This window comes from Calonectris borealis, chromosome W (assembly GCF_964195595.1).
Source record: "Calonectris borealis chromosome W, bCalBor7.hap1.2, whole genome shotgun sequence".
In the NCBI taxonomy this organism is placed as follows: domain Eukaryota; kingdom Metazoa; phylum Chordata; class Aves; order Procellariiformes; family Procellariidae; genus Calonectris; species Calonectris borealis.
The window spans coordinates 1456714-2033429 of NC_134351.1; the positions used below are offsets into that span (position 1 = coordinate 1456714).

General features: G+C 46.9%; 2 protein-coding genes across 27 annotated transcripts; one reads left to right on the forward strand and one right to left on the reverse strand.

Annotated features, from left to right (window-relative positions):
* The first annotated feature begins 233875 nt into the window (after positions 1-233875).
* On the forward strand, positions 233876-470015 carry LOC142074887 (transcription factor 4). Of its 26 annotated transcripts, none has more exons than XM_075135829.1 (20): positions 233896-234008; positions 234881-234972; positions 236649-236721; positions 305381-305442; positions 308099-308195; positions 347174-347238; positions 373350-373479; positions 373930-373979; positions 425486-425591; positions 427955-428088; positions 431499-431631; positions 441417-441484; positions 442768-442846; positions 445486-445562; positions 447815-448018; positions 461543-461678; positions 462610-462772; positions 464892-465121; positions 465620-465765; positions 466030-470015. In XM_075135829.1, the coding sequence occupies exons 2-19, from the start codon at positions 234901-234903 to the stop codon at positions 465754-465756; spliced, it is 2016 nt and encodes a 671-aa protein (XP_074991930.1). In that variant the 5' UTR covers positions 233896-234008; positions 234881-234900; the 3' UTR covers positions 465757-465765; positions 466030-470015. The 26 variants fall into 26 exon arrangements, with proteins under 26 accessions (XP_074991935.1, XP_074991930.1, XP_074991928.1 ...); XM_075135827.1 differs by having other exon boundaries at positions 465620-465761; XM_075135828.1 differs by lacking the exon at positions 233896-234008 and adding an exon at positions 234100-234143 and having other exon boundaries at positions 465620-465761.
* A 73015-nt stretch (positions 470016-543030) lies between these two features.
* LOC142074748 (ras-related protein Rab-27B) lies at positions 543031-568614 on the reverse strand. The gene is made up of 6 exons (XM_075135610.1): positions 568569-568614; positions 554781-554952; positions 552256-552341; positions 549418-549521; positions 547916-548039; positions 543031-546508 (listed from the first exon to the last, which is right to left on the reverse strand). Exons 2-6 carry the CDS (start codon positions 554931-554933, stop codon positions 546319-546321), a joined length of 657 nt encoding a protein of 218 aa, XP_074991711.1. The 5' UTR covers positions 554934-554952; positions 568569-568614; the 3' UTR covers positions 543031-546318.
* Between the last annotated feature and the right edge of the window lie 8102 nt (positions 568615-576716).

The following is a 576716-nucleotide window of genomic DNA, read 5'->3' on the forward strand; positions in this document are numbered from 1 at the left end:
TGGTTCATATCTTTGTAAAAGTCTGAGGTCTTGCGTGGTGATGTAGGTATCAAGGTAAGATAAGCACAGGAATGGGATGATCATTTCATCATCAATCAGATCACCAAAATGCAGACATACCTTGTATCCTGCAAAAAGTGAAGTTTAAATAGCCAAATACAACTGTGTGGCTGGTTATCCAACCCAGCTTTCCTCCCTGGCCCACCTTGCACACTGGGCTCTTATTTCTTAAAGGCAGTTTGCGCTTAGGTGCAGAATTGATGATTGCAAAAGTCTAATGTCTTGGCGCTGCTTCTTGAGCCAGAAGAGGTCAATAAATGGAAGCAACACAGTCCCACTGATGGACAAAGAGTCTCTGTCCTAGGGCTGGGAAGGGGCCTATGACTTTAATGATAAGGAAACCTGGAGACTAAAAAGTTGTCTGTGAGAGAAAACAAAAAAAGAGGTTTTGGAAAAGGATGGTTTACAACTGAAAAATGGAAGTTTTAATGGGAAGTTCTCATCCTGCTCTATTCAGAACAGAAATACTGTTCTGTGGAGGATATTACAATTATGACTATTATTGTACTGCTTCACTTACGTGAGGGATGTGGAAATAATTCTTGGTTATATTCAGTCTTTACACCATCAAGAAATGATAAGGGTTGTGTTCTCTCTCAGAATTGTGAGTAGTGACAACTAGAGAAGGAACAAGAAGAAACTTCCTACAACTGGCAGATAGCAAGAGGAGGAGATGATGTAGCAGGAGAAGAACAATTTAGGATTTTTAATTGATTAGCTAACTTTAATGTGAAAACAGCAATGCCTGTGAATTTTACTAATTTTCTTAATGGAAAACTAATGTTGTTGCTCTATTTGCCCTTCCTCAACCATCTGTCCTAGTTGCTGAGTACCCCTTGGTTACACTGCAGCCTGCCAAGACACGCTGATGGGACGGGTCCTGAAGGGGTTGAGTAGACTATGGCCACCGATGTCCCGCTATGGGACTCCGAACCCCCTCTCCTGTGCCCGCTTGCAGCGGGGTTTGCTCTGCACGGCTATGAGGTCTCTCTGCAGACCTTCGTTGACTTGGGAGGAGGACCACGTGCCGGCTGTTCACATGGCCAGGGCCACTCACGGCAATCTTACCTGCCGAGCCTTGCCCAGGTATGCTGCACCCGTGCTCCCCCTCCAGTCCTTCCCTTATTACTGTGTTAAAAGCTGTTGGCATTTCAGATGAAATGGATTTCAAAGGGATATTTGACAGAGGAAAGTACTTAACGTGGAGAGGTGAGGAGAACTGAGTGGGTGAAGGAGGGACTGGAGAGAGGAAAAAATAATTATGTGTGAGCACATATGTGGAATATTTTCTGAAGTGCTTTAACCTGGGGAAATTTTTTCCTGAAGGGGATGGTGCTAAATCAAAGACTCATAATTGTGGGATTAGTTTGTGGGCTATTTTGAGATCTGGCAAGATCTATTTGGAGGTAGGTATTTTATCAGTCCATTTTTCTGAAGAGCTAGATCTTGCCTGCAACTGTAAGTAATCTGTATTACAACTCCCAGTGAAACACGTTTCGTACATCATTTTAGTTCACTGCGTGACTCTAGCTAGTGCCTTGTGCTGAACTGTGTTCTTCACAATCAGGTGATATGTTATTTATAGTTTAAAGTAACGAGCGATAGCTTGGGAAAACACATTCTCTGAAAGCTCCCAGGGCAGGTTCGGCACATATTTCCGCGGTGAGTTGTATCTTACATCACCCCGGTTCTTTCCCCGTTCCTCGCCAGACAGCGTTAAGGAGCTCTTGACCCCTCTGATGCTGTTCCTGAAGCGGATGTGAATGTGTCCATCCAGACGATGCCCTGTGTCCTCCCAGCCCTGCCTCGGGAAGGGGCTACCATGTGTCTCCAGCAACAGCCCGGAGGACAGAGAGGAGAAAATGCGCATCGGGATTGCACTGAGAGGGATTGCCTGTGTCAGGGCCTAGGAGCGGTGTGAAGGGACGGAGGACGTGTGTGGATGTGGCGTGGGACAGTGTCCCGTGAGCCCACAGCGCCAGCAGAAGGATGGCTTCACCGAGCGGCTCAAGCGTGGGCTCAGCAGAACAAAGCCAGGTTGTGGCGCACGGGAGTTTGATCCGGTGGCTGGGAATCCATCACAGCCTGGACACGAGGGGTCAACCATGTCGTGAGCAAAGGTAAACGGCATACAGTTCCCTCCGCAAACAGAGGCGGCGGCCGTTGAATGCAGAGCAGCCGTTGTGCGTCTTCCCACAGCAGCTCCAGCGCCCGCGCTGCAGCAGGCTGCGACCTTGGTCATGGCACTTCTGACCTCGGCGCTGTTGCAGCGTCTGACACTTCATCTGTGTTAATACTTTTTTAATACGGAACTACTCTTTTCGAAGTTCATCTTTCTTGTGTGCACATGCACGCGTTTTGGATCAGCTGTATGCGCTGCACACAGATATGCAGGTTGCTTAAAAATTTATTTGATCTAAGAATTTTTTTTTTCCTTCTGACAAATCCTCCTGGCTCTGGTTTTCAGTGGTGGAAAAAGCCAGCTCTAGCCCTGGAGAGCTGGAAGAGTGAGACATCTCCTGTGTACTCCAGAATGGGAAGAAATTGAGACGTCATTTTAAGGCCATGCATCATTCCTAGAAAATAAGCTTGCATATTTTACATAAGAGTTGCATAATTACTTTCTACCTCTGCACAAGGCTAGTTCTGTTGCATCTCATAATACCAGGAGGTTTTAATAGACATCTTAAAGACTCCGATATCTTTGGCAGCATCCTGGCAGCTTGGCACACAGCGCAAGCTGTAACAATGACACCAGCTCCCTTTCTTCCCCCTTAAACACCATGTTACCGAGAATACATGAAAATCTGGCAGAAGTCAGCGGTTTCCTCCCGGGTGTGCGGGAGGCTGCCGGCCGGCCAGGGCGAGCTGTTGCACCCTGGGGGGAGGAATGACGTTGGGGTGCCTCTGTCCCTGTTACGAGCAGACAGAGGTGCATTTACCTCCGAGACCTGAGAAATGTGCATTGGCCAGAGACAGAGCAAAGGCCGGGTGTCGGGGTGTGTACGTGACCAACAAGCCCAATTGCTGGGTTTCATTAGGATTTTGTGTGTGTTATTTTGGCCTGCAGTTTGCTTCAGCTCTCTCTTTCTAGTATTTTTACACCATGTAATACTGGAAGCCACTCCTTGTCTCGGATACGTCCACGTAGCTTGTTTCTAAAACACTTGCAATATTCCTTTAAGGCAGCAGGGGAAAAGGTGGGGGCTCCAAATGGAGTTTATGGGGAAAATCCTTCTCCTGGCCATTCATTTCACTGGCTTTTTGCCCCCCTGCAGCCGTGAAGGCTCTGGCTGTACCTTGGCAGTTGTTTTGTGAGCTGTTGAATTTCCATTCAGCTGGTGCTGTTCACAGGGGTGGCTTTTGCTTTGTCCCTTTGCAGGGGCCAGTTTTGGTTATCAAGGTCTGGTGATGTCCTGGGAACTGCCAACGTTTGTGCAAGCCGTCCCAGGCGCTGTGACCACAGGGTGGACACCTAGGTGATCTGAATATTACATTAAATAGTATTATTCTAAACATTGAGTCCTGCAGGCCCTGGGAAGTGTCCCAGTCCTGCTGGGTTTGTGCGGGCATGGGCAAACCCAACGTTTCTGCAGAGCTGAGAGCGGTTGGGTTAGAAGTGCTCGTGCCAGCCGTGGTCTCGGTTATGGCCCCAGCAGCAGCTCACCTTGCCCCGGAATCCCCCAGACGCCTCGGTGCCGCCGTGTCCCCAGTGCAGGGTACTCATAGCCCGCGGACAGCCCGAGCGTGGAGGGACGAGGACCGTCTGCCCAAAGCACCGACGGGTGTGCGAAGCTCCGGCAGCTCAAGCGGTTGCGGTTACTTTCTATTCAACTGCAAGCGGACCAGAAGCCAGCAATATTGCCATAGTTTCCCCATCAAATTTTTAAAATCCTGGACTCATTTCCCGAGGTTTTCCAGAGGTCTGCGGGCTCTTTCTGATCGCTGGTGGTACCTCTGCAGCATGAGGCAGCGGCTGGTGACCAGCACTTCTTGCTCATTCATACAGCCTGGGAGGTCGTTGTCCTCAGAAGCGTCTGACGAGGCTTGCGAGGGGCACAGCGTGCTCTGCAGGGACTTGACGGCAACAGTCATCTCATGGAGTGAAGCATCGGAATGGTACGATGCATGTGTGAAGGACAGAAGCATGCATTTGCTTAAATTTCTCTAAAATACCCTGAGAACTAACTGTGTGATCTGGTTAAGAAAGGTGACGGTCCTTGTTGGGACCTCTCTTCCCTGCGTTGTTGATTGCCTGATCTTGTTGCAGCGGGATGCGTGCTAGCCGGAGGCAAACCTGGGGTGCGGGGCAGCAGGTCGCCGGGCTGCGGGTGTGCGCAGCCCAGCGTGTCCCGGGGCTCTGCTCCAGCCCATGCGGATCTGCAAGCGCAGCGTTGGATGCAACATGCTCTTGACTTCTTCATGGCTAAACACACGCCAAAGCAGAGCCCATGCGTAACCTCAGTTCAAAACCTTGGATGCAGCAGCAGAGCAGGCAAAATTTGTTGTGTTTTTTTTTCTCCAAGAGTGATTCTTAGAAATCTTCAGTAGTTTTTAATAATTATTTTTTATTAACAGGCAAGAATAGCTCTCTGAATAACTTAACACAAAAGAAACAAAGTTTGAGGTGGTGTGCATTTCTGAATATCTGTTTATCACTTTTTAATGTTGATGGGAAAAGGGAGAAGAACGTTGATGGCATTTTTGTGAAATTCCACCCGTTTATGACCATATGAAATTAAAGCTTTTATACACTTATAAAGAAGCTCCAAAGGGAACAAATATGTTTTTCCTACTGAAGTCTGCTTAAAGCATATAACAAATACGATTGCACAGCTCAATATTTCATATAAAACAATATGCTCTACCATTTTAATTTTCCTGTACAAAATTGTTTTTCATATGAATTCATGTTGCATTATTTTCCGATTCCAACTAAATTAGAACTATATAGATATAAATGATATACATTACATTTATTATACATAATCTAGGTAAATATGAACTAATTCATCAACCACACCTCAGCTTTCATATAAATTATCTTTGTGGCATTTTTGCTTTTATATAAAGTCTTACAGTTGAAGGAGTATTTGACTGTATTTGTAACTATTGCAGCATTAATTTCATTGCATTTCTACAGAAGAATTTGCGAAGTGCTTGATGGAGCAGGAGAAGCCGGAGCCATCCCAGCGTGCCCTCCCCGCTCCGAAGGGGAGCGGTGACAGGGTGCAGGGGCTCGCGGGGGGGCTCTCGGGTGCTGAGCCCTGCTCCGCCGCGGCGCGAGGGCAGCGGGGTGCGACAGCATCTCACGGGCGAGCTGCCCAAACCGGCCGGGGCACCGGGCTGTCATCTCCATCACCAGGAAATTGGTCTTTTGGTGTAATTTTCCTCCAGTAATTAGTCTCTCTGTGATTTTTAGGCTTTGTGTCATGTTGTGAATGCAACATGTTCGACAGCATACCTGCCGGGGAAAATATCTTCTGTGATGGGTAAGGAAGTATCATTTTTCATGAAAGACATCAGAAAAATTGAATGTGAAACTTCTGAACAGTTGGGGGCACGGTGACTTTCAGTGACAGGGAGGACTCTCTCTGAGCCAGTCGGCAAGTGTCAAACTGCGCTATCCTGCCTCTTCCTCGGCCACTTGGGCTTTAACACCCGCTCCTGGCTGCAAACGGGATAGCTACAGGCAGGAGACGTTTCACTGCATAAACCACCTGTAGCTGTACCAGGCACAGGGAGAAAAGGGGAGCTGAAAACCAGAGAGAGCAGAGAAGTGCTGCACAGATGAAGGCCTCGCTTCTTTAAAGGGTTTTGTCACATGTGTAGGGGTGGGAATAGATCAGTTGACTTCTGTGCAAATAATTGCAGTTAATTAAATTTTAGCTTGAGTATTGCATTGGGTCTTAAAATAGTAAGTGAGGTAAGTACATACGGGGGTTTTTAACACTGAGCCAACCTTACCGGAAAGTGGTCATTTCCAGTGGGCAGTGGAGCTGGGAAGGGGACAGGGCAGCCCCCGCCAGAGCTGCTGCTGGACGGGCTCAGCGGGGGCAGACGGCTCGAAGCACACCGCGCTCGCTGCACCGAGGAGCAGCCGCAGGCTCCGGAGCTGCCCCTGGGACCGAGCAGGGACTGCTGAAGGGTCCGCTCCGAAGCGGTGTCCGGGGAACCTTGGCTGGAAGAGCTGCACAGGGGAGCCTGCGGCGGGCGGTGGCTGGGTGGGTTCGGAGCCCCTTCCCGGGGCCGCCCGTGGTGCAGCTGGAAATCAGCTCGGAGCGCCGCATCCATCACGCCCAAATTGTTCAGCAACCTCCAGGACAGCGTGAGCAGCAAGTAGCATCTGTTCCTGCCTGCCAGAGCCGCGATGATGGACTGCCAAGGACAGAGCTCCCTCCTAACTTCTCGCTGTCTGGAAGCCAAGGTGAGATGGAGTCGATGTAAAAAATGGCCACGGTGCCCGCAGCTGGCGGGGCTGCCTGCCTGGGGAGGCAGCGGGGCGGTGGGTGCAGACCCCGCTTCGCTCCAAAGAGAGCTGCCCCAAGTCCCGGCTCGGTGTGACACCCGCCGAAACTCGTGAGGTCTCTCCCGGCTGGTTTGGTAGGGACTGGGTGAAGGGCAGGGTTTTGTCAGGTGCAATTCCAGATTTAAGTGGGAAAAATGTGTGCTCCCACCTGAAGCCACGCAGGACAGGACCCGTCCTCTCCCTCGGCACCCCTGCCCGTGGCAAACAGAGGACGGAGGCCCTTGCTCTCCTGTGGGAAGCCCCCCGCGCTGGAGAGGGCTGAGCAGGGGAGCGGAGGCAGCCCTTACCCCCGAGCTGCTGCTCTCGTGGAAGGCAGGCGTCCTCCGCTTGCCGGCGGCAGGGCTCCGGAGGCGTTAAAAACGGAGGGGAAGGGATGTGAAGTGCTTTATGCCTCCGCAGTGCTGTGCAGGCCGTGCAAAATTCATCAGCGCAGTGAGAAACCATTAATTCCCCCGCAGAGCGGCTCTCCCAGGGGCGCGAGGCGGGAGAGGAGGGTGCTGCCGCCCGTCGCCAGCCCCGGGCTCTGCGGCTGAGCCTCGGCCTCCTGCTCCTCGCCTGGGGTGAATGTGTCCTGAAATAAGGTGTAATACTGCTTTTATAAAGGGATGCGGAATCAGATAATCTGGGATACTCTTACTTGATTTAGTGGAAGTTAAAATACCATATGTGTTAGGGCTCGCAGGATACTATGTTATTTTTAACATCCACACATTTGTAGGAATTGTAACTAAACATGTTTTCCAACAGGAATAAAAGTACAGGCTTAGGTATTTTATGAATGGCAGCTGTGTTAAGAGTGATTCAATAAAAATATGTGCACGGTGCTATTAATCCAGGCAGGAATTTTGCTGGCGCTGTGCAGGGTGTCTGGAGCAGAGCTAAAGTCCTCGGCGCTCGCGCCGCCCGAGCCTGCGTCTCGCCGGCCTTTGGCCGGAGCTCGGCACACGCAGGGACATGTAGGGGGATGTTGTCACAGTGCATTAGCTGGTCGGTATCCTTGCAGAAACCCGTGGGATCATCTGGGAGGCTTGCGAAAGCGTTTTGACTCCTCCTGGCTGAAAGTATGGGGAGATGTTGGTCTCTGCCAGCGAGGCAGAAAAAAGCAGCTCACCCTTTTCTACCTTTAAATTGCACCTTTTTTAGCAATAATTGGAAGAACTGATTTTTACAGTTAGTTTATCTTGGAAATGACTTAAGTCTGCACCATGTGAAAGGCATGGTAGTACAAACGGCAATATAAATCACGTGGGGCAAGTAGCAGGCAGTGATATTAAGGCTAATAGCAGTGTGGCTGTTGCACCTGCATGCGTCGCACTCGTCAGTCTAGTTAGGTATAAGCATAAAAGAAAATATTATTGTTATTGTTGTTGCTGTTATTGTTGTAATTATTACTCCCATTTCCCGCTGGGCAGCAGAGGTGTGAAGCCCCGAGTGGCTGAGTTTCTGTGCCCCGCGGGGGGGTGAGGTTCTGTGCCCCTGCGTGGTGGGCAGAGAGCGGCCCCGGCCCTGCAGACCCCCTCCTGCCCCCACCCCAGCCGGGCTGCTGGCGCAGCCGGGGGACGGAGCAGGACCCCCGCGAGGTGCCCCGAAAGCTGCGGGAGGGGATGGGGAGAGGTGCCCCTGCCGTGCCCCTTGCCCCACGGGGCCGTGCTGCCCCGTCCCCCAGCACCGCAGCCATGCCAGCAGCCTTTCCCCACCGGGCTGCCGGTGTTGGGGTGAGCAGCCACAACAGGAGCATGGCCGCGCTTCCCGGCCGGCGGGACGATGCTGGCGGGCAGTGCCGCTTGGCTGCGGCTGCTCCTGGCCATGCTGGCAGCCATGCCCGGCTGCAGTGTGGCCAGCGAGCCCCCGTCCCCCTTGGCATGGGGCTGCCTCCCCGCAAGCCCTCAGGCCCGCGGCAGGAGAAGGTCTTTGTTTGCAGCCCGTTGCTCGTTGCAGGCTCGCCTCGGGCCGGAGGCGTGCTCCGCGGGCTCTGCGCTGGAGCAGCCCGGGGCGGGGTGCAGGCGGCCCAGCCGGCTGCAGGGGAGGCTGTGAAGGCTGTGGCATTGTTCCTGCAAGGGATCAGAGAAAACGCTGTGGGGTGGGCGCCTGCTAGCACAGCCCAAAATCAGCAGGGATGGGCTGACTTGTTGGGGTCTGCCCGGGTCCTGCACCAGCGCTCAGAAACACCATGAGCAGGTGGGGTGAGACCCCATCATCTGGGCGGTTTCCTCGCGCTGTGCAGGGAGGTGGTGGCGGTGGCATTGGCCGTGGCATTGGCGGTGGCAATGTGGGGCCAGGGCTGCCCTCTGCAAGCTGCCGCTCTCCCGAGCACGGCTGGGTGCACGCTGGCAGAGCTGCTCTCGCATCTCTTCCCAGACTGCGTGCAACTCGACTGTCCCAGACCTTCAAACCTGCCCCACAGCTCTTTGAAGCCCTGAGGGCACCAGGCACCCGTGAGGAGCCGTGGGACCCGTGTGCGGGGTGGCCCACGCTGGCAGCTCTTCCACCTGCCTATGGGTAGGGTCATCCCCAGCGCAGGCAGTGCCTCAGTTTACCGTGGAGGGCTGTGCAGCCCCACCACAAGCCCTCCGCGTGGGCGCTTGCCGGGGTCCGGGGCACCCCACGCCTGCCCTCTCCCCTCCGGCCACCGCGGCCACCCTTTCCCCCGCGCCAGGGGCTGGCCCACCCCGGGTGGGAGCGGGTGCCCCCGCTGCGGGAAATGCCAGCCTGCCCGCGCTTCCCATCGCTAAGCAACGGCGGGTGAAATATATCCCGATTTCTGCTGCTCCCATTTGGCACCTCCCACCATGTTCTTTCATGTGCAGTTGCACAGTGTAGCGGATAAAAAGCCCATTTTCTATCTTTGGGTGCCAGTGCACATTGTAGCCATCGTCAGGAGGACGGGCAAATCGATTGGCAAAGAGTAAATGACTGACATTAGGACCCTGAGTGACTGCCTGTACCCAAACGCTGCTTCTCAGCTCGGGGCTGGGTGCTGCCAAGCAAAGTCCAAAAAGTTATTTTTTTTTCACATCAGAACTTCAAGCTGATCAAAGAAACAAACACTTTTAATGAAACATATGCAAGATACTTAGAAGGAGAAGATTCACAATGCATCTGCTGCGGGACCAGAAGGCTTATCAAAAGTGTGAAGTAGGGGAAGAAAAATTACTAGTGTATGATGCCAGAGAAGATTACAGAAATATTAAGCAGAAGGAATGTAAACACGTATAGCTGGTGATAGCTGGCGCATGGCTCGCCGCGCACAAAGAGCCTCCGTGCCGTGTCGCTCCGAGGATGCTCTTGCCGTTGCATGCGAGAGCCGGCGCCCCGGGGCTGGGTGCAGGCTCTGGGTGGCCCCCACGGCAGCTCGGCCAGGCACCCCTGCACCCACTGCTCCCCTCCCGGCCCCAGCCCCGCTGGGCTGTGCAGGACAGGCAGGGCTGGCCACGGCCACCTTTCGGAGGACAGTCCCCCGCCCAGGAGCCCCTCTCTCCCGCCGTCTGGCTCCAACTGGACGCCGGATCATCGGCAGAGAGCTCGCCATACCATCTAGTTCAACTGTCCTTCGAGCTGAGGAACGTTGCAATGGCAATTCGTTTGCATTTTCCTTATGAAACAAAAACTTCAATGTAATATAAATTTTCTTGCGACGTGTTTTATTGAAAACATAATTATTGTGAAAGCCTGTAATTTCTGCTGATAATATAGTAGGTTTATTATCAGCAGGAATATCACATAATTATTTCTGCTCCGCATTCAGGAGTGTGCAGACATATGGCTTATCTGTTTCAGCCACTGGCCAAATTCTGCTCTCCCTTAACCCTTGCAACCTCGGTGAATTCAGCAAGGCTGCACAATTATAGCTGGCAGCAGGATCTGGAGCTCTTATTTCTTGTTAAATGAATATTTTTCATTTCAAAGCTGCCTTCCTGTCCCCCCACATACAGACTGCTATTCTTGCCGTGTATTATAATTTTGCTTCTCCCTTCACAGTGCTGGCAGTTGTGTGCAATGGGCTTTCTCTGCCAGTACGTGCCAGCACCGGCTCCGTGGCGAGGCAGGATTGGGGTGTCCCAGGAGGGGTGTCTCTGCCCTCTCCTCAGCTGCTGGTGCTTTTTGGGGGGGAGCCCAGGGTGCACAGGGGCAGGGCACGGTGCACTCCTGAGCGCGGTGCGCACTGGGCGCAGGAGGATGCATGCTCGGGGCTCCGCAGGCAGCATCGTATCTGGGTACTATTAAATAATCAACCGTCACCGTCAGTCAGGCTCGACTGTCCTGTCTCTGTCGCTGTTCTTTCCCACCTCTTTTCCTAACACCCACTCAGGACAGTGCCTGTGTTTCCCTCTGCCCGGGACAGTTGACGCTCCAGTTTCCCTCTCGGCATCGCTCCGCAGGTGCCTGGGGGACGAGTCGAGGGGACGCGGCAGGTCCCGGCCGCCAGGTCAGTTTTGCCCGAGGTTACCAGCCACAGAAGACCCACCAGCATGTGCCGAGGCGGCCAGGAGGCAGGTTAATGTATGCTGCTGACCTTTCCGATCGCTCTTCTGAGCTCTGCCTCTGCGAGGCTGCCTGGTCGCCCAAGAGGGACGGTGCCCTCACTTTGCCCTGTTTGGGAGATGAAGCCGCCGCTGCCTCCCCCACCTCCCCGACCGGAGAAGGACAGGAAGAAGCAGCAGCCTCTGAAACAAGCGGCCGCGTGGGCATCACAGCTACTGTCACCTCTTTCTGAAACTTTGGGCAGATGCTCCCTTGCCTTTTGTGGACATGGCTGCCAACAGGAATAGACTAGAGTAGAATAGAATAATTTCAGCTGGAAGGGACCTACAGTGATCACCTAGTCCAACTGCCTGACCCCTTCAGGGCTGACCAAGTTAAAGCTTGTTATAAAGGGCGTTGTCCAAATGCCTCTTAAATACTGGCAGGCTTGGGGCATCGACCCCCGCTCCAGGAACCCTGTCCAGGGTTTGACCACCCTCTTGGTAAAGAAATGCTTCCTAGTGCCCAGTCTGGGAGGTTCAGGTTTTCAAGGAAGGTTGCCACGCTGCTGTCCACGGACCATCGGTGATCCGAGGGGCAGAAGCTGGGGACACATGGAAGCAGGTGGGCAGGTGCCCCTCGGTTCCCAACCCTAGACGTGACTGAGAGGAGCCAGGCCACTGTCCAGCACGCCTTGGCTAGTGAAGACCCTGGTCCCATTGCTGCGGGGGGACTTCCAGGGTGGCGAGACCGCGCTTTCCTGCTGCCGTGAGGGTGGGGTGACCGGGAGGCAACCGGGCATCACGCCCCGCTCAACCCCAGTGTTTGACACGGGGCTTTCCCGTTATTCCTGAGCAGCTATTCTGGGTTTGCAACATGGTTTTGAAGGAGCACTTCCAAACGCTGCATTCAGGTAAAGCAGTGTCTGCTTTGGAAAAGCTCAAGCGTTCCTTATAAATGCACTGTTTATTGTGATTTATAAATAGCTCTCGTGGTGACATGTAACGCCTGAAGTATCACATACTGCTCAGCACAGTGTGGCTTGTTGGAGAAGGAGCCCTAGCAAAGTCAGATTTCTCTGCGGTTTTCAACATTTGTAAAAGCAAGCTGGAAACAAAAATAAATGAAGGCATGCAAATAAAATTCTTTCCAAAACACCCATGCTTAAGTGGGTTTTTTTCTACCACTGTTTTTAAAAAAGCATCTGGCAAGCCTTTCTTCAAATTTATTTTAGCTAAATGCAAACAAACAACAACTCTAATAAGCATAGTAGCATATTCATTAACAGTTCTGGCTACAGCTTTTGAAGATAAGGTGAGGGAAAAGTTCTTTAATTTTACTTGGGGAAATGTATACAATCACCACGAAAGGGATTTTAATCTTAAATAACAGGGAGTGTAAATGTATATAAAGCCCTGCTAGCACGGACTTTCTGCTCCTCCTTGTGAAGGTGGAGCTGCAGGAAGAGCCACAGCCCTGCGGAGCGGGCGCTGCATTTGCACAGCCCTTCTGGTCTGCTCGGATATTGGGATGGACGCGGCAGTTCATCCTGGTAGAAAGCCGAACAATAAAACACCCCATCAGAAACAACCAACCTTTTCCAGCGTCATACACTCTCCTGCCAGCAAAGTGCCTGCGGTTGTTGCTTCTTGATGGATCTATGATCTACATGAAGTAGATCATAATGTTTAACTGCTCCAAACTATTCCGTTTGCTTCGCTTTCTGAAAGACAAGCCCTCGTGGGAAGGGCCGGGCTCGGTCCCTGCGGCGCGGCACTGCGCCGTCCCCCCGCGCGAGCCGGCGGTGCCGGGGCTGCGATGGTCGGGCAGGGGTTTCCCGGGGTCTGCCGAGGGCAGGGCTGCGGCGCCTGGGGCACACGCGCGCACACACGACACCCAGCTCAGGTTTTCCTCATTGCAGACCATTTTGGTCTACGGATTCAGAATAGCAGGAGCTTGTGTTTAGTGTTTCAATAGTCGTCAATAAATTCCACTTAAGTGGCCAGCAGAAATATTCAAGGTTCCTTTTTACAGTATTTTCTGCATGCAACGAACGTCTCCATTACAGCAGGACTCTGTGTGCTCATATCCTTAAACTGTTCCATTTGCATGCACTGGGTGACTATATTTTGTTGTTGAAAAGTTAGCCTTCAGAAATGAAATTCAAAAACTCATCAACTTGAAAAGAGCTGTTGGGCATAGAAATCGTTTGATCATTTCTCAGCAGGGCCTCCGACACCGGCAATCTCAACTCCCAGAAAAACCAGGCAGACGGGGCACCCCTTCTCCAGGACCACCCCAAGCCGGCAGCAGGCGGAGGAGGTGCCAGCGCAGGCGAAGCAGGGGCGCGTGAACCGCATGGAGGGAGATGCTGCAAGTTTCGGTAAAGCCGTGGATCCCACGCCGTTGAATGCAAGGTGGCTGGCAACAGCAGGATGCAGCTGTAAAGATACAATTTGTTGAACGTCACAACAAGGTCAGCGTTGCATTGGCTAAATTGGCTTCATGGGGTTTTGTACAAGGAAAGATAAGAGCAAATAACCTGTAGGCACGATCCCTAATGAAATCTATTCTCACATGTAAATTGATGTTTCATCCTGCCTCTTGCATACACCAGACCCAGCACGACCACCCTGTAGCACGCAGCTGAAGCTCCCGGCTCCCTTCCCGGCGGCAGCCGAACGATCAGATGGCCGTCGGCGTGCCAGGCTGCTCCCGCCGGCGCCGGACCCAGGGTGTCCCGCCTGCGGCGCGGGCCCGGCCGGTGGGCAGCAGAACCACACCTCGCCTGCGCGCGGGAGTTTCTCAGCCCCTCTGAAGCTGCTGCACGTACTCCAGAATTACAGAGAAATAATGAGAAAAATATGTTTGCAACAGCATAAATGAGATTCATTAGAAAGCAAGCGGAAAAGACGGGGCTGATCTGAGACATCAGGACTAAGAGTTTCCCAGATTCAATTAATATTCATCGTGCGTAGTTTCTAAGAAGTCAGAGCATCTTTGCAAAAACTCCACCGCACACCTGCATATCACGACGGTTGTTTCAGGCCTCGACCACACGATGCCTTCCCCAAGCCATTGACAATCGCGTCAGGTTACTCAGGAGAAGCCAATATTTTTGTGCAAAGCTCAGATAGTAGCAGGTAATGAGTATTCCCATCTCAGCAGATTTCTAATGCAAACTCATACAGAGAAATATTACACATTAGCCTCCTTTAGAGGAAGCTCATTAAAATAGGAGTGTTTGCACTCCCACTGCTGTATGAAGATGTTGCATTTTTCAAATTTGATTCCTAAACCAATTAGTTTTCCATACTATAAATGCCTTTCTTTATACACTACGCATTATAAGGCAGGGCTGTCATTTCTTTAATGGGGATCATTATTTGAGCTGAAATGTTTGGTCTGGTGAGTCAAGTTGGTTTCCATTGTGTAAAGTAAAAATGTTGCTGTCATTTGCCTGCTGCTTCTTGCTGCCGTGGTTTCTGGATGCTTCAGCATCCAGAGGGTGCCCAGCCCTGGATCCCTGGATCCACTGGGATCCCCTGCGGGCAGCGGCACGCCTGGGCGGGCGATGGGCACAGTTGCGCCCGTCGCCCGCCCAGGCGTGCCGCTGCCCGCAGGGGATCCTGCCCATGTGCTTTCATTTTGTCTGAGATCAACCGAAGTTTAACGCTGCTGAAAAACGTCCTCGGCTGCGAGACGCGTGCCACGAGGCGCTGTCTGCACCGCCTGAACGAGCGCGCCGTTTCTTTTCTTTCTCAGCAACTAGCGTCCGATGCTAAAAGCTGATGGAAGCTGGTACCCGTGCTGGCTTTTCTCACCGCCCCAAATGTCTGTCCCTTGTTGGAGGACCTGCGGGGGCCCCTGCCACCGCTCCCGTCCCCAGAGCTGCATCGCTTTGCCTGGGCAGGGATGCCCGCGCAGCAGCGGTGGGAAGGAAGCTGCAAGGACCCAACTGCTACGAACATCTGATCCGTGAGACGTCTGTGTGTGTGGGGGGGTAAATAATACGTTTTTACTGTACATTTCAGCCCTGTCTTTAAAGTATTGAGCTAGCATAAAATCCTGTTCCTTTTTAGATGGATGCATTGCAAGAAGCTTGAGACATTTCGAAGACATACACAAGGAATCTGTTAAATTACATTTGCATTAAATTAACTTGGGTGGTCCACGCATTATCGAACATCTAAAGGACCGGAGAAAATGTATAGCTTAAGAAACGTATTATCGCGTCTAGTATAGCAGTGACCTGTTTCGTGGATGTCAATATGTTTTCTTTTAGGAGGACTCATTCATTTTTGCTCACAGTGAAACTATCCAGCCTCCCCGAAACATCTCGATGGGTGGTTCTGGGTGTTTTGCAACATGTGTGGGGTGACGGCTGCTCTCTGCGGTGGTTACCGGAGGTCGTGACTAAGAGCCATCAGACACGGATAACACCAGCGCTGTCTTTGGGAAAGAACAATGGAAAATTCTCTTCATTTCTGCAGCAAAACAGAGCTATTGCCACATGATTGCTCATTAGCAGCAAACAGTAATTCTCTTTATATTCATCCACGTTTAGTGCAGCTTTGTAAGAAGTCAGTGCCTGATAGACTGAATCATTGAAATGAAGACAGTGAGCCAAATTTAGCTTTCATTTACTGCCCTCAGGAGAGATGACCAGAATGTCATTAATAAAGTAAACAGCAGTAGGTGGCTTACGAGTAAAAGACATTAATTCCTGAAAGCAGGACACACATGGCAACATGTACATTGGCCAATAGTTTAAAAATAATTACGTCTGAGTTGTTTATACAAACGTGGCTAGATTTTGGTTTTATCTGAACTGATCAGATCTGCCTTGAAAACCAATCTCAGTTCTGATTTCTATCCGGTCTAATGGTTCCCTGACCTATATCTACCGCTTACAGCGTGCACGGACAGTAACGGTAGAAAAAATGCTATTGCCTGTCTGCCTGTGCTTAGGGCAGAATACAGCTTAGATATCGATGTGCTTTTGTTGGCAGTGATGAAATACGGCGCCAGGTGGATGTGACAGTGACGGCGGTGCTGTACGCTCCCCGGAGAGGTGGCCGGGGTGCCCGTACCTGCCCTGGGCATGCCCCTGCCTCGGGGCGCTTCACGAGCCTGCGGCACGTGGCAGGGCTGGGTCACGGCCAGCTCACGGCAGTGGAGAAATATGTTCCTATCATAAACTGCAAAATGGTTATAATATACGTGCTTTTTTTCAAGCTGGTGATCAACTCCTGCATTTTGAACAAGCCCAGGCATTGAAGAACCCCTACAGAAAATCCTCCTAGCCACGGGGATGTGTTTGCTGTGGCAAGTGTATCCTGGATGAGTATGTGCCATACCTGATACATCCCTATTTCAGAGAGCCATTAACTTCGTTTCTGTGGTTCATATGCTCCAAAGCCATTTTAATAATGCTAGAAATGATCGAAAGGCTATGCCCTCACCAACCGAGGGCTTCAGCCCGGCAGCAAGGCTTCCATTTTGCCAACTGTGGATACAGAGCCAGCCCAATGCATGCACCCAGAGAGCTATACCGGGTGCCAGGGCACAGCCTCACGTTGCGTTGCTCACGGTGCGGGAGGGAAACCGCTGTGCGAACCCTGGGCCCCTCCTGCACTTTGCTGCGGGTTCGGAAATGGTCTCTTGGGAGGTTTCTACACATAGTCGTGAAATAGCCTCTCAATACCTTTGGTAGAACCGTACGTGATGGTCTGACCGCAGTGCCGCTGGACTCGGTCCTCAGGGGCCCTGGTATCGCTGCTGGTAGATAGGTACAAGCACTCTGCTCTTCTTCCCTTTCCCTCCGGGAAGAGACAGCAGCCACCCCGAGGGTCAGGGCCTGGGGCACGGGACAGCCGCTCCCGCCGTGCACTCAGTGTGCGCTGACATGTTGTTTGGACAAGCCCCTCGTTTGTTGCCACCCTTAATGACAGAGAGGGTCCCCTCAGGGCCCCCTCAATTTCCAGAGCCCCCTCAATCCCTCCTGCGCCTGTGAGCAGGCGGAGGAAGCGGCTGCTCCTCGCCCAGCTGCCGTGCTGCAAGCCCCGAAAAGTCACAGAAGTCAGTCTAATTATTTGCTTAAGTGAATGCTTGATAGTAAGTGTAATAAACTTGGAAACTAGGTGTAAATAAAATATAGGTTATTAAAGTACTGTAATATGATGGTAAAGAGCTCACAGGTTCTCATAATAAAATGGGCTACATGTAAACAACGGTGCTGGCAGCTTAACTGTCCTCAGCAGCCACCAAGTAGGGGATTTCTTGAGTAAGCCAAGAGGAGAGACACTGTTTGCATTATTATCTCTCTTATTTATTAACTCCCAAATACACAATAAACTCACACAACGCATTAGTTTGCAATCAATAGCACTCTTTGGGCATAAGGCTTTATGTCTTCTTCCGTGCCATCTGAAATAGGAAGCCAAACCGAGTATGACGGCAAGCTCCACGCGCCGAGTTAGGAAAGTCATTTTTCATTTCAGGAGAAGTCCTCTCCAATAATGGAAATGCTGAAGGTTATTACAATAATAAATGAGTTGGCAGTGCAATTTATATAAGAAACTAATGTACTTTCTTACGGAGCACTGTTTAATTCCCTGTAAATCTTGCACTTACCGGACAAGCTCTGACTCCCGAGCGTCTCTGCCGAAAGCCTGCAGAACGGGAGTTCGTGTGGTTCATTTCTTGTTGTCCAAACAGCTGTTCGTGATCGTCCTCCCTGCAGGTATCTGTTTGGGGATTAGTAATGCTTCGCATGCTCGTACATCACAAGAAGTGGATGTGTAATTACATTAAACATGCTTCATCTCCTTGGACTCACTTATCCCGAGTCGCTGATACTGGCTCAACTCAATGAATTCTCTTCACAGACTGTTTTTTCAGCACCGTGTACTATTTGCAGATAGGAAGCCCCACACCGGCACTACCTTTCAGCTTTCTCACCAGGTGCCCCAGTTTTCAGCCTAACGGTTCCTCTTACATGGGCAAAACCGCTTGTTTTCTGGGCATGGCTGGCTCGGTCTGGCCGACGTTGTCCTGGGTGGAGATGCTGGCCGCTTCCCACCGGGGCCGCCCGGCTGTGTCTGGGGATGCTGCAGGAGCAGCAGACCGGGGCTGGTACCGGGAGACGCTGGCCGGCTGAGGTAGTCGCTGCTGCTGCGTAATCCTGCCGGTACGGTCCCACCGCCGTGCCGGAGGGCAGCCGTGGGGCAGCCGTGTCCAAACGGGAAGCTCTTGGCAAAGCAGCGCAGTTCCACCGTCAGCAAATCTCGAAGCATCTCGATGCAAGGATGTCGCGTGTGTCACCCCGTTGGACAAATGAAAAGAGGGTAGGAGCGAGTGGGAAGGGTGCTGCAGGCTCTGGAGCGCGGGGTGGGTGGGTTTGACATCCCGGGGGGTGTTTCCAGAGAAACAGGACCTTGGGAGGCTCCCTGCCAGCGCGGGCAGCGAGCGGGGACATGAGCCCACCCTGTCCCGCCTCGACGCTTCCCCACAGCCTCCGTGGTTTGAGGGGTGTCGGTGGGACCGCAGCGATGCAGGCGGCTTTCTGCGGGCTCCCGGCAAGGGGCCGCATTTCTTCCTCCGGCAGGCTTTAAACCGCGATACGGGCTGGCCGGGCCAGAACGGCTCTGCTAGGGTTGCTGTAGCCCAGCCCAGGCTCTGGGTGTATCCAGCAGCGGGCACAACACACGGTATTTGTCTGGTAGAGCACTGTGCCTCCTGTCCCCTCATCTGGGCGGCACACAAAGCCTTTGAAACCCGAGGAAGAGGAATGCTCTGTCCTGCACGATGCAGGAATGAACGAAATTTTACGGATTCTCCCCTACCAACAAACTAACGAGCAACAGCACTACTTCTCTGCTACCTAGCATTTCCATTTTTAATTCAAAGCTCTGAGTGCTGTGGACAAGACAGACATCAGAAACCAGTAAACCTTTGCAAAATGGGCCAGTTAATATCCCTTGCTGCTCGAGTCGGAGGTGTGTACCTGGCTCTGGGCCACCTATACTGCATTACAGCACATCTGTGACGAATTCCAGGAGACACTCCTCCACTACCACTAAAGGCATACTATTTGTTTTAGATAATTTTTTGTATTATTCTATCTTCAGTGTTCTACTGTCATATTGAGTCCGAGCCTGGAAATGTTTCCTGCAGGACGGGGGCATGAGCAGTCTCCCTGACTTTTGAGGTGCTACCCTCTGTTGGCAATGACTGTACTGGCACCACACGCTTGAGGGTGAAGGCTTCTGAAATGACTGGTGTTGTCGTGGATGAGGAACAGATACCTCCCTGATAGCTACAAATAAGAAAGATGCAAAGGAAGTTATGAAGAAATCAGTAATAAGGGTTAAAAAAGAGCTTAAAAGCTCATTTAAGAGATGTTGCCCCGCTCCATCCCCTGCAGCTGGTCATTGAAATAGGGAGGTCTCTTCGAGTGCTGCTCAGCCTGTCTCAGGGGTTGCTGGCGGATGGAAAGCCGCCGATGGAAGAAAAGGAGCCCTGGCTACACCTGGGTGCTGGGGACTGGCTGGTGCAGCCCCCGTGCCTCCAGCCCCGCCAGCCCCCGCGGCCAGCCCACGGAGGCCCAGGCTTGGTGCCAAACTGCTTGTTTCCTAAATACAGCGTCTGCAGCAGCTGCTGCGTAGCTCGTCAAATGCACTTTCCTGCTCAAACTTACCAGGCATGTCAGGTGAAAAAGAAACTAGAGTCTGAACCTTAAAACTTCCCAGGAAAGTCCCGTAGAGGATGGGCACCCTCCCAGCCGGATGGCAGAAGCATTTTTCCAAACTACGCTGGTTTCTTACAGAGTATCTGCTGAACACACGCATCCGCAGCGCTCTGCTGAGGGAAACAGGAGTCACACTTAGATGCCCAATGCATTTTTCATTTTCCTTGGGGGTCTAATCAGAAAAATCTATGATTGAAATAGATGAAGACAGTCACTCCAGTCTTTATTGCAGAAAAAAAAATAAATAAAATAAAAAATTAAAGGGGAAAGACGACAGGCATAAAAACTTTAAATGAGAACCTCATGCCCCTGGAGTGATTCACATCTCTGCGTGTTTTGGTCCCCCTGTAGCTGCACAGCAAAATCCATAAAGATTTAGTGTACTCCCAAACACGACCCCCCTTCGCACTCATCTTTCGTGGCTGAGTCTCCTTGATTAAATCATGTTTATTTTAGTTTATCTCAGTCCTAGGAAACCACAGATTTGCCTACATCAGAGTCCTAACAGAATAAAAAAAGAAGTCTCAGACCTGGGAAGTTGCCCCAGGAGCATATTAAGTTTTTCCCAGGGAAGATGCTGGATCCCAAGCGCTGAAATGGTTCACCCGGCTGGGACGGACGCAGCGCGCGGGCATGCACGGAGAGCATCCTGCTCTGCCAGGACTGCCCGGGTCTGCTCATTTCTGGTCTGCGGCAATATCTAGCGAGTCCTTTAACCAAAGCAAGTGCATGGACTTCTGTGCCGTACAGCCCCTCGCTACCCTTCCACTGACTTTCAGCCAGCCGAGGTCAGGGGAAAAAAAGGGATTTTCTTTTTTCTAGCAGCACCCTTCCCGTGATGTGCCTGTTTGTCACGGTACTGACCCCCGCCCCTCGCAAAGCCCCCAGCAACGTCCGCCCGGGAAAATCAGCACCTTTCTTACGGAGCACAGGAATTAAAAACATCCCACAGCCCCAGCTCCCCATGGCTGCGTTTCAGTTATTGCTAAATCATCCCTCTGACTCCAGCGCGGCGCTTCCTCAGTTTTCCCCTGAAAGCACTTGCTTCATTTCCCTCACATGTTCCCCCGGCACCGAGGGGCTGCGCCTGCCGCCAGCCAGGGAATGGGCTTCCTGCGGGCTCCCCCGCATCCTGACCCGCCGCACGGCCCCGGCCTCCCGCCCGGGGGTACGCCCCGGGGATGCGGCAGGATTTCAGGAAAACTGTTTTTCTCATGCCGGGGGATGAATTCCTATCGCATGTGCTGTAGCCAGGAGCGAGGAGCGCTCGGTGTGATTTCCTGCGGAGGGTCAGCGCGAGCAGCACGACAGATTCCTCGTGGCTCGTGCCCCGAGGGCGTCCGCAGCCACCGGCAGCACCGCTGCTCCTCCCCAAGCCATCCCTGGTAGACAGCGCACACTTTCTCACCAAGCCTTTCTGATTCCCACACAGTATTTCTCAAAAAAAAAACAATCCGCTTGGATTCTGCTTTAACTTCCACGGTGCTTAGATCCACCCGTTGACATTTGGGATTTTTTCTACTCAGCTCTATGCTGCAAAAATAATAATTAAAAAAAAATCCCTCAACCTACATTGAAAATTCAAAACGCATGTTCTTAGTCTCTCATCAGTTGTATTTAGCTGTAAGGTTCGTTATGCTTCTTTTTCCCACAGAAAGAGAAGCCTTTGCGCTTCACCACGTCTGACCCTCGGTCCCCATTGGACTGTAGTCCAATGCATTGTCCTCACCTTTGCTCACCCCTCTTCTAGGCGGCCGTGCCCTGGACACCGCCTGCGATTGCTGCGGCCTCGAGGCAGGGAAGGTCCAAAGCGGTGACAGGGGGACAGGCGCAGTGAGGAGCCCCGAGCCCCCCAGGGCGTTGTGCAGCCGCGGGTGCCCCAGCCCTGGCGGGGTGCCCCCGCCCCGGCAGCGGTCTCCTGGCACGGAGCCCCCGCTGTCCCCCCGCTTTGGCCGCGCTCCTCCCTCCCCTCGCCCCCTCCGCGGGAAGGAGCTGCAGAGCTGGAGGGAAGTTCGCGGCTGAGCCCTGACGAACGCGGCTTAAGAGACTTAAAGGCCCTGAATCTCCCCTTCGGTGGGAGATTAGAGTGCATTTCTCCTCCAAATTCACACCAGAAGCAGCGAACTTCTTTAATCTCATTCAGGGCCTTGTTATCCTCTTTTCCGAGACTCATCCCATGGAACATGAAACATCTCCAGACGTTTCCCGGAGATCCCCAACGTGGAGGTTATCCACCCAGGAGAACCGGGGTGCCCTCTGCCTGCACGGGCAGCTCCCGTCGGAGGGATCTGTCTTTTGAGCACAAGGACCCGCTGCCGACACCACGTCCGAATTCAGCCGATGGGCAGCACCCGCGGTGTGCGGGCTCAGGTGGGTGCCGGGGGGAAGGCCACCATCTGCGGGCGGAAAATCCACAGCAGCTGGGACCTTGTCTTGAATTTTGGTGCCATTGTTTACGTAGAGACTGAATCTGAATTTAGGGAAAAGCGCTTACTACTGCTGCGTGTTTTTTATTAATGAATAGTTTATTGTGAATATTACTTGTACTCTGAGTCCAGAAGTTGTAATAGATAAGTTGACCCTTGTCTGCGGCTGGGTTATGTGGGTAGGCTGGAAGACCTCATGACTCGAGATCTGCTTTCAGGGAAACTATTTGAGGCCAATTAGCAATTAGTCCCGAGTTTCGGAAAATGCTGAAAATCAGTGTTGGGCGAGCACAGCATCCAGGAACTCACCTCATTTCTTTCTACCTTAGTCCTTAAAAACTAGCAAGCATTCCGTATAAAATTCTCACTCTTCTTAAGAAGCATCTTCTGAACACAAAAACCTTTATTGCACTGATCTCCAGCCATCGATCATCTTGAGGGGCAGTTGCAAGCAGCTCTGGTGAATTTAATGTGAATTCACATCCCAGCGAGTAAGCGCCGGGGTGGCCAGGCAGCAGTACCCGCCTGGCTCCGACTCCAGCAGGAGCCCGTGAAGAAAAGGGCTGGAAATTTTGAAACTGAAAATTAATACACTCAGGCTAGAGAGAAATTGCAAATTTTTAACAACAATCTGTTCTTAACATTTAAATAATGAAGTGGTAGTTTTTCTTCTCTAACCTTTAAGTGAAGATCACATCTTAGAGCTCAAAGAGAAGTTATATTGCATTGCTGGGCAGCTGTCTGCAGCCTGTGATATAGGGGTACTTTCTCACCTTCAGGTATGTGATCTTATTAATTTTTCCAGTGATCTAGCACTTCCTATGGGTAACGGAGAAGATAGACAGCTAATTCCCTTTTCTTTCTTTCTTTTTTTTTTTTTTGTGGAGGAAGAACAGAAGAACAGAGAAAAGTGGGGAAGAAAGGCAAGATGTAATAAGACATACTTTCATGTAGTTGTATTTAAAGAATCACAGAATACATTTCTTCCACCCTCTGCAAAGCCGTGGAGCATTTCAAAAGCACCCGCACATTCAAACGGACGGGAATATTGTGGTTCATACCTCTCTTCCATTGATCTCTAATTCTACCATTATCCAATGAAAAATACCAATAGCAATAAAACAGAGAACTAGATGTGCCACAGACAATCTTCAAACGGATGGCTTGGCGAGTGAGAGGAGGAAATGAAGCACTTAAATCTCTCATCAGATGTTCTGAAAATTATTTCAGCTGCTAAAAATGCTAAACAAATTTTTATTTCAAAGGATATGTTCCAAAATCTTCCCCTTTGATAATTGCTTTTTTTTAAACCATCTGTCATATATTTCATTCCAGTCTCAGAGGGGCAATGCTCCCCTCCCCTGAGCGCCTGGGAGGGTGAGCGGCAGCCCCCCCAGGTAAGGCTTTGGGGCGCAGCCCTCGCCCCAGCACCCCGCTGCCAGTTGTTTGCAAATCGCACGTGGCTGGAGTTCGGGATACAGGCTTGGCCTCGGGCGGGCGCAGTTCCTGCTGCTTAGGGTATCTTGCTCTGCATTTCTGCAATGTAAACTTTTTTCTTTATTTTAACAATTTTTATTATTTACTGTGAATCATCCAGATTTAAACCCTGCCACCCCTTTCAAAATCCTTTGAGGCTACATCCTTGGCCCATGAAGTATTTTCACGTACTGGTAATCTCAGTCAAAATGTTGGGCTTTTTTTTCTTCTTTCTTTTCTTGGAAGTTCCTTCAGTCACAAAACAGCTAAAAAAAGAACCAGTCTGCCTGGCTGGTTTGGCAAGGCAGAACTCGCTGCTTTCTGCATTTCTTTTTGCTTCTCCTTCCCTTTGTCTGCTGAAAGACAATCTCTCACAATGCCCACGGCAGGGACGCGGCCTCATAGCCTGTATTCACCCCAGGTAAATAGCAAAGAGGTGAAGATTTTTCTCCGGCAGGATTGGAGAGCAGCCGGCGGCCAGGTCCCTTGGCCACCCTGCCCGGCCGGGCGGGACCCCCATTTTGGCAGGTGCGGTGGTGCCCCGAAGGATGCCAGCCCACAGGTGGGATGCTCGGGGGGCACCACCGACACGGGCGTTGTATCCGTGCTGTGGCATCGCACGGTTGCAACAGGCTTGGGCCTCTGACTTTTGCATTTCTCTAGACTGTATTCTGCCACGGCTTTGTCCGTTTTTCACGTTTGCATTTTTAACACTCTATGCCCATTCAGTAAAACATTCCAATAAAACTGTAAAATGGTAAAAAGCGAGTGGCGGCCACAACCGCAGGTGCCCCTCAGGAGGGGAGCGAAGGCGGCGTTTCGCTGTGCCTTTCCCCAGCAGCGCCGGCCTCCCAGCCCTTCGCGCGGGGGCCGGGAGACGGCCGAGTGCCACCTTGTGGGAGATGCGGTTTCTTCCGGATTCCACCCCAAAAAGCCGGCCGAGGTGCCCTGGGCGGGCCGGTCCCGCGGCGGGGCCAGCGCAGCAGCGAGCGCCCGTCTCTGCCCGGCCCCGCCAGCGCTCCCCCGGGCCCGGGGCGGGACGGGGCGGCTGCGGTCCCGCAGCCCCCGCAGCCCCCGCAGCCCCGCAGCCCCCCGGGGGCCCGAGCGGCCTCGCCGGGGCCGGGGCCGGGGCCGGGGCCGGGCCGGGGCCGGGGCCGCGCTCCCCCAGCCCGGTCCAGCGGCTAGGGGGGCTCGGCGCCCGCCTGCCGGGGTGCGTGGGCTCGCAGCGCTGTTTGACACGGTGGGTTAGCACTTCCCAGCTAAATTGTCAGCGATGGCTTCTGTCACTGACAGATCGACGCTTGCTCAGTCAGGTTTTTTTTTTCCAAAACAATATTGTGAGAAGGTTTCAGATTTGCAAAATGCTTTCAATTTGGTGATGTTGTTGGAAAAATATTTGCTTCCAAATCAGTGTGCAGTGTAAAACAGAAGGGCTTAATGCTTGGTGCTTTGCATTACATGCTTTGCTAAGGAATGAGGAGTGCAGCTACAGCAGCCTTTTCCCACTGCTGGGGAAGCTGAACGCTCTCTGCGGAAAACAGGATGTTATTGCCTGACTTAATTTTCTTATGGGGTTAGGATTTCAAATATCACTCGAAAATACCAAAGCTTGTGCTATTCATTGACAGATTGATAGCCCACACTGTGATTTGTAATACTTTGGTGAACATCTTGAAATACTTATGTCATGACTGAGGTAAGGTTTGAAAAAAACATTTGCTTATTTTGTTACACTTTTTTAAATGTTATGATTTATACTAATATTAGCGTATTGCTAACCCAAACAGTACTGCACTCGGCTGTGCTTTTCCCCTTGCTGCTCACTGAACCAGCATCTCTCCTTCCCACAGGAGACCCGGGGCTGTGCAGCTCCTGCACCCTGCGCTGGGCAGCAGGATGCGACCCCAGGCACACAGGCTCAAAGCCCCATCGCTCAGCAACACCCCCCATCCACAGGCTCGTGCTTCACGGGGCTTCCTCTTTCGTCTTTCCAAAAAACAAGTGCAACACCGGCCCAAAGCGAGGCACAGGTGAGGGGCCAAGGAGCGCGCACGCCGTGGCAGGGCTTGGCAGGCGACGGGGTCAGAGCTTTTCTGCAGGACGCAGGGCCACAAGTGCTGTTCCCGCACAGCACGGCTGGTTCTTGCCCGGGGTCTCCCCCGCGCTGTGCCGTGGCGGTGACGCTCCCTGGGGTGGCCATGGCGGTGCTCGGCCCTGCCGTCCGCCCCGGCCTGGCAGAGGGCTCCGGGGTGCTCCTCGCCGGGTGCTCACACCCCGAAGCAGCTGGCAGAACCGGTGGTGGAGCTGTGCTAGAGAGCTGATTTATCATTCTTCTCGGCTCTGACGCGTTTTGCTTGGCTAGGTATGCTGAGGTCCTTGGGCTTTTTTTTTTTTTAAGTTAGACCTCTGAAATGTGATGATCCTGAGGGTCTCTTTTGACATTATAGCAACATTTTAAATGAATTTGTAGGGGAATACACGGGAGAGATAAAAAGTCAGGTTACCGTAGCATGTGCTGAAGCCATCTGACTGCATGTAGTGAGGCTTTTGTGGTGGCAGGTGCCAGAGGACCCCCAGACTGAGCCAGTTGTGAGCTGTGGGCTCTTACCTGTTCATAACTCACCCAAAGTGCCAGGGGGGCACACCCCGCACCCCTCCAGCGAGAAAGTGCTTAGTGGCAAGGCTGGATGCAGCCGTCCTGCCAGGAAAAAGCTGTCGTGTTACGACTTTCTTCCCCACAATGACGTGAGGTGCGCAGCGTGCGTGGTACACGCAGGAAGGGGAACGGCTTTGGGGCGTCCCCATGCCTCCCCCTCTGTCACTAGCGCAGAGGCTCTCCAGAGCTGCCCCTGGCACCCCAAGACCCCTCACTCATGGGCCGTAGGCTCAGCCTGGTGCTCAGCAGAGACGTTTGCCACTTGACGGTGGGTCCCTGAGGTCCACGTGGGCTATGCTGGAGGTCCTGAGGGTCCTTGGTGCCCTCCCACCGCAGAGGGCTTCTGCACATCCCCCTGCACGTGTGTCACAGCAAAGCAACTGCCAGCATTTGTCTCTCATGCTGAGCTACTCGTGGTTGGATTTAATGGGCAGTTTTTATCCCTGGGGAGTGCACGCCTTGGGGAGATGATTACCTTGCAAAGTCATGCTCCCCAGCATGGGCATGACGTAGGTGTCTGTGTCATCTCAGGCCACGCTGCAGTGACCCGAGCAGTGGCTGGGGAGCCACCTCTGCTTCTGCAAAGCTCCAGACGTGGGCACGAGCGATGATGGATAATTTTCATGCTCACCGGCACAAGTGGAGGTCTGGGGCGGGGGTCCATCGCTGCTGGGAGCTTCTAGAGGAAAAGAGTTCCTTGCTTCTACAAACAGCTGATGATAAAGTCTTGGCAATATATTTCTGTTTGTATAAGAAATTTAATAATGACAACTTCAGGTCTGAAGCAGCCCGGGGCTGTTCTCCCACTTCAGCAGTGGCGGGGGCCGTTCCTGGTCTCTGCCCGTCGATGGCGGCGGCAGCAGCCAGCCCCGGTCCCGTGCCAGGCTCAGCTGGGGCGCAGGGCTGCTGCCTGGGGCACTCGGCTCAGACGGACAGGCTCGCTGCTGCTTCTCCCCCAAAACAAAACCCCAAACCCTACACCATTCCCAAAACAGAACAAGCCCCCTTCCCTTCAGCTGGGGCTAAATCTCATGTTTAAAGTGGAAAAAAATGTGCCCTGCGCAAGAGGGTATGTTTAATTTGGGCGTGCGGCGATGCAGGGCCAGGACCGGCAAAGCCCGGCGCGGCCCCGCGGCAGCACCCCCGAGCGCCGGCGTGGGATGGGGGCTGCCTGCGGAGCCGCCGTGCATGTTAATGTCTCGCTGGCTCCCTGGTGCCAGCAGTTGCAGCTCATCTGTTGGCAGTCGGCAATGTGCTGAGAAAATGTAGCTATTGGATTAAAAAAAAGGCTATAGGGTGACCAGATGTTCTGGGCACCAAACCAAAACAGTTTGAGGGAGGGGGAGTAAGATGTCTCTTCTACAAACGCATTAAGTTCTGGGGTTGTCTTTGCTCTGTGCAAAGAGCTCAGTCCTTCAGGGTACGCTGGGTAGCCTGGAGGCTGCAGAAGGCATCTTTCTCAAAGATGGGATGTTTATGCATCTCTCTCCCCATCTGACCCGTGGCAATAAGCTGTACCTACATTAAGCCTGCTTTTGCACTGGGCATCGACCTCTCCTTAAGGGACAGGGACACTCATGACAGCCCTAAAAGCCTTGAGAGCCATGCATGGCAGGACAACAGCAATGCTAGCTGATGCTTCTATGGATATACTCGCCAGGAGTTTTAAAAGGGTGCTTGATTCTGGGGGGGGGCACCAAACTCACTGTTTTGGAGTCCGAGGCGATTGTACGCAGAGCTGTTTTGCCCAGTTTCCTTCCTGTCCTGGCTGAAGATGCCCTTGGGGGCAGGAACATCTCCTCTCAGTCACCAATTCCTCTTCTCCTCTGGTTCCTGGGCACTTTGCTGTAGGGGACAGGAGCCAGGGCTGAGCTGGGCTTTGTCCTCATACAGGGTTGAACCTCATTAGCTGATTGTTCAGATTTAACCTCAGTGCGTTATGTGGCTTTTGGGGAATGCAGCCCAGTGGCTCCTGGAGACTGCAATACCGCTCGGACTGGCCCTGTTTTCAAAGTGAGACCCTGGGGTATCACAGAGGGAGGGGAGAAAACTGGTCCTCTGGAAACACTGCTGCAGATACAGGGGAAAAAAAGAAGTTTCTTATGCCTTCCTCTCCTTTCAGATGCTGCACGAAGGGCAGGATGAGCATCAGCAGGACAAGTCCTCACCAGTTTCTCCAATTTGTTCCCAGCCCAGCTCTTATGCTTCGCATCTCTCTCCTTCCTTCTCTCCCCTTCCCAAATCATCTGGAGTTTTGCTGCTTGGCCCCTTCTGTTCACATTTCCACCCATTCTTCTCAAACCATATGTATGGGTTGGTTTGCAAGAATGGAGCCTTGCGTGACTCCTGGAATAGCAGCAAGCCCAATAGCAGAAGAAAACTCAGCTTGAAAATGAATAGTTCCCCCTTAAGATGAATGCAAATCAGGGAGCCTGAAGAATAGTGTGAAATCAAGTAAAGTTAAGTCCTGGAAACTATTACCTCCTGCTGGTAGTTTAGGACTGTACAAGAGCCAAGTCCACAGACATCAAAGTATTTACAAATTAAAATAAAGTCAGCTCTCATGGTGCTGTAGGAAATGGGATGGGCTGATGGAGACCCAATGTGGGTTTCTTCATAAAAGGGGAAAATTAATATGGGAAGGAATTTTATCATATGAAATTGCTGCATGCAGCCGAGACTGTATTTCAACGGTGGTTATAAAAATGACCCTTTAAACCAACATCAGCATTAGAGTATCTTCACTTTGCTTTCTTTCATGTGCATGCGAGCAGCTGAAGAGCTGCGGCAGCAATGTCAGTCCTGCGGGGCAGTTCGCCCTCTGCACCGCAGCCGGCGCGCGGCGGACAGAGCACTGCCACGTTTCCCACCGCGGCCGGAGGCTCTGCCGTGCAGGCGACCGGGGTTCGTGTCCAGGGCAGGTGGGATGAAACGTCCTGGGGAGGAGCCCAGCTCTTGCTGATGACTGCAAAAGCAGCCCAAGTGACCAGGCTAAACCAGAGGTCAGCTTCTGGATGGCTAAAACCAGGTCAGATGAAATCCTCCTTTGTTCTTTTCTTCATTGGTAGCAAACAAGCAACTTAAAAGCGAAAAGCTTTTAGACTATAAATAAGTCAGCTGTTCAACTGGCAATTTTTTCTTGTGAAAACAAAATCTATTTCTATCATCTTCTCTTTTTAACAGCCTTTTCAAATTACATTTTTTAAAATAAACTGTTTTGGGAAAACGTATTCTTAAAACGTTACGCCCTTCCCTGCTTTTGGTTACCTTCAACCTGAGCAAAGCAGTGACTCCAGAGGATGATGGGACGTGGAAAACAAGCCCGGATAGGCTGGACACAGTTATATGAAAGCGATGATCAGGAAGTGGGATTAAGTCCTTCGTCCACGAAGTCACACATTGAAATGGAGCTCTTCCGAGCGATTCACAGCACGCTGGCTGGCGAGCTTCTGCAAGCTGGGGCAGCAGGACGTGCCCGTATTTCTCATTTCTGGACATCGTGGTTTGAAAGGCCAAAGGGAATTTCCTGCTTAAAGGTTTTCAAAACCCAGTTTACCAACTTGAAATATTGATATCCCAAATTCCTGAATCCTGCACTGCACAAAGGCATAAGTGATAGGAATAACAGAGAGAACCTTTGTACCTAAACGGATGACACTCACTAGAAGTGAGCAATTGTTTTCTAAATCTTACACGCGTGAGAGACATGTCCCCTACCACATAAAGAAATGAATATGTATACACAAATATATCTATGCAAATGCTAAGATACCCACCAGTTCTTCCAATCCAAGATAAAATCCCCATCCCTTTCTCTTACACCAAACCGAGAGGGGAAAATCTGCTCGCACCGATGAGCATCCCCATCAGCTCTACAGAAAGACCACAGAAAAGATTACAAACCTCGACAGTGCTAGTAACAGGGACATTATCCATAAAGCATGTAATCCTATCCAAACCTTCCGACAACAGTTTCACACTACGCCAGAATTTTTTTAGGATATTTTCTATTTTCATCCCGTGATCCCATGTAATACATAGTCTTGGCATTTCTTATCACTTCCAACCATGCATTTCTCAATTTTTTTTATGTTTGTTCCAAATTTCAGTGCTGTGCATCCTTTTTGCCTTAGACCAAAAGCATATCACACATTCTCATCACTTTAATTAAACTAGGGCCAATCCAGGGCAAATGTTTGATTTTGACTCAAAAGGTGCATGCAAATCACAAATTCCATTTGATTCAAAATGGAAAAGGCTCCCTGCTACATCCCTACTGTATACGGAATTAAGCAGTCTGCCAAATTCATGGCTGCACATCACTTTAAAACGTGTCTGTGTTTTTGAAATTAAAAAATGAATTCACACGTTAAATGTAAGTTGTGCATGCATTGTTTTTAAAATCCACAGCAAATACTCCAGTATAAAACTCAGATCTTCTCACTTGAGGCAAGCGCCATTTAAATTTATCAACTCTCAACAAGCAAAGACTTCAGTCTGGATACCGACTGAAATTTGCATTCAACGTCTACTGAAACAAAATTTCCTAGCGTGTGAACGATCTCAGAATGACTTCCTCTCGTAATGGCTTTCCATCAAAAGCACCTCCAGTGCAGCTGCGGAAATGGCACCCGCGGAAGGTATGAATGTGCCCCTCGAGCTGGAAAGGGATGGTCCTGCGGGGGTGAAACGGCTTCTGTCCCATGAAAATTTGCTATTTATATCTGGACAAAGCTGGAACCATTGACAACGTACTTGCGAAACACCAAAGCTGTGTCTCAGAAGCAGTCTGGTGGAGGAGGCAGGGAGTTTGCCGTCCTGACTGCTTCCTTCTCTGCCTGATTTGCTCACAGCGAATGCTGCAGACCAGGGGTCAAGTACCAGCGCTGAACCGGCCAAGCACAGCCTTGAGCTTCGGCTGCCGCTGTCGCTGGTGAGGATACTCATTCCAAGGTTAGTCTTGGATGTCATCTTCATTGTAAAACCCACCTTAGAGCTACGAAATAATTCAGCTCAGTGTTTTTCCAATACGCCATGCACAGAGAAACTTCTCATCAGCTGTTGCCTGATGCTGAGTTCTTCTACCATCAGATATCACTGGCTGGGTTGCAGCCTCTGCCAGGTCTACGACCATGGAATAGGGCTCATACTCTCTTCCTTTCTCAGGGAAGCTCCAGAACTTTGCTGGTGGCTGCCCGCTTCTGCTGTCCTTCCTGCAGTGCGTGGGCAAGTTAGCAAAGGGGCGAGCGGGTTGTCCCCTCCAGTGCAGCTGCCTGACAGGGTGAAGGACTGGCGAGCTTTGCTGGAAGATGGAGGTGGGTACAGAGAAAGAGCATTCCCCTCAAAGCTGGAAGCCATGCATCCCCACGTGGACATCCTCCCAAAGTGACCATTACCTGTTCAGACGTGAGACGCCACAGAGGGAGGAGATGCTCTTTGGCACAAGGGAAAGTCTCCCACCCCCCCCCCCGAAACAACACAGAGAAATGGCTTTGCCCTGTTCGGGGACGGCACGGTGCAGTGCTAGGTTGGCTGTTTAGTGGTATCTGGAAACGCCATAAGGCTGCTGGAACGTCCCCTCCACCCTGGGAATGCAGATCTTCTTGCTCTGAGAGAGGTCATCTTTATCATGAAGTTGTTCCTTCTTCCTGTTTCCCATTACTGTCAGGACGTCAGTTTTGAACCACTTCTTTCTTCTTTTTCATAGAAAGTTCCTCAATGTGACTTTTTTCTTCATGCCTGCCAGTTCAGCCAGGCAATCGCCTCATCGTGGGAGCAGTCTGTGTCCTCTCCCGGCTTGGAGCTTGTCCAGAAGACAAGAGCACGTTGGCTGAGTTGGCTTGAGATTTCCACGGCTGCCTCACGTCGCCGTGCGATTTCTCATGCTCACAAAGCAGCCCGTTGACTTATGAGTTTGAAAAGTAGCTGCTGAGCTGCAGAGCCCGTAATGGTGTGAGCTCTGATTACGCTTAGGACTTCATGCTTCCTGAGCTCGCATTTGAACTGCGCAGGTGATTGCATTTTCATTGTATTGGCTGAGTGGGCGTCTCCGTTCATGTTCTGCAAAGCCATAAAGTTTGCTCACGTACCTGTTTCTCGGCTCTGATCATCCTTGCTTTCCTGATTATTTCCCTGTCTCGCCTCCTTTCCTCAGAGCTCCTCGGTAAGATTTGCAATTTTGTACTTTCAAATACATTTGGATGAGTCTCAGTTATTCCTTTGTGAAGGAAGGGGCAATTCTTGAAGCTGCTGCTCTTACGACGAGTGTGGCATTTGTCCCCGTTTCATGATGGTGATCCTCTTGGATGCCCAGTCTCTCATCCAGGCAGAACACCTCCTGACAGTTAACTACGATCCTGGTAGCTTATGTGGCTCTCAAAAGCAGCCCGAGCGCTTGTAGGCATCGCTTATGTGAGCAAATACCTTGCTGCTCACCGCTTATCATCTCCCACTATGAAAATGTGAGTGGAAGCTGTGGAGCAGTCTGGGTTCTGGTGCATTAACTCTCCAATCCTGAGCAGTAGTACCTGCCTTCAGTCTTTCTGTGCCATACCTCCTGTTGCTATCGTCTGGGAAGCTGCCGTTGAAGGTGAGCCCAGGGTCCGTGTTCCAGTCCAGGACCTCTACGCTCTTCAGCCCTGGACCCTGAGATACCATCTTATGTTCCCCGTCATTGAGCCTCCTGATGAAAAACAATTTTTTGTTGCTTGTCCTATTGGAAGGCAAAACCTTACTGCTCTAACAGTGAGTTATCCAATTTCTAGGCAGTCCAATTTTAAAGCCTAGCTGAAACCCATTTCTCTTTGTATGAAACATTATCTTTTTGTTTAGGGTGTTCTTCTTCCTGCCCAGTATTCACCCCTGATACATTGCTAGGGACAAATCGCATCCTTCTGTCTGCGTTTCCTTAGAATAAACGAGCCAAGCCCTGGCAGTCTCCGTGCATGGAAGACCTCCCAGCGCCTTGCTCATCCTCGTGGCCGCTCTCCACCTGTCCCATCTGCGTTCCTCCCAGTTGACCCGAGTCCCTCCAGCTGTAGGTGCACCTTTTACATCCTGAAGAGGAATTTTTGATGGCCTCTCTCATAGTCCAGAGGGGGATTTTTCCCATAAATCGCGACACCATAGGTTGTCCATCCTAAGCTGCGGCAGGAGAGAGGGAAGCGCGCCACACGCAGGTGTTAACACACTGTTCTGCGGGATGCTATCAGCACCCTGGGGATTCCTCTGTGGTGAAAAGCAAAGAACAAACATTTGGCGTTTTTAGCAGTTCTCGTTTTATTTCCTCCCTCACTGGCTGCTGTACTACGTGACATCTTGTCGCTAGATGCTGAGGAGCCTCAGCTGCCCGTGCAGGCAGTGCCGCTGCTGTCACCTTTATTGACTGCTGGCATGGATAATGCTTGTGAAGCATCTTAGCGTGTAGGTCAGGCAGCTTCATACCAAAAGGCTCTGCACGAGCTGCCTGGAGGGTGCTTCGTGCCTGCTTGTCGCAGGTTGCAACACTGCAACCGAAGGGGTGTTCCTCTTCCCCCGGTCACAGAAGCCATGGAAAGCCCGGGGGTAGCAGCCTCCCCACAGATCAGGTCGTGGTCACACTTGTGAAGGACACAGATCGCATGTACAGCAGAAGGCCTGGGCTCAAACGTGCAAGAGAACCATTAAGGAACCCAGTGTTTGCTTGTTTCCTCCCTGTGAAACCTGCAGGATTAAGCATTGCCTCTCTCGTGCGTGGTCAGGTCCTTCGGAGTTTGTGGCACCGACCTGAACCTGACTGGAACAAAGCTGCACACCTAATTTCTTCAGTCTGAATGAGTCTTTTTGGACTGGGGGTTCATCAGGGCGGAGACAGTTTAATGGGTTTATAGCCCAAGGCCAGTGGGAGGGGAATCGGCTGCAGCCGAGGAGAAGGCTCAGCAGGCAATCCCGGGCGGGCAAAGGGGCTGGGTGCGGGTCCCACGGCAGAGCCCACCTCTGTGGGTCTGCTGAGCGCTGGTGCTTCCGCTTCACGGGTAAATCCCCAGGAAGCAGAGAAATCCCCTGGAAAAGTGATCGGGAACGCAGTCGCGGTGGGACCTACCGCTGGCACAGCCCTCTCTGCAGTGGGTTTTCGGGTCCTCGGTGCCGTCATTTTCCTTCCCTGCATGTTTTCCTCAGGATCTAAATGTTTTTTCAGAGAAACTGTATTTGAGTTATTTATTGATAGTGTATTTTCACATGAAAAAATCTACAGGGTTGTAATTTGGATGTAATGTTCCCCAAAAGCCATTCAGGCAAAATTTCTTTTTAACTGTGGCTAATTACATATACTCGGTTGCTCAATACCAAAAATAAGAGCATCCAATGTAATGTTTATTATTTCTCTCACAAAGGGGAAAAATCATAAATTCTTTCTAATGGGATCTTTAATAATAAAAAAGAACATAATCATTACTATCAAAAGACGTATGGCTTCCATGGGGTTTACTTACCAGCATTTTGTCTGATTACATCTCTGTTACACTCACAGCATTAATTATTGGAGACTAATTAGGCAAAATTGCAATGTAAACCCTAATGAAAACTGGTCTCACAAAACCCTAACTCTCCTTGCTGCATCCTTGCAGCTAGGTAAACTTTTTGCTTGCAGCAAACAGCAGATCTTGCTTGTTCATTTATTTGTCGCTCCGAGTCTTCTCCAAGCACCTGGGAGCACCACGCTTCCCACCGGCGAGCGGTTTTACGGTACCCGTCGCACAGTTGGCTTGGTTAAAATGAAGCAGGACTATTGACGGTGCAAGTTATTTTCCAGCTTTGCAAGTAGCAGTGCACGGCTCTCCTCTCTTTTGCGAATTCCTGTAAATGCTTTGATTCCCTTCGCCTCGTCCTGGCCTCTCCCGCTCCTCCAGCGGCTGCGCGGTGTCCACGGTGAGCCCCCCGCGGCAGGTAGCCCGCCTGCAACGTGACCTCCTTTCCAGCTGGGCTGGAAGTGCTTACAGCGTCTTTACTCCAGCAGCTGACGTGCTTGCTCAGCTAACCAAGGTCACAAATTTCTTCCTCCCCAAGGGGCAACTGTCCTGGGATACAACCTTTCACAGGATATCTGAAATACAGTGAATTTCTGCTCACTCGCACAGTTTTTCAGAAGCACGAAGGAGAGATTAGCCACCTCCATGCTGAACTTCAGCTCAATATGCTCTGCTCGCTCCCTTGGTCTGTGGTGGGGATAAAAAAAAGCGAAAGAAAATAGGTAACTGAGTTGCTTCTTTTTGGATAATAGATCTATTTAATTAATTTGCAATACCTCTAATTTTAGCTTGGCAGTGATATAAAATTACATCTCAAAGGATCTCAAGGCCTCTTACAAACAGTGTGCAGAGATCAGTGCGGACAACACAACAGCATGGACGAACGCTGAACAGAAAAGTTCTTTTATCTGCAGCAGTTTCTCTTCTTCGCTTGAGATAAATGGAAGGGACCGTGTCCACCTGAACGCCACCTTTTCCTGTCCCAGTGCTGTCCAGGCTATTGCTGCAGCAAAGCCCGAAGAAAACGCCACGGTGACAAGCGCCGAGGCTGCAGCTCTCCCGGGGATCTGCTTGGCAGGGGTGGTTGTCCCGCGGTCAGACGACGTGGAGAAGGGGGCAGAGACGGGCGCTGTGATCAGCAGCACACTGCAGGGCGTGGGCTGCTCAGTAAAGCTCTTCATGCTGCGGGGCCGAGAATCGGGGCTGCTCCCTGGCGATGGTAGGCTGGCCAGCATGACCTGATTACGTCCTGCCCCGTATTGGGGGGCATTGAGGGGAGCCCATCACCTTCCTCTCTGCAGCAGCCTCAACCACATCTGAAGAGTTTTTGCCCGTCTTCCTTCACCCACCTCTTCCCTAGACTAAACAAGCCCAACTCCTTCAATCGTCCCTCTTAGGTCATTTTGTGTTGGCCGCTGATCGTTCTTGCTGCTCTCCCTGGCCCGTCTCCAGTTGGTCCCCAGCTTCCTCCAAACGCTGTGCCCAGACCAGAGACAGTTCTCCAGCCCAGGCCTTCCCCCCGCTGCCTGGAGCGGAGGATTACTTCATGTGTCTTACACATGACACCCCTGTTTATACATCCTGGTACGATGTTTGCTTTTTTTGCAACAGGATGACATTGTGTACTCAGCCCAGACACAACCCAGATTGCTTCCCTTGGAAAGAGTCCCTTGTATAATGTTTTCCTAAATAAAAATAATCATTACTTGAAGCTGTGTCCTCTCTAGTTTCCCAGTGAGGCACATCTGAAGTTTTCTTTTTCTTTTTTTTCAGTGCTTAACAATTTTCCCCATCATCCATAATCATTAATGTTGCACAGAGACGCTCTTCAGCACAGTACACTTCGGAGCGCTCACCATCAGAGCCACGGCTTCTTTTTCATATTCATTTCACTGGGCTTTTCGTATCAATTCAATCTCATCTGGCTAAAAATAAATGTGGAAACTGGGATTTCTGTGCCTATCTCAGGCTGACACAGCTGCCAAGCAGATGTAGCTGCTTTTCAGTTTTCCTGTTTGTAAAATGGGTGCAGCTAAATCTGTCTGTAGCATAATTATTAGCATAAATGACAGGCTATGCTGTAAAGGATGCGGCACCTATGGCTCCTTAGGCATGTTCACATGCTGTTCCTTGATGCACAGGCTCCTATTTTTGCAGGTTGAAGGCCAAAAACATTGAAGTTATGTTTTACAGGAAATAAGTTACAGGAGCGGAAAGAACGACCCCTTTTTTCGTTTGCTAGAGATCCAACCTTGTATGCTGCTTATTTTTTCCCATTTTTTCAGGAAGTCACATTCATTAGCATCTCAATTTACTTATTATTTGGATAATGCTAATGCGTTTTGAAAGGCTTTCTAAATTTCCAGGTTTTAGACAGCAAGAAATTATTCTGTGTCAAAAGAAGTCCTTGTTCCTGGCAAGAATGCAATTTCAGTGCTAATAAATCTTTCCGATACTCTTTTTGAAGTTCAAGTCCATTTTAATCAGGACAGTAGTGGCTGCTTGGACGTGGACTTCTCACCAGCGGCAGGTAGTGCCCGCGGCCCGCTGGCTGCAGCCGCGTTTAACTCCGCAGGCTGAGATGCTGAGCTCCCCTCTCTCTCCCCTGCGTGCAGTCTGCGGTATTTCACATAGCAGAGGAGACGGACGGTGGTTTCTTTACGCACGCAATAAAAAATACTCGGCGGAAATACAGGGGTTTGTGCCCAAACCCACGAGAAAGGTGTACCTGGCCCAACTTTGGTCGTAGACACTGTTGAAGCACGTCAGAGCACAGTCACCGAGTACCTGCTTAATCCCTTAGGCAACCAGGATAGGAAGCTTTCCACCTCGTTTTCGGTATCTACAAATGTGGTAGGCATCTAAGCTTGATTTCCAATCAGTGGAGAAGCAGAAAGTACTTCTGAGGCACATTTTATCTGCCGTGGTTTGATGTCTACTTTAGGATGAGATGAGCTGGGATGCTGTAGGCTGCTAAATCCCATCCCTGAAGTCTGCTGGCAGCTCAGGTTTTAGCAGAAAAGTTCTCAAAGTTCATAAAAGTGGGGGTTTTCTGTGCGTGTGCAAAGACATGAGCCTTTTTGGGTTTTGCTATGTTTTTGCCATACAGGTAGTGAGGAAAGCTGTAACATCCCCAGCTCAGTAAAGCCTTGGTTGACATGAGATCCCAACTAATGTCTGTGTTCTCCTTGAAATCCTCGGCAGAAGATGGAATAAGGACAGCACCAACAGTAATAACAACAGCAGCTATACATCATAGATGGTAGGGACTGAGGGCAACTGATAATTACTGCACAGCTTTACTGGCAGTTAATTAAAAATAGATCCAAAGATGTCATGTAACCATTACTTTTGTTTGTAACCACGATTTAACTCTATTGGACTCGCTGTACCTCTGGTCACACAGCCAAACAATTTATTCTTCCCTAGTACCGCGCTGTCCCTGTAGGCCAATTAGGCAGAGATACCACCTTATGAAAGAAACACATGATGAAGCCACATGTCTTTGCTGCAATCAAGGCAAGTCATCACTTCTGCTGTGTATTTCTGATCTTCCCCATGGATTTCCTGGGAAGGTTTTGCCCTGTGAATTATATTTTGAACCTTATAATTTATGCAGAGAAGATGATTCTGTGAAAGATAATATTGTGCAATTATCTACAGTTATTACAATAATAGTGAAATGGTGATCTTAATAATTATACTACTAAAGCTAGCATTTCATTAAGAGGAGGGCAACTCTGGCTCTAACGACGCACTTTGATACACTGTTTCTGTGATTTGTTAATTGCACGCTCAGAATCAAGTACTGATTCAGTGACCATAAACTCTGCTTCCTATAGCATCATTAGATCATAAACCCCTAATAGCAGAAAGTTTTAATTATGGAGCACATTCTCTTTACAATAAATATTTCTCGGTGTGACTCGCGGTGTGCAAGCCCCAGGAGCCCAAGGGAATTGCAAGTGGGGGTTTGCGGGGAGGGTGAGCTTGGGCGTTCAAGGAGGAGCAGCCCCCACCTCCCCATCAGGTGTAGCAGCGTGAATGCACCAAAGCCTCCAGCCTCGGCCGCTGCCGCCGGGCTCCGTTACAACGTGAGCATGAAATTGCACTGTAATGCATCCAGATTCGATTACAGCAAATAAATAAAATAATCATAGAGAGACTTGGAGGTGATGGTACCGGCAGCTTCTGTAAAAGTAAAAATTCTGCATGCTTATTCTTAAATCTTTCTGCTTAGAAAGTAGGGAGGAGACTGCAATTGGTGACAAAGGTTTTGGGTGTCTGTGAAACGAGTGCCATTCTCATGAGGAGCGCTGCGTGCTCCTCCTCTCGGCGGGTGGGAAGGGGGGTCCCTGCCCCGCGTTCGGGGACTTTGCTCCCCTCCGCTCCCCGAGGAACCGGCCAGAGCACCCAAGTCCTCTTCCAGCCGCGTCCTCCGCTTTCCCTCCAGCAGAAACGGAGTCGTTTTGGAGATGAGCTCCTCCCCTGCCCGAGATCAGTCCCGCAGGGAGATGGGGTGCGGAGGGCACAGCCGAGGGCAGGAGGCTGGCACTGCCCAGTGGCCCCCAGCCCAGCCGTGCCAGGCAGCAAGCGGGCGTGCACCGGGGGGCTTTGCCGGGGGCGTTTTAGTACAGCCTGCATATAGAGCAGTGTGGAAAGCGAGCTCTCTGGAGGATCTCACACCCCCTTTCTATCTGTGGGGATTAGCAAAAAAAAAATTTAAAAAAATTGAAAAATTGTGGTTTTGTTCTTGGGGAACCTGAGGTTTCTCGGGAGGTTCTGTGGGCAAGCTGCTGGAAAAGAACATTAACACCACTGACATGGCCGGTCCCGGTGAGGGGTGGCGAAAGGGCAGGGGCAGGCTGGTGCCGCGTGCCCGCCCAGGTGCCCACCCGTGCCGCTCGGCCCTGCACCGCCGCCGCGTGCCCGCCGGGTGCGGGTCTGCGCTGGAGACCTGCCAGCCCCGCGGGAAACGCCGGTCACTCCTTAACCCCCAGCAACGCTGGGATCTCCTAATAGCACTCCTGCAGCCGGGGTTATTTTACACGATCCACCTGCTGCCCTGCATCTATAGTCCCAAGGTTTCCTTCTCCTCTCCTCTCCTTGTGGAATTAATTAAATGAAAGAAAGGAAAGGAAAAGGCATTCTCTGCCGGCTGGTGTGTGTTGCTTCTCTCTTTTCAGCACTGAAAAGGCTGTTTACAGGGGTGTGTTTTAAAAAATATTTGGGAACAGTAATTAAGTGGAGAATGGGATAAACAGAAGAACAGCAGAAGTTTCACTCAAGCCATCCATTCACTAGAGCTCCTTGTTCCCCCTTGGTGAGTTACATCATCATCTCCACTGCATTTTTCATCATTACCTAAGAAGAATAATGGCTTTTGGATGCCAGCATGATTTTAAAAGTCCGGTCTCTCCTTGGTGTGTATTCATATTGTGTAATTCCCTATTAAGTTTCACTCCAGCTTCCAGGGGAGAAGAGAGCTCTTACAGGAGCGCAAGCAGGAGTGAGATTTACTGCCAGATAGCCTTGTCAGATGTGTGGCAGAACTCCTGTTGAACCTAATGGGATTTGCATACCAGCAATTGCTGAAATAATCTGGCCCCCAAAGCTGTTAAGATCATACATATTAAGCGTACATAAAATAAGGAGGAATAAAGAGAAATTACTGGGGGGATGGGATAAAATCGTTGCCTTTGGAGGAGTGACCCTGACCGGCCGCAGCTGGGGATGTGCTCCAGCCGCGTCCCGCCGTGCTCGGTGCTGGGATCTGCCAGACCGTCCTGGCCGCGGGGAGGACGGGGCTGCAGCCGGGATGGCACCCACCGGAGCAGGCGCTGCTCCGGCTCGTCTCCGGCAAGCGCCAGGAAGGTTATTGGCAGCAGGCGACTTTGTGGATGTCTTAAGAAATTAATGTGGAAGTGTTGTTCCAAAAGATACTTTAAGGGCGAACAAGACTTCGTTTTTCCTACGTAGGAGGACAGAAGCGTGGTGGTCCTCGATGGTTGGTGCACCAGCTCTGCATTCGTTCCAGGGCAGCTCCCGTCACTGCATCGGCCTCTCTGGCATCACTGGCACCCAGCAGACCTTCCAGTGTGTTTCCTGGAACACACCCTGATATTACTAAAAAAACCCTTTTGTTTTGAGAGTTTTTATATTACCATGGCACAAAACTTCTGTAAATCCACACAAGATTAAAATGTCATTCTCCTTCAGGCTGATGCTGCCTGCATCAGCCCTGCGCCGCCGGCCGGACCCGCCAGGCCCCGACCGCTCCGGCCGCAGCAGCAGTCCTCCTCCCCAGGGCAGCCCAGGGGACAATTACTATTCTTAGAACTAGTATTTGTGCCCCCGAGTTCTAGAGCTGAGTCCCCTACTGCTGCGGAGGAAACCCCGCCTGCAAGTCCATTCCCTAATCCCTTAAACTCTGGCTAAGAGAGATTGTCCCAGTATTGCATATTCCCAAGGCAAAAAATTGCACATAACACGGTTTTGAAAACTCCCAGAGCACGCAAGAGAAATAAATAGACCCACAGAATGTTTTTACAGAATCATCACCTATTTTCAACTCACACCCGGGCACTGAGACATAAACTAAACCTATTGTGCGGTCGATGCGTTTGAGTACCTCAGAGATAAAGAACAAATTCTGGGATATAAAAGGGCAGAGAGCCTTCAGAGGACAGTGCTGTTTAAAAGCAACTCAGCAAAGAGACTAGGGCTTAACCTGCTAGCTTTGTTATTCCTTGGGGGTTTCTAACGAACTGGTGTATGTGTGTTATGCATATGACGGACGTATTAAACACAGACGTGTATATTATGTAGCTGTGTGTGTGTATACACAGAGGGAGAGGATCTGCTATGGGTAAGGTGATTATTTTAACATTGTCATCCTGCACGCCGAGCTGATATGTATATTTTGAGATGAATGTTGATATTATTGGTTTCCTCTTATGATCTTTGAGCCTTTTACTTTTGATAACAAAATGTAGACCAATCCACAAGGAATTATTTGAGTGATTTTCCTAAGACCATCCTGTTCTTTCTGTGGTAAGATATAAATGAGGATTTATATATACTGTCAGCAATGTATAATCCGCCTTCTCTAACCTGTCTGGCAACTTCTATCAGAGTGTGCTGCGAAAAGGGAGAAGCGTGTGGAGTCAGCAGTAACTGTGAATGTGCAATATGTAAAAATAAATCAATAAAAAGGAAAGGAAAGAGGTTTAAAACTTGATGATGTGGCTCCGGGAGAATAGTCCTCGACTAGGGGAAACAGCCCCTCTGTCTTTCCCTCGCAGGCTGAGGACGGAGGCAATAGCTGTGCAGTCTGAAGGCTATCGCAGCCCCGTGCCCGGGGGTTTGCTGGTGGGGAGGCCAGTGGCTGCGGAAGGGCTTCTGTGCCGGTGTCCTCCCTTCCCCTCCAGAGCAGGCCGCAGGCTGCCCGCCGCTGGTCTGCGGCCAGAGCCGAGCCCCGCGCACGCCCGGGGCTGCTGGGGGGAGCGCTGGGTGCCCTCAGCCGGACCTGCTGCGGGGGTCAGGGCGCAGCCCGGCTCTGCTGGGCTCCGCGCGCAGGACCCTCCCTCGCCCGGCGCAGAGCCCGGCGGGCAGCGGCCCCTCGGCACCGGCCCCCTGCACCCACGCAGCCGTCTCCCTTGCCCAGCCGCAGGAGCAGCCCTGGGTGCTGCAGGGCCACCGTCTGCCCGTGCGCGGCTGCTGATGGGTGCTGCGGGCCCGTCGGCGCTGCGCTAGGTATATTGCTGTTGCACACACAGGCAGATTGTCCACCAGATGGTACAGCCTACTCTTTGAGAAATATTTGAAAGGGCAACAAAATACAGCAGAAGCCATTTGACAGTCCACATGGTTTGTGCAGAATTAGCCAAAATGACTCCACTGGAAGCACAGCCAGTGCTGAGCAAAGCTGGAGATGCAGCTGAGTGAAGGCACCCAAACCTTCAGCGATTCAGTACAAGTGTTGTGCTCTTCTCTCATCCGTGGTCCTCTTTCCTACCTAGCATTGCTCTTCTGCAGCGCCTTGGGCATTTGGGATGCCTTTAACCCAAAGCACTGGGGGGACTCGCTCCCGAGTTGCGCTGATCACATCTGGACCACGCAAACCTGCCGGGTACCGAAACCCCCGGACTTTTGCTCCAGTTTCCACCAAGGTCGGCGGAGCTGGAAGAGGGAAAGGAAACTGCAGCCGCAAAGGGATTCCTCCCCCGGGCTCGGCTCCCTCCCGTCCTCCAAAAGCATCTTACTCATCACGCGATTTATGTAAGAGGAGCCCTTTCATTTCTCAACCCGCCTGCGTTTCTTCACCCTCCCGGCCCCCATGCTGAGTCTGGAGCTCTCTAACCCAGTGCTCGGCATATGGCACAACCCTGGGAAATTTGCTGGGGTGGGAGACTGGGATTTCTGTGAGCGGAAAGCTGGCAGTCCTTGCTGGGACCTGAATAACTGATGCCTCCAAACACTGCCTGCTCCCACGTTTGCCCGCCCAGCTGCAGTGAAAGGGGGTGCACGGGGCTGAGCAGGGGCTGGTCTCGGGGGGCCATGGGGTCAAGCCCCGCAGCCACCCCGATGCGGTGAGGAAGGGGGCCCAGGGCAGGGCAGGAGCCGGCAGAGACCCCGAGGAAAGGGCTGAGCCTGGGGCAGGGGATTCGGGGAGCAGGGGGATGTCGGGAACCAGCGGGAAATGCGGGGGTACCGGCAATCCCAAGCTCTGCTAACGTATTCCCCACACACTAGAAGAGGTTTTATTGCGGACAACATATGACAGTAATAAAATACTAGTTTTTCTCAGCTTTGCCTGAAATTCTTCCATTTTTAGTTCCCGGTAGGATTTTGTTCTGGGGTGGGGAGAGGTGGGGAAAGAGCGGAGGGTTGGAATTACACATCTCACCCCAAAGAAACATGTCCCCAGCACAGTGGGTTTCACCAAGGAAACCCGGCGTAACAGAAAGCATCCCAAGCCGTTTCCCTTCCTGCTTTACAGGCATGTGCAATGGGAAAGGCACGGAACAACCCGTGCCGTGGCGGGCGAAGAGGAGCTCGCCGCTGGGGCAAAGCCTCCCCTGCCTCCCGTGGTTCCCCCGGGCCAAGGAGGAGCAAACGGGGCCGTGACCCATCCCGGCAGTGGTCCCGCTGTCCCTCCTCACCGCCAGCCCCTGGGACAGCGGGGCCGGTGGCAAATCCCGCGCCCGTAGGAGCGAGGAGGTGGCAGGGGAGGACGCGTGCCCACCTCCCCGGCGTGGACACAGCGATGCAGCCCGGTGTCGGTACAGAGATGTCCTCATGCAAAATAAAGAGCCAAGAAAGGAGCTACCCAGTGTCCTAACTGGATCCCGGCAAGAGTTACTGCATTGCCACGGATTCAGGCAATTAAAGGCACCGTTTCTGCTGCTCAAAAGCTGACATCTTCAGGTGGCTCATAACAAAAATTAATACTGCTGCTAACTGTGCCACCTAGTCATGCTGTAAAGTAAATTAATTACTGCAACAGAACTAATAATAACAGTTCGGGCAGAATAGGAGCAATATTATGGTTTACCATCAGAGACTGTGCTGAGACTTTTGCCTCTCTGCTGCCCATGAGTGCAACCCGGCAATTGCTGACTGTAACATTTCTATTGTATAGTTTATGCTAAATATGCATATCTTAATTGCATTAGTCAAAATAATTAGCTAATATATTTTTGCATAATGACGAGGTAAGCAAATATCACCATAGCTCAGTGCTTCTTGCATGAGTAAATTTGGAAAATTAATAGACTCCCAATTTCCTAATTATCTGTCTTTTATTCCAAACTCAAACAATGAAATGCTATTGCACACTCCTGGGCATCTTGTAATTTAGTTTGCACCTTGAAAATTTTAAAGCACCTGTTTTTCTTTTTCCTTTTTTTCCCTCCTTTGAAAAAGAAATGTGAACAATCCTTCCTCCCCTTCACTGACCTAGGGAATGAGGCTGCCGCACGCGAAATGGGGGATCACAAAGTTCGTGAGCTTCCTCATTTCCAAACAGAGCTGGGGGTAGGAATTAGAATAAGAGCTTCTTAGACTTAAAAATATATATTGAATTGGAAAAGTATTAAAAGAAAATTCTTTAGATGGGGAAAATGGACAGTAATATCTATTAGGCATTTTATACCTCTGGAGGTGGCTTGTTTCTGTATGTGTGTTTTCAGGAGTGCTAGTCTGGAGTGTTCCTAAATCCCTAAAAAACCCCACCAAATCCTGAGATTGTGCTAAAAAAAGGGCGTTTTGGAAATAAGTATTTTCGGGCATCTCTAATTTGTCAATTTTGCTTTGTCTTCTGACGATGCAGGATTCAGCTGTTCTTCCTCTCCTGGGGAAAAAGAGAGCGGACGAGACGACGGCCGCACAGCCGCAGCGCCCCGGGAGCACTCACCGGGCTGCGGGCTGCGGCCGCCCCCGGTACAGCACCCGCCACCCGCCTGCGGCCCGCGTCAAGGCCCCACTGCTGCCGGCGGCGGCCGGAGCCAGCCGGCAGCCCTGACCGCCGGTGTGCCGGTGGGTGCTCCCCGCTCCCAGCCCCAGCTTCAGCGCCCGGGGACGGAGCCGGGCTCGCTCCCGTCGTACGGGAAGGTGCCCGGGCACCGCGCCGGGCAAGGGCGGGCGGCGAGTCCCATCACGGCACTGACAGGCGCTTGCACAAAAGCAGTTAGCGCACAGCTGGGTCTCCGAGGGGTAGTCAGGCTTGCTGGGGCTTACGGGAAAGCAATTCGAAACGTGATGAAGAGAGCTCTCTGCCGATGACACTTGTCTTCACCAGACCCTCCCCAGCCGGTCCCCGTGCCGAGGTAACCGTGCTGTGCTTTCCAGCGCCGACAAAAGCCGGAGCTGCTCTTCCGTAGACCCCGCAGAGCTGCAGAGTGCCATTTCGGCACTCAGACCCACCGCTCCAGCTGCAGCGGCTCACAAACTATACCAACTTCTATATTAACATGCAAATTGCAGCATTATGGAATGGGTCTGTATGTAAAGCTTGTAAATTAATAAACACGGATCGTTAAAAGAAAAAGCCTGCTGGAACGGCTAAGCATTCCCTCTCTTTAACCTGTAGACGACACGTAAGTGGAGAACTGGGAGCATCTCCGAGTACAAATGAAGAGCACACATCTGCAAACCTGATTTTCCTGGAACTTTTTCCTCACTTGGTCTGGAAGCCGCGGGCTGCAGACACAAAGAAGGCATGCTCTGCTCTCAGCAGGGACTCCTCCGCAGCCACAGGAGCCGCGCGGAGTCAAAAGGCAGATTATTCCTTCCCTCCCCACAAAGAAAGAGAATTTTTTTTCCACATTTTTTTAGCAACAGAGTTTTTTTCCACTAAACCATTCAATCTTTGCCAAGGTCCCTTGTGTGGGTTTGTGCATCTTGCCACCCTGCCTCTGCAGCTCTGCCGCCGTGCTCGGGGCGGCACCGCGCCCTGCGCCTGCCGCTCGTTTAGTTATCCAATGCAAGATTGCATTTTCCTTAAACTGCCCGTTTGTGGTTATCTGTGGGTTGTGTTTGCCTGGATGGTAGAGGCTGGAAATCCAGGTGGGAATGGAAATGGCAAAGGAAGGACAGAGGGGCCAAGAGCCCCGTCGTGCCATCAAGGTGCCACCCACCACGCTGCTCACAGGCGGCTGCAGGTCCCGGCCAGGCTCATGAGAGGCAAAGACGTCTGCAGACGCTATTGCTGTGGAGCGAGAGCTCGGGGATAAAGTGCCAGAATGCCCGTCACAGAATCGGGCACATCTGGCTCAACTTGATACAACGGGCAGCCAGGTAAGGCTTTGAGGGGCAGAAGAGCCCTTTTGGGGTCCCACGGCTGCCACGGTCAGCGCTGGGCACACCGGGTGCCAGGAATTGCCGCCCGTGCCCCACGTTTGGCTTCTGGTGTCTGCTACCATCGCTGTCCGTCCTGTGAGCGCTTGTTTCCATTTGTAGGCACCGGCACTTGCCATCCGCATTCTTTGTCACTGGAGAAAGGTTTTATTATAAAATATCAGATCTGGGAAGTTCGAAAGGAGTCGCAGCCACCCATTTAGCAGAATTACACTTGTATGCTGGCAGCATTGCATGCTATATTATTACAGATTGTTTAGTCAAATCATTACAGACCCTGTTGCCCACCTCTTTATATATCATAGTACTTAGAATACTCTGAGAAGAATAGTAATATTGTGAAACATCCTTTAGAAACGAAAAAATGTTTGTCTAAAGGGAAGAAGGTTGTTGAGCCATTTTTATTTGTCTTCACATTCGAAAGAATCCATGGCCTTTTCCAAAAAAGCTGAATCATAAATTCGAGAGGGAGAACAGTAACTCTGGTGGGTCGACCTCCTCTCCATCGTGTCCTTTGTGCAGCACTCTGCAATGGCGTGGTTTGGAAAGTAAAGTCCGGGGAAACTCTGCGAGCAGCATAATTTGTGCAGAGAGAAGAGACCTTCCCGTGTTTAAAATCCCCACGGCTGAAGGAGATGTGGCCGAGTCAGTGGGCACCGGCACTGTGAGGGGATGCTCGCAGGATGGGTCCCATCGGGTGAGCCGGCACCCAGGGGTCCCGGTTGGCACGCACAGAGCCCGGGGGCTGCTCCGTGCATCTGGAAATGCGCCTACATTTTCAGAAGCGCAGTCGCATCCTGGCAATTTGAGCAAAATCGCTGGAAAGATGCGGCTTGGCCCCGGAGCAGGAATCCCTTATGCTTCTGCGGGGGGTTGGTGGCCCCTGGCCGGGGCACCCCACAAATGTGTTTTCCACAGTCGCATTAGGAAGCCGGTGCCATTCTTAGCCTTTTGTGCAAATGTTATAATTTCCTAGCTGCACACACAGAGGCAGCGATCGTGGTGGGTTTAACCTGTGTTTAGTATATCACTGTCAGTAACTGTCTCGTGAAACTTCTGCAATATAAATGAACCAGCTGGTATTGGAAAAAGTGTGAAGATCTTTTTTTTCTCCTTCGGGTGGGGGAAGGGAAGGGGAGTGGGTGTGTTGCAAGGTTTGTCACATAAAGCTGAGAGATCTGGTGGTTGTGAATATGGTTTTAGTAGAGTTCGGGCTATTATTATTTTTTTTTTTGCCCCACCATGTTTCAGGAAATCTGCTGATCTTGTCACACCTATTTGGTCGGCAGCTGTTATTAAGCCTTGTGGCACATTTGCATTTCGTAAACCCTCTGTTGGGAGTCCCAGTGGGGAGTGGGAGCCACACCACCGAGCCCGGACCCCCACCCCTCCCCAAGCCCTCGTGTGCTCAGGGCGCGCAGCTGGGGAGCGGCGGCTCGGCAGACGCTGGGGAAAGCAGTGAAGGCTTTTGGGGCAGCACGGACGCAGGTGGGACAGCCTCCGCCTCCCCCTTTCATCACACACGTCCAGCGTGGAAGACAACCCCCCGCAGCGGCTGCCCTTGCCGGCGGAGCGGCTGGCCAGCGGTGCCCCGCAGCAGCAGACCAGAGCTCTGCGCCGGGGCCCCGAGGCACCCGACCCGTCCTCGCGAGGAGACGCAGGGCAGGGAAACAAGTGAGGAGACCCTCAGTATACGCTTGTCCCTGCGTCTTTGTAATGTCACTTTTGGTTCATTTCCTAACCTGGGAAAATGCTAAACATCCACATGGGTTTGCTTATGGGATCAAAACAATTTGAGCAGGATTTTTCTAACGTTCATGTGGCTCTCGCCTCCCGTGATGGATGTGACCCCCGCGCTGCTCTGGCTGCCTCGTCCGGAGCAGCCGGGAAGATGCAGAGCGGTGGAGAGAGCCGGGGCCGCGGGAGCCAGGGACGTGCAGACCACCAGCTCTGTTCGCTGCCCCTGCACCCCTGCCTCCGACATTCACCCCCGGGTTGTGTTTGCAGCTACACCGAGCTGTGCCTCTTGCTTTGCAACTGCTGATTAAAAAAGGAACGTGGCCTCTCCACAGTTCAGATTTACTCGATAAGATGGAGGTGTATTGAATCCCCTTAAAAACATCCGTCATTCACTTATTTTTCAGTTGACACGATCAGGAGAATAATTAAAAGCTAGAGGAATCGCTCTGCAACTGCAAGGGTGCATTTCCGTGAGGGCTGACTGCAGCAGGTCATTGTCACCCCTCGATGTTAGGTGGCTCCTTTGGGGTACACCTGCCATCTTCTCCTTCCCTCGCTTGGACTTTTCAGAAGTTTTTCCAGGGAAAGCATCCGTTGGGGGAGATTGGATGTGACATTTGCAGCCTTTTGTTTGCAACCTCAGCCAGATTGGAAGCAATCAAAAGTCATTTCCATCTGACGCTCGTCCTCCAGCCTGCTGGGATCAAGCCGGGGGTCGCGCGGGAGCTCCTGCTTGCAAATGGGTCAAGCAGCGTGCTCTGCCCGTCGGTCCAGGAGGGCAGGGGAAAAAAAGCAAATGCCATCTCACATCTCGACGTGGTCCTTTGGAGGGCAGGGATGACTTGGGGCATCCCCCGGCAGTGGGGATGGAGGGGTTAGAGCCAGCCCGGCTTTGTCCTGGAAGCAGTGGTGTAATCTAGGTCGCAAGGGACAGACGGAGGTCCCCTGGTCCAGCTCCTGCTCCAACATCGACGCTGTAGCAGGTCACTCAGGTTGGACGGGGTGGCTTCGCCGGGAGCTCGGTGGGACCCTGCCGTGCAGAGCTCCTGGCGTCCCTCGGCATGAGGCTGCAGCAGCGCAGGGTGCTGAGCATCATCTCCAGGCTCTGCCTACGAGCTGCAGGACCTGATGGGTTTGGGTGCCACCGCATTTGCCAGGGTGACGCCTGCAAAACCGGTTCATCCCGTGACCCGCCGGCGCCCAGCCGCCCCCTCGGCTCTGCCGTGAGGAGCGCATCTCTCCCGCCGCCGCGGCGAGTCCCCGCAGCGCTGTCCTGATTTAGAGCCAGCTGCTATGTTTTCTCAGAGTTGAAAATTGTACTGTCAGCAATATCACAAAAGTGATTTCTTTATCAAAGGTCATTACCAATTATTTTGTAAAGAACTGACGCTTCAGTAATTACCTGATTTTATCTTTTTTTTATGTAGGTCATTTATATTTCATTATTGTCATGTTATGGCCTATCTGCTTGCAAAGAGGCATATATTAAAACCAGCAACTTCGCCTTAGTGTCAGAATTATTGCCCTATATTTCATTTGCCATTTTATCTACTGTTCTGGAGAAGATCATAGCTTGTTAGTTAAAGTGTTATATAAACTAACACACAGACACACACATATGCATGCTCCTCTCCCAACAGTTTCACTCTGTATTTCCACCCTTTTCCCTACAGAGCCAGCAGTAAAGAATTCCCTGCCTATTTATTTTTAAATGCAGAGGACGATCGCCGGTACCCGGCTGCTTGTACATCACGTCCCCCTGAGAGGAACCCGACTACCGCCTGCAAGGGAATGCTGGAACCGGCAGTTTTGTCTTTCCCTACGGGAGGGCGATGCCAGAGGGTCCCCGAGGCAGGGTGACACGCAGGGGCCAAGGAGCCAAGCCGCTGGGCAGGAGCCAGCGCCGTCCCCGGCTGCCCAGCCTCCCGGTCCTGCCTGCTGCTCAGCGCAAACCTCCTCGGCTTCGCTGTTGCGCCCACGGTGCAGGCGAGCACCCATGGGTGCCGCAGGGAGGGGCGAGCATGCTGCGTCACAGACGAAATGCTGTGCAGGTGTTAACCTCCCCCCCGCCTTCCTCCCTCACAATAAAAATGGCCTGGCAAATTATTGCCCATGATAGTAGTTTAATAAATGTTTCAGGCTGAGGCTAGGTAGGGAGCGTGTAGGAAAGGCAAGGAGAGGAGATCTATTGCTGCTGCCTGGCAGCTCCCGCGCAGGGTGCCGCTGCACTGTCACCAGGCATTGGTGGCACGTCCCCTGCCGCGGGGCAGTCCTGGGGACCCTGCCTGCACGGCCCGGGTGAAGCCATTCCAGCCGATGGGTTATTTATCATCAGTGCTGGGTGAATAATTTGGAGCAAATAGTTGACACGATGAATTAAGTCTTATTTAATTCACAGGGTAACCACCAGTAGATCCTGGCTCCCCTGAATTTGCGTTCGTCATTTTTGGGGTTGCTCAAATGTGTGTCTCCCGTCCGGCACACGGACTGCCGGGAGCTCTGCAGGAGCCCCGTCATCCGTGCTGCAGTTGGAATTAGGGAGTTTCTCTTGGTGAAATACATCACAAGATGTAACCTCCATGCCCCTTGGATGGAGACCTCTGGAAAACGCCCCACCTCAGACACAGGGAGGTGTCCCCCCAGAGATCCCTGTCCTTTCCCACGTCTGTGCTGGGAGCCTACAGCAGTAGCCAAGATGATCCAGCAGTTAGCTGTTGGATAACTAGTGCTCAGGGATGAGTCCTGTTGCATGTGCAGACGTGGATCTGCTCTAAGTATATTACAATTTAACAGGGAATTTCAAAGTCCTGGTGCGGCCATGGGTGACCGGCTGGCATAGATGCTGGTAGGGAAACACGGTGGAAAGGGAGCTGCTGTGTGGGTCTCACTTAGCTGGTTTAACCTCGTTACGAAGAAACAGCAGCTTCAAAAAAAGCTTGTCCCAGTGTAACTTTTCTAATGGAGAAACTCTCCTTAACATACATGCAGGGTATCCACAAAGTTTCTTTCCAGGACTTTACACGTGCCTGTGCCTGCGCAGGCACTTCACAGTGTAAGCATTACTGTTTTCTGATAAAGCATCCCGATGGGTGCACAGACAAGTAGGAAAACAACTCCACACAGAGATGAATTTATAGTCCCAGCTGGGAACTATCAGCTAAAAACAACACCGACAAACCCAAAAAAGCCCCCACCAAAACCCCAAATCTAGGGGAAGACAGTAATGTTGAGTGCAATCTGTTCTTTCCGCACTGTTTGGTTTATTATTAACCACCACTACTTTTTATTTCTTGTCTCATCTTGCTGATTAGCAATTCCTTGAAGAAATTTCTGGGGTTGTAAGTTGCTTGTAAAATACGTATTTGTTAGGGGGAAAGAAAACTAGGCCAGGTCCAAGACCTGGGAGCCATGCAAGCATCGACTGAAGACACCCAGGCCCCGCTCAGGAGCCTGATCTCCCCGTGCGAACCCTCTGGCTCCCACGGGCAGCTGGTTTTGCTCGCCCCGAACGCAGCGGTGCCCGTCTGCTGTACAGCAGCCTCTGAGCGGGCACACGCCAGCCGGGAGAGGTGGCTTGGTCAGCTAGAACAGATGACAACTGGTTTAGTCGCGGGTGACTGCGGTACCGCGGGGCTCTTTGGGCTCTTCCCCTCCCTCCTGTGGGAACTCAGCTACTGTGCAGAAATGGGGTGAGAAACGGGAGGGGGAGCAGGGACGAGGTCGCGTACCCGGGTGCGAGAGGCCAGAGCTCCCATCTTTGATCCAGTAACCAAGGATGTGGTATTACATTACATTACAGGGTTCAGGACAGTTATTGCAGAACCCGATTAAATGTATTAAATTCATCCTTATTAAATCCTAGCGGGCTTAGAGACTCTTCTGCTGTTTATCATATGGTTTTACAGTTTATCCTGACTATCTCCTCCACATGTAGGAATGAATAAAAAAGGGAAAATAATTTTGCAAACTCATAGCTTATTCGGTCTGTATACATAATTTCTGTGTTTCTTTCGATAAGAACATATAGCAAAATGTAGGTTTTTCTCAGGCTAAACGGAAAGCAACAGAACCCCCACCCTGCCACCTTCCTTTCCTTTTCGCAGCACCCTCCCGGTTAGCGATGGCAGCTCAGTGGGGCTCCGGGCGGGGTTGCTCCCCGTCGCTGCACGTAAGGCTCACCCAATGGGGTTCGAATGGATTTTTGACATCCAGGAGAAACGCTAAATTCCATGTTTGCTGGTGGAAGTTGCGCAGCGCTGTGGTGTTCGTGGCTGCTGCGTGCCAGAGCAACGGTGGCGAGTGCCTGGCCGGAGCGTGGCCGGGCAGAGTGCTGGAGGGAGGGTAGTTATTCCAGTTAACGACAAATCAAAGCAAAACTCTGCTAGTAAGCTAATTCTGTAATGGGGCTGTCTCGTGTTATCATTTATGTTTCCCCATTGCCGTAAGAGTATTTTAATAATCTACATAGTATTTAATTATAATTCAGTTACCTGACATAAGTAATTTCAGTGCCCTTTAGTACAACAAATCTCTGGTGTGAAATATCGGGGTAATAAGACCTGACAGGTGGTTGTTATTGTTCTGCAAACCTGACCGTCTTCGGTGCTTGTAACGGGAGAGCCGGGGCTGCCAGCCGGCGTGGGGACGGGGTCCTGCTCCAGGGTCCGGGGTGACCCTCCGAACCACCAGCACGGCCGGGCTGGGGGCTCGGCGTGCCCTGGCACTGCCGGCGAGCAGCAGCCCATCTCGGGGGGCAGTGAGCCGTCCGGGCTCTGCCAGCAGTGCTCACAGCATTACCTTCCCTGCTTGCTGTGCCTGGCTGTGGGGTGCAGGCTTGGCTGGGGGGCAAAGATGCCAGAGAGCTAATTAGTAGCAATTATGACTTATTTTCTTAAGTATAGGAGCACCCCAAGGAGGAGCATGCCTGAGACCAGCACCTCCGTGCATAGAGCCATCAAGGAGCTGTCAGAGAGCGATGTTCCTGCGTGACCTCACCCTTCCTCCGTCTGGATGCAAGGCAGGAACATTTAGGAGAGCTGGAAAATATATGTAATGGCTGTCTTTTGCCAGATGTGTGAATAAAACCAGATGTGACAGATAAGCTAAGAACAACTGTGTGTCAGCTCACCCAAGGGCTGGGGAAAGCAGCCCCTGTTCGGCTGCGGAGAGGCAGGGTTAGCTCCGACATTGCTTCCTGACCTGCTTAGAAAAATAGCTACAGAGAGGTTGCAGGGGGTTTATAAATCAGCAGTACTGATCGCAGCATGTGGGATGTTCTGTTAAAAAAATAAAACGTAGAAATAAATGGTGACCTGACATATGCCAAAAGAAGTTACGGCAGCAAGGCTGCAGATGATAGATGCTGCGAGTGTGAACAGAAGATGTGAGACACGAGACCGTCTCCGGGAAAGGTGGCAACAGCTCCCGTGTCAGATGAGACAGGAGAGAGACCCGCAGAAAGCAGGAGAAGGGAAAATGTAAAAGCTGAAGTTTGCCTGTCAATGCGTGAAGCCCACGGTCCGGGAGCAGGGACCGGGGTCTGCCCCTCCAGCCCCGGGAGCGGCAAGCGTGGCCGTGGTGGGGCTGGTGACGGCGGGGTCCCGGGGGAGCGGGCCGGGTCGCGGCGGGGGGAGCGGACGCTGCTCCTGGGCCGCTGCGGGGAGGTCCGTTTCATGCGCAGGTAGCGCTGCCAGGCACGTCTCTTGCTCTACTTAGCATTTAGCCTCCCCTGCCACCGCTGCATGTGCGGGCGCAGATGTTAGCATTTATCTTTCATTTCCTTTTAAACTGGCAGGTAAGGCTCCGTCTGACCCTCCCCGCACCCCGGCTGCACCCCATGCCCGTGCCCGTGCCCCTCCTTGGCCCCAGGTGGGGGTCCCAAGGCACCCTGCCAATGGCCCGCGGGGCTTGGCTCCGGCCAGGGAGCAGTGCCGCAGAGCGGTAGTGCTGCTGCCTGCTCCTTATTTTATTTTTTCCCTTTTGTTCCAAAAAGCCCCTCATTTTGGAAAAGTTCATTTAAATAAGTGTATCCTCCTAACGGTGTACGCTAACTGTTGAGGGGTGCTGCTCAGAAGCTTTTGGCATGATCTGTGTACTCAGGGGGTGACCGTCACCTCTTTTAACCAACTGTGTTTTCTTCAGGAGAGCAGCTCCTCATTTGCACCATGGTAAGGGAGAGGCAGATCAGGTCCTTCATCCACCCCCACGAGGTACGGCGGGCGGGAGAGCCAGGGGCCCCCCACGGCAGCCCGGCAGCAGGCGGGGCGGCCGGAGCGGGCAGGGACCAGTGCGGCTGTGAGAGCAGCCCCAGCCCGGCCAGCCGCACCGGGGCTTGGAGGGGTCAACAGCGCAAAAGGGAAGTTGCCTCCAAAACTGAGAAATAACAACAGAAAAACTGCATTCTCCTATTTTGGGACAAGAACCTCTTACCTCCTATTTTTCAATTAATAAGTCAGTAATTCCCATTTTTCCATTTCCTGGGTGCAGCTGTAATTTTGGAGGGGGAAGAAAGAGGGATGTGCAGCTCATGGGTGCCATCACACTGGCCAGCTAATGAGGGACTAACAATATTTATAATGAGGCTTTTAGGCTCCCCATGCCTCCCCTGATAGCATGCCTGTGTGTGAGTACTGAGACAGTCCATAAACGAGGTTAAATATTGCAGCCCAAGTATAAAAGCATGAATTTGCTGTTGCACAGATAGCAAAGCTGGGGCTTACATCCCAGCTGAGAGCTTAAGTAGGACATAAGTGGTCTTGTGGAAATGTTTCTCTTCTTGGGTGCAAGGATGAATTCCAGCTCCAGTGAACAATACTCTTTTAGCTGACTTTTAAGTCTTGCTCTTGTGCAATGCCTGCCTAGTGACAAGGTTTGAAAGGATAGAAGGGAGAGTTTATTTAAATACATTTAATTAAATGAACAGATGACAACTAGTGTATTCATATTCCTTATCAGTGTCTATTGTAAAAACTTCTTAGACTACCTCTTTTTCTCATACCTTCCTGACGCCTGATGGGAGGTGCTCTCGAACAAATGCAGAGCTTCTTTGTGATCTAGCTAGACTTTGCTCAGTTTTGCAGTGGCATTAATCATGAGAAATCCATGATTTTTATTCTTTGTTTAAAAACACACTGCAAGAATTGTATGCAAGTGCCTAAGGCTGAGCCCTTCCCCCCAGGAAAGGTGGGGTAACAAATGATAACACAGGCAGGGATGGAGAGGCACGGATCCGGGGAGAGCATCTGTCCCTGAAGCAGCGCGTGGCACGGGCACAGGGAGAAGGGTGCTGGTACTGGGGCAGCGCCTGGAGCCCAGCCCCTGGCTCCAGCCTGCGGCGGATGCCGTCGGCGTGGATGCAGAAGCAGCGGTGGTGGTGGGACCGGTAACACAGGATAAAGCACATTCCACTATTTTCATTGTAAAAAACACAACCACTACAGAAAAGCCTTCAGAAACTGCACACAAAATCTATGCGCAACGAACAGTGCGCCAGCCACAAAGCCAGGCACTTCAGAGCTGGAAAATATCAAATTTAGGATTGTGCATGTAAGCCCCATTCCTCCCTCTCCTGTGTTTCCGCTATGACAGACTGCAGTCTCCTATTTTTGGACACAATTCAAAACGTCTTCCCTTAAAAAGGCCATTTTACGCTGTGGATGAGTGCAAAGCAGAAGACTCGCTATCCAAGGGTGGAGGGTGTGAGCACCCGCTGTGTTCTGCATGGGCCCGGCCTCGTGTCCTGCACCGGAGAGGAGCACGTGGGCCAGGACCAAGGGGCAACTGAGCCCACATGTCTGACATTGCTTATGATTTATTACGTGCTGGTATATGTGTTTGTCAGTATGCATGTATATATATGCATATAAATACGTATATATGGATTTAATATGTGTATATATATACAGACACATATGCAATAGATGTAATAGGATTTACATAAGACATACATAAAATGAAAAGACACATGTAGATAACTACACACGCACACCCCCACTTAAGTTCAAGCAGGACTGTAATTATATCATCTTGCAAACTTCTGAAATAAAAAAAATAATTTCCTTCCAAATGGAACCCTTGTTAGATAACCTCATGAAGGAATTTACACAGTTTAATTAAAGAAGCAGCTCTGCCTTGTCCTCCATGTACTACAAAACAAGGCAAATAGTTTTAAAATATTACACTCAATTATACTTATAAATCTTGCACAGGTAATGAACATATTCTTTAGATTGCAGAAAGAGCTGGACACTTATCTTACTCTTTAAGATAAAATACCACATCCATATAATGCATTGCTAAGCTTTCCTTTTACCATACCCGTTGCCCAGAATCCCATTTTCTATTAAATAATAATCATTGTAATTAATAGACTAGTTATTTTATCTCCCTAATCTGGTTACAGTAATTTATCAAAGGTATGTAAATGAATGCAAAAAAAAAAAAGCAGTTCATTATTATTTTCTAAAGGGTACATGTCTCTTGCTGAAGCATATAAAATGTAATTCTCTTGAACTTAATAAGATACTTGACTTCGTGTAATTCTCGGAAAGAAAATCCGTTCAATACTTTACTTTTTAATGTCACACTCAATTTGTTTTACTTACAATTCTCTGGCAGTTAAGGCTTGCTAATGGGCTGTTTTCCACCCGCACTTCTCATGACCATCAAAGATGCCGCTGATAGAGAGGCGGGACACAATTCTTCCCCTGCTCTGCGCAGCGCCAGCCGGGCTCCCGCCCTGGGGCCGGAGGCGCTGGGCCCTGGGCCGTGCCCCGCGGACGCTGCTCCTCGCCCGCCGGCCGCTGCGGGCAGAAGCGCCCCGCCTGCGCCGGCGCAGCGGCCCAGGGGAGCCGGGCAGCCCCGCGTTCCCCCGCCGGCCCGCGGCCGGCAGCGCGGGTGGGCACGTGCAGCGGCGGCGGGGTTCCGCGGGGGCAGCTGGGGGGCGGCGGCAGGGCAGGGGGGGCAGCTCGCGGCCCGCCGAGCGCCCCGCCGGGCCACAGCCGCTCGCGTCGCCCGCGCCTCCTGCGGCGTGGCCGGTCGGACCCTGTTGGGCGTTCAGCGGGGACCGCAGCCCTCGGGGGAGGTTGCGTGCGTCTGATTTCCCAGCCGTTAATTCCAACCCCGTTAAAAAAAGAGCAGGAGAACGTTCAAAGGGTGTAACGTAGCTACTAATAGAGGCAGTGTGGGCACCCAGGTGAACGGGATCTGATTAATGATAGCACCTGAGATAAGTGGCACTTTAACCAACTTTAACTGTTGATGTATGATGACATAATGTCCCCTCCAATTAATGACAAGGATATAAAACACCTGTATTTAGCAGAGCAGATGTTGCTTTTATGGGTAAATGCACACAGAAATTGACTTTTAAAGGACCAACGTTAACTTCTCCATTATTTGTTTCTCTATTTGTTGCACTGTATTATGAGCAAGAGTGCAATGTAACCCCGCGTGCGAGGAAGGAAGAATACGTGCCCTTCACTAACAGTGATTTATAGGTCATCTCAGAGCGGTTTATGGAACATAGGGTTATCTTTGCTGTTACATATCTCCAGAGGCATCTCTCCCGAAGGGTCTCAGAGCAACTTCCAAATGGGAGAAGAGTTTTTGAGATACGTGCAGGAGCGGCGTTACCCACATCTTAACCAGAACAAAAGCATTATGCAGCTTTTATATCATATTTTCTTCTCACTCTTTGTCCACAAAGGGATAACTGCCTTTGAATCCAGCTAATATCTCTACTGCAGCTCCAGTTATTTATGCTTGGACGCTAAGGGAGCCAACTTATACTGTTAGTCATTCATATGCTCACATCCATGTTATGCAATTCAGTTGCTGTTTTCTGAGGAAAAACCATTTGTTAAGAAAATTCCCATGAAGGGCAAATAAGGATAAGGGAAAATTTATGTCTGGGGTGATCAAAGGATCCTACCTTTCTCCTTTGGCTTTGCAACGCATTTTGGAGTGTTTTCTTCACATTAAATACACAAAACAGGGAGAAGGTGTTGCATTTCTCCCTTGCTTTTCACCTTGGAAGGTGTCACAACTATCCACCGCCACCCACGCCGCCCCAGGCACTGGGCGAGGAGCACCCAGGTGGGAGCAGAGGCAGGCTGGGTCGGGGTGTTGGCCGCGGTGGCACAGCAGGGAAAGAACGCCGAAGTTATCATTCCCCTCAGCTCCCGCGCTAATGAGCAGCTCACACTTCCCAGGACTGCCTTCTCTGTGTCTCCTGAGGTTTAAAATACAGTAGCTGCATATGGGCTCTACGGAGGATTTATTTATAGAGCATAAGTGTTTCCAACTCTTCCAAGTTGATTGCAAGTCTTACAATATTAGGCACTGTTCTTAAAGTCCCAGCTTCTATACTCCTGGTATCTCATGAGAAGCTACGATTTCAGTGGGTAAATGAGAAGTGTCTGAGCCCCACGGGAGTAGAGAAATGCTACAAAACATTTCCTAGAAGTAAAAACCCTGTGAACAACCCTCCCCTCCTTCCCCTCCTCATGGACGAGAGATAGAGAACCACTGACCAAAGAAGTCACCCCTGGTTTTTATGTCAGCTGCGAGTTGTGGATGTGTTTTTAAACACCCATAATTGGCAATGCCAGGTCCTACATCTCCTTCGGCCATTGCCAGGCAAGGTCATCAGAAATGCCTGCTCGACGAGGCTGAGACCCCCAGGCAAAGGCTGCTTCTCCCACTGGGAACTGCTTCTCAACATGCCATCGCAAGATGCTAACATGGTGGCACATACGAGAGACGTTAGCGTGTTACGTATTATGGGCTATATCTGACATCCTAAAAGAGCATTTCTTCATCTTCTGGCTATTTGGTTTTTTAGAATCGAACACTTAGCATTACGAAGGTTGCAATAATGACCTTCTCTGCCGGTATACTAATATCAGGGGTTTATATACTGGGCCTTTTGCAGCTGCTAAAACCTTGTGCCTCTGTATGTGTCAGGTGTCCTTGACACAGTAAAAAATTACCTAAGAAATGTTGTCCCAAGATAGCAGAAGAGCATCCGTGCGGTTCAGCATGCATCTCATCAGCAGGCCACTTAACCGCTCATTTCACTCCTCAAGGAGCTCCTCTTCCCCCGCTTGAAACGGGGGCAAAAATTCAGCAGAGAAACAGGAGAAGAAGCTGAAGGAAAGCAGACTATATAGATAGGGCTATATCATACGTGTCTCGCAGGAATTACTTTGTGTGAGGAATCAGAGTTGAAGTCAACAGAGTGACTCTTGTATTTTTCTGTACTACATATTTATTTCACATCCATCACCCTAAACCTGCTTTGATTCTGACACCAAGTTCTTCAAATAGTATTTTCAGATGTTAAAATACAGCTCAGTAAGTGATTATAGCTCAAATACGGTGAACAACCTTTCCTCCTAGAGAAAAAAAAAAAGACCTAAAGCTTGATATCCATGCTGTGGTAAAACTCACTACAGCACTTACAAAGACTGTCTTGATGTGCTTTGGACTTGTGTAACTGATCTCCAGTCCAACAACTGCCTTTTGGTGCTTGCAGATAGCCCTCTGAGGGCAGGGTCTTTTTATACAGTCAGGCATGGAAGCAGGATCTTGGATGGCAAGTTTGAGAGCAGGTACCATCTCTTTCTTCACTTTTGCATGCAGTTGGTGTGAAGATAAGGATAGTAAATTAATGCTTTGTTGGCTTGCTGTGTTTTCTTTCACCTAAAACATGACGATTATTTGGGATGTTTTGTGTGCATGTGATCTCGTTACTTTTGTTTGGCTCATTTTTTATACGTCTCATGGCAGAATCTGGGGACAGACTTGACGCTAAAGAAGAGGAGGTAATGTGGCATTTCAGGGGTGACTTGCCATGTGTGAGAAACAGCCCGGGACCATGTCCAGCAACAATACAGGGAAAAGGAGTTTCTTTTTGTTATTAAGGACATCAAGTCTCAACACAGTGCTTATACACCCAAAATATTTCTCTGAGTATTTATTGGCCAAATAAAGTCTTTGGAATTGCTTGCATTTCCTTGGGGAACTCTGAGAACTTCTCCTGTGTACCATCTTCCCCAAATTTTTCCCCATTAGTGAATCACTCCACACAACACCTAATATCCTGGTATTACCTGGCATTGGGTTTGCCCCTTTAGCCTTGTTCTCGATCTAAAAATTAAATAGCAAAAGTAAAGTTTCTTTTCCTTCACTTCTCCCCCTTGCATGCAGTAGGGAATTGGTCATTTCGCTGTTCCCACCCTTCTGCTGCACTAAACCGCTTGCAGAGCCCGGTGCTCCTCGGCAGGAGCTGGGTGGCTGCGTTTGGCCCTTTGAGGGCAGACACCTACTCTCTGCTGTCACAAGGCGTCTTGTAGAGGCTATGAGAAGGCATGAAAGCAAAGAAACATTCAAGCTCACATACAAGGAATGCAAAATCATGTCCAATTATCACAGCTTTCCTAAAGATCCTAAAATATTGCTTCCATAAGTCAGTCTGAGACAGAGAATTACATTCATTTCATCCTCCTGAGATTAGAGAAGAAGTTCAAGTTTCTGTTCTAGATAAATAAGATTTCCTTAAAGCAGTTTAACAGCTGCAACCAAAAAAAAAAGCAGAAGTGAAGACATCCATTTTCTGCAATCAGTCACGCAGTGGCAGGTGCAAGTCAAGGGGCATGGCCTTTAGCAGGACCCCAGGGTTGGCCAGAGCATTGCCAATTAATCATCCGGTAAAATGCACTTGACAGCTTGGAGAAGTCTCCAGTTCTTTTTCTCATGATTGCATTGCTAATTTGGTCTTTAAACTTACTAAGAACAGGCAAGACTTAAGGAAAAGCTGTCAAGTTCTCTAATATAATTTTTTTTAAGGGGAAGCTTTTCTAAGTTGGTTCAGTCAGTCATAGCTCACGAGTGGCTAATATAGCTCAGTAAGAAAGCATTTGAAAAAGTATTTCGCCAGTGATGGGTATTCTCCATGGTGTTAGTCTGCATGGGCTAAGGCACGTTTTCTTTTAGGCATGACGTAAACCCCTCTTTTGTTTCATCCACCTGTTTTATTTTAGGCAAGACTGGTGAGAGATGGTGCCTGAAGGCACAGTTTAGGTGCCAAAGCCCATGTGGAAAGGGCATGCAGGCATGCCTTGATGTTTCAGAATGGTGCTCAGATGTTCAGAGTTACTTCACTGGATCCAAAACACAATTAGGGTCCTCAAAATACCGCTGGCTTTCACAGGAGTATCTGTATTTATAAGCCATGACTGTGCTGTCCCTCATTTGTCTGGGACCACAGAAGCCCATGGGCAACGACTGTGGTGGGCAGACCCGCACTGGTGCGCCTGGAGAGGCCCGGTTCAGTGAGCATGGTCTCCAGCCCCACCGCAGCCCACCCGGCCGCAAGCTGACGTCCCCATCCCTGTGGCCCTGCCTGACCATCCTGGGCTGTGTCTGACCCTGGGTGCCCTCACCCAGCCCTGCTCCCAGGGACCCCCTGACCCCCGCGGTGACCCAACAAGAAGAGGGGCTCAACATGGAAACTGCTCTGTCCCAAAAGGCTCCTGGTTTGCTTACCATAGGCGGAGAATTGATCAGTGGCCCGTGCCGATCACTGACTGCCGCGCAGGGGGTTACACCCCGGTATTCATCTTCCAGCACACAGTGTTTAGGCATTGCTCTTCAGACACGAGTCAACCCTCCATGGTCTCTGATCCTTATAGATCCCCATCCCATCTCGTCTTGGACAAAGCGGGGTTAACATTCACTACAAGTAAGGGGGGACCTACCCAGAGCACCCAGAGCATTTGCACATCCAGCACTGTGATTCAGCTCCTGAAGAAATCAGTGGCAGGAATCTCCTCGCCATGAGGTGAACTCCAAGGCATCGGAGTTAGCTACAAACCAAATGGAGGTGCCAGGGTATCCTCCGTCCCTTTAAAACTCATGAAGAAAAAAGAGGCAGTAGTCATTACTGTATTAGAGTTGTCATCATTATACTAGAGGTGAGGAGAGTGACTGAGAAGGTACAGTTTAAGGGTAAAATTGGGATGAAATTACAAATTACTGCAAAAGAGGGGCCTAGAGTTCTGGTGGTGGGCTCCGTGGGCTGGTACCCACCTCTCCTGACTGACAGAGGTTCAGTTCGTGCTCAGGCAAGTGATGGCCCAGGCTGCGTCTCAATTTGTGCAAATAAAAAGGCATGAAGGAGGCATAAAGTTGTCCCCAGCTCCATTGCACCATCTGCACAGTAGCTGGATGCATTTGGGTCTTGCACAAGGCTGCTTAGAAATGCTGGACATTGCCAACAAGAGGACACTGACACACTGTGAGTGTGTGTGTGCGTGTGCACATACGCGTGTATGTATTTGTGCATGCGTGTGAGTGCACACGTGTCGGTGCCCATGCACACGCAGTACTCCCACACCCGCACGGACCCAGAGTACTCCATTGTCGCGTGGGAAAAATGTGGAAAGGAAAGTGATGACCTTGTGCTCACGGCATTTAGAGAAAAGCACCAGAGTAGCTTTATACTCTCTTTTCCTATTTTCTCAAAATACTCAACTTGTTTGTTTGATGCCAACATTTCATAGACCGAAACAGCTCACTTGGGGATTTGGGCATGAGTTGGCACGTGTTACTTCTAGTTTATGTAAGGTCTTACTGCAGTTTCTATTTTTAACCACGTTAATAAAAAGGATTGTTCATCATTATACCAGCTTAGCAGACACAAATCACATGCCTAGGCAAATCTTAAGGGGAAGTAAGGTGATTCATTCCATTAATCCTCTGCTGCACAAAGTCACAGTAAATCCTGGTTCTAATAAGTGGGTTGAAGGCTAAGACCTTAGGGTTCCTCTGTCTAGCATTTGGCTCTACTTGCTTTTGGGATGTCAGATTTCCATTTCCAATATACACTATTTTTTCTCTGGTAAAAAAAAAAAACCAAACCCAGAAACCGAGCCCTTTATCAACTCATAAGACTGATCTTAAATGAGTAATAGTAATAGACAAACATTAATAACTTGCAGTCTAAATAAGCATTGAAAAGTTTGAAAGCTTTTTTTTTTTTAAATATAAAAATAAACATGAAAAATGTTTTGTCCTAGAAACAGAGCCAGCAGTGTATTATCTCGGCAGACTGCAGCTGGACAGCAAATGACATGAGATTGTATTTTGGTTCCTCTACTTGAAGTGAAACATGATGGAGCCAAGTACATGCAGAAGCTGTATTGGCAGAGGGAGGAGAGGAAACGTGGAGTTAACGGGGTTACTCTGGTGCAGAGTGGGGAATCAGACACTTCCCTGTAAACAGCCAGGCAATGGAATTTGCAGGGACACAACTGCTGTCAAAGACTGAGAAATTTTTAATCTGAATGAGTTAAGAAAGATATATTCTGTTTTCCAACGGCCCTCCCTCTCAATCTTGATATATTTGTGGGGCTCTCTTTCCCCAAAAAAGATGAGCTCTTCAGTGAAAAAGGCAGATGATGTGGGTTAGAATGAGAATAAAAGCTCTTGGAATATTCAGAGTATGTCAAACCCACAGGGACGTGATAATATTTGGCATCAGTGCAGATCAGTGGTTACATAACTTGCGTGTTGTCTCAAAGACTGTGCTTGTTAATGATATCCGAGTTGTCCACTCACCTTTCAGCTTCACAGCAAAGCTGTTGTCTCCTTGACATCTCTCTCAGGACCTACCTCCACGTGGAAGGCCAAGTAGTGCTGGATGATATGCAAAGACCATATCATCATGACTATAACGTCCTTCCAACCGCAGGTGCTGTTATATCAACATACAGATACAGGGAAAGAGGAATAAAGTGTTCTGGTCGCAGGCACCTTTATGCTAATGAGAAAGGAACCTCACCTGTGTTTGGGCTTGGACCAGATTCTTGTGTACACAACACAAGAAAATTCAAAACCTACATGCAGATGGTGTGAAAAGATTTTGGAAATATCTGCAGGACATCAAATGACCTAAAAGCCCTTTGTCATAAGTGATCAAGAGCCACTGAAGAGCCAAAGGGCGAGTGGGAGATGCCCCAGGCAGGACCACGTGGCCCCATCCTGCGAAGAGCCAGTACTTACAGCTGGAGCAGGGGGCTCTGCTAACCACGCCAGGCTGGTTTCAAGACCTGAGCTCGTCTCTCAGCACAGCCCTTCGCTGCCCACGGGGATCTGCAACAGCCAGCTCGGGTGTCCCGGCACCGGTTCCCTTACCTGCTGTGGACCAGCCAAAGCGTGGCTGGAATAAAAGTGCCTTGTAGTAATGATGGTGATGAACCTGTTACAAGTGGACTGATGAGCAAATGTTGGGTGTAGTTTAGGGGCTGCACTGTACACGAGAGGTCAGAGCAGGCGAGGATCTTCCCTTAGCTGTTCTGACACTCCTCTGTGAAACCAACAGTGCGAGAGAAGCAGAAAAGCAAGAGTCACTTTTTCTCTTAAAGAAGTCTTACTAATTCCCCCTCTCATTCCCTCACTCAAAATTTACAAAACAAAAAAATCACCAAGACTTAGACCCCTCAAACTGCTGTCTGTTACAGTAACATTAAGTATCTTACATTCACAATTAATCCAATAAAGCACGGAAATTCAGAGTTAAGTCTGACACCCTGTCCTGCAGTCATACCTTTGTACTAATAAAAAGGTACAATTATATAAGCTGAGACCCGAATGTCAGTTTGATTTTCCCTGGTTTTTTTCTTGCTTTTTATTTTGGAGGCGTGAGCACGGCTGTGTGGCTGCAGTGTGACCTTGCCCCTCTTCCCCTCTGCAGCCCACTGGTTTTGGGGGAATAAATCCAGCAATGACAGCCCCTCCGATCTCCCGCGGCCTTTACCCCCCCGGCCGACGTCCACCCGGCAGGGTTGTCGGGTCACTGTCTTTAGCTAACGCAACGGGAGTTTCTGGGAAAAGCCTTCTACAAGAGACCCAACGGCTCTGCAGCACTAGTGCTGGCACGAGGTGGAGAGCTTCCCATTTCTGACCTGCCCGTCGGGACCCTGCCCCTCCACGACCCTCAGTGGGTTCCAGAGTCAGGATTAAATTAGGATTACGTTTCTCAACCTCTAAAAAAAACCCAGGAAAGGATGAAATGTGGGATTAACAGCTCTGGGCAACAATCTAGGAAAATCTGTTGGTTGTTCAAAGATCTTGAACTGGTAATACGGAGATTTTGTGAAATTAGGAGTTTGAAGTGCCGCTTGTAGCAGTCCGCTCTAGGCATATGGCTAAACCAGTCCTAATCGCTCAGATACCCAAGTCCCTGTGAAGAGCTGGAAGATGCTGCAAGACTCTCCCTTTTTTCCCACAGAAATACATTTTTGAATGTGAAGAAATTCTATAAATATCCCATAGCAAAATACCTAAGGATAATAATAAATGATAATACATGTGCAGAAATGGCAAAACGCGGTACTGCGGTTCAGGGGCGTTGTGCCCTTACTGTCCATCCCTCGTAGATACCACGCCCAAAGCTGTTATGCATTTGCTGCTTCGCAAGCCTCAGGTTCATTCCCACCTGACCTTGGATGTCCTTTTCCCCGTGTGCTGGCCGTGCATACGCTTGTGCGCAGTCAGGGTCTCATGGTGAGGCACAGGAGGGTCCAATTTGGTAAAAGGTTAAGGTTTTTTGGGTCAAATTAATTCTCAGCTGTTGAGTTCCTGCCACTGCATGACCAAGGGTCTGCGGCGCTTTGGTGGTGGCTCAATCAGCAGAAAATCAGAATGAGGAGGTGAAGTTTGATGGGAGCGTTGGCTGCGTTTCTGAGAAGGATCCGGCTGAGTGCTGGATGTCTTTAATTACCTTCCCTTGTTTCTGCCTGAATGAATTTTTCCCCACAGAACCATTTTCAAAGAATCTTGGTGCATCCCTTGACATTTTCCAGAAGCAAGACCCAAGCAATCCTTTTCTCTCAGTACTCTGGGAAATGGGCCCAAAGATGAAAACTTTGGCCAGTTCAGAGCCCTTTGGCTCAGGGCTGCCGCTCGGAGAGAAGGGAGATGACAGTGGTGAACCGCATCCCGCTGCTCGGGGACGTCTGGACCCGAGTTTGTTCCAGACCCACCGAACCCCGTTTGATGGGACAAGAATTGCGCAACGACCACTAAAGCACGGTGAACTCCAGGACCAAAAGATTTTCCATAAATTAACATCGTCCTCTCCGGGGTGTGGATGCATAAGGGAGTTATTAGTAAATGCCATGAATTCTTGTGTTATGGGTTACCCCAAATCAGAAATGAAAATGCAATGAGATATTACTTCCAGTTTCTAATAATGTCTCCCAGACATGTCACACTTTCTTTAACACTGATAGTCAGGAAGCACCTCGTTGCTGCTGCAAAGATTATGATAACACTCCAACCCATTTTAAAATTGAGGAAAAGTGTCATTATCAAAATGTCATTCCAGCATGCATGCTGGCTGCTTTTATGTCTTTATGCTGACTTTGCTACCAGGAAAAAAAACATTTTGTGCATAAGCATAGTCTTTCCAACCTGTTTCCGTCCACCGTTTCAAGTTAGTGCAGCCTAAGGCACGTCCTTGGTCTCTAAACCTGGATATGGGCCCACTGATGCGAGTGAACGCCAGCTAGTCTGCTGCAGCGGGTAGCACAGACCTCTGACCTGAGCTCATCCCTGATCCATGAACGGAGGGGCTGCGGCTGCTTAAAGGGTTCACACGCGTCACCACGGAGGCAACGCGCTGATGGGCAGGCTCCCTTGTTACGGACAAAAAACCTGGGTGCTTTTACAGCATCCCACGTTTGGCCGATCAACTCTCACCTAAGCACGTAAACCCCATCTGCCTCATTACCTCTGGTAGGGGAGGTAACATATTGCATGATTCAATGCAATGATAATGCAATAATAATAAATAACAGAATTGCACTCCCCTTGTCTTACTAGCGAGGTTCAACGAAAAGGGAAATTTTGCCAATATTGCTTGGCTGAGAAATGAAGCAGAAAGCGTTAATAGCAGAATAGTTTCTGTAGTACTTCGGAAGCTACTGGCCCTGTATGATAATGTAGCAAGAACACACACAAGGCAAATAAGACTGCAGACAAAGGTATCGTTGTCTTTTGGGTGTCTGAGCTCCTCCAGCAGCGAGCAGGCTCGGTGGCGAGCGCGGATCCGTACCTGCTCTGGGAACCCAGATGGATGACACAAAAGCCATGCATCTTTATTAGCAGCCTTGTGCAGCGTCTGGAAACGGAGCGGGAAGGACTGAGCAATTATTTTGCGGTACCTGTCCCAGGGACAGGTGCGTTGTGCCAGGATGTTTCTGTGGCCTCTTCAAGGCTCCCGGAGATGGATGAAAATCATTATACTTTTGTGTAGTCAGCAGCCTGACACTGATGCCACATGATCTGGCTGATGTTTTCTCCCGGGGGAATACAGACCAGAAACTTAGTGGAAAAACAAGGGCACTGCTTTGGAAATCTATTACTTAAAGATTTGGGGGAGGGGGCGGTGGCAGGTTTTTATATTTGATGACAGTTTTCAAGACTTTCTTTACCAGGTCATGTGGGAAAGTTAATAGGAATTAGTAAAAGGTGTGAATTTATAATTAGTTAGTTAAATTAAGCCATTGTAGAAACGTGCGCATTTGGAATTAAAGTGACTGTAATCTGAAATAACTTGATTTTCTGCAACGTGAGGTGAGTTAAACTGAATTAAGGCCATTCGAATTCTAAGTAGGGATGCGGTCAGACATTCACTCTAGGAAACACTGTGGTTTGAGATGTTACCACCTAATAAAAACACATTCCCACACGGTTTTGCAGGGTCCGGCAGCCCGGAGGATTTCTTTTGCTGGGCTAGTAAATATGTCTCTGTTTTGAAATCAAGCTAGCAGGGAAAAGGCAAATGACCTCATTTTAAAAGTTCAGTTTACACTCTCAAAGGTGTCTGCCAGAGCGGTTAATGCTGTGGGGTGGGTGTGGGAATCAGGAGGGAGCAGAGGGGAGCATGAGGCGGGGGGATACATGTGAACAGTGAAGCCAAGAAAGAAACCAGAATGCTTTAGATGACAAAATGTGCCCAGCCGTGCGGGGTCTCCCGGGATCCCCGCAGACTCCCCGGACGAGGGGGGGTAATGCAGACTTTGCAGTGCAAACATGAAATCTGGAGCCGTTTGAATTGCAGCTTTTACTTTGATTTCATGCAACAATTGCTTGGTGCACCGAGATTTTGCAGTGATGTTCCTGCTTCCGGGAGGGTGTTAGTGATTTTATTAGCTTGGGTTTTTAAATAAATTATATGTATACACGCGTAGGTATGTATGTATTATCCTGCTCTGGCTGTGTATACCTGCGTGTGTCTGCCTGATTTTCTCTCCTGTTCTTAAACATTAAATACAAAATGATCACATATGTACTCATATTCACAAACATTAACTACTAATAGCAATTACTATTATATATTAATTTTCAAGCATTGAGTTATTCCTAAATAACTGCTGATGCTATTAATCGATTTCAAAAAAACTTTCAAACCAAACTGGAATAATTTTTTCAGCGATTACTGGACGCTTACAAGTGCCAAGAGGACAGGTGATTGAGCAGGGCGGGAAGATCCTGTCACCGGCCGGGCTGTGTCAGCGTCACCCGCGTGTCTGGCCGCAGGTACAGCTCTTGCCTTTCCCCTTGCCTAGAGCAGAGGCGACGGCCCAGCTTGGGCGGCGGTGCGGAGGAGACCCCAGGCTGCAGCCCGAGAGCAGGTCCGTCGCCCTGGGGTGGAGGATCTGCTCCGGCCTTAGCGGTCCTGGAGGCTTCCCATCACTAAACTAGCATCTCCCGGGGACAAAGCCGGGAAAAGACATTGAAACCTCTTGGCTTCGTATATTTTTTTAGTTGCATGATTATTGCTTTCGCTGCTAAAAGAACTCATTAAAAACACAAAGTCTTGCTGCGAGAGACAGCCCACGAGAAGAGGTGTATGTGCCCATAGGTGGTTTCCTCTCTTCTCTGCGTGGTCCCGTCTCGCCCTCCGGCCACGCCGCGTCCCTGGCCGGTGGCTGGCACACTTTGGGAATAGCAGGGTGTCTGCCTCCGCGTTTCGCTTTTGGCTCTTAATGAAAACATATTGCTGTAGTCATCCAGTTACTGCAGCGTGAGCAGACGGAAGGCTAATAAGGACATTATTGGGCAGAACATATATGATCCAGGAAGACACGTTCCTTTCCCAACATATAAACATACCGGGATGATAAAGATGTCTGCCATTCCCCGATAACTACAGGCTGTGCATCAAAGGCAGTGGCGTGGACAGTAATACCATTCCCATGACTAATGCCGCAGGAATATCTAATAGAATCAGGTCCCAAAATATCTCTTTTTTACCTGCATTTTTTTTGGCCTCATATTTGTATTCTGTCGTTCCAATATTCATTTTTCCTAATATAATTTAAAAACTTCCTGATATGATTATATTATTCATTGTATCCTATTAGTGAAAACAAAATTGCTCAAATGAACCTATTAGGACATGACAGAAAACTGCTGACATGATGGAAAGTTTCTAGGGTTCTCCTATTTGGATGCATGTAGCCATTCTTCTTTATTACTGCTGGCGCTGCCTGTCACACCGTGCGTGAGTACGGCTGCGCTGGGGCTGCCGGGGCGCAGGGGCTCGGCTGCGGGTCAGCGCCGGGCTCTGCCGAGGAAGGCGGGTGCCGCCAAGTCGCTCCTTGGCCCCTGGCGTGGTGGGTTCGTGGGGCGGGAGACCAGCCCAGCCGGGTCGGGGGCCGCCCGCAGCGGCCGTCCTTCAGGGCAGCAGTGCCTCCGGTTACCTCTATTGCAGGTAAATAAACAAACCCGCAAGACAAGTCGGAGAGGGCTCCCGGTCGAGAGGAAACCAGCCCTACAGCTCCTCCTGGTCTGCAGAAATCCCCCTCCTCAGGAGGAGAAAGCCCCACCTTTCCTCCGCCAACCGTCCTCCAGAAGAGCTGTTTAAAGCTTACCCTTCCTCGGGCATCCCAGCCCCTCGCCAGAGCCCCTGCGCTCCCCCAACCCCAGCTCTCCCGGCCCCCTGCCCCTGCAATATTCCTGCTGTTACTGACCCGCGCGTACAGATGCTGTTTGCTTCTACAAGTGCGCCTTAGCACAGCTATGGCATTTATTCTTCACTGAATTATGACAGCCTAAGGGAATTAGAGGAATTTACCTAAGCACTACAAGTTTAAGGTCCAGTTTTTTCCCCAGGTTCAAGGATTTAGAGCAATAGTTGGTTCAAAAGAGCATAAATCGAGATGCTAGCTAGCCAGTGCTTGCAGGAGGAAGGTAAATATTGTGATACTCATTGCAGAGACAGACTGAAGGTGACAAAGGAGGTGAGCCCAGCCACACAACAAACTTCTGGAAAGAGCCCATCGGCCTGACAGTCACCCATGCTGGCTGAAAAACCTGAGAGAAAAAGGCATAGGCTGTAAAGGCTTGTGACCCCTTCATTTCCAGTGATAATGGAGCAAACCTTTCTCCTTCTTCTTCTTCTTGCCCTCTCTTTTTTTAGTATTTCAAAGACTGAAATCTGTGTTTTATTCTGAAGCTAAAAGGAAATGCACTCTGATTACAATATTACAGAAAGGCGTATTATAGTTACAGAAAATAGCAGCCATTGTGCTTTCCTTGAAAGTTGCCTTAAAAGATTTCATTTATATTTTTGATGATGAGTGAAATTTTTTACTTTAAAAAAATTAATCAGCTGTCAGTGCTGGAAATTTTAATTCTCTATTCACTAATGTTTAATAATACCATTATATAATAATACATTAAGAAGCAAAATAAGACAACGCACTTCATTTTGCTTTGGTCTGCCTTGAGGACTGGCACTTGAATCCTACAGATGAAAGGCTAATACTTTTATCCCTTAAACTACTCAGTCAGCCCCTGAAACTAAAGGACTTAAAGCAGAATAATTGGCTCTTTACAGAAGAAGAACAGAACAATGGGCTCTCTGCCTCTCAAGTTCTGTTTTGCATCTGTCTCCATATTCGTTTCTTTGTGTAAATAAATTAAATAATGTTACCTAAAGAATTAGATCACAAAAATATTCTCTCTTTACACTTTGTTCAAAATTAATTTCCAGATGGCCGTTCTCTTATGTTCTGGCCAAGGAGAAGGAGAAGATCTTGGCCCTTGTGAACCACAACCAAGGGCTGAGGGGGGAACTGTCACTTCATCTTTGTATGTATTAATTGTAAAGACGTCGCAAGCTGATGTCCATAAAAAACTACGTGAGGACAGGGTAGCATTTGCTTTCAAATATTCTAAATTTGCAGTGCTCACAGAGCGAGGGGAAGCATGAGAAAATAGAGGCGCATTTGTATGGCCAGTTTTTATTCGTGTCCTGAAATCTGTAGGAGACGCTTTCGCCTGGGAGAGAGCACTTGTGCTCTCCATTTTGTTTCAGCAAGGGCAGTCTCAGGCTCCTGAATGTTGGCTGTAACTAGTGTACACTCGCCAAACCTTGATCAGGGCTCAATGCCAAGAGGATTTCATCTAGCTGAAGCAAGAATTCAATGTTCACTTGAGCTGAAAACATCCCTGTGCTGTGGCCAGCACAAGGTTATGAACACTTATGTCCTACTTAAGCCCTATTTTGAGACCGTAAATGTGACTTAAATGTTCTGCAGGCTGAATAACAATCCTCGCTCATGACAAAGGTGAGTTTCAACCCAGGACTTTAAGCATGTTATATCTATTTTTTTAGACTCCTTTTCTAAGTCGCTGCATGTGCCCGTTCTGCATTTGCTCTATTTACAAGGCTAGCTTTCCTCCCCTTGGAGTTGTTCCCATCACTTCTGTGTCCACAGGCATTGCAGCTCCCTCCTTACTCACCTGATGCACCTAACAAGCACCATTGGCTTTGCCAATGAAGCTTGCAAGTTCCTTTTTTCCACAGCTATTTGCAAATCCATCATGTAGATCTTGCATGCTTGGATTGTAACTTGGCCATCAGAGCTTGTAAAATCTTTCAGCCAACAAACACGCACACATGTGCAGTAACCTTGATTTAGGATTTTAATCTTAGGGATGTTTATGTAAGCAAAGACACATTGCACATTGGTTGCCAGTGAACTTTAAACATATGTGAAAGTATAAGGGCATGTGTAACTCCAAGTGTGTGAGTAGGCTGCTGAAACTAATCTCATTATGGAGTTCCCACCCGAGCTCCATGATAGCAGCTCCGAGTGGATTATATCCATCTTCACAAGTCATAACTGATTAAGGGGCAGACGGGGAGATAGGCTGATGTTCTTGCAGTCCATCTCTGACTGCAGCAAAGGACTCAAGGATAGGAAGTCGTCACTGCTCAGATGCGGACAGCTGGGGGGGAAATGTGAATCTCTCTGCTCAGCACTCACAGCCCAGAGTTTGCCCTCATGTTAACTAAATGGGAGGATTGCTTCTTTTAGTGCACAGCTGAAAATATGCTGCATTTCTTTCTTAACAGGGCACTCACCTGGGAAATTGGAGTTCAAACCCCATCCCTGCCTTAAGAGACAGGAATACAACTCCAGATCCTTAGGAAGAAATTGTAAAAATAGAGGTGCATAGGTGCAACGTCTGCACAGCACAGCTTTGCACAGATGCTTGAACAGAGCCTAAGGAGCTCAGTTAGGTAACAGAAGCTACACAACTGCATGGTCCAGCTCGTCTATGCTTCGTACTGCACACAAGCTGGGTCAGCTATGGCTGCACGGCAAAGCCTTATGTGTACCGACAGCTTTACACAGCGATGTAGGGAGAGCCTCAGCCTCCTCTGCGAAAGCCGGCCCACTTTGCATAGATCAATTAACTGACTGGGCTGAACACGGAGTGACCCCACTGCTTCAGACTTGCAGGGTGGGAAAAGTGCATCTCATTGGGGGTCCCACAAATATTTCTGTATTTCATGCAACTCGGGGCAGGAGAGCCTGAAGGACGTGGCAGAGTCTCCTGTGGGCTAGCGGGCAGGCACTGCCCGGGGACTCCCACTCCCCAGGGCAGAAGAGGGATCTGAAGCTGCCACATTGCAGACTCCTGGGGTATGGTTGTGGCTTTTCAGGATCAGGCGTGTTCAGTACGCATTTGCTCAGCTGGGCTGCCTAAGGGGCAGAACATCTGCTTTGGGGATCCCGTCAAGGTGGAGGCATGATCCGAGACCCACCAAGGCTTTGGTAGCTCCCCAACAGATGAAATCTAATTGCCACAGCTTTACCAGGGAAAAATTTGGTACGAGGAAGGCTCCAGTGCTCCCAAGTCCAGGCAGCAGCTGAACAAGAGTGTGTGATGCTGAACGGCTGGGGCTGGCCGAGTCCGGCTCCAAGTCATGCCTAAGTCACTCTTGTGAGCCAGCTTGTAACACGAGTCATTTTGCAAGCCCAGAGCTGGTGCAGCTGACAGAATCACTGTCATACCCCTCAGACACGTGAGGCAGCAAGCCGACCGATGGGGTTGCCGGATTTCCTTTAGAAGTCACCGCTCGAAATCTCCATGAAGTTTATGCTCTGCCTTATTTTCTTATTTTCTACCCAGAGGCAATCAGACATGTAAACCGGTTTGCCTCTGGCTGAAGTCAATGTGTGAAAATGGTTTACACCATCAGAAGGATTGTTTTTGTCACCCAAAGAAGATAATTAAACGGTGCAGAATTTGAAACCGGTCTTCGCTGCTTTCTTCTGCTTTTCCTCCTGCTCACATCAGTTTAGCACTCAACTAATTATAGGCAATTTCTTTCGTGACTCTTCTTAAGCTTAGAGATGACCAAGGCCCCAAAGACAAGGGAGCACAGTTCTCTCTTGACACCAAGAGGTCTTGGGGTTTTTGTGTGTCTGGTTTTGTTTCTTAGCTGGATGTGAAATGTAGCTGCTTTTTCTGGCAAAAACTTTCCAAACAGGATGCTCGGATAATCCGAAAAGGATGCTTCCCCCCGCTTCCCCTCACGAACGAGGAGAAACAGAAAACAGGCTGTGTACGAGTGAGGAATCTTAATGGCTCCCAAATGTCTTGACACCGAAAGCCCTTCACACCTGGGGAGCGGACATCAAACATCTCCGCCGGGCTGGTGGGCACCCGCGTCCGAGGGGCTGCACCCAATGCGCTTCCTCCCGGAGAGCTGCAGCGCCCGCAGAGCCAGGATGCACCTCGGTGCAGCTTCATAACATCTGTTACAGATTTAACTAAATAAAACCTGTTTGTACAATAAAATATTGAGCCTACATTCACTTATTATTCACAGGGAACCATAAATATTCATAGTAATTTTCTCCCACTCCTTTTGGGATTTCTTTATGTTTAGTGTCTCCCATTTTCTTCAAGCAACCAGGGCTGTTGTGTTCCCTCTCCCTCCCTTTGGGCTCCTTACGCTGCTCAGGTGCTTTTAACAGCCACTCTGGGTACCGTGAGGAGCGGGCTCCATGCTCAGCCGAGGAGACGTGGTGCTGAGGCTGGACCCAGCGCCTGCGAGGTGCTGAGCTGCCGTGCTGTCCGTGAAGAGGCGTGTATCCCCCTCCAGCAGCCCCGCAGAGGGGGTACCGGGGGCCACCTGCAGAGACCTCGACCATGGGAGCCCCCTCCCCAGGCAGAACCGCATGTTGCATGAACGGACATGCTGGAATGCCGTGGTGGAGCTGCTGGGAGGATAAATCAGGCACTAGCTACAGAGACCAAGTCTTCACAAAGTGCTGGGTGCCTGGTGTCGGCTCTGGGACCCCCACCATCCACCCGTGAGCTCGTCACACCTTCAGCCTGTCCAAACCGTGGGTGAGACCATGGCATTAGATACCGGTGTCCTTCCTGCTTCTATGCCACTGGTAAGTGACTACCGGGTCTCCCTGACGGCGCGCTAAAACAGGAGTAAGCATGCACAAATATAAGCAAAGTAGCAATGAAATAATCAGGTAAAGCAAAGTGACACACCCTTAGGGAAAAATGAGGGGCTGTGACAGCCTCACCGAGTACGGACAGAGTCAGGGTGCACTAACATCAGCTCCAGGGACCTCCCAAAACCCCCGGGAGGCCGGGCAGGCTGGCCGTGGGACAGCAGTGCCGTCGGTACCCACCACAGGATGGTGATGATGGTGGAGATGGCGATGGTTTCCCAGGGCAGCGGTGGTCCAGGCTGGGGCCTGGGATGTCGTGAGGCATCCTCAGCCGCAGCAGGGCCAGGACCTTTCTGCTCTTTGACAAATATCATTATCTACCTGTCAGGCTGTGCCCTTCGGTGCAGCCGCGCAGATCCTGTCCGATGTCCAGCTGCGCTCCTCAGACCCCCACCAGACAGGGATGCGCAGGTGGCTCCCGCTGAAGCAATGGAAGTTGCCTGGGTGGGAAAGCAGACAGGAGCACAGTGCTTTTCTGAAAGGCATGTATCTTTAAATTCAGCCTGTAATGAATGCAAGGAATTTTTTGATATTAAAAAGAAGTAGAAATTCAGCTCTGAAACCCAGATTTCTAGAGGTCTAAATCTGAATTCCCTCTGCTCAAATGCTTCTGTAATATTACTTGATTTCTCCAAAGCAATCTGACGGCATGTGAAAGTTATTCTTATTTTTACCCTTCTTACCCATATGAAAAAGGAAACACAGTCCATTTGCTGCAAGCCCCTAAGCATCTGCTGATTTGTCAGTTTTATTTAGTTAAAATGCATTCACTTTTGCTGCATAGGGGACCATTTAGACAAGCTAGCTGGAGAAAATTAGTTCTACTTTACCAACATTAACTACCCTGATTGTACATTAATTAGGATATGCTTTGTGACATATGATATGTCCTCTTACAAATATTTTGGGAGTTAGGCAGTTCTGACAATTTAAAATTAGTATGGAAGGGGTAAAAATAGTGTTTGCTGGGAAAAATATTACTGTACCTTGAGAATGTAGATGCTGTGGGCATTTTGTGTATGAGTGGGTGTTTAATGTTTTTTCATTGTTTTTGGTTTGGCTCCTTAATGAAAAATTCAGTCCAGTTACACTTACTGTGTGAAGTAACCCTACAGCCTCTGAGAGCAGCAGAACATGACGTTATAACCCACCTTTCTTTCCCAAATCTTCCCAACCAGACAGAGCTGCTACTAATTTGCCAGTTCTCTAATCCGGGAGTATTTCCTGTGAAAGTGTCCTGGTGAAAGGCTGAAATCAGGGCACAGCTGCTGTTCGGGAGCATGGACCAGCCAGCCGACGTGATCCAGTATCTCCCCACCACCCAGAGGTGACCCCAGTGAGAGAGGGCAGGTGAGAAGGTGTATGCTCAGGAAAACCTGGTCCGTATCACACTGGGGCACAGGGATAATAAATTTATTTATAAAAGTTGTACAGACTCTCCTCTTCCTTAGCTGCACAGCCCTGCCTCACTCTAGCTGCAAGCTGAGCACCGTATTTTTGGTATGCTCAACTATTGCTTGTCCATCAAAATAGCCATAAACTTGGATGTGATTTTCCCTCTCCATATGGTGTCTGCAAAATATAGCTGCACTGAGGGCAGTACGGCTTGGGAGTTTATAAGGGTTAGTACTGCTCAGCTCCCAGCTGATCAGCTGCTGGACCTCCTGGGTGGAGATGGGGACATGAGCTTGGCTCCTGGAGGCTTGGCTAAGCAGGGCTTAGATAGGCTTCCTCTTAAAATGTGGCAAGAGGAGTGTGGGCTGCTCGTGGCAGCATGTTGCTTGAGGTCCCTCCAGCCTCTTCACGGTGGCAGAAGTACCTACACCAGCATCTTGTACCGCTTGAAGGAGCTGTTGGTGAGAGGGAGGTTCAGCAGCCAGCGGCGGGGTGAGTTAAATTCCCGGGTGTGACAGCCCGGCCGGGGTGCAGAGCACTCCGCCAGCTTGTTGCTTTGACAGGGGTGGAATCTGCCCCACAGCCGGCCTCGCGTGGGCACCCGGATCAAGAGACGCTTGTTGCAATGAAATGTGGGCAAGCATGGCACATGGGAAAGGGAGCTGGTCTATGCAGCTACAGTGCTGTGCAAAGAACTTTTACAGTGATTAAAGGTGTATTAATATTTTTTATAATCCTCCTTCTTGTTGTCTGAAATGAAACAAGCGCATCTGCCTATTCATACGTTGAAACACAGAGGTGTAACCACACTGGCTTCTGCCAAAATATCCTTATGTGAGAAATTAGATGGTATTAACTGTTTGGAGCCTCACATAACATTTCGTCCACTGTTTTTCTAATATTAAGGAATTAAAAGGCGATTTTCCCATGGCAAATATTTACCCTGACCATCCTTTTCAAAGCTTCTTTTTGCAATGAGGGAGAACACTGTGCAACTGGCTTAGAAAATGTCAGCATCCATCGGTAATTTAGGGGACCTGGCAGCCCTGGTCTCAACATCAGCTCCCACAGATCCTTCTCCCATCGTTTCAGCCCTTTTTTTCAACATCGCCTGACTGTGAACAAAGGGCTTCAAGGGTCTGGTGAGCCATGAGTTATTTGCAAGCAATATAAAAGTAGTGATAAACCTTTAAAAACAGCTGTAGAGCATTTACCACATAAAACAAATAGATATAAAACATGCAGGGATTTTTTTTTCTTTACATGCATGCTTTTTAAAGCAGAAAAAGCCTGCCTAGGTAGCTGGCCTTTAAGCCTTCAGTTAATTGAACAAAGATTTTAAAATTGTTCAATTGGTTTCATTAGGAAGTGTGTAATAGAATAATAAAGTAAAACAAATGATATAAAGCAGACCCACTAATTAGCTCTACATGATTGATACAGCTTTGGACTAGGCATTTGATCTCAAACAAAATGCAGTTCCTTGTTAAGAGGATTTTTAATTGATGTGCAGAGAGGTATTAGATGATGTTGGAAAATAATTACTCAAAAGCTATTCATGCATTTGGCTGAACATAACAAATGAAGTTTGGGCTCTGGATCTGGCGGAGTGGACACATGCTAATTAATAATGAGAGGAACAAGAATCTTCCAGTAGTTTTTAACCCAGTGTTTACTAGGAGATTGCTTCGCAATTATGCACCATAATGAGGTTGTCATCTAAACAAAATCAACATTACTCAGATGTCATTTGAGATTGCTAAATGTTGCAGCCCCATATATACGTTCAATTCTTTTTACAGATGGTAATATGTTATTAATCAGCAAGAGCTGCTGCTAGCTATCCAGCTGCCATGGGCGTTCTGGTACGAGGGGACATCGACACTCCTCTCCTCGTTCCAGGCTGTAAAACATAATGTCGCCGGAGCGGCGGAAATTCTAAAATTTATTCCAAAAATCCTAAGCCTAGGTGTCTGTTCACCAGGGAAGCCAGAGGGATTTACATACTCCTCCTCTGCAAAAAGCTGACAAGTGGAAGTCTGAGCCGCCCTTCGCGGGGGAAGCATCGGCCGGGTGCTGCTTGTCCAGCCACCTCTGCTCCGCTCCGCTCCTCGGCTGCCCTGGTCCACAGCCCTCGCTGCCCCGGGGCCCTTTCCCACAGCCGTGGGGAGGGGAGGGGAGGGAGGGGAGGGGAGGGGAGGGGAGGGGAGGGGAGGGGAGGGGAGGAGAGGAGAGGAGAGGAGAGGAGAGGAGAGGAGAGGAGAGGAGAGGAGAGGAGAGGAGAGGAGAGGAGAGGAGAGGAGAGGAGAGGAGAGGAGAGGAGAGGAGAGGAGAGGAGAGGAGAGGAGAGGAGAGGAGAGGAGGCCAGCCAGCGCTGAGTTTACCCTAGCTGGCTGTACGCAGTCCCCGCAGGTTCGATTTGAAGTCTCTTGGCAGGGGTAGTGGGAGCTAGAAGCGCTGCGCGCCATGCGGTACCCGTCCCCTCAGCAGGCTGCAGTCTCCAGGGCTACCGATCTGGCACTGCCACCAGCGCTGAAATCATAGCAGTTTAAAAAGAAAATAATGTACCTCCTAAGAGCCAGTTGCTTAGGATTCAAGCGGTCTATTTTTTCCCTCTGCCACTCTTTGCTCTAACATCTCACTGCCTTTGCAGACTCAGGATGCAGCCATGCGTCCTGAAGATAAATTTCTCCTCCCGCGGAGTGGCAAGGGCTCGCGGTGGACTGTTCCTGCGTTGAGTGGTTCTCGCCATGTGTTGGTGGGAAGGCTGGTGTCGGCAGGTGGCTCTTTCATCTCATGCCGATGTTGACGAGTTCCGATTCAGATTCCTGCAGGTGATTAGGTGGTTTCGACTGTCACCCAGTTCTCCTAACGCAAGGGCTGTGGGACTCGATGGCTCAGGGGTGACATGAGGGTCAGGGCTTGGCGTTTAACTGATGTCCTGCCATGTGAGTTTCTTTCATCTTCTGGCTATTTAAACAAAGGGATTTGATCGAAATTATGATGTCTTCCTTCACCTTTCTGCTGTGCCTAGCACAATGAGGTGTTGATCTTGACTGGGGCTTTTGCAGGATACCAGACTGGCTACGGCATCCTCTTATTCTATGGAATATTTGACAGTAAAGATAGTATAACCAAGTGGGCAGGATCTGCTTGTCTTTTCACGTCTTTCATTCATCGGTTATATAAACTCTTTGCCTTCTTTTCCCTTTGGAAAGACAACGGTATTGGTGTCCGCGCTTGTGAAGCCCCCCAAGGTCTCTGGAAGAGCAGCTCGAGGTGAGACGTTCTCGTTCAGGAGGTGGCATGCCCCAGCTGGCTGGGCTGGGCTGGGCTGCTGATGAAGTGCTGGAAACAGTTTAAAAAAATCCACAACATCTTTGAGAGTTCAATGTACCTCTGAATGTTGTGATGCCTATTCTTTATCTCTTCCTTGGGAAAAAAGCTAGATTTTAGGAGTTGGGGTTTTTTAATTTATTTATAGAAAACCCTCAAAATACCTTACATATTTTCAGATACAGTCATTTTTGTTAAAGTCAGTAGCCACTTTCCAAATAGCTTTTTCTGTTGATTTTTTTTTCCGGCAGCTTTATCAAGTACATTTTCAAGTTGTATTTTTATCTTACAGTACTTCCAAAAAGAAACAATTACTTATTTTTTAAAATCATTTTTATGCCTTTATTCTTTGGAGACCAATTCATTTCAGATAGAGGCTTTCTACTTACACAAAAGGTAGTACAGTAAATGGCCCAATGGGCTAGTGATATTTATTATCAGGTAGACCTCGGCCCTGTATAGGTAGGAAATGAGGAGAAGGGGATTTGTGTCCGTTGTTCAGTGGGTATCACCGAGGGGACTCCCTGGATTCATCAGCTTGTGGCAATTCTCTTCATTGATGAAAATGACTCCAGAATGATGTAATAGGTCTCCACTATTTCTCATTTCCACATACATTTCAGGGACATCATCTTGCCAACAACAGCGTATTAATTCTCAAGCATTCTTGATCCCTTCAGAGGCCTCCCCCGAGATGCTGGGGTGATGCCTACCCATAATAAGGAACAATGAATAGACATTTGGAGGTTCAGTTGTGTAAATACTGTCTTCAGTTTTTAAAATCCACCTGGTTTGGGCCTTCTTTGTCTAAATAATGCTGTCCTGTGTCTCGAAAACATGCTCCATCCTCCCAGAGATGAAATGGGACACTTGGAGAAACTGAAAAATAAATCAGCAGTATCTGATTTGAACTTCCATCAGTAGGAGTATGTGGAAATATTTTCTTCCTCAGTTCTTCATTAGGAATGTCAACAACATTAAAAAAAGAAAAAAGATGACTGTTTTGGCTGAGACTTACTCCTTCATTTTTTATCGCTGCTTATGTGACTTGGTAGTAGCCTATTGCCACATCCAATGAGAAAAACTCCTCACAGGCCTCCTAACATAATGCTAGCGCTATGTTAGGTGCACTGGACCCGACCTGGTGAGGATGAGAAGCACCGTGAGAAGATCAGCTCACGTGGGGCTCACGAGCAGTAGACGCTGTGCCAAAGGCGTGTCTAGTTTGCAGTGATGCCAAACCAGGTGTAGCTTTGCTGAACGCCTTGAAGTAGCTGTGGATTTACACCAAGACTGAGACCTGGTTTTCGGTGCAAAGTGCAGGCACTAAACAATAGCCCGTTTCTGCAAGATGTTGGTGTTTCTTTTTTCATTATGCAGTGCAGTGTCACTCGGTGGTCACGAGGACAATCCCCTGAGAATGACTTCTCTTCCGCGGTTGCATCAGCAGCGGTTGCAGCAGCAGTAGCAGCAATATGTACTTTTATCCTTGGAAACTCTCAGAGCTGAATCCTCTGGGTCCTGCTGGTCCTTATAAAACAAAGCAAGTCTTAAAACTTTGCTTTAAAATTGCTCTTTACCTTTATAGACAAAAGTAAATTTACCTTTTAATAACTTAGCTTTTGATTTAGAAGTATCGAATGAGGAATGAACAAAACCAGACTTATTTCCAAAAATCACTTGAGGTTTGGATGCTCCATTTCTGTTGTTGTATGTTGTGAAACACCTTGAGCAGGCTGGACTTCCAGTCTTGGTAAATGGTCTTTAAAAATCTTTTGTTCTGGCACCTGAGTTTGGCCACAGAGGTGCCGGGTCACCCCAGCTCCTGGGCCTGTTTTGGAAAAGGTGCATGGTGGGCGTCATTTAGACGTACACTCAAAGAGGATCTTTCCTGGGGCCAAGTTTTATTTTCAGAGTACATTCGATTAGCGATTGTCAGGCAGCACGCTAAACGAAATTTCTTCCTTGCTATTTTTTAATTGCGTTCCAGTTTCTACATTTGCCCCCACACCAACACACGCGTGTACGCATTTAGGTGTGTGTGCCCAAATAAACCAGCCTGTCAGAAAAAACAAAGAGCCCCTAAGCCAGTGGCGCAACGGTCTGGCTGGCTGCGCGGGGAAACGTAAGCTGCGTTACAACCAGGAGCCTGTCGTTCACAGGACTGATTATTTAAGACAACTGTTGTTCCTGCGTGCAATCCTGTATGCGCTGTGCAAATTACATTACTAATTTACTAGCTGGCCAAATGTCACTCTTTGGTAATGCGCCGCATTCCCTGTAGCTCCAGACAAGCCGCTCCGCAGCATCCCTCTTTGGGAGAGAACTTCTCGGTTGATTCGGAGAGCGATGCCAAAAGTCTCACTTTTCTACTTCAGATAAATTACTCTGACACTTCACAGCCATGGCTTTATATTTTTACTTAAATGTGTGTTTTGTGGGTGAGAGTGCGGCGTGGTTTGAACAGTTGTCAGAAGTTTTATTTTTGGAAAAAGACAGATAGTATTTTGTGAGATAATTAAGAGTTTGTGAAGTTTCCTCGAGAAATGAAAAAGGCCCAAACCATCATCTTCTGCTCATATATGCATTTTACACTCAATTCCTCATTTGCCACCTCCTCCTCCTCCACTAGTTTATAAATCTGTTAATTAATGGTGTTTATTCTCCTCTCAGCCTTGCCTGAGAAATGGTTTTATGATTATATTATTAGGAAGTGATGATAACATATGTGGGAAAAGGTATTTTTTTGTATGTGGGCTTACAGATCGCTATGGAAACAAGCAAATATTTGCAGACCTCAACTACTGATTAATACCTACTGGTTATTTTGGCTTTATAAAGTTACTGTCTGGAGGTGAAGAATTTCTTGCGAGCGGTTCTCTATGACAATTTATTTACATATGTAATAGTCTCATCAGAAATGACTCCGGTAATTTAAGGCTCCATCACATTGTAGCAGTTTCTGAAACAGCGATTTTATCAGCGTGTGATTGAAACACAAGCACTAAGCATTATTTTTAAACCCTTTGGTTCACATTTCAGCGAAAAGAGTTTTATTACAAAAATATTTCTCCCTGAAGGGAGGGATGCAGATACATGCACTGACTAATAGTGTGCTATTAAAGTAGTACTGACTGCCAGCAGAACTGCTTGAACAGAGGAACTCAAGCAGAGCACTGCAGAGGACTTTGCCAGCAATGCGAGCCGTGGTCCATGCCCCCGTCTCTACAACGCGTAGCACATCGGGCGCCCTGAACCAGACCTGGGGTCGGACACAGCGGTAATTAACGTCGAGGATACACCTAAGCGTACGGAACACTGACATCGAGTGACGACAGGGGATGATAGGAGAGAGGGACAGGTTTGTCTCGATGTGTGAAACTCTTTACACGAGTCCTACAGAACTTTCTAGAAGAAGAAACATTCTTCTGCATGAGCTGTTGGACTTCTCTATTGGAAGAAAATCTTTATGAGCTGGGTTTGCAGGTTATAAACCCACCACAGAATTCTCTCAGATAGCTAGAAAGTATAAAAAATAAAACTTTGGTTAGTCAATTCTTTACTCTGCACACATCTTTGTCTTTCTAAAGAATCTTAAATTCTCACCTCTGCAGTCTTCCAAAAGAAAAAGAAAATAAAGAAATAGGTTTGGTTTCAGATTAGAATGGTTTTGATTCCCAGGGTGCTTTTGAAAATGGGATTTGAGCTCTTTAATCATATTGGTATTAAAAATACTGTGGTAGATGGACAAAATGTAATACTAAATGTCCCTCTTACTGAACTATTAACATGGCCAATACAGAATTACTAATCTACTTTATATTCTTGCTTAGTGTCATGAAGACTCATGTCTTCATGAAATCTTTTTCTTTGGTTCTGTATAAATTTATGGTTGTTCAAAAGAGCCAAGTGGGCAGCACCAGAAACTCAGCCCTGCTGCGTTTATGTGAAGAAGGGATGTAGCACAGCAGAGACCAACATCACACGCAACGCAGCCACCTCAGCAGCAATCCAGCCCAACTCCTTGGAGATGTCCATTAGCTCAAGGGTACCAATCCCTCTCCCTTTGATCCTCATACCAAAATATCCGCATGTGCTGAACCACCAGACACATACCACAGTCCTCCCAGACCCGGAGAAATGAGAGAGCAGAAGCTCCATGCGTGGTCTGATAGCAACAGGCTGGCGTGCAACCACTTCCACCATGCCCACTGATGTCCACCGGTGTCCACCAGTGTCCTCTGTGGGTTCTTGCTGGCTTACTTCCCCCACAGCTGGAAATCAGGATTAATCAGTGGCTTCTGTGCACGAACAACCTCATTATAACTTTGATATGAAAGCTGCCTTCAGATTTCTTGCAGCCTGGCCATGGCTCAAGAGCCAGAGGTTGGCCACCCATGAACTATTTCTTCAAGACAGTTGAGACGGGCTGTGGCGGGGGGCAGCGAGGCAGAAGGAAACACAAAAGGTAGTAAGTGAAGGCATGGTGATCTGCAGGGCCTTGGGGCATCTCTCTGAACATCTGCAGTCACCTCGGGCAAAATCCTGTCCCTACTGAAGTAAATGGAAAATTTGCTGCTGACCTCGAAACGGCCGCAGTTTCGTCGGGGTGCTGCCGGGCTGTGTGGCACGGTGTCGCGGGGTGGGCACGCTGCTGCAAGACGGGGCTTTGCCCCACCACGGGCACCTTGCTGGGGCCTCTCCACCCGGGGCAGCTCGCAGAGGTTAGCAGGGCTTGGGGGTGTCAGCACAAACAAAAAGGGGGCAGAAACGCCGGAGAGAAGAAGGGCCAGAGGTCCATGGTTTTCCCTGCTCTGTTGTTTGACGGTGAAATTTTTCTCCAGGGAAAACTTTATTTTTAATCCAGTTGGGTTTCACAAGTGAATGCTTTAATGGTTGTGCCCAAGGTCCTTAGTCAGTCTTAATCTATGTTACAAAATCAGCAAATGTGGCAGTTGACCAGAGGTCTGTCTGAGGGAGACTCACGGCTGAAATGGCAGAGGCGCTGAACTGGGACGGCGCTGAACTGGGACGGGCCACGTGTGCTGGTAGCCCCAAAACGCTGTCAGCTGCTACTGGGGTAGCAATCCAGCAACTCGGGTATCGTTCAGCAGGTCGATGTATGGAGCACGTACATGCCAGGGCATGGCTTTGATTCCTTTTACGTCCTGGCTCCTCTCTCTTTGCAGAGTTTGTGAACAGCTTACGCAGTCGCTGAGGTGGTGGCCTGAGAGCCAGTCCTTGAGAAAGCCCGGGGCTTACCTCACTCGATGAGTGTTTTCATTTTGCTGTGGATATAGCGATGCTTTGCCTCTTCATCTCGCTCTGTGGGTCTTGACCTGTTTTGTAAGCAATACATCTGGTCTTCAAATAGCCCTGTGAAGAAGTAGATACCCTCCCCTCTGCACAGAGGAGAAAACCACAACAAGGGAAGGATAAAGCCTAAAGCGTGTTGTTGGTACCCAGGGCGTCGGATATTTCTGCAGCTGAACTGCAGGTTCAGAAACCAAAGTACGTGGTTAAACATATAAATCTACATCATGTTTGTAACTATAGCATGAGTGACTTTAATCATACAGATATTTATTACGTAAATAATACTGTAACAATATATCTGATGATTTATCCCTTCATGCTGACAAATTACCCCTAAGTGACTTGCCTGAAGACACTCATGAAGTCCAGGGAAGAGCACAGCCTGGGTCTCCTGAGTCCCAGTCCCGCGGATTGACTGCAAGAATATCGTCTTCCAGTCAATAGCTTCATCAATCACCGTTTGAGTCAGCTTGATGGTTGGCTTTCTAAGGCCATCCCTGATGATTTATTCCGACCCTTCTCTCTTCGAAAGCTGGCAGCCTCTGACTTGTCAGACGTTTGCAGAGATGTGCTCTTTGCCCATCGGCACGCGCCCTAACGCTCACGCTATGCGCAGCCTGGTGCTTGCGCTGCTGCTCTCACGCAGGCGGATGGCGAGAGCCCTCCTGGAGTGACCTGTGCTCCGATGTGTCCGTACCCGTTTCTCCTGGGTGACAGCAGTGAGTAGAGCTCCTGCCACGACGCAGGTGACGGGGCAGGACCGGTGGAGGGAGAAGAGAGGATGAGCAGCGTGTGGCGGGCGCTGGCCGGGCGAGCACGGGGCAGCAGCTCCGCAGATCTCCGGAGGGACACGAGTGAGCAGAGGGTGCTGCTGAAGGCAGGGGACAGCCTGAGGGACGGGACAGGCGGGCCGCGGCTCCGGCCAGCAGTGATGGCAGCCTGTCCTCTGCCGGACCCTGCCGAGGGGTGGGCTGACGCTCCCCCCGGCCGCAGCCCAGCTGCTCCGATTCCTGGCGATAAGGGAGGCACGCAGAGGCTGCTCCTGCTCCGTTTGGGCTCAGCCATTCCCTCGGGGCTGCCCCTGCCGAAGGGGCCTCAGCTCCCAGCTCCAGCGGCGTGCAAGCCCCCCAGCACACACGTGCACATGGGTGCTGCCGTAAGGGAGGGTGTGCCACAAGCCCCTCAAATGGATTTTGGGAATATCGATGCCAGTTCTCTATTCTATCCTCAGTCCCACTGCTTTATCCCTTTTCCCTCTGCTTTATCTGCTGTAGTCTGGCATTCTGCTTGTCAAAATTGTGCTTCTCGTGTATCATCTTCTGCTACACAACTCCCATAATTCATCTTTATTCTCCAGTTTTCTGTCTCCTTTCCTACTACTACTACTACTTTCCTACTACTCAGGATTGCTTTTCATGTGGTAATTTTATTTATTTTCACACTTGTGTTTTCTTTTATTTATTACTCCTCTGTTAAAAATCACTTGTGTTAATTTTTCTCACACTAATGCTTTTAAAATATGACATCTCTGTGCATGCCCTTGCAAAAAAGGTAACACAAAGCTGAAGTCAAAGCATCGATGGTAGGATTTTCTCAGCATCGGTCTCATTCTGCTCATTCTGAAATCAATGAGACTGGGTTAGGCTAATGCCGAACAATTCTTGGGAAAAGAGTGCCTCTGACTGTTGCAGTAATACCACACGGTGTGCTTAGCAGATTATTAACAGTCCCAGCTCCTGAAGACAACTGACGATAAAAGCATAAGGGATTTTAATAATAGCGGGGTAGACCTTCAACATATGACCTCAGGAGACCTTGGAGAAAGAAGGAAAATTCAAAGAACACAACATCGTCCTGCCTGGAATCCTGCAAGTGTGTGGATGAGATACTCCAACCCAAGATAAGATAAGACAACCCCAAAATCCCAGTTAAAACACTTGGCCGTACTGGGTGTGCAAGTTCTCACCTGCTCTTTGGGGTGCAGGATCAATTGGCAAGAGCTGGCCAGGGATTTTTTCCCAATAGAAACTGGTCTTCTTCCCTTTTACCTCCTCCAGCAGACCTACAGCGTCCCAAAGAAGAGACAAATTCTTTACATAGGAGGTGCCTAACTTGTAGCTTTCTTTTTTTCAGACTTCTCATGGAAAATACTGCACGTTCATAGCAAGGAGCCTGGAGGTTTGTCCCGGGGACATTCAGGAGCTGTGGCAGCCGCTGTTGGGGCATACATGCACAGCCTTTACCATAACAGGGCAGCCCTCCCACCTCTCTCTGCATTGCACCTCTCTCCCCTGTCTCTCCCCATTGCCTCTCTTATCTCTTCCTTCCGGCAACGATCACGTGTCTGCTCGCAATGCCCTTCACCTGTTTCTGCTCTTGAATCAGCTGGTGCTCATTAGGCCACCTCTTAATTCTTCTCCACATCTCCCCCTTTTTTGTTTATGATTTTGTAGCATTGCCAAAGTCCTATCTGAAACTCCCGATTCCAGAATTCTTCTCCACAAGCCGGCATCCTGGAAAACCCACCTATTCCCGAATGCCACCTGGGCTGTCAGCGAGGGCCGAACAAGCCCTGGTGAGGAAGGAAGCCTTTCCCTGGATTAATCCACTGTTAAGTCTTCACGATTATTATTCTGAGTGCCAAACGCAGCCCTGAAGGAGGATCAGTTATACCTTCTGCTTCCCCGCTTGCCTCTGTGTACATGCATCACAACATTGATAATAGCATCAGCTTGGTATTTTACTTAGCAATGGTCTGGTTCCCTGAATGAAGCAGTCTCCAGCTTCTTCATTTCCTCTTCTTAGTAACCAGATTATTGACTTGTAATTTGTCACAATGATATAGCTTGGTTACTAAATGGGAAATGTTTAAATCAAGCAGCAATTAATGCATTGTAAAGCACTTCAGGTAATTGTGTAATAAGCAGCACATTACCTAGAGTAGTAACACATTTTACAGCTAAACCAGCAGGAAAAATAATGTTTTTTGCCAGGTTATTTTAGGGTGTGAAGCATGCTGTTGTGGAAAGGCAGTGTGAATCCACATTATGCAGAAATCAATGGATACCCATCTTTTCAGGCTACAGCAGGAGCTGTGTGACAAGGGCACAGCATTTTTCCTAATCAAGCAGGTTATGTGAAAGCTAAGAGTCAAGCTGAGCTTGCTATATCCAGCTGTACTTTGTTTGCTACTTAATGGAGCAGGTCATAGTTATAACACCCCAAAGAAATCAGCTCGTCTCAGCCTGAGGAGCACAGAGAAAGTGTTGGAACTCCAGCAGCTCTGCATTAAATCACTCCTATAGGTCATCTGCAGAGAGAGGACTCGAGGAAATAATAAACCAGCGTCGTTCTGCTGCTGGTGCTTAAGGCTCGGCCCCAGGGGAGGCAGTCTCGGGGTTTAGGTTGGGGAAAGCAATATGGCTAAAGAAACTGTTATTTATGTATTGTACAGTCCTTGGCAAACCATCAGACACCGGGCCTGCAGCTCCCCCTCCTCGGGCAGAAGGAAGAGCAGTTTGTAAAGCAGGTTGGCGTGGATAAAGGGCGATGTACAGCCTCTGCCGTGAGAGGACCCGGGGCCCTTAGCAGTGGTGGGGCTCTGCAGGGCTGCGCAAGCCGGCGATGGGGACGCGTTTGCCACCGCAGGGCAATGTCAGGCTGTACTAATCCTGCTCTTCCAGGAGCTGGTCGTGACAGGCAGTAAAGCGTCTGCAACGAGGTCCCCAAAGCTTCCCCCCGTGTGGATTGCTCTACACAGCACCCGTGTTCTTGCCGGCTCCCAAGTGTTCCTTAAGATGGAAGATGGACCCAATTTCAAGGACAGCAAAGATGGTGGGGGGAGAGAGAATCCTTAACTCCTCCCGGCAGTAAATGGCACTGTGGGTAGGTAAAGCACAAGCTGATCCTTTGGTTTTCAAGGAAAATCTTCCCTTTTTAAAAAAACTGCGTTTCAAAGAAATACTCCTGCAAAGTATCATATTTGGCCTTCCTGAAGAATCATTCCAGTTCTGGGACTTTAAGAGGAAAGAATAACACGTACATCACGTCCGCTCCTTTCATGGTGCTCCCGGGCAGCTGCTGACCAAAGAAAGTGCTAACCATCACGTTTGCACCTTTAACTTTGAAACATGCTGATCACATTTTTCTCCTTCTGCCTTTTTCTCTCAGCTGCTCGTGTATATAGTTTATTCAATTCATGGCGGTGTACAATAAAAATCAATAAAAAGCATTTATTATAAAGTACCAGAGATTAAAATAACTGACTTGGCTATGCTATTAAAACACGGGTCGCTCAAAGCAAGGATGCACACTTCACACAAAATATGATTTATGCTCTGCAGAGGGGAAAAAATCCAGTAAGCAGAAGAGGAAGTTTTATTGTCTTGCCAATGAATCACTGTCCTGCTTTAAAAAAAGTTAACAGACATGAAAATGTTATTTAATAAAACTAATTTAGCATTTTATTATAAATATAGCTACTATAAATAATGACCATTTTTCCCTGCTAGCAATAGCACCTTCAAAACTTTAATCAGGTCAGCAAAGCAGCTGCCTCAGTTTCCAAGATTTACATAAAATTGATTTCATTTTGCTCATCAGTTTTACATATTCACGGCATTTCCAAGTGCATCAAAAGCTTTTGTTTGCAAGCTGGAGTGACAGCGGGGCTACGAGCGCAGCACAGAGGGACCCATGCCGCAAATACCCTGTGGGATCAGGAGCAATTCACCTGTGCCTTCTTTCCCCAGGCAGGCCCCAGCTCCGCGGGAGCCCTCCTGCCCACACACCCACCGCGCCAGCTCCTCTCCTCCCTCCCGCCAGCGCGCCCGGGCGCACCCTCGGCTTCATGGGCACGGGATCCCAGTCCCGCCAACGTACCACTGCGTACGTAACGCGCCTTACAGAAACAAGTGACCTGGCTGCAGAAGACGAATCTGAAACGACACCATTTCTTGGGATGATGCAAACGACAGGCGGGTTGTGCACCGCTGGTTTTACGTACCAAACTCATACCCTCCCACTTTACGAAGCGCAGCCCTGTTTCCCAGCACCGGCAGGCAGAGTTTCACGGCCTCCTCCGTATTTAGTCAAGTGTGGCCATGGTAAAAAGGTCTGGTCTTCAAAGCGTCCCCACCGCCCGCGGAAGCCGGCAGGAGCCGGGGGTCCCAGGAGGATCTCCGGGCGCTGCCTCCCCGTAGGTGCAGCCCCGCAGCCGCCCTGGCAGCAGCGACGACTTACGCCAGGCTAACGAGCCGGCGAGGATGGAGCCCTGATGCCCTGCGTCTCCCGTTGGTAGCAGATCAGCAGATAGCCAAATTACCAGGCTCTGCAGCCCATGGCACAGATGCCTTCTGTGCGTGCTGCGGTATGACGATGCGGAGTTGTGAAAAGCTGAAGTCCTGGCAGAAGCAGCAAGACGTCTCAGCTGCATTATTAGCTGCTCGATGGAGAATTTCACAGGCAGGTTTGAAGTTTACTCAGCTTAGTAAAAAGAAGAGGAGAAAAAGCTACGGTAGTTTGTTGCAACAGGCAAACTGAAATTCATTTAATTTGTTACTTGCCGTTTTGTCCTATAAACTCAAATACTTATTAACACTGTAAATATGCCTTTTTACTGGCTCGCTGACAGCTCACATGCTTTCTGTGCTGTCTCCTTAAACATTTATGAGCATTCATGAATATGCAAATTCACAATCTAATGTCTGCAAAATGGTTGCAAGTACAAATGCTGTGTTAATATTTCATACAGTGATGGGAGCAAATCAACAATCATAAATTTTGAACAAATATGTTGCTTCATTAATAACTAATGAGGCAGTGCACGGAGCTCTAGATTTGGCATTTAATAGTAAAAGTGGTGTTTAAAAAGAGCTTATCAGGCACTACTCTCATTTGAAAGAGGGTTAGCAGCCTCTGCGGCTTACAGGAAGCTTCCAGGATGAGGAATGTTGGAGACACACTCACAGAAACAGAAGCAGAAGCAGAGTTATGGATGCCCCTCCAAAAGCGACTTCTCTTTCCCAAGCCTTTGCTGGTTTTGGAAGACCAAGAGAATTGTCCAACTGTACAGCACTCACCTCGAAGCCTCGGTGGTCTGCGTGTCTTCGTGAAACATGGGCTTCGTTTAAAGACTCCCACGTGAGATTTCGGCAAACTGCTGGTGGAGGACCTCATTTTCCTAGCCTAAGGTGGGGCTGTCCGCACTGGCAGCCTCTCCCTGAGGAGCTCATGCACGCTGCTTTGGCCAGCCTGGCCCACTTGGCCCCAGTGGATCATGCGGGACAGGACCACCAGGAGAGCTGCTCTTCGCCTCAGGCTGTGGCAGCTCCCATGTGCAAAAGAGGAGTTGCTGGTCTTGATGACTCTTGGAAAGTCACCGAGTGCGGCATGTGTGGTCACACCCGCGTGCGAAGGGCACAACAGGCTACACGAGCCTGCTCTGCCAGGCGCCGAGGGGCAGTGCTGGAGGCACCTTCCTCAGCCTTCACCTCTGACAGCCCCGAAGAGAAACCGGTGATCTACGGGGGGAAGAACAACCAGCATTTAAAATGCCACATACGATTGGTGATATTAAGAATATTGTTAGTGTCTGAAGGTGTCAGTCCCATCCTGGGCAACACTTCTTTGCTGGTGGCAGTTGGAGCCCATCCCTGAGCTGTGCATGCTGCAGCTCCTCCTGCCACTTGGGAATGCTGCGAGGGTCTGCGGGGTGGAAATACCTGTGGTATTTTCCCTGGAGATTATGGGTTACTTGATGTCATATTGGGATGCCAAAACGCCAAACTGACCACAGCAGTCCTGTGGTTTTCTTGGGAGAGACCTGGCCGTTGGGAGTTGGGTCCTGAGGGGAGGTCTCTGCACCAAGCCAGGGTGCCATCACCCGTGTCCTTCCTCTGAAAGGCCCAGCTCTGCCATCATGATGTCAGTAAGTGTCAAAGTGCCTGAGAGCGCCATAGCACAGGTAACATTAATTTAACCGGATGAGAGTCCACGGTGGAAGGGGAGGAAATCATTAAGAATGCCGCCCAAGTCACCCTGTGCTTCAGTATCTTCTTCCAGCATCATTTGCTTTACACAGAGTTACTCTGATTGTGGTTTAATTAAAGGCTGTCTTTAGTGTTTCCCTACACAGAACCCACTCTATTCCTCCGACGGGGTTAGCAAAATGGCATTTTTAAGCTTTCCTTGTAGCGTTGTTTTCTCTCCGCTTTGATGGAAGGTGGACCCCCGTGCTTCTTCCAAGGTGCTCAACATCTACCAAAAGTTCTCCTTAATTTGACTCGATTCACGTGGGCCAGCAGCACCAGCTTCTGCAGAGCTGCTGTGCGAGCAGGAGAACATACCCGTGATTCATCTGTTTATTTTTTCTCTCCTCTTTCCTCCCAGTTCTGCTTCTGAAGTTTGGGTAGCTGGGGCGGCTGGGCAAGCGCTGGAGATCAGATGCATTCCTGCAGGGCCGGGACCGCGGCCGGGGAGCGGCGCGGGCGCTGCGTGCAGATGCAAACTCGCCTCCCGAAACAGCCACCTTCTTTCTTTTCATGCCCATGTCCTTTCTCCAAAAGATTGTGTAAACTATTTGACAGCAAAGCGAGACGGGGCAGTAAATGTCAAGGGAAATGGATGGGGGTCAGGAAGATCACTTTTTTGGAACCTGTTGATTTGTTTTAGGTTGACCAAAGCACAAACAGCTCCGCCGTTTATCTTGGGGAGGGGAGGGCCGCGGAGCCGAGCAGCAAGAACTTGTTAAAAGTCTCCAGATCCTGTCAAAATGCCTCCGTTTTATGGCTTTCAGTCGAAGGTTGAAGTTTTTGATGAGGTGCATGAACAGTGACCTCATAAATTGCTCTGTAAAGTGTAAACATGATTTCTAAAAATTCTTTTTGAAATCCAACTTTAATAATAAGCCAAACTTGTTGGAACTGCCTTAAATATTTATGTGCGTGGCATGCTCTCTGCACAGCTTGTAATTATAGAATATTATTTCTCTTTTTGTACATTTTTAGGCTGTGCTGCCACTAGCTTTTGACACTTTAATTTAAGCATAGTTAAAAAAAAAAAAGATAATTTCTTTTTTCCACCTTAGTATAAAGATAAACCAGTGAAATCATTCCTGCATTTGCTGGTACAATTTTAGTTTTTAGCTATGTTGATAATTTACTTTTGATGCTAATTAATTACAAGTAATCATAAAAACAAATTAAAAGCACTATACTTGCAGCAGGTTTTTTTATGCTTATGAAATAATGCATCTTTATGCATCTGTTTACTTGCTATGTAAAAAAATGTAATCTATATTCATAGGAAAACAACTTTAGCACTCAGCACTGGTGCTGTAAACCATTACCACTCACGTGTTTTTAGCTATCTTCCCTTCTTCTAGAAAGAGGGCAGTCCAGTGTAAAAGTCCAAAGTCCATCCGTTTTGAAACCTGGGGTTTAGTGATCAACCGTATTTATAGACAGGCTTGGGAATATGGATTTTAAAAAAGTGTGGTTTATTTATACATAAATATCCATCCAAACTGACTTAAATTCCATTAGTAGCTTAAAAGTAGCTCATGCTTGAAATAAATTATTATACGTTAACGCTCAAGGCTGGACTTGGCAGGGCAGGGATACCTGGGTCCAGGGCTCTGCTTGCAGCAGAAGGTGGGGCCAGACCCCAGGGGTCCCTTCCCACCTGGGCTTTTCTGTTTTTCAGCTGTGGAGAGGCAAGGCTTGCATTTGTGTGCAGGATTTTCTGCTTGGTTTTGCCTCCTGCCTGTTTTGGATGTATGCAAAGTCCAGCTCGCGCCCTGGCAGTCCCTCGTCCGGCTGATCCCTATCCGAGGCACGTTGGGCTCCTTGCACAGGAGCAAAATGGTCTCAGAGGTGGGTGAGAGCTCAGAGCCGGTCCCCTTTGGCACCTACAGCCTGCAGGAGGCATCTCCCAGGGAAAGGTATTTGGGCTTCGGGATCAACCGTGCATCGAGTTGGTGCTGCTCCGCAAGGGGGAATGTGACCCGGTATCGTGTCACGGTGCTGCTTCATTCATCAAAACGTTCTGTTTGCCATGAAACGATCCCTATCTTTGAGGTTTTATGAGGGAATGGCCCCATTTGTCATCTGGGCTTCTGTCCCGAATAGCCGCGGAGACGGCTTGGCGGTGTGTGTCAGGAGGATGGAGACGTGGATGTCATCTGTGTCCTGATGGCACTTGGCTCCGCGATGGCTCCTGATCTTCTCATGCGCTTTTCCGCATGTGTTAAATAGTTTATGGGAGAAGATAGAGACTCGCAGATAACCCGCAGGTTTGGGGTCGATGCAGCTGGTCATTATGACCCTCTGGGATCTCGCAGGGAGGAAGGATCAGAGCCAGTTCAGAAAACTTCCTCCCGCCCTCGCCAAGTCTCAGAGCTGAGTCACCAACAACTCATTATCAAGACTTTGTGTATTGACCTAATTTCTGGAAGAAGGCCTCGAATTCCTTGGCAACTTCCAGTATTAAGAAACAGAAGCTTTTATGGGATTAGATGTGAAAATGAATAAAACAATGCCACACAGTCATCTTTGCAGTATGGAACTCAGTATTAAATTCAATATTTTCATTATGCTTCCCCATATTTTTTTTAGTTTTCAACTTGGTGCAAAATTTTGGTGTTCAAAGTTTTGTAAAGAAAAGCATGGAAAGGTCTGGAGGAGGTGTGCAACGCTATGGCATCTGGGGAATCTGTTGTCTTCACCAAACCCAGCCAGGGTAGAGCACCTTCCCAGCAGCAGGAAAGCTCTCATTCCACACCAGAACTGGTGACAGGCGTCACGCCGGGGGCTCTGGTCTCATGGTGGCTACGGAGCTGGGAGGTACCCATCTCAGGCTACCCTGTGCCATTGTCGGGGCTCAAATGCTCTGCGCAGACAGAAGATCATCCACCAGATTGAACGGTGGCAAAGGTCCCAAGCTGCTGGAGCTGGTGGACTTCATCCTTGGGCATTTAGACCTGGCCACGGTAGCTACGGGGCTGTTGGCCGTTACCTTCTGGGACTGGGAGGAGCAGCAAAGCCAGGCTGTGCCGCAGGCAGTCCTGGTTCGGGTCAGCAGAGCTCAGGCCACAGGCACAGCCTGCGTGGTCAACGCACACCTTCAGCAGGACAGGGCAGGGCAGGGCTGCGGCACCAATCAGTTTGGCAAATGAGAAACGGTACATAAAGCGTGTGAAATCAGGTGGGAACAAGCTCAGCAGGGACACTTGGGCAAGAACAATCAACTGTGCAAAGTCAGGGTGAAGAGCATCTGGTTTGGGAGCAGTTGCGTGGGTGTACAGGGAAAGAAAAGGCGGGTGGGGTGCAGCCCTTGAGGACTACGAGGTGTCTCAGTGAAAGAGAAAATCTATTTTCCAGGCTCATGGCAGGTACTTGGAAAGGATGGGATTAAAATGCAGCGAGAGAGCTTTGCTGGCCATCAGGGCTGGTGATGGCCATGGTGAGCATGAGGCGAGAAGCAGATTATCTGGGAGGCTGCGGCATCCCTGGCACTGGCAGCCTTTGGGAAGAGCCAACGTCTATCAGGAGTCACAGCAGCGCTGGTCTTGGGTCTTGGAGGGTCCTCTTAGGAATATCTGGAGGTTTATTTCCTTTGACAATAAACATTATTGTTCTGGGTGTTTTCTCTGGCATTGATTTCACAAAGCGGCTGAACACTTGGACACCTCTCATTTTGGTGGTGTCTGGTGTTTTTCTGCAAGCTGGGTAACCAGGCTACTAGCAGTGATGAGGGTATAAACATCTCCCGTGGAAGCTGACAATATCTGCTGATGGAGACCAAAAGAAACATTTAGAAAAAAATTCTGGTAGCACTTCAAATAAGATGTTCTGAATGAAATACCTTAACTTCACATATGTTTGAGGTGTTTAGGATTTTATTGCATATTAAACAAATATAGAGGGTAGTATGTGTAATACATGCAGTACCCATATTTGCTACATGGTTGTTGGACATCTATATACAGTCTTTGCTTTTAATAATCAGCTGCCATATAATAAATATCCAAAGGCTGTCTTAACAAATCTAGAAAGGTGTGTTTACATGCATGCTTATTGTATGTTAATTATTAGCACCAAGTATGCCAGAGAGGTTTAACTAAGCAATAGATATAGATCTAACTAAATACCATAGGTGTTAAAGCTCAAGCAACACGTTTTTGTTAATCAAATGATACCGAATTAACATACTGTACAATAATTGCCTTGTTAAATTTAAATTAAAACCTTATTTGAGACACATAATCTGGAGTGTGACTCACTGTTCTAACCACATTTAGATTGTTGTCAGTACAATTAGGATTTTGAATTTACAAGTTGTTGTTTTTTTTTTTTAATTTAATCAATCACTATGGCAACTGCAAAATTAAACAGGAAATGTTCCCCCTTCCAAGTCCAGTTTGTTGTACGTACTCCTCTTGCTGGTGGAAAAGCAAACTTAAGAACTTTCTGAAAGCCAGCCATTTCAGAAGCTTATCCAAGCCTCTGGGCCTGGCCTCCTGAAAGCCAGGCCTGAGAGATGCAAGGACCTGGGAAATCCATCGCTCACCCTCCAGGAAAAACCCTTTTGTGCCAGGTGGCGAAGCACAGCGACACACAGAGATCGGACGCGGCGCGCACCGAGCACGCTGTGCGAACCACAGCCCTCGCCTCAGCTGCCGCTGGTGCTCGTGCGTCTCGAAAACGGGGGTGCCGCCTGTCCAACCCCCTTTTTCCTTGCTCCGCTGTTCAGTGGGACAAACAATAAAGGCACCCTCGACTTCCCCGACACACGGCAATCTCCGATCTCCCATCTCAGCAGAGTTTCCCTGATAATTAGGGGAAGTTTCTCTTTGTCTGAGTTGAGATTTCATTTCGCGTGGCCAGGGAGAGGGTGAAGCTTCTGGTGAAGGTGACGGACTGAAGTGCCGAGCCCCGGCTCCCAGCGGGACGGCAGTGCGCGCTCTGCCAGGTTTTCAGCTGTTTTCAGACTTAAGGTACCCGTAAGGTGCCATGTTCAAAGTGCCAGGGCACAAGGGGTGCTGCTGACAGCAGCTCTGGAGGGGAGAAAATGTCTTACGAACTCTATTAATTCTGCCTATGAACATAGGAGAAAGGGTGCAATTCACAAAGACATTGATTTTCCAGAAACAGTTGTCTTGAACAAACAAACAAATTCAGAAAAATCACAAACATTCTTCTCTGTGCTGTAATTCCCAGCTGGGGAACACAGCTCCCTGCCCTTCAGAGGGAGCTGTGGAGTGCGGGAGAGGTATGACCGCGTGTGCAGATGCCCCCGAAAATCTAGCCTTTAGATGACTCGTTCACAGACGTCTGTAAGTGTTTCTCCCATTTTCAGCAATTCTGCTTCCCTCCTTGGGTCTGTCCGTATGATGTAGCTACGCTCTCCGCTTGGGCTGGCTATGAAATCCGCTGCCTGTTGGTGCATGTGACCTTTTTCCTTGACTTTTCGCCTGGCTCTCTGTCCTGCTCTGGCTTACGGCTCCTATTGGAAAAGCTGTGAGAAAGTCACTCAAAGAGAGGAAAATTCCCCTCCTTGCTGGTGCTCAAGGGCTGGGAAGACTCCCACACCAGCTCTTTGCTCGATTGCGTTATGTATTTACTCAGTTTGTCCAAGAGTGGAACATGCCAAGGGGAAAAAAAGCAAGTGGATTTTTCATCCAGAATAAAAAGTATTTGGGCTGGCTTTGAACCTTAACCAAACATTCGAGCTGGTTTATACAATGTGCAGCTTAGTTTGCTCGTGTGAACAGAGTTAAATATTATAGAATTACATGAAGTTCATTATTTTACCAAAGTGCAGTTGGATAAAGCATTTTTAAGGCTGCAGAGAAAACCCATTTCGTACATAACTGCTTTAGTAGCCATTAACGCCGGCCCTGCTTCCTGACACACTACACCAGCGCTGCTGAAGCCAGGGCAATTACCCGGAGCCTTGCCCACGCCTGAGCAGACCCCAACACCCACACCGTGGCACCTGGCACCATTAATAATCCCATTCATTGAACTCTTTGTTTGTACCCTTCCAGGTTTAGACGTTGACCTCAGATTTACAGGTGTAACTTAACGAGGCACATGTTGCAGCCAGATGTCCTGCAAACAGATACCACATATATATCTCGGTACACGAATAATCCTGAAATATTCATTATGAGGCACGCTCATGAGATCTGCCTTGTTATTAGAGTACCAGTCTTGCACGTCAGCCGGAACAGATGGAAAAAACTGGAAAATGTATTTAACATTCCTGCTAGTTTCTTAAAAATAATTATCTGATTTAAAGTGCCAAATGCAATTTTCATTTTTCCTTATTCATCGTACTGGTAAAAGTGTAGTTAAATTGGCAGTGATGCAACACCACAGAGTTATGACAGGAATCATAAAAGGAGCAGGCCAGCGAGTGAATTTTAACTCCAGGATACAGGATTTAAGTACCGTCCAACCTCATTAATTTACAACTGGGGCTTTGTGCAATAATCATAACATATAAATTATACATTAGGCACCTTTCAATCATAATAAATGTGTTGAAGGTGTTCTGCAAGGAACAGCTAGAGAAACAAAGCATGGTGCACGGCATGGAAATGGCCCACGAGGACTTGTCCTGCAGCATGTGGGCTGGGGGCTCGCTGGGGGCTCGCTGGGGGCTCGCTGGGGGCTCGCCAGCCCGGGAAGGGTTGGCGTCTTCCTCGGGAAGCAGCCACCACAGTGGATGGTCTGGGACGGGGAGACCAGGATCCTCTCCTGGGCAGGGAGGTTGTGTGGTGTCCTCTGCCCTGGGACACCAGCTGACTTGTCGTAAATGCAATGACTATTTAATTGGCCATGAACTTATTGAAAACTTTATTCTTTTCCTACTGGTAAAGTGTTGGTGGTGTCCGTTAGTATGTCAGAAACCACTGAAGACAAGAAAGTATATACCTTAATTGCAATAAAAAGACCTGAGAAGCCTGATTTTAAGTGCCCACAGCTGAGGTGGGATTAGTCTCACCGAACACTGGGTGACTTCTTCATCTGAATCTGCTCCAATTGCCCCATGCCCTTTGCAGCCAGTGGAATGAAACCAATGCCTTGGGGCGAAGTTCCGTTTGCACCTCCTGTGGGTTTCCGTTTGCACCTACTCCCCTAAAGGGAGGGATCCCCAAGGGTGCTCCCGAGGACAGCAGGAGGGGTGCAGGTGACCACGCAGGACAGAAACCAGACAATTGGGCAAATCCCACCCTTGCTGCCAAAGGTCTTTGAAAGAAGAAAGGGAAGCCCCAGGTGAACATTTCAGCTCTCGCGTGTGGGTGAGAGATGTGGCTGAATGAGATTTGATCTGATTTTTGGCAAAGCAACAGCCCAATTGTGATTCAGGACCGTGTGTTACGCAGGCTGCCTTTTGCCTTTGACTTCAACTTACGTTTAACCCAACGAAGATCATTGTCTTTCTCAATAAACACCTGTTTAGAGTTTTTTAAATGTCTGGTTCCCAAGAGTTGTGTTATAATAAGGCACGGGTTTAATTGCATTGAAAGGAGAAAAAAAAGGTATGATTTCTAAAAGGACAGATTACTTATGATATTTATGGACCCATTTAACACACTGCTTTGGTTTAAAGAGGTGGGGATTTACATGTGTTAAGTGCTCCTACAAATCTCCTTTACCCTTTCTTGGAAAAGGGCAACACAATAATAATTGTTAAATTTATGTGTTAAGACGTCTGTACTGTAGAGCTCTGCACATCAGTAAGCTAAGCACAATAGACTATCTGCCTCTACTTTTTATCCTTTCACTATCTTCACTAAAAGCCTGATTATCCCGTTACCTGTCTAGTGGGGTGACTGCTGGCGGGTGCTCCGCCGTTGGGCTCCATCTCTGCCGGTTGTACCTGGCAAGGGGCTTCGAAGAAGCTTCGGGAAGCTTGTATGCCTGTTGCTTAAAGTTAACAAAATTTAATTACATAGCCGGCATATAACGTTTTGATCTGGTAGACCACCAGGGCAGGCGGTGGGGCCTCCAGGGTGGGTGAGCAGCAACGGTGCCGGTGCCGCCTCGCTGGTGCCAGGCTAGCTCCTTCCAGCTGCAGCACCAAAAATGGAGCTTTTCCACGGAATGGACCTTCAGGGAGACTCTGGTTCACGCTCCAAACCCAAGAGAGGTGCTGAGCCTCTGCTGTCCCATCGATGCCTACGGGTGACGTAGCCTTGTCGCCTGCGGGGAGGTGCCGTCTCCTGCACGGCGAGTTTCTCGAGGCAGATGCATAACGTTGCGCTGAAATACAGCAAGTCACTAGAGCAGATCTTCCTCTACCAGTGATAGAAATAGGCTGCACAAAATGTCAGAGATGTTAAATATGGTGCTAATTGCTGTTTGTTTATTCTTCTCCTTAAAAACCTTCAAACCAACTGAAATGAACCCTTAATGAACTTTTATCACTGATAACACAATCTCTTAATTTAGATGCCTGTAGATGAGCAGGCTGGGAAAAGGCACTCGTGTTTATCTTACCCTGCACTCAGTCAGAGCCCTGGAGAAAGTGTGTTTCTAAAGGCACTGATAGTCAGACAGTCCCCTCCGGGAGAACGGTGTGTTCCCAAATGAGGCTTGTTATGCTGATATTTATCAGTTTGATTTTTAGAACTCCTTTTCGTATTTTTCCATACTCTGCTGACTTCACTGCTATTTCAAGCGATGTTTCTCTGCTGAATGCGTGCTCGGGTGAGAGTATGACATGCACATACCTGCGAATTTGACGGCGCTGGAAGCAGCGCAGTGTCTGCGTGGGGACGCTGCTCCCCGCAGCATGCCGGTGCCAGGCGCCATTCACCCGGGCTCCTGGTTCGGGCAAGGACGGGGCGGCTGCGGCCGTGCTGTCTGGGCTCGGAGGGGGTGCACCGTCACGAGAAGGTCCGATCTGAGCCGCACTGCCCAGCCCGGACAGCGCGGTGATGGCTCTTTCCTGAAGCCAGCTTTGCGTGGGATGAATGAATGGTGATCTGGACTCCTTACGTCATGATGAGCAATCTCGTCATGATATTTCATTGTGCTTGTATCCATCTCTCCATTGAGTGGGCATATATATACACACACACACACATGTACATATATGTTACGTAAACATATATTAAGTATTTGTATGCATTTGATCAAATTATTACCAAGCTTGACACTATTGTTTAAGCTGTTATAATGCAGGAGCTAGGCTGCACCGGGCACAAGACCGGCAAGGCAGTGCTGTTAAGGGCTCCACCTGATGCCTATGGTACTGTTTAGTATCCCATTCTTTTTGAACCACGGTACTACCAGGGCCGTAATATCAGTATACGGCCTATTACGGCACGAGGATGCCCTTCTGCATCTGCTGCGCTGCTCTCTGTTTCTCTCTGGTTTAGTTTGGATCATGTGGGTATTACTGTGGTTTTCACGGAGCTGTGGGCACCAGAGAGAACATGAAACAGAGAGAGGTATATTCCCACTTTTAATGTAAAACATCAATATTAAGAATCAGAGTGCAACCCGGCTCCCCCACTGAGGGCACAGCTTTCGGTGCAGGATACATACATTTACTTAAGATGGACAGTAGTGTTTCAGATTTGAACTCAAATGACTGTAAACCAGCTGGAATTCAGAAAAATTGGGTAAGGTATTATTAATTCCTTCACTTAGGCAGCCTCCAGGTCTCACATCATCTGTGTGTGTAACCTCAAGTTCGAGGTTCCTCTGATTCCCTCTCGAGCTTGGCAGCCGTTGATGGGAAGCTGGGAGTACCCAATTTCTGCTCCCTCCTTCGACTCGGACTGCTCCCAGATGAGAGAGGCAGCCCAGTTAAGGCCATTTATTGGCACAAATATATAAAACAAAGAAATGATGAATATTTAATCCCATGTCAGATACTAGGTTAAGTTAATATAACAAAACAATTATTATCCCTTGTCTATAACCCTTTCCAACTCTTAATAGAAATGATATGCTCAGTAAACAAAACATTGTCTGATATTTAACTTCTTCCAGTGTATTTGTACGTAGGACTAACATGCTTACCCAGGAACGCCGAGAGCCTGATTCCCATGCATGCATGCTGCTCTGCCGTGCTGCAACCCGGACAGCCGAGCAAGCGCAAGGACCCTGCACCTTCTGCGGTTATTTTGGCACTTGTTTGCTCTGGATTTTTTCCCAAACTCAGAGCAGTATTTTTCAGCGCTGAGCTCATGCAGTGGATGTTTACCTGTTGTTGAGGACAGCGAGGCACGCTTTCCAGCCTCTCCCCACAAGCCAAGGGCTGGAAACTTCCTTTATCCAGAGATAAGAGCGGAAATTCTCATCTAGTCCCAGGGCTCCAGAGGCCGCGTCTCTGAGAAAATGCTCTGCCGTGCAAAGACCTGTGAGAAAACTCAAGCGAACGGGCGGCGCTGCCCTTGCTGCAGAGGAGAGAGGCACCGCCGTGTCCCTGCACGCCAGCCTGCCTCCGCAAGGGCTCTGGCACTCAAAACACGTAAAGCGAGAGAAGCACAGGCGGCAAAGCCTCCTGAGAGAAAACTAGGTGAGGGAATATGCCTGTAAATGCGGCAGGGGTAAGTGCTATGGAAGGAAAGTTATGGTTAAATTAAAAGAAAATGTAGGGACACCAATAAGTGACACTGAATAAACTTAGCCTGAAAACTAGAAGAAATTTCCTAACCATTACACCAGTTGGGTCTTTGCAAATGCCTTTTGAAAAGAGGGAAGAAAGTCTATCGAGTTTAAGATGACTCTTGGTAAGCATTATACAGGGACATATAATTACTGGGGCCAGGACTTCAAGGCTCAGGGAGCATCTCCCAGGTTTCATTCTTTTTATTTCTCAAGTATTTTTGCAGTATTTTCTGTTGCCGATTCTTGTGCTGAAGGCTGTTCCTGTCTTCTCTACAGCAAAATCCTGTCGTGCAAGGACGGGATGAAGCAGTGGCATGAGCAGTATTGCTCTCTGCTGCCTGCATTCATCTCACGGCTGCAAGCAGGGTCCTGGTAGAGCTACGACCCCCCGACCTGCTGCAGTGGAGGGGTACGAGAACAGCTGCCAGGGCCACGCACAGCCCGTCTTGCCCAGCTTTCTCTCTCCCAGCAAGGAGCATAAGAACAGCCCTATGCATGACTCCTGGGTCCGTCCTGTGCTCCCTGGTGACAAAGCACTAAGGATTCTGCAGAAATGGGGACAGCAGGAACCATTTCCCCCCCTGCAGAACCTGTCCCTGGCAGAGGTGTCTGATGGAGCGGCTGTTCCTGCCGCTGGGGATGTGCAGTGCTCGCCTGCACCGCTGGCAGCCCCAGCCAGGCAGGGGTGATAGGCACCAGGAATATTTATCTATGCTTCATCCTTATCAGTAAAAGTCAGGAATAAGGTTATGGGTTTTTTTCTCCAAGACATGTCCTCTTTTCACATGCATTGAGTCTGAGCAGAGCAGGAGGGCATTTGTCCGTGGCTGCTGGACCTCCGGTAGCTCTGAGAAGGTGACAAACGTCTGGAGACCCCGTCCGTGTCATCCACGCTGTGCAGCTCCTGTCTCCAGGGCATGCACGGCGGGTCCGGCAGCGCCTGGCCGGCCACGGGGTGCTATGGGGCACGGCTGCCTGACGGGCAGGTGTGTGGCCCCATCCCCGGGCAGAGCCCTGCCGAAGATCTCCACAAAGCCCCCCGTGTCCTTCCCAGCACTGCTGTCCACCTCTGGCCATCGCCGACACTTCGTGCCCTTCAGTCTGCGTTATGCACCGGACAGCTCGGGCTTCAGCAACGGCAATCGGTTACAGCTGTTACCATCGGGTCTGCTTGCAAAGCTCCAAGGAAAATCCCAAGGTACAAATCCAACTGCAAATCCGTATGATTCACTGGCTACTGGCGCCAAATGATTTTGTTTTACCATTTATGCACAAAGCATTAGTGTATCATACACTAGTGATGTTTATCATCTCATATTGTACGCACAATATTTGGCAGCTGTTTGCCCCGAGAAATGCACTAATCAAAGCCACAGCTCAGCAGAGCGCTTACGCGTGTGCTGAACCCCCAGCCTGCGCCCGGTCCCCTTCCCTGCCGGAGAGGGGAGGGGCAGCTCCTGCCTCATGTGCCTTTGCCGAAAAATTGCTCCCGTTGGGTCAAGGTTGGCGGCAGCGACAGTTTGCTTAGCAAGTGAAAGCTGGAGCAGCACACTTGGGGTGGCTTTGTCAAGGTGACAGTGGCAGCCCCTCACTCCCCGCGTCCCCCTCGAGCTGTTCTGCCTCCTCGGGGACCCTTATTCCGGCGGCGAAGCACAGGGTGGGGAGATTTAGTCTGTTCCAGGCTCACTCCTGTGCTTCCTCCCACCTGCGCTCACCTCTTGCCATCCTTACCGCGTGTATAGATTAGTACATACATGTTTATAAATGCACTGTATCTATGCAAATACCTACACCCATATACACACACACACTATCCATCCGTCTACGTAAAAGACTCCTTTCTGCCCAGGCTGGCTGCCTCTGTGCGCGTTACGAGCATTCGGGTGAGGACGAGTTTCTCAACAGGAGCACGAGCACCGGAGCCCGGCGTGCCGGCCGTGCCGGGGGCCGCGCGGCAGCGTCCCGCGGGGCTGGCGCAGGCTGCAAGGTGCTGGAAGCCGTTACACAGCGCTGCCACGCAAAACCCCAAGGAGATAAACTCTTTTTTCCTTTTTTGAATGACTGATCTTTGAGTGATATTTCTCTGCCCTGAAGCTTCAGAATTTATAGTTATTCTAAAAGCAGCTATTGAAATATCTATCTTGTCTGTGGATTTCTTTTTGATGGCCCCTATAAACGGCTGTTACAGCACCAAGCCCATTACCCTCCGGCTGGGCATGGCCGGTGACAGCCTCTGCTGTGGCACCTTGTCGGAACTTCGGAAGCGTCACTACGTTGTATCCACCACTCCCTTCTCTCTTACTGATGTGTACAAAAATTCGAAGAGATTTGTAGATGTAAACCCATGTAATAGTGGAGTTAAGATTCAAAGGCAAAATCGTTGCAAGGGTATTGAAATGACCCTCATTACAGCCACTTCCAGGCTGGGGAGCTGTGGAGAGACCTACCTGCTGTGGAGAGACCTACCTGCTGTGGAGAGACCTACCCTGGCTGGGTACGGAGACGCGCCCGCAAGGCTGCACAACCTTAATTTCTGTCCGTTGGCAGTATTTCTGTGATGAGGAAGACCCCGCATCGATGGCAGCTTTAAAAGCCTGCCCAGCCCAGGCTGTTGTGCTGCACTGTGCCGGCTGGCCGGGGGCTGTCACCCGTGCACAGGGACACAGAGTCCCCTGCGGAGCTGGGGACATCCTCGGGGTTTCGGACCCTGACTGCAGCCTGCTCCGCGTGGTAAAAACGCGGTGTAAGACCACAGCTAAAGAAAGCACTTGAAATGTTTGGAAACTAAAAATGCTTTAAGTTCCATTATTGCAGCACAGCAGCAGCAAACACCATTAATTCAGATGAAACCTGGGGACTGCAAGCTGTGGTCCTGCAGCGGGGCCCGGGGTTGGTCCGAGACCCCCCAAGAGGCACAGGGACGCTGGCGGGGTGCAGGAGCGGCGGGGCGAGGGGCCAGCTGGGGCTGGGGGTGCGCCCGTGGGACCCCATCCTCGTGCTGCCTGCGGCTGGGCACGGCGAGCGCCGGGGCTGTGCAGTGCCTGCGCTTCAGCTGCTCCCGCTGGGCACATCCCTGCGGACGCTGGGATCCCAAGCTGGGCTGCCCGGGCGCCTTTGCGGTTTATCAATTCCCATTCCCACTCTCTCCTCTTTTTGGTTTGCCTGTTTATCTACAATCTGTCTATTTAAATTCCTTCTAAACAAGATGGGAATATCTTTATGCCTGTTTGTAAGAATATTCTGCATCCATCTGTTATTTACATCATTCATTTTCCTGAGGTGTCTCCAACAAATCCTGGCTGGATGTTCTGTATGTGTTATTAATAAAACAGCTGTAAAAATATTAACTGTACGGCCTAATTGTCAGCCCTGATTAAGAGCCAAATTTATCTCCGAACGGATGCTGAGGCACAGAATGTGGCTGTTATCCAGATCTGACCCTTGCAGCTCACTCTTCGCTTTACTCTTTGAACACTTCAAGTGCAGAGCTGCAAAGAAAGCCCTCGCCCTCACCCCATCGCATTCCTCTCTGTTTCTGTGCGCGGAGTCACCCCTGCTCATTTTATTCTTTTAATTTGCCACTTCTACCTTGCTGTAACACAGTATTACTAGCGACGTTTAACCTCCACGTTGTTTCATCTGGGGTGAAATAGCAGCATTCCAGCAGCATCTTCCTTTAAAAATTTGTCAGTGTAAAGTGGAAGTGCCGTGTGTTTTCTCCCCGTGTGGAAGAACAAAACTGCATTTTGATAGCCTGACTCCGAAAGTTCAAATCCCTTTTGAAGGGCCTCCATCGGGACCATCACCTCGGACTTTTTTGCTCTAGGCTTTTTTCTCACAGCTTTGCAGTGTAAAAGGATGCTTCTCCCTGCCTCTCCCTGCCCTCCCCTGCCTCTGCGCCGGCTGAACCAGTTTGCTGGAGATGTCTAAAAATACGTCCTGTTGCCAGAAATACCAGGTTTTGTCCTTAAAGGGCTGTGCTGCGCACCTCAGAGACAAACCAGCGCTGGGCAAGCCTACCTCTGAAGCCGTTTACGGGGAGGGAGGGAGCCCTGGAAGGCGGCACTAACCTGGCCGTGGGTTCAGCCCCGACTCGCTTCGGGGTCGCTCGCTCCAGGATTTCCCACATCACCCCCAAAAGCAGCTGCCGGGCTGAGTCTCAGAGCTGGGAAGTTCAGGTTGACGTAATGATTTGCAGAATTTCGGTTAAAAGTGCCTGGTGGATTCTTAACTGCTTTGCTGCTTCAGAAATAGTCGTCCACGGCCAGTTTAAAGGAGCACAAAGTCCGCCGAGCACCACAGAAATGTGTTTGCTCTCGCAGCGCCCAGTTTGGTGCGTGCCTCTTGCGGAGCAGCACGCGAAAGCCACGGCAGGGCGACCGGAGGCGTGAAACCGTTGCTGCGCCTCACTCAGGCTGCTGGTATTTAATTCATTGGGCAGTTCTAAAGCGAGAACATATCGGGATTTAACCCAGAATAACTATTTTCATTACTTTTTAGGCTGAGTACTCTTTCAACAGGTGTCTTTTTATTTCATCCCGTGGTCAACCCCTGGGCCCCGTTTTTGCTGATTGCTCCACCTTTTGAAGGGTGACCTATGGTAAGAGTTGAACAGCTCCAGTATCTTCTCATTTTGCAGAGACATGAGGAGATGGAGGAAAAATGCGAGCGCAGTGCCAATGCGAGTGCAATACCTTGTGCTGGTGTTTGCTAAGCTGTTTCACAACAGAGGGGTTGTGCAAACCCCGCGGAGAGTGACCCGCGCCCAGAGGACCTGAGGACGGCACTGCTTCCTCACCAGGAAAAGACGCGTCCCCTTTGCAAACCTGGGTTCAGATCAGAAACGCTTTCTAAAGCAATGTGCTCGCTAGGGTTTTGTAAGAAAAGAGTCTTTTTTTTTTCTGAGAGATCTGTGGAGACTCAAGATATTCCGCTTTATCTGAGAGCATTAACTTTTCCTGAGTGTAATTTGGAAGACAACTGAAATTTTGCTAAATTTAGTATCGCCGAGATGAAGAGCCATCCCTGCGTTTCACTCCGAGTTGTGCTCTCCCAGGAGCTGTAGTCTGAAGATGAGTGTTTGTGGCATTTTTTATGTTACCATGGGGATTGCTATAGTAACAATTCTCCTAACCCTTCATTTATTAATTTACTTTGTTATAAAACTAAAGGTAAACCAAATATCCAAAGAAACAATAGCTTTAAAGAGATTTCACCGTCCCCGCGATCCATGTTTAATGTTCCAGTGAAAGGGCCTTGAGTTTGTGTTTAAAGGACAACATTTGCAGATAATTTAATACAGTGAAAGGAATGAGATTCCACAAGGTTCCCTCTGAGACTGGAAAACAACAGCTGATCTATGTCATAACACATTACAGCGCGCGGCAGTTTAGCAATCCTTCCGCAGAGCATCCCTTGGCAGAGGGAGCTCCAGCCTCCCCCTGCCCGCTGCGGAAGGCAGCCGCCGAGGGAGGCAGGGGATGGAAATCTCCAAATAATCTTTTCTGCCGCCGCAGAGCGGGGGACGACGGGGGTCGGCGTTACGGCAAGGCGGCACCATCTCTAACAAGCAGCCCGGTTTCGGCGCGGCACGGCCGGGAGCGGAGTGGGATGCCAGCCCAGGGTTACCGGCTCTCCCCATCGCTCAGCCTTGGCCCGGTCCTGGGGGGCTTGGGGGGAAGGAAACACGCGGCAGCGCTGCATTGTGGGGAAAATGCAGGCAGAGACACAAAGGAAAGCCAGAAAGTATTAAATATTTTTAAATGCCTGTTTTATTTTACAAGGTGCAAATATTACACTTTGCAGTTACGTAGTAAATACCAGATTACTAGGTAATTATGCTTAAACATTACCAAGTACTGTACCTGCAAAAATAATTGCTATATTAAGGGCATTTATTCAGTCCCTTGATAACCCTATAGTTTAACGGTTAGAAACAAGTATATCATTTATTCTCTTCACATAAAAGCTACCGACCATTCAGGTATTGCATATGATCAATAGAGGTTTTTAATGGAAGTGCTGCTGATCTAACCTAATAACCAGAGTATCATAAAAGGCAATAAGCAGCTTAAACCAACATGTGAAGCACAGTCTATATAGCAAGAGTGGGAGCTGTTCCAGGGCCCCAAAGGGTCTTCAAATCACTTTATTTTTATGGGGTAAACGTAACCACGTCAAAACCCAAACTTGACATTTTAAAGTGGTTTAAAACTCACTGTAAAACCCTACTCCGGGCACAAGCTTTCTTTACAAGGTCTCAGCCCTGCAGCTATTGTTGTGTCTCTGCAGTTCAGCTTTCCCGGGTTTACTTTCACTGAGTGGGTTGTTGCGTTCTTTTGTTTTTTAAGGAAGAGTGGTATTGATGTGCCTTTTTTTTTAAAAGACAAAAGCATTTTCCTCTTTTTATTCCATGTTGCGTATCAGGTCTCTTTGAAAGACAGCTCGGCCATACTCGGCCAAAGCGGCAGCCGCTTCCTTAAGACACAGAGCTGCGTTTTCGTCCGACTGGGCCAAGTTAAAGGCCGAAGCTGTGAGTGTAAAACCTGGGGTTTCTGAAGCAGAGTCAGGTAGTTTGGTAGCCAATGCCGCTGCCTCTCAGCGACACCTCCACCCCACAGGTACCTCTGCACATCAGCCCCTGCAGAGGCTCCAGCGAGGCGCTGCCAGCCCCGGATGGGTGAGGGTGGTGGGTGCAGGGGCGAGCTCCGGGTGCCCTGAGGGGTGCTCCAGCAGCGGGACCCCCTTGACCTGCTCTTCCCTTCCCTGCACGCCTGTGGCGTCACTAAGCACACGTAGCTGCGCCCAAAGGTGGTCTAAAAAAAGAAGAAAAAAAAGGAACCAGTCTACTAAAAGGTGAACTTTGCATTTCTGCCAGCGCAGCAAAGGCGTCTTTCCAGCTTGATTTGTGTAATAAAGCTTTTTAGGCAGCTCCAGTGAAAGCACACTGTGTCCGTGCACCAAAACGTGTATCTGTGCCAGCACGGGAAAGCCCCAAATAAATCTGATTCCCTGTACGATAAAACCAGGGTGCTTAAAAAATCTGGGATGAAAACTAAGAGAGAGTAAAATTCTCAGCAGAGTATTGATATCCCATGGATTTTAATGATGGGATGATTTTAATGATATCCAATGGATTTTAATTACGCCCGTTAAGCTGACCAGCTTCTGTAATCAGAAGTGGGAAGGAAGCAGAAGTGACGAGGCACGGTTCCACGTGCCGCGTGCGAAGCAGCCAGCTCTGCGGAAACACCGCGAGGCCGTGCGTATGGACTTATCAACACATTATAAGCACTATATAAATGTAGCGTGGAAAACAGACACTTCACAGATGCCGAGGCATCTTCCTCTGTGCGCCGGCGAGGCACTTCCTCCGCCCTTCCTCCCGGTGAGGAGCTGCGGCAGCGCTCCTGTGCTGCGGTCCCTCCGACGTGGCGGCTTCTCCTCCTCCCAGCATCACGGACGAACCCATCTCCTCCTCCTGAATAGGGAAGCACTGAGACCTTCCCAGATTTAGGAACTTTCCTTTGGAAAAACTCCTCACTGAACCGGGGATGAAGTTCCCCCCCACGTCTGCTGGGTGACTGCCACTTCATCTTCCTCCTGGAGGCCAGAAGTGCCTTCTGCTCGGGCACGCTGGGGAAGGGCGCGGTGGTCACCCGGCTGCGCACCCAGCCAGCACCGTGCGTAGGTACCTGTGACCCCGTCGTCAATGCCCTCCTTATAGCCGTGCCCTTGTTCGATGGCCAGTGCCCGGCGGAGGGGGGTGCCTGGGAGGTGAAGGGGAGCTCAGCACGTCTCTGATCTCTGGCAGCCGAGCGCAGTGCTCGCATAGGCCCAGCTGCGAAGGAGGCTGCTGGTGGTGCCAGAAGCCCCTCAGTCACCCCCAGTAAGGTGTGACTTTCTGCTGAGGCCGAGGTCCCCGTGGTGGCCGCGGTCTGCAGCAGATCACCTTGCGTGCTCCCGGCGGGTACCGGCACCGCCTTCCTCCGCCCGCACGTCCTGCTCTGCTGCACCGCGGGGGCCACGCAGCTACAAGGACCTGCCCTGGCTGCTTGCTCAGGGACTGACGGGTTTTGGCAGCAAACTGCAATTATTCCAGTTACGGAGAATGCCCTCCCCTGCCACGGTGCAGCCTGGCGGCGAGGAGCCCAGCGGCCCCGCGGAGGAAGCCCGGCAGGTTAGATCTGCGAACACCGCTGGGATGATGCTCGCAGTAGAGTCTCAGCTTTAAGGCTTCATGGAGGGACCTGCCCAGCCTATGCCCACATGCTGCTGGGTCCACACCAGCGTCCTCCTGCAGGAGCACCATCTCAGCGGCCCGGAGAAGCAAGGGCCCCTGCGTGCCTGCCTGACAGCATCCTTTTTGGCTGTGCCGAACCTGCCCCACTGCTCGGTGCGGGTGACACGATGGGGAGATAGTTATGCATAAAGCGAGCGCAAGGAAATCTGTCTCTTTGTGAGGGAGAAAATGTCATTCTCTACTTAGTGCTGCTTTGCATATTCTTTTGTAAACACAAAACTGTTGTTGGCAGCAAAAATTGCTTTTCTGTGAAAGTTATAGGGTCACAGCGCAGGTGGAACAGCACGGAGGGGACAAACAAGGTCAGCTGGGCTCATCTGCAATGTCAGGCCGGATTCTGCTTGGTCCTTACATCACCCAGGTGTCAAACGCATCTGAGCCGTTCACTCATCAGGGCTGGATTCAAACCGGGTGCTTTGCGTGGGCGCAGACCCCGCATCTCCCAACGGCAGCTTGTTCAGTAACTCCCCGGGGAGGCAGAGGCATGGCGGGCGCGGACCCGCTCTCGGCTCTCTCCTCCCCCGTGGCACGAGCTCTGCGCTGCTCCGCACCCCCGGCACCCCTCTGCCGGTGGGACCACGTCCTGCCCGGCGCTTAGCCGTGCTCCGGGGCAAGCGGGTGCGGAGAGGCAGGGGGCTGAGCGCTCGCAGCAGCAGGGGTGTCCGAAAAGGTGGCTGGTGCTGTGCCAAAGCAAAAGTAAAGGTAACGATAAAAAATTGATAAAAATCGATCAAAATTGTCCTGGACTGCTGGAGGCAGCAGAGAGCGTGCGTGGGGTTGCAGCGAGCGATGGGGAAGGGTGAGACCCGGGGCTGGCCCCTGCGGTGGGGCGGCCGCAGGAGATGACGAGGAGCCGGCTCCGCGGGGGGCTGCCGCCCATCCGCCGCCTCCCGCCCCGCCGGAACACTGCGTCACTGAGCAGAAGTGGCTAACGAATCTCCATATGGCAGCCGGCTTACGTTGGCGGCCCCAAATCGAGTTAGGATGAGTAAGTGGAATTATATTTCATTGTTATTTTTAATATTTGAAATTTAGCCTATATTGGAGGCATGATATTGCTCGGTTTGTGGAGTACACATAAAATAGCAGCTAGTGACATGATCTCCATTTCAGAGGAACCCTCGGAAACATCACAAGGAGAAGCACATTCTAGAAAGAATTTTTTTTTTTGAGTTTTCAGTGGCTCTAATACTGATTGAAATGTTGTAAATCCAAGGTAGCAAATTCTATTAATATCTCATTTGCAAGAGTCTTAACTGTGAAGAATGAATTGGATTATTTTGAAGAGAAGTGAAAGGTTTACGTGCTGTAGGGCCAAACCGGAGGGAAATCCAAGCGTCCTGACAGAGACACCCCACCACAGCCCCGCCTCCGAGCACCTCATTCTGCAGTGAGAGGGGTTTACCATAGAATCATAGAATGTTTGGCTTGGAAGGGACCTTTAAAGGCCATCTAGTCCAACCCCCTGCCGTGGGCAGGGACATCTCCAACTCGATCAGGTTGCTCACAGCCCCATCCAACCTGACCTTGAATATTCCCAGGGATGGGGCATCTACCACCTCTCTGGGCAACCCGTGCCAGTGCCTCAGCACCCATCGTAACGAATTTCTTCCTTATATCTAGTCTAAACCTACCCTCTTTTCGTTTAAAGCCATTACCGCTTCTCCTGTCGCTACAGGCCCTACTAAAAAGCCTGTCCCCATCTTTCTTATAAGCCCCCTTTACGTATTGACAGGAGATTTAGGTGCTTCATCACCTTCGGACTGATCTCTGCTGGCAGAGTTGTTTCCAGACCCAAGCCCCTGCTGTCTGCAGGGCGGTTTGGGTGCACTGGCCCTGGCACCGGTGCCCCTTGCCCAGGGTTTCTCCGTGGGAGCCGTGGCCGGTGCCGGAGCGGAGCCGGCGGCGCGGCAGCGGTCAGCGGTGAGCATGGACAACCCCACGGGGAGATCCCACATGCAAAGCTGGGATCCAAGCCGCAGCCTTGTTTAAATAGGACTGAGGAATATGAATCATATGGTGCCTTTGGAAACTTTGCTCCTTGCCTAGAGAAATGATTTACAGCTCTTTCAGATTATAAGACATTTTCTGCCCTACTTAGAATTGGGGCAGATTTCCAAAAATGTTTGGGTATTAAAAGATCCGGCGAAGCTCTCACCGGGTCCTTCAGAAACAGCTAAGCATTGACACCCGTGACAGTGAGCAGCCTAGTTTCCAACGATGTATCAGGTGCCTGTCTAGAAAATTCACTTTTAAAGGAGTGATCCCCTCGTGTCGCAGTGCCAAGCAGATCAGCACCCAAGCCCCAGACCCCCAGAAGGTGTCTTGGCACCTCTGAAGCCAATAGCTTTGGCCATGGGTGTTCGCACCGCCTGAATGTGTCTGGAGCCAGTGGAGGGGAGCGAGTGCCTCAGGAGGAAAACCGGGAGCACCCACCGTGGCGGTCCGGCGGCTGAGCTCGGTTGCTCTGCGGGGCTTGCAGGTGCTGGAGCTGAGCAAGGCGACGGCAGCAGGTAGCACTGCTGTCCCACGGGCATTGCTGAGCCTCCTGGGGAGGACCTCGCAGAAAGCCTCTTGAAAAAGAGACCCTCCCTTGGTGAGATGCCGGGCAACCTTCCCCCAGGATCTCGCACCCTGCCCTTGGGGTGCTGCCGTGTCAGCGCCGGGGAAGAGGGAGGTCCATCGGATGCACTGAACGTGCAATGTGCAGCAAAGCTTCCCTCGTCCCCTGGAATAAGGCTGAGCACATTTAGGTCACGTTGGCTTAGTCCGTGCAAACGGGAGCAAGGGAAAAAGTGGGAATGAAATGGTAAAGGAGAACCTGCACCGGAGGCTGCGGTGCCGAGGCTGTCCGGGTGGAGGTCCCCGCAGCATAATGTTTTCTCAGAACTTCTGAAAAACTCCATTAGCTCCCTCCGCTTGAAGGTGACATTTATTTTCAATTCTCCCCACAATATGATGATGAAATTACATGAACTTTAAATCAAACTTTAGTGCGACAGGATAAATAAGCCTCACAGCTGACTGCACCGAACCGGCGTCAGAACAATCGCGCCGGCGCTGCAATTTTATCATCTTAACAAATGTTTGTTTTCCATTTGCATTTGACAATGGAATTAATAAACTATTTTAGCAATTTAAGTTTTATGAAAAGTGTATCCCCCGGCTCGGCTCCTGACCCCACTTATCGCATTTATAGAATTTGTAGTCTTTACAGAATGGTAAAATGAGGCACTTTCATTGCACCGTTTCAAAGACCTCCGCTTCCAATTTTCGTGGTAATAGTAAGGGCGCTTAACAACAATGGTCCATTGATCTGGTTTGTCTCTTACCTGCCCTGCAGCCACCGGGCAATTGTTAAATGCAAAAGCCACAAAAGCCGATAACAAAATAGACCATTAGTGTACAGGCTTTGGCCACAATGGTTTCAATAATAATTAATATGCAGGATAGCTAGTCGTGTCACACACCATTTCAGACTCGAATTGCATCTGTCAGTCCAAATCCTGACTACATGCGAGGCATCCAGCACCGAATCTAGTTAGACAGCTAACTGAATTAAAACAAAAATCTACAGATGCATGATAAATGCACAGGATGCTATGTCACACATGAATGACTTCTGTGCAGGCCAAATGACAGATGTATTTCCTCGACTCCAGGCCAGACTCCAGCACAAACCACTCTTCATTTATCAATAATTGGGCCTTAATTTCATTTGGCAGTGCTAGAGCAGCATGCTCAGCTTCCTCTCCAATAGACTAACACTAATTAGACTTTTTTGGGGGCATCAATCTTTTTATTTTATCCTCTAATAATCAACCATAAGCATAGCTATATCTTGCCTTTTTCGAGGGACATGCTAGGCTTTACCCATAACTCATTATTAGCGATAATGGAATGGGAATGGGAACCGTTCTATTATTTATGTCTGAGAGAGAGAGCGGCACCGAGGCAGGAGCAGGGGATCATATTCTGCCTACTCACATTGAATCAATGTCTTGATTCGTTTGCCACCTCTTTTGAATAATAAATGTCATGTTCTATTACTCCTTATATACCAAAAAGGGGATTTTAGTTAAATAGAGTCTATTTATCAGGGAGATTTTGGGGTAGAGTTAAATACAGGCACAGCAATTCGGATGTAAATGTGGCACACAGTCTCCAGGCACTGGGTCCATTATGGTTCAATCCTGGAGACTGCTGAGTACTTCTGGGTAGTGCTGGGCGACTCGACGCCGCTTAAAAAAAATTGTCTCCGCGGGAATTATGGGCACCGGGCAAGACTGGGTTTCTTAACTTCCCGGGGTAGTGATGGCAAACTGTAAGATCCAAAAGAAACTGATCTTCTATAAAATTTTTCCCTATATGCCATCACGTGCACATGTGTGTGGCTATATGTATATACATGCATACACACACACACATATATTTATAGGGAAATGAAAGAAGGTACATGAGAGCATGCACATGCATAAAGGCAGAGATCGGGTAACCGTATATAAATAAAGCTTATTTACACCGCACATTATGCCATCAAAGGATTTATCCCCGCAGAGCTGAGCTTTGCAGCTAAACTCCCTGCAGTTTCGAATGCAGTGATTGAAGTGACCTTGGCTTACATAAGTTTTGATCTTATCACCCGTCTTCCCTATGAGCTCAGAGGCGAGCGTGATCTCTCCAAAGCCTTTTTCTGCCTTCAAGTGACAGACTGAAAAGACTGTTCCCGTTTGCAGAGAAGACCTCAGCTTTGGGTAAGTGTTAAGCCCTATTGATTTGCTCCAGGGATCAGGGCTGTTCGGCGCCGCTCGCGCTCCCCTCAGTGTTTTCGCACAGAGCGCTGTGTTTATTGGCACAGACTAAATCACTGATGTGGTCCTCGGGGCTGATTGCTATGCCCAGATGATCTGTTGGAGTTTGCTGCATGATCCAATCTATGGCATAATTGAAGAGGATGAGGAACAAAATTCATCCTCGTTTCACCCCAGTAACTACGCCAAATTCAACAGAGAGCTCTCCATATGGTCCAACACAAGTTAGGTAATGTGTATATTATGCCATAATAAATGAAGTCTCATAGGTCTTAGTGGCTAGTTATTATCAAAGATCTTTCCTAGCAATTCATTGTGATTGGAACAGAATGCAGCAACTGGAAAAGTGATAAATAGTGCTGCCGTGCAGTTATGATAGTGATGGAAAAATCTGGGCTTGCAGTCTTTTGCTAAATAACAATGTGCCCACATGTGTTCGCTCTCCACATTTGGAAAAGTCTACCGTTCTGAATTCAAACTCATTTATTTCCAGGATGAATGCAGATGTATTTCAAGGGCCTCTTCCCAAATAAGCTGTGTAAGTCCTGGGAGACATCTTATCCCAGAGGGTAAGAAATCTGGGAGTGCTCATTAACTCTAGTGTTGTTCTAGCAAGTGAGCAAAGGCAGAGCATGCCTGGGAGTCAGGCTCTCCTTTCCTTTTACTCCGTGCCACCCAAACAACTGCAGTATTTAGACACTTCTTTAAGTTTTCAAGCAGTTCCTAAAACTTTTTTCCAGTCGGGAATGCACTCAGATTCACATCCTTCTTCTCCTTCTTTGTTGTTGCTGTTTTCTCATTATTACTATAATTAATTTTTTTATGTAATAATTAAATTTGCTCTAAAAAAAAGGTCAGATGGGAATACCAGATCATGGAACAATATTCCACGGGGGTAGCAGAAGCGCAGTTGAGGATGTATTTAAATACATGGCTGGACAAAGTACCGGTAAAAAGCTGGTTTTCTCTCCAGCTCCATTTCAATGACCCTTAGTGCATTAAGTAGCCATATATTATATTGCAATTCTGATAATTTATAGAATTATTTGTCACTGCTATCCTCTACAGCAGAGAACTTTATTGTCAGTGTGATACCTGCCTTGCTTATTTATTTATTTCACTTGATGAGAACAATAAGGAGGCTCCTTCCCCCTCTCCAGGCGCTGCTGGCTGTTACACACACGTCTCTGCGAATAGGGAAGATCCAATAACCTAGAGGATATGCAGCTTGAATACTTCACTTAATTAGAGTCTCTGACCCAAAAGCACCTTTTTCCCTTTCTCATTATTTTATTACATGTGGTTTTCAAAATAGGGGTTTACTTCCCAGCCATACCTTTGCTGTCTAAAGTAATCCCAGAGAACAAAGTGCTATTTTTTTTTCATTCTGGGCACGAAAGCAAGAAAGACCAAGTCTTCACAGAAGTCTACCCCAACTCAACAGACTGATTACCAAATTCAATTCCTGCTTATTTGAAGATGTGCAACTCCTTCTTCTGTCCATTTACTCAAGCTGCAAGTCTGCCACTTAAAAAAGATTTGTTAATAGGGTTTCAGTGCCACTGGGCCCTTAACATTTCCTTTTGCCTATAAACTAATTTTATTGTTTCACTATAGTGAGGAAAATTGCTGCATGCGTCTTGGAATGAAAAGTGTTACCCTATTAAAGATAAATAGCTGATTAGCAAAATAAGGTTTTTAAAAAATACTATTTTGGAGTAAATAAGAAGTTGCTAAGCTTAGTATTATTACGGAGCTTTTTACTTTCCTTCTTGCTTCCTCACGTCCACCTTCTCACCCTAAAACTCTGGGAAACGGCTGGAGCAGGGAGGCGGGGGCTGCGGCAGGGGTTTGCTCTCCAGGCTCTCCCGGGTGGGCAGATGTGCCAGAGAGCTCGAGTCCTGCTCAGACCAGGGAAGAGGAGCCCGGTGGCTCACGGCAAAGGACCCCGCTGCAGAAAGGCGATTTTCCCCTGGCCGGTCAGAGAGCAGAAGCCATCCAAGACTCTCTGCAGGCTACTCCCAAGCTTCACCTGCAGGCTGAAACCCCGGGGGTGTCATTCCTGTGTGCTTAGCCTAAGAAAGCTCCGTGCTTGGATCGATGGCGTCACTCCGGAGAGCGGGGCGAGGCGAGCGGGTTGGCTGGCACGCGGGGCAGAGCCTGCGGCCCCTCGCGCCCAGCGGCCCCTCGCGCCCAGCGGCCCGCGGCCGGCTCTGCTCCCTGCCGGCGTGCCGCGGAGGGACCGCGCTGCGGGAGCGTCCCCGGAGCACCCACCGCACCTTCCCTGCCGCTGCCCCCGCTTATCGATACCTTCCCCGTTCCCAGACTTTTCTGGTCTGTTACCATGGCAATCCCTTGCCTCAGTAGGGTCCTTGTGAACTTGTTTACCATCCCAATTATAACATTTTCAAATCCAGGCTGATTATGACAGCTCTGTGTCGCCCATCTGTGCCTGATCCGATCAGCACTTCCACAACAATGCATTGGCAGGTCACCACCGCCCTGCAGCACGCGCTCCCCCGCGCTCGCCGCAGCCGGAAAGCGGCACATTTAGGCGCTTGCGGGAAGTGGAGGATTCGCCGCTCAACGCCCAGCCTGCGAGGCAGACCGGGAGGGCAGAGGCACGTTGAGGGGGCATTCACCACGCTGGCACCTCCCAAATTTCCTTTAAAGAAAGTAAAATGTAAAAGTGAACTTTTCTGTTGACTTTGGGATCCTGTCTCTGCTTGTGTCCTCGTGGGATTAGACAGCGTGGAGGGGACCTGCCACACCTCGCCGGTGATGCTTGCAAAAGAGGGGCTGGAGGTGCCCCAGCCCCCGGCAGCCCGGAAGCCACGGGGTGCAGGACCCCTCGACCACCCCGCAGCCGCGGGGTGCAGGACCGCCCAACCACCCAGGCATGCCTGAGGATGCTTTGGGTAGAGTCTTTTTTTCTCCTGTCTGGTCCAGATTGACATGTGCGTGGTTGGGCAGGACCTCTGTGAGGACGGGATTTAATTCTTCTGAGCCTGGACCCGCTGGCACCTGTGGGCACCGGTGACACAGGGGACGGGCCCACCTCGGGGACACAGCTTGTGCCACTGGACCATTAGGCTGTTAGAGGAATTTTGACCACCTGAAAATGATCAAATAGGGAACGTGCTGATACAAACTCAGTAAGTCCTGCAGGTGCAATCAAACTCCTGCTATAATAATTACAGTGCACCTATGCCTTTTCTCCAAGTACAGCTCATATGAGGCAGCCTGATATTAACAGACAGTAATTGTTGACGGTGTTCAGGTGGGTACAAGAAAATTGATTTTTTACAGAGCCTGGGTTTCGGTAATAAAAGTATTCCCAGGCACTGCTTGGGAAATCCCGGTGTCAGCATGAGGGGACTGCGTCTGTCACGGAGAAGACGGGTCTGATGCTGTGCTGCCCTGTGGAGGGCAAGATGTTGGTGCAGTTATCTCAAGGACTTATTTGGCCACAAGTTTGAATATTAAAAGTGGTTAAGATACAGACATTGAGAAAAAAGTAAAACCGAATTCCTTTTCCTTTGCTTCTTTTTACGACTACTGTTAAAAAAACAGTGTGCTTTCACATCCTTTGGAAATAAACCACTTTTTCTAGTAAAAGTGCGATTTGTCCAAGGCATTGGACATTGTATAGCCAAAGAAAGGTTCATGAGACAGGTAGTGTCTCTTACAGTCGACAAAAACCAGACCAGCTTTGAGGCACACAAGCCCTTCTTCAGACCCTGCATATTCACAGCTAAATTTCATAAGGAAAACCTGTTAATTTAACAAAGAGGGCAGGAAGAGGTACAAGAAACCAGAGGCTTTAACATACCTGCCAAAGAATAGATTGGAATGGATCTCTTAATCCTACAGGCCGGAAGGTACTGAGATCCATGATGGGAACTACAGCCAAACCATTTCAGGCTAGAGATAAGCAGGTTTTGGTACAAATTTCCAACAGGGATGAAAATTTAGCCATTGGAAGCATCTAGCAAGAACTATAATAGGAAGCCTGTCCCTTCAAGTCTTAAAATCAAGACAGATATCCTTCTGAGAGAGTGTCTCTAGCTCAGCAGCAGGACTGTGCTGGATGCAGCTATTCTGGGACTTAGATTAAATTAAAGGATGATAATGGTCCCTTGTCTCTGAATCTGTAAAAGAAAAGTACACTTAAAAAAAAAATATGTGCTGGTGTCACTTGTGCCAACTTGTGACTCAACTGCAACATGCGCATATTTCTCACAGTTCGGGATTTTTCCAAATAACTCGGTGTTCTCAATGGGTTCATTATGAGCCTCTGAAAGAGCATTGTTAGCATCAGCCCGGGACGGAGCCTCCGCTCCCTCAGCTTCCGTCCCCTCCCGAACCCCGGCCATCCCGGGGAACGCTGCTTCCACTGGCTTTTCCCGATGAAGATAAAGCAAATCAGTCTGTCAGCATGTGTCTGATTAAGTATTTTCTTACTGTGCTTAAAAAAATAATAAGGGCTTTGGCGGATAACTGGAAAAGTGCAGTGTTGCAGATGTCCAAAAGAAGTTCCTGAGACACCATATAAAAACAATATTTCTCTGGAAAAGAACAAAACAAAACAAAACACAACAGGAATTCGTGGTCCCTGAATGAAAACATTATAATCTTCCACAAGTATCACATTAACTGTCTGAACACTTTCATCGCGTCTGCGGATGCCTGCCTCTAAGGGCATCACTTTCTCATGCGCAGGGAAAGCACTTTCTGTGCAGTTTGATTTTTACGTGGAAAAGCGTTATCCTCTGCCTTCTCCCGAGCAGAGTGTGAGAACCATGAAAACACCCTCCGGCCGCTCGGGGACCAGGCGGTGGAAGGGCAGAGCCCTGCTGCCTCTCCTGCAGTCCGGCTCCACCTCTCCGTGGGCGCCTCCCGGGCAGGGGCTTTGCGGCTGCGTGGCTCGGACTGCACAGGATTTCACAGTTTTCCAGTAATGCATAATATTGGTATAATTTTTATCAACCAAATGAACTTTGGTTGCAGAATGAATACTAAATTATGGTCTTTTTTTTGCTTTTGTCCGACAATTATTGAAATCTAATTTCGCCTTCTGGGGAAGTATAAACTGGCTGTGAAAGCACGAGGCATTTGCTGCTGGCCTGGGTTTTGCTCTCTGGGAAGGAAGGCTCCTGCTCCCACCCACCAGGCACCTCTGCCGCGGCGCCTCTGGCTTTCCCCGGGCATCCCACGCCGTGTTCAGCCTTGCCTGGCGGGGCACTGCCAGGACCCCGGCACAGGGCTCTGTAGCTGTGGGCAGCCTGGGCCACCAGCCCCGGGGCGGGCATATTTCCCTCCCCGCCACCCCAAGCCTGGATCGGAGCATGGATTTATTCTCTCAGTACAAACACCACAGGAGATTATAGGCTTGAACAGGCTTCCAAAGCACCATTTCTCTCTCTTTTTTTCTCATCTCATTTTCATCCCATTTCTGTTTCTCTGATTCCAATTTCAAATTCTGGAACAGCAATTGAGAGACTGTTGCTTATGAGCTGCAGCAAAAGCTACCAGTAACTTAACGAGCGGACAGCACTGGCATGCAAACGGCCAAGTAGCAGCTTTTGAGTAGCATATCTCCATCCTCCTCCTGCCCGTGGTCAGGCTGCCTCTCCTCGGGTTGGAAGGGAGAGTTCCCCTCCTCGTCTGCATCTGCCCGCCCTGCATGGCTGCACCGCGCACTACCATGTGGCCGTGGGGACCTGGTTCTCTTTCAATCCATTTGCAACACTAGAAAAATGATGGGTTTTGGGGTGGTTGGTTGGGTTTTTTTTCAGATCCATTTTCTGTTTTTGTTTGCCATTAAATCCTAACTTAATTTCAGATGTGCCTGTGGCAGACAATTTTAGTTAAATGCCGCCTTGACTGCCAGAATACTTCTACCGTACTTTGTTTTTTAATCCCACTAAGCTGAGAACATCTTTCGCTTAGTTTGGAGAGACACAGCTGAAAAAAAAAGAGCACAGAAGGCCCGGTTTTAAAAACGGATGTGTCTGTGCGTCAGGGACGGGGCTCGGTTTCTCTTACCTGTGTCGGTAGCGCCCGACACTGCTGCGAGCCCACGGCTGCTGCTGCCAGCCGAGGCAGTGCCGTGGCCGAGGCTCGCTTCTGCAAGGGCGGAGGAGAAGGACACGGAGGACACTTTCATCCTAACATCCCCTTCCCCTGGGGTGCTTTAGTGACCTTGATCCCGCCTAGGTGTTACCCCTGCAGAAATCCCCATGAAGCAAGAATTGTATTCATGGTTTCCTGAACTGCGGACCTGGCTTCATGGGTGGGACAGGTTCCCATGCCATGGTCTGTGTTGTGGGAACACAACGTACAGCAGTGCCTCGTCTTTCATGGTAAGCTTTGGCTTTACCCTTCCTTGAAGACTACTTACAAATGACTTAACTTCTGCCCGACTAAGGCTTTTCCTGTAGGTCGTTTCCTTTGACGTGACCAAGTTGCCCCCAAATCAATGGCATTGCTCATCAGCTCACAGACGTCACCGGTCACTCCTTCCCACAGACAGGTCCCCCCGCAGGGCAGGTCATCTTCCCCTTAAAATGATGCCCTCCAACAGCACACTCCTCGGTACCAGGTGTTTCTGCTGCAGCCCCCCTTGCCCCTCCCCCCTGGGCTTTTCCCAGCGGAGCTTTGTTCCCTGCTTCCCATCCCTCTGGGGCACCCCCAGGTCCTGACGCTCCTGCCCTGGAGGGGCTCCCGGGGGTCTTCTCCTGGCTCAGCCACGGCTTGTCGCACGTCCCACCTGCTGGGTTGTACACCGGGCGAAGCTTGGATGGGGGAAGGGTCAAGCCCTAAGCCTGTGCCTCCACCAGGGAGCTTGTCACTCCGAATTTCTGGCCAAACCCTGCGTGGTTCTGCAGAAGCCTGTGCTCTTCCCCGTCCCGGGCAGAGCTGGGTCCTCTCCAGGCGCTCACGTGCTGCCTGGCCCGCTGCTGGTGTGGTACCTTCAGGTGGGGCCACTGGTTTTTCTTAAAGCACGGTGTTCTTTATTAATTTTGTATTTTAATAAATATTTATGCTGCTATTATTAGGTAGCGAGCTGTTATTATGCTAATATTCAAAGTTCCTGGCAAACAAAAATCATTTAAATTCCTCCTGCTCCCAAGCTCAGACAAATGGAAGAAGACCTGGGCTCAGTGTCCCTCCCGAGGGTTTACTGTACCGTAGTCCAGCCCTGCTAACATCTTGCTTCTGCCTCAGTGGGAAGAGAAACAGGACCCCAAAGCAGCTCTCGGTCTGTAGTACGACTGGGGTTTGCAGATGCCGGGGTGGGCTCCACGTGGCTGGGGGTTTGCGGTGAACACGACCCTCACGCTGAAGGGCGGGTTAAGGCTTTATTTGTTGGTCAGATGATTCATCTTCCTTGTTGGATCTTTGTTTTCAATCCAATTTCCAGGGCATTTGAAAAACAAAACAGAATCCGTTCGGTTACCTATGTTGATTACTGTTCTTGTTATTTAAAACAGAAAACTTCTATTAATACACGACAGGAGAAACGCCTCGATTCCTTCCGAGCGTCCTCCAGCCTAACCCAAGCCCTTGCTCCCGCGCCGTTCGGTTGCTTCTCTCCTCTGACACGGGGGCGTGAGCACAGCATCCCCTTCCAGCGGAGCATCTCCCCCAGCCCACCACGTCACCCCCGAGCATCTCCATCAACTCCACGGCTCCTTCTGACACCTGCAAGTGCAATAAATCCAGCCCAGCTCCGCCTGAGGAGGTGGCCCCGTTGCTTGCTTCAATACAGCCCGGGCTATTTGATTACCTTATGCCCTACGCACATCTTGCCAATGCCGCTACCTTTCCAGAAATCTCTTAATTCTCTTGACTCTCCGGGAAGATGCTGCCGCTGGATTTCAGGCACATTCTTCAGCGCAGGGCTTTGCACGCAAGTGTCTTGCTGCAGGTTTGGCTTTAGGCCCAGGGCTGGATTTAGTCATACAGCGTTAATTTTAAATTCGTCAAAAAACTGGGGGTGAAGTGGGGAGGGTGGCTGGAGACTTCTGTTTTATTAGTGTCGAGGAGACAGATTCAGCTTTGTGGCACAGCAGAGAAAAATGCAAAGAAAACTGGTTTTGGTGGAATTTCCTTTTGCTTTTGATAGGAAACGGGTCAGGAGCCGAGTTCACGCCGTGCCGGCAGAGCATCCCCGGGGCCACCGCTCCACCAGGCCTTCCTCAGCTGGAGGGGAAGGAGACTTTCTGGCTTCTTCTGTGGCAAAGCCTAGTTCTACAAAAAGGCCCAATTTCTAAGAAATCCGGGGTTTCCAGCGAGTCTGGGAAGTGCTGAGAAAGGGAGCCCTGTGCAGTGGCGGGGGCTCGGGGCGGGGGTCCGGACGTCCCCGCAGCAGCACGACCCGCAGCAGGCAGCAATGCCGAGCGGGGCACCCACGCTGGGATATCTACCCTCTTAAATTGGTCCCCAATTATGGAAAAAAATTGAAAGGTGAAATGCTTGCACGTGCTTGCCATGCAAACTGATCTGTGGGTTCCTACCAATTGCTTTCGGGCAGAGTCCCTGCAAATGACAGCCGGGGGTGCGGGCAGTCTGGGCTGCGAAGGGAAGTCCCCGCCGCGCCGAGCCCCCACGCAGCCCGGCCCGCGGCAGGGCAGCGAGCGAGTGTGCAAAGCAAGTACGCGGCTGCAAACCCGTGCTGAGCCGGGGCATTACATAAAGCATCCCATCAGGAGAACGGAACGCCACCGTATGACTCGTGCAGCCAGCATCTCGCTGGAACTGTGAATTTCTTCTTTTATGAAAATGTTTTGGGGCTTTTCTGGAAATTCATAGTTTAGAGTTTGCATTCAGGAACGGTGCGAGCAAATACTCACGGACATTTTCCCCAGTGAAGCCTGAATAGCAGCTAACTGTTGTCAGGATGTGTCAGCAAAGACCACAGGACAGAACACGAAAGCGATGCTGTATCTCACTTGATTTTTCCGCAGAAGATGGTTCAGAACTGCTTGCTCTGGGCTGGTCCTGAGCTGCAGGCCTGCCCCTGCACCGGCAGAGCTGTGCAGGCAGAGCAGAAGGGCATTGCCCTCAGTTTTCTGCAGATGCAGGGATTATGCTTTTGGAGGCGGTTTTTATTCTAATAGGGAAACTGGGATCAAGCACCTCTGCTGGGTGCCGGAGCCCAAAGCCACGCCACGGCTGCAGCTACCAGCGGGTTGTCTCCAGCTCACGTCCCCCGACCTGTGGGACTGGCCCCTGCCCTGCTGCTGGTCCCAGGCGAAGAGCCAACCTCCTATTCTCATGATGAAGAATTACTTTTTAACGCAGAAACTTTCTGATGTGTGAGGAAACACCACTTTGCACAGGAAGACCCTTTTTTTTTTAATTGGGCATGATTGAAAGACAAATGATCAATAACAGCAAGAACTGGCTCTCTATGAATCTTGAAATGATTTGTAACAAACCTTGGCTCCCTGGAAATACAGATCATGTGTTCACTGGAGATAACATATGATTAAGATTGGTATTTTTTTTATACCTCATTTTCAAAGCATACCTACCGGAGTGAGCAATATTCAGGTCTTCATAAAACGTGCTTCAGGAAAAAATATCAAGGGTCTCATCTCAGCTTTGGTAAATTGATATAAATGGTATGATATAAACTCCTCCATGAGAGGTTCCAAAACGTTTTAATTTGTCTGTTTATTTGTTTTTAACTTGGTAGCTTGGCAAAGCTGGTGGTGGCAGGGCTGCCGCGGGCAGGGGCAGTGCCTGCCACTGGGCTGGGCTGGTGGTGGGACGCTTGTGTCCTCCCCACAGGTCTCTCTCTTTCTCCCTCCCACTTAATTTATGCTAATTTTCAAATACTATACGTTTGGCTCCAAAATATCGCTGCTTCCAGTTCCTAGATTTCTCAGGAGAGGGTGAATAAAGGTGATTTGCTAAAACGGGGACTTAATATTCAACTTTCTGTATCACTCACCTATTTTTGACGGTTTATTATGATCGAAGGTACAACTCCATTGAGAGATCAGTGCCTGCGGAAATTTTAAAAAGAATGGGGAAAATGGTATGCGGTTATAGAATTTTTGATATGCATGTTAGTTTTAATCTGAGCAACATTATCATAATTTAACAGAGGAGATGTGAAACATTCAGATACAATAGCTGATGTAATTAAATGTAGAAGGGAGTTGCAGGGAAATGACAGGTTTCCATTTTCAGTACAAACACTCTTCCAAAAATTACGGGTGCTCAGCAACAAATATGACACCTATCTAAATTCAGGAAGTACAAAATGTTCATATTCATATTAAAAGAGACTGTGGAATCAGAAATCAGACAGAACGGTGTCGTGGCGAGGACCGCCTCAGAGAGAGGGAGGCATGGCCGACCTCGCCGGCTCTGCGCGGCACCTCTGCTGAAAAGCCGAGTATAAATCCTGATGCTGGTTTTGCTGTGGACGGCTAAAAGTGGTGCAGCTCTGCCTTACAGCACTCGCTGCATCTCCTTTTTGTTTTCTGAGTGGTGGTGACCCCGGAGCTCCTGCCCAAGCCCTGAACTCCTCCTCCTCCTGCTCCTGCTCCTGCTCCCTGCAGCCCTGTAGAAGGTCTGGCGGGACGGGGCTGTGGAAGCATGCGGTGCTTTCGGGAACGTCACAGGGATGGAGGTGTCAGCGCTGAGTCGCACTGCACGGGAAGGAGCGGGCCGGGAGGCGCTGCGTGGGAGGTGGGGAGGAGGCAGATTACTGGCTGCTCGCGGATTTTATTTGCTTTATGGAAATGCAACAATTGCCTCCATTCAGCAGATGAAGAAATGAGTCACAGAGAAGTTGACGGTTTGCACGTAGCTGTGTAGGACATCTGTGTCACGTCAGGCGGCGGAGGCTCCCCACCGGCTGGCCTCCACCCCAGCCTCCATCCTTCCTCCTCTCCCTCCGTGTCCTTCTCCAGCTCGTTTTCACCCCGATGAGCTAAAGGGCTGCGCGGTGAGGGCCGCCAGGGCGAGGGGCTTTCTCTGAGACGGGAGGCTCTGCAATAGCTGAAGGGGCTTGCTTTAATGTCAACTATTCCGTTACTGAAAACTAGGGGGAAGAATTAGACCGGGCTGGGAGCCGCCGATAAACAGGCAGCTGGCACAGGGAGGGAAATTTCTTTCTTCTATTACCTTGTGCTTCTGCAAGTCACAACTTTGTCAGGCAGTGCCTAGCTGCGGATTTAGAAACCCAACTGCAGACTCCCCGTCTTTTCCATGTCTGTTTGCGTCTCAGCCAGCAGCACACCACCGGGCCAGATGCTCGGCGGGGAGGGACTGGTGCGGGGCCAGAGAACCGGGGGGTAGCATCCTTCACCCCAGCTGCGCAGCTCCTCCGGCGCCTGCAGACGGATAGGGAAACCAGAAGTGGGAACAGAGGTATTCGCCTTTCCCTGGTCATTCTTAACGCAGGAGGGGAGCGGCGTGGGGCATTGACCGTGAACTTGAAACTCCTCAGATTAAAACCGAAGTGAAACAGCAGAAACCCCTTGCCCCAGCTGAGGAGCCTGTGGAAATAAAGCTGGGGAGAGGTCAGATCCACTGCTGGCGTAAATCAGCGCCGCAGCCCTGGCAGGAAAGAGCCGGGCCGGTTCCTACGCGTGCAGGACCTGGACCGTGAAGCCCGGCCACAGAGGGGATGCTAATTAGTGTTTGCTGGTGTGATTAAAGCAAGCCAGGAGCGAGCGAAGGTGGGCTGGTTTGGGGAGCGCTCCCCGGGGGAAAGGCAGGCTTGCAGCTCCGCAGCTCAGGTTTCCCCGGCTGCAGAGACCGTTGCCCTTCTCATCTCCGATGGCCCACTGCAGCCGTGCTTTTGCTGCTGGATAGAGTCCACCGGCTGGGAACGACTGCCAAAACGCGGGGCTGGGTGTTACGCAGCCCTCAGGTGCTAAACCTGGGAGCGCAGCGGGAAGCCCTGAGTGAGGCCAGCGCGGGGACGGTGCGGGGTCGGCACCCGACCCCACCGGAGCGCAGGGGATGGAGGGCCCTGCCAAGTGCCAACACGTGAAGGACGGATGCCCACTTCCTATTTGCACGAACCCTGTAGAAAAGAGGCAAATTAAACCTCCTTGCACTGAACAGTATGCTAATCCAGGCTGCTCTGAGTATCTTCACACAGAGAGTTTGCCGGAAAAGTACACAGCTGCATGGTAGTGAAATCCTCTCCGGTGACTGGCTGGAAAACCAGAAGATTTGGTGCTGCTTATAAGACTTCCTCCTCCTCTGATGCAAAGCTCGTTTGCTTGGTAGACTGTTCTCATGATCATTTCAAGCAGAAGGTAGCGATGGCGACTTGGCAAGACCCACACTGAAAATCCGTATTTGGATCATGAATCAGTACCATAATTCCTGTGTAAAGGAACATTTCAGGAGGATTTATAGCATAGCATGCTAACATCGGATCCGCTTGTCACAGATCGTGTTAAAGGCTACAGATAAAAGGTTTGCAGTTTACAGCCCTGGAAAATTAGAATGAATTCCCTGCTGTGAGCACAGAGCAACGACTAGCAGAAATCCTCCCTGAGACACTAAGTTGGACCAAGAGCCACAGCTGACTGATGACAAAAACAGCTCCCAGAACATGGTCGTGTACCTGGCCGTTGCAAAACCAAAGCCGGGGGGACACGCAGGCCAGCGGCGAGGCAGCTCCGCTCAGCACAGCATCGCCGCGCGGGGAGCGGCGCGGGCCCGCCAGTGCCCACAGTCCCAGAACAATCTGCGTGCGGAGACGCGGCGTGGCTTCACTGCCATGACAGCAAGTTGGTTAACCCTGGCAAAAGTTAGGGAGTGTAATGAGATGGCCAGAAAATAAGCGAATGTATTTGGAGAGGACCGTTTTTCGGTACGCTCCTTTCTTTGCTGAAAATACTTTCTGCTTTTTAATTCAGGACCTCTGACCTGTAATGAAAATCTTTTCCTAGTTGGTTTTTTTTTTTTTTTCTTATTTAAAGTTAAGATCTTATAATGTACACAGACTTCTGCTGTTCCAGAAGTCTGGTATAAAACAATGCTGATGTGAACCAACTCTCCCCCAGCTCCACAGCCAGGTACCAGCTGAATTCAGGGAAGTTCAGATCAAACCCGACTTCCACGACTAACCAATGCCTAAATAGCTGAAAACCCATTTCTAAGCACACAAAAATATTATAGCTTCATCCAACTATACTTCAAAAGTATTCAAAATCAAAGAGTTTCACTTAAAACTGCGATCGAATCTATGCACCCCTGAACAGAATCCGTCACACGCCAGGCAAGCACACAGAAAACAGGAACCCTGCTTTCAAGACACAATTAGGAAAGACTCGGTGGACTCTGAATTCAGATTTCTTCTGTGAGATTTTAGGATGTTCAAGCTCAAAACCCGAAATAAAATTTCTAAAACATTGAAACTAATATGTAGAAAAAAATTAAGAAGTTTGCCGAAGAGGCTTCTAAAATGAGAGCACAGAATTTTTCACATAGAAGAGATGTACAAAAGCTCTACGAACATGTTTTCTCTTTTCAAAAGCTGTTTTCTAAATGTCAGTTTTATCGCCTTTTTTTTAAACCATTTATGACCATATGTGTTTTTATGATATTCACAACATGCTTGTGCCACACAAGATGCAAATGTAATTTCCTGTTATAATGGCACAATATGCATAGCAACAAATGAGAAATGAGTGACACAAAATAATGAAAAGTGGCTCTGTGTGTGCGTGTGTGTGTGCCTGGAAGGGGCTTTTTTCCCCCTAGAAGGGAATTACCCGGAGCATTGACAGGAGTTCAGGCTCCCATTCCTGCACAGCCGGTGCCCACATGTGGGGTTTGACCAAAGCTCATTCCAAGGTGTCTTTCAACTCAATGAGCAATTAGAGAAACCTCTTTGTCACAGATGCCATCCCTTTGTAGGAGCAGGAGTTGGATTGACCACGAATTGCCCTGGTACAGCTTCACCCACTCCAGCCAGTCCTTTCACCAGGTGATCCCCGCTTCCACCCTGCGAGAAGGTGGAGGAGCGGGCATCTCCCCGGAGCCGCAACCTGGGGCCGGTGGGAGCAGCCGACCTTGGAGAAAGATTAATTGTGGCGGGTTTGTGCATCCCTGCGAGGCGGCGTGAGCTCTTGCAGCGTATGCAGGACTCGGACGCGTGCTCGGAAGCGAAAAAGGTGAAAGAAGTTAGCAAAAATGGCTGGAGGAAGACATAAAATAGCAAGATGACTTGGCATAATCAGTCAAACGCTTTTCACCAGGTCTTAAGGGACAGCTGCTGCCAGCCCAGGTCTCTGCTTCCTCTGCACAAACGCTGCGGTAAGAGGTGGTGCCACCCGTGACCGTGACGGGACAGTGTGGGGACAGGAAGGGACGAGAAGAAAAGGAAGAAAAAGGAGACCAAGAGTAGGGCAAGGAGGGGAACAGCGATTCCCTGCTGAGCCTCCCGGCCCCTGGCACCACTCGCTCCTCGCGCCAGGAGTCCTCCGGAGGCGGGCGCTCCTCCACCTCTGCCGCGTGGGAATCCTGATCTCCTCCAGGGATAAAAACGAGAAGTTTTTCCATTAGCAACGCTGCCGCTGTTGCTTTCAGAGCAGTCACCACTGGCTGTTCGGGCCAGGGCCACAGTCACCTCGGAGGTACCCCTCCTCCCAGGCTTGCAGCCCCAGGGCACTGCAGCCGTTCCCGGAGCAAGCCTGGAGTTGCTCCTGGTAACAGCCGGGTACGACAGCACATCTCGCAGCTGACCTAATAAGAAATGCAGAGCGAGATGCTCCCTGGGGCTAGCTTTGCCCCAGGACATGTGCCGCACGCCGCCCCGCCGCGGGGAAACACCGCCGTGCCATCGCACGGGGCGAAGGCGCAGCATCGCCCGCACCAGCTCCCGCGCCCGGCGCGCCGGGGTGACCTGCCCGCTCCCGGGTCGAAATTCAGGGCCTGCAATCTGCCCGGGGCATGGCGGCGAAATGAAGGCAGAGGCGGCACAGGAGAAGCGGTGCAAAACGCGAGCCGATCAGTACTGGGGTCTGGCTTTGGCAGAGCAGGCGGCGACGGCCGGGCACGCTCCTTCTGCGGGGGCTGCCCGCGTTGTGGTCACCGCTGCGGTGCTGCGCTGGCACGGAGCAGCCGCAGTGGCTTTCTGGCTGCTTTTGAGAGAAAAACAAAAAAAGTGGAAAAATACATCATCAAGAAATGCTCGATTAAATACCGCTTGCGCGTGTCATCCGAATCACCGACACAAACACAATAACGAAGCAAATAAACAAAAAAAGGGGAAGAGTTTCCTGGGAGGCGAAAGGCGTTTGGGGGCTGCAGGGGCGCTTTCGGCGGGCGCCCGGCAGCGAGGGCAGCGCGGGGGGGGCACAGGCCGGGGCGGCCGAGGGCACCGGCAGCGTGCAGGGGGGGGCTTGACCCCTCCCTGGCCAGTCATTACCCCATAACTGAACAAAAAGGGGCTTTCAGGCGGTGCAGCTGACAGCGACTAATATTACACCGCAAAAATGTATTTTTAAAGCAGCTGCAAACTTCAAAAGCCTCGAGTGAAATATTTTATTTCCTATTTTAAGTAAGCTCTGAGTGCAGGACACATTGTGACTGGGGCTGGTCGGAAAAATGTTTACTGAAACAGCTCCTCGCAGGAAAAAACCCCATTTTGTCAAGAGGCCCTATCGCACTTGGCACAAAAGAAATTGCACAGAAAAACGTTTTGAAACAAAAAAGTGCATTCAAAGTTTTCATTAGCTATTTTAAACAGTTTGATTTTTTTATAATGTTTTCATTTTATGTTCCTATTATCTTAATGGTATGACATATTGCCACTTCTTATGTCAGGATAGAATAAAGTGTAATGCTGAAATATTTTGTTGTTTTCATCCTGCTTCTTAATCATTAAGGAAATTTGCAGTTAAGTATCAATTGAAACATTTTGTCCTCTCAAGAACAAAGTACTTTGCATTATTGTAAAATGATTTGAAAGCCTGATTTATGACTTTATTTGGGAATCCACAACTGATTACACCATATTTCAGAGTCTGATTTGCTCTTCACAAAATGCCAAACCCTCCCAAACACGCATCGTTGGGTTTGCAAATTCATAGACGGAGAGGAACCGCTAACGCAGCCAGTGCTGACACGCGCTCCGCTACCGAGATCAATAATCTGGGATAAACGATACATATATCAGCTCGGAGAATTTAAAACATCTGAGATGAAATTTTGAAAAACAGACCAGAGAGTCCAAAAATAGGAATAGGCGGGAAGTCCCATTTCCGGAGAAATTTTAAACACATTCATACATTTTTTTCCAGCTGGGAGCAAGTGTCAAAATGTTATCCCTTCTCACAAAGTGTAAATGGAAACTAGGGGCTAGTTCTGGCTGCGACCTTCGGCGGCACATACAGTCTGTTAAAAGGGGAAAAAAAAGTCGTCGTACTTAAAATATTCATACCTCGGCTTGCAGACTGACATGTGTAGCGGTTCGGAGGAAAACATTCCTCAGGGCTTCAGCCGCCTGATCTTAGATTTGTAGGAATTACTCATTGAATAATAAATTGCTATGAATTATTTACAGATTTTTCGTGTAATACACTGGAAGACAATTCCCACCTTGCTGTGCATTTTTAAACACGCAACTTCACCGCGACTCCCGAAGGCGATCCTGCCCCTCGCGGCAGCCGGGAAGGGCGCCGACATCTTCTCCTCACACCTCGCCGGGGTCACAGCTTGAAATCCCGGCGGAGACCAGGTGTGGGCTTCCTTCACCATCTGTGAATCCAGGATGAGCCATTCCTGCCGCGCCGGTAAAACGCAGGCGCCTGGGTGTGCAGGCTGCCTGCCCGCGCCCTGCCCGCGCCCTGCCCGCGCCCTGCCCGTGCTTGGGGAGGCAGCGAGGGCGAGGGGCAGCACGGGCAGCCGCACCCTCGCCCTTCTCCTGCTCCTGCTTGTAGGCACGAGCCTAGAAGTGGCACTTTGCACAACAAAGCACAGCAACAAGGCACCAGAATTTCCTGCAAGTGCTGCAAAAGCAGCTGATGGAAATAACCACATATAGAGTTTCCTTCAAATTAATCATCTTTTCCCGTTTATAAATCACGTCTCCCAAGTTGTTTGGGTTCGGTGCAGGTACCCGTTGGCTCGCCTTGCCAACCTGTGGTGCCTTGGTACCTGCAGAGCTTCCCTAGTCACTGCTGGGCGTTCATCTCCCTCCGGGAAGGCCCGGGGCACCAACCCCCCCCGAGCAGCGCGTGGCGCCCGGGAGGGCTCTGGAGCGCGGCCGGCGCAGTAGGGACAGGAGGACACTTCGGTGGACGCTGGGTCGTGCCGGCGTTGGCACACACAGCACAGCTCATGAAGATGCGCATGAGCAGAGCGTCCTTGCATGAGGATGCTGCGGATGGCCACGTTACCCAACAGCGTACCCGGTCACCAGTCTGGACCAGTGACCAGCGTGTCGCCGGCGTCTCAGGGTGCAGGTGCACAGACGCAAATCGGGGGCTGCCCTCATCGCCCACTTCCGTGCATGGACCTTTCCTCACCCCGCGCTCTCAGACCCACCTGAGCCCCTTGCCCGTGCCCTCAGGTCGGTTTAGGAGGTGTCCCACCGCCGTCGCCTGAAACCCGCTTTGTGAGCCGCAGCCGGGGCGGGCGGCGCGAGGCACGGCCATGCCCGGCGCAGTCCAGCCCTGCCGTCACCGGCTGGCAGCGCCGGGCCCCAGCGTGGCACCAGGCAAAGCCATACGGGGCTGCAAGCACCGCAGGCTGATGGAAAGGAAGCGAATTGAATTTTACTGCCCGACAAATACCGCGGAACCGCGCCGGGGATGGAGTCGGACAGTGAGCTGGAGCGGAGGAGCCGTTCCAGCGGGGTGGCGAGTGGATGCAGCTCCCTTTGCGGGCGTTAGGGCTGCGCTTGCTCGCCCCGGGCTGGAGCTGGACGGGCATCTCCTTTACGTGCTTATAAATAATACGCAGAGGGATTTTTTTTTCTAAACGTGTGCAATAGCGTGTTGTCCTAATTTAGGGGCTTTTGTATCTCCTCATAAAGAGCCCTAGAACAAGAGGATTAAGGGGAAACTCTTTGAAAATCAGAGCCCATGTTATTGCTTCTTGATGGACTAACAATTCAGATCTAATTGATCACGGCATTAATTATACATAATCTCTATGTACTCGGGTAGCCTTGTGGGATATTTCTAATCAAATTAAAACTAATTCAAAGCAATCTGACATTACAGAATGTTTTGTCTCTATTTTAGGACAGGGAGTCAGGGGATATGAAATGCATATTACATCTTGATCTGAGTGCACGCACTGTAAAAAGGCCTCTAATATAATCACTTCCACGCAGCGGTGATTACGAGTACGGTAGTCGTGTGGCTCACAGAAATGATTTTTTTAAAAATAAATTAAACTGGCGACATGAAAAAGCTGCTAAGTCAAAATGTCAGCGTGAGAGGTGAGTTGATGCTTAAAGCGGGAGCTGGGGAGGACAGCGGGGGGCTCTCCGGCCCCGGACAGCACGCGGGACACCTCCAGTCGGCAAAACATCGAGGAAGAAGGGGCAGACCGCTTAATCAAAGCCCTAATAATATATATACATCGGCGGATTAGAGGGCTTTTCATCATTTTTAACTGAAAGCATGGGTAGATATGTTTTGATTTCTTTTTATGAAAACACTGCGAGGAGTTGGGAGGATGTATTTAAGTTAAAAATAGTGGTTTTAATTGAAAGTAAAAAGGCAGCGTGCTTACCTCACAGCTTGAATGGAGCCCATCCAAAAACACACAGCAAGAAAAAAGGCGCGGGATGCGATGCTCATCTGGTGTAAATCAGCGCGGCTTTATGGGCTTCATCCCGCCGAGGGTCTGGCCCCACTTACCGCCTTCCCCCGCTCCCCGGGGACCGGCCCGGGGCCCTGGCAGGAGGAGGGCGGCGGGGCCCGGCGGGTGCTGGGTGCCGGGGGGCTGCCGGGGTGCCGGGGGCTCCTCGCCAGGTGCTGCCGCTCGCGGCTCCCCTTTGACCCAAACCTGTTAAAATCTTTGAAGGTTTCACGTTAGCGGCTCTCTGTATGTTTAGAATAACAGAACACGTTGGAAACTTCAATAAAAAGTGGTTTATTGATTCTAATTAAATCCTTTTTTTAAAAGGTATAGCAGACACCGATCCTAGTTAACTTTAATTTAGGACTGACATTTACATGCTGCCTAAGAAGTGGGAATTCAGGGTGGACAATTCATTTTCATTTTGGTGAAAAATATCATTTGAATGCCAGAAAACTGCATATTTAACATTTGCAGTAATTAAGTGACTTTAATTTAATAATAAATCTCTCTTGTCTCTATCTATTTACACTCATTCCTCTGTCTTGGCCTGGCACATTCTGTAGTGACTGAACTACTACTAATTACTTCTTTTCAAGTGTAAATATGCTTTAATACTTTTTTCTAGCCAGGTAGCACGTTTGCTATTTAGCTGATAATAACTTTCTATAATGAAATCCTTAATTTGGGGGCTTCTTTCGTACGACAAGTTTTTGTGTCTATCCCGCAGCAGAAACAAGTCTAGACTAACCAGCCTGCATCTGGTCTGGGCGCAAATTCCTCTAAACCACCATCTGGAACGGTTTTCGTATAAACACAAAGAAAATTCTACAATAACCACCACCCCCCCCGCCTTAGACATCCTTGAACTGTTGTTAAAAAATTCACTTTTTCTATTTTCCTCCTTGGTAGCACTTTGTTTTACAGGGCACAACATGCAAATATTAAAATTTAAAATTTTCTGATCAAAGAGGGGGATCCAGGTATTTTCTCAGCACTCTGCGTCAAGACCTGGTGGATAGCACCACGTTTCCCCTCTGACCCTTTCCTGCTTTCTCCTCTATCTTCCACCCAAAGTGCAGAAGGAGAGAAACGTGGTTCCCCTCAGCACGTTCTCCCCTGGTGCAAACACCCCTCAGGGGCTGGTACTGCATGAGGAGCTAAACCTTTAAAAGTTGATCTGGATTTCATGCTGAAATGTTAAAAATCCATCCTTCCCACCTTCTGATGCAAAACAAGCTGATGCGTCAAAAATTTAAAATATTTCCGAGCTGTGGCAGGACCCCAAGTAGAAGCGAGCAAATTCGGGGAGCAGCTGGCGGGGAAGGGGCAATTCAGCAAACAACGTTGTTTGCGCTCCCTGGCAGCCCCCACCTTGCTTTTGGTGCCCGTCGCTGTCCTGCGCCGAACCTGCCTGTGCGGACCAAGTCTTCTGCTCGGTGCGGACCGGTGCGAGCCTGCTGCGGCCGGCCCTCACGAGAGCCCAAGGGCTCAACCCCGTGGCCCACCCAAACTGGCCGTTGCCCTTCAGCCAGCCCTTCTCCTCCTCACAAAACGCACAAATAGCAAGCACCTGAGGCTCTGTACTCTGGAAGATACCCTTCACCTGGGGTCGCTTTGCTCTCCCGCATCCATACATCTTAAAGCGCTTTGATGTCCAACTCTAAGCTGCCGCTGTGCCTCTTTGCTGACTGCTGAGGATTTTGCTCCATATGTTATCGCTAGGAGTGTACATGTGTCAAAACCCTTTTTGAGCAGAGTTAGCTTAATGATACCTATTATTTAGGAACTGTAAATCAGTTTAATATTCTAATTAAGCCATTCAGTACCTTCAAAAGACACACGGTGTACCGGAGTCCTCACGACCATATGGATGTGCGGTGGGAGTCGTGCAGCGCGGCACACTGGGATTTAGCCATATGACTCCCATTAATAAATGGGAGGTATGGAAATGCACCCGTGCTGCCCAGTCTGACACCCTGCAGAGCCAGCAGCACGGGGCAGAGAACTGAGGGATGCAGGCAGCTGACACGGCTGAGTATCAGCGGCAAAGGCCATCACAAAATGCTGAGGTCTGCTCCTGGGAAACCGCCCTGCACCCCGCGCCCCGGGTGGGAGGCGGGGAGAAGCAGCGGGGCAGTGTGAAGGAGAGAGGGCGCCGGAGCGGGGGCTCTGCCGCCAGCCCCAGCTTCGCTCCTCCCCGCGCGGGTTTCCAGCAGAGCTCCCTGCCCCGGGGCGTAAATCCCGAGGGGGGTCCCAACGCTGCGCCAGACCAGAGTCCCGCTGGGGAAGCGGGGACCCCCCAGCCCAGCTTGGGCAGCCGCCGCAGGGACCTCGCACTATTCCCTGTCCTCCCCTCTGGCCAGCCGGCAGCAAGGCTGAGCCTTGGGTTTACCCCCCTGTGATGTACCTTAGCCCAACAGATTCATTGCGGACAAGCTATTCTGTTAAATGACTCCAATTATTTGTTATTTAGTAATTAGTCCTAATTAATATTTCCAGTGAGGTTGAGTGCAGGAAGGCTGTGATCGCAGGGCACTGCCCGGGCAGCTGAGGGTTGGCTTTCCCGCAGCCCGGGCTTGCCAGGAACAGAAACACCCACCACGTTTTGCTGCACCTGACAGAGAGATTTCAAAGTAACAAATTTCAGTGATTTTTCTTTTGGTTTTTTTTAAGAAGGGGAGTGGGATGTGGTCTTTTTGCTCCCCAGCATCTGGGCCCCTTCTCCCGCGGGGCTGCAGCATCCCCCAGGCGGGAGGGTCCCACCTCGCCCTGACCCTGCCGAGCCGCGGCCCCGGGCAAGTCCCTTTAAAAGACAAACCCGCATTAAGAGGTGAGCGGGGAGGAGTGCAGCACCGGAGCAGCCCACCACCAGCACCACCAGCGCGACCATGTGCGGAGAAAACCGCTCGGCTAGCTCCTCTTTATTGTAGGATGCAACCCCTCGCAGATCGCTGAGGCTGGACTCAGTCAAAGAAATCTTGTGCTTCACAACAGATGTTTCTAAATGTTTGGATTTATTTTTTATGAAGGTTTTACAAGAACCAATTCCAGTTTATAAGGCTTTTTTTTTTTTTCTTTTTTTCCTGAGGACAGAAGAGGATTTGGAGAGTGCTTTCTTCTGTTCTGGTTGAATTTTTACTTATTGCTTTTAAAACTCCACAATTTTATGTGAGCTGCAGCCTTTACAGACAGAGCACTATCGCATTTCACAAATCACTATTTCTCGTACCGCGTAACACGTGAGATACTGGAGCTGCGAGGCTGCGAGCTGATAGATTTACTGGGCACAAGATGCAGGAGGAGAAATTAGCTCCATGCGCGGCAGTAAACATTTTTTTATTTATTTTTAGGGAAAAAGGGGCTGCAGGCGGAGCCGATCTGCCCGCGGGAAGGGAGCGCCCTGGGGGCTCCAGCCCTGGCACCCTGCACCCCGGGGAGCGGCAGGGCTCGCAGGGCCCCCGAAACCCCCCGCCCTGTGCACACGCGTGCGCCTCCTGTCAAAACAATCTGCTCGGAGAGAGATTCAGGCTCGGAAGTTTGGTCAGGTTTATCACTCAGTAAGGCAGCTATTCAAAGCTGGAACTGGGAAAAGGTCTGTGGCTTAAACAGCGGGAATGGCAAGGCGGGGGCTGGGGAGAGCGCTCCCTGTCCTTGCAGCCGCCTGCCACTGCCAAATCCCGTTTTCAGCTGCTTCTAAGCTTGCCAGATTTCCTACTGTGTGGCAGTCTCCAGGTGACCTTGGGGTTTGGGGTTTTTTCCCCCACGAAAGTAAATTCAGCCATTTCTGAGAATGCGGCTATGGAAAAAGACATTCCTCCCATTTTAAAATATTATGTCAGGCTTTTCTTTTAGAACAATGTTGTATCATGCGGCTTGTATTCGTCTATAGCATTTCGCACAGTGTCTCTGCTGTACTAGCACGTGTATATATTTATATAGAGAGAAAGTAAATATCATTTACAAGCAAAGGTCTCAGCCGAGATATTTGTTGAACAATCTTCCTAAGGTGACTAGAAATTGATTTTTCTAGTAATGTCAAAGTCTGTTGACAGAACAAGATAAAAGGACAAAATATTTATTACGAAAACATGCCCAAATTTAAGCAGAGACCTGCCTCCCGCTGCCAGTCAGCAGCCCCTGTCTCCCAGAACAGTTTTTAATAGAACAGAGCCCGAGCGAGCGGACCCGACCGGGGGACACCAGCATGTAACGCCCAGGTAGAAACCAGGGCCAGAAACCCCACTATCGGGCCCCGGCCCCGAGCGGGCAGTGCTCACCCAGCAAAGCATCGCCTGGGCTCTCCCCCACCTAACGCGTCCCCGGCAGGCGGCTGCGCACCCTCGCCTGCCGCGAGATCGGATCTTCTCTATTAGTTTTCAACCCCTGATCAAGTTTCCAGGCATTTTGTATTACACTTGATTTAGCTTTGCTAGACTAAGCACATTATTAATTGGTTCTCTTTTTATTTACAATACTATTGCTTGAAATATATACTACACTCGGTAATTGAATTTTTGGAATACAGTAATTAAAAAAGTCAAAAGAGCAATAAACAGAAGCGTTAGTAAATAATTGCATCTGAGAACGAGCATAAATCATCCAGATTAAATGATTTTATATCATATTTGAACTCTTTAATTTTAATTTATGGTTTCCAGACAATTTACAACCACTGCTGACTTTGTTTTCCTCTGCCTGCCTTGTAGCCCTAGTGCTGATAAAAAGCTTTTCAAGGATTCTTAGATTTTTTTCATATCATTTTCCCAGGTTATTTTTTTCGCGCTCTGCAGGGGTGAGCGGGGTCAGCACAAGAGAAATAACCGGAGGTTGCTGCCGGCGTAGGGCTCACTGGTGCAGCAGCAGTGAGAGCCTGGAGACGGGGCAGAGCGGGCTGGGGCGCAGCAGAGGGGCTGCAGCGTGGGCAGGGTGAGCTCGGGGCTGCAAAGACCCGGGACTTGTCCCTCCCTGCTTGCCTTGTGTGGGCAAATCCCCACGGGTGGCCCCGAGCCCTCCCAGCCTGGCTGAGCTGCAGCGCTTCTCCTGCAGCCCCTTTGCCTGCGGGCACTCGGCTCCCCGACGCAGTGGGGTGGTCAGGAGCGCGGGGGGCCTCGGGGCGGCTCTGAGCGTGCATGGGTGCGTGGGTGTGTGCACAGCTGTGTGCATGCGTGTGCGGCTGTGTGCATGCGTGTGCATGCATGTGTGGGTGTGTGCATGCGTGTGCATGCTTGTGTGGGTGTGTATCTGTGTGTGCATGCATGTGTGGGTGCTCCACGGCTGGCACGTGGAGGCTTCGCCCCCGCGCAGCACAGACGTGCCAGCCCGTGTCCTGGGACGTCCCGGCCAGAAGGGTGACTCCCACCCCAGCGATGCAAGGTGCCACCTTCCAGTCGGCTGAGGGATGTATTTACAGGTCAGGCACGGGGAATGCGACTTTTCCAGTAGCATCAAGGATTAAGGACACACACACTGATGCTCACGAGCGGTTTATCTCCCGCTGATTGTCGGCCCCTCGGGGTGGCGGTGATGCCCTGTGCCCTGGCTGATCCCCAGCCTGGGTCCCAGCCCTGGGCTGCGGTAAGGGGCACCCAACAGGCTGATTTTCAGCAGCCAGGGCAGGTGCTGCGGCTCAGATACTGTCTGAGGCGGGAGCGGGATTATTCCTGCCCGCCGGTGCGATTACTTCCCTGCCTGCCTGCATGGGACATCGACTGACCCTAAGGTTTTTGGCTTAACCTGTAATGAGCTGGGTCCCAGACAATTCTCAGCATCTGGATCCCCCAGGCCAAGGGGATGAAGCTGTCAGAGGCAGGAGCCGGCGGGGCAGGATTAACTCTGCACTCCCGCGCCTCGAGAGCCGCAGAAGACCTCCCCGTGCCCGGGTGCTGGGTGCCGCACGCCCCGCACGGCTGGCCGGAGGGCACGCTGCCTCTCCGAGGACGCGCGGTGTGGCGTGCCGGGGGGAGCTTGGCTCTCCTTGGGTTGCCAAGTCCGGGATTTGGCATGGGGATCTTCCCTCGTAGGGAGGGGAAGGAGCAGATTTAGCCAGGGGGTTTAAAAATAATGATTTCCAACCCGGCCATCGAGTAGGAAGTTCTGCCGTCTGCAGAGAGGCAGGGCAGCAGGCGGGCAGGGGCCACCGTCTCCCAGGGCAGCTGCTGGAGCACAACGGGATGGAGTTTATAAAATATTTATCGAATATTTAACTTGGCATTTTCTCTTTGAAATGATATGTTATTCAGCTTTTACGGCCTTAATTTCATTTAAAATTCCTGCAAGTCGGACTAACAGAAAAGGACCGTTGCTTAGCATAGTATTAAAAGGAAATTCATGGGCTGCTAACGCCACTTCTGTTTGAAGTTTGTTTACTTTTTTTCAGTGAGCTGAACTTTATTCGTTGTCACTTTTGAAACGTGCCATCTTTCTGGATTACACTTGATAAGCACTTGCTGAGGATATAAGCTATCAGTTTTGGAGTTTTGATCTCCCAGAATTCAATTTTTTCTGGCTTAAGATCAAAAGATGACAAATATCTTGAAAGAAGACAGAAGCTTTATTGTTGCTATTTGAGGATATCAGCATGTCAAAAGTAGAGATGGGTTGTAAACCATCCCGTTACTTGGGACAAGTATTTCCAACCTACACATTAACTTCGGCTTGATAATTTTACACATCTTTATTGGGAATAAAAGATGTTCTGTTGTAGTGCTGATGCCGTCCACTCGCTGAAATCTGACAGTCGGCGCGGTTACTCTTCCTGAGGCATTTGAAAATGTCACTGGGGAAGTGCTGCTGCCAGAGGCACATTTCAACTGGCACTGGGAGGAATCAGCGTATCGCAAAGCATCTCCTGGAAAAAAAAAAAAGACGAGATAAGAGACTGCTAATGCCGGCATCCACAAAAGCCTTCTACAGGCAGCGAAGGAAGCAGACGCATTATTTGAAAATGCTGAATGCGATGGGAGGGTAACGATGCACACACGCTTTGCGCTTGTGGAGGCAGCGAGCCTTCCCCGGGGGCACGGCCTCAGAGCACCTTCCTCCTCTGAGCAGCGCGACGTGCCCTTCCCGGGCCCTCACCACCTTGGGTCCGGGTACACGGGGGCGGCGCGGGACGGCGTACGTGCGGGAGGCTGTACGGGATGCTGGGCGGGATGGTGTCCAGGAGGCTGCTTGGGGAGGCTGTCTGGGGATGGGGGTGTTGTACGGGATGCTGAGCAGGGATGGTGTGTGGGATGCTGAGCCGGGATGGTGTCTGGGATGCTGAGCAGGTTGCTGGCTGTGCAGGGGCATGACTGGGGTGGTGGGGGTGGCACTGGCGTTGCAGCAAGCTCCCTGGCAGTTTCCTCTTTTTTACCTTTCTCGGTGGCCGTTATGGCAGCCAGCAGCAGGGAGGGTGCCACGTGCCGGGCGTTGGGCTCCCACAGCAGACACCCGCCTGCAGCCACCACGATGCCACCCAAGCAGTGGGACCTGGATCCCGCTCAGGTGCCCATTTTCCATGGGGAGAAGCACGTAGCTTTGGGAGGATGGGTCAGCTGGGCTCCAGCCCTGCAGGGAAATAACAATCCACAGACCCCCAAAATCATGGGAAACAACAGCCCAGCTGTGGGGTGGAGCGGAGAGGGGGAAGCGAGCAACGCCGCCTCCGTCCAGACCCACGTGCCCCACAACACTCCCACGGCCGTGCACAGTGTGGCCGGACACGGCCCCGGCACCGAGCTGTGCCGCAGGCGGGGGGATGCGGCAGCCGGCACCCTGCCCCGGGGGGCCGCTGGCCCTGCGGTCAGGCACTGCGGGCTGGAACCGCCGCGGAGCTGCGGCCCCCCCCGGATAGCCGCAGTGCCGCACGCAACAGAAGTGCTTTTAACCACCGCAGCATTAATTATTCTGCAGCATTAATTATTAATTTTCTTCATAGCAAGCCGGTGCCTGGGGAATCACCTGCTTTTCTGGCTACCGTACAGCGGGAAACAAACTTCCCTCCGAGCGCTCGCGATCCCACCCCACCCCTACTTATTCCTCTGCTGCAGACAATACCAAAACAACATTCCCAAAGACAATTCTGAGTGAGGTAAGACCTATAGTCTATGTCCCACAAAAACCAGAGCAAAATAAAATGCTTTGCATAAACAACTGAGTTTCTCTAAGTGCCTTGATGCATTTCAGAGGCTCTGCCTAACGCATCACTGACTTCCACAGAGACCAGCCTCAGTCCGGTTGTATTCGTATTTCTGGAGCAGCACAGAAGAAGAGAGTAACTTGGTGTAGCAGCAGCAGCACGTCGGGTGGGTAAGAGGAGGAGGCAGGAAGGATTTGTAACCTGCCTGCCTTTGGTAGAGGTGCCAGAGCACCGCTTCAGCCCCTCCAGGCAGTATCCTTATCTGTGGGCACCTGCTTTTTGCAGGATTGGGTCTTTAAGCCCTTGCCAATATTACTTGTGTTGGATTTTTTATCTGTGGCCATCAGAAAGGTCTTCAGGACTCCTAAGCTTATGTCAAATTACTCTTTCATGACATATTCTGTGGCTTTCCTAATATGCTTTAGCACCTGGTAGAGCAGTGGCTATTTGCAGTAGTTCTGCCTTTTGAGGCAAGGTTTGAATCACACCTATGTATTTATAAAGAAAAAAATTGTGTGATTCATCAGGAAAAAAAAATGAGAAGGATGTGGACTAAATACGTCTTTTGATCTCCTCTTGCCAGAGAAGAGGCATCGTCATATTAGTGGGCTGTTGTATTAAACAGCGATGCTAATTAAAGATGTATCAAATTACTCAAAGGTAATTCGATTTTTTAGCCCACAAGACAGTGGCAAAATACATGCTGAAGTCCCACATCAATTGGCACACATTATTTAGAAACGTCTCAGCAATGTAATCTGAATGTAAAAAGGCAACGCTTACCCAGTCCTTCCAACATCTCTCTCCCTATAAAAAGAAATCTCAAGCCATAGAAGTCATTTTGACTAATGAAAAAAAAGATACGTGTTATTCCAGGGCAGAAACATCTGGGGGTTTTTTGAAAGTCCTTAACAGCAATTAAATGCCTTCGGGAACACTTGTTGCGCTGCTTCTGACGAGAGCAGGGCAGCCGGCGGGTGCTGCCGGGGTCAGGGCTGCAGACTGACGTGCGTCCCACATCCAGGCTCATTCCCCCAGGCTCACAACAGCCTGTGCTGCATCGTGCCAGGCAGAAACATTCGCAAAGCTCTTCCCAAAAAATTGCATTTAAGGAACACCTTCCTCATTCAGAGAAATCGGGCACATTTCAAAATAGCTGTGAAGAAAAAAAAATTGGCCAAGGAATTCTGGTGGGGAAATAGTTGCTGACCTGTGAAAGCGGAGGATACCGGGTCCATCATAAGGGGAAACAAAAGAAAAATAAACTTTTTCAATATATAGTCTAAGTATCTATACATGCAGAAAAAAGCATAAAATAGCCTAAGAATCTGGTATTGCTAAGAGAAAAACAAGCTGAGGGGGGTTTACTGGGGGGCTTGGTTTCCATTTTTTAAATCCGGATAAATTACTCTCAAACCCAAGCGACGAATATCATTTCAGTTCTGTGAAAGACAAGATACCGACATTAGCTCTTCCTTTTGCTCATTAACTCTTATATTCTTGTAGTTATGAAGGTTGTAAACCTGAGCTTGCAGGCTGGGTCTCCCCAGCCGAGGTGCATGATGCTGCTGAGCAGCCCGGGGAGCGCAGGCAGCGCGGGGGGCCAGGGCAGCACCCCGTGTTTGGGGGGCCAGGGCAGCACCCCATCTTTCATCTGGGCAACATGCTTCTGCTGTGGATGCTAGCGTGGGGAGCAGGTAGGGCAAACCGCCGCCGGGCACCGGGGCGTCTGGGCGGCCGAGGGTCGGTGCGGCAGCCGGCGCGGGCAGCCACGCACCCTCCCAGCTCCTGGCTGCAGGCAGGGATCCTGCCAGAGCCTACACAAAGGGGGCTTTTGTGCCGGGTGCGTGCAATACAGCGCGCTATTAAAAGCAAAAAAAGAAAATTGAGCCTATTGTTTGGAGTGCTATTACAATTTCATTGTTAGGCGAATTTATTGGAGAAGGATGGTGCTGGGCTTCTGCAAAAGCTGGCAGCTACCGGCGAGGGGTGAGAGATGGGTCTGCACCCAGCCACTGCTAACTGCGGGAAATGTTGGCTCTGCCAGTGAGCAATATTCTGACAGCACCATAATACCGTGACTTGAAATGTGCCCTACACCAGCCAGTACCAAAACCCCCCAGTGCTGACGCTGCCGTAACCATATTGTTAATGCTGTGCCCTGCTTTGCCCTGTTCTCCTGTCGGGCATGTCCCCCGCTGCAGCCAGGGTGACAGTACGTTCGTTACCGTGTGCTTTTCTCCACGGAGGAGACGTGCAATGGAGTGTGAGGAAGCACTAGTCCAGAAATAGACTCTAAAGTCCATATTAAGACTTTTTTAAAACCTACGGAGGAAACAAAGGCTGGGAACAGCATCCCTTCCCCAGAAGAGCGAGGAGCCATGTCCTTGTGCTGCAGTAAAGCGTTTGCACCAGTGTTTTGTGACACTGCCTTTCAACAGAAATGGCAATTATCTGGACACACCTACACGGGCTGGAGAAGTGGCCAAGGGACAGTCAGAGGCGTCACGGGCTGGGCTGGAGGATGCAGTCCAGTGCCTGATCACAGACCCGGCTCGTTTGCCACCCTCATCAGTGTGAGCCACACACGGGAGGCCCAACGGTGGGGAGGGCATGGGAGCGTGAAGCTACTAAATATTAGGCAAGGCTTTGCAGCCTGGGATGGATGCAAAAAAACCAGTTATTAAGATTTTGAGCTGCATACACAAAGCCATCCCCCTTTATAAAGGGGCATCATCTTCTCCTAAATAAATGAAGTTTTGCCTCTACTTTTGTCTTCCTGCTATCTGACAGGTCTCATTCTCATTTCACAATTTTGTTTTGGGAACGCAGAAAGGCAAATTAAAATCCCCTGGGTCGTGTGCTGTAGGGAGAGGAGTTTCAAAAATGCAGCCGCGTTTCAGATGTCCTAAAGGTGGAGGCAGGGATGGATTGAGGCTCTTCCAGTCTCCTCATTTTTCCACTTCCTAGAGCAAATACTCATGACAGCTCTGTGCACCCAGACCAGGAACCGCTCCCTCCGGCTTGCAGTGGCATAGACTTTTCCCATTTTCCGAAGGCTCAGAGCTGTTGGAACCGGCTGAGCCGCGAGCCTGCCAGCTCCGGGTACAGCCTGCGATCCTTCTGCGTGAGACCCATTGGGTTTAATGGCTCAGATGCAAGAACAAGCTGATGCACTCTGCTTTTGAGCTTGGCATTGTGATATGCTTGACAGTTACATATGAATATTAGCCATCTGCAGGATATGAAGATACAGCTATGATTTCTCTCTTTCTCTAGCTCCTCTTTTCTTTTTTTCTTTTTTTTCTTTTTTTTTAATTTTTGGTGGAGCAAATTATTGCAGAACCGTGTTTACCAGTGGTCTCTTCGGTCCTGGATTGAAATGAACACTTCCAAGTGCTATTCGGCAAAGTCTACTGAGAGCAATATAATAATTAAAAAAAAAAAAAGAAAAAAGAAAACCGTTTAAAAGTTATATTGAGAGAAATGGGCTGTAGATAACTGCAGTTCTGATATAAGAGTTTATCAGAACTTTGGATTATCCAGCGTTTGAATGGGAGTTTGGCACTTCTGTTGAAACAGAGGTCATTTATCTGGATAGTCTGGATGACTAAATATATTTGCAGAATAAGCCTAACTTGCAGGGCATTAGTCACGTCTTTTTAGGTTACTACAATTAATTATTTTTGCATCGATAAAACTCACTGTACCTGCTATTGCTCTGTAGCCCTTCTCTGTGGCACGGTTGACAGTCTGCATGAAAGAGCCGGAGCTGAGGGACTCTCCTGCTGCAATTGCCTAAAGGGGAGAAAAGGTAGGGGCGTTCCTGCAGTGCCCATCCCATTCCCACTTCCATGCTTGCTTTTACCTGTCAGAACTGAGCCAGCAACCATGTCCAGCTAAACCCAATATTTTAAAATAGTGTTTCATCCAATGCTTGACTTTCCTGGCCACTCTGTCTGCCCATGGCCCACCGCCATGGAGGGAGCATCACATGGCTGAAAGCTGCCTCCACAAACTGTAAACAACCAGCAGCATCATATCAGCCCCTTGAAATGATAATTAGCAGTTGAATAGGTCCTCCAAAGAGGGGAAAATCCCTTTTACTTTGACCCCAGCAAAGCAGAGGGCATCCCATGGCTTAACCCTTCCCTGGCCACTGCCAGCAGGAGCTGCCGGCTCAGGCGTCCCAGCCCAAAGGTAGGGGCGTCCCCGGCAGGCTTGCCAGCGACAGAAGAGAACGAGTGTAATTGCTTTCAAGAGCACAATTAAAAAATCACTTACTTGGGCTTTGTGTGATTTTGCCACAAATCATTTTAGCATGATAGGATGTGTATTCTGTGTCTTGAAAACATATGCTGGGGCATACTGGCATGTGGAGAAATTTAATCCAGTGCATTGATGTGCATCTAAATACAGGAATAGAAAACATCTTGATTGCCCATGGAAGGAATAACCTTCTCTGGGCAAAAATCATGCTCAAAGAAACGTTCCTCCCTGTAATTCTGTTGACTTCATGGGGATAGAGAGGGAGAGGAGAAAAACTGGTTACGGGCTTATGCCTCCCCTATTTATAAGATCACAAATCTTATCACGAGGAATCTGGGAGAATTCCTGAGGAAGTTGGGACTGGTGAACTGGCGACATGGAGACTGCAGCGAGGGGAACCGATGGCTCGTCCTATCCTGGCAGCGGGGCAGAGCTGGCGGGACCCCGGCAGGCTCGTCCCGGCAGCAGGGGCACAGGACAGCACCAGGAGTTCTCGGGCAGGGTAAAATACAAAGAAAACCACCACAAAAATAGTAACAAAGGCCTTGTCATCAAACCAATAAACCTATCATGAGGCTTTTGTCCTCCTCCAGCTCTTGCTGGTAGGGACCTGGGCAGAATTAGAAGGCAGATTAGAAAGACCAGCAGCTCATTACCAACAGCCGATGATCCCCTAACGAGCTGGACTGCCTCTTGCAACGCCCATGCTAAACTCACCTCACCTAATTAAACAGCCAGGGGAGCTCCTCAGGGAAGTGAAACGCTTTGCACAAAAGAAACAAAAAAACCCCAAACCAACGCGGAAAGCCCCGGCGACACCCACGCACAGCCCTGCATCCGTCAGCGGCGGCAGGCGGAGCTGCCCGGGGTGATCGTCCTGCCCGCTCCCAGGCCCGCGTTTGCTTGGAGCTGAGCGTGGTGCCTTGGTCGGGTACGTCACTCACGCCCTGGAAAGTGGCCATAAAACCGGGTGGAATTAGGTGCAAGGAACATCACCGCCGGAGAGGATTGGTCAGCGCGTTGTGCAGGCAGGGTCGGCGGAGCGGGCGGTGCTGGGGGGCGGAGGGCAGGGGCTGCCTGCACCCCTCGCTGGCCCTTCGCCTGACACCCGCCGAGCCTCCCTCTTCCGCGCGCAGCCTCTGCGGCACGAGCTGCCGCCTGGCCTCTCTGCTGGGGAGCGGTGCCCTCGTACCGCCCCAGGCTGGGGCTCGCCCCCGGGAAAACACGAAGCCTTGGGTGGAACCACCCGATTTTTGGCTTGCGGCAGGGGCCAGGACACAGCGCCTGGCTCCGGGGATGGGAGAAGGGCTTTGCTCGAGAGCAGCCTCCAGCTGCTCCTGCACCGCAAGCTCCGCTCTGGGGCTGCACAAGGGGCTGCGGCCCAGCTCCTGCTCCAGCCACCCGCGGCTTCCCGGGGCTCTGCCCACGGCTCGGCCGCCCGTCCCGCGGCATCGGCCCTTCCCGCAGGGACGAGCCGTCTGCCCGGCTCGGCGCGCGGTGCGTTCCCTTTCTGCCGCGGGAAGGGGCTCCCCGGTAACTTCGTAACTTCATCATTAACAAAGGTTGTATTTAAGATTCCTGTGTCTACCGCTTAATAACACCCAAATTAGTCTCGATGGAATTAGCTGTAATTAAGGACATTGTGAAATATGGTGGGGGCAAACAGAATTACACTGTATTACTTTATTAATAATATTCTTTAACTACACTGTAAATTGCTATTAGGCCTGCGTATTACTGCCTGGATATGGAAATAGTCTTTTGCTATGCTAATCTAACACAATTTTCTTTTAAATGTAAACAAATTATACTCTATTAATATGCTGTTCTACTTGCATAGTTAATTATTGTAACAGTAAGGAATAAAATTGTTCTGCTTTCTCTGTTTCTGATGGAAAAAGGGCTACATAAATAGTTTAATAGGGAACTAATTATGCAAAAAATTTAGATGCCTAAAATGTGTTTGTAATTGCATTAAAATGGTCTTCTGTTCAAATATTGGAAAGCCTGCTAATTGGAGGCTAGCTGGAAATTTAAATATTGTGAATCAATGATTTTAATACAGTACATGTTTGGTTGTGTTTCTGTTCATATTTGTCTTTGGAAATGAAGAGAATATTTAACGGTGTTTAATAAGAGGAGTTCTGGATTTCATACCAATGAGGTTGGTAAGTGGAAGACAGGAATTTTAAATGTGTGTGCTGCGGCGTTAACCCTCGCTCGGCGGGGGTAAGGCGGGCTCTCCCACCGCAGCACCGCAGCGGCAAACACCATCCCCGGGCGAGGGATGCTCCCCAGGGCAGCGCACGGGGCACGGTGCCGCGCGGCCGCCTAACGAGCCGGTGCAGCCGTGAGTTCCCTAATTGCCTTGGGCGTGGAGGGGCCTGTGAAGACGTGCCAGCGGCCACCCCGCGGGGAGCTCAGCTGCGAGGAGACCCATTTGGAGATGTCCCACCTCCACCATGCAGTCAGGCATGGCACAGTGTGGCGGGCAGCCGGCAAACACTCCGGCACAGAGGCAGCAAAGCCAACGGTGGCTGCTGCGGTGTGACCCAGCGGGCAGGAGCACGGGCAGCAGTGGGAGCCCTCCTCCTGCCTGCAGCGGGAACAGCGGCGCTGAGCGTGCTCTTCACCGCAGTGCACCTAAGCAAAGCCTCGGGCTCGGCGCAAGGCGTCTGCACCGGCGCGCTAGCACCCAAGTATAGCAATTTGGAGTGGAAACACGCAAACAGCTTGTGGTACAAAGAAAAGGATAGATTTCCAAATGGCTAATCTCCAGCCACCCACACAAGTTTTGTCTCTCTTTAGCACCTTTCTCTGTTGCTAAGTCTCGCATCCAAAAAATGAAGAGGAGACACTCCAAATTATGCAGCAATATTGTGTCGAGCAGCTGAAAACAGGCTCGGAGAAGATCTCAGGGAATGCAGCGAAATCATCATCTTTAGCAAAATGGCACGGGGCAGCGCAGGACCAACAGCACGATGTCCTTAAGGGGCTGGAGTGAGCGGGCGACGGCTGTGGGTGCACCCGCCGCGCTGGGCTGGGGTGGGCTGGCGCAGGGGGCTGAGCAGGTCTGCCGTCCCTCACTGCCATCCAAGAAGCTGGGGAGGACAGCCAGGGGATGCAGGCGGGTCTGTGTCACAGGGAAAGGGTGACGGTCCTTTCCCATGGTCCTGTCTGGGAGTGATGCTGCCTGCCCTGCCCAGACTGGGCTTCCCACAGTGGGGAGGACCCTGCATCCACATGAGGTTTGCTCCCGCATGCTGCTATCCGCCTCCCCTGGCTGTCATTTAATTGCAGATCATACGAAGCGTGATCTGCTCCATAGCCATCAGAGTGGCCTGAGCAGGACCGCTCGGCAGAGCGGGTCTGAGCGGGAGCTCAGCGAGAAGCACAAAGGAACAGTGGCCAAATAGGAGTTATTTACACGGGCTGTCCTAGGAAAACGAAACACAGCGGGGAGAAATGATGCGATCCAACGAGGGGACAGGGGATGCTTTTGTGTGTGCCATGCAGAAGGTAAATGCAGCGGGAACAAAAGTCCCCCAGCAGCGGCTGAGGCCGATCCCTCCTGGATCCCCTCGCACAGCTCCTCGGGTGGACGCAGCCGCAGCAGCCCCAGATCAGTCTCTGCCGAAGGGATGCCTGCAAATGAAACTGCAGCGAATAACGCAGCTTTGTGGAGTGAAGTAGAAGGCCAGCAGGAGCCACCTCCGGCCGGGTTCAGCGTCCACGCGAACACGAAGCCCCTGGGGAAGGGCTGGGGAGGGAGCTGCAGCCCTGCCTGCCGGGCGGGGGGCCAGACATCACCGCAGCGCCTGGCAGCAGCGGCTGGGGCTGTGTTTTAAAGCCTGTCTTAACGGAAAGGAAGAAAAGGGCCAGTGCTGAATGAGGAAGGTGCACCAGGGGTATGCTCAGAGCAGGGCAAAGGGCTGCATTTATCCTTGGTCCCTGCTAAGCGTAACATAACGTGGTGCTGGTGAGCTGGTTAGGTCTCCACCACCTTGAAAGCAGGGCAGCCGCGTCCCTGCCCATCTGCTCTGCACAGCACCCAGCGCAAGCCCAAGGCCGCCCGAGCATCGCCAAGCGCACAGGGGTTGCTGCATTTGCTGGAGCAGCTACTGCACCGTCGTTATCCGACTCGCTGCTTTGTGGAGTGTTAGGGATAGTGAGGTATGAAAGAGGCCATGGAAAGGCAATTTTATCCTACACTTGATAATCCCTCCATTTGCCCTTCAGGATGCGTTAGATTAAAGAGAAACACTTAAATTTGTCTCATGTTATTTGACATGACTGACACGTGCCGTGCTATTTTCATATTTAAATGAGAGGGGGAAGGAAAATCCTTAAAATATACCTGAAGCAGGCATGGGCAGAGGAGAGCCCTCAAAGTGAAAATGCCTGACAAATTAGATCGGTCCGTGAGTTATCACTTCAATTTTCATAGTAAATACCCTATCAAACAATTTCTTAAGCTTGCTTGTAAGGAGCTGAAGAAATCATTTGCTACAGGGGAAAAAAAAGAAGAAATGCAAAAAAAAAGAAGAAAAAAAGACATGTCATATCCCAGCTATCCTGCCAAAATCCCCAAACAGCTTCCTAGCTGTTTAAGAGAAGAGCATTTTAAATATCTTTGCAGAGTCTTGTCTGTTTGTCTGACAGATGTCTGCAATGTACTGGGAACTGTATTCATGCTTCGAATGTAAATAAGATTATAGGTCTTTAAATATTCCCATTACATTGTATTTACCTAGATGCTGATGAAAATAAATAGGAAGCATTTCTGTTGGGCTTTTTCCTAGCAGGTTTTTTCTCCGCATCCCACAAGCAGGCTTAACGTTTTTGCCTTGTCAGTTAAATGCACAGGTTTCCACTCTAATCTAGCGGTTAGTCCAAAGCATACATCTGTTAAACTAAAAGGGCAATTTCTGGCTAAAAATATAAATTGCTCATTTGTGAGTATCATTCATACCCCTTTTTTTTTCTTTTTTCCCCAGAACAAATAACAAAAGTCGTAACAACCGAGTTTATTCAGGCCCCTGCTCCATTCACCTGGGGACCGCAGTATTCCCCAGGGAGGAGAGCCGGCTCCCCCGTTATACCAGATATCCGACCACGCAAGGGTTCAGCAAATCAGCAGAGTAAGCTGACGCTGGAGATTAAACGGGCTCTTTGCGTTTACCAGCGCCGACATAATTAAACACCGGGAGCCACGCAGGAGCGCTCGGGGCTCAGCTGCCGAAAGCGGCCCCCCAGCAAACCGCCCCGATGGGTGACCCGGGATGTCCCCAGTCCGGCGCGCTGCCTTTGGGGGAAGGCAGGGTCTCTCCCTGCTGTGGGAAAGAGGGAAGCTGAGCTTTGCAGGGGTGTAAATGGCCATTTTGGGGTGCATGGGAAGCACGGACCCGTTCCCCACGGTCCTGCTGGGGCAGGGGCGAGTGGGAAGGAGCAGCTCCAGGGCACCGGGGGTGGCAGAGGAGGGACGGCCATGGCAGGAATTAGTCATTCCGCTTTTTCCATCCACTGCAAAGACTTAATTCCAGAAATTAATGCAACAAAATCTACATTCATAAAACAAAGCCTTTCTTCAAAGCTCAAAACCAGAGGAAACAGCCCCACTGATTCACCCTTCCCCTGCCCCCTCCCAGGCCTTGAAATAGGTTGAGTGGTTTTGCTAAATACCCGGCGATCCCCGGCTTAGATCTCGGATGCCAAGAGTCAACCCAATGTTATGGCTGAGTAATAAATCCCTTAAAAGCAGTGTTTGAATTTGTAATGGAAATGTTGACAGACCCTCAACTAGAGCAGCGCAAGCTCCGCAAAGTCAATCTTGTAATTGATCCTGACTTCTACATCGAGCCACATGTGCAGGGCTTTGTGCACTGGGCAGCGGCTGTTAATATAGCTGCTTTCACCTGAAACAAATGAGGTCTAATTAGATTAATCTGTAAATCAGTGCTCACCAGTTGTATGATTAATGAGCACTTTGCATTTCTCAAAGATCAGATGAATGGATTATTTGAAGGGATTTAATAGGAAATAATAGATTTCCTCATCTGTGACAGGGCTAGCAGGGATCCCAGGTCTTCTGCACGAGCCTTCGAAGGGGGAAGGAGGAAGCATAGATGAAGAAATGGGAGGCTCAATCTGTCCTTTTTTTTGAGGAGCTGAACTTCTGAATGTGCCGGTGTCAGATGGACACTCTACAGCTGTTCTGGAACCATGTGTCAACATTATTTACCAAACTAATGTGATGATAATTATGGCATAAAGTATGGGGAGAAAGCATGCAGGCAGAATGGACATACATACTTAATGATTTTATTCTCCTGCATTCAAAATCGGTAGGAGCCGAGCTTGTCGCTGGAGACATGTTGAAGCAGCAGTGCAAGCTGTCTGTGCAGGATCCAGTGATGACTGTATGCGGCAGCATGCATTCAAAGTAAAAAATTAATTTACAAATGGTTTTCAGGGTTCCCACCAGATGGAAGAGCAATGAAGTCACGAGCGGTCCTTCTCTGCCGCTTAACCCTTGCGCTGACGTACTGCGGCGGGAACGTGGCCAGCTATAAAAAATAATAATCTGAGGCCCCCATTCAGAGTTTATTTTTAAAATGGTTACTTTAAAACCGAAACACCTGTACTTTTACTGCTGGCTAAGATGGACTGCAACATCACATGCAGAAGGCAGATGTGTAACTGGAGCCTTCATAACTGGTTCGAATTATAAAAACATTGCTTTAAAAGAAAGGGAGGGGGCTTGGGAATGCATTTTTAAGAAAGGCTTTTATTTCGAGATCAAACCTGAATCTTTAAAGAGTTTCTTCGCATCACCTTTTGCTCCTGCTGAGCACTGGTTCTCCCTACAGCGAGTCCCACTGACACGGGTAAACCTACCAATTAATTTCCGAAAGCTGGTGAAAGCCGAGGGGAATCGGGCCCCGAAGGTTACGCAGCCATCGGTGCCTCCCCGTCAGGACACACTTATTTCTCCTAAACCACCCACTGATGGGCCTTGCTAAGCCCAAAGCCTGCTGCAGTCGTGCCCGATGGGCAGCGCTGGCTGCGCGGGGCAGGGATCCCAAAACCGTTCCCTGTCTGGACAGGTGGAAAGCACACTTTTTCACGAGTGGTTTGGGTAAAACCACCTGATGTGCAAGGAATTCCTCTGTGCAGACTGCAGTAACACCCCCGTGTCCTGCGTGGCTGTGGGAAGATGTTCAGGACGCTGCGTGGGGTGGCAGGGCAGGCTGCTGCGGGCTGGGGGACTGTGCCCCAAACCCCGGCTTCCAAAAACGGCTGGGTATGGGGGAGGAGAGGCTGAGGGGACCAAGGAGGAAAGGCGGGAGATAGCGGAGCAGCAGCAGCCGGGTCCATGCCTCGGTGACGGTGGGGACAGGGTACAGCCCGTGCGGTGCCGGGGGAGCCGCGGTGGGCGCAGGCAGGGCTGTGCTCGGCCTCGCAGCGGTGCTGTGCTGCTCTCGGGATGCGCAGCTTTCCAGAAAGGCTTTATCTCTTCATGAATTGAATTTTTCAGGCAGCCTGCGAGAAGCAGGAGGGCTGAACTTGGACGGGCTCCGTGCCTTTGCGCAATGCTGTTATAAAACATTCATTGTGGTAGAAGACGAAGTTCGGATGTGTTCCTAGGGCGAGCCATAGCATCCCTCCCACTATTTTTTCACAGGGGGGATATAAAACCCATGGATGCGCACCAATTTTTATCAGAGGAAGAGCGATTTCTCCTTGGAGAGATGAGCAGTCCTTTCTTTCCAGCCTTCTGGAAGCCCTCAGCTGCCGGCTTGGAGCTGCAGGATGGGGAGCGAGGCGGGGGGCCAGGCTATGGTCTGGGGACAGAGACTGGAAATGGCTTTCTTCGTGGCTTTTTCCCAACCCTGAGCTGCAACAAAATTAATTAGGGTTTCGGAGCTTCACGTCAGAGCTGCAGGGCCGTCCCAGTGCACGAGCGGTGATGCTGCGGGAGCGGGGCCGCTCTCCGGGTGTGGGCAGTGGGGTGGCACCTCGCTCCCGCTGATCCAGCCTGGGGAGCGGGGTGACGCTGGACCCCCGTGCCCCCCCCCCAGACAGAGCCGAGCTCTTCTCAGACCCACTCCAGAAGGTCCCCACGCATGGGCAAGCTCTTACACGTATGATCAACTTCAGCCAGCTGCTCACTGGCTGTCCTGGGCACGCTTATACATGCTGCACAAGGCCAGCTCCATTAAATGTCCGTATATGTTGCTCTAAGAAGATTCGGATTTTTTTCCCCTACATTTTGTCTAGTAATATTGCAAAGACCATAATAGGAAGAAGAATTTGTTTTTCATCCCAGCCCTTTCAATACCTTTTGGGATTATCCTGTGGCTCTGCAAAGTGACCTGACCTCCAGTGCATGGTGCCCCTTTTTTTTCTGCTTCTTTCTTTTTTTTCCTCTTTTTTTTGTAACTCTGAGCTCATTTGAAAATTCCAATTTCTATAATAATTTGATGCAGCTGCTAAGATGTTCTTTTTCTTTTGATCACTGTTATTAATGATGTGCTGTAACATATGCAACGCTAGCAATCCCAGCTACTATTTCTTACAAAGATCATTTTGTACTTCCCCCTCGTTCTCTCCCCCTTCCCTCCCCCCGCTCTGATGAAGCTCATATGTTTTAGGAAGTTCATCTCAGAGTTATTAGTCTAAGAATTAGGAAATGTGTGGGCAGCTCCTCTGTGGTATAAAAGAAATTGGAAAAAGAAACCATTCCCCTTTATTCCCCAAAGAAGGATATTGGCTTTATTTTTGGTCCTGAGTTTACTGTTAAATATTTTATGGTTCATTCTTAATGTCATCTTTTGTAACTGTTATTTGCATCAATGTTTTGATAAAGCTGAGGTTTCTAGTTTATTATTTTTTTAATTTCTTAAATGCTACTAGACCAAATTACGATCTTGGTTATGTAAATGCAAATGCCAGGTAACTCCATGGGAGTCTGCGCGGATTTGCCCCAGATTTATAACACGACAAGTGCGATCAGAAATTGAAAACCAGGAGTCTGATTTTGCTCCTGCTCCAAGGTATTCAAAACCAGTTCAATTAAAATCAGCATATTTACACCTGTACGAGTCAAGGGACAGACACAACTTGGCCCTAAAAAGGTGTTTAAGAGTTGTAATGGCCCATGCTGTATTCTTCCCACCTCTCAGGAGCAAGCCTGTGAGGTGGATGTTGTTGTGGTGCTCGCTCAGGGCTGCGGGGAGCAAGCGAAACCCGTCCGTCCCTCGCATGGGCTCTGCCCAACAGGCACTCTGCACTCTGCCGCTCGCAAATGAGTTCGCCTGGGGTACGTTCAGGGTGGCTTTTGTCATTGCGTGCATGCGTGTCTGCGCCGACTGACCACATCTACTGAGAAGAACACAGCTGGAAACAAATTTTGAAGGACGGTTTGTGCATTTTCAAACTGGATTTCGTGGCCATCAGGTATAGCTAAACATATAGAAGGACCTACATGATTTACAGATTGCACAATTTTTTTTTTAATTTACCTTCTCTCGTTCCTGATAATTTATATATAAAAATACATGAATTAGAAAGCCATGCTGAAGGTGGCTCCACTCCAAGGAGACGGGGGCAACCCCGGTGCAAGGCTGGGTGCTGCCGCCCTGCTGCACCCACTTGCCTGGGGGCACCCGAGATGCTCAGGGGGACGAGGGCACAGGAGGGGCAGCTTGGGGGCAGGTTCTGGGTGGACTTTAGGTGTCTGTCTGCTGACCCAGCACTAACACCCTGGTCCACCTTCAGGGACATGTCCCTTCCCCAGACATCCTCCTGCCCTCAGTTTCAGCCCCTTGCTAGGGCAGCAGAGAGAAATGCTGCTCCTGTTACCCTGCATCCTCACCCTCATGCTGCGACGCCAGGCACAGAGGGGACCCCCAGGCACAGGGGGGTCCCTGAGGTGAAATCCAGCCCTCAGTGACTCCGTCTAAGGTGCGGCACGCTCAGTGCCCTATGCCAGCTGCTCAGGGAGTCTCTCCTGCCTGCACATACATGCACATACCTGCACATGCGTGTACACGCGTGTGCACATGCATACCTACTCATGCATATGCACACATGCGCATGTACGCATACTCATGCACACAAATACGCACGCATACATGCACACCTGCTCATGCACACGCACACATGTGCACACGCACACACACATGCAACCCCCCCCCAACCCCTGAGCTGCTCAGGGGTGCAGCGGGGGCACGGGGCGCCAGGCGCGGGCAGAAGTGCAGATCCACAGGGCTGTTAGCAAGAGACGACCTGCTTGTTTCACAAATAGCAACGACTGCAGAAGACAACACTTAAGGTTAATGAGAGACTGGGGGGAAAGGGAGGCTGATGTGCCTTGAGCTATTAATGCAAAAGAAATGCCCTGCTTTGAGGCTGGTGCTGATGGAAATGGAAAAGGGGAGAAACAAATGAACAAAGCCCCATATTCAGGCACTGTACGGTGGCATCATTCGGCACGCACAGGGCACCCTCAGGCAGGACCGTAGGTGACCAGGTTGCCAGACCACTTTCCCTTTTTCCATTTGGCTCACCGTTATTTGAATGCAGCAAACTCAATTATTTTTAGTCTTCTAGCAACAGAATAAAGGGAAACAGGAGACATGATGGAGGGTGCACGTATTGACAAGCACTGCTAAATGGCTCTTTATTCATGAGGCTGGCTGCAGAAGTTTCCATGCCCTACATTTCTCCCCCCCTCCAAGTCGGAATGAAGCGACCATGAAAAAATAAACCAGGCTGCAATTTTTCCCCCTTCTTCTTTTCTTTTTTCTTTTTTTAATTGCTTCGCTATACGGGCAAAACAGGTGCTGAAATGTGAAACCCTACTGAGGGATTTCCTCTGCAGAACAGCTTGGTGCTAGCACGGACCTAAAGTTAGACGTGCTCCCAATGCTGCATGCTAAAACGGCTGCCTCTCCTATGGAAAGGGGCTCCATACCGCTGACTGTCAACAAAATAGCACACTATCACTTTAAGAAAAAATAAACTAAAATATGAACTACCAAAAACCCTGCCATTTCCAGCCTGGGCTTGATTAATGATTTTTCTATCTAATAAAAGGTTCACAAACCATCTGTTTTTCTCCCTAATGCCTTGCCCAAAGGTTTTTCGTTCCTATTTCAGGCTTGGGGCCAACTGACATTCCCCTCTTTTTTTTTCCCAGCCTTGTAAACAAACCCTTCTCTCTTTTTAATCTTCCAGTGCTGTTTCCTACCCATCGTTATGCATATTCATTGCGAGTAAACATTTTTAGTGTCTACACTTAATCTCTTCCACTGGCAATTACTGTTCTATGCTGTTTTGTAATGCAGAAGGGCCAACGCTTTCCCTTCTAATAACAGCTGGGTCGCAGATGGGGCCTGCAGTCATTGTAGAAAATAAAAATTTACAAGATGCCAGTGGAATTTATTTCAGTTTTATGGAGTCACAGGAGGAACCTTTCTGTTATCCGCCTTCAGTGAAATCTGCAGGCACAAGGCAAGCTTTTGACATTTAATCAAAGGGGGGTTCAGGTAGGGTCTGGAACAACACGAGGAAGAAAGCAGGTGGATCGTATTAGGCAATGCCATGGTTAATTTATTTAGAAGTGATTGGCTTAGATGTGTGCAGCCAATATTTGACATCATGTATATATCTTGTTTAGCATCCCGCTTCTAAATTGTTACCGCTGTCGAGGCGCTGAGCTGTCACTGCGGACCGAACCAGGTGTTAGGGCTGGTTGCGGCGCGGAGGTACCGGTGGCGATGGTGGCGATGGCAGCAAGAGCGCGGCAGCCACTGTGCGCCAGGCAGCCTCCCTGTCCCCCCCGCGCTCCTGCCGTACTCCCCGCAACGGCAACGGCTCCTCCGGCACAGCCCAGCGCCTGCAAACGGGCTGCTGCGTGCAGGCATCAGCCCTGAATTTAGCAAAGGAGTTTCATGAGAAATTTCCTGTAATTTGATGGTATGAAAATTACTTTCCTTGGAATGTTTTTAAAATCTCGTGTTTAGGTGACAGCAGAGGTCTCGCACAGGATTAGTCTCTCCGTTACATGCCGGTAAGTCATTCTGCAGCCCTCAAGAGCTAAATGCAAATATATAAATGAAAAATGAGTATCTTTAAACTTGCCAGGCCATGCTCTGCTTTCACCAACCCCATAAAGCTGAGGGAAATTGTGACCTCAGTGCACTCGCTTGGGATTTACACTGGGGTAAACGACAGTCAGGTCAGCTCGGCGCCACTTTAGGAGACGTTGAAGATGGAGGGGCTGGCAGCTGCCCGTGCGATTCAGATCTGCCTGCCTGGGCAGAAGAGCGGCTCGGTGGGTATCGCTGGGTTTCCCAGCAGGAGAAACCATCTCAGGAAGAAATGTGGGACAGCAAGGGACCATGGCAGGGGGTACTTGCAGTGCTGGCAGCGACACCCCAGCTGTGCATGGGGTCCCATGTGGGCACGGCCATGGCACAGCATGGCCATGGCACACCCACAGCATGGCCATGGCACCGCATGGAAATAGCATGGCCACAGCATGGCCATGGCACAGCCACGGCATGGCCACAGCACACCTGTGGCACAGCATGGCCGTAGCATAGGCACTATATGGCCATGGACATGGTACGGCACTGCCACAGCACAGGCATGGCATGGCATGGCCCTGGCATGACATTGGCGTGATGTGGCCCATGGCATGGCCGTGGCGTGGCCCAGCCATGGCACAGCAACAGCACGGTGTAGCCATGGCATGGTCACAGCACGGCCACAGAAAGGTGACAGCACAGCCATGGCACAGCGTGGCCACAGCTTGGCATGACCATGGCATGGCATGGCCATGGTTTGCCACAGCCATGGCTCAGCCATGGCACGACACGGCACAGCACGGCACGGCACAGCTCGCCTTCTCCCGTCCCACGTCCCCCACCCTGCCGCCACCTACACTGGCATTTTGTTCTGTTCCCAAGCCCGTACCCCAGGCAGGAGGTTTCCCCCTGGGAAGCTGGGGCTGGGGCTGCCCGAGGCCGAGGTCCTGAAACTTCCTGATGGGCAAATATGTGGATGCACATAATGAGGTTAGGAGTTGAAGCAGTTTAGAGGAAACTCACAATAAATAAAGGACATATTTCTATTTAGTGTGCATTGTACAGACAATTTTTCCATATTTTTTTGAGAAGATAAATGGAAAGTCTCACATCCCTCTTTTTTCCCCCTTCCTCCTCTGTTACCAGCATCCAGAAACAGAAACTTATCGACTCACTCAAATTAATTAGATTTTAGGTGGTGTGTTTTTTATTATTCATGGATTTTCTTCATTTATAAACCCAGGGTTTTCAAGGCTCTCTCTCTACTAAGGGCAACAGATCTTTTCCTTTTCCTAAAGATTCATAATTTTTACTTCTCAGGGCATCCTCCTTCATGTAGAAGGAAAATACAACTTGCATGGGAAGAAAAATGGGAGAAAAACTTTCAGTTATTGCAAAGAGTTTATTCTTGCCTGACAAATATTTCCCAGAGCTTGGATTTATGAGAAAAAAAAAAAGCTATTGAAGTGTGTGACTTAGTTAAAACTTTCCCCTCCCCCCTTCCATTTTTAAAAATATGATATTGCTATTTTTATATGCAAACTATGTTCAGAATATTGAATTTGGTACATTAAATACCAGAGATGAAGATCTTAGTAGCTTTTAATGAAGAGGATAAATTCTCATAACTAGATTTCCCTGTATATCATCCCCAGTCCCCTTTTCCCAACCCTTTCCTTCATTTACAAATTCAAAAGCTGCAAATAAGCCACTGTGAAGTTTGCTAATCTCAGCGAAATGCTGTTTCTATTGCAAATATTAGTAAAGATTACTAGTACTAAGTCATGGGCTGGTAGACGCCTCGGCAGAAACCTCAGGGATTATCCAGTTTGCAGATCCCAGCAGTTCAAACTGGATCTGGGTAATCCCAGCGTGAGCTGGGCTTCCCTGCGGGTACAGGGTACTCGGGAACCGTCCTCCTTCTCCACGAAAAATGGGAGCAGGGGAAGGAAGCGCTAACCACTTTGAAAAGCCCACCAAGCCTGGAAAAACTTAGAAGCCAGAAGGGAAAATAAAGCAGGAAATTGCAGGTGCTGGAGAGGAGCCTGGGACGCAAACGCAGCCCGTGCCAGCCCTGGTGCAGCCGCCCCAGGAGCCCCCGGGGAGACCCCTGTGACACCGTGGGTGCCGGGCTGGTGGGCCGGCCCTGGGGTCCCCGCTGACACCGGGGGGCTCCCGGGCAGCTGGGGCTCTGACCGCCTTGAAACCTTGCACCCCCATCTCCACCCCCATCCCATCACATCCTCAACATCCTGACCCCAGGGCCACCCACGGCTCTCCGGGGAGCAGAGGTGCTGTCCCAGGCTGGCTCCGCAGACAACCCGCAGCTGGAGCAGCGCTGCCTTACACCACGCCGGAGTCCGGCCCCCTACCCTGAAAGCAAAGCCTTGTTTTTTTTTAATTGTGCCACACAGAGGGAGAGCCAATAAAAAATAAACAACAGGCAGTCTTGATACATAACCTAAAATTATTTTTGCTCTGTTACTGCAGAAACAGCCAGAAGAGGGACCATAGATTAATTAGCATACTCTGAGCTGACATCACCGACGATGTTGCTGAGGATGCTTATAAACCCAAGCACTGGTCTGGGCATTTCAGCTCTGTTATTAACAAAAAGGAAGGGTAATCATTCCTGACAAATGAAAAGCAGCATTGGTGGGAGAGGAGAGCAGGCTTCGGAAAGGAGCTGCGGAAAATGGAGTATTGCAGATCGCTCTACTCCAAACGGCTTGTGCGACCCATGAAATATTCAAGAGCCGATATGGGCTGCTTGGGGCTCCGGCTCTCTCCGCATCCTTGTGGTTTATGGTACAGTCTCAGACTCACTCTCTGCCGTGCTGAACATTACTCGCCTTTGCAGCGAGAGCAGCGTGCGGTGCTCAGCGTCGTTTGCGATGATGAGAGGCTCCTCAGCTCCCCAACTTTTCCCTTGCTCTTTATCACAGGACTAACAGGTGGCTGCCCGCAGGAGCCCGCTCCCTGCCTGCGCCTGCCCGCGCTGGACCCCGCGCCAGCCGGCGGGGACGGCTTGGCAGCGTGCTGGATGGAAGAGGTTTTGCAGCAAGGCACACCAGCCTTCTCCCATCGAAAGCACCCCACGGGCTTGCAGCCATCACTCCCGGCCCTGAATTTCAGTTTAACTTTGCACGGCATAGTCTTTAGGGTGGTGGAGTACGGCCAAAATCATTCTGTAGAAGGATGTGGGTAGGAAGAAGAGGCGGTGATGGTCCTTCGGCGGCTAAAGGAAATGTCCGGGACTCTGGGGCTGCAGCAAGGCAGAGGCAGCAGCAGCTGCGGGAGGACGACCCTGCGTGAGATCCTCTCGGCCGTCTCTCTCAGCTTGTCTCACTAATGTGTGCCCTTGGCAAAGATAAGAAATTGGTGTTTTCTCATTATGTTGGACTTACAGCAAAGACAAGATGCCTAACATACCGCAGAAATGCGGGAGCAGCCGTGCTGGGCCAGAGCGAAGGTCTGCCTGCATTAACCTGCCTCCACTGCCCAAAGCACTGCCTGCCCGAGAGCCAGAGAAAGCGACCCCAGACCAGGCTGCAAAATACATCACTAAATACAGATCAGATGGGGGACACCGCTCTACTGTATTCAAGGAAACAGAACTTACTCACCATTAATTATAAATAAATGGGATTGGACCAAAGAGGTACTTGGCATGAATAATTAGCTTGTTTTCCTAATAAAAAAGAATCTACAAATTGAGAGGTCTCTGTTCAGCCAGAGCTTCGGACCACTGCTTTGCTAAGGCCACTTTCTCCCATGTGATACCACAGACTTAAGGCCATGCCTGACAGTCCTTCAGCAGCATACAGCTGGCTCCTCTTCCCCCCCTACCCAGAGGGAAAGGGGGCTCGGACTCCCTGCCAGCCGGCTCCTTCCTTCAGGTTTCAAGGCAAAACAGTCAAAAAAGGCAGGAGGGGAGGCTGAAAGGACACAGAAAGGACCCACGAGCGGTGGGCCACAGGAGCTAGCTTAGCAGGACTTCTGGGGTTGCTTACCTGGTATTGGGGGTGTAGGACTCTTGAGTTTCTGAGTGTTGAAGGGGAGGTTGGGGACAGAAGGGGACTAACCATTTTTAGCAGGAAAAAAAGCAGTGAATTGCTAGTTGGGTACCAAAATGAATGAGTTTCCTGAGATCTGTGGTTGCGTTCTTATGCTAACAATATTGTACATCTCAACCTTTCTTGAAACTACACATTTCCTTCCACAAGATATACTAGACTTCTCTTGACAAAACATGTGGCATTAAAAGTTGTGGGATGTGTTTCCCAGGTACACAACACCGTATCCAGTATGCCAGAACAGCCCATAGGTGCACAGTTAGATTAACGCATTGCTCTGCGCTGAAGGACTGTACTCGGAATACAACAAGGCAGTTCACTAGTCTGCAAAAAAATAAATTAATAGCGAACTATTTGCTCAAAATTAGTTTCTTGGGGGAAAGTGATGGTTTCTCACCTATCATATATAATTCCGAGAATGGGGAAATCTACTGTGCTTCATACTGGGCACATAAGACAGGGAAGAAGTTGCTCCAAGAAGAATCCTTTCAGTTACTTTTGATGCTATTTTCTTCCAGAAAGTGCTGCTGCTGCATTGGGGGCTTTATACGACATAGGAGTGGGTGATTGTGAAGATAGATGCTGCTCCTACCCCACTGAAACAGGCATTTGCAGGGAGTACAGCCGTCTGCACCACGGCTCCGAAAATGGCTAGGCTGTCGTAAACTCCCTGGAAGAGCGACAGAAACACTTTGACAGGTGGGTTAGCTCTCTTTTAGCTCTGGCTTTGTGCTTCCATCTCAGGCAATGGTGCAAATATAGTTTATGCTATAAAAGATAAGGGTCATATGCATATAGAGTATCTGCATTACGGCAGGCACACCGTTTGCAGTTGTTTGTCATGGGCCGCTTGCCTGTTAAAAGTGACGTTGAAAATATAAAAGGGGTAGCACATAAAATCCACAGCTAGTTTGGGCAGTTTGTCAAAGCTGGAAACATCTTAACAGAGCAGCAATGAGGCAACAATTTCCAAAGCATCAGCTGAAGCAGCTGGAGTTACTTATTCAGAAGAAATCATCTGATAACAGTATATATATATTAACATTTTCTGAAACCAAAATTGTAAGTATCAGACGAAAACCCAAAGTCAAACCCAAAATGTGTATGCAAAATATGCAGCCCTGTTATCTTTATTCTTATTATTTACAATATTGAGGACAGTTTCAGTGACGTACAAATGAGATAAGTACAAGCCACAGAGTTCGGTTTTGGTCCAAATCCCAAGCATTGCTAAAACTCATTTTCTTAGAGGACTTACGTTTTCCATTTTATTGTGATAAGGATAAGTTTTGAGTTTGTTCATCAAATGGTACTTATCAGTTTCTAAGATATTGGAGACTGGCTTTATTTTGACACTCATTTTTCATAGAAACCCTGCTAGTCCAAATTTTCCTGTGAAGCACCATAACCATTGACAGTGGTAGACAGCTAAGGGCTACGCTGCCTAAAATCAGCCAAAATTATACTCATGCACTACTGAAATATAGGCAAGAAGCACCCAGAAAATATCAAAAAGGAGATGTAGAGAGCTAATAATGCGGTACCGATGGTCATCCAGAACTGTCAGGGAGTTTACTGATCTATGAATTGCATCATTCCTTCCAATAGTGATGACTACAGAAATTTTTACCTATTGTCTACCGGTAGAAAACTGTCCGAGATTAGTGAAGATGGAAATTGTTATCACACAAAGATTTTCCATAGCCCATATCGGAGAAGACATTCACAACAGGTACCTTTTGGAGAAGTCCCAGAAAAGAGTGTAGGGCCTGGGCTGGGCTTTAAAAGGAGCTACGTCCCCTCCAGAGGTCATCGGTTTAACCTCATCATGGGTCAGTGGTCCCACGGCAGATGCTGAGGGGGAGGAAAGTGAATGATTTAATGACTCCCGGCAGGAATACCAGCACAGCCTCCTCCAGGAGAATGCTTTGTAGCGATGAGCAAAGCGGATGTTCAGACTGGTAATGAAAATGTACTGGAAAGTGCCATGGGTGAATTCAGAGCCAGGAGCAAATGTAGTAAATGACACCTACATTTTGCAAAATTTCACAGCCTACTGAAGCAGTCAACAGTAGATTCAGGAGCAAACCAAGTCCAAGAAACTGCAAGAGCATTGGGAGAAACGTGATAGATTTAATACTGAAAAACAAATGATGGGTATGTGCAATATCATTTTGAAGGAGTTTCTTCAAAGAAAATATTTTTTAATTCCACAAATTTGTCATCTTCAATGTCAAACAACTTTGGGAGAAGAATTAGCTGTGAAATCTAGTCCAATACAGCAACAAGACTGTAGACAAGCAGGAGGTAAAAAGCATGAAAGGCATGTAGCTCAAGGATGCGTAGGGTCCTGTTTGGAACTAAAGAGTGGCCAAAGACAACTGAGATCTGAGGTGAGTTAATCAAGATACATGAGAAAAGAAGAGACTTAAGAATCCTAGATATTAGCAAATAGAAGTGAGAAGGACAAAGCAAAGGGCAAGGAGAGGTTTTTAAGTAACTGTGTCCAGACATAGCAAAAACTGCAGAAAAGGCAAGAGGTGATGGCAAAGAACAAATCCTTGTCTCAAGGAGCTGAAGTGCTCAGGAGAGCGCGAGCTGGGCCAGACACTCAGAGCACTCAGGCTGGAAAATCACCAACAGAGACTTGCTCAGGAACAAGGAAGGCTCCATGCTCCATGTGGTATCAAAACAAATATTTGTGCAAGAGGAAGAGAGAACTGAGACATGTCAGCTAAGGGGAAAACAGCTTTTCCTCCTTGATAGCCTTAGCACATAGGACATATTTGCTTACAAATGCATACAGATTCTGCTGTTGTGTGCAGTACAAGTGACTTGTAGCCCACAGGCAAAGAAAAAAGAGACTTAGACTCGAAAATCAGGCTGCTCAAGACACATGAGTTCTTCATCATCTGTGCAGCAGAGACACGGGCTGCTAGATGGCTGGGCTTCAAAATGCAGTGTTACAGGGCTTTGCTTGCAGTCAGCTACGGAGAGGAGTGCAGTAACAAGTCCTCCAGAGAAAACACTAATGTGATGTGGCAATACAGAAGAGGCTTTAGTAGTCTGGAGATCTTTTACAGATGAAGGCAACCACCAGACCAGGACTCTCCTCTTTGGCTTAGAACAGCCATTTTTATGAAGTTCAACAGTTCTTCAGGAGGGCTTCTTCAAAAGGCAGCCTCTGAAATGGGAGCAATCGTATGAGTCTTGGCTATTATAGAGAATCCTGCACCTCCCAGGAAAAAAAATAGAATTTTATTGATCTATTTTAAATGGTTAGGAACATATCTATCAGCTCGGGTATGTGTTTGGGAAGAGGAGGCAAGAGAAGAGAATGTGATGCAAAACTTTATTAATAAAGAGCAGTAATATGTATAATTTCATGTGCACTGCACTGAGAAATTACTGCTTACTATCTAAAACGTGTTCCTAATTTTAAAAAAAAAAGGAGAAGAGGAAGAGGAAGAGGAGGAGGAGGAGGAGGAGGAAGAAGAAGAAGAAGAAGAAGAAGAAGCAGAAGAAGAAGAAGAAGAAGAAGAAGAAAAGATGAAAAAGACTCAAGAGTACAAAATCAGAAAATCAGGTTGACTCCTGGAGTTTCTTCTAAATAAATATTAGAAATACTGAAAGAATGTTAAAACAGAAAATGATCAAATCTGCTGTATCTGTCCTGTACTTACAGACAGATTTTTAGCAGTGAGTTCAGAAAAGCAAGCTAGTTTTGCTTTTTTTATTTTACTTCTAGAACTAATGTTAGAGAACAAGGTTAACTCTTTGCAAAGATAATATCTTTTTTCACTAGAAAAACAGTGCATTTTTGCCTAACTATAACAAAATTTTGTCTTTATGTGATATGTTCATGTTGTATGATCACTGGCCATGTATTAACATGCAACACAACATCAGCTGAAATCTGGACTGTTTGCAGCCTATCTTAAAACTAAAGCTCATTTCTACCATTGGCTCCAACAGGGTTTCTGTTCTGCTCCACGTAAATCATCGGCAAAGCTGCTGTGGCCTTTTCTGGAGCACCCGCAAGCCCATAATGAAGCTCTCCATGAAATGGTGGTCATTCTCTTCATTTCCTACAGCTAGGAAGAACAGTATTTGTATTTGGTTTGTGCAAAAAGGCCTCCTTTTGTACAATCAGCCAGGCAACCTTGCATTTGGCAGCATGCAAGCACATAAACAATAAATTCATGACTCCGGAGCCATAATACATGGTTTGGTGTATTCTATGCAGTAGTGTAAAAGCAGTATCAAAGCAATCTGTAGGACAAGCCAAATTTTAATCCACCCCTATTGCTAATCTCTAAGAACACTGCAATGGTCCTTGAAATGAACGGCTCCCCTAGGACCAACAGCTACAAGGCTGGTGCCCTAGCTTGTACATACACACGTGCAAGTAGTGCAAAACGCCCCACTGCCTGAATACCAGCTCAGAGACTTGCCCGAGTCAGCACTGTCACTCAGGGAGAAAGCAGGAGCGTCCCAGGTCTGTGCTGACTGCAGCAGGCAATGTTAGTAGGCTGTGGAAACAAGGAGCAAGCAAAGAAAAAAATCTGCCTTTTGTAGCCTAGCTCCCTGCTATGCCTTGTTTCTATTGGGTATAGCTACAAAAATCAAACATACACCACTAACACCTCTTTCATATGTAAAAACATAACTGGCACTGCTTTCAATGCTTCAATACAATCGAAAGTTGTAAAAGTCATTTAATCTTTAATAAATATTTTTAACTAAATACCAATACATGTACCAACTTTATTGTATTCATAGGTCATGCTGTTTGTACAGCACAGCCTAACATGGATGTAACTGCCATTAGGACAGTAAAACTTTACATGCTATTTCCTTATACACAAAAAATCTACAAGTCAACCGCTCTTATTCCAGAATGAGTGCCCAAATGCATCTTTGCACCATCCTTTCACTGCGTCTTGTGATGCAGCCCTTCTAAAGCTATCAAATGAGAACATACCTCTTCAAAACTGTTATTATTTATTATTTTTACAAGGGTTACAAGTGCTCCAGTTCCTTTTCAACAATACATGAAACACCTGCACTGTCCCCAGTTACTTTACAATACAACTTAGACATGAATCAATGCTGTGATGGGGATGAGGGTGTACTTGATGACCTCTCCAGGTCCTTTCAGACTGCTTTTTCTTATTTGGCCAGAGCAGACACAAAGTTTGGCAAGGTGAGGGTCTGTGAAGGTAACTGCAGGTCATCATGGTAGGTGGCTGTTTTCTGCAATGCGATCATTACAAAGTACGTGTCTTTTCCTTCTATCCATTCCACTTTTGCATTTCCCCATCAAAAAATGCATTTTCAAAAGAGCTAGAGAGAATGGTCAACACAGTAAAATAATTCATATGGTGGATGATGGGAATTTTTTCCCCATTTTGACACATTCAAATGTTTGTTATGCATTGGCCTGCCCATTAAAAACAGCCAGTGCCTCTTGACATCTGTACTATATAGCCAGCCTTATGCTATTAACCGTCTCCACTACCACAACCGCTGCTGCAATATCCATGCTCTCAGCCATGCAGTCATATAGATCTCGACTTTTTTCCTGGCACAAACTGTACTTTTAAAAGTAGCAGCAGTTCTCTGAGCGGCGCCGAAGCCTAAAAAGAGCTGGCACGGGGCGTAAAGGGGCCCCGGAGCCCCCTTGCCGCAGCAGCGCAGCCTCGCACACATGGCCCACCTCCTCACCCTTCGCTCTCGCTGCGATGGGCCACGCAAGCTGCCGGCCTTTTGTTGATGTTTTCTTTAAATATTATTTTGTGCTTTTGGCAAGGGAATGGAAGCATAGTAACCAGCTGGCACAGCCTCTTCCCTTTGATTGCAGCATTGATTGTGCACCACATGCCCTTCGCCGCCTCCTCCTCCTCGGTTTGCTACATCACTGGAGCCGATTTCTACGGCCACTCGTAGAGAAGGTTTGGCAGCTGCAAGACCCAGATGCCAATTTCTTTCGGCAGTGGCCTGTGGGTGTCAGCTTGTCTCCCTCTTTGGCATTTCCTCTGGCAGTGAAACCTGCTCTGTGTCAGTGTGTCGTCTGCAGAATGAAAAAGTTATCACTGAAATACATCTGAAAGAGCCATGGGGAGGCTGGAAGGAAAACTCTTCTGAAGTTTGCACTGCAGAAGAAGATACCAGTCTATCTTTGACCCAGGACTTGTCCAGACTGCCTCTACAGCAGCAGCAGACAGCAGTAGAGGTGCCTCAAACAGCATGGCCGGGAGCAGTGTCCTGGCCAGCAGGCTCAGCCTGCGCACGCTCCTTGGCTGGAATTGTTCATATGAGGGTCTTGCTCGGGTATACAGAGGCGGGTTGGGTCCTGACACTATGAGACACAGCCCCCCCCCACACGCCACAGCCCGCGGTGCGGCATTGGGCGCTCTTTGGGACAACGTTCCTGAAGGATATTGCTATCTACATAACAAGGACACTATTCCTTATTATAAAGAAAAAGGTACTTAACATTTTAGTGGGAGAAGACACATTCAGAATAAGGTTGCCTCCCAAACAAATCTGCTTACCAAAATAAAAAAAAATATATTGCAGGACTGGTTTGGTATTTTTACAATAATTTTCCTCTATATATTTGAAATTTACTTTTTTTATGACAGATTTTTACGTCACATTAATCCAAAATATCAATTACTAAGAAGTTAATATAACTGAATTTTATTTTGCACATAAATCCTTAAAAAAGCCTAACACTCTACAAAACAATAAAAAAGATAAATGAAATGAATGCTAAACATACTGTTTCTTTAACTAACATTTTAAAGTACATTTCTCAGTTAGTTAAGGCCTAAACAAAGATCTTTGCCTTCTTTGAGCTGGTAACACTGATTGTCAGAGAAAGGAAGTCACAAATGGAAACCTGACTATTTCCCTAATGAAACCGAGGGGGTTTTGCTGCCAACTTCAGCAACAAAAACTGAGGGCCTTAACAGTTTGCTCAGATAATTTGTGAATGATTACTGGTGCCTTTTATACAGTTAAAATAATGAGCAGATTGCAATCTGCAGCAATTAAAAATTCTGCTTTTCTCCAGCTCAGCCTTAAGGTTTTATTTTTTTTATTTATGAATATCCATCCAATTCATGTTGCTTTTCTATGTTTAAGCCTCTGCATGAACTCTTACGCCACATCCTGAAGCAGACGTGCCGGGGGTTCGCACGGCATCCCGAGGCACGGCAGATCCACCCCTCCCCATCCCCAAAATGCTCAACTCTATACCAAAGAGTTGGATTTAAGCAATAATATTTAAATGCCATTACATCCTTTTGTTGGTGTGTGCAAAATGGGCATAAATCAGGTTTGGTCTTGCTTTTCATGGGTGTAATTGGTCATAAGCACCACGCTGCAATGAGCGGAGAGTCAGGCTTGCAGCGAGGTAGCTGTAGGGTAACGGTCCTGCACAAATCACACGGCAATTCGGTCGTGGCTGGGAGTGACAAAGCACAGGGAATTTTATTTCTGGTGCTCTGCTCTAACCACTACCGAACACTTCCTCCAACTATATAACCTGGGCAATCTTCTGCGCTGGAGTAAATTAGCTCCTTTGGAGCCCACAGAGCTATGTCACACCACCATCTAATCTGTTCCTCGTGCTTATTATAAAACAACCCTCTATATTTTATTTTGTTGTATTATCTTTACCTCTTAACATTTAAAGAGGCGTGGAATATAGCTCCTAACTTCCACTTGCTAAATGAAAGTCCTCCCAGAAATGCCACAGCTGCTCTTTTTGTGTTCCTAGCATAAGCCCTGGACCAGGGACCATCTTTCCATTCTGTGCACAAGCACTGTCAAGCACAACAGGGCTGAAAAATTCAGGGCGCTCAAATAAATAAGTAGTAATAACGCATCATGGCACTCCAGCAGCGGAACACAAGCTAACGCCCATTTTACTGGCACAGCAGTCCTGCCTGCACCGAGGACAGCAGGACATCAGGAGGCAGGAAAGAGAAGGACTTCCCCATTGCTCAGTGGTCCAAAGTGAACGTGGACTACACAGAGAATTCATGACTGCCAAACACAAACAGAACAGAAAAACCCGCAAATAAACATCATTAATCTGCTTTAGGTAAAAAGAGGAGAGCAATAAATGCTCCAGGAGCTACGACAGTAGAGAGCACGTGAACATGAAGTATAAGGACATCACTTAACGACTATAAAGACGTTCTTCGGCAATACCAGATAAATAGATACTGCTACAACTAATGAACTGGCCTGCTGGAAAGCTGCCTTCCCACAAAGCTAATGACTGGGAACCTTCCCATGTCCTTGACACAGGCGCGAATCGTCTGCTTCATCAAAGGGAGGTTTATGTGCGGTGGCCTGAGAAAACCCCAGGGAGACCCTTCCTCCGCCACAGTCAGGCTGCCCTGGCCCTGTCCCGTCCTGCCAGGCTTGGGGATGCTGTGGCAAATCCCCCGGTGCTGGGGTCCGGGGGCTGGGGCTGGGCAGTGGAAATCTCGCTGGTTGCTATTGCAGGAAGAGGAAAACTGAGTCCCATCACTCGGTGGAGGGTCCCAGAAGGGCTGGAGAAGGACTTCAGCAGCATGTCCCACATTCACACACTTCCTCCCTTCCTCTCTCCTCAAGCACACAAACATGCACAAACGCCCATATTTAATACTTTGAAATCTATGTATATACACACATATGCTGTTATTTTTACAATGTTTGATATAGATTGTAGAGTGTAACAGCTCCCAACTAGAAATTTTTTACCTGTGGTGAAATAGTACAAACCTAGTTTAAAATGCCATTTTCCTAAATAGTGTCATGAAATAACTGCATGGCTTTAAAATATAGTTTCTAACTCTTAATTAACCTTGGAGTACTCCAGGAAAGGACAGAGTTTCTTCATTTCTCCTCCCCTCTGTGGCTGGGACCGTGGCTGGGACCATGCCTGGGAACACAAGCCTCGCCACCAGTTTTAGCACAGGCGTAGGGAGGTCCTTGCCAAGGTGACCACAGCGAAGGCAGGGAGAAGTTTTCAGTGAGTCTGAAAAAGGCAGGAGAGAGATTACACACGCTGCCTGTGTCTTTGTCTTGTCACTCCAGCCCACTGCTCTGGAAGGGAGCGCGGCGTCAAGCACAATGACAGACGCTGGGGAGCCATCCAGCACCCAACGCCTCCCCGGAACCGCATGCTGCCACTGCCGATGCCAGCCCGGAGATGCCGGGGTAACGTGGAACGGGCCCAGCATCCCCGAGTTTCACATCCTTTCCTCTGCTCCGCAGGCTGCACCGCAAAGGGACCCGCCGCTCAGGGGAGGGAATGTGGGAAATCAGGAGCGTGGGGTGGGGAGAGCACCACTGCCTGGGCTGACAAAACTAGGTTTGTCCATTTTGCTAGCTAATAGCACACAGCATGCTTTATTGTCCAAGCATTAATGCAAGAATTTCTCAAATACTATGGGAGAAAGCACAGTACAGGTGAGTAAGGGGCTGGCATGGGAACCATGAGATTCGGGTCTAAGCCCCTTCCAGCCTGCTGCTGGTCTCCCGTGTCATTCCTACCATTTCTCCTTCACTGTTGTCTTGATTTATAATGGTTATTATTAATGGTTTGTACAGTTGTATGGTTTGTAGAGGAAGACACTGCCTGCTTTGGCAGAAAGCAGAGCCATAAAGCCAGCCACAAAGAAAACTACAGTAAGACTTAGCTATGGCTGGGGCAGGACTCCAGAAAAGGAGCATTCTGCGGGGTCAGAGAATTGTAATATCCCTGAGAATTAAAGCACTCGGCTGTGTTTCAGGCTTAAATTCCCAATGGTCACTTGGAAGTGAATCTCACTGCCTCAATAGGCTTTTAGGAATTTCCAAGGATTAGGTTTAATCAGTGATCTGAAGTAATTTAATATATTTCCAGTGCTCTCTTCTTTAATACTTAATGACTGATGATTAGGTTTGTGTATCAGATCTGAAATCTGCAAGTTATGTGGCAATTAATGTTTGAAGTACTCTGTAACTTCAAATATAATGATCATATTTGCAAAGTAATTACAGAATATATGTGCCTAATAAATAATAACACTTAGCACTTACACAGCACTATTCACCTGAGGAGCTCTAAATGAAAAAACTCCAAAAATAATAATCGCAATTCAAATGCGAACCAGATTTTCAGCGACACCTCATGAGAAATGATGTAACAGTTTCTGCGTAGCCAAAGCACCATGCATGTCATGGTGCCAATTCAGTAACGCAAGATGCACGTAAAGCGGGTGACCAAACACTCTCACTCTCTTTTAGCAGGGAAACGGAGGGTGCAGGTCCAAGAGCAATTTTTAGGCGCAAGGGCAGCACAGGGAGCTGCTGCCTGTGCCCCGTGCGCCCATGCCTCTGCTACAGCCCATCGCCCTTCCAGCTGCGCTTGGACAAGGGTGCATGCAGACACACTATCAGCGAGGTGCATGTAGGGCCAGACTTAAAAAAAGAAAACCCTGCCAACAAAAAAAAACCCAACTTTTTAAACACTCAGACCACTCAACAGGTGGACTACAATGCACTGCAGTGCACAGGGAGAAATGGATGGGGAGACGCAGGGAAGAGCCGCGGGACGTGGCTGATGCCCAGGATACAGGGTGGACCCAGCCCTTCCCTTGGCACCCCCGCGAGCATGTCCTCTCCCTGGAGCCCTGCTTTGGGAGCGTGCCAGCCACCCGCAAACAACCCAGCCATACTCAACAACAACAGGCAGGTGAAATCCCAACCCATAGAAGCAACGAGACTGCTGCTTTTGAAAATAAATATTTAAGAGCCCAGTCCCTATTTTGAACCAGCCAAAGCATAAACAAGCTTCACATAGAGGCAGATGTACATGGAACTCGATGTACCTTATTCAAAAGAGCGAGTCTATAAAAAAGAGTCAACAATCAGCCAAGACTCCCCCTGTATGCAATCGTTTTGGTGCAGCAGCTACCGGCAGACCGAGCTCCAGCTGCGGCATCCCTGCCGCTTCTCCTGGCCGGCCGTGTGCCGGAGGAGCGGTGCTGCTCTGGAGCCGGCACACCAATGCCTGTCTGCCCTCGTCTTCTGGCTCTGCAGGAGGTTTCGGGTTTGTCCTTCCCTCTCCTTCCCTTATCAGCAGATGAGTTAGTTAGGAGAAAGGGAATGATGTAACGCAGCAGGGTCCAGCCTCACTCGTTTCCATTACACAAACTTCCTCTCTGCTTAATTCCTGGTTGACCTTGAAGTTTAATTACAGGCTAAAAAGAACAGTTACGTAACGGAGGCAGCAAACCTAAATAAAACAAAACCAGAAGGGCCATATGCCACATAGCCCAGAAAAATCTAGAATCAAATTACACTCTTTGAATTACTTACAATATTTCTTCTTGCCAAATCTAAGCAAATATTCCACTTGCTTCAACTTCACTTTAAGAGCTTTAACTGTTTACTGTAAACCCAAGCATACAATAGCTCTTTCATCAAACACTTAACTGCACATTTCACATTAATAAATATTACAAGGATATTTTGTTATAAAAAAGGCTAGATGTAGTTTTCATGAGTCTTCTAGCTGCTATACTGAAAATGAGTCTGAACAAGGCATTTCCTCTCAGGCCATGTAGTCTAGCAGGATTTGAGCTACTGAGTAAACAGCGAAGCTAATATTATTATTATTATTTTAATAGCGGTTTCCCACCACATATTGAAATGGAAAAATGAACAAGGAAACATTTCATAATAATGAATTGTGTTTGCTCAGATTTATTCACTGTAATATGATTATAAAATACTATATACTCCTTAGTGTGACTGTTCAGTCTCCCTGATTAGGCAATTGTCTGAACATGCCTATCCTTATTTTCAGCAGGGAGCAGTACATGCTTTGTGCAATAAAAGAGCTTCCACCACAATGGGTCATCCCATCTTTAGGCACTTAAATTAAGGATTTAGATGACAGGACATGGATTTAGTAACTACATTTGGAAAATGGTGACCACTGTCTTAGTTTCCTTATTTGGAAAAACAGGATAATACTTGTTTGCCTGCACCGTAGGAACCTCCTGAGGGTTGTTGACATTTGAATGGCGAAGAAGTAAAGAAGTGATGTGATTAATCACTGTGTAAGCTCCATGCTTTACAGCTAGGTGAGATGAGACTATCCCTGCCTTGACAAGTTGTGTTCTTGAAAGACAATGTAAAAATAAAGAATAAGGAGGGTTGTGAGGATAAAAAAGGAAAGCCGAAAGAGAAGATGTAACAGATTCAACTAGTGGCTTCCAGCTCCATATTCCCACCCCCACGCCACCATCACCTATTGCCTCCTCAGTTGGTTTTGCATCCCTTTTGACTGCAGTACACTGGAAGTGACATGCATGGAATCACATTAAAAAAAAACAAAACCAAAACCAAAACCCCCCAAAAACTCAAACCAATCCAGACTAACATTTTTAAAACTCAATTCACTTCTCTGGTCCTCTTTACAGAAAGAATTCAAGCGCCCAAAAGACTTTGTGCAATCTTTTATCTGCGAAAAGATTTTGTTCCATAAGTGCAAAACAAGGCTGCTGAAAAAGGGCTGGGGCCGGGGCACCAAAGCACCAACCTCGGAGTCTGCCATGTGCCGAACATCCCTTCCAGCACGCCTGCTGCAGACAGCTCTCCGAACCGTGCAGCAAGGCTGCCCCGCTGCCTGGGGGGCTCAAGCCCCACCTTGCACCCTGGGGCGGCTGCCCTGCTGTGGGCTGGTGAGCTGTTCTGGGGTGGGCTGTGGGAGGAATGTCTTCACACTCTCATTGAAGCTGTTTTGCTCTACTGGGAACACACAAACTTCCCTGGACTAGAGGAAAACAGCAAGAGCGAGCCTGTACTTTGAGTTTCTGCTCAGCCACATCGCAGAGGGTGTCCCAGCTCCTGACCCAAAGACTGTGCACCTATTTTCCATAAATACCTGGTATTTTATTTATTATGTATTTCACACAAGTATAGTTGCAGAATAAAAATAAGAGATGCCATTGCAGCAGGACCTGAAAGACATCATCTTCTCCTAGGTCAGTCTCTGATCATTAGCTTAGAACATCGCGCACGCTGTTGCTTTTTCTCTCTCCCCAGCGTTGTTTCCCCCCATATCTTCCTGTGAATACCTGAGTATCTATCACATGCAGAGAGGAACAGGTCTTCCAGTCGGAGACGGCAATCTCCACTGAGGTTATCTGGGATATGCCTTTTCAAGAGAAGAATTATGACTATGCACAAAGGAAATCTGAGGATCAGCTAACTTTGGAGAGACAGAGCTCTTGCAGTATTTATTTGGTTAATATTGCGCCCTCCAGCCACCTCTGTATGTGAAGAACATGGATATATACTCAGGCTATTCAACGCGGAGCAGAAAGTCCATCTGTTTGACACCTGACCAACACTTTGGCTCTCCAATGATGTGCAACCCAAACTTTTACTGTCTTTGCAGTTGGCAGAAGACTGTTTTCTCCTGCACCTCCATACTCCTGTAGGTATGCAGCCCCTGCTCCCAAAATAAACTTAGCTCGAATCTAACTTGAGACAGGAATTGACAGCATGAATCATGCTGGTGCAAACGTCATCTCAGTAATTGGAACATGGATATATGCCTGTGGAAATTATAAAAGTAGCAAATAACTGTATTACAGAACTAAGGAGAAGAAACCTGGCTCTGCCAAATCAAAGAAAGCTTTACTTGGCCTTCAGTAATGTCAAGAGCTAGTCTCATTGCCACTCATTACAGCTGACAGTGTATTCTGCTTACTTCACCCGTCTGCAGATGGGATTCATTGCACCTAACTTTAGTCATATAGGAGTTAGGCATCTGGTCTGAGCTGCTCTTCTCAGCTCCTCTTGCTGGAAATGGAAGAGGTGAGTACCTCAAGAAGAGGAGGATTCAGCACATCTATTTTCAGGAACAGTCTTAGGTCAGGACAAATCACCTCTCAGGAGTCCAGTCTCTCTCCATTAATTATAGAGGGAACCTTGATTTTCTTAGACTAAACCAACTAATTTTCACATAGCCAATGACAGCTGTGATAATCTGACCACATGGGATTATACAAAGATTTTAACTTTTACGCCCATTTCAGTTATCTCCAAATAGCTGACATTCTTTTCAAACTGTGATCAATGCTTTGTGTCAAGAAATATTACTGAACTGGTGATTCTTTCTTTTATGGGCACGTTATGAGAGATAGGCCTTTGCTACAATGCTTTGGAGCACCTCACATAATATTCCCATAAATATAGAATGAGTTGAATTATCCATGCTGTATCCACATTTCTCTTCACTATGACATGCCAAATTCATCTCCTCTCTTGAATCACAATTCAGGTAAGTACAAGCAAGCCAGGAAGATGTTTATTTCATTTTTAATGACTCGAAGATGTCTTGAGGTCCTTCTGGTTATTTGAGAGACAGTATTTCTCAACTGGTTTATTTTATTCATTAAGCTAAGCTACCTGACTTCCTTCTGTGCTCCTTGAAGTGCTCAGGAGAGTCTGAAGAATTAAAAAATGCTGTTCCCTCCAGACAGTATGTCTTCATATATATTTTTACAATCTGAAAAAAACCCAACACTGAGTTTGCAGAACCATGTTAGGAAGTGAAGCAACTTTAATTCAGATTCCTCATGCTTACGGGACACAGGTACTCCTTGTTCTGCATTTTCTGTCATCCAGGAGCTCTTCCTCAGCCTTTTTGACCAGGCAGACCCCCTCACCGCTGTCATAATCTTTTGCCTGACCACTGCAGGTTGGGTTTGTCTCATTGCCAGCTGAGGCTGTTCTGGACTTGAGCCCATCAGTAGCTCCTGCTGAGACTTTCCCACTTCCATTGGCTCAAGATCGAAGATGAAAGATGTCACTTGGGCTGATCCCATGTATTTTGACCTCAGCTGACTTTTCTTGTTCAGGAAAAGAAAGCACGCAACTCCTTTTCTATCCGAATTCAGAACAGGAAGATCAGCAAGTAAATCCTTCTGCCACTTTTGTGCCTTCAACTTCCTCCAGCTGAGGTTCTTCATACCAAGGAGCCTCACCTTGAATCTCAGTTCTCTCTTTTGAGGCAAACCAGTGCTGCCCATACCAGTACATCCCATATAATGAGGTAGTCAGCAGGATTTATACATGTTTGCAATATAATTTGAGTAATGGCTTATCCTTGATAGCACATCCTGAAGTAGAAGTGTTTTAAAGATGAAGCTGAGGTTCAGGTTTGTGCTCAGTGAGAAGGAACTAGGGGGAAGGGTTCTTTTTTTATTTGGATATGAAAACTGGACATTGGAAAATATCAGAGAAATCAAGACAATATACCTTTTTTTCCCCTCAGTAAGCTGAGTCTAAGTCTGCATATGAAACACGTGGAAGAGAAAGCCACATATGAAGCCTTTATTTGATGAAGAACTGTTTCACTCAGGAAAGTTGATACAACCTCTATAGACACCCTTTGGTACAAATAGAGATAAACCAGGAAGACACTTGACAGAGGAGCAGCTTGTGGCTTATGAAATCAGCCAAGCTGGCTATGATGAGCCAGATCCAGAACACAGATGAAATTTGCTTAAGTGCATCTTTATGAAAATGATAACTTTACAGTCTTGGGAAAATTCCCAGAGAACGGGGAACACTGCTAGCACAGACACAATGCCAGCTCGTTCAGGTATCAGCAAGGCAGGAATAGACATCTTCTGACCAAACTCCTTTGCACATCTCAGGAAAGTGTCAAAAAAAAAGACGATGGCTACTGAGGCAGGTTTAGCTCCAGCCTGCAACATCTGAAAGCAGTGCTAGCTCTCCCCTTCCCCCTTCTCGAGTCTTTCACCTACTTGGCTGTGTACCAGAAAGAGCCCGAACAAAAGTGAGAGACCCTGAAGCTTGAAGCCACTCTATAGTTAGAAGCGGCGCTAAGATTAGAGAGCGAGAAGTGTGAGATAGCTGAAAGCCTGTGAATCGTGCTAAGGATAGAAAGTTAGAAGTAGGAGGCAGCCAAACTCAATACTGAGAAATCAGAAGTTGAACTCTAAAGTTGGATGAGATTTATGGGTAGAGAACATAGCCTCTTACTGCTCTGGAGGCAAGGTAGTGCCTAGCAGCCAAGGATGTTCTGTGAAGCCACGCTGTTCGGATCTGATAGTCTGCTTCCTAAAATAGGAATTATATCACATCTTTTGATAGAATGCGCTATGCACGTAAAGTACCAGAAGACCAGAAAATATGCTTTTCTTGCCCGTAGCTCCCAGGGAAAGTCCTGTCTCCCTTCGGCGCTCTAGACAGAGCCGGCAGCCAGCCAGGTTACCGTGCATTCAGAGATGCTCTGACTTACTGCAGTGCTTCCACAGCCAAGAGATTTGCATTGCATAGATCTGCCTCTAGACTCTAGAAACGGGCTAAGTAGTGAACTAATGAAAAGGAAGGGGTGAATGATAGTACCTCTATTGCTGTTACCTCTTTCAAGCAGCAAGGAGTGAACACCATGAGTTGGCCTTATCCTCTAAACCCAGTTAAAATATGTCATTAGCCAGTGCAAGTCCTCCAACCTGTTTCAAGGTACACCTCCAGAGCATCTGAAGCACGATGCATCATTGGAAAATGAATCCAAACGCCTTCCTAATCATATTAAACACAAACACCATAGCCTGGGAAATGACAAATCCTCTGTGATGAAAAGCCAGGAGTCTCTTGGATCTCACTAAATCTGGGGAAATTGTTGCTCAGTATATTGAATGGTCTGTAACCATTTAAAACCCACCACAAATTTTAGCAACAGAAAGCGGGGTAGAACCAAGAGCTCAAAAACTAATTCTTACCAAAAAAAGCTTGAGCGGTGGGAGATTTTTTGCTGCCTGCTAAAAATCAAAGTCTGTCAGTCAGTAGCAGTCAAGTACAGGAGGTCAGAGACAACTGGCAGAGCAGATCAGCAAGGAGAGAAAAGGCACATTGGAGCTGGCATCACAGGCAAACGTAGCAGCCTCCAGTGGTTACCATAATTAAGAGAGACAGGTGGGAGCGAATCTCTGTGCGGATGAGAGAAGGCTCTGCGCCACAACCGTGCTCAGCCTCTACCTACTGGATATCTTAAGCAGGCAAAATATCTCCACACATGGGCTGTATCCGAGGCGTGCTGGCAAACCTCTGCTGGAAGCGCCTTCTCAGCAGAAATCTGCATTCAGTGCAAACGCAGGGCTCTCGTGTTTAGGCCACACTTTTTAAACTGAACAATGCAGCAGCTTTTCAGATCATGGTCAATTAAGTGTTGGCAAGATTGCATAACTTCATCCAAGCTGTGGATGGCCATGATCAGCAGCAGCTGAAAAGTAGCCAAGAAACATGTGGATTTGTGTTGTAAAGGCTAGAAGAGGCAATTTTAACCATTAAAGTGCAAAAATGTAAAACTAGAGCAATCAGGATTAATTAGTGACTATGAGACTGGAGGAGTGAGTGGTAGTAGGAAAAGGAAAAGAAGAATGCTCTGCAGATCTTTAAAGGTGAAGACCATTTCTTGCCCAGTGGTCTTTTCACAGCTCATAAGACAGGCTTGGCTATGAAAAGATTTGCAAATTATTATGTGAGTTACACAGAAAATTCCAGTGCGTTGCTCCTCCTTTTATTGGGCTCCATTAAAGGTGTAAACCCACCAAGTAATTTTGTTAAAGGCTTGTGAATCAGTCTGGAGCTGGTAAGAGAAGCCTTGTTAGCAAGTTCTGTCCTTGCTAGCTGAAATTTTAACAAGATGTTTAAATTGTTGACTGAGGCTCCAGACACTGGATTAGTAAGCGTGCTTTGGCAGGTGGGAGAAAGCAACGGAAAGCTGCCTTTGCTTTTTTAAAATAAAAAATCTGAACATCATGTGAACAAACGCATTCAAATGAGTCATACCATTGTGTGAACAGTCAAGTGGAATATTAGTCCTGAAAGCCCTTTTCTCTCTCAGCTGGCTTCATAGGGTGACCGGGATATGCCACAAGGACTCCAGCGCTTTAACACACACTCTATACTCATTACAGGCGAGGAACACAGAGCAGAAGATTCATTGCCAGTCTTTGATGCTACCTTTCTTAGGCAGAACATACCACATGCTCTTCCAAAGAGTAGTCTGGGAGTCAATCATCCCAAACCATTATCACTGCAAAGTGATTGCCATCACAGCTGGCTTCAATCAAAGCCAATAATGATCTTCTTGCATCAGCATCATTTAGTCAGTGTATGACATGCGACTGCCAAGTTACATACTTTATAGAAATATAAGGTTCTGTGTATGGAGAAGCTTTACCCAGAACTTGAGCACAGATCTCCCAAACTTATAATAGATTAACAGTCTGGAAACAGCAAGTACCAAAGTGGTCAATGGTGCAAGGGGGAGAGCTTTCAGTCTCCCGTCTAATTACATTGAGAAAGAAGATAATCTCAGATAAAGGACACATGAAGAAAATCGGTACCCGAGTGGAGCTGGAGGGAATCCAAGAAAAGAACCTGGGTGTAAAAGCACACACACAGGTGACCTCAGACCAGGTTCTTTTTTCTGAGTGCAACTGGAGGATGTAAGAGGTGGGATCCCAACCACAAAATCAGGTAACTGTCTAAACGGGCTGCCAGCTGGATCACCAGAAAAGGAGACAGAACTGTGGTCTATTCTATTTCTCCTCAGATGCTTTTATAACAAGTGTAACTGTGTGGTTGGGGTTTTGAAAATACATCACTTTAGTTAACCTTTTCTAGCTTGTGATAACGGTGATGTTGAAATAACTAGAAAACACCAAAGCAGAGCAGTTCCTTAAACCAGAAAACTGGCTCATTCCTGTAACAGCTCACACCCCAAATGGTGTTTGGGTGTTTTCCAGAATAAGCAAATAGGATACCTCTACTTAGCTGCTGAGCTAATTCATGAGTTAATGAGGCAGAAACTTGTGGAAGGAGCACTTTCTGATGAAGAGCATTACCCTTGGCAAACCTTAGTACAGTGGAGAGCGTCTGAACCATGTCTTGGGGTATATGTTACACCTGCCATCTTCTGCAAGAAATGGCTGGGGCTACACAGAGACCTTCAGCACGCAATCTGGACGACTCTGGCCTGCTCCAAAGTCATCGCAAGTGTCATCCACATGTGCAGATGCCCCAGTGGAGGGCCAAGGCCATGTTTTGTTTGCTGGAGCATTTTGCGTGTGCCAAGCCAAGAACCCATTAACTCGAGTCACACGTGAACTCTCAGTACTTCAGACGTGGCCTCTCGCATGAATTAGTATCACACATGCTTTTTCAAAAAACAGAGAGAAAGAAAGAGATTGAAGACCAGCTTTGAAAGAAATTAATGACCCACTTTGGAAATGTCAGCTTAAGTGAATTACCAGCTTCCTACTCTCTGCCCCTGTCATTATTTTCCAACTTTTGCAACAAAGGGGATAACATCCCAAGGCAGCAGTTTCCTTCACTACACAGCTCTGAGCTCTGAACAATATACTTGCATGAGGCAGAGTCCTCGGCAAAAGAAAACAACTCTTCTTGTGTCTTGAGTGGGGTATCTCTAACATGCATGGTTTTAGCTAATTATGTGTGTGGAAAAAAAAAAATATGTGTATATGTTTGTATGCATGCATGCTTGGGAAAAGTCAGCTATCCAAAATCCTACACGCCTCAGCAGATTTAAAGTACCATTGTAACAACTCAAAGGTATTGGAACAGGCAGGAACAAAGACAGTCATAAGACCTTGATTTAATTTTGGAAAAATCAAATCTCCCATTGCACTAAGAGGCAAACTAAATACCTTGGATCTTGCAAAACCCCATGAATCAGATTTTGGTTTTGTAAGGCTGTACCTAAAACCAAAAGTATTTTGAATATAAATTCCAAAGTTTGGAGTAGGATTAGATAAAATATTCTAATGTAAGCCCATGTCTATTTAATGGATAGAGTTCTCCTTCAGTATTTATCTTTCTGCTGCTCGCTCTTTATCAGTACTTGATCCCCAGCTAATCTCTACTTCATAACTGAATGTTTTCTGTGCATATCTTAATCAGCTCTGCCTTCCAGGTCAAAGATCAGGGCATATATTTTAAAAGGGTATTTCAGACTAGAGCAGACACTCAACTGTTACGGTTGCAGTATAAATCATTTACGGAGAGAGAAGCTTTCTGGCTAATTCTCAGAGATATGCAAATGATAACTTCTGCTTGCTGCATGTTTACAATGCAATAACCATAAATGGAGATAAAATACAAAAAGTCCATGTCCCACAGAGGGAGGGGTGGGCTGATCTCAAATTATGGATGGGTTGAAAAAGAACAGATAGTTTGCAATAAATATCTAAACTTTCAGGGCAGGTTTTTTTCTTTCATTCTTTCTACAGCAAAACAATACAAGGAAACCACACAGGAACAGCTGGATCCCAAACATCCCTGTTTTCAGAATATATGCACCAAGATATGCACATACTGCTGCTCTGGGGGCTGCTGGTGGCTTTTCAAGCACGGAGCACAGCGAGCACTGTGGGAGGGCTCGCAGGCTGTTAAAAGGGAATCTCTGCTGTTCCTGCAGGGGCGTTTAGCAATGGTGCAACTCTGCTCCCATTGAAGTCAATGGGAGTTTTACTTCAATGGAGCAGAGTTAGGTTAATGCTGAATGTTTTGGAAAACACCATTCCCACTTGCCAGCCTGAATCCTCTGAGATCTTCCCATCATTAGTTTAATTCAACCATAAATGTTTGGAACAGCAGCCAAGGGATTAAAATGATCAACAAAGTCAATTGCTTTGTTTGTAAATGTTCTTTTGCTTAGTTTTCTGCAATGTAAAAGTTGTTCTATGAACCTTGTTTTGACTCATTTAAACCCCATTTAGTAATCCTGCAGGAAAGACAGTATTTGTGATGTTAGTGTAATATCTTCCGCCTAAAAAACATCCCCTACCCTTATGAACTTCTAGTAACTTGTCCCAGATTGGACTGGTTTACAGAAGTGTGAAGTGCTCATATTTCAATAAAGAGTTTAAGAAAAAAATGCCAGAATTTTGTCCTTTTCCCAGAGTTTTTGAAGATGAAGACATTGAAGCTTTTAGAAATGCCTGGCATAGCATATTTGGAAAGGTACATTAGCCTGCTTTTGAATTTCAGAATTAACTTAGTCTAGAAACCTCACATATATTTTCATACTCTGAGGCTCATCATAGAGAAATAATGAGCAGGTGGAAATGCCAAAATTATCTGAAATGAAAAAAGACTAATTTTAACTGCTATTCAGAAATCTGCGACGACCTGCAGAGATCTGTCCAGGTGAGATTATTCTTGGTTTGGCTGTGCAATTTAAGTGATCAGCTCTGCCGCCTTAGAAACTGCTACATCTTCATTCAGTGGGTAACTTTTATGAAAGATGCTTGCCACCCTCTTCCCCGCACACCCTTCCCATTAGCGTCTCCAGCAGCCCCACATTCCTGCTGCACTACCTGACGGTGTTTCTGGTCATGCAAAGCAGCTCTGAGCAGCAAGCTATGGAGCAGAGGTTTTTTCTTTCCCCTCCTTGTTCTTTCTGAAGGAGGGATGAGCTGGACGATCTACTTGTTAGCTTTACAGCAGTTTTAGGATGGACAGCTGCACCCTGAAACCTTGGGTTGTATCTCCCCCTCCATTCCTCGGCCATAACTACAATGCCCTGTTCTGGAGAGGGATGTCAGATCTCTCCTTCTTCATCATCACCTTTCATTGTGATAATTAAATTGCAAACTTGGCTCTCAACTGGGCCAAAAAAGCTTCAAAAGCAGAGGTCTGAGAATCTGCCTCTACCCATTTTCCTTTTCACTTGATGTGAACGCTTCCCAGCCATTTGATATTCCCCACTCTCTTTGTGATTGATAAATGTGCATTTGTGCACAGGTGATTTTTCCACCTCTCTAGTCACACCAGCTACTATACCTCCCATTGAGGTAATGGAAAGCATCCACTGCTTATCTCTGAGCAGCACATTAAACAAAGCAACATAATGAGCTGCATTTTGTTGAGGGCTCTCCAGGTCCCCCAAATCCTTCTCAAATGTTATTGTTTATAAAATGTTTGATAAAAAATAAATGATGCTTTCAATTTAAACAAAACCTCACACTGTTACCGGTTTTAATAACAGTTTTGACAGATGAGATTTTCATCATCTGTTTTTTCTTTGTAAAGGCTTCTTCAATAAACTAAAAATGCTTTAAACTAACAGATGTGACTATAAAGTAAGGCTGAGCGTGAGACATCAGGAGCTGAGGTTTGTCAAATGTTACAATATATAAATTAATTCCTAGTTTAAGCTTCCACTGAGCATTGGAACATCTATTTTCCCCTGTTGTTGGTTACTGAGTGGTTAGTTGACCTTGCACAGGTTTCACACATGGAGAAAAACTGAGCTTGAGAAATCCATACTTGTACAATTAAAATTATATATGTGTTTCGGGCGCTAAATAATGCAACAATTTATTGATGGTAAGTAAGAAGTTTGAAGCCAGAGCTAGACACCTGATGATGGTCTGGTATCCATCAAAGGGGAGCATTTTTCAGTTCCCTTGAATTCTCAGCACTTTTAAAAATCAGGCTAATTATCTGAATGCTGAATAGGAGCCCAGAAGCCTGTTTTTAGGCAAGAATTTCAAAACCTGCAGCCTGATTTCCTCCATAACATTCTTCTACCTTTTCTTCAGGTCTAATCTATTTAGCTTCTTTTATGTTACAAACTTGTCTAACAGGCACCTCAGAATCAATTTAGGGTAATGTTGGTGCTTGAATAATTGATAAGCTGTGTATTTTTTAACTGTGAAAAGTTCAGAAATTAGAATTTCCAATGATATTCTGTTTGCTGTAAACAACTTACATTTACTGATTTGGAGAGGAGTTTTAAACAAAGTTTAATGGGCTTTAAGCAACGCAATTTTTAAAGCTTGATTGTTTGTAAACCCTAATACTGTTTTGTTTTAAATTTCTGATATTATTATTCTTATGCTTTGCATGTTTCTCGTCTGTCCGGCTTCTCTGACAAGTTGAGCTTCTGCATCGTAACGAGGACTCTGCGCAGGAGCACATGGCCACGCTGCTCTGCCAGCGTCAGCAGTGCATGGTGGGGTACAGTGAGGTGTGGGGGACCCAGCCCTCTCCTCGGATGGTAGGGAACGCTTCTAAAGAAAACTTGACGTGACCTGTACATTACATTACCCATCAGCTCTAGTTTCGGTATTTCCGTAACGAACTCCTGCTGGGTAGCTTGGAGGCAAAGGAGGAGCAGGGAAAGGAGAGTATCCTGGCTGACAGGTCCCCTCTGGACAGGGGAAACTTGTCCAACGCCCCCAGAAGTTACACTACAGACACATCAAGTTCTTTTACTTTTCTCTTGCGATTCTTATCAATGTGTTAAGGGTGTTAGGCTTCCATGTGTGTAGATAAACTATACAATATGGCCATTACTTCAGCTACGTCTTCAGATTTTACTGTGATACAAAAAATAATAAATAAGACATAATGGGGTCTTGCCTCATGACTACGATTCTTAGGTGCTGCTGCAATACAAAGGCATGCATAAATGAATTAATAATAGCCACAAGGGTGATGGTATGTAAATATATTAGCTTAGGACAGGAAAAAAAGGGCAGATGAAACAAAAGTACTGATGTCATAAAAATTCAAAAATAAAAGTATTTGACCGTATTGATTTGATAAGTGAAAACTTAAATAAGACTTCGGAAGATAAATCTTCTGAAAGACACAACTCCTCTGAGATCTTTGCTGTGAGAGGCAGAAGAGGTGCAACAAGGACGAATTCTCCATCTGAGGAATCATGGATATTTATGTGGATTCTTGAAAAGGTACATTATACTTACTTTTATTTGATGTTTCATTACGGAGTCCCAGAGACTCCCCTGAAATAACTCCTCATTGTTGCAATTTTTGTATCTTGATACCGCTCTATCTCAGATTCTCTTTTCAAACTCAGAGTGCCGTTCATTAAATTCCTTCTTCTATGGAGCCATAAATGCAGTAATCTAGATCCTGATAAAGGCTTTAAAGCTATCCCATAGGATACTTGTGGTTGGAACTGATGGAACATTAGTGTCAAGGAAGCATATTATTTGAGTCTCAATATAATTAATAAACCCTTTCTCTCCCCCACAGGAATGTGCTAAATCTCCGAGTCTTGTTTGTGTTAGGCAAAAGATTTAGTTACCTCTAACAGAAAAGAGGAAAAAAAAAAAGATGAAAAAGGCTTTAAATATTTAACAGTTTAAACCCTACATAAATTGGAGATTTGAATAAAAAATCAGCCCAAGTATATTTGTATGAAACTGGTGAACAGAAGGAATATACATGCTCAGAGGAATAGATTTTATGCCAAACATCAATCAATCCCAGCTCCGAAGCCTATTTATAATACTGTGGGGGTTCTGGACGGTTGCACTTCACACTGTGAGGACCAATCCATGACATTATCTGTTGAACAATTGAAGTCTTTACAAATAATTAAAACTCTGTTTGAAAATGGAGATATTTTCCACAGCTTTTGTGTCCATGCACCGGATCATAGATATTTGAGTGTGTAAATAATGACTAGTTAATGTCGAGAGCCTGTAGCATATTTGCCTTGCCATACTGCTTTCTGCTGTGTCTTTCTCTCTATCTACTCATCCGTTGGCACAAATATGTACTTATTTCCACCTTTCGCTTCCCTCTCCCCTCACCTCCTTCCAGGGCAACTGAGTGCTGTTCCAGACCCCGAAGCAAAAGAAAAAAAATCATTTTTCCCTGCCTTTGCAACCTCCTGTCCTCCTCCCAGACCCCTCGCTCTTTCTCCTTCTTCTGTAGCACAATGTTTTCCAATCATTTCTATGTCCTCTGGGGCTGTTAGTAGTGCCAGGCCAGGCCCCACTCGGTTGCCCTACTTACACCTACGAAAACTAGGGCTAACGCTACCCAAGTGCACGTACGGCGCTGTCGGAGTGTGAGACTCATCAGGCTTTCTCTACAGTGAAGAAATAGGTTGAGAATTGCACAGATTGAGAAACACCTTGGCTGATAGTTCCAAATGATGGAGGAGTTGGTTGTTGTTGCATGGATGTTTCATGGTACCTCATTCCTAAGGAACTGCCCTGATTTGCTGAATTTCATCAAGAAGGATACCTGATCACATTACTGACGAGGGGAAGCAATGGAGGTGGGGCCAGGGCTAAGCCAGAGCTTTGCCCATTGGCATCAACCAAGGAAAAAAAAAAAAAACAGAAACAGCAGAACTTGCCATCTTGCTGTTGCTATTCATGGAGATCATTCTGCACACCTCTGTGGTGCTATGCTGCTCCGACATGCCATGTCAGTCCTTTCCGTGAGGGACCTGCAGATGGGTTGCAAAGATTCATGGCAGGTTAAGGTTGCCATGACTCTGCTTTAGTATTTAGACTACAGCTACATAGTGTGTAATAACAGGAATGTAATGCAGCATAAGATCCAAAGTAAATGGCGCTGAGGATCCAATATGTATACATCATAAATGCATACATACTTATATATATGACTATACCTATCCCTATTATCTCTAATATAGGGATATGGACCAAATGCCTGTAAGTGACTGGAGTGCATTAGCAGTGCTCCTGGATCACATCTTCATTTCAATCCTAAGAATCAGGTTTCCACACTCCAAGGTCACTGAGCACTGCTAATCACAGGGCACAACGCGCACAGTACAGCCAGAAGATTGACTTCAAAAGAAGGCTCCTGGTGAGAGCTCAAATGCCAGTGTCCCCGCATCCAGAGAGCTGGATTCTCACCACTGACCTGCGCCAGTCCTGTGCTGTTTGACACCAGCACAGACAGTAACGTCACCGGACACGACATCCCAAGCAGGGCTGGTGTGGTTGGTGATAGCTGCCCACCGCTGAGCCTTCTGTGTGGTGGGGAAGACGATGGAGCTTGCTTATCAACAGAAGGTTAATCTATAGTTATAACATAGTTATCTTCTATGTATGGGAGAACTGATAATCTCTAACCATCCTGGAAAGGCAACACTGATCACAACACATTTTCTTTCCAAGGGAGGTGAGTTCAGAGGTAAGAGCACAGGTGGAGGTAACATGAGGTGATGCATCCTCGCATGCTCCAGCACGCTGTGCTCAGGACACTGCTCAGCACAAGGAGCCCTCATTTCTCAAACCTTCTCAAGGATGTGCTTATTCTAGACATGAAATTCATTCCCTAAAAATTAATGAAACCTTTCACTGCTTGCAGTAAGTCAAGTGCTCAGATACCTTTTCCTGGACCTGGGCCTGAGTAAACAATAAAAGGAAAAATAAACTACCTGTCAAATCAAACACGTGTGAATTTCTCGAGGCTACATTTGGTAATAGGCTAATAGGACTCACATTTCAAATGAAACCTTCTAGAACTTATTTAAATTTTAAAAATAGTTTAAATTATTTTAATATTTTTCTTACTAGTATATCTTGCATTATAAGCAGCGCCTATCCACAGTTAAAACATCCAGATGTTTTAACTAAAGTTAAACTATGGAGCAGAACAAAAATAAAAATCCATGAAACACTTGCCAGATAGCTCAACCACATCTGTTCAGAAAAATATAATACTAGTTCAAAATAATAACAGCAACTATCATTTTCAAGCACGCACGGGATTAAAATAAAAACAAACATGGTTTTGTGCAGAGGATGAAGAATTGGGAAGCTGAGATTCTGCCCTGGCAATATAATAACATTTGACCCCCTTTGAACTAGGGAAACATAAGCATATAAAATAAAACTGGCAGTGGCTGGCGTCCTGGGTGCGTTAGGTGGGTCACCACCCGGTCCGACCTGGCCAGGAACTTTGTCAGGGTGCTGCCTGCATCACAGATCACAAAAACGACCTTGGACGACCTTGGCCATCCAGGCAAGCCCCAATGCCACTGCTGCACATATACAGGACAAAAAAGAGGTGGTAGTCTCCTCGCTTGGGGTTTTAGGGACCCAAAGCCCCCCCTTTTAGGGACCCTTGCCCCCCAAGCGAGGAGACTACCACCTCTTTTGGGTTTAAGCAGGAAAGCAAAGTTCTGCAGATTGCTGTCTTGCCTTTAAGCAGCTAAATGCAATTTAAGCACACGTTTTCCTGCTACCAGAAAGGCATCGTTAGTAACCTGACTGAAGCCCATCTGCATGAGCTCTTTGTCTTAAATTAGTTGGGTGGTGTGAGGCCTCATCCTGCTCCGTCTGCATCCACAGGAGCTCTGTACCACTGAGATGAGTGATGTACCCACTGGGGAACCAGTTCCTTCACCATCGGACTAACCGCTTTCCAAACAGCCTCGCGTACACCCGTGAACTAAAAGATTGCACCCATAAAAGTGGAGCTTCAGCATTTCTCCCCTGCCTGAGATGTGGCTCCCCAGTCTCCGTGACACCCTACTAGAAAGCAGGCAGCCTTTGCTAAACCCACCCTAGTTCTTCTCCACCTAACAAACAGCTCGTCATTTTTATCCTGGCTTTTTCTGCCCAGGAGAGCCGGTGGCGGCTCTGGGTGCCCGCGCGCGGCGGCGAGGCCAACCGCGGAGCTGGCTGCGTGCGGCAGAGCAGCAGGGGGAGCTCAGACATCCCATTTGGCTCTCTCCAAATGTCAGTCCTTAAGACCTTCTGAGCAATTAAACAAAATTTAGCATGAATCAATCATACAGACACGAGGGTGTAAAATAACGAAGATAGATGTTGTTTAAATCCTTATAAGAGTTCCTGCCTGAGCTAGATATCATCCTGAGTAGTATTAGATTATTCAAGTGACCTTAGAAGCATTCAAGTGTCCACATCAGCACGTCAAGATAGGAGGGAGCACACGGCGATGTGGAGCTCCGTTAGTTCATTTGCCTCCTGGTTTTGGTCCCTTCTTTTTCAAGGTAACTCCTTCCCCCAAGCACTGCTGGCATGATCTGGATGAACGGAGACAGAGCACTGCCGCGAGCAGCACCAGCAGCCTGGCTGCGGCGACTGCCAGAGCAAGAGGAACACTCGGTTCTCTGGGTTCCTTCTATCCTTCTACAAGCGAAATAAATCTTTTGCTTTGAGAGTGAAAATCCTTCTCAAAAAAGTCTTCCCAGATGTGGGACCAATATATTTAGTTTCACTTAAAGTTCCTGAATCCGAAGGTCTATGCCGGGTTGGCCGCTCACGCCTGTTTCCTCATCTGCGCTTTGCAGAGGAAACAGGTGGGTTTAAAGCTCTCTAAAGACACCAAAGTGGTTCTTTACAAAGTGACTTGCAAAGCAAAAATGAAAAAAGATTTTTTTTTTCCCAGGGATTTTTGAGCATATGAAGCAAAAAAATAATCGCAGAAACGGCGCAAAGGAAAAAAAAGGTTTTAGTCTAAGTCAGCAATCCAAATGCAACCTCCACGCTCCCTGCTGCTTCACCCCCACGTCACAGGGACATGACACATAAGTCTGGATTTCAAGGGCCTCTTAGTAGTGGCCAAAGCCAAGACCTTAAATCCCTGCTAACTGCGGGAAGTTGGGTTGCAGACCTTGAGATTTGGCCAGGTTATGCCATTCAGAAAGAACAAAACATGCAATGCATTTTTTTATTCATTAAGGACAAAAATAGGTAATATTGGAGAATACATACGGCAGCAGCCTGTCAGGGCACTGAGGGCACTAACGGGCCTCACCGCACCTGCCTGTGCTCCTGCTGCTACGGGTCACCTCGTCCCCAGCACCATCCCCTGCTGTTCCTGGCCTAGCTCCCTGAAGGGACCTGGCTCCCTCACCAGGCCTGGGGCTGCCGCTGTGGCTGTCCCCGCCACTGTCCCACCTGGGGCTGGGGGCTGTGCCCTGAGGCAAGGGCACTGTGTGCTGGGTTCCCCAAGGCTCCCGATCAGCCTCCGCCCTGGAGCAGCCTCCTCTCCCTGCTCCCGGACACACGCAGGCTTGAAATGCTACACGTGTCTTCCAGACCAACCAGACAGCTCTCCTGGAACAGTGAGATGTTCATGTCATTTACAGCTGTTTCCCTCCTCTGCTGTAGCTTAAATAAAATAAACAAATAATGAAATAAAAAATCTTGGCTTTTCTAAAACAATCCAGATCTGTATCTTGCACCTCTAGGAAGATGCATACAGCATCAAGTAAGAAAATATACTGGCACCTTACTTTCTTCCTAATCTACGCCAAGTCTTTAATTTGGGTTTTGCTCCAGAAGTTCTTTATAATTTTCATTGAGAAATCTTTGTATTAGAAAAAGAAATTCCCCGGGGAGCAGCAAACAGGATTCAAGCCAGTGTCTGTAACCGTAACAGCTGAGCTCACGACTCCCTTGTCCTTGTGCTTTCCTGATCATCCAGCTCCCGCACCCTCCTGCCGACAACTACGATCAGCTGTGGGTGCACGCGCTGGCTGGGGCGAGTGGGGGAGAAAGCAGGACTCGGTGGACAGCCTAGATTTTGGAGCGTGCTTCTCTGCACAGCTACGGGCCTTTTTACACCGAGTTTTGCAGAGGGCTTGGCTTCAGGTGCACATTGCACATTTCACTGGGGATTTGGTTGTTTTGTCTTGAGCTGAAACAAAAGTGGCATAAAGTCAGCTTAATTTCTGTGATTTCACTAATGTGGTGGGAAAAGAGGAAACTGGCTTCTTCCTTGGAAGAAATGCTGATGCTCTTTCATAATTTCTATAATGACATTTGATATTATGGTGATGAGTGCCTTAGAAATACATATGATAATCATTATAATCAAGCACATGTGTCTGGAGAGTGTAATAGGTACATTCTATAAATTGGAAAATAAACATGTGTTAAGGAATAACTTCTAATATTAATTTCCATTTTTAGAAAGCAAGGTCCCAGATCCAACTAGGGATTAAAGAGCCAAAACGGGACTTTAAATGGGATAGATGCGTAAATCCCAAATCATAATCCACAGCCCTCCCGCCCAGTTGTTGCTAACCGTGAAGGCAACTAAGCTCATTTGGTGACTCAGTATGCAAAGCGTTCAAGTTGCTCAGCCACCAAAAATTCTCTGTAAGTGAGGTATTCCCCTGGATGCTTCCCTTCGCCCAGCGGAGTCACGCCAGGGGCCCTCCAGTGAGGGCTGCTGCTTCTCACTGCCCCGCTCGCACCAGCCCACACCACCCTGGGAGGGCTGGCATTTCGGATAAGCCGCTGCTGGCATTTCCCTGCTGACGGTACTTGGTGGTTCCCTGTTTGGTACCTTGCTTTGGTTCGTCCCCTTCTCTCCGAAGCTCCAAATCTTCTCTCTATCAACCAGAACATCTAAATTGGGGTTCAGGCTTCTACCAGGGTAGGGGTGCCTAAGGAGTGGGTACCGCTCTGCTCTGCTTTGTCGGGGTCTCTGTAAGCAGAACCTGACTTTTTCCTCCCATGCTGAAGCACAGTTTTGCTCCTACAGTTAAATGCAGACATACAAATATGCCACCGCATATGCAATTTAGCAGTAAGTATTTGGAGGCCACTTGTAAAAACCAGTTAATAATTATAAGCCACAGCCCTGCCTCACCTCCACGCTACCGAAGCTTTGCACTGATGTAATGTCACAGACAGCAGCAGAATTACTCCAGGACAAAAGTAGGGCAATGCTCTGCTGAATGAGGCACATCACATTCTTTCTGAATGGAATAAAAACAAAATATCACTTTATGGACCTCTCAGGCAAGTCCAACAGCTGTTGTAAATCAGAGTAACCCCACTGGCTTCAGTGGATCTACTGCAATTTATAGCAGCTGGGAATCTGGCCTCGCGTTCCCCAGATAGGTACTGGATTTTACCATTAGCAGTTTAATCCTGTAAGTAGGGATTTATTACAGAAAGGAAAACACGAATAACTGTGAACAGAATGAACAATGTTATATTTTGAAACGAGTAAAAGAACACCACTAGAAGGTGCATAATAACTCTTCAGAAACAAAATTAATGCCGCGAAGCCTGAGCAGCCAGGCACTGGCGTTATTTGCCCTCCTGAACTGTGGAATTTAACTCTACCAAAAAACCTTGGCCCTTGACTGGAGTGCCGCTAAGATGAAAGACACTGTGTCTCTACCACACTACACAGCCTATTGATTTTATAAGTCATCAATGTATATTGTCTGTCTATACTATTAACAGGACAAGCAGGAGGTGCACATAGTCATTTGACTGCATAAGCCAGTTGTCCCATGCTGTGCCCTATGGGAAGCCACTGATTCTTACACTTGGAGCAGGGACAATGCAACTTAATCAGACTGACAGGAAACAGGCAGCAATTACAGTGTGCAGCTACATCTGCTGGGTTCCACTTCACTGAAGGAAGAGTTATCTCAATTTTAATGTACATCCCTTTTTCATGTTTCATTTAACCTCTGCTGTATTATTAAACACATCAAAATATAATGACAGTCGTTAAAAAAGAAAAAGAGAACATTTTGGAAATTTTGGACTCTCCCCCTTTATCTGTAATTTAATGGTATCGGTTTTACTTTCCTGCAACATTCTGCAGCAGTGGAAGTCTAATCTAATATATAGTTTTGTTTATTTTAAATAGCAAGCACAGACCCAATCCTACTTCTTGCAAAGTCAATGGCAAAATAACTACTGATTCACGGAAAGCAAGATGTGACCTGCTGATACTAAGTCTTATTAATTTAGACAGTGGAGTGAAGCCTTCCCAATAGTTTGCTCGTTTTCACAAATTGTGTTGCTAACCTTGAAAGGCTCTTATTGTTAGTGTTTAACTGGCAAAGGAATAATTCTGAATTCTTAAAAGCGTCTGCATGAAAACTGGGGGAAGGGGAACAAAACCTGCCTCTTGAAAGATAATGGGAGCCGTAGCACAGACTGCGAGGGAGAGAGCCTTGTCCCTTACGGGCTGGACAGATAACCGAGGTGCCGTGCTCCTGCAGCCAGGTGCAGGCAGCCAGGACGGGAGCCCACCTGTGCTCTGTGCCCGCGGGATGCCCACCACCTCCAGCTCAGGGGGAGCAGGGCTGCGCTCAAACCAGCTCCCACGTCGCACTGAGGGCGTTTATGAACTTAGGTCAGATACCTCCATCCATACGAAGGATAAGCCAGTAATGTCCTCATCTTAGCAGTAGATACAAAGTGCAACTTGGGAATCACTGGACTGGAAATGGGATCAAAAGTTTTGGGTGTCAGATCTGTGTGAAATACCAAAAATCTTGGCTGCAGGGTTTGGTGCAGACAAGGCTGGGTCTATCAACACAGCATCAGGCTGGAAGCATTTCCCCCGCCTCCTACCCAAGAGCTGGGGGGGATTGGTAAAAATTCTGCACCCAACCACGTGCCTAAGTCACATCTTCAGGGAGTACAGCCCACCTGGCTGGGAAAAGAGGCGAGACCCAGTTCTTCCTCACATCCCTGCAGTTACTCTGTTCAGGAGAAGAACCACTCTGGATGGGAGCCCAAAGGTGGAGAACGGCTCCTTCAGCTCTCCCCCCCAGCTTTTGCACACCCGTCGATTTTGGTCACAGCATGCTCTTAAGTAAATAACATCATTAAATATTTTTAATAAAGTGCCTAAATGTGTTCAGCTATCTGCTAAGACCCTTCTTACTGTTAATGATTTATTATTGTCACTAAAAATAGGTTTGGGGGCTTATTAGATCCAACTTGCCTCAAACTTTCAGAAATATCCTTTCTGTACAGATTCTGATTTATTTCTTACTTTTATATAATACTTCCAATAGATGTTAAATTCTTAATGTTGCTGTACAATATATCTGCATACCATCTCTATTGTGCTGTTACTCTGTATTTACTACCTGAGAGCTGCTATCAAGATTTGGTGCTTTTTCCTCTACAGCTTATCGTTAACCACTCCAATCATAACATTTCAGTTCAACGCAGGAGTATGTCCAGGCTTTTGACACAGCCTGCTCTGCCCATGTCCCAAGCTGGCCGGGCAGGAGCACTCTCTGAAAGCATCCCTACCCTGGAGCCATAAGCCACACAGGGAGGATGGCTTCAGCAGCCCGAGCGCTGCACCATGCTAACGCAGCTATGTGGCTCCAGGTGCAGAGCTACAGCTACTCTGCTACAGCTTTTAGCTTCTTTCCGCTGCTCCTCTATCCATGCTTTTGCTTGGTTTGGTTCCTCATTCTGCAGCCTACCAAGCAACACTGTCTTATATCTGCTCCATCAGACTGTAATTTGTAAAGCCAAGAACAAGTCAGCACTATCTCTTGAGTTTCCCAGTGTCATCTTTTATCAGTGTGTATCTTCTAGTTCCAGCCAACGCTGCCTATAATCACTCTTGAGCTTGTGAGAAATCTTACTAAAACCAACTTCTCCAGGTCAGCAGGGGCACTTACACGCTTCCAACATGACAGTGTGCACTGGTTTTTGCAGAAGCAAAGCCTCCTGTAGTAAGGTCTCTAGGACCAAGGCTGACTTTATTTGTGTAGAAAAGGAAGAACAAAACAAATTAGCATGATGATGCCATTGCAGTAATTATTACTTCTTGGTAATAATCATAGAATTGGATGCAGAATAATCCTACAGGAATATATTGTTATAATTTATTTATCTAATATTTTGTTCACTGAGGGAGGCATATGAGTTGTGCATCTTAAGTCAGATTCTCAACAGATTAAATCTATACTGAATTCAAAGGAAATCAGGTGATTTACACCACTAAAGGATTTCACCCTCTGTTCCACAGACACTTCTAGCAAGTCTTTCCACTGCAGAGACCACAGAGTTCTTCAAGACCACCATATCGCACACAAATGTCTAAATTATTATGCGGGTAGCTCTGAGCAGCAACAAAATCAGTTCATTTCTTACCATAAAGGAGGGAAGCATTTTGACAGATTTCGGTGTGAGAAGTCAGCATGGTTGCAAGTGAAGCTCTAACAGAAGCTGCAGCCAAGAATGCAGTGGCATAAATAACTCTATGGCTACAGCTCTCGGTAGCTACAGCACGACTGAGCCACTGCCTAGAGGGTAAGCCTGAAAAGGGAACCTTGTGAGCAAAGGAAGATCCCCAGACTCCTGGCCACCCGTGGGCCAGTATACCCACAAGTCCCATTCATGAGGTGTTTGCAATGCAGTCCTTGTACAAGGGGGTGGCCCAATGGTGCAGTTGACTTGGAGGTCTTGGGGGGCAGGTCTATACCTTAATGGTGAGCACGCTGGCTTCTTAATGGGGCTCCACATACTGCTAAGGACTTAATTATGATCCTTCTGTGGAGGACTTTCTAGAACTGGATTTATCCTAGTGCATGATTGTCTAGTCCTAATATTCTTGGTACGGTTGTAGTCCTGCTGTGCTGTTACAATGATCAGAGGTTGACAACCACGCTGGCTGGAGGAAAGCTCCACCCTCCCTGGTGGACAAACAGACAGGTACATGATGATGCAGCGGCAGCATGGGCAGAGCAGGCAACGCATTTTCCTATGGTGCCTCATCCCATGAAGCTTGTGGAGAGGCTTTCTATGAATGGGGACACAGCAGCAACCGGGTGTGGCTTAAGTGCAAGGTGATACAGGCTATGCCATAAAATTTGCTGGGACTAGTACTCACTGCCTCAAGGTGCTCCACGTGGGAGAGGTTTCAAGGCCAGGGCATCCACCACACCCGGGAGAATGCCCATGATTACAGGATGTATTCAAGATTTCCTCCTCGGCGTGCCAGCTGGGGCACCTGGGGGACCTCAAGGCACTCTTGGGGTTAGACAGTGTGGACAATGGACCAATTTAGCACTAAGGACACTATTGCAGGGTAGGTCATGAACAAACATTGTGTATAATTTGCAGAGGGAATTGCTACAAAAAGCAAGTGTTTACACGGGATATTGTATTCTAAAATTTTGTTATGCAGTTGTGGTAAACGCACAAGCACTTCTAGGCCTGCAACGTATGCTCAAAACCTCCGCGCTCTCCCAAGCTGTGCAGCACGCTGGTGTTAGAACCCAGCACCGTCACGGTGATGACTTTCCTCCATTTACTGCTCTAACTATCAGGCAAAGCTTTCTGAAGTGCACGCAGAAAGCAGCTCAGCAGCAGGTGAAACGCTGCAGCTGCACTGATGTAAATGTTCTCCTTTGTTGTGGAACCAAAACATGCCAGGATTCATCGTGCAGGATGGCAGGTTTTCTCTCGCTGGAAACCAGCTTTTCTAACACTCATTTTATGCGTGAGCTTCCAGTCCATTTTCTCCAGCAATCTTTCACTCTTGCATTTAGTATGGAGCTTGGCTGTGGCCTTTTCAAGAAGGGAAGGAATCACCAAAGTTTTCTCAATGTTTTTTATTTCTAGTTTTGGAGGCAGGATTCTTCCCCCCTCCTGGAAGATGAGAATCCTTGCATGCACGGTGAAGCTTAAATGATATGTCCCCTAAGCCTCCAGGTTTATTACAACTTACTTGGAGATGATTACAGCTCCCAAAAGTCTTACCTGGGTTACTAATAATGTCTGACCATTAAAAATCAGATCTGTTCTACCACTTTAAATTAAGGGCATGAAGTTTGAGAAGAAGAAATAATTATCCATTCTGCTTTGTACTCTGTGTAAATACAAAGCCCTGCCTGCTGCCAAATTCTCCTCCCCTGAGAGGCACAGGACAGCCTCCACCAGGACATAATTCTCACCTACTGCATGACTACCTACGTTTTTTTACCTGCAGCCTAGTTATGCATCCAATTAAGAATCACTGGTTTACATGTGACAATCTAAAACTAGCTTGTCTAACATAAATTGAAAGTGTTAAACCAAGACAACACTTCTAAGCTGTAACCTAAACAAAATATATGAAAGAAACTACTCTGTCCGGAAAACAATGAAGAAACCAACCAGAGGAGATCATCAGCATTTGAGGAGTCTTTAATCTAGCAAGGACATCTTAAGTGAAGTTGCCTGAAAAAAGGTTATGTGCAATTGCCAAACACCTACCCATATTCAGAGGATTCCTCTGAAGCACCACACGTTAATTGGAAGGAAGTTGGAAAGCTTTCTGTTAGGATCCTACAATAAGCTTCATTAATATGTGGTACAGTGGTGCATCGCGTACTAATAAAAAGGCAGCCTAAGATAATTAAAGGGTAAATAAACTGAGAAATACATTGTCTATATGTGGTAGAAAAGTCTAACCTGGCAGTATCTGATATCCACGTGCTTATAAAATAATACCGATAAGCTAGCATGCACCAGTAAGAGATGCAAAGTATAAGGGTAACTGAGTAAAGAGTAGCTCAGCTGGAGGTTTACAATGAAAGCAAATATCTTGCAGAAATGGATGTGAACAGTCCCATTTTCTTAAGACTTTGTGAGTGCAGGGCCTAAAGAGGTTGTCGGTTTGGGACAAATGACCCCTAACTTGTAATAAGTACTGCTGCTCAACTCTAAGAGCATAACTAAAAGAATCATTCTGTTGAGCAAGACCTTAGATTAGATATGAATTATTCCATTTTCATTTCATTTAGTTTGATTTTCTCTCTATTTCCTATTTTCTAAATTAAATAAACCTTGCTTGATTTAAGATAATTTGCCTTTACTGACTATTACTTAAGGATAAGCATTGCAAAGCCATTCCATGAGAGGAGGAAAACAAAAACACCGAAATTTAGGGTTTAGAGAAACAGAAGTAAAGCAGATATCCAAGTGAAATACATGATGAAAGGTGAGTTGTCTACACCTCAGCCCTAAGAGCTGTGGTGAAGCCAGGGAGATTCTGGATAGAAAGGAAATATGGGAAAATCTTAAAATGAAGGTGCTAGCTACGTGTGTCTAAAACTTACAACCAGTATGTAACAGATCTCGTTCAAATATTTCCTCCCTTTCTCAACATCTATCATCACTGCCACACTGTACTACTCCACATACATACCCGCTACTCATTTTACTGCCATCACATAAATAACAGAATTATTTCATATTTCCATCCTATGCACTGAAGAGACATTTGTGATTGCAACATCACTCACCCTCCAACTAAACAAAAATCTCCCAGGTGTATTATACTGGCAGAGAGTTTTCTGCAGCACAAGGACAAACAATAGGGCTGGGGAGGGAGTTACCTATGGACTGGTAGGAGTAGCTTTGTGGTAGGAGAAGCAGCAATTTGGTGTAGGTGAACATTTGGGGAGGGGAGTAACAGCAACTGTTTCCATAGATGTACTGCTCTCCACACGTGGAAGATGTCGAGAGTCCAGAAAACCCACTGCTGTGAGAGGGAGGTCTAAAAAAGGTCAGAGGTTGTAAGGACAGTATGTAAATGGTCATTGAGAGGGCATGTTTATGGGGAAATAATCCCTTGAGGGATGAGGAAGACAGAAGGGAATAATGGGGATAAAAATGGTCTGTAAGCTGTAGGCTTACAGGCTGTGAGAGGAGATGTTTGCAGGCTCAATATGCTGTACATCTTTAAGAAATAAGCTGGCTTTGACCAATGCCAGAAGCTTTTCCAATGGCTCTACAGACACTGTCAAGCTTCCTTTGCATATCCTATGCTTAAAAATTTTATAAGCTGAGCTACTCTTGTATTTACAGATAGTACAGCAACAGGGACCCATAACCGGTAAGTAGAGTTGGATGATACACCCTTTTTCTTAGGGGTTATGTGGAGAGATTATGGGTTTCAACAATTTAACTGCCTTGTTTTATTTCTACTTTATATTGCAGTTGCATCTGGAAATCAGAAAATTCAGTTTTAAAAATAAGAGAGGGAGAGATAGGGGAGCAGAGAAGAGAGGAGGAAAGCAAGAAAAAAGAGAAGAAATTGAGCAAGTTAGACTGGACGTGTTCAGTTGCTTATTTGGCTTGACCTAATCACAGAGATTTCCCCAAAACTATTCATATCTGAAAGCTGAATGCCATTTTACTCCTTATTCACTCATTACATTTTACTGTTTCCAGAGAGATGGGCAGCAAAGCATCTCTCTGACATTGCACCCTCGACCCCATGAAAATCTTTAACAGATTAATGTCTATAGTTTCGTATCTATTCAGTAGCTGCTAATCTATGCAAAGCAAATTGTTTTGGATTTACCTAGAACATCATTGCCCACCCTGCAATTTGTAACTGCTGTTTGCAGTGACAGAAACTCTTAATCACACTACACGCTAGAGATATACCTTAAACTCATTAAAAGCAGCAAATCTTTTAAGGGCAAAACACCAGGAGCAGCTAACCACCTCGGCAGCTCGATTCTGAACAAAATTTTTCCATGGGACAATTCTTTCCATGGATTATTGTCCCTTGCATCATGCTTCCTGCCTGGGAGAACAGGCGTTCGTTGGCTTGGATCCACCAGCTGCACCCATCTCCTCTTCGTGCCCACTGCTCCCACCTCCGTGGCATCCCACCACACTGCTGGAGTGGGGCAGAGAGGAGCCACGCTGTGGAGCAGCACTTCCCAGCACCAACCTCCCACCTCCCATCCCACAACAACTCACCAACCCCCTGGTAGGACAGGTCTCCTGGCTGTGGCGGATCTGTCCTCAGGTCTGCCACCGTCACCACCGCTGTGCTGCCTAAGCACCTTCTTGACGAAAATCAGGATCTTCCACCTAGTACAGAGATGTACCCATTTAGATCAAAATGTATCTGAGAACAATTTTCGCATGAAGATGTTCCTTCATTCCCATCTGTGCATATCACAGTTTTAAATACCGCTTGCACTTTCCAAACTCTTGCTTCACCAGAAAAAATAGCCAGAGCAAACTACAAGAAAAAAAAAAACCTACCCCCCCTCCCCCCAAAAAAAACAAATGAAAATGAGTAACGAATAAAAAACAAAGAAACAGGGAAATGCTGAAGCAATCACTCCTCCTTATACATTTGTTTTGGTGTCTGACATACACAATAAATTGTAACAGTTACCAAATAACCATTCAAGTTCAAATGATGTACACACATCTATAATCTTAGTTAGCTGCTTGCTGGCATACTTCAGGAATGCCACTGTGTCCTCCAGTGTAATTCTGTATCAACGACTTTTCCAAATAAATCTAGTTGCTGGTTTATATTAATGAACTGTCACAGTTCCCATTGTTTTCCCATGGTCTTGCAGCTGCATTCTTTCACAGGTGCTTGGCAAATTAAAATGATGCTGGTTTGGGGTTTCAGGCTGATACAAAATCACTCCTTCAGCAGATTGTTAGGGAGTTATTCATGCAAGAAACACATCTTTACTTTAGACAGTCTGCTTTTCTCCTTATCCTCCTCTTCCTTCACTAACCCTTTGCATTTCTGATGCTTCCCAGCGATGAAATAAAAAGCAAGATTGCTTCTTGTTTCCACTTAGAGAATAACTGGTTTGACAATAATAAGCTTGGAGTGGAAAGCACGGCTTGACTCTACTCTGTTATCCTGATGTAAATCAAAAGCACTCCCAGTGAAGCCAGCGTGCTGGGCTTCATGATGGTGTAAACTGGCATAGCTCTGTTGTTTGAGTGGAGCTGGACTAACTTACAGACTAGCCAAAGACCTGGCACAACTTAAATGGGTATAACTGGTAGGAAAATCGGGCCAGTAATTTTGTTAATCTACTAAAAAAATAGAACAATAATGGTAATTATGATAATTTAATTTCTAAAGCACAATTCAAAGTGAAATCTTAAAGCATTAGGAGTATTTATGACAGATCCTGGGGAACAGCAAAGCCCGGCAGCTTTCCCTGAAGGCAGCGGGAGATGTGGGTGCTACCACTTTTCAGCCTCAATGCTCCCATTACTCTGAGACAAACAGACTTTAACCACCAATTGCAAAGTTAGAGGCATTTGACATTTCAGGCTGTCTCCATTTTTGGATGCAAAAGCTGTAACATTCTGGTAAGGACCTCATCTGATGGCAGGCATCTCCACTGATTTGCAGGATCTTTGTGTACTCAGCAGAGAGATGCTTTCTCGTGGTGGGTGACTGGAAGCAAGAACCAGCCTTGGGCGCTTTGAATTGCCAGCTGGAGGCATCTTAGCTTTTGCTATTGACTCATATTAAGCCTAGGAATATCAGCTGTTTCATCTACATCTTCAGACTAGACCTGTGAAGTCACAACCTATGAATCTCTTTCCTGTTGCACCTTTCTCAATGCAGAAGTGGAGAGCTGCCCTGAGAGCTCGCTAACAGGCATGTGGCCGTGCCCCTTCTGAGCACAAACAGAACAAGAGGAAAGCTTTAGGTCAGCTGAACTAGATATTCAGCTGGCGTAAATCCGAGCAGCTTTCCCTGACTCAAAAGGTAGCACGCTGTATTCTCGTCCCTTGGGTAAGGCTGATCTCAAGGACGTGCAAAAAGGGTCATGGAGGAGTCTGCAGACTGCACAGACCGCCGGGCTCTGAGGATCCATAGGAAATGTGCACACCAGCTGTGCCTCCGTGATTCCCCACCGAACCCAAAGGCTCACTATTAAAGTCATGGGTGAGGATGAGATATTAAATATTTGCCATGAGGTTAAACAGTTGTTGAAATGATCCAGTAGGGCATCATTGCTTTTATTTAAAATATTTCACTTGTGACTCAATATTAACAATAACAATGAGAACATTTAATATGCAAGAACCTATTCATTTACGCTAGCCAGATGCAGTTTTGCTTTGTGTTTCCTCCCTCTAGTGCTTTTTTTTCCTAATCCCTCATTTCTTTTCAACCTTTTAAGCTCCCTCTCTAGTTTTACAGACAACACAATCAATGTATCTGAACAACTTGCTGGGGAACAGGAGGTTATTATATTTTAGGGATAACTTCATGCATTTCCATTACTCCTCCTAAACCAATTTTAAGATATTTATTTACATTTAGTGCATATTAAGCAGCGAAAGAACATTGCATTGGAGATGATACACATGCCGCAATCAGTAGGTTCTGAGTTGGCAATTTTCAGATCTTCTGAACCAGCACAAGGCGGCGGGAGATCTTGTGTCAATGGCCGTTCTACCATCTCATGTGTAGGAGGTGGCCCAGAGACAGTGCAGAAACACGTCTGTATCTCTGATGCTCTAGCTGGGGTGTCTGGAAGCACCGACCACACCTCTGCTGTAGGGTTATCATACCAAGAAACAGTAGCTCTGGGATAGTGTACTCAGACTACGTCCCGCTCTGCCTATTCCCTCTTCTGGTCTCTCTTCGCTTTCTGCTGCGTAGAGCTTTCCAGTTTCCTGCAGATCAACTAATGGACTTCAGCCAACAGAAGGACCTTTCCTGCCACCTTACTGATCGCGCTGCTATGCAACATTTGAGATACTCTGGCAGGAGACAGGGCAGTTTCAGGGTAAAAGTTTCAGCTTGTTCCTCCTACCACAAAACTGAAGAGCCTCAGAAGTGCACAGAAGAAATTACTAGAAAAGCTTGTCAGATTTGATTCCACCGTTTCCAGTATTCAGGTGGAAGTTATCAGCACTGCTCAGGGCCAGAGAGAGGTGAGTGGCCAGACCTGGCCAAAACAAAGTAGGTTTATTTACTGGCAGAAAGTTGACCGGGTGTGAAGCAGTAGCTGCCAGCTGGCAAAGAGGAGCCATGGCCTGACATGGAGCTATCACCCATCAAGTTTCCTACAATTTCCAAGTCCCAATATTATTAATGATACAGGTTCCTAATGAAGATGGATTAAATTACATGGATTCATATGCTTTTGGCTTTATAATTGTTTTATGCTGCAGGGCCGAATGTTCAACATAAAATGTGCCAACCATAAAATGTACTTGCCCCCAGACTCCAGCTCCTGGGTTTGGTCCCAAAAGGACTGGGAGGCATGGGGGAACAGGTCAAACCATGTTTATCTTGATGGAGTTATGGGAGAAAAGTGAAGGGCATTTTATTTTTCAGGAAGGACAGCTTACACCAAAAACCCCACATCCTGATCCTACTGGTTCTGATACCAACCAAGAGATTTTAACCAATGTAAAACACGTCTCATATCATACAGTACAAAAAACTGGAGCATGATGCACACCTTTTTCAGGTAGGGGTTTTGTGATCCAGGTTCATCTGATGCTGTAGGTTTGCCTGTTTTGCAAAACAACACATGGGTACGGCAATGAATGTTATGGGAAAACAAACTTACAGGCTTATGATATGTAAGAAGAAAGTGCAAGCAACGATCTTACAGAAAAGCAGCAGATGCTAAAGAATTGTGTCTCAGGATTTCTACGCTGGTACACTGAGAACAGTGAAGGTGTAGGATGGCACTCAGACGCTGCACGTGGTGATAGACAAGAAAGCCTACGAAGATAAGTGTTACAATCAGCATGGGTATTTTGTTGATAGCAGTAAGATTATCTGTTATGGATCCTAGCTGTGAGAAACTGGGTACCCACTGGAGGCGCACATTGCAAGAGCCCACTTGAAAAAGCAGCAGGCAATAGAATAAGAGAGCACAGAACCATCACCGGCCGTGGCAAATGGTACTGTACTGTACACCAGAGAAAGATGGAAAGCAGAAGACTGGAAGATTTTCCGAGGTTAATATCCTAGGCAGTTCATATTCTCCTGAGTTGCATATGCTCAGTGAAACCTTACAAGTTGCATTACTTGAGTTCAAACACAGATCTCATCCTCCACCTTGCTTTTTCAAAAGCCAGCATTCAAAAGTGCTGTGCTTGCTGCTTCACTCATCTTTATGAACTGATTTCTTTCTAATGGATCAACAGCAGTTTTTTCTTAAGGACCTCACCTGTAGCAGATTTAAACTAAACCTGGCTTGCAGCTATCAACATCATACCAACTGGTGTGGACAGGCTGTCCCACTGCCCCCAGCTCACACAATGCAACTTATTTCGTTTTTATTCCTCCTCTCAAAATTATTGTTTCTGAGCATGAGAAAGTTCAGCCAATTGTGTGGTGCTGATTATATCTGTAAAAAACAGCATATCATAACCCTATTTCTTGCAAAAATTTAGAATAGCTTTCAACCTTAAATATGACTGCTCTTTTTTAAGATTCCAGAGGGCCCTATTAGCCATACCACATTAATTATCAATGCAGAACTCTTACAGTGCATCCAAAAATTCATCTAGCTTATTTTTAAAAAAGAATCTTTATTTAAAAAATCCTAAAACTGCAATATTACTGCAACTCCATCATGTTAAAGGGATGATGTCAGGTTTACTTTAAAATTTAACTTTTTATCAAAACCAAAACATTCTACAAAAACCAAACCCTAGTTCACTCTCTACTTGTGACAGTCTTTTCTTGATATCTTCCCCCTAAACGTCGCCCCATCAGAAAATTTGGCCAGTTAAGGACAAGAAAAGACTTTGGAATTTGATCTCATTTTTAATACAAATGTCTTCATGCTTTTTAAGAAACATTGCTTAGAATATCATTTACATTGGATTTAACCACTGTCCTGCAGTGCAATATTAGCCCACAGAGGGCTTGCTACTGGTTTGTGCAGAAATGACAAGTCGCAGGGTGTTTCATCTCTTTCTTGCCAGCTGCTAATTGCATTACAAGATGCTAACTTTAAGCATATGAAAGTCTTATTTCCAGCCTCCAAGCAGAGAGGCAAGTCCAGAGAGGTGCTGTGTACCTGCAGCTCCTATACAATTTGCTCTAATCAGGTTATTCTCCCTCTCCTGGGTGCTTACAGGCAGCCTGTTATCTTAGCAGTTGGGTATTTCAGTTAAAATCCTAATGGTCCCTGTTACTGCAGTCAAATAACTCCATCCCCATGTGACTGGCAGGGTGTGCTGAAGCTTAATTACTTCCCCAAGACCGCAGCAGACATTAGTAAGGGAGCCCAGGTTTGACCCAAGAGTGTCAGAGCTTAATCACTGTCCATCCCTTCTCTCTCTCTGGAAGCCAGTGAGATCCTGATGGTGGTTGAATCACCGTAGCATTACCAAAATATACAAGCCAAACCTTAGACTTTTTCCAGGTAAGAAAATACAGCAAATACAACAGTAACATGCTTGGGCTTGATTTCGTGCCATTTGTAAGAAAAATTTCTTCCTGATCTGCTGGCTTATTACTATATCATGCTATCCTGCCTTTTCCCTTCGTCCCAAGGTGAGGTATTGGGTCCACTCAGTGTTTTTTGCTGAGATGTCTTTGATGTCTTTTACGATTTCTCGTAGCCAGAGGAAGCTTCTCTCTCGCACTTCCTCACGCTGGACATTTGGGTTGAAAGGTACGGCACTTATGATTTGGTCGTGAGTGAGGTGCAAAAAGTAAACAGATGTTATAAGTGAAGAAAACTAACTTAGATCATGGAATTTCAGGATTGTTTCATTTGGAGTCACAGCTGGGAATTTATTAGTAACAGAAATAAGGACAAGTATTTTCTTTCACTATCTTATTTTCAACCTGAGAAAACTTGCCTGAGCTCATCTTAAAATTGTGCAGCTACAAACTCACCTCTCAGCCACCTTCTCTGAGATTGTCAAACCTGTCAAACACTGTCATTGGGCTGTGAGCTACAAGTTTAAGAACGCCTTTATAGTCCGTAGAGATACGTGGGTGTAAGATGGCCAAACATAGGTGTCTACGCTCGGGTGAGCAGAGACACGTACCTCACATGTAAACATCTAAAGTGCAGACAACCTAAATTTAGATATCTGAGTCAAGAGTAAATCTTTCCTGCAGTGCTAAGAAGCACTTCATCGGGATCCAAGACCAACAGAGGTTTGATGCTAGAAAACTCATGCCGCTATGGGTTTTCTGCTCTTTCTATTACTGTTTCCTTTCCAAATTCATGAAGATGAAAGTTAAGCTGTTCCTAGGTCTGTGCAGTAATTGCACAGTGGAATATAAACCAGCTGCCCTTATAACTTGTGAATAAAAATAACAACAGAGCTGGGGAATTCAGATCTCGCAGTTCAGCAGGAGCCTATCCACTAATCCTGCTATGACTCTACTCTCTCAACAGAAATGTCATGGTGTATGAGTTGACTTGCATGAAGATCTTTGTTGTGGTTTAACCCCAGCTGGCAACTCAGCCTCACCCAGCCACTCACTCCCCCCCCCGGTGGGATGGGGGAGAGAATCGGAAGAGTAAAAGTGAGAAAACTCGTGGGCTGAGATAAAGACAGTTTAACAGGTAAAGCAAAAGCCACGCATGCAAGCAAAGCAAAACAAGGAATCCATTCACTGCTTCCCATCGGCAGGTGGGTGTTCAGCCATCCCCAGGAAAACAGGGCTCCATCACGCGTAACGGTGACTTGGGAAGACAAACGCCATCATGCCCAACGTCCCCCCCTTCCTTCTTCTTCCCTCAGCTCTGTATGCTGAACATGACATCATACGGTATGGGATATCCCCTTGGTCAGTTGGGGTCAACTGTCCCAGCCATGTCCCCTCCCAACTCCTTGTGCCCCCCAGCCTGCTCGCTGGTGGGGTGGGGTGGGGAGCAGAAAAGGCCTTGGCTGTGTGTAAGCCCTGCTCAGCAGGAACTAAAACATCCCTGTGTTATCAGCACTGTTTCCAGCACAAATCCAAAACACAGCCCCATACCAGCTCCTATGGAGAAAATTAACTCTGTCCCAGCCAAAACCAGCACAATCTTTTCTTATTCATTGTTCCTGATCACTTGTTGAATGATGCCAGGTTGATAAATTACATTCGAAACATAACCTATAACTGACCGGCTCTTCTTGAGCAGGGTATGACTTCAGATAAGCCACACCATCAATCTTGACTGTTAGATGCTACACCTCCAAACTTCAGCAGTAGGTTGGAGAGTGGATGAAAAAATATTTTTGTAAATATAAAGCAGAAGGTACTAGACTGACTGTTTCTTGGCAAAGGAGATGCAGACTGACTGCCTGTGCCCACACAAGAGGCTGGAAACCAGTAACAGGGCTGGCTTCAAATGAGAGCAACTCATGTTCACACTTGGTTAGAGAAGCTTACGTTTCACTGGTTGGGGATCACTAAATCAGTGCTATGATCTGGACTGAGATTAGAGCAGGTTATTTTAGATAAGATAAACAATAATTTCTGGGATGATATCGACCAAAAAGATGATGCCAGCTCCTTTGCCAGAAGCATAACATAATTCTGAGATCTGCTGTTCTCCACTCTGCAGTTTCCACGCACTTTGTGTTAAGGGTTCATGCATCAATCATTCCCTTAGTGCCCCTTCCTAGCTGCCATAAGCATCCTGCATTCCTTTATAACTCCATTTATTACAGAAAATCTGTAGGGAGCAAAGGCTGCTGCTTGCTTCTCTAATCTTTCTACACTGGTACTATTAAAAATCCAGAAATCTCCATGGGAACATGACTTTGTTTTGGATTTGTGTTCCCTTCTTCACCATTATCAATGGGAGTTGATGGCCCTGCACCCAGGAGCATACCCTGCTGATGCGCAGCATTGCAGTAAGACTTTGCAACAAGCACGTTCACGCTCAGGGTAGGTATCACCAGGGACTCAGGGCCGGGCTCCTGCCAGGGCAGAGCAGCGCTCTTCCCTTCCCCAATGCACGCCCCAATGCTCACCAAAGCTGGAATGGAGACCCTTGGCAAAAATGTGGACGGTACATACAAACTGTGCTATGTCAAACACAGCCCCCTTTCCTGAAATTTAAAGTGAGATGTGCCTTTCAGAGCCTATCATTCAATAAATTCAGCACTATTATCTGTATTTTTGCTATGTGGAATATTAAAAATAATTTTACTTGGAAATCACACAGCTATAAACATCTTAAGCCTTGAATTACTTCCTCGCTCTTTTGCCAAAAGACACACAGTTACACAACATGACATAAAAAAGAGTCAAATGTTCTGGATCTTCTGCTGAAGGTGCAAGCGTACAAGCTCTTTTTCACAGCCATGAAGGCAAAAACTCTACTTTCCTTCCATGCAATAGTCTCAGGCAATAATGCCCTACAGTCCCTATAGCTTGTTGGGACATTAGATAAATGGAACCTCTTTTGACTAATAACAATTTTGTCAATATTCATCACCTGTGAACATACACAGAGGAAGAGGTCAGGAGAAGGCAAAGTACCAGCCCTTCCTTTTTGTTGTTAATGTTCTTGGAATTCAATAACAGTAAGAGAAACAATTACGTGGACAATTATTTCAGTGTTTCCTTTTACAACAATATAAAAGGTACAAGATGAACATTTTTGTATGATATACTATATTCACTCTGATAGTATTCTGATGTTTTCAATTACTCTTGTTTCCAAGATTACATTGCACAGATAAAATAGTCATCTTGGAACATTAAAAAACAAAAAACCCATCATTCTCCATTTATGTAAATTTTATTCTTCACAATTATAATGAAGGCCACATACAGAAGTTGGTGCATTTGCAACATCATTCTATTCATGCCTTCATTTTTTAGGCTTGATTGTTCAAAACTCCACTGAATAATTGAATGAATAGATGATAGCACACAAGAATATTTTCTTTTAAATAAGACGTTTAATTATTATGTTTTATATAATGTGGAACATTAAAGTCACTTGGAAACAGCTTCAAAAAAAGCTTTTTTAAAAAATGTGAGGTTTGTTCAAGATTATTTTGGGTGAACAAGTTTTGTAAAAGTGCCCAAGTGATTTAGGAGCTTAAATCCAGGAATAAGCCAATGAAAGCAGAGCTGTTGAGATACTTAAGTATCTTTGTACTATGTATTTTAAATAATTTTGAACAAGCAAAGACTGAAAGACAAATTTGTCTAGAATGTAAATAATTCGTCCATTAATTACAAGATATTTTATGTGAAAAGTGAATGAACTCATATACACATATATATGTGGCCTCAGATATATATATGAATTTTTTTTTTAATGATGTCATGTGTTTTACAGTTTTTATTATGCCTAAATTCATGTGCATAATTCAAAGAGGATCTCAGGAAAAGAACGGTTTTGTATGAAGCAAAACAAGACACAGAAGTAGCCAAATGAAGGCTCACCGAGGAAATAGAACAGAAGGTATTACTTGCAGGGAGACTCACTTACTTTATGGCCTCAGCTAAGCTAGCAATGTTTACACTCGCAAGGTCTAAACCTAGGATGAAGGGTCTGCATTACCATGTTGAGGAGAAAGCAGCAGCAGCCGCCACAGGGCCACTGCCAGGGACAGGCAGAGGAGCACCCTACAGATGTATTTTGTTTCTCTATGCACACAGAAGATATTTGGACTGAGTGGAATTGATCAAAATTTGCCAAAAAGGGGTGAGAGCGAGTCACCTGAACTTTCTTACCCTTTCTCCATGAAATTTAGCGAACAAGTGCAGTTCTGTTTTGAAGAAGTTGCTTTACAGTCATTTTATTGACTCATTAAGGTCGAGGCCCCATATATAAAATACTTTACTGGTGCCAAATACAGCTGGGTAAGTTGTGGTGAAATACTCGGGAAGCAGAGCTGGTGCAGAAGAAGTTGTGCCCAGGATACCCGGCCCTGCGACAGAAGGGAGGGACACAGGACCGAAGCGGTTGGACGTGCAGCGTGCCCCCTGCCCCTCCTGCCCATCCCTCTGTCCACCTCTGCCTGCCAGGCACGATCCGTACCGCGCTCTCTCACAGCCTCCTCTGCGGCGAGCCTGCAACAACTAACCAGGGAACAGCGAGCCAAATTCATACACAGCCTACCTCTTCACATCAGTGAAGTTACAATGGAGATTAATTCAACTCAGTATGTTTTGGTCTATTATTTCAGTAATTGTTAGGTTTTACGGAGTGATCTGGCACTCAGATTTGCTTGGATTGTATTCTCCTCTGCTCATACAGTTCCTGCTCAGCAATAGCCAGACTTAGAGCTCTGTTTGTGCCTATCTCTTTTTTTCAGAAGAGCTACTTTTAAAACCTGGTGCTGACTGAATTTCTAATCCTTAAAACATTTGCAGAAATAGAGATTTCATCCCACACAATGGATTATCCGAAAGAAAAAGAAATATTGGCACAAATATCACTCTGGCTGGGGTTCATTCTACAGCAAAGCAAATAATCTGAAAGAACAGAAGAAGTCTGGTGGCTTGACTCCCATGTGTAGGTAGCATTGATGAGTAACTTCACATTTCTATCTGCAATACTTAACTGTAACTTCAGCTAGTCATCTCGTGCCTTAAATAGACCAGAAAGTTCTTCATTACAGCATGAAGATATGTCAGCTTTTGAAAGCTGAGTCTCCTTTCAGGAAACTGGAAGTAAATTTTACAGCCTTTAACTTCACTATGGTCTGGCAAAATCTGACCATTTTCATGTACGTCTCCTGTGTGTTTTGTACTTCTTCACCCCAGGTGAGCAAAGGTTTTTCCATGAAGTGTGGACACTCAGGCTTATCACGCTCAAATATCATTCCTTGTGCTCACAGCCACAGGATCGGTGCCCAGGATCCTTCCAGACCTGGATGCCATGGAAGGTGCTATGGGCTACCACCATGCCTTTACCAAGGACAACCACAGACCTCAGAATCGGCATCTATGCCAAATGCTCTTTGGGCTCCGTGGAGGAAGCAACACGGCAGGTTCGGCTGAAGCCACGCCAGTCAGAGGTCGTCCTGCCTGCAAACACAAGGACTTCGTTATGTTGTGTGTGCGAGAGGCAGGAAGCTTTGAGATGCAGCAGAGTGTGATCCAGTGTGAAAGACAAGTTTTAAAGCACAGACCTCTCTTGAGCCAAAGAACTAGGGACACCTGAACAAAACAAGTCTTTAGAACATTCTTATGTGAATAAAAGGAGAGTACACCTGACCAGTATTGCCTATTACTAGAGTATTTGATATAGCCAGAAAAAAACCCAAACTTTGGGGCACAAAGCATTTGTATCATTCTGAAACACAAGTGGGAAATTTCCGGATAAGTATGGGTGGAACACTTGTGCAGAGTTCAACTTAATGTGTTGTTCAATTAGCCAGTTGGAGAAAAAATTTAATTAGCATCTGCTGAACAAAAAGGACAGCAAAGCAAAGAAAGAGGTGGTAAGACCCTATGGGATATGATACAGTTACGTATTTTCAGTATTGAAATCTGTGATTTATCAAAAAATACAAGTGCTCAGAGTAGTAAAATAAAGTATGCCTCATCTTACTATATAACAGAGGGGCAAAAAGGCATTAGTTATACCAGTCATAGTCACACTCACTTCAAGAAGAATTTGAGACTTAAGTTCTAAAGTACAAGTTCTAAAATTAATTTAATTTTAGAAATTGAAATTTTGAAGTTTAGTTTCTAAGAATTTCCTCAGCTGGCAACACCAGGACTAGAGGCTGATAAAAGTAATGCAGACTTCAAAGGCAGGTCTCCTAGCTCCAGTGTTGTGCTCTACAGTTTTGTATTTAATTTTCACAGGCAGCCCAATGTGAGCAATCGTGTCATAGTTTATCAGTTTGCTACAAGTTAGGAGCAGGGATTTTCTATGCCACCCAGATATAAGGTAAAACTTGGAGACTGACAATTAAGGAGCAATTAATGTTTTTCATGTATTAAATCATTCACCAGAGAAAGCTGCAGTCTTATTACTGTAACAACATTGTACTGTTATCAATTTAAAAACTGAGAAACAAACAAACAAAATCCCGTGTTGTTCGGAAAAATCACTAAATAAAGCACAGAATCTTCCTTTCCTTTACATCACTTTACATAGATAAAAATAATCTGAGGAGTTTTTGGAAGCTTCAAACAACAGCGTATCACTGAACTTCTAAAAGTAATGCAATGACATGTCAATGAAGTGTAATTGCATGTTTCACTGAAACATTTTCTCACAGAGAAAATGAGCTAGAATGATCTCATGTTTTATATGCTGAATATATTATGGTACACGCCACCATTGCCTGAAGCCCTTGGCATGTGGCTTACATGCCCGGAACCTAGTTGTTCCCTAACAGCCATTGTTGACACTAATAGCCATTGTTCCGTCTTCGTTGTCTTAAACATTCCAGACTTTTAATTTGTACCAAGTGCTACCAAAATCTCTTTCTTTGCCCTTGCAGGTCTGGGGAAGGCAAGGTAACAAGGAAAAGTAGTACGCGTTTTTAATTCAGACAGCAGATAGAGTTGACAAAAACCCAACATACTTTTGAACAAAATCTCTTTATCACATCCCTTCCTTACAGATACATACTTATTAATAAAGCAGGCAAGAAAGTGAAATGCCAGAGCTGGTGAAAGGACTGTTACTGAAAGCTTGACAACTTTTTCCACTTATCTGTTGGCCTAATAAAAGACACTGCGGTCTACAGCCCCCGCAGTCCTGCTTCTCCTTTTCCCTGACCCAGTCAGGGCTTCAGCACTGCTGTGAAATGGCATTACGCTTCTGATTTGTGATATTTTGGCATTGTCTTTTTATACCTGTAGAAAAAAAATGTGATGGGTAGGGTACTGGAAAAGAAGATTTTCTATACTGACTCATAGCTAGGGTAAGCTTTTACAGGATGCTAACAGTTGTAGGCTGTCCAGAGCCAGGAACAGCACAATGCAGTGAGCTTCTTGCTACACATCTATCAAGGTGTGCGAGCTTGAACTTTCGAGAGACTCAGGGGGTTTTCCTTTAGATCGCAGCTGAAGTTACTGCTACCAAAAAGTGTATGTCTGCAATCCACGCGGAGATAAAGAAAAGTACATTTTGTCAGAGGAGGTTCTTTTAATACTGAAGTCATAGGAAGGAAAGAGGGCATAGTTCCTGAGGCAGAGCCTAAAAATAGCAATTTAGGTTTTGCCTCCAAAAGAGCACTAAATACATATTTAATTTTAACCACATGTGTGTTCCCATCTTGATTCAACACAATGTTTAAGCATGAAGCACATGCTTAACTGGCATTCAAAAATATACCCTTAGAGTTAAGCCCATACGTGTGTGCGTAAAACCACAGAGATAAAACTGCTCATGCCCCTACTTCTGAGCATATATTTAAGTGTCTTCTTGTCATTGTGCATAAGAAAACTGAGTGCTTTGTTACAGTAAAGGCTGCTTTACTGTCATGGAAAGCACTGCAGTGGTCCAAAGACATCTGCTGAGAGCGCTTGTTTCATTGCGATCCTCTGAGTAAAGCCTGTGGTGTGGAAAATAGATGGAAGGAAGTAAGCATCTGGTTTCATACTGAATGTGTTCTTACAAGAAGATAGATATTTTCCCAACTTCAAATCCTGAAAAGAAGGCATATGAAAGAAAGAAACTCAATGCAAAAGCCAACTGTGAGAGCAAAGGGTTCACAAGAGCGGAGGAGCCATTTTGTTAGGAAAAGGGAAGGAAGTAGGATGTCCACCCGGAACTTGTGGCTGTAAAAATAACACTTTGCTGGATGAGATCTCTGAGGATTTGGGGGATTTTTTGCAGTGAAAACTCAGCAAAGGCCCACAGAGTCACTGTTTTGTCGGAAGGGATGGTGATATTAGTAACCAAGGGTGAGTATGTTGAATTTGACAGCGATAAGCTCCTGAGTGGACGTGAAGTTTAAACAGAAAAGAGTTTGTAGAGTGAGGCTGCAGAGTGTATTCTCACCCTGTAGAGTGAGAATATAATCCTCCTGCCTTGCATATTCGTCCACATGACACAATAGTGGGAGAGTTTCCAAGGTACTTATTAGCCAAAAGTGTGAATGTTGGCCAGATGGTTTCTTTGGATTCTGAATAGTCAAGAGGATCAGACCTGTGATTTATTGTGGGTTTGGTAAGATATGCAGCTACAATAGGCTTTGCTGCTGTTGTTTGGTCAGCTATGGTTGCATGTTCATGCTGCTCTTGCTTTACTAAAACCAGATGCCTTGGGTGAAATGGTGGACTTACCAGAAGCCAAAACAGCAGTAGCCAAAGACAGCTAAACAGATTGTCTTGCAGTTCTTTGAACTGTCTCATTGGTCATTTAAATATACACACTGCCAAATTCGATACAGTGTCTTCCTTTATGTCATTAGCAAGAACAGTTAGTTTAAATTAAGAATCCAGAAAATAGCCCAAAATGTATTTCCTGAAAGCTGGGGTGTGGACTCTGCGTAGTTCTTCCCCAAACATTCTGGCATCCATGGAAAGACTCCTTGAGGATTTTATTTTCTCTTTACATGAAGTTTTTTAACTAACTGTACTAGAATGAAAAATCCCACTTTTGTAACATATATCGCTGGTTTGCATACATGTTTAATACTTAACTCTATGACGGCCTGTTCACACTTTCAAAAAACATTTACAAAGCTGACTGACAGAGTCCTTTTTTGTTCTGAGTTCACTTCACTGATTTAGTCCCCACTACCTGCTTTTGCTGACCAAACTCTCTGAAATGTAGAATTCACTAAAATTTTCTGACCAGCTTCACAGTAGGAAACACACTAACATTCACAGCATTCCATGAGGCACTCCAGTTTTCCATCCAGTACTGAAAGATAGTTTATTGCTTTTGATAATATTCAAAATATGACGTGGAGGATGCACATATATTTACTCTTTCAACATATATATTTCCTTTTCTGTATTTATTCTATGATTAAACAATTATTATTATTAAACATTGAACAAATAATTGTATAGAGAGTACATGCAAAGTACTGAAATTCTAAATTGGAAGCATTTGCAAGCCAGCGGACACTCACATTTCACAGCTGTGGATTGCCATGTGCACTACAGGGCCCGAAAGAGTAGAAATTATCAAGGATAATTTATAGGAAACAGGTACAAATCCAGCTAAATCCTACTGTGGTCAAAGTTAGATTGAATGTGGTGGATTGCTGCAATAGTTTTTCAAACTATCCCCCCACAAAATCAGTTCACGCTTACTGAAATTTCCAAGATGAGACCAGCCCTCCATGATAAGGAGAAACTATTCTACTAACATCAACAAGCTCAATTTAAACTTTTTGCATGGTTGCAGAATGTTTACAACAACCTGTTTGAATAGTGCTTCTATTTTTCTAGGTTTTTAATCTCTGAAATAAATTTTCTTTTAACAGGCTTTCTCTTACAATTCTATGAGAAGTTACTTAATTTTTTTTCTATAGCCATCTTTAATTTCCAGTAGTTTCATGACAAACTACTAATCTATCCCTGTAATGAACTCCCAGAAATCTTCCCATTGCTTTCAACTATCTTCTAAAATGTCTAGGGAAAATCCATTTATGATGAAGGAAAGCATGTTCCAGATAAATTCTTCTATTTTATTTGATATTTTTCTTGTGCTACATAAAAATCTGACAGCTCCTGATCACCTAAATTCATTATGTGAACTGGAACAAATGCGTATTTTATGCAGTGGGTCCCCTGCTTCCACCATCAACAGAACACTGTAATGATCATTCTTCCAACAACTCTCACAGTTTTTGTAAGGCAAAATGAAGTTTGTGATTGTTTATGTAACATTCATTATTCCAACATTTTTAGGGAGTTAATCTGCAAGTATCTCACATACCCCACCTGCAATTTCAGATGTGTTAGTAATTTTGATTGGTTATTCTATAAGTATATATAACATGTACATATATATATATCTCAACGTATACATAATATGTACATATATATCTCTCCATAAATATATGGTTACATGTATCCAATGTCATCTTTCCTACTCCTGAGTGGATGAAAAAAGACCTACTTCCAACTTCAGTTTAATATGGAATTTGGTTCCCTCCAAAACATTGAAACTAGTTTGCCATTAATACTAGTAGTAATACTAGTCGTATTAATTCTAGTAGATTTTCCTTCCTCATATTCATCCCAAATAATAAACTTAATTTTGACCAAATACTAATAGATTTTTTTGGCAGTTTTCACATAGCTATTCTCCTGATTTTTCCCTGCTGATATGGCAGTCCACCTAGCAAAACAGAGATAGATCAATATAATCAAACCTCTGATGACCATGCCGGAGAAAACACTGGTAAAATTATGAGCTGATCGATGGCAAAGCAGACCTTCTCCTAGATCTAGAAATAATATAGCTGTGTTTCCAGTTCACAGTATTTAAATCAAACATACAATTTTATGTTCAGTCTCTTTATTAAGCATAAATACACTTTTTTTAAAAAAAAGTTAGATTATGTCCTAGGATGTTCCCAGAAAACTCTGTTGCACTTGAAACAAAGGTTGAAATTTCTATCATACACTGCGTGGTTTAATAAAAGGGGCTTAATATGGAAATGAAACAAATCTAGCATTAGAAAAATAAGCAGAATCAAAATCCACTTAACTGAAACCTGAAGCTCTTTATATTTAAATCATAATACACTTGCAGTAGCAGCTTCACTAAAAACTGTCCTTGTCTGAGATAGCCCTTTATTCTTTCTTCTATATTGCATGTCAAGTAACTAATTCAAGTAGCTAATTGTGAAAATAACTAATCCAACCACCATTTATTCCTTCAATTATTTTCTTCTTCATCCCTTTTCTATTCTTATTCCCATGTATTTTTTACATCATCTTTTAATTAGATTATAAGGACAAGCAATGTATGTCAGTGCATGGTACCCAAACCCAAGGACCTCTGATGATCCTCTACGCATCTGGGCTGAATAATAAAAATAATATATAATAATCATAACAACAACATGTTCTTAATAGATATAATATATTATAATAACATATAATAACAATTTTCCACCATCAATGTAGAGACTTCAAAGAACACTCAATATGTCAAATAATACCATTTGGGTGAATAGACTATTAAATCTCATAAAAGGGTCCCTCCACATGATATATCTCTAAACGAGTCCCTCCACATGATACATGAGCCAAGAAAATGCCATCTATCTTGGCATTTTTTAAGCAGGCTGTATAAAATTTCCCCTTGGCATTAGATAGTTTAAAATCATTTTCATGTAAAAACTATGAGGGTGGAGACTCATGTATAAAAGAGGAATGTTAGACACAAGACAATTCTGGTTGTCATAGCCTGATTTCAGCTGGGCAAAACTGGATATGAAAACTCTTGCAGACCTACTCAATTTGGTGGTTTACTTCACATTACGAAAAAAAAAGCTAAGCAGCTATTTTTATGATACTTGGCCTTGAGTGTAAACATATCACCTCCAATGAATTAGCCATCACTAAGGTTTTTAATCACTTAGTCATACAGCAGCTGCACGCTTGTATTCTTTCATGAAGAGTGTCACTTTGAAAGAAGTTTCCTATTTTTGCAAGTGAAGAACAAGCATGTTTGATTTCAACAAAAACAAGTAACTAAGTTATTCTTGTTTGATTAAATTCTAGGAAGAAAGAATATGAAATCTCCAAGTGGATACATTTGCTTTAGCATTCTTCCATTATTGATTCAGCAAATTTGTTCCTGCGTGAATTGTGACACTTGTCCCATCTCTCTGAAGACATTAGCTGCAGCACATCAGCACCACCCAGTAACCTTGGGTTTAGAGCTGCCGGTGGCCTGAGCCCAGGCTCCATATGCTAACTCTTCTTCCAGCATTTCTTTAGAATATTTTTTCTTGATTGAAATTGTTCAGAAGACAGACAGCTGTTCTGTAGATATTGAGGAAAATGATAACTTTTTGAAATATTGAAATAAATCCATATTTTATTTCCCATGACATTTGAGAAATGACTGTAGATACTCCCATTGACTATTGGCACAAGATACTAAACCTTCCATGGAACTCTTTCCTGCCTTAGAGGTCAGTAAGATTCAAGTTTCTAGTGCCTCCTAGATAAAGGTCCATAATATCTAATTCAGTATCTGCTAGAATTAACTAAAGACTTCCAAATCTTAAGTCTCCATTCAAATGTCGTCATTTACATCAAAAAGATGTTTGAAGCAACAGCAGTATGACTTGTAGAATTTGCAGGCTTTGTCCTACCTTCACACAGATAAAAATATTAGTTCAATGCCAAAAATACAGACAAAACTGCTAATGAGAATGAAGTCATAGAAATTAAAATGATCGCATCTGAGATGGAAGCAGTACTCAAAAACTTTAATGTGCTCAATCTGGGGATGATCTCCAGCCCAGATGACTTAAAGAGCTGGCACAGTAAATCATCAGTCTATCAAACAAGTAGCACAAACATATTACTGAAGCATGGCAAATGTGGACATCTTTTAAGAAAAGCTTAGCAGCCACCTAACCGTTAGTTAGACTTTAATATACAAAGTTTAAGAGTAAGTTTTGAAGAAAACAATAATTAAGCACATGGACATAAGTAGGAGAATGACTTATGAAAGACAGATCATGTTAGACAAATCTAATGTTTTCCTGCGATAGAAAACCTTATGATTTAAGCAATCTAGATCTAGTGTGATTGGACTTTGGAAGTGTTTGATAATCTAGACACAGAAAAAGTGTTAGTTAGCTTGAGAAAACACGATATTTAACTAACAAAAGAGGAGCTGAAAGTAAGTTTTCTGAAGGTACTGGTTGAATATAACCCTCAATATTCATCAAGGATTAGTGCTGGAGCTGATCTTATTGCTTATTTCAACAATGATCTCTGTAGTAAGGGGAGGAGTATGCTAATGAAATGTTCCAGTGACAAATTAAGGGAGGTAATGGCAGTGACAGGAGCATCATACTGGAAGATCTGCTCAATGAAGACCAAAGCAATAGAAAGGAGATTAGGTTTAATAATATATAATGAAAAATATACTTAGTGAGCGATTCACTTCATCTAACAGAGCCATCCAGAAGACAGGTCTCTAGTCAAATGCAGCTAGATGGAGAACCCTCCAGAGAGTGATTCATCACAGCTATTGTTGACACCTCTTTTAGAGCTGAGGATCCACACCTGGCCTGCTAAGATTAGGTAAGATGAGTCTACCAGTTTGATAATGATAACAAAAAGGCTATAACCTGAGAGACATCAGTTAGAAATAATACAGGAGAATGATCCGGACATACTCAATTGCAAGATAAATATCAGTTATCAATATGATGTGGTTCTAAGAAATCAAAGTGATCCTAGGATGTGATCCAGGTTATTTCTAGCAGACGTAGGCAACCATTAATTGCATTGTACAAGATTCTACAAGGGCCATATGTGGAACGCTGTATGCAATTCTAGTCAGTTCAGAAAAGATGGATTCAAGATGAAAAAAAGGCAGGGAAAGGCTGCTCAGAAGAGAATGGAGAATCTATCATGTAAGGAACTTCATGTTTATCCTAGCATGATTAGTATTATTATTCATAAACAAACTCAAGAAACAAACACAAGAGAGAAAGCACTACTTAACAAATAGTATAACATTTTAATGATATTAATAACAAAAATATTGTCATGCTTATGTTTACATGAGGAATTAAAAGACTTTTTTTTATCAATCAACGGACTGAGTTTCTGAAGAAGATTTCCAAAGAGAGCAATACAGTAAAATTCCAGGTAGTTTTAAGACAATTCTCACACTTTATGGAAGAAATTACATGGTGTGTTTTTCTGACATGGTAGGGGGTGATCAAGAAATTTTATCGTCCATATTTGAAATAAAAATTTAAAATAGAATTAAAAATTTAGTTGAAATTTTGACATAAGAAAAATAAGGGCATTAAACATTTCCCAGAACACATTCAGAGTTAAACTTTTCAAACTCATCTTTTATGAAAAGTTATGTTATGATGTTATCTCACAGCTCAATGCTTCTTCCTTTACTTGGAAAATAAGATTTGTCTTCGAACATTACAATGAAGTTGTATTTGAACTGGTAATTCTGATATCCATACAGTTATATTTATGACTACTCACAAATTCCAAATTAGAAGACAGAACAGAAGAGAAATAAAACCCAAAGGAAGAAAAGAACAATTTGTTTCATACATATACTATGGTGATTCAATTCAAAATCTAAAGAGAAATAACCTCTATTATCCTGACAAAGGGGTTGGTCCTGCAAAATGACAGCACATGCAGATTGTCAGCGATGACACTCATCAGCACACTGAGTTCATCCAGAAGCCTAGACACTTCATATACATTTTTGTTTGTGTTAGTGTGAAATGGACATTTTAGATGGCATGTCTCATTCCAAACACCTCCTACCTTCATTTGTCAGCTTTGTGAGGAAAGCCATGAATTATATTAAGTAGAATATTTTGCTGTACTTTAGTCAGCAACTAGATGACAAGCAGTAGACAAACAATAACAATGATGTTTGTTTTACTGGCTTTTCATTAAGTAAATCAGCTATGATACACCTCCAAATAACATTGCCCTATCATGTCATGAAAAAAAAAATTTTAAAAAATGTTTCCAGGGGAAAAACATTTTTTCCAGATGCTGGTTCTTTAGGAAATATTAAAGATACCCGCTGAAATCTTTATAAGAAATTGCTTTATTGCACATTTTGTATTCTTAGCCAAGCTGTCATCACGACCTATGTATTTCCATAACTACCTACATATGCCCATTTACTTGACTGAAGTAAATGGACAGAACTAACTTCATTGTAATTTGACTCAAAAAGAAATTTTTACATGACAAACCTAAATGGCAAAAAAATAAAATACATGGAAAGCCTCTTTTGAATTAAAAAATAGTGTGTAGGATGAGGCTTTGAATGGAATATTGTTTTTTTTTTTAAAGATTTTTGTATGTTAAAATTCAGTTGTGTGGACTTTCCTCACTTACAGCACATACTGTACAGTCTTACAAAGAACAAAATACCACTGACTGCCACTGCTGCCAACAGACATAGCGGATGGTTACAGCATACAGCATTTCCAACTGGGCCATGACTGCTCAGACCCATGAAACTGATGATGAGGTTGAAGGATTTAGGAAATCTGTCACAAGGAAGGTCTAACAAAGATAGCCCTAAACCCTGCAATTACAAAGGAAAGCAGGCAAGAGGAAACCCACTGCCCCTGCAGTGTGCTGGTTGAATACATGCACGCACATACTTTCATCGTGAATGCGAAATAGCCCCTGTACTTATTGGCCTTTTTCCAAATCACTGTCTTCTCCCTAACAGACTAAGGTATTGCATACCTGTTAAAACTATGCAGTATGTCCTAAAATGATGACATTTCATTTTAATTGAAATCAAACATACTCTTCCACTAGGGAATAAGAAAGTAAACCAAATTTTAATAGGAATTCACAGAAGTACAGAAGAATATTTTTCTCCCTCCTATATTATCTTTCCATGGAAATCTGAGAACAAATATTTTTGAAGCAATAGATGAAACTTATTCATAGTTAAACTATACCGAAAGTAGTGAATTTATATTAAGTATTAATTCTGTTCCTTTGTTTCTGTGGAAATAAGATTGTATTGGATATATGTTTACTGAACTACATTACTTATCATAAACTTCACCATATGTACCTACAGATTTAGCCTCTAAAATAAAGTTAATTGATAAAGGGAGTCTACTTTAAGTCTACTCTAGAATAACTTTGTGCTATTTTCTAAATTTGCTTTATATACTGTAAAAATTATTTCAGATAAACCAAAAAGAGACATCTCTTTTCTGTGAAGAAGCATCCCTGCAGAATGTGATTCTGGCACAACAATTCCTCTTTAGTTACATTCTGGTTTACTCTGAATGACGTTTCCTACTTACATAAATCCTATTATGCTCTCTCAGAATTTCCCTCCAAACTCTTAGGCCATCAGTTCCAAAAACAGTCATACTTGAGAAGGGAAGAAGGGTGAAAGCACAATTTTTGCCTGTTTGGACAGGCTGGACATAATGAGACTGCCTGAGTGCTGCAAAAGGTCAGACTTCTGCCAGCAGAGAGGCTGTAGCTGGTTAGGTGTTGGTGTTGTAGCAATCATGATCTCTAGATTTCCCGGGCTTCAAAGAAACGCCGTGAACAATGTTGAGTGCTAGTAATAGCTGGACGTGACAGCAACAGAGATCCCATCGGTCAAACAACTTACAGTCCTGCAAACAGGGAGATTACCCACCTCTAAAACACCTTCCTAAACCGGACAAGGCAACACACGCTGACTACTCCCTAGGCTGGTTACATCGAGAGACCATACCTTCAGCTACTTCTTGCTAAGATGAAACTGTTTTGTGGAAAGAAATGGCTCTGAGCCAATTAAGAGCGCAATTGCTACTTGCTAGATGTTAGAAAACAGATTGCATAGCTCACATCTGTAATTCTGACCGTACACTCAGAACTTCAGTTAGCAAGGTTAACTAAAAATTAGGTTTGAGGGTTTTTCCCCCTCTCTGTACCTTCCTCTCAGGAAAACACAAAATCCTATGATATTCCTACTGATCTTGGCCAGTCCATGATATCCACATTTTACACTATATTCCTGTCATGCACATTTTTCAGTCCTCAGACCTCATATTGCAGCGCAGGTCTCTTGTGACAGAAAACGTGAGCACAGAATTCGATAGTCATTATGAATTTCTATAGCGACAATGTTTTCCGAAACTACGGACAATGCAGCACTGACTTGTACAACCTCCTCCAATCAGAGTGCGCTGGACTCTTCCACACTCTGTTAGACTTGAGGAAGAGGTATAAAATGCTCAGCTTAAAAGATGTAAGGGCCAGACCTTGACAAATATTTTATTCTTTGTTATTAAAGAAACACACTGATAAATATACAAGAAAAACCAATACATTTCAACTGCAAAAAAAGAGCAGAATAATATTAAGGGAAAAAGCTGACAAAGAAATGTCAACTGTAGAGTGCTGAAGTGTCATAAAGCTTAAAACGAAGTGCCAGAGGTACAGGTGATGGAAATGGCATGTCCTTGCTCTCCCGAGAACCATGTGCTTTTCTCACTGGCTCACAGACTTTTCAGCTGAGATCCAGATAAGCTGTTAGTTGTTTTAAGACCTATTTAATCCCATCAAAGTCAGCAGCAAAAATTTACAATTTTTTAACCAGACGTCTCTTAGGACTTGGACACATCCCTCAGGATGCATCATGCAGTCCCACCCTCATGTCCAGGAAAGCTTTGCTGCTGACAGCATCTTGTTGAAATGGGCATTTTTGAAGTGGGCAGCTGTTGTGACAAAAGGACAGGGGATAGGACACTCCAAACACTCCTGAAGACGTCAGTAAAAGCATTTTGACCTGCAAAGGCCAAATTTCTTCCTCCAGTTCATCCCCCTTCTTCTTTAGTGGAAGAAGGCTTCTTCCACTAAAGTTTGCAGCAAGGATTTTGAGGTTATTCTTAGGAAATTTCTTGGTTCCTCTTTCTTTGTCCCCAGAAGTTTTACTATGGTGAAAGTTTTCAGTCCTTACTTAAACCTCCCATTCATTCTAATGAGAATTTAGTTCTAATGAGAATTTTGACCCAATGACTATGGGATTTAACTACTAAAAATATTTACCATTTACACAATGTACTACAGATTCAAGGTTCCTTGCAAATGTGACTTAGCCCATACATACTTGTGAAGCAGAAGAGACTTAAAAATGTCTATAATTATAAACTACAGACCATAGAAAATATATATATTTAACTATATAATTAAGCCATAAAAGTAGTTACTGATGTCGCAAAGTCAAGTACTTCAACCATAGTTCTGTCCCCTTGTTTTTTGCCTTGTTTCCTGAATGAAGCAGAATATAGCAAGGAAGCACAAAGGTATGTATTAGAGGTTGCATGGAAACTATAAGCTTTTTTTGTGCTTCATTTTTCCACTTTTTTGGGGAGAGGGGAGAAGCAAACAGTTCAGTGGTTTGGGAGTTTATTCTATACAATTTATTAAGTTCAACTGTGTTCCTACCCTGTTTTATCACAAAAACTAACATGGCAGCTCTGGATCACATCTCTTTAATCTACAAGAGTAGCAGGAGGGAAAATAATTAGACTATCTTGGCTCAACCTAGTCATCTCAGTTGTCTCCACCTCTTGTCAAGGGTGTGCCGTCACAGATGTACGGATGCATACTGGTACCATTGGGTAGGTCTGGAAGCCTTTCATAAGCCTTTTTTTTTCATTCCCACCCCCAGTTTGGTGTTGAGCAAGTTCCTACCTCATGGGATGCCAACAGGGTTTGGATGGTGTGGCTCTGAGGCATGGCTGAGGAGACAAGCTTGGTCCTCCACTATGCTCCATCAACTCCCCGTGGTCTCTGAGCTGAGGCTCCGCTCCCTGGCTCTGAGGGCAGCGTGGCCCTATGCACAGAGATATCCTTGTGTATTTAAGCAGCTGCAAGTGAAAAAAGAGAAATAACAATTTTAACCAGTTTATAATTCACCCAACCTGAATCCTGACACATCTCAAACATTGAGGGTGTTACACTTTCTCCAAAAAAAGTCCAGTAGTAACTTTTTCACAGGTATGTGTTATGTAGCCCAAAAATACATACCACTACCATCTCTCTCTGGAACAAACATTTCTAAGGTTTTTTTTAGAACTGCTCTGCAATACCTGGACTTCGTTTTGGTGAAGGGTCCTTAAATTTACTACTGCTAGCTCACTGACACTTCCATGAACTATCGGCATAGTCACAGACAAGTGGTGAGTTCGTATACGGTGCAGCTTCACAGAGCACAAGCTGGGTGTCCTGGCATTAGACTATTTTAAAGAAATTCATCAGGTCTTATCTTCTTACTTCTCACCTTGTGAAAACTATTGACTTGCTTTTCTATTCTGGTGGTTTAGCACTCAATATCTGAAACACCATTATGAATAAAGTGAAGTGTAATATTTTATAGATGTGTGTGGGCTACAGTACTCTGCCCATTTTCAGTCTTAAACAGCAAATAAGTGAAGGGCGGGGGAGACAACTGCAAGGTGTTATCTCTGGGCAGAATACAGATATGTTCTCGATTCAGTGCCAAAAATACCCATTTTTTTAAAATTACCTCTCACTACACATTGCTTGAAGCATATCCAAGCAAAGAAAGGCAACACCCATGGAAGGAGTCATTGGCAATAATGTTGTGGTTTCAGCCTCGTTCCTTTAAAAATGACTCACCAGAAAAAAAGCTCAGAAAAGACCTCTGCCTTAATTATTGTCCTGGCCCCAACATGGCTCTTTTTATCTGCTTGTGCAGAGCCATCACGCGAGGAACTTGCTGAGCTGCAGAGCCTGTACCCTTCTCCCCTGCTCCTGGGCAGTCATTGCCCTGCCAGGGGGGAAAAAGTACTGCTGCGGGGCGAGATGCGGGACGGTGCTGCACGCCCTCTACCTCCCATAGACACGCCAACACGGAGAGCCAGGCAGCGGCAGCCATTCCATCAGCACCGCTTGTGGTGTTGGACAGGAGAGCATCAGCACTGTAGCTGCAGCCAGTTTCTTCAGCACACATTTTTGACACAGGCATTAATTACTTCATCACACGCCATTTTTTCCAGAGGGCCCCTGCCCGGTCCTGTGCACGGAGCGGATCACGCTCACTGAGCAAACTGCCGTGCAGCCGCTTGTTTTGTTGCCGTCATTTGGTGCGTGGCCCTAGGACTCGTTAATGGCACTGTATGCAGGCTGTGCATGCCATGCCGCCAGAATTAGCAATTTCCACATGGGTTCTTCCATGGCATCAGTTATTGTAGCAACACAGCACTTCATAACATTAATCAATTTATTTTCAAAATAGTCTGATAAAATTTCCGCAGAGTTTATCTGCAAATCCATAAAGAGTATCCACTGAACACGTGCACACTCAACTTTTTCACGGGTTTATGATAAGGCCACATTTTGATGGATTTTTATAGGAGTTAAAAAGGGCACAATCATAGCCCCAATTGGAACCAAATGCAGTCTAGTATTTGCTATCCTACTATTAAAGTCTACAGACAGGGTGAAAAAATTTCTTTGGAGACATATAGTTAACGGACACATTCAGGAACCTCAAGATGTGAATTTCTGTCTAATGCTCGTACTTGTAACACCACTTACCATGTTAACAGAGCACTTCAGCTAACATCGCGTGGTTCCAAATTGCTTCACATGTCTTCTGAGGTGGTAAAAGGCCCAACTGCCAGCAGCCCCTCTCGGTCCGCAGCAACATCTGCACTTGTGAATTGTCCATACAAAATTCTGTGGCACGCTGAAAACTGAACATATGGGGACAGTATAAAATGCAGTGGATTAAAATCGCAAAATAAATAATACTGGGGCCAATACGGCAGTTGTGTTATTCCTTTTCCTATTTAATTTAAAAACAAAACCCCATAGCCCATTATTAACCGTAGATTCTGCATTAATTTTCAGTCTGCCAACCTAGTGTACTCCAGACAGACAAGGTCTTGCTACAGAAACTAGCTTCACTTGTGTTACTATGTGTGAAGTCTTACGTGTCACTGTAAATTTACATTTTGTGGTTTATTAATATTTCACTGTTGTGAGGTGAATAATTATATTTACCTCTATTTTCCCTGAAAGTAGTGCATTTTTATATTACTTTAATACCACCAATGCTTCAGTTATTGCTAATATTAAAAATGGATTTAATTATGATTTGATTAATCCAGAGCTAAAACATGGTTGATATCCGAACAGGCCAGGCACATATCAGGTGTAATTTACATCCCTAATTATTACATTAACAATTTCTTTCTTCTGAAACACTGAAATGACACGCCCGGTATAATCAAGATGAAGAGCAGCAGCAGGCCAGGAAATGTACTAAGCTTAAACAAGGTACATACGCACTGAAATAGCTAAGCACAACAGACAGAAATGACACCAATGAAGCATTTAGAAATCAGGAATCAGGGCTGGGACAGCCCCGCGCACCGTGCAGGCCCCTGATTTCTGAGATTCCCCAGTCCTCAGGGGAAACTGTCCTGTTTCTGTGAGCCCCCCACCCGTGAGGGCCCGCCACCAGAGCACCAGCAGCCCCCGCTCTCCTCTACCTTTCCGTACGCGGGGAATGAACGTTGTCCAAACCGGGACTCGCGAGGCCCTATTTTTCCCAGTCCAATATCTACTAATGCTTCATTTCTTCAGTGGTATCTGGAGATCCTGGATGCATTACTGGGTTAAATAATTAAATAAAGCCTTGTCGCTCCTCTGTGGGCTCATACTATTTTTTTTCCTCCAGTTTTCTCTGATTCACTTTGAGGAAAAAAAAAAAAATCTGCTTTTTAAACAATAAGCAATTTGGCACTGGCTCTGTCTTTTCTTTGTACCACATATAGCGCTAAGACCACTGTTGGTGCCAAGGGAATAATAACTCACAGATAAAAAAACTTCAATAATAGAGGGAAGTGGCTGTGCTTTGAGCCCTACCAGCCTGTCGAGTCCCCTGACACCCAGCTCTGGGGTACAGCGAACGAGGAGCCCTCGCCACCAAAATCTTCCCTCTCCCCTGGTTCTGCGTCCCTTGCCGTGCCCCAGACCCTGCCGGCTGGGACGAGGGCACTGTGTACCTTTGTGTCGCCATCAGGCAGGGCCGCTTCGCTCCGGGGGGCTTTGCAGCCTTTCACCCTCTGAAAGCCACCCGTGTCCCTTTGGGGGACAGTGCCCTGGGGCTCGCACCGCCCAAGCAGCCAGCCAGGGGCCTGGGCATGTCCCCCGCGGGCGGGCTGTGGGACGGGGAGCGCAGGCCCCGCACGCCCTGAGAAAAGCCAGCGTCCCCGCGGCATGGCTGGAGCCAGGCCCCTGAGGGGCCGCCGCCTGAGGGGAGGGCAGGCCGTCACCGGGCCCTGCTGGCTCCAGTCGGCCCAAGCCGCCCTGAGCCACCCCCGGGCCTGCTCCCAGCCCCTGGCTGTGGCACAGGAGCTCCACTTCAGCCCAGGGCTTCCAGGGGTACAGCAGAGGCAGGGGGTGTCCCGTCCCTCGCAGCTCCCAGGCCCTTGCAAGACTTCCCGGGCGGCCTCAGGCCTCACTTCAATACTGACCTTTGTCTGGGGACAGCTGCGCTGGCGGTGGAGCTGTGGCTGTCACCACCCTGCTCTGCCCACCCGCCTGGGGCCGAGGGACTGCGCCCCATCATCTGCTTCGGGGCTGTGGGACTTTGTGCCATCATCTGCATCGGGGCCACGGGACTGCGCCCCACCTGTGGTTTCCCACAGCTCCCAGCTTGCCTTCCCTCATGGGGCACGCTGCTCTTGCTGCTTTCCCACATCTCCTCTTCATCTACAAGGCATCCAAAGTAACATCTATGGCAGGGAGCGCGATGAAACACGCAGCCAGGTCCCAGCGGCTGCCAACGGTTTTGTTCAGGAACAGTTCCATCCTCAGAGCCACACTGACCTCAGTACTCTGGCCATCGAGGCAGATGTTAAAGACAAACTGAACCCGATATGCTAAAAGCAGTAAGTAATATTGACTGCGTACACTGTCCCTTAAACCTTCCCATCAGCCCCGAGGCCAAAATCCTGACTGCCCACATCATCTGTGCCTTGGACTTCTTCTGGCACCTAAAGCATTCCAGCGTGCCTGAATTGTTTGGATGACTTACACCTGTGGAGACCATTGCAGCTCTGTGAATACGTGCCCCACACAGTGCCACCCATCTTATATACTCTCACATCACGTGCCAGGGCCTGTCAACAGATCCTTTCTTCCAAACGCCATGGCCAGGGCAGAAGATGGAGCCCTCGTGGCAGTGGGTGCCACCTCCTCCTGGGAGGACATCTGTGCCCTTCTTCCCTACGGGCAGGATGCACAACAGCTTTGCAAAGCTACTCTGAAATGGGTGCTTGGCAGCCTGCGGCACAGGCAAAATTACGGCAACTCATGCTCAAGGAAAAGTACAGAGAAGGGCCTCCTTGACCCGTAGGCAAAATGTGATGGAGTCGTCGTTGGAGGCACCAGACATGATGCTGTGTTCAGTACCCACTGGGAACAGGAGAAGACATTAGGGATGCTATTCGGGCTCCAGCTTGACTTCCATGAGGGCTGGCGGCTCAGCTAGAAGTGTGATGGGCAGGTGAGTGCTCTCTCTGAACCATTACTTTGTGTGAGAGAGGGAGGTGCTGGTGGCTTTGGGTGCTCCTGAGCGAGGAGTCTATTGGAGCAGGGTATCGGCAGTTCCGACTCCAAGAACAAACCCAGCCTCCAGCTCCAGAGGGAGTCCACCCCTCGTCTAGACCAGGTATCCTCACACCTGTGTAACACAGCCACAGAAGAACCTCCATGTTGGCAGGGACACCCCCCTCCCAGGTGGCCATCTTAGCACCCTTGTTTCTCGGTTTTCTTGGTTTTCAGGCCATGCGGGAAGATGGTGTTGTTCACATCGAGGTGGGGGACACTCCACGTTGAGGGAAGCCAGCTTCTGGAGCAGTGCTGACCTGATGACATTTCCACAGTTAAGAGTGACCAGGTATTTTTGTATTACACAGTATGCCTGCACCCCGTGCCCTTTGGAAAGGCCCTTGTATTTTAAGTCCTCTCTGCTTTTCTCTCACCATTTCACCGTGGGGTACAAATGCCTCCGTGTCCTTATCCAAGAGTATCTCTGAGCATACTGCAGCGTGTGCATGGTGCATCGTGGAAAAGAGGACACTGTCCAGTCCAGGAGAGGATCAGGGGGAAGATGCAGATCAGTGAAAACAAGGCCCGGGATCTAGAAAGCTGGAAGTTTTATAGGGGGTGTACGTGTGGGTGGTATCGCCCAGACAGGCCCCGGGGGGGGCAGCCTTCGCCATGCGGCAACATGGTACCACGGTGCTGCTTTCCCCACGGTACCCACCCTCGGCGGCCCTCCCCGGCCCAGGACACCCTCCCCGCTCCCACAGGCTCCCCATGGGTGCCTTCCTACCCTCCAGATCCAAGAGGTTTACATTTATGGCACCTTTACTTTTCTACCACTGCTTTTATGTTTACACATTCATCTCCAGGCCCAGCAGAGTAACGTGGGTGCAAGGAAGCCTCTCGTTCACCAGAGTCTCTCACCACCCTTGAGCAAGCCGTGGAGGGAAAGAAACGGGGTCCACAGCTCTCCTGCCCCAGCCACCCAGAGCAGCACCCCACTTATTATTTCTCCTAACCCCTTCCAGGCCTGGGCCTGGCCGTCCGGGTCCTGCCCGTCCCCCACCTGCACAGCCTCCTTCCGTTGGTCCTCCCCATTTCCTCCCCCCCTTTTGCTCCCTTTGCCCTTTCCCATTCACTTCTGCATTTTAATCTCCAGGAACTGTTTGCGCACCGTCAGAATGGCGTGCTTGCTCTCGTTATTTAAAAAAAAAATAACCAAAACAAACACACGCCCCCCCCCGCATCCCGCCGTGCGGGTGGCAGCAGCAGCAGCCTGCGAACCCCCTCCCAGGTTCCTGCGCGGGAGGGGGGGGCGGTGGGAACGCGGGGGTCCCCCCCGCCAGGCGAAGGGGTGCCCGCCTGCCCGGGCGCTCCCGCGGAGCACGTGGGCGGGCGCGCGGTGCTGGCGCGGGGCTCCGCGGGCGCGGTGCGGCCGGTCCGGAGGGCGCGGGGCGGCGCGGGCGGGCGGGGGGCGGCGGAGCCCCTCCATCTTGGTCGCCCCGCGCCGCGCCGTCCCGCCCGCCTCCCTCCCTCCCTCGTCATTGTCTGCGAGCGGCGGCGCGGCGGCGGCGGCGGCGGCGCTTATAAGGCGGCGGGCATTGCCCGGATGTGAGCGGCTGGCGATGTGTCTTCCAGGGAAAGATGCTATTATCCGCGTCTCCGCGGGGGAGGCCGTGGTGGTGAGGAGGAGGAGGAGGAGAGCGCTGTAAACTTGGAACAAGTTTGGGACGGGCGGCTCCGCGCTCGCTCTGGGGGTTTTGCCTTTTTTTTTTTTTTAAGGAAGGACAGAGGGGAAAGTCCCCGAGCCGCCACGGCGCTCGCAGTTTGTCAGTCACCATGTGTTTGTAAAAACAATAGAGGGAAAAGTTGTCGGACCTTCTTTTTTTCCTTTCTTTTTGCCTTTTTTTTCCTTTTTTTTTTTTTTTTTTTTTTTTTTTTGGCTGACTGGCGTCTCGGCTGTCTGGGTGGGGGAGCTGGTGGCGGGCGTTTGGTGGTCGGGAACCCCAAATCCCAACAAAGCCAGGTGTAGGGTGCCTGTAAAGCTGTGGAGTACCCCGGAGCAGGACTGACACTTACAGTACTTTTTCGTGGTTTTGGAGGGTCACACACGTGTGAGATAATAAAGCACTTTGGCAGAAGATTCCTCTCTTCTTTTTTTTTTTTTTATTTTTGTTCCTTTTTTTCCCCCCCTTGGAATATTGTGAACATATTTGTGGCCATTTAAGGTAAAGTTACAATTTGCTGTTAGAGTAACTTGTCTGTGTTTTTTTTTTTTTTTTAAATTGTCGATCCCAATGTGTTATTTAAAAAGAGGTGCAAGTTATGCGATGTGTAAATGCAAATAGAAAGTACACCGTGTGCGCGCACACATAATTGCTCGTGTGTATAAATATACATTATATATACACGGTGTAATTACACGTGTGAGGTATACACTAAGGTGCAAACGCTAAGCGTGATAACTCGGTGCTTTATTTCCTACCGGAAAATGAAGTCGAACTAGTTTTTGTGGAGTGTGTCGGGCCTGCAATAGCAAAATGTAAAATAAAAGTATAACATGCCGAGGGGGGAGGGGGCCGCTGGCATCGTCCCCAGAAACTTGAGCGTAAAGCGAATCGAAGGGCTGATTTTGTAAAGTTTGCAGCAATGTTCTCTGAAAATCGAAAACCTCGGGTTTGAAATTTAGCTGTAGGCACGGGGGGGGGGGGATCACAAACAAACCAAAACAAAGCAGAATAAAAAAAATGGACTGGATAACACAAGGGGAAAAAATATTGTTCCTCTTGGCAAAGTCTCCGCATCACGTGTATTTGCAGCCTCGTATAAACTCGCTTTGCCATGTGTATGTGCGCGAGCTGGGGAAATTTAAAGTATAATCCCTGCAAAAGTGCGGCGCGGGCGGGAGTCGGCGGCCGGCCGGGATCTGCAGCTCCATGATCTGCGGGTAGGGAGGCGGCGCGGCGCCCGGCCCCGCGCTCGGCCGCGCTGCGCTCCGCGGGCGGCGGCAGGCCGGCGGTGCGCGGCGCCGGGCGCGGGAGCAGCGGGGCCGGCGGGCGGGCGGCCCGGCAGCGCGGCGGCGGTGGGTGGCGGCGCTGCCCGCGGAGCTCGGCGGGGCTGCGGCGAGGCGGCCGCGGCGCTGGGCTCCGCTCCGCGCCCCTTCTTCCCTTCCCTCTGCTCCCCTCCCCCCGGGCGCTCGGAGGGAACCGGTGGCTCCGCACAGGCCTGAGCCGCCCCTGGGTTGTTGTTATTAACCCCCCTCCTCTCCGCAAATTAGAAATTGGGGCTAATTGTCAAAGGCTGCTCTCTGCTTCCCTCCCGGCCCCTCCACCCCCGCCCCGCGTCCCTCCGCACCGGCGCCTCCGTAGCCTGCGACTTTGCATCTCTTTTTTTTTTTTTTTTTCTTTTTTTTCCCCCTTCATTGCTGTTATCGCTATTTGCCGTTTCTGCCTCTAAACGCTACTTTGCGTGGAAGAAGAAGGGAAAAAGTTGGGAGCGGATGGCTGTAGTTTCTTCTCTGGGATCCTCATTCATTCCTCGCTGAACCTCCTGTTGCATAAATGATGCTCCGGGAGCGAGGCTTTTTCTTTTTTTTTCTCCTCCGGATTTGGGTTTAGAGTGGATGTTACCGGGTTTCGATCGCCTCTTTGGAAATACAATATCGCTTTTTTGTTGTTGTTTTTGCTGCCCCTCCATCTTTTTTCCCTCCCTTCTTCTCAACTACCCACCCCCCGACCCCCACCCCCCTGAAAAATCCGATTGTGTTTCCTGCAAGGCTCGGGACTGGGTTTCTGATTGCGGTTATTTCCATGTTTCTAGGTTTGTGTGATTTTGCTAAAATGCATCACCAACAGCGAATGGCTGCCTTAGGGACGGACAAAGAACTGAGTGATTTACTGGATTTCAGTGCGGTAAGAAACAACGGTGGAAATTAACAACAGCTGTAAAAAAATATCTTCTAGCTGATCTGTTAAACTAAAAAAAACCCAAAAAAACCAAACCAACAAAACCAAAACAAAACTGTGATCTAAGTACATTGGGCAATTTTTAATCAGCAGCTAGAACCATGGTAAATATCTTTTTGCTTAAAAAGAAAAAAGAAAAAAGAAAACCAAAAATTAGAGTCTTTTTATTATATCTTATTGTATGTGATGGGAGATGCAATCGTGTTCACAGTTTATTTTAATGTCTTGGATGTCTAAAATAATTCAAACAAAAAGAGACGCCCCTAAAACTGAACATTTCTCATCATTAGTTAATAACAATATCTAGCACTTTTATTGTGCTTTACGCTTTATAGCGTTGTTGGCACATGAACTAATTAATTGCTAATTAGTTGCTTATATTCTATTTTCAGTTCTTCCCTTGTTTCATTTTTTGGCACATGGAAAGTGCAAAGAAATCCATGACTGTCTCAGTTTAAAGTTTTCATTGAAATCTCATATGGCTTCTGCTGTCATTAAAACTGCTCCAATCTTTTCCGAAGCCCCCCAGCTAGATGGTGCTTTTTTTAAACAAAAAAAAAAAGTACTTTTTGTCTCTTTGGGCTGCTCCTGGCCGGGCTGGTTTGGAGGCCAAACGTTAATCCGGACGTGTGCACTTGTCTAGTTTTGTCAGGCTCCCCCTCCCCCTCCCAGCCCCTTCCTTCCTCTCCCCATCCCCTCCCTTCCCCCCAATATGTCAGGAGTATCTATCTATCCAGTTATTTATTTATTTAAGGGGAGAATCAGTTTGCTGTGAGATGCATGTATGTTCCTAAAGACCAGCAACACCCCGCAAAAACCTGACCCCCCCCCCCGTGTAAATGAGGCTGCTTCAGGCTGGTGGTGCTGCTGCTGCTCCAGACTTTGCTTTGGAGGAATGGCTTGGGGAAGTTTGGCCAGGAAACGTAGCCTGAGGCAGCTTTGCAGCCCCCTCTTTGCTTGTTGCACTTTTTCCATTTGTTCCTTCGCTTTTTGCAGGCTCTGACTCAGGGAAGGTGCGTATTATCCACTAGACACGTCGAAGAAGAGAGAAACCAATTAGGGTCGAAATAAATGCTAGGGAGAGAGAGAGGGAGCGAGAGAGAGGGAGAGAGAGGGGGAGAGGGAGAGAGCCTTGCTTCAAATTGCTCTCGTGTTAGAGACGAAATGAGAATTTAGGGCAGGTGGCACTTTGCATTATTATTATTTGGGTTCACATATGACAGGCAAATCCTAAAGCGGGATGGAAATGGACATTGCTACATTTATGGCCAAGGTTTCAACAAAAAAACTTTTTTCGCCTTTGTCAGCGTGAGAGTTGGAGAGGGGAGCGAGCCCCGCTTCCCAGCCTGGATAACGCTGCTGGGGACTGGGATTGCTCAAACTCTTCGGGAAGCGAATATTGTTTGGGGAGCTAATGAGCCTAATAAAAACGTGATGATGGTGGTGAGGGGCTGGTGGGGGCTGTAAGAAATATTGACTCGTTTTCAGGTCTGTGGGGGATGATGTTTCGCGGTAGACAAACTATTAACGTAGTCCACAGCGAATGTGGAAGGAACTTTTGACTAACAGTGGACTCGGGAATCTCTTGTTTTCCAGTAGTAATGCCTCTTTGTTTTTTTTAGATGTTTTCACCTCCTGTGAGCAGTGGGAAAAATGGACCAACTTCCTTGGCAAGTGGACATTTTACTGGCTCAAGTATGTAAAATTTTTATTTCGTATGTAGTTAAAATGTTGATAGTTATTTATCCATAGGCATTACCTTTGTTGTGGTTGTGTTAATCTCTTCTGGGGAGCAGATTCATTCAGATTTGAGCGGAATTATTCCTAAGCGCTGGCTATTATTACTATTATTGTTTCCACAAGACTGGGACATTTTCACAGTATTTCCATACATTTATGATTTTTTAAAAAAACCCTAAACTTCTCCTCTGTATAATTGTTCAAGGTGAGCTAGTTTAAATCTTTTTCTTTTTTAAATTGAGCATTGGAGATTTTTATTTACAATTTCAGATGCTATCTTTTGTATGTCAGAAATGATAATCGAAACATCTTGCGTGAGAATTAATTTTGTGAATAAGAATTGAAGGCTGCTTAAATTAAATAAATAAATAAGCAAGTATCTGAGTATAAACACCAACCTCTTCCGGGAAAAGAACTCTTTAGTATTAGAGATCACTGTTTGCTGATGGAATATTTGTCGGTGAATTAAAATCTTCAGGCTAGTTTCTTTTCCTGGTGGAAATTAGGGCATTTTCCTTCTAAATATTTGACTGCTTTTGAAGAGTCCCTGAAATTTAACTGGAGGATTTGTTTGTTTGTATGTTTGTTTATTTGGCTGTAGTAGTACTATATGGGCAACTTCTGCATTCCATAAAAACAGGAGTCCTGTTTGATGACAAAGGAAATATCAGAGCTCTTTGCGGTAGAACATATGTGTACAATAATTGTCTGGCAACTAAAGTTTTATGTAGAGGCTTTTATATGCCTGGCAAATTAGAAGTAAAACTAGCAAAGATACTTACGCATTTGAAAATACCTTACTCTTCTATTAAGTTTGTTTAAGGGGGTTCCCTGCCTTTGTGGATGTGATGTTTTGGACAGGACACAAATACATCTCCGGGTAGAGAGTTGCAGTGTTTTAAAAGCACAGGCAATTACACGTACCGACACACTGTACGTAGTATTGTTATACACAGAGTATTGTTCTAAATCAGATGGTAAATTTGGACAAGTCTTCACTGCAAACTGCCAGTGGATATCTAGATATAAACACGTCATTGCATATAGTTTCATGCCTGGTATTTGCAGTTTGTACTCAATTAAAGGAACCTCTTCTGTGTATTCAGTATAGCCATTTTTATTAAATGCACTAGTACGTCAATTAACTTTTTATTTCCAAAGAAGGGCTTCCTAATTTGAAGGTAGTCTGTAATACACATTTTTAAGATACTAGATCAAATACGACCTACAATTATTAAGCACTCATTTTGTGAATTTCATTCTATTCAGACTTTCAAAACAATAAGATGTTTTTGTTTTATCTTCACAAATTTGGTTATGTTATGAATATAGTGACGTGGAGAATTTTACTGTTAGGTTTGAATAACTTTCCAAACATAATTTGCCTTATATCTCAGAAGATAAAGATTTTAATCCTATTTTTTGTCATTTTCTGAATTACACAATTTTAATAACTGATTTAACTGAATACATAATATTCACTATATTTGTTTTCACTGGAGAGAAGCGAAGAGTGTTTGTGCCAGACAAATCAATTTGTCATGCTTATATACCAGTCAATGCAGCAACTAACACTTGGTCTAACAGCAATTGACTAGGTAGTTATATTTAATAAATGCATCGTAAACCTCATCTATGAAGTCATTTTGATCAGAAATGCCACAGGATAGCAAATCTGAACAGTGAGTTCAGAAATCGAGGGGTTATATTGTTTTTTATTACCTCTAAATCTGAAAGCATTAAAGTAACTTTGACACATCATTTTAGACATACAAATAATTTAATGAGCTGAAGTCAGTCAGTAATATTGAGATATAGACCATTTAAAATAACACCTGAACTCTCCCACACTGTAACAACGTGTAAATGCTTGAATACACCAGTCTCTGATGGGGGAGGATGAAGTACCCTGCTTGATAAAGGAACGTGTACTGTATGTTGGTGGATTGTTTGCACAATGGCATGCAGCACAGGGTACGCTCTTCTAAGGGAAAATAATTTTGAATTTACTATATAAATATCTGTTGCTTGGTTATTAGACAGGGAGTTCTGTAGTGAGTGATCAGTGATTTCAAAAAAGTTGTCAGAATCTAGGTATCAGTGAATTGCCCCTCACTGATACTCGGTGAGAGGGTGGATGTGTGGCCTGAAGATACAGTTCCGTGAAGGAGAAGCGTGGCTATTGTTCCCCTGTGCTCTTGCTGGCCAGCTAGCTGTGTGCGAGAGTCTTGCTTCTTAAGAATATCTGGTGTGCGGTGGTGTAATGAGCCAGGACTTGAGAAATTCAGATTTGATATGATAGCGCCCAGACAACTGCTTCAAGACATGTTTTCTATAACTATATGGAAGGATTAAAGATAGCTCCATTAATAACATATGAACACAGTTTATTATTCTAATTATGCATATTGATAATATGGAATTTTAGCGGTCCGAATACAGCCTGTTCTTCCTCCTGGACAGATGCTCTTCTGAAGTTTGAGCTGACCGTCTCTTAATGATCCTCTTCTAAAAATTATATTTACTGAGATGGGGAACCACAGATGTCATTCCTCTGCATTAACCCGAAACTTCTCTTATGGGGGGAGGGAAAAAAAAAAAAGACCCCAAAGAAAAGTAATCCCAAGCAGTGAAGTGAAACTAACTGTACTTTAGGAAGTGTGGTAATATTTCATGCTTAAAGTCATCTTAATAGCTTTTTACTCATCTAATATATGATGCTCTATTGTGATTTGTAATGTGTGAATGAAAATAAAGTAAAGCCACATTTCCTTTTAATCTTTAATTTCACAAACATGGCTTCTTACCATGTTAAGAAATGGTGAGGGCTGCAAGGGAGAAAGGAATGTAACCTGAGCCACAGCCGTGACATTCCCATGGAGCATTTTTCACATGAAAGGCTTTTGTCAACCCAGTAAAGGACCAGGAGTTTTTGTTTGATGTTTGCAGGTGTTCAGCAGAGAGCACTAAAACAATTCAGCCATGCTGGTTTAGAGACTCTGACCTTAACAGGGAGAATTGGTGAAGACTGAAATGATTTTTAAGAAAACTCCCCTGGAGTTACCTCAAATTTATATTGTATTTGTAAAGTGATTTAATACCTGTTACTTAAATTGAACAATACACATCCATTAGAATGAAGCGGGGGTTTTCTTTTTTCTTTTTTTTCCTTTTTTTAGGACAGTTGCCAAAATAAAATTTATTTTCCCGGATCTTCTAAAATTTTCTGAATAGTTTACCTTAGCTTGTGCAGTAAAAGCGTGAGCCATTGTAAAATAAGGGGAAGATGATGATCGCTGGTGCTCGATTTTGGGAATGGATTTTGAAGCAGTTTTTCAACAATTGTGGTGCTAAATAATTTGCTAGGTCTGTCACAGTTGGCATATTTCAGTTTTCGAACTGTTAATCAAAGCCGGCATCTTCCTGATTATGTTAAATTTCTGCTTCTTCTATTTTAAGTATTTAATTTTACCTAAGTTTTCAAGCATCAGTTATAGATTGTCCACTATGTGTGTGTTTGAATACTGCATGGGTGTGAGTAGCAGTAGAATAACTGAATTCTTAATGATTGGCCATTCCTATTGTACAGAAAAAAAAAATCTAAAATCTTTGCTAGCACAGACATCAGTGAATAAAGCGAAGTCAGTTTAAAGAAAGGATTTAAAGACTTGCTTTTAATTTTGCCCTTAGTTTGATTAGGGCTTGTCCTGCATTAGAATAACAGCGATTACAAATTAATACATCTTTAACTAGGGAATCACAAATTCAGCTTGATTTTTTGAAGTCTTTTTTTTACTTTTGATGTGTCTGAGAGTAAATTATATATACTATACTATAAAATATAGTTATTTAAGTACAGTTCATTTTTGGAGTGTGGCCTTATGGGAAAGGTCCCTAATTTTGCTATTATTGGTGGATCATCCGAAAAAAACGAAGTTAAACACAATCTTTACCTCGAAAACGTTTTGATAGTCGCTCAGGTGAGGCACACCTCAGGATGCGTGCACAGGTCCTGTTAGCGTCAGTAGGAATAATGCGTGTGTGCACTAGGGATGAATACACCCTTTACTAGGGAGGATTTTGAAAGGATGTGATTTATTTTGGGGTTATAATGCAGAATTGCCATTGAAAAGAAAAAAAATTAATACATGAGAAATTCTAAGCATATGGATCAGAAAAGTGCTTTTAATAATGAAGGAAAAGAAGTGTAGTAGGTATATAGCTGTTGCAATTCCATAGGTGACTCTGAAGGGTAGGCCACATTTGTGATGGTATATGTCAGAAAACACAGAAAACTGTGATTGAGTCTGGGTGTTGGCTTTGCTTGTGTGTTGCACCACGTTCCTGCGTTTGCCAGGCGCCATTCCAGGTCTCCAGCGCGCTGGTGCGCAGGGCACGGCGCCTCCGAGCCCCAGACCCTCCGGCCCCTCGCCCCGTCCGGCTCTGCTGCTGCTAGCCCGTGGCTGTGCTTTGTAATGCTCCTCTCTCGTTTTGCCTGTTGAAAAATACTTGAGGCTTTAGCTACGTAGATACACAAAGGCAACTGCTTCCATATTTTTCATCCCTAATGTTTCGTAAGTATGATTAAGAAGAAAAAGAATGCTAGTTACCTCCCATCCTTCCAGCTATGTTTACTTGTGAAGCGTTCGATCCTCCTCCCCTCCGAGTCCTATTAAAGAGAGTACTGTGGGGGCAGAAAAAGACCCACGCTATGGTATTTGAATTGGCCTGAGACACCGTAGTGCATACTTGGAGGAGCTAAATATTTAGTTACGAAGAAGAGAGGTTACTTCTGAGTTTGTATCTTGCTCGCAGTGGCAAACTGAGTGTATCCTGCAGAGGACGTTCCAGAGACGCAGCCACCTACAATCACTCACATATATTTAAATCTGGAAGCTAAGGTCCTATCTTGGTAATTAAAAAAAAAAAAGAAAAGGAAAAAAAAAGATGCAAATCCCCTTGATTTCTGATGTTGGAAGAAAACTAGCCTTACTAAATGGAAGAGGGTCTAAACAAATACTCTGCAAGAAGGTTGCATTGGATCTGATCTAAGCGAATTGTATCTGAAACAGTTCAGTCATGCCTGTTGGATACTGTAGCTTTTTTTTAAAATACTTTTTGTCAGAATCGTTGCGTGTCTACCTTGTCAAGACTCCTGAATATATTTAATAATTCAAAAACATACACATTAGCTGTCTGAGAGACTGAAATGCTTGGGGGCCAGATCCAGCCAAATGTCACTTGGAGGAGATGTTTGTGCCTGCCATTGCCAAATTTAGCAGTAACAGAAATAATGTTTTAGATTATTCAGTGGATACGAGGTATCTGTGAACAAAGTGTATCTGCTAAACCAGTGAGCTTAGGTCTGACTTGGAATTAAGTAGGAGTACAAAGCTTGTCTAACGTGTTCAGTAAGGGATGTAGGAAAAAAAGGCATTTGGGAGCATGTGAGGTACAATTTGGCTTCTTCCCATTAGATTTGTACTCGTGCCACTCCCAAATTCATACTGATTTTTGTCATAGGCAAATGCAGCTTCCATTGACTGAATTCCCAAGAAACATTAAAAGGTCACACAAATTTTAGTCTTTCACCACTTACACTTATTTTTTGGCTACTGCAGAAAGAACATGTGATGTAATTTATTATTGCACCCCCCCACCCCCCCAATTTAAACCATTACTGAATTTTGGAATTGCTTTGATATTTTACTTACCTAGTAAGTAAAAGGATTTAAGCACACGCTTTGGGATCCCAGGAATGTTGCGAATGAACTGCTTGACGTTTTTTGACAAGATCAGCAAATATCTTTACCATACTATTGTAATGAGGAAATCACTTAAATAACAGATGAACAACTAAGTCACATAAACATATATAATAGAACTATGTAATGAAAGTTTATGCTGTTAATTGCTTGAATCTCTCTTAAATGCACAGAGTCATGGAGCACTAAAAGCTGTCATATAAACAGTTTTGTTTTGAGTTTAAAATTATTCCTTTTTTTTTTTTTCATCTGCTATGATAAACAAAGTCGTTTTGTAAGCTTTACAGATCAAACATTTACTTCTAATGGTAAACTACATTTTGTATCTGGAAATTTGTGTCTTTGCAAGGCCCAGAAAAAGAGTAGAGCCCCGGTGGCCCCAGGCCTGTGGTTTTCAGTGTTTGATATCATGATGTTATTTAGATCAGTTCCCATAAGCCAAGATAACAGATCTGCAATTTTTTAATAAGGAACAGGGTATGTGTTTGTAATGGTTTAAAGATCTTTTACCAAAATTTTCCCAGATAAATTATACCACGGCAGTGGACATAATCAAAGTAGAACTAAAAAGGGGTAGAAATTAGATCTCAAGAAGTGGAAATTTTTTTTTTTATGTCCTGAATCGGAGGCAGCCTATTGTTTTGAAGCTTATGAAATGCAGCCTTATGACAGTCAGGTGCCTGTATCTCCTAGGGCTCCTCATAGCTGGCAGAGGAGAGGTCGCCCCAAGGCGTTTCAGATCAGCGCTGTGAATCACTTTCTGGCGATGCCTGTTCTCTACCAAAGGACCTAGCGATTTGCCGAGGCGTAGCTTGTGGTGTTCTGGCCGTCGAAGGCTAGGTGAGACGGATCCCCCCAGCCAGATCACAGTGTCATTGCTCAGACAAATTTCTAGTTCAAGTAAGCTCACTGTGCGGTCATCAGAGAGAAGAGCCAGCATAGCCTGGGAATGTTTTACATGTCCTGCTGAAGATATAGGCATATGAAATTAATATACATGTAATAGTATGTACCATCTGCCGGCATCTGTAGATAGTCCGTAGAGTTCCTCTTGCACCTCGAAGACGGGAGGAATAACAACAGTTAAAACGAGTCCCTTGAATAATTTAATTTGGTGTTACTTATTCTGTACTGGTGTAGAAGTCACTACCAAATTTCCTCATCTGCCTTTATGCAGCTGATGCTGCCCGTCAGTCTGAGGCAATGAGATGTTGAGGGGCCTCCACTTTTTTTGTCATCTGGGAGGTATTGTGTGCCTCACGGGATCTAGCCCAAATGCCGAAATCTGCCTCTTGCCATTTGTGCCATTCAAAGGTTTTCAAACCTGTGACTTTGGGGCACAAATCCGTGGTCTTGTAACACTAGCCTGCTAAATTTTCTTCTTTAACCTGTTTGCAGTGAAAGCTTTCTGCCTAGCGCTTCTTGGCAAAGCGGAGGGGTGGCAATGACCAAATTCTTAGATAATTTTTCTAATGCTTTCAAAGGCTGTTGTGTAATTTCTTTCCTTAGCAAACTTACAGAAATAGGAAAAGTGTTGAGAAAGGTTGGCATATTTACTCTTTCTGCCAAGGCAAACACTAGTGCAGTTGATCTGCATATCAAACAACCAGGTGTATTTAAAAATGGGTCGATCTTGGTGGATTTCAGAGCGGTGAGAAAGTATTTCATGTGAAGGTGCAGTAACAGCATTGTTCGTGTGAGAGCTATTGTGACAGTCACTGTTTAACAATGTCTTTCAAGACTACTATTGGTAGTAATGACAATACGTAGCTGCAATCTATTGTTGTCCGTGCTGGGTATTGATCTATTTTGGAAACAACGCTTCACACGCGCTGCTGTATTTGCAGAGTACTCTTGTGGAATTTGTCTAATCCCCTAAGACTTGATTTGTTGAATATAATGATTTTCTTTTCACCTGGTGAAAAGGCTTCCGAGGTTAAGATGATGTATCTGGCGCTCGGCGGTGCCTTCTGCTCCGCTGTCTCAGCGGGGTGCCGGGGAGAGATGCCGGGCGCTGCACTTGGGTTTTTGGTAGCCGCTTGGTCCTCTCCTCGCTGAAAGCCCGCGCACATTTTCAGCTGGCTTCAGTGGGCCTGGCATCTGGGCTTCATTTCCTTCATTCAGGGTTTTACTCGAAATCTGCGTCGCGTCAGCGCGTAAGTCACTACCGCAGAAAGGGACACCCACGGCCCTGGCACGGATGCCCGCGTTGTGCCGAGGCAGGGGCAGAGGAGCCGAGGCCCTTGCACTCTCCGGCTGCTGGGAGAGGCGAAGTCGCTCTTGCTTGGGGCTCTGTGAGCAACGGCAGGCTGTCATCCGCTGCCTGCGAGCCGGCACGCCGCCGGCAGCCTTCCCAGCAGCTCCGTCCCTCCTGCCCTTTAACACGCTTCCCACTGCCAGTGCCGCCCGTGGCACCCTGCTTTGTCGTATGTGCGTGTGGGTACGGCACCCTGCTTCGTCGTGCGTGTGGGTACGGCACCCTGCTTTGTCGTATGTGGGTACGGCACCCTGCTTCGTCGTATGTGGGTACGGTGAGCCGCAGAAGGTGATCTTCTCAGGCCTGATGCAGAAGGGGTTCTTCCCTGGGCGGTGCTTCATTCAGAAGAGTGCACAACCAGGGAGGCTTCAAACAGGAGATTTTACCTTTTGATCCTTACCATTACGGTAGATCCTTTCAGGCCCGTGGGCTATTTCTGTGGGTTCCAGCAAAGTTTATTTTAAAAAACCAACAAAACAAAAAACCTATTTCATACTCCATTCACTATGCAGTGATCAGTACCTCCGTCAGGATAATTTTAGGGGCCCAAAAATGGGAAAATATTGAAATCATTGTGTATGTGTGTAATCCCTAAGAAAATAGGGATTTGGTTCTTTTTGTTGTGTAGTATATAAAAATTAGACTCTCTGCTGGTGCTGTTTTTCTTGAATAAAAGCCTGTCTTGTTCCTGAAGATTTGGGACTGTCAGGTCAACATGGCATGATGCACTTTTTCCTCTGACTGTACATTTAAATACGATCGACCTATTTGATAAATAACTGGTACAAAGGTTTTGTTATATTAAAAACAGCTAAGTATGACTCCTGATCGAATATCAAGACTGTAATTGAATCTCAGGGGTTCTGGTACTGTTCATAAAGCATTTGAGTTGTTTTGTGCTTCGTGACGTCAGCCAAAAGCTTGATTGAATTATGTTCTTGTCTTGTGGGAGCACCTGCCAGTGCCACTAGACTTAAGGGTCTGTCAGCATTTCCATTACAAACCTTTCTGATAAGTTTGTGACTTGGCTCTGAGCGTTTGAACTGGGCTGAAGGCTGGCATATAAACTTTCAGCCTGGAAGCAAGTTGTTCTGCAAATACAATAAACCTAAATAAATTCCCCAAACTAGTAGGATGTGCAGTGCTCCTCCCTGTGACTCCTCTTGCCTATCTCCTTATGAAGGTCCGATGCTGTTCCTTGGGTGCAGTTCCTATTTGAAATGACTGCACGATCTGACAGAGGAGAGGCTGAAATATCAGTGTCTAATGAAACTGCACAAAAGAGAGTTTCTTCAGTATTTTAGAAACAAAGACATGCAGGGATGAGGCTGTGACACAGTCTGTCTCTGTAATTCCAGTACCACAGGGCTGTTTGGGTGAACTTTCATGGGCTAACATGATTTGGAGTACCTGTGAGCATGGTCCATCTCTGCTAGCAGTTCTGCAGGGTATAGCATAGGTTTCCTCATTTTTGAGGGGATTCTCGTTAAATGGAGAAGTGACAGCAGTGAAGCTTGCATGTACAGTTATAATACAGAAATAACCATTAAATTATTTTTATCTCCTTATAGATCTGCATACTTAATTATGGGGACTACACATAGCAGCTGAGTAAATATTTAGCGCCGTGCTGCTCGAGGTGCGTTGCATTAGGAATAAATGCACCTTATCGTTAGATGACTGCTGTCCATTAGGCCTTGGAACTGTTTAAATGCTGCAGACATTTTGAGAGAAGGGCAGGGATGAGACTACTGCGCTCGTGATAAGGCGGATTCACCATCAGACCTCCTGAAAGGAAAGAAAGTGGCCTAATAGCTTGATTAAGTTTTGCAGCCGTGAGACCATCATAGTGAGTCCTGGGTTCGCCCCGAAGCTCACCCTGCTGTGTGTGCGGGAGGATCCCAGCTCTTTGCCCCTCCTGCTTCTCCAGGATTAACTGTTTTGCTTGGGCTGTGCAGAGGGGAGATGACTTGGACTCTCAAGATTTAACAATACTGCAAAACCTCGTTCATACAGCGTTTCATATAGCTTAAATCACATCTACTTGAAATTTAGTCAAGTGTTCTGACGTAGCCTTTCTGAAATGTGCTCCTTCGCAATGAATACTGTGTCGTCAACCCAAGGCGGTGAATTCCTCTCCACGAGAAATAGTACCAAATTCTGTGGTATGACTTCATCTGACTCTGAAACGTTATTGTATTTTTGAAACCTAGGATACTTTTTCAGTAGTATCTGAATGTTTGTGGCAGAGGGTTGAAGAAGAAATGGAAGCAAAGATTTGGAAAATACTTTTTCCTGATCTTATAAATATAAATAACTTGCATGTTCTGTGATTCCTGATGTGACTGTAACCTGTCAAGCATGCTTTCATTTTGCTCCTATACCACTGATGCAGCTTTTCTAGTCAGACCTTACAAGTTGGTCTTCCCGTGCTGTGACTAACTAGTGTCAGCTACTAGTTGCTGTCTGTTGCCAGAGCAGTTGGTTTTGGTTTGCCTTAAACTCATAATGTTCGGGACCACTTGTGTTCTTTGTGCTAATCTGGGCTCTCCTTAGCCAACTGTATTTAACAGTATTTCGTCCATTACAGTCCTTTGGGAAAAATTATGTCTTAAGTCCTGATTAGAGACTAGATAATGCTTTATTCTGCAGGATCAGAGTTGTTAGCAAATGCATTGCTTAACTTTTGTTTTCTGTGTCTAATCACTTTGTTGATTTTATACTCTTTGGAAAGATTTACTTACTTAGGAAATACTGTGCCTTGTTGTATAAACAGAGGAAAATTCATGTTCCTAAAATTAGATATTTTGTAAACACCACAAATTAAAGCATTTCATTTATGAACTAGCTTATTAACTAATGGACATTGTCTCTTTCCCTCTCCTAATTTTCTCATTTATATTCCATATTTTTTTTAGTTTTATCTCTGTCTCTTAAAACTGAAGCGGTTAATTGGCACTAGTGGCAACATAGTGGTGAGAGTGCTTCAGGTTCATGCTCATGTCAAGATTTGATTAAGCGGTTTGGTCAGTGTGAAATACTGATGCTTCTTCACGTCTCCCTGCCTGTGACTGAAGTGTACAACAGATACTGAAAATGTGTTGATGTCCAATTAGGAAGTTAACATGGCAAAATTACCAATTATCAGAAAGTAAACACACAGTTCAGGACAGCTTTTGTCAGCACGCAGGCTCTCCGTCGTGTGCGTTGTTCGGGAGATGCCCCATTTCCAGGGGAGTGCTGGTTCCCTGGCTGTGGCGTAAATCCTTAACAGTAAAATTACTGGCAGTAAATTGTAATTTTCTTTTTAACCACTTTAGCTGAAGCATAAGAATGTTGTCAAATTAAAAAAATAAAATATATAATGATCCACGTTTTACTTCTTTTTCGGCCTCTGTTGAGAATTCGGTTGAATCCAGGTTATTTCAGTAGTACGGGATCAGCAGCGTGGTCACTTCTTACCTTTACATGGGTCCCAGCTTGTCCAGATGTTTGTCATCTCATTTTCTGTATTTCTTCCCCTTTACTGAGTTGTTCTTACTCTTTCCTCGGACTTGTGAATGCAGGCTCTGTAAGACAGGAGAAACACTGCAGTTCATTCAACCTTCATTATCTGAACACTGTGGGGCAAGATTTAGTCTTTTTGCAGTGCAAATCCAGGGTAGAGAGCTCTGCCACTGCACTGTGAGTGTGATGTGCGGCAGTGGCGAAACACCTTCCAAAAATAAGGATTCTCCTGCATCCAGAAAAAAATCACCGCTGGGCCGCATGGCCGCCTGGATCTGATTAGTACAGTAACTCAAGCCTTTGATTCAAAACTGTCCCCTTTAATTCCAATGTTTCCTTCCTTAGGGTGCAGAAGAGGTTATCTATTTAAAATTTAAAAGTGAAGGAATAGGAATGGAGGAAGGAACTGAAAACCCTGTAAGCCACAACTTAACCAGAAAACAGATAAGGTGATTATTATTTGCATTTTTGAGCTTCTGGAGTCCCACTGCCTGTAAATGCCCAAGTGTTTTATGTGGCCGTTGAACCCATAGTATCTGACTAGGAGGAGATGATGAGATTCATTATACTAAAAGTATGATATTTTAAACTTTAAAATATGTGTATCTAACTGTTTCTTAACATATTCTTAAGTGTAAAAAAAAAAAAAAAAAATCCTCTGGCTCTGCCATGGGGCAAAATTGTGATGTGTTTGTAAACAGGGCAATGCCTAATGCCACGCCTAATGGAGAGTTGTTATTTTCTTAATCCAAAATAGAAAGAGCTTAAATAGAAAGTGCAGGATTATAAAAGAAGCAGCTTTATTCTTTTTAATATGAAGTTATTTCCTCTTATTCAGCTCAGTCCTGTCCCCACTGCTGGGAAAGATAAACTTCTGGTGGGCTCCTCAGGGGTGGGATGAACCCCCTTGCACTGACGGGCCCTCTGCAGGGCGCTTGTAAGGGGTCACACGCACTGTGTGCTCTCTGGAGTCGCTTTGCCATTAATATTGGTACAATCGTATTTTTCTGCTTAAGCCTCTTCCCTGTCCATTGCTGTCTGAAAGACCTAGTTCAACAGGAAATTAAGAGCAAAAATGAAAATGGATAATCTGTAGAACATTTTCGAATTTGTCTGTTGTATTTATCGGAAGTCAATTTGAAAAATAACAATGCTGAATAAAAATAGAAGTGAATTTAAAAAACAACAGACATAACACTAAGAAATATATTTGACAAATAGCACTCTTCCTGGTCTCTCATTTGCACTGATGGGAGAATTCCCGAACACGAGCGAGGGGAGTGATGTGAGAGGGAAGGATGGGGCTGCTCGCTTGCTCGTGTGTTCACAGATGGCACCCATCTTGCCTACTGTGACTTTCGTCAAAGACTGGCATCTTAATCGAACGTAATCATCTAGGTGCCTCCGCTGTCGGTGGAGAGAGATAGGTGCCTGTAAAGAGATAGGGAGGCTTATCCCTTTTTAAGATAAGGGTTTAAGATGGCTCTTTCAAGGTACCCGTCTCTTCATACTGATTGTAAAGATGGCTTGGTGACCAGATGCCTGCTTTTTAGATGGCTGAAGTTAAACGAGATGAATCCCATCTTAAAGGTCCCCTGGGTCTACTTGAATCCTTTTTTTTTTTTTTTATTTTTTTAGAGCACAAAATCCTTCATTCTTATATCTCTGAAGAATCAAGAGCCCACATCATATAGAGTGGAAAACTGTTCTCTCACTGCAGCGTTTTATGTTATTATTTATGTATTTATTACATTTATTAAAGACTGCCACTGTGTTTGGTGTTGTGCTTTTTAGAGGGTTAATTGGTTCCAGTTGCAGAGTTAATTGATTTCAGTTGACTCCCAAGGAGGAGATGTGAAATGGAGTCTCTTCTGAGGGTGACACTTCCCGGGAGAGGGAAACACCTCCTCTCCCCTTCCTGCGAGGTACAATTCTCCTTTGTACCTTAAGAGAGGAAATTTTCTCTGCGTTGCCATTTCATCTCATTCTTTACAGCGCGTCCTATAAAATGCCTCCTTCCGAGTGGCAGGGTGTCTATGCAGTCATGAATGCACATCTCCATTATTAGCATCTTTTGATTTTATTCCAACTTGGTGACTAATAGCAACAGATTCCAAATAGTTATTCTGAGACTTTTGACTCAGTCCAAATTTTGCCTTAAAATGGGTTTGCTTACATACAAGAGCTATTTTGCTCTCCTGCATTTGTTGTAGCATTTTCAAATTACTTTCAACTTGAAAAGGGTTTTGATCTTTTCTAATTTAATCAGAGTTTCCCGAGAGGACTTCAAGGAAGAACATTTACTGATCGGTGAAACTGGAAAAGTTCCTTATAGAGAATCATCAAAAATTCTGACTGCTTACTGTCTAATACTAGATTTATGAACTGTGCTCAAACAGTTTTTCTGGTGGGTATTCACACTTCTTGTGAATACTGCAAATATCGCACTTCTCTTTCTCATTAGAGACAGCTAATTAATAAATATGAGAAAGTTAACTGATGGGAAAACGTTATCTAGGCACTGCAACGTGGTAACCTTGGCTTTCTTTTGAGTAATAAAAAATAATAGATAACATGCGGAAGGAAGTGCTGGTGGATTTATATAATCTATCAGATCCACAACTGGAATAAATCAGCATAACTCTACAAACACCCACCGAGTTGTGCCATTTTATGCTATCTGAGGATCTTGTGTTCTGCTAGGAAACTAACAGGATAAAGTCTAAAATATCTTTATTTTACTGAGAGCAGCGAGGAGAATTGTTGATTTCTGGGAAGAACACATGCTACAGCTCCATAGGTACTTGTGAAGCTACCGCGTTGTACCCTTCCTTTTTTATCTTTCATTGTAAAATTAAAGTACGCATTTCCTGGTTGCTTACTTGGCTGAAGCCTCCTTCAAGCACACATTCAATAATTTGTCTTATTCATCTCCTCATCATGCTCATGGTTATGTTACATTCACCTACAGTAAGGATTCAGTGATAGAGGAAGAATGAATATGGATGAATCGATGACTACAAGTGCTGTAAGTGATTTTTAGAGGTTCTCATATTCAGTTTGACAGTCTCAGATGGAAGACTGTCAAGATCAGTCCGTATTTTGAATTGTCAAGTGCACTTTATGTGCTTGTCCCCTTGAGCTGGAACCCGGTCTTTCGGGTATGGAAAGCAATGGGAATTTTCCTGACGACTTCCCTATGAGAAGGATTGGGCTCTTTGTCTATGTTCTGCAGATTTATACATTTCATTGCCCTACATACTCATGCTAATGAAGGAGATAGGTACAGGCATGGAAAGGCACGATACGAATAGGTGGGCTTGGAAAAGGAGGGCTCCATTTATTTATTCTTTTAGGCTTGCCCAGAAGAATAATTTTCTCTCATACTCTGCTTGAGATTTTGCTAGTAGATGATGTTTGCAGGGATTGGAACAGCCTATTGAAAAGTTGTTTCCCTTTAGCATTTTGAAGTGATTCAAAAATGATTTTTCTCTACCAGCTTCACATTAATTTGTAACGAAAACTTCCCTTTAAAACATAAGCTTTAAAAAATCCTTATAACTAGTGTACACTTTGTATTTCCTTGTCCTACTGTTTGGGTTATAAACATATTTAAAAAAATATATTCACACACACAACATTATCATGATTCGGCTTAAGCATCTGTGGTTATAAGTGCACTTCATTTCACCTAATTAAGTTATTTAGTCATTTACACATTAGCAATGTACTACATATTCCACTTTTACAGGAACTTATTTTAATTATACCCACAGTTCTGTTCTGCTCCATTATAGCCATAGATCAAGCTGAATAATAACCATTCTAAAAGCCATATGCTAAAAGAGATTATAGGTCATTAAGGCCAAATTAAGGTAACATTTCTGATGGTCACAAACAGAAGTCTAACCAACAATTATCTTCTTTCAGGTCTGTAGATACAGTCCTCTTTGAGCTTTTAAGATGACAACCAAAGGACAATCTCTGATTCCTAATTGTTGGCATTGGTTTCAGAGGTTGTAATTTCTGAAATTAATAAGGTTTGCTAAGGCATAACAATATTTGTTTGTTTTTCGCTCTCCTATTCTGGTGTTTGCCAGAGGGCCCCAACGTAAACTTGATCTTCCGAACATTCAGCTCTTGCAGAGTACCTGCTCTGTGTAAGCATCCATTCATCCGTTTCCTTCAGTTGTACCGACCATCGGAGCTCATTTTCAGTGGTGTTGGGTTCTACAGCTTCGGGCTTAACTGTCTTCTGCTGAATAGGGTTGGATCTAATTGTCTCAAGATTAATTTTGGCTCAGAGCTTGCACCTAAGGAGCTTACCAGTAATTCCCTTTTGAGTGAGCCTCGGTAGTATTTTCCTCTGGAAAGAGCTGAGCTGTAGACAAAGTTTCTGCAGAGAGAGACCTGGATGTCGTATCTTTGGTATGTGCTGCCTAGCAAATAAAAGTCTTCTGCTAGTTTCTAGCATTTAAAGTTAACTGTAAGTATCATCGTTTTCACTGTCCAAACACATTCACAAAAAAATAAAGCCTCTATGTCTACTCTGTAGTTGTTAGCAAATGTCATATTACAAACGGAATTACTTTCCCCCTCAAGTGGAATAAATATTCCCATTGCACTCAAGAATTCAGAAAAATCTGGAGGAAATGGCTCAAACAGGACAGTGCTCCTTGAAGGTCAGTGATGATGGGCCCAGTAGGGTGAGGAGGGCTCTGCGAAGGCTCAGGGATGATTTCAGGCAGGAACATCACAATGATCCCTTCTTGCCTTGAAGTTGGTTAGGCTGTGGGCAAAGACAGAGACCTTTCTGGAGCGCTGCAGGTTGTCCTGCTTTAGCCATAAAAGGAGAAGGTTTGGGTTTTTTGTGTTTTTTTTATAAGAAATGCAAATTTTAAACTAAAAAGCTTTCTTACCTTACAGGCAACACTTTGGAACAAAATAAGCTGGAAACCATTCCTGTCTATGGGTCGTTAGTTTCCCACTCTTTGTTTTAGACTCTTGAGGGTATTTAAGAAAAATGTTTACAATAACCTTACTGGTTAAAAACAACTATTCTAAAATAAATAAATAAATAAATAAATGTATAACCAAAAAGAGTCATCAGTGGTCATACTTAGAATGTTCAGTTGGTGCTTGGTTCAAACCCAGCTCCGGCAGAAAGACAAAAGGAATTACGCTCTTTTTTCTGCCTGATGCCATGCTGCTGAGTACCGTAATGGCTGTTGTACCCCTTTGTATTCCAGAGTAAATCACATGAATTATGAGACAGTGTAGGGTAAGTTCCCGTGAACAGCTGGGATTCCTGTTGCATCTCACAAGTAACAGCAGAAAAAAATACAATCTCTTATCTAATGGATTTGTTAAAAACAGGTAATCCCACATTCCTGAGCAGTTTCTCTCCGTAGATAGCTGGCTGGCCACGCGAAGTTAATCATTCCCATGTTTGTGTCTTCAGTTGCCAGCCATTGGACTTTATATTGAAAGACTTGTACTGCGAAGCGTTTCCTTGGTGTTTATAGATATGGGGATGTATATCAATGCCATTTATTAGAGTATTTGAGAAGGAAGTTAGGACTGGAAGGGAGGTTTTGGGTTAGCAGGTCCAGGTGCCTGGTATTGCTTAGATTGTCATGCTCTGTCTCAAAATTGTTAAGGTTTTTGATCCAAAAATTGTCTTGGAATAGTGTTCCAGCATCTCAGTCCTGACGGCCAGAAGTCTTATTGTAATGTTTTGACAAAATTTAAATATGGCCAGTTTATATTCACTTGTTCTTGTTCCAGCACTTAAATAGCATGTTTCCCTTCTCCATCTGTCCCCCTCCCCCAACGTGTGGCATGTCTCTACAGGAACATGCCTTTTTTGATAGGAAAAGTCAACCAGACATTTGTGTCTCTCAGATGCATGCATGCATGCATGCACTTGCCCCAGTTGAGTTTGCTCTGTACTCTTCCCAAGGAGGGAGCAGAGTGCCGTGGAGCAATGCCATGATAGCAGGTGCCGTCTCCATAGATCTGAGAGTCCCATCCCATCATTGCTGCAGCTGAAGCCTCCCCATGGTGCCTTCTGACCTACAGAGCTACCCGTGGGTGTGGAGACCCTGCAGGTGTTGGGTGGACTGCCTAATTGGAGTAATTTAAGCTGAGCTACCAGAGAGCTGCAGGAGCTGGTTAGGGCAGGGGTGTAGATGGAGGTGGCTGGTTGGGTCCATGGGGCTCCCTGCAGTCTGGCTGGGGCTGGACGTGTGTGGGCCCTGGCGGTGGGATTGCTGCTTCTTCCCTAAGGTAAGGAGGGGTGGACAGGAGATTTCCACTTGAACACTTTGAAAGGAAATACACGGAGGCTGGTGTACCTTGTCTTTCCTGCTCTTACCCTGTGGCCTTTTCCTTGGGAAGTCTAGGTTTACCTTGTTTTTTTCTTGGAAAATCTTCCCTTGGAATTTGTGAATTGAATGTTTCTGCTTTACTTTAGATTGTAGAAAGTAAGGTGGGATGCCTTGGTGGAAATTCATAGTGTGTATATGTATGCATGTGTCTGTGTAGCAGGTTTTTGCCAGTTGTTTTCAAAATCTCCTTGCTTGAATAACTGAACTTGCTTGCCTTATCTATAGATTTATGGACTTTTGAGAGAACTTTATTCGCAGGAGATAGAATCGGTTTCATTGTTCTATTTTGTGATCCTGTTAGGGCTGAAGTAGTTAAATCCGGTCTCCTGGTCTGAAATAAAAATACCGACCCAAAATACAGACCCACTACGTGGCTGACAGTATGGAGTCCTTTGCGTTTGAGTCAAGAGGATCCGAATGCTCCTCTTGTGCATTCACCTCATCTCTGCTGTTGGCTGCCTCTAAGATGAGGAGGTAGATCCTCACACTATGTCACCCACCATGGTGGTGGTGATGTGTAGAGGTTAAAGCGATAAGGAAATTTGCCTAGATATCAGTAATGAGATACCTACCTTAAGTGTATATGGATTGTTTTCTCTCCTCCCAATATTTTCCTTAAAATTTTCTGTGCTCTCCTGGTTTAGGAGACCGGTGTAATCCTTTTGCTTGCAATAGGATTGCAAGTAAGCGCTTGAATTTGACTTGACCCTCCACTTTGGATGCGCTCTTAGATATTGAGTTAAGCGTAGTTTCTATTTCTGAAATTCTGTGTGAATGATAGCTTAAGCAGCTCTTCTACTGTTGTTAAACCTTCTCTGTTGTGCAGGGGTCAAAATGTAACCTGTATGTAATTTCTCTTAAACTGGTCCAAATCCTAAGGACTTCTACTCAAGGAGGAGTCCCACTGAGTTTGCCAGAGGAAGGGATCCCACCTGTCAGCGATGTGCTAAATTCCACTTGTACACAATGGTATGAATTGGATGTAACTTTACTAAATGCAGTGGATTCGTGCCAGACTCGTGCTTGTGCAACTAAAAAACTTTTTTGCATTTTGTCACAGAACCTGATAAGTAGTACCATGGAATCAAAAGTGCGCATAATGTGCAAAGTCAAACTATATTTAAAGCGCCTTATTCACAGAGGAACACCTCTAACCTTTCAATATGTGAATAAGATGTCAACCTAGTTCTGTAATGCCACCAGGTTTTGACATGAGAATGCATTTGCAGTCACTTACATGCTTGCATTGGTGAAGTGCAATAATTTGCCTATGTTTATTTAAATAGTGCAAACTTTGAACGTTATCACCTTTTTATTTAAGAGAAAAGAGACTACAAAGATGACATCATGGGAGCATCATGCATAGACAGATAAATTTTGAAGAGGCATGTGTTTTAAGGTGTTCCCTGCTTCTTCGCCTCTCCTTTCTAAAATTTAATTGCAAGATACCTGGAATGAAGACCAAATTTTCTTCCTTGAATTGAAATTTCTGTATCTGTGTTGGTATTTACAAAAGCAGTTCTAGCTTTCCTTGCTATATAATTAGTCATTTAAGTGAGTGATCTGAATTTCACATTCTGTTATTGGTGAGTTGGAGGAAGACACTCAGTTCTGGAAACCGTTGATTTACTGTTCAAAATAAAGGTGTGGAAAACTCACTTTAAATCTGCCATTTAAAATAATGATGGTTTTTGGTCACTGGAACAAGCATAAAAATTGGTATTGAGTAGTGTACATTTTAATTTGAGATTTTGGGAGGACTCCATGGCAACTGTAATATGAAAGGAGCAGGGTCTTTCATGAATTCTTTGGTCTTTAGGTAATTAGGCTTTGTTTGCTTGCTTATTTGTTTGGGTGGGGTTTTTTTGGTTTTTTGGTTGGTGGTGGTTTTTTTTTTTTTTTGAAAATAGGCTGTTGGACTGCCAACTTTGTACAGTGGTCTTTCTTCAGTGTGTAAATTATTTTGAAACACAGATTTTGTTCTGAGGCAGTCTTGAAAATTCATACACACCTTTGCACTCTTCTATGAAAATACAGAATGTGCATTGTGCTGGGAATGCTTTTGTAACTCAAAGATTAAAGAGAGGGAATCATACTAAAATTTTTAATGTAACAGTAGTTAATTGTGAAAATGGTAAGAACAAGGTAGACAAATATATAAATATATTTTCTGTATGGGATCAAAAATAATTGTGGAGGGATATGAAAATAATGTGAACAGTAATATGGATAAATCTGGTAGTTATTTGAGATTTTACTTTTTACTTCAATCATTGTAGCACTGTATTATTAATGTTTATTTGAAGTATGAATGCAAGGAACAACGTTACCAGTTTGCTTGTCACACAAGCTGATATCTAAAGGGAAATATCACTGATGGAAAACCAGAGAGACTAGATAGATATATTTGGTCTCACAGGCAGTCCATTAATTTGCTCAAATTAAATATTATCTTTAAATATTGAAAGGTTAAATGTACACTGATAATGGATTTAGACAGCCATTAAGTCATAATTGCTCTCTAATGTAGTTAGCAAAAGACATTATTTGATATAACTTATTGAAAAGGGACTAAAAGCACCAGGATTTTTTTTTTTCCACTTGTCCTTTTTCATATAAATGTACAAGATTAAATTCCATTTTCATTTAACACTGTGGGACCTACTAAACTCTGGGAGTTTACGTGGCTCTAGGTGAGCGGGCAGGATGTGGGCTGTGCCCCCACATCGGGCTTCGCATTGTTGGGTGCTTGTGCCAAGTCCTTTGTGAGCGTGCAAGAAAGATGGATTGCCTCTGCGCCCGCTTAGAGGGGGGAAAGGCGCAATCGCCGAGCGGAAGGAAAACTCCCTGCCACTGCACTTGCATTCAAGAGTATTAGAAATGAGATCTTAACCCCACAAAAGGAGAAGGAAAAAAAAAAATAATCATTGGTGTTGCCACCGTGGTCAGGATGGTAGCCCAAAGGCTGACGAACTAAGACAGTGATATGTGCCGCCTCTTTAGAGACAGTTGGGAGCATCCTCCCAGGTTTGTGCCAGCCACATTGGGGGCTCTTCTTGGAGCTGGTCCATCATCAGCTGTGAAATATGAGCCAAGATTGAAGGAACAAAGTCTGAGTTACAGGTGTGTTATGGTCACCAAGGCTTTATTTTGGTTGAAATTAAAAATGTTTTTAAGCTTTCATAATATTTATCTGCAAGTGTATGTTCATGCAGCTCTTGGGACAGAGCTCCTTCTGCAAACCAGGATCGCTGACCTCTTCAAATTGTTCTAGGGCCACTAGTGCTCATGCTGCAAATCCCATTCTATTAAAGTTTTTTTGAGGTCCATAGGGGCTAGATCGTTAGCAGGTGTAAATCGTTGCAGTCACACTGCAATCCCCAGAGCCAGGACAGTCTGAGGGAGGTGGTCTAAAAAGCGATTGCTCTCAGCTGGGGGAAATGGGCTGCAGGAGTGCCCTTGGGGTGTTGGGGCAAGTCAGCTGGGGCAGTGAGGTGGTTCAGCTGTGGGGCTTGAACTTTCTGGTTTGATTATTTCATTTTGGTTTTTGTTTGTTTATTTATTGAAGCTGACAAATCACCTTTGCAGTTTAAGTTGCCTTGCCCATGATCTGTTATCTTTCCTTCTGGGCAGTGGTAATCTACAGATGAAGGGCTCTTGTGAACAGAATAAAGGTGGTAATTTCTAAAGCTGCTCCAGTTAGACTGAAATGCTGCTCTGAATCAATGGCCTGTGAATTCAGTGTTCAGAGAACTTGCAGGACTTTCTTTTATGTCAGGAAGAAAAAGATAAATATCAATATTTTCTTGGATAGTGTCTCTTGCTTAAAGCCTGGAAGGGCCTTAATCATAACTAGATGTTATCCTGTAAATGGGATGTTTTTCTTCTTCAGCAATATTTAATGCGATAATATCAAATAGAAGACTTACTTAAAATAAAGGAAAATGCTGTTCTCATCTATTACAGTATTATATTAGAAGACAAAAAAATCTCTATAACATTGTACTGCTTGTTTTTTCCTTTTTCATGCAATTCACGTAATGTAGGTAACGAATCAAGATGAATTTTTCTCAATTTTCCTGTTCTGAATCTTATGAGATTAAAAAAGAACAAAAACCAAATTGCTGCAGAATGATTCACAGTGAAAAACTTTATACAAGATCTAAATTAATTACAAATCACAAGAAGATGGTTTTGCTAAAGAAAGGCTTTACTTTTATCTCTTCTTTTTCTCCGCCCCCCCCCCCTCGTGGTGTAGGGTGTAATTGTGATGAGGACACTCTTTGACCCTGCCTTCTTTGGCTAATAGCAGCAATAAGTACATGGTGACACACTGAACAGAGAGTACATTTTTAGTGGGTTAGGGGATGCCTATAATAAGAAACTTAATTGAGTTGTCAGTCTTTTGCTCTGTGAGCTAAATCATAGATTTGAACCAGAGAAGTGCCTTGATTAGATACCTTGGAATATATCTTGCACTCTGGCATGTGCAAGGAAATAGTTTACATTTCTTACAAATGAAATGACTGAAACATCTTTGCCTTAATGAAACAGATACTTCCTTAAAAATACATTCTCTGTTTTCTAATTCCTGATACATTATCCTTTACCTAGTTTAATTTGGGCTCAGTTTTTAGAATGTAACCTTTGGCTCAGTGCACGTTTTTTTTTTTTGAGGGAGAGAGAACAGTTTTCGGTACAGTTTGTCGATCACAGATTTGTGAAGAGACCAAGACTGTGGTGAGATAACGCACTGTACGAGCAGGGCCTCCTCATTCTGCAGTATGTGCAAATCCACATACGGGAGGCTTACAAAAGCGTTTTTAGTTTGGGTAACAGGAAGAAAACTTGTACAGCAGTGCCTAACCTTTGGTGTCTCTTGGTTAACCCAGTGTCACCTTGCACATACCTGGAGCCAGAAAACCTGTCTGATCGCACCAAGAATGTGAGAAGTGACTCTTGATTTGCTTACCTCCAGGCTCTGTCCAGGAAGATGCTGGAGATTACCTCTTTCCTTTTGCTGTAAAGCTCTTTTGTTGAAACAGAAGAATACATGAAACACATTTTGAAAATTAATTAACTATGTATGGTTAATTCTTCCCCATGCATTAGTTCTTGTGATATTTGATGGCTTTACCATACTCATGGTATGCTATTTTTGTTGTTTAAAATCAGCTTAATTATGAAAGGAAGGAAAGTAAACTGGCCTGTGTAAAATGGGGGGGGAGGGGGAACCAAACACCACAAAACCTGCAAAACTAATAGACCTTTAAGAAGGTTACCATTCTATGTCTGTTTGTTTTTCAGCATAGGATTTTCACTCCTTGTCCATATAACTCTTTGATATTGTTGTACAGTCTCCATCATGGTTCGGAGGGGGGGAAATGGGGCATGGATATTGGGTTAGAAATCCCTAACTCCTTTGCAGGGGGTTTCCTGGCCATGTCAGCCTGAAATATAGAGGTTTTGAAAATGACAGTAAAAAAAATGAAGCTATTTAAACCTGGGAGTCGTTAAGTCCCTTATTGGGATTCTGAATTAGGGGACTGTTTTTCTGAATCCAGAATGCCTCACAAGTTCCCATTACTGTCATTGGATATACTTTGGTAGTCATGCTTAAAATGAGGTTTCCTGCTTGCTTCAAGACCTAAACGTAGACAGCGGGCTTACGTGCACCTGTTTCCCGAAAATCCAGCCACAATTTACAGCGATGGCACAAGTGAAGTATTGTTCGTAGACAGATAGCCTGGTTGTCAGACTGTGTACATCCAGTACAACAAATGGGTTACTGCTCCTCTATAGCATATTATTTCTCATGCCTAGTAATGCATTAAAGGAACATACAAGGTACTTTCAAAGAGAGAGTTTTTTTTCTAAGCAGTTGTCCTGAGCAGAAACCAAGAAAAGGGTTTATTTTTAAGTCCTTTTACCTCGAGGATTCCCTTCCCTGGAGCACTGCTGCTTTAGCTATTCCTGTACCTTTTACCCAATAATCTGCATTAATGTAGGGAAACTTCCCAGCACATAGTAGCGAGCGAGCAAATCTGAAGCCGCTGCGGTTCAAATACTTTGACAAGTGCTCGTCTCTCTGCACGCGCCGCCTCTCGCACTGAACTCTGCTCCAGTGTCACCAGCCAACCCTGCTCATCTGGAGAGCAGCGGGGATCAGAAGTGAGACAAGAAGCAAATAGGAAATCCTTTTCTTCCTTAACAAAAAATGTTGACAAACATAATTTTATCTGTTACATTTTCTTCAAAACTTTTGGAGGAAAAAAATGAAAACCAGGAAGCAAAATATCATTGTTTTCCCTTCTTTGTCCAAGACAAGTCTTGTTGTGTGCTACCTTTTGTAATTCTTTGCTTCCCTCCAACCCTTTCTAGACAGAATTTCCCAGAAATCAAAGTTGGTTCATTTTTAGAGTACACTGAGGAAAATATTTCTGAGAGAATCACTGGTCTAACTGAAGAGAGTTGTTACTGTTAAAAGAGAGATTTTAACAAGTTGGATCCAAGAAAAACCTAAGTTTTATTTATTCATTTGAAAAATCTTAACACTGAGGTGGTCTAGTCCTGAACTGTAACCTTATTGTGACTGAGCAAGCCCAAAACAAAGAGGAGGATCCTTCCCCAGGAGCTTAAAATGGGAGTATGAAACAAGGGAGAACAGATGGATAGACAGATTGGGGAGCACAAGAAAACAAAGAGATGGTATTGTTCGGCATAAATAGCTGTGGTCGGCTCATCCCGGCAGCTGAACCAAACTGAGGGCTAGTGAATAATGTATGGCTGATGCGATGGGGACTGGAAGACCATGAGAAGGAGGCAAGGAGCGAGTGCAGTCAGGAGGGTTTTCAGATGTATTTTGAGTTGCGAGAGGGTAAAGCTGGAGGTGGAGAGGAGAGAAAAAGGAGGTTTAGGGTCAGGGCAGAGGAGGAGATAGTGAGGCAACAAGGAGACAGTGGGGACTGGATCACTGGAAAAAAAAAATGGGCTTAAGAGAGAACTGTGAGAAGAACTTTCTGTTCTTGAGAGAGGATGAAGGAGAAGAAGGCTGTAGGAGGGAGAGGGAAAGAACAGGGAGGAAGTAATGTTTTATTTGATAAGTTTATTCTTTGGAAGGAATTGGCAAAGCACTGTGCTGAGGGAGAGCTAGAGCCAGGAGAACGAAAGGGAACGAAAGCTGAGTAAAAGGGAGAGAAAAGGCAGCTGGGGTTGTGGGTGTGCGATTCAATGAAGTTGGAGTAGCAGAGCTGTTTAGTGGGAAGGGCACAGAATTTAAGAAGCAGAGGAGGAGTCTGTGGTGGAGAACATCTACCTGGTTATGGGATTTCCACCCGGACAGCTCGCGTTGCAAGAGGAGTGAAGCAAGCGATTGTTGCTACTGCCAGCCGGGACTGAGAATAAGCAGGAACTTCTTTGTATAGGAGAGAGGGACAAAAGACTCAAAGGTGGAGAAGAGTTATGGTGAGAACCATAAACCATATCAATGGGAAAAAGGAAAGAACGGATAGAAAGAAGAGGCTGAGAACAGGTCAGTCATCCACTGTTGGGTTGAAAATCATGGAAAAGTGCATGGAAGGAAACCAGAGGATGGGCAGAGAGTTGGGAGGTCGGAGAGGTAACACGCCTTCTCTGAAGTTGTGGTCTGACTGCTTTGGAGACTGAATCAGGAAAGGTGACACCTTGGTTTTAGGTGGAAAGGCTAACTTAGGGAAAGTTAGTGAACATCAAATTAATAACTCTTTGGTGCACGGGAGTGAGTAGGTATTGCCTAGCAAATGCCTATTTATTGCTCTGTCAAATGGAGACAAAGCGCAAGGGTCTGACTTCATGGAATATATTGATAAGAAAAAAAACTGAAGTCCCCAAAAGAGAGAGTAGAAATGCAAAGGAGAGTAGAAGAAAAATAGGAAAAGGAAAACTAAGTAGAGGCAGGACCCAGAAATAACAAGAAAGAGGTGGAAAGGAAGGGTATTTATGCAATACTCTTCAAATTAGAAGAGTGGGGAGGGGTGAATGGTAGGGTTTGGAAGGGGCAAAAATGGGAGAGGAAAAATTTACCATCTGGGTTCAAAAGTGTCAGGTAAGGATAGGCCCCCATGAAAGCAGCTCAGTGAAAGATGTGTCTTTGCGATAGCTGGGAGGAGAATGGTGTGGATAGGTTGTGAATGACTGAGATCTGTTCATACCTGTGTGAAGGCCACTCTTTCCCTGGATAACGGTGCTGTGGGAAGCACTGTGCGGCACATTGGGATAGGGCCTTTTCCAGAGATGCTCTTGGCAGGAATGGTGGGAAAAACAGTGCTGCAGTTTGGAATGCTAGTCGTTCAGGTAGCAAAATTGTGCTGGTCAATACCTCATCCTTTGTAGATCTTCCTCTGGATTTCAATGGGATGACTTCGGAAAAGAATGAGATGCCATTTGGTGTTTTCCTTTTCGTTTTATGCTCAGCTTGTATAAAAATGATTGTTCTCTGGAAAAAATACCTGCAGCAAGGACTGATGTCCGGGTTTCATCCAGCAGGGATCTTGTTGCCACTATGGTGCCGTATGCGCCATTACAAATATTAGCCATGAACAAGTGAAGATGATAGCCATGAAGTTTAGTGCTCTGCGTTAGGTGTGCTGTGATTGCCTCTCTTGCTATGTCATTCATTTCAGATTTAAATATCTAATGGCTCTCATCAAACAACATTTAAACTTTCTATGAAATCCTGCAAATGTTCCTTTAGATCATATTATAAGTAACAATGGATGAAATGAGCTTGAATGGGAGGGCTGTGTTTCAGTCTTGGGGGTTCTGCAGCTGCTGGTGATGACAGTGGAACACTTCAGTTGAACTGCAGCCTGGTATTCAGCAGCACTCTGCCCATTAAACGATGTATAAAAACAGTATAAATGGTCCGGCACATTTCCTTTTCCACACTATTTTCATCTTAGTCACTGGAGTGTTTCTGTAGAAAATAATTTATTTACTAGGAAGCTAACAAGGAATGTTTTGGTCACTGTGAGCACCAGATGTGGTGTTTGGATTGTAGCATGAACAAACTTAATTCAACAAGGAAGTCTTTATGCATTGAAAAGGATCTCACGTGACCGCGCCATTTGCTGCTGGTCCTGCTGGAACAGACCTGTCCTCGCCAGGGAAGCGGGAACGTGCCCCTGACGTCTCAGATGGCGAAACGAAGCCACAAGCTCTGGAGGTCTTGAGTGCCTTAACAGCTATTTATTAGTATTTGTTTATTTATTTGGATAGTGCCATATTTGTGTTAGGAATTTTGTAGACTCGTAAGGAGACATGTTCAGTCGCCCAAGGATATTGCAGTCTAGTGTAGACAGATGTCACATTGAGTAAAGAAATCAAGCCGTGGGGGTTGGAGAGTAGCGATGTGATAACGCAGGGGGAGTTGAAGAAGTGTTGCTGGGAAAAAAATAGGTTTATTATTAAGAGTGCTATTATGTAGAAGCTGAGTTTTGAATATAGTTGAAACCTTACTGTGAATTTTAGCCACATCCTTGGCCATAGGTAATTTCACTTCCCTTACCCCCTTTGCTGTTCAGCTGACTTTTAGGAGTTTTTTTGCCTTCCAGAAATTCGCACACCCGCTAAAGCCAGTATCATTGAACAGAGGAAAACAAAGAAAAAGATCAAAGGCAATATTGTACATTACCATCAGAAATATGCAAATATCAAGAGCCATCAACAAGCAAATGCCCTTGCATTCATTGTGCCCTGGCCAGCCTCGCTCTAGTGAATCGGCAAGGAGGACCAGGCTGAGGAGACTGGCAAAATGTCTAAAACTGAAATCGCGCTGTCTGGTTCTCCACCGGCAAACTGCAGGGTCTGCGGTCGGTGGGAACCGAAGGAGGTTAGCATCACAGAGAAGGTGTGGAGCCCAGAGTGAAAATGCAGTAGCAGTCCCACCTCTTGCTTTGCAATGCATACAGCAGATTTTTTAAAATATATTTCTTGGGTTTGTACTGCTTAGGAAATATTCAGCCAAATTTTCTTAAACCTGTGACTTTAGCATGGTGATTTGTACAGAAATAATCCATCTCCTCAAACTCTAAATTTCCTTTTTTCCAAGAGTTTTCAGGAGGGCTTATATAGCGACATGACAACTTGAAACACCTTTGTCTCATTGCAGTGAACTGTAATGAAAATGTAATCCAAATCAGTAAAAATGAATTGGTGTGCGTTTAAACTTTAAAGTGAGATATAAAAGCAATTGGTAGCTTAACCGCTCTTAAAAAGCGTTCGGTGGGGTCTTTAGAACCATTTGTAGTCTCAGTCTTTCTCCGCCTTCTTTGGCAAACAGGGGTGACTATTATACACGTTTCCAGAAGTAATTGGTCAGTGGAAAGCTGAACCGAACTGTCCTGAAGCTGCGCGCGTGCAGCCGCAGCGGGGGCTCGGAGCTGTTGGGGATCTGCAGGGCCAGCCCGCTGCTGGGGCGAGGGCATCCCTCCGGCAGCTGGGAGGCAGGTCCTCCCCGTCCCTCCTGCCAGGCTGGGCAGGGGGTTGCCTTTCCTCTTTCTTTATTTTCTCCCCCCTTCTTCTCAACTTTGATTGATGGAAGCACTCACTGGGAGTTGTTTCTTGACATTCTTTAAAAAACCTGAAAGCATGAAATGTTATGATGGTGTTATGTCTATTTTTGAAAGTAAGGCTGTTAATGTAAAAATGGTGCTGATATGCTGGAGTCAATTATAAAGGCAAGATTATTAAATCCCTGAAAATTGCTAATTTATTATTTTTCTCACCTAATTTTGATTTATGGTGCATGATTATAGTGACACACATCTTCAAAAACAAGTGAATTGCTGAGAAATTATTTGCATATTGCAAAAATTTTTATGAGACTTTAACATTTGCCAGAAAAAAATCTACCCCTCTTGTTCTCTGCTTTCATTTGAAACCTTCTGAGCTAAAAGAAGATTGTAAGGGGTTTAACTTTCATAGCTTCCCCTTTCATAGCATACAAGCAAAAGGTGGTAAGATCCTCTGCTCAGTGCTCTTTTAAATGCATGTTTGTTAATTTTTAGTTAAATCAGTCGTATAGGAAAGTGCTAGAGCTTTCAGTATGCAGCGTGCAGTAACATGAACCCAAGTATGCTTCCCATGGGAGTAAAATTAACAACCAAAATGGGTAAGAATCTTTACTATGCATAAGACAAGACCACCTTTTGCTTGTATGGGGAAGCTGTGAAAGTTAAATCCCTGGCGATCTTACTGATTCCGTATAGCAAGGCTGATTCTGCCAGCTCTAAAGAAACTTGGGGCTGGATCCTGCAAACCTGATTCACAGGATTTGTTTTGTTTTCTTTGAATTGGATTGCTCCCAGGCACAAGCACTGGTAAGCAAGAGTTCGCAACATCTGATCCTTCCAACAGCTAGGGACAACTTCTTCTTGGAGAGGGGTGGTGACAGTAAGTCCTGAAGACCTGGTTCCCCAGCTGGTGTTTGTGCTTAGGCTCTGGTCAGTGCAGTGGAAAATATATGTGTGTATCTTAGGGAGGGCTTTTTTGACCAGTTTTCAAGAAGTGGTGGGAACCATCCCGGTACAGCAGTGTGTGGCTGAGGTCAGTGGGGACAGGCAGGTGCCTGGCTGTTTGAAAGCACAGTGTATACATACTGTGTATATATACGTACATAAATCAATTGTATACAATGAAGGTATATTTGCCTTGGTTGGACGTGCCTTCGGACAGTGTATGGGGACAAACAGCTGTCTGCTCTTTGCAGTTGGCCGTTGGTGTGTTGAATTAACCGAAGTTAGAGACAGGAGGAGATACGCAGTCGGTGTAATAAAGAATCACCAAATGCTCTGTGGAGTGCTCCCGCAATGAGCAGATTAGGGCTTGCTGCTGCGGGTGGAAAAGGGGGAGGAAAAGGAAGCAAAGCACCTCCAAGTGTGAAGGTGACGTGCAATCAAGGCTGGCAAGAGGAGAGCAGCGTGATGAGGCTGGGTGACGTGACATCGCTGTCCCCATCCTGGTCAGGACTGAGTTCCCTGTCTTCCCGGGGTCTCGCTCAGGAGCTCCTTGGTGGAGCCAGACAGTATCCCGCAGAGGGGGTCCACAGACCCCCTGCCTTGGCACAACCACGCCTGTATTGTACCCTACTTCCTTTCTGTTCCCATTCTGCTCTTACTCCTGCTGGCATTAACTGCAGGAATGTAAGCCTTGTTGGAGATGCTCCAGACTTAAACAGATGTGAATAAGAGCCCAGATTAGTAATGTGGTTTTCTTTTTTCTTTTCTTTCTTTCTTCTTTTTTTTTTTTTGTTAACACCCACCTAAGTGCACCTTGCTCTTTGTGTGCAAGAGATAATTTAATCAAAGCATTCATTTAGGGCTGGCTCCATCCTGCTCAAGTTGTGGAAAAGCTCCCATTAACTGTAGCAGTGCAGGATCATGCTCTAACGGCCAGGTTTGTACAGGCATTAGGTGCCTACACAGGTATCTAATAGGATTTTGGGAAGCATGGAGCCATCTAACCGTCATTGAGAATCAGGTATCCAGGCACTTGTGGAAATCCTGCTAAGCACCTACCTGCACCTTTAAATGCCCTTTAGAATTCTTGCTTTGAAAATCAAATCCAGAAAAAAACAAATGAAATCAGTGGCAAAACTGACCTTAGTGTGCAAGCAATAAAGCAGCTGAGGATAGAGGAAACTACGGTCGCTTGGATTTTTATTCATATATGAAACAAGCTTGAGACTTGTTAATTTTGCTTAAGTGCCATGGCAACATACATATCTGTTTTGCAGCTTATGAAATATATTTTTGGAACTACTGACTCACACACTTGAATATTTCTGCTGTACTAAGAGAATGTATTTCCTTTTGCTTTCGTGCAGCAATTCAGCATGAAAATAAAAGCAGTTCCCTTCTGGTTTGTATCATGCTGCAGCTCAGGGCTGTTTTCTGGAGCAGCCACACCTGGGCTGAGCGTGCCTGATGGGATCGCTGTGTGCTGCTGCTGGGATGGGCACCGTGCAGCTCTCTCCGCGGGCATAAAGCTGTAAGCTGCAGTCTCTCAGTCTGATACAGGCTGGACGGTGGATAACTGAGGCTGGCAGTGAAGAATATTAAAGTATCATGTATTTTGTCAGTTCAAGCACCTTGCATTAAGACAGTACAACGTCTTAATGTTTTCAGGCACTCTTGAGACCGTAGTGAATGGGGTTGATCTCCAGGGTAGATTACGAGCCTATGGTGTGCCAGTGCCATAACCTCAAACCAGCACGGCAGGGTTGGCAGCATTGCAGATTTGAAAAAATCTTCCCTTTGCAGAGGGTGCTGGTAGGTGTGCCACCTTAGAGGGGTTGGGGAGAAATGCAGGCAGTCCCTGTTGAGATGCCGGCAGCGTTGGCGGGATGCGTCTGGATCTCTGGGTGCAGGCAGCGAGTGATGGAGCTGATGCCCTTCACCCCTGTTGCCACCATGGCGGTTCAGGAGAATTTTCCATTTTCAAATAATACAGTTGAGAGTTTTCATTGTGTGCTCTGCGGTTCTTGCCGTACTCGATACTAATCTCCTGTGGATCAAGGCACTTGGCGACTTTTGGCTGGCAGGAGTAAAGCTTTCCTAACAAACCGGCGAGTTCAGGACGTGCTGTGTTCACACAAGAGCCTCTGTCATCGGGGGTTTGTGACAATGAAAAAATACTTTTTACTTGACAGGAGGAAGCAAGCAGCATACCCTGCTGCTATGAATATTCAGTGACGTTCCTGGGGCGACCTTTCGCACAGATCGGGGTGGTGCGCGGTGTGCCTGCGGTACCAAGGCGTGACGTGCTGCTTCTGCCTCCCCAGAGAAAGCCGTGCTGCGGGCTGTGTCGTTGCGGGAGGGCTCGTAGCAGGCACGCCCGAAAGTGGGACGAGGACGTTGCCGTTCTAGAAGATCTCTTTTTCTGGCTCTGTTTGAAACTGCATGGGCAGTTTCCAAAGACCTACCTATGAGAAACCTCAGTGCCAGCAAGCAGGAAGGGGCTTGTTTCCCAGGGGACCTGTGGGATGCAGGCAGGGAGGCTGTGCAGCCCCTGCTGCGCTGCTCTGGGCCGGCTTAGCTGTCTTCAGTACCCACCTGCCGCGTTTTGGCTGGTTTTATTCTATTTTTGCTTTGCACAATGGTGCTGTGATCCTAATGGAGAACTCTTATGGCTACTTTGAATAAAAAGCTGGGTCCATCATTGTCCAGAAAACTGAAGAAACTCAATTTCTGGGTCGGACCTTGCCAGGATATAGTACCTCACAGGCTTATTGTGGGGCTTTTAAAATTAATATTTAAGTGTACGCAGTGCAATGTACTGTGCAAATTAATTGTTATTATTTCACTTCTAAGAGGTAAGTATGTGTATGCCCTGTCATTTAGAGAACATCAGAACCCAATTACTTAGAATATCTGCTTAGCAATTTTGGTTAGGTTATTGTACTGTGTTTAAATTAAAAAAAGAAAAAAAAAAACCAAAAAAAAACAACAAACAAAAAAACCTGAACAATAGCAGTAGAAAAAATTTATTTAAAATGGGAGCTGATTTTCTATACTAATTCTGAAGATACTAAAAAAGGCACTAGAGATGAGACTATACTGTAACGTGACAGTTTCCAACCAGGAATGCTAAGGAAAAGCCAAACCCTGCAGTGTGGAGCTGTGCACCCAGGAGGCTGGCAGCAGAGAGCGAGGGCTCCTGCCTGCTCGGCCCCTGCGAGATGGAGACCTGCCCTCAGCCCCGTGCGTTTGGTCGTGCTGATGAAAGACCAGAGGACAAGGCAAAGAACGGACCATGCTTATGGAGGGCCAAAGGGGTGGACTTGTAAGTTTTAACTAGTAGCTGAAAAAGAGGTGATATTTCTAATGTCGCTGATTGGGAACGGGGAAGAGAGTGGTGGCACCTGCCCTGGGGGCAAGGGCAGTCAGTCCCCAGGCTGATGAACAGTCGTATAGGGTAACGTGAGGAGAAGTGTATTAAATGTCAGAATACGATGGTACGTGTGAAGTGTGTGGAACGGGCAGAGCAAAGAGGCGGGAAGGCTGGAGATGGTAAGCCAAGGAAGTGGCGCGGTGGGCCGGGCAGCCGAGCGGGCTGTGTGCTGCGCGCACCGCGCGGCCGGCAGCCGGTGGCAGTGCCGGAGCACGGCAGCGCTGCTCGCGTGCGCCTCGGGAGGTGGGCGCGGGGCTCGGGCCGTGCCTTGCTCTTTGCTTTGCTGTTCGTGACACTGTAGGGTAAGTTGGAGCCTCAGCTCTTTGCCTGAACTGGCTGTGCGCTCCAAGAGCAGAAGTGTCTTTAAGCTTCTTTCAACACCGTTTCCTCAGATTGGCTGTGTCTCAGCCCCTGGGGAAGATGCACTGACCTGCCCTTGTAATTCACCTCATTTGAAGCCCCAGAGCAAAAGCCAGGAGGCAGAGGAGAGAAGTGAGGGAGTTTTGAAAGGGGACAGGGGAGCGAAGCCCTGGGGGAGCCCAGCTCAGCGTCTCCTTCCCGGGGGTGGGGGCCTGTCCCCAGCAGGGACTGCCAAAACGTGGGTCGTGGAGTGTAGCCAGGGCACGGGGACCGTGGTGGCATGTTGTGCAGATACGTTCTAGACAAACGTATGCAAGATGGAGCCTGGGGAAAGGCTGTGTATTACAGGAAAGAAGAATGGGGCACCTTCAAAGAGTTTAAATACTTATAGCTGGTTTGGAACAAGGCTGTCCCGGCAAATCGATGGACTAGATGACCCGCCAGGGCTTTTTACATCTCTGTGTTTAATTGCCTTTGTCACTGGACTATGTCTAGAGGTTTTAAAACATTATTTTACTAGAAAATGTTCTGGACTGTGGTATCAAGACCAGGTGGCAGCACTTTTACAGCATGTATTTTCCCTTCCAATTTTCAACATTGAAACTTTAACTGATAATTTAACTCCCTACCTACTAATTGGACCAAGACATAACTTTGTAACTTTATTTCTTTCCTATTCCTCATTTTATTTCTGTTTCAATTAGTGAGTGTGCCTTTAGCAAGAGACTAAGATTGTTTTTCTATCTATTATAAGATTTGCCTGCAAGAGAAATGCATTTTATTGCCTGTCTTCTCAAATGCTGAAATAGCATCCCCTTTACAATCAATGAAAAGACCACCAAGCTCATTTGCCTTAGGTTTGGCCTCCCTGCGCAGGGCTGCTTCCCTCCTACTGGAGCTGGGGAGGACGTTTACCTGTGGTGACACTTTAGTTTAACAAAACCTGCTTTAATCGCCATCTCATGTCACATTTCAAAAGTGAAAAGAATAAGAATGGGAACTTGACTTCATCAGGGATGCCAAAATGCTAGCGAAGGCCGACGTCCTGCGGAAAGCTCCGAGAGCAGCAACACCTATTCCCGTGAACCGGGGGCGAAATGGCAGCACCCGCCTAGTCCCACAGCTTGACCGTCTCTGTTTCGAATCGCGAGATGGTGACGCCGAATGTTTTATGGCATACATTTTATTGAGCCTGATTACAGCTTTCTCATCCTCGGTATGGTCACTTGCAGTGAAGTTGCTGGGTTAGGGTCGTTAGTTTTAGTTATTGGCTGAGTTGCAGAAGTGCTTAGGAGCTACTGGCAGAGTAGTCCAGGACTCGGCTGTGTTCAAGGTGGTACAAAAGAGGTGGCGAACACTTGAGGCTTGGCCAAATATTTTAAATTTTGCTAAACAGAAAATCTCCGTTCACTGACTTTAACATGATACTGAATGTGATAGAGAAAATAAAAACCCGGTAGGTAATATAGTGTACAATGGTCCCAGCCAGAGACTCGTGTTCTTCTGTCACCAACGCAGAGTGGCCAGTTGTGCGATACCGAATGTGTCCAGACAACTTCTTGAACAGCTTCCCCGCTGCTAGAAAATGTAGCTTCTAGTTGCCAGCCACAGTTAATTGGTTATTACTCATTATTTATTTAATTTAATGCTCTGGTTGACCATGCCCTCAACTTATTTAAAATTCTTTTAAGAAACAATTTTCTGTTGTTTGCTGTAGAGATGTTAACAAGCAAAACAGAAGCCTGAGAAGTTTGAAATGGGAACTTTTTTCCAGAGCTTGTGTAAAATATCTCAGTGGACATAGACTGTCTTTACAGATAGCGCTTTTTAAAAACTGGAAGACTTATAATTAAAAGCACTGCATTAAACTGCATTCTCTGTCTACTGGGTCTAGATGTATAGTTTGTGGACCTAGGAAGAAATACTCCTCCTGGCTGGTTGGCGTGCTGGGGTTTCTGCTTGTGATCACTCGATCACCGGTGGCTGGACAGTGCTCCTTGTCCAGCTCCTTGGCCTCGTCTGTAACTTTGATTAGTTCTGCTCCCGGAGTGCTGTTGCACGTTGCCTTTCAAAGATTAATGTCTTAAGTGAAAATGTTCCTAAAAAGAACTCTTCAACCGCAAACATGTTACATCTTGTTCTTATGTACCTTATTTTCCTAAGCAACAATTATCCAAAAGAATTAAAATAGTTTGTTCTAAGATGGTTTCCAAATTACTACTTTGCTGTTATTCAGAGCTCTGCATTTGATCTACAGGAGGTCGGATTTGCTTAGCTTCATGCCTTTTTACCGCTTTGTCACCTGTGGGTCCTTGTGGACTCCTACACCTGCATTGACAAGGGTTATATTTTGGGGATGAATTGCTAATTTTGTATCTTGGAAGCTCAGTCTCTTAACTTTTTTGTTCTTTCTTTTTTTCGTGACTTATTGTCATTCAATTTTAAATAGATATTTCAACTTTCATGATTCTTGTTAATCATGGCTTTTGCAAAAAATAATTGTCAGCGAGTCCTTTCACCTGAGGTTTAGTGTCTGCAAGTTAAATAACCAACTTCCTCCAAGTAACTTCCTAATCTGCTAATTTCTCTTGATTTTCTTCTCTCGCATTCTCCACCCTCCTCTTCCTGGCTTCACGATCCATGTTTATCATGGCATAATGTTATTTCCTTCCAGCCCCGGCATCTGCGCGGGTGAGCACATCTTCCTGCAGTCGGCCGGCTGCCTCCTGCCTCTCCCCACCGTGCCCCTCGCTTCCACCATCAATCCACAACCCATTGCAGCCTTTCGCACACTGCAGCGCTCGCATTTAGCTTATTCAAATACTGTGGATCTCTCTACTTCTCTCTGGTCTGCAAAAAGGGCCTAATTTATCAGAGAAACTGAACGCTTCTGAAGTCAAGGTTGTTGGTAGCTTATTTATAGCCTTCAGTTGTGCTCGGTCCCTCCCTTCCCCAGCAGAGCCCTTCTCTGAAAAAACCAGCCAAACCACAACCAAACATCTCCCTTCTCCTTTTCTGAGGCTTTTGAAGAATAGTGAACTTGTGTCGTTTTCCGTAGGGATGAATAAAAGATCCCCAGGTATTGCAAATCTGTGCCCAAAATTCGCATGTAACAAATGGCTTTTTGCAAGTCGGTGGAAAAATGTTCTGATAGCATTTTTTTTTTCCCAATATTTTGCTCTTGAGCACGCCTCTGCACTTCCTGGGTTTGGCCAAGACCAGAAGTGGAAGTGCTGAAATACCATGAGACAGACTGTTCGTCTGAGGTTTCCCACTCGCTTTTCCAGACCCAGGCAGTCTAGGCACTTTCAATAAACATCTGAAACTTACGGATACGGATTTGAACCGAACCTCTGTACTTCTCCTTCGGGGTTGCCGCCCAGTGATGCCCTTTTTTACTGATGGGCTGTTGGTCCTCCTTGAAAGCACAGATTTCTCCATCTCCTGCACAGTTATGCAGGCTTATCCAAAGGAACCGCCTTCTGCACAGTTTACCAGACAGTTCTGTTCATCTGCTCTTATCGCTCCACGTGTTGTCCTGCCAGGCCTCAAGATCACCAGCCCCGCTTTAGTCTGGCACCACGTGGGTATCGCTTTTCTTTGATGGCCACTGAAGCCTTGTCTCTGCAGAGCACAAAAAAGACAAAGTTTTCATCCAGGTGGAGGGATTTAATGGAGAGGGAGTTAAATCACTGATTGTAATCAGTCACTAGGAGAGCCTCATTTAAACAATGAACTTTAGCTCTCTTCTGCATTGGTACCACTTACTGTTATTTTCTAGAAAGTGGAGTGATTCTGTACGTATCACTTGTGTTTTACCCATTATGTTGCTAATTCAGATAAGTAATCTTTGTGTTGCATTAAAAAGAGTGAATGAAACTCTCATTAGTTATTTGGTCGTGATTTTAAATGGTGGTTTCCAGCAAGTTTTGCATTTGGATGAAATTCAGAATTGGATTATAATAGGGAAAACCCAGCAGTTTAAATAATTTTTAGTAGTTTGACTAAAGCTTACAAACTTTTTCTGCATTGAAGTGAACAGTGACACTAAAAATATGAAATGTTAGTGACTTGTATTAGCTAGTGTATTGAATTGATTGGTTTTGGTTAGTGTTCTTCAGTGTTTTAGAACTAGTAAATCTCAAGCTTTCTGTTTTTATTGACAGAGTGGAAGAAGAAGATAAGCTGTCATACATTTTTCAACTCCAGCCTTGAACACGTTAGCCATTGGGCTGTATTGGTAGAACAAATGGAAATGAAGGAAATGTTCTGAACGTGTTCGGAGAAGAGGCTGGTGATGTCAAAAAATACTGTTGTTTTTCTGCACGCCAGAGTGCTAGGAGTTTGGCTGGTTATTTCCATTAGATTAGTGGCTTATATTTCTTTGAAATACGAACACCAAATTTGCAATGCTTGAATATTAACTTTTACTTCATTTATATCGTTTAATTACTGCAAGTTTAGATCTTAAAAGAAGCCAAAGTTTTAAATTTACATTGAATTCTTTTGAAAAGAAAATTATATTTAGTTCAAAACATTTGAAGCTTGATTTCTGACCGGTAAAAGTAATTGTTTTCCTTATTCTGGTATTAGTTTTCCCCTAGAGTCCTTAGTTTTCAGCTTTGTAGCGTGGCCAAGGAAAGTTGGGCGAGGCAGTGGCAGTGAAAAATCCTTTAAGATACTAAATGTTGAAAGATTAAATAACAAAACACCAAGTAGACTGGAAAATTCTCCACCAAATCGGCTGATGCTATATAAGGTTTCTGTCAGAGCACACAGCAATATTGCAAATAACAAAAGTGAATGTGACCAAATTCAGTCCTGTTAAAGCTCAGAGTTTTGAGCTTTGTTAGTTGTGTCCTAGAAATCTCATCTCATGTATGTATGTAAATATACTAGTAATAGATATATAAATATACATATATGTACACACACGTGTTTTTGCAAAATTTGCAAAATTGGGCCCAGAATATTTTTTTCTGTATGTGGCTTGATTCTGCATCCAGCAAAGTTAACTGCATGTATTTCAACTACAACAGGTAGTTGTAGAGCTTATAGAAGTTAAGCAAAATATGCACAGTTTCCCCAAATGAGAAACAAAATTATTGTTAAAGAACAGATTAATCTGTCTCTTGCCTGACATCTTGAAAATTCTGACCTGGGGAATTTTCTTCCTAATGGTCCTAGTAAATGCAGTCATAAGCATCTCAGGAGTAAGAGCTGCTTATTTCATGCTCCCTTCTTTTTCTTGCTTGTTTCTTCTGCAAGGTGTTCCCTCTTTGCTGAAATTTCTTAAGTGAAAAAGCATCTTAGGGAATGATGCATTTTGATGCAAGACAGACTAGCGATAAGCACTAACTGCTTTTTCTGAAACACTACTGAAAAGGAGGTACTAAGCACAGCCAACATCATTTTATAGCGACTTACACTTAAACAGCGTATTTAAATATGTTAATGTTACGCACAGCCATTGGAACAGAAAACAGGTTGTAAACTTCACACTGCGAGCATGAAACCTGGGGCTGCCTCAAGAAATTTTTGCCAACTCTTATTATTAGTTTCATATAAAATCATAATGGACAAAGGTCAGAAGAATGAATTGTCTATATCAAATGGGTTTTATTTGGTACATTCAAGATTGTTTTCTGTATTTATTTTTACAGTTTCCCTGGCTTCCCTGCAATCCTTGCTTTTTACAGAGCAGCCAGAGGAGACAAAAACTATTGAAAACGGGAAAACTTAATCTGAAAAAAGAAAGCTGTTGCCAGGCGGTCCATGATCAGGTGTCTTACCTTTCACTCCACTGAATTTGCTTTCTGAAATTAATTTGGCTGTTTAAGAAGAACGTTTGTGTTATCATAGCGTAGAAATGTATCATCATTTTTATACGCACTCATAAATCATACGTCTCAGCCGGTAATTTTAAAGCTTGTCCAAGAGTCATGTTTGTGCTGAAACTCTGCAGAAGACGTTTCAGCTCAAAAGAACAGTTTTGGAATGAAACACGGTATTTCGCATGAGATGGAATGGCTCTTTCAGCATATGGCAATTATGATGTAGCTCGTTCTGGCAGGGGAGGCAGGAAGTCTGCAGCTTGGGGTCCTTTGCATCGCGGGGTGTTGACAATTGCTCCTAATGTCATTAAAAGTAACCAATTACAGATTTTTTTTTTTCTCCCCCCTCTTCCGAGGTCCTAAAATTTTTATAGTTTATACAGCTATTATAGATTCAGCCAAACCGTTGCAAACCACTTCTAGGCTGCGGCACAGGCACGATGCTGTGTGAAGCGCTGGCGCCCGCCGTGGGCTGGCACCGTGACGGGCACCATGCGGGATGTCCTTAACCCCGTATTTCAGTAGAGATTTCTTGCACGGTAAACACTCTAGCACAAGGTCAGTATCCACGTAGCAAAGTTTCTCTTCCCACCAGGCATGTAGGGCTAGCCTTTTTTTTTTTTCCCCTTCCTATTATTTGTTCATTTTGTAAAATAGAAAGCAAGTTGTCAGTGCGGCGCGGCAAGCGAAGGCGGTGGGTTGGGTGCCCAGGTGAGGGAAGGGGCCAGCTCCGCAGTCACCGTAAATCAGCATGGCCCCGCCGGCTTCCCTGCAGCTTTGGTAGTTTGTACCAGCCTTCATTTTGGAATGATGAATTTGATGATGTATTATTCAGTTTTTTGGAACCAAGTGTAATTTTCCTCTTCCTGTTCTCATCTTCTTGAAGTCAGGAGGGGTAACAGGATCACTGTGTGAAAATACCACGGGTGGAGTGAAAGGCTCTGAAGGAAATATTGGCCACAGAATAGAAATTGCAGGTCTGTTGCTGGAAAATTAAAATAAAGGTTGGTTTGTTCTCCTTATCCTCCCTGTCCCCAACATGCTGGGAAGGGGCCACGGTAGAAAGATTGCATTAGAAGGAAATAAAAAGCCCTTGTGGTGTTTATTCTCTATAAAACACATTTCAAGCATCAAAACCTGTAGTCAGTATAAATTCTAAATGGGAAAGAACAGAGTGTATTAGAACTGTGAAGAGGAGATTATTAAAGGGTTGATTTAACTAGTCATGTTGCAGCCCATAAACCATATCTAAAGCTCTGGAGCAAGCTTAAAAGACTACGTTGAGGTCAATCTTTAGAATACCTGGATTTGAGAAAATTGAAAACAAATTTCTATGCAGAGGAGTTCAGATTCAGAAATCTCTGGTTCATTCTTTAGGGCAAGCTCCTCTTACTGACGTTACGAGGAATGAGTGCTCCAGCCGAAGGGGGATGCTGACATAAGCAAAAGCGGTGACTCATTAATTCAGCTTTGTTTGGTTGGGCAACCAAAGAGAAAAAAATGTCCTAATCCTCTTACGCGTAGGAGAGGTGCCTCTTCATGGTGCTGCTCGAAGCGTCTCCTCTGCAGCATGCCCGCCGCTGGTCTAGCTGCGGGCCGAGCGGCGTTTCCGCAGAGCCCCTCGCCGTGGCACGATAGCATCGCCGCGTCCTGCGCCAGGTGAGCCCGGCGCTGCCAGGGCTCGGCTCCCGGCGCGTGGCTCGCACCGCGCTCAGCCGGCTCCCTGCCTCCCGCAGCGCTCGCGGCACGCCGGCAGACAGATAAGTGTAGATTTGGTCACTTGCCTAAAGTCATATAAGAAGTCAGCAGCAGAGCTCTGAATTTGATAACTAATATAAATATTTATTACTGGTTTTACTCTGGCAGTGCTAGATATCTGTGCTGCGTTGTACTGCACCTTGCGCAGAGTTTCTGCCTCGGAAAGCGCAGGAGCCTTGCAGCTGCCTTTGCTTTTTCTTTTTTTTTTTTGACTTTTTTTAACTTCCTTTTGTGGGGGAAAAATGGACAAAATTAAATATGTGCATTTTCTTTGATTTTTATTGCAGATTTGTTTTTTTAATAGCATTTGTTTCCTAGCCTGGTTTCTCTTTCAGTCTTTTCCTGTGCTGAAGTCACACTCCAGTGAATGACATCATCTCTCTTCCAAGGAAACTACTCTGATGTAGTTCCTGTAATTCAAACAGTAACTCAGTTAATTCCGAATTAAAGGAGCTGTTATTGCAAATATGTTTTTAGTGCAGGATCAGAGGATGACTGGGAAGAGTTTTCCTTTATAGAAGGGGTAGGCTCCCTAATTAGTTAACTGTAAGGGAATATATGGAACAACAAGAAGGACAAGAGGAATAATATTTGTACTCTGATCAATTTGCAAAAATTGTCTCCATTTGAAAAGTACTTTATTAGACTATCTGGAGAAATCTGTAATGATCTGCCAATGTAAGTAGTGTGCCCAGACTTGTTACCCAATTATTTTACATGGGCAATTAACAGCTAAGAGGAGCTCCCTGGAAGCAGTTTGTCTGTGTTATAGGTGAATACTTGCCGCTGTGCTTGCACTGCAGTACTGGTGTACGTGAGTGAGGCACGCCGAATTTAATTTCATTTTGTCTATGTATATGGGAGTATGTAATTCATATAGTTGTTTATATGTGCACATAGCAAACCTTGTGTGTAATACTTTATGTAAATCCCTGACTCAGAGACCACACTATGGTCAAATTTCATGTCCTTGCCCAATCCAGTAGTGGTTGCCATTAATTTTCATGTGACCAAAACAATGTGTTTTTCGCTGGACTTGTTCTCAAGAGTGGCCAAAAGTATTTTGTTTGGTTTTCTGGTTTGGTGTGGGGTGTGTGTGTGTTGTTTGTTTGTGTGTGGGTTTTTTTTTTTTCCTTCTAATCAGCTGTGGAAGATGTTAGCCTAATGGCCAAAGCTTGTGACATCTCGTGGCCGTGGGGAGCACAACCTCCTGGGGCTGGTGGCCTCTCGGAGGCCGTGGGTGCCGTGCTCTGCACGTCTGGGTTTTCCCAGCCCGGGAGAGGGGGGACGGCTTTGCCGTGCTACAGATGGGCTGCTTAGACTTTCTGCAGCCGTGTCCCACGGTGCTCGTGTGCTCAAGGCCAGTGTTGGTGGCCAGGTTTACTCCAGGTGCTGTCACGGCCGTGACGAGGGTGGTGGAAGGGATGTCCGGAGGAGGTAAGGGCTGGTGCTGCCGGGCTGTGCTCTGCAGAGGAGGGGCTCACCCACGGGCGTGAGCCTGCAGCCTCGGGCGCCCTGGGGATGCTCCAGCTACCCAGCCGCAACAGGGCAGGAGGGAATTACTGTTTCACAGCAGGAGAACATGTAAAGTTACATGTAAAGAAAGGAGAGCGTGTAAATACTTCAGTTGAACTTGGGGTGAGGTTTTCCTGTCTTTCCCCCAGACTGTGGCTTGAAATGTCTCGCAGAATAGCAGAGTTTGGCACTTCATTTGGCATTGCCATTTGTGTGCCTGTGGAAACGTATCTGGAAAATGCAAGAATACATTAATTGGGAAGATATTTACAGGAAGTCCATTAGTAAGTGCATAGATTAGATCTTTTCTACCTTTTCTTATTCGGTGAATTTCCAATCCTGGTGTCTAGCAACAACCATGTACTTACCAGTCCCACTTACAAGCCCCGTGCTCTTAAAGGCAATTGAGGGAAGGGTTAAGGTCACCGCAAACTGCATTTCACACATAATAAATATACGTGTTTTTCAACAAGTAGAAATTTACACCCGTCCCAGTAAGCCTGACCCAAGGGTATAAATGCTGCTTCTCCAGCCCTAATCTCCAAACCAACATGCAGAACAAATCAGTTGGACAAGAAATATAGTGAGTGCGCTTCATTTTCTCAGCCGTGATGCTCACGAAGTCACTGGTGTAGGGGTAACATGTGGGTACCCTGTAGCCGTGTCGGAGTGGCAGACCCTTCCCATGTGGGTTGCAGGAGTTTATTCCAGTCCTGCAGCTTGACTGTTGGACAGACCTGTTTTTGAAACTTCAGGATATTGTGGCAGCGCCTTCAGCTAAGGGAACAGGAGGGAACCTGAACCTTTAAAAATTGATTTAAAATACTTTATGAGTGTGCAACATCCATCACCTTCTCTACTGGTCTATGCAACATCTTTAAATTGAGCTGGCAAGGGAAATTAAGGGGTAGGTTGGTCTTGGAATATCATAAGCGTAAAGAAGGCAGCAGTTAAATTTTCTTTTTTTGATCAAACCTACATGGAGTAAGGTTTACAAATTCCCGGCATCTGTGTGAGATTGGATTTGGCTTGCAAATTATGCTCAGTAATGGCTCACAGTTTTTGGAGGCTATGATGAGCTGAGTCTTCTGAGTAAAGGCTTTACCTTGAATTTCTGGAGCTTGTCTAGCGCTGGGAGTACTTGTGATTCCCCATTTCTGATCCCCCTTCTCCAAGATTTCTGGATCCTGTGAGTTGCACCAAGTGGAATTGGTAGTAAAGTGGGGGTAAACAGATTGCTCTTAATACAGGTAAGTATTTATTACAGGTCAGTAAAACTGACCTTTGGAATTCGCCTTCCGCATGAAACCCCTGAAAAATACCCGAGAGCTAATAGCCTATTTATGGCAATAGAAGCAAATTTTATAGTGTATTTTACAAAGTACAGCGAGGACTGGGAGAGAACAAGGTCCAGCTTTGTGGTGCTGAGAACTGGGGAAGGAGTTATTAGGGAGTGGTGCATGATTGCTTCATTTAAAATAATAGAAACAATGCATTGCACTTCCTTGTAATATCTGCCATCTGAGAATATGAAACATAAATGAACAATAGCCCCATATATAATGGGACACTTCTGCTGTCTTTCAAAATATCCTATAAAAAGCAAGAGGTCCAATAAGCAGATGTGAATAAGTAGAACATTGTCCATGGTCAAGAGATGGAGAAGGGTGAAGACCCAGGTTTATGGGAGGGACTTCTGGGAATCGTAGGTGTTACCAACATGGGCATAAAGGGAGGGAAGTACGGGGAAGGACTTCTGGGAATGGCACGTGTTACCAATATGGGACGTACAGAAGGGGAAGTATTCCTATAAACACGCACCGTATTCTACACTCACGGCTAGCTCGAATTTCTGAGCAGAAGAATCCTTTCCTCGCAGGAGTAAGTCATGAAGGCTGACAGGGGCTGTGTTTTTACATGCACATCCGTGGATTTACTTTCATGAATAATGAAAATACGATACCTGTATAAATCTCCTTAGATGATACTAAACTCGAGTTTACTTTAATGATGGTAAAATAAAATAACATGAAATCCCCTGGGAAAACTGCAAATGCAACTCCAGCTACTGAAGAAGTGTTATGCTAAAAGGCATAGACTAGATGTGGATAGAAAGAAAAGACTTTTTACTTAATCCTGGAAAGAAAGTTGAGACACATGTTAGCGGCAAAGCAATTATAAAACGTTAGAGAAGAGACAGTGATTATTGGACTTTATGACAGGAAGTCATTGAGAATTTCCTGAAAGAAGTAAGAGAGGAGTGTATTTGCATTCTGCTCAGTGATTTGGGAGTACTTAGATATTTATAGGAAATTTCCAAGAGGTTGTGTGTGTTTTCCGTTATACAGATTTCCTATAAAAAATAAATAAATGTTGCCACAGCAAACTAATGGCTGCATTTTCTGCTCTCTGCTGCAAAACTTGCTCATGTTAGATTATACTGGGCTTATTTTTTACTGAATCATTGATTTACTTTGCACGATTGCAAAATTTTTTACAATACAAAATATGAAAGACATACACTAATGAAACATTCGTAGAATTTAAGAAAAAGAAATGTCACTGAACCATTTAAATGAGGGGGGGAAAAACCAAACCAGCGCAATTCCAGAACACCTGTATCTTTAGATTTGGAGTCCATACCACTTTCATGTCTCTCTTGTTTCTCTGTTTCATATAAAACCTCTTGTTTTGTAAGGGTAACTTGGATAAAAGTTGAACGGTCTGTGTGCTCTTACAACTGATGTAGGGCTAAGTCTGGTGGGAACGTTGGGCTGAGTTGTCTGGGCAGGCTGTGTGTGGGTCAATAGCCCCCAGGGGTTGGAGCGCTCGGGATGCTCCTGTCCGGTGCTGAGCTCCCTTTCCCTGCTGCCCTCGGTAAGTCAGCTCCCCTTGTCTCGCGCTTACCCGTCTGATTAGAATTTATTCATCCCAGAACTCTGAATAATACACAGGAGGAGGAAGGGGGGATATAAAGCAGGAGGAATATGCCTATGAACATGCAGAACTTCACACCCCAGACTCTCTCATTGCTCTCTGGAAACTATCTAAGTGTCTGGTTATTTCTCCTCTTTCCTCCTTGTATTCGAACAGCAAAAGAATTTTCCTGTCATCTTTTCTTTCAAGTCTGCAGGATTAATAGGTAAATAGCTGGGTTCATTCTTAAGGCTTTTGTTTGTGTTTGTGAGTGAGTGAGTAGGTGGCATCTGGCTGTGAAAGTTTAATGAGGGAGAGCCGCGCTGCGCTGGGGTGGGTTTTCAGTGGAGAAGGTGACGGGGGCTCGCGCTCCCCTGCGCCTCCGTCAGGAGGGACCCTCACCCCATGGGGTCCGGCCCCTGGGCAGCCCCTTCCTCTGGGGCGTCCGCCCCAGCTTGCAGAGCTAGTACACCTCACAGTTTCTGGGCAGACCAGCGTTTGGACCCATGGACAGTTGTTACTTCAGGGTCTCTGCACACTCGGTGGTGGTCTCCAGGCATTGCTGGGAGCGTTGGCTTTGTGGGCTCTCATGTGCCTGAGCTTCAGCCAGGTCCAACGTGATCCCTCAATTCCTAACGATCTGCTCGCGTCCATTGAAGAAACTGAGATGCAAGGGGCCTTATGATTTAGGACCTTAAATGTTCTGTTGAAACTGGGCATGGGAGCACTGGAATGCCTCAGGTCTGATCCTAGCATGTACATCTATTTATTATGTGGTTGTAGACAAGTCATTTAGCATAAAGATGCTGACATTTATGTGGATGCCTAATTCCACAAGTAGATGCTGAAATATGTAGTTTTCAGACAGATTGAGCAAGCGGGCCCACATTGTTCTTTGTGAAGCCACTCTTGATTAATTCCTGTAAAAATAAAATCAGAATCAGACCCAGTTTCCCAAAGAGAAAAGAATGAAAATAATTTCTGTTTGATATGGGGGTTGGGGTGAAGAGGTCATAATTCCCCCAAACTGAGGGGTAATCTGATCCTATCAATTCAATTTTCCAAATGTTTGTTTTGCTTTGTTGTTTTTTTTTTTTTTTTCCCTCATAGCCAAATCCTTCAAGTTCTGTCTCAGAGTGTTTTAACAATTAATCTAAAACATATTAATTCTCGTTAATGCTTCTCTCCACACAATGGCTTTTGTTTGGCTTCAAGTTATGGTGTGTGTGAACTTCATTCCAAGCTCATAGTCCAAGCCTAGATTCATCTGAAGCTGTAAAACCTAGCGTCCCCTTTGGGGAGTTGGAGCCTGTTTTCCCATCCCAGAGGAATTCTTCTGGCACTATGTATCCTGAGCTTCTGAAAGTTGCTGGTACAAGAAACCAGCACGGTTTCTGAGCATCAGGCTAGGTGATAACAGTTGATCAATATTCATTCCTCTTACAGACCAAGTTCGTATTAGGATTGAACCAATATATTTAGGAGCTTTATTTATTCTCCGTCATGAAATTCTAAGTCCACCATCATTTTCGGCTCCCTTGCTCTTTTTGGGCTTGATCCTCAGAGCTGATCAGCTGAAGTGAGTTACGTGGGTCTGTTGCTGGATTGTTCTTTTTGACTGATATGTGTGTGCACAAAGGCACATACGTTGGTTTTTTTTTTTAAGAAGTTGATCTGTGCAGACATCAGACATCAACAGGATATTATTAGTCCCAAGAACTGACGACAGTTTGACAGCCTGATGCGTAGAGGAAGGAAGTTTACAAACATCTTGGAGAGAGCCATGTTGAGCAGTTGAAGGAAATGAGGCATGTCCTGCTGTTATTGTGCTTATAGCACTGGGATTCCCAAGGGGCAGAACAAGCCCATCTTGAGACCTCAGTCTGGCAAAGAACAAGTTGACTCATATTTTATTTTTGTTGTTTTTGTTACTAGTCTGTTATTGTTCCAATTGTGATGTTGCTTGTAAACAAACTGCTGCTATAATTTTATTTGCAGCTATTGAATGATAGCTTAGGCACATCAGGAAAACAGGCATCTAAAGCTAGTCATTATTTTCTTGTACATTTTTGATGTTGCAGTGCATCAGCTATGGTATCTCCCAGGTTAATAAGTGCAGACTCTGAGTCCGATTTGTGCGTAGAGAGCTCTGCATACACTGAACGAGAAGCTGAGTGCGAAACAGGGTACCCCGAGAGCCCCTCGTCTTACGCATGGGGTCACCAGTAAGGGCGAAGCTTGTCCCATACATTTGGGGACCGACTGCATTGCTCGGTTTGATTGACCATAACAGAGGACATTCAGTGAAATGAAAAATAGGAAGCTAGTGACAAATTTTCTATAAAATAGAAGTGTTTAAGTGACACAAAACCATCAGGGCTGAAAGTCTAAATCCACTATTCCTGCTGAATGAGAGGAGCACTGGCAGCCGCGTTTCTAAAGCCGAAGCAGTAAAATTCTAAGAAATTAGATGTCCTGTGTGCAGAACATGCTGGTGCATCCTTAGAGACGTGCTTAACATATGTATGCATTTCCACTCAAAGACCGTAATGCAAACTCTGTGTCTCTGACTTTTTCAAGGCTATCTGTAGGTGTTTGTCAAAACTTCTTCCTGCATTCAAAAGTAACAGGAGTCCTCTGACTAAATTTGTGCCATAGTTACTCCTTTCTAAGTTACATTTGATCCGCTGAAGCGTTAACTGACGCGAGCTGATCTGAACTCCTTTCTGCAGCGCTCACGGTGTGCCAGGTCAGTTTGGAAAGAAGACATGCAAAATTTCAATAAAGGTTTTATTAAAAGACAACAGCTACAGCCGTTTAGCGAGCAGTTACAGTGATGGTGACACCATAGTCTCCCAGTAATGTCAGGTATCATAACAGGGGTAACGGCCACAAATTGTGGCCGGGGAGGTTCAGGCTGGGTGTGGAAACCACCTCCCCCAGGCAGGTCCTGCAGCGCTGGCCTTGGGCGTCCGGGGCATGGTGGGACCCCAGTCTGCAGAGGCTTCTGAAGCTGGGATGGAGAGTGCTGTGGCTGACCTGATCCAGTCTTGGACGCAGTCCCGCTGCTGGTGGGAGGTTGCACGAGATACCTCCAGAGCCTCTTCCGACACACAGTGCCGCGGCCCTTCCCTTCCAGGCTCTGGCAAAGCCAACAGGATGGCTGCCATAACCTTGGCTAAAGCTAGCCACAGCAGGCAGTGAGCCTGGGGAGAGAGGAGGAGCGCTGTGCAGAGCAAGCGCTCAGTTTGAGACTTTCCCTTTGACTGTGTTTGTGAACAAAACTTTCCTTTTAGTTGTGTTTTGGTTTTGTTTGGGTTTTTTTGTTTGTGCTTTTTTTTTTAAAGTATTTGCTTACTTGAAATTTTAATCTTAACCTCTCCTTTTTGATTTTCTCTCTCCCTACTTACACTCTATGGCTGTCTTGCTGTTCTCTCCCCACTCTTTAGTATGACCTACGTTCAGAGCAAGTTCTCAGGCAGTAACAGCATATAGCATCTTCAGGACTACATGTTCTTTTCAAGCTCGGACTAGATCTGGAGACCAGATGTCATGCGATGCTTCCATGCCATGGTGGCTAGTCCAGCTGGACAGCCAGTACAGAGCTGCCCCCAAGCCTGGTCCCAGAGCCGCCAGCCGGGGTAACAGCATCTCTTCCCTCCCAGGGCGGCGTCAGGGTAAGGGAACGACCACCGTCTGTGGCCAGGTGCCGTGCTAACCAGGGCCAGAGGAGTCCTTAGGTTATATAGATCGGGATTAAATCTCATGCGATGCAGCTCACAGCCAGGAATCACTCGGTCTCAGAATAGTGAGTCAGCTGTTGCCATTTCCAAGGCTGTTTTGGGTTTTCTTGCAGTATTCTTTATTTCAGTAGCTAAAGTGATTCAAGAATGAAACAGTCATTCATGGGAGTGAAATAAACTAGACTTTTAAAATAGATATTTTAAATAAAAGGCTTCATGTTGGCATGTTGATGAATATCTACAGGTTTTTTTAAAGCCAGCAGATTATCACTTGTGTTACAAAGAACAGTTTTGGAGGGGGAAAAAAAAAAGCAGCAAGGTTAAAGTGTATCCTAACTCTCTTGCTCGTGTTTATAGTACAGTTTTATTACTGAAGGTAAGACAGATAACTGGGCATTACTCCAAATTCCTGGCAGTTTTCCCTTTCCAAGGCACTAATATTGGGATTAGCGTGTTGTTTTAAAGCCATTACCTTTCTTCACCTTCATAATTGCTTGTTCTTAGGGGAGAATACTGAAAACTCAGTGCTCATAAAGTAGATTTGTTATGCAACATACGCAAAGTTATATTTTTTATCAGTTGGATTTACTTTAATCTTTCTCTGCATTTTTATATGCACATACGTGTATTTGTAGGTTCTTTGATTATTTAAGTGTATATATGGTACACAAGTAGTGGACCAAAACCAGAACTCAAAATCATAGTGCTTTTGAGCTTCAAAAAGTTGGTATGTCACCTTGTAGTAATAATTTATCATTCATATATGAACACTGCTGCCCTGCACATTTCTGGCATCGTGATGACGTGGCCTGCTTTAGAAGCTGCGGAGGTATATGAAACGGATAACTTCCATATATGCAAGTGGAGAAGATGATGTTCCTCCTGTGGCTTAGGGACGTTTTCTCTATAGGCTCAGAACTGAGCTCAGAAGCCACCAGCATTTCTTCTCTGGATGCTCATTCCCAAGAAGTCCCAGAGCAAAAGCGTCGAGACTACGGTCAGTGAATTGTCTCCCATCTGAACCACGAGGGTAGCTGGGAAACAGATATATATCAATTCACAGTGCTGCTGCCTGGGGGAGAAGCCACCTCTGACCTGCGATCGAGCAATGGTCTGACTGGGAACAGAAAAACAGGGTCTCGGAATCGGAAGATGACAGGTAGTCAGTGGAGCAGCAGCAACCTTTGCTGACTGCAGCTAGGAGAATCTGAAATGGGCTGACAGAGAGAAAGACAGCAGGAGAGAGCATTTACTGCTAACAATTGACTAGATCCCATGCCCTTGGGGAAGTTTTTGTTCTTTTCTTGGTGGGGGAAATAGCTTGGATGAAAGATATGAGGATATGAAATAAGTTTAACAGCAGGAAGTTGTGTAAACATGATTAATTCCATTAATGGAAACTTTCAAATTGAAGGTTGTCAGTCCTTGTGTATATACCTCTTGTTTTCTTGTGAAACGTCATGCAGAGTATTGAAACACTATCATAAGGGAAAGCATTAAAAAAAGAGAGAGAAGAATATGCTTGGTTAGTTGCCTGGAAAGAGTAAGAAAATGCTGCTGCCTTGCCCAAGATTATAGTAGATTTGGAAGATTTTGTGTCATATTTTCCTGCCATGTTTTCCTTGTCCTGTATGAATAACAGTTCGTTCTCAAAGCTTGTCTGGGAAGAAGGCATGCATGAGAGCACCGGAAAGGCAGCTTCTCCATGGCTGCTGGTGAGAAGATTACTCGAAGCAGCGCAAGCAAGAAATTCTAAAATCAAGAAGCTGGTAGCATCACTCAGCAAAAGGACAGCTTGCAATTTTGAGTTATAACGATACTGTTGGAAAAACACCCAGTGGCATTTAGTGAATTCTGAGGTGCTGAGAGGCACGTATGCACTATCAGACTAACATGGGAGAAGTAACACCAAGTGACTTGTCTCTCTCCAGAAAAATCACAGCAATGCTGAGATTGCAGAGCACAAGTGTACAAGGTGCCATTCCTCGTGGCTTGGAAGAGATCATGAACCTGCATTTGTTTTCCCTGTTATTTAATCAATTTTTCAAAGACTATAAATATACATTTGTGTGTGTATATATATGTACACATATATATGTGCATGTGTGTGAACTCACATATCGGGCTGTGGATGGTCTTGCTTACCATCCACAAAGCATCTCCCCCCACCCCATCCTGCACAGTTGAAATAAGATGCAGCTGACATCAGTCTCTTTGCCTTTTTATGATATGGGGATGCGGTGGTATCAAAGCAGGCAGGATGAAAGCACAAAAGCTTCCTGTTTCCAGCTGTTTTCCTCAGCAAAGATTTTTTTTTTTTTTTTTTCCCAAAGATGATGCTTCCTTTTAAGGGGTTTTTAATCTGCAAACTGTTTCCTCGGTTTATTTCACTACAGTAAAATGTGTTCCCTTTAGGTCATATCTGTCTCTTTTAAAAACCAACCTGCCCTTTTCAGTAGTTTTATTTGCTACTCAAAAGAACAAACATGACTTTATAAAAAACCTTTAATGAAGTACAAAGACCAATAAACCTTTTGCCACTAGAGCTGAAAATTTATAGTGATTTTTTTTTTTAAAGAGAAACCTTGAATTAATAAGTGGGGAAAATATACTGACTTCATAACACTTCAGAGTTTTTAATACTGAGATTCTTGCATTTATACTTGTGCTCAGTGTACAAAAAAATAGGTTTAGATTTATGTCATATGTAAAAAATGCTTTATTTGGGGACACAAGTAACTTTAAATAATGGAAGAAATAGTGATTGGGATACCAAAAAAAAAATCTTCCAGCTGCTTCCATTATGTTAGTCTCTTTTCATTAGACTGATCTCTCATTGCTTACTTTCTTCTAAAGTAAACATGTATAATTAAAATACATTGTGCCTCTCTCTACGGCTCTAATTCTGTATGTGGGTTTGTCGCAATCGGAAATACCCTAAAATGCTGCCAATGCCTCAGTGGAAGAGGGGCCCTGCATTTTATTAAGGTAAAATGGTTATGGGGGAACTAGACGGTGGATTTAAGCCCTTGCCCAGGTTGGGTCTGGCAGCCGTGGTGCCTCGCTGGTGCCGTGGAGGTGTCCACCGCCAACGCCGCGTCTTCACGCCCTTGGCCACCCCGACGATTTTGCTGTACTCTGGTGAGTTCTTACCTGCCCCAACCGTCCCGGGCACAAGCGGTTGTACGGTGTCGCCGGAGGTATATGGCAAGTCCCCAAACTGCAGTGAAACCGAAAGCATAAGGGAGAGAACCACCTCATTTCGTTTGAGCTGTAAAGCTTTCTCTGACATATGTTTTGAATGGAGATGGTGTCCCAAATGCCAAGATGTGTTGAAGGATAGCTGGTTGTTTTTGGATGATTGTCCTATATTTACTGCTTACAAGTTTCATTGTTGTTGAAAGTCTGCTGTGGTCTGTAAATATGTTCTGGAGCTGTATAAAAATATCACAATTAACATATTCAGAAGGACAACAATTGTCATGGTTGAATGACTTAGAAAGTAGCACAGGCTGTAAACAGGATGTGCTGAAATGAACTAGCACACAGTTCCGCTGCAGTGGTCTTTTCAACGAGCGTCTGCTTGTTATCAGCACTTCTGAAAATAATCTTTGGATCCTCTAAAGGACGTAATGCTCTGGTTTTTAAATCAGTTCTTCTAAGATGAGCAGCTTAGCTGGCATTGCTACCATTGAAGATATCCAGGTTTGGTTTGGGAGCGATGTCTGGATTCTTGCTTAGCAAAATGCTATAAAGGGCAGAAGGGGCGGGGGGGGGGGAAGGATGAGAATTCTCCCCCAAATTCTGCTGGAAAACCCCTTGTATTAACAAATTCAATAGCTAAGAGGGAGGCAGGATGTCCTGAGAGGAACTTGTATCTAGACATGGTGGGTGTAAAATTTCCATCTCTTGAGCTTGAGGTTGTTTTTCACTCAGTAGTGTTAAGGTATGTAACAGGAAAAAATACTTCATCGGAGTGGTATAACATACTCCAGTGAGATATTGCTGAATATATACTTGCTTGGTGGAGGGACATAACTTACTCAATTTCACATCTCTGCAGTTTTAAATGCTGTAACTTCATTTCAAAAATACCTTTAAGGACGATTTCTTTCTTAATGACTCATCAGATGAAAAAGTACAGAATTAGCTAAAAACACCTTTCAGAAAGCCATGGACTCTTTCCCAGGTTTAATTCTCAGCAGCTTTCTCCAAAGTCTTTATAATTTAGAAAGATGACTTGAACGATGATCTAAAGACATGATTTCCAACGATGCACTGAAACTTCTCCTTTTGGCGTCCCTCCCTGCGGCAGCCTCTGCTTTCCCTGACGTTCGTAGGAGTGGTTTCCCTTGGTGTGGGCAACTGGGCCTCGAGTCCAGCAAGGAGGATGGGATGCTGAAACAGTTTCCATCCTTCCCTTACAGGTCGGTTTTACTTTTTTTTTTTTTAATGAGTTCCTCGCAAAGGAATCGTGGCCTTCTTGGGAACAGCAGGGGACTCGGAGCCCTGTAAGTTTCTTTTGAGCATATGGTCAATCTGAGAAATAGCAGATGCTATGAGCAAAGGGCAGAGCCTCAGAAGCTCGGAGATGAAGAAGGCTGCAAGAGACCCTCGCTCAGTGATCTTTCAGTTCAAAATCGGATGCTGCCATTATGCAAGTTATCCCTGGCAAAAGCTTCACGGTTTGCAGTCACGCCTCAGCTGTTCGTGGAAGAGTGGAAGTCTTCCAAAAGTGACAAATAATATCTCAAACTTCCATTTTATGAAATACAGTTGAGTTATGGTGCCTCGAAAGAGTCCGGTTGAAAGGGCCTAACAGTCTGAACATGTTTGATATGAGAAGCTATGCAGGGCAGATATTGAAGACTGAAGAGGTCTTTTTTGCAGATGTGTTTGGTATTCATTATTATCCTGTAAGAAGAACAGAAAGCCTTGAGAAAATTAATGAAATCATCTGGTTTGAAGAAAGGAGGTTTCATTAGTGGTCCCTTGTATACCAGGGAAAGGAGCGCGTGCTGTCTGGAAGGCAGCCCGTTCCCCAGCTGGCGGAGGCTGACCAGCACTCGTCTGTGTTTAAAAACCGCACCGCGTGCAGGTGCAGACGGATGGGCGCTGTGTGAGGGAAGGGTTCCGTGGAGTGAGCAGGTCGGGGTACCTATGGTCAGCCGTACCTGTGACCACCTACGTGGTATCTGCTGAGGATAGGCATCCTTTTATTTTTCGTCAGTAAGTAGAACGAGTGGGTAGTGCTTTGTGTACGCTGCAGTGATGAATTAATTTGGTGTTCATTGTGGTAGCACTGATCATAATGAATTAATTTGGCATTCATGTGGATGTCATGCTTTTTTTTTTTTTAAGCTTTTTCTATTACAATGCAGAATTAGTTAGTAGACACTTAAAGCGTTAGACATCCGACTCAGTTGTCATCATAACCTGTTTGTACTGTTCCCTTGTCTGGATGTTGCAAGTGCATTGTATTCGTTTTCTGGAGAAAGGCTTACTGCGTGGCAGCAGGGAAGTTCCAGTTACCGTGATGGTACAGCAGCAATACGATGTTTAAAAGTTGTCGTTTCTCTTCTGCTTGCCTATTTTAAAGTACTTGAGCAAACTCCAAGGGTGTAATATGTGATTGATTTTACGCAGCTTGGAATAAGAAAAAGGCATTTATTTTTGCTACATAATGCCTAAATCTAAATGCATTGTCAGTAATTTGTGGCATCGTTGAAGACAAATAGACTTTTCCTTGTGTAAATATTAAATAGCGGAAAAGCCATGAAATGTAGTCCTTTCCTCCTTCTCTTCTTTTTTTTTTTCTCCCAAGATGTACTCAGTTGATAAATATATATACCTCTATTATTCATCCCTTCTTTTGAAGAAGGTGTATGATTGCATATGCATTTCCTTTTCCATCGGTAAAGTGTTTCAGTTTAACTGGGAGACATGCTGGTGAGATGAAACAGTAAATGTTGGTTTAAAACTGAGCTGATATGTTGTGATGTTACAGGAAACGTTTAAAATGCGACTCGCATCAAGGGAGTGTTTTTTAAACTTTTTTTTTTTTTTTTTTAGTTGTGAATGTTCTTATATTCAGTTCTTTCTATGTATAACATATCTTAAGACTTTGGACGCAATATCTAATTCTCACTGGAAATGTTCTATGATGCCTTTTGGACACAGGGCAGTTACCTGGAATTTCTTCTTCATGAAGTGCCTGATTATTAGTGTGATCTGCACCTGAGAAGGTGTAAACAGTGGAAAGGGAGTAACAGGCTTTTTTCTTTTAAGTCAAGAGAGAGCATTATGATCCTCCTGTGCGGTGTTGCCAATTTGACATTGCACCATGAGACTCAATATTTGGTGTTTAATTTGGCCAGGGACAAAACAATGCAATTATCTTGCATTTGTTTTTTTTTTTCTTCTTAACCAAAAGGAAATCTCTAACTTTTGCCTGCAGTGAAAAGCAAAAAAACATCAGCTGAGCTTAACGCACCATAAAAACTAAAGAAAATGTTGAGAAAGCAAAGAAAGCAAGCTTCATTTTTAACCAGTCATGAGTTAAGCTATCTGGGTTCAGTAATGTGTAACATGACCTAATTCCTGCATCAACTTTTGGTTGAACTCGAGCACGTATGTTAGAAAGGAGGGGTTTTCAGCCCAAGCAAAATTTAGCCCACTGCATCAGAGTGCAATAATAAAAGGCAGAAAAGACGATTCTTGACCAATGATGGAATGCTTTTGTTCAATATCTTTCAAGTCAGGTGCTTGAAACCCATTTTATTAATATATATTACTGGATCTCTATGGTTTTTCATAAGGGGTGTGTGAGCAGCTTCAAAACAGGTGCACGAGGAAGGGTGAGAGTCATTTCCTCAAAGATCAAGGGAAGCCTAAAAAGCTTTCATGGAAACTTTGGAAATATTCATTTTGGAGAGAAAAATAGATTGATGTTTTTAGTAGTATTGTAACATTACAAATAATGCCAAATCTCAGAAAAGCATTGAGCGTGAACACATTGTATTTTCGCATACTTGGAACATTTATGCGATAGTTAAATGTGAATGCTTTGTTTGGTAGCTTTTAGCAGAGCTGGCTCTTCAGGAGCCCGAGCTTCCTTACGTGCACGGGAAAGCTCATCGCGGGGCTCCCGTGTGCGTTCATTGCTCCTTCTCTCTTTTACTGGTGTTGAAAGACGCAGCACAGCGCGCAGAGACAGTGCAGGGAAAGCGGGCTGGAGCACCAGGACCTCGAGAGGTTGGGATGTGTCCCCGGAGCGGGAGCGACCGTGCCCCCCGGGGGACTCCAGCAGCTGGCCGGGCCCCCAGGAGAGCAGGGCAGGGCAGCAGCTGGGGTGCTCCGCAGGAAGCTTTGCTAGATGCCTAAGTTTAAGTGTAAGAAGGAGTAGGTTTTTGTTTTGTGTGTAGTGGTTTTTTTTGTTTGGTGGTGGTTTTTTTTTTTTTTAAATACTAGGTATATCTGCATCCACTGCAGTGAGGAACTCTCTTATCCAGGACACTGAAATAATTGGGGCATGCAGATAATAGGCTTTTGGGGTTCATGTTTTCCAGCTGTGAGAGTTGTGTAGAATTGCAAAATTGAAAATTAAATGTGAAATCTTGCATGCTGATGGCCATCAGAGAGAGGACACACCTGGGGCTGAGGTCTCTCAATCCCTTCTCTCTCTCCTTGTAAATTCAAGTCTGAGAGTGAAAGAGTGGAAAGAAAATATACCCATGCTTAGGCAGTCTGTTGAGATAAGTACCCATCTAGAGCCCCTTCTTGGCCATCAAATTCATCCTATTCAAATTTACAGCTTTAATGAACTGATGTCGTATGAATTTTAAAAGGTTTTGGGGATGGTGGTGGTTATTATGAGGCCAAATCTGTACCAGGGCCAAACGTGGCACAAGTGCCAGTAGTTTGCCATCACTAACCTTTCACCAGTAGCTTAGCATCAAAGGCTGCCTTAAACTGCGTGGATTAAGCCAGGTGAAATCACAGCATGTCCTTGAAAATACAATAAACTCACTTTGCTTTAAAAATCCTTTTGTGCTACAGTGTAATAGATAGCTTAAAATTTCTGTAGAATTGATTTCTGGTAGATTTTTCCCTTGTTGGTTGATATTCTTTGCCCAGAAACATATGGATTGTCTTAGGATAGCAAGTGTCCAGTAGACAGAAAGTGTTTGCTAACGGCTGTCATAATGCACGTTAAATGCAAATACATCTAGGGCAGTTTTAATGTAATTTTCATATAGATGAAGACATTCTAAAATAGGCTTAAATTAAAGCGCCGTTCTCCAAAGACTACAAGTTTAGCAGAAAATGTCCTTTAGTTTCATTAGATATTTTTCTTCTGTTTACTTTTGATTTCCCTTTCATCAGATTTGTATGGTTTGCAATCAGGACAGTAGCTTTTATTCACTGCAGTTGGTATAGTTTGTGACTTTTGCAACAGCCAGTTGGAGGATGAGCTGGACTAGTGGGGGTTGTTTTTTGGTTGTTTTTTTCTTTCTTTCTTTTTTTTTTTACCTCGACTTTTTTCCAGTTACACATTCCTTGCTAATCTTTCTGTTTCCAAGAAACATAAATATTGGGAATTAACCAGTCATGTACTGGCCAGAGAGGTACAAAACCCAGCTGCTGGTGTGGTCTGTAAAAAATCTGGTTTAGATAACAGCATCATATTGAAGTGTATACAGAAACAGCTCTAACAGATGCACTCCTGATTCTGAGCTGTCCATTCGAAGGGAATGAGCTGATCACTGAATTCATTCCCCACCAGTAAGTGGAAAAAAGAGTTTGCATTTTTTTAATGCTTGATTTCCCCCCCCCCCCCCCCTTCTTTATAATGAAGCAAGAAGTCAGCCTTCACCCCTTTTCCCCCAGGTTTTGACAGTGTTTAGAGCTAAATTCTGCTTTGAGATTTTGCAGGCAGAAAAGAGGAATTAAGTCCACTGGGTTTGCTTCCATTAATTATGAGTTTCATATATTTGCTTTTACAACCTCAAAGCCACTAGCCAACTTTAACAGTTAGTAGTTAGGGACGGTTTAAGTCAAAGCAAAAGTTCACACGAGTGAAAACAGATACTAACTTTTTTTTTATTATTCGTCACTCAAAAACACGTAGGAAAAAGCCCCGTTCTTGTAGTGCCTTTACCATCAATCTTTCTGCACGGTTGGTTTGCAGAGTCAGGTCTCCAGTTCAGTTATGGTTTCTGTAAAGTTGGCCCAGACTGAGCAATTCTGTGTCAGATTTCACCAGGTTCTATTTACATGCCAGGACCCTGGGTTTCGTAGAAGTTCCTGGATTAAACTGAGGGTGGCTGGATTAAATTTTTAATGACATATTTCAGCACTTAAACATATTACCCAATTTTGAAAATGCTCATCTTCCAGCTTCTTCCCCTGGTTTCCGCTGGAGGCGGTGGGTCTCTTCTATACTTATATTTAAATATAAAATTGCATAGTTAAATTGCCTACATCAAGTTTAAGAACATTTCTTTTCAAATCGGGGCAGATAGTTTTTCATGAGAGTACCTACCGTGTGCTAAATGTGCCATTGTCTATATGATGCTATAAATTATTGGATTGCCTTATTCCATGAAATCTCCTTAATATGTATACAAGCAGAGCATTAACCTGGTTGTTCTTTTCCCTTGCCTTGTGGGAGCCCTGGTGCCCTCCCCAGATTGTTGTGATATATTGCAGCATTGCTGCCAACTGCTAATGAGATTACTAATGCAGTGTAACTGGGTAGCAAATTATTAAATGCTATTCCATACCATTATTCAGCTTATTTTAGCAATTTGTGAGAGGGGCGCTCCTTGTAAATCAAACTCCTCGTATATTACTTTTGTTAATTGAGAGTTAAATTAAATCCAACTTTTTAAACATTGCGTCACTGACAACAATACGGGACCACGTACTTCACAATAAGCTGCGGGGAAAAATCCTCTGCTGGAGTGTGGAGGAAAGGCTGAGTAACTGCTCTGGTCTCGCCCACGTGCTCTGCCCAGACGTGGCGCGCAGCCGGCTGTGCCGTCGTCGCTCCCCTGCTCCCGTGTTCTCTGGGCATGTCTCTGCATTGCCACAAGGATTTGGGGCCCTTGTGCAGGGAGTTATGCTAAGGGTATAAACCCTGGGAATGAATTATCTACCTTTAATTACTAAAGCACAGGGTTTCCTGATATGTCATGGCTCAGTAAGCCATATATCGTGGTATTACTGATGCACTGGCAAAAAAGTGGCCCGCTCGGCTGAAGTAAAGCCCAGACCCACCCGCTGCGGGCGCTGCTCTGCCTCGCCTGCCTGGAGCCGGGGCTGCTGCAGGTGCCTTTCCTTCTGGAAGGCACTTAGGTGACCAGTGCTTCACCGAACGATGGTGTTAGGCATGGCTTTCTGGGAGCAGGAGAGGGGTGGCTTTGAAGCTGGGACGACTTCTGCACGTTCTGCTCCGTTACTTGGAGCATTTGAGTGCCTTTTCTTGTATGACAGTATTTTCTCTAAATGTTACCGCATCTGAAGTGTAACATTTCTCATTCATACAGCACATGTTGGGAGTGTTATTATATAAGCATACATAACTTTTTTAAAAATTTCATCTGTATGTCTGACTAGTGGCACTTGTAGAGACTTGGTGTCTAAAAAAAAAAGTCATGGAAGGTGGTTAAATATGACATTATTCATTTGGTGTGCGGTGCCTAAGTTGGATTTCTGCAATGATTTTCTCTTCCACATGCAAACATGTTGTGTTTGTAGTATGTCTTATCATGTGGTTGTGTCTCACAGAAAATCAGAATGTTCTAGCTGCATTATAAAGCACATATTTGCCTAGACTACACAAACGTGCAAAAAAAAATTTGAAAATTTATTTATTTAGAAGCTCAGTGCAGATTTCTCCCAGAAAGGGAACAAAGCGAATGTTAAAATAAGAAGGTAACCTTTGACTCTTGGTGTCACTAGCCCTTCTCGGTGCTACATAGCTGAGATGAGCATCTGAGTGTTTCATACCAGCCTTGGGAAGCAGAGGTCTTCAGAGATGCTTGATGGGCAGAGCGGGTGGGTGAGGCATAGTTTAATTGTTGAGGTAATTGTTATTTGCAAGAGAAGACAACAGATAGTCTATGTGACAATGATATTTACAGCTATGGATGCAACCCCTCCGTCCTTCTTGCTTGTGGTCCTTTGAGACGCGCGTGGTGAGCCGTGGGGTCCAGAGGAGCTGGAGCTGCGCGGGTCTGTAACTGGGAGAGAGCTGGAGGGATTGCCTGGCGCCAAGGGATGTCGGGGTGCTGCCGCAGACAGAAAAGGGGAAACAAGTGGTGTGGAAGGTAGTGATGGAGAACAACGAGGATATGTAATGAGCCCTCCTGGAAGTCCCCAATTGTCTCCTAGTTAGCCATCTCATTGTTAGTGGCCTGGCCTCAGGTAGGTTTTAATCAAAGCTTCCGCCATCGCCTAGATTGGAACTGAAATGTCTGCTCCGTACTGAGACCTTCATAATCTGTTATACAAGGAGAGTTTAAGTAAATCTGTCCTTCCTTATTTTTAAGTTATGGTGTAGAATGTATGCACTTTGCGTGGAGCATTGTGATTATCATAACTTTGGAGTGCTCTAGGGTTCAAGTAAAAATTAAGTACTCTAACATTAATATAGACTATATATGAATATACAGTAAATTAATTAGATAACCACAGTTTATAAACCACATTCATTTTATAACTGAGTGAGTCCTGAGAAACAGACACTTTCCTACTAAACTGTATCTCCTCTCAGGTTAAAATAAATAAAAAGAGACTCATTTTGCTCAGGAAACTCTTCTGCCACAGCACTCCCTACCCCCAAACTATCCAAAACCAGAACAAAATCAAATCTTCAGTAACCTGGTAAGCTGGAAAGGGCAATATAACTAGAACCTTAAACTTGTTCTTACTATCTGCTTAGAGTTCCAGCAGATCTGCTAAAAACTGGTTAAAAGCTGAAGTTGCGCAAATGGAATGGATATGTGAAAGTCATCTGTCCTTACAAGCACAAAGTCTATGTCATAAGTGTGTTAGAAAATAGCTTATGTAACTCTGCTAAATACAATGTGAGGTTTTATGACCTCATCCGACGGCAGGACAATGCAATTCTTTGTTATGAATATTAAGATTGAGAACAGTTTAGGTTTGTTTACACTGTTGACGTTTTATAGCAAATGCTGTCAAGTGGTGCCTCAGACTGTCCATGGATATTTGTATAGACTTTGGAAATTCAGGCAGAAAATGAAATGACCATCTGATTCAAATGAATTTTCCAATTATTTGTGGCTTTAACAGAAGTGATTGAAGTGTATTGTATATATCTGGCAGCTGGTCCTACTTCTTTGGGAAAAAAAAAACCCTAACGCTTTGTATCTAATCCCTTGAGCAAACCAATAGTAAATTGTTTATCAAATAAGTAGTAGAAATTTCCTATTTTGAATCTGTGCTTTCTTTACATTGCTGTCACGGAAAGGATAATTATGTGCAACTTCCCACGTGCTGGAGGTGCACGGATTCAGTTTGTCCCTTCCTCTTTCCGTGTTCAAGCCTGAACTGCTGCCTGAACTTGGTGCAGCTTCTCCCCATCCTCTGCCTGCAGTCTGTCAACATCCCCTCTATTGTCTGATACTAAACCCACGTTCGATTCCTCATAAATCCCTTTATTGTCTCCTCGCTGTTTCCCATGTCATATTTAAGTTTTCCTCACTGGTTTCCACGGCCCGTCACAGTTTGTGCTTTTGTTCGTGACTCCATCTCCTGGCTCCTTTCTCTCAATGAAGTCAGTCCTTGACTACTTCTGTCACCTTCAAGCTTCATGCTGCCCTTCTTCCAGATCACCTCCCTGTCTATATTTTTCATCACGTCCTGATGATATTTAGAGCAAAATCTTCAAAAAAGATTGCATCAATGGATGTGCATTTTAAATTTGCCAATCCTTCAGCTTACCAGATGTCCAGGTTACCATCTTATTCTTCCCTTGATCTACTGCTCTTTAATCCTTCTTCTGTATTTTGTCATTTTTTGTTGAGCTCACTTTTTATTTAGTTCTTAAAAAGCATAATATTCTAAGAAAAAAAATTTATTTTGAAAAACAAAACAGCCGAAAAGGTTTCAATCCACAAAATGTGTGTGTTTAACTTAATTTGTATTAGCAGTATTTGACATACTGTTTGTAAGGTGCTTCAGAGCTCAAAGAGGATATAGCAACGCTAAAGTATCTGTTTATCATACCTGTCTAAGTATGATAATCATAATTAGAGTCTAGGATTTTTCCCACCCTTCTCATTTTTGACACAACTGTAATTCATACAACGAGAAATGCTAATCATGTTAGTATGGTGTGTGTACAAAAAGTCTCTTTCGTGTAGCGATCTCGGTCCTTCTCCTTCCCATTTGAGGATATTTTGACTATTAAATCCCATATAAAATTACTTTCATTGGCTAATATACTATTTTTTTTTCCTTGAAGATAAAATTCAAATCTGAAGATGTTTGCCTTTCTCCATTTACTGTTCTCTGTATTTTAGATCATGTCAGCAAATCAACACAGTTGGCAGTCTCTTCTGGGGAGATACTCGGGGTTAGCATAAAAGGGTTTACTGATGCAGGTAAAGATATACTGTCTGAATTATTGCAGAAGTGAAATGCCTGTTTTGCAAACAGACTGCTGCTTGCCACACTCGTTCAGTGTTTTGGTGTATTCTTGGGTTTTTTTTTGTATTTTTTTTAAATATTTTTAGCACGTAAGACTATCTTCGATTCTCTGTGTTAAAATTATTAAAAAAGCAGCTGATGTTTTGTAATCCACACCCTTTCCCTTACCTCTTTCTCCAAACAACTTTCTTCAAAGACCTCAGTGTTGAGGACCCCTCGGGCATCACTAACCCAGAGTCTGTCTGGGTCCGTGAAGGAGCACCCAGCGTGCCAGGAGCAGAGCTGCCATCAGCTTTTTCAGGCTAATGCAGTAGAAAACAGGGTCTAGCTTTTCCTTTAACACAAACTGCTCTTGTCATCTGCTGCTGGCAAGGGTGGGGGGGCATCCTTTTGTTCTGTCACCCAAACTGGTACCATAAAAGCCAGTCCAGGGAGGGGTTTTCATAGCTCTGAACACCCTTTGCTCAGTAAGTGTGGGCTACCCCCTCCCGTCCTCCTCAGCTCTCACTCCTGCTCCTCTTAGCTCAGTTATCCTTCTCTATGCTCCTGCGCCATGTTCCTATAGCTGCTTCACTCTGGATTTTCCTCCGCGGTCCTTCTGGTGTCTTCTGTGCCCCCTGCTTCTCTTTGCTTAAAATGCTCAGAGTGGTTTGACTCCATTTAAACATCAGTTTTGCTTCTTTTAGGTAGAACTTCTGAGATGCTGAGTGAAGCTTTAGTTATTTAAATCACACTGTATTAATCACGTATGAATCACGTTCTGAAAAACTGACCAAATCTGTCTGTGATGATTTGCTTTTTGTAATGTCACATTGCCTAATGCTTGTGATTAAGTGAGGTTAATTTACAGGAGCCAGATTCTGGAGAAAATTACATATGTGTTCAAGTTTATGCACGGTGGGGTAAATCCAAGCTCTGAGAATAAGTCACTGGAGAATTTTGCATTGACTTCGGTGTCATTAGGGTTTCACTGTCCTAATTACCTAAGTGGCAGTACTTACAGGGTACATGATAAACTTCCGGAATTAGGTTTAGGAGCTTACAAACCTTCTTGCAATATCTGTCATACTAAATTATTAGTAAACTAGGCTAGATTAACTAGGTAGTAATTAGTGAGGTTTTCCTTTTCTGCCGAGGGAGAAGTGCTGTTGATTTGAGGACTGGTTTGAGGGGGACAGAAGTTAGCTGGCTTTGGACTGTTGATAGCTCACTGGATCCTACTAAGAGAATAGTTGTAAACAAGATGAGAAGAGACAAGGAGCACGCATGCAAGGTGCAGACGCCCATCTGTTTGTCAAGCACTCCAGCGTTGTACCCCAGCACATAACCCCTTCACGGCCACAGGCACGCGGAACGGTTGGGAGCTCCATGCCCGGCACAACCCATCACGCGGGCGCTGAACCCGCTCCGGTGACGCTCCGAATCTGCTCACAGGCCGAAGGAGAAGTTGTGCCTCTCTGAGGGTGCCGGGGCAGTGGGAGAGAGCCGTGGTACCAACACAGCACAGCGGGAAGGCTTTGGCCAGCTCCGCTTCCATTGAAAAAATATTTTCCAGCATATTCATAAATGCAATAAAACTGTATTTTATTATTTACTCTTTATAACTGTTTATGTCCAGGAATGATTTTCGTCTTGCTAAGCTCTCAATTTCCCAGCTGAAGATCTAGGCTATTTTTGAAAATGCATCTTTTTTTCCCAGTTAGAGCTTGCATTTTTATAGAGCTTCATGATACGTGTTTTAGACTGAGTTCCTTCTTTCTTTTTGTCTGTAGCTGAGATAAAGAATTAGTAATTTAAAACAATAACTACATGTTCCACTATGATCAAGGAATTAGATAATCTGGCATGTTTGCTTAAGGGGTCTGTATCTTGGGGCTTTTATAGGGCAGTATTAAAGCCCTGAGCCTTCTTATTATGCCAATACCCAGAAGATTGCTTTAATGAGAAGTAAAGGGCCTTTTTCCAATTACCAGGGAATAACTGTATTAAGTTCCTGTGTTATGTCAACCTGCTTTGATTTGATTACTGTGAAAGAAATGGATTTATCTGTCAGTGTTACTTAATTAAGCCTTCTCATTGATGTTTTGCAGAGTAATATAGTGTAGTTTGCACATTTAAGTCTAAATACAAAGAAAATTGGTCGAAAGCTAAGATGCGACCCCTGAAGATAAGGCACAAGAGCCATTGCTTGTCATTTTCTGATCAGAGTCCAGAACTTTTAACTTTGGTGGAAGAACCTTGAGCATTATATGGGCTCAGATTAAAGCAAAGTAAAGGGCAAGGGATTTTCAGCCAAATTTGAGATGGCTAAACATTTTGGAGTCTAGGCAAATCTTACAGTATTATTCTGTGAGGCTAGTCTCCTAATCACTACCTGATGTAGTATGTAGAATGTCTGGGTACCTTCAATGTCTGTCTTCCCCTGAGGCATCCCCAAAAGCTGTCCCTCTCCCGGCCCAGGAGCATCCTTCCCGTTTGGCAGTGCTTCCCCCTGCTAGGCAGGACTTTCTCTCTGGGTTAGTCTTGGCTGTGCCCAGGGACTCGGTCTGGGATGTTTGCAGAGATGAGGAATACCCCGGCCCTGAGGTACGTGTTGTTCCCATGTTATTTTAAGCATCTGATAGTGCCCTTTGGTCATTGGCACACTTGGCTCGAGGGAGAGGTAGGGATAACGCAGTGAAGAGTACAAGAAAGGACAGCCAGGCGGGCATTCAGCTCGCCACAAAAACATACGTTTAACTGTAAGCATGTAAATAGTTCCTTTCACATCATTGGGACTGTCCAGCGGTTGACCATGAAGCCTTATTTCCATGTGCTGCTGGAAAGTACGGGGCATTTTTGGGAGCCTGGCATCCCTTCCCTGTGCCTGAAAAAAAGGTTTTTGAAGAACGTGACTCAGAAGAGGCACCACGAGCGGGTTAAGTCGTGTGTATCAGCCCAGCATATGTTAAAGGGGTGGTAGTGGCTCTCAGCTGGAGCTGGGGGCAGGCTCCCAAAGGGAAGAGCTCAGCGACCGAGTGCTCCCCTTGCCCGGGCTGGTCTGGGGATGCCCCCTTCCCTCTCCGCTGTCCCTCCTGGGCACAGAGTGCAAGAGAAGGATTACTGCCCAAAACACAGCCCTGAAATGTGTTATTTTAGGTGACGCATGCCCAAAACCATGGCATCTATATTCTTAAAATACAGATAAAAAAAGTACAGTATAGCAGTCTGAAAACCTTTATGGGCATGTAAATCTTGCTCCTAGCACTGGCCGTGAGCCAGTGTAAGGGGCCTTGACAACATGTATTATTTTAGATAGCTGACTTTTACAGAAAATAAGTATGTTAATAAATGAAGTTTCTAACAGGGAGCTAAGAGAATAATGCCTCCTTGTAAATGAAAGCAGAGCCCTTCGCTGGTGTCACCCTGTTCTACACACGCACGAGCGGGCTCGTGGGTCTGCACAAGAGAGCTGGGAGCGGGACGGGGCTGAAGCCAAGCCCGCAGGTGCTGGGTTTATCACCTCTCTGGAGGTGGGCTCAGAGCTGTCACCCGGTCCCCCAGGTGCTGTCCCCGAGGGCTGAGCTGTTCCGCTCGCTGATGGATTTTGGAAGCTATGCTCGGGGGTGGGACGATGCCCATCAAAGTCAATGGGGTAATATCCACTGATTTTTAGCAGGCAATGGATCGGGGCTCTACAGAGTTAATTGCCTGTTACATAACACAAATGATTTTTAAAAATATGCCTAATTAACCTAATAGAATGGTTGATCTGATCTGTCAGGTAAATGATACACATTTTCTTTCTTTTTCTGGAGCTTAATTAAATATTTACCTAAGAGTGTCTTGTGCTATTAACATCTTCATCTGTTATTGAGATAATAGGAATTGTAACTGGGGGAAAGTATTAAACTATACAAATGTGTGGCGTTTTTTGGGTGGGTGTTTGGTGTGGTGTGGTGTTGTTTTGGTTTTTTTTTGGTTTTTTTTTTTTTTTTTTTTAAAATCTTGGAAATCAACCAGATTTGGTCACAGCACCTGCATTTTAAAGTGCTAATGACTGTATCTGTTTCTCAGACAACTGAAGTTCCCACTGATCCTAGAAGTCTGGATGAACCAATGCGCAGGTGGGAAGGGAGCTGCTCGTGTGTGTAGTCTTTGGCAGCACTCTGAGAAAGTTTCTCTAGCCAGCAAGACCAAATACATATTTTTTCCAATTAGATTAAAGCTACTGTTTGTGCGTGGCAAAAGGCAAGCAATATTATTATTTCATTAGGATGCTAGTGGGTACACAGGAGTAAGTTGGAAAATAGCTCTGAAATATGCAATAATACTGTTATAGATCAACGTCAATCACATTTCCTGATATTTAACATACTGTAAGTAAAAAAGTAATGGATTTAAGCTGCCTGGTCCGGTCCATCAATGTACTAAAGGATGTGCTTAATGTTAAGCATGAGTGATCTCATTTACTTGAATTAACATGAGTGAACTATGATTTCAGTGGAATTATTCACAGGCTTCCATTAAACCTGTGCGCAAGTGCCTCGCTGGTGTTATGTTTGGCCATTAAGTTTTTAGCCAAGTGGAAAGTCTCAGGAGACTCCCAACTCATTTTAGTAGAGGTTTTGTGATGGCAGCGGTTGTGCAGGTGTATCCCAGCGAACTTGAGTGCACTGCGGAGGGTCTTCTGCTTTCAGCCGCAGCGGTAGCCTGCGGGGTGCAGTTCGTGGACTTCTGCGCCTTGGTGCAACCTCAGAAGTAGCGTGGCCAGCGCGGAGGTGCACCTGACTGCTTCGGGTACGCGAGAGGGACAGCCCCGTGCAGTTGGGGTGTCTTTGGAAGAAGTTACTGTGTGGGTCTTTTTGGGTTTGGTTTTGGTTTTTTTCAGGCTCTGCATTTGAAAGAGCATTCAGCGTTACAGGGAAGTTTTAGTAACAATAAACCAGATTAATTGACAATACTGGGAAAGACTTGGGGAAAGCGGAATAAAAATAGTTGCATCAGAGAAGAAATATTGGGAATTGTGAAATGTGGAGAGCATTCATATGCAAAATGTGTCTATGACTTGATTTTTGTCAAGGAAAATGTAGTGTTGCAGTCTAGCTAGCCTCTTGCATCCAGTGATCTGGAAGCACGCTGCAGGGGCTGACCAGCGAAGCTCACCTCACCTTCCTGGGTGACTACCAAGCTGTCCCTCTGGTGCACAGACCAAATGCACACAAGGAAATGGCAGGCTGAGACATTTTCGTGTTTTGTTGCAAAGTTAAGAGGAACTTGTAGGAGTCGTGGTTCTTTGGTTCATACCCTAAACAGCAGGTTTCACCACGCCCTAGGATATATGCAATGGGACGTGTTATTCCTAGAGTTACCGAGGAGGAAAATGGTTAAAAATACCCTGAAATGGGCTGTCTGAAATTACGGAGTGTCTCCTGCCCAATGGTTGCGATGAATCCTCTATCAAACGGTAGAGGAAAAGACAGAAATACCCCCTCTGTGCTTGGCTTTAGGGATGTGCTTTTCTCTCCTTGAGATACAAATATGTGTGTAAATGCTTTTCTGCAGCAGAAGCCTAGATGAGATGGCAACAGTACGTTTACCCCAAACATGCCTTATTTATAGGTTTTGTCTGTTTTATCATGTTTTATTTTTACCGTTTGACAATACCTATTTTTGTGCTGGAGATTTTGATAGGATTTTAACTGGTGTGGTGCAGTCACTTTTTAAAGTGTCGAGAAATGCTGAGCCGCTGAAGTAATTTTTATGTTCAAACCTCAGGTTCCTGAGGGTCCGGTTCATTTCTGCTGTGAATTTAAATGAGTTAATTTAAGCAGTGGGTCAGAAGCCACTACCATCGTAGTAGCCCTGTGCCTGATTCTTAATTAAAGGCAACAGGAGATTAATTTGAAACATTAATTTAAAAGTGCCTATACAAAAGGAAAGAATTATTGCAATAAAGCCTAAAGAACTTTTTTGTCCCTAGATGTAGAAGACAGAACTAGCTCAGGGTCCTGGGGGAATACAGGACATCCTAGTCCATCCAGGGTAAGTATATCTAATCTTTTTCCCCAAACCAGACTTCCTACATATGTAAATTTACAATCTTAAATATGAGTTTTACACCTGATCGCGTAGAAAAATGGGTATGCAAAGTTGGCTGTAGCCTCTCTTCTCTTTAAAATCGCCTTTTTTTTTTTTTTTGAACGTTCAAACCTGATCCTGTGATTGAATTTGGCACCTGCTCCGCTACTTCTAACAGGTAGTGAGAATATTAATTAACCATTTTTTCTTGCTAGGCCCTATCTGCCACTGCCACCACCCAGAGTGCAGGTGGAGCAGAGATGTCGTTGCCGAATGTTTCATTTTCTGCAGTTGGATTTTTAGGGATCGCGGGTGTCAGCAAACCCGAGGAGAGGGCCAGCGATCCCCCGCGGGCAGCGCTCATCCCCTGCGGGGCTTGCCGGCCGCCCCGGGGCCCGGGCTCCGGGCAGCGAAGCTGGAGAGGGGCCGCCAGCTCTGTCCCACGGGGGCAGCTGTGCCCCTGCCCTTCCCGCAGCGCACCGCAGCCGCTCCGTGCCTCCGCTGAGGGGGTTTCAAACCCTCCCCTCGGGCGGGGGCTGGCAGCCGAGTCTTTCAGCACGTCCCCCCGACTGCTGGCACCATCCGAGCTCCGGGGCACGTAGCCCGGCTGCCAGCCCCCTGCCCACCCCTGCTCCGGACGCTGCTGAGGATGGGGCATGGACGTCTCCTGTGCTCCCCACGTAAGAGTGGGATCCCCCTCCAGGGAATGCAGACACCGAGCCGCTGTCTGGCACGGCGGTACTCGGAGTTTGCTGAGATTTGCAAAGACAGCTGGACTCAGTCATTTCAATTGTGGCTGTGGACAGTTATCCAAATTCTTTAGACACCTCGGGCTCGGGATGCCGGTTACTTCGGTAGGGAAGAAGTGCTATTTCCAGCAGAGCAGCTGTGCGGTTCGCCCCGCGCCGCTGCCGCTCCCGAGCAGCACGGTGTGGGCAGCCCTGCCGATGGTCCTCGCGAGCCGCCCCGGCAGCCCCGCTCCCCAGCCGGAGCATCGCGGCTTTGCCCGTCCTCGGGGCTGGGCACGGCTTGTGCTTCAGTACCAAGATGATTATTTCTGTTTACTTCCTGCAAGTGCACCAAGTACACTTACGCTGGGCAAAAAGTGCCTTCGCTCTTACTTATGCCCTTATTTAAACCGTTTGCTTAAATTGCTTTTTAATTGTTTTCTAATTAACATGAAGGATCAGGGCTCGTGAGCAGCGCTGCCGGGAGCTCCGTGCCCTCGAGTGTCTGTCTGGCGAGGAGAAATGCAGTTGCCCTGTTCATCCTCGGCCCGTCCTTTCCCCTCGGGGCAGGTCCTGCCCTCGGCGGACGTTTCGCCAGCTGAGGTTTTAAGTGGACGTCCGCAGCGCTGCACTGCACTGCGGGCAGCCCAGGGGGGTCCCCCATTTACGGCGTGGCAGGGGGGACCCCGGCCCTGCCGCCGAGGGAGGGAAGCCCGACACCTTTTCTTATTCCATCCTGCTTAGCATCCATTACGTCATTACTGCTCACATCTGTCAGTTTTATTTTTATCCCCTTTTTTTACTTGACACTTGTATTGCTTCCGAGGGAAAAATGTTTTGAAAAGTAAATTCTAAATTTGCACACACAATTATTTATGCATGCAAAAACTTGAATGTGAGTGTACAATTAAGTTTTGAGATATAAAGAAAAGAGCACGAGCCTGGGAAGAATTCTGGAGTTTCAATCAGGACTGTGCATTAACTTGCAGCGTTACTCTGCAAGCAGCCTGACCTCTCTCTTTCCTTGTTTGTAAAATGATGATGGTATTTCCACGTTGGGAGAGTGTTTCTTGTGAGTTCTTCTGAACCGAAGAAACAAAACGTTGCAGAACTGCTGCGCTTGGCCAATATTTGTAGTTAAATTTAAGATTTTGCTAATTGAGTGACTGAAAGCAGAAGGTTACACCAAGACTGTTTCAAAAATATGGGCCCGATCCTGGCAAGGTTTTCATTTTTCATATGTCCTTGACTCTGTGGATAGCGTCTGATGGTGTTGATCCCCAGAGCAGTACCGAGGGGTATGAAGGCAGTGCGGCGTGCAGGGCAAGGGGGGGGTCGCTGCCGCTCGCTAGCCATGCGCAGAATTGCATGCACAAAGGAGGGGTGCTATGCACGGTGGTTTTTTCAGTGAGAAGTAACTTTCCACACCCACTGTGAAAAAAATTCTGATTTTTTTTTTATAGTCTAGTGCATGTATATAGCAGTGAGGTGATTAAGATGGCAAATTTCTACATAAAAATAGATTTAAAAAGCAAAATGCTAAAAGAAGTATTTCTTTGCTGTTCTCGGGTATGTCATGGGCAAGAACACTTCTATGCGAAGAGGGGGTTTTATGCTGAATTGCACAGCACGAAATTCCAGGAACCTCATCTCAGTCATTCAGGATTATCTACACAGCAAACCGAAGTCAATTACTAATGAAATAAAAATTTGAAACAGCTTTAAAAATGTTCTGGAACACATCACTTCCAGCAGAATCAATAGGGGAAAACAATAAAGGGAACAATATTTCTTATAGCTGGCTTAAAACTTAGAAGGGAAATATGGACCTGTAGGTTTTGAAAAATGCTGGTTAAACTTGTAAAATTGTTTTTTTCCCGATCTGTTAACAGAACTATGGAGATGGGACTCACTATGATCATATGGCGAGCAGAGACCTTGGGTCGCATGACAATCTCTCTCCTCCCTTTGTCAATTCCAGAATACAAAGTAAGAAATCGAATTTCCTAACTTGACCGTGTTGTTGAAGGTGAATAAGTGAACCAGAAATAAATTCTGAGGGCTTAAATCCCTCATTTTTGGGGTTGATTGTACTTGGCATAAGGGTGGGAACATGGATTTTTTTTTTTTAAGCTATCATGCCATTTCAAAAATGTACACTGATTATGTTTATTGAACAGACTGTGTTTTCTTGCTGTGAGAGGGACATGACTTTTGATGCAGAACTTCAATATTTGCTGAAAGAGGTAAATGGTTGTTTCCTGAGGCTCAGCCTTTCCTTTTCAAAGAAGTGGCCAGTTGGCAGACAAGGGACATGCTCTGAACAGGACTTTTAAAGTAGAAAAGGATTTCTGAAAATATGATAAATACATGTTCACAAAAGGGAACAGATAAATAACTGGTGAGGGACACTGAAGCCATTGTTTGTTTTGGAGCATGATGGATCGCTGCCTGCTGGGACCTGTGAGCTGCAAACTCCTGGATTTCAGGCGAGGGTAGTTGCAGCCTGTTCTGCTTTAGAGGAGTGAGATTTTGCCCAGGGCGTTTGGCAAGGACCCTCCTTCCACCCCACACGCCATGATAGAAAGTTTTGACACCCCTGAATAATCATTTAGCTTAGCAGCAAACGCCATAACAGTATGAAGAGAGACTATAATTATTTGTAAGTGAATGATAGCTACTTTCTTTAATTACGGTTGATAAATGAGTTTGGTTAAAGTAAATATATGATGTAAAAATATTAGTAATGCTTATGCTTGGCCAAGATCACACCCTTCTTCTGCAGTTGTCAATGAACTAACCAAATGCTTTGCTTTAAAGGGTTGAACGCGAGCCAAAAAAAACATGGAGCTGTAACTGCGATATATCATTCTTCAGCTCTAATATACGTCCCTAAAATATGCCTTGTCTTTTAATATTGGGAAATATTTGTGAGTTGTTTAACATATGGGACAATGTTGGAGCTTGTAGTCATTTGTATGTATTCACGTACAAAACATGGTTACAACAGTTTTAAAGGGTCTAATATAAGCCAAAAAAAGCATGGAAATTTCAACACTCCCTTCTTAACTCACGCCATGGGGCTTAGGTAGTGCGCAGAGACACTTTGCAAATAGCCACACACTTCTGTGAAACCCACTGGGCTGCGTGGTGCTTTCAAGTTTAACCTTTAATTTGAGTCTGTAGAACTTAAAAGTCTTTCTCTCTTCTGCCTGCCCTTGGGTTACAGAAAAATCTCATTCCTGCCTCTGATTGTTTTTGCCAATCTTAGTGAAAATACTGGTTTCACTTGGTTTAAGAAATAGTTGTTTTATAAAAACAGGTTCGGAGGCACCCGGTTAAAGGATTAAGCCACGTGATACTCTGGTTAGGAACTTTGGAAACCCTGGTATTGCTAGAGGGTCCCGCTCGTCGTCATCAGAGGGGTCTGCACGGCTCTGCAGACCTGAACCGGAGGGGTCTGCTCCAGCTGCGGGTGCGAGCCGGGCAGCGTCCTCACTCTGCGTGGTCCTGAAGGACCCTGCAATTTTTGGGGTTTTATGAGATGTGGTACTTTCAACTGGAAATCAGACCAGTGATGTTCCAACACACGCAGATTAATGCGTGTGCGAGCGTATGGCAAGCGATGAGCGGCTTTTGACAAGTGTGCAGTTGCGCAACAACACGTGTGTGTGCCGGGGCCGTCGGCTGCCTCCCACAACCCGCGGCATTTTGCAACCGCGCTTTAGTATAATTCTCTGATAATTAGAGTGGACTCTTCTTACTTTGTCCTGTTGGGGCAGCCCTGTGCTCCCCAGTTTTGCTCCGCTCCTGGGTGCGGGGCATTAGTGCTGGAGGAGGAGGAGGATGGCCGCTGGGGTGCGTGCACGTTTCCCTCCCGCTCAAACGCCCCTGGGGGCCTTGGCCGGGAGGTCCGTTTCTGTGCCGTGTGGGAAGGAAACCCTTACCCGACCCTTACCCGGCCCGGGGCGGGCGCCGCGGTTGCTAACACCGCTGCGTGGAGCACCGCCCCTGTGAAGCCTTGCCCTAACAAAGACCCCTGTCACTCTGCGCTGGTCAGGTCCGTATTTGTGATTTTAGGAGAAATGGAAAGATTGTGGTGATGAACAACGCACAGTGCTGTTTAGAGGATGGAGGCCGCCCGGCCTGCCAGCTCCTGACTCCTGTTACTCCAAACGTATTTTGTCATCTCCCTTTTCTTGGCAGGTCTTCGAACTCCCCCAGGGAAGGGTCCCCAGAAACTCTGGTGTTAGGCAGCTGGCACCTGCAGAGCCACGCTGTAGTTTTCTTTCCGTGCTCCTCTTTCTCTTGGCAACTGATAAAGACCCTGACGATCATCCAACTTGAACTGGTTTTATACTGGTGTATACCGTTGACTTGAATGGAGTTGCTCCTGATTTGAGGTGGTTTTCTGGGCAAGAAAGGCTTTCTTGCCGCTGGGGATAGGTATTATTGACCCCGTACCTGTGAACCACAAATGCTTGCAGACAAGATGTGCTTAAAGGAGGGCTTACATAGCATTTTATTTTTCAGATATTTGTTTTTAAAACACATTTTTATGTGGCCAGTGTCTAGCAGGGAGCCTGTGCGTTAGGCTTTGGAGCAAGCCCTGTGGCGTGCAGAGGGAAGTCGCAGAGCTGCATGCGTTACTCAACTCCTCAAACTGCTGCTCGCGTGTATCCAACACAGCTTGCTTTGTGCGTGTCTGGAGTCCCACTACCCTGCGAGGTATTTTGGGTTTTTTTAAGAGTATCTGAAGAGTAGTTATTTGGCCCAGCAATGAAATGTGTGTGGGCAGATAGCTGTGACGGGTATGGCACATCGGGTGTCGCTTCTCATCGCCTCTCCCGTTTCCAGTTGTGCTTTTGGGAACATTTCTTACCCTACTACTTGGGATATCTTGCTAGTACATTAAATCATTTACCAATGTACAGTAACTTGCTTCTAAGCCCCCTGTAGCTTAATGGAGCATTTCGCTGCAAGGATTAGATTGAGGTTTCAGGCGCTGCTGAAGAAAGCTGCTGGCTTATGTGGTGACCTTTGAATCTCATCTGGGTTAGTGGTTGATATTTTGATTTGGTTACTGTGGTCATATTGTGACAGCTGCTGGTTCATTATAATTCAGTTCCTCTCCTCGGTTTGACTACCAGGAATATTTAGGTTTGTGTTGCTTCAAAGTGCTCTAACCACCCCGAATTTAACCCGGCACGCCGCACAAGGTGAAGCGTTGTGAATGCTTTCGGTCACCAGCCGCTGTCCGCCGGACAGGCAGTCACAGAGGGAGAAACTTGCTGCAGGGGAAGACTTTCCCCGAGGTTTACAAAGCTGATTTAACCCAGTTTGTTGAATGTAGTAAAAATGAGACTAGAAAAGATTGAAAGCACTTTTCTTATTTTGTTGCACAGACAGTGTGTGTACTCCTCCCCTCTGTATGTAATATTTCTGGTGTTCACAGTAGTGATTTTATATATCTTATTGAAAAAGTTCCTACACTACTAACTAGAAGACAGTATTTAATTTCTGATGTTGCGTTGAGGCTCTCTAAAAGGTCACTGAATGTAGATCTCTTAATAGTTGTGGGAGTTGCTTGGTGATCTAGTATGTGAAGACAAAATCTGTGCTTGTGTTTATTTTCTCTTTCTGTTGCTGAACACAAAATGAAGAGCAGGTACAGTGACTTGCTCTTACTTCCCTCCCGGTTGTCTGCTTCAGGGCTGCGCTGCTCCGGGTTGTGCTCTTACACAGCCTGGCGTGCTTTTGGGAGGGCTGGCGCCGGCGTTTGCCAGAGACTGGCGCTTGTATTGCAAAATAAGTATTTTGCCCTCTGCTTTTTTCCCTTTTCCTTTTAAAAAATCTCCAAGTCATAATTTTCCTCTTAGCATTGTTACTTTGGAGAAGGTGACGTTTTCTCACAGCGGGAGTGACCGAGCGGTGCTGGTGAGCACAGTACCAGGGGGCTGGGGCGGCGCGGGCTGCTCGCCGTGCCGGGAGGCAGGGCTCGTGCCCGGGGTTCCTGGGGAGCCCGGCTCGGCTGCCGATCTGTGGCACGCTCTTGGTGAGTTGTTTAGCGTCTCTGTGCTCAAATGTGCCTTCCTATTTATCTGTCTGAAGAACGCGCACTATATATTTTGCAGGGATATTGTGAGATGTGGTGAATTACTGTCTAGAAAACATCCCGAGTTCCTTGGATACTCTGTATACATGCCAATTTTTAATATTATTTTTAATTCTATGATAGCACTTGTCTCTGTACGAATATTGCTGTGGCGTTTGCTTTTAATCCGTACAGCTTTGATTCTGTTACTGTTATTATAAGTAGAACTGGAATTTTTGCAGATTAGTTAAGTTTACCCAACTCGGCATTATAAGGCCTTGCTTTCAATTGCTAAACTATAAACATTTGGGATGAAATTTTCCATGCTGTGTATCTGACTCAGCCTGATTATTATTTTTTTAACCTTCTGCAAAAATGATTTCAACATTTCCTAAAATGAGATTACATTTCATCCTGGCAGATTTTTGATTTTCTCAGTTAGTGTCTGGCACATCACGAACATTAATTCTTTTTCACACTACCTCTGTTATGTCAGGTGGCTTTGGTTCCCCTTTGCAGCTGGACAAGTGAAGGTACGTGAGGAACCGTGAGGGAAATGTCAAAAACTGCCCAGTAATTTCCAGTTGTAAATTTGAAACGCAAAAGGGTTTGGTGCTCTCTCGGTTCTTGCGTTCAGTGGCACCCAGAGATGCCACCGCTTGGGGAAATTGGGGTTGTGATGCTTCATGTGGGTCATCCGCATCGTGGGAGCCCACACTCAGTAGCCACTTACTTATCTTAGTGGAGTCTGCTTTTTCTTACTGTTTCCTAAAGCCTTTTCACGGCAACCCGGTATTGAAGGAGCCTGGCAACTTATGGTGGATAGAAAACAAAGAAATGACTATTATATTTGGAAAAAAGTAAATTCTCTGTGACATACAGAAAGAAACACATGACAATTTTTTAAACAAGCAGTCAAAGGTGAATTTTCAGGAATCACAGGCAGAAGTATGTTTTCCAGAAAAATCTGTGACTGTCTGACTAGCTACAGCATTAACTGAGTTTTAACAACAGCAAATCTGACTGTAACAACTAAAAAGGCCAGGAGAGGCCTTCAGAAACCAAAGAACTGGAAATCCCGGACTCCAGTTTTCATTTAAAGTATTCTACATCCATGCACCTGCAGTTTCAGGAGAGGTCACTGAATGGACGGCGCATGGCAGGCGAGCGCTCCCAAAGGGGGAGCGCGTTACCCTCGAGTGCCCTCCCAGCTGCCGAGCTCCCAGGTATTCCCCAGCCAGGTGGAAAATGTTAGGAGCGATCTGACCATACTCGTTTCCACCTGGAAATGAGGCCGTTTGGGGTGGATGCAGTGGGGGTGCAGCTGCAGTGCTGCTGGGGAGGGGATGGTACTGGTGTCCGAGGTCCGTATCAAGCGTGACGACTGCCACGTCCCCAAAGGAAACTGAAGTGTGGTGTGGCTGGACTACAAGGCGGCCTTTGACTTGGATTGTGGTCGTGGATGGAAAACGTGCTGGGGCTGCGAGCAGCATTGCTGTTTCTCTGGATAGCAGCTATGACCTGGAGAAGACCGGTCCCACCGAGCAGGACTGCTTCCCACGGCTGCAGTGCTCGCTGGCTTGCTGGGGGGGTGGGAGGAGGAGCTGCGGGGCTGTTTAGAGAAAGGTCTGAAAACCTGAATTCAGCTGCCAAGTTTGAGCTATTTGGCTTGTTTGGTGTGTCGTGCCTCCAAATCTGCATCTGGCATCTCGGTTTTTTTGGTTCTATGTTTTTATTCACCTCTAAACTCACGTAACTCCCCCGAACACTACTCCAGTGAATGCTGTATGGATATATGTGCCCACCAACCTAACTTTTGTTCTTCCCATCCCCATGGGAGTACAGAAGGGAAGATCTGAGACAGGATTTTCAACCTAAATCCAGGAAAAGTAATCTGTCGAGTTTTTTTGCCAAATCCAGAGTTGTTTCACCAACCAAAATAACATTGTTTTCAGTGTCTCCAAACTTTAAAAACGGCGCTAATCTGGGAAATCAATGTGCCCTCTTGCATATTCTGAGAGCAGGGCACTGTAAATGCATCTCCAAGAACTGAATTACAAACCAGCAATTGACTTCAGACATGGTTGCAATGGACATGTATCTAAATTAACATGTAAGTTAAGGCTCCGTGTTCCTTCCTCCCCTTACCCAGGAACAGCTGGACAGGGTTTCTTCCAGTCTTTTTTTCTGGATTCATTTTAGTGGTTTCTACATGACAAAGTAGAGGTGCTTCTGGATAACCCTGAGCAACAGTTTGAGTTTAACTATGCAGGGTGTCAAGGCTGAGACCTGGGGAGCTTAGATGTAGCACTTTAGCTTTCTAAGATAACCACAGTGAAAATCGCACGATTTACTGTCAACCGGGGCCTTGAAAGATGCCTTACAAATGCTTTGTAGAAGACACTGGCTCACATATCCCTTCTTGTTGTGGAATATGCCTGCTGCTTCTCTTGTCTCACTTGCCTGTGAACAAAATTACCAGAAAAAAATCTGTGCTGAAAAGCATTTTATAGATGTAGATATAAATATGTTACAGTTCCCAATTAAGAGTTAATGTATTTTGCAGCAAGTCAATCTTGCAAGTGCTGCCAGTCAGGATTCTGAGCTTCAGCATTCAACCCCAGCCTCTCGTACAGTCCTGAAGAAAAGAAATTACAAGGACATTTCCATTTATTTGGGGAGCGAGCAGCAGATGTATAAATAGAAACTGTAGACTCTGGCAATTAATGTCTGCATACTGAGCAAAGAATTGAAATATTATTTTGTACTACATAGTTTTCAGTGAAGTTTACATTCCATTGTATTTTGTTCTTAAACAAGTCCAAGCATTTTTAATAAGTTATTTTGTGCGACAGTTGTATTCTGCGTAGCATGGCATAGACTAAAGCTGTGTGAAAAATTTGCATTGAACTGCAAATGTATTTGATCTGTATTTGGAGTACAAATTGTAAGTTTGCAAAATATTGCCTGAAGTTATCCTCCCTGGAGGCAGAGAGGAACATCCTCCTGCTAACAAGGCAGCCCCCTCTGCTGCCGTGGCTTTCTGCAGACCTGGAGGTTTTGGAGCCTGCCGTTGGGGTGGCCCTGGAGCGGGAATCGGGTCGTGCAGCGTGGGGTCGCTGACTTAAAACGTGGAGCGTCTGCAGGCGTTGGGCGATTGCTGCTCCTGGCGAAGGCTGCAGGGCTGGCTCAGAAACTCCGTCGGGCTTCGCCTAACCGAAGCACAAACAGTGCAGAGCTACACGGGTTCAGCTGGGCTCCAAGGCTCTGGTTTTATCTGCTTGAGACGCTGCGTTTTTCTGCATTGCAAGCACATTAATAGAGAAATGGCTTTTAAAGAAACATCCAGACGGCGTTTTAATGGTTAATGAGCTTCTGTCCTTGATATAGATGAACATAGTTTGGCTTTCAAATAAGCATTTGCTGCTGTTCTCCAGCTGAGCTGATATTAGCGGCAGAGGGAATTTGAGCTCACACCTGTTTGAGCATTAAAAGAAACCTGTAAGTGACTTCCTTAAAATATTCATAGAGAGGAAAAAATTCAGTTTCTAGAAGAACTTACACCCCCAGGAAAACCATTGATAGGCATTTAAAAAAACCCAACCAACCAACAAATTGCCCCCCAAAACCCAAACAAACAACCCCCAAAACCAACCCAAAAAACCCCAACCACCACCAAAAAAACTGGCTTTGTGAATTAGTTACAGTCTTTCTCTTTTCCCGAGCTGTTTGCAGTCATGTCATCAGTGAGCATACACCTAAAGGTAGCAGCGTGCTTCTGGGGGACATGACTGGCCTGGATGTGGAATAGATTTGCATTACAGCTGGAAAGTATACATGTGGGAAAATCTGTGAAACAAAACAAATTTGTTGAATTACTAGGTCATTTACATAGCTGCTCCAGTCATGGTCCGTTAAACAGGCAGAAACAATGGTTTTGTTATGCTCTCTAGTTAAGGCACAGAATGTGTAAAACAATGCCGAGTTAGCTGGATAATTAATAATCGTTTTGAGCCCATACGTACCTTAAGTCTGAACTTCACAGTGTATAGAGATGTTGAATCGAATAAGGCGTTAGTTAAATAAGATCAACTTATTTCGTTAGGTCTTGGTGTATTCTCCCACAAAAAATAGATAAAGCTGCAACCGTCGGGGCTCAGAGGTGGCTGAGCCTTAATGCCAGACTACATTCAAGCTTAGCCACGGGCAGAGCTTTGGCTGCGCATTGTTGGTCAGCGCTAACTGCCGTCTGCATTCCTGCAACAGATTTCTTCTAGGGCTTTTCTCTGTGTCTAAGAACGTGTCCAGGAGAGAAAGTTATCATTGCTTTCTGTAGGAAGACGTGATAGTCTTGAAGCAAACAATCGTTCTTACTTTTGTAGTTAAATTTTTAATTCTCTTTCTTGAGACTACTTCTGACAGTTTCTGTAACGACTTCTCTATTCTTGTCCCCAGCCTTCAGCATCTAGTACTGCTCTGGATTTAGCACATTTGGTCAGATGCACAGAATATACAAAATCAAATATAAAACAGTTCCAATGAAAATGATAAAAAGGGTATGACAGGAGGGTACAGTAATTCTCTACAGCATCATGCCAATAGATACATCTTACCATATGGTCTGAATTAAGGACAGCACCAGTTCTCACACTATACAAGGCTGATGGTATACTAGGTCCATGCTTTGATCCTTGTACCATGTGAAATAAAAAGATATGGAGCATGCATTTAACAGGAACCATCAGTACTTTAATTAGATTATATTTCTTTTTAACTAAAATCAGAGTACTCCGATACATTTCTTTATTCTGCAAACTTTTACTATGTGATTGTGGTCTTAAGCATGTTCAATAGTTCTAAAAAGAGTACAGAATGAGGAGTGATGGAGAAGGATATTCTGGGAAGCAAACATGCTGACTAAATGTGATAAAGAAGAAATTAGGCCAACGATCACATATTAAAAAGAGTGGCATTGTGTGTGTGTGTGTGTATATATATATATGTGAATTATCTGGAAAAAGCAGTTTTGATTAATTCTTGGATGAGGAAGTTATGTAAACAGATCAGCAAGAATTTAGTCACGAGCATTTTTAATTTGTTGTTTAAATACCTTTTAATTTATGATATCTATACCAACATGTTCATATCCTTTCTACTATTTATATTTTCAGTTTTATATGTCACTAGAATTGAAGATGCCTGATTCTGGTTCACATTGCCAGCAAATTTTGCTTTTCCAAATAGGCCTTCTAGGAGAATATTTTTTTTCCTTCCTAAATTCTAACTTTCATGTAAATCTCATAGTCAGCAAATTGATTCCAAAGCCGGTTTTGGCCTGGATTTGCCATTGGCTGAGATTACAAATCTCCCATGGTATGTGGAGCAGCACCCAGAAGGTAACTGAAAATCTGAAGAGAGAGCTTGTTTTGCGAACTATTACATGGAGACGCTTGCAGGCGTCAACAGAAGTTGGCCCAATGGCTGTAATCTGCTTAAGCATTCTTTATTTCAACTAGCAAAGCAACACAAAAATAAAAGGAGGAAAGAAGAAACATGAGAAAATTAGTGAAATTTTGGAGTAACTGTTGTTGACTGAGCATGAAAGTGGGCTTAAAGCCAGGACAACGCTGGTAATAATTTTTATAGCACTAAATTACCGGCTGATAGTAAGGTGAGGTGTGCAACCAGAGCTGTCATGTTCTGAGTGTAGCTCACGTTTAGCTTTGCGTATTAGAACCTGTTTTCACAGGGAATGGAAAGATGATGCTGTGTAGATACACAACATCAAGGGGAATTGGTACCTACTGAAAAATAAGTGTAGCAAGTATATTCTACAGAGCTATGCTAAGAATAAGTAATATGATGAAAAGCATACTAACATCCTAATATAGAAGAACAAGCATGGCAAAAAGTAATCATAAGAAAGGAAAGCAAGAATATAAGATGTAAAACATCAAGTTTCGCGAACATGTGGAATGAGATTCAATGTTACAAAATAATGATCTGAAAGCAAAGAGAGAGAAAGAAAGGAACAACTGTACATGAGGTTAAGATAAATAATCATGAAAGATTATTGCAATGCATAAAGAAGAGGAGGTCAGTAAAGTAGATTTTAGGACCTCTTAGAGATGGAAAGGGTAATTTATTGACAGATGATGTAGACACTGCTAAAAAATAAATGGATTTTTCGCCTCAGTGTTCACAAAAGAGGATGGGGAACAGATGCCAGAATGAGATATAAATTTCCCAGGAGAGAGGCAAGAAATATTGAAGGAAATAGGGATTATTCCAGAATGGGTGATCACACGGTGGGTGAGAACATCAGTAGATGGATTAAACTCTATAGAGGAGCCATCACAGAATTCTTAAATAAGAAAAGAGAAAGGACTGTTTCATGTTCATGGGGAAAAAACAAACAAACAACGCCCCTCCATTCCTTAGTGTCCTCAGCTGTCCACAGAGAGAACTGTGAGCGGAGCTCTGCGATTCACCATAGCGGCACAATGCTTTTGTGTCCCGCAAGGACTTTACTGACAAGTTTTGTGTGTGACTCTGTTTTAGTTATTTTAAAATAATTTTAAATACTTAAAATATATTTTACAATGGGTAGTCCAGTCTCCACAAAATGTACAGTCCTGTATGGAAGGGAGACTGAACTTGGGGCCATCCATAAGCAATAGCTCAGTAGGGTCAGGAGAAAATTTTCTTTGAGGGAACCATTGCAGATCAATAAACATAAGGTGAAGCGTTTCTAAATGCTTTCTGCTATATGGTGTGTTCTGCCTCCTTAAAGAAAATCATTGATATCTTTTAGTTCTGCCAGAATAAACATCTGACGGGAAGGTTAATATTGCATGATCTGATCTTCACATTTGAAGGCGAGATACTTCAGGTCATACATCTGGAATGTTTTCATCTTAGTGGTTTGTAGGAGTATGTAAGACCAGGGCATATATTCCTGTTTTGTTGTTGCATTTACCCTCAGGTTCAGAGCTGACGCTCAGCCAGTCTGGACCTGGGTCTAGGAAGAACTAAGATTCAAAGTTTTGATTCTCTTCTTTCTGAGCCTCTTAATGATCTAAAAGAATCATACTTTTACTGGCACACTCTTCAGTGTATGAACTTGAGTGAGCTTCATGCTTTTATGAATGGCTGAACTTAACTGTTGTTGAACTTCAATGGAGTTTCATCTTAGTCATCTTGCCAGCCTCATCCTCGAGTCTCGTGTTTCTTCAGAAAGCATTTTTGCTTTCACAAATTTGATATCAAAGGTTCTCATGCCTCTTCCTGGTCTGGATTCATTAGTTTCTTGTACTCATTAGGTTTGACTGTCTTCACAGGAACGATTCTGAGTGACTGGCAGGCAGTAGCACTGAAGCTGGAGGCAAAATGACATGCCTGATTTCCATGGAACAGGTAAACGTGAAAACTGAGGGAGGTAACGGGTAGAATATTTAACACAGAGCTAAGCTGTTGCAGGGCTGTGGACTTAAGACTCGTGGTCTTCCTCAGCATATACATTAGAATAACATCAATTAAAATTTACCAATATTTGGTGGATTGTGAAGAAACCAATGCAAATTGAAAGTGAACTTAGGTTGTCCATCTGGCAGAGATCTTTAACATTTGGATACCAAGCTGATTCAGCAAAACACTTTATTTTTAAAACCTTGCAATACTTCAGAAATAGAATCCAGATCAAACAAAATTTCACATCCCGCAGGCAGAAGTTTCCCTCCAATACTTTGGATAGCTTTTGCAGAAGACTAAACCCTTTCTTCTGTCCCCTGAGTGGAGTCTTACCGTCTTCCCAAATGCAGCTGCCGGCAGATTTTCTCTGTTGGTTTCTCATCTCTGCAGCTGCAGGGCAAAGGTTCCAGCAGAGAGGTAGTTCTGCCTTCATCTCATCTTCCTCCCTTGACCTACAGAGTGGAAATGCGCTTCATTTTTGCTGGTCATCCTGAGGAGAGACACCTTCTGGTACCTCCACCCATCCTCTTTGGTAGCATCCGAGATGATGAAGGCTAATATCTAAGGAATGGAAGTATGTTTGGTAGGCTGATGGATCTCATGAAACTTCTGGCTAAATTTAACTAGACCTTCCTTTTAAAGATCTTCTCCCAACTTCTGCTGGAAAATATCTGGTAGATGCACTGTAACTTGGATAACACTTTGTAATGCCTGCTTATCATGATGGGCATATGCTTTGGCTTCAGTAGCCTTGTATTACACCACCAACCTGTGAAATAATGTCTCTTGGGATGCAAGGGATTGCAGCGGAACCTCTGAATATAGGTGATAAATTCTCTCATAATCCCTGTTTTGTGGATGGAAACACCCAAATGCAACCAGAGACGGAGCTTATTGCCTGTAGCCCTCCACTTGTCCATGTTTAAATTCCAGAGCTCCCTGCCACTCTCCGGGGCATGACCAAACAGCATCCTTATTGCTCAGTTTAGTCAGTGTCCTAAATCCACTCAATATAATCCTAGTTTTCTATTGATGGAAATTGCAGAAAACCAAGAGCTTACAGAGCATGAATGGCTACAGAAAGAAGTCACACATAAAATTTGTCCTTTTTTCTACAGAGCATGCCCAGGTTACGTTGGTGTGATAGACTTGCGGGTGTTCACTTGAGGATGAGTGAGGCACTTTGGCCTTCTGTTGTTAATACAAAAAAAATCATCTCTCCATGCCCATAAGCAAATTTTTCCATGTGTATAACGCACCCAAAGTGCCATCTTAAAATATATTCTGTGCCTTTTTGTTGTGGTTGGATTGAAGGCAATGGAGCGCCAGCCTTTGCATCTTTGAGCTTCTCTTGGCTACGTTTTGAAAATTCACCTGAAATTCACTATTGAATTGTTTCTGCGTTTCTGGAGAACAGAGCAAGAGACTTTTATCACCTCCAGAGTACTTGGCTTACACACGGCGAATGTGCTTGTTTTTAGGCCGGCCTGGGGAGTTCCCTCTCTGCCCCCCTTTCTGGTGGTAAGCCAGGTGGGGTGGCAGGTTAGCGAGGCAACAGTAAAGATCTGTTTGGTAGGCTTATAAACGCTAGTGAAGCATGGCAGACTGAGCTGTGTCTTGTTTAACTGGATCATTTAAATAGCCAGTCCTTTTCAGTGTGTTTTGTTTGACTAGGTTTCACCTCTTTGTACGGCAGAACTATTCTTTGTCTAACTTTGATATTTTTTTTTTACATGTGAAATGTTTTTGATCACGTTATATGGAGCTGTCATCACACCCCGAACAGTTGCAATTTCTGTGCCTGCTCATGTGGTGCACACCTGTAACATGTTGGGAACGGACTTGGCTTTGAAGCTAGACTTGTTCTCTCATAAGAGTCCACGTATTTCTTCCATCATGTAATGAGATTTGCTGATGATACAAAACTGAGGGGAGCAAGCTGCACTTAAAAGAGAGGCAATATAAAATACAGCTTTGGCCGCAGTCCTGCAGTTGGAGCCGTGCAGGAGGAGTCCTGCCACAGTGCAGAGCCCTGTTGACTTGAACACGGCTCTGTGTAGTAACAAAAATCTGCTTGTGAGTTTCTATTGCTATCGTTTATTTCCTTAACGCTTTCATGATTTTAAAATGCAGAGTAAAATAATTACTTAAATGTAGAGGGAGAGTGACAGTAAAAGGGGAGGAAAGGAAGGATGTGCTGGTGGAAGTATTTGAGAAAAGCTGGTGCCTGAGAGGTGCCATGAGATTATTCCAGATGTCAAGGAGCGGCAAGTGGATGTCCCTCTTCTCCTGCCCAGAGACGGAGAGCAACCAGCAGCAGGCCCGTGATAGGAACAGGGGTGATGTGGGATCTTAGGAGGTTTTAAAAGCATAAAAAGGACTTTTCTGATTCAGCTACTGAGTAAGGAGGGAAAGAAGGTAATGCGAACCTGCTTCTTCTCTGGTGCATTAAACAGAAGAGAAACACTGCTGAGCACCACAGTGAATAGGAACCCGGATTCCGCTTTCATGGCTGGGGCGTGGAGTCGATCTGGGAATTTGTCAGTGGAGGGGAGGGCAGGCTCTCGTTGTAGTGTCCTGTTCTGCAAGGTGAGGCCCTTCCATGTTCTGTGTACGCTCGTGTGGCTGTTTAATGGAGAGAGACAGATCTGAGGGTTGATGGAAAACAGCGCGTTTAAACCTTCACCCAAATACAAAACAGGTTTGTTTTTTCTTTGGGGGGTTTCTTTTTTTTCTTTTTTTCCCCCGAAGCTAATGGTCTGAGATTCACGAGCAAAGGTTGAATAAAAGTCAAAGGAAACTATTTTGGCACTTTATAAGGGATGAGTGAGGCCACATCCGTAATCCTGTGCACGGTTCTTGTCACCTTATTATTAGAGCTGTGTAAATCTGGCAAGGATTTGTATTTGCCAAATATACCTCTGGCCTAGATTTGGGCTTATATTTGGAATTCAGGCCAGTTTTAACGCCTGTGCGGTTTGTAATTTTTGCCAGTTTTAAGCAAAATAACAGGAAAGAGGATAATGAAGGACAGAGGAGTCAGGAAAGCAGAAAACTAAGGAAGGAAGGAACTAGAAAAAGAGAAGGAAAAAAGGACAAAGGAGTACAGAGCCCATTCCTTCTTTTCTACTTTCTCCATAGCCCTTCCTTAACATATCCTCTCTCTTCTCTCTGGTGCTTCATTGTTGCTCTCTCTGAATTTAGAAGAATTAGATAAATTCAGCCACTCTCTTCTGTTCTGCTTGTGCTCTCACATTTGTTTTTTAATTTGCAGACTTCTTCCTTAACTTCTCTCATAAATTTCCCCCCCTCCATCTTAATTTCTTTTCCTGTGCTCCAGAGTCCCTTGGTGGATGTGCTGGCTGTGAAAATTTTCCTGGTCTTGCATACCCTATCCTGGTGCACAGGCGCTTTGATGTACATGCATACCAGCAAGATTAAAATTCTTAGGACTGAAAAGTATTGCACTCACATCCATGAAATGAGCCTCGCAAACACGCTGGTGGGACACATACTATTTGCTGACGTTACCTCGTCCCGTACGTAGGCTAGGTGAAGTGGGTGCTCCCTGACAGTGGAAAGCCCCCTGTGACTCTCTTTCGGAAGGTCTCCCTGCTGTATTGTCAGGGTGAGAGTGTAGGAGTTGCTTTCCCCATGGGTTGACCATGTAGGCTGGTCCAGGTGGAATCATCTGAGCGGATTTTGCTAAATTAAGGGTAGAGAAACTGTGACTTCCCCAAGGTCAACAGGAGAATCAAAGACAGAACTGGAATAAAACCCAGCCATGAGGTGCAAGAAGCCCAGATTCTGGCTGTAGGTAATACTGGTCTCCTGCTTAAGTTTGCGATTTTATGTTATTGGGAGCTCAGAGTTTTAACTGAAGGCACTTAAATTTTAGGTGTTAAGTACAGTATGAGCCTGCTGCTCCTCCTCTGTCTTGCTGGCTGTCATTATCCACCCGAGAGACCCCAGCACAGTCAAGTGCTCTGTACTGGTTATCCACCTTCCTTCAGCAGCTCCGATGGGAGTGTCCGTGCCCTGTGCCTCATCCTCTGCTGCTCGGCCGCTGCCCGGCCAGCCCGCTGGCACGGCGGGGAGGAGGGGGCTGGAGACACTGACTGCAGGTGTGGGTGCACAAAGAACCCAGGTCTGGATTGGTTTTCATTAGAGAGAGATAATTATCTCATACAGTTGCATTGGATGGGTGGAGCTGGTTTACTGCATTATTTGGTTACCTTCTTCAGTGATGATTCATTGATTATTAACACATACAGCTTTGGATGTGGCATAGGAATAATACAGGAGTATAGGAGGTGCCTCAGCGACGAGCTAACGTGAGCATCGACTTTGAGAATTCCCCCAGTTAGAGAGGGAGGTTTGCCTCCTGCAGGGAGGACGGGATTGCAGAGGGTCCCTTCCGAAGGCTGGGGAGACGTTGCAAGGCTGTTTGATCTGGTGGCAGATAGGAAACTGGTCCTATCTTGAGCTGAGCAGAGGCCAGATGTGAAAGGAATTACATGTAGAAGTTCTCATACAGAGAAAATAACATAGGCACGCGTTAATGGCGAGCACTAGAACCAGATACTATCAGAAGTTAAAAATAGAAACGTGTCGGTATTTGGAATAAATGTCCTGGTTAGCGGCCTGGTCACAAACACAAACCAACCCGGGTAGGTTTGCGTACATCCCGAAATTTCTTCTGTTTTACGCGCCCTGGCCTCGCGCTCGCTGTACCGCGCCATATGGTGTCTGAGCGAGTACTGTGGACAACAGCACACCAATACTGTGGTGTATTTTTCTTTAAAAATATTATCTTTGGATATCTCTTGTGTGCTTTTGTGAGCGTGCACCTCTTTCTTCAGAGGCATGTGGAAAACTGCTATGTTTTCATAACTTTTTGACAACATCTGAACTTGCAAGACTCCCTTGCCCTCCCTTGCCAGTTTGCATTTTATCGGTGTTAAAAGCTCTGCTTCTCCCCTGCCCCCAGCCTCCTCCAGTCCTGCCAGAATACAACGTGTAACCTAGTACGCTCCTCTCGGCAGCTTTGGCACGAAGCTCATAAGGAAAAGCAATCTCCAGGAATAAAGCAGATATTTCCCATCCCCGGCGCGGGTAGCCGAAGCAGCAGGGGTGCGACGCGGAGGTGCACCGCAGCACGGACTGGCTCTGCAGCAGCAACCGATCAGTATTTTTCAGGTTTTGAGATTTACCTGTTGTGCTCAGCGTAACAAAAGAAATGAAATCTCTGTAATTATACTGGAAGGGGGAGGAGATGGCGTTTTAGTGCCTTTGATCTGGAGCTAGAATAGGCTCAGCTTTTGGAAATTTAATTTGAAAGAATCCAACATACACATCTGCTTTTTGTACTGCAATTTCTTTTGAGCCAGAAAATAGGAATTTATTAATGCAAATGTGTGGATTCTGTTCGTCGGAAGAGAAGGAAGCCCATTCAAAACATAAGTTGACTCTTTTTCTTTATAGCACTAGAAAAATCTTAATAGGTATGATGGGTGCTAGCGTTATGGAGTTTATAGGCAAAGTTTTGTGCGAGCAAGCAGACGGCATAAAATGGTAGGACACTTCTGGGAGCATAAAAATTTTTGGGAAATATAATATGTGAGTATTTCCAAGGTACTAATGAAAAGAATGGGGGGAAAATTCTCTCAATAAGCAGTTTAAAACCAACAACAAAACAAGCGTGTCATAAAACTGTTCTGTGAGCTTGCCTGGGGTGGGTGATGGAAGGAGCCCGCAAGGAAGCGGAGGGTTTATTTCAGTTGCTCTGCTGATGCCCAACGTGCTGTAAAATTAGTTGTGCCTCGTAAATTGAACGTGATCCAAAATTCAAGGTAGATACTTTCAAAACGTTACTTAAGAGATATGTGTTTTTCAGGGGCTTTGCATAAAAACCAAGAAAAGACACATTGGACAGCAAAGCGCGCAGGAGATATACTTTGGCTCTAGTAGATGTTCCATCAGAATTTCCCCTATGCACCTTTTTTTCCTATTCCCTGTCAAAACCTGCCAAATAGGAGCTTGGTCAGTCTCTGAAATAACACCGTATAATAAATGAAAATGTATGATCTTAAAGCATATGTAAAGAAGCCCTGATTGTTTTGTGTGACAGCAGAGAGCTAAAATGAACCTGAAAGGTTTTGTTTGTTTATTTTTAAATTAACCTGTTTTCATGCCTTGTGACTGGAGCATATTTTGAGATTTTAAATGAAATTCATTAGGCATTTGCCTGGGCAAGACCTTTCGTCAGATGAGTGTCTCTGTGACAAGAACATCTTTCAGATCTACACAGTCAAATAAGATGACCAGCTTTAGCTTGCTTTCGACAACTGGAGAACTTTTATCTCAGCTGCTTTTATTTCTTCCTTCCGTTCAGAAATTATACTTCATATTATTAATGCAGCAGGGTTCAGGCTGTTGCAGTTCAGGCAAGTTACAAAGGACTAGCAAATTGTGTCCGACAATGGAAGAAAAGGTTTTTGTTTCAAGTGGTGTAGCTTTAGGTTTGCTTATGGGAGTTTCTGGGTGGGAGCAGGTATCCCCACTATCGCCGTGGGACGAGCGTTTGCTGGCCGGCACTGGGACACGGGTGAGTTACCCAAGTCATCGGCTGGCACAAGGGTTTTGACACTTCATGTTTTTTCTCCCTGCGCTTACAAATGGCTTTGTCCCGGTTCGTTTTACAAACACAAGTCATCTTTCTTCCCCTCTCTGGCTGCCCAGATGACGTGGCCGTGGTTGGCTGGGATTTCTGTTGCTCTTCTCGGGCCTGTGGTACACGGAGGCGGCTGCCGTTGGCGCAGGGTGCGAGCCCGCTGGGGTGGCTCTGCTGCGTGATGGCAGACGATGTTCAGGTTGTGGTGGGTGCCGTGACTTGAATTCATTCCGCTTCTATCTAGCTAAAGAGTTTGAAGAGGATGAGGCTGTGTTTGGTAAACGTTACTCACCGTTGCTCCTTGGGCAGAACAGGTTTAAATACCCGCTTTGGTAGTGCGCTTCCCGCAGCAGTGCCCCGGCATCCCGCCTCCTGGTGCTCAGGCAGGGGGGAGCGGGCATGCAGCACCTGCAGGGGACCCCTGGCGTGGCACGGGGCCGTGGTCCCTCCTTGGTGTCCATCCGTCCGCCTGGGCTGTCAGGCAGCTCTGGAAGCATCTTGGAGCGTGAGGCACCGTGGGTCGTGGTACCCGTGCACACGGCGGGCACCGGCAGGCGCCGCAGCCCCGCTGTCCAGCAGCGCTTCCTTGCTGCTCTTGTGGCTGCTGTCGTGCTCGTCTCCTCTCGGAGCGGGGATCCGTTCCTTCCCCCGCGACGCCCCAACCTGCCGTGCCTCACGTAAAAACTTCAAACTCTTTTGGAAAACCCCGCGAGGGCAGCGGGGTGCGAGCATCGCCCCCGGCCCCGCGCCCTGCCCTGGGGGTGCTGCTGCGGCGGGGGGCTGGGGAGCCCCGGCTCTTGCCGGCGAGGTGCCTCCTCGCCCCCCTCCCCGCACGACGGCGGCGGCGGAGCCGAGACAGGGCGATTATGAAGACGTCAGTCGGAGCGGAGGCAGGCGAGAGGGGAGACGCGCTCCAGATGAGGTCCTGGGGGAGCCGAGGAGGGTCATTCATGTACGACCATGTGTATGTGTCTGACAGACTGTGAAATGGTGCGTTGTTGCGCGGCTGCGCTGCACCTGGGCCCTTCATCTGTGATTGATTGGTTTGGTCATGTGTAATGGTCCCATCTGCTCCGTGTTGTTTTTCTTTTTTTACTTATAAACACCGTTCCCAGCGGCTGGGAGAGGATGAGCTCGGTTTTGTCATCTTCACTTACACTTCAGCTCAAAAAAGTGGTCAAGGAGGTGAGCTCGCAAGGCTGCCCGAGGAGCGCGGCGCCGCCATACTTCTTATTTTGTGCCTCGGCCGCTTTCTCCTCCCGCGCGGGATTCAGTCCCGGCGGAGATCCGGCTGGTTCACGAACCGGGAGAGACCCCGAACCCGGGAGTGAAGTGATTTGCACAAATCTGCGGATAGTGACTCTTACTGCAGCGAGGAGTTTTTTTGTAACCGAGCCAATACTTAATTAAAACCGCTGACATCATGGTGTTATAATTAAGCGTGGCATTAATTAAGCTGGAATAACGATTTTTTTTTATTAAGAGCTGCTCCAATTGTATAAGCGCATGATCGGCAAAAACAAAATAATTTTTTATTAAAGGAGGAGAAATCCGTCCCTGCGCTCGGGCTTGCCGGGAGTGAGCTGGTGGCAGAAGTAGTGTCAGCAGCACAAACTTTGGGGGGCTTCGGCGCGAGCGGGGAGTGCGAGAGGGTGAAGGGAAATTTGGGGTTTTTTCTTTTTTTTTTTTTTTTTTTTTTTTTTTTTTTTACCCAAAAATGCTGATCGGCTCCTGGCATTCTGATGGCTAATTATGCATCGGAGAGCTTCGACAGCTGCATTCATCATCATAAAATGTAATAATTAATGACATTCCAACAAAGAAAAATATGCAAATGAGAACTCATTAGCATTTTCATATTCAGCTTTGATAATGCTTTTGCTGACAAGGTTGTAATTAATGAAAATTCATGTCGCAGTCAGGAGATTGGATCGGTTTCATTCCGCTCACAATTCCCAAATGCTTGCATTATGGAAAATCGGCAGCTCTGCCAACTTTTCAGGGAAGAAAAAAACACACACACACACTAAAAGCACCAGATGCAAATTAATGGTAGGGAGCCTTTAACTCTTTAAAGTCCTATCCCCCGAGCCCCCCCCCCCAAAGAATGAAAGAAAAACAACCACCCCGATGCAGAAATAGTTTGATGCACAGGCATCAGGGTCTTTCAGAAATAACTCTTGGTTTCTTCTCAGAATATGGGAATTCCTGTAAAACTTTTTTTCCCCTCTCTCTATTTTTCCTTTTATTATACCTGCGTCCTAATAAACTCTGAGAAAATTAGGCATCTTGCGTGGTCTGCTCTCTCCCGGCCTTATCTAATTAATTCTACAATTGTTTATACATCCAAGGCTTCCTCATGCCTAAACAGATCCATTGGCATCAGCTGGATGGTGGCTCAGCGCGCAGCGCAGGATACAGCCCCGGCTGCTTCCAGCTCCTCAGAGGACAGGCGTTCGCCTCGGTTATTCTGCCGCCGCGTTTCTTAGAAGGCCTCCGAGAAATACGGCTGTGCTCCCTGTTGCGGCCGGCTTGGCTTTGGGCAATGGCTGGAGTCGCGTCCCCCGCGCTGACACCCGATGGGGCGGGGTGTTTCCCTTGGGGCAGGACTGGGCTGCGCAGCACGGAGTCGGGGGCATCCCCTGGCACGCCGCGGGGAGCGGAGCCGGGCTTCCCGGGACCCGGCTGCAGCACCTTGTGCCTGCCACGCCGTGCTGGCTGTCGTAGGAAGCTCTGTCGTGACAACAAAATTACAAAGGAAGAGATGGGTAAAGCACCCCAGGCGGGCGGCGGGAAGGTGGAGGCAGTCCCCGCATGTAGCGCTGCCCGCAGCTGGGGTCGGGGCAGTCACACCCCTGCTGCCGGGGCTTTCTGCGGAACAAGACAAACTTCGGGCTGCTGCTTTGGGAACCCAGCAGCAAGCTGCGAATGTTCCCTGCCCGCTGAGTGCCCGGTGGCCAACGCAGGCCGCTTCAGCAGGCAGGGAATGCAATTCCCTGGTTTGGGTGTTGCATTTACTTATTTGTTTAGCCCCCAAACCCGCTACCTGGGCAGGACTGGGCAGAGCAGCACGCGTCCCTCTCCGAGGAGGTGTCCCTGCTCGCAGGGGCATCTCCGGGGGGATGCTGAGCCGTTCTGGTCCAGAGCAATACCGCACCTCCCAGGGCAGGGAAAAGAGCTTTCTCTCTTTTCCTTGCCCACAAGCTATTTGAGCATCGATTCTGCACAGATTGTTGGATTTTTAAGAACTTTTTTTGTAGCTTGGTACTGTGTAACTTAATTTGTACTTGTATATAAAATCGTTTGTAATTTTTGCATAACTATTTCTTCAAAATGCATCAGGTTTTACTTTTTGGGTATAGTTTCCTTTTGTATGGGCAAACTGCCCAAGCAGATGGTGTAATGTCACCTGTAAGCAATCTGAATAGATAGGTTCATTCTTACATTTTAGAGAGCTTTTTATTTCCTTTATATACGGTACAACTATTGCTGAGAGACTGTTCAAGATGGTGTTTCTTTTTGTGTTTCCTTTTAAAGAGATTCCTGCTGTGATTGGTTCTTTTTTCCCCCAAAGTCTGTGTTTTCGGGCTCAGTGAAAAATCTGTGACTTAAGAAACTTTCCTGGTATTGTTGAAACGACATGATATGAAATCCTTGGCCATTTTTAAAAAATGTAAATGAGGAAGCGATAGAATAAGTTAAAAACACATTTGATTGTTTAGACACATAATGTTTTAATTTTAGAAGTTCAACATTTGCTTTAAAAAAAAAAAACAAAAAAAAACAAAAAAAAACCCCACAAACCAAAAAACCCCCAAAACCAAAAAACACACAACCAAAAACCCCTAGTTTTAAAGAGAACATCTTTTCACGACTACCTATTTTTGCAAACTCCTTTCTTTCTGGCATCCCCTGACACTGCCGCTCCACCTACCCATGGGAGAGGGAGGCCTGGCAGCGCCGCACTCCCCTCCCGGCCAGGCTCGCCCACGCTACGTGGGCATCGTGCCTTTGCCGTGGGGCGCGGGGGCGGTGGAGACCCGTGCCGGCTCGGGGGGCTGCAGCAGAGGCGGCCGTTACTGCAGATGCGGTTTTGTGATGAAGCGGGACCCGAGTGAGACCGCCAAGGTATTTCCTATACAGTCCAGTTGATCCTGGTTTCAGAGAACTATTGGGAGACAGATTTATATTGCGTAGATACCCAATGTCTTAAAAGAAACAGCAGAAAAGTACAAAAGCTTTCACCTGCATAGTTTTTTCACAATTAGTTCTTAAAACAAGGAGCCATTTTTACTCTTTACAGCACTTCATACAATGTGTCCCTGGTCCTTGGGGGGACCTCAGTGTACTGGTGTGATACTGGTCTTAACAATCTGAACTGGTGGCGTTAGGGGTAAGCTTCACGTGAGTTCATTTCCTGCTAGTAGGGAGTTGGAGATTGCCTTGGTGAGGGCCAGATACCGCTTGTCTTACTGTGCAACCGGTCCCCTTGACTTCAGTGGAGCTGCTGGCAGGAGTAAGGTGAGAAGTAGTTGTATTTAGAAAGCTACAAAGAAACTGTGAATGCATTATCAAGCTTAAATACATCTCTACCATACAAGCTCCTTAAAAAAAAAAAAAAATTATAGAGGCCTTATTTCTATGTTTTTCCTTGGGGAGGAGCTGAATAAAAGATTTTTTTTTTTTTTTTTTTTTAAATTTATGGTGAATGGAGAGCAATGGGATCTTGAATGGACTGAGAGAGATAGTTTTGTTCTTAGCATGAAGGGAGAGAAGCCTTTGTATATAAGCACGCATATATTTTATATGTGTTTATTTGATCATATAAAATCACAGGGCACTTGGGGTAAAATATTCAGAGCTGACTGCTGATTTCGGCGTGCGCTGGTCTTTGAGGAAACCAGAGTGCTCTCATAAACTTTATTTTAAGTTATGAATACTTCATTCTTCTGAAAATCAGGCCTTCAAGTGATGCATCTGAAATTAGTGACTGCTTCCAAGGGGAAAAAAGAATTTACTAGATTAGAAGAAACGAACAGCTCAGCAATGTTTAAAAAAAAAAAAAAATTGGGTAATTTTTTTATGATTGCAATATTTCGTAGTGAGAAGCCCATTCCCATAGCCGTCCTGGCAGGCTGTAACAAAGCATTTGTGGGTTCTCAGTGCTTTTCCAGGGGAGAAGAAGAAATTATCCCAGACTTTTTCAAACCCTGGTAAAGGATAAAACCCAAGGACATCAGATTGTCGTCTTATCCTTCTAATTTGGGATTTTTTTTCAAAAATACTTTGTTTCAGGCCCATTTCAGTACCTTTTTTATTTTTAAAGAAAATAAATTTCATAATTAAGCAGGACATTTTATGCTTTAATTCCAGAAACCTATACAGTATTTCTTCTGTTTTCTGGGAAATAACACTATTCCCTGTGAAAGATGGTCGTCTTTTTCCAATCCACAGAAAAGTCCTGATTTGATTGGCACTTCTGGTTTACCTTTAAAAAAATGCCCTTGCCATTTCTGTGTGAGTACTCTAACACTTGCAAAGCTTGTTCTGAGTTATGCCCTGGTTCGAAATTTTATCTTTTCAGAATGTTATCATTCCAGTAGCAATTCACCTGGGAAGAAAAAGCAAACTAGCTAATAATTTTATTGTCAGAAGTAGAGATATTTGCTGCGGTTGCTAAGGCAGAAAGTGGAAAGTCTAGGGTGAACCAACCCTGGTCTTACCAGGAGTTGTTTCGGTAACAAGAAATTACAGCACTATGTTAAAGGGTTTTGAAGATGGCTGAAAGTTAAAATTTTTGGAACTTTCTTCTGTCTGGCTGTTTTGCAGGTGACAGTGATACCCAGCTCCTCTGTGTTAGGTTTACCAGCACCTTTCTGAGAAAATTTTCTGTAAGAATATTTTTTTCATTAAAATTCATTAGAGTAATAATTCAGAATTACTGATTACCCACAGAAGGAGCTATGAGACTTCGAAGTTTCTGAAAATCAAAGCATATTTGTCATAAATATATTGGGGTGCTTAACAAATTGCAATTAATAAGTTGTTGTTTCTCAGGCAAAAAAAAATTACTCTTGCTGGAGTTTAATGGGTTCTTATGGCTCTAATGTCCATTTAGGTCAGTTGGGAGCTTTCTGTTTTCAAGCAGAAATCAGGATCATTACACCTCCCCCTGCGCAAGCCTGAGTAAACGTGTTTGGTGCAGGTGAAGTAAGACGGCAAATAGACCCATTTTTTCTGAGAGACAGACACCCAGGGTTTTCTGGCGGTGAGCAGGCCGGGAGCAGACTGATGGCTGCTGCGTTTCCCGATGCAGCTGTGTGCGGCCAGCGTGCTGGATGCAGAGATGCTCATAGCTGAGCACTTGCTCGATGATGGAATTTAAGGCGAGCAAAGTTTTCAGCTGCTCCTGCTGCAAGCATTGCCGAGACCGTCCTTGGAGGGATGCTGCGACCGACCTCCTTGTCCTGCATCGCCCGTTTGACGTTGCCAAAAGGGCCGATGAGACGAGAACGTCCAACGGTGCGTGGCAGGAGTATCAGATACAGCGTGGTTTTCGTTCCTGTATCCCAAACCTTTAAACTCGTGCCCGAGTGTGGACTCGTGTCCAAGCGAGGTGGCTGCGGTGCAGCCCGGGGCTTGGCGGCGGCACTAGGGCTTCTGGAATGCTTTCCCGTGGCAGGTTCTCTGTGTTGGGTCTCCGGTACTCACTTCATGAAACTGGGTGAATTTTGGACACTAACAACGTACTAGGCTAATTTTTAGCCGCATTAAATTTTGTATCTGGTATGTTTAACTTTTTGGTAAGAAGACAAAGAATAGTTCTAGTTGGTTTTTTTTTTTTAACTTCTCTTTTCCATTCTTTTTAAACACGTTTTGTTTAAAACTATGGTATTGGGAAGGTAAATACTTTGCCAAAGTTTTTACTCTCTTTCATTAATGACTCAGAAAACAGTGCATTTGAAAATAAATCCAGGCCAAAATTTCAGATTTGCTAACAAAATGCAGAAGTTCAGTATTGACAATTGCTGTACTTAAAAGCTCCTTGGATCAGGTGTTGTTTTACCATATGGACGTTTTAATTAGTAATAGAAATGTTGATCAGGATTTAGTAGTGGAATCTACAAAGCACAAATATCTGCCTCATTTTGTGTTGTTTTACTGGTGTGAATTTAGCTGTATTTCTGTTTCCATCTCCCTTCTCTGCTTCATTTATGTGTACACATCTATTGCTCTTGATATCCAAGCAGGTAGTCACATCGGTTATACTATCGTGAAGCAAGGAGTTTATTCCATTAGCCTACAGAGCTGTATTACGGAAAACATCCATTTTAAACCGTTTGTCTTCTCGACGGTGCTAGCCCAGTGGCTCACCGATGCCAGGAGTGTTTTAAAGAGCCATTATCTATTTGGTATGTGCCCAATTAAACAATAAATAGTTTAGAATGGCACATGTGCTTTCTGCAAGGGTGCCTGGGAATTTTTCTGTGGAAACAGTGAAATCACATAGAAAATAAACGGCCCTTAAGCGTGCAGAGTACTCGGGAGCGGAGGAAGGCTGTCTCCAGACACGCACCTCGGAGCGGGGTGGTTCCCTTCCTGCCTCCGCACCCAGCTCCCGTGGGCGCGTCGAGCAGGTTTTCCCACGCGTGTCCCCTGTGGCAGAGCCGAGGGTGACCACGATTCCTGCTTCTCCCCAGGACCCGTTGGAGGCAAATTCCCCGTCAGGGAGCCCGCCTGTCCCTGTGCCAGGATGAGACCGGCGGCTGGTTGCAGCTCTGATATACTCTGTGACAACAAACAAACCCAGAAATCCTTCTCTGTCATCTCTGACAGTAACCTTAAATTGTAAAAACACATTTTGAAAGATGTGTGACTTTTTAAGAAGTTGATGTCCTTTTAATATGCAGGATCTTTGGGGGAAAAAAGTACCCTTTTTAAAATTAAAGCACGTGCTACAAAAGCATGCATTTATAATCATAGGGGTCTTTGTTCCAGTGCCTGCAGTACTAAATGCTAAATCAATAATAAATTTAAGATCTGTGTGAGGAACTGCAGCGCTGGAGCAATGGATCCGACTCTTTTTCAGCATTGGTTTCGTAATGGTCTTTGTTCTGCCAGCGCGCCAGGCGTGCTGCCTGCCGCTCACCTGGCCTTTCTGCCGGGGGTGGGCCCCAGCTATCCAGTTCAAAGTAGCACCTTCTTCATTTACGTAAAGATTTCCAAAATTTTAAAGCATTTTTTCCATTTTTATGCTTTAATCTCCGTTCATGGCAGCAAAACAAATAGTGGTTTCACAAACATATAGAAATAACAATAATATGTTTAAAGTAATCTAAAACCATTTTCTTACAAGGAATAACAAAATAAATAAATATATTTTTGAAAAATTACATTCTTTTTCCTACTGAAATCGGTGTTTTAAAAGTTCATTAAGGACTGCTTCATCAAAATGACCCCCAGTATTCCTATTAATAATTTTTTTAAACCCCAATTTCCCAAAATCTTAAAATAGGGATTGCATTTAAACTTAAATTTGTATCCCATAACACCAACAGTCTCTGTCAGCATAGACTGTGGGACTTTCAGAGGGTGTTGTGAGACAGGCACAGCACTGTGTAACCCCCTTTATAAAACCACCAAGGTCCTCCATAAAACAATTCCTGATGTTCCCTAGCAGACCCCAGAGCCTCCCTGGTCGTCTGCCGGCTCCTGCCGGTGGGACGGCCGGCGGGCATCAGGGCAATGCCGTCCCTGGGAGGGACCCTGGCACAAGCCATCATAAGAGGTAGAATGAAAGTCATTTGGAGAATCATTGGTTTTAAGCCTTAAAAATAGTGAGAAATAATCGTTCTGAATAAGAACACATTTCATACTAGAAAAAATAATATTATATTACAAGCCTACTGAATGATTAAGCAGTGACAACATACTATTTTGGGCTTACAAAGGCACGGCTCGGCCACGGGCGTATCGAGTTCAACACCCCTCGGTTTCAGTGAAAGCCTTTCCCTGTTCCCGCGTGATCCCTCTGGAAATCTCTGGCAAGTGTCTGTCGATCCCAGCACTGGGCAGGATGGGCCCTTACTGGTAGCAACATTGGCTTAACCTTACGAGGTCGAAATTGAAAAAAAAAAAGGGATTACAAAAATAAGTGCTTAAAATTAGGTTCCCAATTCCGGAGCCCAGTAAGTGGTTTGTTTTGGCGAGTTGCACACCAGCAGCTTCCACTGCCACAAGTGACACTGGCTTGGATTTACTCCTGCCTATGAAACTTTATTTAAATGCCTAAATAAGGACGAAGCGTTGGTTACCTACTTTATTTTTGCATCGTGACCCCAGGGCATTTCCCAAAAATGGTTACACAGTTATTTCTGCAGATTTTATTTCTGAACGATAGCAGACCTGCATGATATTGGACCAGAACGACAAGTTTATAGAAGTCCTGTCCTCTTCCACAGAGGAGAGTCTTTGCAAGGAGTTCTGGAAATACTAGTTACTGTTTTCAACACTGCATTTCCAAATTATTTAGGAACTTCATTACACGCAACTAATTTGCATGGTTTTTCTTCTAATTGGTCCATTTGTTATTTATGTCAGTCAAGATCAATCTCCATAGGTGTGGCAAAGCCAGTATTCCCAGTTCATGCGGTTTCCCAATCCACTGCTGCAGCAGCTGGTTACAAGGATTCCTTCATAAGAGCCCAAGACTTTGGCTCGTCAAAAGAAGGTGATTATGGGTGGTGGGTGCCTTACGGAAAGGGCATCTTTGGTTAATTCAATAGTATGATTTGGTAATCAGAACAGAATAAAGAAGGGCCGGGGCAGCTGTGGGCTCGTACGTGGTAATTACTCAGTTGGATCTGGTTGTGCGCATGTCTGTAACGAAGGTACACGTAACGTTGAACGGTGAGGTGGCTCGGGGGGACGCGTACAGCTCTACTGCTTGCACCGTGGATCGTAAAGTTGTTGAAGGACCTTGAAGATGGAAAGATCTTTCAGCCTATCAGTGCTGTTATCTTGCCTATGTAGGAGTTCGCCTGACAATAAGGGGCCAACCTGCTAAAAAATACATACCCGCAGATCGCGGTGGGTTTCAGTAGGGTGGCTCCAGGATGACTCCTCCTGCTAGCCCTCAGTCTCGGGGGTCCGTGCTCTTTGTTGGGGTGACATCCCTACTGAGAACTCATCGCCGAGGCTCTGGGGTGGGGACAGGGATTTTATGCTGTTTTCTTCTTTTTGCCATGTTTACTTTTTCTTTGGTTTTTCATAAACGACTAATAACATTTATGCTCGTTAGTAATAGAAATGCCCTGCACTTAGCAAATTTACCAGGTATAAAAATGTCTTAATTGGGAGCACTATTTAGAGTAACTGAGACCATAAGATTTTGGAAAAGATAATTTTGGCAAACCACCTGTTCATGTATAGCTAGCTTGGTAGATCGGGTAGAGGCTTTGGAAGGGCTATATGAAAATTGAAAGACTACAATATCCAAAATTTAATAAAAAATAAAGTAAATCAAAGTAAAGTCTATAGTCAAACTCCTTAATTGTGATGCATTTGCTGAGTTTCCCTCTTCCATCGTCGGCCCTGCTCCGATGCCATATGGTCTACCATGGAACATTTAACTTGTCAGATATAATGGATTGTCCTGGAAGCAGATTTTTGCTTTGAGCGTTCGGCTCCTTTCTTGCATTTCACTCTCAGCTCCAGGCTGCAGGATGAAGGATTGTGGTGGAAATGCAAAGAAGAGACACACAGTTGATTCCCCTTAAGAGAGTGACCTATATGCCACAAAATTTTACCCACGTAAAGAGGCATTATCCCTGTCACTGACCCTAGCAGGCTGCATGTCAGAACCATTTAAATTTGTCTGGACTTAACAGATTGTGCAAATGTTTCAGAATCAAGTGCTTAGGAATAATAAAGGCTTGTCATTTCAACTTAGGCAGTGGCAGCGCAGCTCGCGCCGGCCAGGGGATGAGTATTATTTATTGTGACCTACATGTAACCTAAGCTGCCTGCCTCATAGACCTTGTAAATTAAGTTCATCTCCCAAGGCTACTGAAACTTAAAAAAAATACATTATCTGATAAGGAACCCAAATAGCCATTACTCTGTGCTGTAAAGTAGAGGTTAAGGTTGGGAGTGATCATTTCCATGGCTGGGCCAGTAGCAGTTAATTACCGTCATACGTTTTGTGGTTGCAGGAGGAAATGGAGGTTTCTCCTTGGTGCGTTTGTACCTCTTCGAACATGGGGAACCTGCCGCGGTTGGGAGAGGGGACTTGGTTCGGCAGCTGTGAATAAAATGCTTCCACTGGAGGACTCTAAAGCATGGGTAGACATTAGAAGGTTTTCTATGATATAAACTTAAGCAAGTGATTTCTGAAACAAACATGACAAATGACAAATTCTTCCCTGGATCAATTTTTTAAAAATTTCCTCTCACTTAAGTATAATAAAAACCTATAAAATATCGACTAGAAACCATAGGTAATATTGCCGTCCCATTCTGTGAAGTAATTAAAGAATCTAGGATAAAAATCTGGCCCTGCTAAAGATGTTCAGTTTTACTTAATATTAGTGCAGCTGATACTTCACCTATAGAGAATAAAATATTTGTAAATGAATCTGAACTTTGCTCTTCAAGGTAGCATTCCTTTCAGGTGTGAAGTTTGTATGAGGAATGGTAATTTTTTTTGCATGAAGGTTATTGTCTTTGCATTTGGCAGCAAAAGGAAAATTGTCAGCTGGTAGAGGTGGGAACTCTCTCTCTCAAGGACTTTTCTTTTTTCAGTGTAGGAATCAACATTCCTAGGTGCCTTTCCACGAGAGCGCTTTATCGTTCTTGATCTGAGAGCATGTGTACTGGTGCTATGAGTTTGCCTGTATTCTCAGCCCAAATTGTTTGTTCCCGAAATGTTTAGGAAACATCAGTTCTCAAGTGTAAAAGTCTTATTAGGGTATGCATGCCCTCTGCTGGATATTACTGATTTGAGACTATTGGGTATTTCACAATGTTTACAGTATATTTACCACATCATTCCTGATGTTTTGCCATACACTGAGAAGCTTGTAGTTTGTTTTGTCTGCTTAGCTGATCCAAATTATCTGATCCGGTGTTTTTAAAACGTCAGAATTATAACAAATAAATGCCAACTTTTTTCTTTTAATTTTCTGTACTGAGCAATATTACAAATAAATAGCATTTCTGTAGAAATGTGTAATTGAGTATTTAATCTTAATATAATGCGTATTAGAGACTCCGGTAGTTCTGTCTACACATGCAGAGAGCGTGTGAAGACAGGGGAAAAACAGGAGGTGAACTGCGACAAAGGCATTGACGCTTTTGGTGTTAAAACCTGAAAATTTGTCTTTGCCATCAAGCTTTTAAAAGGGGTCCGTGTGTCCTTGTGGTCAGCATTTGTTTCCTTCTTTCTGCTGTGTAGATGATGCTGTAGAGTTAATTCAGGCTTCGGGCAGGAGGGTGGGGCGCGGAGGGCTGGCCCGGGGCTGTGGTGGGTTTGGTGGTCCTGCTGCCTGCGCGCAAAGTCACCCCAAGTCCCGAGATCGCGCCTTTTCTGTCACTTTGGGACAGGAGGCAGCCGTCTCATGAGGGTGGTTTCTGTTTATCATGCTGAGGTGTGGATTTGATCCCCATCTGAATGATAAGGCTTTTGATCTCTTTATCCTTGCTCATGTCCAGCACGGTTTGTTTTAGTAGCCTTTTAATAAATGCTACTAGATAGGGGTGGTTTACAGACCAAAGATTTAGAGCCCAGACTTGGGCTGTAGGAAGGTTTATCGTCCTCTTTCAATTCTGTGTCTTTCATGGCCTTAGATCCTTATCTAACTTGTTTTAAAGTGATTCTGTTTTCATGCTTGAGTGAAAACCCAGGTTTCCAGATACATGATAAAGATCTCCTGAACTGGTCCCTGAACAAATGATGAGGGATCACCCTGCAGTGGATTTCAATTTAAAATAGACCTTAAGGTGAGGCTTACTTAGGATAAAACAATATCCAGTGCTTTACATTCAATTCTTATATATTGCTTTCAGGCCCGGAGTATTACTACAACATGTTTTTGTCTCATATCTTTATGAAAATGTTGCCCCTCTTAATTATTCTGATTGTCTAGTATTAGATAATGCTTTTGATTTTTTGTTGTTGTTGTTCTCCGGTGCCTGTCTTCATCCCCTGCCCATCTTTTGACTATTGTGTGTTTCAAGAATGAGAAGGTAAAACATGGTGAATGGGTTTTATTAGAGTTTTTGTTTCTCTCTAAAATAAATTTGCCTATTTCCAGAGTGATACAGGTGTTCAGGCTTAGATGATCGTAATTATTTCCTCTAGACTGAAATTCCGTGCACATATGAAAAGAAAAGGAGACTAAAGATGTTTATGAAGTCAGATGCATCTTCACTCTAAATGAAGGATTGTCTCTCATAAATGTTCTTCCGTTCACAGCTTTTGAGTGTAGGTGCCCGGTTGCTCTGGGCTTACTGAACGTGGCCATTCCTGCACCTCCAGGCTCTGCGAGACAAACGCGGTGGCCCACGACAGTGAGGAGTCTTTGAGGTTTCTTCAACTTGTTAAATATAATTTCCTCAGACGGCATTGAAATAAACAGTTGTTTTGTTTAAATACCTCATTTAATTATGAAAGTTTATTTTTCTGGTCTCAATTAGTGCATGTACTTGATATTAAGCTCATTAATGTTCCTTGTCTGCAGAACGCAGTGTTATTTATTGGTTGCACAATTGCAGTGATGGCTACGAAATGGCAATACCTGCGTATCCTCTGATTAACTTCAGGGTGCTGAAAACCTGTTGCAGAGGGTGCAGTGAGCTTGTTCTGACTGGATTAGACACAATCGATCCTTAATGCAGCTGTATCATTCAGGCAAATAACCAACTATTAGCATCAAACCTTTCTTTTATGGGATAGTGTGATAATCTTTACAATCTAATTGATTTTGGTGGGACTAGTGAAGGACTGAGGCACCATTTAATATAAGTCTGGTGGAATATGGTCTTTGATATTCTGTCTTCACATTCTTATAGTTTCAAGTATAGTTTTGCCACAGCTATTTTGTTTTAAAAGCACGCAAACAGAGAAATCACATACTGCCCTGTAATAGATGCTATTATTTGGTAGATTACAGAAATAGATTGAGCGATTTGCCTCAGTCTCTTGGTTTGGGTCCAATATTTCATGAACTGAGATCAGTGACAAAAAAATTGGTCTGGTATTTTCATGGATTAACAGAATATGCATAGAAGGGACCATGGAGCTTGGGGTGGGCAGCACCGGGGTTGGTCCCTCCCTGCGCTTGAAGCCATCGCCCCACGGGGGGCATTGGGCAAAGCTTGCCGGCAGCACCATGCGGGACACCCTTCAGCAGGCAGCGCAGCCTTTCCCATCAACTTGTATATGTATGTATGTATAGACACAGGCACATGTACATAGCGTGTGTGTAAGTAGGTGGTTTGGCCTTTGGGGCGTCTGGGAATTAACCTTGCCTGTTTAAGCATAAGCTGTAGCCCAGCGAGGTGAGTCAGTGGTGAAGTGCCACTTTTGCTCTTGAAATTCCTCGCTTTAGGTTGTTCAAGCCAGCTCTGTAGATTTATTTTAGTATAGGTTTTAGGATTTAATTTCTTTTGCATTTTGATGGTACTGTTTAAAAAAAAATAATCTCCCTTTGTAATGATACTTGCTGGGGCATCATAACGTCTCTCTAAGAACCATTACTGTTTACTGCACATCAGTGTAAGTGCGAAAAATCCTCTTCCATGTCAAAAAGATCTCTTTCCCCTAGCATTGCGCTACATTTTGGGGTGTGATGCCATTCAAATTACTGGTATTAATACCTTCCTTTAGCTTTGTATCTAGTCGGTGGACCTTCCCTGGATCAGATGCCGTGTCATTTGTACTATTTTGTGAACGTTATTGCACAAACTTTGCTTAAAAAAAGATTTCTTTCTTATTGTTTGTACTTCACATATAGCACAAAGCAGAAATAGCTCATTAACGTGATACTTCCATTACCATCGGATGAGATTCTTTGTGATGTAAAATGTGCTGTTCAAAACCTCACTGAAATAAATAGGGTATTTTGACGGTGTATCCTATACCGGTAAGGAGAAGTATGTATATATAACCCAGGTCAAGCCCGAGTTAGTAACTGAGCCGAGCTAAGCACCTCTCTCTGCTGTTTAGATGTTGGAAGAGGAGAAATCGCAGCCGGACGCCCAGTGTCAGCAGCCGCTGCTGGGACCCGCTTGTCCCCCCGGTCCGCGGGACGATGCCTCCCGGGCCTCTTCAGCGCCTGCCCCGCGCCTCACCTCTCCCCGCAGCCCCAGCACAAGGGCCGCCTGTTCCCCTGCCAGCCCCTGCCTGCGGCTGCCCGGGAGCCGCGCCGGCGAGCACGCTCCTGCCCGGGTTAGCAGCCGAGGAGACGCCGAGCAGCTAGGAAAAGCTAGCTGTCGCACAAAGGGGGACAAGCCTGGAGCCAGCTGTTAGCCCTGGTGCCAGGGAAGGCGTTCGGATTTGCGTCCCTCAGTTAAGAGCCCAAAAAATTTCATTTAATACTAAAAGCATTTTCCTTTTCTTTTTTTCCCTTTTTTTTTTTTACCCCCCCTCTTTTAAAGAACAGAGTATTCAAAAGTTCTAAAAAAATGAAGACGCTACCTGCTGGCTCCTCTGATGAAAACGTGGGCAGGCTATTTTTTCTGTGAAGGGCAAAAGATAGCAAGGCCTGGGAGGCTGTCCCTGGAGGACACAGGGTATATACGTTTCTCCGAGGGTGAGGTGCTTATAGGTATAGGATATCTAAGTGTGCAATGGCTCATTTATTTCAATGAGGTTTTTCCTCAGATAATTTATAATTCTATGCGAATTTTAGCATCATTTCTCTGCTGAAATGAGTCAGGTTTTCAAACCTCTGAGGCAAAAAAAAATGGTGCTGATATTCTGGCTGTCACTGTCAAAAGTTACTGTGCGGGGCTGGTCCTCATGTCAGGAAGGGCCGGTGTCCGGAGACCTTCACTCGCGTTAGCGAGCACTGAGAGAGTCCTGCACTCGCTCCCCAGAGTGCTCAAATCCTCTCCTTCTCATGCAACCAGACTTAAACAAGCATAAGAAAATTTTGAATGCAAGAACTATAGATTAAGGCAGAAGTAAACTGTTTCATGGTCCTCATAACAATGTAAATAAACCCTGCTACGGCTGGTAACACGTATGTGTTCATTGTATACAGACAAATGTGGAACTGTAAGTTCAGCCCATTCTTCAGTTGCTCAGAACTTTTCCCCAAATATGCTCCAGCTCTGTGTTCCCTGTGTCTGGTCTGACTTCGACACTGAATTCTCCTTTAATAATCATTCTTTGCAGGGGAATCGGTCAGGCTCCCTTTGGGATGCATTTGAGACATAGGATATCAGAGGGAACAATCATTAATTTTCAAAAATGGTAGAAACGCACTAATAAAATAAGGAATAGGTTAAAGCAAAATCGCAGACTGAACAGACCGAAATTTGCAGCCACTAAAATTCCAATCCCTAATACAATTACTTCCCCCCCCCCGACAGGTTTCCCTTCTTCAGCCTAACCAAGAACTAAACCCCAAATGTAGGGCAGCGGAAACCTGAATTAGAATATTCTGGTCGAACTCATCTCTCAAAAAATATGTCAAACACGAAATCAATGTAAACACTGAATTGAAGTCATTTATAGAAATAGCTCCACTTCCTTTTCTCTGCAGATGGAAAGAGTTGTCTCATGCCTCTCATTCTGCCTACCAGAAAAAAGCCAAGGTGCCCTATCTCCCAGGGCAGGGGAAAAGGGAGTGGGGAATCAGATGACTTGCATTTGTGCTTTGGAAGTTGCTTAAATTTTCTACTTAATTTGATTAATTTTTCAAAGTACACCATGGAAAGGCAAGTGGCTTCTTTATTGATTGATTGGCAATCCTATGCTGCTTTTATTTTCCGCAGTTAAACAAAAATGCAAACAAAATATTTATGAAGCAATTGTTTAGTTTAGTGAAGATAAGCAGTGTTTTTTTCTAGAGGTATTTAGAGAGCAGATACTTGTGATTCAGTGTTTGTCAGAAAACAGGAGCTGCATGTAGTTCTTTCTTTGTCTCTCCTTTGATTGGCATGCATTGTGTCAATTAATTGAATATATATATATATATTTACATTCATGCTAAGTTACTGCCTCTGATAATAATGGAGATGCTTTTTCTGCCTTACCTAAAGAACAAGTGCATACTTGAAAGTTATTCACCAGCCTTTGTAGGTCAACTTCTTCCATGGAGCTTTGTTTCAATTGTCAGATCATAAAGCCACGGAAGGGTATAGATCGTGTTGCGTGTTCGGAGCGCAGGTAACAAATGGCACATTTTAGCATTTGATCCTCTAGGTAGAAAAAATTAATCAGATGTCTGACAAGATTTGTTATTTGTCTGTATTTCAGGCTCCCTTTTTTTTTTCTTTTCCCCCCCCCCCCCCCCCCGGCTTACAACAAATATTACTAACGGGTACTTTTAGGTTTTAAAATATGGACAACAGTACTCCATGCAGTAAAAGACTTGAACGATTAATGCTACCCTTATGCCTCTTTTGAGTAGTTTTAGCCATGGGGCTTGGCACTGCCACCATTGTCTTTGTGCCAAAAAATATCCGCAGCGGCTGCCGCATTCTAGTACTAGAGGGTTGTCTCGAAAATTCCGCAGTGAATGCGTCGGGTGTCTACATCGCTGTAGACGCTCTCTCTTTTTTAAAACATTTAAAAAAAAAAAAGGAGAGAGAAATCTTTAGCTCTTGCAAACCTCAGAAAATGCACAGTACAGGCTGGGGTGTTCAAGTGACTGAAAATGATGCATAATGTACAGTAAACGTAGAAATTCAGGAGACGCTTTTGTATTTGTGAGCACAAATAGTTGCTTAAAGAGCCTACTCTTGCATATTATCAGCACTCTTGCAAATTTTATTATCTGAAACAAATGTGCCAGTGAATTTTAAGCAGAAAATCAACATCAAGACTGTAGCTAATTTTAAATGGACAGTTTATACAAAAGATATTCCCCCCCCCCAAAATGAAGTGTCATTACAAAAAGTATGATAATTTCATAATTACAGTTGATAGCGAAACTCTAGGTACGTATAGCTTTTTAACAGTTTCTTGACTTTTTCATAAATTTCAGTTATTTGTTCTGAATTGAGAAGGCAGATTTCTAGCTGTATGTGGGAACAACAACAACAACAGAAAAATGTAATAAAGTTAAAGGCTTACACTATCAGAATGAAATGTGTTCACTCATGATCTCCAAAGCTATCTGTTTGGTGGTAAAAGTGGATGCTATAGATGAAATCTTTACAAGGAGCATAATCCTAAAAAAAAAAAGTCAATCTCCTGCTGGCTGCTGTGCCGCTTTGGTACCTCACAGACTTCGACAGAGTCCTGGACGAGTGCCCATTGATGTCATGGAAACACTCAAATTACTGAGAATGATTCATGTCTATGCTGTTCTCTTATCCTCCCCCACACAAATAGAAGTAGATTTTAACCCTGACAACTTGTAATTTGCAGTGGGTTTATTTTTGTATCTGGATAAATATTTTTTAACAACTGAAATTAAGATGAGGCTGCCTGTGTCTGATACGATAGAAAAGAAGATTACCGATACCCAGGCAGCAGCGAGAAGCGCGTTCAAAGTACCTTGTGTCGCTGCTTGTACTTGGTTCCCCTCGACCCTATTTTTCTGTTTGGGATTTTTCCCCCCCCCGTCCTCACCGCCTGTTATTTGCATCGACTTTCTGGCCCTCTTGGGGTGACGGGAAGTAGCACACGTAACTCCAGGCATGCCAGCAAGACATTTTGTTTTCAGATCTCGGCATTGGACTCGGGGATTCACGATTAAAATTTCATTGTCGTTTCAATCTTGAATTATTTCTGCAAAGGCTTCCAGTACTCTGAACCTGAGGGGGGGCTATGGAGTGGGTGATCCATCGTTCTTGTATAACCAGATACAAGTGCTTTCAAAAGTTATTACATGCGCAATGTCCTACGAATTGCAAATACATTTTGGAGGTTCCCATGTATAAGTAACTACCTAATCGAGAAACAAAACCAAGCTACAGAGTCTTAAATTATTATGGGGAGAAAGGTGATTTTTTTATTCCAGACCACTCATAATAGTCACACTTTATCAATAATACCTCTAAATGGTGATCAAACCTAGTAGCTGTATATTAAAGGAAGGGCTTGTGGACTCAGTCAGAATGTGGCCGTGCCATATTGGGAACGATTAAAATTAACTCCATCATCCTTTGTCTAACGATCTGCCTCACCATGGGTTCTTTAGGAAATCTGGGGAAGCATGAGGGGACGTGCCAGCTCGTGACCCCTCACCCACCGCCTGCCTTGCTCGGGCCCCTGAAATTTGTGAGGTCGGTGGAGATTGTCATTATTGCAATCTGGTATTTCCAAACGCAGTTAAAGGACGTTTTTTCATGGCTTTGGTAGGTGTATCGGCACAGCGGCTTTATCTCGGCGGCGCAGGGTTTGGTGTAGGGCTGTCGCCGCACCTCGTACGCGGGGGCACGCGGCCGCCTGAGCCTGGCTGCTAGGTGCGGAGGTGTCCCCGGCATTGCTGGGAGAGGCAGGCAGAGATAAACTGAGCATCTGGTCCCTAGTAACTGGTACTGTGTGTTGTGGGTTTTATGCCCCAGCCTATAATAAAAACTTTAATTTTATGAGTGATTTTTACTGTGTTCTTGGCTGTTTTGTTAGATAATACCTCCCTCCCTCCCGTGATTATCCTCACCATAAGGGTGGTCTTTTAGTGTCAATATGTTTTGTATCAGCCCTCTTGACTGCTCTTTGTCTCCGGAGCACGTGGTGCGGTGCTGCTCAGCCATGACTTAATGCTTTGCAGAAACCACCTCTTCCCTTCTTGATTTTGCTCGAGTCTGGCCATTCAAACCTGAAAGAACCTTTATTTTCCTTTGTAAATATGGCATAACTGTAACTGGTACTGCAAGTCAGGCTGTTGGATCTGAGTGTTAAAGGCTTCCTGGGAAAAAAGGAAAAAAAAAAAAAAAAGGGTACTTAGGGCTGGCAGAGAGTCTTGGCAGTCATTGGGCCCCCGTGCAAGTCCCAGCGCCGCTGGGGCAGCCCCAGCGTTGGTAGTGAATGGCGAATTCCCAATGAGCGTCTCTTTCCCAGGTGTAAATTCCATCATCACCGTGATCACGGGGGAATTTGCTCCTGGGAAGGAGAGCGGGGAGCCGCGTCCCCAGCAGCTCCCGGGCGAAGCTGGCCATCCGGAGAGCCGGTGAGGGACTGGCCGTGCGCCCCGCGCCGTGCTGGGACAGGTGGGGTGCCGGGGCGCTCGGCCCCCGAGCCCGAGGGGAGGCACGCAGGAGGTCTGCCCACACCTTCAGCCAGCCCGTGGAAGCCCGTTAAATCCCGGTTCCAGGAAGCGTGTGGAGCAGCGCAGCCGAGGTTGGGAAGTTTATTTCACATCACCGTCCTCAGCATGAAAAAGCGTTAATCCCGTTCTGTTGCCTACATGCATTACGCAGTCAGCAGTGCCTACTTTACATATGTAAACAGCACTAGGAAAACGTGGTGAACATCATCTAAAACGCTTGGAGAAGCGATATCTATCTGTTTATATCTGTTATACATCTATTTTTATTTTTTTTTGTTAACAGGTAAAACAGAAAGGGGTTCATACTCATCATATGGAAGAGATTCGAATTTACAGGGTTGCCACCAGGTAAGTGAAAGTCTGCTCAGCAGAGGGGTTGTGATAAATACTCTGATAAATGAGGCTTGCTTCTTAAAGTTGTACATCTTAGGGATAGGCTCCATCATAAACGGCGATGGCTGCAGATGTGCCTTTCTCAGAAACGGGCTTTATTTGCAAATGCAGGTTTAAAGCTCCTGCCTGAGCTTTTCTAGCGAGGATACACTTACTGGAGACTATGAGTACTCGGGTTGACCTAACGCCGCCCTAGCCAGAGCTGCTGTGAACTACTGATTATTGTCCCTTGCAACAATGCCGCACTGTTCAGCATGGCGGGTCCTTCCCAACAGCCCAACTTCAGAAATCACAGAAGTGGAAACACACCGCAGAGCTTTGGATGGCTACTGCAATAAATTATAGTTTTCATAGAATCTGTATGATGTTGTGTGAAAACAAGGTTGTATTGAGGGATAAAAATGTCTGTGAAAATATGATTTGTTGTCCCTTTTTGTTTCTGAATTGTTTTTGGCTGGAAGTCAAGGCCAGCAGGCTAACAGCAAAGCCGTCTCAAGGGAAGCATGCGTGAGCTAGAAAAATAAGAGTAGTTTAATTAAATAATAAAATGCCAATGTAATACAAAGGTATAGCATGTGTGTGTGTGCGCCTCTCTGCACTTTGCATTTGCATACTTTTAAGTCTCCAGAGAAAGTCTGAGTCTAAAAATACTATCAATAGCCAAAAGTCTGTGCTTTGTTTCAAGACAATTGATTTTTTTAAAAGACACTTTCTTTTTCATTTCAGTAGCAATATTAATCGTGTGTTTAAATTCATTTTGTTCTTGAAGGGTGCTAGGCTTCCTTTCCTCTTCTAAGTGCAGTAGCTTCGCACTTTGGAAAACTATTGAAAGAATTTAATAGCCTTCTTAATATTCAAAGCTTTATACTGTTCAAATCTGCCAGGAAAAAAAAAAAACCAACCAACAAAAAACCAGCCAAAATGTATATTATTTCCCTATATGAAAAGGAAATACTTGATCCCTTCTTTCCTTTCGTGTGTCCCTGTTCTTTAATAATGTGGGGAAACAGTCTATTCTTATATTGTTGGGTTTTTTTTAAACATTTAGTGTAGAAAAATGAAACCATTTGAGCGATCAAAGAGCAATTCCTGTTGGGGTGCGCGCGTGTACGCCATCAGCAGCGTCTGCAGGCCGGGCTGTGCTCTCGGCGGCTGTCGCGGCGTGTGCCGGGGCCTGTCCCGGGGCCGGCCGGGCTCCCGGAACACAAGCGGTGGCCGGGAGCGGGGCCCTCAGCCCCGCGGCCCCGCTGCCGAGCCCTGGGTCCCTGCGCGGGGCCCTGCCTGCGGGCCTGCTCGGGGAGCGGAGGCAGGGTGGGGGCAGCCCCGGGGAGCCGGCTCCGGCGGGGCCCCTGCGCCGCCCCCTCTGCTGGCGGGGCCGGCCTGAGCCCGCAGGGAGGTGAGGTTTGCTCTGCTGCCGGGGAGGCCCCTGCGCCTGCCGCTCCTCGTCCCCCTTGCTTGAGTTTTGGGGACGCTTCCTGCGCGAAATGTCACGTGCTGAGCTTGGGCTGGGAGAGGCGACGAGGGACGGCGGCTTTGCCTTGCTCAGAGCACAATCACACGTTTAATTCTGTGTGGAACAAACTGAAAGGATACAGAGCTGCTCGCTGGTGAAGGTTTCCAGGCCAAGCCTTGAAAGTAAGCTTAGTGACGCCCTGAACTTTCACACACGTCACTCTTCAGTGAGTCGGCAGTGACCTACTGATGCCACTTGCAACGACCAGCACAGAGAAGTGCAGACCGCCTGGAACCCCACCCTCGCCCGATCCAGAACAACTGCAGTAGCTCTTAATTAATGTTAGGAGCCGTTGCTAGCTAGTCCTCTTCGCTTCAAAATCCCTTGTATGCTTTTGCTTTCTATTGTTAGGAGATAGCAGGATGTGTTTCTGTCCCCGGTGCTTGCACAGCGCTGGAGATACTGTCCCCACGTGTAGTAGCACCCGGCCAAGGGTGAGACCCGTCTCCTCTGCAGCTCCAGGCTCCTGGAGATCCCACTCTGCTGCTCTCTTGGGTCTGCTGCGGTTTCACGTTTCACCCGAAAACATACTTTTTCTGTGCTGCATTTTGCTTTTAGTTTTTCTTTCAGTCTTACTGTGTTTGAATGATCTCGTGATACTGCAAATAAGTTAGAAATTGTTTCCGAGTTCAAAATGGCATTACACCTAAATAAGTTATATGGTCTATATATGCCTCGTGCGTGGAGTCTTAATGTGACTCGTACTGCGGCCTCTTTGTGCACACCCGTATATCTGTGAATATCTGCAGGGCACAGATGTGCATTTTCTTTAATTTGGGAGTAAAAAGTTAATCTTAGAAACTAAGGGCAGAGGTGCAGCTGTGGGCTTGAGAAGGCGGTTTGCTGTAAACAGGTCATTTTTTCTGACGCATCCTCAGCTTTATGTCCCAGCCAAAGTGAGGCGACATTTTGCACAGGCTCTCGGTGGCAGTGGAGAGTGACCTGGTTCCAGATACTTCCCGTGTCAAATGATATGGAAATTACTCGGTGTGATGTTACGGCAGCATCACCGCACCGGCGGTGCTGGGAGCGTGGAGGGGTTGGGGCAGCTCGGACGGATCCCGTGGGGACGGCTGGCGGGAGCTGCGGGCCCCCACCCAGCCCTGCTCGCGCCTGGCGTGGCCTCTCTCGGCCAAGTGACAGATCCACAAACAGCTGAAACCCCTCGTGGGGAGCTGCCGGGTAATTGCCATAACGAGGACGGTTGCCTGCAGAAACGGGCAGCACGGTTTCCGCCTCGTCTTTTCATGCAGCACCAACCCCCTGCAGCAGAAGCCCACACACCGCTCCCGCTCGCCAGACTTCTCTTCTGGTCCAGAACGCAGGAGAGGACAAACCTGAAAGTGCTGGTGAGCTCCTTCATAGTGCGTGAAAAAGAGGATAAGCCCCGACGGGCAGTGCAAACCAGGGAGATGCTGAGCACCGCAGCGCCGCTGCCTGTCCTCTGTGGGGGGGAGTACGGTCTGTCGAGATACCGGGAAAAAACCAACATTCCAGTAAAGAAGCCAATGGCTGTGGTTGTAGTATGAGAGCTAATGCATTTTTTTCACTGAATGATAGTATTGAATAATTATTTTTTACGCTTTGGTGGACCAATTCTGGAGTTTGCTCAGAATTCAGCTGGTGCAGACATGGTCAGCTCTCTGGATGGATCCTTGATTGTATCTACGTGGCAGTGCCCTGTGGTTGTGTGGGGTCAATGAAGAACTGATGGCGAAGACCCTACCTACCCACTCTCCTTTTCTGTGGTTTCATTCATGAAAATTTGAGGAACATTAGGAAGATATTACAATAAAAGTGCCAATAATAAAAATTCTAATCCATGGAATAGGGTCTGTCTTTCTACCGTATGCATCCACTTTCTTGAAGTATAATGGAGAAGTGGATGAAGCAGATGACCGGTGCCCAGACAGGAAGGAGAAAAAACATTTCTAAAATAAGAATCTCTCGAATTCCTGAAAGGTACAGAAGGAATAATGCTTAATGCCGAGGCTGGACCATCTGTTGTCTGTTCTTCAGGCTGCAGAATTACCAGGATCCACCAAATTATTAACAAGTATGAACCTTCAGGCTTAAAAGAAAATTAAAAGCTACAAGCCTATTGCAAGATTTCTAGGATGTGCTTTCACACGTATTGAGAAAGATTAGCTTATCTAGACAGAAGATATTGAAGAAAACTTGGTGAATTCCAAAGGAAATATTGGTGGTGGTATTGCGGATCGTTGAGAATCCCCTGAAGCCTTGGGTTATCCGAGGGGCTGGAGTAGCGGCAGTAGCTGTGCGAGCTCCTTTTTCCTAAACCCAGGAGGAGCATGCAGATTTTGTTGATTTCTGAAAGGTAAATTGCTACCTCCAGATGTGATGCATTGCTCTCTGTAGATGAGTTCCTGGAACAATTAAGGAAAACTAAATACCTAACGATATTGAACTTGCTACCTATTAATCTTCTGGTAGGAAAAAAACCAACAACCCCTCTTCACACAAACAGCAGCAATGATCTGAGGTTTCATCTCCACGCTGTGTTCACACCAATGAGAGAAGAGGTCAGATACACAGCAACCCATTTACTTCAAGATGATTTTTATTTCCGAGCCTAGGGCCCAATTGGGCTCTCACTGAAAACCATAGCAAATACAACACTGATTACAGTGGGAATGGAAGAAAGCTCATCTTGGGAACTATTTAATTCCATTAGAGAGAAGTCATCTAAGAAACATGTACCGAAGTTGTTGTCAAGACACTTTTGAAACACTGGCTTCATTGAAGTTAATGACAAAAATCTCATTTCATTCAGTGAAGTCAGGATTTTGCATGTTGTCTTAATTCTGTGCTACTTACCATTTCCCCAAAGATCAATTTTTTTTTATATTGTGCTGGTTTTGGGGGGGATTAGCAAGGCAGTAGTAGTAAAAAAAAGCATACCTACTTGATTTCTCTAACTTTCTTCTGGTTTCCTGTATTAGTCTGTATTATTGGATGGGTACTCAGATTGTAGGGGTCTGCACGTGGTAATGAAGAGCAGCGCATCTGCTGCTTTATTCAAAGAGCTTCATGTAGATCAGCACGGTAAAGAAGTAAAGGCAGAAAGCGCTAGAAGAAATGATTTGGTGGGTAGAACGGCGCATCAGCCGCTCGGCTGCATCAGCGGTTGCAGAGCCAGGGCTGGTGCAAGGGTGTGCGTGAGCGTGGCGGTGGGAGCAGGGAAACGCTCCGCAGGGAGCGTGAGCTGGAGGCTCAGCTTGTGTAAATCACCATGCTTCGGTTTCCCAATGGCAGCTAAAAATGAGGGGCTGTGTTAATTCTACAGTGTTTATAAAACACTGATATTCCTTAGTGCAAGAGGATCTGGATACACAAAATACTATTATTAGACTAATGGTAACGCGTGCTGCTTACAGTAGTGTGGCTCCACTAATCGGTTAATGGTCGATGAGACCGACTTTGAGTAATCCAGAGCTATTGCGCTTTTCTGGGCAATAGTTAATTCAAAAAAGCAATGAATAAAGAGAACTGTAAAATGAGCATGATGGCCAGAAAACATACACCATAGATTTCCAAGGCAACGCATGAGATTGTATGTGGGAATAAATTAAACAGTCCTTTGAAAATTTGGATTATGCCTTTTTGGCAAAAGCAGAGTAACAGATACTTAGCTTTTAAGGTGTTTTAACTTAAAGCAAAATCCCCAAATCCTGAGATGACTTGTTTTTACTACTAAGTCTTTTAGAAAGTGAGTCTAAATGTTGGTTTTGGATGTACTGATTTACTTGATGTTCAAGAAATACTCTCAGAGGCCAGTTGGAACCGTCCCACTGTTAAAAGCTGACTCTGGAATGAAGTGTTAAGGTAAAAGCTAGTGGAGTTGTACAAGCTCAGCCAGCTTTTTTTTTTGCCTTTTTTTTTTTTTTTAAATAAAACGCAACTGCTACCAAAATACAATAAACTTTATCCAGATTGAGATCATCATCTGCTAGCCTTGATTCAAGATACCACGGCAAAGAGAAAGGCCAACCACCGGAATGACCTCGGCATGATGTTAACTTTGTTTTTATTGCAGCTTCAGTTCAAACAAGCAGCATTAGAGGCTGCAACAAAATGGCTCCTTCGTGCATTTACAATGCCGTAGGCATCTGAGGGCAGTCCGCCCAAACCTGCAGCAGCTCTGTGGCTTTCCAGGATTTCCTGAGGGACTGTATCGGTAGCAATTTATTCAAGGAATCCAATCAGAAAGGAGTACGCTCTGAGATCCCGAGAAGTCAGAGGGATGCGACTAGCAGGACAGCATTTCTGCAGAGAGCATCTCTGCACCGTGACACAACGTATATCATTTAACTGGCCTCTTCTCTCTCTTCCTTTCAGTACTTTTTCTCCGACTCCTCTCTTCCTCCTTGCTTTCCTGCGCTCCCTTCTCTCGCTCCAAAACCTCCACCCCACCCCGTCCCTCTGGAAGCACTGGTGCGGGTTTCCAAGAGGCTGATGATCAAGGGCACAGCAGGCTGCCGTGGCAAGTGAATATGCCAGTTCTGGCTGAGGGTTCTAGAAACTCATTTAAAAGTTCATGCAGACTCAACCAGAGTTCAGCCTTCCTGTAGCTGCTAATGTTTTCCTGTATCCTCTCCCGTCGGATCTGACTCCAAATGTTTGTTGGACATTGCAGTTTCTTTGCAGACACTACAGGCTCTTTCCTGACGTCCCTCCTCCTGCGTGGTCGTGGATCCTCTCTCCTTTTTCTCCATCTTTTCTTACTCCCCTGTCCCTCTGTGACGGGTGAGAGGCGCCTTTGGCACACGATGGGGCTTGTGGCCCCCTCTCCGTTCAGCTGGGTCAGCCAGCGTGCTTTCTCAGAAGGTTTTCTTATTAGATGCAGGTGGTGTTTTATCCTCCCTGTGTCATAGCTCGCTCCAAGGGGAGAAGTCATTGGCTTTTTCTCCTTGAGCAGGTGGCCACGTGGCCGACACGCTCCCCGCTTCCCTCCTGTCCCGTCCCTTTCTGTCCCCCACCTACAACAGCAGTCTGAACGTTTCCCGTGGAGGAGGGCAAGGAAAGCCTTGGATTTTAATATTTGAATGTTTGTGGCTCAGTGAGCGTAGCGCAGGGGGATGTGACATACCTTTGACAGAAATATTGCTGGAAAACTTTAAAATGAGCGTAATGGAAATGAAAGACACGGGCGGCTTCTGCAGCAAGTGCATATGGATTAACTCAGCCCAGCTGCCCGTGCCCGCCTGTCTGTGTGTCCAGTAAGGCTGTCAATCCTTGCATAACGCTGCTGTTCTCATGCTGAGAAGGGAATGGACAGAAATAGCTATTGCCCATTTTCCTTTTTCTTCCAGAAGTGCTGGGACTTCCTTTTTCTGCTGTGAATTATTGAATTGTTGCAACATCTCTAATTATATGAAGAGGAGTCCAGCAAAGACAGAAGGGGGGGGAAAAAAGCAGGAGGGATTATCTTTTTATCTGATATGTACTTTTAAAAGGTCCTTCTTCAGTGCTTCATTCAGCATGAGATTGAGACTAATGCATATTCTGAAATCAGGCTTCTGATTTAAGCCGCTAAAGAAGAACTATTACAAAAATAACTCTGGTAGCATCGCTCGGGCGCTTCCCGCATCTCAGAGACCTCACCAGTGAACGCACGAGTGCTGCCCCGTGCATTCAGATGCTCTTGGTTTTCTTGAATTTGTTCAGCCACACGTTCTTCAGTGTCTTGCAGAGCACTTTGGGGGTTTGCTTTCTTTTTTCCTTTTTTATGGCCTGCCCACCTTTTCATAGTAATCAATAAAAAAGCCGGTATCGTGAGTGCGGACAGGGAAGGTGTGAACCGAGGTGGCGTGTGCGTGCCTGCGCACGGAGCTGCTGCGCTCTGAACTGCTTCTAATTTGTACTTTGTTCGTGAATGTCAGGGCAAAAATCTTTCCATTTTATTGGTATAGTATACAATAAGTTATTAAATTTCGTCTCTCTAATACACCTGCAGTAAAATAACAAAACATTACTGCACTTAAGGAACATGTGTGTGTGTTGCAATGTTCCACCCCTCCCTTCCAAACAGCTGCTTACGGATTTCAAGATCCATTGTATATATTCCCTAGAGCCCACCTCTAATAATCGAGACACATCTGCCATTGCAGTATTATAGGCATATGTAGTTTTATTGAAAACTATACCTGTATATAAAAAAATTAAATAACTCCTACCTCAATTAAATTGGCAAGCTACTTTTTCTGAAGATCATATTGCAGACCTCTGGAGACACAGCGAGTTCATTTTATTCTTCTGTTACAAATTACTTAGTATTTTTTTGCTTAGTCAAATAACTAGGTTTCCTCACATTTTGATAGCAAGATTCCTTTACCTATAATAATTTCTCCTTCGTTCTCCCTCCCTATAAAAAACACACAAAAGCTGTACTAAAGTGATAAAAGGTACCTAATGTACCAAGGAATTTAGGCTCCTACGAAGTCTATTGCTAATCCATTTTTTGTGATTAGATGTGCAGTGTCAATGCCCTTAACAAAAGCTCCAGCGCTTTGTTTATTTGCTTTTAAGTATTTGAACACTCTGACTTCTTGACTGGGCGGTATGTACTTACCAGCCACAGCTGTGCGTGGATGATGCGCTCCATAGGAAACACTACAAAATAGAATTACGCTGTATTGTACGTATAGCCTTTGGCTAAAGTAAACGCAAAGAGGAAGAGCCCCTTGCCCCAGAATTCCTCCTGAGCGGTTACAGCCATGCTAACCTCTTGTGTAGGGATAATCTTGCACGTGGGGTAAGGAGATGGAGTAGGTGAACTCTGCATCTGGCTTTCCCTGACTTTGTCAGTGCGCGTTCCTGTCCCAAAGACGAACGATCAGTGTGAATGGAGAAAATGCTGGCTACCGTGAGGTTGGTGGCAGAAGTCCCATTGCGTTCAGTGGGGCTGGGAAGCAGAATTTTGCCTGGTAACTTCTGTGGTGATTTTTAGTTGGAGAAGATTCATCTCTCGTCGTTTTTGCTCGAGCATCTCGCTTTGGGAGGTGGAATCATTGCTCCCGCTCCAGAAATTAGTTCTAGCGCCCATAAACTATCCTCCTGTGATCGAGGGAACATTGTGGACTAATGTTTTTGATGTTACAGCACTAAAATAATGACATAAGAGATAAAATTTCCATGTTAATCAAATGTATTAAAGGAACAGACTTAAGTTCAGATGTCTGAATGGCTCATTTAGCAGAATTCCTCATGCATCCAGAAAGACACGGTTTCATTGTCCATATCATAATTGAAGAAATGCTAAAACCCAACACTGCAATTTAGTGGTAAAAGGAGTGCTTTTCTCTTAGCCCTTTGGATCAAATGTTAAGCTGAGGGCTATTTTGTTGGAAGTGAGCATTCCAAGGGCACCTTTCTGGAGCTTATAACCTGGCAACAGAATAACACTGCGATTTGTAATGTGCAATAATAGGTTTATGTTGTGGTTGAGTGCTAATAGGAGCTTGGTTTGCCTTCGCAGTCGCTGCACTCTGACTTTCTGTGCTGTCATGAATGTGATAAAAAGGGGAATGATGCTTGCCTGCAGTTGTACAGGGGCAGGCTGTGGGCTCGCTGTGCTGCACGTTGCTGGTTCAGGTCTGGTCAGCGTTTGATGGAAGACCTCCAGCAAAAAGGCAGGCTGGGCTTTGACTAATTCTGGCAATTTTCAGGTCTCAGAATTGACTACTGAGCACTGCAGCGTACAAGGGTGATAGCTGGGGATGCTCTCCTTGGCATGTAAGGTATGGTTTGGCAGGTTTTGCTAATGTAAATGCATAAACCCTAAAAAGCAAAAAAACGGTCCATTTTCATTGCATACTTGGTGCAAACAGTGGCATTTATCAACCGTTCATTGCTTTCTCCAAAGATGACAGTCTCCTATGTAGCTGTGCGTTCACGTCTCGGTGGTGAACTACCTGTTCCTTTCCCTGGCTCCGTTAATAAGCCATGTTCTTTCTGAATCACTCGCATAACGAGCCTTCTAGGCCTGTTAGATAACCCAGCTCAGCTCAGCTGCAAGGTAGTGACAGTTCAAGCAAGTTCTGAAGAAAAATACCACTTTTTGGACTATGAGAGATTCTTACCAGTGCAATGATTGTGAGGACAAGAATATAGTCTCACTAAAGACGCTATAGCTTTAGAGCTTTACTCACAGAACCATTGAGGTTGGCACGTCTGGAGGTCAGCAGGACCGTGTCCAGATGGGTTTTGAGTATCTCCAAGGATGGAGACTCCACAACCCCTCCAGGCAACCTCTTCTTCTTGTGTTTAAGTGGCATTTCCGTATTCCCGGCTGTGCCCGTTGCCTCAGTTGTCAGGTGGTTTGGGTCACTGACTTGCAGAGGGTTCAGTAAATCTCCGGCTTTCGCTGGCAATTTTATGCAAACACGGAGAGAGGAGGAGGAGCTCATGTGCATGCAGTGGGTACGCACAGGTACACAACATGTGTACACAGCAGATAGTCACACGTTTAGATGGTACAAAGGATTGTGATAGACATAGCTATCAGAAATGGGTTTCTGGGGGAAGCTTCAGCATGCTAGTATTGCCCTAATTTCTGACACCTCTCGGACAAAATAGTCGTCTTCTGGGGGCAGTTGTCTTTTGAGACAACAAAAGTTGTCCCTGTTTCTCCCACCTTTTCGGCGGTTGTTACCCTTCCACAGGAGGCATCTGCCTTCCATAGCTTCTCGCCCGTTCTGGCTCCTCTCGGACACACCTGGTTTGTTTGCTGTCGGTGGGGGGTGCTTTTCTGTGTGATTCTGAACAGAGCTTGTCTCGGGCCTGTCCAGGCCATGGCTGGGGGCTTGGCATCGCCCGGTGCACACAGAAATAAAGAGGGTATTTTAAATATGATGTCCTTCAGGAGGCCATCGTGTTTCTGAACACGATGATCTCCCACAGTTGCCACAAACCCGCATGGCCACTTTTGTAGCGTTTGCTGTACGCTGTCGCATTGCTCATTTCCAACAGACCATTTCCAATAGCCTTTTTACTGCCCAGAAGTTACTCCGTTCTCCCACCACCCCCTCTGACATGTGGTTACCTGCTGCTTTGCAGGGGAATGAATAGCATCTTTAATCACACTTAATTACCATGCGACTGCAGACAGGAACTTCACATACAGAGCAGCTCAAGATGGAGAAACAAGATCCTTTACAAGCACACATAGATACGGAATGCTAATTATTAAAATAATCACTATTTTCAAAACACACACTACACACAAAATTTAGTCAGGATCTATACTTTCTAAGACAGCTATTCTACAAGTCATAAAATTTCTCTCATTTTGCAAACTTCTTTACAGTGTTTCTAGTTGCAATATAAGCAATCTGTAAGTTGTCCAAATCTCTCTGAGTTTCAAAATCTAGCACATCTCGTTTTGTTTACACTTTGCATGGGCTAATAATTACATTTTAGGTCATTCAAATACAGAAGTAAATAGTTCAGTACCTGGATACACGAGAAATCAGTGTTTTGACAAACAAGTGCCATACATTTAGACCACAGATCATTCTTGCGGCATTGCCTGTGGAATTTCTTCACCTGTTTTACTGCACGCTCTCTGGGAAGGTCCAGATAAACACAAGCCCACGATCTGTATATTTTTAAGAGCTTTCACATTCCAGTAAACTCTCGCCACCTGATTTTCACAGAAAGCTGTTTAACTTCCTTCTTGTTAATAGCTGGAGAAAAAAAGAAATACGTTTACGTCCTACTTGAAAGACTGTGTTTGAGTATCGCAGCATTACTCCCTCCGTGTCTGGTGCCAGCCTTAGCCATCAGTCCAGCCTGGCATCAGCACTGACCTTCGTGATATTTTTTCTTTGGAAGAAGAGACTCTAGCCATGCTTCTATTATTGTGTGATTTATTTCTTTGCTTCTTGGCTTAAAAAAGGAGCAATTACTTTTGACAAGTAGAGATTTCAGGGAATGTATGAGGATATGAGTCCTACCAGCTATTTATGTATGGAATAATTAAAAACAATGACTAAGTTCTGCTATCAGCCTGCCTAAAAAAAGAAAACCCTCTGATACCTCAAGCACACAAGCAACATCAAATGGCTGTAGAGTTGTCATGGAGCATTCCCTACTTCTTTTCTAATTCTTCGTCTTCGCCCATCTGAAGACGCTTTTCCAGCTTGTTTTAATTCAGCATTAAAATACTTCTGTGGGGTAACAAAGCGCAGTGCGTTCCAGGTGCATCAGGATTTGGGTCCCTGAGTCCCACCTGCGGTGCATCTGGCCGTTAGGTGCCTCCCCAATTACCCGAAGGGCTCCCCTGAGAGCTGTGTAGCTGTTCCCAGAGGAGGACCGGAGCCCCGGTTCCCTGCGAGAGGTCCCCCGGGGTGGCGGTGCCCAGCGGCTCTGGCCGGGCCGGCACGGGCGCGCAGGGCGGCTCTCGTGCGGTGAGCGGCTCCCGCAGCTGGGTTAGCTGAATCATCCCCCCTAATCCTCCGCTCGGGAGCAGAAACCCACGTTTTCAGTGCAGCGATGCCTAAGTTAGGACTCCACATCTGTAGACTGGGGGCCATCAGCCAACGACTCAGCAATGCCTTGTGGTGTGTCTTTCTCGCTTCCCCTTTCCTGTTTTGCTTGATTTTCATTGTTCCCCTTTCGTAGCTTTTTTTCCCCATAACTGACTTGTGTTTTGCTGCAGTCTGTGGCTGGTGTAACGACGGCTCTGGTTAGAGGGCGAGGGCTCTGTGTCAGGGGCTGGATGTGTCCCCGGCAGGTGGAGGAGCAGGGCTGGAGCCCTTCCTCGCCTCTAAAATGTGCATTTCGTTCGGTTGCAGCCTGTGCTTCCCCCGTGCAGCCATCCTGCTCTGTCCTGCCTTCTCAGCCTTATTCCGCTTGGGAGCAGCATTTTTAAAGCATTTTTTTCCCTCCCCTCTGGCTTTGAAAAGTGCCGAACGCATTGTTGGTGCTTAATAAATAATAATAACACAGGAGCCAGGTATTTCTTTATGCCTTTGCAGCAGATGAGGTGCGTGTCTGCCAGGCATTCAAGTCTTGCTGCAGTATGTTTAGCAACAATGGAGAAGTTAATATTTTTATTTCGTTTTGAAGTTAATGACAGAATATAGCCATCTGTCTGCATGTTTATAGGTCTGTCTTTTTTTTTTTTTTAAACTCCTTTCTTTCTTTGAAAATGGATCCTGGTTGACTGTCAGGAGAAAACATTTTTTTTAAATAGTCAAGATATAGGCTATACTACAGTTAGAATTACAGATATTTCCCACATCCTTGTCTTTCAAAAGTGTCTGGGGAAAAATGCATATAAAGCCTAATAAAAACCAACTGTATCACTGAAATATAACTCACTTGGGTATTTCTCTGTCTCTGTTTTTACATACACTATAATATACAGTGTTACCTTTACATTGGATAACAAGGCACTGTCACAAATCCAGGTTTTGGGGAGACTTACATTTTTATTATTTCATGTAATGCAAAAATGGCAATTAACTGCCCAGCATATTATAGCCATCTACAGAGAAAATTAGGAAGAAGCTGCCCATTGATTCATGGCGCCTTACTGTCGTGTCTTCCCCATGCCACGGAAGGAGTGATGGGCTACTGCAGCTTCCCGACCTCGTCTTTAATGTATCTGTTGTGAACAAGAAGATACGAAATAGGTTGTTGCCACAGTTTGAAAATCCTGCTTGCCGCCTTGGTCCTGAAAAGTAAAATTTTAAGAACCTCAGACAAAGGTTTCGTGAGAAGAGTCGCCCTCTGCCTACGTCTTGCTGGGAACAGAGCTCCTCTGCCTTTTTCTAATGCCCTTTCAGTGACTGTTGTCCCAAACACTACTGAGTAGTTGCATCCTGGTTCACCGCTCCCCTCCTTTTAAACCTTGGATGTGGAAGAGTGATAATTTTCCATGAATCCTTACTATTTTCTCTTTAATATGTATTTCCAGTTTAAATCAATCATTTTTAGAAGTTTTATTCCACGATGACCAGTCTTGGACAGGCTTTGCAAAATGATTGATTCCTAGCCCAGCTTTGGAAGACTTGTGAGAAGCCACATTTGCAGTTAGTGCAAGTCACCCCTCTGCTCTTCTGGCAGCATCGGCAGAGTGCTGTAGCAGCTATATCCTTCTTCATCCCCGGGCGTGAGATACTGGAGTCACATATGGAAATTTCTACTGCTTGTCATATTTTATGGGCACATGGCACATCCTGATATCGTAACGATAGATTTGACGTGATCGTACACGTGTAGGGCAGCACAGACAGTTTTGGAATTGCAAATGTACAATAGGAAGAGACACCTTTTGCTGCATATTTTTAAGTAGCCCAGCAAGGATGAAGGAGTCTTCTTCCTCATGTACTCTTGCTGCTGTGTCTCAATAGGAGAACAACGATGCTGTGCCAGTATCATTTAGTTTTCCAGTTACTAGAATCTTATTTTGAAGTTATGTGGTTTTACAGATTTTGCCATGTAACTTCTGGCTCTTTGCTTTTTTTTCTGCTTCATTCCTTTATCAATTCAATTGCTCTAAGATATGCTGTATGTATTTGCATGGGACGTTAAGTAAAATCAAGAACAAAGCAGTATCTCTGAAACTTGGCTCTCCTCTGTACTTGTGTTCAGCCTGGTATTTCTTTTCTGTAGAGTAATTCAGCATAGTGGCTTTGATTTATTTAAAAAAAAAAAATTCTTTCAGATAAACTAATTACGCATTTTGTGACAACTTTTGTCCCTAGTATTATTCTGAAGTGATGGTACCATCCCTGCGGAGCTCTGCTGCACGCCAGCTCTTTTCTGCACCTTTTGGCTATGAAAGCGTTGCTGTATCTTGTGTTAGTGCCGTGAGTGCAAGCTGGGGTAAAGGACTATGTAAAGGAGACATAAGAGAAGACCCAGAGGGAGGCAAGTCCCCATGCAGTCCCATACTGGCTTATTTAAATTGGCACCAACGCACGCGGGCACTTCCTTGGACTGGATGACTGGTGCTGGTTTCCCTGGAACCGGCGGGATCGCAGGGTGGGAGCAAAGCTGCTCTGCAGCGAGAGCAACTTGCTGCCTATCTCTAGGCAAGATAAACCGTTGCCTCTGCAATAGCCAAGGTCCTCCTGGCCTTTGCCGTGCAAAAAGGAGGGAGGAAACGCACCGCTTGGACAGCGAGCGGGGTGCGTAGAGGGTCTGCTCTTCCCCAGCACCTGAAAGACCACCTCTGTGGGAGCCCAGTAGGCGAGATTAACTGGAATAAGGGCCTGCACAGCCTTTTAGACCGAATCAAGCACCGTATCTTTTGAAATAAGTGAGCGTGCCTCTATTTACAGACAGATTGGTCCTCCCTGAATTTAGGCCGGTCACTAGATACATCTGCTTTAATTTCTATAATAGAGATGACGCGCACAGATGAAAATTGTACCGTAAGGGCGAAGTGTTGCTGACTGTTTTTCTTCACGCGTAAGAATACTTGGGTTACTATATTTGCAATACATCTCTACCTGCAGTAGGAAATCCCAGGTGTACTCCCGGTGAGCGCAGGAAAGTGCTGCGGTAATCCCTGCACTCCCGCACCTCGGGGTGCGCGGGCACGGGCAGGCGTTGGGTGGGCGCTGCGTACTAAGGAGACAATCCTGAAGAGAGACATAGACCAGAAACGCGAAGGTGTGGAGCCGGGGCAGTGCCTGGCAGGGGTGAAGCAGCCACCCAGTGATCTTAACGCTCCAGGCAATGAAACCTCACCTCCCTGCCTCCCTGCCGCTGCGGCCGGGGATGCACCCGGCTCCTGGTGCACGCTGCGCCAACATGGATGCAGCTGCAGCGTTTTGTGCTTCAGCTATTCATTGAACACATGCGGTCTTCGTTTTTGCTTAAAAGCATTGGTTTTTTCCCCCTGCGGTGCTGACCTAACTGGGAGGCAGTTTGCAGCACGGCGAGCTGGAGCGGGCTGGGGCGGCACGCTCCGCTCTGACTCACTGAAATACCAGCTTGTTATATTTTTACCTGTGTCAGCATAAAAAGGTGCTTTTTTCCCCTTCCAATTTCTCATAGCAGCTGAATTTGCCAATGTTGTGTTGTTGTAGGGTGACTCTAATTTTTTGTCCTGTCTTAAGCGCAAGGTGACCTAAACTTTGCAGACTTTACTATGCCGTTGCACTTTATTCAGCCTCAGCTATATGCTGTGTTAGAATATATCAGTTTCCATTGAAGAGCACGTACTTCAGCTGTGTGGAAAAAGATTGCGAGTAGCAGAGGGAAATTTAAAGTAGAGGAAGAAAGAAAGATCCTATTTTAAATACCACAAGTGTCATTAGTTGGTTTTAGGCATATTTGCATAACATGGTTCTGTAAAAAATAAATGTGACTTTATAACACTGAAAAGATAAGGCTCCTGTAACATGAAACACGATTTTGATACTCAAACTGCTCAAGTTTAAATTTTTAATAGTCCTTTCCCAACAAAATGATGGCAACGTACACCAGTGTCATGTCTTTCATCGTTCCTATCTATTCGTTTACTTAGGTCCTAGGAAGCTCGTTGCTGATCTGCTGGAAAGAACCTGATTTTTTCAGTTGCTGTCTCATTCGAGTGGGAACACGTCCGTCCTTTCTTCAGCTTTCGTGTTCCTATGTCCCGGGGAGTTGGAAGGGCTGCGGACGGTGGGTCGGGGCTGGCCGGGCACGGGGGTTCCTCCTCCGCTGGGCGCCCGCCTTGGCTCTGCCGGGTCGCGGCGTGCCGCTGCCTCGGGCGCGCAAGCGTGATTTATTTCCAGTTCTTGCGTACCGTTAGCTTCAAGTCCCACTTCTTCCCTCCGCTTCCTTTGCAGCGAGTGGCTGAGGTTTCACTTCTCTGCTCCTTACCCCAGAGCAGGCGCATGCTCTTTCACAGAAATGTGTGAGCTTTACCTAACGAGGCATCCTTTCCAAACCTGTGTGACGCAGATCCACGTTAGCCACCGGCCTTGTGTGACGCTAGATCATTTGAGGACACGCAAACGGCTTTTACGCTGAGGATAATGACTTTTTTTTCCCTAGAAGATCTTGCTTCCCCGTCAAAAAGGGGGAGGCTGTTGTTTATCTTTCAGGCTGATGAATAGTAAGAAGTTAAAAAAAAAAATCCTCTGGGGCACTTAAAGTATTTAGCATGGGTTTTGGTTTTTTTTTGGACAGGAAGTTTCTTTGGTCTCTCAGATGTCTTTACGGTAACTTTTCTTTGGTTAAAAATATTACTAACATAATTTCAGAAAAATGCTGTTTCCCATGCATTTGAACTTCTGTAAGCCTTTCCTGTGTTCTCATATTCAAAGGGAAAACAATAATTATATCATTAAAAATGGGAATTCAGCCACGAAACACCTTTTTAAGACTGAGGCATGTCAGGATATTTTACCCTGAGACAACTTGAGCCAGGATTTTTGTTGTAAGCTCTTTGTAGTCTAATGCTTACACAGGGAAGAGTGATGATACTTGTTAGGTTAACAGGTCTTTTTTTAGGGTTTGTAATAATTCGCCAGAGAGGAACATTTTGAAGCAAGTAGTGGTAGGACATCCTCACTGAATCATGTTGAAGCGCTTACTTGAACTGAAAGAAAGCAGAGCCCAACGAAGCAGCTCTCGCCAGCAAGTCTTCAGTATTTTTCTCAGGGAAAAATAGCGCAAAAATGTTGTTCTCTGCGCAGCATTCATTTCTGCATGTCATTAATCCTCGCTGTCTCCTATCCATCCCCCCCCATAAGTGACCGCAATGCTGATACCTACCAGATGGTATAGGATTGGAGATGTTTGAAAAAGTGGGCACTTATAGATGTTCTGAACTTCAGTGTTGCATGGAAATACAGATTTTTGTGTACTGGGAGGTACTGTGAAAAACAGAGGTACCAGGACATGTGTTTCATAATTTAGTGAGCGGTTCCTACATATATATATACTGACAAATACCGGGTTTATCTGCTTATTATTCAGCCCTACATAAGATTTCATGGTGCCCTTTTTTTACCATACATTAATATTCTGATATTGTGCACTTTTTCATACCGGAAGCGTCTTACCATGTGCATTTAGCTTGCATTTTTGAGTGGAATAGGTATGGAGGGACTTTTTGATAAATTTGGAAGAGATGTAGATGAGCTGAACTCTGATGATGTGGCAAGCCTGTTTTCCAGAGCGCTGTGGCGCTCTGTAAAAATACTGCAGGCAACGCTTCGCTGTATTCAGCAATCCCCGAAAATCCAGCTGCTGTCCATGGGCCAAATTCTTCCCTCACTAACACCCAGGAGGCCCCCGGTGACTTCAGAGGATTTATCCTGGGCTAAACTGAGGGCTGTTTAATTCCATACCAAATCTTCTGCCCTGGAAAATGACTCTACCAATGTGCTTCAGATAATACTCCCGTTAAGCCAAACTGGCTCCATGTTTTTGTACAAACCGAATAACTACAGTTGCTCTAAGCTTGCTTCATTTTCTTGACTGCAAAGTCTTTTAAATGTTATCGCAGTGTCGCGGTATGCAAAGACATGGCGGCACCGTCAAGGTCCAAGGCACCGGATTCTCGTGATGTTCAACTGACCGCAGATCATTCTGGGGTGAATTTTCCCAGTAATGGGCTTTTATGCAGGGCCCTTTCCTTCACCTTCTCGGCTCCGTGCGGTTCCTTTCCGACATAGCGCTGGTACAAATCGGGGGGCCCGCAACACCTCGGGTACCTTCCCCTCGCAGAGGAGGGCTGCAGGTGCCGACGCTGGTGTTTAATCCAGACGGCCCCGGTGCCCGGAGCCACCCCCGGAGCAGGGTGCAGCGGCTGGAGCAGGGCAGCCCCGGCGCGGGGATAATCCTCGCTGGGAGCCACGCGGAGCAGCTTCAGCCGCCCGAGTATTGGAGCTGGTACTGCGTTGCGCCTCGGCCGTCTGCAATATCGGGACGTTGCAAAAACGACTGGAACCCAAACCCAGCCCTTTTCGTGGGCACAGTTAGCAGCACGGGAGAACTTTCTAACCGTAAAACACTGGGCTTTGACCAAAGTCCCTTCGATCGCTCGGTCTCATCTTCCCCAGCCACCCTCCCCAAATGCCAGCCCTCCTGGGCGGCAGGAAACCCAGCAGCTTTGTTAGTTTTTACGGGTGTTTTGAGGCCCTTCGAGGGTGAATGCGATGGCACGTTCCCCACCCGTCCCCCTTCCCCAGTCACCACGAGGACTTTCCCCTTTTTGTGTTTGTCACTCAGCGGCTCGTATTTATATGAGTATTACCTGTATTTAAGCATGTGTTTTTAAACACTATAATCATCTGGCTCAATTTCAGCGTGCAAATGAAGACTATATTCTAAACGATTAATAACAAAGCAGAGAGGACGTCCTTATCGCTGCCTGCGAGCGAGCACAAAGGAGCCGGGTGGCGCTTTGCCGGGGCGGGAGCGGGGAGAGGCTGGAGCGGAGGCGGCGGCGGCGCTGGGCCGGGCGCGGAGCATGCGGCTGGGGCTGGCGAGTTGTTGGGTTGTTAGCGTCCGGAGCGGTCAGGAGGGTGTATGGGACGCCCTATTTCATATAGGTAGGGGTCTGCGGGTATGCATCCCTACGTATACATTACACATCAAATACCAGCATATATTACACCGTGTTTTGCTGCTCTTTGCAGCAGTGAAAGCACTAGGATTTTCAGTTGACCTGTAGTAAAGGAGGTATTTCCAGCTCCGAGGATTCAAGCGTAAACTGTACAGCAGAAAATCATAAATTGAGCAAAGATTGTTTTTAAAAAACTGCTTAATGGAGGAGAAAGTCCCTTCTTCCCTTTGAAATTTTTGTTCAGTTGAGGCACTTATGCATTTTTCCCGTATACTAGGAAATGAAATATTTTCATTATACTAAAGCTTTAGAAAAACAGCAAAGACTGTGCAATTGATGGTGAAATCATTCACTGTAAATGGGATCGTTAATGCAAACAAGTAACTAACCTTTAGTGATAATCAAGCAGCAGTATAATAATCTGAGTCATCATGCCTAATGGTGAATGAAGGGATGGGAAGAAGCAAGCAAACACCAAGAGTAAATGTGGGAAAAATTAGGTAAGAAGTTACAAATGATTTTTTCTCCTGCTCACCTGAAGTAGATGAGGAAAATGAGCAGAGGAACAAATCTGAAATCCTCGCTGGCCAGAGGTGGTTGAACCTCAGCCATATTTAAGAGCACTCTGTGCCCGTGAAATGCTGCTGAAAACCAGTAAATGAACTCTGAAAATTGCTGTTGTTGTGCTGATATTATAGTCAATGCTCAAAAAGCACAACTGGGAAAAATTACTCCAGAAAGGTTTAAACTTAAAGAGCAATTTTAAATTATGCAGAGGAAGAGATAGTGAAAAAATTAAAAAAACCTAGAGAACTAATACTGATGACATTAATGCACAAGGGTTGGTTGAACATGAAAAATTATTTGATAATACCTGCAAGCATTTTTTAATGGAAAAGGTCAAAGTCAAAAGAAAACTGCTGAACACTGTGCACAGCTATCTGAAGGTGCTGCCCTAGAAGGCAGAAGAAATGAAACAAAAGGTTATTTGCCATCAGATAGAGAAAATAAAATAAACATACTAAAATTTCTCTCACTTCATACATGTGACTGTTCTTGAAAAAAAGAAATCTCTGAAAAATTGAATCTCTGTGAGAGAAGTTCTTTGTTCTCTAAAAGTCAAAATTTTTCTGCAAATAATTTTAAGAATTATGGTTGGTTAAATAAAAAAGGAAAACAGTACCTTAGCTTGAAAACACACTCAGCAAAACCCAGGGAAATTGTTTCTCTGTGTTTGCCATCAATGGGTTGCAATTTACACTTGGCATTAGAGAGAAATACTGGACGTAAATGACACACAGAAGATTTTACAGAGAGCTGCCAAATTTCCAAAAGCCAAAGAAAGGAGTATTTGTAGGAATTGGACAGATTATGAACAGATGCCCTGATAGTCACATGATAAGTGGAAATTTAGTTTCATAATTTGATTAAAAACAGAGGATTGAAATCACAGAAGGAAATAACCAAGAAATGATTCAGATGTGTATGCGGCATGACTTAGTTAACTTGACTTAAGTGAAAATTCATAAACTGAGGATAGAGCACGTAAGAGCAGCTGAAATCTGGATGATGAGATATAATCCTGTGATTTTGCTAAAGGAAAGGAAAACAGGACAGTTGCAGTTAGAAATTTGTTATATTAAAAAAAAAAAACCTGAAAAAAATTACTTCCTATTTTAGCATAAATTAGATGCGATTTCAGCAAATTCAAGTCGTTTTGCTTGCGAATTTGCAACAGAATAGATGTTGAAAAGTCACATGGGGATGGTTTAGAAGCCATAGAAGAGCAGGTATTTGGCAGGAGGACGTCAGTCGCTACCGAGCGCGGAGGACCCTGCTTGCTGTGACCCAGCGTTTTAGGTCCAGCATCACGAATTGCTGTGTTGGGTACGTGCACAGCACACGTTAAGTTTTTAGTGTTGAGGAAGGTCACAGTACACCTTCCTTTCTGCTCTTTTTTCTGGAAAAAAACATAATTAAATTGCACGGAAGGCCCCCGATGGTTGGGTACCCCAGCAGAGCGGGAGCTGCAGGGCTGCGGGCGGTTGCGGGAGCTCGGTGCCGGCCGGGGGCTCCCCGGGGAGGCGCGGGGGCTGCGGGACCACAGCCTCCCTGACCTACTTTCCCGGCCCACGGAGACGTCGGTGCCAGAGCAGAGGGAACAATGCAGGGACGTGGTGCTCGCGGGGAGAGCCAGGAAGGCCTAAACGCGAATAAAGCAAGCAAACAAGCTTTGATCTTTGAAAGCATAAGGAATTTTAATTTACAAAATGGTGCAACATCGTGAAAAATAGCAGGACACTCCGTTTTTTTTAGATAAAGAGCATGAATTCTCATCATACATGTGAAATTTATTGCAAAAAAGGACTTGCGTTTAAAATGATGTATTTTGGGCAAGCTAGCTGATAAAGTTGTATAAAATATGGATGGGTGCCCGCATTCATGTCGGCCCGCGGGTCTGCCCCGCAGCGCCTCTGGGCGCGCAGAGGCAGAGTCGGGCTCGCCGAGAGCCCCGCGGCGCTGTCCGGAGGGGCACCCCGCGCCCTTGGCACTCCGGCCGCTTCGCCAGCCGAGGGTGCCTGTCCCCGCTCCGCCTGGCCCCGGGCGCGATGCCGCTCCGCTCCCTGCCGCTGGTTTGCTGACTATACTGCAGGTGCCGAGGACCCTGGCGGTCTCAGCCTTCGTCCCCGCTCCTCACCCTCTCCCACCGCGAGGGAGAAGCCTCCGTACTGCACCGGGTGGGAGAGGGCTGGGAGGAACCAGGGGTGCGGCCGCGTGCAATGCGGCGGTTTGCCTCCAATCGTGTCCGCGCGAGGCTTCTCCGAGGCGAGGGGAACATATGTCCCGCAGTCGCTATACATCACGCAGGTTGGGAGCGGCGCGCAGGACTGCAGCTGTGCGCGCAGGAGTACTCAAACGTGAGCGCGACCCACAAACACTTGGCAATCGTTCAGAAAAGGAGCTTAATCTGTTTTCATCTAAGCCCATTTTTCTCTTGCCTGCAACGTCCCCATGATGTTGTGTTTGATACTGGATCGCGGTGTCGCGCGAAGATGTCAAAAAAAAATATATCCAGGTTGTCGGCAAAAAAAAAGGCCTTTTCCTGAGGTATTTTGCCCTGATCAGTGTTTTCAGAGGCTTTCGCGTTACAGACTTCAAGGCCGTTTGCCTTTAATCTGAATTAACGTTCTGCTAGTAAAATGCAACACTCTGTCATACTCTAATCTCACCTGTTTCTGTAACAAAGGAAAAATAAAACATCTTTTTGTAAATGTATTTCCTACCTATTAGGTCTGAAACAAATATTTAAGTGAAATTCACGTGATTCTCATCTGAAAAGCAAAACTTCAGGTTTGCAATGGGAACGTTTGTTTTTTCTAGGAGGGGTAATATCATACACATATGGATATTACGTTGTCATAGTATGTGCATATTTTTTCCCTACCCAGCTTTAATTCTTTGTCTAGTTACTCAGATTTTGGAGGCAGGATTCACTAGTCGGTGACTTATTTTACAAATTGCTAGAAAGAAGACAGGATTGTGTGTAACAACAGGAAAAGCAAAAACATTGCAATTGATAAAAAATACAGCTGCATGGCTCAGTGTGAAAATGGATTTTGCTCTGTTGCTTCTTTTTTTCTTCTGTGATTGTTTTTAGCTCAAACTCTAACTTCAACTGGCAAATTCAATATATTATTAGCTTTGTTTATTGTAAAACAAATAGGCTGCAAACTGCATGGGTCTGTGAGGCTGGAGTGGTTCGTACAGCGTATGCCAGAATGCAAGGATGTGCCTGCAGGATGTATCCCGATGAGCCTAAGGATTTGCGAGGTCTTGCGTCCTGCCTGCTGCCCTGCTTGCACCCAAAGATATCCCGCTTCCAGTGTACAGAACATATATGCACCTTACGCCCCTAGCTAAAGACTGGAGAGGAGTTTGACAAATGTAACACTTGGCTTTTAAGCTCATCATTTCTTAGTGGTAGATATTAACTTTGATGCCTAATAATTCATTGCGTTTCTAAGATCCAATTTGGAGCAAATGCGAGCTCCAAAGGCTGTGTAATCGATGGCATTGTGGTTTGTAAACGTTTTATCTCTCTCTTTGTTGCAGGCCATTAGCAGTGTGACATGTAGGCTGAACAGTAATAAATGCCCATTGTTCCTTTTACAAGCATCTCGGAATAACTACATATATATTTTTATCTCACTTTTCCTCCCCGGAGTGCTCGGTGAGGTCCCCGTAATGCACAAACCCACCTCTTTTATACCTTGTAGGAATGTCTGTGTCCCGTAGGAGACAAAGGAGGGGGCTTTGCTCTGGTTTGGGTTATTTGTGGTTTTTTTCTCTAAGAGAGTGAAGAAATGAGTCTGTGACAGTTGTGGTGAAAATTTTTGAGATGTGTTTTTCTAAGGAAATTAATCTTTGCTGTAGAAAAAAGCTGTTTATAGCATAGCACTTGGGTTGAATTTGTTGATGGTGAGCTAGGCAGCATTAATTAGGAGCGGACTTTGCACGCAAGGCTTCCGCGGGCACCCAGCAGCAGGGCACCCGCTCCTGGTGGGAGCCCCCGCAGGGACAGCGAGCCCTGCAGAGCTCTGCCCGCTCTCCCGGGCGGGGGCCTCGGGCGCGGCGCCGGGGGTCACCCAGACCCCGCAGCTCCCACTGGGTCAGGAGCAGCGAACAGTGGTTAGAAAGTGCAACTGGTGGCAAAGAGAAGCGTTCAGTCGCTAACGAAACCAGGGGCAGCCTTTAAGCCTGGTACATACGTTTCCTTCTAATATAATAATACAAGTTTGGGATTTCTTTTCTGTAGAAACCTCTGCACCTTTTTATAGAGAAAAATGTTTGGATGAAAAAACAAAAACAACATAGGGTGTGTGTATGTTTTATGCTCCTAAAGTGAATCTTGTTTAATCTAAAATAGTTTGCAAACGCTGTCTTATATACGTTTGGTTTTTTTAAGTCAAATGAAATCTAGTAGGCTGGGTATAGGAATTTATACAGCTGATGGCTCTAAGTCTTTCAGACTACCCGACATATGGATAAACCATGCACAGATTTAGCAGGTCTGTCTTTATGTTAAAACGTATACGTGATAAAAATATATGACTGAAGAGAATTTCTGTGGTTAGCGCGATTTCATTCTGAAATGCTGCAAGACATTCAATAAAATTGCGTTTATTTTCAGAGGGTATTCACAATGAATCGATAACCCTTTTTCCCCGAGAGTTTTTGCATCTATTTCTCTGCCATTATGCAATAGACTTGCAACCATTTTTGCCGGTGCAGGTGTTGTTTATTAAAAGGAGCATAGTCATTGCAGGTGTATATTAGACATTAGCTGAACGTAAAGATATTAGCAAAAAGCGCCTTCTGACTGGCATTTTTATATCCTTACGTCTCTGCGAGGTCTGTAAAGGCAGATGCTAGGCTGCACACCAAGAAAGGGCTTCAGCCCCAATCAGTCGGAGCCCATTTGTCCATCCCTCATCAGCGATTCTCATTTAGCCTCTCTGGGAAAAAGAGGAATATAGTTTTCTAGAATCAAAAGTTATCTTTAAATGTTTTTAGAAGTATAGTCAAGGAGTAAGGATGTTTTAATTTCTGATTTTCCAGCTCATGGGTCATATTTGACCAACTGCTTTCAGCAGAAGACATGCCACTTTGTTGAGCTATTTAGGAATCAAAAAGACTGTCTTAATTTAAAACAAGGAGCCTTTGTTTTAGTTGGTGACTGCCTTGTGAAATTTTTCAGTTCTCAGCGGGTTAACCAGGGAACAGGGGCAGAGTCATAATTGGCCTATTTAGAGTATTTTGCATGTGAATAGTGTGTTAGTGAAGCATTACTAAGTCTGTTGTGAGTGACATGGTGATTAGAATTTAGATTAGGGAAAACACATTCTGTACTTTATCAAGTACAGTAATTAGTTCAGTCAGTAAAAGTTGATTACAAGTAACGATAAAGTTAGATTTTTGGTACTTAATTTTAAAATTTCTTTATTAAATGGTAAATTTGTTCTTAATATAAATGGTAGTATCTACACCTGTTTTATTGCGTATCAGAATAATTAAAAGAACAATGTGTTCAATGCAGAGTATAATCAGGGGATTTATATATTATGGGTAAGTTTCAACGTAGTTTATAGCAAATAGAACATTACTCAGGAAATTGTTCTTCTGTCATAGTTTCTTAAAGATCTATAATTTTTCTTATAGCGTGGGTCAGATAATGTTTTCTGCTGTTGTATGAAAAGCATAGTCCTTCCGTAGCTGAGAAAATGTTGCGTTTACTAGGATGCATCTTGTTAGTTAATGGTACAGGCATAAAATGGATATATTGAAAGTCCTTTGCTGCTGCTACTGCTGCTGCTATACAATAGCGTTAATTGTTTTTGGTTTTCTGAGGTGCTTTTTTTTTCTGATCGCATTGCAAAAAATATTAATAATGGATAATTTTATTTTCACGTTTTAATCACATATTATGTACAGCCTGCTGTGCAGATTTTTATATTGCAAAATCTGATATATTTCATTCACAGATATTAATTTTTCCTTGCACGGGGATAGACAATGAAGCTGTTTCATGCACACTGAACCAAGCGCTCTATCAACAGCAGGATTTTTTTTTTAAGTTTTATTATTGTTAAATCCGTGCACTTAACTATCTTGTTTGCAGTGAAGAAACTAAATTACCTTCAAATATATTAACAGAGCTCCAAAAGTTTTTAAAACACTGATTGCATTTGAATAACTAGGCAATAAGTCTCCTTTGAATGTAAATAATCGTATTTTAAATTAATTACTTCGTGTTTACCTAGTAAAGGAAAAGATGCTCAATTGGAAATTTTTGTAATGTCTCCTTTAAAATTTTGGCAGGTTCTTGTTTCCGTGTTTCAGTTGCTTGTGAAGGTTTCTTTGCTGTGTTATTTTTAGGAATGAGAAATAGCTAATGATGAGGAAAGTCGGCTTTAACATGCACGCGCACACACGTATATATTTTTAATCTTTTAGCAAAGTCTCCTTGGAGGTGACATGGATATTGGCAACCCAGGAGCGCTCTCCCCCACTAAGCCTGGCTCCCAGTACTATCAGTATTCTAGCAATAACCCCCGGCGGAGGCCTCTCCACAGCACCTCTATGGGTGAGTGACTTTGTGTTCAACCTTTTTTTTTCCATTTCAACAAATAATCGGAGTTTCGTCCTGTTTAGCAATACTTTGAAATAAATACAGTAAGTGGCAGAGCGTACGCGTACGCCGCCAGGACTCTCGGAGGGGTTTGTTTAACGTTAGCTGAGTGCTCCTCTTTGTCGAGCATGCAAGGAGCCTTAAAAAATCGCTTTTTCAAAGCACATCCGTGTAAGGCGAAAACAAAGGCCCTAACACTCGAGATCAAAATATGAACAATTTTCCAGCATTTTACTGTCAGACTTAAGAGCAGTGGCATCCACTCGGTGTTACCAAAACTGCTGCAAGCCTGGCGTGAGACGGCGGGCAGGGCGATTAGCAGCTGGGTCTGTGGAAAATCTCGGTGGGGGAAAAAAAAAAAAAAAAGAGCCTGTCTTATGAAGACACCGTTTTGTCTTTTTTCAGAAGTACAAACAAAGAAAGTTCGAAAAGTTCCTCCAGGTTTGCCATCCTCAGTAAGTACCGCTCGTCTGCTCGCTTGCTTGTGATCGCGGTGGCTTTGTTCGGTTGCAGGCAGATAGAAACGAGCCCGGGCTCGCAGAGCGCTTGGCGCTAAGGGCTGAGGACAAGGTAAGGAGAGTTAAAAAACCTCGTCGCTCGTCCCGACTTGGAAGTGATTAATTGCACGGTGGGGACGAGCGTGTGCTGCTCATGTGGATTTTCAGCGGCGGACGCTAAAGAGCTGCCGCGGGCGCGGGCGGCGCGTACCTGCGCGGGGCGAGCATCCCTTCCACGTGCCGGTTAGCTTCTTTGTCGGGCTGATGATGATTTATGGATTTGCATGTTCAAAGAGAAGCGCGGAGAGGATTTATGAGAAATTTCCGTGGGTCTCAGCCCGGATGCGGGGCGCGCATCCTCATTTTCACGTGCGGTCTCCGAGCTGCGGTACCTGCAGCAGGAGCTGGCTGGGGGCGAGCCCAGGTGTCAACCGCTGGGATCCAGCTGCTGCCAGAGGCATTGTGGGTTGCTCAAGCACTAACGCCAGAGCTGGTGATTCCCCGGGGTTTTCCCCGATGTTTGAAAGAATGTCCCGGATACCTCTTTGTAAGGAGGGTTACAGATGCCATCCAGCATCGCATTTTTCAGTGTTTATCGTGAAATCCGTGCATCGTGCAGTCAGAAGTTGGTGCTTCTCTTTGGTTCGGTCAAGTCCTTTGTTTCGTGATCCAAATAATTATTCTATTAGTTTTCACTTTTTCATCATTGTGTAAAATATTCAGGTTTTTTTTCCTGAAAAAGCTGCGCCAAGGTGCATTACATCTTTTGAGAGCATTTACTTTTAAATCTATTAAAATATATGTAAAATAGCAGTTTTAAAAGAAATCATGCGACATTTCAGTAAATACAGCATACAGGGTAGTATGGCTAAAGAGTGCATTTTATTCTAGTATTTTTATTTGAATTTTTTCTCCACCGTTACATTAAAAATACATAGTACATATTTTTGTATCAATATCTGCAAACAGAAACCAAACCACTCAAGAGGGGTTCTCTTTCATACCTGATAACTCTATTTGTTTTATCTCTAAATCTGGTTATTAGGAGGAGCTGAGTGGCAATCAATCTTGTGGAATATATAACAAATTGGCATGTTAATCTCAGATGGGTTTTATGTTTTTACCGTAAATCCAAGTAAATTTGCAGTTTGCAAACTAGCATACTTTTAAAGCTTCAGTTATTGTAGTGACTGTGCTGAACAGTAGTTTCATTACTGGTCACTTTATAAATAATAAAATTTTAATCTGAAAGAGAAAAACACATATGAACATCCTAATTTAATCGCACGGATTATTGTAATCTTTAGAATATTAAACAAATACAGACGTAAATCTTTTTCGCAAGTTGTTGAATTCTCAAATGCAAGTTTCCAGTACAGTATTAATACTATTTTTTTTTAATTAAAAATAAGTTCCCACACGTGTATTTTAAATTTATTTCACTAGGTGTTTTTTGGTTTTGGTTTTTATTGGACTCCTTTACAGCAATAGCTAATATCCTCCCCAGAGGTTTTTATGAGCACTGTTATGCTTGAAGTTAGAGGTGGATTTAATTTAGATGGAACTTTAGCTTTTAATAGTTTTTCTGACAACTCCCCGTGATATATCCCTCCCAGCTCCCTGCAGGTGGAGGCAAGGCTGTAGGTAGTAGGGTGGCTCTGAGCGGAGCCGAGCGTGCCGTGGCACCGCAGAGCCGCCGGCACGCTGCGAGGCACCGCGCGGAGGATGCAGCGCCCTGTTCTGCACGCTCCGGGCACCAGCCGGCAGCGAGTTCGGCATTATTGTGATGGCTCAGGAATTCTGCTGGGTTTTTGTTTAGTCATTTGCAGGGGAAAAAAAAAACCACCCCAAACCTGCGTTTTTTGCGATTTAAAATGTTGCTCTGTAGACAGGTGGCCATCTCGGGACATTTCCAGGGATACTTCTGTGTGGGTGTTAGGAAAGACACTTCCAGTGAGGTGGTACCTGCTATCTGCCCTCACTCTGCGGGGAGGAGTGGCAACGTTTCTGTTGGAAATGTCAACGGGCAGGGATTTATAGCTGCTGCAAAAGTTTTTTATGGATTGCTTCTTGCTTCGAAAGAATGAAAGGCAATTTATGTTTGTCGCAGATTAGTCTCAAATGTGTGCTTCCTTTAATTTTTTGTGAATACAGTTGTTGTACAGAACAGATACTTCTACAGCTCAATACTCTCAACTATTTTAACAGTATTTTTATTTTTAAGCCGAATTATCTCAAAGTAGGATATGCAGTTTAAATACTTCAAATTATTTTAATGAGCTGTACAATTTATTAGAAAATAAAATATAAGAAGGTATTCCTGAATATTTTAATCACCCATAGCTCTGTACTCCAAGAATAAATTAAAATACAAGTCCAGTAATGTTGAATACAAGAATAGTATGGTTCTGAAGGAAATACATTCTTTTTTAAGTGAACATACAGATAGGCATTTGGGTCTTGTTGTCTTCATATATCATGAATCATACATTTAATTAGAAATGATGCTGCTTTAGAAAAGGCACCTGTGTGTCTCAAACAGAACAAATATCTTATAAAAGGTCAGATTATATTTAGGTTATAGATTGTGTCACACTAAACTGCCAGGATTTATGATGCTGAATGAAATATATGCATTTATAAATTGACTAACTAGATTATAATATACTTAGTTGATAGGGTGGAAATATTGCTGTATTTCTTTTAAAATATGTATATTAACTTGTTCTCAATGTGATTTATGCAGTGGATATGGAGATTAATGCAGCAGCATTTGTGAAAGCAGTTATTGTTGATTAATTCATAAGTAGTCTTATAAAAATTTCAATGATAAATGGTAATAAATATGTTGTATCAGCTCCCCTTTATTATAAGAAATGGCTACGAGTTTGGAAAACAAAGTAAATTAAACTACGGAAACAATCAGGGTTTAAAAAATAATGAAGATTTGAGCTAAATTTGGGGTCGAGAAGGCGAGACTCTTCCAGCTGTGCTCTGGGTGGGGGGGCTGCATCCCGGGCCAGGCTGTGAGGGTCCTGCCTGAGCTGGACCCCGGCGGCCGGTCTCAGCCGCAGCTCATCACAGCAGTTATAAACTGGACACAGGCCTGGAGCTGAGCTGGAACTGAAGGGTTGAACTCCAGAAGCTTGGTCTGAACGAAGACTTGAGTCGGGGGCGGCTGTGTCCCCTGCCAAAGCAGCCCGTTCCCTGCCTGCCCCGGTGCCTGTCCGACCGCCGCGGGCGCTCGGGGTGCTCTTCCGTGGGGTGCGTTAAGATTGGCTCTGCCCAGCATGCTCACAGTGTCCTTTGTGGAGCTTCTTCATCTCTGAGGTTTCAGGAGATCTCCCTAATTTCAGGTTTTGTAACCTGAACGTGTCTGCACACCCACAGCGTGATCTGCCTTTGCAGGCAGCGGGACGGGGGGCTGGGTCCCCCCAACTCTGCCTGCTCCTTGGGCACACACAGTCTCTCCGTGTCCTCGGCTCCTGCCCGTGAAATAACGCAACCTAACGTACTTCCTTGGACCTAACAGACTTTATAGAGTCTCTTTGGGGCGAGGGGTTTTGCTGGGACCACTTCATAAGCTCCAGTATGAAGTGGTCCTTAAGCTCTGCTCCGACTCGAGCGGTGTGGCGAGGGTCAGGGGATTTTGGATTGAGCCGACTGAAGGTGAGATATGGGCATGCCTATATTGGCAAAAATGAGTTTTTTCTGTTAAAACTTGGTTTTCCTTGTTGAGTGCCTATGCAACTTTACCAAGCTATGACGTGGTAACGTTTTGTACCTAGGCTGGCGTGGTCGGTAGGCACCTACCCACAGACGAGGTTTGACCTGGGCGTATATATAGCACCAAATGCGGGGGCACGTGAACGTTGCTTGGACCTGCAGGCCAGAGTGCCTTTGCCGGGTAATGGTCACAGCTACTTCATGAGAGGCTTTGCAGTCATTTGGTGCAATGTTCTGTACAAGTGTCGGATGCTGCTGTCACCTAGCATGGTGCAATCCAGGTGGCTCCTCTGTACAATCGCCTCCTCACCCTTAACTTCATCCTAAGGCTTTACTTCTTCAATCTTTAACCTGAAACCTTCATCCATTTTGGCTGCTGATGGTTTAATCACATTGACCTTTTACAGTAAGTGTTTGCTAAGACATTTTCTGCCTTTCTTATCTTGACCAGTAAGAGTCAGGAATGAGCCAGCTGCGCTGGTATGTTTGGTTGGAAGTGTCCGTGAGGAATGGGGTATGGAATGGGAAGTCTTTGGGGGGGGAAAGTGAGCAAAGAGGGAAGGGCTTAGGTTGTAGAGGCCATGTTTGAGTGGTGTTTTTACAGGAACTTATGTCATCCTGACTTCAGTAAGTCCACCACAGTGGCACTGCGGCAGGGAAGTGGTGTCCACCCAGGTGTTGATTTCCAACAGGTAGCGCATGTAATACAAAGCAATATATTGAGGATAAAAAGAAAGTTCAGAAATGAAGCCTTCACGGAGAGCTTATGATGCTGATCATCTGCGGGCATGGTATGAGTGCTTCTTTGGCTTTCTTGGAGCAGGATTGCATGCTTTAGCAGAAGGAGGGGTTACTGGGACAGAAGCAGGAGCAGCTCAGAGGAACACAAGCGGTGACGTTGCCTTTGAGCCTCCTGCGTGGGCAAGGGTGCACCCATGAAGATGGGTGCTGTGCCCAGCAAAGGCTGTGTGCAGGGTTTCTGCATCTTACGTTGCTCTTCTTTGTGGCCAAGCTTTCCAGTAGCGTGCCTGGATATAAGAAATTACTCAGCTCATGCATTTCCTCCATCGGAGTGCTTTTTCTTTTGGTATTGTTATCATCTAGCAAACGTGCAGTCAAGTACAGTCGTTATGGCACAATATAATCATTTTCCATTTTTCTTCTCTGTGGACACTCTTTTCCTTTACAACTGCACCAAGGCCTCCTGCTCCCTTAGCTCCAGGGAAGAGTGGATGGTTGCAGTTGTTTGATCCCCGTTGGTGGCAGAGCCGGGAGCTGTAATCCCTGAAGTCCCACGTCCTGCTCTGCCCCTGGAGAGAGGCGTTCAGGCGCTCAACCCGTGCCGATAAACGCAGCTTTCAGCCTGTCTCGAATGCCCGACCATGCGCCTTTGGTGCAGCCCCTTCCCAGGGAGGACCCACCTCGCCGCGCTCTGCGGGCTGGTGCAGCTGGGTGCGGAGTCAGAGGCACCGGGGGGTTGTCCCCGTGTCCTGGTGCTGGGGGGTGTCAGCAGCGCCCACAGTTCAGCGGCCTTGTGGAAACAGCCTCTCCAGTCTGCCTCCTCTGCTGCAGGAGCATCTAAAGGAGCTCAGCGATGTGTTGGCGTGGTCTGGAGTGAAGTCGCAGTTGTAAACCCCAGGTGTTGCTGCCATAGCTCCGTCGCCACCAGCGCACAGCAGAGCTAATGCAGAGCTGGTTTTAGGACACTTCAAGGGTGGGGGGTTCGCATTGCAGTAAGGTCCTGTCAGTATCTAGCAAAACGGGAGGATGGTGGCGGAGTTACTCCAGCTTGCACCCTGCCGATAGTAAAGCCTGGGCGGGCGAGGATGCAGTTCTTGTTCCACAACTGTACATCCAGCCGTACGGAGAAACGCCGGTTTCTCTGAACCCTGCGTGCCAGCCGCCGCAGGGGCAGCAGCAGGGCGATGCTCGGCAGCTCCAGGCTGTCCCACCACAACCCTGCCCCACGTTCACACCTCTCTCTTGACCGAGGTGGTTCACCCTGTGCTTGTTTTCTCATGTCTCCTTGAGCAGAGGTGGAGTGTCCCCAAGCGTCCCTTGTCCCCGAAACCAGCTGCAGTGAAATGGAAAGAGAGCAAAAGCCATGGCTGTAAAAGCAGCCATGGCCTAGCCCTGGCGTGGCCATTCAGTGCGACAGAGACCATGGCTTCAGCCAGCGGTCACGGTCACGTCTTTCTGGTTTCCAAGGTTAATTTACTCTTAATAGAACCACCAGCTTTAAAATAAATAAAAAGCTTAAAAATGGAGTAAAGAGGAGGAGGTGATGGCTCCTCAGGTTGAACCATCTCCTTGGAAGCTGCAGCTGTAGGAGCCCTTGCGGAAGACGGGCGACCTCCTGCTTGGGAAGGGGGCTTGGGGCTCAGCTCCCTCCTCTGCCAGGGGCTTCGTCTCCGGCCGTGGCGCTTACTTCGCTCTTCATTCCTCAAATAGATGCGAGTGGGCTCGGGGTGAAGGAACCGGGTCTGGCAGTAGGAGCTGGGCTGCACCAAGAGCGGGATTGCAACCATGGCCGGGACTGGTGCCGCACGTTATTCTGACTGTAGGTAATGAGAGAGTTCTTGTGGGGAGGATGTTACAGCCAGAATAAAGAATGGGAGAAGTCAAATATCACCTCAGTTGTGTTAAAAGAACAGAACTGAAAAATTAATTGATTTTGTTGATGAATCGGCAGGTAAAATCTCCCAAGCCTCAGTTTTAATGGCAAGATCCTCTTTCTTTCATCTTAATTTAAGGTGTCCCCTCTTAGACTGGAGAAGTCTATCTGCACTCGCTGTTGTGTGTATTTACAAGCGCACCAGCTCTGACCTTGCTGGCCAGACATAGGGAAATGTATGACTCAGTTGTATGTCCTAAGGAAACACCTGCTTGGTTCCAAAAATCAAGAAAAGAGAAATACTACTGGGATGCCACCTGGAGTTTTTCCACAGCTTTATTCTGATTTCCATGGGAGAAGCCTTGATAATTTTGCTGGGAGGTGAGGAAGCACTGCTTGCGCTTTTTGTGCAGACTTTGCAGACTTCCTACCTCAAGTGAAAAAACGCAACCGTATGAATTTCCCTTCAAACATCCAACTTAAACGGGAGTTTTCCAAAACAAATACAACGTCCCCGACTTTCCCTATGCCACCTGCCGTATCAGAAAACCAGCCAGTCCTGATGCCGACGTCGTCGCTGCTGCCAGCGTCTCTGGGGACGCTTCTCCCCACTGGACCTGTTGGGTGCTCTGGAGCTTCCCGGGGCTCAGCGGTGGGTTGTGGATTGTTACCTGCTGGAGACGTGCCGGAGCACTTCAGCAGCCAAACAGCACTGGGGCAGCGGTGCGGCGCCTGCCTGGGGGGGGATCCCGGTCTGGGGGGCTTGGACGACCAGCGACATGGGGCGAAGCCTCCTTGGGACAGAACTGACCTGCCTGGAGATACACATCCAAGGACAGCAGGGTAAAATGGGGTGAAAACGCGGAGGGAGCTCACTGGGACCCTGCTGACAACTTGCGTCAAGAGAGAGGGAGCGAGGTAGGAGCTGGATTAAGGCGGGAGTAACAGGAACTAATATTGTAATTCTGTCATAATATTTTAATATAATTCAGTGACTTCTGAGGTCCGAGAGCCCACAGAGGTGAGACCAGACCTGTGTAATGCACCGCAACACGCTTGCAGTAGGTACTTGGCTTTCCCCTGCCTCGCAGCAGCCTGTACGTTTTCCCCAAGTCATTTGTCCAAGTCACGCAGCGGCCGCGCGTCCCCGGCGCTGCCCAGGGCTCCCGCCGGCGACGGGGCTGTCGCGCTCCCCGCGTTACCGCGTTGACAGGATCCCCTTCGTCCGGCGGCCCCGCGGGAAGCAGCCTGGCTAGCATCCCTCCTCGCCCCTCTGGCCAGCCAGGTAAATCATACTGCATTATGATCTGGGGTTTTTCCATGTTCAAATGAGAACCTTGTTAAACTCCGCACTGCTTTTTTTTCAGTTATAACAAAGCTCTGCTTTTTGCTTCAAAGTAAACAAATAAATTTGGAAATGCAGCTTTCGCACATAGCAAGTGAAGTCAAACCAAGGAAATGATAAAATCTACGGTACACCGGTGAGGTGATCAGTTAAAAGAGCGTCTGTTGCAAACCGCACCTGAAATCGCTCACCGAATCTGAAGGACTAAGAAGTCATTTTGCAGACAAAATGCTGTGGTGGTGTGGTGGTGGTGTTCTAAAACAGATTAAAAGGTAGAGAAAATGCAGATTAAAATGGCTTAGTTTTTAGTTTTTAATGAATTGTGTCAGGATATCTTCAACATGAAAAAGCAATTTGGAAGGGATGGTCCGATACATGTATTTTTCTTAGGCCTTGGCCATACGTTATATTTAAAGGTAAAACCTTTACTGCAAAACTCACACACTTCTGAACGTTTAACTATTTTGGACTCAAAAAAAAAAAAAAAATCCAGTCCTGAATAGTTCTGGCCCATTCTTAGCAGCTGGTAACAGAGGTGTGGGATTAGTGGGGGTTTTTTGTTTAGCTTGAGCAGAGACTCCCTCTTCAGAGCACTGCAGGTAGTGCAGGAGGCACTTACCTTCATGGGCTGAAGGTTTTGGCCAACAAATCCAGATGATTTCCAAGTGCCTGCAAAAAGGGCAAAATGAGACACAGTAGATACTGGGCAGTATTTTTAAGGCAGTTCTTTTAAAATTGTTTTTTAGGCAGAGCAGTGTTTATTCCTCTGACGCAGTTAGGATGGTGCTGGCACCCAAGGAGCAGACCCCGCTCCCGGGGAGTTTGGTTTGTTCTTTGGGATGAAACGTGCCCTGCATGCTTAAGCCTGATGTCTTTTTTCCCCTTTAAGCTTGACACGCATTTTCCATTTAAACTTTTCACCAATCTGTCTATTTGCATGGACTGAGCATCAGTATCGGAAGGTTCCCAGTAGAACAAAAGACAAACCAGGGATGTGCGTTTTTGCCAGCGGTGACCCTGCAGCTGGAGGAGCTGCTGCAGCCCTGGCCGCTGCGCCGGGGAGCCGGTCCTGCCTGCACCCGCTGAGCCCCGCATCTCGGCTTCCCTTTTACTCCCTTCTGCGAGGATCGGTCAGAAAATGCATTTTATTCGGTAAATAAATGTAAAAATAAATGGCGATTTCATGACCAGCCTTCAATCATTTTCTTTATATAGCTATGTAATTTGTAACTCTCTTCATTTTGGAATTAAGCTGAGTTTCACAAGTGTAAAACTCAGCACTTAATTTTTCTGTTTGAACTTGAGGATAATTGTGAGGAAAAGGCATTTAAAGATAAAAAAAATTCTCTATGCAGTAATTTGATTTTGTAGCTTTTCTTTAAATATTATCTGTAGATTGTATTCATTACAAGCAGTGCAGTGCCTTCAGATCTCTGATTAGCACAGTTCAGCATTTAAGATATAAGCATTTAAATCCTATCTTGTATCAGGCCTTTCCAACGTGGTTTTTGGAAAGGATGGCTTCTGGGGCTGGGGATTTATTTATTTGATCTCATTCGCTTTACATTTTTCTTCCATTTCAGAACAGATTGGACATGGGGTCAGGGTGGGGAGTGATAACAGTGTGCGGAGGGGAGAGCAGGGCGTTAATGAAGAAGTTATCTATGGAAGTTTTAAGATACTCCGTCAAGATTGATATGCTTGCGCTCTGACTGGAGTACATTTGTTAACAGAGTCTCTGTGTTTTATCACAGGAACATTAATTTTTGCTCTGAAGTATTTTTTGCCTTTACACTGAAGCGGTAAATGAGCAAAAAAATCAGCATAGCGAAAATATAGAAAAAAAATTGCATAAAGAGCTCCAATAACTATTAACGTTGTTAAATGCATAGCAAAGCTCCCCTGACAGTTTCTTGGCACAAAACCTAGGAGGCCTACAATGGCTGGTTGTTTTTTTATTGTTATTTTATTTTCAATGGCATACAGCGCCTTTCGACAGGCCAAACAAGCGGTTAAAGTCAGCGCCCGAGCGGAGGGGACACCACAGCGGCCCCGGCGTGGTTTTAGACCCATAGACGCGTGTTGCATTTTGCTTCCCAAAGCTTCGGCCCCACGGGCACCACCAGGAGAACGGGACGGGCTGTCCTGCCCTGCTTGCTCTCCCCACCGAGCTGCTGCTGGGCTGTGGTCACCCAGTCTCCTGCTGGAAATCCCTAGGAAGACCTCGAGAATCCCCTTTTCTCGGGTCCTGGGAGGGCTCCTTTCAGCCGTGCCGATGCTCTGAGGTGTTACAAGCTCACGTTAGTCGGCACTGCATATTTAATGCGTACGGATGTAATGCATACGGTTTAATCTCTGGCTCTGCAAAGGCGCACGCAGGTGCCCTGGGTGGCTCCCGGGGGTCCGCAGCTGGCCACGGGGACGGGAGCCCTCCCGGACCCAGAGCCCACCCGCAGTATTTGAGGGCGTGGATGGCTCAGCAACGGGCGTTTTACCGATGCCATCCTTGCTACGCCGTAAATAAGAAGAGGCTTAAAGGCTCCCTTATTTGCTGCTTTTCTAGCAAATAATAAAGACTTGAATATTTTAGGTGCCTCCAAGGCCCGTTCCGTTGGTAGCCTTCATGTGTTGCAGCATCGCCCGGCCGTGCAGCGAGACCCCCAGGCAGGGCAGCGCCCGTCCCCGCTCCGGAGCGAGAGGGGCTTCGGTGACTTGGGTATTTGAAGCTAGATTTGCATATTACAGGTGATTTGACTGCGTTTCCAGATGAGAACATCTTTTCCCTGCCAAATGCAAGCCACAAAGTGACAAGGCAAAGTTAAATCGCTTGGTCCCAGTCCAGCTTGGCGGGGCCGGGGCAGGTCCGGGGCCGGCAGCCCTCCCTTGTTGTCATTGCCACCTGGTGGAGCACAAAGGATATTGGCTTTCAGCAAACTCGCCTTTAATTTTGGCTCTTTTATTGCAACCACACTTTGGCAATAGTGTGCGAGAGTCCTTAACCAAAAAGATCCTCTCGTTTGCTCTGCAACACCTCATTTCTCCGCTCACAGTTCATTTATGATTCTGATGAGAGTGTTTTTTCAGGAAACACACATTTCACTTTTTGACCTAGGAGCATCTGTTAGAATTTTTTTTAATACTACTTTGGCATTCTGGAAGTGTTAATGTCTTTCATATCTGTTTAATGCTATTTAGGGATATTTATGATCACCTCTTGGTTACTTGGGGTAAAGTGTGTTGCAATTTTTTTCAAACAGACAGGAAAGCATTCATATGAGGAAACAGATTGCTTTAAACATGTGCTTCCTGTGACAGTAAAAAGAACAAATTAGATTTAACACTGTGTAATGAATGCATAAATGTGTACGTTTAAGCTTTCAAAAGCCTTACATTCGGTTCTGGCCTAAACAAAAATCAAGAGTCACCTATCAAGGCGCAACAAAATGGATTTCAATATGTGCAACCAAGCCTGTTCGTCTTTTCAAAGCGGTTTTGCTGCAGTTTTCCATCCCGGTCTAGACTTTTTCCCCTTAAATTGGGTAAATGTGGTCTTTGGGTGCTCCTTCCTGATCCTAAAAGCGCTCTGCATCAGTGAGTCACAAAAGGAGGAAGTGCTCGTACAACCGCACTGATTAAAACTGAAGAATAGCTCATCGCTTTCATGACAAGGGTCGCTCGGCGGTAGCAGTGTGTGCAGTCCCACCAGCGGATGAAGCTGCTCTCGCCAGGACCCGCGCCAGCCCGGAGGGTCCCCGCCGGGTCCCACCCCGCGGAAGGCTGCGCCGCGCAGCCCCGCGCCCGGGGGGACCTCCCGGCTCTGACCCGGCACCCCGGGGCTGGGACCGAAGCTCCCGGGGGCTGCACCGGGACGGGGGTTTTCCGGGCGCGGGGCCGCGGGCGCGCTGCCGCCGGCGTGGCCTCGGCAGCGGGGGCCAAACCAGGCGGTGGGAGCGGGAGCAGCTGGTGCCAACAGCCTCTTCTGGCACCGGCCTGCCGCAGAGCTGATCGCTTGTATTTTTTTTTAGGAGGAAAAAAAACGGAAATGGTGAGAGTTCACTGGCCCAGGAAACAGCCTGGAAGTACTTACTGTGCTTTCCTCGGTATTCGACCTGTGCCTCATTTTTTGGCTACGCTGGCTGCTCCAGCTTAGTCTCAGAGCCACGTACAGAGCTCGGAATATAACTGAGCTCTCCCTGGAAATGGGACTGAAAGGAAATTCTGGCACGTTAAACGTATGCCTTTATGGATATCTTCAAAATGCAAATAATGGTATAATATATACTTAGTTATTCTTCTTTACTTACCTACTAGGGGGTAGAAACTATTCCGAACCATAGCTGTAGCAATTCTCCAGGAAATATCCTAAATGTCTGCTTCTTGTTTGCATCCTTGTTTTTCTTTGAAGATGCATCTGGAAAAGAATTAAAGGCAGTTTCTGTCCGCCTTCACCCAATTAGTTCCCTCACACCTCTTATTTTCAATCTTTCCAGAAGATTTCTTAAACATAAAACCTACCCAGGTGAAAACAGGGTGTGGGTTTTTGTGTCACTGACCGTCAGAGTGCTTCCAAGTGCCGAGTGAGGATGTGGGGGTATCGGCTGGTGTTAAAATAGACTTGGATTCGGCACACACACGCATCCGCAAATGGAACAAATGCCAGAAAGATGACCGGTTTGTGCCGAGCCTGAATTTTTTTGCAGGCTGTGGGAGTTCGGTCTAGAATACAGTTTGTTTGATAATTAGTGCACATCTCCTAAGACTTTCAGAGATTCGTGTTTAACCTTTCTGCCACCACGTTCTGACATAAAATTAACGCACCTTTTATCATTCTCCGGTATTTAAGTAAATATTTTTGAACCATCTCTGTGCAACAGGTTTCCAAAGATTTAAAGTATGCCGCAGGTTTCCAAAAAACTTCATTTTTTCTTATATTTTAAATGTTCTGTTTGTGCAAAATTTTGAGAATCACCATAAGGGCTTCTTTGCATTTTTAATTTAGTAACTAACATATGAATAAATTTGCATATTAATTAGTTGCAGATTAAATCATGCATACATAATTGCCTCCTTACTGTGTTTAATGTTTGTCAAAATCTCCAGCCTGGTTTGATGGATGTCGTATGAAAGATTACAATTTGATGTACCCTTGGAAGTATTTACACCAATAATGCAGGATTCTTAATAGCAGAATTCTCTAGTTATATACAGTTTCTAATAAACATGTAAGAGAGGTGCATGTCCCTTTTGACTAGATTTTTTCCTTGCACCAAGTCATTTACTATTCATAATCATTAATGCATCTCCTAATTATACAGCATATGTCTGTTAACCACTTCATTGCCAGTCTTGGGGCTGCAGCGCCTGAATTTTTAGTACAACTTGTATTATTTGAGAGGCTATTCCTGAATTGTTTTGCTTCTGACATGAGCCATCACTTCAGGTTTTCCTCCCGTGTGGTATTTGGGGGAAGAGTTTAAAATGCAAGGTACATTTTGTGGTTTGTTACTGAGGTTGAAGAAACGAGCTGCACTTAATTCATGGCTGAAGGCTTCTCTGCTGTGGCTACTGCAGTAAATAATCAAGGACGTTCCAAGTGCAAAAATGATACCTACCAAAATCACCGCTACTGGAGTGCCGAGCCTCCCCTAAAATCGTGGGGGGGTGGGCAGGGAAGGTGGGGTTTGCGGTGCTGCGGCGGCCGGCTGAGCTCGCCGGGAGCTGCTCGGAGGGACGGCGTCGCCCCTGCCCGCAGCCGCCCCTCGTGCCGGGCTCCATGTTGCAGAGGGATTTCACGGGGATTGTCGGTTCGCGTTTCCACCGCGCTCCGATAGCACCTGGACGCCGATGCCAGCCTCTAGATAGACGTTAAAAATCTGGACTCGGGTTCCTGAGACATGAGTTCACAAAATTCAGCAGACTTTTGGAAACGTATAAATGTAGTGGGTTTGTGTTCGCCTCTTGGTTTTTTCTGAACTTTTAGCTCTGCTCTCATCACACTTTCAGGTTTTGTCCACAGCTATGAGGGCCTGGAACTGCTATTTTTAATGAAATCTAGATTTTTATGTAATGGCTGAATTTTTGGAGCTGAGGCTTTAGAAAAAAATAAAACCCCAAAAGAGCAGGAAATACTGCAGGACTCCTGATAAAATCCCAAGAGTTGGCTGCACGGAGTTTATCAGCAAGCAGTCGATTTCCTTCTTAATCTGGCTATACATTAACTACTTTTCAAGCAAAAGCGGTTTTCGAGGACTTCCAAATAACCATATTTTGTTATGGAAGTTGGCACTAACATGTGTTAGGCATTTAAGTGTGAATTTGAGCAGTCGATGGGAATATGGTACGGTGTTAGGAAACAGCACCAGGGAAGTTGGACCTTGCTGCCCAGGCTTGCTGCCTACCTGACAGAGAGTTCTCGGGCAAGCGACTTCACCTCGGGGTGCCTTTTTTTGGCCTTTACAGCCTTTGTTCACCCAGGCTGTAACCCCTTCAGGTCAGGCTCCGGCTCAGCACGGAGCCTGTGCAGCGCAGGGTGACGGAGGCCTCTAGGAACGGCTGTGGTATAAAAATACGTATTTTAATGTAGCATCTGGATTCGTAGAATTGAAAATGTGCTTTTGGTGTGTTAATTAGGATTGCTGAAAGGAAAAGTTCATGGGAAAGTGTAAGCATGTCATTTCAGTGAGAGGTTTCTTCTGTAATATGTATATGTTTACAGTTGGTTTGCTATGTATTTTAAGTGTGTGCGTTTTGTATATAAATAAATAATATGCGTATTTGATATAATATAAAATATACAGTGAAACCACTGCTTGGCCCTAATTACTCACAAAATCATGTACTTTGTTTCGGAAGACCCAGCAGCCTGACATCTTTAGTCCAACCAGTCAGGTTGCAAGATATATTTTAGCACGTTACTCACTGTGAAAAGCCCAATGAAATCAAAGGTACAAACACCCTTTTCTCCTGAAGGATTTTACATATTAAAAATAAAACATCGTGGAACTAGTGCCCGAAGACCTCACAGACTTACTCTCTAATCACAGAATAACATAAACTGCTTAATACTTACCACTAATTATCCTCCCGCACTGTGCCATTCGGTATTAAACCACAAAAGAATGTTCAGATACCATTAGGGGACAAACGTACAAAAGCAAGGACATTGTAAGGGCAGGCCAAACTCGGTCAGCTCGACCCTGCGGTTAGCAGGTGCCGCGTACAAGCACATCTCTGGCCCAGGTCAGTCCCGATGCCGGCTATGCACCGCGCACGCTGTACATCAGACACAAACACGCCACTCCAGGAATTGCTTAATTAGTGCGACTTGTGCCCTTATTTAGAGCATCGTCAAAATCTTTGCTCCATTCGACTGTAATCGGCCCAGACCGCGGCCGTCGTGGAGGCACCGTGCACAGCACCCACGGGTGCAGGAGCGCGCCTCTCGTACGGGGCTCTCGTTGCACCTGGATGCCCAGCCTAGACAACTGTCTACTGCTTTTTATGTTACTATGGCATCTAATCCAGTGTTACTAGCCGAAGGGTTAAAATTCACTCTGAAAGCTAAATTCTTCATCTTTAATGGGAAAATTGACAAATGTTGCAGAGAACATCTTTTGTTTGAAGATCTCCAAGGAAAGATAGATACCCGACAGTTTCCCTCCTCCGGGCGATATTCCTGGAGAACGAGCGACAAAACGATTTTATGCAAAGAGAGGGGAAAAAAGACTGTAAGAAGCAAAAATGCTAACGTTGGTTACAGCCCAGTCCAGCACGGCAGGCAGAGAGCTGAGACTTGGGAAGGGTCTGATGCTTTTCATGCTGGTGCTTCACCAACCCCCTGCAAACCTTGCGGCCTGCCCGCCTGCGCCCCGGTCCCAGCCTGGATTTAGCTCCTCTCCCCTGTGCCAGAACGAGGTTTAAGCAATAAGTTCAGTCCTGATTTCTTGGAAAGCGAGCAGGACTTCCAGAATTTCGCAACATGCTCAGGGTTCAAAGGCTAACTCAGTATAAGCAGCAAAAGGGAAGAGAAATGATGTGGTTTAGTAGAGGAGGAGAGGTAACCACGAGTAATGAGACACAAATAAAACAAAAAAGCTCTGGCAGAATATCAGGTGAAGCTTTCTGTGACAGGGTGCAGATTTTTGGCTGGGGCATAACCTCTGATATTTCTTAACGTAGAGATAAAACTGATAAAATATCAAGACATATATGTGCTAGGGGCCCTCCTGTGCTGCAGCTCAGCTGAGCTGCTCTTGCACACCCAGAGCTGGGACAGCACAAATCTTTCAAGTGTTATAAAACCCTTTTAATTCCATCTTTGCTTCTCGGGGAGCGTGAGCACTACCCCGGTCAGAAACACAACCCCAGCAGTCGGGGATGCGGAGGGGACGGCACTTCGTTTGCGTGGTTGGGAAGCCCAAGGCCTGATTCTCCCTGTGGCGTGGGGAGACTCTCTGGGTAGGGTGTGGGATCACGAAGCGGCATTTTGTGTTCTTTAAATACCCGTTATTCCGGATTCTTTTCTTTGTTTGAGCAGTATCCTCAAAGCAAGCCTTGCACAGGGCCCTCCCTTCTTTCTTCTGAGCAGCGTCCCAGTTTCATGGTCTCCACCTTGACCAGACCTCTCGCCGTGCCATTTCCATCTCCCCTGCCCATCTCCCCTTCCCTGGGGCTGCTCTCCCAGGGCGACAGCAGAACGGGGTTCAAATTCGCCTGCGTCCTCCCTAATTCTCTGAGGTCTTCAGGACCAGCCACTTCATTTTTCTGTGTATTAGCCATCCTCACACCCAGCAGCAAAACCAATCCGTATTGCTCAGTACAGAGGGTGATGCGCGTGGGTGGGCAATGCAAACAGATTTTGCCTCGTTCTCCGATTTTTTCCAAAAAGGCACCATCTCTACCCCTGCTTTCGTCTGGCTCTTTGAGGTTGGGGGTTATTTTCAAGTACAAGGAATTCCCGAGTACAAAGTTAATCTTCAGAGCAAGTTACACACGTGTAAACGTGACCTCCTCATCCCGAGCATTCCCGGGAGCTCAGAGCCGGAGCGGCAGCCCAGCCTCCTCTGCCGCCGGCACGCACTCCTCCCAAATGCCTTGTGCATCCCAGTGTGGCCAGGTCACCGGTTACCAGGAGCAGGGTGACCGTACTTCGTATTCTCCCTTGTAGTGGGGGCAGAGAGCCCGAGCCGCTCCCCTGGGACGCCCCGTGCCGGAGGAGCATATCCAGGGAGCCCCAGCCTCTGATCCCCTTGGCACCATTGACTCGCTGTAACTGCAGCACCGGCGCAATGCCCGTGGCCTCGCCGAGCTTCGGTTTCTCCGCCTATACAAAGGGAAACGGTGACAGAATAATATTTAACTGCTAGATAGAGGGGCTGCGAGGCCTAACTATGTAACAGCTGAAAAGTCTTCCATATGGCAATGTGCAATAAATGAGGAGCAGCGTTCCTCTCCCGCTCCCTCCCCAGATTCTTGTGGAGAGTGGGAACGAATCCGAGTTTGCAGGATCCCACATCTATGTTCAGTCCTGCAGATCGTTTAGCAGAGAGGAGGGTAGTGAGAAATGCTTTTGAGTGCTTTGATCAGCTCTGCTAACGGTTTACTATGTAGACAAATTGCTGCATGTGATTGAAAAACAGGCCACGGTTCGGTTCTTAACATTAGCCATGTGTCCATTTGCATGGTGTCCACAACTTTGTCTTACCTTTTCCACATTTTTTTCCTTTTTTTCATGTACTGTTTTAAAAAATAATTGTGCAGCAGCATAATATATATAAATTCTTTCTGAAGTTCTGGTGCAAGTAGGTTTTTTATCATTTTATAAAACACTGAACCCACTTGGGAGAATATATATTGTTACTAACGAAAATCATTATATTACAGTGTGCTTTTTTTTTCCTAAAGACTGAACATAAGATCAGGTCCTTGGTTGGCTTATGCTTCAAAAATGTTTATTTATTTTGTAATGGCAGCTAATGCTAATGGAGAACAATTGACCAAGAACTTGTGGAAACCTCTCAGTAAAGCAATACGAGCAATAACTATGGCACTGATCACTCTAGATTGTACTTCAACTGCAAAAGCAAAGATAATCCCTTATAATCTGAAATTACTTGTTTATTGTGTGGTGTGTACAATTGGTGAACTGCTCGGCACTGTATGAAGTATTAAAAATCTTACTCTCTTCGTTTATTTTATCAAGTACTTCTCCAGTGGACTCTAAACTATGGTACAACGTCCATAGTCTCACATTAATACCAATGACACTGAAATTTCCAAATGTAGGAACATCCTGTCGCTTAACCCCGTGTGCCTTGGGAACGTGGAGAAAATGTCAGAAACGAGCCTTAAACCCACTTTCCTGTCTGTTTCCGTAGCGAATCCCGAATCGAAGCCCATGGGAAGTTCAGGCCCATAGTCTAGGCCAGCAGAATTCCTGACTTGGGGCCGGTAACCCCGATGCCACCTTGCAGTCGTTGTAGGTCCGTTTACGGTGCCAGAGCAATGTGGAGAAGCTGTCGTAGTATTGCTAACCTCAAAGGTTCAAATATCATGAGTCAGCCGCCCTCCCATCCACAAAAAAAGAAATCATGAGATTTTAAAAATAGTAAAGATTGGGTTGGTTTTATTAGCTCTTGGGGTTTTCTGCCTCAGAGTTCCCATTTCCCAGCTCTCCTCCACACTTACCAGAGCTAGAAGCTTAGTCTTCAAAATATGAAATCTCAGATCATCCTGTAATCAGTGACTACAGCAGCTCTGACTTTCCAGAAAAACAAGCCCACCAAATACTCTGATACTCAAGATAAAATGGTAAAAATTGGCAATAGTGCCTTTGTGCAAGAAGAAATCCTGGCCCATGTGGTTTAAGTTTCTCTCTTGGCTTTTCACAAGCAGTGTAGTCAAAAATAAACCTAGTGGCAAATGGATATTTTAGATAGACAGTTTTGTTTAAAATAGATTAACTGTAAAGTATGTTTCTGGGCCTTTTTTTTTTTCTTTCGGTAAGACAAGTTTTATGGAAGGTGGCGGATAAGCCAGAGTGCCCGGTGCCTCCCTGCCTGCCCCCAGTGCCCTGCCCAGCGCCGGGGGTCCAGGGCAGCTCACGCTGCAGCGGAGGGGCTGTGCTCAACCTGATCATGTGTTACAATTGGCTTATCTGGGAAGCAAACATTGGATGCTGGTTTGGTTTTCAATAGCCAGTTTTGATCTAGGGTTTTACTATGTTATTAACTTCACGTGCTATCTAGTAAATAGAGTCTGTATAGCATTTGAGGTAAAAGGAGAAGTTGTTTGATATTTTACAGATTAAACTTGGCAGATGCTTGCAGAGATGTTCTATGGTTTATTCTGGCAATCTCAGACCAACTCTTTTGCCATATTCCTGGCTTCCAACTCAGCCACAGCACCCACTTCGGCCAATTAGTTTGTGTTTGGCACTGCAAGAACAGCAGCACGTGCAATGATGTCACCAAATCAGTCACTGCCGAAAGGGCAATTTGCTTAAAACCTGCTCTGGCTATAGCAGATGTGCCTGTCTAACGTGTTTGGTACATACAAATGTACAAGAATTCGGTGGAATCGGCACTTGTCCTGACACCCACGAGTCACGTCTGACCGACCGTTTCAATTTAGAAAAAAACATGCGAATGCATTTTTATTGAAGTTATTTGAAAATTTAGCAAGGTCCAGGTACTAGCATGATGACCTGACTCATGCACAGAGCATGACTGTGGACAAGGACCGTCGTACCAGCATGGCCGCAGATGCCAGCCGGGTCGGTGCCGAGTCCTTCAGAAGCAGGCTGAGGTGGCACTGCCAGCCATCCCAGCTCTTCGGTCCGGGCTTTCTGCTGGAATAAGCAACTGTCAGGGCCGCTCCACGAGCTGCACCCGGTTAAACCATCTGGTAGAGAGTTTGTCCTCTTAACAAGAAAGAGAGGAGCTAGGTTCAGTGCTGGGAAAAAAGGCTTGCTTCCTCCTGGCAGACAAGCCTGGAAACAAGGCGTAGGATTATTAGGTTGATTAGGATTGCCATCAATAGGTAGTCTATAATATTAAAGCAGATGTATCCACATTTGGCTGGTTTAAAGTAGCTTTTTAGAGACTATGGCTTTTAGGATCTGATTTATTCATATAGCATCTGTATAATTAGATATTTATACTGTATGCAGTCTATGGTGCACAAGGATCTGAATATGAACCTCTTGCTAGGGAGAGAGGAGAGAATATTAATGTAAAAAATGTAGGAAAATAAGCGTTACCTTTAGTTGCAATAGTTACAAAAGAGACGATTATAAATTTTGTCATCTAGAGTTCAGCAGGTTAATCTCTACCTCAATTTGCGATCCTCCAAAACCAAGGCTAGAAAACGGCCACGGCATGTGCTACCGAGAACATGTCCCATCTGTATGTCTGTGTAAGGTAAATGTGGTGCAACTTGTTCCTGTGTTTATCCAGCATCTGAATGAGCTTTCTGTGGTTCGGCTTGTGTCCCCTCTGGGACACAAAACAGACCTGGCTTTGGGGAACAGAGCTGGGGTTTGCTTCACTTTGTTTTATTTGCTTAAGTAGGAGAGAAGCTGGTCGGAAAAGGCTGGTGGGGCGTGAGGTGGGGCATGTCTTCATGGGACCTCTGAGTGGAGGTCCTGGTCACTCAGCTGGGGCAAAAAGCCACAGCTGGGTAAAATTGTTCACATCTGGACATTCAGAGCCACTTCTCCACCCACGGCGGGTACGTTTTAATAACTACACTCAAGGATTTGTGTAAGAAGGATGAGATTATCCAAGTGACCCAGACTTAGAGGAATACTGGCTATTTTAATCATCTTACTTGATATTTTACCACTATCCATTTCAATTTGTGGCTGCAAGCTTGTCATCCAGCAGATAGCTTCCCTTCCTTTGCTCCTCTGCTGAGGACCTCAGTTACGGTTGTGTCAGGAACGTGACTGCTGTCTCTTCCTTCCAGCATCCTTTTGCTGTGACTTCTGGAAGGTCTCTTTCCAGACACGAAGTGTGCCAGCGGCGGAGCTGCTCCCTCAGGACACCATCCATTGCAGCACCCCTGGTTGAGCGAGGAGGGTGCTCAGCAGCTCTCTGAATGAGGCCCTTTCCAAATCTTATGTCTTGAAAATCTTGCTGGAAAAGCAGGGACCCATGCCCTCCTCTCCTCCTGGACCAGGAGAGATGGCCTCCTGCGGGAGCTGCAGAACCTGCCTTTCTGTCCTCCTCCTTCTTCTTCTTGGATTTCTCAAATGTTTCCTCACCCTCTTCTGGAATTTGCCGGTGGGATCTGACACAAGAGAAGCAAGGAGAGAATGGAAGCGAGTATATATATATACCAAAGCGTCAAAATTCTATCACGGAAGTCACGGCACTGATTATTTCCAGGCAGCCCCGCCTGGTTTCTCTGCCTGTTCACCAGTTCGCCATACCTTGCCTGGGTGGCTGCTCTGCCGTGACCAGCGGTGCAAGGGGAAAATGAACAGGAGGGCAGGAAAAGAAATTGTTAACTTAGATAACGCTAAAGTAACTGGATTCTGACAACATGGCCGTGTACCATGGCATCCTACATTTGCTGTGTCATGCTACGTAGGTGACACATCGAGCTGCATTTGTCCCTACTTGTGTTGTGTTCTGGGAATATATTTATACCGTGAATGCATGGGTAAGTTACACCTGATCAGCCTTGTTCTGTTGCAACCTCGAAGATGCTGAAAGAATGACGCCTAACATAGAAAGTGCTGAAATAATGCATTATCAGAGCATTTTATGCATCTGTTAGGTCGTATGTATTTTAAAGTCCCCTGCCCTTTGGTGGCATTCCCTCTGGGTACAGTATAACATCGTTTTTACCAGAACAAAGGTTTAAGTACTCATCCTTGACCCTTTACCTGGAAAACAAGTACCTTTGGGGCAATGGAGACAACACGCTGGTTAGGCAGGACCGCAGGGAAGCTGCTCCTCCTCACCGGAGGAGGCCGGTGCGGTGCCCGGCAGCGGCGCGGGGCGGTGGGACGCGCTGTCCCCACGTCACTCTTCCCCGCCTGCGCCTCGGCGTCTCCACGCTGCCAACCTCTCGTTAAGACGAAGGACGTAATTGCAGCGTTGCCGGCACCGCTCTGTGGCAAGGGCTGGAAGATGTCGGCGCTGCCTGACGCCCACCGGCGGGTGGGTGTGCGGGGGGAGCTGCTCGGCAGCGCAGATGCAGGCGCGGGGGTCTGCGGGGGGTCCCGCACAGCTGCACCTGCAGCGTCCCCCTACACCCTCACGCCGGCATGTCCGGAGCTGAATCCCGGCGGCAAATCCTCGCCTTTGTCGGTGCCGAGTCCTGCCGGGGAGCTTGGCTCTCCAGCAGCCCGCATTAACAACAAAACCCAGCGCAGAACAACTGCTTTTGCCTGGTTCAGCGAAAATCCCCAGCGCAGCTATGTCGCGGCCAGATGCAAATTCATAGAGCGCTGCATTTGGAGATTAAAACACCAACAAAGATTTAATTTTTTAAAAAGGCTGCTTCTCGTCAGATAACTCCCCTTATATTTTTAGCAGTTTGCTCTTTTAATCAATGGGCTCCTGTTAGCCAGGAGCCCAGCTCGGGCCACGCGGCTGGAGACGCGTCCCCAGCCGAGCCGGCGTGCCAGCAGCCAACCCGCACCCCCAAAAGCCACGGGGGTCTCCCGAGCAGGGCTGTGTTGGGGGGCTGCTAGGGCAGAGGGGTGCGGGAAGGGGTGGGTGGGTGGCAGAGGACTAATATAGCCCTGCCTGGCGTCATTTCAAAGCCCTGCATGCAGTCGGTGTCTCTCTTCCTGGCTGTTATTAATAATATGAGTTTTATGCAAGATACGCATTTCTATTTCTGAAAAAGAAAAAAGGAAAAATATCCGGGACAATCACAAGTTCCCGAGCGAGGCAGGAAAATACATTAAAGTTATCTCAATGCAAATATGATATGGTAAAGTAATTAATTTTTATTGTCATGTGTTGAGAATGATGTTACAGTTATAGGCTTACTCCCTGCAAACCGCATTAACTTCTTATCATGTTATGTACAATATATTTATACTGAAATGTTCCCATTCAGGAGAATGAAAGCACTAGTATGACAGGATCCAAATGAAGTTGGACTGTTCCCCACTCCGAGGTTGCAAAAAACAAACTGAAATCATCTGCAGTCATTTTCATGACACGCTGGTCACGATTCAAGGATGGCTTTTCAAGTCGCGGGTCTCTCTCCCTTTCTGTGACCTGTAGACATCGACACGTGAAATTTGAAGAATTATCTAGTGCCAGTCAGAAAAAGCCTATTCTGCTGGAGTTAGGGGATTGTTTCTGTGGCAGGGAAGTGATTGAGTTAGATGATTTAAAGGTCCATCCAATCTAATTTTGTGGTAAAATTTGTACTAAAATGTAATGCTAGTTGTATAACTTTGTGTGGAGCTGTGAAACTACAGCTTTTATTAAGAGAGAAAATACCATATTTTGCAGTTTGCAAACGCAGAAGGGAAGAACGGGCTTTATTTCTAGGTGCTTATTAAAAACATTGTAAATTTTTTTTTTTTAATAAATGATCACCTCTGGAGCATTAATATGTAGCTATTGTAGAAGGTTAGTTTTATAAAGTGGATTTACTGGAATAGTAAATGTTCTGCCCACCTGCTACGAGCCCAGGGCTTGAGGAGCGTTTTCTCCCCCTTTCTGGCGGAGCATTTTGTTGCACATTGACCTGTAGTAGTTGGGATTTTTGGCCTTATGTATTATACGCTGAGGGTGGTTTAAAGGTTACAAATGTGATCTTGTCAGATTGACAAGTAACTGTTCTAATGAGGAAAAAATCCTCAAAGCATGAAATTTGAATGAAATGTGTGATTATAATTCAAGTACTGTTTACCCAAACCTCTGGGGACCTCCCGAATAAATGCAGAACAAGTGAGTTAGATAAACCTCTGCTCATTCTTTCCTCCTGGCTTCCCCCCCCCCCCCCCATACGCCGCCACGCACACAGACCCTATAGATCTGGGTGGAAAGTATGAAAGAAAACTTTGCCGTCGCCCAAGACGACAGCTCGGAATTGACATCGCCATCTCTTTGTCGTTGATTAATACTGTATGTGGCGTGTTACCGCGCCGAGGAGTAAGGAAATAGGTGCTTTGAATTATTAAAGTCGAGCCCGGAGACTGGCTGTATGCTCGGATGGCGTTTGCTTCGGCATATGCAAATGATTTAGTTTCATTTGGGATCAATTCCCAGGGGCCCTCCTTTCCTGTGATGCTCTGAATTTGGCAAGCTCAAGTGAGTCCCGACGTGGTGGGGGGGGCCGTACCCCCCCTTCCCTTGCCCCCCCCCCTTCCCCCGCCGTTGGCCGGGCCGGCACCGCGCAGGGCGATGTCTGTCCGCAGCGCCCGGCGGGACGGGGCCGGGACGCCGGGATATTTATTATTTAAAACGCACAAAAAAAAAAACAACACCAAACAACCAAAACCCGGGGGGGAGGCTGCGCGGGGCTGCGCGGGGCTGCGCGGGGCGCGGGCGGGCCGCGGCAGCTGCGCACAATGCTGGGAGCGCGCCAGCAGCACGGACAGATGGCGGAGTTATTAGATGTGCATCATACGATTCCCTTCCTGCCACTCGCTTTTTAATCAAATTAAAACAAAAAAAAAAAAAAAAAAAAAAAGGAAAAAAAGGAGAGGGGAGCGAGGGAGCGGGCGAGGGAGAGGGGGAGGCAATTAAGCGCATTTGTATTCCGCTCGGTAATGGGCCCGGCTCCGCGGCCCCGCGGGCGGCAGCGGGGAGCGCGCGGGGCGGTGCGCGGGCGCGGGGCGGTGCGCGGGCGCGGGAGGGGGGGAAGGTTGGGGGGGGGGGCGCGCAGCCTCCGCCCCCGCGCGGCGAATGGTCTCGCCCTGCTTTGCATATTGAGCGCGCCTGGCCCGGCCATATGGGAACATGCGAGTGGAGGAATTGTTGTGAAAAAAGGGAGAGCGAGTTTGAAATAAAAGTTGTGAGAGCGGGAGCGGAGGGGGACGGCGGCGGCGGGACCATGTACTGCGCATACACGATCCCCGGCATGGGCGGCAACTCTTTGATGTACTACTATAATGGGAAAGCGGTAAGCCGGCGCTGCAATTAAAGGTGTAATTTGGAGAAGTTTGATGGTGGCGGGGACGAGCATCCTCCGCGCTCCCGGAGCCCGGCGGGGCGGGGGGGGCCGCCGCTCGTGCCATTGAAGGCGGGTTTGGGGGCTTTTTTTTTTTTTGGGGGGGGGGGGGGGGGAGTGATGGTTTGTTTGGGGTTTTTTTTGCGTATGGTGGAAAGTCCGCCCGGGCTTAAGAGTTTGGGGTTAAGTCAGAATAGTGCAAAGGGGAAAAAAAAAAAAAAAAAAAAGAGCAGCAGAGGTAAGGCGGGAGCGGAGCGGGGCTGCGCGGCCGCGGAGCGAGCGGGGCTGCCCCGCACCTCGGCCCCCGGCGCGACCCGCGGGTGCGGGCAGCCGGGCGGGACGGCGCGGGGCCGGGGCCCTGCTCGGAAGGGGGTCCCGAGATACCCGAAAATGGCAAAAAAGCCCCCTTCCCGCCCGCGGGGTAGTGCCTCGCCTGTGCCTCTGACTTCGGCCCTTTCCCCCCCTTCCAACAGAAACGCTTTATTTAAGAAAAAAAAAAAAGTGTCTGGTATTTTGTGCATAACCCCAGCAGAAGGTTTATACTTGCCATCTGGAGGTTTATTTTTTTTCTCTGGCTGGGCCTTGAGAAGGAAAAGTATTTCAGTATATTTTAAAATATTTGGGGGGGAGGGGGAAGGGCGAGGTAAGGAGGGGAACTGTTGCTGAAGGGAGAGGAAAATAAAATTTGGAAATGCTGGGAAGGGCGGGCAGCGCGTGGGGGGAGCAGGCTCCGCAAACCGCTCCAGTCTGTGTTCTTTCAACTTTCTTTCGTTTCATCTGATACCAATCAGGGCGGCGTAGCTGGGCCAAGCGGGGACTGTTAGAGTTTTAACCCAGGCCCGTTTCGGATGGAGTGGATGGAGCAAACTAATTATCCTGCCCGGCTGTGTGTGGATGTGTAGGCATGTGTGCCATAGACCGGCGTGTGTTTATAATACATCCAGCTCGGATTGTTTCGTACGGAAAGCCACTCTCATGAATGAACATCTGTTTGAATAACTGAGATTTTTTTATTTTTTTTTAAATATGCTTATTGGCGAGAGTTGTGGGCCTCATCTTTTGTTTTGAATATTTTGCAAATAACGCGTTGCGGTAATGCAGGACGCTCGGTTTGTGGGTAGGAACTAAGTGAATTTGCACAGGAAAAACAGTTGAAATTTAAAATTATAAAAATGCAAAAAATAGATTTGTAAATTTACAGCAGGGCTTTTATTTTTTTTTTCTTCCCCTTTTTTTTTTTTTAAATTAGTTATTCCTATTCCAGAGTTGTTAAGGCTACACCTAAAGCCTACCTGACATTCCCATGCATGGCAGGGCCGGCCAGCCTCAGTAGCTTTAAAAGAAAAAGTTCCCAAACACTGCTATTCATCCTCAGTACGTAATAAAATCCTGGCGACAGCAGGCTGTAAACAGGAAGCAGCAATGCACAGCGCTTGCACGGCGTCAGGGCTACGGTAAACAATTTTCAACACTTAGACCAACTTCATTATTCTTTGGATGTTTCTCGCGGGGGGCAAGGTGGAGTGTTTGATAAGCGAGGTGGAGGCGGCCGTGGGAGCTGGGGTTTTCCTCTTGGTTTGGGGTTTTTCCCCTCATTCTATTTGTGTATTTTTTGTTGGTTTCTTTTTTTAAGTAACTAAACATGGAAAGCAAAATGCGCGGCCTGCCCAGCGAGCGGCCCCACGGTCCGTGTCACTAAGGCTGGGAACGCCGAGACCGTAATGTCGTCCTGTCGTGCCAGCCGCCTGTCGTACTTACATAAAACTGCAGAATATGACATCATAGGGCTAATAAACCCCGCTCGGCTGCCAGGCCTCTTCCCCTGTTCTTTGTGTTTTTCAGAAGGTGGGACTCGTAAAAACCAGCATCGCTCTGTCGCGGGAGATGTATTTATAAGCATGGGTGGAAGGTGGTCGCGAAAAGCCAGCCTGGCCTCGGCGCGTCCCCGCGCCGGGCGAGCACAAAGGGAGAGGCGAGGGTCCCCGCGCGGGGGGGGACGGGCAGCCCTGGCAGCGCTGCCCGCTCCCTCCCCGTGCCCGGGAAGGGGCATCGGCCGCGGCGAGGGAGTTGCGGGAGTCGGGGGATGAGGCCAGCGCCGCCGCGTTTGGGAGGGGGAGAAAGTATTCCTGCGTCCACTTGACAAACAGATTTTTGTGTTTTATAGAGCCGGCATTGTTCTGGCTCCGGTTCCGCATTGTGCAGCTCTTGATGTGGTGCCAGGCATCGTGCGGAGATTGGGGATGCCATGCATTAATTGTTCACAACGCCTCGTCGGAAGGACCCGCGGCTCTTGGGGCTGCACGGCTTTCGCCCAGTTGTGGGAGCGGAGCAGGGGCTGCTCTGTCTGGCGCAAGTTTCCTTGTGCAGGAAAGATAGAGTTCTGAATTCCTCCCTTTCCCCCCCCCTTTTTTTTTTCCCAGTGACAAGTCAATTACTTGTTTAAATTCAGTTTGAACTCTCTGAACTGCGAGCAGGCAGCGGAAGCAGGTCTTCCCTGGGAATAAACAAAAGAAGAAAAAATGCAAAATCATTCCAAAGCCCTCTGAATCGAAGTTGCTGTGGGAAGAGGAGGGCAGTTGGGTACAGGAGTCACAAAAATGGCTGGAGAAAAATTAAACTGCCATAAATGCAAGATTTGCAGAACACGTTTTCTGCAGCTTGCTTTTTTTTTCTCGCTCGCAGGGCATTTTAGGAGAGCTTACTCTATGGGAGAGCACTTTTTGCCTTTAACTATTTACTGATGTTCATCGGTAAGAAATCTTTTTTCCTTCACATCTCTTGCGATAGAGGATATTTGTTTTAGAAAATCTTAGTAGCAAAACTGCCAGTGTCAAATAATAAAGCGTAAAGATAAGCTAATGCTTGGTGATTACATTGATGGTATAATATATAAATATTGGGCTCTTGATTCACTTTTTTCCCTAAAATATTATAAGAAGGACGTTTTAGCAAAGGAGTTAGAAGTGTGCACTGCTGTCTGTGATTAACTAGATTAACACTTTGATTACGTTGGAAGCAATGAGACAAGAAGAGCCATTTTTTTCCTAAGCCTTGCTTCTCGTTACCCGAGATGTGGGTGATATTTTAGGGTATGCACAGTACCTGAAAGGGGATGGATGCAGGATTACTGTCTAAATTTGATTTTCAGAATTGCTTATTTTCAATTGCATCTCACTGAGATTTTAATAAAGTATTATTTGGTCATAGACAATATATTGAAATGCATGGAACTATAAAGAAGGAATTATTGCAAATGAAAATGAAAAACAAAAGTGGCAAAATTTTCTTTTAATGGTATCTTAAGATCACATCATCAGCTCCCACCATGCGCATGTGTTAAATCATATAGGGAAACCTATAATTATTGTAATTGCTCTTTTTGCTTTATCCTAACAAGCTTCAACCCATCTCTCAAACTAGTTGTTTTGAAATAGTTATTTGTCAAGTCATCAAATCACAAAAAGTAAATGCTAATGAGTTTTTCCTGTTTACATTCTGTCTGCTATTCTTATTATAAAGCTTTTCAACTCCATAAAGTTCCTAGATGAAGATGAATGCTCCATGGTATCATTCCTGCTAATAGGCTAGGCCAAAGAGTGTAATAATTCCATGTACCACGCTTAATAATGACAAGTGCGGAGTTGTGAATGGCACGAGGCTGGCGTCGCTCTGGGAACGGCGCGGGGAAAGTTTTCTTTTCGAGCACGAGGAGGAAGAAATCTCGAAATCGAAGTGAGAGACCCTTGTGCTTGCACCCTTCGGGCTGAACCGGCAGTAATTCAGCGTGATGTTTATGGTTCGTCTTTGTTTAAAGAAATGTCAGCGTTTCGTTTGCTGGGAATATTGGAGTACTGACGCGCAGATCATAAAAAAATATTTATTAGCAAAAGTTACAAGATACTTTAAACTATTTCCAAAGTGTAGGGATAGATTTTGTAACAAAGTAACACTAAATTTACAACTCCTTCATCAAATTGCATCCACATACGGGCAGCTTAGGCTTCATGATTTGAAATCCATATGTGTGTGTATATGCGTACGTCTATAGAAGAGCTTACTCTTTTCAGGATTGTGAGTAGAAGCCAAAATATCTAGACGACTTTTCCAATATTTGGGGGGTTTATGGAAGGGCTGTATGTGTATATCATAAATTAATATAATCTTGTAGGCTCCCTACTGACAACAAGAAAACAAAATTTTGTCAATTATAACTATATACATAAAATGATATATATATACAGTTATATACACACACACACACACACACAAAATTTTGACACAGTCAGTGGGTTGTGTTTTACCTTCTGGAGGAAGGGAAGGGAGATAGAACAAATTTATTCTGAATCTTTGAGGTTGCAGAAATCACTGTAGCACTGCTCTTGAGGGTCACGATACCTTCCTAGTCAATTAAAATTGACACTTGGCAGGTCCGATCACTTTCTTCCCGCTGTACGTGATGGAAATATAAGTGGCCTCGTGTTTGCAAAGCTGGATTTTGCTGAAATATTTCAGGAATTACTAAAGCTTAGTATTCTTGCTGGATGTTACATTGAATCTTAGTTTTAAATATGCTTTGCATATGCTGATCAGAAGTGAACTTCACCTCTTCATCTGTGCCAGTTTGGAAATTATTATGGTGGTTTTTTCTCAAAAAGAAATTATAAATAGAATTTTATTTTATTTTGTTATAGATTGATGGTAGACATGGAAAATGATGTTAGGGTGTTGACATCTTATAATAGTGTATATTATGAGCCGCTTTTTTGTGGGCAGGGCTGGGGGGGTTAACAAAAGATCTAATGGCTGGTGCAGTCTTTAAATACCTTTCCAATTGATCTACAGGAAATTGTGCAGAAGAATTGTTTGTTTCCTGTTTCAGTATAAATCTGGTTTGCATTATACTTGGTTTACTGTAAAATTGCCGTGGCACTTTGGAGACATGGGATTTGGTTATTTTGCACAGGGAATTTATTTTGAAAAGTGAATATTTTAGCCTATGTTGGCCAGTTTCTGGTTTTATGACATTGTGTTTCTGGTGGAACTTTTTTTTTCTTTTTTTTTCTTTTTTTTTTTTTTCTTTTTTTTTTTTAAACTGGCCTCTGAAGTTTTGCAGCCCGACGGGGTGGTAGGAAAGGTGACTGCGTACAGTGCCTGCAGTTTGGTGGGGAAGGTATCGCACCGTTGAGCAGCCTGTCTGCAGGCTTAAAGTCCTGTGGGAAACTGCTACGGGCACAAGGTACCTGCGCAGAATTGCCCTTCCTTTCTATTGCTTTTCCTTTGTTATTTTTTAAAAAAAAAGGGGGGGGGGAGTTAGTTTTTTGTAAAGATGATCTGGTGAAAACTTGTGTGCTGGTTTCTCAGGCTGCACTTTGCAGTGCTGCTGTGATGAGTTTGCTGCCTGGCTCTCCAGCCGTCCCCCTCAGCCGCGGCGTGCTGCACTGGGAGTGCGTCTTTTAACTGTTCAGGTGCTTTTCCAGACAGACCACTAGAAGAGAGTTTAAAACCATCCTTTCAAAATTCCAGTGCCACATAACTGTATTTTAACATGTCATTGCCAATGCTCAGTAATAAAAATCAGAATGCGCTTCCGCAGCAAGAATCTGTATTTAACTAACATTGGCTAGTGTATACCCAGTGTTTTCATATCAAAAGTGTCTGTATTTATTATTGTTTGGTCAATCAAAAGATACGCTATCACGGATCGCTGAGATCATTACGTCAGAAATGATCTCTCACTCTGTGTTCCTTTTTACGACGGAGAAGTTCTCAGGCTCATTAAAAAGTTTCTGTCAGTCTCTCGAGGTTCAGTGGGAAGACAGCATTCTCAGACCTCAGCAGGTATCTCAAAATATTTAGCATCTAGCTTTGTTCTGGCATAGCAAGACAGAATCATCCAAAAATCTAAAAGCGCTGGAATATGTTTCTCCCCCAAAATTCAGGGCAGGTCTTGCTTTTCTCAACTTACTGAATTTATGCATCTTCATTTGCAGGTTTTTTAGGGTTGTTTTTTGGGGGGGTGACATTTGTTTGTTTTTCCTTGTTGTTGGTTTGTTGGTTTTTTGTTTTTCCTGAGAAAGTAGTATTACAGTGTTATCTCCTGTAAGTCAAAGGGACTTTTGAAGTTGGAAGTTGGCTACAGGAGGAGCAGAATCAGACCTTTGGTGTTGAGGGATTTGTCCTTTTGTGCTGTGGGTTGCCTGGCTTCCTAAGGCATACCTGCAGCTCTAGATGCTCTCAGGTTTTTTCCAGGCAGAGGTGTCCATGTGAAATACAGCACGCAGAGCACAAATCTTCCATCTATGTTTTAAACTTGCATGCATACAAATACAAATACACTCGGCAATTTGTTGTGTACAGTTTGGTACTTGAGCTTTGAATTCTTTCCCCTATAAGGACCTTAGTTTTGCCTGTAAAATTAATAATACTAAAAAAAAAACCAAAAAACCAAACAAAACAAAAACAACAAAAACCCAAAAACCCAAACCCTCCTCAAAGTTGAGTAGAGGAAATTTCATACACCTGCAGAGCTTTATTAGGTGTCTGCACAGGAGTGAGAACTCATGTGCACAAGATCAAATTGTTCTTTAAACCATGTGCTGCTCTCTTTGTAATGAAAAGCAGCTGAATAGGAGAAGAGGGGTCTGTAGCCCCCAGATCGGGAGGAATTGAGCTGGGTGCTGCCGGGGTTCAAGGGCGACAAAACCCGGCAGCCCTCGCCCCTTGTTCTCCGGAGGCCCGGGGCCGGGCTGTGGTGCTGAGCGACGCCGTCCCCGGCGCGGGGGCACGGTGCCGGTAATTGGAGGGGCCGCGCGGGGAAGGGTGCGCTGCAGCTGCTGCCATTGTAGCCGACCCGTGAATGAAAAGGGGACGGGAACAATCCCGGCCAACATTTGACTTGGCTTTTTCACCTCTGCAGACGCGAGGGCGAGAACTGCAGAGCAGCAGTCGGCGTGCACCAGCCGCAGCCCTGACAAAGGGGATGTCCGCAGTGAAAAACAAATCTTGCCGCTTTAAAAATAGCTCGTTGCTCACGAAGTGGCCTTTCATAATTGCAGTTAAAGGAGTTTATCCAGCAGCTGGTGAATCATTGTTATTAAATTCTGTTATAAGCCCTATACGTTGGATTTCTTTTTTCCCCTGAAATCCATGATAGCAGCAGTCATATCTCCTGAAAGACACAGTGCACAAATAACTCGTCCCTCAAGGACAACCTCATGGAAAAGGTCTTGTGCAGCGTTTGTAGCTACCCCTTTTATTCTCCCTTTTTTTTTTTTTTTAAAAAAAAAAAAAAGAATAATGCTGAATTACTGAATGGCTTTCTAATGAATAAAACAAACCGAATTGATGTAACATGCATATTTAAACCCATTCAGTTAAGTACTGACGTGATTAAAATAATCAAATGTATTACTTAAAAAATTAAAGAAGATAAGTTCTGCCCCCCATTATTTTATTGACTTTTAAACATAAATTGCAGAAATGTTTACGTTCCTAACGGCATTATGAAGCTAAACTGACAAATCAGAGGGAAAAAGTGGATTGCCCAGCACGTCCCTATTGCTGCACCTGTCATCGCAGGGAGCGAGCTGCGGAGCAGCGCGGGGCGCGAGGGCTGCTTCCTCGGGTCCCTTTGTGAGCGATGGAAGGGGTGGAAGGGACCACGAGTCTATTTAAAGTGTAGGTTTGCTTTTTGCAGTAGCTCATTCTTGCAGTCAAGTGATTAACGCGCTTTCAGAAATCCTGTGCAGCTTGAAAAAAATACGCAAATCCAGGGAGAGGCAGCACTCCCCGATACCTGCTGCATGAGGTCCCTGCAAGCAAACGTAACCACCGATAAAGGTGTTTGCGTGTGGAACGAAGGCCCATTATGCACGGCGAGAGCCTGTGTTTTCCAAAGGATTCGTATTACGACCAGCAGAGACGTTAACCTAGGTGAGAATCCCGGCTAGGTAGGGCTAAAACTGCTTTAGCACAAGTGCTGTCAAGTGCTACTTTTGTGCAGTTGGAAGCTCGCTGGTGTGTTTTCCTCCCCACTGCCCCAGCCGATCCCTGAGCCTGCCGGGATCCCACCGCGCTGCACCGTCCTGCCGCAGCGAGGAGATGCTGGGGTGCTGGCCCGGGAGCGCCCGCAGCGCTGGGGGGGCCCGTCGTCCGCCACGGGGCTTCCCGCCGCGAGGCTGCGCCGCCCACCTCCCGGGCTGACGTATTTTCCCTGTTCTTTTCTGCGTTTTAGCTAAGGATTTGTTACTGCGCTCTCTGCTTCTTGCAGTCTTTGATTTGATTGTTGGGAATGGGAATAAAGAAATATTCCAGTTCAGCTGCTCTTAAATGTTACTCTGCCCCCACGTAAAATAGGTAGACTAGAAGAGTTGAGGAAGAAATGATTAAGCTATCAATGTCTTTTAAGTGGTGGTTGTTTGAGGTGCTTAGACAATGACAGATTTTGAGTTCCAGAACGATTTGAATTCCTGTGATTTCTGCACACCTGATACGTATTGCATCTCTCTTACATCCCCTCTAGCTTCAAGCAAAATGTTTGCATAAATACATCCTCAGTCTTGCGGTGGCTGTTGGACTAGAGATTTTTCAGAATTAACACTATTTCCAGAATTAAAAAATACTCTTCAGCTGTGGCAGAGGGGAGGGAGGGGGAGTGTAACCAGAAAACCAAATGTATTTCTTGCCGTTTTAAACCTTGCCGGTGCCTATTGCAGAAGGTAAATCCCGCGCATCCGCAATCGTCATGGCACGGGTCAGCGCCGGAGCCCGTTACGAGATGTCCGTGTGCTCCCGGTGCTGGTCCTACGGGAAGTTTGGCTGGCAAAGAGAGGGACAAGTATAGATCAGCCATCTTCCCCGCCGTTACGTTTGCAGCACGTCCTTGTGTGTGGTTTGGGAATGGGGACAGCTGTGAGACTCGGAGTGATGGCAGCTGCCGGGATGCAAAACTGATTTTCCTATTAACACCTGAAAAAGAGACGGGGTAGCTCTGAAAACTTAAATAAGGTAACGTAAGCTGATACACAGTGCTTCGGAGTAATCCCGCTTCCCAGCAGTCGCATAATGAAACACATCCGCTGCTTGACGGGATGGTCAGGAGCCCGGGTCCCAGGACCCCTCGCAGGGGGTGCAGGGACGTTTCTGGGGCTGCCGGGGTGTGGGAGCCGGGAGCCCGCTGCCTGGGTAGGTGCCCCCGGGCAAGTTTAGTCGCCAAATATAATACTACTTTTTCTTTCCCACTGTTTGAGACTTCTAACTTGTAAATAAAAACCATCTCCAGGATAAAACTTGCCGGTCGCTATTTTTATCGGGGGAAAAAAACAACAACAACAAATGGTGTGGATGTTTTTTTGTTTGACTTCCTAAATTAGTTATTTTACAAACCGTTCACCATTTCAGAAGTTAAACACATGTTGTTTTCAGTGGTTCATTAGAATACAATGTTTTTGTGCTAATCCACTTCAGGCAGAGTTTGGATGCAGGGGGGCTGGGGTTCAGCCCCAGGTCCCGGTGGCCGATAGCCGCCATCCGTTGGGATGATCTTTTTTTTTTTCTCCCCCCCGCCTCCTCCTTTTTTCTCCGCAGCCCACCCTTTCTCACAGCAGCACATGTGGGGGGGGGGGGGGCACTTCTGGTCAGAAAGGCGGTGGGGGTGGCCACTGTTCAGCATCTCTGTGACTATGGAGAATTCGTACTCCGTACGGCCTTAGGAACCCTGGGAGAATAGTCTGCTTCGGTGTCGAGAAGAAATAAATATCCCCCCTGTTCCCGGGGAGCACCGTCTCCCCTGGTTAACGAATCTGCGAGCGCCGTGCCAGCACACATCTGTCTCGTGGAGAAGGGCTGTCGATTCTGCCAAAGCCAAGAGAGGGCACCTTGTAGGGGAAAATAAAATTACACATGTATAGACAGCTCTGTACTGATCACTTCTGGCAGAAGCCTGTTTCTGATAATCCCCCTCGCTGCCTGAACCACACACACAGATCTGTGGAAGTCAGAATACGAAATAAGTTCTGCTGCTCCGATTGCATGCAGAGATCTGCCACAATTTTGAGGTTGCAGTTGCAGATCTTCAAAAGATCTAGACTGAGGTCTTTAATTTGGTATGCGATTAACTCATAGGATGGTAATTTGCTTTCCGAGTCTTAGTGTCTTACTTATAGCCTTAACTATTTTTCACAGCAACTTTTACTGCGCTAGGGGGGAAAAAAAAAGGGGAAGAAAGAGCCAGTAAATAAAATCACGCCACGTTAAACCATCCTTTGTGTGTCCTGTATTTGATCTGAGAGGAAATCACAGCATTTTTAGTTTCATGGAACAAACTCCTTAATGCGGGGGGAATAGCCCGTGCCTGCCCCAGGTGCCGCGCTGAGGGCTGGCCGGGATGGGGGGACGTGCTCCGTGCGAGCCCTAGCCGTGCAGCACCACAGCAGCCACAGCGTTTAAATTTTTTGTTTAAAAGCAGGTTATAAATGCTTTCAAAGCACAACTGTTTTCTAATGAAAAATATTTTGGGGAAGTTCAGAAAGTTTAACGCAGAAAGAGTGGACCGTGACAACTGGGCTGCTGGCTCACTCATCTGCATTTCTGAATCGCCTTTAATGGGGGGTTAAATATTATGTATGTGACTATGGACTTGCACCGTTTGTAACATCTTAATGTCCATCTATGATGTCCAGCCTGATGTCCCGGCCACCCAGTGCAGTTGTGTAAGGTGTTGGTATTGGTACTTACGTCAAGCTGTCATTTGCAGAAAAAGGGATTTTTAAAATTTTTTTTGTTGTTGTTGTTTTTTTAATCTCCAGTAAGATGTAGACCAGATTCTCGTAAGCACATACACACATGCAGTGGCTTCCTTGGAAATATTCATGTGCTTAAATCTGTGCATACTGAAACTCCCAGCTGGAGGAGATCCCGGGACTCTTACTTGCAAAAAAGAAAAGGGAACTGTGAATACAGACTTCCCTGTGTGTGTTGGTGAGTTTGCAGTTACCAGCACATAGGTGGGAGCGCTTTCAGGTCGGAAGACTTGAAAATTTCTACCTTTAGTGCTTACTTCAGAAGGGTTGGAAGGTTTGATGATTTGGTTCCCTTCCGCATCGGCCACAGAAGTAACCATGAACCATCTGAGAAATGCTGGCGATAGTCTGCAGTGGTGCCCTGTGCAATTAGTAAAAGCCCTCAAGGGAGACAGACAAACGGCAGCCGACGTTACAGGGGCTACCTGTGCTTCTGTACGACGGGTCAGCGGGAATTTAACCCTTTAACTCCACGTCAGCAGGCAGGGGCTCCCCCGGCTCAGCCCTGCCCTCTGTGCTCCCCTGGGGCACGGCCCTGCCTCTCTGGGTGCTGATGCCAGCAGATCCCGTTAACGAGAGCTGGAGGACTTTTGAGCCCTGCTCTGTGATGGTAGGCATCTTTTTTCCTTTTCCTAGACATACGAGGCATTCTAGCAGTAATGTAAAGATCAGTTTTTACAGATGATCCATGAGATAAATTCTTGAATAGCTTTTATTCTTTCTGATAGCTCTGAGAAAGCAACCATAGCATTGTTCAGCTTTATTTTTAAAATAGAGCTAACAGTTGTACCCCTGCAACAACTGCAGGTCCCAGGCCTTGCCCACTCCTCTTTGTGTTTAAGCAAAGCAGCGTACGCCCCAAGGGAAGCTTTCAAGATTTATTCCAGTGCTGATGCCACAACGGAGATGTCCTTCGGTCTGATGACGCCCATTTGCTAATAGGTAGGGAGTAATTGGTTTTCTGAGTAGCTCCTTTCCTCTTGTGGTAGAGACACATTTTTTGACGTATTGCTGTGTCAGAGTCCGAAGTCTGGTTCATAACCGTATTTACTTTGAGATACTGATTACTGCAGCTAATGACTGCTGTATTAGAATAGGAATACCTTTGGCTTGGCTTGTGGCTCTCAACTAACAAGCTCATCTTTCACTGCTACTGGCAGCCATGCATTCAAATGCCTCTTGTAATTTTTAGTTAGGATAGTTCTATTTGCATAAATGCGTTCATATTTTTTAACATTGCATTTTATACCTATCTTGTTTATCAGCTCCAGTGAGTGCAGAGTCTTTTCAGACACACTTTTCTTGGTGAGACTGGGCATCAGGAGATAACGGTGTCGCAAACTGGCAGATGCTTTATCCTGGAACTCGTGATGGTGTGCACAAACCATCATTTTTTCCTTGCAATAATTATGGTGTTAAGAGGCATTTGTGTTGTGTGCTGTCTTTCAGCTTGCACCATGTTTGGTTCCTGTTATGCAAATACCGCTTTAAACTTAGAAATGCCAATTTGCATTAATATTTTGGTTTCATATAGCTAGCTATTGCATTGCAAAAACAAGTGCATTTTAATGAGCATTTGGCAGAATGTTAAAAAAAGATATGGTCCTCATTAAATTCTATTCTATGAAATGCAGTAGTTTGTTGCCAAAAATCATTAGGATAAAATATAATGCAAGTTAAGGCCACAAGTATAGCCCTCATCAAAGAGTGCTGCGACGCTATGGAGCTGCAAAGCCATGGCGTTGTTTACTGCAGCATGCAAACTTCTCTCCCTAACTGCGAAACAGGAATACCGTGAACTCCGAGCCTTTCTCAAAACCTACTTGCCTGTCCCTGTGCCACCTCTCCTGTTTCCATGTCTAACCTCCCTGCTCTAAGCAAGCTCGTGTTGGCGTCCGTTTGGTTCCTTTAACTCATCTGATGCTGTGGACTTAGACATAAACACTGAACTGAAGACCAGTATTTCATTCCCGAAGGCATTTCAGAGCCTAACTTTGCAGCTGACTTCTCATTAGGCCTAGGTTCCCTTTGGCATCCTTGAACCACAGTCACGTGTGAGGACGTCACGTCGAGGAAGGACCGCAGCATCCCTGCAGGTCAGCGGAGCTGCTCGGGAGGTCTTCTGGTCGTGGGGGACCTTTTTTCGAGTCTTCTGCAGTTGGTCAAAATTGAGCATGTATGTGTGCATGTAAACGTACGCGCGTACGTGCATGTGTCTGTGCTGGCGCAGCTCTCGCCGTGCCAAGCAGCTGAGAGCTCTCTGGATTTTCTGCCCTCCAGCCACTTATTCCTCTCTGGACAAAAATGCCTCTGCCTGGAGACAGCTTCACCCCGCGGAAGAAGGAATGCGAGCTGGGAAAGCTCGCCCTCCTCCGACACTTTTTGTCTCTTTAAAAAAATTTTTGGCGTGTTAATATTGGAAATGCTTCCGAGGCTGATACTCGAGAAGCTGCTTTTCTGTAAGCTGGCTGAAGGAGGGCTAGGACAGGGTTAAATGAACTCTTTTCTTCATTACTCAGAAGTGATATAGACTTTTCTTTGACTAATGTAGCTTAATTAGTGGTCAATTAAAACTGAACATTGTTGAATTGAAGTTCTTTGATCAAAATCCTTGGCATGGACTCCCTTTCTTTAACTAGCCACCATCTTGAATTCATTTGGAATCAGTAGTGTAAACAAGTTTAAAACTGGTTCTTTTATAAGAAGTCAGCAGGCTTGTATAGCTGTGGTTTCTTTCTTTTCCTTTTTTTTTTTTTTTTTAACTTCTGTAGGCGGCAATTCAAAGCAGTGTTAAATGAAAACAGTGCTACACCCTGAAAAGTGCATTTTTCAGAAAAAAAGTTGCATTAATTAATCAGGATTCAGTGGTTCCTCCTTGTTCCATTTCTTGTCATAATCTGTATTTTCTCTCTGGTGAATAATTTCATTATTATCTGAAATATCTCTGGTTTCATAATTGGGCAGCAGTTGTTCAGAGCGTGTTCGGGGACTCCACAGTTGACAAGCAAGCGAAAACAAAATTGGCAGAGAGAGGAACGTGTTTTAAAACCAATACAGGGCCTTAGATTTAATTAGAGAAGTGCAGCTTTAACTTCTGGTGATGTTGAACAACAATAACTTAAGAAAAGACTTGATGCATCATTGGTAAATTTTGCTTGAGGGGTTATTTTAAGAGTTACGTCTTAGAAGGTTTCTGGTAAGTGAATGTTACGTTTGAGAAGGGCACAGTTCAGATGATGGCCATAGTGTGTCCTCTAAAAATATTTCGGGTTAGATTTGTATTGTTTGCCAAATAGTTCAGTCACTTCAGCAGTAAGCTTGAACCAAAGATAAAGATGAAATGCTCAGTCATTGCTAAAAGCTTTGTGAAAAGTCATTGTTAAATGCCCAGCTTTGTCAAAAGCTAAATCGAGCTAGAACATGGCTATCAGTGCTGACAGTAGATTTTAAAACAACGTTGAGGTTTTGATCAGCAGAGTTCTCTTCATAATACGGATGAAGCAGGCTGAGATTTTCAAAATACATGTATTTATCATTAGCTTTCCTTTAAATGCAGTTGTTTAAGCTACAGTATTCATATTTTTATAATACCTTATTAATATTATTTAGCAGCTAAACTCTGAAAGAAAAGTATGTTTTGAGAGTTTTGGGGGTGGTTTTGTTTGTTTTTTTCTTTTTTAAGTTTTTCAGTTGTTGGGTAGGGTTTCCTATCCGTGTCCTTGCTGGTTCCACCCGTGTGCTCTCGGGCTGCCCCGGGCTGTCCAAGTCAACTGGAGCCCATCGGTTTGAATCGCAGCCCCAGGTTTTGGTCTGTTTGAGTATGTGACACTATTCACGCTTGTAAGACTTGATTCTCAAGCCTGTGCCTGAGCTGTTTTGTGTGCCTAATTTGTGTGCACAATTACGGTGATTGCATAGCCCGGCTGTGTACAAAGGATTACGGAGCAGCGGCGCGGCGGAGTCGCGGGCACAAGTGCTTCATTTACATGCAGTCATGGTAATGGGGAAAACACAACTCGGAGCGTGTTTGAAAATCAGACCCCGAGAGTACCCTTCATTCAAAGTGCTTTTTAAACACTAGCAAACTAAACTTCTCAAATACAGCTGTGTGCAGCTCGCGCTGTGAACTGGGGGAGTTTTAGAGCAGTATGATTTTTTTTTATCTTTCCGATTTGAATCCGCCCATCTTCGCATGACAAAGTTTGAGTTTGAGTCAGACTTGGCCGAGCCCAAATCTGCATGTCAGCCTTCTGAATTTCCCATGTTCGCATTTAAACCATGCAGATTCACACGGTCCTGATACTCTCGATATTAATCAAGTTTGCTCAAAACCGCTCCCCCTCCCCAGCACGAGGTAGCCGCGTAGGCAAGCGCTGCCCAGGCGGCAGAAAGCTTGCAGGCTGCTTTTCAAGTGCGACTCATCCCCAAGAAATGAGGTTCAAGGGGTTTGAACTTCGGATGCGTTTATTTAAGGGTCGTACTGCTGCATGGACTTGGGCAGAGCGTAAATCTTTGTAGCCCAGTCTGGCGCTCGCTGTCAGCTGAGCGGGAGCTGGCCTCCAAACATCCCCTTCCCACCCTCTCCTCCAGCCTACGGCATTTACCTGGTCTTTTCGATCAAAATATTTTATAACGTAAATCTCCCGCTGGAAATCATAATAAAGAAGTTTAAACAAATGACTTGCATATTTCCTAACTGCTTCTGCCTTGCTCTGGGCTTTGATTGTAGGAGGGACTGGGAGGAAATTGCTCTGCGGCGATGACATGAACAGATTTCTTTCTTTCTTTGAATGATGGCATTTTCAACTTTTAAACCCTTTCATCAGAAACTGGGTGAAAATCATAGTCCTAAACAATAATTAAAATAAAATTTCCATCTCTTGACAGAGAGAGAAATTGTTTATAGTAAATGTGCCTTTCAGCCTTCCCTCATGCCTTCTCCCAAAAGGGCTGATTAGGATGTAATAATTGGGGATGATAGCAGGAGGAAGACGACAATTCCATTTAATTAAAGATAATTTATTTTACTTTAACTTGGTGATGTCCCACATGAATAAGAGTAGATTTAGCAGATAGATTTATTAATGGGTACTGACATCTCTGCTGACATAAAAAGCAAACATTTTCTTTCCTCATTGTTTTTATTGTGTCTCGGCACCTGAAACCGCTGTCACCCCACTTCCCGCCGTTCCCGGAGATGAAGACATTTCCGCAGAGGGCACGGCTCGTGATTCATTACCCGAGATGGGTCTGAGGCGCTGGGTTCGGATCAGGACCCACCTCTTCCTAAACACCAAACCGCAGGAAGGCGGAATCCGGTCTGGGCTCCTTTCTGCTCGTCATGAAGCCTTCATTTCCACTTGAGTTGGTTGAGCGTCCAGTTATCCTGGAGTTCCCCAGTTCATGCAGAGTACTGGGCAGCATCCCGGCTTCTTGGGGCCCGGGCAGAGGGTGCATCCACCTCTCTGCTGGCGCAGGGATGGGCTGGAGCGGGGGCACAGGGCGCCTGATGGCAGGCTTGGTGTCCTAGCCGGTTTCCTGGGGATGCTCCATCAGCCTTAGTCCTCAACGGGGGTATTTCCATCCCTAGCGCTCTCCGGTGAAGCACGGTTTCCATTGGGTTGTCCCAGTCCCTCCCAGTGTGCCCAGCTCAGCCTGTGCCCACTTCGGTCCCCTCTTTCCCTGCTGATGAACATGACAGCTCTGCTGATTGACACCCACTGTGAGGGTACAGCGCTGGGTGTACAACCCGCCGCCGTCAGGAGCCTGTGTCAGGACTTCAGGCAAACAGATAAGGTCTCATTAGTGATTGTATATGCTTTAAATTATTTGATCACACTGTGCTAGGTAGATAATGACCAGAAACACTGGAAGATTGTAAAATTAAGGCTCTTTTCTTGCAGAGAGATTTGAGAGGAAAATATGGGCAGATGTCTGATACATTCACTGTCTCTGCATGTATTTGTAAACAGAGCATAGAAAATGAAAAAAAAAAAACCAACACAAAATGGTTCTCCATAAATGCAGTGGAGAAAAGGAAGTTAGAAAGCAGATCCCAAAAGAAGGAAAATGCATTAAATAGTCCTTTTCCTTTTCTCTCTCTCTTCTAGGAACTCCTTTACTAAAAAAATAAATGCTTAAAAACATGCTATCTTATGTGAAATGTGAATTAGAATTCACGTATAGAAACTGCCCCTGGAACTCAGCCAAGTGGCACCTTTGTTCTTTTCATCATCACTTTTATTTCTATTTTCCCACTCTTTTTCCTCTGCTCCCTCTTTATTGCTTTTTGGAGGTCTGGTTCTGCCTTGCTGAGCATCTGCAACTGTTGAAATCCTGGTAACTGCAGGATGTTGGCTTAATTTTTTAATTTTGTCCCATCTCCCTGGTCACACCCCTGGTTCTTTATCCTTTCTTCCTACCCACTCCCTCTCCATTTTGCTCTTTCGCTTCTCCTCCTGGACACATCTCCGGCTCCTCTCCGTTGCCCTTTGCATCCTCGGGGTCCTTCCCTGAGCCCCGCTGCAGCGGGGCCGATCTAGCCAGTGCTCGCCTTGAGGGTTGCATGTTGGTTTACTCAAATCGGGTAAGTTAGCCAACTCTTTCCCTCCACTCTTGAGTCGTCAGCTCCTCATCGGCTTTCATGGAGTCAGCGTCTCCAAAATCTGTAATTTTCTCATTTCTCCCCAGCCTCTGTTGCATCTTCTGTGCTGGCGTGTCTTTCCATCCCTTCACCCGTGCATTCTCCGGACGCCAGCAGGGCTGGTGACGGCAGGCTCGTGTCTCAGAGAAGCACGACTAGAGTCGTGCTCGAGCCTGGAGCGCTGTCAGGGCAGGTCTCTGGTTCTCAAAGCCTCCCCTGCTCCTGTCCCTGTCACCTGGCGGAGGCTCATCCTCCCGTGCTCACATCCATGTGACCTGGTGGCTAAAAAAAAGGACAGAAAGAAAGAAAAAACCCCCAGATGGCACAGCCATGCCCAGCTGCATGTCACTCAGCTGTGCCGAAGGTTTTGCGTCTGACGCTGCTCTTTGATTCTGCCCATCTTGGCTGGTCTCACTGCGGGTGGTGCCAGGGATCCCGGGCATCCCCTTCTGCTTTGTCCTTCTGTAATAAATTCTTAAAAGCATTGAGGTCTTTCTGCTGTGCCCATCACTGTGGCCCATTGCTACTTAGTTATTACGTTTCCCTCTCTATGGATTTTTCTCTTACTCTGCTGTCTGCTTTGCTTTCCTCTTTTGGTTCCTCGTCCCTGGGGCTTCCTCCTGCCGTAGGTGGCCATCTCCCAGTCTCTCCTTAGCCACTCTTGGGTGTTCTCCTTTCCTTGCTCCTCTCGCTCTTCCTTTTCTTTCCCTGCTGCCTATTGGAAACAGTTGTGCTTTGGCGGGACCGTTCGGTGAGCTCTGCCTCCTGGTTGTCCGGGATCCCAAAGAGCGATGTCGTGTTAGAGCAGAGTTCACCTGCGGTTCCTGCCGGCTGGGGTGGTGGCGATTGCTCTGCACTGCTCTGGTCGTGGTGCGGGACAGCTGCCTGATAAAGGCGAATGGCAGAAAGAAAGCAGAGTCTGAATAGAAAATCTCTGGGTCTATTTATGTTATTGTTGCTTTTTTAGAGTGTGTATTACTGCACAGGGATGACATAATGTTGTAATATTTTTTTTCTCTAATTTCGTTGACCCCTTTTTAACTTTGGGCGTTCACGAGATGCAGTACTCAGCAGTCCCATCTGGAAGACATTTTAACTGAACAGGATCTGCAGACTTAGAGGATTGTATAGGGTGGGATAAGGAAAAAAAGTCAGGCCGCTAATGTTTAGGGCATGCTGAGCGTAGGGCAGCTCTTTGTGCGAGCAGTGATTCCTGGTGCGAGCGGAACAACCAGTGCGCAGCCAATAGGTGGTTTGGTCCAGATTTCAGCGTTTCACCTCAAAACGAGCTGTGGTTTGTAAAGCTGGCACTTTGTAGTGGCTTTTGAGTCGACGTCAGTCTTTGCAAGTTCCTACTCGATGGCGTTTGTGCGAGCGAGAGGAAACCCAGGGCCCGGCGGGGCCGCGGCGTGCTCGGCTGCAGCGGGAGGGAACGAGGCGTCTCGCGTGTGCTGGGCCCGTCCCGCCCGAAACCTGCGCTGCACAGGGAGCACATCCACGCCAACACCCCGGTGCAGAGCCTTCACTGAGGGGCACGAGGTTACCGTCAATGAGCCTCCCTCAGCGAGGGCCTGATAAATTTCTTAGTAAATGTGAGCATAATCAAAGCCTGCGGCCCGGAGTCGGGTTTTCAGTGCACGACACGGTGCGTGCCGGAGAACTGGCGTCAATTAAAGGACGTGGCGCAAGACGCGATGCAAAGGCGTTGGGGGGGGGTGTGTGTGACCAGTCTCGCACCCGCGCTGGCTTTCCGCAGCACTAACCAAGCTTTGTCAGTAACCCCGGCCAGCCCCTGCCCGCCGTGGGGCGGCGTGCCGTACAGGTGGTTACCCTGGCTGCGTACACTTGTTTTTCACGGTGCACTGTGCACTTAACGGCTCAGCGGGACCTGCAATTTCATACCTCTCACGGGGCCGGGGGGTGGTTTGCATGTGCTTTTCTGTGTTGGGGCTCATATGGTCTCAATTACCATTTGATGGCAACGCCAGGCCCGAGGCCTTTCGCGTGTTTGTCCTGTGAGAAAGATCTGGAAGAGCCGACATCTGGTTTTGATTGCTGCAATTGCAGGTTGATAGAATAAACGCAGGGTGAGGTGGGTGGGTTTTCCTTCCGGCCCCTTCCAGGCCGGGCTGGTAATGTGCTTCATTGGCGGGGCTGCTCTTTTCATCAGCGCCCGCCGCCCCCGCGCCCCGCTCCTCTTCCTCTCCCCCCGCTCACCCGCAGCAACATGTGGCCGAAATTAGGGACCTGCGGCTTGAAAAGTGCCCTTCTGCTGGAAACCTGGAACAGGTCAGCCCACGGAAAGGGGGGTCTGCTCCTCGCGCATATTAAAGTACAGAATTTTTTTTTTTTTTTCTTTTTAAACTAAAAGCTGGGGAAATTCAACCCTAGCCTGGCAGAGCTGAGAGGAGTGAGGGCAGCAGCTGAGTGTGTCCCTCAGGTGATTCTAAAGGAAGGAATAGTGACTTTTTTTTTTTAAAAAAAAAAAATACTTAATTTTTAGTGTTGCTGGTGAGAGCGTTTCCCTCTGCGTGCTCTGGCTGGGGACCCTGCTGCTGCCCAGTGCCGTCCTCGGCCCGCACCCGTCTGCGGGGCCTCCCGTTCAGCCCGGCGTGGGTGGGGAGCTCCCGGGCTGCAGGGGCAGCGAGCAGCCTGGCCTGGGAGCAGCCCCGTCCTCGGAGTGCGATCAGGTGGTGACCAAGAAAGTTGTAATACCCGGGAGCGCAGGTGGCAGCGGTCGCTCCTTGGCTCGCGCGTGTTCGGCCCAGTTAGCAGCAGCCAAGAGGTACCACCGAGGCGGAGGTTGGTGGGAAGAGGCGGCATCGCATGGCCGGTGCCGCAGGCTCGGAGGGAGTCCTGCGACGAGCACTGCCTGCTTGGTCAGGTACCTAAAAGAGTTCTCCCCTCTGTGCGAAGCTGATATCTGCTAATGCGGAGCAGCTTGTTCCAGCGAGCAGGTTTATTCCTCCTGACAGCTCTGATAGCCAGTACGCTGTGCCATTTGGTAATGCACTTATAATTTAATAAATGTTCTCTTTGAGATCTTAATTTTAAAGGAGTTTCACCATGTATTTTAAAGTCTCTGGACTGCTGATTGATGGGTTTATTCTCTTCACAAATGTTTCCTTATAGCGGGTACCTATTTAAGTGGATTGCTCCGTATACGGAAATATGCTGCTCGCAGTCACGATTGTGTTTTACAGCCTGTGCTTTACATTTGTGCCATACGTGCCAGGTAATAGATTTTCCCTAATTTCACCTTGCGTGTGATGGCCGGGATGGGGCTGCCCCAGCCCCATTGCACCGACGCGGCCACCGGAGGGGTGCCCTCTCGTCCGGCCTGCCTTGCACAGAGCATCTCGAGAGCAGGAAAATGGAGACGCATTTCAATTTGAGGGGAAATTTGAAATCTTCTGGCAATGGGATAGCCAGTGCCTGAGAGCGGAGGGGAGGCGGAGGGAGTCGAGGAGAAGAGCCAAGACGGAAGGGGAAAAGACAAAATCTCTCGCATCTCCTTGCTGGGGCTGGGTTTGCAAACACCTGCAGCCAGCTGCCCCCAGCCAGCCTGATGGAGAGAGCCCGCGGTGGGGGGGGGGACGGCCCGCCCCGCAGTGCCGCGGTGCGGGAGGCATCTCCCGGCACTCGGCAAGGACACACATCCCCGCGGGTGATGTCTGCGAGGGGCGACCGCATCCCTGACCCGTGGAGCTGGGGTTTCTTCCCCCCCAGCCCCTGCCAGCACCAGCCAGCACACCTCCAGTTCACTCGGTAGCTAGTATTATGACTTACTAATAGGCGTTTCCAAGGCCGTTTATCCCTTATTTGATAGGCTCCGGATCCCCAACGCTCGAGCGCGGCGCCGTGGGCAGAGAGCAAGCGCGTGGTCCATCCGGCCCGCGAGCATCCAGGGATGCTCGGCTCGGCTTGGCCGGAGGCCTCGGGGCAGCGCCTGCGGCATCGGCAGCTCTGCGAACCAAGTCTCTTGATACTGAAAAATGAAAGATGTTGGAAACGTGCTCCCAGGACAGCGAGCTTTCCGGAAGAATTGAAGAAGAAAAGGTGTTTGGAACTTGCAGGCAGGCTCCCAAAAATGGCAACAATGTGATAATTTTTTCATCATGTCATATTACAGAATGGCGTGTTTTTCCCAGATCATTATTCATCATCTCTTCAAACCTCCCAGCATGAGTCAGAGTGATTTTCTAAATTCAGGCTCTCTTTTAAGAATATTAACATCTTTAAATCTATAATATATTTTCTGTCAAATCAGAAAGTCACTTGTACACATCTGCGGTTTACTGTCTTTTGCCTTTTTGTAGACAGCATATTACCATTTTTACCATGCCATAAATTTAACCCGTTTTACTTTCGCTATTCTGGATCAAGTTATTGGGTTGTTTTCTTTATCAACACTTACTCATGATAATTTATGTCTCTGCTTAAATGGGGTTATCGGTGCAATTCCTTCTTTGTAAAACTGTCTGGCAAACATTTTTGGACAGATTATTAATGTGATTAAATAATACACTTCTTGCTTTTTTTAAACACTGCTTTGTGGAAGAATGACAAAAAAACAGGGGCCAGTCAGAATATTGTTCATCCAGTTAATCATCTCCTACGCTCTCTTTATTGCCTGTTGAAAACACTGCAGTCCCGATGATACAGAGGGAAACAAATCTGGAGACTTCTGCACATTTTATCATGAGAGGAATTTCCATGCGTGCTCTTAGCTAATGTCGTGATAACATGAGAGTCCCACTGTGATAAAAATCTGAAAATAATGAATATTTATGTTGAAAGAGTGATACTTCTTTAGGAAATAGAAAATTTTTTTAGAAAGCTACCCTATATCTCCTCAAATTCTTTCTGTGACTGAGTCTGTCACAGCAAAATGAGTTAATTTGCTTCAGCCCGGTGGCTTTCACTGTGTGAAAATTCAGCTGTAAAACCAACAGAAGAATAAATCAAGTATCTGTCTTTAGCGAGGAAGAGTTACACCCAGTTACATGACACTTTGTAAGCTGGCATTTATTTTGGCTATTTTTCCCGTCATTTCATGACCGCCAGCCTCCGGCCGCCCTCCCCTGCTCCTCCTGATGCTTTGCTTTCCTTCCCTTCTCGACCTCCAAGCTGAGCTGCGTGCCCCGGAGAGCCCGGGCTGGCACGTGCCAAAGCCTTCATTCAACATTTCATACAACTGCTAAGAGCAGTAGAAAAGTCACCAAAAGTGTTCGACCCAGCCCGAATTGCTGCCTTATGTTGGCGTGCCTCTCCCACCGCTAACGGGGGGGATGGATCGCAGCTGCGGGCAGGTGAGACCCGCGGGCAGCGCCCTGCCCCTGCACGGGCATCCCCAGCCAGCGCCGCCCGCCGCAATGGTTTCTGTAAATTCACCCAAGTGGTGGCTGTGCCGGTTTTGGTTATGTCTGAAGTGTGTTCCTGCTGAGCCCCGTCGGCGTGGCGAGCAGCGCTGGCGCGGGGGCAGTTGCAGCTCAGGCTCCCTCCTGGAGACTCCGACCCCGCAGCTTTACGGTTCGGTCTGACAACAAGCAACGAAGCGAAGCAAACTCATAAATTAGGGAATAAGTCAGCAAGAGGCGTAAAATCCGTACTCGTTTTCGTTACAGTGCGTACGGGGAGCTGTTAGACCTTCATAACTCACGCTCTGCAGGTACTGCAGAAAGCTGAGGTGCAAAGCCAAATTTCCGTCGGTGGGAGGGGGCCCTTTCCGGGCGTAATTTTTGTTGAGCTGGAGTCATGTCTGGGAGCAGTTGGGCTGCATGGCTGCAGGAACGTAGGAAAAACCTGGCGTTAGGTTGCGGTGAATGTGTGTCGTCGTGAGCAGGAGGGCTGGCTGTGCGGGGAGAGGTGGGCGAGAAGGGACCGTCCCTGCCCTGGGGCAGGGGAGGGAGAGGTGGCAATCGCTCCTAAAATAGCGGGAGTGAGCCTTTCTTCATCTCATTTTTCCCGGGTAGCCGCGCTTACCGCGCGGTGGTTGGGATGCGCTGGAATCATTGCCTCGCTGATGAGGTCACCTGCTAGGTGTTCACCTGTCCCTTGGGAAACCTCCCCGGCAGTCAGGGCACTTTTGGGATACCTGTCAAGCCAGCGCAAGGGAAGAGAGCTGTAGCTGGCTCTGACCTTGCCACTGTACAAGCTAAGAACACACAGCGCTGACTGTTCTTCCTCTGAAATGCACATCAAACTTTTATGCAAGCCTCGAGCGCAGCAAGTAGGGGACAGCTGGGATCTACTTGGACAAGAGCAAGGCATGGTCACCTCTGGGTGGAGGGGCGGTGCTGGAGGGGCGGGGCAGGCACCGCCCTTCCCAGGAGACCCTCCCCGCTCTGTGGGTGCAGCCCAGAGAGAAAACCCTGTGCCAGGCAGCGGCGCGCGCCGAGTGAAAGGCCCTGAGCTGTTCAGTGTATCATGGTATAGCAGAATAGAGAAATCGCTGTACATTAAATACTGTGGCGCGGCAAAGCTGTTTTTTAAAGGCGCCCATTACGCCTCTGTCAGAGGTGTCAGAGCAGTGCCGCTGCTCTGCCATCAGCACGCACGCCGCTTTGTTTGGAAGTGCAAGAAGTGCCTGACGCATGTTGTATTAACGCACCGGCGTAGCCAGCGTGCCGCCTTAGACGTCCTCGCTGCTTTCCAACCTGTGCGCTCGCTTCTTCTCTGTCTGGGCACTGCGTATGTTCAAGCGCCCCTTTTTTTCCCTACCTGTCCATCTTTAATCTTTCAGCATTAAATCTGGCATTCAGATCTGTTCTGAAAACCTCTGCAATTTCTGTAGGGTTGTTCTCTGATAACTGCAGAACTTGTATGAAGCGTGTTTGAAGCCGGTGCGGGAGCAGCAGTGGGAGAGGGCAGGGTTGGGAAGGGGTGTTTGGGAGAGGCATCCCCTTACCCTCCTGCTGACCAGAGAGCGGAGGTTTGGGCTGACGGTTGCCTTGCACAGCTCTCCTTCTCCCCATCTCTCAGGATTTTCAAAAAGCCTCTTGCCTGTGTCCCCAACTTCCCCTCCCTTAGCTGAATCACAGCACTCCTCTTTGCAAGGTGCAGAGGGGCTGAGGTTTCCCCCGGCCCCAGTTGAAACCATCGCTAACGTCCCGCGCCAGCTCGCTTTCTGCAGCACTCAGCACCCTAAAAGGAGAGCTGATCTGAAAACAGCGGTGCTGAAGATGCTGGTATTAGAGCAGCTGGTGCTTGTCCTGACAGAGGGGTGCAGGGACTGATCCTGGGGTGCCAGGACCCCCCAGTCCCTCACTGTCACGGTGGAGGCTGGGACGGCGGTGCCCGGCGACAGCACATGGCAGCCCTGCTCCAAAGTCTCAGCCCGGCACGGCACAGCGCGCCCAAGAGCTGGGTGCCCCTGCCTGGCCAGGGCCAGCCCTGCCCGCCCTCGTGCCGGCGGGCCGCAGGGTCTGGCTGTTACGTGGTACGTATTTGTACCTTTAATCCGGTTAAATGCTGACGCGGGGGTAGGAAGGTCACTCCTACGGTACCGGTGTCATGGCAGGTGGCAGCAATTGCGGCTGTCTCCCGCTCAGCGGCGCAGGCTGCTGGCTTCGCTGTGGGTTGGCTTGGCCGGTTGGGTGCAGAGTTGCGTTGTCTCCTGCCCTGCCGTCCCAGTAGTCGTCGGGCTTTCCTGGGGCTGGCTGCTGCACCACAGGCCGTGGGGCATTTCTCCTTCTCCTGATGCCCCGCGCTGAGCGCCCCAAACCCACGTCGGTCTCGACTGAGGCGTAAGGCGCCGTACTAAAAAAAGACTTTTGCTTTGATTTGTAACGTCGGGCTTGTCCCGGACACCGAGCTGCTCTTGGCCCTGTCTGCGCGGGTGGCGTTCAGGCTCACAAAGCCAGGGGAGCTGCTGTACCGCCTGGCTGCGGTGCCGGGCTGCCTGCCTCCATCCCACCGCCCTGCTCCTCTCTTGGGCTCGGGGGCCCCGCGGCGTGCGGGGAAGTTACTCAGCATCCCGCAGCCCTCGGCCTTTTGCTCCCTGGGTTTTGTTTTTTGGGTGGGTTTTTTTGATGAGACCTTTGCTCCCACTGCCCGGGCTGGGGGATGCCGGCAGAGGAGGGCCGGGCGCTCTTCCCAGCCGTGCCGGCGGCCGTGCGTCGCTGGTGGATTTCTCTTCCCTTTCGCTGTGACCTGCGAACGTCGGAGCAGGCGCTCTGCCAATTTTGTGATCTGCTGCCTGCTTCAAAATGGAGGCAGGAAGGTATCCATTTTCATCAAGGAGATGACAGTGCTTCAGTCTTCCTGACCATCTGGAGAGAGGCACCTCCAGCGCAGAAACAAAGCGCGGAGGAATATAGAGAGCATATAGGCAGAGGGAATAAATTGCACTGTAAATAATAAATTACGCTTATCAGCCCAGACTGGTTTTGGGGGATTTTTTTGGTTGTGTTTTGTTTTTAAATGCTGTCCTGGTTGAACTAAACTGAAGCAAGAAATACAACCGATATTTTCTAAAAGGCAAGTTGGAGAAAGCTCTGGTGTATCAGTAAACAAATATAAGTAAATGAGTGTTTTGGCACACGTACTAAGTTTATTGCACAGACAAATACAATAAGTCCTAAGAAAGGAGGAGTTTTTCCCCTGATGTGTACACATGCTGTGTTGGTGGTCTTGCGTAGATCCAGGTTTTTAATAGTCCTTTCAAGCTTCTCTGGAAAGAGCTTGATCCATGGGAATTTAATATCCCAAGATATGTTTGTAATTTTCAGTGTTCTTGATAATGCTGTTTTTATAAATTTCATTTTTTTTTAGTTTGGGAAATAAAGTTTTTTACTTCCTTGCAGTGTTCTCAGTTTTGTTCTTAAGTGGGTGAAGTCTGTACGCTTTCATACAAGAAAATCAGCATTGTTTCAAGTTCCTGTTTATTTTAAGCTCCGTAATGCTCTAGGAAGAACATATGTACATCTGTTTGTTCATTTTATTTACAGAAATACATAGTTTGACAAATACCTTGCAAATATCCTTGTTTAAAGCTGGAAAATGTCAGGCTGGAGTTTCTTTTGAAGCTTAAAATTTATTTTCCAGTCACACATCTACTGAGGTTTTTGTGTTCTGAGAGAAGAGTTATGTGGTGTTGTGAACTGATTTATACTGAGCAAGGTAAAAACTCAATATTTCTTTCCTGCTTCCTGCTAAAGGCATACTAAATTAGTCTTTTTTCCTTAGGTTTATGCCCCGTCAGCAAGCACTGCCGACTACAATAGGGATTCACCAGGTTATCCATCCTCAAAACCAGCAGCCAGCACTTTTCCTAGCTCCTTCTTCATGCAAGGTAAGACGCGGCTTTCAAAAGGAAATCTATTTTGCATACATTTTCTGTGTTTGTATTTTGGTTTATACGTAGTCGAGACACACTGGAATATCATCTCGTGGTCTGTAACATTACCATTAAAATGAAGACCTGTACGTCTTCGTTTGACCATTATGCCTCTGCACATCTTGTTTTGATCCTGCAGCGAAGCAGCATAATGAATAACTTGCCAGCTTCTTGTCATCTGAGGTTCTTGAAGCATTTTTTTCCAGCGTGTGCATGCACACATATATTATGTATATACTAAATGCACATAAATTTGTGCATGTACTTTGTGCATTGTTGTTTTATGTTAATGAGAAAGATTTTGTCTTATGTAAAGTGTGCAGTGCTACAAGTATGTCTGTTTGCGTGCGTATGGAACTAGAGCAACCTTTTTACAGTGAAGCCGTTTCTCTCATTTGAGGATGGGTTAATAGTTTTCATGTACTCACTGCTACCGTGTTGTATTTCTCGCAACGATTACGTGCAAGTACAATGAAACTCAGTATAACTTAGTAAATAAGATTCCTAGGGTTTGGGAAGATCCACACACAATTTGAGTACTCATCTTTTGCCAAAATAATTAGCTTTTAAACACTTCTACATATACTCTGCTTTAGGCTAAGTAAAGGGTAAGTAAATCTGTTTAATTCAGCAGGACTGCTAGGCTAAAGTATTTGCAGGGCAAGGGATTGGTTTTTATTCTGTACACATGTATATACACTTTCTGATTCCCACCCTTAGGAAAAAAAAAGCAACGACCCACTTTTGTGTCCCCACCACCTGAAGGTCATGGGCGCTGCGCAGCGTCCCCGGGGATGGCTCAGCTCCCTGTCTCAGGGTGACCGGGCCATCTCCTGCGGAGCTCTGCCCCGTCTCCGGCCCTTCATTCGAGGATGCGCCTGTCTGGGTTTCCGTTAGGCAGCTGCTGCGTGAGGACGAGCTGGCCACCTGCGGAGGAGCAGCGGCAGGCAGGACCGGCAGGGATGCGGGCGGGAAGGACCGCTGGGCCCTCCTGTCCCTGGTCCGGGGCTCAAGCGCTGCGAGCAGGGGTTCTGCTGGTCCTCCACCAGCCCTGGTGGGTCCTCGTGGGAGGGAAGAGGACATCGTTCAAAGCACTTGACCCCCTTGGTCACCTCCTGTGGTGGGGGATCTGCATCTGGACCATTTCCCGAGCAGTGGGAAGTATAGACCATGACTGAAAAGAAAGCGGTGCTCTTGGCTTAAAACATGAATAAATACCGCCCAAAGAGCAACCTGCTATGAAACTCCTATGGAGTTATAAAGCTGGGGATTAATAGACTTCTAATGATATCAAATATTTACCCTTTGTAGTTCCTAGCCATTCTGCGGTTTTAAATGATATCTTCTCGCAGATTTGCAGTGAAGACATAAATCTCAGTTAAATGACTGTTCAAACAGCCATGGGAAGGTGATGCTGGAAGTGCTGCTGCTGCCGGGGTGTTTGAAGTGTATAAATAAGGCAGGGCTGTAGGTGAGACATAATAATTTTTTATTAGACCAATTCCTGTAGTTTGAAAAAGCCGACAACTTTTCCAGCCCACATGCCCGTCTTTCAGGTCTGCTGATCATGATGAAAAGTTACCTTTTTTTTCTTTTTCTTGTTAACGCATTGGCATTCTTCCAGTAGAAAATACATTTCACTGCATTATTATAATTCCATTTCAGCATGTCTAGTTAAATGCAAAATACGCAACCAACTATTTTACTTAACAAAATTTGGGGAGCCCTTTTTATACTCTTCAGTGCACATTGTACCTCGGCAGTGAACTGGCCTGAAGGATGAACGCTGTGCTTAGGAGATGCAGAGAGACACGCTGTGAAATCCCTAAAAGGAGAAACCATACAAGTGGTGCTACTCTCTTTTTAAACAAACAAAAAAAAGCAACAACAAACATCTCAGAAAATTTTCTGGATGTGGGAACATTCAAAGTTCAGGAATTGTCTGATCCATTTACCAAGTCGAGGCCTCTCCAAAGCTCGTTAGCCCATCCTCATTCTGTAGGCTTCAGTGTATTTCGTTTCAATGTTCAGACTTTTGTCTCTGATGAAATTTGTTATAACGGAGTTTATGTACTTGAGTTTATGGTACCAGAGCAGGAATAAAGCAGCAGGAAACTTTCGAGCCGAAGTGATGTGATTGTAATGAAGCATTGAGGGATGACACGAATATTCACCGTTGCTCAGTCCAGCTTCATTTTTATTGAAGTACATGGCTTTATGCGAAAGCGGCGTAGCCCTGTGCCCCGTTAGGGTCGTTAGGATGGAGTTTGCAGAGGCACAAAGCCGTCGGCCAGCGGTGTTCCCCTCCTGTGTTACAGATGGCCATCACAGCAGCGACCCGTGGAGCTCCTCCAGCGGGATGAACCAGCCCGGGTACGGGGGCATGCTGGGCAACTCTTCTCACATCCCCCAGTCCAGCAGCTACTGCAGCCTGCACCCGCACGACCGCTTGGTAAGGCGCGGGCGCGGGGGTTGCACGGCGGGGGGGCACGGCTTGCGGCGGGCGGCACGTCGCAGCGACCCGCTCGCGGCACGGACACGTCTTCAAGTTGCGCCGCTAAAACGTTCTCCGCGCGCCGTTGTGAGTTCCCAACTCTGCAAAAACGAGAAATCTCAGAAAGCTTTGCCGTAGAGATTTTTATTCAGGCTCTGCTGAGGGAAGGAAAGGTTGAAGCTGGAGGGCAGCGCAGCCTGGGAAGCTCTCGGGAGCGGAGGTGGCTGCCTCTGCCTTCGGGAGGGCGGCGGTTAGCTCCTGCCACAGCTTCACCCTGCGTGCGGTACGTGTGTCCACTGAAGATCACCACCTCTGTACAGACTCTCCTAGTGCGACTGGGAAGGGAAAAGAGGGGGAAAAAAAAGGTCACTCAGGCTGTTCCTTCAGCCGAGGTCGCGAGAAGAGGGTTGAGCCCATGTTTGTACCCTCCGCTTGTCTTGTGGCCGCCAGCCTGCCGATGAGCTGCAACGCCTGTGCTTTTTGGTGTTTATCATTTATGGCAGCCAGTGTCCTTTGCTGGTCTGAGTTTACAGATAACTATCTAGCATCAATTTTCTGCTTTAAAAAAGGGAGTTTTTTTATTTTCTCCGGTACATCCTGATCTCTCGCAGGAGGAAGTTGCTGGGACCGATTCCATCTATTGTATTGGAATAGAATAAAATTGGAATTAAATCTGGTCTGAGTACATCTTAGAGGATATTCACCTAATATCACGACTGAATTGATTACGTAGAAATAACACTGGATTGCATCAATTCAGTTTTTTTGGGCTTGTTTTGTTTTTAAACAGCTAAAGTGAAGTAATTTTTCTCAAAATGTGTGAAACATCACAAGTAATGTTTTTCTGTTCTGTACCTCTACTTTTCATTCTTGAAGACCATTAAAAGGGAAGAGTAATGAGGAGTACTGGTTTTAAGGGAGGAATGAGTCCGTTGCTGTAAAGTCTTGCAGAACCATCTTTTGGGGAATAAGAATAATTAAACTCACTCTTGCAAACTGAAAATTAATTTGCAAAACAAATCTTTAAAGTCTCACATTTAATGAGGTTAGCACACTGCTATGTAAAATTAATAGGAAGTCAAAAGCAAAAGAAATTGCCTCAAAAACTGCTTAATCATGTCCTTATAAAAGGCGTAATTAAGGACTAAGCAAACTTAACGTTGCTCTGAAGTGACAAGCATATATAATAAAAATTGAGCATAACTTTTAAAACCCAATTTAATCTAATTTGTTATCTACACTGGTACTCATTCATCAGAATTAGGTGGCTTTTCATGATATCAGCTCAGGGTAGAGGTAAGACAGCTGAATGCCTTCATGGGGCAAGTCTGCAAACATTTTTGTATTTAATATTTAAATATTTTAGTTTACCTTGATTCTGAATTTCTTGGTTTTGTATCATGTAGGGGTTTTATGAAGGGTTAAAATATTTCTGCAATGTAAATAGGTAGGGATATTCCACCTAAACTCCCCAAAATGTTTTTCTATGTGGGTATTATTATATTTATCCTGAATTTCAGAGGTGGTGAGGACCACTGATACCAGTTTGAGTTGCAGGTGTTCAGTGCTGATGATGCTCATATTAATCATTTATTATGTATGGACTGGCAGAGCCTTCTATATTTCAGGTGGCACTGGGACAGAAGGCAGGCAGTGATACTTTAAATAAACTGTGTAATTTCGGCTGGAGCATCAGTGGGAGGTCAGCAGTTTGTGGTCAGCTAGAGCATCCATGAGTGGTCAGCTTGTCGAGGAAAGTTTGAGTGATTTCAGTTCAGTTCCCTGCAAAGGTCCTTAACTTCTCAGTGACCTGTAGAGAAAATACGTATAGCAAAAGAAAGAAAGAAGAGCTGTTGTTTATTATTTTTACTTTCTAGGCATATCGGTGATTTTCTAAACAGATGCACTGAATACAGAGGACAGTTCTCCACTAAGCTATATTCAGATCCCATGTTTTTCCTAAAGTGTTTGGCAATAGTGGTTTGACGTCTCCCCCCGTGAAATGAGAAAATCCCAAACCAGCACTTGGATACGTGTTGTGGAACAGCCGTTTAGCAGGGGAGATGGAGTCACTCGTGTTCAGACCGTTGACCTAAGCACTCCTCGTTTCTCCATCACATGAGAAATGCTGTTCAGCTGTGCCATTCCAGCCAGTCGGGTTTGGGGCTGAAGTCCTGGAGTGGTTTATAATGAGTCAAAGCCTGAAAATGTTACTCAGACCTCAGTCACAGTTGATGGTCATTTTTCCATGGATAAGAAAAATAGGTTTGGGCTATGTTGTTTACATTCTTTGAGGTAACTTTCAAGTATTCAGTTACTTGGCACTTAATTACAAGAAATCCTGTGAAAGTAATTAAATAGTACAAATGAAGGGAAGGATGTTTTCAGCCAGCTTACTCTGCACCACCCAGGGAGGCAGAGGGCACAGAGATGATCTGGCACTAACGTCAGTGCCGTGATCCTGGGCCAGGGACTGCCGTGCGTCTCCAGCTACCCCTGTTTCTGAGGAGGCTTTGTACCAGAGTCTCCAAAACCTAGAGGTCTTCTGCAGGACGACTTCCCTGCTGGGGGCAATGCTGTGATAGAGAGAAAAGCTGGGCATGTTCTAGGACCTGTCTGCACACAGTGTCTTACACTGGTCAAGAAAAGACTGTTCAACAGTGACAAACGGCACTAATGTAAGCCAGGTTTATAGTAATGCAAATTCAGCAAAACATTTGACCACAGCAGTGTTGTGTCACAGTGAGGAAGGTTTGTGTGGATCCAGCCATATAGCTACAAAAGTCTTCTGTGTGCTGTCCAGACGCTTGTCCCACACTTGTTTGGAGAACTTGATCTGTCGCATTTTCGATTGTCTGTCGCACAGGCACTGCAATGGCAGGGAAAATCGATCCAGTTGATTACCTGGGGTGCGGGTGGTTTTCCTTATGGCATGTTTTGTAATACCAGCCACACACATCTTGTAGTCAGATCTTGGTTTTGATGCCAAAAGCAGTGTGGGGTTTCTGCCACTTCCCTTGGAAGGCTTCTCCTCCAGCCAATAGCTGTCGCTGTCGGAAAGGTTTGCTTGGTACATCACCTAACGTTTCTTCCTTAATTTCTTCTCATTACACCTCTATGGTACCATCATCAGTTATGAGGATAACTGATGGATATTTATCCATATCAGATAGGTGTATGCTATGTCTCCTCCAGAAGATGTCAAGCTAGGGTAGAAAAATACGCTCCCTGCTTAGTCTTAGGGCAGCATTCTGCTTTTCTCGGTTGGGTGAAGTACGGCAGCACTTGGGACGGGCAGTGAGCAGCCTGCTGCCTTCCGTGTTCTCAATAGTTAAAATATTTCCTTTTTTTTATCCTTTTTGCCACAGAGCTACCCATCACACTCCTCAGCAGACATCAATTCCAGTCTTCCTCCGATGTCCACCTTCCACCGCAGTGGCACAAATCATTACAGCGCGTCCTCTTGCACACCCCCTGCCAACGGGACGGACAGTATCATGGGTGAGTTGGGGTCGGGCACTGCGGCTGCCGCCCGAGGCTCCCCCTTTCCCTCCTGTCTCCACTCGCATCTGCTTCAGTGCACCGTGCTAGCGCCGAAGGGCTGAAATCAAGGCGGAGGGTTATTTGATGGTATATCCCAGTGTGCGGAAGGACTAGCTTCTTGGTTCAGCAGGTGCAGAGAGATAGCAAGAATTTCATGGAAATAAGTACATCAGAGTTGACCTTTGCCTTCTTTGCTTATGCATTTCACTACTACTACTTCTTTTTGTGAGTTAAATATCATTACAGCAAAGCGCTTTGCTCCAAAGTTTGTATGGAAGACATTGCACCTGCTAAGTGCCTGATCCCGCTCATTTTGAAGTCTGATTTTATTGTCTTTAGTGATTTAATTGCCTGCAGTGCCGTGTGAGGTGATACTTGTGTATCACGACGTTCATCCCCTTCAGTTCTTTGCTAGGTTTCCACGTGGTGGGGGGAAGCGGCGATGGCGGCGTGTCCCTATAAGGGAGAGAGCCGCCTCTGACGTTGCTGAGAGTGACTCTGTAAATTAAGAGCCTGCCTCTGTGTACTTAAATATTTGGCAAATACCGGTTCATACTTAAATACAGGAAATAAAAAAATATTGCTTTGCCTGTATCTCAAAGAGCAAATAAAGCTAATTAAATAATTGGTAAATAGGGAACACATCGCTGGACACATGTTTCGGATTACACACGTGATTCTGTATTGAATGACTGCGAGCAGGACTAATGCAGTAAGAATGGAGGGTGGGTTCAAACATTAACACATGGGCATCATATTTTTCAGGGTCTCTGAACAAAGAAGAAACTAAATACAGTCTCTTCTTAATTTGTCACTGTCTGAGAAAAATGTATCCCATTTCAGGATAGCATTTCTGTGCTCAATCTTGCCATTCCATTGAGAGTTCTTCCTTTACAACATATTGCTGCTTCTGTGCGCGTGACATAGGAAAATCACTCTCTCTTTCTCCCTCAAAATAAGTGTAATAGAGTCAAATTTAACTCACCCGTCTTTACACCAGTTATGCAGAAACCTTACAGGTAACATTCAGGGATGGAAAATCTTGCAGAGGGACATAACAGGTAGGAGTGTGAATGCAGTCTCCTGCCCCTGCGCCTCTGGGAGCCACCCAGAAAAGTGCTTAAATTTCCCATGTAAAAAATGCATCCAGATTTTCATCTGGATTCATCTCCTGAAAAACCCAGTGTGTGAATCAGAAGAGCAACAATACAAAGATTCAGATTTTTTTAGCAGCTGTAAATATTCAGCAAGTAGTACTGTTGAGCTATGTCTGAACCGAGGGCTGCAAAAGTATTTCTTGGATCTCGATGCAAGTCCTATTCTCCTCCTCTGAACCTCCCCTGAAGTCTGGGCACGCACTGTCTTTTCCCTGATTTTCCCAAGAAAGCCGCTGGAGCTGGTCCAGCCGGGAGCTGATGCGCTTCCATCCCGGTCCCCGGGCGAGGTGACCGGGGAGCGCGTTGCCGTAGCCCCGCCGTGCCATCCCTGCCTGGGGACACTGGCCACAGCGAGCAGGGCTCGAGCAGGTGGGCTGCGTTCCCGATGGTCGTGCAGCAGGGAGAGAATCCCTTCAAGGGACTACAGGACCGCATTGGCGGTGGTTAATTTTATGCTAAGCGTTGGCTTTTTATTTTCAAAGGTCTGAAGCAGTGCAGTGTTTAAGCAACCAGTTATTGAGATAGAGCGCCTTTAGCATATGCTGTACGAGTCTATCGTATCCATCTGATGCATGTATTAATCCCGCTTGCTGCTTTCACTTCTAATGACATGTTGTTTGTATGACATTATGCACTGTGACATGCAGCTTTTCCAGGAGAAACATTATGTGCATTTCCCCTTGAGGCACTGGTTTCACAGTAATTTTATTACCAGAGCAGTCACATAATACTGCACTGTATATTTTACAAGAATGTTAAGCTTCCAGTTACAGGAGGGTGGTGAACTGTCGCGCAGTATAAGAAGAATATGACTTTTATCCAGCAATGTCACTTCCTCATAATTTGGGAAGATCATCAGCTGTGAATACTGAGATGGTGCAAGTTTTTCCACTCTTCTTAACATAGAAACATAATTTCCAGTCTGCTGTTTCAGAAAGCCCTATTCCATCAGAACAGCGTGAGTTTGTACTAGAATTTAAACTATAAAAAGTCTGGCTGGAATTCTCTAGTAGAAGGCTCCAGCCTATCGGTTACACTAGATGCTTTGCTAGATATAATTATACTCGCTGAGATACAGATTCCTGGAAGTTTATTCAATAATCTAAGATTTACAATCAGAATCCCACCAGAAGGATGTGAAAAGGCTGTACTTCATCATTCTGTCCCATTGCCTTCCAGTGCAGAATTGTTCTTCGCAGAAACATGCTGAGAAAGTTTTAGGAGATTAACTGTAACAATAAACACGCTCTTCAACAGAGTTAGAATCAATCCATCAAAAGGTTGCAGTCTTTCACGATGTCTTCAGTACATTAATAGTCTTGTGAGTGGGGGAATAGCTCACAAGTAAAAGCGACAGCTTTTGCGGTGCATTTTCAAGTCCTCTTTTACAGTCCTGTTCCCAAGTTATCTTTGTCTTCTGCATCATGCCAAAATTTGCTGATGCTTCGTGTCAGTGGAGACCTGCCTTCTCAAGTGGGCAAGCCAGCGTTCAGGCTCACGTGTGCGGAGTTGTATTCTCTAATAATAAATGCATTTAGGGCAGTTTGAGGAGATGAAGGCTAGCATAGGTAGGTAAGAAATGCCGTACTGCTTCAGACGGGTGGTCCATCTCGCTTAGAGTTCAGTGGCAAAACATGATCCTGGCCATTTCTGCAGCTCCTGCCCTTCGTACTGCCCCAGCACCCAGGGCTGTCATCTTAGTGAGGTTGGAGGGGACATCCCTGCCTGGTTCTTCAAGCACCTATTTATGGACCTGTTGCCCACGCAGTTGTCTAATCCCCTTTGAACCTGCTGAAGCTGTCTGCTTGCATGGCTTCCCCTGCCTGCAGGCTCGCTACCTGCTGTGTGGATATGGACTTCACTTACCTGTTTTGATTTCTTTTCCTGGAAGTTTCATTGAGTGGTCCCTTGGTCTTAACCTCAAACCTTTGTCCACCATCAATTAATTACTTGCAACCTTTCTTGAAGTCTGGATTTGGCTACTTCATTCAATTAAAGCCCATTGCAGACTTGGATAAACTGTGCCCTTCCAGATTTGGGGGAGTTTCATGGCGTTCCTTGCGCCAGGTTGTTCAGTGTTTTGCATAAGAACTTGAAAACATCTGTCCTTGTACAGACCCAAAGCTCATCTATGCGACAGTCCTGTCTCCAGCAAAGACTCTAAGCATTTCCCTAGGAGGAATATAAAAGCAAAGCAAGCATATATGATATTTTCCCAGTCGTTCCAGTACTGGGTGAGTATTTAGGAAGCTTGAGTTCATTCTTCTCCACGAAGTGACCCAGCCTTTCCTGGAGGCTTGGCCTGGCACAGTGACGTTACACTTACGTTTGTGAAATGGTGCTCCTCCTCTTTCATTTTGACTCTGCTCCCTCAAGACCCGATGTAGTCCTCCCTCCATCTCATGTTGCCCTAAGCACAGATGATAGCCTTTCTGCCCTGTTGTTTGGGCTTATGTAGCCTGCGTCATACCCCACTGTGGTGATCCCTTTTCCAAGCTGGAGAATCCACATTTATTGAGTTCGTCCTCTAAATGAACCACCCTCTGCTTTTTCTGACTTCTCTTCACTTCTTCTGTTCTGTAGACCTTGATGCTCTTTCTTGATGGACTTGCCAGATCTTTGCTCCGTATCCAAAACAGAGGTGTGTCGTGAATTCATAGTGGGACATAATGGGCTTCTGGGTTGTCTCTGCTCTTTGCCCAGTCCTTGCTCATTATTGGGGTTTTCTTGGGGGGCAGCGAGGGGCTGGTTCTGCTGCTTAACCATCAGCTCAGGTTGTCAGCTAATTAGTCACTGTAGCTCTAGGTTTTCTCCTCTTTCTGGACTGCCTGTTAGGTAACGGAGAGCCTGCTTGTGTGTGTTTATAGCATAAGGCTTTTTTCCCCCGTGTTTGTTGCCTGGCGTTTCTTGTGCATGTATGGCATTTATTGCCCAGCAAGTTAGTGTTACAAGAGCTGCTCTTTACACATAACATTAGATGTTATTTTCCTGAATCAGGATCTTGCCACACGTCGCAACCTCGGCGTATGCCACGTCTTTTCCAGGCCATGTATGAGTATGTTGAACAGTACAGAACTGCACAACTGGGGATTTGCTGGTAATACTCCTCCCTTATAAAGCTAACTATTGATTCCTGCTCTTGTAGTCTCTCTCTTAATCAGTTCTTAATCTGCAAGAATATCCTCACTTCCCTGTTATCTGAAGGCAGTTTAGTTTCTTTAAGAGCCTTCGGGAGGTGGCTTTGTTGAAAGCTGAGGGTACAAATGCGTGATATTACTGGATCTCCTGCATCAATGTGTTCATCATGGTTTTGAAAGAATTTAGATTTGCAAGACATGCTTTCCTCCAAAAAAGCAGTGTTGGTTTTGCAATGGGGTGTATTTATCCATACGGATGTTGCTCTTTGTTATCTTTCCTAATAGAGAAATCAGGTTTAAAATCTGGTGGCTCTTTGAATTCACAGAACTTCGTTTTCAGTATTGGTTTTTAATATTTTCTAACTTCTTTACTTCAGCACTAGGCTGGTCTAAGCAGTCGGTTTTACACTGCGGTTAGAAGTTAGACGATTTTGTGCGAGTTTCTTGAGAGCTCTTAGAAACATCATTTGGCTCCTCTTTTATTTTTCTTTTTATTGATTTATTTTAAAGCCTTTACATTGATGCTTCAGTTGGAGCCAATTTTTCTGACTAATTCCTTGTAAAATATCATCTGTCCCATGGCAAGGCAGATGAAAATAATCTGTTTAGCATTTCTTCTATTACCCTTTTTTTCCTTGAATTCTCCTGTTGCATCTTGGTTGTTTGCAAGTCCTACCAACTCTCCATTGTTGTCCTTATTTCCGATGGGCTTGAAAAAGCTTTTAATATTAACTTTTAAGCCATTAAAAATAGTTCTTTCAAAGTATTTTTTTGGTCTTACATGTAACTTGCATTAAATATTTGCTTAAGATACTCCATCTTGCTCAACTCGTACATCTTATGGTTTTCTTCCAAAAGCTGAAGGGAAGTGGAGGAGCACTTGCTGGATGTGATGAAAGCCCTTTTGTTTAGGTAGGATCAATATCTTTCTGCATTCTACATTTTTTCTTGAAAACCATCTGAGGATCAGTTTTACCCAGAGGTGAAGAGCGAGTCTGAGACCCTACCGTGGTGACCCTCAAGTTATTTCAGAGTTCGTTCAGCCGGGGTTTGGCGCACTCGCCGCAGGTTACCTTGCAAATGCCCCTGCCGGGAAGATTTGTAGGGCTGCTGTGGGAGCACATCCATGGATTTCATCAGGTTGCTCTTCGGTGCAGGATGACGAATCTGATGCCAGCTGGGCTGGGCTGCAATCCTTATTAAATTACTATTCAATTTCTTCACCAAAAGGGTCGTCAAGCATTGGAACAGGCTGCCCAGGGAAGTGGTTGAGTCACGATCCCTGGAGATATTTAAAAGATGGGTAGATGTGGCACTTAGGGACATGGTTTAGCGCTGGACTTGTCAATGCTAAGTTAATGGTTGGACTTGATGATCTTAAAGGTCTTTTCCAACCTAAACAGTTCTATGATCCTATGATTCTTCCCTGCAACTCTTCCCCGCCAGCCGCTCGCGCACGAGGTGCGGGGTCTGCATCTGTCTTCACGATGCATGTCCCAGCCTAGTCCAGGTAGTTCTTGCTTTTCATATAAATTTTCTTCCATTCTGGGTGCTTTTCAGAGCTCGGATAACTATCCCGATGGTTTAAACCTGACAGTTGTAGTGCACACCGAAGCTGTCAGCTAAGCCTGTCCCTGCTCAGCCTTTGGGGCGTCAGCAACTGTATTTAAATAGTGTTTCATTGAAGCCGGTGGTAAAGTGATGGACCAACAACTGTGCGGTATTAATAGAAACAGTTGATTATATTCCATGGCCGTTCGCAGTGCAAAGCAGCACTGTACATTACCTTTCTCTGTAGCGATACCCTGGGTTATCTTTTCCTGCGTTTGAGGTCTGGTTCTTATTTCTGTAGTGCCCCGTCCCAGGATGATGTTAGTTTTGTCCCATTGCTCCCGAAATCTTTGGGCTCTTGCAGCAGATGCTCCTTGATGTGTTTCTTTTTAAGACTTCAGTTTTCTGTTCTTCCTTCAAATATGGGGTTTTCTTTAGAGACCTGCAGGTTTCAGTCATGACCCTTACATTACCAGAATGATAGCTAAAGCAAATAATAATTTACATTTAAAACCATTAGTGATGTAAGAAATAAAAACATACATTAACAAGTTAGCTGTATTTAAGTAATCCCAGTTATTTTCGGGACATGAACCCTTTCAGAAGATCTCTGTCTGCTTATGTTTAACTTAGTCTTTCATGCAGAAAGTGCCTCATTTGCCCATTTTCTCCTCTGTCCCTGAGACCCAAGCCCAGGAGCGCTGGAAGTGGGGCGGCCGGCAGCTGGGACGGAGCCTCAGCCCAGACGCGCTCCTCCCTCCGCCTCTGCCTCGGGGCTTTGCAGCCTGCAGCTCGGCTCCTTCCCCAGCTGGGGTGGTGCCCGGGGCTGGTGGTCAGTAGCCCCGATGGATGTTCTTCTCCGTGAATTTGTCTAGTTCTTTTTAAATCTATTTATATGTTTGGTCTTTGCATACCTTAAAGCAATGAGTTTCCCCATCGAACTGGATACTAGTGAAAAAAAAACACAAACCCTTTTTTGGTTTGTTTTAATGGGTGGCTTTCAGTTTTTATATGGGGAGAGCAACGAATAATGGTGCAAGCTTGCCTTCCCCGTGTTGCAAACCTCGACTGTATTGCTTTTCAAGCATCCCTTTCCCAGTGAAGCTTCCTCTTCTCTGCAAAAGGGAACTTTGCACACTGCTGCCTGTCCTCGAGGCTCTCCCTGTATGTTTTCCAGGCCTACCGCATTAATTTGTCTTCAAAGTCTTTCAGGAGAAGTTTAATACTCTGTATATCTGAAGAATTCCTTTGTTCTTAGCGGTGACTAATATAATACGTGGCCCAGCTCGGCGCTGTCAAGTTTCTAAGAGCACGTGGAGCAAGACTGTGGTCCCTGCATTTGCTTCTCCCGCAGGACCGGTATAGCTTGTCTCATTAGGAGAAACCAGCTTTCAGACAGACAAATGTAGGACTTAATTTTAGAATAATGTAGTTAGAGTCACTTAGAAAAAGGAAAAAACAATGCATGATTTACATTTAGATTCACAGTTCACTTCAGAGTGAAGTAACTGAATTTCTGGACATCTGCCTGGTATTATTCAAGTCGCAAACCTTTAGGTTGTGATTTACAACATTAAATTACCCTGATAAGTTGTATCCCTAGCTGACACCGCCTGTTCTATCTGTCTTCGCATTTCTTTATATATCTTTATACATCTTGATGCCTAATTTCAAACTGAGCTGAGATCACAAATAAGCTGTGATTGGCACATGAGCACATTTTCAAGTGTACAATAATAAAAGTTTAACTAAGAAAAGGGGAAAAAAAGGAGTAGGCAAAAGCAAACCAGACTGTACAAGTTTGTCTAACAGCATCTGGGACACCCATAGTCCTTGAGGCCCTTCCAGAGGAGTCTGCTGTAGGGGAAATGCTGAAACGTCTGAGTTACGCAGTCAGGTTAAATGTAAAGAGGCTGCATTTCTTAGATTTGATAACATGCATGTTGTACATGAGAAATAGAAGGAAAATGCTTTTCTGTGCCATTCCTTACGTTTTCCTAACTAGACCCTGCTGAAGCTGCTGCTAGGCATTTTGGGCTTAGGCAGTGATACCTCTGACAGCAGAGATATGGTAACTGCTAAGCAAGGAAGGCTGGGATGAAAAGGGCAAGGGATGGAGATTAGGAAAAGCTAAATGGAGACAGTGGGTGAGAGAAATGCTTTCAGGGTGGGAAGATGGAGGAGGTGGAGCAGAAAGGTTGCTCCGAAGGGGCATGGCAGGACATCCCTTGGACCAGGTCCCCGAAGCTCAGATTTCCCTGCTGCTGCTGTGGAGCTGCAGTGTCCACAGGCAGATCGGCTCATCTGCTTTGAGTGCTGGGCCATACACATTCAGTTATTAGTGACTGTAGGTACACCGATGGCAAAATCCAAGAGCCGTAGAATGGATCCAGCCCTGCTCCTTCCCATGCCCTGCATAATGCTGGGGTGAAACTTGGAGGAGGCTTTTTAATATTACTTTTTAATGACCAAAAAAGTGCCTGTGCTTGCACTTTGTGGTACAAACGTGGGCAATTTGGTCCCTGCCTCCTTTTCCTGGGACGCCCCGGGCTCAGACCAGGGGGTGGGCTTGCTGCTGCAGTCCTCTGGGCACGGGATCCCGTGGCCTCGTGGTGCCGAGCCTGCCGAGGGCTGCAAACTGAAGCCCTTCAAACCCCCCTGCGTTACAGGATCCTCTCCTGCCTCAGCCCTTGCGTTCCAGACATTAATCCCGGCTTTCCGGGGTGGTTACTGACTGCTTGTTTCTCATTTTCTGGCTGCCTGATTTAGGATCCTCGGAGATGAAAGCAGAAGTATTGATCACAGGCAGCCAAAGCTGCCCTTTTAGTCTGTAAATGGACATATAGATGCTGAATGCCCTAATTTTTCTTTCCTTCAGTTTCTCCTGTAACGGAGAAGTTTCAGTCCTGTCCCTCAGCATGAGAAACTGGTGGCCTGCTACACCATGCTTTTTCTTGCCCTAAATTTCGTATATAAAAGATGCAATCCCATCGCCTGAGAGATGGTGAAAAATCATTTCATTAAACGCTCGTGAAATGTTCAAGTGAAGTCAGAAGGAACCCTTTGGAAAAGTCCATGTGGAATTTAATAACGTCTTTAAAAGATGCATTGAAAAGTATACAAAGGAGCAGGATCACAGTGAATGAGGAGAAAACAAAATACCGGGTAGCTGCTTATTAATGGCACTTTGTCCTTCCCTTGCGGCGAGGGAGGCTAGGGCTGCCGGGGAGCGCGGCGAGAGCCTGGAATTAATGACTGCTCCCAGTGCGGGCGCAGGGAGAGAAGCGGGGCTGCGCCGGCGGGCTGAGCTCTGGCGTTCCCGGCTCCAGGGAGTTGTCTTTGCCGCCTTTATAATGTTCCTCTGCAGTAGTTTTTGACATTTTGTATGTGAAATACTGTCCTTATATATAAGTGCCGTAGAGCTTTTGAAGAAGAATACCCTCGTTAGAGTGGATTTGCACATCCTAGAGCACAAACTCAGCACCCTCGGACGGGCACCGGGTCTCTGCACGGGGCAGGGGAGGCAGGAGCCTTTCCCCAACCCCAGGCTTCAGCTCACTGCGGGCTTGCCTAGCTGTGCGCTTGCATATTTTCCATATCTTTGAGCATCTTCTACTATTAGAAGCCTTTTGTTCAGAAAAAGTAAAGCCATGTGGCCAAGGACTATCAAATATACAATATATTTTAAAAAAACCCGGCATGTCAAGTTTATATTTTATCTGCAAAAGCGGAGCATGAATGTGTTTGATATGTACCTTAGCAAACAAATTAATGGTAATTAAAGATTAATTTTATATAATTAGCATTAAAATGCAATTAAATTATGAGTAAGTGGACCAGGAGTAGAAGTCTATGATGTTTTACTGTCTGTTTTTACATCGAGTCTTTTGTTTTTCAGCAAACAGAGGAAGTGGGGCAGCAGGCAGCTCGCAGACTGGTGATGCGCTGGGGAAAGCACTTGCCTCTGTAAGGAAATATTTACTTTGGAATACACGTTTACCATTTTGAAAGTGTGAACTTTAATCAGAATTGGACGCCTGGAGTTTACGAAGATGAACAGCAAACGGGAGAGATCTGGTCTCAGAGGTCACCCACGTGGAGTTACTGCCAACTGAAATATTGAACAATCAGTGCAAAATGGTGTTTAAAAAGTTTTAGACGTAATTTTATGGTAGAATAGAAATGGGAAGAGGGGAAGCCTTGACCTGGTCACATTGACTGGGTGCCAAGGAGCTGTGTCTGTCAGTCTATCACACACCGCATTTCCTAGGGCGAGGGAGGTCTGAACAGAACCCAGCAGCAGGATGACTCCTGCACTACCGAGCCATCCGCAAACAGGGTTCTTTTTGAATTTGCCTTTAGATTTTCTATTTTTCATGGCAGTTTCCACCTATTCAGTTACTGTGGTTGCTGTTAAAGTCAGCAGTTACCACCTCTTACCTGGGTAGCTGGGGTACAGCGGTTTTCCAGCTCAAAGCAGGAGGAAACCCTGCTGTGCCCCAGCTATCGCTGCGGTACCAGTTGGCACAGGCTGACTTTTAATAAGGACCACTATAGTTATTTTCTGGGCAGAGTGGGTTCCATTGAGTTCTCATGAGAGTTAATTTTTTTTTGCATATTCTTCGATGCTTCATTGAAAAAGACGAAAAGTCAGACTCTAGTTTGCCTGAAATAACTGATACAGTACAGAATCCACTTTGAAGTGGTGCCCTGACAAATGGCACGGGTGGTGAGCGGGGACGCCACGGGGTGGTGGCACCCTCGCCCGGGCACGGGGCACGCGGGGGCTTTCTCGCCGGAGCAGCAGACAAGTAGTTGGAGTTTGCTGCTGCAGATTACCCGCTGTGCCAGGGTTTAACGTGCTCTGCTCCTTTTGCTTTATTTTGGCCGTTAAGGGATTTCAGCATAACAAAAAAGCAATTTTCAGGCGTGCTTTAAGGCCTTGTTCAATGACACTCATTCGTAAAGTAGTCTATGCAATGAAAATGTGTATATCTACCGTAGCAGATCCGTGTGACAGTCAGAAACCATTGCTTAATTGGCTAGTGTCTGTTCCCATCAAAAGGGGTCTGTTGTCTAGCTTCCTGCATCTAATACAGTTTTGTCTTTATAAAAATATTAATATTTGAATAAGAGGCTTTTTAACCTGTCCTGCTTTCATTTAAATGAACTGAATGCATAAGAATTCCATATTTCTTTCTGCATCAGTTTGTGATGGCTTTAGATTAATTCTGTATCATCTTTTAAAGATCTATTCTCCAGATCACACCAACAACAGCTTTTCATCAAATCCTTCAACTCCTGTTGGTTCTCCCCCTTCTCTCTCAGGTATTGTTGTTACAATTCTATTTTACTGAACGTTTCAACATATTTTTGGTAGGAGATGCCTAAATGAGCTCCGACGGTACTGGGTGTGAGACGTGCATCCAGCCGGCAGCACCAGCGGTTCCCGTATTGCTGCCCAGCAGGTGCAGGTGGCTGGTGGTCCCGCAGAGATGAGCAGAGAGGTGTCCTACACGCTGTATTTCCAGTGCAGAGAGAAGGTCGTTGCAGCTCTCAGGCAGATGCATTTACAAAAAGCAGTGGTTTTATGCATCCTTATTGCGGCTTCCTGCAGTGCCCTCGGGGTCTTGTGGCAGACGGTGTCTGCCCGGTGCAGAGCGTGTCCCGTGCCGTGGCCGTGCCCCTGTGCAGGGACACCCACGCCCTCGCGGCAGCCCTGCTCCAGGGTGGCCATGCCAGGTGCATCTCCTTGTACGTTCCCCATCCCCTCCCGGGGCTGAAGCAAAAGCCTGTTTGATCCGTAAAATATGTCTCTGGACAAACTGAGCCCCTGTGAGTCCAGTTGATCGTTTTATACTTTGTTTATAATAACTGCATATTTTAACTACACCCACTCTACTAATAAAAGCCTAAACTGAAAAGATCCAGAGGCCCAGGGTAGTTCTCATGAGCGTCAGGTGTTTTAAATGTTTACCTGAATATAACTCGGATTTCTTAAACCTTGAGACTTTTCGGCTAGAGCATTAGGCTTCTCCTCCCACGCAGCACACACTGACCCCTTGGAGAAGGCCTCTTGGCTTCCCATCCCCGCACTGAGACGAGGTCTATATCACACATAACCAAAGACCCCGGTCTCCTCTTCTTTGTGCGTGAGCCCTGGATCCTGTTAACCTCACCGGGAATCCTGAAAGGCAGCCGAGGCCGCCGTGTTTCCATAGGGCAGCGCTGGCAGAGGTGTGATCCATCCCTCGTTCTCCATGGGGCATGAGGAGCACGCCCGAGGCGGAGGGAGCTCCTGGGCTCCTGAGCCTTTAAGATGGTGCCCCAGCCTCAGAGACATAGACCTAACAGGAGCTCTGCAGTGATGAGACCCTCTTGGAAGGAGAGAAGCTCGTGCTAGCTGGCAGGCTCTGCAGGACGAGGTCCAGGAGGACACCACGTCCATCTCCATCACGCTCAGCTGCTGTGAAGGAGCACGTAACATCGGGGTGACATCCAGTCAACAAACGTCCCCACAATGCCACCCCTAGCAGGGGATGGGGGACAGAGGGACCACCTGGCCTGTCATAGCCTGGGGGGTTCCCACACCTCAGAAAAGGACTTTCTGCCCTTACTTTGCCCGGAATCGCCCTCGAAGTGCAGCACCCCGGGCACCGGGGCTGCCTTTCTCCTAGCGAGGCGCTGCCCTCCTTCCCGATGGAAGGGGCCGAGCCAAAGAGAAAAATCCCGTGCGAATTTGGCCTGCGTTGCTTTTTGCAGGCTCTGCTGGGTAAATAGGGAGAACCGAGTGTCAAAATAAATAAAAATAGGGAGTATAAGTGCATTTCAATACGAGCTGAAAGTGTTCAGCGTGCAAGACGCTTTCCCTCAAGGGTGTCAAGGGCTAGTTAAAAACTATTCTGAAGGTAAAGATTGCTGCTCATTGCTTCATTCAGTGCTGTAGCAAAACCTCAACTAAAAGCTCCATGGGGACCAGAAAAGGGAAGATTTAAGTTTTAATTAGAACTGACATAATTTTGACTTTTATGAGAAAAAAAATTTTAACTGTGGGAGCCTAAAAAAAATTGCCACGAGTTCCACCCTGGCCTATCTCAGTCCAAGCAAATGCCACTCAATGTAGACATTAAGATTAAAATCCTGATATTTCCATCTCAAATTCTTAACCCGGTTTTATGAGATCATTCAGAGGATTACTCGTTCAAAAGAGCATTATAAATTGTCTAAGCGTTGTACTATATATATAAAAGCTGTTGGGAAAATACTTGAAAAAAACTTCTTTTCCCTGTGTTTGCCTCTTTCACAAGGGCAAATTTTTCCTTAGAAAATGCTGCTGGAGACCAGGAGCCCTTTTCTTCCCGCAGCAGCAGGAACAGATTTAGAGCAGCGGATACAAACCAGAAGGTTTTCGGTCAGACCTTTGGCAGTTTCGCTGGGCCAAACCAAATAATCTGCCCAAAGAGAGCGCAAACCTTATCAGCGTATACGTGAATGTTGTGTGCGGTGCTTTTACTGACTTCTTTTTTTAAGATTTTGTAAATTTGGTGGTGGGATGACGTCATCAGTGGCACCGAGTGTGTCTGGAAGCAAGGCTAGGAGAATGGGCTAGTCTGTGCTGGGCTCGCGCAGGGGTCCAGCCGCCCCGCAGCACCCCGCGGCAGCGCTGCTTCTCCTTCACCGCCGAGACGTTTCCTTCTCCCGGAGCCTCTCGCAGCTCCAGCTGCCGAATGAATGCAGCCCTCTATGCGGAGGAGCAGCCTGGGGGAACTTTGTGGCCTGCATCTACGTGCTTTGCTACAAAATACCTTTTTTTTTTTTTTCATCCGTGTGTATTTTGGAAGTTCTCCATATGTCTGCTCTATAGTCTATCTGGAATACGGCATTTACATGTCTACAAAACTGTCCAAAAAGTTTGAAAGACATTTTTGTTTGCATAGTTCTAATGGTAATTCCAATTTTACTATTAGCAGGCACAGCTGTTTGGTCTAGAAATGGAGGTCAAGCGTCATCATCTCCCAATTATGAAGGTCCCTTACACTCTTTGGTATGTTTTGATTAGTGACCTCCTCTGCCTCAGTATTTTACTTGCTGTTCTTTCCATTTCTCATCCATTCTTCTCACACAGGTTTTCATTTCGTTAGTGACCGCTATGCCCTCGGACTTGATTTTACCACCTCTAAATTCGTATCATGGGTGCCCCGCGCTCTAGATGCGTGATGCGGTTTGAGATGCTGCTGGCCAGGGTCTCCTGTTTGACAAGGGATGCGGTGTTGAGATCTACTGAAAAGGGCGACGAGGACCACGAAAAGAGGGGAGGATGAGCAGGCAGATGGAATAGATTGAAGAGAAAATAGGAGTAGAAAGCCGTGGTGGCTGTCACGCAGGACGGAGCGTCCGTCAGTCCTGTGGAGCGAGGGAGGGAGCGCGGCCGATGCAGCAGTGATGGTCAGGAGTCCTCTCCCCAGGAAGAACCTGAGTTTGCCAGGCCGAGCTGGTCCTAAGTGCTCGCGTGGCAGAGAGGGTTAAAGGGATGTCAGTAAGATTTGTTACCTTTCCTAATAGAAAGATTAAGTAAGAGTTGGAGCTGGCCAGAAGCACGTTAGGACAGAGGAGGACCGTAGAGTCCGATGTCCTCTGTCTCTCTCTTCTCGGTTGGTTGTTGGTCTCAGTTGGAAGTCTAGGGGGTTTCACTAACGGGTGTGAAACGCCTGACATGTTGTTGGGTGTAAAATAAATAGTGCTAGAACTTTAAAGTTTCCTTAAAAAAAAGGCCATCAGATAATTCCCGAGGGCACAGTGTTTAACCCTGTTAGCACGGGGCGATGCAGCAGTCCTGTTGGCTTCGTTAGAAGTTTGCCAAAGTCAGGAATTAGCATGGACTGTTTTTTCCGCCCCGATACAGAAATCCTTCTCACGATTGACCATTTTCTAGGCTATCTGTCTTCTGGAGGTTTTTTAGTTATTTTGGTTTGTGGAGAGCAATGGGTCGGTTAAGAGACTTGCTGCAGAGATCCATAAGCTATGCCTAATTATTTTTGCAGCTCAGGTTCCCCAGTGCTTGGGGGCTGTCCTGTTGTGCTTCCCCCTTCCGTATTTTATTGAAGAGCAAAGACTTCAGGTGCCCAGGTCGCACAAGGCTTGCGCTGGGGATAGCCGAGGACAGCGGTGGGGCTTGGGGGAAGCAGAGCAGGGGGTGCAGGGGGGGTTCTGCGGGCAGTGGCTCCCGCAGGGGGTTGTTCCCAGAGCACGACATGCAGACGTGGGTCCCTCCTTTCATGGAGCAGCCTGTGGAGCAGGCAGGCTGAAGCCTCAAGGCTACTCCCTGCAGCCCATTGCTTCTCCTCGTCCTCGCCCTGCCAGCAGCACGCCTCGGGGGCTATTTTTTGGCTTAGCAGGAGCACGGTGTTGGGAGGCAGCAACTCGGGAAAGCAGCGGTCGGGGTTCTCGGAGGCCCTTCCCAGGGCTGTGGGTGGGCTGGCTTTTAGGATGGTTGGAGAAGTGGGAGGCGAGGGCCCGTCCTTCCCGGGGGCTTGGTTGTAGGGACCCCGATGGCATTGCAGCCGGGGCGGGAGGGGTGGTTCAGAGCAACCCTGCACCCCTTGCCCCCCGGGACCCCGTGGCTGCTAGTCTTTGCCATGCTGCTCACCGGCCGTAAGCTGCTCAGTTGGGGAAGAGTGTTTATTGCTGCTTTTACCAGTGATAAAGAGTGATTTCAGGATGCATAGCTGTAGGGAAGAACCCAACCAGCAGCGAGGGACTGTAGGACCTGGTAGTTTCTCTTTCTCTCTTTGTGTGTGATCCTGGGATTAGATGGGGGGAGGAAAATCCCGTCAGAGATTGATTACAATTAGAGGTATATTTATTTCTTTACTTCTACTTCTTTTTTATTTTTTTATTATTTTTTTTTTAAGTATCACTAAAACTTTTCAAAGACATAGAGGGCAACATATGTACTGTAATGATTATGTTCATGAGGAATCATTGAACCTGTTTTGCCCATGAAAATCAAAGCTGTACTCGTGTTAACCATGCTCTCTCCTTCCCCGCAACGCTACTCTAAACATTGCCATAGGGAAACAAAACCACTCCTTTCAAAAAAAAAAAAGAAAAAAAAAAAAGAAAAAAAAAAGCCAAAACCAACCAAAAAACACCAAGGGGTTGAGAAGGAAGGACTGGCTGTCAGTGACCGTGCCCCCGCGCGCCCCACGCACACCGGTGGCAGCGCCCGTGCCCGGCGCTGGGCGGCCCTGCGCGCCTGCTGATGCTCTTCCCGCTTTGTTTCTCGCACACAAACAGCAAAGCCGGATCGAGGACCGCCTGGAGAGACTGGACGACGCCATCCACGTGCTGCGCAACCACGCGGTGGGGCCCGCCACCGCCATGCCGGGGGGCCACGCCGACATGCACGGCTTGATAGGGCCGTCGCACAACGGAGCCATGGCCGGTCTGGGCTCCGGCTACGGCACCGGCCTGCTCTCCGCCAACCGGCACTCGCTCATGGTAAGCCGCGGGACTCGCCGACAGCGCCGGGGTGAAAAACGAGCCGGCTGCAAGGGCTCGGGGAGGGGGGAGGAAGGGATGGATGGGTGTAAGGGTCTGCAAGGGTTCGCTGCTTCTCGGAGATGTTATATACTAGTGCGCGCGTGCGTATTCACGGAGGGAGCGGTACTGCCTTTCCTTTACGCCGCGTGTACGTGTGAGCTATCTACAGCTACAGACGTCTGTGTGCGCCTTTCGCTCTGATGGCGGCGAGTGCCCCCCTTTCTGTTTGTCCCTGCCTGCGCCCTCAGCCCAGCTGGCACCACTCTTGTCAGAGCCGCTGGGCTCTGCGTCCGGCCTCGTTAACCATGCCTGCTGACGCGGCTTGGGCGGGCCGAGGGCGCGGGCACCACGAAGTCGCTGCCAGGCACCGCGAAGGGCGTGCGGGGAGCAGCAGCCCCGGGGCAGCAGGCAGGAGCGTGCCGGGGGAGCTGCCCCATGGCAGGGGGCAGGCACGTACCAGCGAGACAGCAGCGAGGTCAGGCTCTCCTGTGCCTTTCGGGTGGTTCGCGCGGCCGCGCTTCAGGGGCCACCCGCACAGTTTACCCTTCTTCTCATAGCCACGTGCACAGAGGTGCAAACTGTGTGTGCGCGCATGCGGGGGGGCGTGAGGGGGTGTGAAACCTGCGGGGATTCATTTATGCTTTCATTTCCAGGCCAGGTGAACGTAAAGTCGCTGCCCCTACCCAGGTCCTGAAATGCTTTTCCTTTTTTGCTTTCAGAAAGATTTCATTAGTGTTGCGTTTCACTCGGGACCCACCACTTGCTTGGGAAGCTGGGTGCAGTTTTTAGTGTAAGGCGTGGTTTTGGCGTGCAGGGCTGGAGAAAGTTTAAGGAATGAGAGCTAATCCTGTCCTTGTTTTAAACACATGCTTAAATTTGGGGGGAGAAGGGGTTCAGAGTTGGAGCTGCACGTGCTCCCTGTGGCGTGTGTTTACGTGACCCTTCTCCAACGCGAAATAGCCGGTGCACGAAGCCTGGCTCTGCAGACCCTCCCCGGGCTTGTGCTTGCGTTACTGGGTCCCCAGTCTGTCACTGGTGCCTGTGGTGGTCTGTCACAAAAGCCTGTGGGATCAGGTCTGTAATTTGCCGTATGTGCACCACTTGGGTCTCCGGGACAGACATCTTGCACTTTGCAAAGGAAATATTTTGCAGTTGCTTTCTCTCCTGCAAAGGAAAAGCCTGTCTCTTCAATCTTTTTATTTTTTAGTATGTCAGAAAAATAATAAGGAAAACCATTTAACACGATGCATTTGAGTCTACAGAAATCTTAAAGTCCCTCAGCAGAAGTTAATGAAAAAATAACCGGTCCTGTAGGAGCTGAGAAGCAGCGATTCTCGATTAGGAAGCGGCGAAGTTGCGCACGTGCAGAGCTGAACTAGATCATTGCAATCTTCAGCAGGATTAAAAGGCATTCGGTTTTATACCTCCAAATTTCATTCCTGAAATAGAGTTGCTTACTCACACGTGGAATGGAGGAAGGGAACAAGGAGTTATCTGGCAGTATTTTCGATGGTTCAAGCTATTTAGGTTAATTAAGACTAGGGGAAAATATGTGGAAAGAGAAGGGGACCTGACAGATCCATGGCCAGTTCGCTGCTGCGCGGCGCTGAGGAGGACTAGGCTTGATCCCCTGCTCATCCCACATGCTAAGGGCAAGGCAGGGCAGATTAGAAGAAAGAATTTCAATTAACCATATACACATAGGGAGGACGGCGTATGCCTCTGCTAGAGTCACATGGAAATTTCTCCTCAGTGCGCAAGAATCTCTAAAAACAAGACCAAAACCCCATTGAATTGAAAAGGCACATGCGAAGGGACACCAAAACTGATGGAGTGGCAGTACATGCCTTGGGTATAATTCACATACACATACATGTGTGTATACCTTCCCTGGAGCTGTCTTCTGGTTTGGTTTTCCTATCTCAAAAAAGTGCGGTGGAATTGGGAGGAGTTCAGGGACAAACAGCAGGAATGATTGCAAGCATGGAAGGATTTTCATGTGAAGGGAGGTTGAACAGATTGTGGTGATTTTGTTTAGAAAGGAGATGAATAAGAGAAGACATAATAGAGGTACATGGAATAATGGACAGCATAGAGAAGGTAAATCTAGCTCTGCTATTCATCCTGCCTTATAATTAAAGAACAAGGGGACATTCAGTGAACCTGACAAAAAGAAATACTTTTTATTCAACACACAATGTCCTGTGAAATTCATTGCTCCAAGATGTAATCAAGGCCAAATGTTCAGAAGCATTCCAAATAGGATTAGACATCATATGGAAAATGCAAACATTTAGAGTTTTATTTGACAGGATTCAGACAGGATTCCTCCTTTTTTTCACAAGGGAAGGAGAAAGAAAGAAAGAAAGAAAGAAACTTTGATGCCCGAGTGTGAGGCAACTGGCAGGGGAAGGAAGGAGCTTCTTCTGGTGGCCAATTATTTGATAATTACCGTGCCCCCGCTCTGCTGTGCGCTGGGGATGCCCCCGCCCTAGGCGCTGTCCTGATACTCGGTTAGGTGATTATAAAATAATTAGCCTCCAGCGGCACGGAGAGCGTGGCTTTATTCAGCAGGGCCGTTCCTGAGCCTCGTGCGACGCTGGGGGAAGTTCTCGGGCAGCTTGTCCCAGCGGGGCCGAGCCGAGCCGCGGGCTTTCGGCCACTCTCCGTCCCACGTTGGGATGGCTCCGCAGCCCTCCGCACGCTCCGTCATCGGCCGAGGGCAAGGTTTTATGTCTAAGCTTGAGTGCTGACCACCATGCAAAGCCTTCACAGCTGAGGTCTGCCATCTCATACGGAAATCAAAATATCCCAGCTGTCTCCCGCTTCCCCCTGCAAGAAAAAGTTTGCTTTTTCAGGTATCCTTACCCAGCTATACTTGACCAAACAGTTCTTCCTTCAAACTTGTCCACATACAATGCCTTAAGCTAAATATTTGCCCATAATTTCTGTTGCTTCAGGTTGTTAAAATGTAACATCAGTTGTTAAATGAAGCACCTGAGAAAGGAAAATAAGGGGGATTTTGTTTATTTTTTTATTGGGGCAGCTTTGTGACAGGCTCTGCTCCTCGTTAAATTAAATGTTACTAAAAGTGACTCTGTCGTGGGTAAAATATCATTAAAAGCCACAACTGAGACTGCACCATTTGCAGGTTCAAAAAAATGTGAAGTGTTAACTGAAAATGGTCTGGTGAAAGGCTCCGAGAGGTAAAAAGATGCCTTTTCAGCAGCTCGGTTAAATCCATCTCCTCTCCCCTTCCCCAATAAAATTAGCATGAACCAGACATTGGTTTGCTCTCTGTGGCAGTTGCTGAGAATTCACAAAAGGAAATTCTAGATTGTAATTTAGCTTGGCCTCAGGTAATACGTTAAATACACTTGGGATACATATAATCTAAGATTTGAGTTTGTACAAAGCTATTTTTTCCTCCAGTGTTTAAACAATACTGCTTTTAATGAAGAAATCTGGCTTTATTAAAAGCCAGATCTGTGACTTACAACTGTTTCTGCATATCTGCTCTCAATCAAGAGAAAAGAGTTTAATTTTTGTAGCTTTGTTCGCTTTGCATATGTTAAACTGATGCAACATGCACCCAGGGCATCACTTCAGAGACAGTTTGTTCCATAAATATGTGCTCCTTGCTTAAATACCAGATGTAGGTGAAGTTAGATTTAAACAAAAAAAGCAGCAACAATGAGAAATCGAAGTGCCGGTATCATGCATCTGAAAAACGCCTTCATGTCTTTAGGAATATGCAGGCACTTGCTTTTTCAGGAGAAATGCCGAGTGGCGGGGTCTGACCTGTCTTGTTTGGGCTTTGCTAAATAAGTGTATGGTCCGAGCGAGGTAGCTGAGCAGGAGAATTCGGATGCTTTGAGAGCAGCGCTGCTGCTGCTGCAAACAAGACGGGGACATTTCTCTGAAAACCCAGAGTCTGCCGCGTTCCCAAGCAGCATTACTCACTGTCTGAAACCGTAACTTGGGTGAAAGAGTCGGGCCCGATAATTTCTTTTGGAAAACTGGTATGAATTTTGAAGTAAAAACATAAGAACAAAGGAAATAGTTTTTGAGTAGAGTCAGTCTGAAGTTAGCCTTTGACCATTTGATACATTCCACGCTGAAAAGGAAGTTGAAGGGGGAAAAAATTCAAAAAAAAAAAAAAAAAAATCAAGGAGGATACTGGTAATGTTTTCCACATTTGAATTTTAATACATGAAACAGGCTATAAAAGGCTGGCCAGCTGCAGTAAATAAAGTAGCAGTGGGAGGTATGGACCGGAAACTTGTAGAAAGCGCTGGTGGAAGCGGCTGTGCCCACCGCGCACCTCCGCGCGCTGCCCGAGCGCGCCGGGGCGACCCCGGAGCCGTGCAGAGCCCGCACTCCCTGCCCACGCTCCCTGCCCACGCTCCCTGCCCTCACTCCCTGCCCGCGCTCCCTGCCCGCGCTCCCTGCCCTCATTCCCTGCCTGCGCTCCTTGCCCGCGCTCCCTGCCTTCGCTCCCTGCCCGCACTCCCTGCCTTCATTCCCTGCCTGCGCTCCCTGCCCGCGCTCTCCCTCGCGCAGCAGATGTGCGACTTTTCTCCCCAGACACAAATAAGGCAGAGATCGGTCAGATGCTGCTGGAAATGGGAATCAAGTGCTCCGGTTTTAATGGAATGAGGCCAGGTTTACAGCTGTGTGGCTGGGAGCAGAGTTCTGCTCCCTGCGCGAACGGTTTGCTATAGCAGGCTGTCTTAAAAGGGATTTCTTACTTTACATTCCCTCGCTTTTTTTATTAGTGGCCCAGTAAGGAGAGCGTTTAAGCATTCACTAATTTTTAGCAGGCCCCTGGAATTTGCTGATGTCCCTGTTTCTAATTTCCCCTGAGCCGTGAGCAAACCGGCACGCATTAATTCACACCGTTTACAAATACAGTGTATTTGATACCAGTTTAGCAGCAAACTGGTTTAGCGGTGAAAGCCCAGAGGACCTGCCTGCTCCTCTGCGCCCGCTGTGTTGCAGCAGCAGCACGTGCAGGCAGGAGCAGCAGGAAGGTCTCAAAATAGGGGTATTTCTTAAATCACAGCCCTCGGGTGCCAGAGCTCGGGGGGGACGCCCTCGCGGGGCGTCGGGCACGGCTTCCTCGGCTGGGCAGGGTGGAGGGGAGGAATTTGAACCCCCAGCATCCCCCGGCTTGTGCCCCAACCGCAAAGCTGGGGCGCAGCAGCTGCTCGCCCAAAGCTGGTCGCATTGCAGGGCGTGTTTGGGGGGCCGGAGGGGGAGCGCGGCGGGGAAGGGGGGGTGACCTGCTCCAGGCAGGGGAGATGGAGGTTCGGGTTTCCCATCCCATCAAGACCTGGGTTCTGCAAACGCACGTGCGCTCGACTTTATTAGCACGCGTCGTCCCGTTGGGACTATTCGTGACGTTGAAGTTAAGCACGCGCACGAGCATTTGCAGGATTGAAAACACCGTATTTAAAATGGAGGTAGGCTCCCTTCGCCGGGCGCGTAAAGCCGGTACAGAACCGCCCTGGACACCTGCAAAGAAACGTCTGGGAAGAGGCAGAAGTGGCTTAGAAATGAGGCTGATGGGGGGTTTGCTGTCAGGCTGCTCGTAACATTTCTGTCTCTGTAAGGGTCTTCAAGGCCAAAGTTTTAGAAGTCGCATGTCAAGGAAAAAACTTGGAGTTTAGGTTGATTTAATCTGCCCGTCTCCATCTCTCAAGGGCATGAGCTAAGCGTATATTTTCAGCTTTAGCTATGAATTTCCTGGCTTTCCGCAGTTCCTGTTATTTCAGAGGTTACGCGGATTGCGGGGATTTTATCGTAACATTTCAAATTGAATTGTAGAAAACAGCATTTAAATGCTAACTTTTGCACAGGAATCTCAGAAGACACCTTTCTTTTGTAGCGGTGCACGAAGGTATTGATTGAAGTCATTATAAACCAGAAACTGGTATACGTTATTTTTAAGATAGCGCTTAGAAGCCCATCGGCCAGCCTGCATGCTTCACACGAGGGCCCACAGGAAGAGAGCGTGTTCGTGTGTATTTTTTTTTTTACATCCACATTAAATTAACTTATGGAATTTTCCACCCCTAGGAATTAGAGTAGCAGCTCATGAAGTAATTCAGTTATGTCATTCGTACATAAACAAAAAGAGTCAAGCGACTTGGCGTTATTTGAAAGACAAAATTTGGCTTTTGCTGTTTTGTCTTGCTATCTTTTTCTCTTCTTAATTTTTAGCACGGTTGTAGCTTCTGCGTCTGTGGTTTGTGTTGCATGACTGTGTTTTTTAGTTAGCAGGTATAATATAAATTAAAAAAAACTGGACAGAATGACCTTACTGGAATGAAGTCTGACATAACAGGCACCAGTGTAGGGTTTTTATATAGCACCATTTTCTGCCTAATTGGTTGACATTCCTAATGCCGTGCAATTACAGCCTTTATCATATTTTTAAATTATTTTTTAAACTATAAACTTCATTTTGACCAGGAGAGAAACCACTGACCAATATTTAAACGACACCTTTTCAGGAAAGCCTTGTCCTCGCACAATGGCTCCATTCATTTCTAACCAGCTAATTAGGCGCATGGTTAAAACCCCGTCGTATTTGGTTTCCCGGGTTTCATTTCTGCGTCGCTCGCTGCCTGCGAGCTCCGCGTGGCCGGCCCGGCGCGCGGGGGAGCGGCTGGCTTGTCTTTCAGGAGCCGCTAGCGCAGCGTCTGCGCTGGAGGTGCGGAGCCGAGGCCGGCGGCGGGGCAGGTGCTGGGGAGCCGGGGAGGAAGGCAGCAGCGCGGGTGGGTCAGCGCCGCCATGCGCTGGACGGGACCCCCGTCATCCGGAACCGGGTACCGAAATAAAGCGTCCAGGCGCGCCGACTTGCTTGTGGCATGGTGTCCTCCCCTCCCTCCCGGCCGATCGGTGAAGAAGAGTTAATATTCTTAATCCTGTACTTTAGGACCCTTTATATCTCCGGATTTAGCCAATACTTAAATGAATAATCATCTCCCTTGGAAAGAAATCGCAGGGATTATTTCAGTGACTTCCCTCCGACGGCCATGGCAACCCACTTCTCTCCATAATAGGTCGCAACCGATTGGTTTCCCTTTAAAATGCTTCAATTATCTCCCATGGTGGGAAAGCAAAGCCGGTGAAGCGTGGGAGACCTGAACTGGCGCGTGCGGGGGGACGTGGCGGTGGGCCGCGCTCTCCGCGCGCGGGGCCGGCGCCCGGGTGGGCCCGCGGAGGGCAGAAGGAGGGAGCCGGTGGGCAGAGCTGGGCGGGCGGCGGGGCGCGGGGCTCGGCCGGCAGCCTCTGCACGCTGGAGGAAGGTCGGCTGGAAGTCGGCTCTTCCCACCAAGCCGACGCGTGGTGCCAAGGCGAGCCTCCTCCCGCCCAGCCGGGGGCGGTGGGCTCCGCGGGGAGCCCCCGGGGCGCAGGCGGACGCTGCCACGCGCGTGGCCTCGAGGCACGCCCGCCGCCGCCGCCGCCGCACCAGTATCCCGGCCTCGCCGGGAGACGTGGCACTTGCGCTTTTTTCCCTTCATCTTCTTCTTCCCCTTCCTTTTAACGCCGAAGTCCGGCTTTGCCACTTTCGGCTCCGTTTAAATGGCTTTTGCATACAACTGGCTCGCAAACAGCCCTTTCATAAGATACTTGGCGAGCCGCTTAGTACTCAGCACTACTTTTTTTCTGTAGAAAAAAATGTGAACTTTGCTTTTTTTCCTGATTTAATGCCACTCTTAATGTCTTTTTTTTTTTTTTTATTAAATCCTTTCTTTTGCTTTTGATCTTATTTATAGCTGAGCCACCGGTCATATGGAAACTATTATTGTATAGCACGGAGATGAAAGACTTCGGTGCAGTTAAATAAGAGTGAATAATTTGGACCAATAATACACACATACAGTGAGAGACCATTTGTGTCAGAGTGCCCTGTGCTGTTCCCTTTTTAATATAGCGGTAGAGGTTTATAAGGGCTTTGCACAAATCTGCTTTCTGTCAGACTTATAAATTTTGACAATATTGAACACATGTTAACATGCATCACCTTACAACTTTCTTGCCGCATGTTTTTATTTATCTAATTGGATAACACAAGGTCATCATTTTTAAAAGGACAAAGCACGTTGCTTGTTGCATTTGTTCACGATATTGGCAAGTTAGGAATAATCTCTTCCTAACCGTAGCCTGAAGCTGTGGTCCAGGCTATAGGTGATAGTTTTTCCTTTGTATTTAGAAAGTTAATCCTGTGTGTGAAGGCCACCTCAGCATGAGAAGGGTTAACCATAAGGAAAGGGGTGCAATGCTCATAACTTCATAGGAAACCCTTCCCCATTTTTTACAGCTCATGTCTGCTCCTTACCATGCCCGAACTTCAAATGCCCATCTGTGAGCAATAAAAGAAACATTTGTACGACCATTTCTTACCACTGCTCGGGATTCACTTCTGGGTCAGGTTGGGGGTTTCCTTGCTCGGGAGGATAAAGCTTCCGTCGTCATATACGTGACAGAGAGAGAGAGAATCCGAGGTAATTCAAAATGAAAGGCAGCGCTTCGGGGCAGTCAGGTGCAACTGGGATTTCATGGGGCAGGCGCAAGCCAGCGGCACCGGAACAGGTTCCGTGTCAGTGGGGGTCTGATCACCAGGCAGACAGTTTCCTCTTTACGTTTACTGGAAACCGAGCACCTTCCTGGCCTGCCCTAGCGGCAGAGGAGCCCTGCGCTGTGGGCGCAGAGGTGGGTGAGGCGGGGTGGGCAGCGGGTGCCCCGGCCCCCTCCCCGCCTGGTCCCCGCCGGACCTGCCTCCTCGCGCGGGCGCGGGGCTGGGAAGGCGCTTCTGGAGAGCGGGGTTTCGCTTCGGGGGTGATCTATACATCTTCAGCAGGGAGCTGGGGAGACTCTCCTCCTACAGAAAAATCCGTGGTTGCTCCCTGTGAAAGGGAGAAGTGAGCCTGCCCCGGGCTTCCCGGGGTGCCGGCCCCTCCGCTTCCACAGGTCCCAGCCGCGTCTGGAGCAGTGGAGTCTGGAGCCTGCTCTGGGGGCACTGCTCTGGGGGGGTAATGCTGATAAGGATTGAATAACTGCTAAATTCAGTGCAGTACATCTTGACATTGATGGAACAAGCATCTTAGACACAGCAGAATAGTTATTTTTTTAAAAAAGAAAGAAGAATGCACTTCGTAGAACAAGGGTGAAACAATTTTTTTCCAGCATCGTGTTCTGTATCCGTGCTAACTACAGGTATACATCTCCATCATGAAATGCTGAGTATTCAAGAATTAATTTCCACCTATTTTTTTTAAAACAGCTTCCCATCCCTGATGAATACATAGATAGTGCAGGTAATCTGGAATACATACAAACTCGCATAACCAGAAAAACCTGACGTTTGTACTGAATACCTATTACCGTGTATAAAAATGGAAATGCAAAGGTAAGAGAAGACAAGGTCTAGCCTTCTTCCAGCTATTGAAGTTTTTAAAATGCCACAGAAGACTAATGCAAGTGTGAATTCGGCCATCGTCTGCCCAGGTTTTCGTGCCGTGTCCATCAGCCTAGTACGTGCGTGCCTCCAAAGAGGCCTGCACTGGAAGGTCCGCAGAACAATTTTGATCCTTGCTCTGATTTTGGTCCCTGCCTCTGGGATCAGCCTTCTCTGTACTGGTATTTATTTATCTTCCAGAAGCCTTTTTAACCTTAATAGCCAAAAAACCACAGGACTGGGGCTTCTCATGGTTTTTCCCTTTGGCTGAATTATTTCAAGCGGCCCGTACTTCACACAGGGGTGTGCACATACATGCTTGGGTACCTCTGTGTGCCTCAGACGGTGACTGCAAAGGGGAGGTTAAGGCAGAGATTTGCACATCAGCAGCAGGGCTTGCTTATACCTCCCGTGCACATTTAGGATTTGTTCTTTGTTGGGGTTTTTTTTTCCACTCCAATCTGCTGAGTGCTGCAGTAGGGGGCTGTTTAAAGACATGGAAATAAATAAAATATTAATAGAACTTCAAAGTGAGATAGATTCTCTAAAGATAAGTATTATTTATAATCTGCACTCCCGGGCTGGGGGGAACGATTCCTATCTTCGCTCCACCTCAGGGCAGAGCTGTTATTTGTATAACAGACAAGCCGGCGGCACTGCTGGTGCGGAGGGAGGGGGAGGCAGAAAACGCAGCATCTTCGGTGTCCCCGGCGGTGCCGGGAGCTGCCCACGCCCCGAGCTCGCAGGCGTTGCTGCTTTCGGTCCCATCCTTGTATGGACGGGCTTTATTTCAGTAAGTCGCATCCCTGTGTCCCCTGGCAGATGGTGGGTTTCAGCCGCGTTTGGCAGTGCGGTGGTGCTCTTGAAGGTACTGGGCTCCTGGTGAAAGCAGCTGATGATATTTAAAGGAGAAAAGTAAATGGCCAGCCTGATTTAGGGGACATCTGAGGCCTGAAGTTTGCTGTAAAAGTGGTCGTTTGGGTACCCACGCGGGACAGAGCATCCCGTGGGCGGGGGAGACGCGGTGGCGTGGTGAAAACCACGGTGCTGCCAGAAACCAGCCCTGTAGTCCTCTGCTTGTGGGACTACTTGGCGTGGGTTGGTTTTGATCTTTTACTATAGACAGATGTGTGTGCACGTACGCACGCACGCAAAGGTGTTTGTAGCCTGATGGAGTTGGAGTCTTTCTGTGTCTCGAAAATACACTGTGTGTGGATAACGAAGTGATGGGGCTGCCTGAATCTTCTTGCAAGCGATTGAAACTGGAGAAATAAATTATCCAGGAAAACACGCTATGGAAAGGCCGTTGCAAGGTGGTGGTTTGTGTAGCCGTAGAGTTAGAAAGCGTCGGTGGTTCGGAGCAGCCCCCTCGCTGTGGCACGGGGAGGATCGCGGGTGGGAGGGGTGCTGCAGCCTGAGCTCCATCCCGTCTCAGGATGCCTGCTTCCCAGGCGGAGAGAGAGGAAAATGGGCTTCGTCAGTCGCAGTGGGTAAGAAGTGGTCTTTCTTTCATGTAGGGATGGCCATGGGTTGGGCTTGCTCACTAAGCAAGCCTGGAATTTGCCAGTGGCAGGAAAAAAGGCTGCAAATCTGAAGCAGCGAGATAGATCACGTAGTGCGTTGTAAAAGAGAAGAAAAGAATCGATAGTTTTTATCATTCAGTTGTGAGACGTAACATAGGTGGTTGCCTTCCAAATCTCTTGAGAACCTAAAGGAGAAGAAACGTGAGGAAATCTCTTTTTATTGGAACCAATTTTAAAAATACAAATAAAACTTTATATCAGTATTTCAGTGGTAAAGTGGGGGTGACTTCATGGCATCTTTATTTTGCATCTGAATTCAACACTTCAGCTTAAAAATCCTCCAAATCCTTAGCTTTCGATTATTACAACGTCTGCTTCTTGACATGGTAAAACAAGAGGTAGTCTTCAAGAAGCCAGGCCGAATAATCAGCATAGCCAGGTTGTCCCTCTTCAAGCTGGACCACCCAACTGGAGGCATCTCCTGCAGCCCTGTAACGGAGGTGGGCTGCTCCGGGGCAGGAGCAGGACGGGACGCTTGCCATCTCCGGGTCTGTCTGTCTGTCTGCACAGGTCATGGATGGAGCCCGGGGAGGCTCGCAGGAAAAGGGAGGGACGCAGAGCGAGACGCGGCGTCTGTCAAAGCGCCTTTACAGCTTCCAGCCGCTCTCGGGAGCTCTGCTCGAAGGGTGGTGGTTGTTTGCCAACCAGAAGTGGTATCATATGTTTCTTTGTCTTCGTCGACCTCAAAACTAAATGGTTTTCGTCTTGTACAATCGCAGAAAAATGTAGATCGGAGGGGACTTGTGGAGGTGGCCGGGGTGAAAGCCCTGCTCACGGCAGGGCCAGCTGCGGAGCCAGGGCCAGCTCCCAAGCTATGGTGGTTGCCCAGGGTCATATCCAGCTGAGCTGGGTATCGCTGGGGATGGAGGAGGACAGCCCGTTTCCTAGGTGTTTGCTTTCATGTGTGTTGGTAAAAAATACTTCTTCTCCTCAGAAGGATGTCACCGGGATTTTACTGCGTTTTCTCCGTTGAGGTTTCAGGAAGCAGGACCGCCGAGCCCCAAGCGCCCCGTAACAACTCGTTCTCTCTTAAAACCAAATAATGCTGGTTCCAGTCTTTTCTTAGTATCTCATGTTTTAAAAACTAAAACGTCTCAACAAGGAGAGAGTTTTTGTCTCTGCTATTTTACACTTCCTTTCGGTTATTTGCATTTCGTCTAGTAGTAAAAGATTTTCTCTAGTTCCCCTTGGCAGGATTCCCTTTTATCTTTCTTACTGCGGTCTCGACTTGCTGTTAACAATTATCCTATATTATCTTGTAAGTCTGATTAGAAACATCCCTCCATCTTTTTATCTGCCCGAGTATTTACTTTTTGAGAATAAAGAGCGATTTACAGTTCTCTGCCGGGTTTATCGCCCCTTTCACTCGAGCGTTGGGCGAGGCACGCACCTGAGGAGGTGGAGCACTGGGTTCTCCGTGCGGACGCGCTGTCTGTCTGTCCTTACAGACGGCCGTCGGTACCTCTCCGTCTCGGAGCGCAGCCAGCCGGAGCTGCCATGCAGGACCAGGGAGGCAGTGCTGGTGTTACTGCTCCGGGCGCTTTAATATCAGCGTCTCCTGCAACTCCTGACAGTGTTGCTCTTCAGATGCTTAACTCTTCTCGGCGGTCTCCTTTATTTAATGAAGGAGGAACCCTGCTCCGCAGAGTGTGTCTGTGAGGCACGGAGAGGGGAGGAATGGATGCGTTTCCATCGCACCCGCGCTGTCAGCTCCGATGATGGCATTACTGGAGTGTTTAATAAAACCTTTATTGGTATATTACCCGGAGTCACGGCGTTGGCAGGGATGGTGCCCCTTCGGGTTTGGGACTCGGTGGTTAATGAAATACAGTGAGCGCTAATTTGGACGGGGCTTCTCGTTTTGGAAAGGCAGGTGACAGGTTATTATGTTTGGGGGGAGCGGGGGCCGCGCCGCTCGCTGCCGCAGCTCCCGCTGTCAGAGGCTTAGCTGGCATTACGGGGAAAAAAATGGCAGGCCTGCGAATCTGATCCCCCGAAATGAAAGTCGAATGCCAAATTGAAATTCCTGCAGGATTTCCGATAGCAATGGGGGAATTGAGAAGCCCACAATTAAGCATATGGGCATTAAGATAATTGTCAGATCTGTTGGCGGACATGATAGAAGACAGATGGGTAGGAATCAGTGCGCTCGGCTGCAGCACCCTGGGAGACAATTTGACGTTTTACCTGCCTGAGCTGCTCTGCCGCGTTTGTCACGAGGCGTGCGGCGCGGCGTCCTCCCGGGCGGCCCGGGCGGCGTGCGGGGCCGCGCGCGGTGCGGCTGTGCGGGCCATCTGCGCCCTCTAGTGAAACGCAGCCCGGCGCTGTGCCTCACCGGCCCCATCCCTCTGCGGGGGTCCCCCGCGCTCGGGGCTCGGCCGGCTGTCCGGCACCGCACGGCCTCACCGCTGCCTCTCTGCTCCCCGGCAGGTCGGAGCGCACCGCGAGGACGGGGTCAGCCTCCGCGGCAGCCACTCGCTCGTGCCAAACCAGGTCCCGGTCCCCCAGCTGCCCGTCCAGTCCGCCACGTCCCCGGATTTGAACCCACCCCAGGACCCGTACAGGGGTGAGTACCACCTGCCTGGGAAGCCCGTCCCGGGACGCAGCATCCCCAAACACGCGGCCGGGACGGCGGTGAGCCGGGTGGAGGGATGAGGTGTCCGGTCACAGGGACGGTGGAGGCTGTACCACGGCGCAGGGCGCAGCCGAGACTGCAGGGCAGAGCCTGTTTGCTAATTCGGCTCTGCTCTCTGAAATACTCCCGTTATTACAACTAGAAGGTGCAAGCAACTTACCTCTGGACAGTGAGTCTTGATACCAGGACTGCTTTAAGCAGCAAAATCAAGAGTGTAGGAAACACTGCAGGAGGCACATCAAAAAGGTGTGAGTTTAAGGCGAGACTCAGTGTAGGTCTGAGTGATTTTCCACCACCTTTACAATTCTGCCCGCAGGCAGGACGGCACCAGGTGCCGCTCCTTGGCTCCCAAGATGTGCTGCACTGTCCTAAGCCTCTCCGACTCCTCTGCAGGGTTGCTGCAAAGCAGGCCTGGAGCTAGCCGAACCCAGAGGACATCGGGGGTTTGTTGTTACTCCGAGAGGCAGCTTGATCTTCCCATTAAAGCGAGGCAGAAAGAGCCCAAACTATTTTGATGGCTTACAAGGTCTCGCTCATTCATTGCAGCCAAGGTATTTTGATTATTTTACAAGAATGACATACTAAAGGTTTTTTTTTTACGATGAAGGAAAAGTTCTGTAGTGATTGAAGAGCAGGAGTAGCAGCTGGGTGTCCTGTGCCACCTTCCCCAGAGCAGAGCTAGACCTCAAAGCCCCGGCTGAAACCCGTTTGCAGGAGGTGCCTCCCCCACGCCTGGCTCTGGAGCAGCCAGCTGGGGCTGCGCTGCAGGTCACCCTTTGCCGGGGACAGGGGACACACACCCAGACCATTCAGGCGTTGGCTGAAGCACTGCCTGACAGCTCGTCCGTGTGTTTTCTCGCAGGCATGCCAACCGGACTGCAAGGACAGAGCGTCTCCTCGGGTAGCTCCGAAATCAAATCTGACGACGAGGGAGATGAAAACCTCCAGGACACAAAGTCTTCTGAGGACAAGAAACTAGAGGATGACAAGAAGGATATCAAATCAATTACTAGGTCAAGATCTAGGTAACAGTATATAATAGTGTCGCTTCATTTAATTCCTTTACTGGATTTCGATGAAGTGAACAGAACAGGAGGAAACTATGAGGTTTTTTCCTGGCAGGTAAAACCACAGCCTAAGTGGAACGGGATGGCTATTCTGGCAGTACCGAGTACCTTTCTGGTACCTGTACTCCAGGACTTCCTCAAATTCGAACAATTCACAAATTTGGACACTGAGCAAGTTCTCCACAATCTATAAAGAAATTGCATTACGCTAAAATGTGTGAATTAGGCTGTTATTCCTCTCTGCTTGTGCTTGCAAATTGGAATACAGTATGGATTTTCATCTCTTTAAAACTGTGCCTAAGAGCTGATCACACCTGCGTCTGAACTAACAAACCGTATGGTTTTCTTTTACCTCTGAAATAAATTTGGCATTCCCAGTCCTCAATTTCTGTAAATCTCTAGGGCTCCCTACGTTTAAGCGGAGGGTTTAGAGGTCTTTACTTGTTCGGCTTCTTCTTTATAAATTTTTGGAAAGTATTAGTGAAGGCGTAGCTGGATTGTATCATCTGGGAACTCATGCCCATGGTAAATGTGAACAATGCCTATGGGTGCTGCCAGCGTGAACCTGAGCAAGGGACAGGCTTTACCCCTGCCCCCATGTCAGCACAGGGCCCGAGGTACAGCTCAGGACTGCAGATAGTTGTTGTTGTAGCAAAAAATCCCAATAAAGCTGAAATCCAGGCATGACCCTGCTTTGCTCAGGGGATTTTTTTAAAGATGAATGGCAGCATCCTTCTGCCTTTTCTCCTTCCACGCCTGGTTCTCTGTATAAAAACCGAGCCGAGGTAAGAAGCGTCTGAGCAGACGTGCTGCCGCCAAGAGAGCGCCGAGACTCGGACCTCTCAGGCCAGTGCTCGCTGACGTTTAAAACGTTAATTACATTCTCGTCTCTTATGACTGGAGAAAATATATGACACTCGAGATTTTCTCTGAATAAATGTGTTGAAGTTACCATATGTATAAGTGAGGCTTTCATGTGCGTTTACGATATGGTAAGAAGAAAGCACCTTTATGCTGATGGGAGGTGATCGTAGTTCTTGTTAATTCAACAAATATGCTGTCGCTTATGCATATTTATATGTGCTTTGAAGCTTTTGTAGGCTAACATTTTTGCTTTTAACATGCTTGCAGCTTTAAAAGGTTACTCCTGATATTTAGTTATATGTCTAAATCCGTGTTGTTAGGGCTGCTGAAAATTTATTACTCCATTTGCATAACCAATTCAAATTATATAGTGCCAGTGACTCACCAGTGGATGTGTTTTCAATTTAAAATCATCATTTTATCTGGATAGAAAGCAATTTTGTTGCAGAAAGGATGCAGAAGTTCACCATAGGGCTCTTCGCAGCTGTAAATTACTTTCGTGGCTCTTTGCCCACGGGCGTTTCAGTGCCCCATGCTCCGTGCAGGGACTGGGGTGCTGCCCGCACCCACCGCCCGTGGCTAGCCACCGCTCGGGAGGATGGTGGATCCTCACTCTCAGCGATGAGAAAGTTTCTTCCAAAACCCGAATGACGGTCTGCTGAAAGGGAAGCGTGTAAATGCGCGGCCGTCATCCTGGCTTGGAAGCTACTGCTGAGGGGCCGGAGCCCGTGGGACTTGGGTGCTAGCACTGGCGTGAGACGGGGCAGGTCCCCTCGCTGGTTGGGGACAAGCTCCTCGCTCCCGGGGCGAACCCACAGGCAGCAAAGACGGGAGCAGTGCAGATAGCCACCGCCGCGTCCTTTGGGGTTAAAGGGTGACGATAAGTGGAGATCTGCCACAATTTAAAATGTTGCAGTATTGGCTGTGATAAAATACGGTATTGAAAAAAAGCTGTACTTGTGCTTCTTTAAAACATCAGAAGTCCTGCCTTGCAGAATGCAAAGCTTCATTACAAACCAGGGCTTTACTCGGTGTAAAATTTAAGGGGACTGAATTTTGTGCAAGTTTGGTGGAAGAGGGACAGCAAATAAGGATCGCTCGGAAGGTGTCTGCTCATGAGTTGTAGCCCTAGTTTTGGACAAAACCTTTGAAAATTTTTGCACTGCTTATTTTCCACGTCATTAGAAAATGATGTATTCCTTTTGTCTCCCAGCAATAATGATGACGAAGACCTGACACCGGAGCAGAAGGCCGAGAGGGAAAAGGAAAGGAGAATGGCCAACAACGCTCGGGAGCGCCTGCGCGTCCGCGACATCAACGAGGCTTTCAAGGAGTTGGGCCGGATGGTGCAGCTCCACCTGAAGAGCGACAAGCCCCAGACCAAGCTCCTGATTTTACACCAGGCTGTGGCTGTCATCCTCAGCTTAGAGCAGCAAGTCAGAGGTCAGTGTGCCGCCTCCTGTACCTCCTTACGTCCCTCCGGGGCTTGGGCCGTGCCAAACTCACCTTTCTGGATTGGGGAAAGCCTGGCCGGGGGCACCCAGTGCCAGGGAGAGAGGCGCCCAGAGCCAGCCGGGCACCTCTGGGCACGCGGGGTGCTTGTGTTCCCCTGCGGCTCCGGCCCCGGGGATGCTGGCGTAGGGCCTCGGCAGCCTCGGCAGGTTTTCCGTTCTTTAGCCAGGTCCAGGTTCAGTATTAAGCTTGGCTGCTCCGTAGCGAAGCGCGCCCACGGAGGTGTGGCAGAGCTGGCGGGTGGAGTTGTACTGCGCTTCAGCGCTTGACCTGAGCAAGCTGCATCCCCTGCTTCAGCCCGCTGAACTCCTGTTCCTGGGCTGGAACGAAAAACGGACAGTTAATTATTTTAAATGCCTGTGCAATGAACAGACCAATCTGGTATAAAAATGTGGATGTTTGAAATCGCCTTTTGCTTGAATCCGACAGAAAGAAACCTGAATCCGAAGGCAGCGTGTCTGAAAAGAAGGGAAGAAGAGAAAGTATCTTCAGATCCTCCTCCGCTTTCCCTGGCAGGACCCCACCCTGGGATGGGAGATGCCTCCAATCACATGGGACAGATGTAGAAAAGGCAGGTTTGTTTTCAGCCCTGCCCTGGGGGCCTTCTGCCCCGCACCCAGAGGGGTACCCCCCTCCAGCCCCCCAGCCCGGGGCAGACCGTCCCCGGGGTGCTGCGCGCGGGGGTGGGTGTGCCGGCCCACCCCTTAGAAATCGATTTTCGGGTCGCCCTGCGAGCACGCCTGATTGCCAAGGCAGCGTTGGGGCGGGCTGCTGGAGGAGGGTGTAGGGACGCACGCTCAACTCTCCCTGACTGATGAGACTTTTTACTTCTTCCGCAGGTCCAAGTTGCCACATTTCTTCATTTAAGCAAGAGACCACTTCCTTAACAGCTGTATTATCTTAAACCCACATAAACACTTCTCCTTAACCCCTTTTTTGTAATATAAGACAAGTCTGAGTAGTTAAGAATCACAGACGCAAGAGATTTCAGCATTCCCGATTATTAAAACCGAGAAAAAACAAACAAAAAGTGCAACTTGAGGGACGACTCTCTTTAACATATCATGCAGAATGTCTAACGCAGTATGTTACGAGCTGTAAGTGCACAGCCTAGAGACTGAATGGCAATCTTCTCCACACTGTGGGACAATGCATTTGTGCCTAAACTTCTTTTGGAAAAAAAAAAATATAATTAATTTGTAAGTCTGAAAAAAATATTTAATTTAAAATTGTAAACTTGCAATAATGAAAAAGTGTACTTCTGAAGAAAAAAAATGAGCATTTTTGTTGGTGTGCTAGACAGCTAGTGTTTATACTTACTGGATATTAAAAGGGAAGCTTTGCTGCCCAGATATTTACAAAACCAGCAAACGTCCTAATGAAAACTGAAGCGATGACATTAGCCATTCCTTAGGGTAGGAGGAACAGATGGATCTTATAGACCTATGACAAATATATATATATAAATATATATATAAATATATATTAAAAATTTAGTGAATATGGTAAGCTTTTGTTCATTTGTTTCAGACTTTTTTGCTCCTGTAAAAAAATAGTACTGATTAACTTTTTTAAAAAGAAGATTTTACTGTAAATAAGGATTTTTTTGTCTTATTTCTGTCCCTCTCCCCTGTTTTTGTTATTGTAACCTGTAGTGCCAACTCTGTCTCTGGAGGGGTAGTGCAGGATGAAATGCTGACCCTGACGTTGCTTCTCATTCATAACTAAAGTAGAGAGTTGTTTCTTCGGTCTTTGGGGAAGACAGGACTTGGGGTCCGGCGGAGAGCCGGCACCCCGGGCGCGGGAGCGAGCCCCGGCCGCCCCGCCGCCCCGCTCGACCCTTTTCTGGGATTTTCAGAGGTACAAGGTTAGAATGCTACAATGTTACCACTGTGCCTTCCAATGTTTATATCATCGGAAACATAACATAATCAAAGTGGCTGTGATTAACGAACCGATTAAAGTGTTACCTATGTGTGTAGCCTAAATAGTGTGCAGTGAGGCGTTGCTGAATACATGGTCAGATTTGGGGGGGGGGGACACCATCGCGGGGGAAATTGCAAGTAGTGTGACAGATTTGATCGACTTCTTTTTCTGTTGTTCTTCTCTCGTTTTTAAGTGGATTATTTAAGTGTAGACCACTTGCTGCCTCCTCCTTTCTTTGTGAAATGCCAATTCCGGTCATCATGCAGCATTATAACAAGCCTTATGAGTCCTAAAGCATTAAGTTGCACTTTCTCGAGGAGGGGTGGTAGTACAGTATTTCTCTGGCCAGTACGAATGAAGTTTTTACTTAACATATTTAATAGTAACATAGCTCAAACTATGGCACAGCAGCTCATCAGATAACTAGCTTTGAAGTCTGGGCACAATTGAACCAACTTCCATAGTGAATCTTAATAACGATTGACTTTGGTGTACAGTACGATTAACAGATAGTGCTCCTAGTTAAGTATTTGTCAGCATCCTTTTGTCTCTAATTCCAGTTTCTATTTTTACAGCCACACCAACCTGGCATGTATTTTAAATAAAATCTCCCTGTTCGAGTAGATTTTCCACCTATCAACACTGAATAAATGCCATAAATCCATCAAACGGTCTAAATGTTCCATCTGTTCTCCTGTTTTGCCAGTTATATAGTAATGAAAAATACATTTGTAAATTTTATGCAACAAATGGCAAACGTATCATTATTTTGAAATTGTGTATGTAAAAGTTATATTTTTACATGTAGACTCTTGTTATTATGTGTTTTAATACATTGTATCGGTTTTTTTGTTTATAAAAATCTGTGTGGTTGAAAAAAAGTCTCATTTAAATGAAATAGTGAGATACAAGAATCTGAATTTTATGTTTGTTTCTGAAAACGTAAAGAACAAATATGATAGTTACCACGTGCTCACCTTCGACATCCCCATACCCATTTGGATTAGCTGTGTGCGTGCTGAAAACTGTAAATATGTTCAGTAGCGATAAAACTTTCAATGTTTTGATTTGTCGATAAGTTTCTCAAATGTGGAGGTGGATTCAACTGCTAGAGCAGACGCTAGAGGAGACCACGCTAAGGCTTCGTGCCGAGTTGCAGAGGCTTATGGCAGGAGAAGCGCTGGACTTGAGCAGGCCTGGTTTAGCTGAGAGGGGTGTAACAACGCCCGAGCCCCCCCGGCGCTCGCGGCGGTCCCGCGGCGGGCGGGGGGGCTCCGCTGCTCCGTGCCGCGCGGGCCGGCCCCCTGGACGGTGCGAGGAGCACGATGCCGATGAACAAGCCATACGTTTTTTTTCCAGGAGACCTCAGACCCGGTGGAGCAGGCGCGGTGTCGGTCTGGCCGAGCGCGCCACTCGCTCGGGGTAGGGACCGGCAAGGAGGTCGTCGCCGAGCTGCTGAGGACTGTGCTTCTGATAAACGGTGTAAAAAAAAAATGATAAGACCAACTTCATGTTTATTTAAAACAATCTGTGGACAGAAAATAAATGACGAGTTTAGTTTCTGGAACTCAAAAAGAAAGAAAAAGCTTTTCTTGTTCCGCTCGCACTCGGCTCTGGCTGAACTGGAGGAGCGGCTCGGGGCGGCGCGGCGGCGGCGGCGCTCCCGGCCGGCGCGGGGACGGAGGCCGGCGGCACCTGCGGGCACGCCGAGGCTCGCGGTCCCTGGTTCACGCGGGATGCGCCCTCGCCCGTCCTGGATTTAAGAACTGAGGATCCTGGCCGGCTTCCGCTCCAGATGAGGCAGGATTTAAACACAAAAAAGCCCACGAGTGTGTAGTCCGTAGTTTTTTCCGTTATTTCCCAGCCCAGGTAAGGTGTGCGCATCTCGAGCTGCCGTTCTGCGAGGGGATTGAGCTGATGATACTTAGTTAAAGCCGTGAAGGTTTTAGAAAGCTGTACCCCGTGGTAATAAAACCGGGCTAAGAAACTCTCAAAGCAAGAAAGAAATACTGAATTAGCAGCTTTTTCTGAGCTGATCCACCTCCACATTCAAGTAATTTATGAATATGCTGAATAGGGAATCTGTTCATCTAGAACTTTTTTACCATTTGTCTTCTGTGTAGCTGCAAGGAACACTAATGTTTATACAACTGTCAGTCCTACCAGTGATGCAACTTGTACTGATTCAGTCTTCCGAGGTTTTTTGGGTTTTTTTTAGTTTTTTTTTCAGGGGTCGGGGTGGGGAAGGCGATGAAGACGGGTGGTCAGGGAGAGGAGGGGTTCACCTTTGTATCCAATAGGCAGAACATGATCCGTGTCCAAAAGCGAACAATACAGAATATTGCCAGGAATGAAGAGATTTCAGCGGAAACAAGCACAAACAAAAAATAAAAAAGAAAAAAAAAAGAAAAAATACAAAAAAAAAAAAGAAAAAGAAAAAAATTAGTCCACTGGTTGACTGGAAAAAAAAACCTAGAGGTGGAATACGATGAATTCCAACACAGCGGGGCACCAGGGCCCGGGGGGGCCCTACCTTTTCGTTTCGGTTTTGTTTTGTTTGTTTGTTTTTTAAAAAACATGTTCTTTCTCATGGGACTTGAAGTTGATTCATATTTGTGCAGTGCTGGTTTGACCATACTCATTTCAAGTATTATAGACTTATGTAATGGTGAAAATATATGAACTGTGGCCTTTTTCATTCTTGTTACTTGTGATGCAATTAAGTGAAGATAAGAAAAAAAAAAAAGCAGAGATTTACCATGTATCAGTGCCTGGCTTTTTGTTATAAAGCTTCGTTTGTCTAGTGCTCTTTTTGCTATAAAATAGACTGTAGTACACCCTAGTAGGAAAAAAAAAAAACTAAATTTAAAAATAAAAAATATATTTGGCTTATTTTTCACAGGAGCAATCCTTTTATACCATGAATATTACGGAAAAAAAAAATTGTCAGATTCTGAATATTTCTTCTTTGTAGATTTTTGGAATCATTCTGAGTAAAAGTTTGTTACTTTATTTTACTATTTAAAAGATGTTATTTTACCATGTGTTATTGAGATGAAACTGTATGGTAGCTTTTTTTTTTTAGTTGTAGGTCGCAACGGGGAAATTTTTGCGACTATACACATAGCTGCAGCAGTAAAAACGAAAAAAAAAAGGGGAAAAAAATGAAAAAAAGGGAAAAATATTAAAAAAAAAAAAAAAAGATGAACAGTTACACCTTGTTTTCAATGTGTGGCTGAGTGCCTCGATTTTTTCATGTTTTTGGTGTATTTCTGATTTGTAGAAGTGTCCAAACAGGTTGTGTGCTGGAGTTCCTTCAAGAAGATGACAAGCAAACAAAGACAGCTTGGTGTAGGCCATTACCTGTTTCTCATCTGTAGTTATTCGATGCCGTCATGTACATGACCGTTCTGTAGCAATAAATGTGCCATTTTTATAAACCGTTTCCGACACTTGGGTTTCATTTCATTCTGCATTGCCCATCGCCGCCGGGGCCGGCCACCGCCGTGCCCCAGCCTGCGCCCCGGGGCTCTGCTTTTGGGGGGGTTCTTAGCGGAACGGCTGCTTTGTTTTTCATACGTGTGTGTGTTTCTGGTGAAAACCCGTTGTTTCCCTGTGTCCGGTGCGTGTGCCGTGCCCCGGCGGGGCTCGGGGCTGCGCTGCGCCGGGACCCTGGTGCTGGGGTGGCCGGAGGAGCCGGTGCCGGCGGCGGTGCCGGGCGCTTGGGGCTTCCCCCCGCAGTGGCTTCTTCACCTGCCGGCAGCGCCGGCAAAACGCTTCCCAGCCCTCTTGGAGGAAGGTGCTATAAAAAGGGAAGATCACTTTCATTCTCATTCTCATCTAGATTTTACTCTGTTTTGTAAGTAAAACATCTGTGTTTCACCCTAAAACTCTGTGAGCCCCCGAAGAACACAAAGCAGCTGCTAGAGCAAGCAGGGGATGCCGTACAGGGGGCTGGAGCGCAGGCGAAGCCAACCCTTGGAAAAACGGGCGGAATCTGTAAAATCCGAGGCTGTGTATCTGCAGAAATTGAACTGCGAAGTGTTTCGCTGTGCCCTCGCTCGCGGTGCCCGGTCGGCGCTCACCGCCTCAGGTCTGCTCTTCTGCAGGTTTTTCTCTGCTGCGATTTCTTGGTTGGAGCTGGAGTGAAGGCCGAGCTGCGAATTCACTGTAAAGCGGGCATTGCCAGCCGCCCTCATGCTTTCACGGTATTTACAGGGGTTTTTTTCAGTAATTCACTTCTGGTTGGCACTGTTGGAGCTTCTCAAGCCAGACGGAAACCACGGAGCTCAGACCTGTACAAACTCCTTGCATCACATCTTACCAACAGAAAGTTGTGCAAATCGCGGTGGTGGGGACCGTGGTGGAACGGTTTTGGAGGAATGAGGGGGGCTGGTTCCCGCAACACTTATACAACACCGAGACGGACATAAAAACCATTGCAGATGTGCGCTGAGGAATTATTTATCCAGTGTGGTGTCTTTGGGATCTTTTCAGTTATTGCTGTCGCCCGCGTCCTCGCGGCGGTGCCGTCCCAGCCGCCGGCTGCTCGCTCGCGGGAGGACCCTGCTGGTAGCGCAATGTGAGGACTCGGTTTAATCAGCCGTACGTGACAGGCTTCTCACCAAAGCTTCTGGATGATAACACCTTCAGTTTTGCCAATGGACGGAGTCTTACTGCTGCGGTTTACCCTTCCACCACAGTTCATTATTGCTACTGAACGATGCAGTTTGGTCTCTTTGAGTGTTACAGGTGGAATTGTGTGTTTAACGGAGTTCTTCTTCCCGACCAGGATAGTAGGTCATTTTAAATAACTGCAGCCGCTGGCTCCGTGGGAGTTCCTGGGGGAGGGTGCTCAGACTTCTCAGAGAGAAAATAATCTCCAATGAATCCCTCGTGGAGAGCGTGGGTTTCAGGGCCAGCCCCGCGAGCTGTGCGTGGCTGCCAGGCACGGCCCAGCCGGGGGAGGTCTCCGCGTGCCCTGCCGACCCTCAGTTCATTTTGGAGGAACTCCTGCGACCCCTGAGCCCACCCCCCCCTTTTCATCCGCAACCCCCAGACCTCTCCTTCCCAGCGCCGCCAGCCTGGACCGCGCAGGAGCCCCTGCCGGTTTCTGCCTGCGTTGCCTGCTCTGAAGATGCCACCGCAGCCGCCTGCCCAGCGCTGCCAGTCCTCCTCTGCCCGGGAAGCCGCTGCGCTCCCACGCTGTCCCGACCCAGGATCAGCACGGCCGGAGCGAGGAGCCGGGCGGGCAGGGACGGAGGAGGAGGAGGAGGAGGAGGAGGAGGAGGCAGCGCGGGCAGCCCAGCACCCCGTGCCCGCACCTTCCCTCGGGCATCAGAGCCGCTCTCCAGCTCACCGGCGTTACTTCTTCACTTGCAGAAACCGAAGGCGCTTTGCCAAGGAGCTGCCCCGAGGGGCTGCGAGGGCTGGGAAGGGTCACGGGTGGGATGGGGTGCTGGGCAGAGCTCTGCCATCCCGGGGCCGGGCAGAGAGGTGCCCGGGATGGAATCACTGACAGCAACTCAGCCACGCTGCGTTAGAGGGCTTTCAACAGCACATTCAGTTGGTAATTCATTTATGAGGAGCTTGGGCTTTTTTTTGTTTACTAATAAAGCTACGGGGCTCCAAATTTCTTCTGAAAAAGAATAGAAGAGCTGAAGAGTGGAAGAACGGGTTTCATTCTTCTGGTGTCTCTATAGATAGAGTTTGGGTGAGGAGTCATCCCACCCCGTCCCGTGGCTGACAGCTCTAGGAAACTTGGCTTGATATCATCCGCAATTACGCTGCAATTATGTTGGTAGCCAGTAAATACATCTCAAGTGTCTTGAGCCTGTAAATCTTCCAAGTGTGAGCGCTGGGAATGAAACCGCCCTGTCCTCTCGGCTGGAGCTCAGACACGGAGCCCGGCTGCGTCCCGCGGCCCCGGGGTCACAGCGGGGGACGGGGGACCTCAGCCCCCTTCTGGGCCAGAGAAGACTCCCGGGGCTCCCTCCCTGCGCCCCTTTCCTGGAAAGTCCCCTGCAGTGGTCTTCCCTGGGCACGTAGGTTTGGGGTTTTTCTGGTGGTGGTGGTGGTTTTTTAAACATCAGTCCTGAGGCTAACATGTGTTCCCTGACCTTGTTTACTTTCTGCTTCGGTACCTGTGGTTTTAAGATCTAAATCCTGCTCACGTGGGCGCACGGAGAGGGTCCCCCCAGACAAAGCCTTTCACGGGGTATCGTCCTTTTACATGTGGGTGCAAACCGCCGCGGGCCCGGCTGTCAGCAGTTCCCCGCGCTCGTTTAAACCCTCGCACTCATCGGTTTGGTGGCACGGACCACTCTTGAAGCCTGGAGCGAGGTACGTGGTGGTTAAGGCTCACCTCATACTTCAGGGTGTCCCCAAAAACTACGGCTTTAGCCCGTCCCTGTCAGCTGCTGATTTACAGGGGTGCAAACAGCCTTCTGGTGTTGGGAACGGTTTTTCTGTACCCTGCGGGGAGGGGAGCCCCCGGGGTGAGGAGCCAGGCTGGGCCAGGGCAGCAGCGCCGGGGGGAGCGGGCCACCTGCTGAGAGAGCGGGCCACCTGCCGGGGGGAGCGGGCCACCTGCCGGGGGGGAGCGGCCTGGCCCGCAGCTCGGTGCCGGAATCTTTATCACTAGATAAAGCGGGGTGGGGGAGACGGCTGTGTGAAGCAGCTGGGGGGAATAACCAGGCCAGACGCAGCAGCAGGGGCAGAGGTGGGGGCTAAAAGCTGCCCAGCTCCCTGGGTGATGGGTGTGGCTCCTGGTGCGCTTACAGAATCAATCAATCAATCAATCAATCAATCAATTAGAGGCAAGGTTGTTTGCATTTTGGGAAGATGGGCAAGCCATGTGACCTATCTTTTTTAAGAGCAAAGCCAGTTTGGCAGCGTGCTGGGGCAGCAGCGGGGCGGCTGCTGAAGGCGGGTGGTGTTTTGCTCCGTGGTTGCCGGTGTGTGCCCGGCAGCGCGGTGGCCTGGGACACTTGGGGCCGTGTGGGAGCTCGGCGATGAGGCCCTGGCAGCGACCACCCAGCTACGGCAGGACGGTCAGTAATGTTTCCTTGACCTTCAGGCACTGGTTTTTCTTTTAATGGCTTGATTTTACCCAGCTACTGCTGACTACATGCTCTTAAAATAACTTAAGGAGTTTCTCCCCCTTCTTTCTGCTAATCCCAATGTTACTGGAAGTTGTTAGGCTCAAAGCCTCTTTGAGGCACTTCTGAGAAGAGCAAGCAGGCGCTTCCCTGGGTAAATAGGGTTTCTGGGGTACTCCTGCCCACCCGCTGGCTGGGACCGTTCCTTCCCAGGAAAACTGATTTCGCATCCAATGCTATTATCGGTGGTGCTGGCAAAGCTGCCAGTATTTTCCCATTCCCCTTGGGGCGGGAAACCTGGAAGCTTTTCTGGTGAAAAATGAAAATGTTACCCCTAAATACCCCCAAATAACCCAGGGTTACCCAGGATCTTCCCTGGAGGGTGATATGGGGTACCGAGTCCTTCCCGACCTGCAGGAGTCTCTGCAGAAACAAACCGATGCCAAATGAAACGGGCTGAAAAGTTTCTCTTTCAGTAAATAGCCCTTTTGGCAAGAAATGCTAAAAATTTGCTGTTCGCTTCTAGGCACTGATTTTTCTCAAATACTGCTGCTTATATGATCAGATAGATTTCTGTAGCATGAGCTGCTTTTAAGCTCCTAAAACCCCACTCTGTTGTAATCTAGTGTTAATCAGATCGTGGTCAGCTGTCCCTGGTATGGAGCAGTGGGGCTGTCAGACCGGGAAGCCTTCCTGCGATGCGGCGGGGCGGCTTAAAAACTCGGTGGTATTTATATAGTGCCGCTTTGTTAGTAAAGGGGGTGTTCTGGCGGTCGTATCTCTGTGAGGACCTGCGATGCGGAAGGTGAAGCCGGAGGGTTTGCCCGGCCCCGAGCAGCGGGGTGGCTGTGGGGTCTGCCGGGGAAGAGCAGAGCCCCGGGGTTTAACTCATCCCCCCAGAAGTGCTAAATACCTCGGGTAGATCCTTAGCTAGGACTCATTTATCTTCTTTACTCCACTAAGCCAATATTGTTATTTATGAGAGAAATCCTGCAGCCGCCTTCTAAATCCATTCCCCAGCACAGCTGGGCAGATGTGCTCCCGGCACCCCCAGGGAACAGGTTTGTGGTGGAGACCTTACCCAGGTCTGGTCCCGCAGGCAGCCCCGGGGCTCGAGCTGGGAAGGTGCAGGACAGAAATACTCACAGATGCAGCTCTCTATTCCGAAAATAGCTGAAATCTTATTTTCTTTTTTTAATAAGAGCGAATATTGGTGAAAACATCTTTCTGTTGTTAAATATGCAGTACCTCTATGAGAAAAAAAGAGCATTGGGAAAGTAGCACTGCAAATTAAATTCCAATCTACCTCTAAGAGAAGCCCAGCAAAGCGTCCCCGTGCTCAAAGCCGCGCGGCGGGGGGCTCCGGCACAAGGCAAACTTCGGTGCAGATGTGCTGGTGAGCGCTCAGATACTTACTGAAATGCGCTAAATAACTGTAAGCCTGAGATTCAAAGAAGTCTAAAGAGGATTAAATCATCTGAAATAGGCCAGAACTACTTTGTTGCTGCTGGTTTTCTAACTTTGTCGGAAGAGTGAGTCACCAGCAAGATGCCAGAAAGCTCCCACCCTCCTTGCAGGGCCGGGGAGGGCGGTGCAGGAGCAGCAGCCGCTATCCCGGGCCTGGGTGCCGGAGCCAGCGGGCGAGGACCCGGCAATGTAGGGCACGCTGGGCCGGGGGGCTTAGTGATGCTCTAATCCAGAGAGAAAAATCGCATTTGTAAAAAGAGGGAGAAAAACCAACCAACCAAACTATTGCATTGCAGCCTGCAAGCTGTCGGTCTGGGGCTCCCTAACACTCTGACACCTTCGCCTGCTGCAGCTGAGAAGGGGAAACTTCGGGCAGCTTTTTGTCCTGTGCCGGGTCCATCCAGCAATGGCAGAGGCTCAGACTCAGCAGCTTTGGTGATCAAGTCTTTATTTGAAGCATCCAGACTCTGATTTGGGGGTGAAGCATCCCCATAGCGCTGCCTGTCACCGTCCTCTGAGCTGTCATTGTCTCTTTGGTCGTATTTGAGCCCAATGCAGGGGCTGGCATCGCCTGTGACCCCGCATCCCCAGCAAGCTGCTGGGATTTAATGATTTGTGAGGGCAAATATATAAGCCCCAGAAGGCAGAACTAAAATCCTGGGGACCTGGTGTACACCAGTGTGTGTGTATACGTACACATGGGCACCCAGCATAGACAGAATAAAAGGTGATAGAAAAGATTGGAGATTAGTCAAGATAAATCCTTAGTTTTGCCCATACAAATGTGGAAAAAATATTTAGCATTTGCAGAGCGTTTACGCAATATTAAAATGAAATGTAATTCTCGGGGCATCCCCTGCCCCATCTGTGGGCGTCTGGGCCGACCCTCCGGCCCGGCCCCCAGTGCCGCAGCGCTGCGGGGGATCGCGAGGCTTCGCTGGAGATCGTGGCAGTGCGTATTCATGGAGATGAGAGAGGATCAGTTAAAAATCCCCTCTGAAATAATGGCACTTCAACAGGGGGAGGGTTTGGCTGTGTGTTGTGGGATTTTCCTGCGTGTCCAAGGGCTGGCATTGCTCCCTTGCTTTCCACAGGCTTTCGAAGGGACGCAGGGTTGGGTTAGCATCGCTTGAGCGCGGCATGATGCAGAAAACAAAGCCTACTCCTTGTAGGCTACAGTAACTGCGAAGCCACGTGTGGGCCCCCCCAGGGGTAATTTCGGGGGTGATGCTGTGTCCTTTAGCAGAGCTCCTTCCTCAGTAGTTGAAGACCATCACTGGGGTGTCTCCGTACTGGCACACGGCAGCAGTGTCCCGATTTGGGCACAGGGCTCAGGGGCACCCCTGCTTGGTGTAGCTCCTGGATGATGGTTTTGCCTTAGATGTGTCCTGAGCTGCCACACTGAGCCACTGATCAGGTTTGAAAACAGCGTTTGTGCCCGGAGGCGTCCTGCTCTTCTCCCTGGGGAACGGCAGCGGGTTCATTCCTCCCGGCAGCAGCACCCGTAGCTGATCGACCTGGTACCGGCGGTCCCCAGCCAGCCCCAGTCCCTCCAGCATCCCTCTGATGATGGGGAGGTTGGCCAGGAGGAGTCTTTCAAAGCCTAAGAAGTTCGGTTTGACCTTTTTCCCTAGAAATTAGAGCTGTTGGAGGGAGCAGTGCCAGGGAGGCAGGTCCCAGGGGGCCAGGCTGCGCTCGCCCGTGGGTTTGCCCTGGGGTTCAGCTGTGGGGCGGCTGAAGTCAAGAGATGTTTAATACGTTTGGGGTGAATTAAACAATATGGGGCAGCCGTAAAGAAAACAGCTTTCAACGTGGATTGCTGAGCCTACATAGGGAAAACCAACAGCCCCTCCGGGAAAACCACGGGTAAGGACAGGTCGGCGCCGCGGGGCATGGGGACTTGCAGCCATGGCAAACCCGAACAGCGGTGCCCTTCATCACTAAATGCATCTCATTAGCAAATACTGCCAGGCCTTGCTGCAGCTGAAGAAGGATCAGTACAAGGCTGTGGAAGATCCCTGTCCCGAGCACGTGCCCTCCAAAACCATGCCGCCAGCACCAATAATAAAACAAAAGGCGAGAACCCCATGTGGAGGAGCGCCAAGGGAAGATAAAAATATCAGCATGGATTAAAGACAAGGGAGCCACACTTAGATGCAAAGATTATGTGAAATTCCTGAATAATGTGGAATAAAAGGGACTGAAAGATCATTAAAATTAATCAGAGATTAATGGAAACAAAAGTGCAAGACTGCTGAGCCAGTCTTATCTGCTGTCAGTTGAACTTATTTTAGCTGAGAAATAAGACTATCAGATTTGGAGCATATTGATAAGGATAAGTGAGATCTCTTAAACCTCTAGAGAGACCCTGTCAAGTGCTCCCAGGCCTTCTGTGACCCCCGCTGGGGGAGCAGCTTGGTGTCCCTCTGTCCTGCCCGTCCCCGCAGGCACATTGGTGCCCGGGGTGGGACCCCCCCGGGGTGGGACCCCCTGGCTGTCCCTGCCCCATCCTGCGGCACGAGGCCGAGCAGCTCAGCTCCAGAACTGCAAAGGGCCTGCCTCTTTGAACTATATTTCTGCTGTCACAGTAATGATATTATTTGGAAAAACTTTGCCCATCAGCAAAACGCGTGCTGCTTCCTGGGGGAGGGGGGCAGGATTTTTGTGGAGGGTGAAACACAAAAGGCTGGTGTGAAGGGGGCCAGCTCATTTCAACTGCGCGAGCGCTACAATGAGTTGCATCCGAAGAGGATCTGGCACGCAGGATTTATTTCAAGAAAAAAAACACAGCAAATATGTAGTGGCTTGTTTGCGAAAATGTGGTTCGGATTAAAGGAGTTATGCTTTAAAAAAAAGTAAAAAAAAATTAATATTGCTCTTGAAACATCACAGGGGAACACTCAGACACTTGGGAAGGAGCTGAATTCGGCGATGGTGCGGGCCGGGTACGCGGCGGGAGGAAACCCGCACCGGGCTGCCGAGGAGAGGTCTTGCAGCGAGGCTGGGTTTTGCCAGCTGCCCTTCCCCAGCCTGCCCCTTGCCCTGCCCCTCGCCCTGCCCTTCCTCCACACCTCCCCGGTGCCCAGCCCGCACCCGGGCTGCCCAGCTGCAGGGATCCCGCCCGTCCCGGGGCTGTTTGATGCTGTCGGTCGGAAGTCAGTCGGATTCGAGGAAGCTCAGGATATTACAGCATCAGAGCCGGCATAATTAGAGGCAGATCTGCGATTGCTGTAAATTGTCTTAGCTTCATTGAAGTCAATAATCTTTGAAGTCGATGGAGGTATGATAACTTACACCAGCTGAGGGTCTGCCAACAACTGTTGGGTTTTTACAGTCACTTATTCATCCTTACAGCCCAAGTACTAACCACCGGCCTTGCCTGGCCAGGCACATCCCTGCGCTAGGAATACTGTTCCCATGTCTTGGGAATATTCAGCAAATGGATCCTAAATGGTTACCTGGGACTGTGAGTGTGAAAATAGGATGGGGGGAGAAAAATTACTGCTGGCTGCAGCGCTAGTGGTGGAGCAAACTGAAATGCAGCAGGGCTGGGAGACGTGGGTGACAAGGGGTACGGAATGAATAGCTGTGTGATCCCAGGATGGTTAAGAAGCAAATCAACATGTTTGTGAAGATGAAAAGTGATGCATTCACCTGGTTATAGACCAATTTTATTTGTTTTTAAAGAAAAGCCTTACTGGGGCTTTTAGGGCATTTAAAAAACTAGCCTGGAGACTGAAAGAGTGTGTCCAATAGCACACGATCTATTTTCAGAGAACTCATCCAGTCTTCCTTTTTTATTGCCTGTGAAATCTCTCAGTAAGAGGAACTCGTGTAACAACCAAAAGTCCAAGACTTCACTGACTTCTTCAGCCTTTCTTCCCTCCCCTGCACTGCGGATTAGTTTGTTCCTGCCAGGCTTTGCAGTGAGACTTTTGGGCAAAGGGATGAGGATCCACCGAGGAAAGGAGCTATTTTTACAGTGCAGCATCAAAATTTGGCGTATGTCTGCTCAGAAACGTGGGCTTAGATGTGTACCGTCTTTACTCCCGGTTTGGATTGCCCCCGGGACACACGTATCCCTCACCGAGTGCCTTGTCCTCGCAGCTACGGCCGCCAGCCAGCGCACAGTCCCCTCGTGAAACATGTTGCAATTGATTCACCCCACCAAAACCTTTCTTTCTCACTCGATTCCTCTCATTTTTATGAAAAGCTCAGTGTCGCTTTGCTGCAGTATCTCTACCTTCAAGCTCCTTCTCAGACCATGAGGGCAAACTAATACAGAAAGCTAAATTAGACATATTGCATAGGAATGCAGGCTCCAATCAGACCCTTGCTGCTCATTCCTCTGCACAAAGCATATAAATTCATCCCAGATGGGTAAATAAGCAGTCAGCTTTTATTGAGAAGACTGTGTATTCATTTTGCTGCTGCTGACTAATTTCTCATAGACATTCCTTCCTATGTATTGAGCAAGCATCTTCCCGCATCCCTCTGATGCGCTGTTAGCAGGAGAAATTATATCATACTATTTCTAATTTGTGTTTAGTCATTCTAGCTCTTTTTAAATAGGTTTATCCAATCAAACTGGGGCTTCGTGATGGAGGTGAGCCAAAAATCTGGAGACCTACTGCCAGGGCTTCGTGCTATCGTGTTCCGAGCAGTGGGGACTCGGTATAAATTGATCAGATACTTGGTGGGGAGAGACGTCTCCTAGACACATCCAATTATGCCAGCTTCCGTCAGCCCTGTTTTGGAGAAGGCCAGATATCATCTGCTCTATTCGGGAGGCTGCCGCTTTTGCAGGCAATGCCCTTTGCGTTCATTTTGGCGGACCCGGCAGGTTCTGTTACTGCACGCTGCAAAGCAGCTATTTTAGGAGAGCAGCGGCGGCAGGGGCTTGCTCCCCGCTCCCCGCTGGGTGCCGGGGTGCGGGGTCGCAGGGCCTGGCGCTGGCAGAGCGGAGGCAGACGCTGCAGCTGGGGCTGCTCCCCGGCTCCTTCCTGCGCCGCCTTTCCCACAGCCCCGCGCAGCCCCGGGTATTGTCTCGGCGGCTGCTCGGGCCGGCTGGGGCTGGCCAGCCCCGGCAGAGCGCCCACGGCTTTTGGTTCTCATTCTTTAGAAAAACTTGGGGGGAAAAAAAAAAAAAAAAGAAAAACAATAAAGTGCAAAATAAGGAAGTTTCTTCATCTGCCTCCCTGTGGGGATATCAGGGTCCCGTCGTGGGGCTGGGTCCGTGACCTAACCGCTTCCCCTCTGCCCTGCTCGGGCTCCCTGGCACGCACCGCCTGCTCCGGGGATGCCGGCCACAAACTGTGCCCAGGGGAGCGGCAGATTTTAGGTGCAATCCCGGGTGTTTGCTGCTGTCACGGTTACACACAGCGGCGACTTCAAAGCTGTCAGGACAGCGGATAGATTCACCCCATCCGCGAACCCCTCTCCTTTAACGGGATGATCTTGCCATTTCATGCAGTCATTTTTGCACTGTGAGCAGCTGAGGGGTCCGCGCACCCCAGGGTTTCTGGGGCTGGACCAGCAGCACCCTCGGAGCGCATCCATGGCGGGCTGAATCCTGCATTCACCGTTGTCCCAGCTCTGCTGCCGGTGGAGTCTCCCACCGCCATTAGAGGCTGCAGGACGACCGTCGCGGGGGCTATTCCAGCCCACTCGCTTTCACGGGATGCATTTGGGGACTTGCATTCCCGCAGCGCGGTTTGTGACGTGACTTGGGGATGGAAATGGATTTGAGGTTTGGGGATGTTCAGTGTGTTATCATCCTCTTCTCTCTCCTTCCCCATCCCTTCGCCCTCTCCCATCTCCTTTTTCAATTACTTACTAGCAAATACTCGTTTAAGGAAGTCTGACAGGGGGGCAGGTTTATTTCTTACTAATTTTTATCCAGTATTTTCCTACATGTCAGAAACACATGGCTTATTTCCAAGGGAGAAAATATGTGTTAAGGTCTAAAATTTATCCATTCAAAGATCGCATTTAAAGCCAGTGTGGGTCAAGCAAACTCCTGGAAGGCTGGTATCAATTTTAACCTGGTATTCAGTTATTACACAGGTGCAAGTTCTTAAAACAACTCAGGAAATGAAAAATAGGGAAGACATCAGGCTAGAAGATTGCCACTTATTCCGAAATTTGCATGGGGAGAAAGGGCGGTGTTCGGCCAGCTGAACCCCGTATGGGACGGGGGGGTGGTTGCCGGGTTTGGGGGGCGTGGGTCAGGCAGGAGAATTTGGGGAAGGAGGCTGGGGCTGCGGGTCAGGAGAGGAGCTCACGGCGTTGCAAGGGCAGGAGTCGGGCTCAGCCCTGTGTTTGCTTCGGAAACAGCAGCGGGGAGAGGCGGGGATGGGGGTACCGGCATGAAGCGGGGTGGCCGGGGGGGAAAGGGTCTCTTAAGGGTTTGTAAAATTGCCGTCTCCTTTCAGCCCCTTCCAGGGCCGACGGCAGGCAGGCAGGAGGTGAGGGCAGGTGGGAACAGCGCGCTGGGTAGGAGAGCAGAAAGGAGGAGACGGAGCTGGTGATGCCGCAGGAGTGGGCGAGCGAGCAGAAAGTAGGGAAACCTCCCCAAAGCCTCGCAGGGCGGTGTGATGGAGAGCACAGCTCCCAGGCAGCTCCGCAGGGGCAAGAGTCCACCCTGGGGAGCTGTTTGGCAAACCTGGGCAGTGGCTTCGCGTGGTGCTTGTATGGCAAGTTAAGAACTATTTTAAAGTCTTTTTTTGCGCAAATCAGGCCACTTATTTCTTGCTCTCAAGGGAGTCGGAATATCTGGAGCTGTTGTTCAGCAGCCCTTCAGCTGACTGTCATGATTCCCAAGGGAGAAAGATCATTTTTTTGTAGCAATCAATAAGAACCAAAACTGCCCTTTAGTTACATCCTGCTAATCTGGAGGGAGGTTCAAAGTAAATTTTCAAAACTCCTTGTGGTTTAGGGCCAAATGCAGCCATTGCCAACAGAGCCAGATTCTGCCACTTGCCAGCGCTGCAAGGTCAGGCGAGTGCTCTCAAAGCCGAGAGTTACCCCAGGATAAAATCGGGGGGCTCAGAATAAAAATAGCTGCTAAGACACACCGCTAATATCGAATAGTTCATCTACAGTTCAAAGAGTAAATCTCCCAACCCCAGAGGTGAGCCTGGCCTAAACTGTCTAGCAGCTTGCTTCTTTCATCCACAATCCCAAATACTTAATTTTGTCAACCTTGATTTTAAAAATGGCCAAAAAAAGCCCATGATGTGGGTTGATCTAAAGCAGAGAGAGAGAGGTGTGATGTGCACATCGGCCCAGCACGGCTGTAAGCGTCTGTATCCTCAACGAGCTCGTTCCTGACGAGGGGCCGGCGATGCACCCCAAACCTGGCTGCTTGATGTGCAGCCCCGCGAGCGCCTGCGTCTCGTCCTGCCTGGACTCGAGGAGTACAGAAACATCATCAACAATTAAAGCTAATGGGAAACAAATGCTCTGTCCAAAACAGCCATTGATTTCAGTGGGAGCTTTACGAGAAAGTCAGAATTGGATTCAAAGGGTTTGTCTTACATTTGTCTTAACTCCTGGCTCTGCGTCCCAGCTTGTTCCTATTTTATCTAAATCTGGTCTTAGTTCGTAGAGCTGCGAGATTTGTCCAGCTTAGGGCTCGGGTCCCGTCTCACGCTCACACTCGCCCCGAGGCTGCCGGGGGGAGGATGGGCGCTGGCAGGAGGGTGCTGGGCAAGGGGTCCCTGCTGGGCACAGCCACCATGCCCCGACCTGCCACGGGATCCTTTGCCGTCCCTTTCGCCTGCTGTCCGCTCTGAACACGAGGAATAAAGGACAGGACCTGAATGCATCGGCGCTGCGAAGCATCGGTCCCAGCCATCCATGGCCATCAGGGTCTGGTACCAATTAGCGCAGGCTTCCGGCAGCTCTACGCGTGATACAGCGAGAAAGGCACACAAAGAGCAGCACCAGCATGGGGGCTGTCTGCAGGGAGGAATCCAAGCTTGCTCAGCACCCGCCAGCCTGCGCCCGCTGCATTTGGGTTCGCACAAGTGTCTGGTGAAACTCTTTAATGTCCGGCTTTGCCGGATCCGGGCATGCTGCGGGCTCTCGGAGCCACGCCATGGGCTCTGGGAGCAGCACCATGGGCTCTGGGAGCCATGCCACAGGCTCTGGGAGCCATGCCATAGGCTCTGGGAGCCATGCCATGGACTCTGGGAGCCATGCCATGGGCTCTGGGAGCAGCGCCGGCTGCCTCTGCCCAGGGCTGTGCTCCTGGGACCGGCGCGACCGCAGGCACCTGCAGTACCGGGCAGCTCTGGCAAAGCGCGCGGCCTGCAGAAAGCTTTCACTCCATCAGCCAGAAGGATATCTCTCTGCATAGCTGCGTCTTTTCTTCCTTCCTAACGAGTAATTTAGAGCAGGTACGGTGCCGGCCGAGGAGCAAGTGGGAGGCTGAGCCCCAGCGGGCTGCAGGGCCGGCATGGCCGTGGCTGGAGGCAGGCGCGCTGAGCAGGGCGCTGCCGAGGGCGTTAAACCATGGCCCTCCTTTGCGGCCCGACACTTGCAACAACAGCAGCAAATTGCTTGTTAGACTAATTACGCACTTCATCTTTTAAGTGCAAGAAGAGATTAGAAAAAGAATATATAGAAATATGGAGGGTTTATTTCTATATGTGTGTAGAAATTAATTTTCACTAGGATTTGAATGGTGGCTAACTCCAAGCCACCCTCAGAAGACTATAAGCACTTCTTTGCAAGCATGTGAGGGTGGGATTATAATACGCAATCCTCAGTCTGTAGATCAACTACTTTTGGGCCAAATCCCTTCATTTCAGTGGGGAGGTGGTATATAAGCTAATAGTGAGCTTGACTCGACTTCTGTGTCTCTGCTTAACGTTTTACCCACTGAATTTAACCAGAGTGCTGCTGTGAAGGTGAAATCGCTTAGTTAACCGTGACTACTTAAACACTGAGTTTTAGGGACCGAACGGCTAGGCTGGTCGCTGCAGGAGCAGCAGCGTGCCCTGTGCCTGCGGGATTTCCATCCCTACGTGCCCGCGCCCCGCAGCCCGTCCCCAGCCGGGGTTGGCAGCGCTCACCCCCACGGCACAGCGGTGCTGCTGCCTCACGAACAGTCTTTGGTAGCCATGGCTTACGGTAATTGTACCGATGCGTCGACTAAAACACACGTCTCTCAGCTGATGGTCGGTGGGTCTGGAGAAGGATGAGGCTCAGCAGCCTGCTCATGTCATTTTTTCTGAAAAAGCCGAGTATCCTCCTTTAAGTGATTTATCAGAAGTATTCGACATCAAACGTTGACGCGCCTGCCATCGCACAAAGACTTTGTAGGTATAAAAACATAGCATGAGTAAGGATATTTCCAACCATTTTACTCCAGAAATTGCTTCATAAATGAAACATGTAAGAGACTATATTTATAGTAGAAAGAACAACTCTCTCGGGATATGAATAGCATTATACCGTATCATGTAATTAAAAGCTGAATATGACTAACACATTCCCATACAGATGTATCACAGCGCTGGCGACCATGTGGGATATGTGGAGAAAAAAGACCCAGTTAAAGAAACCACAAATTCCAGGGGTGGGAGTGTGAGGAGGGGGATAATGAAGCGCTTTGCAATCTACTTTTCTTCTCCTTTTTTTTTTCCTCTTTGCGAGAGCATGAACACATGAAAAACATTAGGTAGTGCCTTGCCCGCCAGAGACCCGGCAGTGGCTGCCGGACCCACGGGATGGAGCATCCCCGGCTCCGGGGCAGCATCCCCGGCCCTGCACCAGCACAGCCCCTGGGAAGGAGAGATAACAAGAAAATGGCAGACAACTGCCAAAACCCCCAAATGGCAAAGTACCATCCCGCAAAGAGACTGGAAGTTTGGACGAAGGTTGGAAGGTGCCTTTAGAGCAGCGGGGCTGGCCCCGGGTGCCTACGGAGCTGAGCGCTTTGGGGTCTGAGCCGAAACGCAGTGAAGCTGATGGGTGTGTGGGCCCTGACCCTGTAACAGCATTGGGATGGGCCCACTAAAGTCAAGCAGACTTTAAAATAGAGACACAGCCATAAATTCGTCTCCGTGGGTCTCTTCTCCACCAGCCGATGCAGCCTGCTCCCAGAGACGCAGGTCAGGCTCTCTGCGTTGCCGTGTTGTCATCCCAGAGCTCCTCGAACACTGCTGTATAACAGTCTGATTGCCCAACGCAAACTTGTCTGCTCGAGGGGGACAATGGGTGTTGAAAGAAACAAAAGAAGGAAATATGGCTGAGAAAACAGTGTAAAATAAATACATAAATCAAGGGGGGAGACAAAGTTTTCTTTCTTTTCTTCAGTCGTCTTATGCATTGGAAAGCAGCATCCTGTCTTCTCTGGGCTCAGTTAGGTATTCGCGCAGCCTGCCCTTGCAGGTCGTGCTTCACGTGCAGCGTATTGCCATTTTCTTCTGGACTCCCTCCAGCTGGTCCACATCTTCCCTGAGGTGCAGCGCCCAGAAGCAGACACCGTCCTCCAGCCCAGGGGAGAGGAAGGATTTCTTCCTGCGCCTTATGAGCAGCAGCCCTGTGGGTACCACCGGGGTGGTGTCCCTTGCCCCAGCTGAGCAGCGCCGGGCCGTGTGTTCAGCACATGGTCCGAGGAGCCCCGCTCCCTCCGCTGCACAACCGCAGCTTCACCAGATGCTCCTGGTCCCCCGCCGCCCCCGGCCTCGGCACCCGGAGCCCCACACCGGCCCCTGTGCTGCAGACATGTCTCCAACCTGTGAAAGCCGTTTTGAGCTCCGACCCTGCCTTCTTGGCTCGCGGTTCCCGCACGGTTCACACCCTGCTCCGCTCCCCCTGCACCGCGGTCGGGAACCTTGCTGGGTACGAACCCCCACCTTGACAGTCATCAAATTCATGGGCACGGTCCTCCGGTCTCCGCCTGCTCCGTAGCATTTTCCTCTCGGCTCCGCTCCCTTGGTACGCTGGAATCGGAAGCCTTGCCAGAGCGCAGACATATGACATCCACAGCTTCTCCTCCGCGCACGAGGCCTGCTGCCCTGCTGTAGGATGAAATTAGATTGGTTTGACATGATTTATTCGTGACAAATCCATATTAGTTGTTACTCATCTCCTTGTTCCGTATACTTAAAAATTCTTTGATTAATTGCTCTAGTACTTTTCTGCGACTTGATGCTGAGCTGATGGCTCCGTAATATCTCTGCTCTTCCTCGGTTTTTTACTGTTTTAAGGAAAGAAATCCTATTTTCCATTTTCTAGGTATCTCTCCCGTTCTTAGGACTCAAGTTCTCAAAGAGAACGACCAAGATGTGTGTGCTGGCATTTGCCAGCCCTTGCAGGGACGCAGCGCAGCCTGGGACCAGGTCCTGCACCCCTCTGGATGTGGCTCGCTCTGTCTTTCTCCCCCCTCTGCAGTGCCTCTGCCTCGGCAGGGTTAAATTATAAAGCCTTGGAAGCAAATCAGATGCCTTAATAACACATCCCTACTTTTATTTATAATATGTTCTTCTGCTCTGATCACACATACTTGTCTGAAATACATTGTAAATCAATGCGCCCTAACCCAATCTTGTGTTAATTAATTCTTCCACTTGCCTTCTACTTAGGGGAAACAGAAGAATAGATGTAAAAACCATGATAGTGATGTTGGAGTGGCTGATTATTATTCTTTACAATAGTGTATTGATAAGAAAATGAGCATGTTCTTTTCCCATTTGCAGCACAACCTTGGGCAGGAGTTTGTTATATTAGAAAAAAGCAATTTGAAAAAATTGCTCCCTGGCTCCTGTACAGCCACTTGAAAATTGATTTATTTTGGGGTTTCCACAGCTGTGTGTGGGTTTCCACAAGACTTTATTTTGTGTTATTAAATCTGGCCGTTGAAATGTTCCTTTGATTTAATGTGAAGTGTGTTTTATTTGATAATTCCTGATAGATATGGAGGGGAGGTCTCGCCAAAGCCGGAGAGGAATAAACAAATAAATAGATAAAGGAATGGCTCGGTGGCTATGAAGAACCCACGTGAAGTGCCCTGGCGGTCCCTCGGGAGCTGGGTCCGTGCGGGGACCGTGGGGTGCTGGCAGCAGAAGGGTGCGCGGGCGCAGATGTGGGGCAGCCTTAGCCGAGCACTGCCTCCCCCCAAGGAAAAGCCCAGGAAAGCCATGCCAGGAGGACGGGGGGTGCTCCCTTTCAGGCTGACCGCAGCTTTGCACGTCACGTACTCAGCTGCGGCGTCCCCAGAGCGACCCCCCATGAGTGCTGTGCCTTGTGCCCCCGCCAAAGCTGGGAGCCAAAGCCTCCGCGCAAGCTGTCGCCTGGGGAAGAGCAGCCCGGGGAGCTCCCTGCCCTGCCTGGGGAAAGTCGAAGTCTCTGGAGTGGAGGAGGCAGCTCCTGAAACGTGTTTTCTCCTGTGAAGTCCCCCGAGCGCACGGCGCGCGCTCTTCGGTGAGCACAGCCAGGTGCCACCTCGCCCTCTCGCCACCCCCCGGCACCCCTGGGCGAGCAGCAGGTGAGAAAAACAGGGGAGTTCCTCCCTGGCTGCATCTCCGTGCTGGAAACCTGCCTTGGCCCTGCCTGGGCAGGCAAAGCCCGTGGCCGGGGGGTGACGTGGGAGCAGCTGAAGTCACCTCCGCAGCTCTTGTCCCAGCGAGGCTCTTGTCCCCCCAGCGCCACGCTCCGACACGTGCCCAGCTCAGACCCCGCGCCAGGCAGCGCTCCGAGCTAGACCAGATGAGGGCCCGGCCTGGCACCTAAACACAATTAAAATTAAAAAAAAAAAAAAAAGAAAAATGTTTTCCTTAGCAGAACGAGGCAGGAGGAGCTGCAGCCTTCTGCCTTTATTTTTGAATTCTGATTTTTGTGCCTTAACCTCCTACTGTTTGCTATGGCTGACGCCAGCTTCACCTCCTTATGGTTGCTGTAAGGGCTTTCTAGAGTGGCCATGGCTTCACTTACTCTCATGGGTCAAAAGTCAAATTAAACAATATGATTTTAAAAGTCCCCAAATGGTCATCAACAGGAAGAAAGCCAGTGCTGACGGGGACAGCAAACGCGGTTGTGGCAAATAAGAAACAAATACCTCGCCCCGAGGAGCTCCTTTCACCCAAGGACCAGAAGGTGGTTCATAAACAGTAATGAGCGCGTGCCGGGATTTTTGCCAAAGGTGAAAATTAATCAAAACAATGGCTTTTCATTCTGCTGGAGCTGAGCTCGGTCCTACCTGCATCTCTTCTACACTCTGCACTGGAGGACTTCAGCTTCATTGACTCCAATGGGATCGCATTGACTTTAGCCAAGGAACGAACTGGGAGGGCTTTATAGAAAACGAAATTCCTTCGATGGTTTGCTGTGCTCCTTACTTTGACCATGATGAGGCTTGTCAGAACGTTTGGGAAGATGTAGGACCTTGTCCAGCTCTGGCCTCCGTGGGACTGGGGGCACAGCCCACCCAACCGACAGCAGAGCTGGGCTCCCGTGGGGTTGCCTGAGGAGCAGGAGCTGGTGGCCGAGTTGCCCAGAGGGATCACAGGCAACCGGGAACGTAGAGGATGCTCTTGGGTATCGCAGAGATGATGCATTCTGCAAGCTTACCATTAGATTTTTAACAACAATAAAGTAAAAAATAGTTTTGCAAGGAGTCACAGATAAAGCTGCTGAAGTTTATGTTTGAAAAGTTTGTTCCGAGTCAAAAAAAAAAAAAATCAGACACTTCTTCCAGTTACAACAAAAGATTTTGGACCTTACAAAATATTTCCCAAGAAGGCCCGGTTGAATTTGTTGTGACAGGGATCCCAGAAGAGCTTTGTGGTTTGGGTTTGTAATGGAAACCTTAGTCACCTTAGATAGCTTTTGAATTACCATTGTAATTTATGGACAGTGTGACTCCAGTAGTGTTCTCATGTATTTTCATTTAACAGCTCTGCAAATACTAGATTTGGAGCTTGTAGCAGCTGGAGTGGAGTACCATCCTAATTCATGTTGGGTCGGGTTCAACCTTATGTGACTCTGCTGAACTCGTTCACCCTTCATTTCCCCTCCTGCTCCAGTTATGCTTCCTAATATTCTGGTTTACTCCTCCCATTTCCTTCCCGCTCCAGGCCTTGGCTCGCTGCCCTCTTTCATCTGCCTGTCCTTGGAGCAAGCCGCTGCCCTCCTTCTCGCACGTGCCTCCACCTCGCCTGTCCCCTCCGACTCCCTGGAGAAACCCACTTCAGCAAACAGCCTTTTTGGTTTTCCTGCATGTGGGAGTCCCCATGGCACCTCTTCTTGCGCCTTAATTGCCCTGCAGATGGGCTCGGGCAAGTAAATGTGTATTTTCTTACGACTTTTCAAGGCAAACCTATGCAGCATTATATGGAGAGACTGGCACCAAACGTTTCATTAATAATTGCTGGGGATGGAGTTGGCCTGTTCCCTCTGCCCAAGAAGACGCTCCAGCTCTGCAATATTTCCTTAGTCCGACTGGCTTCATTGCAAGTAAACAGAGCATCCAGCCAAGTCGAAAGGGCTTGTCGTGGCCATGTTCTCTCGGACATGCTGGGATTAATGCCAATTGCCAAGTCATTTTGCAAATGATATTGCTCAGTTTAGCTCTTCAGACGCTCCTGCGTTTCCAAGCCATTCGAAGGCTCTGCTTGAGGTTGCAGGAGCAGCCCTGGCCCTGATGAGAGTTTCGAGCTGGGATTCTGCAGGCAGTAAGCACATCCATAGCCCCAGCTCAGAAAAGGACGGGGTTTTGAATTTGCTGGCCTCAAGTGCATCACACGGTCGGGAAGATCCCGAGTATTTAGGGGTATTTCCACACCATAATCTGATGTGCAGCAGGGGATGGCTCCGTAAGTCCCGTGAGCATCGACACTTGACTGCTCTCTCCTCTGAGCCCCCCACTAGCTTGCCATGCTCAAGCTGGTGACGGCGTGTGATTTGTCTAATCCCATTTCTAATAGCAGTCTGCATATCTGCAGCACGGAAAAGCGATGTTGTCACTTGTAAAAGGTCTGGTACAATGCGCAGTGAGAGACTTTTGCATCCGAACAAGAAACTTCAGTGGGTTACAGGAACTTCCAGATTTCTTGAGCATAAGTTCTCATTAAATCCAGGCGAGGTTTCTAAAAAATCTAGAATCTTGCATTTGTTTTTCTGGATTTATCCTGGCCTTTGCTATACCCTCTTCTCTCTGTGCTGCAGGGGCTGGTTAAAATGCAGCCAGAAGGCGCTAGGGCACCCAGCCCCCGGGTGGTACCCGACACGTGCCCACGAGCAGGGGCTCGCAGGGGTGAAGGCACGTGGCTTCATCCCCGAGACCAGCCAGCAGGGTCACACCCAGGGGCTGTCTCGCGTCCTGCCCGGGCAGCAGCCACATCCGGATGCTCAGGAAAGAATATAAAAGTAGGACGAGCGAGTGATGCTTCCCTGGAACGCTTTCCGCGCTCTTCCTGCGGCAGAGGCGATGCCCTTGCACATCCTGGCTGCGGGGAGCCGAGGCAGATGTGTGGGGGAGCAGCCCTCACCCTCCCCATCCCTGACGCCCACCAGCAACCGGGGCAGCCCCCCTCCAGCACTGGTGTCACCTCCTCTGCCTCTCAAAACACAGTCCGCCGGCTCTGCCCACTCCCCAGGTCCGCCGGCGCCTGCGTTGGAGCTGGCGTGTGCGTGCCGTGTGCCGGGGCAGCGGCCGAGGCGCGGCGGAGCAGGGCAGAGCGTGACCTCTACTCTAATTAAAATGCACTGACCTAATTTAACTGATGGATCTCTGGATTTACATGGGCTGCCCACGGAATAGGCTGGCACTGACCAGATTAACTGCAATTATTTGGGATTTACAGAGACTGTTTGCAGAATAAACTGGCACTGAGCAGATTAACTAACTAAAATAATTTGGGATTCAGGCAGAGTTCCCACGGCAAATAGACTGACACAAATAAAATTAAGAGAGGACCAGGGGAAATACATTTGTTCTGCTTATTCACTGCAGTTAAAATTTCTATATTCCCTCTTTCCACAGATCTATCTTTTACCTTGTCCCCCAAACAAATAAAAGGTATTAAGTATATGGAGCGATCAATCCTTCCTACCATCTCCACCACGATCAAACACAATAAGAAAACAATTACAGATGGGTCGTTTACTCCAACATACTTGCAATCTTTTGATTTTATTTGTTGCTGTTGTTGCCCTTGGAAACACTAAGCACGCCCTGCTCTCCTGCCTGCAGTCACAAAACGATGCTCCTTTGCCTCCCAGCACACAGGATTATTGTCATGATTTACGACCTGTGACCAGTTAGGAGCCTGTTGCGGGGCCTGGGGCTGAGATCAGGAGAGCCATGTGGAGAGGCGAGGGCTGGGGCGGTGGGCGCAGGCCCCCCGGGGTGCGGGACCCCCCAGCCCCGCGGGCAGGGCATTGCACGGCTGCGCTTCTCTGGGCCCTTGCAGGACAGTACCCGACCCGGGGACTGATGCTGCTGGGACACATCCCCGGAGGGAGGGGACGCAGCGGCGGGGGAGCGCGGGAATGGCCGCCTCACCCCAAATCCTGTGCCAGGGGGATGCACGAGAGCGTGAACCAGAGCCCAGCACCCACCCGGCTTCGCCCGGTAACGGTGGGTCTGGCTCGGGGGATGCAGCCGCCCCGTCTTCCTCCCTGCCCTGGACCTCGGTGCGGGGCTGCCGTGGCCACGGCTGCCCCCGGGGACTGGCTGGGGCTGGGTTCGGCACTTTTTCTCTCTAAGTCAAGTTTTCACGTTGTGCTTTTGCAGGAATCCTGTTTATTCGCATGGCCCCCGCTCACTATGGCTATTTTAACAGCCTTTTCCTTTCCTTTTGCTGCCTTTTTATTTATCCTCATTGCATTTTCCTGGCAGGGAATAATCTCAGGATACTGACAGGCCCTTCTCTGAAATAACAGGGTCTGTGTGCCTTACCTGAGCATTCCTGAAAGGGGTAGGAAGAAAATCCGGCAGCACAAAGTAGGCTTGAAACAACGCCGAGGGTTCGTGCAGCCAGATCCATCACTACAGCAAAACTTCCACGCATTTCACTGCTTTGCAACGCTGCAGACATCCCACGCTAGATTAAGAATAGTGTCTTAAAAAATAAAAATCCCCTTGCTGGACCTAAACCACCCAGGGTACAGGAGGGAGACCCCAAGAGAGCCTGGGACGCTCTCCATCAGCGCCGGCGGTGCAGCCGGCGACGGCGGCAGCGGGGAGCAGCAGCAATGTGTCAAAAAGGGAGCCGCGGCCTGCCGCATCCCACAGTGCCATCTAGCGCGGTCCAGCCCGGCGGGACCCAGCGCTTTGGGCAAGCCGGCTGCCGGGGATGGAGGTGCAACTGGTCCACGCGTGTGCCAGGCACCCGTGGGTGGGGACCGCGCACACGCGTTCGGGTCCGGACCCCCACCAGGGTTAGCTCATAGGGAAGCAGTGTTTTTCTTGCTGGAAATGGCAAACATTCTTGGTGCCGTCACTTTACAAAATCACCCGTCCCTCCTTGCTCTGCTGGGGAGCAGCCGGGTTGGTTTGCAGGTGGGAGATGCGCTCGCCTCCCCCCGCGGCGGGCAGAAGCGCGGGGCTGTGCTGGGGGGCGGCTGGGGGGGAGGGAAGGATGCTCTGTCTGCTCTGCCATGGCAAAACACCTCGCTCCCCCCTTGCGCGAGGGCTGCACCCTGCCAGGGTCCCCCGTCCGGCTCGGCCCCGCCTGGGCACTGCGGTGCCAGCCCGGCCCGCGGCACAGGGGATGGTAACCGGCAGAAAGACCTCGGAGGGCGAGTCATTTAGTAACCTCTTCCTGAGCGTAAGAATCTGTTTTAAGCTTCTAAATGCCACCATAAATGTAGTCAGGCATATATTTCCATACTGATACTGGATAATAAACACAGTAGGAGCCTAAAGTACCTTGAGGGACATCCTGCTGTGCTTATTATCCTGTACTTCTCCACTAATTACTAGAGCCTAAACTTTAATACTCATGGATTTGTTTACCTACCACTTTATCAGCTGCTGTATCTGTTTTGCAGCTTCCCCCTGACTGCACTGACATTGCCACGCTTGCCCTCCCGACGGGCTGCGGTTTTTGGCTGTAACCGCCTGTTCCCGTGGGTGAGCCGTGTCACCCGTGTGGCTCAGGCTCAGAAAACGGGCACCGCTGTCCCCGCTTCACCTTGGCCAGCTGCGAGATGCCAGCGGGCTCGCTCACCGCCCGGCTGCAGGGCATGCACAGACGAGGAGGTCAGATGGAGGCAGTACGGAGCAGAGCTTCAAAGCCACCGCAGTCACTTCTGAGCTCGGTTTCCACCTAGGAGTGCTGCCGCTGCCCCCTTACCCAGAAGACATCCATTAGCAATAGCTGAACTCCTTAAAAATGAGCAGAAACGGCTGCAAAGCACCCAGCAGCCCCTGCCCCAAACACCTGATGAATTAAATCCAAGAGGAAGATGGCACAAGGTGGGGAGCACCAGGGAACAAAGAGATGCCATCCTGAGAGATGGCACGCCGGCGACAGCAATGCAGGAGAACAGCAATGCAGTGGGGTTTGCAGAGGGCTTTTTTGGGAAGGTGGCCCAGGCAGGAGAGGTGGTGTGGGAGGCTTGTGATGGTGCTCCGCTGAGAGTGCAGCACGTGGGTGATGCAAACCTGCATGGGCGATGCAAAACTGCTTGGGTGATGCAAACTCACGTTGACAATGCATACCTGCACGGGTGATGCAAAACTGCCTGGGTGATGCAAACCCACGTGGGGGACACAAACCCGCGTGGGCGATGCAGACCCATACGATCGATGCAAATCTGTGCAGGCGATGCAAACCCATGTGGGCAAATGCAAACTCACGTGGGTGATGCAGGCACACGTGGGTGCTGCAAAGCCTGCACGGGTGATGCAGACCCACGGGCACCCAGAGCTGTGGCACTGACCTGCAGTGCTGGGGGGTGTTTTGTACGCAGAGGACATTGCACCGTGCAGGTCCCCGAGAGGTGGGACAGGCAAATATTGTGCGATGTGATGAGGAAAGGGCGAGCAGCAGAACTGGCCATGGGGGGAAAGAGGGTGGCTGGAGGAGCCCCGGCAGCACAGGGGTGGAAAGGCGGGGAGCCTCCTCTGCCGCGGCTCCTCGGGAAGCGCGCTGGGCCCCGGGAGGCAAAGCCCACGAGCAGGAGATGCTGGGGGCCATCCCAGCTGCCTTGCAGGCATAAAAAAGCTACTGCCAGCCCATGGGAGGCCACCCTGGGGCTGCCAGCGGTCCTTGCTGCCCCTTCGCCTTCGGCTGGCAGGCCAGGCACCGCCACACCGCCCCATTTAGCCGACAACATTCAAAGCATTCGCGTCCAATAAATTGGATTATCGCCCTTTTGTTGGATTAAGATGAATGACTTTCCAAATTCTTGGTCTGTTTACTTTGGCTGCGCTTGAAACCTATGAACTCGGCTTCTGATAACTGTGTTAGAAAGAGGGATATGTGGAAAAAAGATTGGAATAGAAATGCGTAATCACCAAATGGCTTTCTGGTTGGCTTTTCTTTTATGTCAGAGCTCAGAGTGCGTCCATAATTACCTTCATTACTCTTGACCTGAGAACAAACTCAAAGGCACTTTTAGAAGAGATTAATAAAAGGATTTCTGAGGAAGAGAAGGCATTGCAAATCATTTTCATGTCTGTCCCGCATAAATTGAATCAAGCGTCCATGCGGCAGCCGGGGCTGTCTGTCTGCCGCCCGGCTCCGGCCCTGCGCGGGGCAGAGGGGCTCCCAAACCTCCGCCTTTGGCCCCCGGCGCCGGCGCTGCAAACCCGCTTTTAGATGCCAAACTCCAACCGCTGAGTCGTGTCCCCAGCCAGAAAAACACAATTTTAAATCCACAAACCAGGCGGGCAGCAAGCTGCATCCTCCACCTGCATTTCCACGGAGCCCGGCTGCGGCAGAGCCGGCTTAGCCCTGGCGCAGAGCATCGCAGGACCAGGCACGGGCTGCTTGCCCCAGCCAAATGGCAGGGAAGGCAAAAGCAGCTTTTCCCTCGGGATGCACAGCCCCTGGATCCGGTCCCGTGCAGCGCGGCCCTGGCACCAGGAGCGGTGACGCTGTCCTCAGCCATTTGTCATGTCCTTGCACCCAGGGCACTGGCAGGCAGGCCGAAAGAGCCCTGCGCAGCGGGTGAGTGCCGTGCAAAGGCAGAACAAGCCCCCACAGGGCAAGGCTGCGTGAGGCCAGATCTGCCGAGAGAGCCCCCGGTTGCATTTTCCCCTGCCGGGTCCCACCCGCCTTTCCTGGAGCTGCTTACGTGATTGCCGGGGGGCACAACCAGGCTCGGGCTGTGCAAAGAGCTCCCAGAGGGCTTCCCTGGTAGACTCCGGCTATTTTCAGATCATTTCCCTGTTTTCTCCCAGCCTAGCTCTGGCTTGGCTTTGCTGAGCACCACCCAGCCCACAGCAGCCGCCAGGCTCAGATCTCCCATCCTCCCCCCGAGAGCCCCCAGCCCCAAGCAGCACCAGTCCCAGACTGTGTCACCCTGTGACTCAGTTTACCCCTGCCTTCGGGAACAGGGCAGGTTGCTCCTGTGGCTGCGCACCCCTGCCCAGCTGTGCGTCGCACCGTCTCCTCGGCCAGCTCGGCAGGGCAGGAGGAGCGGGCAGCAGCTCTGTGTGGGGACCGGCTCCCGCAGTCTTAGGAAACCTGCCGAGCCAGCCGGCCGGCCCCAGCAAAGCTCATCTGTGCATATGGCATCTCTGGAATATCATCTAGTCCTGCCCTCCTGTCTCCAGCAAGATAAAGCAGAGCTAATTGCCCAGGACCATGTCCAGACAGCTTTGGAGTATCTCCAAGGATGGAGAGTCCACAGCCTCTCTGGACAACCTGTTCCTACTGTTCATCCACTCTCACAATTAAAAAAAAATAAAATCATAAGGATTAAAGTGGAATTCTTTGTATTTTGACTTGCGCCAGTTGCTTCTTGTCCTTTTACTGGTGTGAAATGGCCACTGATATGTGCATGCCGGTAACTGTGGGTGTTGTGGGGACGCCCATGAATGTCTGTTTTGGGGGAGAAGGTGATGAGCATGACCGGGACTCCAGTTGCAGCAGGTCCCACCAGCACTCCACGTACTACAGAAATGCATTTTTACTTGCTTTTGAGTCCCCAGCTGCCCCTGCCAGGAGCTGAGCTCTCCTCTCCTGAGCCCTCAGCCCAGCTCCCTGGGCTGCTGCCCGGGAACCCCTCACATGTTGGAGAGAGCCGCCAGGGCCGTGGGCGCGGGCAGGAGAGCTGCCAGCCCCCGGGCAGCCCCTGCCGCCCCCACCTCCGCCCAGCGCACCCGCATACCCACCTCTAAATGAAGCAAACCCAGACCAGGGCTCCTGTAAACATTTGCGTGAGCAAACGTCCATCGAGAGAAATGCAAGAGGTCAGGGCATGCCCCCAGCGAGCTAATTATCAATGCAATGCTCCCAGCAGCTAATTATCAATGCAAATGATGGATCTGCCCAGGAAGGTCTGCGCCCCAGCGGGGCCGAACAGGATGCTGTGCTATTTTGGGGGTGTCAGGCAGAGCTGTGAGCAAACGAAAGGCTTTGGGGAGGAATTTCCACTTACTGCCGTCCATATGTGCGTGGGGAGAAACGACACGATACGGCACTTCAAAGCCGGACGGGGACCGGCCTGGCGCGAGGAAAGGTGCCGAGCGATGCTCCGGCATGGCGAGCGGGTGCACCGGGGAAACTTGGCAAAACTGAGTCAAAATCATCTCCTGCACTAAAACTGGAGAGAAAGGCTTTCAGACGCTCAGCGTGGGCACGGCTGGTTGCCAGCACGTGTGAGGTTATTGCCACAGAGGTCGTGCACAAGCAGAGACGGCGGGGTCGGGGTCCGCTGGCTGTGCTCCGGCGCGGGCACCCACCTCCCCCTCACCTGCAGCATCTCCTCGGGTAGGTCAGGCGGGCGAGAACGTACTTCTGCAACCTGACCCAGGGCGCCTGCTAGGATCTATTTTTGCAAAAATAGTGCATCTATTTTGGGGGTTAAGCCATCTGCTCACCTTGTTTCTGTTCAGAGAGGAATTAATTAAGACCATCTCCTTTACTGGAAACAGAACCTGCCTAATGGGTTTATTATCAGAACCTGTTTCTAAAGGGTGTCCCGTCCCTATCTGATGCAGCAAGCTAATTACAAAAGCTGGTTTTGATTAACTTGAAAGGTATTGTGACATCCAGCTTTGAACATCTGGAATGAAAAATGGGATTTCTTTTAAAAAGGAACTACCCGAGACAGCTAACAAGGCAGTAGGAATACATTATTTTCTTAAAAACAATACCCGCAGCAATGAAACGTTCACCAAAGCACTCCTAAGACATGTGCTAATCCTCCCACTGATCACCGCTTACCTCCCTCTGCATTTGTCTTTATCGTTTCCAACACTCCCTGCAACAAGGAGGGTGTTGTTTTATACACGTAAATAGCGCAACGTAATAAAAAGGGACCCTAATGCTAATTAATGACTCTGGGCTGTGGGAGGGTGCAACTTGTGTAACACAAATGAAGGAGGCCGAAGGAGAGCGGGCGCCAGGTAAAGCACGCAGGGCGCGGGAGCCCTGCCTGCGGTTCGGCAGAGGGTCCCGGGGCTGCCCCAGGGCACGACATCCAGCAGTGGCAGAAGAGCCAGCAAGGAGCGGCTTTCACGCCGGAGAGAAAAACGAAAGGGAACCAGACGACAAACTGTTGAAAGCAAAACCACAAAAATTATTGAAGAAAAGGCTTGTGACACCCACAAGGAAGGAAATGGGGAAGAACAACAAGAACGACATAAAAATGTTGGAAATGACCAAAAAAAAAAATATCAAAGGGCATCCTTCAGGCAAAGGGAAAACTTCCTTCCTCCCATGCTGCGTGGGAGGATGCTCCCGTCGCGCCTGTGGCCGCTGGCAGCGGGGCTGCCCGGCCCGGGACGGCGGGTCCGGCTCCCCTCGCCGGCTGCAGTAGGACAGGGGACACACAGCAAGGGGCGGGGGTGCGGAGGGGCTCGCTTTCAGGGCTGGCTCCTGCTCAGGTTTTGGCTGTCAGGTTTTACACGGTGTCTTAGGCCAGCACCCAAAACGCGGGGCACTGAACGAGACCCCCTGCTTCGGGCTCAGCTCTGCAGTGCGGATACCCGGCGGAGAGCAGACCGCGCCGGGGGACGCCAGGCAGACCTGCCTGTCCTCACGCTCAGCCTAACAGCCAGCACCTTCTGGTGCTCCTCCAGCTACCCCCAGCCAAAATCCAGGTCAGAGAGCTCAGAGTCCTCTGGCCGGCGGCGGTGGCACCTACACCGCAACAGAGCAAAGGAATAGCCATGAAGTCTATCCTCATCATTCCCAGCCCATCCCGCACGCTCCCTGCAAAAGAGGAGCAGGACCAGCGCCTGCTCGCTCGCAGAAAGGGTGTTTGCGGGAGCGGCGTGCTCCGGCGTGAGTGCTACAGGTATTTTGCATTCACTAGTTTTGCATTTCTTTTTTTTCCTCCTGGGAGAGCTAATTACAAACAATTTAATTAAGATCTCTCACTCATTAATGTTCTAGTAGTTCAGCAAGTTTGGGTTCGCTCAGCAGGTTGCAAAGGTTTTATTCTATCCGTTATCCCGCCATTAACTCAGCCCGTGTCAGCGGTGTGTTTGCTTATCCCCCGCAGCCCCGGGAGCCGCACAGTTCGAAATCGCCTCACGCGACAGGTCCTGGGACACCTCTGTTTTGGGGCGGACGCCCGGCTGGCACGGGGCCCGCTCACCCTGTCCCCACGGGGCACTCGGCTGACGCACCCCCCTGCACCCCAGCGTCACACCGGCAAGCACCACCCTGGGGAAATGTTAACGCTTGGTGTTAAACAAAGCAAACTGATCAAAAACCTCTCACCTTGTTAGAAGGGCCCAGGAAGGTAAAAAAACCCAACAGGTGAGAAAGGAAGGGGCTTGGGGAAAAGCTGGAGCCAGGTCCTTGGGTATCAGCACACCAGCCTTGTCTGCCCAGGGGAAAGAGAAATCTGAGCACCAAGCCCTGGAAAGTAGGGAAAAACATCACAAGTGACTGAGAAAAGAGAGGAAATCTATTTTTAGTCCATTTAGAAATCTGGTTTGGTTTTGTTTTGAGTTAGCTTAGAAATCTGGTTTGGGTTTGGCTAATGCTTTAAGTTCAGTGAGGAGCTCTTGAGCAACGTGCCAGCTCGCATCCCACGTCTCCAGTGGAACAGCCTCAAGCATCCCTCACCACTGCTGCCAGCTTAATGAACTTTGCTAATTTGGGTGCTGGGTGGGACCCTGAAGAGCAGCATCCCCGAGACCCATTTTCCAAACTGCACTAAAAGCCAAGTTACCCACCAGCCGCCGTGCTCCAGCGCCTGCCCCGCGGAGGCTGGAGGGGAAATGCTCCAGCGCGTGGAGCTGGGTTCGTCCTGCTCATTGCCGGGCAGGATACGTGTATCGACTTTTTTGTTCGGTTTTCCTTTGCTTTTACAGTAAGCGGGCGAACGGCATATATCTATATCTATTAGATCAGCAGCGCCTGCTCTCACAGCTGGCTGTCAAGTGAAAATGAATACATAAATCATTAAAAGTGGTCTCGCAGGAGACCATAGGCCAATGGTATTTTATTGTGATTTAATGAAAAACTAAAGCGCTGCGAGCACATGGCGCAATTCTCTTTTCATAACAATTGATTACGGGTTCATACTCGGTGATGCGGTGCTCCGTGGCATGGGGAGGTGGCTCGGCCGACCCCTGCCCCGTGCCACAGATGGGCTCACCGGTCCCTGCGGGGATGTCGGGGTGAAAGGACTCTTCCAAGTCCCCACTGCCGAGCCCAGCCGCACAGAAACCTGTGCTCACACTGGGGTTTTTCATCAAATGAAGTAATGGTATTTTTTATATGAAATCTTATATTTTAGGTGAGTTGGAACACAACATGCCACTTTGCACCATATCAAAGCTAAATTACATTTGGGGCATCACGCTTTATTCCTCTGGTGCTCTGTGTGAGCCAGGACCCCGTGGCTGAGCATCACCGGGAGAGTCACCCACCTGCGACTGCACACAGTGAGCCGGGCACGCTGCTCCATGGAGATTAAACCCGAGTCCTCGAAAATGCTCCCCTTCTTTAAGCAGTGAAGGAGCAGCCTTCGCTCTCGTGTCTCTCCTCCCACCCGGCTAAAGGCCAGCCCTGCTGGAAACCGAGGTCCTGCAGAGCAAAGAGGGGCCCCAGGGCACACAGGCAGGTTTGCACCTAGGTAAAGTGCCAAGGCTCTGGAAAACAGCCAACCCTGGGCTGCTAAATGTTTTCCGAGCTGGGCAAGAAACCTCACCTGGTCTCCCAACGCAGCGCACTCAGTTGCTTTGGCTGCCTTTATTTACAGCGTCCGCTTAGCAAATAGACAAACCTTGGCTGCCGCAGAGCGCTGCGCGAGGGCAGGCAGATGTCCAGCCACATCTGGACGGATCCGCTTGCAACCCAGCCTTCCCGCTGTAAATAATTGTCATGTTAAAGCCTGGAACAAGGGGAATCTGCCTTTGGTTGGCAGCTAACATCCACCTCCTAATGCCTTGTCATATAAATGCGAAGGTGCAAAAACCGTACGGATATCAGGTTGACATGTAGGCATTTAAATCTTATATTGTAGTCACCCTAATGCCTCACATCTGCTTTGGATTTCAGCGTTGTCTGCATAGTCCTTAGCAGAGCAGCACATTTGCAGTACAGAAAAAAATATTTCGTGTAGAGTTATCACAGTCTCTCTCTCCAGCTTGAGAAATGTTTGTCTCTGCAGCTGAATAAGCCATTAAACTTGGAAGAAAGCTTGCTTTGGTGCGAGATGAAAAGCCCTCGCTCGGGAGGAGAGGAACAGGCACTGGGTCACTTCTCGCCACCCCTCCTGCCCCGGCGCTGCCAGGCTGCAGGATGGGGATGCTCCCCGGCCGCGGAGGCATGCAAAATGAACGTCCCATTTCTAGATGCATGTGATGAAAAAACTGATGCAGGTGGGCATCTTCGCAGGAAAGACATAACCTTCTTGCTGGGATGTTGATGCTTTTTTAGAACTTGTTTATCTCTGCGTGGGAGCTGCCCTCGGAGTAATGCCAACTACTGGGAAAACCTCAAATCAATTATATATAACCTGGTGTTCTGACCAGAGCTTGCAAGTGGAAGATGTCCCAATTCAAGGAAATTTGAGGCATCTTTTATAGGATAAGGATCACAAGGCTGGGAAGGAAAACCAAGGGGAACAGTGCACTTACGGGCAGACATAGAAACCTCTAGAGATGTGCAGATGTATGAGAGTTAGCTAAATAACCTTGTGCAGGGGACACCTATGGATGAAGTATATACATTGAAACTACTTCTGTCTGTAAAAGCATCCAGGGAGATGCACAGAAGTTGCACAAGTTGCAGCCTCTTCCCGGGAGGGTCAGTGCAGGAGGGTGCCTGCAGGGAGAGCGCCTGGAGCACCCTGGGGAGCTGTCTCCATTAAGCTTGAATGCTTAAAGGATTTAAGGAAAAAAAGGATAGAAGCACAGAAAACAAGCCTGAGGCAGAAAAAATAGCAATAAGCACAAAGACTGCCTGATCTTGGGGTGCCCCAAAGCAGACCTTGCTCCAGCCAACAAGGCGTCTGACCAGGCACTTATGGATTTCACCAGGAGATGAATCTTTTCCACCGGGATACGAATTTGTTTCAAACTGAAATGAATTCAAATCACCGCACAAGGTAATGATGTCAATGCTGCTGTATAATCTCAAAGAAGAGCAATATCTGTGAAAGGGTGGCGAGGGAGTTGCTAAATACAATAACCATACAGAGGGAAAAATAGATGTTTAGGGAGTCACCTGCAGCCTTGATTGAAAAATCAGAGTTACATTAAAATTTTTCCTATTTAATTATCTCACAGATAATATCACTTAGATTGAGTTTCATATCTGAGCAAATTAGTTGTGCCACTATTATTAAAACCTACTTAGGAAACTCAATCACTGAAAACTACCACTTTGAGGCTTAACACGTGCTAGGAACAGAACTGGAGAGGTTTGCTTTTTTTTTTTTTAAATGAGCTAAAGTAACTTTATGATATAGATAAATGTAATATGAGTGAATCCAAATTAACACTGCTTTAGAAATTGCTTTTCCATTTAGCATTGCCCCACCAAGTTGGGCTTGAAAAAATTTAACAAGGTCATGGTCAGGCTTCAGGCTGCTGGAGCCGGGTCTCCTCTGCTACCACCCCAGACGCAGCAGTGCGATGGAGCCCTGCAGTAAATGCAAATGTCACGTTTTATCTACACAGGTGTCGTGGTTTAACCCCGGCCGGCAACTCAGCCCCACCCAGCCGCTCGCTCACTCCCCTGCAGTGGGATGGGGAGAGAATCTGGAGGGTAAAAGTGAGAAAACTCGTGGGCTGAGATAAAGACAGTTTAACAGGTAAAGCAAAAGCCGCGCACACAAGCAACGCACAACAAGGAATCCATTCACTGCTTCCCATCGGCAGGCAGGGGTTCAGCCATCCCCAGGACAGCAGGGCTCCATCACGCGTAACGGTGACTTGGGAAGACAAACGCCATCACGCCGAACGTCCCCCCCTTCCTTCTTCTTCCCCCAGCTCTATATACTGAGCATGACGCTATATGGTATGGAATGTCCCTTGGGTCAGTTGGGGTCAGCTGTCCCAGCCGTGTCCCCTCCCAACTCCTTGTGCCCCCCAGCCTGCTCGCTGGTGGGGTGGGGTGGGGAGCAGAAAAGGCCTTGGCTGTGTGTAAGCCCTGCTCAGCAGGAACTAAAACATCCCTGTGTTATCAGCACTGTTTCCAGCACAAATCCCAAACACAGCCCCATACCAGCTCCTATGGAGAAAATTAACTCTGTCCCAGCCAAAACCAGCACACCAGGGCTGGAGGTCTCTCTCTTGCCCAAGTGATGCAAAGAATGTTATGGAAAATGAAAAAAGTTTTCTCCAAAGTTTAATATGTTGTTATATAAATGCAGGCATCTTGGAACCGGGCGACAGGCTGGAGCAATCTTATCTTCATTTTCCACCCTTCCATGGTCCTGTCCAGAGGAGGAAAGCTGCAACCCAGCCTAATGCATTGCAGCCTTTGCCGTCACATCCACGAGGCTTGTGCTCTGCTTCCCAGCCCGTCCCTCCCGCTCTTCCTCTCACTGCCAGAGCTGCATCCAGCCACCGGTGCATCTTCCCCTTGGTGCAGGAAAGGCCTCACCAAGATCTTAATTTTGGCACAGCTGCAAGCTGCACTACAGATTCGTTTTGTTCTGTATTTTTGAATTGCTTATTTTATGCTCCCACCAGATTTTCTTTTTTTGATTTTTTTTCCAAACGAGCACTGTTTCCTGCCCTTCTTCATTTGCAGAAGTCATCAGTGTGGGCTTTTGCTGATTTTCCATTTCAACAAATATCCTGAAAGTGGTCTGGCTGCCAGCCCCCTCCACTCCAGGCAGCTCCGGCTCTGCGGGACCTGGGGAAGGGCTGGAGGGACTCTGGGGTCAGCATTGCTCTCCACGAGTGGGGGTGAACCCCCAATTCCCTTGCAACCTACTGGGAGAACAGAGCCCTAAACCTCACTAGGGTGATGATTTCCAAACCACTGTAAGCAATGAGATGAAACACCATAGTTCCTTCACAGCCTTGGTCCTGTTAGGGGCTGAAAACATGGGGAGCTCTGGGGGAGCACAGGGACGGGGGGCCCACGGCAGCCACACAGGCACGGGTCCAGCCAACACGGGGCTACAAACAAAAAAAAAAACCCAAGTTAAAACACTCGGTTGTACGAAGCCATGATAGTTTGCAGCCGCTGGGGGAAGCTGCCACAGAGATGGCAGCAGCCTCAAGGCAGAGGCAAAGCGGTGCTGAGCCGTGGCCGTGCCTGCCTGGTGGGCTCGGCAGGGAGCCGGGCAGGGCTGGGTGCTGGTCTCACCCCCTTCTCTGCATTTTTTTCCAGTACGAGAATCTTCTTCTCTCCCTCCACAGGTAAGGAGCGAAGTGTTGCAGCCATCTCGAGCCTGTGCAAGGAACAAACGCAATTAAAATTACAGCTGCACCGTCTATCATGAGCCCTTGACAAATCTTTCACCTTAAGGCTTCCTGCTTTCCTTTTCATCTGTAAATGTCTCATTCACACGGTGAATCGTAACACCCAGCTCGATAACGTGATGTACCGTAGGCTTCCCGAACCTTCTCTTAATTGCAAAATGCTCTGATGTTTCACAGCTTTCTGTATCTTACACCTTCAGATCCCCTTCTCAGCCATCTTCAGAGCCTAAGTACCCAGATTAGCACAACTCCAACCCTCTTCACTCCATCGCTTCTGCTGAAGGATTTCAGGATTGCGGCTGGCAGCTCGACCCGATGCTGTTCCTACAGCCCAGCGCGGGGAAGGGCCTGCGACGTGGGAAACGGAGAGGGACCACCGGCTGTCTGCTGCTGGCCCTTTGGGGTTTTACAGGGACTTCCTAGGGGTTTAGCCCTGGGGTCCGGTGGATTGGGACAACGGTAATGCCGTTACCGGTTAGCAGCGCAGCTCCTGTGCTGAATGCCTGCTTACAGGTGCCCCTCGCAAGCAGGCACTGCCGTTTCTTCTCCAGCACGGGCAGGCACGGCTGGGGCTGGCAGTCAGGATGCAAAGTGCACGAGAATCTTGCCTGAGGCGTGGTGCCTGCAGGGTTAAGGTCCCACCAACATCTGGGTAAGCTGTTTAGAGGAGCAAAGAGAGGTCAGGCAACCTGGGACGGGGAGCTGGACCAGAGACGATGCTTTAGAGGCTGAAGTGACCATGGTGGAAGAATCAATCATAGAATATCTCAAGTTGGAAGGGACACATCGAGGCCAACTCCCAAAGGGACAGGACTCCCTTTGGAGACCCGCGTCCTCCCCTTCCCTCGGCAAAGTCCACGTGGGACCCCAGCCAGGGGCAGGAGGGCATCTCCATCGAGGGCAGGGACCCCCACGCGATGCCACACAAGACACCTCTTCCTGACAGCCTTTCTTGTGCCCCCAGAATGAACGCCCTGATGCAAAACTGGCTCAAAAACCTGTGGGCAGCTGCCAGGAGCAGCAGCCTGGTGAGCCCACGAGAGGGGTCGGGGCTGGCAGCAGGCTGGGGACAACTACGCCTGTCCCACTCTCCCGCCTCAGCACCTCCATCGCTGCAGAAAACAGTTTGTTGCTGGATCGTGGATGTGGCTGGATTTTTTAAATCAAACCAAAAGTGGAAATTTTTTTTTTTTTTTAATTCTGAGACCTAAAATACATGTGCAGGCTTCTATGTTATTCTGTGTTCTTAATATTAAGATAGCATATTAACTTTTTAGCTGACATAAGAAAATACCATTTCAAAGCACTGCAAATTTAGATAAAGCCCACACATTTTGATGTCATCCATTCTGTACAAAACAAGTGGTATTTACAGGAATACTTCTCTATGTAATTACACAATTATTAAAAACATAGTAGTGAAGTAGGAGCTTTTATCAAGTCATTCAAATTAGAGCTGTTTCATTCTAATCACTATCTACTTGAATACGTATCGCTTGGATGAAACTGTAAAAAGCTCATTAAATATATTTTTCTTTAAAATTTAATTACTGGGAACTTCTTCAGAGAATAATGATTTTGGATCATAATTAGGATCTTTGTTTCTGTTTGTATTTAGACTGAAAGGTATAAAGACTAGGAGAAAAAGAGAGAAATTGCAGATCCAACATTTGGGAAAGGAGCTGTCAGGAGGGGAACAGAATATTAACGAGCCAGATCCAGCATTACAAAGCAGAAAGATGGTGCTATAATTTGATAGACTTATTAAGCCCTTCATTTCTGGTGTTAAGAAAGCTGTGTTGTAGTCTTCTGCAAATGTGAGATACTAATTGGATTCTGTTTCCATACAATGCATTTATGTGCATTAACTTAGTTTCAGCAATGAGGATGCATTTACAACCTGAGTTTGACAGTCGGAGTTTGTCTTCTGCATGATGGGTTTAGATCCCAGAACTGGGAAAAAATGATGTAAATATTTTCCATCATATGTCAATTCAAATATATATGTAGAGAAAAAGAAATCACCGTATTTTTTCCCACCATGATGGCAAGGGGTGAAAGTTGCCCCAGAGCAGAGCTGGAAATGGGAGGTGGGTGTCAGTGAAGAGTGGTGCTGGCAGAGGCAGAATGAGGAACTCTTACAGAAACACTTCCACAAGGTAAAACAAGTATGGGTAAAACAAACAAAAAAAATTTGTCCTTAAAAAATAATTAGGAAAGGAGAAGGGCCTGCAAACCCTAATGCAAATATCCATTTCACTCGCAATTGCACACACTGAAATCATGGGAACTGCTCTCTGAAGGCTGCAGACTTAGATAGTAATCTTAAAATTAAAAATTACATGCAAGTGATATCAATTACCTTCAGTTTTCTTGTTTGTTAAGGCTTAATTCTCATTGATAATTTGAACTCAGTTAAAAAAAAAGATTTTGTTTGCAGGAAACACATTTAGAGATGTGGGGAAATGCTGCAGGTACCGAGCGCGAGATGAGAAAAGCTGAAGCGAGGCAGGGGGAGGCTGATGCTGACGCCCGGTACCGGGCTGGGTGAGGACAGGGATGCTCCCAGCTGAATCTATACCCTTTACTTTTCTTACCCCATGATTTAAACACTTCCAGCATCTGCTGAAGACGTCCTTCTAGTTGAAGAATGTGGGTAACAACATTTTATTTTTAAATAGCCCCTGCCCTTCACACGGAAAAGCCTTTGAGCCGTTTCCCTTCGTTGCCTAGGGAATGGGCGATACCAAACAGCGATCACAGCACCGATCAGATTTTGCAAATATTTTTTCTGCCTGCTTCCAAGGTGCCATCAGGAACCCCAGTTACCTGAAGTGTCCTGGTAGAAATGACAAAAGAATCACCTCGCTCATTTTTTAGGAAAGGTGCATCACGGGCACATCTCCATCTGCACGAAAAGGGGGGGCAAAAGCATGGGTTGGGACAGAGAGCAGAACACCACACCTCCTCCCAGGACAAGGAGACTACCCTAATGCATTAGAAGGACCACCAGAGATCCCTTCCATTTGCATGGCAGGAGCCATCACCCAGTGGCATCTCCTGCACCCCGAGGTGGGCGGCAGCAGCCGGGCAGCAGCGTGCCGAGGTGCCGGCACCGCCTGCGGCTGGGGTCTGCAGGGCCGCTCCGAAATATTGCTGGGACCTGGCTCTGCTTTTCTCTTTCTGGATGTCTCCGCAAATGCCAGTAAATGTATCCAAAACCTGCTTCAAATCTCTCAGATCTCCCTTGAGAGCACCCAGATCAGAGATTTCACTTGTCTCAGGGATGAGGTTCTTGCGCGGGCTTGCTGGAGCCAAAATACCATTCGCGACCCACTAAATGACAATTTGCTGTCAAAATGATGCCTGATTCTTTTGCACCTTCTAACCGAGATTTGTATGGACTTTTCTAAAGTACAACCGGTGTGTACAGAGAGAAAGAGAAACCTACAGTTAAACCCAGAATTCCCGAACCCAAAGTGATGTTTTGTTAGGTGATCCTTGGGGCAGTCTCAGGCATTGCGCCTCTCGTGGGAAACCAAAGAGAGCAGGCAGGGAGCCGCGCTCGCCCACGGCACTGGAGCGCATCCCCGTCCCGCTTTGGCGCAAGCTCTGCACGCACCCGTCAGGGAGGAAAATAATTCAGATTTTATCACTTCTTAACTTGAAAGCTTTCTGCCAGCTGCTGTGCAAAAGCCGCGAGGCCCCCAGCTTGGACCAGTCCCTCGCCCGCTGGGACGGGGTCGGGGCGCAGGGTGCAGGACTGGGTGCACGCCGCTGCCTTCCGCCCAGGGCAGGGGGAGGTCGGTGTTTCTGCTCTACAGAGCTCCTGGGGCTCTGCACTGCTCCGCACTGAACACTAACCAATTCATTGATAGAGAGCCTTCTGTCATGAATTCTATAGGTTTACCGATACAAGGGGATGCAGGGTTACACCTGAATACCTGCTGATACTATTTTTAATGGGATAGTGCAAAACTGTGGTTCTTTTTCGAGGTGATATGTTGAGGAACCCCCCCCCCCCCAAAGCTGCTAGCTGTACATTTTTCTTCTGGAGATGAATCATAGGCAATTAACAGGAACAATTCTAATTAACTGACATAATTAAAAAACTAATAATGTTTAACATTATTGTTTTATACAATGACATTAGCTTTAACAGCCTAGCAACACATCAAGGCTTCATTTGCATAGTCACTGAGTTTATTATTTATTCTTGGTTTCTTTGGTAACCAAATTGACAATAAGAACTGCAATGTGAATTCCTAAATTGTTTTGCCATATAGCTTCATAATTTATGCCATTGGCAGTAATTGTAATGTCTGTATAATTTCCTTTTAATTATCAACTAATGAAATTTACATTCATTTGGGTAAAAAACAAATATTCACATTCAACTTCCAATCACCTGTCCAAATTTCCAATCAATTTGCCGATGTTTGCTGTGTCTTATGTTTATTTATATTTTTGAATGTCAAAATGTGGGAGAAGTGCTGAAACCTCTTCGACTGTTAATGGCTGGGGGAATAGTGATTACTGGCTCTGCTGCCACCGAGCTCTTCTTCCTCCCGGATTTAGAGGATGCTCCGTTCCAAAAGAAGACAGAAGATACGGACTTTATCACATTAAACTCTCTGGATTTTAAGTGGAATTAATTCTGTAAACTTTAATTGCAGAATAATCTCTGCCTGTTCCCTTATCTCTTGATTTATTACAGACATTTATTTCTAGTTTGAAAATTTCTCATCAGTTTCCCAGGGAATTAATTTAGTTTTTCAAAAAGAAAAAAAAAAGGAGGGCTGGGGGAAGGAAATGGCTTCTAAATTCAAATTGAGATGCTAATTACAATAATTATTTCATGAAATTATATAGAAACTTTATACATATGAGTATAGTCATTTCGTTAAAAAAAAAAAAATTTGCACATAATCTTAATTGAACTCAACTTCTGAACAAAACAACACTTTGGCTCTTTTTATTTTAAAGAAGAGCACGCGGGAAAGTCAGACAGCCCCAGCGAGGCTCCCTCGGGCCGCGGTGCCGCAGGTGTGGGGGCAGGGTCCGGGCCGGGGTCCCAGGGGGCTGCCCCAGCGTGGGCCCCCCACCACGGACCCAATCCCCCAGGGAGAGCCCGCAGGGTCGCGGCGCGGCAGCACCTCGGCCAACGGACCCGGCGGAAAGTGAGCGATGAAGTCCATTATCCTCAATTACCTTGCAGTGATTCCAATACAGATTTGATGTGAAGCCACACGAGACAAATTAAAACGATTAATGGACAATCTGGGCCGGTCCTTGAAGGGAAGCGCTTATTGTTTGTGTCTGGGTTTTCCTTTTCCATCAAAGATGCCTCCTGCACATAGAACCTATTAACTCCTTTTTGATTAGAAAAAGGAAGCTTAAGAATAATAATCGCTAATGATGTGCTGTGTTTCTTCAGGGGGAATGGCGTGATTTGGAGGACCTGATTCCCAGCAAAGTTTCCCGTGTCTCCTCGGAAAGGAAATATCTGAGCGCTTAAAGCTGCTTCGGCGGCTCCCGATGCGCAACCCACATACGGGGCCAACAGAGCACGAGCTCCTTAAAATAAAAGGAATGGGAGGTTGTGAAGAAACGAGCATCTGTGAGCAGACTAATGTCACCCAGCAAGCGGCAATTGTGATCTGTGTTTGGGTCCACTGAACAGCATTTCTATAGCAGTCGAAAATTCATTTCATTTCATTATCTGAACTGTTCAAGCACCCCACTTTGGATCCGAGAAATCTTTCCAAACCTGCAGGAAACTCATTTACCCCCGCTGAGGCTCCAGCTTCTCTTCTTATATTAAGGTAGCGTTGTCTTCCTTACAAATTCTGGCAGATATACATGCAAGGTTTGTACGGGGAGGAGAAGGACCATTTGCTGAAACCCAGAGTGGAAAGGAGCAGCGTTATCTTCCCTGCTTTATTTAGGTCTGTTTCAAGGCTACTTTACTGATCTCTCATCTGTTACAAATACAGTTCGCGATACATTAGCAAGGAGAGAGCTGCCTTTGAGGGGATGCGATGTAGAACAAAGAAAAGACCACCTACCCTCCGAGATTTTGCTAATGGAGAAACTTGCAGTATCATTAAGTTGAAAAGAGAGAGAGGGAAAAAAAACAGTAATCAAAGTGGGATGTTTTCAAATTAGGGACAAATTAATGCAGGGAAAGTGTCTAGCGCTGGAGGTCCCTGAGAGCACGCACCTTCCCTTCCACAGCATAGCAGCAGTTTCTGATCCACGCTGCGAAACTTGACCTCGTTTCCTGATTACAATGATTTAAATACCTACGAAGTTTGTTGAAATCAATATGTTTACTCCAGAACTGCACCAATGAAAATTAGCTTGAAATCACACAATCTGTATTCATTATATTAAGTTTCCATATGCCCAGAGTAAGTGCAGAATATGTAATAGACTTGTACATTTTTTGTGCCAGATTTTCAGCCCACGTATATCCGTATAAATAAATACGGCATTGTGCTCAGGAGAGAGACGATCCGATCGCAACCGCATCCCTTGCGACACCCGCAGAAGCCACCTCTGGCCCGAGCGATAGCACACACTTTTATAGGTCCCATAAGCAGTGACCATCAAATAAATTACTGCCATTGCTCCGAAGTGTCCATTCCTCCACACCTGGAACAAGTTACTGAATCCAATTACTCCAGTCAAGGTCAGACCAGTGTGTTGGAGAGAGGAATTCCCACATGGCAACGTGTTTCATGACTCACGCGGAGCCACATGTTCCAGCCCTGGGTCACGCTTTAGGCATCTCCTGGGTCTTTTGGATCTGGGGGGGGTTGCTTTGAGTCTAACAACCTGGACTGACCCGTGAACGGATGCAGATCACCCAAGTCCTGCTTTCCCACCTAGTCCTTTTTCTGGAGGCAAGCGGGCACTCACGGGGAGCGGGGAGGAGAAAATGAGGGGTGGCAAGAGCAAAGACAGAAGATGCTATGGGGGTGTAAGCAGGATAGGAGAGAATAAGAGGGTGGATTAATGAGTCATAAGGTGAGAAAATAAAAGCAGGCTAAGGTTAGAACCAAGGTTAAACCAACTGCACTTACATTTCCTGCAGCATGGTTTATATTGCCTTTCTTCTTTTCCTCTTCTAACGGTAACTTAAAAGCAACAATAAAAGCCAGCATCCGAGATTGTCCTTTCTGTGGCATTCATTGCCACGAGATGAGTCAAGAAGGTCCTTCTCCAGGAGGAGCTGGGAGGGCAGAAGCGCACCGGGGGCTCTGCGCTGCAGAGCACGGAGCCGTCCTTCGGCTTTCGTCCAGGGCTGATGGTGGCCACGCACGGGCTCTCTCTCTGGCAGAGCTCAGCCGCAGCACGGGGTGCCGGGCCAGGGGAGCCGGTGTGGGTGCTCCTGCGCGTGGTGCCAGCAGACAGCAGCTCGGCTCCAGCTTGGCTCCAGCATGGCTCCAGCACGGCTCCAGCACAGCTCCCCACTCAGCTCCTGGCCAGGGATGGGTGCCTCTCTGTGGGATCTGCACCCACATCTGCAGCCCAGGTCATCCTCTCCATCGTTCCTAATGGATGTCCTCGACAGATTCGGTAGGACCAGGCAGTCCAGCTGGGAAAGGTCTTTCAAAGTCATCTTACACAGTCGTGATCTGTTTGGGCTTCCTAGTTTAGGAGGTGTTAAGGTGACACCAGGGGGGACACCAGGAGCGTTTACTGTATTGGACAGCCCTTTAGTTGGGAAGAATATTTCTTGTATTGATGGGTGAAACCTGTCTTTGTCTGTCCCTTTAGTCTGCTGGTGGCCAGTGGTGTTTGGAGCGCAGCTGCAAGGACAAGGGGATTTTTTTTGCGCGTCCATGCTCTGTCCTCGCTGCCACCAGGCAGCAGGCACAGCGGGGCGTCCCGCACCCGCTGGAAAGTCTCTTTTTTGCTGCCACTTTAAGGAGGTTGATTAACTTTTTGAAGCTGCCTAGGTCCATCCTTACCTGCCTCGCACTGCAGGGAAGTGGGGAGAGAAGAGATCGCAAGTGGTGGGTGCAGTTAAATCACCGTGAGGGGAATGTGATGAGCTGGGGCTGAGAGGCACCCACCGTCCCTTCCACAATTCAGGCACGTTTGGGAGTCTTCTACTTGAATACGTGTAACGGAATTTTTGCCTACCACATATTATACCACCACACTTGTCTTTCAGAAAGGGCATCTGTTCTTCAGTTCCTCTTTTCTTTTAAAAAAAAAAAACACCACAGAGAAGGAATGAGAAATGAAGTGGATTTTTTATTAGTTTGTTTCTTTGTTGAAAATCTGTAAACCAAAACGCTTTGATTTTCAGAACATCTGATACTGAAACATACGGGTCGGCTTTGTCTTTTTCAGGTATGGATATATTTTTTCAATTTTGAAAAGCTCCCGCAATCTCTTGGGGGTTTGTTCCCCTTTTGACAAATGGAAAAATTTAAAGGAATAATTAATGTCTCTGGTTGAATTTAAGAAATAAAAGAACCTTTAAAATGAGTATTCACAGAAAAAGGCCATTGTGCATGGGGGGAAAAAAAAAAAAGATGAATGAAATGTTTCATCTGGCAGTTCAAGGTAATTATTTGAGCTGAAGTATGAAGACCATGCAAAGGCTTATTCTACTTTTACCTAAAAAGGAGGCAAAAAGCAGCAATGAAGTAACCGGCCCGGGCCCTGACCCGGCAAAACCTGCCAGGCGCGTGCTGCCTTCACGGCCGTGAAACCCGGGCGGGGGCTCACGCTGACCGAGCCAAGCGGATCTCGAGTGCGCGGGGTGGGGGGCGCGGGGAGCGCAGCCCCCCCGACGCGGCGCGGCCCCGCAGGCAGCGCTAGGTGGCACTGCCCGCCCGCCGCCCCGCGCAGCCCCAGGCAGCCCCGCGCAGCCACCGCGCATCCTCACGCAGCCCCCGCGCAGCCCCCGCGCATCCCCCGCGCAGCCCCCGCGCAGCCTCCGCCGCCGCCCGCCGCTGCTCCCCGGGCGGTTTCCAGCTCCGGAGCCGGGTCTTGCACGGGGGTGAAGCGGGGCAGGGACTGCAGCCGCGCTGCGACCACCGCCCGGGGCCAGGATCCAAGGCCAAGATCCAAGGCGCAGGCGCTTTCTGCATTGCTCCTGCAGTATTTAAGTGCCTCCAGGAATCTTTTTTCCCCCTGATTTACCGTCATTATTACAACTTTTAGATCCTCGCTCCGGCCTGGGAGCTGCGTTGCGGTGGCTGTACGAGAGCAGGCTGCAGGGTGATGGGGCGGTACTGCCATGTGAAGTGCTTGGGATGTGACCCTTCTGCCTGCCGAGCCCACGCGCGTGGTTATAGCTGTCCTGCTCTAAGAGAGACCTGGGCAGTGTTTTGTGTTACTGGTCCGTGCTCCAAGCGTACATGAGGGCAATGGTGATGGCATCACTGGCAGAGCCTGCAGTGCCCTCCGCGTGCATCCCCTCTGCCAGGAGAAGCCACGTATCCGCATCTGGAGCAATCCCTTTTGCAGGAACCGTGCACATAGTGCTAGCTGGGACCTCCCAAATCCTCCACTGGAAGCATCTGGAATTAAAAGCAAGTAGCAAGTAAAATGGTCCCTTTCAAGACAGATGTGTGACACACCTGCACGGATGGGCAGGGACCATCATATGTCTGTGCAGGGGGCTGCCAGGGACGAGCCAGCCCTGGGTTAGGGGCTGGGGCAGGGAGCTCGGGGTGCAGCCTGCGGGTCACGGGCATTGCTCAGCTCGGAGCAGCTTCCCCAGGATTGCTACAGGATTCTCTCCAGGCAGTTACAAGCATCTTATGGAACAACAATATTTTCCTCTCTGCCCTGTTTGCAGGTTTTTCAGATTTCTGGCCAATTTTTTTACGTATTTACTGAAGAAGTTTGCAGCTCAAGAGAAATGTTTCCCTTTCCATGTAAATTATCTCAGGGAACAGAGAGACTTTTGGAGCCCAGCAGACAATGCAGAGTGAAGGTGAAGGCGCTGGGGAGGGGGCAAGCACTGCATTTCTTGGTTGAATCTGTAGATTGACAATTATTTACCACTAAACTTCTGCATTAGCGCTTTTGTCTGTTGTTGCTTCATGTGCCGTTCAGGTCAGGTGAAACAGCCTCTTTTGAAGCGGATATATTGGATAGAGAAGCTGGAGGAGCTTGGTTTTGAAACACTGAATTTCCTCCGCGATGGGGTGAGGAAGAGTGTTTAGGGCAAATAACTGGATCGATGTCTTTATGTAGGGGAGGAGGCTTTCAGGGAGGTTATTCTCTCCCTGAAATAACACGGTGAACTGGCCCCTCACCTTGTCTTTTATTGTAAGGGACACGGGACATGCAGAGAGAGCAGCCTTTAGGAGAAGGGGGAGCGGGTGCCTGGGGCAAGTGGTGGGATGTGCTCCACGGCCCGTGGGAGGAAGGACTGTTCCCAGCAGCTCCCCGTTCACCCTTGCCCCATGCGTGGGAGCTGTGCCCGAGCAGGTTATGCTTGGGATGTGACTCCCTGGCAGCCTAAGCCTGGTAAGCTGGGCTGTCCCTGTCCTCTGCTCACCACACGGAGCTGCACTACCCGGCCTCCCTCCTTCGACCTGCGGCAGGGCTTGTGCAGACCCCGTTTGGACCCAGGAGCTGAAGTGGCTCTGCACAGTCGTTTGCTTGCTATGCCAGGCGTGCTTGCAGCTCCTCGCGGCGCTCGCCGCCGGGTTGCACAAGTGCCGGTGCTGGTGCAAGCCTGGGAACCGGGGCGGTGCCGGCTGAGGACACCGCACCTCTGCTGGCACCGCCGGAGCCAGGCTGCCGGCAAGCCGGGGCAGGACCGGCACGCACGTGGGTCACACGCCGCGTGCTCAGGCCTTCATGGTGTGGTTACCATGCATCCACCCCCCGCTCTAATCTTAGCTGTACCGGTATGTTCCCTGGGCAGATGGGTGATGGATGGGGCAGCTTCAAAGCCTCAGGGATTCCTCCCCATGAAGTCAGAGGCTTAAAAGAACTTTTAACAAGCAAAAACTTCCTAGAAATGCAAAAACTTTCTAGCGAAGCAAAAATGTCCTAGCAAAGCAAAAACCAGGATCAAGTTCAGTTAAAAGATATGAAGTGCTATCACGTATAGAAGTCGAGAATGATGAATTTAAAGTTAATTAAATGTGTTAAATAGGATGACAAAAGCAATACTGCCATGTAGCCTCTCAGGTTAAATAGTCAAGGCTTAAATAATTCTATAAACAAACATTACAGCAACAAAACCCCTAAGGGTTTGGTCAAAAGTCCCTTGAAGTCAGCGCCCTTTAGTTCTGCCAGTCATTATTTAGGGTTCTTACTTGTTTCCTGATCTGGTTTCCCAAACAGCGCAGTGTGGGCAGTGGGATGAGTCGGGCAGCCCAGTGAGCACCCAGCACGGGTCACCTGCCCGCCGGGCGCAGCCGGGACCTCAGGTCACATCTCTCCCTTCGCACCTTCAACCTTTAACAAGGGGACTAAAAGCAGGAGATGATCTCCACGTGTGCGTGGGGAATGGCAGGCATCACCCTGTCACCTCCTCCGGACCCGTGCTCGAGTGAGAATGTGTCACCTCCCGGAGGGAAACTCCTCACTAATTGCGGAGCCCATCCATCCTTCTCCCCCGTGTCTCTGCAGCGAGGCTGGGAAGTGAGTAATGGCACGGCTCCCTGGTGACGTGTGTCCTGAGAACGTGCGTTTGCCTCATAGATAGCTCAGGAGTAATCCAGCTTAGATCTCTCAAAATGCCTGGGGGAGCACGGCCATTTATAACCTATTTACAACTTCTTTCAGACGAAAGACTGCGGCGCTGCCTTTGCAGTGACTGACTACCATTGCTTATCAAATTTTCCTGACATGTGTGCATGGATCAATAACCTTATCTCCTCCAATTCACAGCGGTCCACAAATTTTCCTGACATGTGTGCATGGATCAATAACCTTATCTCCTCCAATTCACAGCGGTCCAGTCCTTGTATTCCTGATTAATGAGCGATTCAAGGAAAACCAACAAAAACCCCAGGTGAGCAACATCTTTGGTTCCAAACGTTTCACCTTGTCATCTGCTGTATTAAAGAAGAACACAAACCATGACAAGCCGGAGCTTGCAAGTACTTGATGCCGTCTCGCTCAGTGATTGTACCTGGAACAGAAAGCCCGAGGGCTACAAGAGCAGAGAGCCTCCTCTCCACAATCACAAGGAAGGCTAACGGGAAGCAGTTTTGAAGTGAATGACGGCACGTCTTGGGTCCTTAGGCTTTTCGAGGTGGAATTCAGTTTGCAGAAGAGGGATGATTCAGCCGGCAAAACGTCCGTGCCCGGCTTGGGGTGAGCTGCGCAGCCGCCCTGCCTGATGACACGTCCACGCGGGCGGGAAGTCAGGATGTGCTCCTCGGACCAGCACGGGCTGAGTCATTAAATACTGCCGGGGCTTCACTGCTGAGACGTCGGCGCTTTTTTCCGGTGAGAGGCCCAGACGATTTTATCATGTCGCTTCTGCAATGCCATGCCTAGGAGTTAAAATCTGGTACCGTGTAAAGAGCCGTAAGCAGTGCTATCATTTCTCGAATGCGGAATTAAATGGAAGTGGCACATTTTCAAAACTGTTAGAACAGAAACCCCAAATTTATCACTGTCTGTCATTTTTCAATATGTTTCTTTCTAAGCCTCGCTTTCTGATGAGTAGAATAATTATAATTTAGCTACAGTAACTTGGGGCTCCATTTTCAGTTAACAGATTGTTTATCAAAATGAAGACCCAGAGCAGCAGCTGTAGGATGGGGAGAAGGAGATTGACATGGATCGCAGACCAGTCCTGTGGGAAGCGGCTGAACAGAAGGGAATTTAATGACTGCCTCCGAACACAAGTGATCGATTCACTGAACCCACTCAAGCAAGGCGGCACTGAGTGATTGGGTTTGGAGGATTCATTATTCATACGTGTTTATTGTGTGGCGAGAAGAGACCCCTTTGGATAGAAATTCAGACTGAATGGACTTTGCAGAATTAAATTTGTGAGAGCTATTTTATTTTAAAATTCAAGAATCTCTGCTTGCTAAGACACCGAGACAAGTGCAGCCTCATGTACTACACACCAGCCTGATCACCAAAATCAGCATGGGTTCATTAAAATCCCGGCTGGCTGCGCATGTGCACGTACGTTGAGCCTCCTGAAAACACGGGTGCTCTCATCGCAGGGCAGGGTCAGCCCGCCCGGGTGATGCCCCAGGCCCCGGGCGACGCTCCTGGCAGTAAATGGCCGGCCGCGGTCCAGCCCCACCGATGCCAGCAGCACAGTGCCCCCTGACCAGTGACTTTTAACCCTTTGCTGGGAACAAAAGGCTTTGCATGGAGAGATTTTCAATTTTTTAAGTTTATTCTCACACTCGTGTCTAGACGGTAAAAATGACATGTAGTTCATATACATCTCATTTCCACCCTGTACGGCAACCCTATCAAAATAAATGTAAGTACTATAAAAACACACTGAAATTATATTTTTAAACAGCTTTTTAACTGCGTTTTTGCAAGTTTTTTGAGCAGTTTTCTCATTTTCCATCTGACATTTACTGGCACCGTGTTTCCTGGCATGAGGACTCTGAGCATAATGCCAAGGTATGAAGGCAAATGAGTTCCAAGCAGCGAAAATGCTGATATACAAACTACCGCTCAGAAAATAACGTCGGTAATGGAGTTTAACTACAGTCATTCCCAAAGTACGGGCACCAGAGTACTTATCACCCACAAGGAAGGTTAGTAGGGGTCCAAATCTGTGCCATGGTCATTTGTTTTTACTGTGTTTTCAGTTTAATACTTGATGACACAATTGCTTGAAAATCAGTGAGAAAACGCGAGGGGTGACAGGATCAAAAAGTGCAACAGGGGTTCATGGAGATCTCCCATTTCCCTGGTCCCAGAGCAGTAACGTGATACGGGAGGGTGCTGTAAGACTGCAGATCTCTGAGATAGCTCTGTAAAACGATGTTGGTTGGTAACTCCTCCTCGCTGCAGCGAGCTGCTCCGTGCTTGTAGCGATGACCTCACCTTTCCAAACCTGAATCTGCCAGGTCTGCGCCGCAGCCCCCCCACACCGGCTTTTCAAGAATGCTGAAATAAATGGGATTTTTCCTGTGCTGAGAGGCAGGAAAACACCTCAAGGCTAAAGCCACGAAAAGAATTAGGTGTCTCGTCTAAGTGCTGCTTTAAGAAACCAAGTGTGAATGCGTATCCTCCACACTGGGGAGATTTTGGGGTAAGCCCAGACATTTCTCCTGATAGATCTCCAGGTCAATCCTCAGTATTTGCTGCTGAGTCCATGGCTGCTGCTGACCCGCCAGACCTCTCAGTCGTGTTTCAGCTAGGTTAGCATTCAGGATGAGGCCCTGCCCTGTTTATCTCACCACCGGAGCTCCGGGGGCGGATCTGCTGGGCGAGGGCCAGCTGGAGGCACCTCCAGAAGGATGGTGCCAGCCCTCGGCGTGCCCGTGCACGGTGCGCTCACCCGGGACAAATCCCCCTTCCTGCTTGAATGGATATAAATGCACATCGCCCACCTACCGGCAGCGTCCCCCAAGTCTTGTCTTGCACGGGGGCCAAAGCCACGCGCTGCAGCTCAGGTTAACCAGGGTAACTAATGCGCAAGGCTCGAGGCTGCGGGCTCCTCCAGGCAGCAAGGCGACCGGGTCTGGTGCAGCAGTGGTTGCTCATCTGGTGCTCTTCTGGGCTGAACTTTCTTGCCGCAGGTCAAACACAGGTTATGCGACCCAAGGCTGTGAATGGCAGATTGAAGCAGGGGATGTATTTCCTGCAGCTGAGGGTAACACCATGCAATGCAAATCCTAGAAGATTTATACATTTGTGTATTCCACCATGTTCATGAGGGGAAGAAGGTCTGGAGGAAAAGAGAACCATAACTTTAAAACCCAGAATGGAAGAAGACAGTTTGATTTGTTAGTAGGTAAGAGAATATCATTGGATCATTTATCATCCAAAGTGTTCATAGGCAAGAATATGTGTGTCTTGGATCTTCTTCTTCAGCATCAGACCATTAAAATAGTTATCTTCTAAAAGCAATCACCTACGAAGATTAAAAGAATCCAAGTGTCTGTGCTTTACTATGCCATACAGCTGCACAGCAGATCAGGCTGGAAATTAGTGATTCACAATTTCCAGACCTTACTTTCCTCGTCACTAAGTGCAGAAAATTAGCGCTAATGCTTCATATTAGCTTGGTGTAAACATAACCACAATGGTCCAGGTCAGGTTTTTCCTGGCTCTTTTGAATTTCTTTGAGTAAAGACAGTCTACCTTCCTAACCAGAGACCCCTTCCTAGGCTGGTCTCCGTGCGCTGTGTAACTCCACGGGTCGGTTTGTGCGGCCTCGTTAGCCAGCCCTGCGCTGCCCGGAGAGCCCGTTAAGGAGGAAGGCAGCGTGCCACTGAACGATCCGCTGGAGGTCTGGGGGAAATGGAGGGGGTTCTTCCAACTTAGCAAAGTGCATAGCAGAAATTGAAAACCGGACCTTAAAACGATTTGTAGGAGACAGAGGGATCTAGAGACGAAGGGAGGTCGGGGTGATGTCCATCTGCTAGCTGCTACCCAGAGAGAGCGGGAGGACACAGACTGCCCGCCAGGCACCCCTCTTTCTGCCCGGGCACCGCAGATGGGCGAGACACAGCGGCACGGCCGCCCCCGGCAGTGCCTCCTCCCCCCACGCCCCGGGAGCCGTGTCCCTTTCGCCGCTGGGTATCCCGGGAAAGGCAACTGCATTATCCTTCCGTAAATAATACCGGCCATGGCTTAAACATCAGTTCCCGGGTACACACTTGCCCAGAGGAGTGGTAGAGACCATTTCAATATGCAACTAGGACTACTTAGAAAGGCAAGTAAAGTTTGGTAGGATTATTTAGTACCGACAGAGCATACAAATCCTGCCAATAACCACCCCCAATTTTAATTACAATGAAGCCAGTTTTATAGGGAGAGCATTTTGTTAGAACAAATGATTTATTTGGGGGAAAAAGATGACAAGCTCTTCGGTTCACAGGCTCTTCTGTACACATGAAATGGAAGGAACAAATTTCAAGCTTTAGTTTCTATTTAATTAATTCAAATTAGTGGTTGGTTAGACCAGACACAATATTTATTTCATTTTCAAATAACAAATATTGTGAGAGGACCTATTTAGTCAGGAGTAAGCAGGCATTTCCTAGTCTTGGTTAGATGGTTTTAAAATGTCTCTATAAACTGCAGGAAGAGTGAGGGCTTCATTTTCCTGCTAATGTTGTGTTTTCAGCCTAGGTAAGATAAGAAATACTCTTTATTCTTGCCCAAACTACTCATGCAACAAAACTCTTATCTTAAAAAGACATTGACGGGAACAGTTAACACACTGTATAATTAAAGCAATAAATTAATTACCAGGCTTCCCTGGTGACTATTAAACACTCGAGGCAAAAGAGCTGTCTTTTGCTCCTTGTTGAAGGATTATTACTATTTAGTTTGAACACTAGCTTGAACAATCTAGGTTACTCTCTCTGGTGCAAATGCATAGCCACAAAACCCTTCATGGTTGCAGACATGAAGGTTGTCGAGGCAGCTTTGCTAACAAGTGTGTGACTTGAGAGCTGGGACCTCCTCGAACACATTCCTCCAGTTTCTGGGGGATTTCGGTGGTTGCAACGAGGATCCTTACGAGACGGACGCAGACATCAGCTGCAGAAGGACTTTAATTGTAGGAAAATGCCTGTAAGCCATTGCCTGGGGTCGGTCCAGGGAAAATGTCACTGGTGAAAACCCATGCGTGTGGCACCTGGGTATTGGGCACCTCTGTCTCTCGGCTCTGTTCGAGCGCAGGGTGACTCACGCCAGGCAGCAGACGAGTGAATGACTCACGGTTTTTACTGAGCTGACGGGCTTGTCAGAGCCAAAATGTAATCTGACGTTCTTATCTAAAAACTCTAACGTTAAATCTTTGTTTAAATACCTTCTTTCTGGGGTTATGTATGGAAAGCATTTTAAAAGCCATCGATAAAAGGCTGTTGATGCATGGGGAACCTTGCCTGAAGGAACTTTGAATCTCTATTACAATTTATAAATCTTCATTTTAAATCTTCCTTATTTTTTCCCATGGAAGCTGGCTTCAGGTAAGCTCCTTGGGGAGCAGAGAGTGAGCCATGCGGGTAACAGCAACGGGCAGAGCCGGGCAGCGCCGCGTTGGGAGGACGCATGGCAGAGGCCACGTAGAAGAGCCAGCTGCGTGCCGTGGCTGGAAGAACCGTGTCAGAGCAAACTGGTTCCCAACGAGGGATGTGTCATTGATCAACAACCTTCCCACTGAGGAAGTCCCTAGCTACACCGGAGCTGAGGAGCGACATCACGCTGATTGAGACCTGGGATGTGATTGCTGAAGCTGGCAGGTCTCTGCAGTCACACCCATGAAGGAGCCATCATGCATCCAGAGGACAAAGCGATGCACCTGAATTACTGGTTATATTTTCAGTAGAGCCTCTTTCACAGACATATACAAAATCTCTTTCCATCGTATTCAACAGGCTTCAGGCTAGACCCCCAGATTTGCAAATACTGGGGGTCATATACTCATCAAAACACACAACTGACGTTTTGAGGGAACACCTATAGCAACATATTAACTTTTCCATTCTCTTTTCATGACTTTGTGGATATAACTGTGCTTTTATGTAGGTAAAAATTAGATGTTTGAATAATAACATGAAATAGCTGCCTAATTGAACAAGCTCTCGGAGCTGAAAGACCTTCTGTTCATATGCTGAGCTTACTGCGTGTCCCATAAAAACCTACGTGCACGGCGGTAGCTGGATCAAAACAGGATGCTGCGGCAAGGAGGAACGATGATCCCAGGGCAAGACCGAATCGCTAACCTAAATTACCAGGGCTCATCAGCCTCCAGTGCCACGTGGGTGATACACACGCTAAGGGCTCATATAGGTTAGCCCCTGAGTCCAAAGCGTGTAGCAACCCCTAATTAGAGAGGCTCTTGTGTGGGGCAGGAACACACACCGCCTGTCCAAACGCTGCTGGGATGGAGCAAGGGGCTGACGCGGAGGTTCAGGACAAGTCGCACGGAGCCCGTTTTTGTGTGGTGGATCCCGGCAGCGCTGCAGTGTGCCTCTGCTGTGCTGGTGGCACTGATGCGGCCCGACGCGGACAGCCGGGGGGACACCTCATTCAGGAGCTCATAAATCACCTCCGACGGTCTTCCCCACCAAAAGAGGTATCCCCACATTGCCCGATGTCAATGCTCCGCTATCACAATCACGCTGCAAAGCACTAGATCTTAAGCCCACAGAAATTTCCCGCGGCAAAATGCAGTGGAGTTTATAAGTGATTCTATACGTGGCTTCAAAGATATATCAAGTTGCATTTTGCCTCACCCTCCTTAAGCAATAGATGCAAATGAAATCACCACCCTGGATTCAGCCTTCCTGGGCTGCGGCGAACAGCTGGAGCCTGCTGAGAAGGTTGTTAGTCCCCGGAATGTGCTAAAGATTAACCATCAACGGTTAGCTGTTTAAATTGGACTGATAACAAGAAAAGCCACCTCTTGGGCCCCCCATTTTAGAGATTTAAGAGCTTCCATTGCTAGGGAAGAAAGAGCGTGGGAGTCAGTAGTGACAGGGCAGGAGCGGGTAGGCAAGGCACGGCGGCTGCCAGCGCTCGCCCTTCGCTCCGTGGGAGCCGACCTTGGAGCTGGGCGCTGCCGTTCCCGTGTTTGCTCGGCAGCCAGGGCTGGGAACGGGCCCGACTTTGCCCTCAAGGCTCTTTCCTTCTGTGGGGAGGCGGGAAAGGGGCGGCACGTCCCAGGCAGAAGGAAAAAAGCAGCAATTTTTTTTTTTCCATTTCTAATTAGTAAGAAAAGCCTCTTACACTCCAGCAGAACCTGTTGTTAAGACACAGGGCTCACACAGGCCACCTGGAACCATCACAGCGACCTCGCTCAGCAGCGGGCCTTCGCCCCGCGGCCGTGCGGTTGTGCAAAGTGGGGGGTTCAGCTCCTGTCGCCCCTGGCCACGCGGGCGCCTACGGCAGGGCACGTGTGGCAGGGCACGTGTGGCAGGGCACATACAGCAGGGGACATATGGCAGGGCACAGACAGCAGGGCACATACAGCAGGGCACGTATGGCAGGGCACAGATGGCAGGGCACGTATGGCAGGGCACGTATGGCAGGGCACGTGTGGCAGGGCACATACAGCAGGGGACATATGGCAGGGCACAGACGGCAGGGCACATACAGCAGGGCACGTATGGCAGGGCACATACGGCAGGGCATGTATGGCAGGGCACATATGGCAGGGCACAGATGGCAGGGCACAGATGGCAGGGCACATACGGGTGTGCAGCACCTGGGCCTCCCCTGCCTGCCCTGGGCAAAAGCACCCTCAGATTCAAAATGTTGGTGGAAAAAGAAAACTGAGTGCAACTTGGTATGTTTATGGGTGTTATGTGATAGGGAGGGATAGAGATCTTAGGGGACAGCACTTGCTGATCAAGACTTTCCTGTTTGTAAAAGAGTTTATTACACACTTATCTTCCCATTCTCTATTTTATCTTCTCCCCCTTCCGCCTGTTTCCCAGTATGTTTGTGGCTTTCTCAGCTGTATTTCCACCAATACTTTTCTTTAAAGCCCTCTTCTTCAAGATGTTCCTCTTTCCTTCAAGTTATCTGCTTTTCTGTGTCTGGCTTTTATCTGTCTTTACCATATTTTCTCACTTCCTTCCTTCCAGGTTTCTCCTGCCTCGTTAGTACTAAGAGGTAGTATTAATCACCCCAGCTGGGTGGGACGTTTCTAGGTGCCTCCTTTTTCCCCATCCATTTTTGCCCGCATAGGAACAGAGAAGATGACCTATCCAAGAGGGAAAACCCCTTTCGGGCACCCCTCGCTGCACGCGCTTGCGGCGACGTGCACGCTTAGGGACAGGGTTTACTGGTGAGTGGCAGCGCCAGGTCTGCAGCTGGGCTCGGAGGTCTTAAAGGTCTTTTCCAACCGAAGTGGTTCTGTGATTCCCTGTACCCCTTGGCTTGGGCGTGGCACCCAGGCCACCCACCCGCGGGGGCACCCCACGGGCGGAGGGAGGGGAGGGAAGGCCGGCCCGCAGGTGAGGCCGCGGCGGGGCGAGGCGGGGCGGGGCGGGGCGGGGCCGGTCCGCAGGTGAGGGCGGGGCGGGGCGGGGCGGGGCCGGCCCGCAGGTGAGGGCGGGGCGGGGCGGGGCCGCCGGGCACCGGCAGCGGAGCGGGGCCGCCGCCGCGGGCTGCGTGCGGGGGGCCGGAAGGGGGCTGCGCGGCGGGGAGCATGTCCGCTCTCTCTGGAGGTGAGTCGCGGCTCCGGCTGCGTGGGGCTTTGGGGGGCAGGTCGTTGTTCCCCCTGGGGCGGCGGCATCCCTTCTTCCCCCGCGCCCCGGGGGCACCCGAAGGGCACCTTCCCCCGCGCCCCGGGGGCAGCCGAAGGGCACCTTCCCCCGCGCCCCGGGGGCAGCCGAAGGGCACCTTCCCCCGCGCCCCGGGGGCACCCGAAGGGCACCTTCCCCCGCGCCCCGGGGGCAGCCGAAGGGCACCTTCCCCCGCGCCCCGGGGGCAGCCGAAGGGCACCTTCCCCGTGCCCCGGGGGCACCCAAAGAGCCCCCTCCCCAACCCTGTTGCGCTGGGGGCTGTTAGAGGACGGGTCCCCTACCCAACTTTGGGGAGCGAGCGGCTGGGTCTCGGCTCGCTGTCACCATAAAGGCTCATTAACATTTGTCAGAGTTTGGTTTCTTGGGGTGTGCTAATTTGGGGGAAATGCTGACAAGGATTTCCCCCAAATGAGCACACCCCAAGAAACCAAACCCTGACAAATCCCTGGCCCCTGGAGCTACCTTTCACGCCTACCACCACATGCTTTTAATAAAGCATAACCCTTTTTTTTTCTTTCCTGTATCCCTGCCTTCGTTAATGAGTCTGCGTAAAGCCAAAAGTGAATTATTCTTCACGACTCGTGAATAGCTAATGCCATTTGGATGAACGAATGTCTCGTGGCCAAAAGTCTGTGGGCTGTTTGCAAAGTGACCCCACTGATTTCTTGCGCTTAATTTTGTGTTGTGCTGTTAGTCACCGGTTATCTGATCTTCTCCCTCTCCCTCGGTTGTCTGCAGGAGTGCTTTTGTGCAGTGGGAGAATATAAAAAAGGTACATTTGCCTGAGGAGAGACGGTCGTGTTTACATGTATATTCATGTATTCATAAAAACTGTTTCTCAAACACTTGTGAGAACAACGGTAACAAATAACTGCTTTTCTGTGGATGTGCCTAGGCACCAGACATTAAAAGGTGAATGAATACTGTATAAACTCCTGTTCAGCTGTGGAAGAAGCCTGGTATTTATTTACCTGGCTGTTCCTGGAGCAGGGGAAAAAAAAAAAGCAGAAACCTCGCGTTTGAGTTAGTGCTCAGCTGGAGACCGACATGGAATTACTTTATCTGACTGCTCCCAATAATTGCAGTTAAATGGGTTGATTTCAATTTGAATGACTCCTGTCCAGCCCTCCCTTTGTTCCCTAGCTACTCCCACTACCCAGCCTGAGAAGAGGTTTATTATGGTAAATACCTGGCTGAAGTGATTGCAGGTGAGCTGCCTTTGGTCCCTTTAAATTCTCCGGTGTCCCCCTGCGCTGCCAGCCTGGCTGTGACCAGCCTCCCGTCCCCCGCCCCGCGGGGAGCAGGCTCAGACGCCTGCGGCACCTGCACCCACGCACCCGGGGGGTCTGCGTTCTCTGCGTCACCTTCGGCCCCTGTCGCTCTTTTTGGCCTCGGCAAAACCTATTGCTAAGGTGGCCAAGGAGCTGCACCTCTTTCTGGCCAAGAGTGTAATAATATAAACACTGTTTTATATCGAATGTTACTCAAAATAACGTTATTCTGAGTAATTTGGGATGTTCTTTATATAAGCAAGGGTGGTGCTTTCCTGCTTGGTGTGTCCTGGATTCTCTCTTGCCTGAGCTTTAGAGCAAGCAACCCGTCGTAAGCAAAAGCAGACAGACATGCTTTTATAGCCGTAAAAATATAACGTGAATGTTACTGCGTTTGTCACACCGGTGTTGACAATCTCAGGCCTAGCAAAGACAATCTCGCCTGCCTGATGGGTCACCGAAAGGTGAGTGTTTATAAAGGGTGGCAGCTGGATTTTCCTGCAAACATTAAGCCTCTTAAATTGTGCCTTCTAGCAAGGAAAGTCTGGGAATAATAGATGAACTTGGCACTTCTTTTCACACTTGCTTCCGAAGTGGCAAGAGCGTTTGCGTGCTGCAGGCGGCCGCGGTATGCCCCGTCGCTGTGCGGGGGGTGTTCAGGGGCGCCCGCTGAGCGTCCCCTTACGGGCTAGCTGGGGTGGGGGTGCTGAGCTCCGGGGGGGCGCGGGCAGCTTTGGGGGGACGGTTCCGCTGCCAGAGGACAGAGGTGCCCGGAGGAGCGTTGATGTCCAGCCCTGCGGGCTGCTGCTCTGCGGCTGGGGAAGGAGGACCCTCCCCAGGGCTTCTGCCTCCCAGCCCGGGGCCCTCAGGCCAAGTTCGAGAGCTGTGCCTCTTCTCACTGCTTCTCCTGGCTCGACTGCTTCAGAGCTGAAAAACATTTCCATTCCAGGACTTATCCCCCGGGGGCGAGCGGAGGTTTCAGCTGAATGAGCCCGGCTGAAAGGAGAATTGAGCCTGGGTTGCCTTTGTGCTGGGTGACTGGTAGCTGCTAGATCGCAGGCGGGGGGGGAAACAGCAGCCGAGAGACAGAACAAACTTTGTTTAACCCCTTGTAGCGTTGGTGGGAACCCATGAAAAACCCCTTCCGTGCCGCGGCTGTAGGCGTCTGGGATTTCTGCTTTATCTTCCAGCCTGGATAAACTGTGGCACGGTGAGATCAGGGGATGATGTTTGGAGTGAGGGATTTTTTTGCGTGAGTCAAAGCCCTGGAGGGTTGTGTCTGGATATCCAGCTCCTCTTGGCTATTTAAGTGGAAGCTGTGGTAGGAAAGGTAGCTCGCTCTTGTGCAACCTGATTTTTCCTCCTCTCTGCCATGTCCAGCTCGGTGATGGCCAGGGATGTGGCATCTGCTGCTGACTTTTAGAAAGTGGAGAAGAGTAAAAAAAAAAAAAAGCAATAAGGGTTTTTATTTTATTGCTTTTTGAATTTGTAAATCACCTAAGAATTGGAGTTCTAAGTAGAAGCCCTGAGGCACTTAAAGCTCATGTGTTTAATTTCTGTACACTTATTTACAGTTAATTTCTAATTTATCCTTCTGTTGTCTGCCTGGGACACAAGGTAGTGGTACATGGAGATGTCTCTGGTGTGGGTGAGCTGCTGCGGATCCACCTGGGCAGTTATGCAAACCAGCTGCGTGCGGCTCTCTGTGGGAACAGCATTCCTCCTCCATCACAGCAACAAATGTTTCAATTTGCCTAATTATATTTTATTAGAAAATGAGCTAGTTAAGAAATGTGCTAGCCTGAGTGATCCTCCTGGTAGCACTGCAATACTCCGTGTTGGGGTGACTCAGCGAACACAAGGGTTTGGCCTGCAGCGTCAGTACTGTGCGGGCAGGGCTGCTGTTACTGGGCTAAACTGCAGAAGCCCCAAGACCTTGAACTGAAGTGTTTTAAAATGAATGCATTTTTAAGGGAAATATTATTGTAAATTATCTGTAAGCTTTGCAAAGTGCAACCACTTTTTGTCTCTTCCACTGTGAGCCCATCCACACCCTCCATGCTCTGTAAGTGGCTTTCTTATTCCTCTGTGCTAACCTTAATTGGTTCCAGCTCCTTCGAACGTGCTCATTAAAAATCAGCTTGTCTGACGTGCAGCTGGGAGCTCGCTGACTACCTGGGATGGGGCTGGGAACGGGCGTCCTGAGCTACAGGTGCTCACTTCAGAGCAGCGCAGCTGACACTGGATGTCACCATTGCACAGCACAAACCTAATGAAGGTGCTCGGGACTTTATTCTCCCCGTGATATGGGGAGAAAGAGCCTTATCTCTTGTCTCCCGTCTATTCCCCCAGCTAGTTTGGTTTTTTTTTCCTGAGTTATGATATCGTGCAAGCTTTGTGCTGGTTCTTGCATCTAAGGAGGACGGGGATAATCCTCCTGAACCCCGTTAAAACCAGTTCTGCTCTGGCGTCGTTGTTGGGAACGCAGAGCCAAGGGTGGACTGAATTCCCTGACGGCAGTGGGTTTACCATGCACAGTGTACCTGGGTTTGGTTTATAAACTTTGCAGATGGATGGCAAAAGTTTTGGTTTGTTGTTAGTTAAACTGCATGCACATGCGAGTTATTCTCTTATTTTCTCCTGAGATCTCTGGCCACGTGTTTTCTGAAATAATATAGGACTGGGATGTGGGTTGCTAGTAAAAAGTCTTCGAAGTCTTCAGGGAAAATAATGTGTGAATATATCTCTCTTCTCATCCATTAAAAAAAAAATCAGGTGTCTGCATTTTTTTTTTTAAAGTGGTCCTTAATGTTTGTTGCTTCAAGCTTGCAACGCCTGCTTGGCTGCAGCATGTCCCTAAAGCTGAAATGGAATTAAATGGGATGGAATAATGGAATTATTCTCCATCCTTGCGTAATGAAACAAGCCCATCTCTTCTCTCGCTTGTGCAGAACAGAGAAACGCACGTATAGTGATGACTACCCTGCTACTCACTGAGCAAATAACACAAGAAGACCGCGGCTCGGAGGGAAACTACGTCCTTTATGGATCCTCTTGTGCCCAAATCACCGAGGAAGCTGAATACGTGAAAAAGGTATTTCTGCAGTTGTTGCTGTTCTGTTCCTTTCTTTGCTTCAGCAGGAAACACGGGGAGCAAAACTAATAACCACTGAAAGAGAAAATTCTGACCTGCATGGCAATGCGGACTGGGAAAACCTGATTTACACATCGGTTCTAGAACGGCTATTTACTCCGCAGTAGTGACAGCATATAAATACGCTGTCTTAGGTTGGGTTAAACCGCTTTAAAACCGGTGAGGTTTTTCCACCCCTGGTTTAGGCCTGTTGCAAGAGACTTAATTGCGTGTCCCCACCCGACATCACTGCTCTCCAGCGGCAGAGCTGGGGCTGTTTGCTGGGAGGAGAAGGACGCGGGAGCCTGGCCGTGGTCAGCAGCACAGCACAAGGGAATGTCGGAGGGCTGCGGCGGGGATAAGCACGTCCATGGCGTGAAGTCTCAGCTTTGCAGCTGAAGTGAAAGGGCGTCTGATAGCGTGGTGATAAGCAGATTGATATTGGGCTAATGATTGTCCTGGGTGCATCAAAGGTTTATCCAAAATTGGCTGTCCTATGGAAAAAGAGGGGAAGATGGAAAAGAGCCTGAATGAACGTGTGGTTGGAGCTTCTTTGCTCGCCAAAGACAGTGACTAAGCCGTTAGAAGCTGCAGGATGGATGCATTATACTTTAAGAACAATAAGAATAATGTGAGATATGATGCATAAAAAAAATACATGTATCTAAAGCTGCTGTTCAAGCTGCTGGACAGTTTGAACATCGTGCTGGTGGTATGTACTAATATACCTGCAAGTCTTTATTTGAAGCCATTTGCTATATAGCATCAGTGCTGAGCCAAGTTGTACGGCTGGGCTTGGGCCCTGGAAGAGATGAGGATGCTCTGGAGCAGGGAGCAGCCTTATCTGAAGCAGAAGTGTTGGTCTGGGGTACCTGGAGGACCAGTATCTCGGGAGGCGGAGGATGACCCATGGGACAGGCAGATCCTGGAGGTGTCAGTCAGCAAAACCGAGAGCGCCTTGGAGAGCACGGCGTACGGTAGTTTTGAGATGTGTGAAATAGTCTTGAGTTGTTCCTTTCCTGAATGCCAGAGAAGGACGGAGTTTAATGAATGCCTTTAATGTGTGCAATGACAGAAGAGAAGACCTCAAACTTTTGATTTAAGCTAAAAAAAAAAAAAGATTATTTTTCATTCCCTTTACAATTAAATTTATGAAGTTGCAGAACAGTACTGTAACTTCAGAAATTTGCGATGATTTCTTAAACATCTCGTAATCCAAAATCGTTTACATGAAGCAATTACTGAGGAAAAAATTATATTGTGTGGTGGTGACACCAGCTCAGGAAGGGCCTGGGAAGCGGTGCGCTGCTTGATGCTGACACCACCATCAATGGTGGGACGTGCCTTTTTTTTTTTTTTCCCCCGTAAGAGATCTTGTGAGCAATGAGACTCAGCCTGGTAGATCTGATGTCTTATTTCTTTGCTCTAAGCAGCAGAGCACGGTGATGGTAATATGCAAAGGCAGTTTTTCTGCACCCAGCTGAGCCCAGGAGAGCACTGTGGAATGAGGGAGAGGAAGGATCGGTGGGCTGAAACACGGCTAATTAAGAAATAATCGATCACAAAAAGTTCTTTTTAAAAAATGCTTACTCCTTTCTCTGTTCGGTTGAGGAATGAGGTTGAAGAAAAGCCTCTGTCGTGAAAAGAAAGTGATTTATGGTTTAAACCCTTTAAAAAGTACAGACTGCCCTTTGTTTGTAGTAGTGTAACAAATGAACTTGGCACAATGTAAGAAAGGCCGTATAAATGCCGGTGCGTTCTGGCATAAATCTGGCCAATTGCAGGTCGTGTTCCTTGCACGTACCAGCTCTCAAAACAGACAGGAGACAAGCACTGAGCACGCATTTGTGAACACCTGTAGGGAAAAAAAGTGGTTTAAGCAACTTAAAACCACTTTAAGCAGGCCGTTTTGAGCAAAGAGGCAGCCCCTAGGAAGGAAACAGATTTGGAAATGTTGTGTCCAAACAATTAAAATATGCCGGAGTAAGAAGTAGTTCTTTTAACGGGAAGTGTTGGACAACGTTTATGCACACGCATTTATGCAGCCTCACCTACAATGCAACGTTTGCTGCAATGTTGTAAAAGCTAATTAATGTTATACCTGTGGAATAATAGTGTAGAGAGTGGAAGAGAGCTATTTATCAGAATCGACATGCAAATGCGTTCCAATGTAAAGCCCTGGAGAGCTGAACAAGCAGAACGTTTTAATTTCAGTGAATTCGTGGAGGTGGAGGAGCTGCGCTGGCTGCTGCCCCCTGAGCAGCTCGGACCCGACTCTCCGGAGAGCTGCCTTCGTCTGCCCCCTGCTCCCGGCGCGCGTCGGAAAGGGGTGTTTATAAGAAGCCAGGTCTTTTAGAGTCAGATTGATTGCTCAGGCTGTTTTTCTATTATTTTTAAAATAATTTCCACGTGCATTTCTTTTAGCAGCTTCCTCAAGTCTCGGGCAATAGAGCGGAGTCACAGAACAGCGGCTGGAGCCGGAGCTGCAGTCCCGTTGTGAGGACGATGAAGGAGACGGAAGAGCAGCTGCTGCTGGTGAGCAGAGAAAACCAAGTGCTGAAGATCAAGGTGCGTTCAGGGTTTTTTTTTTACGGTTTCAGACGTGCACCTTGCAGCCCGGTTCGAGTTGGGTCCGGGCTGCTGCAGCTCGGTGCCCGCTCAGCGATCCCCCGCCGGAGCCCTTCCTTCGGGGAAGGGGCAGGCTCTGCTTCGCTTCCCGTCTGCTGCAAACCCTTGCATTCCGGCAGGCAGTAAAATTCCTGTCGAAATCTGCTTCTGGGGACACATCCCCTTCGTGGCTGGGGAGACAGCACAGTCAGCTCTCTTGGTAGTTGACAGCAGATGTATTTATAAGCAGTTGGAAGTGCATCCCTCCTTTTAAACCATCAGCCTTTGTTTGTCATGGGGGGATGGCTCAATACTGAATAAATCTGCCTTTATTTGGAAACTAAAATGCCTGTCAGGTATTGCCCGCAGGTGTTTAGGATTCCTTTCTTTTTTGACAAGGGCAGACGCTGAAATTTGACCTTGTATAGAGGGCTAATTTTTTGGCATATGATTATAACATCACGTTTTTAAAGCACAATATTTATGTATCGTACAACTATTCTTTCTAGCTGGAAGCCACGAGAGAAGCAGGTGTTCAGGCTCTCAGATCTGCCTCCCAGAAACTGTATGAGGATTACCAGACTCGGTCAGAAGAACTGAAAAAAAGTCATGAGAATGAGAAGAAGCAAATCCAGGTACAAATCTCTCCCATGTCCTGTTCACTGTCAAAATATTTACGTGGGCTCTGGCTCTCCGTGCTGCAAACTTCGACCTAAGGGCTACTGAGTCTCTTCTGCTAGCGCAGTGGGGAAGTTAAGTAGGAAAATGAAAAAGAAAAATTATTTTGGTTTTATTCCCGATTCTTGGAATCAGGTTGGTACAGTTGGCTTAGAATTCCCTGAGCCCCATCTCCATCCCCAGCTCCCCGCAGCCTGCATTAATGCCCTTCTTGGTCCCAGGCCTACAATCTCCAGCAAGAAGAGAAGCTCCAGCAAAGCTCAGAACACGCCAGCCGCCTTGCTGAAGGCATCGGGGAAAAATGTACCCGCATCGCAGAGATGGAGAAGCGCCTGCAAAGGATGGAGGAGGTACGTCCACCCGCTCCTCGTCTCCGTCTGTCCGTCCTGGCACCGGGATTCGGTGCAGGCGAGGAATCTGCCCTGGCAGTGCCGGTGCTTGGAAAGAGGAGTTAATTGCTTTCAGGGTTTGGGGCACGTTAGCTGTTGGAATTGGGACTAAAAAGGCTTCTGCCATGTTACACCAAATTGAGAACCTTTAGCTGTAACTATAAATAAAACGTGCAATTTGAGCTCCCTCTTTCAGTTATTTCAGAACTTGCTTAAAAACTGTAGAGTATCAGGGAGAAGTCTTAATTTCCAGCTATTAATGATTTCTACTCCTGAATAGTTGCTCTTTCACCTTCCCCCAGCGGCGTACTTCTAGCATTTGAAGTGAAAATGTAGCCATCCTAGCACTAAAAACTGCTTCTTAACTCTCAGAAAAATGCCACTGTAAGTATCCGAAATCCTGGGCAGGCAAATGACTGCTGTAGCAATCGGGCTGCTGCGGGCACAGAAACTTGCAGAAAAATGCTTCTCCTTTATCGTGAATTTTCTTCGGTGGTGTTAGTTGCATTGGAAGAAGTAATGGCACCGTGCATCGCTTTTCTGATGTACGCACTCAGTAGCCGTGGGAATTACTGTGAATTGGCGGGGTCAATGCGTGTATTTCCACCCCCATCACATGCAGGTAATCTTTCTGATCCTAAGAGTTTTGTCATGGTTTTGGTCAGATTTTTCCCTCTGTGGACAAGGTTTTGAGAGGTGGATGTAGCAGTAACGCAGTATCCCGAGGCCACTGAGCATGGACTCTCACAAAACCTAAGGATTTTGCTAATTAAGTAGAGAACTGCTATTTTCAGAGAGCTTGGACTTGTCTCATGGTAAATCGGTACTGTCATCCCTTCCGGATTCAATTCGGAGAGGTCAGACTGGTTTATGTCTCCAGCTGATGTTGATGCGGGTTGATGGGGTGGTTATTGCTGAATTCTATCTGTTTTCAGACACTGAGTGGAACCGTTGAAGGTACAGCCAAACTTCTCTTGCTAATTGAATGACAGGAAATGTAATATAGTTTTTATGTAACTTGAATTGTTTCCTTAGGAAAAGAAAACTCTGACAGAGAAGAAAATGTCATTGGAAAAGGTGCTTCAACAGATGATGTCAAGGAATGAAGACAGCAAACGGTGATTAAATGCGATAAAGTGTTTTTCCTTCTTTCTGGGGGATTATTTTGTGTAGAGTACCAGACAATCACTTGCTCAACTTCCTTCTGGTAGTAAAATTACTCACGATGAAAGCAACTGATTTACCATGATTGAAGAAGCCAAGACCAACGTTGATGTCCTACAGCTCTTAGATGTTGATTCTACTTGAATTCCTAGTACTTTTCCTTCCACCTTGCATGCACAAATTGCTTCCCTTTCCCGATTCTCGCGTGGGGTTGGTGCTTCTTTGGTGACATTGTGCATGCAGTAGGTAAGGCAAAGCCTCATTATTTATGAATTTACTTATCAACAACTAGTAAGGGTCGTCCTACCAGGAAAAATGTGTCTCAAACTATGGTTTTATTTGTTCTGCTTAATAAAGAAGCCTTTATATGTGTAGTTCTCTATGAATTACAGCCATGTATCCTCAGGAACATCCTTGCTAGCAACAAGCTCTTGAGCTGACCCCGAGGTGGGAAAGCGGCGGGGTGGGTCAGTGATCCCTGGGGATTGAACCCGGGGTGCTTCTGCTCTCGCCCGCAGGTGCCTGGATCTCCAGAGGCAGATTTCCACCCTGCAGGAGCAGATCTGCCACCTGCAGCGCGTGATCCAGGCGCAGCACCACAGCCTGCGCAGCGTGATACAGGAGGTGAGGCTGGTGCGGCCGTCCCACCGGGCAGGGAGAAGGAACGGGAGACGCTGGGCTCTTGTCTTAAGCACGTGTGCTGGGGAGGAGCAGCTTGCTTGTCACGCTGCGCCGGGTTTTGTGCATTCAGACATCCATACGTGTTTCAATGTTAAGATGGAAATGGCATCACTGTAAAAAACGGGATTATTGTGGTGGAGTCAGCGATTTCAGGCAGACCCCTGAGTTCTCCTAGAGCATTCCCGGGGGGACCTGGCTCCCCGCTCCATGCCGTGCTCCCAGGGGGGACCTGGCTGCCCCCGGGATGCTCTGCCTGAGGTGCCCACCCTGCAGCGGGTTTCACACGAAGTCAGTGAAGCTGCTCCCACGAGCAAAGCCAACAGGCCGACATCCTAGAAAGACTACAACAAAATTCAGAGCAATCAGCCTGCTTCCCAAAGTCACGGTACAACGTGAGCTGTTTTACTCACCGACTGCTTTTGTATGTATGAACTCCCGCTGTACTCCCCTCGCCTCGCAGAACACTTGCGTGCCTTTTCCCATCCAGCTAAAGCAAGGCCCTGCGCTAATTAGCTTTTGTAATCAGGCTTCTGTACATGTGCTAACAAGAGGTAGACTTGTTATCCTAAGGAAAACGCGACACCATGTGTTGAGAAATTGTTTTATAAATTGTTTAATCAATTAGTTTGAGTTCTTCTATGGTAAAAGACTAGGGACTTGAATGGTCTGCGATGCCCCTGGTACGGTGAGACGTTTAACTCTCTGGATTTGTTTGACACAGAGGTGTTTAAGATACCCTAAGTATTAAGGTTTCAAATCTCTTACAAACTTTATTTCCTAACTCTCAGGCAGAGGAACTGAACAACGAACTCAGAAGCCAAGATAAAAAAATAGAAAACCTGACAGAGAAGCTGACTGCACTGGAAGCACAGGTAAGGTCAGAAAGTGAAAAGATATATCGAAGGGAGAGAGCAAAAGTAGTTCTCTACAATCAGAGGGCCCTTCACACTGCTGGGCTTGCGTCAGTGCAACACTGTTGGGGTGGTATTTCTTTGCACTGCATCTTTCACTCGGTTTAAAAAAAAACCAAACACCCACAAAAAGTCCCCCCCGAGCTCCCCAAAAACCTTTCTGGAGGAGTGGCAGGTCCTAGCTGGCATCCAGGCTTGTCTCTTGTCTCCTACATTACACTGAGAGGGGTTTATTTTATTTTTTTCCTTGCAGAATAAAGAACTGAAAGACAGAGTGGAGTTCTGGTCTGGCCAACCCAAGACTAAAGTTTCAAAAGCGGTCTGGACAGAGTAAGTACCTCAGGAGGTACCGCAGGGCACGGGAACGGCTGAGCCCACCCTTCTCACCAGCCACCTCCCGCAGGGACTTGGGTGAGCTGGGTCAGGCCTTGCTGAGGGCTTTCATCCTGCAGAGATTATCTTCTCTATAAAGGAGAGGAAAAACACAAGCTCTGCTTCAAACTTAGTCGCTGATGGTGTGACGGTCGTACCCCGAATCCCGACTCCCACACAGCTCAGGTGGGGTGTGCCCTGCACATCAACCAAGGGCATCTGCAGACGCTTGTACATCCGTTCAAGATTAAATAGGAGCCTTTCCTGGGGGATACAGTCCTTTGCTGTAGTAGATCTGGACGCAAGTTTCTGCTCTCAGCTAGCAGAGCAGGCGTTTGAAGTCAGCTCCTCCGTATCCAGGGTCATAGGTATAAACCTCTGACTTACTTCGTATACAGTTGTGGTGGGTTTAAGCCTGGCTTGGGCAGGTGGGGGTGTCTGAGTGATCTCTACCTTCTTGTGCTTCATTCTGCAGTGCCCCGCGAGATTTTGGAGCTTTTGGAGCTTCTCGTTACCTGATGCTTGCCAGGCTAAGGAAGCAGGAGAGCTAACGGAATGACTGGACGTTTGCCTCCTACCTTCATCAGAAGGACTTCTGTGTGTTGCAACCTGTAACTCCTACGGCCTCTTTGTTACTGCAAAGCACCTTCAGCACGTGCTGCCTCTCTACGACACGTGGCGCAGAAGCGGTGCTGCAGAGCTGCACTTGAAAGAATAAACCTGGAAGCAATCGAGAGCTGACGAGAGAGGTGGTGAGCTCTTAGACGGCAAAGGCGGCCCCGGCCGTGCCTGGGGGATGCTGCGCTGCCGGACCAGCCCTGCGCCGCCTACCCACACAGACTTGCAGAGACTCAGTTTAACCACGACTCTCATTAGGTAAGATTATAAAATAAACCTTCGGCTACCTGGTGCATTCTTACAGTCGCTGCTTTCCCGCCGCTGTTGGAGCACAGGGAGGTGGCGTGGTGGCCCTGCCCTTTCAGGGGCGCTCAGCTCTCCTCCAGCGTTCGACCCTGCGGGCACAGCGAGTTTTAGGCATAGCAGCAGCATAAGTCACGGTGTCCTCGGGCAAGGAGTGAGCAGATCCCTGGGTTAACCTGGCTCTTGCTTTTCTGTCCACATCAGTGGGAGTGTGAAGTTCCTCCTTGAGCCTTCCCTCTGTCTGAAATGCCTTTTGGAGGGGAAAGCAGCTGCTGCAGGGGGGAGGGCTGTTTTTTCTCCTCCCTAAAGTGGGAGAGGTGCTGCGGTGGTCAGCAATCCCCTGTTCGAGAGATGTGGCACACCTCGGGAGCTAAACGGTGTCCCCAGGGGAGTGACAGTGGCTTTGCACACTCACGTTTACCTCTGCGCTGTGTGGTGGAGGGAACCCGAGAACTGCCCTGTCCCTGGTCTGTCTTCTAATCCCTGATGTGCAGACAGAGCAGCATTTGGGGGGGGGGGAAAAAGTGTTGATTGTTAAATAAGGCTTAAAGGTACCAAGTTTCAGTTTGTTCATTTTCTTACCTAACTTGAGATACATTATTCATACGTGGTGTCACTCTGGGATTAACTTGGTTAAGGTGCAAATAAAAGCTTGGCACCCACTTAATACGGGGGTGAGGCAGGTTGTGTGTGTTCCGGCAGGTGCCGCGGGAGCGGGCAGCGCAGCACACAGCCAGTTATACTTATGTAGCCACCATTTAAGAGGGTGAGCTTTGTAAACTGTACCATTTCCCTGCCAAGCGCGGGCAAGGAGCTGGTGGTCAGTCCTTTCCCGTCCCTCTCTCTCGGGAGAAGCTGAGCTCAAGGTGAAGTCAGGGTGCCAATGCCGAGCTGCCACGGGGCAGGCTGGGCGCTGACCTGCAGTGAGGTTTGCAAACGCACCCCGAACAAGCCTCGGCCAACCCCCAGAAGCCTTGCTTCTCTTTCCCTGGATCCTCCACTTGTTTTCCTAAGCTGCCAGATTGCTAATGCTGCATAACTAGGCTGCACCTCTTGCGGAGAAGCCTCTGCTTCCCCCCAAAACAGCTGAGACACCAGATTTAAAAATGTACTTTTATTCTGAAAATAACAGTGCAGAAACTGAGTCACAGGATACATTCCTCAGCTGTATTACACAAACCCAGACACCAGTGAATCAGTTGACAGTATGTTTTGAAGCCACGGGTACTTTGGTACAGCAGAGTGACATTAACATCGGTAAGCAAGCGCCACGGTCCGATCAAGGGGCATCTATAATAAAAAATACTATTTGTGTTCAAGATAGTTTCAATCACGCTCATAGCACTAGGCATAGCACAGATCTGTTGAAGACAAACATAAAACATGCTTACAGTAGCATAACAGAAGGAAACACTTAAAAGGTAATTGATAGAGGATGCTTAGTGTTTATCCAGAAGGTGGGGGATACCTTAACAAAACCAAAGAAAGAACCATTTAACTTCCATAAGTAAGTTGAGTAAGATACAACAGGCTGCTTCTAATATACAGTTTGTCCATTAAGCCCTATTGCACGATGAGGATGGACAACTTTAGGGTCTACTTTCTAAAGTTATGTTTTAACTAGGTAACCATATGGAACAAAAGCACATAGCAAAGAATCATTTCCTCTGTTGCCTTTAACTAGTTTAGATAGAAATAATTATAATAAATTAGAAACAGATCTGCCCAGCATCAAAGAGAATAGTCCTAAGTCAACAGCATCCTCTGGAAAAAAAAACAACCACAAAACTTATCCTATATAGCTGTGGGGTTTTTTTGGGGGGAGAGGGAATTTATGTTTAAAGTAGAAGAATTAAGACAGGAAAGAAGCTGTGAAAATTTTGGCTTTCTCTTTAAAGATGCCATAAGCCAGGTCTCCTAGCAGTCAGGGAGAAAACTAATCATTTTTACAGCTTCACATCAGTTACAACACTTTTTTTCTCCTTTTCTTTGTAAGTAAGATCAGAGCATGGTCTGAAACTCCTACAGAGTTCACACCTGTATAAAAATAGCAGTCACTTGAGGTTATTTTTACGCTTGCTACTTTTCTTCAGTTATAGTGCCAAGAACACAAATTTTAAAATAACAGCTCCAGTGTTTTTTTTTTTTTTTTAAGTTTAGGCTGAAAACTTTAGTTATATCTATGGATTGAAATAGTTCTAAGAGATAAAACCTCTTACCTTGCAACAGTCCCAAAGAGTCACTATGGAGCAGGTATCACAATCGCATCTTATACAACTTCCAAGGAAGTTGCTTACATGATCCTATCCTCTAAAATGTAAACGTATGTGTGATAACCCTTTACACATTCAGAATGTTAAATAAGATGTAGCCTTCAGAAAACAGTTAAGGCAATCGGTTTTTATAAAGTTACCAAGACAGCAAGGAAATGGCAGCTGCTCTCAAATATCTTTTGCTACATCATACTTGCTGCCAGTCTCAGCATGTGAGCAGTCAGCAAATTGCCTGTTCTTGCCTTATGTCTCCTCTTTTTAAAAAAAGCATGTTTCAGGCACCCAAACCCCCTCTTTTTTCCTTTTTTTTTTTCTTCCCTTCTTCTTTTAAGAGAAGCAAATACCTTTCCTCTTCCAAATGTCCGTAATAAGCTACAGAAGGCAAAGGCTATAGAAAAGACAAGAGTTACTTACGCCCCTGCTACTGTTTTTTTTCAGTGCCAGTACCTCTCGTAGGGGCAGGCGGGTGCTGAGCCGGACGCCAGGCTCAGGACTCGGCCGGGGCTCCAAGCCGGCTCTGCCGCAGTGCCCTGGCTGGAAGAGGAGATGGTGAAGTGGGGAAACTGCATCAGCCAGGGGCTGAGAAACGAGGATGTGCTGCTCTGCAAGGGCAGCCCAGAGCTGCAGCTCTCCGCAGTAACTGTGGTTTGGTACCTGCCAGGGCGGAGCAGGGCCCCTGGCTGAGCGGAGAGTCACTCCCTTGCCAAATGCTTTTATTTGGAAGTGAGTCATTAGAACAAGGGAAAAAACCCCCACACATTACAAGCTGATCATAGACAAAAATATTTCATAAAATGAAAGCAGAAGCCTAAATGATTATGAAGCCTAAAATACATGATGTGCCAGGATAAAGTATCATAGGACCTTCTCTCCCTCTCCAGCCCTGATGCGAGATATCTATCTTGCAAACAAGCTGTATTTGTGCTCAAAAGCAAATGCTTAACTTCCAAGTATGTATAATCTCCGGGCCCCCAGCAGTTTCTAACCCTACCATGGCTCTGAACGGGCATTGCTATGTCAGCAACACACCCTGTAAGGACTTCTGGAGAGCATCTGCTTAAGCGTCTAAAAACTGTGCACTGAAGAATAGTCATTAATACTCTCCTGGCCTTTTTCAGTTGATGGAATAATTTTCTTCCAATTGTCCATGGCTGGACAATATTTAAAATAAAATAATAAAAAAAAGCTCATTCACATCTGTATGTTCCTGGAGTAGGTACTTCTGGGCAGTTTTTTTCATTTTACACCATTTTAGATCTACTTGTTTTGCTCTGACAATAGCTCCTTACTTCACAGAGACACTCCAGACCCAATTTAGCCAAGCACCTACACACAAGCTTAAGTAACTTCTCAAACTGGGCTCTCTGGTAAACACTGCAAACACTTACGGGCATTTCTCTTATCTAAAGTGTGTTGCCTCTAGTACCACTTCTATCCTGCAATTTCCAGCCAGCCCTAGGTACTCCCACCCCTCCGCCTGTCTCCGCAGGTAACTTGTTTTTTTCCTGAGGATGCAAAGCACCAGAGGACCCTGCCCTGGCACTGGCCACCATCTCCCCTTGCTCACCTGGTAGCAGGGCTGGCCGAGGCACACAGTGGCATAACGTAAACACAGGCAGTATAAACGCACTGCTGGAGTGATCGCTACAGCTGAAAAGGTACTTTCAATGTATGCATCAAAAAAAATCCCATTTGACAACAGCACATGTCCTTTCTCGCCTTCCTAAAAAAGGTCTTGGCACTACTTCTCCAAGGCGAGGGGCTGGGGAAGGTGAGGGCAAAGTCAGCAGAGGATGCACAAGTGCCGGAGTAAGAGCAGCAACACCAGCTAAAGACATTGCCTGCTGACTGTAAGTTTCCTCACTCCTCCGAGTATTACCCCAAGGTCTGAATTCACTAAATGTGGCCGTTCATAAACAGAGCAGCAACACCAGTCTTTGGCACCGCACTTCGGCAATGCAAATATTTACCAATGGTAAGGGACACATTTCTTCCACCAAGACAGACCAAGCCAAAGGCTGCAGGTGGACAGAAGGAACTGCGACCAGGGCATCACTGTAGTGCCACAGCTGTAGGTCAGCGCTCCAGCACTACTCTAGCATAGTGTATTAACATCTTTTGATGCCACATTTTTATACTCATGCTTAAAACTGGGAGGACAAAAATACCTGTAGATCAGGAAGAAGAATGGATTACGGTGAGCTCTAAGGATGAGACACGAAGTGTAACGCTGTTATGCTGTATATGTGAGTTAACTGGGACACGCCAAGAGGATTAAGGGAAAGATTCAACAAGAAGTCGGGTAACTTAAACTGTCTTGGTAAATATCACAGCCAGAGACGAGGAAGGTGGAACTATGCAGAGAGAAAAGGAAACCAAAATTACTCTCAGTGTAAGATCCCGCAAGTCACACCTCTGAAGGATCGGCATTACCGTCACCTCTTTCAGTGCACAGCACTATGCAGCTCAGAAATTACTGCACACGCTGCACAATAAAGTCGGCAGCAAGAGCACTTTACTGAAGAGAACCTGGAAAACTAAAATAAGATACTTCTAAAAGGACACAAAAAGAAACTTTGAGAAACCAGTGCCTGGACTGAAATTCAAGGCAAAAGCCCACAGGGTTAGAATACCTGCACTGACATTTAATTTTTAGTATCATCCTGGATGAAGTATCGTAGGACCTTCTCTCCCTCTCCAGCCCTGATGCAGGATATCTATCTTGCAAACAAGCTGTATTTGTGCTCAAAAGCAAATGCTTAACTTCCAATTCAAATATGTATAATCAAATTTGCAACAGCAGAATCTGCATTCAAGTTCTAGTGGGATGGAATGAGGCTATATCCTACCAGAGGTGTTAAGTGAAAGCAAATTCATTTCCCAGGCCGGTGTCCGGAAGAATTTATAGGACTGAACATGGCAAAGTGAAACACTTTGAGCAACAGGAGTGAGAAAGGATGAAAACGGTAGGATGTGTGGCTCCAGCGAGGGATACATTCAGGAGTTCACAGTGCAGTCAGAAGAGCTTGAACTAGTAAAGTGCTGTGCCAAGATGCTGCGCCTCACTGGCGTCACAGCAGCCTGTACGCAAGACGGCACTACGCACCGTACGGATGACTCGGCTGTGCCGCACCGCCCCGCTGGCCCGCCAGCTCTTTGCCAGCAGGTCACAAGCAGCTAGCAGGGGCTCACTGTGCATCCAGCTCACCACGCTGCAGTTGGAAAAACTACCTAAGAGGATCCATTACAGAGCTACAGCACAAGTGAAGGAAAGCCCTTCAACCAGAAAGTGGGTACCGGATAGAACTGAGAGAGGGTCTTCCAGCACGTGGAATAGAAAAGTTCCTTTCCAGACAGGCATGGCTCTGTAAGACTGTGAGTAGCCCCCTGGAATGTTCTTTCTTCACTGCAGTTACCATTATTTCCTGAATATTGCACAGAACGTACGAACCTTAGCACTGCTATCGCTTTCAGTTCCTACCACAGCAGCAAGGAGTGGCCCTGAGTCATCTGTGCAGGGCTGCAGTTGCTCAGCGGGGGTTCGCAAGAGCCGTGACGCTGCAGGAAGACAGCCTGACATCGCCAAGTGGACATGTAAGAATGTGAATCGGCTGGTGGGCATGTGAAACCTAAGAGGAATAGTTTATGAAGAAAAAAAACAGAGCAAGAGTCAAACGATGATGGAGAGGGGACAAAAGGTGATTTTTAGTAAGAGTTCATTATCTATTTTTTTGCAAAGAGAGTTAACCTGATAAAGAACAAAGCTGTTAGTAGCCATTTAGAATCACTTACCATGTTCCTCTTTTCTTAATTTAATAACTGAGAGCTATTATACCACCTACCAGGAAAGGAAACACGTTTAAACTTCTCTTCCTTGCCTCCAAACAAAGTTTTGATGGCAAAATCCTTTTAGGATAATAGTTTCACAGGCATTCATAGATTTCTTTTGTTTTGTTTTTTTTTTTTTAAAAACACAGAATAATAATCAGTTTCTTGTATTAGCAAGTATATAAACATAAACCAAGCAATGGAATTTTTACTACAGTCGTTCCCTTTTGTTCCTAAACAGACCCCTTGAGCAACACTGGGCTGCAAGGGCTGGCTATGCGCTCGCTCCATCCACGCTGGAGAGTTTCAGAGACTGTATCCTTATGGAATGGAGCTCCCTCGTTACGGACCGCCAGCTCTGACAATTCACAGTCACTGAAACTCACTGGCAAGGTTAGGAGAAACCTTCCTCCAGACAAACTGTTCTGGGTATCACTGCTGTATTTTTTTCTTTTTTTAATTATTATTATTCTAAGAGTGCTAGTTTCAGCAGGTGGAGAGATAAATAGAAGCAACTGAGCTTCATCAAGGTGCTTTGAAACAGCGCCGGGTTTGGGATTTTACACACCTTTGTATGAATCATCTGTCTGCTACTGAAGCCACTTTCAGCTTTGTAACAGCTTTTAGACAAGCTATATTTCAGCTGCTCTGGAAACACGCTTTGGTTGGCTGTTGGTAATTTACTGTTCTTAGCAACTTCTTCCACTCCTGTTCAATGGACAAAAATCTGATGCCACAGAACGAGAGATTTCTTTGAAAGTGAGACAGGGAGCTCCTCAGACCACCATTTTCACGAATTCAAGACATAATACAATTTTTTAAAAATTATGTTTACATTTTATGCGACATATTAAAAAGCAATACAACTTCACTTCAAAGAAAACCCTGAACTTCCAGTCTACGTATCTCAGGTGACTGAGGAACCTATCTGAATATCAGCCTGCTTGCTATCAGTCTACTTATATCTTCTGCCTGGGAAATCACCAGTTGACTACCACAACAGCTTTTCCACCTCTTGAGGTGTTAGGACTGTTGATAGCCTATAAAAGGACCTGCATTATACCTGTTTGTATAGCATACACTATATAGAGCCTTTCGGTATAGTCTATCACTTATATAATCTTTACAGTCTACAAGTTAGATTTCTGGCATGGTAATCGCAGCTATTTGGTTACTCACCCAATGGGTCTGCTCCTACGGATGTACCATCCATCTGCCCTGTTAACGTGCCAAATCATCAAGTAAACATCATTTCAGGAGCTGGGCAGAAAAACCTGTTATTTTTTCAGCAGTGAATCTGATAAATTCTCCATTTCTGGGAAGCACTGAAACACTTTATGAGCTTGCTATTCACAAAGTTTGCAATTTTGAATCAATCAAAGCTGAAAACATTTAAATAAACGAAAGTCTGCAATCCTGCCAACCCAACCAGTTAAGCTTGACTTGTAGAGATCCATTTTTACTCCCCAATCTGCACCCTCCCAGGTGATGTGAAGGTAGCTTAAAGCGCAATAAACACAAATAGACCTTTAACTACCACCTGTATAAAAACAGAACGGTTATTCTACAAAAAAGGACAGGGTAGACTAATAAATATGCTGTAACTTGGTTTAGAAAATTATCTATACTTATAAATATAGTGTTTTTCTTTATTTTTTCCTGTATTTGTCTTTCTTTGTGATAAGCAACTTGCTGTTTCACTAGAACTTGCTTTCAACCGTCTAAGAAATCTTTTGCATTGCACCCTTACGCTGCAGCACGCCAACAGAGCAACTTCTACCCTCTGCGCTGAGATACCTGCAAACTTCTGCCACACACTTGAATCTAGTCAGTCACATACGCTGGACTCCCATCATTCCAAGTCCCCACATCACATCTTTTCCACTTTGCCCTCTTGCAGAGAATTTAAGAGTATGAAAAAGCTGTCCTCTCTTGAAAACCTAAGTGTACAGAGGATCCAACAAAGCTGTAGCGGTAACTTAGAGGCTCTCTCAGCACAGCAGTTTACAGTTCTCTTCTAGGCAGTGCAAACAACCCCAAGTTCTTTCCTATGTCCTTACCCGCGATATGCAGTTACCCAGAGAAAAAGAAGAAAAAAGATCGTTTTCTTAAGTTGAGGGGAGAATATTTTTTGCTAATGGTAAGAAGTTGTTTCATAAAATATAGTTTACCTCTGTTCCCATACATTATACTCTCTTCTTTATAAACTGTCCCTGCAGCGTCAGAATCCCTCTCCATACTTTTTCCTGTAACGCTCCAATCCCTGCTTGGATTATTGGCAACACAAGCAATGCTGCACAATTCCCTGATAATTATTTTTTTTTTTTTAATTAAATGCCCTACTTCCTGCCCCCAAACCCAAAACACACACACACAACCCACCCCCCCAACCACCGTCTCAGTGATTCAGTCAGGACGGATTCACAGCATTGCTTACTCTGTGCAAGTGATAAAGTTTTTCTTAATAGGCCACATAAAATCTTTTGTATCTCTGCCTTAGAACACAGTCCCTGATGCAGATTAAGAATTATAAAGAAACAGGATTCTGTGGAAAAATGGCACAGACCTAGAAAACCACCCACCTCCGTTTTAATTTCAATATCCAGTGTATGCAGACAATAGGTTCTTTCTCTCCTTTTTTAAAAAAATAAAGCTACTTTCCTCTATTCAGTATCCTGATCACAGGAAAAATGTGGGCTAGGGGAAAAGGAGTGGGGAAGAAGAGGTGGGAGAGTTTTCCATGAAGATGGCACCGTATCAGGAAGAATCATTTCAGCACAAGAGCCTCACTGAAACACAGCTTTTAGTTTTAAACCAGTTCTTTGGAGAAAAATGCACAATCCCAATAAAACAATGTAACTTTGCTTCTGTGCACAGCTCAAGAGAGCCGGTTTGAATTTGGTGGTAGGTCAGCCATATTCTGTTGAAATATTTTCATTGGTTCTCACAGTTTAGAGGTGGCGTTTAGCAGGCACACTTCTTCTCCTCCGGTTTTGCTGAATCGAGCTTTCCCGAGCTTCCTCCGTTGGCTGTGTCGGAGACCTGTGTCTTGTCCACGCACTGCTCCATACGCTTCATTATCAAGTCCAGAAGCGTGTCCACAGCCTTCTCCACGTTCTGTCCGGTAGCAGCACTTGTTTCGAAGTACGGTATGCTATGGTGGAAAGGAAAAAGTTTGCTGGAGAGACTTTTAAAGACAACCGAGACTCAACTCTTTGTAACACTCTCAGTGTAGCTATGAATGGCGAGTTTAGAAGCAATGAAATGCATGGGACAGACTTCTGGTTTGTTGAGACTCTATTTCCTTGCTGGGCAGAACCCAAACTCCTGTTCCTAGCACATGGTGGCATGACGACGTGAGCACAAAACCGCCACATTAATTTACAAAATGTATCCTGGCATTTTGACTTCAAATTGCAGTAACATCAGCACAAACCTTGGCTGAAAAAGTCTTTCAGATAACCAGGAAGTCTATTTTAAAGAGAAACCTAGGTCTGCTTTACAGAAAATTTCAGGGACCACAGAACATACCAGAAACCATTTTTTTAGGCAGATAGCTACAACTATTGCTATTTAGCAGTCCCTGTAAGTACTATCTCCCCCCTTCCTATCTAATTATAAGCACAACTTAGCTGTTTCCATTCTGAAATACCCTTTAAATCCAGAATATTGCCTTCCAAATCATCTTTTTCAGAAGAGAAAATTAGCAATTGCTCCAGCATTTCCATCATATGAAATCTGGCATGAGCTACCTTCTCCTCAGTGTCGCTGTCATCCTTACCTGGCTGCAGACAACTCTTTAATATTTTTTTATTATTTTTAAGTCTAATTTGCTTATTACTCCCCACAGTCTCTCAGGCCATCTTCTGCTGCTGGCCCAATTCTCTCTGAACATCCCTCATTGTACAGTAAAGGCAACTAAGGAAAAAAACCAACCCACATTCTTTTTGCCCACAGCACTATTTACTAACTATATTAACTATCAGCCAATGTATCCAGTTACAGGACACTCTGCAGGTGTTTTTAGTGCAAAGAAATGTAGAAGGCTCAGTAGAACAAGAAAAAGGCCATTAACAGCTTTATTATCCATCAGGTGAAAACAAATAAATTCAGTGCCACTGCACACCTAGAACCTGACCAAAATCCACAGGTGTCTCCACTTCCAAACTAACTAGAAAAGCAAACTATAAATATTGTTAGTTATTTAGTTCATGACACTGAGTGTTCATCTGCCTTTGGTATACTCTGTCCTGAACTCTCAGGACAAGCCAGCATCCCAAGAATGTAGTTTTCTAGTAAGGATGTTTCATTTCAGCCTTATTTCTTATGTTGTAGTATTTTGGCCAAACTACTAGAACAGTGTGTTTCATTCTATCTATTTCCTATTCAAACAGGTCGATCTGAAAGCGTGACAAGCTGGATATCACTATAGGTGTATGTGATACTGCAATGCCTACAAATCTTGGAGTTTATAAGTATACTTGCAAGTATCTCTAGCCAGTCATCAGCTACACTTTCAACAGTTATAGACTAAATTTAGTTTCTGTCACAATTTGCTTACCCGTATTTGTCTGCCAGATCTTTTGCTTGCCTTTCATTTACCTCCCTTTGGTCTGATAAATCAGCTTTATTACCAATTAAGACTATATCTGGATTCTCACAATATGCATTGGCTTGCAGCTGACCTAGAAGCAAAAATAAACAGGAGTTAAGAGAATGTTGGAAAGCGCCTTAGAGACCAAGACTGTTGACAAAATAATTCAAAATACCCTTCTTGCTCCCCACCTCAAAATATCCTGGACTAACCAGCCAATCACTTCATGCCAAACACATTTCCTTGTTGTACATTTACTCGCTAAGGGGAGTTTTTCAAAACAGGAAGTAGAAATGGTACTAGAAAATTATTTATTTCCAGTGTTTATTTTACCAACATACAAGACAACTTAACTGCAACGAGGTGCACTAAACACAGTGCTTTGGCAGAGGAGAACCACCACCAGCCAGATTTTTATTCTACAAGACTCATAAGGACATTGTGGAAGTACAAACAACATCCCACATCATCTGCAAATGCAGCTCTTCAGAAATATAGGACAAAATCCTCAAGTGTGTTTTTCTCTTGGATATACTCAATGGTTTAAATGCAGTTTTATCCATTTGAAGATCCAGACACAAGTACTGTCCACAGCTTCACTCCTCGTAAGTAATTGTACAAAGCCATTTACTTATACTTGCCTCAATCCTTAGGGGACTGACTTGAAAAGGTGCAGTATACACAGAAGAATTAGAGACTCAGCTTGGTAAGCAGCGGAAGATTGTGAGGACAGGGATTGTTTAGCGGGAGGAAGGAATCTCTGAAGAAGATGGAGCTGTTTTCACAAGGCTATCTGGATTCTCATGTTATCCCCACTTCAGCTTGTTTGCTGGAAAACTGCCAGCTGGAAATGTACTGGCCTCTGTCCTTCCAGCACTCTAAATGCCCTCAATTAAAAATAAACTTTAAGAATTTAACCTTTGTTTCACTTTTAGTCTAGCCGTTGTCTGAAGGAAAACCAACAACAGCAAACAGAATGCGCTTTCAAACCAAATCCTCAAAGCGCAATCTTAATTTTAATTTAAACCTCAAAGCAGACAGGAAGGAATCACATTCTGCTTTACAAACAGAAAACACACCATAAAGATAACAGCGATATCCAAAGTACAGTTTCCAAGCTCCTGTATATCATCTAAAATATGGGCTATGGCCAAGGAAGTGTCAAATGCCATCAATTTTCAAGAGGCAACAGATTTACTCAAATTGTACCAAATCCAAACAAGATAATCAAGAATATGCCCAGAACAGTCTATTGTGCAAAAAAAAGAGCACGTATCTTTCCAGTTTGATGAAGCTTTTACCCCAAATTACAGGCTGCAAGTACCCCACTTAAGGCTCCACTAGACATAACTACTTTCTTTGAGCATCTTCCAGCTCACAAACAATGACACACATAAAGCCTAGAAGCCTAAAATACACAAGAAAGCTTCAAGTCAACCGATAAATGCAAGCTCTATGGTTCTACTTACTCATCCAATTTCTGACATTTAAGAAGCTCTGTTGACTGGTGAGATCAAACATTAGTAAAAAGCCCATAGCATCTCTGAAAAACGCTGTGGTGAGACTTCGAAATCTGAAGGTGGAAGAAAAAAGACAACATAGCTCTATTAATACAAAGTGACCTCTAAGGTAAGCACTTTTTTGGCAAGCCTGAACTAAGTAAAGGAAAAAGGGATGAAGTAAAGCTTTTCTGAATTGCTTGTGCAAAAATTCTATTTAAAAAGTACCTTGAAACCTGAAGAGTCTGCAAGATTTAGTGGACATAAATAAAATAATTCTTGACTTTCATTTTAGCTATGATGCATCACACCAGTCAACATTTATTAATGTCGTTAGTGTCAGTGTGTTAGTAATTTACCAGAGGAAGCTTATATGTGAGAATATAAACATTATCAGTGACTAACCTATTAGTTCAAATTCTGCCTGATTTAACCGAGAGCAAGACAGAGAGAGAAGGATTGGTTAAAAGAAAAAAAGATGCTGAAGCATTTAGTGTATCACAGATCACAGTGATAGAAATGGATTCACCTGCCGAGATTACACACACTTAGTCGATGGGTGTGCACTACTCAATATAGTCAATATTAAAGAAAACAAAGGAAAAGTAGGTGGCTGTTTACATGCTTTTGATTGTTCGATGCAACTATCTGCTGTGAAGCTCAGCTAAAAGGAAAAGGTAACCTTTCCTTGCAGAGCTCTAGACACACATGCACTCCGTAAGCAGACCTGCGTAAGTGTGCATTCACAAGGGACATGGTTCACAGGCTTCCTGCAAAGCTACGGAGCTGGATGAAACAACAAATCATGAAATACAATTCTGTTTGTCACCGAAAGGTCATAGGCCTGTTCAAATCGGAAACTTGAAGAAACAGTGCTGGAAAACTGTGCACCGGCTCTCTGGTGTTTTCTGTATCACAGGGATCTAGCACATCACAAAACAGCCCTCTATAATCTTGCACAAACCAGCAGAAACAGTAACTGATATTTTACGACACACATCCATGAAAATGAAAACAAAAGCTCTCCACAGAAACATGTCAGATACCTGACACTACTTTTAGGGTTTTTCAGGGGAAAAAAAAAAAAGTAGCCTCAAAATGTTTAATCTCTTGCAGAGGTGTATACACAACAGTGTTTGAGAGTAAGGGAAAGAGATGAAGACACAAAATTTCAGCTTGCTTCTGGTTTTTCATCCAGCAGCAACCCCTCCCACATGGTACTTGCACTGCTCACTCTGAAAACCTGAAATCTGCCTCATCACGACTTTCCTTCCTCCCCACTGGGCAAACGCTTCAGTCCGCTGCTCTTCAGTCACTATTACTCAGCAAATAGGTGTGAGTCGCATTTTCTTCCCCTGTTGACAGGTGACATCAGTAGTCATACTGAGGGCAACCTCACACACTTTATGATAGCGAAAACCAGTGTACGTGACTAGCCAGGGGAAGCTTAAGAAAGCAGTATGCACACTTCTCTCTTTAAAAAAAAAATAACAGGATCAAATTTAATAGTCACAAATCAAGAAGGTCTTTGGAAAGAACAAACAAGTGTGCACACAGAAGATGGGGAACAACTGGTTAGATAAAAGAATCCTTCTGCAAAGAAGGATTCTGGTCAGTCATGAACTTAATACACGTCAACCACAGTATGCTGCTGCAAAGAAGGCAAACAGAACCAAACCCATAAAAGTAAGATAAAAAGCAATTCTTCCGTACTACTCAGCACTGGTAAGACTTGAACTAGAATTCTCCATCCCACTTGCATGCTGGTGCTGAGAGAGGCTGGAACCAGCCAGGGGCAGTACAGAACAGAAAGCTTGCTCATCATAGAAAAGTCTGAGCAAGCCCGGGGCACGTAAACTGGAGAGGACTTAAGGAAGGCATCAGGCTGCTCAGGACCTTGTCCACCTGAGTTGTGAACACCTGCGAGAACACAGACTGCACAGCCTCCGAGAGCAACCTGCTCCAGGGCTTAACCACTCCCACGGTCAACATTTGTGTCCTTCTACCTAGCTGGAATATCCTTGCTGCTGCTTGTGACCACTGCCTCTTGCCCTTTAGCTGTGAGCCTGAGAAGAGTCTGGCTCTGTCTTCTCCCCACTAGGTAGATAAAGACAGCAGTTAGCCCCCCTTTAGTCTTCCCGTCTGCAGGCTGAACAAGCTTAGTCCCCTCAGCGCTCACCGGATCATCGTATGCCTCTGCCTCCTGACCTGTTCTAATGGCACTCCACGGGACTTCAGTTTATCAGTACAAAGTATCCCACAGTGGGGGTCCCAAGAATGGAAACAGTACTCCAGATGTGGCCTCAGAAGTGCTGCATGAAGGGGAATAACCACTTCCCTCAGTCTGATGGCTACATGTGGGCCAATGCAGTCCTGTATGCTGTGCACCTTCATCAAAATATGCCTTACCATCCAGTCTAACAGAAAAAATGTGAAATAGAAGAACAAGACACTTAGGTAGGTTATACAGTATCTTCCAGAGGAGATTAGGAATGTATTATGAAGCCAAAATAACAGTACAAAACAAACCAAAAAAGCTAACCAATGAACCAATAACGCACACATGCCAGAAACGAGGCAGCGTGCTGCCGAGGCAGGGAGCAGACCATCTTCAGTTCTTCCAGTCCTATTTTCTGAGATCCTCTGATCACTGCATCAAAGCAGTGTCAGAAAACCTTTATTTCTGGACGATATTTTTCTTGTCCTAAAATACGAGGATTTCTGATATTTTTCACCTGAATGGACTAATGGTTTACCCAGAAATATGAAAAACTCAGAACTGCTTTCCAATGAGCTGAACTCTGTTACCTTTCCTGTCCAGCTGTGTCCCAAAGCTGGAGATGTACCTTGAAGGCTTTTCCTGGCGATCCATTTGGTCCTCTGCTGTTGTATACCTAACGAGAGAGTCAAATCAGTACAGCTGTACAGCTCACACTGAAATCCATCGTGTGGGTCACAGACTGTTATATTTTGTGCAAGCAATAACTAAGGAGTAAAAGTTCAGTCCTTCAGTAAAAGCTGACTCTTACCTCCAAAAGCCACTTCAGAGGGCTGCTTATAATAATATTTAAAAACCCAGGAGCCACATGAAACGTCTATGAAAGCTGCACTTTAAAGATAATTTGGTCATATTTAGTACTTCAAATTAGATACCAATTCTTTAAAACTTGGCATAGCACTGTGCTGAGCAAGCTGTCTGTGTTCTGTTTCATTGCTGTTCTTACAAAATTTACAGCTGGCTGACAGGATTAACCACTATTATAAAAAGCTATTTTTTCTTCATTAACTTCTGTTGGACATTAATGACTTCCTTACTAACTGCAACTGCAAACTCATAGCGCTTAAAGAAATCATTGTGACCTTTCGCTGGGGCTCAATTCTCTATTAAATATAATATGGACTTTATGGACATGTCTGTATCCAGAGACTGCACTGACCTTACCCGGGGAAGTGGAACACTTCCTCCCTGGGCTGTAAAATACAGTTCAGTTCTCCTGCACAACCAAGTTAATATTAATTGGGGGTTGGACTAGATGACCTCTGGAGGTCCACTCCAGCCTAGAGTATTCTGTGATTCTGTGGACTTATCTAAACTGCTGTCATTTCAACAGGTAGCTTCTGACTGCAACGTGCCTTTCTTTCCTTTGTGGCAGGTGCCTGATCTGAAAACCAGAAAAGAATCGACCGATCAACCGCCCCATGTTTGTGAATTAAACTGGTTTGCTGGAGCATGTTCCTGTAACATTTAGCATGATAAACAAGGAATCTCACAGGGTCATTTTTTAATTTGACTTTTACACAACAGAAAAACATATTTCACCTTTTGGATCTCTTTCTTAGAAGACAATTCAAGATATTTCAAAGCTGGTAATTTCATGCAAGATGTAGCTTCTCCCACACTTACAAACTATCTTACCCCAAAATGTAATGGAAAGTTACGGAAGAAATCTGTCTGCAGCCTTTAGCAGAAAAGTTCACTTTCTGGAAAGAATCCAGCACCCATGTTCAAAACACGTTAATGTGCGTCTGACCAGCCAGGGAAAGAGTATTCTGGCAATTTGCATGTTCAGGCATTTCCTTGCAATAAAACTGTGTTTTTAATAGTTTACTCTTATTACATCAGTGCAATCCCACAGTGCAGAGAAGCAGCCAGGCTCCACTCCCACCTGAGCATCACGTTTAACCGGCCTGAACTTGCATAGCCCTGATGATGAGAAACTTAAGACAGAATCCAGATCCCCTGTTCTTTTATTCAGGGTACCCCCGAAGCCCCATCCTCCAGGCAGAGCCTGCATGCCCCTGTCACCATGACAAAACTGAACTCGGCACAGCAGCCACAAATAGTGGCAGTCACGAAAAGGTTCCCAGGGAAGATTAATGTGAATGGGGGAGTGATGCCCATCTTTTCACGGTATTCTAGTGAAATAATAGGAGCTTAAAACGTTAAGTTAAAAAGAATCAAATTTAAAGAGGTCTCCATCTTTCAACTGGGCAATTATTTACATTTCTTTTTATTAAGGAAATGACTAAAATAATTGCCCAGGGTCTAATATCTTGTATTTATTATGGTTTTACTGTTCAAGCAAGCTAGAAGGACTCCTATTAGAAAGCTGAATTTGTCCCCTATATTTAGCCTGTATCAGTTGTCAGGATCTATAAGCAGGGACATCAGTCACATTCAATTAAAACAAAGCGAGTGTGCTTTTATATCCAAGCATCTGAATGACACTACAGAAGACTCATCTTCTATTTAACATCAAGAAACTAAAGCACGGCAGAGCAGGCTCGCACACCTTGCATTAAGAAGCACATCGATCCTAACCTACGAGGCCTCCTGATCACAGGCTCGGTACGCTCAGCCTCCAGCCTTGCTGCTGGCAGCGACTCAGAGGAGCGGCGTGGTCCGGGTGGTGGAACTGCTTCTTGGCCTTCACTCGTTTACTGTGTGACCTGGAAGTAAGCCGAAACTTCCGTGCTTCTGTAAGTTTCCATCTTTTCTATTTACATTATGAGTTTGGGGGCCAGAGTTATTTCCAGTCATAAACACACCTCATTCACTAGCACTATGGAAACCTGCTCTTGGAAAGATCCTTTTATACCAATGTGCAATAAAGCACTTTACAATCCAACACCAGGATCAGGATAATGGCATCTTTCCCCTTTATGCAGTTCCTAATTATGACTTGCTTAAGCCAAAAACTAGACCAGGAAAAGCATTATCAACATATGCTATACCCACAGTAAGAGAGGCAGTACACACTATATCTAATTTGTTCTCAGAAGAAATGAATAAAGAAAAAAGAAGGTGGTATCATTCGTGTGAGACAACTTACCACTCGTTTTTCCCGAAAATCTATCCCTACTGTTGTGATGAATTTTGGATTAAATTTGTTATCGGTGTATCTGTACAGGAATGTTGTTTTTCCAACCCCAGAGTCTCCAAGGGCCAGGAGTTTGATCAGATAATCATAGTCTCCATCAGTCATAGTGCTAATTTTTAGGAACCTATGTAAAGAGAAGAAAGAAATTGATTTAATGATAGCAAAACCCCCTTCCTGTTTGTTTTTCCTCATTTCTATTTTTGTTCATTGAAATGCTACTGCCTGTGCTGAGGGTTGAAAGTTATGTTTGTGTATTTTGAAAAACGCTAACGCAAAGCAGCAGTGAAACTCTCAATTTCAGTTCAGGTGCCAGGAGATAATACAACTTACACTTTCTATTTTCTAAATAAATAAAATTGAAGCTTAGAATGATAGAGTTTGGGACAAAAAGATTATTTTTGTTCTGAGGATAATAATAAGACCTATAATAACATAGGTATGAAACCTAGGGCTAAATCCTTCTGCTCAAAGTATTTTATTATGAGTTTGAAGAAAAAGGGTAGTGCAGAAACAGGCGTGAAAAGGAAACTCGGACATGGCAAGGACCATTCCAGGGCTCAAGCACTAACCAGTATTAAATGACATTATCAGGGCTATGTATTTTTATCTTGAAAGAAATATTCCCCCCCCCCAAGAGAACTAATTCAAAAAATCAGAGTAAGCAATTATCCCAGGACCGCTGTTAATAAAAGGAGAGAGCTCAAATGCTCTAATTTACTCTAGTATAACCAGATGAACCCACAGCTGCCTTGTTCTGCGAAGCACACAACCAAAACCACCCCCTCATCAAACGCTGCAGATACTAATTGGAGTGAAGAAGAAAGAAAAGCAGATGGCAAGCCCACCGCCTGGGTTCAGCTCCGTGCCTCGGTTAAGCTGCTGCTGTGAGGGCAAGCGGGGGCATCTCCCGCAGCCCAGGGAGCCACCTGAGAGTGGCCGACGTCCGGAGAGAGCCACAAGCAGCTTACACCCCTCGACAGCAGTTGCAGGCTCTTTTCTGTAGGTAGCAGTGAACAAGAGCAGCAAAGCCTACCTCATTAAGCACTTTTAAAACAAATATACACGTCAGAAAGTAACACAAATTTGCAGAAAGAAGAAAATATTTATACTATTTGCCCGGGCTGCCTCACAGCCCAGGCAGAGGTCCCGGAGCAAAGTGCATGCCACCGAAATTATTTCTGTGGGGTTTTCATAGCCCCACAAAACAGTTCCTGGCTTTTCCCAATCTGCTGAGTCAAGTGACACAACATATCTGGGCGGGAAAGCCAGATACAAAGGAGGGACAGCTTTTCAGCATTTTCTTCTACTTTGGTCTGTTCCTGGTTGGCCAATGCAACCGAGTGCCTGTGTTCAGAGTCACCTGGGCTCCCACCAACAGGAACGCTCATCCTCCCTCTGAAGCAGGCCACACCGTCGGCCAGCACAACCTCCTGCAAGAACCACGCCACGGACACCCAGCTTGAGCAGAGCACCTTCATAAAATTACTTCCCAGCCTGGCCAAGCCTTCAGCCAGAGGAGGAGCACCCTTTCTCCAACCAGACTGCTTCCCCAGCAGGTTTTTTATTATTTCAAGTTCAAGGGGAGTGTCGTATTACCCTAAACCTAAAGCTCCCATTACTGTATTTACTTTGTCAGTATTCGCTATGAAGCTCTACAGGAGAAGGAAAGGGGACCTATGTAAGAAAGAGACCTACAAAGTACTTATTCACATGTATGAAATGCCCTGATGATGAGAAAACTGGAATCATAAGAAACACCACCTAGTTTACATCCTCTCTTACCTTGTACTCAACATTATTTAAGCCTTCTCTTTTCTCCAACATCTTGTTAATCCTTAGCATGGATGAACAGCCATTCCATTCGGATCTCTATGCTGAGACTAATTACTGTGGTATTACAGCAGGAGACCCTGGGCGATATCCCATTCATAAAAACTACTGCTTGTTTCAGTACAAGACCTTAATTTCCATCAGAATAAAACCTACCTTTCTGAGCATTTAAATTAGCAAGCACTGACCTGCTTTGACTAAAACAGCGAACTAAGCCCGTTTTGATTATCCTGCATTTCAACAGCTTTAAGGATAAGAAAGCTGGCTGTGTACTGAGCAGTTTCATTGTATGAGATTTATACCTTTGACAGATACAGAGCCACCCAGAGAGGCAGGACAAGCTTGTGAGAAATTCATCTTCTGATGATAAAGGTTTAACGAACCTAGAGAAAAAGGCCCCTGCTCTGACAGCGCTGCTCTGCCTTGCACTGCCTTTGGTCTGCACTGGGCTGGGGAAGGCCACAGCACCAACACAGCAACTTCACAGAAATTAATTCAAGGCCTTTAATCCTTTCCAGAATATCCCAACTTTACCACAAGGCTCCACTGAGCAAGAGTAATTTCTCCTCCAAAGTTTGAGGATTATCAAAATCAAAGTATTTCTGATCAATGCAGTAACTGTTCTTTAGGCATTTCATTCAACAAATCAGAAAAAGAAAGATATCTTGGGAGACGATTCTCCCCCAGATGCTTGACTGGTAATACAAAGTATTAACTTGGGATTAGACACTACTCCCAAATATGCATGTTCTCTGGGAGCTGAAGTTCAGCATCTCCTTGCTACGCAAATGTGCAAAGCAGAATATTCAGAATTACCAGACCTGTAAACATTGAGCAAAATATACATCAGACTAGGATGATTAAAAACCTATTTTTGTAAATCCGTCACGAGAAGGCAGCTGGCACTCCTATTCCCAGCACTGGCTGCTTTTCCAGAAATTCCTGCCCGTTAGCACCAGGGACTGTACAGGCGCAGCAGCCTCTCCCAGCCCGACGCTAGCCAAGGCGGTCACCCCTGCCACCAGGGCAGGGAGGCAGCCTGGGAACCGGTGTCTTTTGGCAAGGTTACTCTGACTTCGCTCTCCTCATTCTCTGTACCGCCTAGGAAAGTAAAATAGCAATTGGTTGGACAAAGGCTTTTTATTCCTTCAGATTTTAACCTGAAGCCACCAAAGAGTTTTCCTCTCCTTGACCAGCTATGTGATGGAGACGGGAGGAGCATGCTTGACAAAAACGTGGGTGCAGGGAGAGCTTCACAGCCCAGACTGATCCACTGCCATCACGCTGCCATTACTGTTTTACCACTTCCAAAATGCTGTGGTACAGCAAACTAAGTTCTTGTTCCACAGGAAATTTGAGCATTAAGATTTGAATTTCATTTAGAAGGAAAGAGTTAAAATTACTACTGATTACTAATAATTACTATTAGATAAACATCTAAGCGTGCTTTTAAACATGTCTATAATTAACTGGATTTGAAAATTCTGCATGTTTCATTTTGTTTCACGACAAATGTTAATTTAAACAGTACATATAACTGAAGTATAAAAATCATACACCATATCTGAAACAAAGCAAGGTTCTTCAGCAGAGGAGGTCTGGGGTTCTTAAAGAAAAGAGACTTTATTTCAAGAGAATTTCTTCTAGCAAAAATCTGAAAAACACTTCAGAATTTTCTATTAAGAGGTTATTAACAAGGCATTTTAATGAAAAATACACTTTATTCAACTCTAATTTTAAATGGCTCAATATATTGAGCTACTGAAAAGAAACACCCCTGGGCTGTAACACAAAAGTCTTACATTGCTAGAACAAAGCAACTCAATTCACCATTTTCCATGACGACATTCAAAAAACACCCCTGTGCCTGGAACCTTAACTTTCAAGTCCTCACCATTCTGAGAGCATCTAAACGGACTGGAAGTTGTAATACCATGACTCATTTTGCCATGACCGTGTCTCCACCACAGACCACCTGCAGTCAGAGCAGCCAGAACCAGGAAGGTCTCCCCCGCTGCCTGTCCCGCAGGGCTCAGTCAACCTGCAAGCACCCACACAGACCAAAACCAACTTTCCACTCAACTAATGCAATCTCACCCTCCAATTCTGAAGCCCGTGCTGTCTCTCTAATACCATGTTACCAATTAAGCTTTACAAAAACCCAAACAGGCCTCCCAACCGTCCCTCCCAACCCTCTTTGCCAACATGGCCAACAGCCAGAGGATGATAAACATGACGCTTTGATGCTGTTCTTCCAGGCTGTGCATCTAGACTGAGCCTGATTTAAAAAACACTCTTCTGCTTTCTTGGCAGACAAGATTCCCATCTAGACCAGAAGCAGCATCTTGTTTCTTGATTGATTATTTTGTTCCATCCCTATTTAATGTTCTCTAACTACAGTGTGAGAGATCATTTAAAAGCTGGCACTTGTCAGCAGATACTCCAGAGAACGTTTTCTCGATAGAGAGATATGGTTTCACATAAACCAACCAAACCTTAAGACATTCAGTTATAGCCTACAGGGAGAGGAAAATCTACTCCTCGGGCACCGTGCCTTTGCTCTGCTGCTCTGTACCCAAGGCACAGAGGAAACGCAGCGGCACATCCCACCGCACCCGGCTTGGTGCGCCCAGAGGAGCCTCCCCAACACAGCACCTCCAAAGGCGGGACTGTGGAAGCAGGAGGGCTCCAGCCCTTCGCACATCCATCAATAGCCCCTCCACCTGGAGGAGCAGCCTCGGCATGAGTCAGCAGCTCCCTCTGAAGTGACGCCGAACTCTGCTCCATAAGACCCACCCCACCCCCAACAGAAAGGGATGCGGAGGAGAAAAGTTGTAAGTCCAGTTTTCTTCTTCCATTCGTTCCTTAAAAAATGGGAGAAAGGCAATTCATTGAAATCCAAATCGCTTTTGAAAAAAATTACTTTTGGCTGGGAACAAACTCTGCAGAAAAATGGTTTCAATTCAGAAACTCATTTTCATCTCAAGATGTTTATATGTATAGTAAAAACAAATTAAGCAGGCTAAAATTCTGATGATCCTAACCTAAAAACACTGCCTGTTAGTGATACTCTTAGCCTCTCAGAATTGGAAAAGACTGAAAAGTTTTAAAACTTCTAAATTTCAAGCTTTGCAGATTTTTAAATTTTAAAAGACTTTCCTAATCAAATAAGACTAGATTTTCTGCTAACACATTTTCTCATTAATGGAGAGAGTTGTTGAAAGGAGTTCAACAGTTACATAAGTAGTTAATGGGAATATCATCAAGGAAAAGTTACGAGCACAATGAGAGACAAGTCCGTTCAGAAAATAAGATTTTATTTCCCTTTACACACTACTAGTTAAAAGTCGAACAAACAAAAATGTTGTATAAATAGCATTAACTCTAGAAAGTGCAGGATATAAAATTGCAGCGCACATATTGTACTAGCAGCTGGTCAGCAATAGATTCATTCCCTCTGCAGCAAAATAAATCAGCAACACTACTATTCATCCAAGCTTTTTTTTTTAAATGTAAAAACAATAACAAAAAAACCCAGCGCTGTCCTGAGGGCCAACTCACGGATGACTGTATCGAAGGCACAACACACATACACAGTCACCTTACTCAAACCAGCACAGCCTGAGCCGACCGGGGGAAAGCTTCACGAGCAAGCTCTACGCTCCCTGCCGCAGTTGGCGTTGGGAGACCTGCTGCTCCTCTTTGATTCTGCTGCAGTGAGGCCAGAGTCCCGACTTCTCCAGCACCATTAAACCTTCACCACTTCCCCTTTTTTTGACAGCCTCTGGCACCTAGAAGTGTCATCAGCTGATACAAATTTGACACTCAAATAAAACGTAAGAGCCCAGCAACAGCCTAATAGACCCAATAGCATCAAAAAACTACAAACCGACCCCATTCAACTTTCTTTGGTGCATGGCACGAACCAGCATGCCCCAGGCCATGGGATGACATGCCTAAGCACAGGCAAAGGTACTGGACTGCATGAAGATGACCTGCAGGATCCCCCAGAATGATTCTGGCACCATCCTTTCACTCCGGAGATCCCGCTCCTGGATCTCTTCAGGGTCAGCAATTAGATGCAGGTGACACGGGCACTTACCACCAACATGTGGCATGCAGAGAGATGACCCCAATGCCAACACATCGTTTAAAAATACTTTGCAAAGGGCCTGAGAGACAGGTGGGCATTGACCAAGTTTAGCATGGTACCACCAAGATATGCCTTCTCATCCCCAAGCACTCCACAGACGTACCATTAACCCTCTGATTAACAAAGAGCTGCATGGAGACTTCCAAAAGAGCAGAGAGCTAGGCAAAGCTGATCTGTGGGAGGACAGGCTGCCTGCTAGGTTTCCTGTTAGAGTCACTTCTAGGAGATGAAAAACACTGACAGCAGCAGGTTCCTGCTGGAAATCCGAGTGACTACGTAAAGAGAGTTTTGAAATGCATTACTTCTAGCTCTGTCTATCCTCCTAAAGAAGTCATATAGGCTGTAGCAGAAAGACATCCCAAGATCGACCTGGACGTGGCTGGTCTTTGCGGTTCTTTAGCTACATCCTTGGAACAGAAATGCAAAGCTCTGCAACACAAACAGAAAGCTGCCCCTGGTCTTCTGCAGGAACACCAGAAAACTACCCTTTCTTTCATCCTTGAGATTCTGACTGGTATTAACTCTATCCCAGCCACAACCAGTACAGTGAAGAACTAAACTCTAATCCCCTGTCGCCCTCAAAAATCCCACAACCTGCTACTCTCCTGCTGTGGGACAATGTCTCTCGCCGACGGAGCACCCAAGAGAGAACCCCACGCCGATCAGATTATTAACATCAAACTCGTGAACACAGCCGCATTAGACACCTTTTCCCTACCAGAGAGAACATACAGAAACGTCTGCAACGCAAAGTGGAACAGACAGAGAATTACATTTAAGAGTGCATTATCAGAAGGTAGCCTCACAAGTCCTTCCCGAGTGGGAGAAAGAGACAGGATGTAGGAAAGATAAGAGAAAACTCCGTCCAGTCATCCCAGCATCGCGCTATAATTTGTCTGCAATCATCTGCCAAAAAAGCAGAGCCTCACAGCTGCCAAGTAAATGGCCCGCAATGAGCCATTTTTTCCCCTCAAAAATCAAACAACTCACTGGAGCTATGCTGAGATGAAATTAAAGCTGGCTTCTCTGCTCAAAATCAGGCATACACAATGATTTCCATATAGGAGCTGTGAGCAACAATACGTAACAAATGCAGCATTAGTATGAAAGAAATGATCTTTCCTCATTTTCTTCCTTAGAGTGGAAACCCTCGGAGGACCAGACGGACGCTTTCTGGCACGGATGCCTCGCAGCATTTGAGCGCAGACAGCTTCGGGCTTCAGTATGTAAAAGACTCTTGGCAAGCCACAGCCACATACTATTCTCTTTTAGTAAGCCAGGATACCCTTTTTAATAGAGAAAGAAATATGTACAGGACATACTGCATTTTAGAAGTTCTTCTTTAAATATACGGACTTTCAGCTTTCACCCATTTGAGCAGAAGGCTGAACGTCACTCCACAGGTAAGAAGGTGAGTTCGTTACCACACTCCTCACTGCTACGTGTGCCCTGCGAAGAAGCCATCAGGACTTCCACTTTAAATTCCCCTTCAACTCATGAGAAGCCCACAGTAAGCATTCACACAAGCAAAACCAGTAAAATCTCCAAATACTGCTTTTTAAATAGATGGGTAAACACCAGACATTTCCTAAGCTAGAACTCATTCACATCGCCGCACATCCCCCAGGTATTATTCAGAATAAACCAAGCAGCACGCTCTCAGCTACCCACGTCCATCCATATTTTCTATTCACATACCCACACCTTCTGGGGTCCTTTTCTCACACGGTGTGCTCTGCTACCCCAAGTCGTACTTAAACAGGGAAGAGCAGTGCTGAAGCCCTTCCCTTCCTGCCAATGTGGTGTTGCTGCCCAAAAACTCTCTCGCTACGTATACACACAGCAAATACATATTTACATTTGTGTGGGCAAGGGAGAAGAGTGACTAATTCAGTCATTTTCAGTACTAATCAATATGAAAAATACATGCAATACAAAAAAGAAAAAAAGGCAGAGACAAGGACCGCGCCCAACGGTTACCAGAAGCTGTTATCACGACACTTCCCCGGTGCTTTTTTCCTCTAGGCCAAACACATAGCATGAGGTGAGTTATAACACAAACGACCATACATTTTCCTCTGTTTCACCATTTCAGAAACCTGCTTGGTAAGTATAGGAATTAGTTCTGGGTTGACTATGCCACAGTAGGTCTGTATTTAGCACATAATCCAGTCTATCACAGTCGATTGACTACACAAATATAACTGTGCTACTGACCAGAAAATGATAATTTACAAAATACCTGCAAAATACACAATGGATTTTTCAAAAGGCAGCAGAATCCTGCTGCTGTAAAACAGATGGCAAATACTCTAACCTTTCATTCATACTTGAAAAAGGAAATCAAGCACAGTCATTAATAGCATTTACAGGAATGTATTTAAGAAGGAAGAAAGCCAGTACGAGGAAGTTTCAGTGCCTCACTGAAAAAAAAAATCTCATAAAACACATATAAATCATGTAACTACCTTTGAGGGAGTCCAGAAGTTGTACAAGGATTGGATGTGCCCAGGGAAGTACCCCTAGTTAAATGGGAGAGAAGGGGGGTATCGGGACTGCCATCACAAGTGCAGGGTCACTTCCCACCCGACTGACACAGCCCAGCACGCCGCAGATTCCAGGAGAGATGCTGAATAGCTCCATGCTGACTTGCTGTTCAAACCCTCCAAGTCTCTCCTGCTCTTTTGAAGGCAAGCGAAAGCTACCATTCATTATGTTATACTTATCTGTCTGTATGTCAGGGAAAAAAAATAAATTCTATGAAAATTTATGAGCTAATATAGTTATCTGAAAGACATGAAGTGGGCTAGGCTTCCCTTTTAACTGCAGAAGCATGGTTATCATTATCATACTTCATCTCTCCCTGACCTTATCAAATTCATGTTTTGAATCCAAAACTCATCATAGATCTTTTGTAAAGCTCCTTTGACAAAGCCCAGCCTTTGCCACCAAGCACGTGACTGTTACACTGTTTTTCTCCAGATCTCTATTTAAATTTAGGAACCCTGATATGCTGATGAAGACTCCAAACTGGATGATTACATCTGAACGACCGGAGCGCTTGCCAGCTACTCATGTTTTTTATAACACTACCCTTCTTCCTGCATACATGAATCAATATGTGCAATGAACAGTTATCAACAAAGAGCAAGCGGGTGGGGGGAGGAAAGTCAACTCCACAGCTTAGAAAGCCTGTCCCAATAGTTGGGGCCGTCCTCCGACCGTATGAAACAGCATCGCTCCACTAACCAGTTATGCTGGTTTACAGTTAGTCAGCCCAACGGCTGGCCAACACAGCTCAATTTTGTTACCGTGGATCCTTTCTAATCTCCTTCCAAAAATATTTTCAAAAGCACTGGGGAACACAGGGCTGACCACGATCAGCCAGGGGCCATCGTTAGTCCTCTAACTGATCCCTAAATCAACCCAAACCTGTCTTTTGGAGCATCTTCATAGTAAAGTATCTAATGGAAAGTCTGAATCAAGATTAAGACTAGGAGAATTTCTATTTTGTGCTGCCTACAGATAATGGGCTGTATGTATAGTAAAAAAAAAAAGCCAAAAGGAAACCCAGCCATATCAGTTTGGGAATGGACAGAAAGCAGCGAGCTGAGCCTACTGCTGGCTATAGCACCCGTTACAGCTCTGAAACGCCGCGGCCGCCGTTCCTGTATGGCGTTCCTTCTACCAGCTATCCTCTTCCTAAAAAAAAGCAGCTTCCTTCAACTTCATTCATGTGCATCACTGTGCAAGTGGCCTGTACTTCCCTGCCTGCCTGAGGTTAGCAGGAACAAAACTGAGTGCACAACGTTGTCCGAAAGGAATCGCCTGATCGAGGCTGCCCTGTTATGGATACCTGCTAGAGACACTGCCTACCTGACTTGGAAATGCAATGCTCCCAGTCGCTACCGGCCTCCTCCGGAACAGGAGGACAGCCACCAAGGGGAAGGGACCCGCTCTCTGCTGCTTCTGCTGGGCTTAAACTGCAGCCAGGGAGATCTCAGTCCCACCTCACAAAGGAGTACGTCGTTTCAGTGAATAAAAGGCAAAGCTGCTATTGCAGTAGTTTAAGCTATTGGCTGGCTGTACCCTTGACAGGTCCGTATTTCTATACATCGCTGCTTTTCCCAAAATCTTTGAGCTAGGTTTTCAGTTCCTTTAATACCAAACCTCCATTAGGGTGGCAAACTCACCTAGCCGTATACCAGGCCTGTGCAGGGACTTACCTAGAAACAAGGAGGCTTTTCTGTGGCTGAAGTGCAGCTTTACACGGCTCTCTTGAACCCTAAAGGGCCAGAGACCAGCCCTGCCATTTGCACACTCAGTTCACACCTGATCCCAGGAATGGTCTACAGGTACATTTGATTGCACTTCATCAAAAGCCCTTCTGCAATCCTCAAAGCAGCTTCCCTTTTGCTGTCAGACAGGTAAAGCAGATTTTTCACATAACTGAAAATTAATGCCGTTTGTTCCATATTGCTTAGGACAGGCTTGGAAAGCTCTAAAACTTGGAGTGTCCCTTTAAACAGTCTCTGCAATAATCATTAGCCACAATAGCAGCTACACCTCCCTCCATACAGTAAGGCAGATTTCCACTCCCTGTACCATTCTGTTTAAATAAAAATGTACAACAATGGTCAAAACGGTCTGGCTTGTCAAATAATCTGATCCCATTTATCGTGGCTCTTTAAGGACTGCAAATTGTAAAGAAGGTTCCTCAAGATAGAAAGTCATTAGTTCTAACAAGCTAATGGCTATTACACATTTAAATCACTGCTTTTGAAACAGTAAATCATTTCTTCTTTCTACGGCAGACAATCTTATGTGAACACTGAAGCAATCTGATTATTCCATGAAAGGTTTTAGGACTTAAAGTCTATTGTACTGCTCATGCACAAATTGGTTATGCCAGAAGTTTTAACCCCTTAAAGCTGCAGAGAGAACAGTTATTTCTCTCTTCCAGCTGAGGCTGTACTGGAGAGGAGAAAGGTCTTCTCACAGCCGTCTTCTCGACTCCCCGTGGTGCTCCTCCTGGGATATCGCTCGTGCCTGCGACCGTGCCGCTGCCAGCAAGCTTCCCAGGATGTGCTTCTCCTCTCTCTGCGCCAGTGGCCTTCTGGCTGTCCACGAGGACGTGGCAGGCAGACACCAGAAACACCACCTCCAAAGTTCTCACATTAGCTGGTTCTTCTCCTATCTCTCAAGAAACAGCCATACCTGCCCCACCCTGGTTAATGTCAGCCCTGCCTGTCCCACGCCGATGGTGCCGGGAGCGGACACGGGAGTTTAGGGGCAGACAAGCAAATTAAAGGTTTTGAGGGCAAGAATGAGGGGTGAATTAGGAGCTGCCACAAGCAAGATTAGCAATGAGTTTTATCACTCTAACCTGTGGGAATTAGCCAGTTCTTCAAGATTCAAAAGGAAACATAAATGTTAAAGTTCTTTCCTGATATGAAGTTTCAAGATTACATGGTCCGCTCTCTATCAGTCATTCCAGAGAATCATCCATTGCCTGATAAACCTGCTGTGGTTTAGATCACAGAAACTGCCTATTTCCATGCTGTCTGGCCATTTCATAACGCTGCATTAACTAGAAGAGAGCGCAGGGAATATCACAGCAGGGAGTACTCGGCTGCAGGCACATGGTCACACTTTATCTCGGCTGTCGGACACGGGTACCTCCACCCAGGCCAACAACCTCACCTGGGGGTGGCAGGACCAATTGCCAGGCTTAAACTTTTTCCTAATGCCACCCAAATCAAACCCAGACCTGCTGCATTATGCTGCTGACAACGTTGCTTCCCCATGTCACATTTCAACACACAAAATGCAAAACATAGACTTTGCTGAATTACTCTCGGCTATTTTGTTTCTCAATGAAAGAAAGTGCAAAACCAAAGCTTTCATGGGAACCAGCACAACATATACTTATAGTCGCCTATGCAGCAGTTCTGAGAACAAATACCTGCCACATGCTAACAGGAAAATCAGCTTGGAAAATTGAGGCTGCAATGCATGAACAGTGAGAAAAGAACAGCTTCTCCCAGGAAAAAAAAAAGCTATCCAGTTCTCACAAATGCAAATTGGGACTTTCAGAAGGCAGGGCTTGCAGATATACAGGTAAGCAGCATACAACTGTATTTTGTGACATGCTCTCAAGGGCAGTATATTTTTCGAGACGTTATTATGCCAGCTTTAAACAGTGACAGCATGTATTTCAGTAATGACCAGGTTGTGGTATGTCACCCTTAGCAGTTTCTAGGCACGCTCTAGGGGAGTGTGTTGCTACTCCCCAGTTCGCACATTTTAGCAGGCTGCGATATATTGCTGTTTCTTTGAAGGCAAAAATAAGCACCGCACCATGAGAGCTGTCGCTTTTCTCTGCAGCTGTTCAAACTTCCCTAGCACCATGTTTTAACAGAGCTTTCCAACAACGCTGTGTGCAAAACTGCCAACAGTGCCTTCTTGCGCATTTACTTGTAACACCCCATCTTGAGAACTTCACACGTAGCCAAAACCCACCAGATTTGTTGAGAAGAGTTTTTCAGCATGGGAAAACTGTTTCTCCTTTGAGTCAAAGTCTGATTAAAGAACTGGAAGAGGAGTCACACTCTCTCTCACTGGTGTGAATTAGCATAACTCCAGGACTCAGGCCTTTTTTCCCCCATATGCCTACAAGTATGCAATTCATTTTACCTTTGGCATTTTTTTTTTCTGCCTACAGCCCAAGGCATAGAGCTATTTTAAAACAACTTTTATAACAGAGTTCAGAAGAGGCAAACTATTTTTCTGCTACTCTGCGTACCTGCCTTTCTCCTCCTGCCACAGCCACTCGCAAAGATGCTTCAGCTAAACTCTGCAGAAGTTGTGCTTGGCTACAAACTTAAGGACCAAATCTCTTTCCATGATCCCTGCAAAGTGCATAAAACTGCATGAAAAAAGCCTCTCCACAATAATCTGACCTAATAAAAGAGTATTAACCACACATTGGTATAACAATACTGTTCACGGTATTTCTGAACCAGCTACTTTTTTTTAAATGAAAATGCACATTCAGCTGATCTTTTTATATACTTCATATCACATTCTCATCTCATTCCTCCACCCAAATTAAGGAGTGACAGCAGGCACAGCGCCATAAGAACGTGTCTGTTCACGGAAGAACTATTTCGGGGTAACTATATTTGGACATTCCGGAATAAGAGCGCCTTGGTACAAATTCCCTTTATGCTTTATATGTATCATTCATTTACGTGCATCATTCACTAGATGCTTTACACTGCCCTTCCCTTTCTACGAGCCAGGTCTTTTACATTCACAAATCTGCCAGCTCAAAATGCAGGGTATGACACAAATCCATACACCCCAGACCCCCTCTGCACGTCCCCCCTGCTGTCATGAGGAGATCGCAATCGCGACAGTGGCCGCATGTCGGGGGTGGGACTCCCGCCTGCCGGCCCGTTCCAGCCGGCGGCCCGGGGCGGCTGGAAGCTGCCGGGCCGCGGGCTGGAGCGGGGCGGCTGGCCGAGCTCCGTGCTCACCGTCACCAAGCGATTTCAAACCACCCCGCAACCGGCTCCCCACCCCCGGTCTCCATTTTACCCTCCCTCCAGACACGAAGTCCCAGGGCCGCCCCGGCCCACAGCCTCGCCTCGCCGGGCCGCGGCAACGGTGGAGCCGAGGCCGCCAGCGGCCGGCGGGGCGGGAAGGGTCGCCCCGGTTCCCCCCCGCCCTCCCCAGCCCCGGGCGGCAGAGACCTGTTCTCCGGGAGCGCCGCGCCGCCTGCGCCTCTTTCCTCGCTGTCGGCGGCGATAAGAGGACGAGCGAGGCGCGGAGCACCTCCCTCTGCGGGAGCCCGGCGCCGAGGCTGGGCTGAGGCGGAGGCGTCGCTACCGGGGCCGACGCACGGATGTGGGCGCTCGCCCCTGGGACGAGGCTGGCGGCTGCCGGCGGCGGGGCGGGGTCGGGACGTGAGGCGGGTGGGGGGCCGGGTTCTGCTGAGGGAAAGGACCCTCCGCACCGCCGCGGGTGTCCCTTCGCGAGACGCTGAAACCTGTGCTAGTGAGGAGGAGATCACCCTTCCCTCCGGGAAGGCAGGCGATGGGCAGGAAAGCCCGGGGGACGCTGCCCAGCCAGCTGGGAGGGGGTCAGGCCAAAGCCCTCAGAGACCGGGAAGAAGGGGTCTCACGGTAGACTCCCCCTTCCCTGATTTTCCCTCAGGCCAACCGGCCCATCTCCCGTGGAGGGTTTCCAGCTTTCCCCCTGAGGAAACCAGGGGCCCAGCAGCGCCTTTGCTCTGAGGCAGGGTCCTTGCCCCAAGCGGGACCCAGCCACCGGCTTCCCTCGGCCTGCCAGCGGGGCCCAGCCCTGCCTGCCTGGAAAAGGAGGAGGAGGAGGGCAGGAGCCTGCGAGCCGAGTCCCGCAGCCCGGCCGGTCCCAACTTGTGCCCTGCCATCGGTGTGGTGCGCATTCAGGTTTTACCAGCAGTTCCCCAGCCTGAGCACAACGCCGTGTTGCAGGCCTGATCCAGAGAAAGAGCAGCTGTAGCCTATTACTTACCACTCCCCTGAATCCTTAGGGGAAGAAGTTTAAAGGGTGTCTTTCCACAGCCTTGCTAGCTCAAGTTAACTCAAATTTTCCTTTTAATCCACCTCCTAGTTCCCAAAACTCAATCCGAGGCAGTTGGCCGGTCAGGTTGTGTTTCAAACCCTGCCGCCTCAGTGTCCCAACGCTGTGAGGATCGAGCAGCGCAGCTGCAGGAGCTCATCCAGCGCTAATCCAGTCGCTGCTAACACGGTCACCTGTGCTGCTGAAGAAAAACCCCAGTATTTTGTAGCTAAAGCGCAGCTCTTTCTGAAGCGCTTCCACACGACAATCCTAGGACCGGAGTACCTGCAGTGAGCGCATACAGCCCAACAGCGCGGTTATAATCATTTCTGCTACGGGCTCGTCATTACACGAGGGTAGCTTTTTACCCAACTTGAAGCGAATTTGATGTTCCATTGCAGAGCACTTGAGGAGCCTCACGTGGCTGGGAGAGATGCGTTCTCTCTCTAGTACTGCACATTGGCGTGCATGTGGAAAACAGTAACGACATTTGCACTACGCTGCTGATAACTGGCACATAGTACTAGCATAGTTTGGACCCAAAATATCTGCTTTAAAAATTAGAAGGCAATAGGCAGGAGAGGGAGAAAGCTGAGTGAGAACAGCACAGAAAAATAAGGGCTGGTGTTACCCTGTGTACTTCTTTTGGCAAGGTTATAGCACATTGCAAAGCCCTCGCGTGGCAGAGATGTGTGTTCAGAGTGAATTCTAACAATTTCACTGAAATCCTTGGACTTGTCATAGTTTCAGCAGAGTGCACTGTGAAGTTATAACTTACAATTCCTCTTTCATATGTCTTTTTGTGTGTGTGAGGTCATTGGTGAGATGTGATGGGGAATGCTGAGGTATCACACTGATAAAGTAGGTTGATAGACAGAATACATCATCGGGTGAGGAACAAAAAATGGGAGTTTGAGCTTTATGCCCTACTTGCACATATAGGAGTCCTCTGCCATTATTTTTTTCTATTTTGATTTCTGTGTGTCCAGAGATACCTGCAAAACTGGAATAGCTGCAGGTAACCTTTCATGATCCCAGGAGGACAATCCAGCTGCAGATTCTGCGCCCAATCCCACTTTCTAGAACTTACAGCCACTTAGAGGTCTGTTTAAATAGTTTCTGCCCTTTCCTGGGGTTTGTTACTGGCAATGTTTCAAAACAGTGCTGTCACTACTGTGAGAAGAAGAGTTTTTCTGAACAGTTTTGTTCTTTGGGCTGCACAGCTTACAAATAAACCTTCTTACCAATGGCACGCACACATCCTTTTGGAAAAATACTTTCCATGCAGCTCAGCTGGGAACAGCAATCATTCGGTTTAAGATCAGTCAGACCGGTTGCCAGCGTTAGCCGCTGCTGCGACATTCGTAAATGGGTTATCGCTGGTCTGTTTGCCCCTTTCCCCGCTGGTAAATGCCCAGTGCTCATAAACAGAGGAGATCAAACTGTTGGCAAACATTTCTTTGAGGCCTCACAGCTCAGAACTTCGCACCCACACAGTATCCTACAAATTGGCTTGCAATCAGCAGTGATTCAGTTTGGCCACACAGGCAATTAGTAACTCTGCTGGTTGCCAGCTCTTTTTATATAACTGGAAATGTTTTGCTATGACAGACAGTTTCAGACAGAAGCATTTCTCTAAAGCCCTTGCAGTTTCTAGATAAGTTTTCTCTTTATCTCCTCTAGGCTGCTAGATGTTAAATAAAACTATGGTAGTTGTGTTTCTTTTGGGTCCCTTAAATTAAAGGTGAATGTCTTACTCGGTAACCTCAATTTCCTGCTTGTTCCTCTGACAATTAAAATTCAGCGTTATTCACAAGGACAGGAAATGTGCATGGATCCTGTTCTTTCCAGATAGAGAAATTTCATGTGAAGCAGCAGTGACTAAACAAGTGCTTTACAGAGTTATTAGAGAAAATCATACAAAATCAATAATGAAAGGGTGGTATTTCCTGATACACTTTTTTTTAAAAGAGGCCTGGATCTGCTTTGGAAGTAGTAGCAGGATGTGGTATTTATGTTCCCTGTGACAAGCATATTTGCATTAGCTGTGATATTGCACCACAATGAAAGCAAATATGTTATCTCACCTGTTCTGCCTGTGCCCACAGCCGGGAACAAATACCAGCTGGCAGCAGCTGCCCAGCTCGGCATAGCTTCACTCTTCTCCAGCAATAAGGAAGAAGTTGCAGCCAACTCTCTCTCTCCCCTGTTTTTCCTTTAATTATCCCAGAAAGTTATTTCTTATTCAAATTTTTCTTTAAGGCCTGCTCTACTTGGAAAAAAAAAAAAATCATTTTAACTATGTTTAGCAAAACTGGTGTATGCCTTTAAGTAAGCTGTCTTAAACCAGTTCTTGTGGCTCAGTTGTGGTTTTTCACAAAGTATTAATAGCGTCATTTTTCATTTCACTAATGCAAGCTAAATTAATGTACATTCAACCTCATTAAACTGCTACAAACTTCTCATGCAAATTTACTCAATCTGCTTTAGTCTTGCTTAACTCACTCGGCGTGGGTCTGCAAGGACTGGGGCACGCTGCTCTCTTACGGTGGCCTAACAAGTCACACGCATCAGGTAGGATTTCTGCCGCTGGGGCGTGCGACATGCCAAATATGTGACCTGTTGTGGGGAGCCTTTACACACGTAAGACTGCCCAGTGGCCCTCCAAAGGGCTGTCGGTAGCAATTAGTGATGTTTAATGAAAGCAATCAAACACGGGTATGTCTGAACCGAGTAATGACAAAGTGTTGCTAGCATATTTCATATTCTTTCTCATCCTGTCCTTGACCAAAGTACTGCCTGAGTTGCCAAGATTCTTTGAGGAGAAGCTTTCTATATGTTTGGAATAGTATCAAGCATGTTTCTTGGCCCTCTATGCAAAAATAACTCCACCCAGACTAAACTCACAAGCAGTAGCATAAGCCACTTGTAAAAGACTTATTTAGATTAGAACATAGAAACTAGACATATGACCAAGGTGAATCTGGAGCAAACAGTTGACTTAATTACATAAGGCCAACAAGTTAATTAGATAAGGCACGTATTGCAGATCTATTTAATGAGTAAGTCTTATATGCCTATCCTGCTTCCTCCCCTTCCTGCTCCACTCCTCTGCCACCCATATCCTCTCCCAGTTGTGCTGGGCATCCACGAATGGTTCAGGTCCCCAGGAGCTCCCGTCACCCCTTCCTCTGGTTCATGTGCTTGCTGGATGCTGGACTAGATGATTGTTGTAGGTCCCTTCTAACTGAAATTTTCTATTCTGTTCTATCCTGGTCTAGTCTAGGCTCAGCTAGGCTAGTCTAGTCTAGTCTATGTCTAGTCTATTCTATGCACTCGTACATAGAGACAGAGCTCACCTCTGGGTGCTTGTCAGTCTAATTCCACTGAGCTCAACAGAACTTGATCAATTTATGCTGATAAGGTATTTAATCCATTATATGTTTCCTAAACAATAATAATTCAGCAGGATATGCTCATATTTTCTGCAACATTCAATAGCCAGGGGCTAATTAGTTAAGAATATGAGAAATAAACAAGGTTGGTCGGAAACCAATATCCGTTTCTGCCCAAAATGATGTTAAAAAGAAAAGCCCTGCTTATTTAGTTATTTATTGCAACTAAGTCTTTGGGTTAAAATATATTTTTCATCTAGAAGGTTGCCCCAGATTTTTTTCAGACCCAGAAAATGTTATTTTCCTGGAAAAACATTGTCAAGGCCAGCAGATAATGACCTTGATAATTTCTGCCTAGTCAAAAATTCAATCTGCAACTGGAAGTGATTTGCATCACTCTTTAAAATCAGATCTGTTATTTAACTTCAAAATGCACCCATTTTTCCTAATTCCCTGTGTTACAATGTTTTAAATATTTGGTGTGCCCAACCGTTCATAAACAAACCAGGATCACTTTTATGTTGCAAACACCGAGTATCAGCACCTAAATAACTGTGTGCACCTGCATTTATTTATTCATGGTGGAGAAAGCTGTATAATAAAGCCTGCGTTGAACTTCATCAATTCCTTGATTTTGTCTTGGTCTCCCGTGACTCTCACTTGCTGCAGAAGCAGCAATTAGTAAGTGCTGGCCAGTTGGAAATGTAATAATGTTCCTTTTCAGTACCTGGGGCTGTTGTGATAGGAAAAAATGCTCTAATTTGAACAGACCTGTCTGATTATCTTAACTTCATTTGAGCCGATTTATAACAGCTTATCACACTGTGTCTGTGTAGGTTCCTTTTCCCTAAGTTTCCCCTGGACATTTTCATGTTATCTATAGAAACATTACAAAACCAGAACAAAATGCAACAGAAAAATATTTCATGCAGGCCTAACCTGCATCTCTTTTGAGCAAGCTACTTCTGCATTTCAACAGAGCTAGCTTCGAATTTGCTTTAAAATTATGTGGAATCACTTTTATAAACTCAGAAAAACAGGCTGAGGGAAAACACCCAGCTCCGTGCAGCTCCCCCTCTCCCGCGGTGGTAGCTGTGGTCTCCCGAGGCACCGGTCAGTGTCGTAACTGCAGGATTTTCTATTGATTCATGCTCTGAGTTAATTAGCAACATGGGAAAGGAAGCTGCTCGTTTGCAGGGTGGGTTTTCCGGGATGACGGGGAAGGCACAGCCTCGCCGTGCAGTCACAGGCTCGAGTCCCCACTGCTCTGCCATCCTGGTCGGTGAGGAAGAGACCGACCCATGGGGCTAGAGGAGAGACAAGAGGGAAGACCAGGGTTTACCCCAGTCACTTGGATGATGATGTTGTGCACTTCTGCAGCAGAAGGAAGCAGTGCAAATATCATTGCCAAAATGTCTGCTGGAATAAGGGAGAAAAAGAAGCCTCTAGTAATCCTATGCAAAGATATGCACTGATAAGAATGGGATAATTCAATTTAAAAGTGAGCCAGTGGAATGGCAGAAATATAGGAGAAAGCCCCCATTTTCTGAACCAATAGTTCAAAATTGTTTGCTCTAGTTCAAACAAAACATATTTGCCTGATGAAGAGTTACCGATGATCAGGTAGATCAATCAGGTCTATGCCCTGACCTACCAGACAAGGTGGCTGTAGAGATCTCTTCTGCGCATCTTGCAAGTCCACAAGAGTGACTCAGTGAGGGTGACTTTGTGAGTCAGTCACAGAGGCAGAGGACAGGCGTAATTTAGGGATGTGGCACCGCATCCTATACAATCTATCTGAGCCAACTGTCACCACTGACAAACCCACTGATGTAGCTTTGTGCAAGCCATCAGCCCCTTGAAGTATTCCCATATGCTCATACATCCCCCATCCAGAATATCAAACCGAAGACATTTCAACTGGGAATCACATGAAAAATCTTTCTTTGCATCAGAAGTGGCTCTTTTCTATTACATGCAGCATAGCAAGAGCTAAAAAGCTCTGAATGAAATTAATCTGTAAAACTTGGAAACAGAGTGCTCCTTAATGCGCCGAGCGAGCCTGATTTGCCGGGCGCTGGAAAATAGTGTGGAGTGCTGAGAACGAGGAGTGCTTAATCCCCGCTAAAAATTAATCTAACAAGATTTCCATGAAAGGGGTGACTTGTCTGCTGAAACAGCACATGGGGGCAAGATGCAAAACCCAGTGGGGTCTAAACCACAGCTGCAGCCTGAGCTCGGGGAACTGAATTGCTCCCCCACATCGGAGCAAGGGGGGCCGCAGAAATACATGGGAACACACATGCCATAGGTTCTTCACAAGCACTTCATACCTAGTTTGGAGAAGGAACAGGTGATTTGGCCCAGAAGGAACAAATGTGGCCTAAGTGCTCCACACCTTTGATGAGAAGTGGCTCTCCACATTTAAATGGAAGCGTACGACACGAAATAAAGACTCACCGCAGAGGCAATCAGCGGCGCAAATTCAAATCAGACTCATCAAGCCTTGTTAGCTCCTGCTCGGCATTGACCCAGTTGGGTCCCAGGTGGCTTCTGCAGAGCCGCTCGTGTGTGGAGATGCTGCCGTCCGGGGGGGCCGCTGGCCTGGGCATCCAAATGAGCTTGAATAGCTGCTCAGTGCTCCGCCGAGCGTGGGAGACGTGCCGAGCATGCTGTGCGGGGGCTGCCGGTGGCCCTGCGCGTGGTCCGTCGCCACCCTGCCCGTGCTCTAGGTGTAATTATGACCGCCCGCTCAAGATTCTCCCTCGGTTATTTAGTTATTCCCGTCTAACCATATGCACTGTCATGCAAAGGACATGAATGGGAGGAAATGGGGCTTTTTCACATCATTCCCCAGGCTCTGCGATGGTCGTGTATCTCATTCTGCGTTTTCCTGGCTAGCCAGGGTCCCTCCGCTGTTGTAGCTGGAATGGTTTGCTCATATCAGCACAAACCAGCTGGCCTCGATTTTGTAGGTAAACCACACATCCCTCCCTGGTCTGAAACTATTGCTGGTTTTCTCCTGGTGTGACGCTGTCCCGAGAGCGCTCGCGGGGGTTCCTTCCCCGTGAGCAGAGCAGCCAGAGGAGGGGGCACCGAGCCTCCGACGGTGTCCGCTCTTGCGTAGCAACTGGGGAACATAAACCTTGAAATACTCTGCGATTGTCAGTTGAAACCTGCTTTAAAATATTTTAGAATCTATCCAAGCCTTTTATTAGTTATTTCCTATTTCTCTGTCTTCCTCTTCTTTTTGCTTTTTATTTGCAGGTCTCGTGTATCAGTGTTTTCACTGCCAGTGCCTGGAGCACAACAGCATGCAGGGCTTTACACAGGGCGATCCTCTTCTCTTTAGAGAGCTGATGGCTTTTATTTTCCATGGAAACAATCCATCAGGATTTTATAATCTCGATAAGCGATGAAAGGCTCACTCGGCACAGCTTAACCCTCCTTTCTGCAAGAACTCGTAGCTATAGATGCACGTTTTTCTTCTTGTCTCTGATGTCTTCACAGTTTTGCACACACCAGTTTTTACCAATAAAAGTTTCTTTTTGTTTCTCTTTTGCTTTGAGAATCTAATTCTCAGTTTATACCTTACGAGAAGAGAATTATGCAGATAGTTTTTCTTAAAATAAAAGGTAGTGTCTTGAGATGACTATGAACAAGAAAATAGTCTTTAATATTAATTTTTAATTTAAAATTTCAACGCTCACTTTTTTTAAAATTTTGCTTCACTATTTGCGGTCACTCAGGAGCCACGTAAATGTTCATGGAAAAGAAACGTAAAGCTCAAACACTCGAAATACTGACTATTTGTGAATTTTGAATTCTGTGTTGAATTGTGACAAGTTGCCACTCAAAATTAATTGCCTTTGAGTAATTTAAAGTACCTGACTTTGTATAACT

Excerpts from the sequence above, each read along its gene's own strand:
- LOC142074887 (XM_075135821.1), top strand. The coding sequence starts at position 234,871 with ATGTTTCTAGGTTTGTGTGATTTTGCTAAAATGCATCACCAACAGCGA. Across the intron at positions 236,722-305,380 it reads TGGACATTTTACTGGCTCAA|ATGTAGAAGACAGAACTAGC; the intron begins GTATGTAAAATT and ends TTTTGTCCCTAG. Across the intron at positions 308,196-347,173 it reads TGTCAATTCCAGAATACAAA|GTAAAACAGAAAGGGGTTCA; the intron begins GTAAGAAATCGA and ends TTTTGTTAACAG.
- LOC142074748 (XM_075135610.1), bottom strand. The coding sequence starts at position 554,933 with ATGACTGATGGAGACTATGATTATCTGATCAAACTCCTGGCCCTTGGA. Across the intron at positions 549,522-552,255 it reads GACACAGCTGGACAGGAAAG|ATTTCGAAGTCTCACCACAG; the intron begins GTAACAGAGTTC and ends TTCCACCTTCAG. Across the intron at positions 546,509-547,915 it reads GATCTGGCAGACAAATACGG|CATACCGTACTTCGAAACAA; the intron begins GTAAGCAAATTG and ends TTTCCACCATAG.